General features: G+C 35.9%; 1 protein-coding gene across 3 annotated transcripts; it reads left to right on the top strand.

The window, feature by feature from the left end:
• The first annotated feature begins 133154 nt into the window (after positions 1-133154).
• Positions 133155-562092, top strand: EDIL3 (EGF like repeats and discoidin domains 3). 3 transcript variants are annotated; one of them, XM_081232430.1, is made up of 11 exons: positions 133155-133794; positions 259828-259956; positions 287919-287948; positions 333396-333524; positions 373322-373435; positions 412259-412440; positions 438707-438862; positions 440287-440431; positions 444803-444987; positions 519015-519170; positions 561021-562092. In XM_081232430.1, exons 1-11 carry the CDS (start codon positions 133728-133730, stop codon positions 561168-561170), a joined length of 1443 nt encoding a protein of 480 aa, XP_081088556.1. In that variant the 5' UTR covers positions 133155-133727; the 3' UTR covers positions 561171-562092. The 3 variants fall into 3 exon arrangements, with proteins under 3 accessions (XP_081088556.1, XP_081088558.1, XP_081088557.1); XM_081232431.1 differs by lacking the exon at positions 287919-287948 and having other exon boundaries at positions 133159-133794; XM_081232432.1 differs by lacking the exons at positions 287919-287948; positions 333396-333524 and having other exon boundaries at positions 133158-133794.
• Positions 562093-576716: the final 14624 nt, after the last annotated feature.

The following is a 576716-nucleotide window of genomic DNA, read 5'->3' as shown; positions in this document are numbered from 1 at the left end:
CCCAAGGCATTTGTGAGAAAGAGATAGACTGCCGAACATGGAGAAAAGTCTATTAAGAGACAGAAAAAACTGTGAAGCCTAAGGGCCACAGAAACCTAATGCTTTGGACCACCGCTGGAAATGTGCAATTACCATTGGAAGCATAAATTCCAAAGAGCAGTACAAAGCATGCAACTGATGTATGGTTATTTTTCAATATATATTCTCTATCTAACAGCAAAAATAGGGACATATGCAATTAGAGTTTAGCAGTTCCCGGGTTACTTTGTAATAAAAGATTCACTCTTTTCTATTTAAACTTTATTATTGATATTAAACATGTGTAGTCAAATCATCATGGGAGTAAGTCATCAGTAATTAAAAATAACTTTTTCAAGGGTTTCTTCCTTTTAAGAAAACAGAGTACAAATAAGGAACGCTGCTTATCTCTTTGGAAACAAAAAAAAAAAAAAAAAGAAGAAGGAGAGAGAGACGAAGGGAAGAAAGAAGTGGGGGAAGATAGAAGGAAGGAAGAAGGGAAAGAAGGTTAAAAAGAAGGGATGAAAGGAGGGGTGGGGGGAAGGAAGGAGTGAGAGAGAGAGAGGGGAAACGAAAGAGAAAAAGAAACCACACTTAAATGCTTTGTTTTTCCTGAGCCTATAAGCCTCACTTATAATCCAATTATATTTCAGAAGTCAAGTAAAATGAGTATAGATTACTAGCAAACTTCACCTGATTCAAACATTCACTTTTCAGTCGCCAAAATGAGCACTAAAAACAGTAATGTTCAACAAATTAACAGCCTCTATCAGGTCTCCTACACCTGGGAAAACTAATGCCAGGGATATCTTTTTATTTTTATTTACTACCACTAAAAAGCAAACTAAATTCTATTATTGAACGAACCTATTTAAAGGACAACATAAAAATCGTGTGTTCTGTCTTCATCCCAAGCGCTATATGGTGATTTTCCTTTGTTTTCACCTGGAGAGAAGAATTATTTCAAATTTTTCCTCAAGTTGGAAAGTCTGATAGGAAATAAATGACAATTAAAAGAAACAACTCAAATTATTTTTTTCCTGGTGGTTACCATATTCTTTATATCAAAGGCTTTTTTTGCTCTGAAACTCAAATCTATAAAACAGCTTCAAATGTTTAAAACAGTAACAAATGTAATTTTTATCCACTGTATGCATTCTACAATTTGCCCTCTTACCCTGTTATTCTGCTATTTATTTAGCCATATGTCTGCATAACCTTCAAGGGAACAATCCAACTTCACTATATGAATCTTAATCTTAACACTGCCATTTTTTTTTTTTGCCCTCCCTGCAAAAGGATTTTACTTTGCCTGTGGCATTAATTACCCATTTATGAGTCTTTTTTTTCCTCTTATTTTACCCATCTGTAAAGATGAGAGATATTAAGTCATGACAAAGCATTCTATTCTCTCATTACTACCTAAGCAAGGTACTAGATCGGTCTACTTTTATAGATGAGAAAACTAAGGCTAAACATGATGACGTAAATATTGTTTCCTCATTTCCTGAGGTATGGAGCTGGTTTTAGAGCCTGTGTGACTCCAGGGTTTGAGCTCAGCACCATGCCCATCCCTCCCACGGCATTAGTGTTATGTATCAGATGCATCCAATCATGCGTCGTGTGCAGGGATATCTTCTTCCTCTTTGTGCATCTTCCATGGCTCTTTCCGTATCATGTGCAATAACATTCAGATGAAGGAATGACTACATGAGTAATTCTAATGCACCTACTTTTCACGCTTAGCAGCAGCTCTTTAGAGGAACATGGTTACAGCTCTCAAATGCCTTTAGAAAATTGCTTTTTCAGATTTTTATCAGGCATGTTTGAATGTCTCTTAGAGTGGAAGTCCCTTGCATAGAGAACTTGTTTAAACACAAGTTTTATGAATAAACAGGTAAGCCTCAAACAATAACAGCAAATGACTCAGAGTAATACTTGATAGATTAACATCTCTTTACTTAGGAAATGATAATAGATTTTTACTTCACATTTAAATTTGAATTATAATCTAAATGATCTTAAAAATATTAAAGGCCACATCTTCTCAAACTAGGTGCTTATGCATAGCCATAAGGGGTTAATCGAGCAAAGAAAGCACACACTTGAGACTCTAAATTGAATAATTTGATTTGTAAACAGGTACTTAGTGTACAAGAAGCCATTACACATGCAATTATGTCTTCAATTAATTGTGTGCATCTCTAAGGAGTGACTTAAAAATGTTTGCTTCAATTTCGCTGGCTGTAAGGCCTGATATCTATAAACATTTATTTTACTTATGCTATAGCTTTGAACTTCAGAAAAGTACATTGCTAACAGCAATTATTATGTGCCTATGGGGAAACATTGGACCTGGAATAATCACACCCTGAGTTTAAGTCTTATTCCTCCAGTCTCCACTGTCTCCATATGAGACATACGCCCAGAAAGAAAATCAAGCTCCGACCTCTCACTAGTCTAGTAAACCATGTATTAAGAAATCTTTATTTGTAAATATAGAATTGCCCTTAGTTTAAAAGCTCTTTTTACTGAATGCATACTCCTTCCAACTGTCAGAATAGCAGAAACCTCGTTATTGTTGCTTGTTCCTATGCTATTACTCCTATAACAAACTGGATGTCAGTTGTGTCAAAACTAGAACAAAGGTAAGACACAATATGTGCCTGTGAAGAAAGCTTCAAAGCATCACTTTAGGGCAACCTTTAGAGAGAGCACTGTTCTCTTCCATCTCTTCCTTGTTTAGCCCCTAAGAAACCCATTACTTTCTGTGTTTCTGTTTGCTTAGAAATCTAGTTCTACTAAATGTGAGTGTTTGATCCTCCTCTTCCTCCCTGTTCTCATCTTCTTCCACCTCTACCTCCTCCTCAGCCTTCTCCTTCTTCCTCACAATCATGCAAAGCTGGGAATTACAACTTCAAAACAGGTAGAGGAGAAACTCTATGGACTATACAGCCCTCCTAAGCAAGGCCAAGGTCTTACTTATCTTCCTTCCCCAGCTTTTAATGAGTGATTGGCACATTCATAATAATCAATAAATCATTGCTGAATGAATGAATATTTTTTCTCTTAAACATCAAAATGTTGATATCATTCTGGGAATCCTTTCTGAAATGCCTAGTCTGTGTGTGCTGCCCTTCAATTTGCTCTTTTATTTTCTGTTATTTTCATCTATTATATATAAGAGCCATGGCAAAGATATGCATGAAAGGCTATGGGGCCCTCATACAAATATGTACCAGGTTGAATTATTATAACAGTAATTATTTTACTACTACACTAAAAAGACCATTCATTCATGCAACAAACATTTTTTGAACATCTACTATGTTGCAGGCATGGTTCTAGGTGCTGAAGTATCAAGAGTGAATGAAAAAAATATTCGAGCCCTTGAGAAGCTTATAATTTAGTGTGGGAGACAGAAAATAAACCTGCTAAATATGTAAAATATTATATTCTAGAAAATATTATATTCTAGAATATAAGTGCTAAGGAGAATGAAAACCAGTAAGGAAGTATCAGAGAGGGATTAAAATTTTATGTATGGTGACCATACATAAACTCATCTTAAGATGAGTTTTGAGTGAAGACCTGAAGGGAGGAATGGAGATAGCCATGCAGATGTTGCAGGGAATGTCATTTTAGGTAAAGGGAACAACATGTAAGGGTCCTAAGATGTGAATAGCCAAGCTTGCTCAAGTAACAGCAAGGAGGTCAGTGTTCTGGATGAGTGTTGGGATGGGAAGTGGAATAATAGAATGTGATGTCAAGAGAGGAAAGGAGTTGGAACAATGTAGATTATGTTGGTCATAGAATTTTATGCTAGGTCAGATGGAAAGCCAGTAGAGGGTTTTGAGCAGAGTACCAAAGGGAAAATTCTGGCTGTTGTGTCAAGAACGGACGGTAAGAAAGAGCAGAAGTAGGGCAGACAGTTCAGAGGCTATTGCTTTTCCAGACAGAAAAAGATGATGCCTTGGATTAAATTGGAACCAGTAGGAGTGGGGTCACTGTTATAGGCTGAACTGAGTCCTTCTAAAATTTGTATATTGAAGTCCTGACCCCCAGTACCTCAGAATGTGAATCTGTTTGGAGATAGGACCTTTAAAGAGGCAGTTAAGTTAAAATGAGGAAATTAGGCTGGACCCTAAACCAACGTCCCTGGTGTCCTTATAAGAAGAGGAGATAAGGACACACAGAAAACACCAGGGGTGTGGGCTCACAGAGAAGAGGTCCTGGTGAGGACACAGTTAAGAAGGCAAGCCAAAGAGAAAAGCCTCAGAAAAAACCAATCCTGCCCGCATCTTGATCTCGGACTTCCAGCTTCCACAATTGTGAGAAAATAAATGTCTGGCACTTAAGCCACTCAGTCTATGGGGTGTTTTTCTTGTTGTTACAGCAGTCCAAGCAGACTAATACAGTCACTAAGGATGGAGATGATTGGTCAAATTCTAGATGTATTTAAAATAGATGCTACAAGATTTTCTGATAGTTTGAGGTATGAAAAAAAGGGAATTGAGAATGACACCTCGGACTTTGACCCAGCAACTGGTAGAACTGGAGGTGTCATTGACTGATGTAGGAAAGACTCCAAGAAGAGTGGGTAGGGGAACTTCCCAGTTTGGACTGCCTTGACACATGAGCATTTGAGTGCAAGTAGTTTATTTGGGAAGTTTAAAGAACAAGAATAGGAAAGTGTGGAGGTGAAATAAGAAAAGGTAGGCTGCCACTGTGGATGTTCTGTTAAGCCAGCTGACAACAGAGAGTGTCTGAAGCTTAGAGCTGTGAGAAAACTCTGGGAAACAGAGATAACTCCGAATTATCCTACCTTGGCAGTGAGAAATGGGAGGTATTTATCCACTCCCAGTCACTGTTTGGATGGTGTTGATTCTGTAGCACTTTTGGCTTCATAGTGGGTTTCTATAGTTGGAGGAAAGAGTCTTTGGGCACAGAAATGCAGATACTGGCAGTTGGAAATGGGAAGTCAGCCAGAGCTTTTAAATGAGTGAGTTTAAGCAAGTTTAACTGAGTGAATGGAAGACATGGGAGAGGAAATGACAGTGATTACTACAAGGAGCTTGCGTGGACCAAGTGAAGCTTGAGATTCTATTAAACATCCAACTGGAAATGTCAATAACAAGTCTAGATTTCATACATAACTGCTAAGAAGGGAGTGAAAACATTGTCAAGATGACACATAGTGCAGCAATTTTAACCCAAGGAGTAGAAAAAAGAAAGAACTGAAAAAAGTAGTCTCCTATGAGGTAACTGAATTTGAGTCATAATGTGTACTATTGAACTGAAGGGAAATCAAAGTATTTATTCCACATTTATAAAAAAATTGAAAGGCCAAATTCTGTCATCTTTATTCAAGATTCCTAATTACAGCTATTTGTCCTCTTTCACTGTCAAGATTTTAAAACTACAGCCTATAATCTCTAAAGGATTTTGTTGAGGATTTGTGTATTATTTATTAGAAGGTCAGTTGCTTAAAATGGATTAATTGTAATGACTCAAGTTAAGGTGTATATAAATCCCTACCATCAGTACTCATAAAAACTCGATAAGAGGGCTTCCCTGGTGGCGCAGTGGTTGAGAGTCCACCTGCCGATGCAGGGAACACGGGTTTGTGCCCCAGTCCAGGAAGATCCCACATGCCACGGAGCGGCTGGGCCCGTGAGCCATGGCTGATGAGCCTGTGCATCTGGAGCCTGTGCTCTGTGGCGGGAGAGGCCACAACAGTGAGAGGCCCGCGTACCGCAAAAAAAAAAAAAAAAAAAAACCTAGAGACAAATGACAATGAAAACACAATGATCCAAAACCTATGGGATGCAGCAAAAGTAGTTCTAAGAGCAAAGTTTATAGCTATACAAGCCTACCTCAAGAAACAAGAAAATCTCAAACAATCTAACCTTACACCTAAAGGAAATAGAGAAAGAAGAACAAACAAAACCCAAAGTTAGCAGAAGGAAAGAAATCATAAAGATCAGAGCAGAAATAAACGAAATAGAAACAAAGAAAACAGTAGCAAAGATCAATAAAACTAAAAGCTGGTTCTTTGAGAAGATAAACAAAATTGATAAACCATTAGCCAGACTCATCAGAAGAAAAAGGGAGATGACTCAAATCAATAAAATTAGAAATGCAAAAGGAGAAGTTACAACAGACACCACAGAAATACAAAGCATCCTAAGAGACTACTACAAGCAACTTTATACCAATAAAATGGACAACCTGGAAGAAATGGACAAATCCTTAGAAAGGTATAACCTTCCAAGACTGAACCAGAAAGAAATAGAAACTATGAACAGACCAATGACAAGTAATGAAATTGAAACTGTGATTAAGAATCTTCCCACAAACAAAAGTCCAGGACAAGATGGCTTCACAGGTGAATTCTATCAAACATTTAGAGAAGAGTTAACACCCATCCTTCTCAAACTCTTCCAAAAAATTTCAGAGGAAGGAACACTCCCATATTCATTCTATGAGGCCACCATCACCCTGATACCAAAACCAGACAAAGATACTACAAAAAAAGAAAATTACAGACCAATATCACTGATGAATATAGATACAAAAATCCTCAACACAATACTAGCAAACAGAATCCAACAATACATTAAAAGGATCATACACCATGATCAAGTGGGATTTACCCCAGGGATGCAAAGATTCTTCAATATACACAAATCAAACAATGTGATACACCATATTAACAAATTGAAGAAGAAAAACCATATGATCATCTCAATAGATGCAGAAAAATCTTTTGACAAAATTCAACACCTATTTCTGATAAAAATTCTCCAGAAAGTGGGCATAGAGGGAATCTACCTCAACATAATAAAGGTCATATACAACAAACCCAGAGCAAACATCATTCTCAATGGAGAAAAACTGAAACCATTTCCACTAAGATCAGGAACAAGACAAGGTTGCTCACTCTCACCACTGTTATTCAACATAGTTTTTGGAAGTTTTAGCCACAGCAATCAGAGAAGAAAAATAAAAAGAATCCAAATTGAAAAAGAAGAAGTAAAAACTGTCACTGTTTGCAGATGACATGATACTATACATAGGTAATCCTAAAGATTCTACCAGAAAACTACTAGAGCTAATCAATGAATTTGGTAAAGTAGCAGGATACAAAATTAATACACAGAAATCTCTTTTATTCCTATACACTAATGATGAAAAATCTGAAAGAGAAATTAAGGAAACACTCCCATTTACCATTGCAACAAAAAGAATAAAATACCTAGGAATAAACCTACCTAAGGAAAAAAAAGACCTGTATGCAGAAAACTATAAGACACTGATAAAAGAAATTAAAGATGATACCAACAGATGGAAAGATATACCATGTTCTTTGATTGGAAGAATCAACACTGTGAAAATGACTGTACTACCCAAAGCAATCTACAGATTCAATGCAATCCCTATCAAATTACCAGTGGCATTTTTAACAGAACTAGAAGAAAAAATTTTACAATTTGTATGGACACACAAAAGACCCTGAATAGCCAAAGCAATCTTGAGAAAGAAAAACAGAGCTTGAGGAACCATGCTCCCTGACTTCAGACTATGCTACAAAGCTACAATAATCAAGACAGAATGGTACTGGCACAAAAACAGAAATATAGATCAATGGAACAGGGTAGAAAGCCCAAAGATAAACCCATGCACCTATGGTCAATTAATCTACGACAAAGGAGGCAAGAATATACAATGGAGAAAAGACAGTCTCTTCAGTAAGTGGTTCTGGGAAACTGGACAGTTCCATGTAAAAGAATGAAATTGGAACACTCCCTAACACCATACACAAAAATAAACTCAAAGTGGATTAAAGACCTAAATGTAAAGCCAGACACTATAAAACTCTTTAAGAAAAACATAGGCAGAACACTCCATGACAGAAATTACAGCAAGATCCTTTTTGACACACCACCTAAAGAAATGGAAATAAAAACAAAAATAAAAAAATGGGACCTAATGAAATTAAAACCATTTGCACTGCAAAGGAATCCATAAACAAGATGAAAAGACAACCCTCAGAATTGGAGAAAATATTTGCAAATGAAGCAACTGACAAAATATTAATCTCCAAAGTATATAAACAGCTCATGCAGCTCAATATCAAAAAAACAACCCAATCCAAAAATGGGCAGAAGACCTAAACTGACGTTTCTCCAAAGAAGATGTACAGATTGCCAACAAACACATGAAAGGATGCTCAACATCACTAATCATTAGAGAAATGCAAATCAAAACTACAATGAGGTATCACCTCACACCAGTCAGAAAGGCCATCATCAAAAAAATCTACCAACAATAAATGCTGGAGAAGGTGTGGAGGAAAGGGAACCCTCTTGCACTGTTGGTGGGTAAATTGATGCAGCCACTATAGAGAACAGTATGGCGGTTTCTCAAAAAACTAAAAATAGAAGTATTATACTACCCAGCAATCCCACTACTGTGCATATACCCTGAGAAAACCATAATTCAAAAAGAGGCATGTACCCTAGTGTTCACTGCAGGTCTATTTACAACAGCCAGGACATGGAAGCAACCTAAGTGTCCATCGATAGATAAACGGATGAAGAAGATGTGGAACATATATACAATGGAATATTACTCAGCCATAAAAAGAAACGAAATTGAGTTATTTGTAGTGAGGTGGATGGACCTAGAGACTATCACACAGGGTGAAGTAAGTCAGAAAGAGAAAAACCAATACTGTATGCTGACACATATATATGGAATCTTAAGGAAAAAAAAAAGGTTCTGAAGAACCTAGGGGCAGGACAGGAATAAAGATGTAGATGTACAGAATGTACTTGAGGACACAGGGAGGGGGAAGGGTAAGCTGGGACAAAGTGAGAGAGTGGCATGGACATATACACACTACCAAATGTAAAATAGATAGCTAGTGGAAAGCAGCTGCATAGCACAGGGAGATCAGCTCTGTGCTTTGTGTCCACCTAGAGGGGTGGGATAGGGAGGGTGGGAGATAAAACCAAGAGGGAGGAGATATGGGGATGTATGTATATGTATAGCTGATTCACTTTGTTATACAGCAGAAACTAACACACCATTTTAAAGCAATTATACTCCAATGAAGATGTTAGAAAAAAAGTTCACCAATCATCTTTGATATACTAAGTCTCTTTTGAATTTAATTGACTTTAGGATGTTAGGTTAGAAATCTATGAAACCACTAACCAAACTAATTCATCAGCTGCTCTGTTAATGCCTGAAAGGGCTTATTTTTTTCCTCAAAAATTCTTACATTAATCACCATTGTATTTGCAAAATAAAATTGAACATTTAGAGAAAAACTTCAAACACACGCATAATTCACATTTTGAAAAAAAGTTGTTTAAAAATATTAATTCCAATTAAATGTTATAAGAATCAAAATACCCACAAATTAACATATAAAATGTTTAAGCAACTTAACAGAACGATTTTAAGATAACATATAAATTCCAGTGATTGAACAAATGGGCTCCAAATAGATGAGATTATTGTGGCCATAACAATATTAAAGCCGTCAGACAAATAGTAATGCCAAATGGATGAAAACCAGCTTAGAGAAGAGTACAAAGTTTTAAAATAACATAGATGAAAATTGACCTGAAAAAATTAAAATGCAGCATCTTTTTTGAGTTACATGGTAAAGTTTTGCATTGTTTGCAACAATGTGACTTTTAAGAATTATATTTTAATTATATTTTACTTAAGTTAGAAATTAAAAATGTTCACCTTCAACTGTGAGCTCTGTACTGGCATATCCTTGAGTAGAAGAGAAGCTGAGAAGACTGTAAAACCTCTCAAAACCCTTTGGAGATTTATCATTACAGAACAGCTGCCTATCTGTGTTTCTGTCTGTCTTAGTAAATAATAACATAATGATAGCAAATTTTATTATATATTTGTATCACAATTGCTTTCTAATAAGAATATATTTGAGCTTAACAATAATTTATGGATTAGATAGGGCCAGTATTGTTATCCCTAAAGAAATTGATGTTTAAATGTTTGACTTGCCCAAGGTAATAAAGCTTGTACATTTTGAAATTCATATCACTTGTAGATCCAGAGATTTACAATGTGATAGGCATGTAGAGGAAAGAAGCCAGGCTTATTGTAGTGAGAACTGTATTTGCACCTTTTTTACATTCAGAGACAAGAGCTATAAATAGCTATTGCCAATGCTCTCAGGGTGTATAGAGATTCCACAGAGTAGAAAGAATCACAATATAAACTAAATGGAAAAGACATAAAACAGCCTATGAGTGGGAAGTTAGAAATGGATGTAGAGGCATTTATTCTTCAGGAACAAAGAAAAATAAAAAGAAAACAATAAGTGTGGGTTATAGATTTGCACATGGTAATAAGCAATACAATTTAATAAAACCATAAATAAAAGCAGCATGACCTGTGGATGCAATTATCTCTACCTTGGAACTCTACAGCATTACCTATTCTGATGAAATACAGCTCACTTTATTTTAATTGAATGAACCTGCCTAGTTGGAAACACTTCTCTGACAGTTGTTCTGTTGACGTCTCAGTATCTTTGTGAACTAACTGAAAGATGTGTCTTGGAAAGAAGAAACAATGAGACAAGGACAGGAGAGATTTTGGGAAAGTGTAGTGATAAGGAAACAGGCCAAATAAAACTTACTGTTCAGATATATTAACCACTATTGGACTGGAGAAAATATGTATATTTGAATGCAATCTAGAAGGAATGTAATTATAACAAATTCTGCTTATTTTATTACACTGGGTGAACAGAGGTTCAACTTACATTTCTTGTTTCCTTATATTTCCCTTATAAATCCCTTTCTGGAGGTCTTGGGGATCCAGTTAAGTTGACAGATCTGATCTTATCTCCAGCTTTCAATAAAGAACTAAATGCAATTTAAGTCTAAAGTGATAGCTAAAGAAAGCTAAACAAGGCTTAAATATCAGTGTGCATGTGAGTAAACAGGCATCAGCTGTGTAGGAAGAACTCTATGTGGATCACTGACAAAGAGAACTGAATAATACAGATGTCCCAGGCTCATTGAAAACCAATTACAGAAAAGCAACACTGGGTTCTCTTGAGCTGGAAAGTAATATTTAGCTGCCGTTAGAATATATGAGCTATGAGAAGTCAGTACCTTAGGACCTTATTAAAATCCTCTGTCATCATATTTTAAATAAGTAGCTAGGTAAAACCTAAACATTTGGAAGATTTTTACATTACAGTTTATAAAAAGGAAGATTTAAAATTTACACTCAGATCCTAGTAGCAGTTCTGCCACTTACTAGTTGTGTGGCATTTAGAGATTCATTTAAATTCTGTGGCTCTTGGTTTCTGCCTCTGTATAATAAGGTTGGTTTAGAACCATATTAAGAATATAAAAATTGGTTAAAAAAATAAAATTCAAATCAAAGAAAAACTGGTGATTGCACAATGAGATCTGTGTTGAAGAAGTAAAGAACACTTCATTTTATTAGACTTAAATCACATATTGATAGAACTTCTTCTGAAAAACATGTTAATCTGTTGGTGATTTAAGAAATCCTAAGGGAGTTTTTCTCAGCTTATCTACTAGTATTTAAAATATAGTACTCCCAAATTACTGCATTTGTCAACTAACAGCACGGTTCATTCACATGTTCATTTTTTCATTCATTTAACCAGTATTTATGAAGCAGTGTCTGTGTTCTAGATACTCTGCTATGTAATGGGCATATGGTAAGGTGCCCTGCTGCCTGGATCATAGACTTTACTGGGAGAAGCAGAGAGTAAGCAAAGAAAAATCAAAACTATAGTTACGCATGATGAAAACTGATTAGAAGAAAAGATGCTTTGAGAGGTAATAATGGAGAATCTATTTTAGATTTGGAGACAAAGGAAGGCCTACCTGAAAATGAGAAGAGGCTGTCCAGCAGCCTACCTGCAGAAATGAATGAAGCCCCAGGTGAGAAAGTTTGAGGAAGTGAAAGGAAAATGTGAACTAAGTGTGCTGAAGAGAAAGACAGCTTAAGAGAAAGAGAGGCAGATAAAAGAGCTGTGTAATGTAGAGTATTTAAATTTCCTTATGGGGTTTAGGGCCCTACTTAAGGGCAACTGAAAACCATTACAGCCTTTTAACCTTGGGAGTGGTGGAAAGTGATTTATATTTTACAGAACTCATCATGAAAGTTGGTCAAAGATTAGATAGCCAGGAGGGAGCTAGACGTCAGGAAAGAGAAGTTAGTTGATGGCAATGGTAGAGAAGAAGATGGAAGAAAACTTCACTAGTATTAAGGAGATGATGGTGCGTTTATACTAAAACCAACTTCCCCAGTTGTGGGATTTTGTTTAGGACTGATTAGTTTTCACCAGAATTCAGTTCATGGGTTAGGCAAGAAGAAAGCAAAGGGCAGAAGGCATTTGCAAGAGTATGATTATATCGATCATGAAATAGTTAGGGAGGCAATAGAGGAAGGAGGAAATTGATGGACAGTAAGTGGTGGGATTCATGGACTCACAGTCTTGATGCTATAGAATTATAACATGGGACAAGGACATTTGTCCCTTTCATATGGTGAAAGGCATTAAAAGAAAGTATAAGACTGAGGCATGACTGCATCAGTGGATGAGTGAATGTAACATGGGACTTATATCACACTTTTATCATGGTCTTTGTAGCTCACCTCTGTGCTTTAATGATACCTGAGTAGTTTACAGAAATGTCTGTTACTCAAAAGATAGGCTCAGGACTTTTTAAAATTAACATTGAGGTGTGATTCATATTAATTTTACTGCCATACCATGTTACTGAAAAGCTGTCAAAATTAGTATAAATTAGTGTTAATGCAGCATTTTCTCAGAATTTTAATAACATCTTTCCAACAACCTTTTAAATTGAACAAGTTTTTAGCAATATACTGGCCTGTCACTTAAAAAAATCATTTGGCTGATTATTTAAAAGAAATAACTTAGGAAGTTTGAAAATATGGTGGGATGACATAATGTATGTGAGAAAATTATCTGTCATTCAGATAATTAAGTTTAAAATAATCTGAAGCCCTATTCCATAATCAAAATATGCTGGAGTCTATAAATTTATATGCACAAAAGTTAGTGCATTCAAAGCTAGTTCTTCTGCCCACAAGCCACCACCTCTTAAATATAAATGATATGTAACAATTATCTTTAACCACATTTTAGAATCTGCATACATGCAAACCTTTAAGGTTTAAATATGCATGAACATGCATTTATGTACTGTGTTGTAAATGAAATTTAAATAGTATAATAGTTGTGATTTGGTTATTTAAGGATCATCATCAGAAATGTAAAAAAAAAAGACTTTAATGTGAGATTAGACTTAACTTAGAATAATTTTAAATTCAAAATCGAAAAAGATTTTTGAGTGTTTTCTATGTGCTAGGTTTCCTGTAAGCATTAATAAATAAAACCAGTTACTTTCAAGAAATTCACAATGTATTACAGATTTTTTGCTTAAATTTTTTTGTTTCCTTTATTCATATGATGTTTTTAAATTTCAAGAATATAATATTGTGATGTTTACATTGAATCAATGACCTGCCTTTTCATGTTGAACTAAAATGGAGTAAGCAAGCTTTAATATAGAACTTCCTTTACAGAGGTATTTTCTCATGAAATCAATAAATTGTTCATCAAATTTATTTTTAAACACAGTACTATAATATTATAAGATTGTCCACACTAAGTAAAAAAATTTGCACCAATCCTTTGAGAAAGCAACATTAACATCATTTCAAGAGCAGGAAACTCACACACTAATCTCAGAACATGAAGGGAAGGGGCACTGCTTTTAAAAAGTGGTATGAATTATTTTTATAAGCTAATCTCTAACCCAGGCTCATCATTCTCCCTTCCCTTTAACCAAACTATCTTAAAGAATCAACTTCAGTCTCATCTTTTCCATTGAATCTTCCTGGGCAAAGAGATTTCCTTGTTCTGAACTCACAGCTCTTTCTGGACTCATTAACCATGAAATATTCTATATCATATCTTACCTTTGTTATTTAACTTCTCATGGCTCACTATTTCTATAATTAGATCACAAATTTTGTAAGGATGCATACCATGTATTATATTTGCCTTGAAAATAATTTTTCTTTATTAAGACTTTTTTTTGAGTAGTTTAATGTTTACAACAAAATTGAAAGAAAGGTACAGAGATTTCCTATATACTCCCTGTATTGTGTGCTGTGTACACATGCATAGCCTCCCCAGTTATCAATATCCCCCAGAGTGGTACATTAATTCCAATTAAAGTACCTACATTGACATATCATAATCACCCAAAGTTCATAGTTTATATCAGCATTAACTCATGGTATTGTGCATTCTATCAGTTTAGGAAGATGATAATTATATGTATCCATCATTATAATATCAGACAGAATATTATCACTGCCTTAAAATCCTTTGTGCTCTATTCATTTCCTCCCCTGACCCACAACTAGTAGCAGCCACTGACCTTTTTACTGCCTCTAGAGTTTTGCCTTTTCCAGAATGTCATATAGCTGTAATCATACAGTATGTAGCCTTTCAGGTTAGCTTCTTTCACTTACTAATATGCATTTGTTTCCTCTATATCTTTTCATGGCTTAATAGCTCATCTTTTTAGTGCTAAAAAATATTCAATTGTCTGGATGTACCAGACTTTATTTATCTACTCACCTACTGAAGGACATCTTGGTTGCTTCCAAGTTTTGGCAGTTATGAACAGCGCTTCTATAAACATCCATGTGCAGGTTTTTGAGAAGATAAATGTTTAAACTTTTTTATGTAAATACCAAGGAGCGAAATTAATGGATTGCATGGTAAAGGGTATATTTACTTTTGTAGGAAACCACAGAACTGTCCTCCAGGTGGCTGTACCATTTTGCATTCCCACCAGTGATGAATGAAAGTTCCTGTTGCTCCATATCCTCACCAGCATTTAGTGACAGCAGTGTTCCAGAATTCTAATAGGTATGTAGTGGTATCTTTTTTCTTTAAATTAGCAATTCCTTAATGACATATGATGTGCAGTGCCTTTTCATAATGCTTATTTGCCATTCATACATCTTTTTTGGTGAGGTGTCTGTTCAGGTCTTTTGCCCATTTTAAGCCAAGTTGTTTATGTTTTTATTATTGAGTTTTATAAGTTACTTGTGTATTTTGCATAATATTCTTTATCAGATGTGTCTTTTGCCAATATTTTTTCATGGCTTGTCTTCTCATTCTCTTGAAATTGTTTTTTGCAAACCGGAACTGTTAATTTTAATGTAGTCCAGATTATGAATTATTTATTTCACAGGTTGTGCCTTTGATGTATTCTAAAAGTCATGCCCATATCCAAGGTCATCTAGGATTTCACCTATATTATTTTCTAGGGGTTTTATAGTTCTGCATTTTACATTTAGGTTTTGTAAAAGGTGTAAGCTCTGTGTCTAGATTCATTTTCTTTGTGTGGGAATGTCTAGCTGTTTTAGCTTTCCACTTGTGAAAAACACAATCTTTGCTCCATTATATTGTCTTTGCCTCTTTGTCAAAGATCAGTTGACTATATTTATGGGAGTCTGTTGCTAAGCTCTGTATTCTGTTACATTGATCCCTTTGTCTGTTCTCTCACTGGTACCACACTGTCCTAATTATTGTAGCTTAATAGTGAGTCTTGAAGCCACGTGGTGTCAGTCTTCTAACTTTGTTCTCTTTTAATATTGTATTGGCTATTCAGGGTCTTTTGCCTCTTCATATAAACTTTAGAATCAGTTTGTCAATATCATAAAATAACTTGCTGGAATTTTGATTGGGATTGCGTTGAATCTATAGATCAATTTGGGAATAACTGACATCTTGACAACGTTGAGCCTTCCTATCCATGAACATAGAATATTTCGCCACTTATTTAGATTTAAAAAATTTTTTCTTCTTCAGGGTTTTATAGTTTTCCTCATATAGATTTTGTACATATTTTGTTAGTTTTAAAACTAAGTATTTCATTTTCAGGGCTGCTAATGTAAATGGCATTGTGTTTTTAATTTCAGATTCCACTTGTTTATTGCTGGTACATAGGAAAATGAAAATGATTAACTTTTGTTTTAGGTTTTGTTCCATAACGTTTTTATTAAATGTGTATGCTAAAAGAGGAATGAGTCAGGGAATAAAAGTTGCCCCTCTCCATTAAACCACTGATGTCTCTGTGGCTGACTCCAGGCTCTTTCTTCAGTCTTGAAGCTGGGCAAGTTTAGGGCTTGTAGGCCTGCAGGGTACAGCCCAACGACCCTATATATTCCTTCACTATACTGTGGGAGAACTCTACAAAATGTTTCACCAAACTACATTTTTATTTTTAAATAGAATGCCTCTGGGCAAGTTCACTTCTAAGTTTTAATTCTTTTGTCTACTTATTGAGGTTGGTGATACCTGCTCCTCTCTGGCCTTGGTGGCTCTCTTCCTCTGGTGTCTAACATCTACAACTCTTGGTCAGTAACTTTCCAAAAAGCAGGGTACTCTGAGAAAAGTACCAAATAACCATGGAATTGCTCATGTTGTAGGATGCTCTCCTTGAAGCCAAAACTGCTTTGGATTTTAAACATTTGTTGTAGAAAAGTTGGCCAAGTAATCTCTGGACAGGTGGATTGTTGGGTTCTATGAAGCTGTTTTGAAGGGTTGAATCTCAGTCCCCATCTGCTTTTGGCTAGTGTATGGTAGGTTTATTTAGAATTTACGGGGTATTAATTAGGCTTCAGGCTTTTCTACATTAAAAAAAATAATAAAAATGCTAAAAATTGGTATCTTGAGTTTTAGCTTGGAGGCATTATAAAGAAGGTGAAAATTAAATTTGAAGACACATTAAATTTTCCTTATATACATGAAATTCTAACTGGAAAGTATACAAGCAAGTGACTTCACTGTTAGAAGACTATTTTATGTGCCTTTATATTTGAGATGCCCTATGAACTGAAGAGGAATGTAGGGAGAATGCATTTGTTGTGCAACTTGTAGCTTGGGGAATATTCTCTAGGAATACTGCATTAGCATCAAAATGGCAACATTGCAAATTGAAAGGTTATAATGGTTTGCAAGTCTTACCCTCCTTCACTTAAGAATATGAAGGCAGCACTAGAAGCCAGCTGTGTTGAGAGCTATTGGTTGTCTAAGTTCTGATATTACTGCTGCTGATTGCAAAGCAGAGAGGCAAAACAAACAAGAATAACCTTGTGTATGCCCTCCAGCTGAAGGCAACATCAAACTTGACAAGTCAAAAGATACCATTGAATTATAGGTATTCAAAACCCATTTAATAAGTAACTGGGATTAGTGCTGTCTCTTAAAAATGCCAGCTTGAATTCAGGGCTCTATTTGTGGAAGAGATATGAAGAATAAAAGAAGCTTCTCTGTAAATGATAAAGAAATAGAAAATAAGAAGAAGAAAAAAAATGCCTAGAGCCCAAGGCAGGGAAGTTGGCTTAAGGCTAAATCATAACTTTCCTTTCATAACCAATGAAATGTATAAAAGCTATTTTTCAATGTGTCTCTATATAAAATGTACCAATGTTATGCCAAGCTATGAATTTATAATAAAAGGTAAGTGTGGTGATAACATGATGGTTTTGAGGCTTACTGCACTTTGCATAGCAGAAAAACATCTCTAATTTAGAGCACTGATTAATAAACTAGATTTGTCTGGAATATTGGGCATTCACAAATGTACTGTTCTCTATCCAAGTCGGTCCATTTATTCAGTGGGGAGCAAAGACTCTTTATCTTGCTATTATATATAGTGAAAATAATGGAATATTGGGGCCAACTTCCTAAGAATCTGACTTGCTTTCTGTTAACCATTTTTTTCTAGTTTTGTTGAGATATAATTCACATACATCAGTGTACAAGTTTAAGATGTATAACATAATGGTTTGACTTACATATATTGTGAAATTATTATTGCAATACATTTAGTGAGCATCCATCACCATTAATCTTTGAACCCCGTTCCCAGTATGCTTATTTTTTTTTTAATTAATTTATTTGTTTTTATTTTTGGCTGTGTTGGGTCTTCATTCCTGTGTGCGGGCTTTCTCTAGTTGCGGTGAGCGGGGGCTGCTCTTCGTTGCGGTGCTCGGGCTTCTCATTGTCGTGGCTTCTCTTGCTGCAGAGCACGGGCTCTAGGTGCGCAGGCTTCAGTAATCGTGGCACACAGGCTCTAGAGTGCAGGCTCAGTAGTTGTGGGCACGGGCTTAGTTACTCCACGGCATGGGGTATCTTCTCGGATCAGGGCTCGAACCTGTGTCCCCTGCATTGGCAGGCGGATTCTTAACCACTGTGCCACCAGGGAAGCCCAGTATGCTTGGTTTTAAGCATAGTCTACTTCAGTCCAGATAATTCTGGGTCACTCCCTACAGAATAGATTAAAAGCCACTATCTTGCCACTTGGGAGCCAGGCTGCAAAATAATATAATAATAATTTATATTATTTTAAATAATCATGACACATTTTAATGGAGATGTAGTTTACAGCGTGCTATCATTTGCATTATTTCATTTGATTATAGGCAGGTTTGCCCCTGTGTGTCTTGCATTTAATAAGAACTCAGGAAGTATTTGTGGATTGATTAACTATATAATCTTCTTGCTAATGCAAGCAGTAAAATATTCAGTAACCCTGGTTATGTCATTACCTGAGCTGTCTGGTCCATTATGGTAATTTCCACAGGGAAACTGCCTCCAAATACCAACACTACAGTTTTACTGAAAAAGGGGAAGATTTAGCCTGGTGATTAGATAAAGGTGTGGCTTTCTGTGTTATACAAAGGCAAAAGCTGCTGCTTTGTTTAGCTGGTGTACCAAATTCTACACACCTGCAGTCACTTTGAAGTCATGGCTTGCCCCATTAATATCCCAGTCCCAACAATTTGTTCTTACAACATTTTTCATCATGCTAAGCAATACTTAAGTATGCTTTGGCGTTAGATTGCTTTTGGTTTTTATTCCATAATGTTTTTATTAAATGTGTATGCTAAAAGAGGAATGAGTCAGGGAATAAAAATTACCACTGGAAAATTATAGCCAGGCAGGCTTCATAAATAATGCTTTGTTTTTGCGACTGATGTCAATCCAGCCCAGCCTTTGAATGCCTATCTTTGCTATTCTGAATGCCACGTTTGCTAGCACTAAGGCTCACTCCATCTCACTCTCCCTTTTTGTAAGGAAACACAGATAGAAGGATTGTAGATGAAACCATTACTGAAGATCAAAAATGTGTTTTGTTACAAAAAGAGAAGACCTCAGGATGTGAATAAATGCAAAATGGAGAACATTATAACTTAATTTACTGTGCCCATAATAGTAAAAAAAAAAAAAAAAGAAGAAGAAGAAAAGAAAAAGTAGAATTGTAAGCTAACTGGAATGTCATTCTTACAAAATGCAGTAAATGAGTTAGTAACACTTGTATTCAAATAGCTAAAAAATACTTCTGAGAACGAAAGTCCTTTAGTATGTCTCGAACCATTTTGGGGATGCGTACTTTAATACAAAAAAGAATCCCATAAGATACATTAAATAATATATGCTTAGTTGTCAAGTGATCACACTAGGTCATTTAATCATGAGATTGGAAGGGTATGACAGACACTCCCAAGGTGAACCCCCCATGAGTCATACCCTTGTATGATCCCTTCATCTAGCATGCAGGAGGACCTGTGACTTGCTTCTAGACTATAGAATATGGCAAAAATATTTCTTTTTACATAACATACTCTTTTAGCAGACTGGAGCCAGAGATTCCCCTCTTGGCCTTGAAGAAGCAAGAGGCCATGTTGGAAAATGCCCAGGAAAAAGACCCCATGGCAAGGAACTGTGGGCAGCCTCTAGGACCTGAGAGGGCCAGCAAGAAGCCAGAGCCCTCAGTCATATAGCTGCCAGGAAATTAATTCTGCCCACAACCTGAATGAGCCAAAAAACAGATTCTTCCCTACTTGAGCCTTTAGATGAGAACACAATCTGGTCAAAATCTTGATTGCAGCCTTCTGAGAGCAGAGGACTCAGCTAACCCATGCCTGACCCAACCCACAGAAACTGTGAGATAGTAAATGTGTACATTTTAAAGCCCCTAACTGTGTAGCAGTTTGCTAAGTGGCAATAGAAAATTGATAAACCCAATGTCACCATATTGAACAGAACTACAACATTTAAAATTTTTTTTTTCTTTTTCATTTTTGGTGAGGACATTTAAGTTCTACTGTCTCAGCAATTTTCTATTTTAAAATACAGTGTCATGACAATACAGTGCTATTAACTATAATCAATATGTTTTAAATTAGATCCTCAGAGTTTATTCATCTTTTAGATGAAAGTCCATACCCTTTTACTAACCTCATCCTATTTCCCCCAGCCCCCAGCTCTTGCAACCACCTTTCTACTCTTTGTTTCAATGAGTTTGACTTTTTATTAGATTCCACATATAAGTGACACCAAGCAGCATTTGTCTTCCTCTGTCTGGCTATATCATTTAGCATAATGCCCTCAAAGTCCATCTATGTTGGCTCAAATGGCAGGACTTCCTTCCTTCTTTCTCATAGCTGAATAGTATTCGTGTGTGTGTGTGTGTGTATCACATCATCATTATCCATTCATCCATCCATGTTGGTCACTTAGGTAGTTTTCATATCTTGGCTATTATAAGTAATGCTGCAATGAGCATGGGAGTGCAGATATCTCTTTAATGTCCTGTTTTCATTTCCTTTGGTTATAGACTCAGAAGTAAAATTCCTGGATCATTATGGATCATTTCTGGATCATATCTGTTTTTAACTTTTTGAGGAACCTCCATACTGTTTTCCATAGTAGCTGTACCAATTGACATTCCTACCAACACATCATCATCAACATGTGTTATCTTTTGTCTTTTTGATAATAGCTATTTAAACAGGTGGGAGGTAATGTGTCATTATGGTTTTGACTTGTGTTTCCCTGATAGTGATGTTGAGCACTTTTTTGTGTACCCTTTGGTCATTTGTATTTCTTCTTTGGAAAAATATCTATTCTACTCCTCTACCCATTTCTTAATCACATTTTTTTTTATATTGAGTTGTATGAGTTCTTTTAGAAACTAAACCCTTTTCACATATATGATTTGCAAATACTTTCTCCCATTCTGTAGGTTGCTTTTTTCATTTTGTTGATTATTTCCTCAGCTATGCAGAAGCTTTTTAGTTTGATATAGTCCCACATGTATACTTTTGGTTTTTTTTTTTTTGCTTTTGCTTTTGATGTCAAATCTAAAAAATTATCACCAAGACCAGCATCAAAGATCTCACTGCCTATGTTTTCTTCCAGGAGTCTTATGGTTTTAGGTCTTACATTTTAGTCCTTAAATGGATTTTGAGTTGATTGATGTATATGATGTAAGATAGTGATCCAGTTTCATTCTTTTGCACGTGGCATCCAGTTTTCCCAGTATCATTTATTAAAGAGACTGTCCCTTTCCAGTTGTATATCTATCTATGGCTCCTTTGTCATAATTTAATTGATTACTCATGTGCTTATTTCTGGGCTCTGTATTTCTGTTCTATTGATTTCTGTGTCTGCTTTTATGACAATACCATACTGACTGATTACTATAGCTTTGTAATACAGTGTGAAATCAAGATGTGTGATTCCTCCCACTTTGTTCTTCTTTTCTCAAGATCACTCTGACTAGTTGGGGTCTTTTGTGATTCTATAGAATTATAAAATGTATAGTATATGGAGCCTTGCTACAGCAGTACAGCAGAATTTTGTGAATGTTTTTTTCCAGAACAGGTTGAGTTTTCTGCAAAGTAAAATAAATGGTAGTACTATTTTGAGGTTAGAGAAGATAAATTCTAAAAAGTTTTTAGCAAAATGAGACTAAAGTATTGGGAGTTACACATTATATATTAAATGATAATGATAGAATATTAATATTTTGAAAGCTAAATCAATATATATTATTGGAAAGAAGGAAATAATGTGAACTACTAGATATTTGAAAAGCTTCATTGACTAAAATTAAAAGCTGCAGAATCTTAAGACTAAATACAGATGCATAATAACTAAGAAAAAACTGAATTTTCTTCAGTATGCATCATCATATATGAAAGGATTGGAAAAATTCAGAACAAACTCCCAATTTTTATGAAGGATAGATATGCAGGATTTCGCTTTAAATTTTCATGAAATAAAATCTGGTTGGACATAGGGAAGAAAGGCTACTGACAACAATATTTGCTAAAAATTGTAGAACAGCTGCAGGGGGTGAAGAATTGCTGTCTGCTGAATGTAAGAATGATACTTAAATCTACTTCAACTGCTCTGGGATCTGGGGGCCCTATTGTTGCTTCACTAGAAGTGCTGCCTACAGACACTGAAGCAGCAGCTGAGGCTGGTTATAGAGCACAAATTTCGATGCTTCAAGTCTTGGCAGTGTCTGGATGTCCTTGTTGCTGTCCCCAAAGCAGTGCTAATGTCATAGCCACCTCTGCTGAGCTATCAAGGGCTGGAGTCAGGTTCTCCTAGGTCTGGAGACCAGCCCTCGCATGGGCCTTGGGGAGAGCAGTTAGGAGTGGGGTGCTCACCCTAGAAGCAGGGGATTCTCCTTGGTGACCCCTACATTGGATGACCTGGTACAGTAGGGCAGGGGCTATGGTGCCAATACCTGGAGGGCATTGGGCTCCTGTGTGCCTTACATCTGCTGGACATAATACATGCGTTGGTGTCGCACTGCTTTTGTCCCTCATAAAGAAAAATATCCAATTTTTACTTTCAAAAGTTTTGGTGACAAATTTCAAAACATACTTAGGCAAACTGGTCTATCTCAAAGAACTGAAATTTTCCATTGCCTTTTTCATGAAAATATTTCTTTGGTGGAACTTTTGTGTTTATCTGTTGAAAACACTCATGGCTTTGAATGAGCTTGATGAGCTTCTTTTTCACAGCCTCCTATCCTCCTTCCCATCTTGATTTCAGACTCTTTCCCATGTTTTCTTAACTCCGTTATCTTGGACAAATTACCTCCCTCATTTCTCTTTTCTCAAGTACCTCATCTGAAAATGGGGATAATATCTCACAGAAATGTCAATATAAAACAAGAACAGAAATATATAGTACTCAACTTTTGCATCTTTTTTTCTCCCATAATTATGCAGTTTTACATTATGACAGAGTCCTCCACAAAGGTCCAAATTTTAATCCCTATAACTTTTTATGAGGGAGACTCCAGGTTTCTTTCAGGAACCCCCAGAAATATAAGTTTTACTGAACCACAGTAAATTCAATGAAATAGGAACTCTCACATGTTTTCCACCCTGACATCTTTTGAACTTTTCAAGAATTATCTGTAAGCCTAAAGAAACTGCTACTGACCTTTGCTTATACCTCAAATTTATAGTTAAAGATTTGGAAGGTCAATGGTCCATTATTTTTCCACTTTTTATTTTTGGCTAGATGAACAATTGTAAAGGTCTAAAAGTGGTAAAAATAACAGGACAGGTTAAAGGGTCTGATACTGCTCTGATGTGCTGACTCTCACAAAGTCAATGTATGAAGCACTATATTTAGTTGAAAGGCTAACTGCGTCCTCTCTTTAAAGCACTCACTGTCGTACCCACCACATTTAATTCTCTTAAACAGATAGTTACATAAGTGTATCATTTATTAATATTTGAGTTATTATACTGTATGTTTTACTCTTTTCCTCATGATGCTGGTAATGAGATAGACAATAAAAAATTTTCTTCAAGAAGTATAAAGATAAGTAGACTGTCATCAGCCAGCTAAGTTATAGTTAATATAGGAGAAGTTAATGTCCTATGTCAGTGGAAAGTTTTATAGTATGGCTTCAGATAACGAAGATCAGCAAAGCACTTTTCCAAGATGTAATTGTGATTAGTTAAAATGAGTAATAATTAGTGTTCTAATCTCACTGGAGTTTCCTGAGAATAGCCTTTCCAAAAGTCTAGTAAAATTCAATTGACACAGTGGTCCTGGAACTTTTCCATGACTTCACCCAGTAGCGTTTGATTGACTTCCTATGGCTTTAATCTAGCTGGAAAGATATGCCAACATAAATTCTGTAATTTAGAAGAAAGAAGAAAGCTGCAGTTTCTAAGAATTTTTCTTTCATGTAATTTTGAATACACAATTTGTTTGTTTCTTACTGTTAAATTTGGCCTCTCTAATGCTGGATCTAACCATGGACCAGAAGCACAGATAGGGAATGACAGAGAATAAATTGCTCTCTGCACTGGACATGGCAATATTTGGATAAGGAGGAAATGAAACACCCTGGAAGTACTTCAAGACTAGCATGACAAGGGCTAAAATGACAAGGCTAAAATGCTGATTGGTGATACCACTTTTCCCAAATAAAAGCTTTCTTCATTGTTGGACTCTTCAGTTTATGAATCCATTTTTTATATTGAACCCACCTCTTTCCTTGGCATTGGTTGGGCCATTTTTCCTGCAGTATAAACATGTTAAAGTTTGAAGATAGTTCTCAATTTCCTTAAATTTTTTGTTCAGAGATTTTGTTAAATCTTTGAACCCTTTATCCATTTTCCAATATTTGTTTTATGTTCTTTAGTATCTTCCTTAATTTTAAATTTGTTACTTCATATATCCACCTTGTTTCCTTAATAATTAAAGGGGGTTGTAAAAGGGGAAGGAGGAGAGAAAGAGACAGATCTTGTGATTAGGGAGATGAACAAAGAAATAGAAAATCAGGGGGGTTTTTTTTCAGTTTTTTATCTTATTTGGAGTAAACATTTAACTCCAAATTCTTTTTTGGAGGGGAGTGGCAATACATAACAGGATCATTGTCAAACCCAAGGAAGTAGGAAGAAAACATGAAAAAATAAGAAGAATTGGCAGAATTGGCAAAGTAGAAGGGAGGAGAGGGGACAAAAAAAAGAAAGCTAGGTAGTAAAGTAATAATAACATCCAACATTTGTTGAGCTTTATTTATGTTCTGATCCTTTAATATTCACAACAGTCCTGCACATACTGCATCTTTAACTTTGCAGATCAAGATACTGAGTCACAGAGGGTTAAATAACCTTACTATGTGGCAAAACCAGGATCTACAAATATGACTGCATGATCTTGATGTGCAGGAGTGCCATCATCAATTACAGTACAGTGGCTATTCTGATTTTCTGAAGAATATTTTGTTTGTTTACTTTCATGATAAATATAATTTCTTCAGGGGTAAAGAATCACACAGCTCCCAGGAATAAGTGCCAAGGCACATAAATGCATGGTTGACTTTTCATGTAACCCTGGCTATAAATTTACATAGAGTAACAGCCTAGTTTTAAATTCTTAGGCTTTTAGTTTGATAAACATTAATATTCTTTCACACCTGAATGTATGCCAGTCATTTTAGGAAAGAGAATTGAATTTTAATCAGCTGATAGACCCTAAAATTATATTATCTAAAATTTAGAGTTCATTATAATTAATACTAAGACAATTTAAGTGCAATGGGCCTTTTCTAGCCATTCAGAAAATACGCTTGTTAATTCTTTAAGTAAACCACAGGGCAAAATTAAAGCACATAGTTGGAAATACTCATTTCAGGAGTCCATAATAAATTCAGCTTTTAAAATTTACACAGCTATCTCTATGCATGTTAAACAATGAAGAACAGATTGGGGAAGATTTTAGATTTATCAATTAAGTGATAAGTGAATCTCTAAAGATTTCATGGAGTTTTGATAAGCATCCAGGGTTTCTGTAAGTTATGAAAATTTTATCTCAAACCACATACATTTTTAGTTAAAAAATAAATTAGAATGTCCTATGAGACTAAGCTTTTACATATAAACTGTGCAAGTCTTACTCATAGTTGGGATGACAAATGCTTTTCTGTACTGGTAATCATTTATTCCTTGACTACTAAATAGCTATAGTGTGACTAGCATAAGGCTCAGGCAATGAGAACAGATATAAATCAGACACAGCCACTTCCTGTCAATTAAGTACACAATCTTATAAAATATACGACCATGTGAAAAATAATTACACTTCTGAGAGAAGTAAGTGCTAAAAGAGGATATGAGTAAGATCAAATTTAGAGGATGAAAGTTTCTGCCAGGAATTGTGGTCGAGGAAAGAACATTAGTTGGGAAATATTCTTGCGAAGAAAGATTGTTTTAGCAGAAAGTTTGGGTAAATTAACCAGATAAAATATGTTTTGTCCAAGAATCCTTCATTGTTTGGTGGTATCCTCAAAAGAGACTCTTCAAAGTCCTGTCTTCTATTCCCTCCCTGCACCACAGCTTGACATTCTGGGAAACACTTTGAAAGCTGTTTTTTGTTGTTGTTGTTTTGTTTTACTTTTTTTTTGTTTGTTTGTTTGTTTTTTGTTTTTGTGGTATGCGGGCCTCTCACTGTTGTGGCCTCTCCCGTTGCGGAGCACAGGCTCTGGATGCGCAGGCTCAGCGGCCATGGCTCACGGGCCCAGCCGCTCCGCGGCATGTGGGATCCTCCCGGACCGGGGCACGACCCCGCCTCCCCTGCATCGGCAGGAGGACTCTCAACCACTGCTCCACCAGGGAAGCCTGTTTTACTTTTTAATGAGATGATATAATGCTTGTATTACTTTCCATGGAAAAGTCACTGTTCTCCTCAAATATGAAAATTTCTTTTTGTTAATCAAAACCCTTAAAATATGGCATTATTTATCCACTATAAATTGAACTTCTGAAATAAGAGGCACACAAAAGCCTGCGGGAGAACACACAAGAAACTTCTGACCTTAGGATTTGCCTAGAAGGAACCTATACGCAGTTTTTCACCTTCCCAAGAAAGAAGCATTATGACCTGTCTCATATTTATTCAGCCTTTCTTAGCTTCTTGTATACCCCTACACCACTCTCCACTAAGAACATACCTTCATTTACTCAACCTCGATCCATCCCTGGATCACATTATATTTTTGTCTCTTGTCTTGTTTCAGCTAAAAGACTAATAGAATTTCCCCTACAATGGCTCTCATAACTCTATGCCGTTTCTGCTTCATATAAATTCAGCCAGACTGTCTGAGTTTGTAGGCGTGATTTTGGAGCCTTGAACTTCTAGAGAGTTTTCTTCTCCTTTATTGGCTCTAAGTACCTTCAAAACAGTCTTTAGCATAGCTACAAATGCATCTCAAATTTTATTCTTTTGCAGAATGATGCCTTTTAGCTTCATTTTTATTTTTATTCCATTTTTATTGTTATAGGGACACAATAATAAAGATACATTGAAGAATTTCTTCAAGTTGTAAAAGATGAGTTTAAAGAAGCTCACTTTTACAGCATATTACATTGTCAGAAGACTAAACTGATTAGCAGAGTCGTGGGATTTCAGAACGTCATAAAACTCAATATCATTTTTCCAACCTTTTTCGGTTGAGGATAGAAAAAGTGAGACTCGGAGTTTCTCTACCCAAAATTTTGACTTCTTTCCCTTTTTAAACTTGGTAACTGGTTACAGCATGATTTTCACACTTTCTCTGAATGCCTTTAATTTTTTGAATCCAAATTTTAAAAAATAGTTGGTATGGGCTTCCCTGGTGGCGCAGTGGTTGAGAGTCCGCCTGCCGATGCAGGGGACACGGGTTCGTGCCCCTATCCCGGAAGATCCCACATGCCGCGGAGCGGCTGGGCCCGCGAGCCATGGCCGCGGAGCCTGTGTGTCCGGAGCCTGTGCTCCGCAACGGGAGAGGCCACAGCAGTGAGAGGCCCGCGTACAGCAAAAAAAAAAAAAAAAAAAAAAAAAAAAAAAAAAAAAAAAATAGTTGGTAGTATTTCCCTCTGACATTTTTTAAGGTTTTTCAGTTATTGGTCAAAAACAAAAGCAAAAACACATAAAAGTACCCCCAAACACCTGATTTTAAAGAACAGGTAGAGAGTTCGCCTGTTTATAATAAATTACTGAGTACTTTTAATCTATCTTACAGATGGATAGCTTAGCAGCAACCCGTAGAGAAAAAAAAATACATAAGCAAAATGTTAAATATTTGTGATATGTCTAGCCTGATAATTGAGATGTCTCCTCATTAGTTTTTATTGCTTGCCCAGCAAGAGAAAAGATGGTGCTTCCTTTCACCTATTCTAATCAAAGAATTTGAATTAGTTTGCTAAAAGACATGGAGAAAGAATATGTCAGAAGAGAGGAAAGCACTTTTTAGGGAAAATGAAGGAGGGACAAATACAGTGAATTTGGGCATAGAGCAAGTCCCCATAATGCATGTCTTAACATGACTTATTGCTGCAGTTGAGAGCAAGGCCTCTGACCTTCCATTTTTCCACTTTTTGTAACATTTACTTACAGGTAAAATCACATCAAGTTTTAGTGCAATTGACCAAACAATGTTCTTTGAATTAGCTTTCTGCTACCTTCATTTTTAGTCAATGCTCAGGAAAAAATTGCTAACTCCTTTTAGTTGCAGGTTTACTACATTTTTAATATGAAAAAGGAGAAATTTTCCTACTGAGTAGTAATAGTTATCCAGAGAAAACCATTTACATTATTTTCATAGGCAGTCAAGAGAACTCTGAACAACAATTTATCAGAAATGTTAATGGAATAAAAGAGTACTATCAATTTATTTAAGACATAAAATCCACACTGCCTCTGCCTCAGCATGGCATCTCCAGCATGAACCTTTTTATTTTTAAATTACTAGTATCATTATGTTTTTGTCTACAGATGACAACCAGAAGAACAATTAAACAAATGACAATATATTTTTCACTCTCTAGAAAATGATGAAAAAAGTTCAGCTACCTACTATCACATTTTATCTTGGCTTTTTCATATGATATGAACATTTAAGTCTATTCTCTAATTGATCTTTATATTTACCTGTTAATGTGAAACATTTCGAAAACTGTAGTAAGCCAAACATTTCTTGTAGATGTTGTGAAAATTGAAAACATTATCAAAGAATGATGGTTTTCATATCAAATTAACATCAAACAGTAAGACACCACTTAGTTTTTATGATAGGGTATGCAGATGGGAAGAAGACCTAATTTATTTTTCAATAGGAAAGGGGAAAAAGCTGCGTCAGAAAGTGTGATTAAAATGTAACACTTGCCTGTTAGTGAGACTTTGCAGAATAGATGGGAATTTGAAAAGTGCTAGGTGAAAACCTATTGTTCATATGCTCTCTAATTTGCCATGCTCAATCATTTTCAAATTGTGATCAACCAAAGTAAAAATGGAACAGCTGTCATTAGTATCCAGTGATGTGTAAGAAAAAAAAATGACCTCAGGACTGTAAGAAGGCTAAAATCTAAGCCTATCTTTATAAGTTTCAAAATGTAAACATATCACTGACTAACAAAAACTTTAATGAAAATATAAACATCATTTAATCCTAAAAATCCAAGATACATAGTACTGAGTGGATCTCTAATATTATCAAATAGCTATTTTTTAATGCTGTGAAATGGAAAAATAATACTATATGTTTGATCAGAAACAAAACAGATGTTTCAGGGAATAGAAAAATTGATTGTTTATATAATATAAAATCAACATTCATGGCACAATAAAAATACCAATTGTTTGAAAGGCTTGTACTGATAAAATGTAATGTTATCAATTCAACACATATTTATTAAGTGCTATATTAGTTTACTATTGCTATTTAAGAAATTACCACAAACATAGTGGCTTAAATTAACCATTTATTAGCTCACAGTTCTCTAGGTGAGAAGTCCAGGTATGGTGTGCCTGAGTTTTCTGCTTTTTGTCTCAAAGGCTAAAATAAGGTGTATATGATTACACACACTCACACATATAAATGAGAAGATTTATTTCGGGAATTGGCTCACATGATCACAGAGGTTGAGAAATCCCACAATCTGCTCCCTGGAACCAGAGAACCAGGAAAGTCTATGGTATAACCCAGTTCAACTCCAAAGGCCTGAGAACCCAGGGAGCTGATGGTGTAAGTTTGATAATAATTGGAATGCCAAAGAACAAGGGTTACTGATGTCTGAGGGCAAGAGAAGATGGATGTCTAGCTCAAACAGAGAAAGGGAATTGGCCCTTCCTCTTCCTTTTGTTCTATTGGGTCCCTCAGTGGGTTGGATGGTGCCCACCCATGTAGGGGAGAACGGTCTGCTTTACTCAGTTCATCAATTCAAATGCTGATCTCTTCCAGAAACACCCTCACAGGCACACCCAGAAATGTTTTACCAGCTACCTGGGCATTCCTAAGTCCAGGCAAGTTGACGCACAACGTTAACCTTCACAAGTTATCAACTTGGCTGAGTTCTCCTCTGAGAGCTCTGAGGAAGAATCTGCTTGCAAGTTTAATACGATCATTGGCAGAATTCAGTTTCTTGCTGCTGTAGGTTTGAAGTCCCCATTTCCTTGCTGGCTGGCTGTCAGTCAAGGGTGATTCTCAGCTCCTGAAGGCTGCTCTCATTTCTTGTCACATGTCCCCCCTCCATCTCCAGACCTTGGGACACGAATAATCAGAGTTTGGAATACAAGCAGAAGACTGCAAAGGATTCTGAGTAGTGGCCAGAGAGGTAGGAAAAAAAAACATGAGAATATGGTGTCATTGGTGCAAGTGAAACAGGCATTTCAAAGAAGAGAAGGTGTTACAGTCTGTCAAATGCTGGTAATAGATCAAATATGATGAGAACGGAGAACTGACCATTGGATTTGGCCATGTGCAGAACAGCGTTTACCGTAGCAACAGCTTCAGCTGGGATGTAGTAAATTTTAAAGAACAAGGGAGAAGAGAAATTGAAGATAAAGCAGATGTGGAGACAACTCCTTTAAGAAGTTTTGCTGTAAAGGGAATCAGAGAGAGAGGTATCAGAGGGCAGAGGAAGCGCGGTTAAAACAATTGTTTTAACGTGAGAAAAATAAGAGCATATTTGTATGCTAAGGGGAATCATCCTTTACAATGTGAAAAATTGATGCTTTCGAATGACATCCTTGAGTAAGCTAAAGGGAAAGGGGTCTTATACACAAGTGGAGGAATTAATCTTAGTAGAGCAAGGAGAGTCCCTCCATAGTGATAGGAGTGAAGGTAGAACACTGATTATCCAGGAACAGATGCTGGTAGCTAGGTGGATGTGGTAGGTACTTGTGGATGTTTCTGATTGCTTTTATTTTCTTGGTGAAATTATATTATCAATTAGCACTTTGAAGATAGAAAAACCTAGTGTAGCAGAAAGAACACCCCTTAAAAAATTAGGAGGACTGTATTCTCATACTTTGCTGCCCTGAAATGACCCCATGGTTACTTGGGACAGCCATGTACAGCCTCTGTGTCTCCATCCTGTCTGCAAAGGGTAAGGATTTAGCTAATAACCTTCACATCTTTCCCAGTGCTGAAACATTAATACTTTATAATAATAATAATATCTTTATTATTTTTATGGGCATATTTGGTTTTAATACTTAACTGCAAAACTACTGTACATTTTTTAACAGACAACAGGGAAATGTGCAGAACTCCATCATTTCAGATGAAAAATTCTTCTGTAATTAAGACACAGAGTATTTCTATTGCAAATTGTCAGGGTGGGATTTACTTTTAACACAAGGACTGTATAGGTCAATTCTCCTCACTTATACCTTCATGAAAAATGCTATGGAATCATAGATTATCTAGATAAGACTTGGTTATTTAAAAATGAAAGAATTTAAGCATAGAAGAGACCTTAGAGATAATAATCCAGGACCTTCACTTCTCAAAGGAGGAAACTGAGACCTAAAGAAAATGAAAGAATTGGTCCAAAGTGCATAGATATATCACCACTCAGAGAGGCAGGAGCCAGGTCTCCTGGATGCCAAGTGAGTGTTTTTACATTATGCCAAGTAATAGACTTTTTTTTTTTTAATTTTTGGCTGCATTGGGTCATCGTTGCTGCGCGCAGGGGCTACTCTTCATTGTGGTGTGCGGGCTTCTCATTGCCGTGGCTTCTCTTGTTGCAGAGCAAGGGCTCTAGGAGCATGGGCGTCAGTAGTTGTGGCTTGCAGGCTCTAGAGCACAGGCTCAGTAGTTGTGGCACATGGGTTTAGTTGCTCCGTGGCATGTGGAATCTTCCCAGACCAGGGCTAGAACCCTTGTCCCCTGTATTGGCAGGTAGATTCTTAACCACTGCGCCACCAGGGAAGCCTCTGTAATAAACATTTATTCCCCAACATAGCTCTGCAGATTTCTTCCTGTATCTGGATAAATTTGTTTACTTTTTAGAGTACTAGTGAAAGTTTCTGATAAATACTTTTCCACTTTTGCTAATTTAAATGAAGCAGTTCTCTTACCCATTAAACAATCAACAAGTATTTATTGAGCATTCACTGTATGTCCACCTCTATTTTAAACTGAGCAATACAGAAATAAACTCAGTATATGATGTCAGTGCCCCCATGGGACTTAATTCTAGTAAAATAAATGTGTCCTCATTCCAGGGATAGATAAATCACTATTCTCAAGAAACATTCTTTCATCGTTTCCCCTATTCCAAGAACAGAGAGCACTGGGCTAGGTGCTGGTGGATAGACACAAGCATAAGGTGTGATCCCTGCTCTCAAAGAGTGATAGCATATCAAAGCAGACAGCAACGGAGGAGGACAACTGCAGTTGACATTGATAAATGCTGGCACAGGAGTGTGCACAAGGAGAAACTCTAATTAAGACTAAGAAGTCAAACTCAGCTCCCTGGTAGAGCTGATACCTGTGTCCAACAGGATTAAAGACGTGTGAAGAAATTAACCCACTAAAGGTGGGGAGTTAAACAGCTTTGCAAGTCAAGTGAAAGGTCAAGAAGCAAGGGAGTAGATTATACAGGGTAGGAAATGGAAGACTTTCCGCTGAATGAGCACACCAGGCAAAGAGAAAGAAGAGATTGGCATGAGAGTTTTGTTTTGTTTTGTTTTGTTCTGTTCTGTTCATGAGTAACTCTTTATTTAAATGTTCCAAGGGTCCCAAACCCCATTTAAAAATCAAAATTGCAGAGCACTCCAATAAAACAACATAAAACCCTCATAATTAGTATCACAGTTCATGATAAAGCTCTTACTCTGAAAGAGTTTATTTTACCCTCTATTACGAAGGCACAGAAGTCATCTGAGACCTCAGATATTAACCCCACTGTATACTAGGTTTGGAGAAGGACCTGGAGAGGTAGTAGATGGGAGTTTGATATGTTAGGCTTTCATGGTGTGCCAGGAATTGGAGTGAGCCCTTGTTGTTCAAAACAATCTTACAATTCTGCTTAGTCAATTATTTTAGCCCTATTTAACAAGTGTGGAAAATGAGATTCAGATAGTCAGTAGCCACCCACGCTGCAGTGTGCATAAGAAGTAGTGTTGAATGAAGGCCTTTCGAATTTCAAAGGCAGAATTTAATTATTACCCTAAAACATATTTAAATTTTTTATGATCTGTTTTTTGTTTTATTTGCTTTTGCTTGTTTATACACACACACACACATTTTTTACTGATGGCAAAGGGAAACCTTTAATGTTTTTTAGTAGGAGATTGACATGATTCAAGTGAATTTGATTTTTTTGGATTTTAAAATAGTCTGGCTCTAGAATGGATTTAGAAAGAATAGAATAGAAGAAAGAATGGATGGGTGAGAGAAGACAATATTGGTGGCAGAGAGATGTTTTGGAAGGCTTTTTTCTGGAGGCTCTAAAAATAATGAGGATCTACATTAAAGTAATATTACAAGCTATGGTTAAAATTAGATACGTTCAAGAAATACTGAAAAACTCGAGAATACTTGGTGACTAAATGTGGAGAGCAATTGGCCAAGACAGGTATTCCATCACTAATACTGGGAATATAGGATGGCAAGTGTGGTGGGTTGAATTGTGTTACCCAAAAAGATATATTCATATATAATATGACCTCTGAAATCTGTAAATGTGATATTATTTGGAAATAGAGTCTTTGTAGATATCAAGTTGAGGCCATACTGCATTAGAGTGACCCCTAAATCCAATGGTATCCTTAAAGAAGACAGTAGGACACACAGGAAAACAGGCCCTGTGAAGATGGGTATATAGATTGGGGTGATGCAGCTAATAGCCAAGGAACACCAAGTATTGGTGGCAACTGCCAAAACAAGGAAAGAGGCATGGAATGAATTATCTCTCAGAGCTTCCAGCAGGAACCAACCCTGACAACAATTTGATTTTGGATTTCTAACCTCCAGAACTGTGATACAATAAATTTCTATTGTTTTAAGCCACCTAGTTTGTGTTCATTAGTTCATTAGGCAGAACTAGGAAAGTAATACAGCAAGCAAGATTATTGGTAGGGGGAGGAGGTGTTAATGATTCAGATTTTCATTGGTTAAATTTGAGGTCACTGTGAAGAAATCCAGAAGGAACTGAAAATATAAAATGTTAAGATAAGGAAAGATACATGAGCTGAATCTATAGATTAAGAACTTTCTTCTTAGAACTTCCTTCTATTAATTTAAAATGACTGGCTCCTTTATTTCATTCAGTTCTCAGATTAAATATCATTTCATCAGAGAGATATTACCTGATCATCCAATCTGAAGTAGCAATTCAATTATACCTATCTGTTACATATTTTAATTCACTTTATAGTTCTTATTACTCAACATTTTTCTCTTTCCTTTCTTACTTTTTTTTTCCTTCCTCATCAGGGGGCTTTGGGGTGTGGGAATGTTAGAATGGAATTATATATGGCCTGACAACCCATCACTTCACTCTTTGCCTTAGGAGTTGCCAGAGGACACTGCCTTCACTAAGGAAATGAGAAATGTACTAGTGATGGTGGTCCCAGCATCACTGAGATGCTCAGTAGAAGCTGACCTCTAGAGTCTGGCAGTGATGGCAGTGATGATGCTCCTATCAAATATCAGAATCTAATGGTAAACCAGGATGGGAGAGGCTAGTTGTGAACTCATAGCTGTAATTTACAAAGTAGATGTAATTCCATTGATGGACAGGAAGATTAAAGTGACAGTTAGGGTGCATTGACCCACAAGCATCTATAGCAATGGGTCAAGTTTGTCCTAAGGGTAAAACAGATGTACAGCCACTTAGTGTGTTACTTTATTTATATAATGAAGAAATGGTGAAGGCTGATGCCAGTCCCTGAAGTCAACTCTTGCAGCCCCTCTTGCTGTATCTAACACAGTTCTCATTCTCAAATGGGCTTCCCTCACTAGCACACGTGCACACACACACACACACACACACACACACACACACAATGAGGATGTTAGTGATCTCGGGTAAAATTGGGGGAAAATTTAGAAAATATATGTAGTATGAAGGATTTCTAAGCTAAGAAAAAAGAAAATGAGTAGTGTAAGAGCAGGGACACAAGCTATGTCCTAAGATTTCGATAGGCATTTGACAAAAGTGAAACTAAGTGAGATATGTTTTAAGCTTTAAGTAACATTTTAGCATATAATAACCTATTTTTTTCTAGTAAACGGTAATAGAATAAATGACTCAGACTTCAAGTATATTACATATTGGAGTGTGGTTTCAATTTGTGCAATATTTTGCTGAAAGATCAAGTTAATCAAGATAGTCATATATAAGAATTTGTCTACTCAGTGTTCATTAAGTACACTCAGGTCCAGGTCAAATAATGGCAAAATTGAATATAAGCTAAAATGGAATACATTTCAGTACAACCTTCTGTAAGAATAAAATCGTTTCAATTCTCAAGATGACATCAAGTGCAGGAAACTTTAGATGAATACTATAAATTATTTCTAGGAAGGATGATTGTCAGGATGAACTAAAGGTAAGGACAGAGAGCCATATAATTACTTGTTAGAATTCACTGCCACTACTTACAGTTATGCTCTTTTTAAATATCTTACATCACTTGTAAGAACAAGTTACCTTTGGATATAGTGGAATATTGAGCAAGTGTCGGGTATATCATAAGATGCTCTGGTGTTTTCCTCTGTTGAAAATTGAAGGCAAGTTGTCTTGGCTTCTGCATTAATCTTGCCCAGAAATGTATTGGTTCCACAATTTGGATATAATTTTAGAGAAATAAAAAAGGAATATTGCAAAACATAATAAATATGACATTAGCCTTTTTCTCTAGCAGTACAGAACTGGAGACACGTTGGAGTTAAGGTTGGGTATTTCTAACTGGTCCTCAAATCCTGTACATATAGTGCCCCTGCAAGAAACCATAAAAGGCAGAGGAATTAACAGGATTCTAGCAATAAAATTCTGCCCCATACCCCTACCATACAGGCGCCTCAATTATACTACCATTTTGGAACCAGTATATTTTCATGATGGCCAGAGGTGTTACCGCATCTAGGATTTCTTCATTTACGTGTCTCCTACTGACAAAAGATAGGGACATGGTTGCTGGTATTAACAGAAATCCCTAACAAAAAGTTTTAAACGTGAATCTACTACTAATTAGTTATGTGATTTTAGTCCAGCTACACCCGCTAAGCTCCAGAGTCCTCATCTGAAACATGAGAGAAGAATTATAGATAATTACTGTAGAAACCTTTTTAAAAATTATCAGTAAATATTCACTGTTCAACAACATCATGGAAATACCATATAAAAAATGGTATATTGTTGAAATAAGACCACACTAAAGATCATTAATTTGTCTTAAGGACTCTCCTTACTTTACATTCTGTTCACCTCCATACTATTAGACTTCTATGTCTGCTGTATAGAATATGCCAAATTCTATGGCCAAACTCTCCCCATATCTATTATATCTGACTCATGAACTGCTATCTTCAGAGTCTGTGCCAAATCCAAACAAAATTGAAACCTCATAGGAGGTTTTCTGTTCCATATTGAAGTAGTTTCAATTCATGATTTCCTTGTTGCTTCTCCATATCTGCAAACCATTTAAGATCTGACCTGCCATCTTGTTTGGCCCTCTGTCATCTTTGGCCATCATGATTTGTAAGTGTTTTTTTGTGTGTGTGGCTGATCATATCTATATCCAACTTCTTGCACACACTAAATATTATTTTTTTTACTTCTATTCTGAATTTAATCCTTTCATCATGCCAGTGTTACTCCTGAGTTTTCTACAGCTTCATGCAACAGTTTGAGTCTAAGAATTACATAAATGAAAATAACTTTAGATCTCTACATAATCAGTTCCCTTACAAGAAGTTGTATCTAGTCCTAGAAACAATCTTCAATCACAGAATCATTTTGTAAATTCCTGTTTCAGCACTAGTGTTTGCAGAACCTTATATACCATTAGTTGGTAATGTCCCCTAGTATTACTAATTTTAAGAACAGTAGATCTTAAATTTAAATAGAGGTAGATTTTCAAAATTATAAAAAAATAAATTCTGTAAATTGTTTAGATAGGGATCAATTTTCTTATACTAAAAAAAAAAAAAAATGTTAGTGAGTGAGTCAACCTTTGCCTTATAACACAGCCAGATAATGACTTTGGGTTCTTGTAAGCTGACACATTGGCCTGTATGTATCACTTGATAACATAGAGTATATTTGTTTAACTCTAAAATATTTCCCTTTTAGATATATTTCAGAAATCCTTCATATACACGTGAAACTTTTAGAATTGTGCTAAAAGTAAATAAAAATAAGTAATTGAAAATAAATTAATAGAATCTTTTTACAGAAAGGACTAGTTTAAACTGCTAGAAAGCTCACTGATAGTTCAGGAATTATCACTTTTTGACAAGATGAACAATATGTGTGGCATGAACCAAAGCTGCTAAAGTTTCCTGTTTAGCCTTTCATACAAGACTATATATATATTTTTCCTGTTTCTCCATGTTTCCCTTTCCAAGTGCACCTTTTACCAGCCATCTGTATTCCCTCTGTCTCATGTCTCTTTTTACTCTTTCTGTGCTTCACCCTTCTCTTCTTTTTCATGAACTGGCATATAATATATAATGTAGGTAAATATTTTAATGTTGGACTTGCTTACAATATAAAAAGCATTTGGAATGTTTTATTTTTCTAAAATAAAATTAAATTTTTCAATAAATAAATTGGTTAGGTAAGCAAATGTTCTTGTATTAATTTTGGGCTTCTAAAATTCTCCCATTGGGATACCTAATCTTAGACTGATTTCCTTAGACTGATCACCCTGGATGAATGATTCAGCATAAAATCTACGAGAATGGTGACTAATTTACATAGACACTCATGTTTGGGGCAGTTGAACTTGAGGTGCAGAAACTGATGCACAATAGCTGGAGCAGAATCTACAAAAAATGCAGAAAAGGAGACAGGTTTCCCCTGTTTCCTCAAACTAGGAGAGCAATATGACAAGACCAGTGGTCTCCCTCATAATGTAAAATCTTGGCATTTAAGTCCTCATGGATTCCTAAGGATGATTCACAGAACATATTTTGAAAACCCGTCTTCTTTCGGTTGAAAACAAGTGTGTGTGTATATACATATTTAAATACAAATATATATATATATACGATTCTTTCCTACGGTGCTAACTGTAGACTTAAAAGAATGCACAACATGAGAGTGGTGAGTTAAGTTTTATTTGGGGCAAAATGAGGACTGCAGCCCAGGAAACAGAATTTCAGATAGCTCTGAGAAACTGCTCGGAGGAGGAAAGGAGGGAGCTAGGATATATAGGAGTTTTGCAACAAAGGGCAGGTAGTCGGAACATCAAAAGATTGCTGTTAATTAAAGAAACCAGGTATGTCAACTGAAGGAATTTAGTGCTTCTCTAGGTATGAGAAGTTGCAAGAGTCTGGGTTCACTGAAATCATTCCTTCGATATGCACCTCAGCTCTCGGGGACCAGTATCCTGTATTTTCACATCCTGAGTTTCCTCACGGCTCACCATAGGGAGTGACTGCAGTCTGAAGGCTGCTAGATGGCAGGCATTGTTTCCTTCCTGAGTTCCCTCAGGGCTCACGTTGGAGGGCTGCAATTGCTGATGACTGTGACATCCTTTGTTTACTGATATGGCAAGAAATATCCCATTTCTCAGTGCATATCAATCAAATTAATAACCAAATGAAGCCATCTATACATTATCTCTTTACGCATTTGGTATTTTAGGTAAAGAATCAATCATTTATTCTACCTCCTAGAAGTACTTTATTTCAAGGTGTTAAATTAGTTGATGAAGGAGTGTATAGTAATACTATAGAAGAACTCCAGGTATTAAAGATAAAAAGAATGATAGAAAAATCACCATTTTTAACCCTTACTGAAATAGTCTATGCAATGATTATTAGTGAAAATTCAGCCCAATAAGTAAAAGGTTGATGGGAAATTTAATAATCAATAAATAAGGCTGTCAGTATCTGAATCCACTCATTAGTATTTGCATCCCTAAAAGTTTCAGGTGTAGGGCTTCCCTGGTGGTGCAGTGGTTGAGAGTCCGCCTGCCGATGCAGGGGACACGGGTTCGTGCCCCAGTCCGGGAGGATCCCACGTGCCATAGAGCGGCTGGGCCCGTGAGCCATGGCCGTTGAGCCTGTGGGTCTGGAGCCTGTACTCCGCAACGGGAGAGGCCACAGCAGTGAGAGGCCCGCGTACCGAAAAAAAAAAAAAAAGTTTCAGGTGTACAACATAGTGATTCAGTATTTTTTCAGATTATAACACATTAAAAATTATTATAATAACTGTGCTATGCAATATATGCTTGTTGCTTATCTATTTTATATATAGTAATTTGAATCTCTTAATCCCATACCCCTAATTTGCCCTTCCGTCTCTTCCTTCTCCCCTTTGGTAACCACTAGTTTGTTTTCTATATCTGTGAGTTTGTTTGTGTTTTTCAAATACATACATTTGTATTATTTTTTTAGATTCCACATATAAGTGCTATAGTATTTGTCTTTCTCTGACTTATTTCACCAAGCATAATATTCCTCTAGGTCCATCCACATTGCTGCAAACAGTAGAATTTCATTCTTTTTATGGCTGAGTAATATTCCATTGTGTGTGTGTGTGTGTGTGTGTATTTATTTTGCTTCTGTTGCCCTTGCCTGAGGAGACATACCCAAAATAGTATTGCTAAGAATGTACACTGTTGGTGGGAATACAAATTGGTGCAGCCACTATGGAAAACAGTATGGAGGGTCCTAAAAAAAATAAAAGAAAAATATCCTTTGAAATTTTACTTCACGTTGGGTTGAGGAATAACTATGTAACTGAGGTGCTTATTATTTTGTTTTGGGTATAGTCATTTTCATCCAGGACAGCTTCATGTATTTTGATTGTCAGTAATGTATATGTCTTTCTCTAGTGTAGAAAATAAGGATGGATATTTGTGTATTCCTTGATTAAAAATGCTATTAAATCTTTAGACTATGCACTGCTAAATCAATAGCTATTTTGCTACTTTAAATCACTGTGTATGTGAGTAAACCTCTTTAAAGTAACTGAAAATATAAGCATTCCTTTTCTGAAAGTAGCTCTTAAAATGACTTTCATTTTCACAAAGATACTTATTTCATTAGCAAAAGTAAAGGCAAATCAAATAATTAAAGAAATATCAAGTTCCTGATGTTGGCACACTGACAATATTAAATAACATTCAAAGGCTCTTTTTAGTGACAAGGGAAATATCCTTTTCAAGGTTATAAATAACTTTGGCAAGTTCAATAATATTTTTCTTTGCTCTATTAAAAAAGGCATAATGGATAAAGTTCTGAGAGGAATAAATATTTCTAATAAAAAGAATAGAACACAGAATATTGTCAGGAGTACTTCAGGAGTCACAATGAACCTGACTGCATTAGGGAAGCCCAATGCTTGTTTCTTCTATAGGCACGAAATATCATAACTTGTCCAAGCACCAGCATATAACCACTTCATAAAAAATTCAAATCATGGAGGAACTTTAATATTCTTCTGGGAAGAGCTATTAGAAATACCTCTGCTTTGAAAGGTTAATGATTCTATGAGAAGTCAAAAATATTGATGTAATATTAGACTAAATCATGTACTGCATTGGTATTCAGACATATTTGAATCATTAAATATTTTTAAATGAATTATTATTCACAGATGGTCCAAAATTCATGCCTTAGCTTTGCTGTGATATTTGTAGTTTACTGAAAAAGAATATGTGGGATTTACTACCAAGAATTCAAGTCACATAGAATTAGTCTAGAATGCCAAAATGTATCTGAAATACAATTTTAGTTAGCTCAATATCAACTTTTTTCCATTAATTTGTAGCCTTTCCTGAGTTTTTAGAGAAATCATAAATAGTATATTTCCAAGCATACTGCTTTATTGAAAATCACTTTTGTTATGATTAGAAGTCTCTAAAATGTATTTTTATTTATTTTCTTTTAGCATTTATGGTACACACAGTGTTCAAACCTTGCATATATTTATTATTAGAAATAATTGAAATACAAAACAAAAAACAAGAAGAAAATTTCCTGAAGCTTACAGAATAATTATAAAAAAATTAGTATTAAAGTTATTAAATAAAATTAGTAAATTATATTAAATGTTAATCAAGAAACAATTTCTAAGATCTCAGCCAGCCTAAAGACAATAAAAATTCAATGAAGTTGTACAAATAATAGGGAAATAAAGCTATGCCTTGAGCACTAATATTTTAATTCATACCAATGTAAAGGAAATATTAGAGAAGCAAAAATATTAACATACAGACATTTCGTAAAGCACCAAAAGGTAATGCAGTTAATTGGAAATGAATAATTCTTTTAACAATTTCCTCTACTATATCATATTTATTATTTATCTATCCTTCATATATTCATAGGAAGCTTCATAAGAACCTTCTTCTCTCTAATCCCAAATTTACATAAGTGGAAACAAAGGTTGAGAAAAATTACATAATTTTTTCATTATCTCAAAATTTAATGTGGTATAGTGGGTCTTCTTTCATACCAGTACCAGCGATCTTAATCACTCTATTAGCATGCCATTGTCTATGGACATGAGCTGTACTCTGTCACTCTAACTACATAAAAATCCTTAGATAAGCTGTAAATTTCTAAGTATTAAAAACATGGTAACAGTGTGACTCTCCACTATTAGAGTGTAAGATGATTTAAATCACTGCATAGCTTCAGTGGTGATTAAACTGTATAATTGTTCATAGATTTTTCTGATCATCGTTATAACAGATTATAAGTTTTGGAATGGACATTCAAGGGCTTTACACTTTCTTCTTAAATTTACTCTCATCTCCCTCACAAATCTTGTACTTGAATTCTCAAAGAGATTCATTTCATCTTTAAATAAATTAGACAAGGAATACATTTTCTTATGTGGAATTAATGCTGTTTCTCAGTGGTATGCATGGGCTTAGTTTATATTTTATCTAATGGAGCCATCTAAAAGAGATATAATTCCTATTCCATATGACATCCCTGAACATTTCTTTTCCACACTAAGCAGCCCTGCTTATGATTCTTAGTGTAACATAGGTTCTAGACTTTCACCCTTCCAAAATTCTTCCTTATTTGAGGTATTTTAGATTACCTGAAATCCTTTTGATATATGGTTTCCAGAACTAAACACAATGTGCTTAGCCACACTCAATAGTTCATTTACTTTAACATAAATGGAATTTTACAGATTGCATTACTTAAAGGAATAAAATGAGACGTTACTTTGAGGAGTTTAATGTAATGGTGTTGATCTGAATTTCAATTTAAAACAATTTAAAAATTAAAATACAGTCTAAGGTACAATATGCACAGTAAATGAGTCATAGATTCATCATTAGTATGTTAAAATATTCAAAGATTTACATTGTGGTTCATAAAAAATAGTTATTATTAGCATGCCTTCACTTATCTTTCTGATTATTAAAATGATGACAATAGGTATAGACTTTTTACTATAAAATTAAAATATTTGGATGGCTAATTAATTTGCATATCACTGTCATATTTTTGTTAGAAAAATATTTTTGAAAGAAATTGCAATGTCATTAAACATTGAATTTCACTTTGTTCAATGTCGGAAATGCTTAAAATGATATACTTAGGAAAGAGAATCAATAAGAGTTTAGACAAATCTGAATGAATTGAATTTATTAATATAATTTGCTAATGGCAAATTGTGAACCAGGCAAGGATTCAAAGGAAGATTTATATACAAGTGATTAAATTATTTCTGTATCATCTCAAGCATATATTTGATGCTTCAAATGCATGTTTGTTTATAACTCAACAAGTTTTCTGGTGTTGCTCCATTTGTCAGCATTTTTAACTCACTGAAGAATATACTACATACTGTTGTTTTAGTTGACTTTTATAACTGCCCCACTACCAAAGAAATAAATATATTAAATCAAAAAATTGTTAATCTAGTCTTTTTAAGTGTCTTAAAGCTATAACTCAATTTGCTGTAGAATGGATTTCATCACGTTTAAAATTCGTCTTTTTAAAATTGGCAAAACTATCTGAAAAAAAACCTGAGAAGTATCTGAAAAAATATTCTGTATCATATGGCCAATTAAGAAATAACACGACATGATCAAGAATATTTACTATTTAGCTACTTTTTCTGTAACATTGAAAAGTGTTATAAATTTTTAAAATCGAAGGAAATATAATAATTATGATCCTAAAATAGATACATGTAAATTATCCTGGGAAATTCTTTTAGGAATAATCTCACGTCTATAGTTTTTCTTATTCTAATGCTCAGTATTATCACAAAACCTATTTTTTTCTAACCTGTGTCTTCCTGCAAATCATCCATTCCATTTTCAGTCACATTGAACATTCAGTAACTTTTCCATTCCTTTGTTATATGATATAACTATGTTTCACCCATACTTTGTTAATCTTGATTATTTTCCAAGGTAACTCCTGTGAGTTTTGAGCTTTGAGCCTGTATTTTCAAAACTAAACAAATATCTTTTGTCTGTTGAGCTTTCCTAAATGACCCACAAAGATGTAGACTTTTAGTGTGGTCCTCTTGTCTTTTTTATATTTGGGAATACTTTAATATTCAGAAAACAGATGCAGACTTTGTGCCAGGAAGCAAATCAGTTTACATTTATCCATAAAAAGACACAGAAATTGTGTTCTCACATACAGCTTTCAAGGATGTATGGAGCAGTGACATTGGAATAAATAATTTAAAAACAATAAATACATAATTAAAATGATTGAACAGTGAATGACAATTTATTAGATATAAATCCTGAAGTTCAATGAGATAATTTGTAAAAGGAAGTTGAGGTCATGAATGAAATTGGATGAAAATATGACTTTTCTCACATTTAGCTATGGTGAATTAGCTTAAATCAGACTAATCCTTCTGCAGAAAACAAGTCAAGAAGCTATAAAAGTATATGAGATATCTATTAAAAAACATTAGATAATGGCAATCAGATTTGAGAAATGAAGTTCCCAAAGAAAAGTACTGTGATACAAATCCAATATTCCAAGCACTTGTCTCTCACTCTCCCATAGCCCCCTTGGTACATTTGCCAATATGACACATCCGTTAAGGAGATTGAGATGCTGAGCGCAATTTTTGATAGTTGAATGGGGCTAGGAGACAAAAATTAGAGTTAAGGACCTGACAAGGAGGACGGGCTTTGGAAAATACTCCAGACTTTTAGTCACAAAACTTGAAGATCTGTATCCTAGAAGTAAGGGAACATGGGAATACATCATTGCAAACAAAAGCTGAAACTTCTCAGGAGGAATAATATATAGGAATAGAAAAAAACTGGATTATATACTTGTCTTCACAAAGACTTTAACCCTGGTTTAAATTAGTTCAAACACTATTTGAATCTTTCTTCAGTGTAACTTAATTGTAGAGTTTATGTCCTATCTAATTTTCAAAACTTTATGTTATAATTAAGGGGCAGAAGTGGGAGAGAAAAGTTCTATTTTTTTTTACTGGACCACAATTGTTGTTTTCAGTCAGGTTCTCTTGATCTTATAGTCAGTAGCCTCCTTAGATCTGGTCCAGAGAAGAGCTTGTCCTGAACTCCATAATTTTGAATTTTCTTCTTATGAGGTAAAGGATCTGCAAGGGCAAAGTGATAAGCTCTTCTGGAGCTTGTGCCCTCCTCCACTGTCTAAATCATGCTTAGGGTACTTTGTCCCCTGAATATCTCTCCCCAGTAGCCCCAAATCTCCTTGTAAAGCCTGTAAGACCTCTTTCCTGGGTCTTCCCTTCCAATGATTGACCACATCTGCCACATCTGCATGTGCACACTTTTGTAGAATAGATGAGCTGGTATAGATAGGAATGAAGTATCCACTTATGTGTGCATTAGGTTGTTGATGAAGAAAACGGGAGCTGAGAGTAGTAAGAGAAGGTGGGGACAGAGCCCTGGCTGGGGATAGAGCCAGGAGGCAGGCTCTCCCCTTGCCTCTAAGTTATACCCTTGAACAACAAAAAGTTTGAGAATTCTAAACTTAAGCCTGGCCCTCCAAATTATTATAATGGTAAGAAGATAAAACATTTTCTTTAACAGCTAGCTTAACTTAATAACTTTAAATACTTAGATGTGGTTTATATATTAATTAGTTATCAGTATGACAAATTTCCCCAAACTTAGTGGCTTTAAATCATTATTACTTTTATTACTTCTCCAAAGTCTATGGGTTGATTAGGCATTCTGATACAGGCCAGGTTTGGCTGATCTGTAAGTGGTCACCTAGCTCCTTGACGGGGGGCTAGCTAGCTTAGAATGGTCTCAACTGACATGACAAACTCTGTTCTGAGAGCCCATTGCTGGCTGGTGGTATCAGAGTTTGTGTCTTTATCTTAGGCAGCTATTAAGAGTTTAAGGTAACTTCATCTATTTGTTCAATGTGAAAATAAAAGTTCAGTAAATACTAGAGTGACGTATTTTACATTATGGTAATCATTTTTAAACACTTCCTCATTACTGTAGTGATCCAATAACTGCTATTTTATGCTTTAAATGTATATTTAATTTTAGAGCATGCATAAATTTACCTTGGAATGTTTGCTATTCTTCCTATATTCTTACCAAACAATTCTGATTTTGTGCTTTGGGCAATTTGCTTTTTGTATCCATAATGGACATAATAGAGTAAAGGTCAACACAGATCCTTTGCTGAAAGGGGTTATAGCCCAGGGGGTCAGAGATATAATTGAGTCTGAGAGCACAAATCAGTGTCATGGCAGAAATTATTCCCAAGTCAATAGTGTTATTACAAAGGCACTACCATTTAAAAATCCTTTGTTCTCTAATGTTAGTCAAGTCTGAAAGTAGATAAAAAATTTTTTTAAAAAGGATAAAATACTATGAGATGCAATGAGGAAAAATATAATCAACATTTCCTCCAACCTCAGAAAATAAATCTTCAGGAAGTACTTAGAGTTCACTTAAACAAGCATACTTTAAAAAAGAAAATCTCCCAAGCTGTTACTTCAAAGTATTTTACGTACATTAAAAAATTGTTACCTGTTAATTGTAAAAACATGTCTCTTAAATAATGTATATCACTAAGTTTTTGATGATCTAGAGAGAAAATTCTCACAAAGTAGACTTCTAAAAACAGGTGTCTTTTCATCAACTTGCCAAACTATATGAGATTAATCTTACTTACCTCTTTTTTATTAGAATATTTTACTAGGTATATATTTTTCACAGTAAGTTGTTTCAGTGTTCAGGTACAGTAAAAAGACCACTTGAATTTAGTTTTTAAAATCCATATTAGAATTATTATCATTGGAAATTTGTAAACCTAGTTTATGAATCTAGTCAATTTTAATTTTAAATCTAGTGTGTTTTAATATATAATTCTAATAAACTTTATCATCTTTAAGGGAGCCTTAAATATAGCTTGGTTAATTTTATTTCATTAGTATTTTATCTGTATTTCTGAATAAAATCTATTCAAATTTTTCTTTATTCTAAATAAAAAATAATCTTCTCAAGTCTTCCAGAAATGTTTAGGTATCCAATAAATTATACTTATAAATATTACCTCTTTTATGATTCTTAAATATTTGTGTACTATTAACAACAAAATCATCTTTAATTTTTCAAATAAAATTACAAATCTATAATAATTACTCATTTACATATTTTAAATTTGGATCAAAAGAGTAAGCTTTGGAATACTTAAACGTGCCAAATTGTCTTCATCATCACAAATGTACTCCATTAGTTATTTCTGTGCCTAATTCTAAACCTTTTACGTTTAAAAGACTCATTAAAGAACAGTAATACCAGCCCACATAAACTGGACTCTCAGTCATAGCTGTCATGGCTTATATACAGCAAGAGGTGCTTAGTAGGAAATTAGTAGCTGTTGCCTCCCCACCTCCACCCGACCCCAGGCTGACTGCTATTTATTTTTACTATAAGGAGGATTCTATGTGATACCAAAGGGTTGATCTTTCAGCTCCTGTCCCTCAGAGTTAATTTACATATTACCGTATTTTCATTTGAATCTTCAAGCTCATTCCCAGATTATAGGTGTCATTTTTTGTTAATTATTTAGACCCCTTTTTTTTTTTAACTTAGTTGGCTTTGAGAATATGTTAATGCTTTCTCACCATCTAAAGACTCCTTTCGCTTGTACAATTCACACCCTTATATATTATTTCATATAATTTTGAATTTTGCCTCATGTAGCTAGCAAGAACGCTATATTACTTTCCACACGTTTTTTTCCTATGTTGCAAGTCCACAACTTTTACACTGATTAAGATCACCTCCCATTGGATTTCACACGTATCTTGTGACTTCTTCTGGCTCTGTGGTCAAACTCTAAAGCTATGTTGATAACAGTGATAAATCTTTAGTCAGAGCTGAGAATGAGGCTCAAATGGTATTCAGGGCATGCTAGTATAACAAGTACTCTAACAAAGGCTGCCCTGCCAGAGAGTAAAGTTGTATTTTTTTCCTCTTTTCTAGTGAAATAATTGCCAGACAGCTATCTTGGAATCAGTAAAGCTAGCCTTCCTTAGCAAGTTTGAGAAGAAAGAGACATAAATTAAACCCTTTGTATTCTGAGAGTTGAACATATCTAAGCTTGGACTAACACAGGGGGAAGGGTTAAGGGCAGAAGCTAAAACAACTGTTTTCAGAACAGACATTTTGAAATTTTGACTCAAACAGTGCTGATTCAGACCCCATATGCTGACATATATAATCCAGAGTTGAGAAGTGGTCCTTCTCTGCCTATATGGTATGTAGTTTTTTATTTTCTGTATATTATGATGTTTTAACATCATAAAGCACAAACAAAAAATAAAACAAAGAAACAAAAACAAACAAGCTTTCTTGCTGGGAAGAGACTGTCCCTCAGGGCTAAGCAATTCTTAGATATAGAAAAGGGCCCAAAAGGGAACATGCCTTTGATATGCAAATTAACCAGTCTAGAGCCATATCTTCTCTCCCTGGCCTATGCAGCGCAGGCGGTGATATTCCTCTGCCTTCATCATCCCAGGGCCAGTTACCAGGCAGCTAGAGACCATCTAGCCCAAGCCAACTGGAATTATTCATATTAGCCAGTCCTAAACTGTTGACCCTGCCTTGCCCTAATCTTCCTACAGAACCCCCAGTAAAGGCCATGACCTAAGTTCCCCCTGCTCCTTCCCTTCTGCCTCTTGACCTATGCTGGTGTCATCCCCCGTGGCCCTGAGTCACATACATTTACTCCCTTCTCTGAGACCTGTGAGTATAATAAACTTTTTCCTTGCTGGCGTTGTTCTCGTTTTGTCCTCTGGCTGGACCAGCTTTAGCATACCATGTCCAGCATGTACAATTTGAAAATGGTCCCACTCTCTGCCCCAGGTATCTGAACAGCTTTGGCAGCTCAGGGTTCAGAGTATCTGCCATGGGAAGAGAGGTATTGCCACTCAGGGAATAGCAGTGACCATCACCAGTCACTGGCATGCAGTTCTGCAAAAGAAGACAGAACCAGAGCAGATTTCTTTCTGATTCCCCTTAGACAAATTCTAGAGACTCCCAGAAACAACTGGGAGAGTTTTGAAGTAGACATTGATTTTCTCAAATTATGCAAAAAAAAAAGCCAGCAACATTTGGGAATTTATATTAGTGTGACCTGATTGGACCTATAGGCTGGGGAGGCATAAGGACATTCTGATTTCAAATCAGTTATTAAATATGTATGCACAGTTCAAGGTGTACTTGGTTCTTGCACTTTTCAAGGGTAAATGAATATTTTGTTTTGCTTTGACTTCTTTTTTTTTAACATCTTTATTGGAGTATAATTGCTTTACAATGGTGTGTTAGTTGCTGCTGTATAACAAAGTGAATCAGCTATATGTACACATATATCCCCATATACCCTCCCTCTTGCATCTCCCTCCCACCCTCCCTATCCCACCCCTCTAGGTGGTCACAAAACACCGAGCTGATCTCCCTGTGCTATGTGGCTGCTTCCCACTAGCTATCTATTTTACATTTGGTAATGTATATATGTCCATACCACTCTCTCACTTCATCTCAGCTTACCATTCCCCCTCCCTGTGTCCTCAAGTCCATTCTCTACCTCTACATCTTGCTTTGACTTTTTAAGCACAATTATTAAAAATTGATTTAAGGGAGGTCACGTGAGTGTGCACAGTTTTCTATCTGCTCTACTCAGTGTCATAAACTCTATAACTGAGTATTATTCCCAATGCTGTTCAAATAAATGTTTATTAAGCTGAAAGAAAATAAACAGGAAAATCCAAAACAGTATAGGGTAAGTGCCCATGGAGGAAAACAAAAATTGTGAACAAGGAAGGGAGTTTTCTTTTTTGTTTTGACAGGAAAAGATTGGCGTCAATTATACATCCCTAATTACTCATACTCATGATGTATAAGTATTAGGTAATACTAGCTAATCTTTATTGAGTGTTACTATATGGTAGGCACTAGATTAGGCCATTTAAATTTACCATCTCATTTAATCCTCTCAACAGTCCTCAGTAGGACTATTCCTACATTCCTTTTTTTTTAATTTTTAAATTTTATTTATTTTTTTATACAGCAGGTTCTTATTAGTCATCAGTTTTATACACATCAGTGTATACATGTCAATCCCAATCTTTAGGCTCTGCTTACTTCTTCAAGTCTCATCTCTCATCCTTCCCTGCTCCTGTGCCATCACAGGCAACTGTGAGCAGATCTGTTTTAATTGCTCCGTGTTCCCAGCTCCCTCTCCTCCTCTCCACCCACCGCCAATGTAATGCTTATCCCACTGCATTGGAATTTCCTGCTAATTGTCTAGCCCCCACCTACCAAAATGTCTACCCAAGAGAGTAGCTTTCTTTCCTAGCTATCGCATCTTATCAAGCAGAGCACTAGGTTGCCATCATCTTCCCTTGGCAGGGACATTGCCTATGTATTGGTCTGTACGTACCTCTCTGGTGACTCTCCTGTAACAACTCTGATTCTCTTTCCTCTCTTTCCTTTCAGACTCACTGTGTTTAATCTGGGATAAATATAAAACAAACTAACAAGGCTTATCAGTCCCAGAAGTTAAATCTAAATATATAATAATCTCTTTTAGAAAAAGCTTTACATCTCTTGCTGTATTACCTTTGATATTTCTAATTTTATGTTGTAATTTTTGGTTTCTTAAATATATTTTCCAGTGATTTCACCATTTTTTAGTTTTCCTAAAAGAACCAGCTCATAATTTTTCAGTTCTGCTTTTCTTTTTTTTATTCTTTTCTGAGTCATAATTCATTAATCTCTTCTTGCAATTTTTTTTTTCCACAGAGTTGCTTTATTTTTAATCTAACCATCCTAGAATAGAGTTCTGGTAGTTATATCAAGATGTATGTTTCTCAGAGCAGTTGAAATGACAAAAATTTAAATAGATACAGTTTCTAAGCCCTACTAAAGAGAAAGATTTTAATGTCCCTAATGTGTTAATCCTTACATTCTTATTAGGGCTTGGGCAGGCAGTTTGCACACGAGCAAACATGTTCTTAAACTGACTAAAAGCACCAGAATTAGGGAAGTTGAAGAAAAAAAATGAGAACAAAAAATTCTAAGAAGATGATTCAGAAGAGAAGCATTTCCTCTACTTCAAGGAGACTCTTGCAGCCTTCAGAAGCTTTGCTGTAGAGCCAACTTGTAGGAGTTTTCTAATGCGGACAGATACCTAGAGCTTTGGGTTTGGAGAAGACTTTGCTCCCCACAGGACAACCATTTACATAGAATCAAACAGTTTTCATCTTTGTGTCTTGGCCTTTTATAAAGCTTTTTATAAAGAAGGAAAAGTACTCTGAACACAGCAGTTGTTCCTTAATTCTTTGGGGGTTAAAAAAAGAAGAGAAATACTACGGTTTTTCAGTTTTTTAGTATCTTGACTTGTTCTGAAGTTTGGATATAGATGTGTTTTACATTTAATATATGTTCTAAATCAGTAAATGCATGCATTGTATTTATTTTTTACATATTTTCTGGATATTTTTCTTATTATATATACATATATACTCACATATATGTGTATGTACATGTAAAGGAAGCATATGTGTAAAATGTATATATTAAGATACAGGTAAGGATAAAATCTAAAAGTATGGATGGTAACATAGAAAGGGATGAGGAATGTTCCTCCCAATATTTTAAACACAAACAGAAGGGGGAGATCAGTTTTTGAAATGATGTACATCCAGTGATATACATCAATGTATTTTATAACACTGCTCCATATGGCAAGGATGAATTCTGAATACCATAGTTTAAGTTTGGTGAAGTTCTAACTCATACAAACTGTCCTTCAACAACATATAACAACCTCCTATGAATCCAGAGGGACAATTTGCTAAGATCCCAAGCAAGAAAAACATGGAAATGATTTCCAGCTATGAAGCTTATCATCAACACAGAAACATAAGGTAGAGGACTCCACCTCATCAGCCTAGAAAAGAAACCCCATTTCTCCTAACTGTTGAACAAACTGGGCTTAATTAAAGCAACTGAAAACTTTGCAGTCCTCAAGACAGAAACCTTAGATGAGTTACTTCTACAAATAATATTTTGAGTGCTTTGATTTTATCCTAAATGAGCATTTTGGTTTGGAAAGAATTCAAGTTACCTTCAGCGAATGAAGCACTCTCTAGCCCACTTTCCCTGGACTAGGGAAGAAGAGGGCTGTGCCTTCTTTAAAGGGAATACCACAAGAGCAGTTTACAGAAAAATGACAGGAGAGGAAGGTGTGATCGATGGTGCGTGGGCTTTAGAACACCTTTGCTCAAAAATTAGCTACAGATAGGCAGGCATCAGTGATTCCTGGACTTGTCTTTTAATCCATTCTGTACACACATATTGGGAAGGAGATGACCTCTCCTTCTCTCTACCTTTCTATACCTATATTTACAACTATTTTTCCCTCTTGAGCCACAGAAAACCAGACTATTCAAAAGCAATGTGGCAGGACTTCCCTGGTGGTCCAGTGGTGAAGAATCCGCCTTCCAATGCAGGGGACACGGGTTCGATCCCTGGTCAGGGAACTGAGATCCCACATGCTTCAGGGCAACTAAGCCTGCATGCCACAATTGCTGAGCTTGCACGCCTCAACCAGAGAGCCTGCGTGCTACAGACTACAGAACCCATGTGTCCTGGTGCCTGCGTGCCACAACTAGAGAGAGAAAACCCACACGCCACAACCAGCAAGAAGCCCGTGCCCCACAATGAAGAGCCCGTGATGCAACGAAAAATCCCACAGGCCTCAACAAAGATCCCGTGTGTTGCAGCTAAGACCCAACACAGCCAAAAAGATAAAAAAAGAAAATAAATAAATATTTTTTTTAAAAAGGCAATGTGGCATAGAGCGCTTACCCCAAATTTTACAAAAATATTTTAAAGGATTCATGGTTCTGTAAGCTTCTGAAAGATGATTTCTGTCTGGTAAATTTGGATTTCCAAGTCCTAAGTTGAAGTCTACTCAGTCATAAATATTCTTTACAGAAGAACTTCAGTGACCTGAAGAAGAATTATGGGCTGAAAAGCAAAAATTAACCAAATCCTAAAGACTTTATTTAACAGAGCAGGGAAAGTAGTTTACAGTCTTTGAAGGATACAGAACCCCAGAGTATGCAAGGTAACAAGCAAATACAAAAAAAAGAAAAGAAAAAGAGAAAAGAAAATCTACTTTGCAACGTTTTAAAAGCATATGAAAAAAACACTTGTTTTTAACTCAGAAAAGGGAAATAGACTTTATTTATAAGGAGTGAACTCTCCTTTAAGGAAATTTTTCATATATTGACAGGAACTCAAATCTTCACGCTTTTAAGTCATTAGGGAACACATGATCTCTCAGGTAAGAATAGCAGCTTCCATTATGACTTTTTTTAATGGTTGAAGGTATGTCATCACATTTTCAGGAGAAGATTCTAATTTTCTTTCATTATTTTGTTTTATTTTCCTCCTGCAATTGTTTCTTGTCAATTGCATTTCAGATATCATCCAACATGCTACTCACTCCTGCGATTTGAACCATTGAACTCAAGGTCCCTTCCAGTTGATTAGAATCTCTCAAATGATACTGACATTTGAACTTGTGCATCTGTAATCTGTTTGCTCCTGCTAAGTCCTACCTCTACATGCAACCCATGCTCCATAATTCCTAGCGAGAAAACAGAGCAGATTTAATAACATCTTGGACCCCTCGACAAGGCACCTCTGTGGGCATCATGGCCCTTTATTGTATGCTCTCATAAAAATTGCCACCACTGTGGTTATTCAACATATGTTTTTTAAGTGCCTCATATGTTGCAAACGGTGTACTAACGTTACAGTGATTCGAAAATGACCACAGTAGAAACTTTGCTCTCAAGTGACTAATCCTAAAAGGGAGAATGGAATTAGCATCATGTATTTCCATACCTCCACAATACAACTCCCCCACTGATGACCCCAACATGTATACGTCCTAGGAAATTTAGACTTTCAGGGAATGAAAAGAAATAGCAAAATATTTGCAAGTTTGGTGGATGAGAAAATGAGTCCTAAGTGAAATTTGCATGTGCTTTCCTCTTGGGTAAAGTGGAGCATCTATAAAGTGCTTTAGAGCTATTGCTGTTTCTTTGGCAGTGAATTCTCTGTTTACATCTTTTGCTCAGTTTTATTGCATGGTATGTCCCTTTCTTGTTAGTTTATAAATTTATATTAAGAAATTCAAATTTACCTAAATATATTAGGAAAAATAGACCTTCATATATAACATGAGATGTACATGTTTACTAGTTTGATTTTGTTTTTTTGATTTAGCTTATTGTATGATCTTTGATTGAGAAATAAAAACTTGCCTAAATATATATTAGAGAAATTAGGCCTTTTCATATAATATGAATTGCAAATTTTTACCAGTTTGTTTTTGGTTTTTGCCTTTGCTTACGTATGATCTTTGACATTTGTATGTTTGGTATATGTGTCTGTATTTTAGTCAAATTTATTCATTGCTTGGTAAATGATCAACTTTGGTTCTTCATGTGGTATCATTGTTACAACAGTTTTCTATATTCTGGGCTTATAAAGTACTTATCTAGCTCTTTCTTGTATATTTTTGGGTTAATTACATTTAAATCATTGACATGTATGCATAAGGTAGCAGATGTATTTGTATCCACCTTCATTGAATCTAAATGGCTACTCTGTTCTATAAAAACATTAGAAAAAGCCCTGTTTCCACATTTAGTTCTTGTATATATTTGTGTCCATCTCGTGTCCATTTCAGGATTAAACAATAGGTGAAAACTGTACTGATTAGATACAGCCAAAGGTGTCTCTAATTCGTAATAATCAAGGTGTTGGTCAATCAGTATTAACAACACATTAGAATAATCAAATACGTATTATGTGAAGGTATAATAGATATAATGATATATTTTGAGACTTGAGATTTACTATCATTAACTACTATATTTAGATGTGTAGGATTTTCTAAAATTGTATTTACAACCTGTATATATGTAAAATTAAGTGTATTAATTATTTTATACATATATGCTGCTAAATGGCTCTTAAAATAAATTTTGAATATATAGCTTCTAAAACAGACAGCTGCCATCCCCTTTGTCACTTATTTTACCAGGTTGCCTAGAAACATCACTTAATAGATTGGACAACGGCAACCTTTGTAAAATCATGAACAATAAGGTACATGGAGTCTAAATGTGGCTTTCTAAATTATGAAATATTGTTGTGATGACTTATTTCAGTCAGTACTACTTATGCTAAAAGCATATTTTTTAGAGGGCAGAAGTATTAAGTAATTTGAATACTCAGAAGATACAGATGTATCTTGGATACTCAAAGTTAGAGGCGTATATATTTCATTTCATTTTGTGAGCAGAGATACTCCTAGAATGGAATGTCCTAAAAGTCACTCCAGGCTTAACATTTTTCATGTTAAACATTCTATGATTGGTTTGGCTAACCCTTGTCTTTCTCTTGTAGTTGACTGAGAAACATGCTGGCTTAATTATTTTTCTTTTTAACTTATTATCTAATGCCTAGCATAAAGCATGTTAAAAATGATGTTCAATAAATGTTTACTGATGACATTTTAGCCAATCATATAGAAAAACATGCAATTTTAGCCACTCATATTTATTAACTTACAGTTTCACCAGATGAAATTTTATTGGCTAAGAAAGTTTCAAGATCAGTACCATATAAATTTTCTTCAACTTCGAGAGAAAATAGTTCATTATGTTCATTATCATGAAAAACAAATAGATACTCAAAGGCAGTGACAAGACTAGACAAAATTTCAGCAGTTTCTTCCTTTCCTGACTTTCATGCCCTCCAGATATACCTTCTACATCTAGCAGCTACTGACGTAGGCTAGTATATAGCTGGGATTTTTGACAAAGGTTAATTTTCTTTCAAATTTTCTGAATGAGTATGAAGAAATCATTTTAGGTTTTTTGTCTATGTGTAGGAACTAAAAAATGTTTAGTGTCACAAAAAATGAAAATTATTATAATGCAGATGTGAGACTTAAGAATGCTTATATATGAAAACAGTGTGAAGGAATCCATACCCAAACTGATAGTTTCTCCTATGTAGCATGATAAGTATCTGAATATTATTCTATTATAAAGGCAAAACTCAGAAGAGGGAACAAAAGTGAAGTTACATAATAGAAGGAGAATGAAAGCAGAGGCCTTTAAAGATATATTCAAATAAATGTCCCTGTAAAGGAGAAAATGTAAAGAATATTAAGGATAACTGAGAAACCTGTCTCCCACTACAAAACTTGTTTTTTGGAGAAAATAAGTGCCTAATATAGTTAGGCCCAAAGGTGCCCACACATCAGTCAGTTAACATAATTTGAGAACCTCAGTGTCAAGAATGGTGAACAAGTCTGACATCTTACTCTACTTGCGAGCTAAAAAGTCTCAACTTCTTGAATGTTGGTAGAAGACATGAGATGCTTGGATGCAGGGGCAGAAGCATTTATTTCTCTCAACACAGCAAGCAGCATTGAGCATGAGCATAGTTGGTGTCCATTCTTCAAGTCCAAATTCCCAGAGTGATGGAAAAAGGGTAGGTGACACCTGCACATATGGTGGATTGTGTTATAGGAGAGGAAATCTGAGTTTAAGGAACCTGAATCTTTTACACCAGAGGGAGGTAGAGGTACAACCTACCTCTATCTTCCAATGCTTTGTGCTACAAAATATCGCCTTGAAAAGATATTCTGGAAAAATGGCACTCAGTGCTTCTATTTGCAAAATGTTCAGAAACTCATAAGCTCCATAGAGGATTATCTTCCAATCTTTGCCATTAGTGATTGACTAATGTAGAGTGTTTAACACTGAACTCATCTATTACATCCTTGTCAAAATATTACTATACCATATTCAACTTTTGTTAAAATACTATTTTTACAATATATTTAACCTGCTGTGTAGAGGAAACCACTCTTTTCCCATTGCATGTCTGTATCATTTCTTGGTTTTTGTTGTATTTTTGTATTTTTTCTTTTTGTTGTATTTTTTTCTTCCTCTTATTCTTAAAGAACATGAACTTCTTCCTACTGCATACTATCCCAGATTTATTTATTGATGTCAATTTTCTTTTGCTTCTTGTTTTAAAGATATTAACTTGAAGGTCATCTGAACAGTGAATATTTCTGAATTCTTTCCCCTAAGTCATCTAATTTCTCATATTCTGAACCATTATTGCAAATGGACATTGTAGAAGATTTTAAAAAGTTAAAATATATACTCTTTAAAGCCTAAGAGGTGTAAAAAAAACAATGAAAATCTATAAAAATCACCACATACGTGTTTTTAACTCATATGTTCCCTTTGTGTAGTTAAACACACACACCGAGAGACAGACATATGTACAAACTCATCCACATGACAAAGTGGTTATATATTTGGGTATTAGAGTTAGGTTATGTATGTTCACATCCAGGATCTGCTAATCAGAGCAGAGAAACCGCAGTTTCCACATGGATAGAAATAGAGATAGTAGCCATTACATGCAGGCATCGTTAAGATTCCTGTGAAAATTAAATGAAATAATGTTGGTACCTTTAGTGCGTTACTTAGACCTAGTAAGTGTTCAGTAATTGTAATGCAGAATGATGTAGAAGAAGAGCTAGGCTCCCCACCCCTAACAAGCAATTCGCATGGCCTTTCCAGACTTCAGTATCTTCATCTGTGAAACTACTAGTATTGTAGTATTTGATCTCCCATGTTCAAACACCAAGATTCTGTTATTCTGTGACTACGATTATATGTAATGTTTGTTTTAAAATGTCAGCATTACAGTGAAATTCAATCATGAACAACTAACAAAAAACTATCATTGTAATTTTTTATTGTTGTGATTATTATTCAGAAAACCATAATTATTATTCTGATTCCTAGTGCTTATTTAGCTCTTTGTCTCTACTAGATAGTGATGTTTTACAGTCATCATATTTTTCCCTAGAAAAATTCTTGAGTTCTCTACATTAATATTTGTTTTACAAACAAGGAAACTGAAATTTAAATGGGTTAACTAACTGACTAAGGTCATATAACTGGAAAGAGTTAAGAATAAAGCCTGAGTAGTGAAGGAACAAGAATGCAATTTAAACAAAAATAGGATAATTTGGATGGTAGGCATTGATTTATTTTTTTAAATAAATTTGTTTATTTGTTTTTTGGCTGTGTTGGGTCTTTGTTGCTGCTCGCGGGCTTTCTCTAGTTGTGGTGAGCGGGGACTACTTTTCGTTGTGGTGTGCAGGCTTCTCATTGTGGTGGCTTCTCTTGTTGCAGAGCATGGGCTCTAGGCACGCAGGCTTCAGTAGTTGTGGCACGTGGGCTCAGTAGCTGTGGCTCGCAGGCTCTAGAGCGCAGGCTCAGTAGTTATGGCACACGGGTTGAGTTGCTCCATGACACGTGGGATCTTCCCGGACTAGGGCTCAAACCCGTGTCCCCTGCATTGGCAGGCGGATTCTTAACCACTGTGCCACCAGGGAAGTCCCGGGCATTGATTTTTAAAATAGTGTTTTCTATAGACACTAGATTATAAATTTCTGAACAGAATTTTTAGTTTCTCAAAGACAAGAACCATTTGTTTTCCAGTTTCCTTCAAACCATCTGTAAACAGAGTAGACTCTAACGAAAACATAGTGACTGAGTCAATGATTCAATCAGCCCACTCTCCTAGCATTATCTCAATAATATATTTGTTTCTTTTGGTTGGACATGAGCAGTCTCATGGCATGAAGGAGCAGTATTTCTTTAAAAACTGTTTCACTGAGTAAATATAGAATAGCTAGCCAAGGTGGTGACCAGAACATAGTATATTGATTTAAGAAGCTCTAGTTGTGCGTGTTATTACATAAAGGAAATTTTGGCACAGAAATGACAGTGATCATTGATGTCTGTGTGAACATCAAGTGCTTGGCAGGAGACACGCAAAGCACTTAGTGCAGAAGTTCGGGCAGACATCTGTCTTTGCTAAAGACACACCATGTTCTGATGAACCATGGCAGGCTGAGAATGTCAACAACGTTCCCTGGAATTAAAATCTGGCAAAATTTAAACTCTGTCCTGGATAGAGGGATTTTTTTTTAATTGGAAGTGATGATTTCTAAATTGCCTCAAATCCTCAATTACATGTATTTTTTGCTTTGGGGAGTTTTTGTTTGTTTGTTTTTCCTCAAGTTTAAAAGGAAACCACAGATACTACCAAAATAAAATGGTCCCAAATTGGGAATGGGTCATGTTGACATATGTAATTTTTCTTTTAGCTCTTAACATAAAGCGTTGAAATGATGCCCATTTTCCCAAATCTCAGAAACAAGGTAGAATATGGTCAGTATGGGACTGACATGCAGATAGTCAAACAAACACAGTCCTTTCATTTGTTTAACCAGTAACTCATTATGCAAGAGTATGAGTTCTTGTACTATTTTGCTTAAACCATTGTTACATTCTCTTCCAGTGCTTCATAAAGCAAGAGCCAAAATAGGAGCCCAAAATTCACTTTTGCTTATCAGAAAGTATAAGATGCCCATATTCTAATAATGACAGTATTAACTACTACTTCCTCAGATCATAATTTGTCACAGACATTATGCTAATCATTTTTCATGGATCATTTCTTCAGTATCTGACTTTAGAGCTGAAGAAATTGCCTTCAGAGAGATTAAATCACAGGCCAAGATCACTGGCTGGATAGTGTCTGAGCCACAGTGATCACCTTTAAGTTCTGTCTGATTCTAATGCCTGGGCTGAGACAGTATCAAAGCCTCCAATAAATTCATATGCATTTCAATAAATACTATCACAATGGGGTCATGGGCCTGTGGAAGACCCCCCAAAAGAGGACTTGATCTGGTATAGCACAAGTCTGCATTAGACTTGATAGGGATGTTAGGGGTCCCTAAAACTACATAAATTAATGTAAAAGGAAATAAATAGCATAGATGCCAGGAATAGCTTTTTTCTAAAATTACTATTATATATTCTTAAGGAAAGACTGAACTTTTTTTTAATACTTTGTTTTTAAGTCTTTAAGGAGTGAGCAGCTAAGAAGTTATATGTTCTGTATAATATAACACATGAACAGGAAGCCCTAATGCTCTATTTGTGTAAGGATGCCAGGGAACATGTCTAATTCTCAAGATTATATCATTGGCTTAATTATTATTGTTAGTTTCATTTTGTATAATTTCAATATTTGTATGATTTTTATTGTTTATTATGTGTTTACTTCTCATTTTATAAAAATATGTTCTACATTGAGATCCAAGGCAGTAAGATATTTTAAATGTAAAGTTATGGTTCTAAAACTGTGTTCAAATCAAAAGTACAGAAGTCAGAATATTTCAAATAAAGGATGCAAAATTGCATCCACTGATTTCCAACAAATGGGAGGTAAGCTCCCTAAGATGCAACGATAAATGACTTTGGGAACAGGCTAATTCGAGGGCATTGTAAATGTCAGTTTTCTGTCTTCCTCCCTATTCTGAAAGTTTACCAGTATGAAACAGTTTTCCTAATATGCCACAATGAAGGCAAAACATAGGAACAGTCTTACTGCTGAACCTAACTCAAAAATTCAATTCACTAATAATGTGGCTAATTCAAAATAGGCATGTGATACACACAGAAGCACCTTCTCATAAAAATAGTATTTATATTTTTATACCAAGAATATAAAGTGCATAATGTTTCAGTGTATTTTGAAATTTTTAGATTAAATAAAAAGTGGTTAATTTAATTTATATTTCTGTAATTATAAAGTTTACTAAGAATTTTCTTGTTTGTATTAATTTTTTAGAGACATACCATTTGTTGTGTAATTAACTTGAAATAGTATCGAATTTCACCTGGCAGTATCCCTTCTACATGTCATAAGTTGAAAATGATATAGATTGCAGTCATCCTGGGGAAGGCTCTTGTGGTAGACACAGTGCTCTACTGGACTTCTAGATTCTGGCCCCCTGGTGTACATGCCCTGCATAATCTACTTCCCTTAATTGTGGGTAGGCCTGGTGTGAATATGATGGAATATTACTCCCATGAAAAGGTTACATGGAGAAAGTGAAAGGATTTTGCAGAAATAATGAATGTCCTTAAACAATTGACCTTAAGTTAATCAAAAGAGAGATTATCCTGGTGGTCCTCACCTAATCAGAGAGTCCACTAAAAAAAACTCTAGAGGTAAGTGACAGAAGAGATTCAGAATAACAGAGTCCATTTCCCTTTGGTGTTGAAGAAGTAAACTGCCAAGTTGTGGAGGGGGCCACAAGACAGGGAACAGTCACAATTCTAGGAGCTGAGGGCCCCAGTCCTATAGCTTCAAGGAACTGAATTCTGCTAACAGCCAGAGCTTGGAAGAGAACCTAAAGCTTTAGATGAGATCACAGCCCTGGCTGACAACTTGATTTCAACCTGGTGAGACTCTGAGCAGTGGACTGAGAGAGCCTGTGCTCAGACTCCAAACCCAAGGAAACTGAAATGATAAATTTGTGCTGATTATAACCACTAAGTTTGTGGTCATTTGTTACACAGTAATAGAAAACTAATAGACTTATCCACAACTATTTTCTCTGGTACTAAATTATAAAAATTCATTTGTGTGCTCTTTGCATTAGTGTAGGGAGAAAATAATTGCAGATGAATTGTCATACTCCCTGTATTGTTATTAAATAGCTACCCTTTTCACTTTCAACACTGCTTACTCTTCCCAGTTCAAACAGCAAAATTAAATAATTGAAATTTTAACACACAATTAAGCCCCAAAGCAAAAAACAGAAAAATTAAATATTCTTTTAAATGGCAGTGAAAGGAAGCCAATTATATATCTTAGTTCTCTATCCAGTAGGTTCAAGTCATATCCTGATTTTCTCCTACAACACTGAACTTGAGTTTTCTCTTTCATTTCAAAATTCCTCAAACTATGAAATATAATATCTTCAAATATATTCATTTCAAGCAATTCTATTTCAACTGGACCAACCAATTCAAATGCCCCATGGGATTGATTACATCGAGATAATAGGCTAAGTATATGATGAAAAAATGACTTGCTATACTGAGAAAAATCACTTGTCCTTCACTTTTTCCAATTGTAATTATATCTGTGACTCACTCAACAATATAAAGAGGATTATTTTATGTATGATGATTTTGATGTTCCAAGCCAACTTTAAGGTATTTTTGAATTATGCAACACGGTATATTTCTAAAAAGATGCCTTTTGTAAAAGCTGGATTTTGTAAGTCAAGTAGTATTTCTTCATTGATATTTTATGTGCATTTTCAGAAGAAAAAAACGGATATAAAATAATCATGCTTTCTGAAAAGTACAATTAGTGTTTTTTTAAAAAGTCTGATTTTAATATAAACAACATAGGCAGAACACTCTATGGCATAAATCACAGCAAGATCCTTTTTGACACACCTCCTAGAGAAATGAAAATAAAAACAAAAATAAACAAATGGGACCTAATGAAACTTAAAAGCTTTTGCACAGCAAAGGAAACCATAAACAAGACGAAAGACAACCCTCAGAATGGGAGAAAATATTTGCAAGTGAATCCACGGACAAAGGATCAATCTCCAAAATTTACAAGCAGCTCATGCAGCTCAATATAAAAACAAACAACAACCCAATCCAAAATTGGGCAGAAGACCTAAATAGACATTTCTCCAAAGAACATATACAGATTGCCAAAAAACACATGAAAGTATGCTGAACATCACTAATCATTAGAGAAATACAAATCAAAACTACAATGAGGTATCACCTCACACCACTCAGAATGGCCATCATCAAAAAATCTACAAACAATAAATGCTGGAGAGGGTGTGGAGAAAAGGGAACCCTCTTGTACTGTTGGAGAACAGTATGGAGGTTCCTCAAAAAACTAAAAATCGAACTAGCTTATGACCCAACAATCCCACTACTGGGCATATTCCCTGAGAAGACCATAATTTAAAGAGAGTCATGTACCACAGTGTTCATTGCAGCTCTATTTACAATAGCCAGGACATAGAAGCAACCTAAGTGTCCATCAACAGATGAATGGATAAACAAGATGTGGCACCTATATACAATGGAATATTGCTCAACCATAAAAAGAAATGAAACTGGAGTTATTTGTAGTGAGGTGGATGGACCTAGAGTCTGTCATACAGAGTGAAGCAAGTCTGAAAGAGAAAAACAAATACCATATGCTAACACATATATATGGAATCTAAAAATAAAAATAAAAATGGTTCTGAAGAACCTAGGGTCAGGACAGTAATAAAGACACAGATGTACAGAATGGACTTAAGGACACGGGGAGGGGGAAGGGTTAGCTGGGACTAAGTGAGAGAGTGGCATGGACTTATATATACTACCAAATGTAAAATAGATAGCTAGTGGGAAGCAGCCACATAGCACAGGAAGATCAGCTCAGTGCTTTGTGACCACCTAGAGGGATAGGGTAGGGAGGGTGGGAGGGAGATACAAGAGGGAAGAGATATGGGGATATATGGATATGTATAGCTGATTCACTTTGTTATAAAGCAGAAACTAACACACCATTGTAAAGCAATTATACTGCAATAACGATGTTAAAATTTTTTTAAAAAGCTGAGCAAGAGGACTGCATTTTTCACTTATCTGTTCTTCTGCCTCAGTTATTCTGCTATTTATTCCTTCTAGAGAATTTTTAATTTAATTTATTGCGTTGTTCATCATTGTTTTTTTGCTCTTCACTTCTTCTAGTTTCTTGTTAAATGTTTCTTGTATTTTCTCCATTCTGTTTCCAAGATTTTAGATCATCTTTACTGTCATTACTCTGGATTCTTTTTCAGGTAGACTTCCTACTTCCTCTTCATTTGTTTGGTCTGGTGAGTTTTTACCTTGCTCCTTCATCTGCTGTGTATTTTTCTGTCTTCTCATTTTGCTTAACTTACTGTGTTTGGGGTCTCCATTTCACAGGCTGCAGGTTCGTACTTCCCGTTGTTTTTGGTGTCTGCCCCCAGTGGGTAAGGTTGGTTCAGTGGGTTGTGTAGGCTTCCTGGTGGAGGAGACTAGTGCCTGTATTCTGGTGGATGAGGCTGGATCTTATCTTTCTGGTGAGAAGGACCATGTCTGGTGGTGTTTTTTGGGGTGTCTGTGAACTTATTATGATTTTAGGCAGCCTCTCTGCTAATGGATGGAGTTGTGTTCCTGTCTTGGTAGTTGTTTGGCATGGGGTGTCCAGCACTGTAGCTTGCTGGTCGTTGAGTGGAGCTGGGTCTTAGCATTAAGGAGATCTGTGGGAGAGCTTCAGTGTTTGATATTATGTGGGGCTGGGAGGTCTCTGGTGGACCAATGTCCTGAACTCGGTTCTCTCACCTAAGAAGCACAGGCCTGACACTGGCTGTAGCCCAAAGAGCCTGTCAGCCACACGGCTCAGAAGAAAAGGGAGAAAAAAATAAAGAAAGAAAGAAAAAATAAAATAAACTTATTAAAATAAAAAAAAATTTTTAATTATTAAAAATAAAAAGTAATAAAAAATGGAAAAAAGGAAAGAGAGAGGAGAGCAACCAAACCAAAAAAACAAATCCACCAATTATAACAAGCGCTAAAAACTATACTAAAAAAAAAAGGACAGACAGAACCTTAAGACAAATGGTAAAAAAAAAAAAGCTGTACAGACAAAGTCACCCAAATAAGCATACACATACACACTCACAAAAAGAGAAAAAGGAAAAAATATATTTATATATCTATATATTAAGCTGTTGCTCCTGAGGCTGCTGGGAGAGATTTCCCTTTCTCTTCTTTGTTCGCACAGCTCCCGGGGTTCAGCTTTGGATTGAGCCCCGCCTCTGCATGTAGGTCACCTGAGGGCATCTGCTCTTTGCTCAGACCGGACCGGGTTAAAGGAGAAGCTGATTAGGGGGCTCTGGCTCACTCAGGCTGGGGGAGGGGGGGAGGGGTACGAAATGTGGGGTGAGCCTGAGGTGGCAGAGGCTGGCGTGATGTTGCAACAGCCTGAAGTGCGCCGTGCGTTCTGCTGGGGGAGTTGTCCCTGGATCACTAGACCCTGGCAGTGGCGGGCTGTACAGGCTCCCAGGAGGGGAGGTGTGGATAGTGACCTGAGCTTGCACACAGGCTTCTTGGTGGCTGCAGCAGCAGCCTTAGCCTTTCATGCCCACCTCTGGTGTCCGCGCTGATAGCCGTGGCTCACATCCATCTCTGGAGCTTGTTTAGGCGGTGCTCTGAATCTCCTCTCCTCGTGCACCCCAAAACAATGGTCTCTTGCCTCTTAGGCAGTTCCAGACTTTTTCCTGGACTCCCTCCTGGTTAGCTGTGGTGCACTAGCCCCCTTCAGGCTGTGTTCACGCAGCCAACCCCAGTCATCTCCCTGGGATCTGACTTCTGAAGCCCTAGCCTCAGCTCCCAGCCCTCACCTGCCCTGGCGGGTGAGCAGAAAAGCCTCTTAGGCTTGTGAGTGCTAGTCAGCACCGATCCTCTGTGCGGGAATCTCTCCACTTTGCCCTCTGCCCCCCTGTTGCTGCGCTCTCCTCCATGGCTCCAAAGATTCCCCCCCACCCACCCACCCGTCCCCACCAGTGAAGGGGCTTCCTAGTGTGTGGAGACTTTTCCTCCTTCACAGCTCCCTCCCAGAGGTGCGGGTCCCATCCCTATTCTTTTGTCTCTGTTTTTTTTTTTTCTTTTGCCCTACCCAGGTACGTGGGGAGTTTCTTGCCTTTTGGGAAGTCTGAGGTCTTTTGCCAGTGTTCAGTAGGTGATCCCTACTGATCCCTACTGAACACTATATGGGGTTGTTCCCCATATAGATATATTTCTGGGGAGGAAGGTGATCTCCACGTCTTGTTCCTCCGCCATCTTGAAGGTCTCTGTTCTCAGCATTGTTTTTTTTGTTTTTTGTTTTTTTTTTTTGCGGTGCTCGGGCCTCTCACTGTGTGGCCTCTCCCATTGCGGAGCACAAGCTCCGGACGTGCAGGCTCAGCGGCCATGGCTCACGGGCCCAGCCGCTCCACGGCATGTGGGATCTTCCCGGACCGGGGCACGAACCCGTGTCCCCTGCATCGGCAGGCGGACTCTGAACCACTGCGCCACCAGGGAAGCCCCAAAACATGTGGAAGTTATATAAGTTGCTAGCTCTTAATTACTCTTGCTTAGTATAAGTGTACATAGCAAGCCATTTGGGTGCGTTCAAATATGCAACACAACTTAATTTTTGTTCCTATGAACTTTTCTAATTAATAAAGTAGTATAAAGTTAATTGGTACATATTGTTTTTGCCTAAAAGCATAATGTTGAATTATTAATTTTATAACATATTTATTTGATGTGTTTTGAAGGGAAAGAAACATTATATAGTTGACCCTTGAACAACAGGGGTTTGAACTCCGTGGGTCCACTTGTACACGTGTTTTTTTCAGTAATAAATACTACAGTACTATTAATACATGATCTGTGGTTGGTTGAATCTACACATGTGGAACTGCCGATCCAGGGGAACCATGTATAGGGAGGGCCAACTTGTAGTTATATGTGGATTTTACACTGCTGGAGAGTTGGCATCCCTAATTCCTGTGTTGTTCAAGGGTCAGCTGTACTAAAAAAATTATTTGTGGTCCAAAAAATGGTATAACTTTTAAAGAATTGTTATAACATGATTGTTATAACAAATCATGATGACCTAAACCGTGATTTGAGACAAGTTTACTTAAACTATAATAACAAAATCTGCCATATTCATAATATTTTAATAAAGTCTGTCTAGAAAATAAAGATTATCGATGTTTACCTTACACTGGCTTTTCTCACCATATGTTACAAGACTTGCTCACAGCTCAGTCTTGGATTGACCTCCTTCTGGCTCCTTCTCCTTGCCAAGTTCTCTAAGACAGCAATTTCTAAATGCTCATTCATTTCTGAGACAGAGGATGTCAACATGTCATATGCAGTAGGCTGCTCCCTTGTCAAAACCTTTTTTTTTCCCCTAATTATTTTACCTTTTATTGTCATCTATGCTCTCAAAGTTACTTATATCTATTGTATCTGTCTGAAAGGAATTCTATATAATGGAGCGCTAGTGTGAATCTCTGTGCTGAGAGAGATCACCTTGGTAGCCTGAAATCAGCTGTAGTGGGAGTAGTTACACCACAGAAATTGGCAAATGCTACAAATCAGGGCTCTTTTTTTTTCTGTAAGTAAGTCAAAACCTTTTTATCACTCTAATTGCTGCCCGTAGTACCTTATCTGTTTAAAAAATGTCTACCTCCAGTCCCCGAGTGCCTCCACAGCCAGCACTGAACACCACATGCTCACGGGGAGCCTGTGCTATGTCTGTATTCTCTGTAGAAGTGCCTGTTCCATCGCTGTTTCATCTCCAGTGTGATTCTGGGTACCTATCTGCTACTTAGTACTTTCCTTTAAATAGTAACCATTATGTTTTATTACCTTATTTACTGATATTCTACCAAACATCTGAAATTTTCAGTTTGATTCTTTATTTTCCTTAGTAGCTTTTCTTACAATGGTCAAACTTTTTTTTTTTTAATTTTCTGAATGCCTGAACAGTTCCAAACTGAGTCAACAACCTTTAGATAATCATTATAGGTTAATGATTTCTTGACACAGTCACTGATATTTTTCAGAATTCTGCAGTGGTCCTTCCATCCTGCTGTGTTTTTTGGGTTTGTTTTTTTTTTCTTTTGAGACTTCCTTTTATTTCGCAAGAACATAGTTTGGTTGCTAAGCCTTTCATATCATATTAATTCCTCTTCACTTCTTACTGTTTCCATAAAAATCTTGAAGAAACATATGTATGTATCCACAGTCATGTGCCCACAGATGTGAAAGCTGCAATTAATAGTTTTTTCCTATCTGTTTGGCAAAATGATCAACCATATTTTATCAAATATAAACTTACAGGCTTTAAAAAGTATTTTTAATGGTTATACTTATCAGCTTCTGCAACCCTCTCTACCCCATCCCTAACCCTAACCCTGGTTAATCCCTGGTTTATGACCACTTTAGGATGAATGAGGATGCTAATTCTCAGAAAACTGATGATTTTTTTAGGTTAATACACATACTTATGCATTATTTCCCTTGTAAGCTCTTCAGAGACACATTGTTTTGGGAATCATTTACTCTGTACAGGGCACTGTACTAGGCACTGTGAAAAGGGGATATACTCTTGCTTGACTTAGTAGTTCCGTGCAGCTGCCCCAGGTTTGCTATAGTGAATGGAAGAGTGGGGTTTTGGGGGGGGGATCTGGGATCAATGAAGTTCTCAAACCTTCCACTTAAAAAAAAAAAAGACATTTAATCCATACATAATATGAATACATAAATGACTTAACTAGATCTTGAACATTTCTGATCTCATGATTAAACCCCATTTCACTACCTTTGATTCTCCCTTGTGCATCTGGAAAGATGAACAATAGAGGAGGAAAAAAATCTTTTTAAAATTCTGCTTTTCATTCATTTCTCCACTAGAACATAGTCTGTTGCAGAGAGGTAATCATTTTCTCAGTAACTGGCACTGTCACAAAGGAAAACCTTTTTTCAAACAACTTCTCATAGATGCAGAAAGCAACCTCACCAGATTTCCATCCCATGTTAACAAACTATCTAGATATTATGCTGTTATTCTACTTCTGATGGGAAGAGCACACAATTCTGCCCTTCCACATAAAACACAAAATTTATTAACTTAGTAATTTCTTTACTAATTTTTTTTCACATATTACCATTTGAATGCCCTGGAATCACCAAGCAAGCAAGACAAGCAAGACTACCATTTTTATTAAACGTTTGTTTTGGAGGGTGAGGGACATTTTTTTTTTTTAATAAATGAATGAATAAGCAAATAAAAAATTAGCAAACAAATATATCAGATGAGGGTGAATGATTTGTAGAGAATTTAAACAAAGTAACGTGAGGATGTGACAGAATGGTTACTCCCAGTTGCATGGGAAGAGAGCCTTTCTGAGGGAGCGACATTTTATCTGGGATCTAAATGATGAAAAGCAGACTGCCTTTAAGTTTCTGTGAAAAAGCATTCTAAGAAGAGAGTAAGGCTAGTCCAAGCAGAGAGTGAGCTTATTATTTCCTAAGACTGGAAATAAAGCCAGTGTGCCTGGAGCCTAATGGTGGAGAAGGTTAAGTGCACAGTATGAATCCAATGAGTATAGTGAGTTGAATGGTGGCCCCCAAGAAGATATGTCCAAAGTCCTGTAGCCTGTGAAAGTTACCTTATTTGGAAAAAGGGTCTTTGCATATACAAAGGATGAATCTTGGAATGAGATCATCCTGATAGAGTCTATCAGGTAGACTCTAAAACCAATGATAATTATCTTCATGAGAGAAAGATGAGAAGGCAGTACAAAGACAGAGGCAGAGACTGAGGGGATGTGGCTACAAGTCAAGGACACCTAAGAATGCTGAAAGCTACCAGAAGCTGAAAGAAACAAACGATTTTCCCCTAGAGCCTTCGGAGGGGTTGTGGAACTGCCAGTATCTTGATTCTAGACTTCTCGCCTCCATAATTGCTGGAGGATACATTTCTATTGTTTTAAGATACCCAGTTTGGGGTAATTGGTCATGGGAAATTAATACAGAGAGGTAAGCATTGGTAGATAACTAAGAACATTGACAGCAAGTACAAAATGTTTAGAATTTAATAAAAAGAAAAAAATGGGGACTTGGGGGGGATGGAGAATGAGGGTCTGGTAGAGGACAGAGATGGTCTGATTCTTCGCGAAGGCAGATAAATACTGATTATCAGCTGATGCTCAGGTGCTCGACATCTTTGGGTTGAATCCTGGTCTCTGAGCTATGCATTAACTTTCTCTCAGCTATATGATATGGGTCAATTAATTTTAAACATCTAGGCATTTCGTTTCCTAGTCTAGTGGATATAACAATAATACAGTAACTCATAGGTTCACTGTGAGATTCAGTAAGTTTAAACTTTAAAGTACTTTGGAACAATATCTGACACTCAATAAGTACTTAAACATTATATATTGTTTCATTTATTTAAGGTTTGGAAAATAGATTTTAGAAGGAGAAGAGGTGAGGCAGGGAGAAAAGAGGGATACATAAGCTCCAAGCAAGAGATTGGATAAAGATGGTAATATGAGAGGAAGTGAATGGATGTTTTGAAAATAGAATCTATTCTACATGGATCTGGGAGGTGAGGGAAAGAGAAATGAAGGATGATGACTAGATTTTCAGTTTAAATAACTCAGAACAATGTAGTAATATAAGTTTAAAATTAAATGATGTAGTGTCCTTAAAGGAACAGATTTTTTATGGAAAAATAAGAGTTCTGTTTTAAATATATTAAATTTCAGATGCCTGTTAAATATACAAATCAGGAAGCCAGCACATGATTGTGGAGTGTGGGGAAAATTTGGGTTTGGAAATTAAGGCTAGAAATAGAGATTTGAGAATGATCAATCTATAGATGGCCTTTAAACTGTGGGTCTGGGTAAGATCACTGATGGAGAATGTGTAGATATCTCAAGGAGCTGTTATTAAAAAGGAAGAAAAAAACAAAGGTAAGAAGCCACATCAATTCCTAATATTTACAATAGTTTACTGTTAGCTATTCTCTCTTAATCAGTTTGGGCTGTTATAACAAAATACCATAGACTAGGAGGCTTAAACAGAAGATATTTAGCAATACTGTGTTGTGTATTTGAAAGTTGCTAAGAGAGTAAATCTTAAAATCTTTCATCACAAGAAAAATAATTATGACTATTTGTGATGATGGATGGTTATTGGACTTATTGTGGTGATCATTTATATATATATAAAAAAATCATAATGTTGTACACCTGAAACTAATATAATGCTATATGTGAATTATATCTCAATTTTAAAAATAGATGACAAAAGCAGAATACACATGTTTCTCAAGTTCACATGGAATATTCTCCAGAATAAACCATGTGTTAGTCCATAGAATGTTTTAATAAATTTAAAAAGTTTGAAATCATACAGAGTATCTTTTTCCAATAATAATGAGGTGAAACAAACAAAAATAGGCATTTACTTTTCACAATTCTGGAGGTTGGAAAGTCCAACATCAAGTTGCTGGCAGATTTGGTTCCTGGTGAGAGCCCTACTCCTATTCCTAGTCTTCTTACTGTGTCCTCAGATGGCAGAGAAAGAGAGCTCTGATCTCTCTTCTTCTTCATAAAGGACACTAATCCAATCATGGGGGCCCCCACCCTCATTAGCTCATCTAAATCTAGTTACCCACCAAAGGCCCCAGCTCTTAATACCATCACATCTGGGATTAGGACTTCAATATATGAATTTGGGGAACACAACCATTCCTCCATAATGTATGCCATTCAGGTTATTTATATCTACTATGTTTGTATGGTGGAAAGACTGTAACAGTGTGCTACTGTGCATTTCTTCCCAGTTCCATGTTCGGTGACATCACACTGATAACTTGAAATCATCCAGGGTGAGAGTATCTCTACCACAGACTTTGGAAAATGCTCTAAGCCAGCCTCCTTCTCCTACACCCCCTAGAAAACTGGTTATTCAACATTTGCTAGCATATACTATATGTATACCACTGGACCAAGAGAGGTTTTGTTTGTTTTTAGGATGGAAGTTACTGCTAGTTATTTATATGCTGATACTTGTAGGATAAGTCTTTTTACATTTCTAAAATAATTCGAAGTGTTATTGGCTTAATTCTGTTAAGATAAAATATAAGTTAATTGTTTGAGGATAGGATTTTTGAGAGGAAAAATTCATAGAGAATATTATTACAAAATAATTGTTTTTAAGAAGGCAAGAGTGGACTGGATCCAGAACACAAGTGAAAAAATTGGCCTGAGATAGGGAAGAGACATCTGTAGTGACATCAGAAAAGACCAGTGCAAGTAGTTTGGTGTACTTGTGTGGGAGGTGATGAGGACATTGCTTCTTTGCCTGCCTGAAGGAGAAGATCTCCTTGCCAAGCCCATATTTGAGAAAGAAGTCTCATTTCACCCAGTTTCAGCTGCCACATCTGCCCCTAACTAGAATCAACATGTCCAACAACTTGCTCACCATTTATTTCATTCCACCAGATCTCCAGAAATAAGGCTGTTCAATCGAAAGCATTCCTTTCAATTATTTATGAAAGGTCTGTAAGTTTTAGAAATGAAAATACTAACCCAATTTTCTTTACCTACATTACTTGCTTATAAAAATTAATCTCTGAAATTATATGCAAGTCACAAGTCTCACAAATCCTCCAATAGTCCTTAAGAAATAAACTTATGGCAAATTTTCCTGAAGTTTATGTAAATCCAAAAATAGCTTCAGTGTTTTATGAGTGGAATGTTTAGCCCTCAGTACAGTCGATGCTAAGAAGTTCCAATAGAATGTAGAGCACTTGATAAAATACTCCATTTCTAGTACCTAAATATAAAAATTAGAGCCTGTTATCTCTAAATGGAGTAATCTTCAGCCACTTTGTGGCCACCTGAGAGGTTAGGTAATCTCTAAAATAATAAACCTTCAAATTCCTCATAGAGTTTAAATCTCATAACTGGAACTGGCTGTCAGATGAGAATAACTCAGTTGAGCTCAGAGTAGCCAAAAAGCTTTTTATATTTCATTAAATTGCTTTCTCTTGCTGATGACTGAGACCCAACTTGGATGTTGTGCTTTTATGATTGTGATATAAATTACTCTCAGGAAATATTCTGATGACTCCAGATCACACACAAAATAACCAACATAGCCTGAATTGATTTTGAATTACTAATCTAGGGTAAACCTTTTCACATAACTAGAATAATTTCATTTCTTACTGGTGTAAATGTCAATTCTCAGAGGAGAGGATTTTTTTAAGTTAACCTGTATCCCAGATATTGTGACATAGGTCTCTCAGAGAATAACTCATGAATCAAATAAGGTATTGCCAGTAGATTGGTTTCATTATTTGACCCAGAGAGAGACTCATCCAGATTAGCTAAAGGTAAGCAGTTTAATGTCGAGATCTATAAGGAGCAAGAAAAGAGGCAGAATCTCACAGAAGTTAAGTGTAGGATATATAATCAGGTTGGGTCATATGCAGAAACTATTATGGGTTCAACATATTTTTCTGTGTTAAGAGCAAGAGATTATAATCTCCCTTTCCACTGCGTTAGCATTAACCTGATTTATATATTCTCTGTATGTCAGCTGAGTTCTCTGCTCATGACCTCCAGGCCTCTTCACTCTCTATTCTGTGTATCTCTAAAATGTTTCATAGTTTGCTTTATTCATTGTTTACTGAGATTCTTTTATATGTCAGGGACTGTCCTTGGCAACAGTGAACAAGACAGATAAGTTACTTGCCCTCACAGAGTTTGGCTTCTCCTGGGGGAGATGGAGATTAACCAGGAATTCAAGATAAATATAGATTGTGAAAATTTATATCTTATGAAGGATATAAACATGGGCTTGTGATTAAAAGTGAATCTGGGTGGGGCAAATCAGGGATGAATGGTAGGGATGAACAGTACAACTTTAGATAAAGTGATAAAGTGATTTGGATAGTTGAGAATGAGCAATGGGGCAAAGGTGTAAAGTGGGAGGAGTTTTGTCTTATAATCCTAGCAATGGCTTTATCGTAACCTCCAGCTTACTGATAGCCCAGTAAGTTACTGGCAAAGCACATTGACCATTTATTCATCCTCCCCTTAGTGCTGGGCAATGTACAGGTTCACCCAGCCAGGGAAGCCCTATGCTTTCAATTTAATTCCTTTATCAATTCTGTGCTTTGTGGCTCTTAGATTTGTGACTTTTAGGAGATTAGAGTAGAAGAAGATGACAACTTGTGTCTATTTCACTCACTGCTGTACCTCCAAGGCCTAAAACAGTTCTGGAATGAAGGGTTTAATGAATGACTTGCTGGAAAATAGGTGGACTATGGGATGGATTTGAATTTTATCAGTCTAATTAGGAATATTGCAGTAGTATGTGTTCAGTAGTTTTTCTCTTGAGCAAAGTTTGCTTGAATTGTCTTGGATATGAAGTTTAGATTTGCATGATTTAAAAAGAAAATGCTTAAACTCTTGCTTATATTCACTTTGTTTCATATATATGAGGCTTTCAAGACTCAAGAAAAATTAATGTGCCATATGTATTTTAAAATCCCAAACGCTGAATATAGTGCCTATACTTAACTGTAAGTAGCTGTTGAATAAATGAATGAATGTGCATGTACATTTTTAGTTCTCCTATTTTAATGTCAGCTTGGGAAATTTTACAATACAGATTTCTCCTCTACTGAAATATATAGAAAACTTGATATGGTTTAAGATCAAATATACAAAACTTTTTCAACTTTAGAATTAATGACAATTTTCAATTTTAAAGTTATTTTCCCCTCAAACCATAACTTTTGAACATAGCTTTCAGAACTTTACACAAAATTGTGTTCTATGAAATGAAAAATTAATTATCACAAATGTCACCCACAGAAAAGCAGTTACAGAGCAGATGAACATTTAATTAGTTTTTAGATATATTTCTTGCAATATATTTTTTATTCATTAATCAGTTAAAAATAGTTAATGTTACTTAAACCTCCGTACAAATTCTCGTGGGGTATATTTTTTCAGATTGAATCAGAAATAGACATATATTATAAATGTATAAGAAAATGATTTCCAGCTCTAACAAACAAGTCAGATTTTTTTTGACAAATTGATATAGGCTTTCTCTTCAGAATCTGAAATGTTCAGGTTGTAGCAGTGTGAGGCAGCTTGTCCCTTATTCTCTGGAGATATGGATGCTAGTTGGAATAATGATGTCTGGGATCTAATCACAAATAAGTTCAGGACTAAATATGTATTGCTGCAGCCACTGAGGGAGAGGAGACGAGACATACAAATAACAGCTTCTCTCTGAGTGAGAACATTACTTTCTAGACTGTTCAAACAGGGTGAGCACTTTCATAACGTGCACTTCTAATGAGAGCACAGTTGCATATTAACAGCTTAACCAGCTTCAAACTCTGCCTAAAATGTCAGACTCTTAGCAGATTTTTCTAATAACAATTGAGACGATTTCCATTCAGTCATTCACTCTACACACCTCTGTTTAGTGTCCAGGCACTGTTTTAGGTGCTATCTGATTTACTTCATTGCAAAACAAAACATAAATTTGTGTTAGAACAGAAAATTACACAAGGTTGTCATGTTTTAATATAAATTATAAGAAACATGAATTATAAATGTTATTAGGTAAAATATTATTGGACCTCGGATGAGAAAACTGAGGCCCATAAAGTGGTTGTGTCAGTTAACTGAAGTTAAGCTGTAGGACAAACTGCAGAGCTGAGCAAGGATTCACCAGATAACCTCAGTTCTCCAGGAATGTCACAATTTTACATGACTTTATCATTTTGGTGGAAGTTATTTATTTTTATATTATATTAATTTTTGAGTTAATAATTAGACCTGATACAAAATCAAGTATAAAAAGGTTTATATTTAAAAGTATGCTTCTTCCATCTTCAGTCCACATGCACCCATATTTTTCCTCAGAGGTTACCAGTTTTACCAATATTTAAAACATTATTTTGAATATCTTATAGGAATAAGAAACAAACGTATGTGAATGTGGGTATAATGTGCGTATATGTGTGTGTGCATATATAAGAATACATATTTGTCTTCATGCATATATGCAGATGTGTATGTGAATGTTTATTTTTCTGAAGAAAATGGTAGCTAACTATACATAATGTTCTACACCTTGCTCTTATCTCTTTAAAATGTTTCCTGAAACCCATTCCATATCAAGATCTGCTGCAGATATGAAAATCTGAGCCATTCTGATTATAATCTTTCTTTGGAGATCTTTTTATTTTTCCTCTCTGAAAACTTCTTTTGACTCCAGTAATCTAAAGTCACAATTATTAGTGTCTTGGGAGGGTCTATTTTTAACTGTTATGCTGTGCATGATATTTTGCATTTGCCTTTTCTAATGCCCAGGAGAGTATATAAGATCTGCCCTTTGTTCCTTGCCGGAAGGAAATGATCCTGGGTTTTAGACTAAATGAGACAATGGAGGGAATTCTTAACAGAGAGTAGGAACAGAAACTTTGCTTTGGCCAACCACTGTTTATTTCTGGTTCTCATGGTGCTTGGGATGCTCACAAAGAACACTAAATGGTAGCAGTCAATTCCAGGTTGCCTGTTGCTGCATGAAATCCAACCAACAGTTTAGTTATCATTCCTATGGCAGATTGCAAAAATGACCACTACTCTTCACTCCTTCCATGAGGAGGCAGAGTCTATTTCCCTTTGAATCTGAGGTGGCCATTAGAATGTGGAAGAAGTGACCATGTACCAGTTCTGAGGCCTTATTCTTTCTATTCCCACGTAGAACTGTGGGAATTGAATCGCCATGTGAACAAGACCAGAGTTGGCCTGCTGGAGCATGTGATACTCTTGCCCAGTTGCCCCCCTTACTGCAGTCAACAGCTAGACAAACCCCAGAAACAGAGATGCCCAACTTGCCTGAAACTGGGTTGGAAAATAAAAACTGGGTTTTATTTCATATCTAGTTTCTTCAACTGATAAAATATTCTCAGTAAACAAGATCTGGGGCAATGACTAAATCTAGGGTATTAACTATAAGACCCCTTTTTAAAGACATCTGAAAGAATTCAGATAGTGTCTATTAGACCCTCTCAACTAGAAGAAAAAAAAAAAGTGTTTCTAAGAGTCTTTAAGGGACCTTTCCAGCAGCCTGACATGCCTCATCAAAGTAGAGAAAATTTGAGAGTATGGCTTTTGGTGAACAGAATTCGTACAACAAAATTCACTGGAAACCACAAGTTTTTAAGAGAATTATACTAGCAAAAGCACTGCCTGCTTAGAAGTAAGGGGACTGAGGCAGTTAAAGGACCTTTGGGTCCCTATGTTTCTTTTAGCAAGAACTAGACTAGGAAAAATCCTTAAAGATACAGTACAAGTGAGAGGATATCAAAAGTTGGAGCTGAAATCCATTCAGAACAAAGGGCTGGAGAAGTGATTTCTAAGGATCAGAACCAGGCCCTTATCAAAAAAATGGTCCCTGTTCTTAGAATGGGTAAGCCTGGTAACATCTATCTCACTGGATTTCTGAATTGTCATGGGCCAGTGACTGCACTATTCTTTTGTCCACCTCCCTCCCCAAATGGGAGTCCTTATGTAGTTTGTCTGTTCCTGTTTCTCAATTATCTGTTGGGGTCTAAGAGAAAGACAGCTCATCTTTCACAGGTGTCTGGAGCGAAAGGAGGTATATCCAAATAGCTGCATCTAAAACTGATGTAGATTGCAAATTCCAGGTTTTGAGCTTGGAGCCATAATTGGTTGGTTGAGATTTTTAGGGATCCTGGGATGGCAGTAGCATGTATCACTTTTGGAAACGATGTGATTAGGTCCAGAATAGCCTTTTTGGAAGATGAGAAACATATGACTCAGTTGCTTCTGTCATCCTAGAAAAAGAGTTTCCTTGCTCACCTGTAGACCACAGATGCATGAGGGAGTCAAGCTGTTTCCAGAAGTACTTCCCAGCCTCTATATCTAGCATAGTGGTTGACCTACAACTGCATCCACTATGCTAGACACAATATTTTGCAATTGCCTAGTGTAATGCCCATGTTGTCACATAAAACCTTCCCTGATAGTAATATGTGGGCAACTTAACTCTGGAAATCATTCTGGTTGTTAGTCTTCTAGATAATGAGAAGGAATGTTTTCAGATAACAAAGAACAGGAACTTGTCATCTGTCCCAAACCAGGGTTTCTTTTTTGCCCTCATGACACATGAGTTACCTCCTAAGATTGGAAAATGGGAGCAGACAATCCTGGACTCTCTGATGCTCCATGGAGTCCAGTCAATAGCAAATGTTACCCCTCCCTTAGTACTTATTAGGAGTTAGAGTTAAAATACCACCCACCATTATCCGCCACTATCCATGAGGCAGGAGTCATTTTGAGTGTTAGCTCCTAATTGTACTGTAACCGTAAAGCTGCTCTAATGTGTGGGCTCTTGTAATCAAGGAAATGATCCTGCTTCTATGTCTTACTGAGACAGTAGGGAAGACTCTAGCGTGTAATAGGGAAAATACTTAACATTTATCTGAACCACTGTTTTCTGGTTTGTAGATAAACTTCTATTTAATGTGGGAATAAGGAGGAGAAAGTATTTAAAATTCATCTTCTGAACCATTAATCATGCCCGGAAGGGAACAAGAATAAAGCTAAGAGAGCAGGACTTTAGATACTCCAATTTATGCTTCGCCAGAGGGACTCACCTATTTCATTTGTAATTATTGCTTTTAGTGGTAGAAACTGCACAAGCATTGTCTCATTTAATCTTCACAGCTACTCAATGAGTAAACTATTATTTACATCATTTTACAAATGAAGAATCTGAGTCTTGGGAACTGAATTATCCAGTCTTTCAGTTAGAAACTGGCAGGCCTTTACTATAACACACACACATGCACAGCATAGAAGACAGTGCTACTAAAATTATCTTCCACCTCTTTTTTTAATGCTGTACACAGGCCTCTCACTGCTGTGGCCTCTCCCGTTGTGGAGCACAAGCTCCGGACGCGCAGGCTCAGCGGCCATGGCTCACGGGCCCAGCCGCTCCGCGGCATGTGGGATCTTCCCAGACCAGGGCACGAACCCACGTCCTCTGCATTGGCAGGCAGACTCTCAACCACTGTGCCACCAGGGAAGCCCCGACTTCGTAGGTTTTATTTAATTTTTTAGAAAAGAAGTATGCTGCTAAAACGCTTGAGAACCATTGGATCACTCATTATAGAACTTGTAATACAGTTTTCACTCTACATTACTTCAAGGGTACAAAAATATTTTTTAAAGTTCAGAAGTTTAAGAAAAAAAATTGGAAGTCATTATTTACCCACCTATTAGTTTCTAACTTTTTTGGTTTTGTAGCATGGCACATTTTAACATGTAGAACATACTACCAGATACCAAGTTATAGCAGAGTAAATATATATATATATATATATATGTGTGTATATATATATATATATATATATATATATATATATATATATATATATATATATATATATTCATTCCCTGACACCACCACAGAAAATTAAAGTTTGATAGTTTTGTTATAAAGACATGAATATGTCAAAATGAGATGTCCCAAAATAAAATTTCAAAGCACAGATACCTCAAGCTTTCCTTTACTGAAATACCTTGAAACAACAATTGTTTAGAGCAACCTAAAGTGCTGATAAGGAAAAAATAGTGATACTAATTGTATGCCAGTATAATAAAATGCTAGGGTAACAGACAAAGTTACTGCATATGGAAAGACATTTTATTCTTTTTTTTAAATTGAAGTATAGTTGATTTACAATGTTTTGTTAGTTTCAGGTGTACAACAAAGTGATTCAGTTATATATATCCTTTTTCAGATTCTTTTCCATCATAGGTTATTATTACAGGATACTGAATATAGTTCCCTGTGCTATACAGTAGGTCCTTGGTGTTTATCTATTTTATATATAGTAGTATGTATCTGTTAATCCCAAATTCCTAGTTTATCTCCACCCTTTCCCCTTTGGTAATCATAAGTTTGTTTTCTATGTCTGTGAGTCTATTAAGACATTTTATTCTTAACTTAAACCTTGAATTTCTGTACAGGGTGATATTATCTAGTTTTAGTATTAATGGAAAACACTTAAAATTTAATTTGCTGAAAATATTTTAGGAAGATGCTTAATGATTGATCAAATAAATGAAAAAACATTCTCAGTAGGCATTCGTCCATCTCAGTTATACTACTCAAGGCTTAGCAACTGCATTCTTATGCAATCTGGAATAAATCATTTACATTTTGTCATAGTTTTCAAATTTTTGCAATGTAATTTATAAGTTAAATCATATTTGTGGAGGTGTCAGGTTAAAATGTAAATAATGCATTTTTCAATTTGTGAAGAGTAAGTCTACTATGTAGTGAAAATATTGTGTTGTGGGAAATATTTTCTCATATACTTTTCACTCACTGTGCTCTTTTTTTTTTTTTTTTTTTTTTTTTGCTGTGTCATGACTCAGTGAGGAAAAAAACAATGATCATAATAGTAAAAAAAAAAAAAATCACCATCCATAGTCTCTGGATTACTTCCTAGAAGATGAGATATCCATAAGGCCAGAGGAGGAGTTATGAACTTATGCCTTCTGCTAGAATAAGTCTTGGAGGCTTTAAATTCTTATAGCTTTTAGTAAAAAAAAAAAAATAATGATGATGGTGGAAATAGTGATAACAGTAATTGTAATAAATGCATTATACGCGAGGGATGTTTAGAGTATAAATAGATATTAGAAGTGTCTTTCCTAACGGATTTGAGGCTAAGGAGGTTAATTTACTCTCTAGTTGACATGGAGTTTGAGGTTGACACTTTCTTAGCTTTCTTTCTAAATTTCACGATACTCTTATTTACAGTTATGTTAAAAATTTATGTAACCTTTTGTTCTCACCTTAGTGGCTACATTTCATTGTGATAAGAAATGTAATAGTGTTGAAATGGTCAAAATAGTGAAGGTAATATACTCTTTTACTAAAATGCTGATAAATATTTACAAATCAAGCAAGATAATACTTCAGTTTATTTCATGTATGATTTTTATGATTTTAAATAAATTTCACTCTGTATTTGTATTGAGGAGTTCTCATTGCTAGGGATATGAGTATTAAAAATCCTAAACCCACTTAGGATTATATTTTCTATTACTGTGTTACCTAGTAAGAACCTGGCCTATTTAGAAATTATTTTGGTTGATAGGAAATGATGCCCATCTTTGGGAAAATGAATCATTAACAAAACCTCTGGCTAGCTGTACATGGAAGGGATACATCATTATGTTTTGTAAAATTATATGTTATCTAAATTATAGATCAAAAAAAGACCAAATTTATTATGTAAAAGAACTTTCACAATTCTGATTTTGTATAAAATGCATAATGTGCCAAAGCAGTTTAACACAGCTAATGAGATAATGTAGGGTTATGAATTGTAAATACTTCAGGACGCTTGTATGTGAAATCATCTATTCATTTGGTGAGTGTTTATAGAGATCCTACTATGTGACAGACAAGGGATACAGAGTATAGTCGAATGACATAGTCCTTTGAGGCATTAACATTCCTATTTAATATAAAATATTCACTTCAATTTATGGATAACAGGCTCAGGAAAAATTTGAATAGCAAAATAAAGGTTTTTGTAAGCATTAGTTTAAGCGTGAACTTTGGGACCCCATGTGAGACCATTTTGTGTCTCTATTAAAATCAGACTTATGGCTATGGAATGCATGTGGCAAAAAATACCTAACTTTTTCTTATAGTATAGAAATCATTAAAAATTCAATTGATGAGATATGTTTTACATTTTATGTTGTCTCCCAATAACGAATCATAACAAAGCATGTTTCCATCATAAGGAACTTGTCCTTTCACTGGGTATTTGTATATTGTTTATAATTATTGTAGATTCATATGTGAAACCTGAGATTAGGAACCATAATACATTTTTGGCTTTAACGATGTTTAAATCCCATGACTCAATTGCATTGATTTTCTTATTAACGTGGAAATATACTTCCATGAAGAAATAATAGACTGGAATTCCACAACCCACTGTTTCAAATCTAATAATTTAATTTCAAGTAAAATCAAGCATTACTCTTAAGCCAAAATACGTTTTTGCTCCAAAGTTATTCTACTCTAATTTTTAAAACAACCACATTCAATTATTTAAACACATTAAAAACAATAAGCATTCATTCTAATCATGAGTCCATGTTTTCTTGAGTCCTGAATTCTTACTGTAAACAAGACCAAATAAGTTCATGTACTTACTTCACCATTCCCTGACACTGTTGATGACTGCATGACCATAAAGGTTAAAACAGTGTTCAGCAAAATGCCTAGAGCAGCAGAAACTAACCATAGTACAGTGTCAAGGACACCTACTTATTTCCCAGGGACTCACTACTGAATGTAAAAATGAAAGTTACTGAATTTTTTCAGTTTTGTGCATCTCACGTTTTGGTGTTTCATGGGCGATATCATAACCTTGAAAAATCCCTCGACTGCAACAAATCTTTTTAATCTGGCCCTTTGGTAACTAGGAAATTAACAAGTATATGTTATTTCTCATGTTAAAAGTATTTTAGAATGATTCTGCCAAATTTTCCCAGAAGACACTCATTTAAATGAATTTCACTCTTGTAGTAAGATTATAGGGATGCTGGCCTTACTGGTTGGTGTCCTGGAATCACTATTTCTTCTCATGGTAGCATTAAAATTATTTCCCATTCCTGGGGAAAATCTTAGTTTAATTGCTTTCAAACAGTTATGGAGAAACATGTTAAAACCAGTTCAGAAAAAAAAAAAATGTTGAGCAAAATTATTACAGAGACAATGGTTACAAAACAAAGTCTGAAAAAAATAATTATCTGCTTTACAAAGAAAACTAGACATCACATCTGTGTCTAGACCAAATTTCAAATATCACTCTGATATTCATGACCCCAGTACCTAACCTGAAATTTACTAAGAAGTTAAACCAGTCTTCCACTAAACTGCCTTGACAAGGTGTAGTTGTATAGATAGACCATGTTTCTAATTACTCAATAGTGTTAAACCCTTTTAGCTTAAGTAGTTTAATGATTTCCGGTGGATGCCATTCATTCCTTTGAGATTTAAGTAGTATTCTAAGAATATTTAGCAAAATCAGGAGGAAATATAAAAAGCACCCTTAGTTTTAATTGATTAAGCATAAAATGTCATATTTTTCCACTACCAAAGTATAGTACTCTTTAAGTGCTTAGGGAAGCACGTCTTTTAGGTCACTTGGGTATCATCTAGTACGTTGTAGTCATAGTAATTTATGAAGAATTAAAAGCCATAACCTGGAAGTTTAAAAGGCCTTTTCTCCTATGGACCACCTTTGTGCCAGCCCTATAGAAAATTCCTTTTAGTGAAAATAAACTATATCATAACAGATAAATCATTGCCATCATATACATAACAAATCATGGTATAAACTACTTCCTAACATTTGTACTGCAAGTATAATTCTATAGGGTATAGTGTTATAAATGTATATGAAGAAATTTTTAGTATTTGGAGTCACAGAAATGTGACAAATCTAGAGGTATTTTATTTTAGTGTTGTTGGAAATTTTGTGTCATCAGGTCTTTCTCCATTATGTGGTATAATATTTATAGCCTTTTAGAATTTATTTTTATGAAGGAAGAACACATAAAAGTGTATATCGTTCCAGGATCAGTTAATAGACCACAGGTCTTTCTTATTTCCATTTAGGCAGGCTTTGAACTCCTTTTCACAGTCTAACACACCATTAAGTTATTGCTACTTGGAAATGAAATGGAGGTTATTACATTACAAGGTAGCATTTTTGGTTAGATGATTTTTTTGTTTGGTTTTGTTTGGGTTGGGTTTTACCACTGCATCGTACTGATGAGGTAATGACCAAGTCTAAGAAGCATAAACATTAATCTCAGAGTGAACATGAATCAGATAGGTAGGTTGAACTATTATTTCATCCATAATTCCATGGATTAAATGAATTAAGTCTGACAAATCCTTAACTCATTAATAAATTTAAGGATGCTTAAAGAATATCCTTAAACTTTTAAAATTACATCTTAAAGATTAACCCTGGGACAGAATGAAGGAATGCCTCAAAAATCAGTCTAATTCACTATTGTTTTTCTCTACAAATGTACAAGCTTATCATATTTTCATATACAAAGAAACTTTGAAAAAATAGAAGAAATTCTAATAAAATGGTATAGTATTCCAAAGTGAAAATCAAAATAATAAATATGCTAATGTAGCTGAGAATACACATCCTGTATTAAAATGCTTCAAATATAATGAACACTTTCTGATGTTACTACATTATCATTCAGCATCCACTAATGGAAAAGGAGCCAGTTTGCCTGCAAGTGCAATGATCTGTAAAAATTCTCTCCCCTCTCCCTCTCATCTCTCATCCTCTTCCTCCTCTTGCATGTCATCTTCTTTATTATCTAATGAAGTTGATGCCACACCATCTAGCAGTCACTCAAGTGAAAAACCCAAGAATAATTACTCTTGATTCCTCGGTCTCTCTCTCTGCCCCACAGCCTGTTATATTGACAGTTGCCCCTTGGCTTGGCAGTTTTGTTTCCTAAATATGTCTTTAAACGTTTCTCACCTCTTCATCATTAGTATCACTGTCCTTGCTGAGGTTCAAAACATGCTTCTCCTGCACCTCTTCAACATTCTCTTAACTACCTGCTTTCCCTGCTTCTAATCTTGGGCTGTCAACTCTGTTCTCTCCCATTGCCAGGGTGCCCTATTTAAAACAGAAACTATCTCTTAAAACTCTTCAATGGCTCTTTAGTTTCTATAGAATAAAGTCCAGACCACCTTGTATGCCACAACGAACTAATCTTGACCCGGACCGTTTCTGTCTCTCCAGACATATCTTCCCTCTTGTCTGCTTGAAATTTATGATCCAGCTACATTGAGCTGCTTATAGTTCTCCACCTACATGACATTGTTTTCTGTCTTCATGGGTCTTCAAATGAAGTTTCTTATGATGAGAATGCTCTTATCCCACTCTTCACCTTGTAGGATAATTCCTACAAGGTATTTTTTTTTTAAAGATTCAGGTTATATATGTCTATCCCTAAGTTTTCCATTATTGAATAATTATCCATGTGTATGCTTTCTACCCCAAGCCATCTTATCCATCTTCAGCTGTCTGGAACATGGCAGGTGAACAGAATAAACACACTCAGTGCATTGTTGTGAATGAATAGTAGAGTTCAAATTAGTATATCAATTTCACAATGTTTATCCATGTTAACAGAAAATGTAAATAACTCAACTTAATTTTCATAATTCAACCAGAGCTTAGCCACCTGTTGAAATGCCAAAGTTGGGGCACACGAATTATCATAATTCATTTAAAGCAATTTAAAATGTGGTCACCCTATAATGGGTGCAGAAAATGTGCTCCAAGAATGTGTTGCAAGTATATCTACTTACACAGAGGAGCAAGCTATTCTGTGCATAAAAATGCAACCCTTAAAGACTACTGTGGGTCCTTTCAGGGTGAAAGCAAAGACCCTCACCTCTTCTCAGTAGACAGATGATGATAGGGTCCTTTCAAACTCGATAGCAGATTATATATGAATTTCTTGTTTTAAAAGTGCTGCTACTTTAATCAATCCTACGAGCAAGAAAATTATATTCATTGAATTTTAGCTAAAATTTTGGCCACTTCCTTTAAATCTTATATTCTTTATTGAAATTTAAACTCTTTCCAAGATAAGCTTTAACATGTAAGACAAAAATATTTATATATTTCAAGTTTAACCATATATTCATTTAAAAGTATTATTTTCAACTTATACAGTCTGTCAATTCCCTGTTCTCATCACTGCACCTCTTCTGTGGCCTAGTATCATGTAAACGCCAATGCAGTATTTGCTAACTGCTTGTGAATATGTCTTCCAGGTAACTGATATTTTTTTTTAACGACAGAAGTCTTGTCTTTTCAGATCTAAAAGGCAGTAGAGCTTTCATTAATAGAAAAATGAGGGTTACATAAAATCTTCCTACCATTGTAACTGCTCAGATTCTAATCAAGTTAAGTAGCTCTCCAACGAGAAGTTAATATGCCTGCTGTAGTGTTAGCATGACACAGCATTAGCACAGGGTCTTTCTTTTCAGTTCACAGAATATCCTGTGGTGACGGTGTTGATGTTGGAAAGAAAAACTATTTCAATTCAAAGAAGGATGTTTACTTCATATGGGACTTTTTTTTCTGGTTGTTGAGTTATGCTTTGTAGGAAACATGAATTGAAAGTTGAAGAACTGAACTCTATTCTCAGCTGTGTCACTGTCTTATTGCTCTAGGTTATGTGAAGTCACCAAAGCAATTATCTCTTTGTTTTTCCACATAAACAAATAGAGATACTAATTTTTCCCACAAATAACTAGAGAGAATCAGACTCACTGGGCTGGAATAAGAAATGGTTAGTAATGAGAAGTAATATAAAGAGGATTTGATGACTGGCTGGATAAGTGTGTACCTTCTGAAATTAGGTAAATTTTCTGACAGATGTAACTTAATATATGGCCTGAAATTGAATCTTGAGAAAGGCCTATATTTAGGAGGTACAGAAGAAGGATGTGGGGCTAACTAAAGTGAGAGAGAAATTTCAGAAGGCTGGAAGAGGACCCAGATGGCAACTGTGGCAGAAACCAAGGAAACTGTCTTCCAGACCACCCACCTCTTCCCTGATAAGCATCTCTCCATCTCTATGACCCAGTTTAAGGATCATCTCCTTTGATGCAGAATAATAGGTCTCCCACACCCACACCACACCCCCGCCAAACATTTCCATGTCCTAATCCCCCAAATCTGTGAATGTATTTGATTGTATAGCAAAGAGGAATTAGTGTTGCAGATGGAATTAAGGTTACTAATCAGCTGACCTTAAAATAGAAAGATTTTCCTGTATTATCTGGGTGGGCTCAATATAATCACAACAGTCTTTAAAATTGGAAGAGGATGAGAAGGAGATGTGAGGATGCATGCAGAGACTGGAGTGTTTAGATGTGAAAGAATTCAACCTGACATTGTTGGCTTTGAAGATGGAAGGGACCTTCAGACAGCGGGTGGGCAGCCTTTAGAAGCTAGAAAAGGCAAGGAAATGGATTCTCCCCTAGAGCCTCCATAAAGGAGCCAGCCCTTCTGACACCTTGATTTTAGCCCAGTGAGACCCACATCAGACTTCTGATCTCCAGAACTGCAAGATAGTAAATTTGTGTTTTAAGCCACACAATTGTAATTTGTTACAGTAGCAATAGAAAACTAATACAGGAACTTCCAATACAACAAAATTTCAATTTCCTTGGTATACTGGTCAAACTGCATTGTTAAAAAGGAAAGACTTTGGTACAATAGAAGTAGTATTGGACTTGGAGTTAATAAAACTGGACTATAGTCTTGACCTTTAAAAAACCAACCAACCACATGGACTTGGGGAAGCCCTTAAACTTCTGCACCTTACTTCCCTCGCCTATAAAACAAGGAGTGAGATTAGATGATCTCTCAAGTTCCTTGCAGTTATAACTGTTATAAGCAGATGACTGAGTTCCTTCAAATGAACATGTATTTTTCAGTTCTGTTTTATCACATGTAACCTTCCCCTAAGATTTTTGAATTTCTGAGAGAACATGCTTTCCCAAAAAAGGAATTGATTTCTAAATAGGAATTCTGGGGAGTTCTGCAGGAAACTGTGGAAGGGTATATGGGCCAAGAGACTTTCTAGATCTTTGCAAAATAGCAAATAGATGGGATTTTTAATCTTCTGTGCCACTGGCCTTGGGCCATTCTGAGAGAGTGTGCTCCCAATGTGACCTCCTTCCATCACCCTTTGTCTGTGTACCCCTCTCCATGTCACAGTTCATTGCTTCTGGGGTACTCACCTGATGAGGCTGCTGAATTTGCAACTCAGGATCTAGTTTGACTCTGTTGAGCCCTTGAACTAGAGGCTGTGTGAAAGCCTCCACTAGGACAGCCATATGTAGGCCATTTGTGACTAAGCTAAAGGAGTTGGTCTAGAAAGAGAGAGTAAAAGAAGTAGATGTGTAAAGTTTAGCAGAGATGAGAGACTGTGTAGCCTGAGATAGGGCCACAGAGGTGTACATGAGAGAAAAAGAAGATATGAATTTATGGCAACTGCCTAACTCTAGGCCCTGGGGAGACCCGGCTTCTTTTTATGCCTCTGGATGATATGGTATGCACCTACCAAGTATTTCTGCTTTTTAGTTTGAGCTCCCTTGTGTTGCTTCATTTTCTTGAAATCAAATAATCTCTGCCTACAGCGTTAGACCCTCACCTCTTCAGTGCTGATTTTCCATGCAAATGCCAAACCACTTATGAAAGATCAGTTTAAAATGATCTCATGTTATTCAATGATCAGAACACCTAATTATGAGCTAATAGCTATTCAAGTATATAAATTAATAAGAATTTCAATTCACAGCATTGGAATTAAAAATTGAAATATGTATTTCAAGATTTTTTTCTCGTATCTATTTCCTGTTAATAATTTGACATTGAAAAACCAAAGCAGATATGGGAGAAACACATTAGTATTGTTTACTAAGGGTTTAACTGTGTTTAGGGGGAAAAAAATGAATGCTTCCCTATTGAAATCCTTTTGCTTTGCAAGTATTTTTACAGAAAAACTTTGTTATAGACTTCTGAAGGTTATTTTGTTTATACCCAAAAATAATAAATGAGGATTTTTTTCCATAGGATACAGCTAAATGTTCTTTATTAAACAGATATATACAGCCCTACATTTTGCATTCTATTCAAATATTATACATGAATGTTTCAAAGATTAATATTCTCTCTTGAGTCTGTAAGAGATTGTGTCAATTTCTATTCTACCCAGGGATTTTTCCATTGCTTTAGGTATAAATATATAAAAACTCAGGTAGAATTTATTGATGTATTACTAGAGTTATGGCCGTGACAGCTTGTCATATGCTTTGCAGAGAAAGTCATTAGCCAAATGCAAATTTAGGTCAGCTAACATTTCTGAATGATATTTAGGGGATCACTGAAATTATTGAAAATGTGCTTCATATTTCATCATGCAAATGTCAAACTCGATTCCTCATTCATTTATTTACAGTCATGTTCCCAAACTTACCTGAATATGCAACCCATGAAGATTTATCATTTAATGAAGCTTTCCTCCCCCACAGTTCTGATTCTCAACAATTGAGGTAAATCATTGTACCTCATGTCTTTAAATAAGCTCTCAGCCTCTGACACATACAAATAAATATTTATGCATATTAGGTATACATAAAGATATTTGACAGAGACTAAATAAATGAAAGTATAAGTGCCTACTTATAACTTTTTTCCTCTCATGTCTTTTAAATAAAATGTATGATCTGCACTGCATAAAGAGGGGAAGATACAAATGGCAGAAGTACTAAGAGCTCCAGGTTGCCTTACAGCTTCATCACGGTGACCACACAGTGAAGAGTGTGAGACAATTAAAAAAAGAAGTGTACAAGCACAGATGGGAAAAGAAGTTAGGAAAAACTGAATGGGCAAAAAATTAATAGAAGTTTTAAGAAGTTTTGATGAGGGATGTATGCTGCACTTACTTCTACATAATATTCAAGAAAATCTAGAACAAAGAGTTACTATAATCTACAAGCTTTCCAGAGTCAGAATGATTTTCCCTTTGTGTTCCCATGCCAATGTTAGACTTGGCTCAAGAAAAAGAGCACCTCATATTACAATATTTGAGATACATGCATATGTATATGTGTGTATATTAATAGATTTGAATGCCTAGTATGTTAGAATAGTTTTATGTGCTTTGGTTTTAAGAAAAAGGAATAATGAGTAAAGTTATGTGAACATTACAGATTTACATTATATTAGTTCTCTCAAAGTATGGCCTAGGATCAGTGCAGATACTTTCTGATTATTTCAACCTCTCTGTAGCTGATCTTGGCAAAATCTTGGTTTGTGGCAACCTTGACTTTCTCATTAAAAATGATACTGTTCTTCTCCTTTCCTCAGTCAATTCATTCCCACAATCAGGCTCTAGAACTTTTACTAATAATTGCCCACAACTCCATACTCCTGATCTTAAGCATCCAACTTTCCATTTATAACATTTTATCTTTCAGCTCACTCTCTCTAGTGTCCTAATTACAACAATTCTTTGACTCCATCAAAACCTCCAATTCTTTGATCCTACCATCTTTTTATTCCTCCTCAACCCTATTATTCCTCAACATCCTCCTTATCTGACTTAGATTCTACACCAATCATTATTATTACTCCTGTGCACAGACCCTCCACACCTTTCTTTATCTCCCTCCATTATATTTTCTGAGAAAAATCCCAACTCTGGTTTAACCTAACTTTGTATTCTACATCTGCTTGAAGAAATACATACAAGTATGCTCTAAGTTAATTTATGATCACAAACCTTAAATAGGTCTTTGGTGCTTCCAACCAATCCTACTACCCTTTCTTAGATGAGTACTTCACACCTTCCTTTCTGTCCTCACACTATCAACAGTCTTCTCCCATACTCTCTACTGATTATCTTCATTCCCATTTCACTGAACAAATGGAAGTGGTTAGATTTCTGAGACTTTTTGTTTTAATCCTCTTGTCATCAAATTAAGTTCTTTACATGTAATGCCCTCTGACTCTTCCCTTAGCAATAAGTTTTATGATCACTTGTTTTGTTCATGTTTCTTACTCTGTCCCCAGAACCCAGAATGATGATGGGAATATAGCAGCCCATAAGTAATTGTTGAATGAATTCAGTCTAATCTCTGATGCCCTCTACAACTATGGTACTGCCCTTCAATATCTACTATTTTAGTCTTTGTCTCATCTTTTTAGTACCTAGAACAGTACCAACATTTGGTATTTCTTTGTCAAAATTTATAAAATATAAATGTTTGAATATTCAGGGTATTTAGTCCCAGTTACAGCAGTAACATTAGCTAACAGCAAATTTAATTATGCTCTGTCCATCTTTGTAGGATATTTTCTAATCATAGTTTAAGAGATTTGCAAAACATAAAAGTTGATCTTCAAAAAAAAATTCATAGCACTGCATTCTGTTAGAATTCTAACATATCCAAGTTCAATAACTATGCTTATCTGTAATTGATTTTGAAGGAAGTACTCCCTTCTCCAAGAGCTATGTTATTTCATTTTATGTCTCCTAAACTGTAGACTGTGAAATCTTTCTGGCAAGAGACAAATAAAAACAAAAGCATACTGAATACATTCCATTCAAATCAAACACTTCATTCCCATGGGGTCAGCTTACTCTTTGTAGGGTTCTTCTTTCTTACTTCCAAGTAGACTCTTTTTTTTTTTTTTCCTGCAGCTTTAAGAGGCACAAATGGAAAATCACAAAACTTACCCAGATTCCTACATTCAAGCTTAGGTCCATAACCCTGGGTATTTTATTGTCTTTAAACTTGCATCTGTTTGTGAACTTCACAACACAGGATTTAACTTTCATAGTTGATTTCTCACTGTAGTAAACTTTCTCATCTCTCCCTTTGACAGTTTCTGACTCTGATTTTACTCTCTATTAAGTTCATTGATGAAAATAGCAGAAAGAGAACGATCTGCCAGACTGTCTTTACACTTATTGACATAAATTGTTCAGTAGATTTTACTCAATAACAATTTCCAATTTTCTTGTATCCATTTACATCCATAATGTTACAGACAATTGACATCATGTCACTTTGCACATAAAACTAAGGGCAAAGATGCACGCTCTTAATAAACATATTAAACCCAGGCAGGTTGACTTAATTTACATGTATATATAAAGGCAACTTCTATATTGAGAGCAAAATGAATTCCTGGAAACCACGTCAAAAAGTGATATTCGTAAATTGGCGCATATTTTCTTCATTAACAATATTGTGTTTGTAAGTTTTGTATTTTCTCAAGGCATTGGCATAAATCACAGAGGTAACAAACAATGGCCAATAAAAACAAAAATATGTCCTAGTCCTGCTGGCTAAAGCAACATAGAATGCATCTATGCATTCTATGCATAGAATGCATAATAGTCATTTTCATATTTGAAGGGCACCAAAATGTACTGTCACCTGAATATTCTTTTCTCCAAATTAAAAATCCTCACATCCTTTCTATGCTGTTCTATCCGTTTTATATGCTAAGATTTTACTCATCCTTAAAGATTCCAAAAAATATTGCTATCTTATTAAAATCCTTCACCTCCAAAAAGTAGAAAAGTAATAATAGCCTCTTCTGTGCTTTAATTGGTACAATCCTAGAGTAGACTTCATTCTTCTCTGACTTTGTACTAAAACTCATGATCTTTGTGACTGCCTTTAAGGTAGAGACTGCATCTCCTCATCCTTGTTCAGGGCTCTGCAGGGAATGTAGGGCACATAATAGGTACTCAGCAGTGTGTTGTAAATTGAATCAAGTTAAGCTCAAGTGTATTCTAAAATCAGTGAAACTGAAACATTGACTTTAATAGGAAGAGACAGCTCAGGCCTAGTTCTGACTGGTTTGCATATGTATATATAATATTGTGTTGATATTAATAAAATTAGCATTTAGGGGTTTGGATTATTTCTATTTTAATTTTCCAAGGAACATATATTCTTTGTAGATAAAATTAGAAGTACAAATGAACAAAAAGGACAATAATAAAACCATCTGAAAACCTACCACCCAAGGGTAACTACAGTTAGCTTTCCATGTGTATCTTTTAGGTATTCTTCCCGAGGTACATTCCTCATGTAGTTCTCAAAGGAGAGAATAAGAGAAATGAGGGACCAGGACAAAATAGTTAAAGGCAAGTTGCTGTTAATTAGTCTGAAACTATTATATTAGTGATACACATGAAAAGAGGATTTTAGAATTTTAATTAGTCTTTATTTTATTTTACCTGCTACCGGTATTTTCTATTGACTATATCTATTCAGTAAAAACAGAGTCAGATCAAGATTCTAATTTACTTTTATATTATTCTCACTATCATTCTAAAAGCCCAATTAGAGGTATAGAATAATTTGGCTAAATTTCTTTAAGTTATCCAGTTAATTTAGTTATAATATCTAATACCATAAAATAATATGTCATAAAATTAATCACAAGTTAATATTTTATAGTTTTCATTTTGGTGGTTAGTTTGTTACATTATTTAAATAAGAAAATTCAATAGAATTTAAAAGTGCATTAGAATTAAAACTAATGAAACATTTATGTGGTATTATCTAAGATATCTAACTCTTACATATTTTAGGTACTATGATAATTTACCTACAATTTAAAATCTTGTCAGGGCTCTAGGGTAAATATTACTTTGTACTTAATGAGATTGAATGATACATATTTTAATAAATTCACTAATTTCTCCATTGATCTAGATAATAAATGGTGTAGCCAAGCGCTAGTTTTTAAAAAACATGCTCTCATAGAATGTATGAAAATGCTTTCATCGAATTCAAATATGTTAGTGTAAAAGCTTTAAATTATTTCAAATAACTTGACCATGTTGCCTTGCTTTCCTCTGATAAATAATAAATAGAGTTAATATTACACTGATCTATGTCATATACTTATGACCTTATCCAAGGCTTTCATCCACCTCCTCTCTCACAGATGTTCTAATGAGCACTGTTTCTCTAAAGGGAAGAGCACTTGTCTTGGAATAAATCTTCAGAGTTCTATTTGTCCTCGTTGTCAAGTAGCAATAAGTGATTTTCCTAAAAAGGAGGGAAAAGAAGGTAATCCAGATTACAAAGCTTCAAAGAAGGAATTTATGATGAAGAAATGGGTAAAGCTGGTTCCCATCAAAATTTAAAAGAGTTTGTCTATAAAGGGAATGATTACAGTGGTGGGAGCAGATTTGGGGGAAACCATGGCTAAGCTGGAACCACACCTAAGCCCTAAGGATAGGAGGATAGAATAGTTACAGAAACCCAGATGTCTTGAAAGGAGTAGTGACTTTTAGTCAAGGGACTAAACTAACCTCCCAGGGAGGGAGTTGGAAGAATGCATACTCCACTTTTATTCTCCCTTTTCCCTTTAATTTCCTCTTTGCCAGACCTAAGGGACACCTGAAGCCTCAGGAATCCATTGATGTAATACATTCATAGTGGAGAAAGATAGGACTAGATCTGGAAGGCAAACAGAAAATAACCAGAGGTGTTAATAAACCTAAGATTTAAAATCCATGCAGGTAAAGAGCAAATTAAGATCAAGAAAAAAAAATGGTTTCTTGTTCCACTATGAGAGACTAGTACATATTTATGAACAAAGGAGATGTCATAAATTGAAGCAGATTGAAGAAAATGTGGATAAAGAGAATAGTTGAGGAAACAAAAATCTGAAGTCAGGAACTGTGACATCAATGACAAACGTTAAGTGCAAAATGATCAAGGCAATAGGGAATATATACATGTAGTGTAAACTTTTTACACAGAGATAACTTACACTGCCCTTTATACAAATGTAATAATCCCTCTGTCATACCATTCCCAGTTTCTTTCTTTTATTATGTTATTTATGAAAACAGGTTGTCTCCCTGACTAAACTATTTAAACTGAGATCTATATGTTTAATTTAGCAAATACATTGAATAACTATTATAGTTAAGGCACCGATATGTAACACAAGAATAAACAGAATGGGTCCTTGATCTCTAAGAGTTAAAAATATCTGAAAGGAAGGAAATTCTGACTCATGCTACAACTTGGGTGAACCTTCAGGACATTCTGCTAAGTGAAATAAACCAGTCACAAAAAGACAAATACTGTATGATTCTACTTATATGAAGGACTTAGATTTGTCAAAAATCATAGAGACATAAAGTAGAATGGTGATTCCCAGGGGCCGTGGGGAGGGGAAAAGGGAGGGGGGTTATTTTTGAAGAGGTACAGAATTTCAGATTTACAAGATTTACGGGGATGGATGATGGTGACGGCAGCACAACAATATGAATGTATTTAATACCACTGGTCTGTACACTTAAAAATATTTAAGATGGTAAATTTTTATGTGTATTTTAATTCGATTTTTAAAAAGCAGCCAGAAAAAATATATCCAAAGGGAATACAACATGTAAAACTGTTATAATTCAAATTACTCTGTGTAAGCACAGTATGAGAAGAAGAAAACCTTTAGGAGACTATGTAGAAGAGAGAATAATGAATTTTGAGGAAGAAGGTGAAAAAGCTTTCATAAAGGTGCTATTTGAGATGTGCTTTTGAAAACAGTTAAGATTTCAACTTAGTGAACAGGGTAAGCACATTTTAGTCAGAGGGAATAAGTATCAAAGAACAAGCAAAAGTAAGGAAATATGAAAATAGATATTTAGTGTGGGAATAGCGAGAAAGCTCAATTCAATGAACGTAACCTGCATATGTAAGGAATGTGGCATAAACCTTTCATTTCTTATCTAATATCCATTAATTTTCTTAATTTGCTTCCTTCTCAACAGGACTCTGATTTATTTGAGGAAGAAATATTCCCAAATTAGTAATGATATTCCCCAGCCACCTTGCAGCAGTACAGGTGTCCATGTGATTAAGTTCTGGTCAAATTTGTTGGGTACACTATAGGAAAAGATTCTTTAAAAGGAGGCTGATGCCTGGCAGGCAGGGTTTTTTTTTTAATTTTATATTGGAGTATAGTTGATTAACAATGTTGTGTTGGTTTCAGTTGTACAGCAAAGTGAAACAGTTGTATATATATATATATAGATAGATAGATAGATAGATATAGATATATATATAGATATATATATATATGTATTCTTTTCAAATTCTTTTCCCATTTAGTATATTACAGAGAATTAAACAGAGTTCCCTGTGCTGTACAGTAGGTCCTTGTTGGTTATCTATTTTAAATATAGCAGTGTGTATATGTGAATTACAAACTCCCAATCTATCCTTTACCCTTACCCTTCCCCACTTGGTAACCATAAATTCATTCTCTAAGTCTGTGAGTCTGTTTCTATTTTGTAAATAAGTTCATTTGTATCATTTTTTTAGATTCTGCATATAAGGGATATCACATGATTTTTGTCTTTCTCTGTCTGACTTACTTCACTTAGTATGATAATCTCCAAGTCCATCCCATGTTGCTGCAAATGGCATTATTTCATTCTTTTTAATGGCTGAGTAATATTCCATTATATTTATGTATCACATATTCTTTATCCATTCATCTGTCGATGGACATTTAGATTGCTTTATGTCTTGGCTATCATAAACAGCACTGCAGTGAACATTGGGGTGCATGTATCCTTTCTGATCATGTTTTTCTCTGGTTATATGCCCAGGAGTGGGATTTCTGGATCATATGGTAGCTCTGTTTTTAGTGTTTTAAGGAATCTTCCATAGGGGCTGTACAATTTACATTCCCACCAACAGTGTAGGAGGGTTCCCTTTTCCCCACAGTCTCTCTAGCATTTATTGTTTGTAGACTTTTTGATGATGACCAATTCTGACTGTTGTGAGGTGATACCTCAATGTAGTTTTGATTTGTATTTCTCTAATAATTAGTGATGTTGAGCATCTTTTCATGTGCCTCTTGGACATCTGTATGTCTTCTTTGCAGAAATGTCTATTTAGGTCTTCTGCCTACTTTTTGATTGGGTTTTTTTTTAATTGAGCTACATGAGCTGTTTGTAAATTTTGGAGATTAATCCCTTGTCTATCTCATCATTTGCAAATATTTTCTCCCATTCTGTGGGTTGTTTTTGCCTTTTTTCTTCCTCCTTCCTGGAATGCAAATGTGAAGTGTGGTGCTTTAGCTGCTCTCTTATGACCATGACACAATAAGTATATCCTACAGAAGGCTAAGTAGAAGAATGGAAGAATCCAGAGTCCTGATGATACAATGGACTTGTGTCATTCCCAGACTTCAGTGTATTTTTGTATATTCTTTTGAAAAAGAATTCCCTGTCTTGGTTGGCTACTGTTTTATGGGTCTCTGTTCTCACAACTGAATGCAGTTCTTAACTGATAAATATAGAGATCAGATTGAAAAGGTGCCATTTATATTGAGTTCATAGAATGCATAACTCAGTTCCTTCTATGTTATAAACTCTGATTAATGATCTTTCAAATTATATTTATCAGATGAATTAGCTAATGCATTAAAATTAGTTAATGGTGAAACTTTCCACAAAGCCTGAATGGCATAGGTAGGAAAAAGAATAAGGAAAATTCTTCTGATATCTTAAAAGAGGTTATGCTGGATAAAAAGCTGAATAAGGTAGATTAACTTCACACCTCAAGAAATATATGAAGTGAGACTAACAATACTTGAGTTATATTCCTTTAAGGTGAATATTATGGATGGAAACTACTACATTCCAGGTATTTATGTGGCAGCAGCTGGATAGACACTGGTCTGATCTTGAATGACATTTCTTATGTGCTTTTATGCTATAATATTAAGATGATGATTCATCTCATTTTTAAAGTCCTCTAATCTTCCAAAAGTTATAATTTATTCAAAAGTTTAGCAGCTCATGCTGTCAGGAATGTTTTCTTTATGTCTAACTCACGTCTCCACAGTTTTTAGAGGACATCAAGAAAAATATGTACCTATTTTTTGAATAAAAATCCTAACAAGGACAAATGTTATATTTCTTAGAAAAACAGCCAAAAATTATAGTGATGTGACTAAGAAAATCATTTCTTCCAAATATTTTAAAACTACATAGAAAATGATTGGAAGAAGGGAGACCTTAATGATCAATTGATACAGCATCAATCTACTCTCTTCCATCATTGTCATTATTGAGCTCTTTTTTTTTAACTTTGGTTGCACCGGGTCGAGTTGCAGCTCGCAGGCTACTTAGTTGTGGCACATGGGCTCCTTAGTTGTGGCATGCAAACTCTTGGTTGCAGCATGCATTTGGGATCTAGGTCCCTGACCAGGGATCGAACCTAGGCCTGCTGCATTGGGAGTGTGAAGTCTTAACCACTGCACAACCAGGGAAGTCCCCATTATTGAGTTCTTATGCAAAAGTACTGTTACATAGTAACATAATCCAATTAAGCTCCTGTCAACTGTCTAAAATGGATATGTGGAATATTACATAAAAATTTGATCTCACTTTGGAGAACAATATGGTGGTTCCTTAAAAAACTAAAAATAGAGCTACTATATAACCCAACAATCCCACTCCTGGGCATATACCCTGAGAAAACTGTAATTCAAAATGACACATGCACCCCAGTGTTCATTGCAGCACTATTTACAATAGCCAGGACATGGAAGCAACCTAAATGTCCATCAGCAGAGGAATGGGTAAAGAAGATGTGATACATGTATACACTGGAATATTACTCAGCCATAAAAAGAAGTGAAATTGGGTCATTTGTAGAGACATGGATGGACCTAGAGACTGTCATACAGATGAAGTAAGTCAGAAGGAGAAAAACAAATATCGTATATTAATGCATATATGTGGAACCTAGAAAAATGGTATAGATAAACTTATTTGCAGTGCAGAAATAGAGACACAGACACAGAGAACAAACATATGGATACCAAAGGAAGGAGGAGAGGGGGTGGGATGGAGTGGGAGATTGGGATTGACATATATAGAGTACTATGTATAAAATAGGTAACTAATGAGAACAGACTGTGTAGCACGGGGAACTCTACTCAGTGCTCTGTGGCGACCTAAATGGGAAGGAAATCCAAGGAAGAGGGGATATAGGTATATGTGGGGCTGATTCATTTTGCTGTACAGCAGAAACTAACACAACACTGTAAAGCAGCTGTACTCCAATAAAAAATAATTTGGCTGATCTTTACCAATTCAATCTTGTAACTTTATACTGTTGATACCTTTAAAAATGTAATACACTGAAATAGATATATTTCTTCATTATGTTTATATATGTACATGTATATACATACATATAAATATATACATGCATAATGCAAATTAAATTATTTATACAGGACACATTAAATGCTTCAGATACAGGGTGCTTTAGCAGCTATTCTGGTTGACATAAAGAAGAAACAGGTGTGATTCAGCACAGTTATCAGTATATTCAGAGCAATTTCATAAAACACTGAAATATATATGAGAAATCAAGAGACCATATCTGCAAATGTAGTATATTATGAAATGTGAACTAATTTTGCTTGTAAGAGGAGGAAGCTAATGTACTTTACAAAATAACGTCATCCTATTGCATTATACTTTTTTGTTAAATAAAATATTTAAAGCACACAGGACAGAGCCTGGCATGAAGTAGTTACTAAAAATTATGTATTAATTGCACTTTCCATTAGTATCCCACACACCTCCAGTTACAAGTAGCAAGTGATGTCAGTGCTTAATCTTTCTAAAACATGTCTTTTGGCATTCCACTTCCATAATCAACAGCTTATTTGCTCATTTATTTTTTTGTTCTAAAATCAAAGTATTTGGTCAGACCCCACAGCTCTCCACATTCTGCTCCTCCCAGCTATTTAATATTATCTCTACTCTAACCTTAGCCCTCCAGTCCTGTCTTCTCACTGCCTTCATGAATGCCACATCCATTTCCACTGCTCTATGTTTACTAATGCTATTTCTGATACCTGAACTGCTTTCCATCTATAGAACCCATTCATCAAATCATAATCTTTCCAATCATAGTTTCTACCACTGTGTGACAACCTTTATTAACTATCACACTCTACACAAACTCTTCCATTTTGGACTCAATGTTTTACTTGTAATTACCACCAAAGAACTTAATATTTTATTGATTATTATTAATATTTTATAGATTAAATAGTAACATATTAAGTACGGTTTTTTAAATTTTCATGAATAGAATGAAATGGATGAGATCCTGGGTCATCTGTTCATTCACACTTATCAAGTATTAATTGAATGCCAATTTGTACCAGTCACTATCTTAGATACTTGCATCAAAATATCTGTCAGAGGGGAAGAAGATCCCTATCTGTACAAAACTTATAACTAATGAGGAGAGAGAAATATTTACCAATAAGTGTTAAAATCAGTAGATTATCTAGTAAATTACAAATGAGAAGTAGTACCATGTGGAAAAACAGAGTAAAGTAAAAGTAGGGTATGGGGAATGTGAAGTTATATCCTGGTTGAGAAGTTTGAGCACTGAATTGGGAGTTATTTAAAAAGTGGAGATAGAATAAACAACTCTTTTAAGGAGCTTGCCTGTAAAAGCAAAGATAAATGGGACGCTAATCAGAAAGGAGAGCAAACCCTAAAAGAATATATTAGTTGTTACTTAGTTAAGTTGGGATATAAGTGAAAATATGGACTACTTCCAATTGCCAAGTGGAATTAGAGACAGGACAACATGATGATTAGTTGGACAATGGGAGCAGAGACCATAATGTGAGCTGACCACACTAGAGTAAATGGCTATTGAGATTGCTTTGAGATAAGCAAAGCATGAGGTTCCCACCTCGATTTGATCTTATCAATGTGTATTTGGCCATGCACCTGGAAATCCTATATTTATTCTCCTTTGTTATGTTATGAAAGCTTAATATAAGATAAATAAAGGAAATGAGTCTGTACACCATTAATGTTCTCTGTTGCTTTTATAGAACTTGTTAAAGGTAATAGGGAGCTACAGGGACACCTGAATATTTCTTTTTTTAAAGTGGGGATTTTGAACATTTAAAAGGCCAGTGGGTGAAAAATGAATTAGGAGGCAAAACCAAATCCATTGACTGTGCTGAACAATGAACAGAAGTTTGCCTAGAGTGATGATGCTTGCATCACTGTGGTGACTGGAAATCACAACAAATGGGAGGGATGTGTTGGCGGATTGCAAAAATGCACTTATGACCCTAAGTCCGAATGCTAACAATCTAAGTATAAAAGTGTTTCTTCAAAACTATTTTAATAAATTCTTCAACTATGGCTGAAAAACTGAGGCCCAATGAAACCTTAACGAGGTTATGGGACTAGATGAGCAATTTCACATATTGTTAAAAGAACAATCAGCAATGAATATTTCTGCAATTTGATTGGAAAATTAAAATTAAACTAATGAATATGCTCATTTCTTTCTGAAATCTGAAAGGAGGCTTGCAGCTGTATAATTTTAAGAAGAGAACCTACATGGGTGGTGGAAAATGGAGAATACATGGTTAATTTGAAAGATTCAGAGCTAGCATGAAGAAGGCTTAGTGTATATTTGTTGCAATGACAGACTTGAGAACCAGTTCTGACTCTGCCACTTCGATAACTCTAAGACATTGAGTGAGTTACTCAACCTCTCCGAGGCTCAGTTTCCTCACCTTAAAATAAGAATACTACTAATAATTGCAGTCTATACTTATTGTGAGAATTTAATGCAGATAGAATGCACTAGCATTGTCCTTGACATGAAATACATTAGACACATTGGTATTATGACTGTATTGATGCTGGTGTTGGCATTGATATTTGTGTTTATAGTGGTATTCCTGCTCTTTATGGTGTTGGTGTTGTATTGGTATTGGCATTGATATCACTACAAAGTGCAGTCTAAGGCAACTATTATGGTAATAAGAAAAGAATTAGGCCTACATTTTAGTCATCACAAGGGCTGGAACTACTAAGAAACAGCATAAGAACAATTCATCTTCAATAACCCAGAAGATGAAGACCTTTGCAATGAAATAAAATGGAAATCTCCCCATGTCTGACAAAGCTATAACAGGTTCTTATCTTATGTGGATAAAAGGCTGCCTTCTGGGTCAGGATGGGAGTGTGAGCTAAAAATTAGGCATTGTAATAACTGTTTGAAAGAATTACAGTGTATATTAAATGAATTAACATGTCTGCCTTAATTTCCTGGAAGATTCTAGATTATTATTTCCCCATCAGTCCTCTCTTGTTTATGTAGATTCCTCTGCTTTTTTCCACCTACATCTAAAGGAAGGAACCGACTGCAGCCCTGTCTTTTATGACACTCTTATTTTCTGTAGAAATAAGATTTTATGCATCCCCTTAAAACTAAAAAGAAGTCAATATATATGAATAAAGAATTTAACAAATTCTGAAATTGAGATGGTTATATGTAGTTCCTTCTGTATGAAACCATGGTCGTACACTAGTTACAGGCAAGAGAAATGGCTACTACAAAACTTCCATTTATTCTCCTTTCCTTCACTGAAATGCTGAGAAATAAAAGTGTCTGTTAATTTTAAAGTATTTAAAACAAATTTGAAAGATGTAGGGGAAAAATGCAGCTGCTCAAAGATAATTTCTAATTTCTATAAAAACATGAGCTAAATGTTTGATATTTTTAGAAATTTGGAAAACAAGCTCATGGATTAGAGATTTAATGGACATGTTAATTCCCTCCTGAAAGCTGAAAAAAAGATTATGACTATACAGTCCTCACAAGAGCCAAAGAGAAGAAAATACTTAGGTCATCTATTTGGCTAATATGGAAGGACTGACAATTTTAACAGCAATTCTGCATAATTGATGTAAAAATACCGGCTACCAAAATTATCAGGATTAATATTAATTTTCTGATTTCATTATATCCCTCTATCCTTCTACTTTGAATAGTTTACAGCTGTTAATATGTTTTTATATTAGTTGTTCATACCTGTATCATCATCTAGATAACAAGCTTGGGCAGCAATCATGTATTATTCACCTTTTATTCTCTCAAGTACTTAGAAAATCGTTGTGATCAGTACGTATTTTTAATGAACTAAATTATGCAGATTCACTATGAAATGGCCTTGAATTAATAAATGTTTTCATTTATTATAATTTAAGCAAAAGGCCTATAACTTCTATTTTATTTAAAAAATTATTTCAGAAAATACCTATTTTTTTCAATTATGAATCTAAGGAAAATTGGGTAACGTGGAGTGAGTTTGGGTAAAATTTTAAAGAAAAACAAATCAGTTGCTAAAAAATAAGTAGGTTTTTGTTTGTTTTTCTTTTGCTTCAATAAGTCATAGGCTGGAATAATGTTGGGAAAAGAATAAAGATAATAAGAAACAAAGGATGTACAGAATGTCTGTCTTAATGAAAAGGAAGATACATCTTGGAAAATAATTGAATGGTTTCATTGGGGAATGTGGAGCCAGCTCAGAATATCAGGACAAGGAAACAAATGTTCTGTGATTGCTATAGACTGTTGTTCCTGAAAAGAGTACCGAGATTAGAAGGTCTGTGGAAATATGAATAGGTCATGTTAAAAGTATCCTTAACATCTGGTTACCTTAGTTGTAGTGATGTCATGGTGGTAAAGGATAAAGAGATTTTGAAAAACACTTTGAAATCTTAGGTTCATGGATTAATTTCCTTGGTGCTAAGAGTAGGCGAGTATCACTGAAGTTCAGACACTGAAGTCTGGAAAAATTTTGTTAGTAAACTTCATGAGATTTATGGGGAATGTCATAGGCAAGTTGATTTTTAAGGAAAACAATTGCAAAATGTTATTCATAATCAGTAGTTCTCTCTCTCTCTCTTTCTCTCTCTTAATGTGTGTGTGTTTGTGTGTGTGTGTATGTAACCAGAGAGAGACAGAAAGAGAGGTTATATGTGTGTGTGTGTGTGTGTGTGTGTGTGTGTGTGTGTGTGTGTTGTTCTCTCTGGAAACCATAATACAGATCTAGTAATATATTTTAGTCGATTTACTACAGAAAAGCAAAATTTTTTTTAATTCAAAAATTAAACAGTATGAAAATTTTAATTCATAATGTCATTAATAAAACAAAAAAGAAAATCATATGTTAATCTCAATAAATATAGAAAGAGCATTTTAAAAATTAAATCATTTATGATTTTATGTTTAAACAAATTAGGTATAGGTTTGAAACTGAAAGCTTCTTCCTTGAGACTAGGAATGAAAAAGGATTACTATTATTCCTACTTTTATTTAATATTTTACCAGTGGTCCTAGCCATACAATTAAACATGAAAAAAATCATTAGTTGAAAGGAATGAATAAATTTATCTTTATTTGTTGAAGATCTGATTGTGTATGCAGAAAATCCAGTATATTCCAGATAGACTTTAAATCTAAATGTGAATGATGAAATATTAAACTTCTAAAAGAAAAATATTGAGTATCTTCAAGATACTTAATAAATAGTAGTATTTTACAGAGGACACAATAAGTAGTAAACATAAAAGACTGAGGAATTGGACTTCATTAAAATAAAAATTAAGAACTTCTGTTCATAAAAAGACTCCAATGAAAGAATGAAAAATGCAACCACACACTGGGAAAAAGATACTCATAATGCAAATACACAATGAAAGATTCACATACATAATATATTTTTTTAAACTCCTACAAATCAATAATAAAAAGAAGAACAATACAAAAGAAAAATAGTCACTTTTCTAGTCTGAAAGCAAAATATGACTTAAAGATGTGCTTCAAAAAAGAGGGTATCCAAATAACCAGAAAACAAGTTAAAGGTGTTTAGCCTGTTTACCTGACAGGGAATTATAACTACCTATGTATCAGAATGAATAAAATTAGTTAATGGCTAATATAAAGACAGTGCCAGTATTTGAGAGTATTTGCAGCAATAAAAATTTCATACATTGGTGGGGGAAGTGAAAATCAGTACAAGCCCTCTGAAAAACTATCAGGCATTATCTACTAAGGTGAACATAATATTCTATTTTCCCAATACTTTTAGGTATACATCCTAGGTATATCCCCTAATTATCTTAGTCATGTATTTGTAGGCATGAACACAATACTCATAAGTATAAACTCATAGGTATATAACTATTTAAAATGTGCACATATATGTACTAAAAGGCATGTACAAGGCATGTACCAATAAAGCACCATTTTGTCATAGCCACAAAACTAGAAATAACCAAACATTGTCACTAATGGAATATATAAATTGTAGTGTATCATGCATAGGATTCTATCTAGCAATTCAAATCAATAGAATACTGCTACATGCAGCTTGAGTTAAGGTCACAATCACAAAGTTGATCAAGATAAATCAGACTATATAATTCTATTTATGTAGATTTCAGAAAAGAAAAACTAGTTCATGGTGATAGAGATCAGAACAGAGGTTGTCTTTTGGGAGGAAGAGGTAATACTTGGGAAAGAATGGGTGAGGAGTGTCTGAGGTACTGATAACACTCTGTTTCTTGATCTAGGTGTTCCTTACACAGTTACGTTCAGTTTGAGAAGTGAGCTGTCCACATACATTTTGTGTGCTTTTCTGCTGTGTATCACACTTCAAAAATTTACCAAACTCAGCTAAAAGTAAACGCTGTAAAGGTTAAGAATCAAAAGAAATATTAAATTGGAATAGTACACTTTAGGAAAACTAAAAGAGGAGTAAGCCATGTAAAAGTCATATTTTATCTTAAACACAAAAATGAAAAACAGACACAATTGAATTCTCTTTAAAACGCAAATCAACTTTTGCACTGAAGTAAGTAGGGAAATCATTTTCCATTTAAAAACATCAAAGAATTAGAAAGAAAAGTATATTTAAATATATGTTAAGTTGTAGAATTATAAGGTTCATAAGTATTACAATGAACTTTTTATAATTTTTGTTTTATTAAAATTATCACTTAAATTTCAGTGTTACTCTTAGAAAATTACATACCAAAGAAACTAATTTTGGTTTCTCTGTAAATTTGTCACTTAATTATTCCTAATGGAAAAGCTTATTGTTAATTCACACATTCAGGAAAAAATATATAATAATAATAACTGAATTCAGAAATAAGGCCCTCCATAGGGCTAATCTCTCTAGCTCCAGCTCCCACCTTACTGGCTTTGGCCTTCTGCCCTCTGGGCACACTGAACTTTGAGTTTCTTTGTCAGGCTCTGAAGCCTGTGAGAAAACTCTCCAAAAGCAGAGTGCTCCTATTTTCCTGATATCACATTTGCTGTCCCAGATGCCACTGATGGTTCATTGCTTGAATTAATACCCCCAATTTTTTACCCCTCTTTTCACTCATGCCTTTGGTTAATGGCCTTCCATACTGACTGTTCCTGGCCATGTAACTTGCATTGGCCAATGGTAAAGTAGCAAGTTTACAAAAAGTGGAGGTTTGGGAAAGCAACTGTGCATTCTCACTTCCTCTCTTGTTCTTCTGCCAAGCCTGCTAGAACATAAGTCAACTGGTGTAGACCTGAATCTCCTCAGTTGTCCCATCTGAGGCTACTCTACACCAGCCGACAGACATATAAATAAGCCCAGTCAAGACCATTAGAGCCTTCTTGCAGATGGAATGCTAAGAAAGGACCCATGAGTAAGCCCAGTTGAGGCCAGAAGAAACCCCTAGCTTACCTGCATATTTGTGAGCTACACTTATTTTGTAGCTATTCTAAGTCACAGAATGTTGGGGGCAGTTTGCTATGCAGCATTGCTTTAGCAATAAACAACTGATATACCATTACATACTTCAAAGATTCTCTCTGCCATATACAGCCAGAATCAGAGAAATGCCTCAGAGAAATGAGCCTAGCAGTCTTCTGATTGAGGTCATTCCCATGTTGTGTAATTCTGACTTTGTAGAAGACACCAGCTATAGACTACAACTCTAGCATAACAACAAATTATAACCTGAAATTATCACCAAACTGATTCTCTTTTTTATTGGATTTATGGTTGAAAATATTCTCATTAAATACACATGAAAGTAGTAGCTACGCATCCCTTCCACAACATGTATCCCAACAATTTCTTCTGCCTAGGACCACCTCACTTATTATTTCCTATGCTTATGTTACATCCTCTCCTCTTGTGACTTGTTGAAACCTACTTTTTCTTTAAACTTCAGCTGACTCATCATTTCATGAATGATTTCCCTGACTTCCCTAATTAAGTCAGAGTTCTCATTTTACCCTGTGTTTTTCCTTTGTGGCACTCATCACAATGCAAAATTTTTCATTCTTGTAATTTTTAGGTTAATTATCTTTCCGTACGTTGGTTTTAAGTTCCATGAGAGTAAAATATTACATATGTTTGCTCACCATTTTGTTATTACTGCCTAATACGATGCCTAATGCATAAAAGTCAGTCAGTAACTACTAGGTGAATGAATGAATAAATTTAATTTAAAGCCATCACAAAATCAGTGAAAAATTAAAATTGAATGTGTACCTGTGAATTTAATTTAATTAATAAAATAATTTTTATTTCTTAATCTTTATCAGTGTTCTACAGTAAGAAAATTGATATTTAAAATTTTACCAAAAAAGCAAAATGAATAATAAACAGAAAAATCTTTAAAAGTTGGAGAAAAGCCTGCAAACAGAGTGAAGACATGAAAATTTGAGAACTTGTGCTACATTATAAAGATATTTATTGAAATATATCATTCCTCAATAATTGTTGAAAATAAAAATGTTGCAAAGAAACCTTGTACATCAAATTAATAAATTCAATCCAACTCACTTAAGTGGTAATTTAATAATGGAATAATACAACATTTATGTTAAATTTTAATATCATACATAATTATTTTAGTTTTTTGGATGACATCAAAACATAGTTTTCAAAGCAGACTTTTACTGTTTAGTGTCAATATGCATCCTTTTCCATTTGCAGTTTAATTAGATTTCTAATAGCAAATTGAAGTGGAGAGTTAGAATAATTATATGGATTATGTAAACAACTAAATCAGCATCAACATTGTTAATACTGTTAGATGTATAAAGGAATGAAAGGATATAAGTTTCAATATAATTTTTTATACTTTGTTATATTAGAATATATAATGTCATATTGGATTATATAGTAACGTTTTTCTGCAACTGCTCGGCATAAAACTGCTTATTAGATGACATTATAATATCTATTCTGATACATCAGTATGAACTTTTCTGAGGCCATAATATCAAGTTGTAAAAAGCACTTAGTATAGTGATGTCAGCAAGGTGGCTGGATGAGATATCCCTCACACATATCCCCTGCTCAGCAATAACTTGACATCTGTACACAGACAAAAGCTCAATTATTTGCCTGTTGAGTTCTTAGAAAGAGCTACAACTTTCACAGAGTATGAAAGCTTAAAATAAATAAAATTTTAATGAGATTTTCATTTTTATTATAATAATGTATAAACTCTATAAAATATTAAAGTCTATTGTTAGCAGCTTGTTAAATTAAGGAGTACTGTATATTGTTTTTCTGCACATTCCCTGCTTTTTCATCAACACTTATAGGCCTATTCAGGCACAACAAGTCTTTATTTGACTCAGTGACTACCTTAATCAAAATCTCATTAAATCCTTACTATCCCACAGAAAGACTTGACATATAGTAATATAGTTTACTGATTTATAGGTAAATATGCCCAAACACAAATTCATATTTTTCTATGATCTTTAATGTGCCTTTGCTCTCTTTGCCATTGTAGATTTTTCTCTTTCTCCCTATGATACTTATACACTATTGTACTTGCTTGATAAAGAACTTTATTTTAATGTTATCACTACCTCTAAAGAAAGGACATGTGTATTCCTATCTGCTTTACAAGACTCATCTTTCTTGGGTCGGCAACTATCTGAAGCATGTTTTCACTGCAGAAGGCAGAAGCCAAGAAAGCAAGCCCAACCTCAAAACATATTTCATACCTTTACTTGTATCACATCCACTAACACCCCAGAGGCCAAAGAAAGTCATATAACCAACCCAGCGTCTTTGGGGTAGAAAAATATGCTCTCCCATGGCAGTGGGAGGAAGAGGCATTGGATATTTGCTATAAAAAAAAATCTAATATACCATACTTACTGAGCAAGGAATTATAGAAAATGGAAACAACTGAAAACTTCCCATTCACTGTAGTCCACATATATGCTATTCAAGTCCACAGTGTCTTACTACATGCTTTAATACAAAGCTTAATTCGTCTGTTTTTACTTTAAGGTTAAAAATATTTAAACAAATGGTAAAGCTAAATCACTTTTTTAAATGAGTTTATGAAGCTTCTTACCAGTCACCACATAGAAAAAAATCCACTTTAACTCTCTGAAAACTATAAGATCCATAAATAGGTTAGCAACAAAGGTCAGGTTAGTAGTCAGACTCCTGATAAATTGCTTTATTTTTAGAAAGATTTTAGAGCTGTGTTTACTTGTGTTTACTCAAGTAAATGCTGAGAGAAAGGTATGATGCTGTGTCTCTGTAATACTTCAAAGTCAAGACAAGATTATTTATATTATATGCTTATATATTATTTATATTATTTTATTATTTATATTTTATTTTATTATTTTTATATTATTATTTTTATTATTTATATTTATATTTTATTATTATTTATATTATATTATTTATAATTATTTATATTAATGTTTATTTCTGTAGTTCATTGAAGACCGTCAACTCATACTACAATGATCTAGTTTAACCCATTTCTTAAGTTCTTAATCATTATAAGTTTTATTTCTACATATAAAATACAAAGTGACAAAGAAAATAAGAATGTCTAAAAGGGATAGATTTCTAAGTTTAAGGTTTTGATTAGATTTTTTTCCAAAAGATTGTGCCATAACTACGTTTCCAAGTAGTGTTACTTGATTTCATTGCATACTGAAAGTTAATAGTTAATAATTTTCAGTCAGTCAGTATTCATTGAGTTGTTTACCTATTGCTCAGTGATACATAAAAACCCAGGATAAATAATGATTTCTATCATCATCACAGAATCGAAAAAAATATTTAAAAATACAGGCTTCTTTGGAAAAAAAAAAAGAAACTAATTTGGTGAGAAGTTTTATTGGACATATCCAATCTACACTTTAGATAATTATTGATTTTTATTTTATCTCTGTTAAGCAAACACAAACTTCTGTAATTGTATTTCTTTGCATCATTTAAGAAAAAAAGAAAAAACTTACAGAAGAGTTGCAAGTACAATACAAAAAACTTTTCCTCTTTCTGGAACATTTCTGTGCCAGCATGCTGCCCCCAGCAGGACAACCTCTTTACCTGGGTTGGGCTCTGACTCCTGATGCCAGCCTTCCTTTCTACATGAAAGCCATCTTTACTTTGTCCACCTAATTCCTTTAGAATGGAATAATCCAAGGAAGGAAGGGAAAGGAACAGCTGTAATTATGCTTCTGGATTTCTTCCTCAGTCATTTTGGTTAAAGAGTACATATTGTGTGGTCAGTTATAATATAACACTGAGGAACCTTGGAAAATATTATTGCAGAAAATGGTAATTCAGAATACCTTTGCTTTGTTTTATGTATTTGAATACCCAACTCAGAGATCTCTTCTATAAAAATCTCACAAACAGCAAAATTAATCATGTAACAGCATAACTCATATCTAATGTTTGACTGCTATATATTCTTATGTTATTATATTTGGCAGTAGTCTAAATTGGTAATGTTTATACACCATTGAAGACATTTTGAATGTATATTTCAGTTAGCTTATGCTCCAGCAACTGAAGATAAGTTTCATACATTTTGTTACAATTGTGAATTATACTGTCATGATCTTTAGAATTACTATTGTTCCTTTTGTTTGTTTATTTTTAGTTTTTAATTTTGAAGGCTAACTTAAAGATGTTAGGCCTCAAGCCAAATATAAATACATGGGGGAAAAATACAGTCTATTCCAAAATAAAACTATTTCTGTCTTTATTTCTGGAAAAATGACCTGTTTCTGCAACATCAGGGGTAAGGAACAAGCATGCTATTAGTACTAAGTGCACTTTCTACAAGTAAACCACAAAGTGCTTTTTCAAATCAATATGTTCTGAAAAAAAATTTTTTCAACCTATCCAGCGGGGGAATCATTTTCAAAGTCAAAGGACAGTGGAAGATAATGGCCACTAGAAAGTTCCTCTTTCTTTCCATTTAGGATGCCCCTGTGTTCCCTCCTCCTGGAGACAAAGCAGTTAGGTATATGGCCCATGCAGTGGAGAAATAACAGCCCAGTAATCCTGAGACAGAACACATGGCCATGGAAACTGCTACAGTGCTGGAATAATATTTGATTTTCCTTTAGTCCATTCCAGACTTTTTGCAGAGAGTTTTACACTCTGGTGTAAGTGTTATAATTTAGAAGTACTTTTCGCCCATTTTCCACTCTGATTCTCCTCCAATAACATATATGTATGTCACAATTTTGATAAACAAAATCAGTACATATGTTTTAAAAATAATTTTTTCCTCACTGGTTTTTATTCAAAGACAATCATGTAATATATTTCACTTTGCCTGGGCAAACTGAGCATGTCAATATTTTTCATGTTAAGTTTTGGGAAGACATAAGGAAAGGGCAGATCTTTCAGCTCAGAATCATACAGCTACCAGGAATGTGGATTATAAATATTTAGAATTAACCATTATCCTCTGATCATTCATTGAGCAGGCCAACATCTAATGAATAATCTCCTTCTGCCACAGAGCTGTCAAATGTTAGCCTCAGGAACACAATGATAAATGAGATTGCACCTAGGCCTCAGAGATATTCAGAGTCTCAGTGGTGCCTCCATGGAGCAGCTTTCAAAATGTTTGGAAAATTGAAAGTGAAATTCATTCTATCATGTTCTCTTAATATCCATGAGAAGAGAACATTCACTTTATTTATTTATTTTATATTTATTTTATTTTTGGCTACATCGGGTCTTCGTTGCTCTGTGCAGGCTTTGTCTAGTTGCGGCGAGCGGGAGCTACTCTTCATTGCGGTGTGCAGGCTTCTCATTGCGGTGGCTTCTCTTGGAGCACGGGCTGTAGGTGCATGGGCTTCAGTAGTCGTGACACGTGGGCTCCAGAGCACAGGCTCAGTAATTGTGGCGCACGGGCTTAGTTGCTCCACGGCATGTGGGATCTTCCTGAACCAGGGCTCGAACCCGTGTCCCCCTCCATTTGCAGGCAGATTCTTAACCACTGCGCCACCAGGGAAGTCCAGAACATTCACTTTAGAAAGAAGTAAATTGTGAGTCAGTGTACCCAGAAAACATTAATTAAATATTAATGGGTTTCTATGATACACTGAAAACAAGTGTAAGTAGGAATGAACATTTGCTGGATTAAATCATAAAGCACCTAGAATCTTCAAAAAGGAAGGTTATAGATTCTGTCAAAATAGACTTCTCTGCCTTAACATAAGCCATCATATCTCAATTGTCAAAGAGTCAGAGAATTAATGCAATATGTGATGACTGAAATCTTGACTCATTCTTGTCTCTTCTGTTTCCTTAACTGAGGAAGTTTTGAAATATCTGCTTTATCTTTATTGAAGTACAGTTGATTTACGATGTTGTGTTAGTTTCAGGTGTACAGCAAAGTGATTCAGGTATACATACATACATATCTATTCTTTTTCAGATTCTTCTCCCTTATAGGTTATTACAAAATACTGAGTATAGTTCCTAATGCTACACAGTAGGTCCTTGTCGATTATCTATTTTATATGTAGTAGTGTGTATATGTTAATCTCAAACTACTAAATTATCCCTCTCCCCCTTTCCCCTTTGGTAACCATAAGTTTGTTTTTTATGTGTTTGCATCTATATCTGTTTTGTAAATAAGTTCATTTGTGTCTTTTTTTTAGATTCCACATACAAGCAAGATCATGATATTTGTCTTTCTCTATCTGATTTACTTCACTTAGTATGATAATCTTTATGTCCATCCACGTTGTTGAAATGGCGTAATTTCATTCTTTTTTCTATGGTTGAGTAGTATTCCATTGTGTGTAGATATCACATTTTCTTTATCCATTCATCTGTTAATGGACATTTAGGTTGTTTCCATGTCCTGACTATTGTAAATAGTGCTGCAATGAACATTGAGGTGCATGTACCTTTTTGAATTATGGCTTTCTCTGGATATATGCCCAGGAGTAGGATTGCAGGATCATATGGTAGCTCTATTTTTAGTTTTTAAAGGAACTTCCACACTCTTCTCCATAGTGGCTGTACCAATTTACATTCCCACCAACAGTGTAGGAGGGTTCTCTTTTCTGCATAACCTCTCCAGCATTTATTATTTGTAAGACTTTTTAATAAAGAAAAAAGTTGTGTATGGGGGTGGGGAGAAGGAAATCTTGCCATTTAAGACAATATAAATGGACCTTGTGGGTGTTATGCTAAGGGAAATAAGTCAGACAGACAAAGAGAAATACTGTATGGTCTCACTTATTTGTAGAATCTAAAAAGACAAGGTCGTAGAAACAGAGGGTATAATGGTGATTACCAGGCACTAGGGGAGAGGGGAAATAAAGAGATGTTGGTCAAACAGTACAGACTTCAGCTATGAGATGAATAAGTCCTGGGGATCTAATGTACTGTATGGTGACTAAATTTAATAATTCTCTATTATATATTTTAAAGTCACTGAGAGAGTAGATCTTATATTCTCATCACACACACAAAAGTGGTAATAATGTGAGGTGATAGAAGTGTTAACTAACCATTGTGATGTACACTTTACAATAAATATGTGTATCAAATTACCATATTGTATACCTTAAACTTACACAATATTATATATATCAGTAAAGCTGAGAAAAACTGAAGTCACAGAACCCAATAAAAGAAAGCTCCATGAGGTCAGGAAGCTGGCTGTTTTGTTGTTGTTTGTTTTGTTTTGTTTTTTAAACCTTATATCTTCAGTACCAAGCAGCCTTTCACATAGTATGGATTGAATTGGTGCAATAAACAAAATAGGCGTTTTTGGTGGTTTGTTGTGATACATAGTATGTATCGAGTAGGTATAATATATAGTAAACTTTTTGTTTATTGTGAGATTTTTTATTATTTTCCTTGGTTTATTTTTATGTTTGTTGTTTGCATGCTTGTATTTGCACATGAATGTTGAACTAACTTAGTTTATAAATGAGGGTACTAAAGCCCAGAGAAATTAAAAGAATTATCCAGATTTAAACATTTCAACTACAGCAACAGTTTGATCTAATCTTTTAATATTTATCCTTTATGGGGATAATAATTTCCTGCACAATCCACTCTTGATTCCTTACCTCTTTTATGTAATAAAAGAAACGAAAGATATCTCCTGTAAGCAACATATGTAAAGATTTTAATAAAGGGCATATAAGAATTATCAAATTACTTGTCAATGTATTACTATCACTACTATTTTAAGCTATTACTTTTTGATAGACTTTCCCTAGAAATAATATGATTGATTTAATAAGCATGAACTGCAATTCTAATTCAACATATATCCCTTCTCTAAATTCAATTGTATATGGAGAATTTCTCATATTTAGTCAATAACTCAACTGTAGAGCACATGTGTATGAATGCATGTAAGCATTCAACCCAGATACATATACATAGCAACATGCATGTGATTTAATATTGGTGATGTTACTGTAGAAGAATGATCTAAGATATTAATTAAAATCTTATAATTGTTTTAGTTGATTCAATAGTAGGGTATAATGTTATTTTAATTTTAAACCATGTAAGGAGAAGCATCTGTAAGGATCATAATTTTAAAGATCATTGCACAGATAAACATAAAGCTATTTACTTTTAAATCCTGAATCAAGAGTTGATTTTTGAAAGGCAAGTTAAACAGCATTATATTTTAATGTTGGAAATTAATCTTAATCTCATAATAAAGAAGATTTTAAACTTATCTAAGTATCATTTTCAAAAACTAGACTTCGTCATGTTTGCCTTGCAATTATATGAATAAGGGGTTTTCATATTTTAGGGAAGTAATGGAGCATGTTTAAATATATCAATCCTTTCATGAAGAACTGGGTGACAAAGAACTCACCATCTCCTTGGCAGCTTTGCACAGCTCTGAATATTAAAACCTTCTTCCTTTTACATGGCTAAAATCTGTTTCCTGGTAACTTCTTTTTAGTATCTCATACCTAAGCCCTTTCTAGAGTGATCTCTCCATAGTGGAACCCACAGCTCTCGCCATCCTATCAAGTACTACTTCCTCTTCCATGTAGAAAGGATGTCTTGGTGCCCGCGGTTATTCTAATGGTTTTTGCAAACCCTGATAATCATGGAAGCTTCTCATGGTTCCCTGGACTGCTGGAGATGCCCCTTCATTTTGGGTATCATACTTGTTAGGTCTCTTTGAGGTTTTGGCTTATTTCCTTGATTCTAATGGGATATATACACCCCCTGAGGTGATGGTTAGAGCTTGAGGTTATCACAGTTACACAATAACCTTTAACGCTCAAGGGGATAACTTAAAATAGCTTTTTCTTGAGGAATAGTTTATCAGTAGGTAATCTGAGATATTAATTTTAAAAAATGCCCTCTGAAGATAAAAGGTTATTTTTTATGTGTACTTTTAAATGACAGTGAAAGATACAACTTAGGTAAACTGTCTGAATTAATTAAAAATAAAAAAGTAAGCTTCTTTAAATAATTATGAAACCTAATGAAAGAAATACTCAGATAAGCACACCTGAAAACAGTCAGATATACATTCTGAAAATGGAGACAAAAACACGGTCGACAGAATTCCTTTGTCATCCCATTTCTTATATTGACCAACAAAACTTCCCTTTCCATTGTAATAAAAAATCAGATTCTCTTGCATAAAATAAAGGAGGTGACTAAATACAGTAAATAGAGAATTAAGAATCAGCATCTTGTGTCCTGCAAAAACAATTTTATAAGGGTCATCTAAAGTAGAGTACTGAAGGCAACCACCTTATCAGTATTCCTAAAACCATGGCAGATTGATCAGTTTTAATCCTGAGCAAGATAGCATAACAAGATTAAAAGAGAATCAATAGGACAGTCTGATCAAAACCTAGTAGATACTAGGCTTTTCATACCTATTACCTCCCAAACTTACAAGCCTCACAAACACTTTTATGTAAATATTATTCATCCCATTTAAGAGATGAAGAAAGCAAGGCTCAGAGAGGTTAACTAACATGCTCAAGTTTACATAATTAATAAATTGTGAGAAAGATCAACTTGTTTGTCTCAGTCTCACCCTTTCCTTGACACCACAAGGCAAGTCATTGTTTTTCCACACCTGCATTGAGGAAAATCCAACAAGTACTGGGATCATTTCTGGTTGCTTTAGGAGTGTAGCATAGCTGCAAGAGCAAGGGACTATGAGTCAGATGACCTGGTCTTGGATTTTCCCCCCACTGACCTATAGAACTTAAGGTGTGTCATCTTGCATCATGGTATCTAGTTTCTTATATTTATAAAATACAAAGCCAAAACTGGATGTTCTCCAAGACTTACTTGCTCCTGATTTGAAATTCTGTGATTCTCTCACACACCTCTTTGAATTATATTTTCCTTTTTAAACAAGAGTTATCTGGATTTAGATAGTTGTATTTATTTTTCATGTCAGCTATTATAAATATTTGGAAATGTGATGTGTTTTACTCTGTAAGATATTCACACTATCCTGTGATAAGCCTTTCAAAGTTGTCTTATGCTGATATCAAGTGCTGGATTTCAAAGTAAGAAATGTGTGACTGGAAGTCTTTTAATGCTAGTAATTCTCTTCTGACTTGGAAATTACAAAGTCTTTTGGCTCATGTATGCAGTTAAATTTATAAAGCACAATGGCAGTGCTCCATTTTTTACTTTTTATGTAATTCAGTGATTTGGTCATGGGAAGAAAAAGCTGGTGTTTGGATAAAACTAACAATATAACATAAAATCTGTAAGTTTTTTTTTAAGATGGAGGGTTATGCATATGTGATATTTGTATACACATACATATACAAGCATTCACACATAAGCCAAGTCATTTTTCTTTTTGAGACTGAAATACCATATTTCTCATATATTTTAAAGAAATAAAACAAATTTTTGTCATTAAAGTTGTTTTACTTTGTAAATAAAAAGGAAATTTTCCAATCCTTCTTCTTAACATTATTTATTTTTAAATTACGATTTTCTTTTTATTTTACGAAAGAAAAAATACAGTTAAGCCAAAGGAAAAATTACCTTCAACTTCATAATATAGATATAACTATTTTTTTAAATCTCTTCATACATGTACTTCCAACCTTTCTTTAAGCATTTGTGTGTATAAATACAATCATACTACATATACTCTTTCTAATCTGATTTATTTTATGTAATATTTTATATGAACAAATACAAATTATAGTAGTCAATGCATCCAAAGTATTTGACTACATGGGTATAAGAAAATTTATTAATTTTTTATAAACTAAAAATAATTTATAATGAATAATTTTTTATTATTACTTAATGGTTTTCCCATTTTTAATATTGGCAATGTGCAATAAACATGTGTATATCTATCTGTACTTAACTATTTTTTCCCTTAAAACAAATTTCAAGATATGAAATTTTTAGGTGAAATGATGAAGTAGTTTTAAAAGTTCTGATGTTTACTGTTAAATTTCCCTATAGAATTTTTTTTTTTTTTAATAAATTTATTTATTTATTTTTGGCTGTGTTGAGTCTTCGTTTCTGTGCGAGGGCTTTCTCCAGTTGCGGCGAGCGGGGGCCACTCTTCATCGCGGTGTGCGGGCCTCTCACTGTCACGGCCTCTCCTGTTGCGGAGCACAGGCTCCAGACGCACAGGCTCAGTAGTTGTGGCACACGGGCTTAGTTGCTCCGCGGCATGTGGGATCTTCCCAGACCAGGGCTCGAACCCGTGTCCCCTGCATTGGCAGGCAGACTCCGAACCACTGCGCCACCAGGGAAGCCCTCCCTATAGAATTTTAAAAAATCATTTTACATTTGTACTTACCTCCTAACACCCTTCCAAACACTGAAGTCCTCTTCTTAAATAGCATTTAAATGTTATTTGGCCACCTCATTTACATTTTTCCATATGTTGGTACAAAACATTCAACTATATGAATTATAAAAGTATTACAGAGGAAGCCCCACAATGCCCCAGCTGATATTTGTCTTACCCCATGAAATGTACACCTACTGTTTTTTGAAAATCTAAAAACCATTTCACTTTCTTTGAACTTCCTTTTGGGGAGCGACCTGCCCCCACTTTCAGTCCATGTGCCTCGGTGGAGCTGATTCCATCCCCTATTTCAGAGGTATGTGTGTGACCCAGGCCACAGCCATGCAGTACATTTCATTTTCTATTCAAGAGAGATTGGTTCAGAGATGGGCATGCTCCTTTATTTAGAGCATTTACCATGGAATTTTGCTCAAATTTATGGCAGAAGAGATGTTTGCATGTACTACACCCTGAGATGATGTGATGGCTACTGCTGTAGCCATTTCTCCACCACATGGAACATGTTTAGACTGGAGTCAACACAGTAGCATGCAGAACCAAGAGATGGGAAAAAGGCAGTGCTTGTAACAATCTTTGATCCCTGAATCCAGCCCTGCCTGGGTTGTGAAAGATCCCTAAATTGTAATCACATGAACAAGAAATTCCCGTGTGGGTTTAGTTTTTGGTTACCTGTGAGTTAAAAACAATAATGCTAATTCATATATGTTCAAATAAGAGTTTCAGTAATAGATTCATTTCCAAGTCTTGCAGAACTTGGTGTTTCCTTCTTGTTTCTTTCTATGTTCAGTCTACACCTCCAGCCATATTATAGACACACATGGTATGCTACTCACTGCCCTATCTCCTCTCTCATCTCTGGACACTTAAACATTATATTTTATTCTTGGCAAAAACACATAAACAGCAGAATGATGACGACAACAACAACAAAAAACCCTCAATATTTATTCTTGAACTAGTATTTGTAAATTCTCCTGATTATCTTCAAGTGTCACAGCTCCTCCAGCTGCATAGAGACTATGAGCTTTTGAATGGCAGGTTGTGATTCTTACATTTCTTTCCCTTTTCCCCAGTCTTGCTCTAACAAAACAGGAACTCAGTAAAAAGTGTGCTGATGAATTGAAAACAAAAGTTTAATGACAAGTAGAAGTAGCAAAGGAGGCCCTTTTCATAGGATAGCTGATAGCCCTAAGAGGCCACAGATCCATACTAAAGATAAGATAAATTGAAGTGCTAAACTCTGCAGGCCACACTGGCTACAATATCTCAAAGATTAGTAACATTGTGTTCCTAAACAATCACACACAACATAGACTGTAAAATATGTAATCAGATAATTATACTACTTCAATTCTGTTTTATTTCTATTATTCACTTGCCTTTTAATTTCAAAGTTTATTGCTTTTCCTTATCTTTGAAAATAGAGAAAACAAATTTTACTGGAATCCTGGGTGTATTCTTGATATTAAAATAAGCGATTCATAGAAATAGTTAATATGTTATCATAAAGATATATTTATAGTTATATAAATAATTAGTAATTCAAATAATAAATATGTTGTTCTGTGTTTAAAAAGTGTTATTTATCCACTCTTGACACATACTATAGGTAGAGCAGAGAGGACGCCTTTATTAAAAACACAGAGGGATTTCACAATATAGCAGGCAAGCCTCAGATTATCAACTGCTTCATCAAGATTTCGCTTGAAAAAAGTAGAAAACCCATGGGCTTGTTAAGAAGTACAGAAATGCCATATGATTGATGCTGGAGTCAAATAACTGGTATAAAAATAAGCCCTAAATAAAATGAGGTTTATGTGAACCAAAATGGTTTTCTATTATTTGAAACCTTCACATTATTGTGTGGCTTATATACTAAGTATCATATATTTTATTGCTTTTTAAATAAAAATTTTTTTATAACTTTACAATATATTTCAAAAGGCAATGTATGTAAATTTAAAAATTTTAAACTAAAAATTTTTAATTAAATTTTAAAATATCTATAATGACAGGCTTAGAGAGAACCTTTGCTAATACTTAAAACTTTCCAAAATGTTTCCTATGTAACTACAAACATATTTTTATAAAAATTACGTCATTATATACAATTTTGAAAATTGCATTTTTTGATCACTGAATTATGATTATTTTTCTGTATTAGTGAATATTTTACTATGATACAATATTAAGAGTTACTGTATCCCATTGCTGGGAGTACCATTATTTAATTAATCAAATATTTACATTTAATTAGCCTGTTAGCATTAACATTAACTTTTAGAAACAAAGCTCTGATGAATAAAAGGATAAAGTTTCCCTCTCTCTTGAATAAAATGTGCTTACCTCTCGTAAGCAGTTTGGTTGGTTTATATGATGCCCACCATGAACCAGAATTTCTAGCATCAGTTTGTCACTTATTCTACCTTTCCTTTCCAAATTGGTAACAGAAGATGCAAGTTACTCCACAAATTACTGAGCAACTAATTTATTCTGGAGAAGGACAGAGCAATTTTGTAGGTTGTTCACAGCTCTTGCTAGAGGCATATTTACCTTGATGCTAGTGAGGCTTAAGTTTCAGGGACTTTCATTTGTACCAGCTCCTTCCAGGGCCCTGAGAGGGACCTGGTATGTTCATATGCTTTTGAAAATTTTGAAAAGGAAGGTTTATAACCATTTCTATTTCTAGTCCAACTCTCCCTTTGTCAGCACCTTCCTTTTTTGGGGGGTGGCATTGGAAGAGCCATGGGAATTTAGAGGATATGCTTATGAAAAAGTTGAGTTTAGAATTCATTTATTTTGGGTTTAATGCCATGTATTTATATGGCTTACAGTCATTTTTACTTGTAGTAAGTAACCTTCACTGTTGTATAGCAATAACTCCATGAATATTACCACCACTTCCTAGCCTGACTAACCCAGACTGTGACAAGATACAGGACTAAACCCTATAGAAGTAACCAGCACCAACTGTATGTGGATAGTGGAAGAGAAACACAGTTTGACAAATATAGATCCAGAGATCCAGTCTGCGGAATGTTCCTTGAAATGTTACACCTTGTTTATAAAAAAATACCAGTTCTAAAAGTTTTGACATTACTTTAGTAGGGGTTGTGACGTATAAAGAAAATGACCTAATTATTCATTTAATTATTTTTGATTAATCATGCTAGAGAAAAAAATCAATTTTTTCCCATTCTCTCTATAGGTACTCATATTTTAAAATTGTTCTTAAGTAAAAAAGTGATCAAAACGTATACATCCAAAAGAACTGACAGAATATAAGACATGTGTCAGGCTATGTTAATAAAATGTTTTATTTTGTTATCTTTGAGATAGGTCTCAACTTTTTAAGATTTAAAAATAATCTTGGTCACTCTAAATGAAAATACACTTATATAATCACTTAAAATTACTTTTTAAATACATAATGAACAATACATATATTTATGATACATTGTTTAAGGCCTAATGAGAGAGAGGAAAAAACGAAGATAGAAAAGGAGAGGGACTTCCCTTGCAGTCCAGTGGTTAAGACTCTGCATTCCCAATGCAGGGGGTATGGGTTCCATCCTTGGTCAGTGGACTAAGATCCCACGTGCCACAGGGTGCAGCAAAAAAAAAAAAAAGAAAAAGAAAAGAAAGAAAGGGAGAGAGGTGTAATGTACACATATTCATATACTTTGTAAACATTTAGGATACATTCTGGAAAAGTATATTCTAAAATGTTAGTCATTAAGAAGCAGAGGTGAACTTATGGGTGAATTTTTTCTAGCATTTAAAAAAAATCTAGATTAAGCATAAGCATTTACCTTAATGTCTTAAAAATTAATCAAAACCATTATGTTATGAAAAGTATAAAACTATATTTATTGAATTGGTTAAGATTTCTTAAACTTTACCTAATGCTGGACATTTAACTTGTTTCAGATATTTGATATAATAAATAATGTGATATACTATATATATATATAGTATATATATATATATATATATATATATATACTATAAGTTAATAATAAATACTCTTTTAACTGAATTATAATCATATATAAAACTATATTAAATTAACTCCTTAGGATAAATTCTTAGAAATTGTTTTACTGGGCCAAAACTTATATTTTAAGTCCCTCATCTATAGTATCAAATTGCTTCTTAGAAGATAGAAGAAATTGACATTCCCACTAGTGGTATATGGCAATCAGTTATCACAGTAAATTATTCTTCATGGTTTCATATTTACCTTTTAATTATTTTTATGATTTTTTTGATGTACAGAAGTTTTTATCTTCATTTTTATGTAGACAAGGAGATTTGTCACTAACTTCTTTCATATTTTCATTAACTTTTTTACTTATTCAAAAATTATAGATTAAAATATTGACCTAAAGGTTTTCTATTATATGTGATTTGATAGGAAAGCTAATTAGATTGAAAATCAATTTTTATTTTCAAAAAAACTTCAATTACTAGAAGTATGCTTACTTTATTTGATTTGCAGAACTGTTGAGTTACACCTGCATATTAAAAATTGGGAAATTTCATATTACACATCAGGTTTTGAAAAATTGGATTCTGGCTATTCTGGGCCCATAATCTCTAAGGCAACAACCAACTGTAGTTGGGTAGCTGCTACCCCCTTTAGATTGCATGCCCTTTCCAATTTGCCACCACTCCTTATTGTGTTCTGTTGGGTCTATATTCATTCCTGTATGTGCCTGCTTTGGCATTGTAGGCATTTAGTGTGAATTTTTATTTTAAATAATAGATTAGGTAGATGTTCACAGAAAAGACATCAGGATTAATCTGGGCTCTGTTTTCTTTTCTGTGCTGTTGCTAGTGTCTGGAGCAGAATGTGTTCCAATGTCTTTTGGGTTCAAGTGACTGTGTAGTCTTGGCTGACCAGTGTTAGGGGTGTATAAATGGAGTATGGGGGTGTATTCTGGTGAATTTAGTCAAGACCTATTGGTTAGTGGAATATTTGGGCTGCACAGTAACACTAGTCAACAAAAGAATATCTTAAATTTAGTGATTTAAACAAAACTGTGTAATAAAATGCCTTAAATTGATACTTTTAAGAATGTATGATAGATGAGTGATTGAACATCCCACAAGTAGATTTCATTGCTGATACAAGAGAAATTAACTGAGTGAGAGACAACCTAAACTGCTGAAAAAACTTAGAGCTCAAAGTGAGGAGGAAAATAATACCAAGTGACAGAGGAGCTGGTAATGCTCGTCATGAGTTTAACTCTGCAGGTTGATCAAAGAAGCAGACTGATCAGAAAATTTAACAGCTAAAAACGTTATTAGATGATGTTTCGAATTAAGAAAATAGGGTATAATGTTTAGACCCCTTATGTTGGTCTAATTCTGTGAGGTAGCTGGTCAATGCAAAAACAGCTCCCTGTTTATCTGAAGACATATATGCATAGTACATCTGGACATTTTTTTCTGAGAGAATCAAACTTCTCTTGACATATCGACGATGAAGTAAAGTTTAGGAAAACAAATTATACTAGACAACCAACACTCCTGCTTGCAAGAATTGTTAATAGAGGCTTATTCTGAAGAATGAAATTTAATAAGCAGAAAATAATTAAAATCTTTTTATTTTTAGGATGCAAGTGAAAAGCAGGCTAATGCCCACTTCTGATTTTTTTCAATTTCTTCTCTCATGGTTGCTGAGGCCTCTGCTTCCTGTAATGTGCTATCCAGGTGTTTCGCTTCCTAACTTCTGCTGGCTGAGTGTTCTGCTTCGGGCCCTTCTAGGACTATCCTCCACTCACCCACCCCTACCCCACCCCATCACCAACCTCTCGCATTCCAATGTGTACTCTGAGCTCCAGTTATCCAGATATCAGAAGGTATCCATGAGGCTATCCTTAACCTGTCTTTCCGGGAGGACGTTGCATTCCCTCCCGGCTTCCTCCACACCCCTTTTCTACTTTGTCTGTCTTCAAAGAAGAGACAAAAATCAACCTAGAAATTAACTTCCTTTGTTAGACCTCTTAACCACAAAATTGTTTAAGTGGACTTAGGGACAGAATCACTACTCTTTTTAAAGATTTATACAAAGAGGTATGCTATATCTTCCTTCTCAGCTTCAGGTATTTGGGAGATTCCTGCAGGGGGCAGAGACTAGCCAATTTATCATGCGCTTCTATCCGTTACTCAGTTGCTCATGTCTGCCCACCTCTGGTGCTGTAGTCAGACTAGAATGCCACTGGAAGTTCATAGCATTGAGAGTTATTTAGATTTGCTTGGAAGTGCCAGACAAAGTAAATAAAATAAAAGGAATTATGGAGATTTCCAATTTCCTTTTCACCCCATACTGTGGGCTGAATGTAAGGCTTTGTCACTGTCAGGAAGTTATCTTTAATTCGTAGATTTGTTTATTAAGGACTGAATGATCTTAGAAATTAGAAAGCAACAATACTCTAGTCGTTACCCTGGGATGTCTATGAGTTGGTGCTTATTGCTCCTGTGGGAAGGAATCCTCAGCCAACAGTGCCAGCCACTGCCAGGAGCCCGGATTTAAGCTCCGTACTACTCACTTCCTCCGCCAGACTGCCTTTTAGGGCAAAGGTGCCATCTGGGATTAAAATAGGAGAGCTGTTTTATAGCATTAAAAAAGGATTTTACAGAACTAATTAGAAGCAAAAGGACTGGCCACCTCCCTTGTTAGGGATGTAAGCTATTCAGAGAATTCATAAGATTATTTTTCTGCATTTGAAAAAGAAAAATTAAAAAAGCTAAAAGAAATATTATAATAATACAAATATAAGTAAAGTAGAAAATAAAGCAGATAAAACAATAAAAGATTTTGCTATGGTTAAAAAATATTAAAGGTAAAGGGACTAGCAATTCCTTTTATTTTAAGTAAACTGGCTAAAAGTTGTAGATCAATAGTTTATGTACTTAAGTTATCAAAACCAAGGCTCTTCCAAGGGGAAAATTTCTGGGCCTTTTCAGTCATTGCTCAAGGTTCCCAGTCAGAGTCAGGGACAGAACTGAGTCACCAGCTTTAGCCATAGCCCAGAGTGACAAATTATTTAATACAGGAACAGAAAATGTTAAAATAATACAAGGGTGTTTTCAGCTGTTGCTGAGTCAGATCATCATAGGCAATACTAGAAGCATTTTCACCCCTCACGCTACACACTATTATGATGTATCCTACTCATATAGGAAGACTAGAAAATAGTTTACATATCAATATTCCTGTTAATTTTATTTTTTAAATTAGACAAATGCAATTTTAAAATTTTTTGGCAAGAGTACCTACCTTCCTTCCATCTGAATACACTTTTAATTTATTCATCTCCAGTTTGACAGTTTCAGGTATCCTCTAAACTCATCATTAAAAAAAAAAAAAAACCCTGACTTTTAGGTTGCTTTATAATCTCTACCTTCAAATTCATATTAATTTTTTTCATTACATTATTTTATAGAAAACATTCAGGAATGTATTCCTTACAATAAAATGGTAAATAATAATTCACCTAAGTAGAAAATTAATTTTAAAATATTTTTATTGATGATTAGATAACTGAAGGCCCATATTACAATGGGTTTTTACTATAGCAGCCGCAACTTTTCAGTTTGAACTATACATTTCATTATATTTCAGATCATAAATTTCATTACAAATCAAATTGCATTCCTATATATTATTCCTTAAGAAAAATATAATGATTAGAATCAAACTATAAATCTCTCAGTTCTCTAAGGATTTAGTGAGACAGTGGTGAAATTTTGCTTCATAGTTTTTATATATGCTTTATGATTTTGTCCTTGAAAATAAAATCTTCCCTATGAATTAAAGTTCACAAGATCATCCAATAAAACAAAAAAGGCATGCTGCCATTGTGTTTTCAAAACCTTATTAAAAATCTTTTGGTTTAAATTACTGTTTTGTTTTGCTCACCCTCAAAGGCATAATATGGTCAATATATTATAATTTTCTTCACAGTGACAAACAGTGACAAAACCATGACATTTCCTGAATCCTCCAATTTTAATATAGGCATTATGGTTCTGTATAGGTTTGTATGGGAAAAGTATGGGTTAAAAATATTTAATCTAGTATTTCATATTATGTTAATACAATAATAATTTAAGACAAATTACAACTTTAATATGAGAGATGCATGGTATTTTATTTTAGTGAGGTATTTAAAATTACTATGTATGTTAGGGAATGTGCTAGGAGTATTTTGTGTTCAGATAAAAGTAACAGAATCAATGTCAATTTTAAACACAAGAAACCAAATGTTATTCTCCCCATGGCTGAGGAAACATACTGTATTTCAAATTGCGTTTGCCAAAATACCATCTATTAAAATATATTCCATTTGAACTTTCTATTTTGTTTTTTGATGAACCAGCAATTGTGAAAAATTTTTACTGACAGAGTTTTCTCATTAAGTTGTAGTCTTTTGGAACCAGGGAAATCAAAGAAGATCTTTTGTGTTCATTTGTTTATGGAGACAGAAACATTTTTCTCTAAGTTTCATTTAGTTTTGGTCCAACTACTGTGCTTGATGTATCAAACCAGAAGTCCTGTATATTTTAAATAAATAAATATCTAGAGGGAAAAAGAGAGGGAAATGCCAGTGAAAGCTGGATAAAAGAGGAAATAGTCTAAAATTGTCCTTTGGACTGCTATACTATCATTTCCCCCCAGTAAACCATATATTTAAATAGCTATGGGTATGGTGGGCACAAAAGAATTTTTTATCATTTTGTTTTAAATCAGAAGACAGATGTTGCATTCCAGATTTCTGTCAAATGCAACCTCAAATTTTATGACATCCAATCCTGCCGAATCTTCACAAGCCTCTCTTGCTAACGAAAACATCATTTTTCTTTTTATCATATCCTGTACATTCATGAACACTGATTTCCTTTCTACACTGACAGTAACGTCTTCACCCCTTAAAGTTATTTTTCGAGCAAATGTTGGTATATAGAAAATGACTGTACCACCTGACCTGGACCCAGGAGACCAGAGGCCATGTGCTGTGCCATAAAAGGTCACTAGAATGGTCACATCAGAGTCAGGAACAGTACAAGTGTGTCCATTTATTTAGCATTTATTTGGCAGCAGTTACAACAATTTCACGGGGAAAAGAAATAAGTATGAAAATCTGTGAAAAGGGGGTAAAACTAATATTATTTTCAGATGATATAATTGTATATGTGAAAAATCCAAAAGAATAAACTAAAAAAACTGATATAAACAGTAAAAGACTTTGATAAAGTGACTGACTATAACATAAGTATACACACACACACACACACACAAATAGCCTTCTTATAAACAGACAGTTACAAAATATAACTGAAAAAAAACATTTAAATAAGTACATAAAAATATTAAATACCTATGGGGCTTCCCTGGTGGCTCAGTGGTTAAGAATCTGCCTGAAAATGCAGGGGACATGGGTTCGAGCCCTGGTCCAAGAAGATCCCACATGCCGCAGAGCAACTAAGCCCATTCACCACAACTACTACTAGCCTGTGCTCTAGAGGCTGCAAGCCACAACTACTGAGCCCACGTGCCACAACTACTCAAGCCCACATGCCTAGAACCCATGCTCCGCAACAAGAGAAGCCACTGCAATGAGAAGCCCATGCACTGTAATGAAGAGTAGCCCCCATTCGACACAACTCGAGAAAGCCCGAGAGCAGCAACAAAGACCCAACACAACCAAAAATAAATAAATAAATAAATAAATTAAAAAATAAATTTCAGTTGAGTAAGAATTGTAAATACACACATGAAAACATAATATCCATAAAAGTACTATGAGAAAATATATAAGAATATGTTTATAAACTCAGAATGGTGAGGGTCTATCTTAGCAAAAAAATAAAACCTAGAAATCATAAAGCAAAGGTGGTTAAATTTCATCACTCCAAATATAAAACATTTTAGCACAGCAAAATCAAACAAAGCAGCTGTAAACTAGCTGGATAAATTGTTTGTCATAAATATGACACACAATGGGCTAACTTCTTTATTATATGCAGATTGCCAATCAAGAAAAGTGTCAGCAACCCAGTAGAAAAAAGAGCAAAACACATGAAATGTAGGTAACATAAAGAAAATGTAAATTATTTTTAAATACGTGAAAAGTTCCTAAAACCACTCAAAAAATATTCAAAACCATGAGATACCACTTTTCATCTGCAAGATTGAGAAGACCGCAAATTGCAAACACATTGTATCAACCGAGATGTAAGGAAGACAAATTCTCGATGTATTATAGGTGGAAGGATGAATTCATATATCTTTTATGAATGGCAGCGTGGCAATATCTACCACAATTTTATTTTGTTATTTATTTATTCTTTAATCATTTCTTTTTTTTATAAATTTATTTTATTTGTTTATTTATTTTTGGCTGTGTTGTGTCTCCGTTGCTGTGCGCAGGCTTTCTCTAGTTGCGGCGAGCGGGGGATACTCTTCGTTGCAGTGCATGGGCTTCTCATTGTGGTGGCTTCTCTTGCTGCGGAGCACAGGCTCTAGGTGTGTGGGCTTCAATAGCTGTGGCACATGGGCTTCAGTAGTTGTGGTGCCTGGGCTTAATTGCAGCCTATGGGATCTTCCCAGACCAGGGGTCCAACCCATGTCTCCTGCATTGGCAGGCAGATTCTTAACCACTGTGCCACCAGGGAAGTCCCACAATTTTCACCCAACAATGCCACTTCAAGCAGTCTATTCTAATGAGTTTATCTTGCACATGTGTGTAAGATGTGCATTCACTGCAACATTGCTTGCAATCACAAAAGATTGGAAAGAAATGTCTATCAAAAAGGATTTATGTTATGCAAATACTATGCCAGTCTTTGATGCAACTTCAGAAATATATAATTTTTGGGTGAAAAAATGTAAGATACATAATGTTTGTATAATTTAGAAATTTTTTCAAAAGCATGTGTACAATACTCTATATACACACATGTGCACAAGTGTGTGTTTGTATGTGTGTATGTATATATACACATATCTTTTGAAGGATACACAGCAATAGCTACTAGCTACCAGCTGTTGGCCCTGGGGAAGCATCCCTGTGTAAGGAGGGAAGGTCATCAAGAAGGAAACCTTTATTTCTCTGTACAACCACTTGTACCTTTGAGCTTTTATTATGTGCATGTATTAGTTATTGAAAAAATATTTTAGGGAGCTGAAAACTAAGTCACTCAATGGGTTGAGCAGGAAACTGGAGGGAAGTAATTAGAGGCACCAGAAATTTCTCTTACCAGGGTCAGACCCTGAAGGCAAAGGCTCACCCCTGTGTAATGGCCCTGCATATGTTCTGGAAACAGCATCCATCAGGGAATCAAGCAGGGAAATACTGGAAACTCTGAATTTGGTATAAAATGTGTATTTTTACAAATGAATTTTCCTTAGTGTTCATAGTGGAAAGACTGAAGAAGTTTAGAACATAACATTCAGCTATATCCAAGGAATGCAGTTATCTTCACGGCAAGATCCGTTTGTAATTATTTGGAAAGATAAGGCTAACACCAGTGAAACAGCTAGAAAAAAATAAGAAGTACTAATTCTAAGAAATCGTGGTTCTGTGGTGCTGGAATAATTTGGGAGGTCTGACAGACAGGAATTCAGCTAGTAGAATTTGTAAGAAGTCCTTTCAGATTGGGGCAACAGCATGAACAGAGGACTGGAGGAAAGAATTAGCTTGCTGTTTGTGGAGAGCAATGAAAAAAAGTGTTATGAGTTATGCAAATATTTTAGAGAATTTTAAAATGTACTTGGAACTCTACAGTCAAGCAAAGTATACTCTAAAATGATAAATCAAGGTCAAAGAGAATGCAGACTGTACTAAAAAAAAGACAGTTACAGTTATAGCCACTTAAATTGAAAATATAAATGAATGAGATAAATTAGACCCCTGACTAAATAGATGCTACAGCATAATGGTTATGAAAATTGCTCCTGGAATCAAACCAGGGCTCAGATCATGGCTCTTGGCTCCATCCCTCATTGCTGCCTTAATCTTGGGCAGATTACTTACATGTTTTGATCCTTGGTTTCCTCAACTGTAAAGAGAAATAATAGTAATATTTACTTCATAAATGTTGTTGGGATGACTTAGTGAAGCAATATATTTAAAGATGCATTAGTGCTTAGCATACAGCTGACCCTCCATGATTTTTACCAGTAGAGTAAAGTGGTTTCTGGTTTCAGACTGACACTAACTTGAGACCATAGGTAATTTACCTAACCAACCTGTGCCACATTCCTTCTCTCTAAAAAAGGGATGATGATAGTGACTTACTGTATTACTTTTCTCTTGCTGCTTAACAAGTTATCACAAATTTAGCAGTTTAAAGCACCAATTTATTAGCCCACAGTTCTGTAAGTCAGAAGTCTAGGTGGGCTTGACTGGGTTTTCTGCTTTGGATCCCACAATGCTGAGATTTTAATTCAGAGGCATTTGAGATATTAAAGAAAATAGAGTTTTTGAAATGCAAAATAAAGTTTTTAAGCACAAAATGATTTTTAAAATTAGTACTACTGAGTGTAATTTGATCAAATAATCTAAGATGCTTCCTATATCTAGTTTATTTATAAATATCTTTCAATAATTACAGGAATACAAAATGCTTCCTTTATTTGCTGATTGAAAAATTAAAAGATGAGTTAAAAATTTTTTTTCCAGATAATTTAATGGGGATGGGAGATGGGAAATTGAGATAATCAGCTATTGAGGAAAATTCTTTTGGAATTCTGTATGTGATTATTGTCTCTGTCATCGTCATCATCATCATCATCATCATCATCACCACCATCGTGTGCCCACTACTGGCCTAGGCCCTTTTGTAACCACAATAATTTACCACTATGAGTTTGATACTATTAGTAACTCCATTTTACAGATAAGAATATTGAGACTTGGCAATTAACTGAATTGCCTATGTTAAAAGAGTTAAAGTGGTAGAGACAGTATTCCAATTCAGACATGTTCTGTTCCAGAATCTAAACAAGGAGTCAATAAGAATAGTTCTTGAAAACCGGTAAACTTTCCACAGTCTCTTTTTTGTTTGTTTTGCTGATACTTTATTCTGCTTTATTTTCAGACAACATTTCCCAAGTTATTTTCCTTATAGTGCTGAATACAATATGTTAACAGATGTGCAGAGAAAAACCTTACCTTAGTAAAAAAACAAAAACACAAACTTTGTAAGATGCTGGATTAACACTTTTGAAAAAGTTTCTTAATTACAGGACCTTTCAAAGCTTTTAATATGCTAACATTCACCATGAATCTTTAAGAGGTTGCTTTGATTGGCGATGTTTCCCAAAATTATTTGACTATGAAACTTTTTTTTTCCCCATTAACATCTTGGGGAAAGTAAGCCTGCAGAAAATATTTTGGGATCTGCTGTCTTCAAGTGATGTATAGATTCATTTTTGCTGCTCTAGGCATATATTTGGAGAAGCTATAAAACTGTAGGTTGGACCATATGTGATTAGTAAAGGTCCTTTTGCACTTTATGTGAGGTAAAAATTCTTAACAGAATTCCACCCTTTTTCTTTTCCTTTTATAAAATGTCTATTTCTTGTGGTCCTTTAACATTTCCTATATTCCACTTCTGGACAGGCTGTATATGAGTTTAGTAAGAGTGAAATGAGTCCTATAACTGTAAATTAGGTAAAGTGCCTGGAATTTTCAAAATGAAAGGATTATTAGTACATGATGATTATCAATAAGTGGGGAAAAAGGGGTAACTATGTACAGGGAGGTATGAATCTAAGATTATGTATCAAATTTAGATTGGAAATGGGACCTAAGAAAGTAGAGGTGTTAAACTGGCAACATATTTTACAAGTCGACTACCAGGTAATACAGAATGGCATTTATAGTCACAATTTTAGGCATTTGGTCATAGAATATGAATTTTAGTGTAGTTTTATGCTCTCCTGGAGTTTTTTTTTTTAAGAACTTAAACTAAAAGAAAGAAAATTTTAGTGACATACACTGTTGCCAAAAAAATTATTTAACTTTCTAACATGCCTACTGAGGTCATATATTATCAGAAAAGTGGAAACAGGGAATAAATAGGAAAATAAACAAAACTCTTGGCACACTTTTTTCTTTAATGTCTCATCACAGTCATTGGTTTCTGATTTTATTTTATTATTTATTTATTTATTTTAATTTTCTTGGAGTATAGTTGATTTACAATGTCTTGTTAGTTTCAGGTGTACAGCAAAGTGATACAGTTATACAAATACATATATTCATTCTTTTTTAGACGCTTTTCTCATATAGGTTATCATAGAATATTGAGTAGACCTCCCTGCGCTATACAATAGGTCCTTGTTGTTTACCTATCATATATATAGTAGTGTGTGTCTGTTCGTTTTTGAGATTTAGTACTATGTTTTAGAAATAATACCTTAAAACTAATATTAAACATCTCACTTCAAAAAGTTAAAGAGATACTTTATGATGGACATGCCACCACATGACTGATAAAAAGCATACTTTTAAAATTAAGTAACAGTGATGTGACAGAAAGTTGGAATTTGCTTGTTTAAAACTGCTTTGCTGCAGCCCTGGACAGTGGTAGCTTACACTAACATCTGCGGCTTTAAGCAAGAAAACAGAATGTAAATAAATGATTCTTTCTCTTTCCCTTAGCAAAATCATTTTTAAAAAAATGTTCTTGTACCCCCGCCAAACATGAGATCTGAACAAAATTATTTTCAAATAATTTTTGTTGTTGCTGTTGTTTTTTTGTTTGTTTGTTTGCCAGCAGTACCTTAACTTCTCGGTGGCAGTATGCAGTTATTTTTCCATCAGCCTTACATCCTTGATCTCACTTCAAATTCCAAAGGAAGGTAGAAATTGAAGTTTAAAGGACTCAAGGAGGCAAAAGGAGATGAATTGCATGACCAATTGTCCTCTGCTATCCTTTTCTTAGTACATTCTCCTTTCAAATCTTTGCCTTCAAGAATGTTTCCTTCAGTGTTTCTTTGTTGGTGTTTCTGTCTCTCTCCCTACCTCCCTCTCTAGAAGGAAAAAAAAAAAAAATTAAAGGCTGTTTTTCATTTTGGTACCTGCAACTGCCAGAGCTGAATCCACGTACCCTAAGCAAATATTTTAAACCGAAAACAGAGGAGAAAACACTATTGTAAGCCATGGGTTGTAGTTTGGTTCAGCCACTCTGACTGCAAAAGCCAGTCAATTTATATTGCTTTTGGTGGGTAGCAGCGAAATTTGATCTACCATGGTGATGCTTCAAGAATCTGTCTTTGCCTTTTATTTTCTTGCACGGTCCCCAAACTCGCCCCACTATTTCTCATCTGAAACAGATGTCCTCCTTGAGGAGATGTATGCCTCCCACTGGCTTGCCCTGTGCCTTCACCTTTTTGCCCCGGTGCACAGATGAGCCCACAGGGCTCTCTCCCCAACCCTAGAGCCAACCAAAGTGCAGAAAAGCCCTGTCTTAGCTGATTAGAGTCTATTTGCTGACCAGGTTGCATTTCCTGGAATCCGGGACAATTCACTTTGCAGCATTCTGTCTCTCGGGCAGCTTTGTGCCCCAAGAGCCACTTTTCAAAATCTCTTAACTTCTTTTTCTGGCTATGCAGAGAACGGGACTTCAGGGGATTCCTTAACGTGGTTAATTATAAAGTCAGTGCTGGAAACCAAGAGAATCTCAGACACCAAGGGTTGCTTCCCTTAACCCCGGAGTCTCTGGCGTGTGTGCAGAAGGTACAGGCACTGTAGGAACTTCAGAGGTGGTGGCAGGTGCCAGGGTGTGGCTGCAGTTGTCTCCCTTTTCTCTTCCAGCAGAAGGAGCCACCTCTGGGGGGTGGGGGGAGAGAGAAAGAGGGGGAGGCTGCTGGAGGGAATAGGAAGGAGGGGCGCACGGGGCGGGCAGGCGCCTGCGAGGCTCAAGCTCACACGCACGCCGCCTCTGTTTGTACACAGTGCGCTCTGGGCTCGCTCCCTCGCTCCCCGCCTGCTCACGCTTCATTGTTCTCTTAAGTCAGAAGCCCCGCAGCCGGCCGCGGCGGCGCGAGCAGAGCACACAGTCTGCGGGTCCGCCAGCGCGGGTGACCCCGAGCCGCCGCCGGAGCCGGCGCCCGGCCCCGCCCGCCGCGCCTCGGCTGGGACCCACCCGCAGAGGAGGCTGAGCCCGCTGGCGACTCCCCGGAGCTCGCCCACCTCCCAGCGCCCCGGAGCGCAGGCAAAAGGGGAAGAAAGATTCCTCTCTTTGGTCGCCGCTCTTTCTTGCTCTCTCCAAGAATTTGTTTAAGGAGACGCTGCACGAAAAAGACATCTTCTTGAATCCTCTGTCGGGGCGGGGTCTGCCGCTGCCCTGCGGTGCAGCCTCAGCGACACTACTCTCCACTAGGACCCCTGACCAGCGGGGTCACGTCCGAGAGACGGGATCATGAAGCGCTCGGTGGCTGCTTGGCTCCTGGTTGGGCTCAGCCTTGGTGTCCCTCAGTTCTGCAAAGGTGAGGCGACGGCCCCGGGCGCCGGTTGCGGGACAGGCAGAGAGTCCCCTGGGAAACGCTGCGCAGGGAGCTGGAGGAGGTCCCCCGGGCGCTCCAGGGGTGGCGAGCGCCGTGGGCGGCACCGAGGAGGCTGCGCCCTGCCCTGCGTGCCCAGGAAAAGTGCTCGCAAAGTCAGAGCGGAGTGTGCGGGGCTGAGCCGGGAAGAGGGTGTGGGGTACCCAGATGAGATCGAGGAAGGACGGGGATGCAGGGGAGGAGGGAGGGAAACTAGATCTTCCACGGCTTACTTGGCCCCCGGGTAGCCACGCGAACCCTCCCTGGGCAGTGTGGGTGATGCCGGCTCCCGGCTCCAGACGGGGCTTTCGCTGGGGAGCGAGGGAAGCGAGGGTGCCCCGGGAGTGGAGGAGTGGAAAGGGGAAGAGTGCCGTAGGGCTGTCCGCCTCCAGGGTGCTGTGCTCTGGTGCCCGGCCCACGCCAAGCAGTTTGCAAATCCGAACCCGGTGTTGGGAGTTTGGGCGGTGGGTGCGGTGGAGACGGGTCTGATAAGTCAGTTCGGCTTTCTCCCATCTCCCCATCCTGGAGGCGCAGCACCAATAGCAGAAAAACCCCAGGAACCCGCCCTTCCTGTAGCCCAAAGGGCCTCAAGCTTTGCTCAGCATTCCCTCCTGGTAGGAGCCTAACTCTTGGTAATAAGGAATCTTGCGTTGCGAGACAACCCTGGCGCCCCCGCCCAAGAGCAGAAAAGTTGTAAGAGGTGGTCTGGTGGTGGTTTTCATGAATTGCATGAAATAAACCAGTCTGTTAAAAAAAAAAACAACAACAACAACAACACGGGACTTTGAAGAGTCTCCTGCTGAGTTGCGTAGTTGGCTTCCAGGTCCCTGGGAAGGATGGCCTGTCAATACAAGCCTTGGTCTTGGTTCCATCTAAGCTCGCGTTGGGGTTGAAGTTGGCGCCTGGAAAGGGCAGGGGGAGCTGCAGGGACTCTGGGTAGGTTGCTCGAGGCGGACCTGAGTCCCTTCTGCGCCCACATATACAGGCGGCTCCTTCTATGCGTTCAGTGGGTAATGAAACCCTCCGCAGGCTGCTTCAAGTGGAGAGCTGAGTGCACTACAGGGTTTAAAATGCTGTGCCTCTCAAAAAGGTGGCTGGATTAAAAGATGCATTGACTCAAATCCATTTGAGATTAGACGCTGAGTGAATATTCTACACCATTCATCCATGCACCCATCCGTCTATTTGTTTCACAGGAAAATTGTAAACTCTTGGGCTACTATTTGCCTAAGAAGCCGGGTGTTCCTGGACAGATGCCCTCGGTGCCCTACCAGTAGCTATCCAGGCCGTACCTTCCTCGGCCTCCCTCCCTCCCTCAGAATGTGGCTATTTCCCCCTGCGAGTAGGTGTGTCCCTCGCTTACGTTTACTGTGTGCCCTTCCAGTTATCAGGCAGAGGCAGCCAGCCACTCCACTGAAGGTTAAGGGATGGTAATGGCTCTGTAGTTGCACCGCGGACTGCCCCAGCTATACGAAAAAGACAGTGTTTTCACTACCGATATTTCTCCTTTCTTTCATTTCCTGTCTGGATTCCTTCTGCACTTTGATCCCTCAGCAGGAAAGGAGGGGGAGAACGGCAGGCATTCCCCTCCCCTCCTCCTTTCCCCGCCTCCGTTCCCACCCCAAACCGAAAACACACCCTCACCCACTCACAGGCACCTACTCCTTGACACCATCGCCTCCATCATCAGTCCTGGCACCTAGGCGGAGGGCGGCGCAGGTGGAGGAGGAGAAAGTGTATCTAACCTGTGTGCCGCGCTAGCCTCCCTAGGTCTGGTTGCTGGAGCCCTCGGGTGCGGTGAGTCCCGTCTCGCTGCAGCCGGAAGCTCTGCTGTCTAAAGATACACATGCCTAGGGCACAGCTTACTCCACCAGGCAATCCAACCTTGGTGTGTTGCTTGGGCTCTCTTTCCGTCTCCTAGACAATGCTGGGCAGTGTGTACTCCACATTCTTCCGTAGATTTCTCTTTTTGTCCAGACAGCCTGTGAGGAGAGGGATAGGAAAGAAATGGACCATTTTCCACGAGCTCTTTTTGTTAAACTTGCACCTTTCTAATTTATTCTCCCTCAGCTCTGCAGAAAGGCAGAGTACAGCTTACGTGACATCTCCAAACAATTAAACTTTGAGCAAACTTACTGAGGCCAGTGTTAACGATGAGAATTTACCTTGCACCTCTCCCACTCCACCTCCCCAGATATCATTTGTCTAATGTATACGTTTTATAAATTGGTGTTTCCCTGTGTGGGTTGCAATTTACGTGTATTAATGACTGGGATTTGATAAGGACATATAATTCCTTTTCTTAGTAGTTTTTATTTTAAAATTAAACCAATGGATCAGTCAGATTGAATATTTCATTAACTCTTAAATTATTCATTGTTATGGGTTGCTCTAAAAAATCCAATTACATGCATACAGTTGCAGCAAGCACGTGACATCTTATGCAATCTGTCCCTGTGCTTGCAGTTTGTGTCTGAAGTCTTTAAGCAAATGGTACTGTTTAAAAATGTCTAGACATGTCCTAAATACTATGAATCATTGGCATTCACATTTCCTTTTTTAATCAATGGCGATTTTTAGTTAATTCTACATGGGGATCAATTAGTACCTGAACAGTCTCACTCGAGGTAAAAACACCCATGCTTCTATGATTAGTATAGCAATATTGATGCTGAAATAACAGGTTACTGTACTTTAAAAAATTATTACACATTAGTGTCTTCATTACTTGATTTACATGATCATTAATTGTATACTTTAAAAATAAATGCTAGCTACAGATTCCAGGTGAAACATTAAAAAATAATTTTGAAATACTGAATTAAAAATAATAAGTAATTGAAGATAAAGTATCCTGCTGGTACAGTTTGACACTAATGCAAAGCCCTGACCACTGTTATGATACAAAACACATTTTTTCCCTTCTGGTCCTTAAAAAAGTTTCTTCTAATTATTTTTGAAATATTTTCTTAAAATTGAAATGTATTTTTGTTTTAAATTTATATTCTTTGGGGAAAACATTCATAATAATACACATTAAGCGTTACAAAAATTGAAATGGCCTGTTCTCCCCTCTGTAATCTTGAATTTACAAAGATCTTCAAAACCAGGCAAATGTATTTTACTTCTGAACTCTTTTCTAAATTAAAACTCTCTTGTATTTTTCTCAAATATCTTAAGATCAGTGTTTATATAAAACATGTATTCAGGATGTAGGCTATTTTTAATAAATATTTTCATAAAATTTTCCTTTCTTGTTAGATACGTATGATTTTTCCTTCTCACAAAATAAGAATACCATATACATGACTAGACTAAAAAAGCTTGGTTGCTCAAAACCATTACAAAGTATAAGTTTAACAGTTTTTAGACTCTAAATTAGTAGTCCACATTCTTAATTTCACTGATATTAATTAAGATAAAAATTTTAATTAGGTAATTTATTTTTAAAACTTTTCATCTTTTGAAGGGTTTTGAATAATGGGATGGACTGTATATGTTATCATTTGTGTACAGTTTTGAAAACCCGCCTGATCTGAGAGTTTCCTAAAGCCTAAGAAAGTAATTCTGATATTTGTTGTTTACTGAACATACTTGCAGGCGCCAATAGCTTTGAGTATCATTTATGATGTAGTAGGTTCATTATATTCCTTGCCAAATAAACCCATGAAAAACAATGCGGGTTTCAGAACTCAGTTCAAGTCAGAGCAAATCAGAACGCTTGGGTACTGAGAAACAAACAGCAAATTTTGCAAATATGTAATTAATTAATGGTATGGCTTCTCTCAGGCTAATCAGTTTACTCCTATGAGTTTATATGAGTTTGAGTTTATTTACTAAGTAGTTTGCAAACTGATGTTATTATGATGAAAAAAATAGTAGAAAACCAAAGCCAAGCCATTCCTATTACTTAATTCTTACCTGTCTTTTAAGGAAGATGTCTAGCATGTTTTTGTTCTTGTTTTTTAAATCACAGTCCATATAATGATTACAATATCTTTTGGTTAATCAAAGCAAACATGTATTTATATATAAAGACTTAAGTTGTTGACTATGTGAAATGGATTATTGAAAATTTTCTCATGGTTGTGTGATAATGCTAAAAATTAAGTACTATAAATACTTACACTGAATGAATTACCACTTAATTGTTACTGAAAATACCTCTAAACAGTCTTTGCTTTGGGGAAATTGTTGAAGGGAAAAGTAGACTAGGATCATCGACTATGCCCTTGCCAGCAGGTGTCAGGATAATCAATGGAGATCTTTTAAAGGGAAGATGTTGGGTGGCGGGCGGGGGAAGTAAAGTAGTAAACGTTAATCTGCAAATCCACATAAAGTGACTTTCTACTCTCTGTGAAACTGATATTAGTAAAGTTTTCAGTGCTCCCCTGAGAAAGAGAAGGAGGGTGAGTTGTAAGGACCTGCTGCTTGTACCACAGGATTTTAACTTGGAAGCAGAGTTGCTCTAACTGCCACACACAAATAACTATATGTCTAGGTTGAGCCATTATTTCTCAGGGTGTTCCTGAGTAACTTCCAAGGAAATGCACATAGAGCTATGAGGAGCTTGTAGTAAAACAATTATTACTGAAATGTTTGGCGTACTTTTAAGCTTACTCTCCATACCAACTGTAAATTTTATACATAGATGTAAGTACTTGTTATATTGACTTACGTGGATGTATATTCAACTATTTATATGTACAGATCTAAAGTACTGGAAGAGATTACAGCTTATCCTTTTCTGTCACAATGGTAAAGTGTATGTTTCCTGAAACTTGTAAGTTTCTAACTTCAGTCACGTGGCCGAAAGAGACTAAATGACATGATAAAGTTTTGTCATTACCCATTTAAGCCAGTTATTATTCCTTATGTATGTGCCTATTATGTTTCAATAGCTTTCAGTGACTTGACATTATTTGTTTCTAATTCTTAACTGATAACCATTCCTCAAAAGTTAGTTCTAGCATCTGCTGATATAGCCCTTAAAACAGTGTTACAGATTCACCGTCACACCTTTTCTACACGTTCTCTCTGTGTTTTATAAAGTCGCTGATATCGTGTCAAGCAGTCTGTCTCCAGTGGCATCCTTTCTGTGTCAGAGTCCTCCTTAAATAACCCTCCTTCCAACATTTCCTTGCTGGATAGCAAATAGGGCACAGCATCCACTATAAAATTCTGTCATCATTACTAAAAGGTTGCAAATCTCCAAAACACTGTGACATTTGCAATTTGCTTTCCTGTGAGGAAAAAAAAAAAAAAAATGACAGTGTAAAGCCTCTACTACTAAATCCTGAGGTTTAAAACATAAACAGAAATAAATTAGGATCTGAATTATGGAGCAACTCAGGATTTTACACCTTGATATGACCACAGTGTCCTGCCTAAAACTATCAACTGGGCAATAACTTATATCCACCCCACTTGTAGAGAAGTATCTTACTTTGCCTGTAGCACAGAGCTGAGAACCTAGAAGAAAACATCAAAAACTCCTGACCACCTAAAATAGATAATGCATTTCGGCCTTAAATTATATAGAAAAGTCTATTTCTCTTGGTTTTTAAGTTCCTGGGCTCTCTATAAACTGAATTCAAAAAATTAAAGACCTATGAGGTAATAGGCCAGACTTAATCAGAGCAATAAAACCTGGCAGCTGTTAGACAAAGAGGAGATTGAAAAAGTATATGTAAAAGCAGAGCTACCTTACAGTGTAAAAAACTAGAGACATTTATTTGGGGTGGGAGAGGGGCTATGTTTAAAGGCCAAAAGGCGTTACCCTGTGAGAGAATATGCTTGTATTTGATGCCAGTATTGATCTTGCATCCTAGACAAAGACTCACTGCAATATGTTCAACATTTGGGGTATACAAAGGCAGTGAAATATGTGCATTGTTGAAGAGATTTTGTCCAAATGTTTAAGCTTGAAAAACCTGTTTAAAGGTGAAAGAGACATATCTGAAGAATGTGCTTGTTTGAAACTTTATTTTCCCATCATTTCAGATAATATGTTGTTAAACATTTTTTATTGATTTTCCTCCTAAAGTAATGAATGAAGGTACAAATTATGAAACAGAGGACTCAATTTTGTAGAAAAGAAGTAGATCTCAGAATGCAGATACGATGCCCTGCAATTATTTGGTAATATTTTAGAAGAAAAGGTACTACTATTTTGTTTTAAAATATGCATTATTATGCTGATAGAAGCTGTGTAGGATTTGTTCAACAGAAGATTTAATAGTGCATAAAGTAGAATGGAGGATTTAAGTTCAAGAATTTAAGTGAAGGCTTTTTGAGTACTAAAGCACTTTTGAATGTGATTGTTACTATGGAGAAAGAAAATTGACTCTAGATCTAAGCTTTACTTTTCTCTATTTTCTAAAACAGGTCTGTATCAAACTGATCAGTCTCTTTAAAGCTAATTTAATATAGTAATAACAGCCCACAGACGGAAAGGACAAGGTTTTAATCTATTTTTGTTAAATGATTTTGTGAATGATTGAAAGTGGTCTCTGAATGGGTTAGGACACCATGTATTCTTTAAGGTTTATGCTTGGTATTTGATGAACACATTTATTTTGGGAATGCATGATAATCCTCTTAAGTCTCTTCTTGTACTGAGGTCAGGATGATCATTTACATTTTACTGCTACTGGAGATCATATGAAGACAGCCCAGGTCAAACGGGCTCATGACCCCTTGGGCAGAAAAGACTGGGACAGTCAAGTGGGAACATTGGAGAATATTCTTATTTGAAATAAATTAGCAAATCCCTCCCAGTAGCATAGAGCAGTCTCCCAATTATAGGCATCAGTCTTATCTTTGCTCCCATCTCCGATACCCTTCTCCCCTCACATGTTTGGCTCCAAATGCTAATTGAACTCTAATTTTATCCACACACTTTTTCCTGTTTGTTTATTCATCTTTTTTCTTTCTATAGTTTAACTTTTGTATTGTCAACACCATTTTGAAATTGTCTATCGGCAAACAAAATGCAAATTACCATTCAAAATGCTTTCATATTTATTTATAAATTCTTGTGTCATATGTTGTGCTTCCTACAGAGCCAGGGCTTAGAGCAGTGCAAGGCAAAACAAACAACACAACTATGCAACAGCAACAACAAAACCGAAACACTCAATATATATCCAAATGAATGGAGCTATCCACTCCTCGCCCCCACCCCCGTCAGTGTTCTGTGAGAGATACCCACATATTTTAAACAGCAGTATGTTATAAAAGATAAGTCCAAAGTAGTCCCAGGAACTTTAAAAGCTTTGTTTCTCCCTTTGTTATATTAACATTTTTTTTTTTTTACAATATACGTTATAGAGTGAACTACTTTGAAAATATTTCTCAATACTCCTGCAAGAGCATCGCTAAACATAATATTAACATCCAGACATGACAAGAAGTGCTGTGTTTTCTGTGCATCTTCAGTTAAAAGAAAAACTACCTCTGAGTGATCAATTTCTTTGTTAGATACAAGGTTCTAACATTTCCAGCTAACTTTAATTTTGATCTAGAAACAATAATTTTTCAGACATCTGTTTTTTCCTTTCTTCTCTTTGTTTGGGGACTGCCACCATGTCTATTTAAGCATCTTGCTAGATAACTTAACAAGGAGCATTCATTCGGATATCTTTCTTAAGTATAGTTAGTAAGTGTAGTATTTATTTAGTGCATGTTATCTGTTCCCCTGTTCTAAGTACCATCTTTGATTCTCACTATGATTCTATGAGGCAGGTACTATTATTATTTACATATGAATGAGAAGAGAGATACAGAGAGGTTAAGTCATCTCCCAAATAAATAATCTACTAAGTAGCTTGTTAGAAATAGGATCCAGTTTAAATCTAGAGCCTGCTCTCTTAACTACTGAACTATGCTGTATTTCAGTGACTGACACATCCTGTATCTCATGGAAATATTTTGTTAAATAATTTTCTTTTTTGTAAAACACACACATCATATCCAATTTCTATTTAACAGGTAGATATTTTGGAAGGGGTACATTATATTTATTTTCTTGGGACAAAATTTTTTTAAATTTCAAATTTAATTTGGTAAAGTGTCAATACATCTTTTCTTTTCACATTCAGAAATAAAGGGTGGAGCATGCTCTGTTTGGTCAGACAGAGTTAATGTGTCTTTCAGAAAGATGCATCACTAGTATGAATAGTGAAGACAAAAAAGAAGAGGAGTACTCGGGAAGTGATTCAAAACCTTGCCATTCAATTTTATTTCAACATGATTTTTATAATTTATTTTGGTTTTCTAGGATCCCATTGCTCCACTGTTATTCAGTATGATATGTAAGAGCATGCTTTCTCTATAATTTTCAGATACGTTATGTAGGAAAAAGTGATTTTAAAGGTTAACAGATACGTAATGTAGGACATAGTGATTTTAAAGGTTAACTAGGTTTTTATTTCTGCTAGTTTAATGAAGGTATTTTATTTGCTTTACATCCCATCCTCATTTAATTTTATTTCTGTGTAACCCCATTAAGAAATTTGAGCCAAACAAAAGCACCAAATGGTCTCAAACCATATCAGCTAGAAAATTATATCTTCTGGTTTCTTTTAAGAGTTATTTAACCAAGATATTTATTTTTTAAAACTAGAATTGGATTAACTTTAAGTATTTTACAAAATAATGAAAATTACATCATATGAGATCACCTTGTTAATATCTTCTTCTGTACATCTGTATGGTATTTTATAGTTGAAATGGACCTCTACATGCTTTATTATATTTATTCCCCTAAAATAATAATAATAAAAACAGTAGTTAAAATTTCTTCAGCATTTCCCATGTCTATTCTAGGAAACATAAGCAGAAAAAGCATTCTTAATCTCCTTTAACAGATATGGAACCTGAGGTTTGAAAAAGTCACATCAAGTATAATTCAACATGTCCTATAATTCAAGCAACCAGTGACAGAGTTTGAACTTGACTGTGATTCCAGCTTATCTTTTACTCTTTTCTGCTATACCACTTTGCTTTAGGTAGCTATAGTTGGTGCTTTTTTCTCAGTTCTTGGACCCACAAGATGAGAAGGAGGAGTTGGTGTACTACTTGCTTTTTCGGAAACTATTCTAACTGCCTCTTAATACGACATTCACACTTTCCTGCCATCAGCCTATAACATCTCCTTTCCTCTCTGGAGCCAATTACTAACCATCACAACATCCTGAACTTCCTCAAAGGCTTCAGAACCTTGTTTCTTCTCTATTGTTTGTTCCCTTAAAAACTTGTGACCCTTTTAATATTCTGGTGTTAACTTTCCTGGAAGTTCCCAACACTAATGATTCCCAGCTCCATTCTTAGGTACCTGCTGGCAATGCTGTTCATTAGACTTCCTCGTCGCATGATTTGCTCATTTACTAGTACTTTAAATTTCTCAGACTTCCCATTTCTTGCCAGAATTTTCTGTCTTTCTACCTCTCCTTGCCCTTCATTCCCAGTAAACCCACTCTTGTCATTGCTCTAATTTTTGGTTCTTCTTATCTCTCTTCTTTACCAACCTGGTCTTTGTGGTTATCCATTTCAAGATGTATTCAACCATTTGTGAATTTTTCAGCCCACGTGCTTTCATCATTTTTGCTTCTTTAAATCTCAAACTAAGGTAATTTCCAACGTCCCTTTCCCCTCATTGGCCTTGAGAAAACTGGAGTTCTGTCAAGAGGTAATAGGATCCACTGGAAATCCTGGTGAATTTGAAAGGTTGAGTTGTGGGTCCAAAGGGGAATGAGCAAGAAAGAAAGTGATGGTATGAGGAGTAAGGTGATGGGGGCATTGTGGTAATTAGACTATAATTACAGATATTGATAATTATAAATTTGGGAGTATGACCATAGGAGTTATGGTTGAAGGAGGGTAGAAGACAAGATCATTGGAAGAGGAGAGTCAAAACATGTGGAAAAATTATCTATGTGGGTATTGAGATTCTCCAAAAAATTATACCAGGAGAAAAATGTTGGCAAGGATGATAGTGAACCAGGAACAGAAATCTTTAAGGAGTGAGAGAGGTACAGAGATGAGGAAATAACTATAATAGGGGGGTAGTATTGGGGAATAGAGATCTATGGCATGAAATTAAAACTGGGTAGGGTTTTTTTGCTGTTGTTTTTTTTTTTTTGAGCTGAAGGAGAGAATGTTCAGGAAGTTGCACTGAGGAACAAGAGGACTCCTGCTACATCTCTATAAGCTATGGGAGAGAAAACGGTAACCAATTCAGAGAGCTGCAGGGTAGACAGTAACTCAGAGGAGAGCTGATTTTCTCTAGAGCAGGAAGACAGATGTAATAACCTAGTCCCAGGCATCATGCACTTTGACAGTCTTCATCCTACACCTTTTGACACATTGAGCTCATTATGATAATTGATATATTTACTAAGAGCTATGCTTTCAAGCACATAAAATATGTTTTCATATGCAACAGCTCTTTTAAACCTCACAAAAACCTAGTGGATTATTATTATCCCCATTGACAGATGAAGCTATACACAGAATAATTCTATTCCCAGTGATAAACACTCAAAACTAGGTTTTGTAGACCCAAGTCCAGGACTCTTTTCACTTTAGCACAATTGCAGAGAAAAGCCTTAAATCTGAGGGAGGATCCCTTCTAAATTTAAAGCATAGCTGAGTAATGGGAAGATGTCCTAATTTGTCGTATTCAGATAGGCCTCTATGTATTTTGAGGTCTGCAGAGTTTAGGTTATTGGGAATGTCTATATCTGCTTGGTGGCCTTAATCCTTGCCCATCTTGGATTATTTGTCCAAATGGTTCTTACTGGAAAACAACATTATTACTAGGGGAAGTTTTTTTTGTTCTTTTTTTCCTTTTTAATATGCTCATAATTATGCAACCTTGTACACAAAGAATTCTTTTTCCTCAATTTACATGTTTCAAATATTTGTAAACCATACTGTTTCTTCTTTAGTTTCTGTGATGCTAAAGTTGTACATATTTTTCCTTTAATCTGTCCTTGTAAGCCATTCCTTTCATCATTTTAGTTGTGTCATTTGGAATCTGTCCAAGTAGCCTACATATTTATGCAACAGGCTTGCCAAAAACTCAACAGCGAATTCCAGGGATGTGCTTCCCTAAAATAACACCACACACATTAGTCTGTACTTTTTAATTTTGCATATACAATCTTAATTTTTAATCTATTGCTTTGCTGGTTAATTTTTTCTATCAGACCACCTTTTTCCAAGTAATACTTATCTATGTCATTTTTATTTCATAATTTTGTTTTACATTAGCCTTCACTGGAGTTTTACTTTATATTTTTCTTCATTCTGCATTCAGAATGATGACCATTACTACTGTATGATGTATTCTCTGCCCACAGAATCTCAGAATTACCTGATTTCTTCACTGTAAATTGTTATTCTGCTACTTATTGCTATTTTAATATCATGTACATATCAGCTAAATAATAATACAATGTACAAATTCTTATCCTTACCTTTTTTTGCATATTGATTTCTTTTGGGGCCTTTGAAGTATTCACTATCTTCTTGAAACCATCATCTGTCTCTATTTCTGTATTTTTCCTATTTCTTTCTTTATTTCTAGCTATCTCCTTCTATATGTTGCCATTTTCTGCTCCCAGATCATTCCTCAGCTTAAACTGCACAACCTCAGAGAATCTTTGTGATCACCTTCTCTCTAAGTACTGAGGTGTCAACATACACATGGATACAAACAATATACCCCTGTCACTAGCTTCTATTACTGTTCTTTTTTGAAATTATGCATTTTTTGAAAATCACATTTATATAATCACTTGTTTATTATCTTATTTTCTCTCTTGTTTGTAATGTATTCTTGCAAGCTCCATGGGGGCTGGAAAAACAACTGTTTTATTCCCTAATGGGTATATCCAGCTCCAAACATGATGCCTTGTACACAGTAGGCACTCAATATTTGTTGGCTGAGTTTTTGCATGCATGTAGGAGTGAAAAACATGAATGAAAAACAACTCTGCTAGTGTATAAATCTTTCTCTGGTTAAAACAAAAAATGTGTTCCTTTAGTAGACCCATTAACTAATTTAATAAATTCTTATCTACTTGCACTGATGCACTGACGTGTGATTTGTGGCACAAGTGATACACTTTTAGAAAGCAATAAATACTTAAGTAGAGGCAAACTCTAAGAGCTGACTAAATAAATTACTAACTTGTTTTCATCTCTGTCTAATGTATAAACACTTTAAAATCAAGATTCGGATTTTACCTTAAATTATCAAATTACAATAAAATAGTTGTAATTGTATATGCAAGATAGACAGTAAGCTTCAGACTATCATTTTATTATCAGGAGTTGACAAGAAATGTATATGCAACAAAATCAAAGCACTTGGTGGTTTTTCATTGTCAGGTGGAGGAGCTGCAGGTAGCCCTCTGATCTGCTAATTGCCCCAGTGCCTTGGTGATCACTCCCATGAGCTCCACCAGCGATAAATTTCCTCCAACCATAACTTCTTTCCCTCCTCCCACGACGCAGTCACACCTGCTGAACCCAGATGTACTTGGCAGAGGGGAAAAGACAGCACCTGGGCACTGTGTCTGCCCAGGAGCCAAGAGCCTCTGAAACAGCTCTGTTTAGAGTTGTTTGTGTAATGACCGTCTTTATGTCACTGCAAACTGCTTTTTATTTCCCTTTGTGCAACTAGACTTCTACCTTTCTTAAATGCCTCAGTGGTTCTAAAACAATTTGTATGCTTGTGACCCCAGTAATTGTGTGATTTCAACTCCTAGTCTAAAAGCTCTGAAGATAACGTGTCTTTCTAAAAAAGGTATAAAACGGCAAAGGATTATGTAGAATAAAAATGGTAAAATCTAATGCTTTGTTCTTTCTTATGTGATAAGAAAGAAACCTTGGCTATTTTTTTTTGAGGGAGAGTTACTTCCTCATCTTTGTTTTAGTTTTAATTATTTTTTAACCTGAAGTATATACTCATTGAAGAAAAGTTGTAATGGTAACACTTTGGTGTCTATACTTAGAGACTTGTTTCAATAAATAAATATCTCAAAGTAATGTTTTTAACCATGAAGTAGATCATACCACCTAGTTTTATAATTTATTCAACAACATTTTATTAAGTAGAGATGGATGCCAAGAACTGTTCTGGGTGTTGCAATTACAGACGGTGAACAAAACAGACAGAAATTCTTGCTCACGTAGAGCTTACATTCTAATGAAATGGAACAGAGGATAAGGAAATTGTCTTGTAGGTTAAAAGGAGAGAGTAGGGATTTCAGGAGTGGATTTCATTTTTATGTAGGGTGCTTATGTCAAGCCTAACTGTTCAAAAACATTAAGGAAGTTACTTACATGTTGCAAGTATGTTGTCTCAAGTTTCATTTATCTTTATATTATATTTATTATGTTTAATATGCAAAAGGTAAAACAAATTTATTTTGTAAAATAATTCATATTTTCCTTTATGAATTCTGCTTTTGACATCATATTTAAGTTCACAAGAATTGCCCTTTGTTTCTCCAACCAAATGGTTGGGTATTCCAACACTACTTAAAAAAACTGTTAGAAAGTAAAGTATGTATCATATAATAAATAAGAATATTTTCTAATTTATTCACATTATATATAGCATTAAAATGTTTGTGAAGAGTTACATATTTATGCAAAATGAAACATATTACAGTAATCTATATACAGTGTGATAACCACAAAGTGAAAAAGTAAACATAAAACAAGATAAAGCTCCCAGGCTCAGGAGTCAAGAGTTTTCAGTTTCAATAGATGACTAACCTTAGTTTTCAAAAATAAATAAATAAATAAAATGGAGATAGCAGTAATACAGCCTGACTCCTAGAATTATTGTGAGGATTTAATACAGGTTAAATGATTAGAACAGTATTTGTGTCCTGTGATGGATATGATGATAATGATGATGATGACACTGTAGTATTTCCAGTGCCATAGCACAATGCTTGGCACACATTATGATAAAAAATTAACTGGTAAATGAATGGAGTACAATCAATTTTTTTCTCATTTAATTATTATTTTACTTTTTGGTGCAATATTTATCAAGACTTCAGTCTTTTAACTGAGATATAACTTACAGGTATATTAATATAACGTGTTGTTTAGAGAATGGAATCACATAGACTGGGAGTTGCATCCTGGTCAAACAGTCAGTAGCTCTGAAGCCTTCTGCAGTTAGTCTAGCTTGTAGCCTATGGATAAAGCAGTGGGAATCTAATAGGGCTTGTAATGATTAAAAGATATAATCCATGTAATGTGCTTATAGATCTTGGCACAATATAAACCTCAATAAACATTATCTATTATTATTTTCTTAATTGTGGTTGAGGCTGTTACTGTAAAGGGGGCAGTTACCTTGGGACACATTCCCGAAGAGAATGGTATAAAGAGGGGATGGGAACCTGGATGGATCTGACAAATTGGCTGATCAACAAAGTCTAGCAATTCTTGAATTTATGCTAAATGAATCTTGGTTATGTTTCTGGCTTTATTTGTATTTCAGGGGGTATTTAACTGTCTTATCCATTAGGGCTGCTATAATAAAAATACCATAGACTGGGTGGATTATAAAGACAGAAATTTATTTCCACAGTACTGGAGGCTAGAAAGTCCAAGATCAGTGTGCCAGCAGATTCAGCGTCTGGTAAGAGCCTACTTCCTGGGTCATAGGTGGCCATTTTTCACTGTGACCTTATGTGGTCAACATGGCAAGGGAGCTCTCTGAGGCTTTTTTTGTAAGGGCACTAACAGTACTCATGAGGCCTCCAACCTCATGACCTAATCACCCCCCAAAGGCCCTACTTCCAAATACCATCATATTGGAGATGAGGTTTCAACATGTGGATTCTTAGGGGACATAAACAATCTGTAGTATCATCTGCAGTAGAATAGCCTTCAACGTCTCCTAACTCAACAGGAAGTCTTTGCTTCCTTTATATCCTTTCCACTTAGGTGCACTTACTCTCTACTCTGAATATTGACTGTGAGTTCTGTCCTGATTTATAAGCGATAATAGAAACTTCTAAAATACTTTAGGTTATTTTTATTTCACATTTTGCTTTAGAGGCCTCAATTGTGAATATGGTATATAGGGAAGTTTACAGCATGAAGATTTTTTAATCTGCTTATTCGTGACTGGTGGTCTCTGTGGTCAGTACTTAGTATTCAGAAAACTATTATCTCATATGTATCTAAATGGGTAAAAATTAAGTTCATGTTGAGCTAAAGATTTTTAAATAAAATAATTCTGTTTGCATTTTAAATAATTGACTTTTATACTATCCCCTCTTTGGGGGAAAAAATTGCCAGAAAATAACAACAACAACAAAAAACTTTCCATTCAGGGAATACTTTAAATTAAATACAAGAAATAGATATACAAACATGTTTTAAGAATTAATGTAGAAGTATATGATTTCCTACAGAATGACTCAGTTTGTTCAGATGAATTAAGAAATAGACATTAATGATTTTAGGGTATAAGACTACTAGGTCAGTTTGTACTTATTTTCAAAGTAACATTTATGACTAAAATTATCTCGTGGCCAAAGCAAGCAGGATTCCACATGAGATTTACATGGTTAAAATCGTTGAGATTTATCAAGAAAATATATTATGCATGGACTATTTCCAAGTCAAGTCACAGTTAAAAACATTATTTTGAGTATTATAAGAGAGTCTCCATGAAGGGGCAGTGGTAATACACAGATTCAGGATTATTTACCTGTTTTGAGGTCAGCTAATTAGTAATCTTAATTGCGTTTACAAAGTCCTTTTTGCCATGTAACATAACATATTTAATGTGTGTAACATCAAGGAGTGAAGATCATGGGACCAGAATCCTACTATTGTTCTTATACATAATCTCATGTAGATACAGGTTTGTATAACTTCATCTGCTGTAGCAGTGTGGACTAGTTTAGGTCTCAAAAAACCTACTCGTGGCTCTACCAAGTACTTGCCTTGTGACTTTGAGCAAACTCTAATCTCTTGGTTTCTTTATTTGGCAAAAATAGAGATAATAGCCTCTACACTATTTGTCTTTTGGGCTTATTATAGTGATCAAAACGAAAATGAAGCAATATACTGGGAATGATTTTGGAACCTGAAAACTGTCCTATAAATTGTTTGGTTTGGTGGTAGCTTCAAATTCTTGCTTCGTTTTCTATACCTTTATAGAGTAAGCTAGTATTAGAAGTCGTGATGATTCTTGATATTTTATATGATACTCCCTTCATTTGTTTTTGTATGTTTAACTGAACATATCCAGATGCCATGAAAACTTTTGATTACAGTTGTTTGGAAAAGGAACATAAACACACTGGAAATGATGACAAATCTGATATGTAGGTAGTCACTGCATTATGAGAACTTAACTGGTGGTGATCAGACAGCTCCTACATGTTAAAATGGGCATATTTATATCTGGTATCCCCAAATGTCCCTGATTTCACCTGCCTTTTTCAACCCTAGGTTGAGATCTAGAGTGGCTGTCTTAGAAAATTGTTTTGTTCATGCAAATGCAGAGAATTAAAAAGTTAAATCATCCTCTCACCCTCCTGACAAAATTGCCACCTCCAAAGGAATCAGGGTCATCTTCTTTCCTGCTATGTTCCTGCTATATTCTTGCTGTGTTCCTGCTACCGAAACCTTCAACTTCTTCTTGTCCCAATGCCAGTCCACAAAAATAGCTTAATACAAATTTCCTTAAACATAGTAGCAGTGACACTATTTAAAACATTTTAGCTAGTATTATAGAATTGTTTCCAGAAAAACATGCTTTATTTTGTTTCTAAAAAGCTCAATTTCAAAGTTATATATGGATCATAAACCATAACTTATTTTTGAATTAGCAATTTTTTGATACCTTTCAATACAAGAATTAGCGTAGATTCTATTACCAAAGTGCAAGCACATTATTGAGATTTCCCCCCAGTAGATATAAATGTATACTATATATATGTAAAAATTTAATACTTTATTGTAAAGTATTAAATTGGAAGAATAAATACCTTAATACCTTAATAAATGACCTCTTTAGTTAGTAATAGAGTTCACCTTGTGATTGCTTTAAAAAAATGTATTCAGAAGTCAACTTTACAAATAGGGAAACAAAAATATAAGCAAAATTACTGCTAAAATAATTTCTGTATATTCTTTGGGAAGCGGTATAGATCAATTTGAATGAACATTTCTTGATTATTTTAAAGAGATTATTTTTTTAGTTTTGCGTTCTCCATAATTCGAGTACCTTGAAATATTTACAATGTTATTACTGATAGCAGTTGCACAGTAAACCAATCTAGGGTTGGTGGTTTCAGGTTGTTGGTTTAACTTTAATTGGGAATATGTTATAAATTAATAAGTCAATTGACTTTGGGATAATAAGAGGCATAAAGAACTCTTCCAGGATCAATTGTTTGTGAAAGCAATTATTAGGAGCAAAGCCTAGAATCAGAGCCCGCTGAAGCATGCAAAGTTTAACAGTGACTTCTTGGGCTCTTTTATGTCAGCATATCAGTCTGAAAGTATGCATTTTAAAAAGGAACTGCGTGGCTTCCCTGGTGGCGCAGTGGTTGAGAGTCCGCCTGCCGATGCAGGGGACTTGGGTTCGTGCCCTGGTCGTGGAAGATCCCACATGCCGCGGAGCAGCTGGGCCCGTGAGCCATGGCCGCTGAACCTGAGCGTCCAGAGCCTGTGCTCCGCAACAGGAGAGACCACAACAGTGAGAGGCCCGCGTAACACAAAAAAATTAAAAAAAAAACTAACTGCATTATAGAAAACTTGATATTTAGGTCATTTGGCAATATGTAAACTATCACTCCAGAACAGTGTAGCTTGGATCAACCTTTTCTTTCCTTTTTTTTTTTTTTTTTTTTTTTTTTGATTCTAGAAATTGTAGGAAAACACTGACTATGAGGAAGATACAGTTTAACAATTTAGAGCTTATTCAGATGGTTCGCTGGTTCCCTGACTCCTACAAAAGGAAATTAAAGTAAAATGAATTGATGAATACTTTGGTTGCAGTTCAGGAACTTAAACCCTGTTGTTTCTTTTGTTGGAGTAATAATCAAGGTGTGTAGTAAGGCAAAAAGATATTACTGATATGTGCTTTTAAAACTGATAGTCCAGAAATTAAGTGGAAACCACTCCAGGAAACCTACTAATACATGTTTATAGTTAAAAATTGGTTCTTTTGACATTACTGCTCATTTGGGAAGTTGGCTTATATATATCCTACGTTAAGTTCATTTTGTTATGTATCTATATAAGCTTGTTATTGTAGGGTGTTACTCAAACTGCTGCTATGGAGCAACATACAGAAAACTCTTGTGTAACCAGACTATTTGCGACTTCCAATTTAGGTTATTAGTCTTATGTTGGAATGGTCACTGTTGGTTTTTTAGGTTTATGAAAATTGCTGATATATTTGTAGTAACAAAATGGTACTATAAATTTTTTGATATGCAAAACACCATAACAATCTTAAGTGTCTAGTTCAATGAATTTTCAAAATTGTATGTGCCCATTTAATCACTAACTAAAACATGATATAGAATATTTCCATAGTCCTAGAAAATTCTCCCATGCTATATCCAGCCAAATTCCATCCTTACCCCTCCTCTCTCCAACATCTGTTTTTTTTAAATTTCTTTCACCATAGATTAACTTTGTCTGTTTTTGGACTTCATACCATTGTTATTATGGGGGGAGAGAGAGAGAATTTTAGTCTGGCATCATTCACTCAACATGATGAGTTTATTTATCCTTGTTATCGCACATATCATGAGTGCATTCCTTTTTATTCTTGAATAGTATTTCATATAAATATAGCACAATTTATTTGTTCTCTAGTTGATGGACAATTGGGTTGTTTCCTGTTTTTAGCTATTATGCATAAGGATAATCTGAAAAATCTTATAGAAGGTTTTTTTCCATAGACGTATGATTTCATTTCTCTTGGATGAATACCTAAGAATGTAATTGCTGAGTCATAGATACATATATGTTAACTTGATGAAAACCTATTCAGCACATCTCCAGAGTGATTGTGTCATTTTCCTCTCCCAGCAGCTATTTATGAGGGGTCCAATTGTTCCCATATCGTCACCAAAATTTGTTCTACAATTGATGAACAATGAAGAGGTTAGGGTCACTAACCCTCCATGTAAAACTGACCCACAGTTTAAACCCCTGTTGTTCAATGGTCAACTGTATTAGTCTTTTGATTGTAGCTATTCTAGTTGATATGAAATGGTATCTCACTGTATTTTTAATTTGTGTTTCTTAATGACTAAGGATTTGAGGACAGATGAGTTTCTTGACATTCATGTATCTTTTGTGAAGTGTCCAATCTTCTGCAAATATTACTTTTTGTTACTGTTGTTTGGGTACTTTAAAGCTGATTTGTACTGGTTCTGTATATATCCTGAATATGAGTACTTTGCCAGATACATATTGCAAATATTTTCCCTAGTCTGTGGCTTGATACTCATTTCTTAATGGTGTCTTTTGATGTAGAACTTACTGATTTTGATGAAGTACATATTTATTGATATTTTTCTTTTAGAGTCAGTGCTTCTAATGTCCTAAAAGGTCTTTGCCTGGCCCAATGTCACAAATATATTGTCTTATTTTTTCCTCTAAAATTCTCATATTTCTGTTTTTTACATTTAGGTTTATGACCCTTAAATTAATTCTTGTATGTATCACAAGGTGCTGGTTGAGATTTATTTTTTCCAAAGGGAGATTCAGTTATTTCAGCACCATTTGTTGGAAAGACTGATTTTTCCATTGAATTGACTTGGTGCCTTGGTTGTGTCTATTGTGTCTTTAATCTCTTTATCTTTACAACAATACCAGGGTGCCTTGATTACTTTAGCTATATAGTAAGGGTTGAATTTATGTCATTTCTTCTAAATATATTTTATTCTATATCTTTTGTACTTTTATATAAATTTTAGAATTAACTTGTCAGTTTCTTCAAAAAAGCCTACTGGGATTTTGATTTACATTGCATTAAATTCATAGATCACCTTGAGAGGAAGGACCATATTAACAATCATATCTTCCAATCAATTAAGATATTATAGTTGTTCATTTATATATCTGTATGGATCCATATTTAACAAAAGGACTAATTCCTTTTATTTTTGTAGAGTTTTATAAAATATAAAGCATTTTTACATTGATTACTCATACTTTATCTTGTTTTAAAACAGAAATTAAGTATAAAAAGTGGAGATCATTCAGCACCACAGTGTGCTTCACAGTGCTTACAGAAGCACTTTGCACGTCTACTTGATACACAAATTGAATTCCCAGAAAACCAGTTTATTAATACTTTTATAACATGACAATGCTGTTGGAAAAAAAATAGCATTTCTAATAATGAAGTTTTTTTAATTGAAGTATATAAATATGCAAGTTTCCAGAAAAATAAACTGAGATTCATAGCATTAGACCTATTAAAAGCTGAAATGACAAAACCTTTAAAACACTGGGAAGTAGTTAATGGAATCAGAGAAATTTAGAGTACCTGTGAGCATTTTATTCTCCTAGAAATAAGGATTGCACTTTAGCCAGCTTGGATAGGTAAGTGCGTCTTCTATTTATAAAGATAATGGTAGTTTTAGTTATTTCTAGCTTTTTACAGAGTAGTCAGGCTCCTAAGGCAGGAAGACATTGTACAGAGGCTTCATCCTGCTTTAGAAGCTTAAAGATTGTGTGTGTATGTGTTGATGATCTTATTCCAGAAGAGTGTTATCACCAGAAAGCTTTTGCTTTGACTGTCTCTTGAACCAAGTCCAAACGAATATGATTTTCTTTGAAATAGGTTGAGCAAAACCCATCAACTGTCTATTTTTTCTATTACCACTTGTTTGCAGAATTGACTTAGGAAAGTGGACCAAAGCTATACTGAAAGGCAAGACATATGCTCTTGAGCCACTCATTGCTGGTACCTTTCCAGCACATTCGAAAATATTTAATATGTTAATATGGCACCTAGAACATTTTAGGAAAAAAATATTCCTAGAAGAATCTTGCTATATAACTGTAAGCCACTCCCCAAGTAAATTATTTTTGTTGCTTTATCTGATAATTAAAAGGTAGATTGAGTTATTGGAAAAGGGATTGCATTCTTCCTGCTTGAGAGGCCGTTATTAGCAGTGTATTTATATCCAGTCTCCTCCCATGATTTAGATATACCACATATGATCACAGTGAAATGAAATAAAAATCTTCTAAAAGACTACTTTTTGTCATGTGGATCTGTGATAAGATTTCTCAGATCTATACCAAGCACTACTTTGAAATTTGCTGAGGTCTTTTTTCCTTTCAGTGTTTACTGAGGTTCTTATTTAGATAATTACCATTCTAGAGGTTATAACCTGCACAAGTGATGGCATTACTTATTCCTTCTTTACTAATTTAATAGGAAATGACTGACAAAGGGCATTCGATTTATCTACTCACTTCACATTAAGAGTCGTTTTTGAGGGCAGTGAATCTATTCCCAGGCTTCAAACACCTTGGCCTTTAATTTGTCAAACTTCAGCCTTTAAGTAAATTAGCTGGGTTCCTACTGAATTAATTGAATTCGGAGAGGGCTGTACAAATAGTTGTTCCTATGTTTTCTCACACATTTCTGTAGGGTCCAAACTGTTGGAAAGGAATTAGAGTCTGAATTACTCAGTTACACCTGTAACACCTGTTCTTTGACCTCAAAAAATCTCTCCTTTTCCCTCTATTAACCCTCATCTTGCCTTCCCTTACTTTTCAGTTCAGCTTATATCATTCTGCCCCATGTGAGCTGCTGCCCTGTGAATCTTCAACTCCCCCAGGCCTTGAGCTGCTTTCGCTTGGTATTTGTTCAGCCGTAGATGGTAGTAATAGTTTAGTGTTTCAGTCCTAGAAACACGTCCAGTAGGTGCATTGAGAACAGATTCATCTGTCAGGTGTATGTATAATTTTTAAAACTTATATCAGAATGAATTTTTAATTCCATAATGCTAATTATAATCACTGAGGATACAAAAAGACACTGGAGACTTCTGGTCATTCACTCCTTATTTATTATGGATTTAGATAAAAGGAGTTAGTTGAACAACTTGAATGTTTAATGGTCTGAGGCTGAGATAATCTGACCACAGCAGAGATAAACCTGTCCCACAGTCTGTGCTGCAGCCCCCATTCTCCTGGTCAGTGCTTGGATGGGCAATGCCAAGGTTAGCCTCTGACTTTCAGGTTTGGGTGTTTTAACTGATGAATAACCTCTTTTCCCCAATCCTGTTGATCCACCAAAGCATTCTGACATTCTTTGTTTGGATACAATTAAACATTCTGTTAGTTCCATGTCAACTGTTGCTATCCTGAAAAGCCAGTCTTTTCCGTTGGGATTTTATAATTTAACCAGCAGCTGGCAATTTTATTTTTTAGTTTTCCAAGTTCTCAGGGGACTCCCAACCTGTTTAAAATTACAGCCTCAGTATACTTGAGCCATATAACTAGAGGGCCATAATGTTGGAATTTAAAATCTCGGGTTTGTTATTTATTTCAGAAAGAAAATTACATATTCTAGAAATGCCCTTTGTGCTTTTACATTAAATTATTAGCAACGTGTTATATCATTTATCTAATTAAATTCTTATGTGATCAAATTTCGGGCAAAAGTTGGGAACTAGAGAGGACATTTCTCCAAATTCTTGCTGTGTTAAGTATAGCTGCCTTGAACATTTTATGAAATGCTATAAAGTCAGACGTGCCTGGTAATGTCTTAGTCAGTCAAATGGTTGATAAAAAGTTTATTCATCATATTTAAGTCATCTTAGGCTGAAACCACAAGGTAAAAAATATAAAAATTAATTCATATGAAGCAGAGCAGCAGAAACATTAAACTGGCAGTTCTTAATAAACCCCGATTCCCATACCTACGTGAGTGCTGTCCTTTAAAGTAATCACCCAGGGATGTTTATTCCTTTTTTCCAAATGATACCACAGTTGTTCAAATGGTATCTTAAACTCCTTTTGGAACTGTCTTTAAAGCCACAGGATAAAATGAGTACCATGTTTTTCATGCCACAGTTAGATTCTGTCCCAAAACTCAGCTTTATTTTTAACTAGTTTACTGGGCTTGATACTGAGAGATGTTTTGCTTCTTCTGAAAATTGTGTAGAACCTCAAATGACCAAAAACTACCACTGTTTAGGTTCTTCAGTATATTATAGCACAATATGTGAAAGCAATTTCAAAAGGGAACCTTGTGCTGCTTCAGAGCAACTTCTGTCACCTGCTCACGTGACATTATTGTAGATATTCGTGATTATGAGCAACACTTTTCTGTGGCCTTATGGCTTACACATGATTAGAGAAAAGTGCCCCACTTAGGGTCTAAGGAGAAGAGAAGATGCATTAAATAGTTAGAGAAGGCCAGGTGTATTTCCAGAACACAATCTCCATTTGTAATTCATTCACTGGAACTGGCCTCTAAACCTCAAAATTATGAGGTTCCAGGGTATACCGGAGCTAATTATTGCCTGTGCAGAATGTTCCTTGGCTGCATGGAGTATTCTTGTGGTTAGTCTGGGTTTTCTATGTGAATTCTGCTTCCTTGTGGCTGCCATGACTGATTCAGCAGCCCTGGAGAGAAAGAAATGGGTGAACGCTCTGCCCGTGTTCCTAGTGATCCTGTCCTTCCCATTTTACTCAGAAAGATAAGCACCTGATGGGAGTCCTGGGGCAGGGGTTGGGGGTGGGAGTGGGGCTGCCACTAAAAGTGGGAACTGACATCAGAAAGATTGTTCTCTCAAGGTCAGAAAAGCCAAATAAATGATATTTGAAGACTGAATTCCTGAATCATTGATATAATGACTACTTGGAAGAAAATAAGTATGACCAGTTAGGTCTAAGATAATATAGATGAGGAAGTAATAACACTGTATCTGATGTGGTAGCAGAATAATGGTCCCCCAAAGATTTCCACATCCTAATCCCTTGAACCTGTGAGAAAGAAACTTTGCAGTTATGAGTAAATTAAGGATCTTGAGATGGGGAGATTATCCTGTATTATCTGTTGGGCCCAAGATAATTACAAGGGGCTCTTAAAGCATAAGAGGGAGCCAGGAGATTCAGAGAAGGCGATGTGATGATTGAGGCAGAGTCAAAGTGAGGATCGTGAAGAAGACTCAACTGGCTATTGCTGGCTTTGAAGATGCAAGGGGGCCTCACGAATCAAGGAATGTGGGTAGCTTCTAGCAGCTGGAAAAGGCAAGATAACAGATTCTTCTAGAACCTCCAGAAAGGAATGCAGTCATGCTAATACCTTAATTTTAGTCCAGTGAAGCCCATTTATATTTCTTTCTTTCAGATGGTAAGTAAGATAATAAATGTATTTTGTCTTAAGTTATTAACTTTGTGGTAATTTGTCACAGCAGTGACAGGAAACTAATATACTGATGCAAGAGCATCTCTCCCACTTACATAATCCTGGCCATTCCCTCCTTATCACCATTCTTGCTTTGGCATCCTGAATCCTGGGAATAATATATTTTCACACGATTTTTATGTGATTGGTTAAGATTTTTGAAACATTCATAGAGTGAATTATCTGAATTAGAAACTAATTTAGAGGACAGTATGTTTAAAAATATGTCTATCAGTTCATTTAAAAAACTTAATAGTGGTGATGAACTGGATTACAATTTTCTCCCAAGAGTGTGTTCCTTTTTCTTAATTTTGATGTGAAATTATACTAATACTCCTGTAACTTTGTTAAAAATTATCCTAAAAGTTGTCTATATAATTTCAGTACTAAAATATTGTTATATTTAATATTGCCTGAGATAAATGGACCATCTGCTGAGAATTGGAAGCATTTTTCCTTTCACACAGAGATCTATATATCCAGAGTATCATTTTAACAGAATTTGATAGGTGATTTTTAATTAGGTACTTAAAAAATAAGAGGCAAACATGAACAATGATATAAAAATTCATAAGAAAATGAAGAAAATTGTTAAGATGCAAAAATTATATAAGATATAAGATGGGATTCTACACCAAATTATGTCTTGAATGTATTTTAATTATACATATTTGGGGAATTGTGATACATGTAAGCCTAAGAAAATATAAAATTAATTATTTGTAAATGCCTTTTTATATGATAGCTATTTAATTAGCATTTATTAGCTGAACATTTAAAAATTATTTTTGGTGGAGTCGCTGGCAGTTAGAAATGTATTTCCTTCCTTTCTTGGTTTCCAAGCATTGTCAACATACAAAGCACAAGGGAAGAGGCCCCAACATGGCTTGCTTCCCAGAATCCTGTTCCAAGATTGGCATCTGCCCTTCATGCCCACTGAGGTCAAATGGAAGACTAGACTAGGCTTTGGCTTTTATTATGTACCTACTGTGTTTTAGTTGACATCACTTCATTTGGCTTTCACTAGAGTCACAACCGATTCATGTACAAGGTCCTTATTACACAAGTATTTATTATGCACATGCCCAGAGTTGTAACATTAAGTTATTTACCCAAGATTGCACATTAAGTAAGTCGTCAGAGCTCAAACTTTTCTCTACAACCTGCCTCCTTGCCAGTGTCCATACTCACCGGGAGATACCAGTGTGGCAGTTCCATGTAAACTGCCCTTCCTTTTGATTAGTTGCAACAACTGTTGTGATTGGTTGGTGTTCATGGTTTACCCGTTGTTACATATGTTGCCTGTCACTCCTGACTCTACTGCCTCTAAGAAGTACTCTTCCCAGTTAGGCCTGCTGCAGGGACTCCTGGTCCTGCCCTCTACCCAGGCTGTCTTTGTACAGCCATTAGGGAAACAAAACTAACCTACCCTCCCCTGTGGTGGCAGTTGAAGGGGATGAGTTCTCTTTAGATTTACTTCTTTTATCCACAGGCCAAGGTTTAATAGATTTCACTGAATTACTGAGTATTTTAATTGGAAGGAATCTTGGCGAGCATTCTGGTTCAAATCCAATCCTCATTTTGTAGATAAGGGAGTTTACATTTAATAATTGTTAAATGTAGCTGAAGTTCAATACGGAGTAAACAGTATGTAATTTAACCCTAACAACAGCTCTAGTAGGTGAGTATTACCTCCATTTGACAAACAGGGGAAATGAAAGCTTCACTGACTTTCCCACCATCACCCAGCTCATCAACAGTGAGACAGGACATGAGCCCTGACAGAATTGTAGGGCTGAAAGCCTAGTTCATTGGTTGCCTGCACTATCTGTTTCCTATAGAGATGAAGAACAGGCAGCTTGGGTTGCTCAAGTCCGCACACCTGATTAGGAACACACCTAGGACCAGAACACAGTGTTTGTCAACAGGAGGTCTTAAAGTAATGCCAAAGATTGTAGATAGATTCTGAACCCGATAATACTGCAAAATAAGAATGATGCTACAAATTTATTGCCTCAACAATCTTGAGTGGAGTCAAAATAGATGAAAAATATACAAATAGCACTAATAAGATCATACAGTTTCCCAGAACCACCTGTCCTTGCTGACCTATGAACATCTGCGGTACGCGGGCCTCTCACTGCTGTGGCCCCCCCATTGCGGAGCACAGACTCCGGACGCGCAGGCTCAGCAGCCATGGCTCACGGGCCCAGCCGCTCCGTGGCACGTGGGATCCTCCCGGATCAGGGCACGAACCCGCGTCCCCTGCATCGGCAGGCGGACTCTCAACCACTGTGCCACCAGGGAAGCCCTATGAACATCTTTTTAATACCCCAAATAGCTAGTTTAAAGGTTTAAAAGGGGAAGGGGATGCCCTAGCTGAAGAAGGCTATTGCTGTGCTATCTAATACGGTAGTTTGATCACACATGGCTGTTGATTATAGGAAATGTGGCTAGTCTGAATTGATATGTGCAGTGAGTGTAAAACACACACTGGATTTCAAAGGCTTAACACACAAAAAAGTAAAATATCTCATTTAATTTTTATATTGATTACATGTTCAAATGATAAATAGTTTTATTAAAATTAATTTTTCTTGTGTCTTTCCTCTTTTGAAAGTGGCTACCACAAAATTTTAAATTGCATATGTAGCTTGCTTTATATTTCTCTTGATCATTGCTAGACTAGAATAAGAGATAATGGTGAATATTCAAAACAGAAGCAGGACCTCTGCTCATGGAATACTTTTGTTTGTAAATTTAAATGATACATAGTATGGCAGCCCTTTAAAGATAATTCTGGCTCACTGTTATTTAAAAATGTAGATAATAGCATACTATTACTTTAGTAATATTATTTTTTGTTATTTCAAGACTAAGTCTTATTAATCTCTTGTGAATTGTCAGGTAAATGTTTGGCCTATGGTTTCAGTACATACAAGTTTGAGAAGTTTAAATATACATAAGATTGTCCTAAATCTTTTAAGTGGTTGCAAAACCAAACTCTTTTAAGTACTTATTTATATCAATACGGCATCCACCTAAAATGACTAATAGATGTGTCAAAAAATACTCAGCTTTACCAGTAAACGAATAAGTACAAATTAAAATGGTATAATATAGCCTTTGCTCCTGTCAGTAAAACAAAAATTAAAAGTGTGTTAATATCTAATGTTATTCTGGTAATGGATTCCTGGAGAGAATGCAAATTGGTTTAAATTTTCTGGTGGGAAAATTGACAATAGACATAAGAGTTTAAAGAATTTAATATAGTAACTAAAGTTGAGGCATAATATTGAGAGAGAAATAACCGCTAATCACTAGTCACATAATATTGACAGATAAATACACAAGGATAACTTACTACAGTGGGTAAGAGCACAAATCCTAGAGCTAGTTTGCCTGAGTTAGACACCACAATCTTCCACTTCCACTGTGCCTCAGTTTCTTCATCTGTAAAATTGAAGCAAGAGTAATAGCTACCTCATAGAGCTGTTGTGAAGATTAAATAAGTTAATATTGCTAAGGTTTGTGGAACAGTGCTTGATACACAGTAAATTACATTTGTATTTTTAAGTTCATTAAAAAGTATTTGCTAAGATATATGTACATATAAAAATCTGATATTACATATAATACAAAAATTGAAAGTGAGAATTTAAATGAATGGTATATCCATGCTATAAAATAATATGTAGTCATTAAAATGTTATGAGCTGTATTTATTGACATGGAAGAGTGTTGATGCTGTTCACTTAACCACATAATATGTAGTATTATTCTATTTTGTGTCTATTCATAGAAAAATGACTGGAAACATGTGAACATGATTCTTTTGAAAATGGAATTTTGCTTTATAAAATGGACTTGTTTTTATTTTTCAAAACGATCCTGAATTTTTAAATTTAAATTCAAATTATATCTAAAATATTTAAATACTTAAAATATTTAAATTTAAGTTTATTTAAAAATGTAAGTCACAAATCCATAGTTCTTTTCATCAATAATGAATTATGTACTTTTTGAGTCAGCAAGTGGGTAAGTGTATTACTACTCTTAGTTACCTTTTAGGACAAGAGGGTTAGTTTTTTTATCTACTAACTAGATCACTTTATTACAATTCACCCTAATGTATAGTTATAGGAAGAAGAAACAAGCTGCTTAAGGTCGAGCAGGGCCAGGGAACCCATGTGGAAGGGCTGTCACTAATTAGACTCCTCTGGACCATGATTTTTCTACAACGCAGGCTTCAGAGATGTCTGGTGCACTGTTGCCTCGAGACCCATGCATGGGAAAGAAGCTATATTTTTTATAAATAACAGTAGTAGAACATGTTTCTAAATTTGGCAATAGAAGTTAACAAGAATATTATTTATCTCTTAAAAAGGCTGCTATATTACTTAGTAAAGAGAAGAGATATCATATTTTAGATGAAATTTTGAGCTATAATATGCAAGAGTTAAGATTATGGACTGGGGCTGTGACATATAAGTAGGAATTGTATTATTTGTTAAAATGATGATTGAGTTGTCATAGTTTGAGATAATGATATGTGATTTTTACTTAATGAATCATGAAAGATGTATCAAATGTAACATTGCTAACAAATGCTAACTAGAAACTGAATTTTGTAGGAGTTGAAGTGGTACTTTAAATATTCTGAAAACATTAGGATACTTATATCTTCAATAGACATTGACCTTCTATGTGTTGGTGACTTTTCTGGGCAACAGGGTCAGAGAGATAAACAACATATTTGGAAATCATTAATATGTTTCAACTTATGCATCTTTAATCCACCACCTAGCCATGCAGCATCCCCAATTGACAATTTTTTGTGGATAGTTTTTGTTATGTTTGCTTCGGTTTGGTTTTGCCATAGAAGAACACAAAAAAACAAAACAGGAAAATCAGATGAGAGATTTTAGATTTTGGTAAAACCAAAGAGAGGGAATCACTGAAAGTTTTTGAATAAGGAAGTTTGATAAAATAGGTATTTTTTTTAGAATATTGCACAGGAAAAGTGGAAAGGAGAAAGAAAAGATGGATGTAGCAGATGCTGTCAGTGACCCACCTAAATCCTTCAGGCTCTGCATTTTGGGGTGCTCAGGATGATGTCCAGCCACCATACTATTTCCATGCCTAAAGGCTTTTTCTGGAACAGGTAGAACGGAGATGACAGGGAATGAACACTCCCTATGGATTAGTCTTCAATCAATAATTTCAGGGAGTTGGTGTGTAAATAGCCTGGCTCTCTTCTCCAAATGGTATAAATCTCTGAAGTGCATTTTCCACCTTTTCCAGAGTTTTCCCCCATAGAATTTAGCCCAAGTCACCCTCTGCAGCAGCTTCCTTTGTAAGCACTCTTTCCTGGCTGCTTTCCTTCCATGAATCATTTCTCCAGTCCCTCACCATTGCTTCCTGGGCTTGAACCTAGTGTCAGAGTTTATCTCTGGGGAACCTGAATGAGGTAACAAAATAGGGGCAGGAGTCGGAAAGGTCTTTATCTTAGTCATGCAAAATAGTAAAGTTAACATTCCAGGTCTTTAAAATATACATGTGAGCAAACATTTTAAATGTATCTTATAGAGAAAAGTAATTCAATTAAGTAGATATTGAGTCCTTTCAACATGGAAGAAACTCCAGTAGCCCTGCAGGGGCTAAAACTAGTGAGATACATATCTACCTTCCAGGAAATTGCAGTTATTGGGAGAGACAGTGAATATAAAGATGATTATAATAAGACAGACAAGTGCAATATGTGAATTCAAATTAAATAATTATTCCTATTATTGAATGCTTATTAGATCTTAATGTTTACTAAAATTTTTCTCCTAAATTAATCTTAATCCAACCCTGTCTTTAGAAGCTAAGATATTATATCTGAGATGATAGGGAAAAAAGCCAAAATATGGTTATGTATATTTAGGTAAAGAAAATCACTTAGTTTTAGTTACTATAATTAATGATGTTAGCACAATGCATTATAATAAAATTAAGGGCAAATATTACTGGAAATGTCAATTAGCTATTCCCAAATGGAGCATAACATTTCTTTCCTCTTGTACATATTCAGTTTTTGTCCTCTGCTTGATGATACAAGATCTGTAAATTTAGAGCAATATGAGATGAGTTTTCTGATAAAGACAACAGATAAAAATAGAGTTTTGTATCTGATGGGATCTGAATACATTCACATATTTACTATTTTCCTTCCATTCATATATATTTAATGCTGCCTAGAACAGAACTGTGAACAAAGGGACACCATGTTACAATCTGGGAGTGCCTACAGGTCATAAAAGAAGCCAAGGCTCACCTGTGCAGCTTAAGTCCCAGAGCTAGGCTTAGAAGCCTTAAGATATTATAATTTATCAATGTATTTTTGTTAGTATTTGTTGCATACAAAAGACAGAAAATGAACTTAAACCAGCTCAAGCAAAAAAAAAGAGTTCGTTGTCTCATGGAATTGAAATGTTCCAGTTCACACACAGCTGGATCCAAGGGTTTAAATAATGCTGTCAGGACTCAGTCTCACTTCATCCCTTGGTTCTGTCTTGGTTTCATTCTCAGACAGGCTCTCCCCGTACAGTAGCAAGATGGTTATCAGTGGCTCTAAGCATACAGGTTATTAGTTTCAATGCCAGTAGAAAAGGGATGAGCTCTTCTGTCTCAGAAGAGTTTCACAAAAGTCCTGCAGTAAGTATCACTGCCTCTGATGTCCATGTTGCTTCACCTCATCATCCCTGAGTTACCCTCACAGCCACTTAAAACATGGAGACTAGTGGAGAGGGAAGTTTCCAAGGAACATCAGGGGCTATTAACAGAAGACAAGGAATAGAAGTCCAGCAGGCAAAACCAAACATGTCCACTGTACTCACATTCTTAAGGAGAGTACTCATGAAAATACCAAGAGAAGCAAAATTAAATTGGCAAGATCAGTAGTTCAGAGATATAGAGCAGGGATCAGTCAACTATAGCCCTTAGACTAAATCAGCCCCTGCAGCCTGTTTCTGTAAATAAAGTTTTATAGGAACACAGCCATGCCCAATGGTTTATATATTATCTCTGGCTGTTTTTTGCACTACAGCAGCAGAGCTGAGTAATATCAATAGAGGCAGTATGACCCTTAAGCCTAAAATACTCATTATCTGCCTTTTTTTTGGAAAAAGTTTGATGACCTTGAAATAAGGATTTAAGAAAAAATAATAGAATTAAGTTGGTGCACTTAATAGAGTAAATAAAATTTGTACAAGCATCAGTTTTTAAAACAGACATTTTGCTTTTTGAACCTTTTCCAGTAGAGAATTTTCTGAAATCATCTGCTTCAGTAGTTTATGAAACATTGCTTTGCTTGCATAGGGATCTGCTGAGTGAGATTCTTCAATCTGTACCTATTTTTAGAGGTTTTGAACCAGACTTACTAGCTTGGAATTTTTTTTTTTTCTTTTTGTACTTGCATTTGACTACATTTCATTTTTGGAAAACTTTGCAAAATGCCTCTTTAATTATGTGTGTGTGTGTATGTGTATTCACAATACCTAATGATTTTTTTTAATCCATATAAATTAAAAATGAAATTTAAACACATTATATCTTTCTGTACCATCCTGAGTCCCAACTAATTAGGGAGCAATTAATAATGTTGTGGTATATTTTTTTAAAGTAGACCATCTGTGGGAGAGTCTCAGATTGTAGATATTTTGTTACATGATAACTCAGTCTGCTTTTGGCAACACTGTAATTGGAGAGCCATATCTCCACTTTAATTTTTTTTTTTTTTTTTTTTTGGCTTAAACAACAGAAATGTATTTCTCACAGTTCTGGAGGCTGGGAAGGCCAAGATCAAGGTGCTGACCAATACGGCTCCTGGTGAAGGTCTTCTTCCTGGTTTGGAGACTGCCACTTTATTGCTGTATCCTTGCATGGCAGAGAGAGAGAGATCATGTCTTTTGTGTCTCTCCTCTTTTTTTTTTATTTTAATTTTTTAAAATTAATTTTTATTGGAATATAGTTGATTTACAATGTTATGTTAGTTTCTGCTGCACAGCAAACTGAATCAGCCATACCTATATCCACTCTTTTTTAGATTCTATTCCCATATAGGTCATTATAGAGTACTGAGTAGAGTCCCCTGTGTTATACAGTAGGTTCTTATTAGTTATCTATTTTATATATAGTAGTGTGTATATGTCAATTCCAATCTCCCACTTTATCCCTGCCCCCCTTTACCCCTTGGTAACCATAAGTTTGTTTTCTACATCTGTGACTCTATTTCTGTTTTGTAAATAGGTTCACTTGTACCATTTTTTTAGATTCCACATAGAAGCAATAGCTTTTAGATTTGGAGAGTATCTGGCTTTTTTGGTATCCTATTTTTTATTATCACTGTTTATTTTTCTCATTAAAAACTACCCCAAGAGTAATAGATACTTTGAAAGGGATATTTGAGTAATTCTTCTTTCTTTTTGCAAGTTGGTGAACTCAAATGGCATTTCCTTGGCAGAATATGTGTTTCAGATGTCTCTATTTAGTAGGGTTCTATCTTTCTATGGCAAGAGAATTAGTGGCATGTTACCCAATAATGTAATTACAGAAAGATTTCAGTGGTTAGGTATTTCCTCTGAGGTGAAATGGGAAATGTTACAGAATAGATTTATACTGTAGAGCCTGTAGAATATTATCTGTGTAGGCCAAGAAAATGAGCCACAGGAAAAGATGAGAGAATAACAACTTGGTCATTCAAATACTTCTGTGAAAATAATAATCCTCTTAAAATGCTTCATAAGCAATCCAAGAGATTTTAGAATGGCGCCACCAGTTTACTTTAAGTGTAAGTTATATGACTGATTGGTTGAAAATGATATTATAATTTTGAAGCAACATAAAATGGTTAAATCAAGAGCCCTAGCATTTGACACAGCAAATGATTTATGGTAGTCTAAGGAAGCTCTATCTAATAGAAATGTCATGCAAACCGCATGTGTGTAATTTAAATTTTTCTAGCAGCTATATTAAAAAACACAAAAAGATATAGGTTAAATGAATTTTAATAACATAGTTTAATGGCAACTATAGTTGATGACACTGTACTGTATAATTGAACTTTCCCAAGACAGTAGAACTGAACTGTTCTGATCAGAACAAAATAAAAAGTAAATATATGTGGTGATAGACGTGTTGATTAACTCAATTGGGGGGCATGGGGGGCATCGGGAATCCTTTCAAATGTATATATATCAAATCACCACATTGTGCACTTTAAATATTTTACAGTTTTGTGAATTGTACCTCAATAAAACTTAGAAAGTAGTTTTATTTTTTTAACCCAGTATGTCAAAAATATTCTCATTTAAAAACTTAACAGTATAAAATTATTAATGATATATATTACATTCTGTGCTTTATTCTAAGTATTTGTAATCTAGTGTGTATTTTACAATAACAGTACATCTCAATTTCGATGCTAAGTTTTCATCAAAAATACTTTATCTGTATTTAGAGTTCATAAAATTATATTTGAAAGAGGAGAACCACATATCCACGTTGCTGCTAACGTTAAAAAATTTTCTAATAGCGACATTATTAGATTTATATTTAAATTAAAATTCATAAGTTTAGCAAAAAGGTAAAAATTTAGTTCTTTAGTCACACTAGCCACATTTCATGTGCTCAATAGCCACGTGTAGCTAGTGGATACCATTGGGCAGTGCAGGTGTAGGACGTTACTCAGTCATACAGGTCAAATTTTTCAAATACTTGTGATTTATTTCCTTATAATAACAAAACATATGTATAGGAATATCTACAATATGCCAGTTGTAACAAAATATATTAAAATGAATTTTCACATAAAAAATTGACTGGCATGTGTTCTGTAGGCATTTTGGATGTTTCCTTTTTTTTTTCCCCTCAAATAGTGGCTTCTCTTCCTCTGCTACCACAGATAGCAGCTTTCAAAGATAGATGGGCTACGTTTATTTTGATAGAATTATTTTATTGAGGAACATTCATCTAAAGTATATTGTTCTGTTTTTCCAAATACTGAAGAGTTTCATGTCAGACTCCTGGTGGGACCTCAGTCTGAAACTCTTCCTGAGACTTGGCTGCAGAGTGACTCTTAGGTGATGGAGGCCAGAGGCCCCGGGCCTTTAGGCTCAACTTAGAGCTTTCCCATAGGAGAGAAGACACCCCTCTTTCTTTCCCAGGTTCTGTTCCAAGCCAAAGGGTTCTGCTAGAGATTATGAGTTAGAGGCAAACGAGAATCCATAGAGATCAATCTCAATTCTTCACCTCCTGTGGACAAAGAAGTTTAAATTTACAGCTGCTCATGTGATATGTATGGAATATACCTTAATAGTTGTTTGGTTTGGATTGCCTTTCTGAAGTCCTAAGGTAGGAAGAAGTTTCTATGGAAATATTATATCACTTGTTAATTCTCACAGTTTTCAAAAAAATGAAAGTAAATCCAAGTGTACTTCCTGCCCCAGTACAGATGAGCTGGCCCATCTTAAAATAGATAAAGATAGACAATTTTATTTCTCCTCCAAAAAGAAAAAAAGCAATTCATTAACAACATAACATGAATGTCAAAAAACCATTTTTACTTCAGGTTAAAAGGACTCAAAGACCTGACCCATTGTTACAGCAGTTCAGGAATGCAGCCAAGAATAGAAGTTATGCCAAGCACTATTTTTTTTTTAATTTTAAATGTAATAAGAACTCAGCTAGAGTTAAAAGAAAAACATGTTATTTCAAGTGCTGAATTTTATCAGATGAAAGTTTCCAACTTAAAAAATATATATTTGTAGGCAAAGACAGTGCACATCTCAAATTTTAAATGAGCCAAATTTAAATGACTTCTAAACACCTCTTTAAATTTATCTCTAAAGAAGATAAAGAACAGGCAAATACTTGCATTTGTTCCTTGTGTTTTAGCCATTAAAAATTGGTTGTTCCTTGCATTTTAGCCATTAAAAAATTCAACATACATATTTACCATGAGTCTGAGTTTTGAAAATGTAGAAAATTATAGTTTGGGATCATGATGATTTTAAGTAACTCATGAGAAAGTGGAAAGGAATTTGGACAGTGAATAAGTGAAGGATTACAGTCCTAACTTTACTTTCAACACCTTGGTGTTGAAACATTAAGGTTTCTTTGAATAGGGACGGTGTATAAATAGAATTCATGGCTACTTAACAGCTGAGAAGTTCAGTGAAAATACTCTTTCGCTATAAAAAGTACTATCTAAATTTGAAAGGAAACTTGATTACAAATGTATGGATAGATGATTTCTAAGTTTGCTTTCAGCTCTAGAAGTTTGAAAGTTTCTGAAATGAGGAGGAAACAATGAAAAATGAGGAATGATATTCTGCCAGACAGCTTGATTCTAAGTCAGTATTTAAACTTAAAACTGAAATGTAATACTGAACAGTCATGAAGGATAAATAAATCATCATACAAAGATTAACTTGCTGTTCTGTGTTCAAAGAATAGATGAAAGAAAGGCTTATTTAGTTCTAGGAAACTGAGTAATGGTAGTTCATAAATTTTATTGATAAAATTGCTTTCAAAGGAAAGAAATCAATTCACCCCCTCAGAGCCAAAAGAGAGCACAAAGTGATTGTAAACCTTCCTCATTTAAAAAAGAGAGAAAGGCTGCTATATTTATTAAATACGTAAGAATGGTATAAGGAAGAAGCATGCATTGATAATGCAGTTACTGCATACTGAGCTTCTAGGGAGAAAGAAGCTGTCTTAAAATAAACTGTAATATTTGTATTCAGTTCCTTGTTATGACGGGCGTTTGGATACATAGAAGGGATATTATATTTAAGTGCTCCATTGGGTTTTTCATATGAAATATACCTGTGTGCCAGTGGCAAAAAGAAGGACCTTTTTCAAAACCTCTTCATCCACCAGAAAGTTAAAAATGTTTTAAAAAATAATTACTTGAGATGGGATTTTCTGGCTGACCCCATTTCAGATTATATTAGTTTTCTCTGATCATTTTTTTTTAAGGGTCTATTCTTAGAAAGATTTGAGGTGATTGTGTGAGACTTCTGACCCATACAATAAATGACAATAGAAGCTGTTCAAACTTACCTTGAAAAAAACATACGGAAATATTTAACAAACCTTATAGAAATGTTTGAAACACTCGTCTTTTCTGTTAACCTGAAACATTTTTTGACTTTCCCTTGGTTTCTATGAGGCTCAGCTCTGTTTTGATTATTGTGAATTCTTTTTTTATAGTCAGGCACAGTTATCAAACAGCTGTTCATTTAACTAGAATATAAAGCCTATCGATGCAAAGATTTTTGTGTCTTTTGTTGACTGCTCTATCTTCAGTCTAGAATATTGCACATAGCAGGAGCTCATTCAATGCTTGCTGAAGCATGTTGAGTGCATGCTATGTGTAAGGTATTGAGGTATGTGAAAAATGAAAGATAAATGTGTATGAGTTCCTAAATATTTTTGAGAACATATTTTAGCAGGAAGATGTGTTCTGGTACCAAGCCTGATGGCTCTGTCAGGGAAGATAAACATTAATCAGGCAATGAATGTAAACTGAAAAAGAAATGCAATGGGTGCCGTAGGGGAGGAAAAATAATTTTCCCTCTATTCTTACAGGTTCTTGGTGGAGACTCCCCCTATAATAAAAGACAGATTAACAGGTTTGCCTCCTGTATACATGGGAGATACCCAGGAAAACTGAGTAACTCTGCAAAATGACCCGAGTCACCACCTTATATTCCGTCTTCAGCTAAAGACAGAAGATGTGAGGAGGGGAAAGCCAGTGCTGGGAGGTTAGCAGAAAGAGCTCAGTAAACAAGGGTATGATTGTGATGCAGATTTAAGTCACTGCCTTCACCATGGGTAAAGAATTTCTAGAGGTTTAGTCCTCCTTCTCTTCCCAGGAGAAGAGAAAGGGACACACTATTAAAAATGGAGATTTCCCTTATAAATGTAAACGTCTCTCATAAAAGGCTAACTTACACTTGCTTTTCAGAGCTTCCCCTGTGTCTGCAGCTTTTCAAAAATAATTAGCTGATTATAATTTTCATGTCAAAAAGGCTTATTTTAGGGTTGCGAATTATGTTTCCGTTCAGTGCTTTGAGAGCACAATCCTCGGTGGAGGCAGAGCTGAGGACCACTTTCACAAAAATCTTCCCTGAGTTGACTTGAGCTGAGCCATGAAGAGTGGAGGAGTTGACATAACTGAAGTGGTGCAGTGGTGGTGGGGAGGGTTTTGGATGGGGCATTGAGGAGCACATCAAGCAAAGCCCTATGGCAGAAGGAAATATGGTACCTTTGAGAAACTAAAAGAAAATTTGTGAGATTGGGAACAGACTTAAATAGTAAGTAGAGCTTTGAAGGTTGATAGAGTATAGCTCACAGGCCACATCATCCCCTCTAGGCTGTTTGATGTCTATCTTACTGGCGATGAAAGACTAGAATTTTTTTTTTATTAAAAAATACAACTGTCACTGTACGAAGATAGTACATAATTATTGACTATATTCCCCACACTGTACATTTAATACTGGTGACTCATTTATTTTATAACTGGAAATTTGTACCTCTTAATCTCTCTCACCTATTTCACTCATCCTCCAACCCTCCACCCCTCTGGGAACCACCTGTTTGTTCTCTGTATCTATGACTCTGTTTCTCTTTTGTTATTTTTGTTCATTTGTTTTTTAGATTCCATGTATATGTGAAATTGTGCAGTATCTGTCCTCCTCTGAAAAAGACAAATTACATTTAGCATGATACCCTCTAGGTCCATCCATGTCACAAATGGCAAGATTTTATTCTTTTATGTGACTGAATAATATTCCATTGTATATAAATACACCATATCTTCTTTATCCATTCATCTGTTGATGGGCACTTACTTTGCTTCCATATCTTGGCTATTGTAAATATGCTGCAGTGAACATAAGAGTGCATGTTATCTTTTCAAAGTAGTGTTTTACTTTTCTTCAGATGAACACCTAGGAGTGGGATTGCTGGATCATATGGTAGTTCTATTTTTAATTTTTTGAGGAAACTCCATACTCTTTTCCATAGTGACTGCACCAATTTTCATTCCTATCGACAGTGCATGTGGGTTCCTTTTTTCCCACATCCTCACCAAAACTTGTTATTTATTGTCTTTTTAGTAATAACCATTCTGACAGGTGTGAGGTGATATGTCACTGTGGTTTTGATTTTCATTTCCCTGATGGCAGGTGATGTTGAACATCTTTTCATGTCCTCTTGGTTATCTGTATGTCTTTTGGAAAAATGTTTTTTCAGGTCCTCTGCCAATTTTGTAATCACCTTGTTTGCTTTCTTGTTGTTGAGTTGTATGAGTTCTTTGTATATTTTGGATATTAACCCCTTATTGGATATATCATTTGCAAATATCTTCTCCCATTCAGTGGGTGACCTTTTTTTTTGTTGACAACTTTTTAGTTTGATATAGTTCCTTTTGTTTATTTTGGCTTTTATTTCCCTTGCCTGAGGAGACATATCCAAAAAATTACTAAGACCAGTATTGAAGAGTGTACTGCCTACGTTTTCTTCTAGAAATTTTATGGTTTCAGGTTTACAAGTCTTTAATCCATTTTGAGTTTATTTTTATAGATGATATGAGAAAGTAGTCCAGTTTGATTCTTTTTCATGTAGCTGTCTAGTTTTCCCAATACCATTTGTTGAAGAGGCTGTCTTTTCCCCATTGTATATTCTTCTTCCTTTGTCATAGATTAACTGTTCATGTAAGTGTGGGTTCCTTTCTGGGATCTTTATTCTATTCCATTGATCTATGTGTCTGTTTTTGCCAATACCATACTATTTTGATTACTGTAGCTTTGTAGTATAGTCTGAAGTCAGGGATCTTGATTCCTCTAGCTCCATTTTTCTTTCTCAAGATTGCTTTGGCTATTTGGGGTCTTCTGTGTTTCCATACAAATTTTAGAATTATTCTAGTTCTGTGAAAAATGTCACTGGTATTTTTACAGGAATTGCACTGAATCTGTAGATTGCCTTGGGTGGTATGAGCATTTTAACAATATTAATTCCAATCCATAAACATGGTCTATGTTTCCATTTGTTTGTGTCCTCATCAGTTTTTTCAATCTGTGTCTTATAGTTTTCTGAGTACAGATATTTTACCTCCATAGTTAGATTTATTCCTAGGTCTTTTATCCTTTTTGATGCGATTGTGAATGAGATTGTTTTCTCAATTTCTCTTTCTAGTAGTTGGTTGTTAGTATATAGAAATGCAACAGATTTCTGCATACTAATTTTGTATCCTGAAACTTTATGAAATTAATTGATGAGTTCTAAGGTTTTTTGGTGTCATCTTTAGGATTATCTATATTTAGTATCATGTCATCTGCAAACAGTGACAGTTTTGCTTCTTCTTTTCCAGTTTGGATTCCTTTTATATCTTTTTCTTGTCTGGTTGCTGTGGCTAGGCTTTCCAATACTATGTTGAATAAAATAACAGTGAGAGTGCATTTTTGTATTTATGTAATAATTGGAAGGCATGTGCAGGTGTGAGGGACCAAGCATAAGTCCACTCAGTGTTAGATTTACAATGGGCATGCCATTACAGTTGAAATACTGTAAGGATTCTAATTCCAGATGAATCTGAAGGCCAGAGACATGCATTTTACTTGGAATAATAGTTCTGTTATAGAAAAATATAAATAATAATGTTCCCTTTGTGAAATTCCATGAATAATAACACTAATTCACATTGTTTGGCTATGTTCTAATTAACTTACAAACATCAACTCATTTGTCTTACATTATTCAAATAAGAAGGGGACTATTATTATCCCCATTTTAGAGATAAGGAAACAGAGGTACTTTCCAAGGGTATAGAACTTGTAAGTAGCAGAGCTGCCTAATTCTAGAGTCTGTGCTCTAAACCACTAACATTTTTAGATTGTTTTTTATTTTTTTATTGTTGTTAATGTAAAAGTGTTATTTACATTTATGAAGACCATGAAATTATAAGTTTAGTAAAATGTATTGTTCATAATCTACTTGGGAATCAGGAGTAAGTTTTCTTCATAGCAGTAACAGTACCTGTAATGTGATATCTGAACAGTGAATAAAAGGAAGTATCAATAAAAGCAAAGCAACAACAACAAAAAATCCTTCAGTAGCCTAGAATGTTATGAAATGTAGTATTTATATACTTCAGAAAATCAACCATTATTAAAGATATGTTTATTCTTCCATACTAAAATGTCTTTCTTTTTAATGTATTTTTAATTTTTCTTCTACACTCACAGAAATTAAAATAATTATTTTTTAGAGATTAGAACAAAAGTGAAATTCAATCATTAAGTATATTTTCACAGATTAAGACTTAAAGAAAAAACCCTCCAGGATATCCTGCTCCTCATTCCTCATCTTTCCTAAATTCTTATTTTTTTTCTTTTAGCGTCAGAGTTAGAAGTTACTCCAATTGCAGGTATATATCAAGTGTACTTTATTGTGCATTCTTGGTCCATGATGGAGTTATGATTAAATAACATGTGTGTCACACATTAACATGTAGGATTTTTATAAAGATAATTGTTAAAAGCAATAAATAAAATGTTACAAAAATTCAAAAAGTTATGCCAGTATTTTAAAGCACAGTATATTTAAGGGAATAAGTCAACCATACAAGTAGACAGGAAAATATCCATATACAAACTTCTTGGGATTTGAACCAATCTATAGGCAGAGGGAAGGCACCCAGTTAAGAGGAAGATTAAATATAAAAACTACAGGGTGACTGATAGAGTTCCTGAGAAGAAGTTAAAGGAGATAAAAGTGTATTTTCTTAAAGCATAAAATAATTATAATGATGCAGATAATGCCAGTGTAATTTACATAATGCTTACTGCATGTCAAGCTCTGTCCCAGCAACTATTGCTTTGCTACTTAACTCTTACAACAACTCTATGAAGTAGAGGCTGTTATTACATTAGCCCTATTATCCAAACAGTGATCTGGAACACAGAGAAGTTAAGTAAATTTCCTAGTGTCACACAGGTGAAGAGCGGCAGAATGAAATTTGATCCCACACAGCATGACTTAAGAGTCTTTGCTTTTAACCATGATGATGAATTGATAAATGGCTTCTTGTACAGTCCAGGAAGGTAAAGTAGATCCTAGTCATTCACTTTTACTGTCTCCCTGGCACCTACCACAACCCCAGCACAAAGAAAAGCAAGGAAGAAAAGGGATAGGAAGGCAGAAATATTGAGTTTCCGGTCCAGCTACATAATTTTCAGAGCCTAGTACAAAATGAAAATATGGGACTCCTTGTTCAAAAATGATCAAGACAAAGCAGCAATAGGAGATCATTAAACCAAGTGAGGGACACTTCAGAGTGTAGGGTCCTGTATGACTTCATAGATCTCATGCCCATAATTCCAGACCTGGGGAGCTGCCTTAACCTTGGGAAAGAGATGCAGTAATCTCTTTTTCTAGGGAAAGGTTTTGGTGGATTGGATTATTATTCTCAGTTCTTCATCGTGTGAACTTACAAGGCATGAAAGTGAGAGTTTACTTCCTCAACCCAGTGATGTTGGGTTTTGTCACAAGATTTATCTAGGCAAAGGGATAAAATTAATGCTTCAATAGTATCAACATAGAGCAGAGCCAGGGCCAGTTTGCCAACTGCTTATGTGAAATAAGGTAGTTAAGGGACTATACTAGGGATTTTACATATTTTATCTCATTTTATTTTACAACCACCATTGACCTTAGGTATTATCATTATGTGCCAACCATTTTTCTTTTTATAAATGAGGAAAGTGAGATCCAGAGAAACTAAATACCTTGTTCAAGGTCATATGGCTACTATATTAGTTGTCTACTGCCAAATTCCTGCCGCATAACAAACACTGACAAACTCAGCATTTTAAAACACGAAACATTAATTTTTTGCTCACATGTACAAAAAACATTAGTCTTGCTTATGTGTCTGCAGATCAACTGGTGCTCAGATCTAGACTAGGCCCAGAATCATAGTTCCTCTTCCTGCCTTAGGTTGTCTGGGCTTGACCACAGGCTACAACTTGAATTCATGTTTACTTCTTATGTTCATATCTTTCATGGAACAGTCTTCTCATGACAAATGACAAGAGTGCAAGAAGCTAACCAAACTGCAGAAGCACATTTTAATGTTTCTGTTTTTAATCACATCTGCTTACATTCTGCTAGCCAAAGCAAGTTACAGAGCCAGATATATTTAGTCAGAAATGAGCTTCTTAAGGGATGGTCTCCTTAGTCCTCATCATCCCAAGAGTTAGTGTATAACTTCAAGTGGTAGTTTGTTATGGAGATTCTAGCCTGGATAGTATTATTGGGGGGGAAAAAAAGAATTTGATTAACATAAATCTAGAGTTAGCTTTCTAAATATGTTTCTGTATCCAATTATTTCACCATTATATGTATGTATCTAAGTATGTAGATTAGTATTTTAATAGTTATGAAACTTCAGAGAAGCATAGATGCTTGATGCAGACAGAATGAAAAATGCATGTTCTTTTAAAGTTGATGACTAATAACCTCATATTTTATTATGGTACAAAAAAGAACAACCTCATAGCTTTTGCATAGTGTTGCATATCATTATGATTTCTAATTCAGTATGGAATTGAATATTACAGTTCTATAGTAAAAATGAAATATTTGCATCGTTATAGAAGACATCCCTCTCCTGATTATGGTTCATCATTTACCATGACCAAAAATAGTTATGTAAAACATTGAAGGTCAGTCTGAATATAGTCACTGAGTCATAAATTTATAGGTAATGTAAAATAAAACCTACATAGTGCCAGAAAAGGGGGTTTTATTCTGTGTTATATCTGAATCATATTCTGTGTGTATGTGCTCTAGAGCCAGGCCCTCAGTGTGGAATATTTTTCTCATTAGTTTCAGAACAGAAAGTGGCAATATCTATATGTGTGTGTGTGTGTGTGTGTGTGTGTGTATAAATATATATATATATATAATTTTATTCACACTAGAAAAACAATGTTTTTTTTATTAGTTGCCTTTGTTCTCTAATTTAAATATGTAGCTACCATTTGGAACCAAATGCAGGAAATTTCCAACCCCATAGTCTCTTACGTATAAATTCAGAGTGAATCCTGTGCCATCCCTTCTAGTTTCTAGCTTTGGCATAGTTTCCCTATACTGTTTGCCAAAGCAGACCAATGTGTACCTAGATAGTTCTTAAAATACAGTGGATAAAGAGCCACCACAAGACCATAGGTGGCTTTGGTACCTTTGTGCAAGTTGGAAGAATTCACCCCTCCAAGAAGACAGAGTTCTTAGGGTACACAGCTTGGTATCTTTACTACAAATTAGGAAAAAGCACCTCTTTAAAGTTTTATATGCAGGCTTGGGTCCATGCACAGGACTAAGCCAATGGAACACAGGCTGGAACTCAGCCCTTATTTAGTTGCTTGTCCTGGCACACTTGTGCCATGAACAACCTGTGCAACTGTATGGAGTCCCTATGATTAAAAGACCTACCCCAGCCTAGACAAGAATTTGGTTGTGACATTGATCAAGTCCCTTAAACTTCGAAGATGTTCTTTAGAAATTTATCTTAGAGTTTTGAGATATGGTCTCACTTCAAGGGAGAACAGGGCAGACGTGTCCTTATGTCTTATTTTGGAACTATATGTTTTTTATAATTTATTTTATTTTATTTTTAATTTTACTTATTTTTTATACAGCAGGTTCTTATTATCTATTTTATACATATTAGTGTATGTATGTCAATCCCAATCTCCCAGTTCATCCCACCACCTGCCCCCTTCCACTTTCCCTCCTTGATGTCCATACATTTGTTCTCTACATCTGTGTCTCTATATAAGAGTTATAAAGCTGCAGAATGTTGTTATTTTTATCTACATCTGTGTCTCTATATAAGAGTTATAAAGCTGCAGAATGTTGTTATTTTTATTGTGATATTTAGCATAATGTCAACTTAATTATGGATTAAATATATCTAAATTAAAGACACCATCATCCACTTTGTGAACCAAGCCTGGGTCCAAGGATTCTTTATGAACCACCTTTCTCACCCTCTCTCCTCTCCCAGTCATAGTAACTGAGCTTTATTAATACCATTTGTTTAAAAATAATTTGTATTTCGCCTTTTTTCTATCACCTCTCTCACTGCCTTGGTTCAGACTCTCATTATGTCTTTCTTGAATTATTATAATTACTTCCCATCAATTCTGAATCATGTTTCAATCCCATTAATCCATTCTTCATAGTGTCCCTTCACAGTGCAGATAATCCCCTCTGCCTGAAATCCTTCAATGACAGACCGTAGTGCACAGGAATAAATCTAAGTCGTAAGAATCACATATGAAGCTTTTCATGATTTGATCCCCATTGACTTTTCCAGTCTCATCTTCTATCTTCATGTTCTTCAACTACATGTAGACCTAAACACATGAAGCCTTTTTAACACTTCTTTGCTTTTGAACATGCTGGTCCCATTATCTCAGATGCTGCACTCCCAGTTCCTGTGATTTCATACCCATTCATTAAGTTTCTGTTTGAATATCAAAGTCAGTGCAAATATTCCCTAACCCCTCCCCCTTTCCTCCACTTCCTTCCCAAGGCATGCACCCCTTCCTTGTTTGTAAAAATTAATGCCACTGGTATGGTAATTATTTATTTACAAGTTGTGGTCTCCATTTGATTGTATAAGCTTTGAGTTAGAAGCCAAGGCCTTAGTTTTTTGTTTGTTTATTTGTTTTCTATTTTTTGAAATATCTTTAGATTCTTATTTAAGGGATGACTCAGAATAGCTGTTCTGCACATGTTTTCCAATGAATGGCACTACTTAACACATTCAGTGTCTGGGTTAGGGCTTCCCTTCCAGTACAGAAATCATATGGTAAAAGGAGAAATAACCTGGGGCAAATTGGAGGATATAATAATGCTATTAAAAAGAGAATGAAAAGAAGAAAGGAGATCCTAGTGACAGGAGGTCAGAAAGAGGAATAAGGAGAAGATTTGGAAATCAGGGACAAATTAAACTGCAAAGCCCTTACCACAGAAGGGTAAGGTGAACACTTGTAACATTTGAAAAAAATTTTAATGTAGACGAAGAGATTGTCTAGAATGCACTGTGTAGAATGGACAAGTAAATTCAGACTAAACATTTTGAATATATGGTGGCTATGCCAAAAGGAGGTATAGACAAGATCACAAACCAAGGGCATAAAATTAAAAGTGAAGAAGTGATGAGGAGTAATAGAAATGGTCACTGTGTAAACTAAGAGCAAGAATAAAAAAATTACTGTGAAGGGTTTAGTGAAATACTGTTATTAAATTTGGAATTATAAAGAAAATGGGATTCCTTTTTAAAAATAATATCTAGTTTCTGTTAGAATTACATTATTACTAACAAAATGGAATAAGAAACTTTAAATTGTACTCTTGGTTTGCTCTAAAATACACTATTCCTGTCCCATCAGAAAGGAGGACAAAATATCAAGCTCAAGCCTCTTATTTATGAATGATAACATGAAAGAAGATAATAAGAAAGAGAATATGTATAAGGTAAACTGGTGCAAGGAACCATCACCATTAGGTTGTCCTTCACTATAGCATCACTTTAAAGATGCCAGGCTTTAACTGGTACTTCAGAGGAGGGAAGACATGAGCCAGTCAGCCTCTGTGAGAGTAACAGCATCCCTGAGCCCAGGGCTAAGCTTCATCACAGGACTCAGCTGGATTAAAGAAGGAGGAATGTTCCCTTTTCTCCACACCCTCTCCAGCATTTATTGTTTCTAGATTTTTTGATGATGGCCATTCTGACCATTCTGGTGTGAGGTGATACCTCATTGTAGTTTTGATTTGCATTTCTCTAATGATTAATGATGTTGAGCGTTCTTTCATGTGTTTGTTGGCATTCTGTATATCTTATTTGGAGAAATGTCTATTTAGGTCTTCTGCCCACTTCTGGATTGGGTTGTTTGTTTTTTTGTTATTGAGCTGCATGAGCTGCTTGTAAATTTTGGAGATGAATCCTTTGTCAGTTGCTTCATTTGTAAATATTTTCTCCCATTCTGAGGGTTGTCTTTTGGTCTTGTTTATGGTTTCCTTTGCTGTGCAAAAGCTTTTAAGTTTCATTAGGTCCCATTTGTTTATTTTTGTTTTTATTTCCATTTCTCTAGGAGGTGGGTCATGTATTGTATCTTGTATCATGTATTGTATTTCTTGTATTGTATCTTGTCACATCTCTGCAGTGCCCTTTAATCTGAACAATTTCTCAATCTTTGTCTTTTGTGACCTATAACATTTTTGAAAAGTATCTCCTGTTTGTGTATGTTATAATTCCTAATGCTTACATTCAGTTATACGTTTTTGGCAATAACACTACGTAAGTGATGTATGTTCTCTGTGAATAGTGTCAAAAGGCACAGAATGTTGATTTGTCCCATTACTGGTGATGTTAACGTGTTAGTTAAGGTGGTGTCTGTGAGGTTTCGTTACTGCAAACATACTATTTTCTCTCTTTAAATCAATAAATATTCTATGCAAAAAAAAAAAAAAAGGAGGAGCCCCATTGCCCCGATGGCTGGGCTGACTGGATGGTTCACTTAGAAGTAGCTTCAGGCCTTGCGAGGCAGGTAAGATCAGGGTTATTTCTCCACATTGCTCTGTTATGATTTTTGGCATAATATAACTTGATTTCCCACCCTCACCCCTGTTCTATTTTCTCCCACTCCTGTGTTCAGTTTTTTAATAACCAAAGTAATTTATTTTTTAAATTGATCTATGTTGGTCATTAAATGTCACATCATTTACTACTGTGGTTTAAGTATTAAACCTTATTGGGGATCAGCCAGTTATGACTGGCTGAAGGTCCAACATCTAAGTGCCAGTCACTGTTATTGTTTTTTTACAGTGAAGTCATTTTGTACATGCTAGATAGTTTTATACTGTAAAATAGTTACTATTTGTAGTGTAAATATATCTGAAAATGTCCAGTTTAACAGATTCTGGAGGAAAAATATCCCCACACAGTCTGCTCCTGCTAAAATCCTGGAAATGTGTCATGTTACAATGGTAAGGGCTGACGGTTACCAGGGGCTTACTTATGAGTTAGAACCTGCATTTTACATTCATCTCATTAATCCTCAAACTCTCTCTCCAAGGTAGGTAGCATTATTATTCTCATTTGTCTGAAGAAGAAGCTGAGGTTTAGAGAAGACAAAACCATTTTGTTCCCAACCATTTAGTGAGAGGAGGAACAAGATTCAAATCTTCATAGTGAGCCCAGCTGTTAACCAACATGCTCTACTGGACCACAGTACCTTAGTGAATGAATTCATAGGGCTGATATACTGCTGGTATTTGCAGTTACAAAGTTCCACTTGTGAAGTACTGGGAAATTAGAAGACCTCTTTTTAATTTTGGTGTAACTGAGAGGATCAAGAATAAGTATTACAATGAAAAGTAACAAGAATTACTTTATATAAAATTTATATTTATCTCCCAGTTATTTTATGTTCTCTGACCTGGAGAATAGAGCGGGAGAGGATTTAAGAGTCCTCTCACTCAAACTTAGTTTAAAATTTTATTGCACAAAAAAGGCATGTGGGGCCTCCCTGGTGGCGCAGTGGTTGAGAGTCCGCCTGCCGATGCAGGGGATACGGGTTCGTGCCCCGGTCTGGGAGGATCCCATATGCCGCGGAGCGGCTGGGCCCGTGAGCCATGGCCGCTGGGCCTGCGCATCCGGAGCCTGTGCTCCGCAACGGGAGAGGCCACAACAGTGAGAGGCCCGCGTACCACAAAAAAAAAAAAAAAAAAAAAAAAAAAAAAAAAAAAAAAAAAAAAAAAAGGCATGTGGATCAGATATTAATCAGTGGTTAGTTAGAATGTTAAGAAACAAACCAACCAGTATCTACTGAGGGAGAATTTAAAAGAAGAGATGATTGGATTGGCAGAAAAACAGACACACAGATTGTGGAACAGAGTTGAGAGCCCAGAAATAAATCTATGCATATATAGGCAACTAATTTACAACAAAGGAGCCAAAAAAGTAAAGTGGAGAAAGGAATGTCTCTTCAATAAATGGTGTTGGGAATACTAGACAGCCACATACATGCAAAAGAATGAAACTAGACCACTATTTTATACCATATACAAAAATTAACTCAAAATGGATTAAAGATGTGAATATAAGACCTAAAACCATAAAACTCCTAGAAGAAAAGAAAGAGCACACTTCGACATCGGTTTTAGCAGTATCTTTTGTGCTATGTCTCCTCAGGCAAGGGAAACAAAAATAAAAATAGACAAATGGGATTAGGTCAAACAAAAAAGTTCTTGCACAGCAAAGGAAACCATCAACAAAACAAAAGACAACAAAAGAATGGGATATTTTCAAATTTTATATCTGATAAGTTAATATCTGAAATTGTAAAGAACTCATACAACTCAACAATAACAAAAAACAACCCTATTTTAAAGAAAACGGGCAGAGGTTCTGAATAGAATCTTTTCCAAAGAAGACATACGTATGGCTAACAGGACATGAAAAGATGTTCAACATCATTAATCATCAGGGAAATGCAAATCAAAACCACAATGAGCTATCACCTCACACCTGTGAGAATGGCTGTTATCAAGTGTTAGAGAGAATGTAAATTGGTGCAGCCACCGTGGAAAAAAAGTATGGAGATTCCTCAAAAAATTAAGAATAGAACTACCTTATGATCCAGCTTTTCTGCTTATGTGTATTTATCCAAAGAATATGAAAACACTAATTCAAAAAGATGTATTACCCCCCGCCACTATTCATAGCAGCACTGTTTATAATAGTCAAGTATGAAAACAACCGAAGTGCCCAACGACAGATGAATAAAGATGTGGTGTATGTATATATGCATACACACACACACAATGCAATACTATCCAGCCATAAAAACGATTAAATCTTGTCACTTGTGAAAATGTGGATGGACTTTGAGCATATTATGCTTAGTGAAATGTCAGACAGAGAAAGACAAATATTGTATATTTTCACTCATATAGGGAATAAAAAAAATATGAACAAACAATACAAACACATATATAAGAACAGATTGGTGATTACTGGAGGGGAATGTGCAAGCTGAAATGGGGAGAGGAAATGGGTAAAGGGGATCGATTGTATGGTGAAAGGTGGAAACTAGACTTTTGGTGATGAGCACACTCTAGTGTATAATACAGAAGTCAAATTATAATGTATATGCGAAACTTACATAATGTTATAAACCAGTGTTACCTCAATAAAATAAGTAAAGGAGATCATTTTAGGAGGACTTAATAGAAGATGATTCTTGAGGCAAAAGATAAAGAAATACATCTAAATAAATTTTAAAAAACCTGTAAAGGTCTCATTTAAAAAGATTGAGGTTTTATTATAATGAGACTTCCAGCTCAATGGATGGAGGAACCAGGTTTTTCACCATTTTTGCCCAGCACATTTAATACATTCAATAAATATCTGCCAAATTAATGAATAAGTATGTCCCTCTGAAAGGGCAGGGAGGAAATTGAACGCCAAAGACTGAAAAGGCAGAATGAATCAGGGCAAACTGGCAACAAATTCTGAATGGGATGTTTGGATTAAATTTAAAATGAAGAAGGTAGTAGAACTTGGTTACTTGTTCTGTAGGAAAAAAGTCTTCCCTCTTTTTAGTTGCACTATTTTTTGCACTATTTGAAGAATAAAGTGTTTCATTCATCCCACATGGCCCCTGTACAAGGGCATCATTCTTACATGAAAAGATTCAGGATGAAAGAAACTCGGTGTCTACTGATACCTGCTTCTGTTCTTCTGGTCAGGAAGAAACATATTGTATAATTATTGCACTTTTTAAGTCATGGCGGTTGCTCCATTTCCCCCACCTAAAGGTTACATCTTAGGTATCTTTGGTTTCTTTACCTTCCATCAGGTAGCATTCAGAAATTCTTCCAAATAAGAACTTCGAATCTAATAAGTTACTGATTTTTCTTAATGTTTGGGGGGGGGGATTTTGTGTCAATATCTTTTTCCTATTGAGCATGTTATTATAGGAAATAGAATATATTGATATTACTATTTATGGATTTTAGTATTTGTGGCCCTATTGATTAATAGAGTATAAGCTTTAAAGAGTATAAGCTTCAAAGATTAAAAAATAAACAATAAAAAGCAAAATTTTATCGTGAGAGAATGTCCTAAAAACACTTAGTTTCTGTTTATTTATTTTCTGACACAGAAATTATCTTTCAGTGTGAAGTAACTCATTAAGTTTGTACTTTTGATCTTTGTGTTAGTTTGTTGTTAAGAAATCATAACTAATCGCTGTATCATGCATATCTCCGTTTCTCAGGACTATTTTTCTAAAATATTTATCAGTGAAATGTTAATTTTACACCCATGGTATAAAATGGGAGAAAATATTTCCTTTTGTTCCTCCCTAGAAAGCTGTGCATTTTCTTTTTATTATCTTATTTATTATACATAAATTTCAATTTTCATATATAAGTAATATATTATTTAGTGATATTCTAATGTTTATAATTATTTCACTATTGGATTTTAATTGTTTCTGAATGTATATAATTTATCTTCAGAAGTCCCTATAGAAATAGTATTTATTTCTATTTATAAAAATATATTTATCTCATTCCTTTCTAAAAGGATGAGGACTTAAGAGTATTATGCAGATTTTCTTTTATTCTGTCTACCTAGTTCATTAATAGCTTGTTCCTTTGAAATTAAATAGAATATGTGTTAATGCATATATTTATTATTTGAAATCTTGATTAATTTTTCACTCATCAGTTTTTATTCTTAGTTTTCTCCTCTGTCAAAAACTGAATTCCTTTCAACACCAATTTCAAAGGCAAATTATATTAATTTTCAAATGGGGATAAATCACAGTGTTTAAGCAAGTGAAATGCATAGCTTTTTTTAAAATTGAAGTATAGTTGATTTACAATGTTGTGTTAATTTCTGCTGTACAGCAAAGTGATTCAATTATACATATATATACAGTCTTTTTTGTAAATATTCTTTTCCACTATCATTTATCATAGGATATTGAATATAGTTCTCTGTGCTGTACAGTAGGACTTTGTTGTTTATCCATTCCATATAGAAAAGCTTACATCTGCTAACCCCAACCTCCCACTCCATCCTTCCCCCTCCCCCCTCCCCTTTTGCAACCACCAGTCTGTCCTCTATGTCCATGAGTCTGTTTCTGTTTCATAGATAGGTTCATTTGCGTCATATTTTAGATTCCACATATAAGTGTTATCATATAGTATTTGTCTTTCTCTTTCTGACTTACTTAGTATGATAATCTCTAGTTGCATCCATGTTGTTGCAAATGGCATTATTTTGTTCTTTTTTATGGCTGAGTAGTATTCCACTGTATATATGTACCACATCTTCTTTATCCACTCATCTGTTGATGGACATTTAGGTTGTTTCCATGCCTTGGCTTTTGTGCATAGTGCTATGAACATAGGGGTGCATGTATCTTTCTGAATTATAGTTTTGTCTTGATACATGCCCAGGAGTGGGATTGCTGGATCATATGGTAATTCTGTTTTCAGTTTTCTGAGGAACCTCCCTACTGTTTTCCACAGTGGCTGCACAATTTACATTCCCACCAATAGCGTAGGAGGGTTCCCTTTTCTCCACATCGTCTCCAGTATTTGTTATTTGCAGACTTTTTTATTTATGGCCCTTCTGACTGATGTGAAGTGGTACCTCATTGTAGTTTTGATTTGCATTTCTCTAATAGTGTTGCTGAGCATCTTTTCGTGTGCTTACTGGCAATCTGTATTTCTATGGAAAAATGTCTATTTAGGTCTTCTGCCCAATTTTCAGTTGGGTTTTTCATTGTTGTTGTTGTTGAGTTGTATGAGCTGTTTGTATATTTTGGAGATTAAGCCCCTGTTGGTTGCATTGTTTAAAGATATTTTCTCTCATTCTGTAGATTGTCTTTTCATTTTGTTATGGTTTTCTTTGCTGTGCAAAAGCTTGTAAGTTTGATTAGGTCTCATTTGTTTATTTTTGGTTTTATTTCTATTGCCTTGAGAGACTGACCTAAGAAAACATTGGTACGATTTATGTCAGAGACTGTTTTGCCTATGTTCTCTTCTAGGAGTTTTATGGTGTCATGTCTTATGTTTAAGTCTTTAATCCATTTTAAGTTTACTTTTGTGTATGGTGAGAGAGTGTGTTCTAACTTCATTGATTTACATGTGGCTGTCCAACTTTCCCAGCACCACTTGCTGAAGAGATTGTCTTTTTTTCATTGTATATTTTTGCTTCCTTTGTTGAATATTGATTGACTGTAGGTGTGTGGTTTTATTTCTGGGCTCTCTATTCTGTTCTGTTGATCCATACATCTGTTTTGTGCCAATACCATGCTGTTTTAATTACTGTAGCTCTGCGGTATTGTATGAAGTCTGGGAGGGTTATGCCTCCTGCTTTGTTCTTTTTCTTTAGGATTACTTTGGCAAATTCTGGCTCTTTTATGGTTCCATATGAGTTTTAGGATTATTTGTTCTAGTTATGCGAAAAATGTCATGGGTAATTTGATATCTTTCCATTTATTTGAATCATCTTCAGTTTCCTTTATTAATGTTTTATAGTTCTCAGTGTATAAGCCTTTCACTTCCTTGGTGAGGTTTATTCCTAAGTATTTTATTTTGGGGGTTCCAATTTTAAAAAGTATTTTTTTTTACATTGCCTTTCTGATATTTCATTGTTGTTATAAAGAAATAGAACTGATTTCTATATGCTAATCTTGTATCCTACCTTGCTGAATTTGTTTATCAGTTCTAGTAGTTTTTGTGTCGAGTCTTTAGGGTTTTCTATATATAGTATCATATTATCTGCATATAATGACAATTATATGCAGATATAATGACAGTTTTACCTCTTCCCTTCCAATTTGGATACATTTTCTTTCTTTTTCTTGTCTGATTGCTGTTGCTAGAACTTCCTATACTATGTTGAATAGAAGAGGTGAGAGTGGGTATAAGTGCATAGCTTTAGTTGCTAAATTCTTATTATAGCTTCAGCTCTTGGTGATCAGCCGTATTGTTTGCAACTTAAATATAAGAAATTATTTAAAATGTACTAATTCATAACCTAAGGTAAGGAGAAGTACCAAATTACATAATCATAAGTCAACAGGAGGTTATCCTTGAGCTTTAGTATAATTCTGTGCCCTTCTTTTGCAAATATTATTATTTTTTAATATTATCATGTTTCCCCTTTTCTTATTGGCCACACTCCTTTCCCTCTATCCCTTTATATTTCTCAACTCTTCTCATTTTCATTCACACCTCTCTCTCTTTCTCTTCTCCCTCACTCCTACCTACCTACCTACCAACCACCTACCTACCTACATCATCTGTCTATGAATGTGTAGACACACATTTAACACAGCCTGACTATCCTTGTCCTCAGTGCAATAAGAAGGATGTAGACTGTCAAGTTTTACCCTGATTCTGCAGTAGGCTGATGGGATTTTCAAGGTGATCTTTACCATAAGAAGCTCTTTGTTTTCATCATAGCCTTTTGAGGAACTGTGGAGTTACTTATTGAACCTGTACTCCTGCCATTACATTTTTTATTGAATCAGTGACAAACACCAGTAATAGTAATACAGCAATACTGCCCTGGGTCCTCCTTTCTCAGGACCTTATGTCTCTGCCAGTTGAGAGTCTGGCATGTATCCTGTGTGCCTGCAGGGAGAGGTGTCCTGTTAAGTGTAATCAGGAAAGCAGCCACTTCAACTCATGAAATCTTGCACTGAAAGTTAAAATTCTATAACCAGAACTTTATCTTGAGAGCTTTGTAATGGCTTTCAGCTTTAACCTGATTTAGGCAATTGACCTTTTTAGTACTCTGTACACTTTATTTTCCTAGAAGAATCTGATATTAGATTCTCTCTTCTATCAGTCAGAGAATAATCCTCCACTGGATTGTCTGGAGAGGCTTTCAGTGAGTTTCCTAGTGAGCAGATGTATTCAGCCTCATAACATATTTTCCAGTTTGCCCCTAACTCTATTGGTGAATAATTCAGTAATTTGGGAAAGCTCACTTAATAATGTTACTTCTCTTTTCTTCAAGTATTGACTGAGGATCCATACTTAGTTCTAAGTATGTGTATGCGTTAAAAAAATGAATAGTCTCTGTACCCAGGTGGGTCCTACTGTTAAAGAAAAAAATAGTATACAGAGGGACATTTATATAACTGTTCTATAAAAAATCTTTTGAAGATAAATATCAGTGAGGAAACAAAATGAAATAAAATAACAGAGAAGTTGCTGTAAGAGCTGGAATGCCAACCCCTTCCTGATCCATTTTTCATGGAATCAACCATGCTCATTATTGCTGTTAACTGAAGGCAGCTCTGCTACTCAGGAAGGATGAGCTTGACCACAAGCTTGCATGCAGCCGTGCAGGAGCCTCCTTAGTGGCCCTGTCTACTTAAAAGTTAAGCAGAACTGAGAAGTTGGATTATAAATAAAATAAAAGAACTAGAGAATTTTACTGATAATTGATCTCTGTTGTAAATGTTGACCACATTTTTTATGTCTGTGTCTTCATCTAGATATTTTACTGACTCTGTTCATTATAAAGACAGATAAAGGAAAATAGCTGAATGTGAGGAATCATCCTATTAATAAGAAAAATATTTTAAAAATTGTGTTCTTTTCAGTTTGTTCTGAAGGGAGTAGACACGACTACATATAAAATACATATCCTTAATGTATTTTTTAAATTTTATATATTATTTTTTTATTTTTGGCCACGTTGGGTCTTCGTTGCTCTCCGGGCTTTCTCTAGTTGTGGCGAGCGGGGTCTACTCTTCGTTGCAGTGCGCGGACTTCTCATTGCAGTGGCTTCTCTTGTTGAGGAGCACGGGTTCTAGGTATGCGGGCTCTAGAGTGCAGGCTCAGTAGTTGTTGTGCACGGGCTTTGTTGCTCTGCGGCAGGTGGGATCTTCCTGGGCCAGGGATTGAACCCGTGTCTCCTGCATTGGCAAGCAGATCCTTAATCACTGCGCCACCAGGGAAGTCCCTCCTTCGTGTATTTAAAAAAATAAGATGTCAAGTATGAATCTGAGAGCTAGCTGTACTTACACTAATTCTATCCTAACAACTACATATACTAAGTTAATTCCATCTTTATTTTCATAAAATGAGTTTTCTGACAATTAAGGAAAAGGAAATATACATACATAGAAAGTATGGATTGTACTAGTTTAAACATTGAAATTAACCATTCTGAGACTTTGTTGTATAAATTACTTGAGTACTTAAACATTAATGTGACAAGCTGTACCTCTCAGAAAGCATTTTTGGCAACTCAGTGTAGTGTGCACTGCAGCCTGCCTATATTGGTCTATCTGTCTTATGCTTGTTTATTGTCATCTGAATGAAAGCAAGATGTACTCTGCTACATTCTGAGTTCCCAGAATTACAAGGCTAGTTTTAGAACTAAACCTTTTCTCTTTGCACTGAAAAGAAAAAGCTACTAGTACTCCAGGAGAAAATGGTAGTTTTTCTGGGAATTTTAGTCTCACAGCTTATCATAATTACTTGTGTTTTACATTTATTTGGAATGAATTAGTTATTTGCAGGTTAATATTAGAACTGAATAATCATCTATAATATATGTCTCTGGAAAATTATGTTCTCACTTTCTATTGACCGCTGTAAGTAATTAGAAATCTAGGTATTTAGGTATTTAGATATTTTAATCTGATATTTGGAAATCAAACATGATAATTTTGCAGTCGCGGAAATGGAATTTCTTCTAACAATCTATAAGTAATGTGTAGAAAAATACAAATTGTATAATTTTGGACAGGTCACCTGATAATTCTAAGTCTCTTTCCTTTTGTGCAAAGGAGATAATCTCTCTTATCTGTCAATATTGTTGTGAATAGTATATGTGAAAATGCTTTGAAAAGTGCTATTATTGTGTTTATTATTATTTTTAAAACTGTCTTTAGCATTATTATAAAAATGGTGATAAGTTTATACAGTAGAATGAAGAAGGAAAATAATACCAGTAATAATTTTGAAGTAGCAACAGACTATCAAATGCAGAAATAGAGACAAGCAGTATAGACAATAGGAAGTATAATCAATATGCTAACTTCCAAGAAAATTACCTAAATTAATACCTGGTACAGTGTTATGGAATGCAGTCAGAGGAGCTGTACAATTCTGGGAGCCTTTCATGATAAGCACTGTGTAATAGGCACAGATGTATTCATAGTAAGGCATCTAAAGAGTATAATTTGTGCATTTACAAAATTCAGAAACAGAGCTGAAGTATTTGAATATTCAAGATAAATCTTAGTATTATAGAAAAACATCAGTACACATTTAATGGAAATTGCCCAACTTTTACTTCACTTTTCCTGTCTTCTTTGTAGTATGGGATGTTGGTAAAATTCAGCTGGTAGATAGGGGTTGCCATGGAAGAGAAAAAACAATGGTCATTTTCCTTTTCATGTCTTTCTCTCTCTTGTTATTGGGGGAAAAAAAATTAAGAAGAAGAAGAAGAAGAAGAAACCGAATAGCAGTTTTCCTGTTCTCAAAGAAGATATACTCTTGCATATATTATAAGGAGGAAATCAATCCAAGCATACAGATAGACCAATATAGGCAGAATAGGAGTACTTAGCATAAAATCATTTAATATGCAGATAGTGAATTTCATAAGTAGTGAGAGAGTTTCAGTGCTGCTTCCCAGCACTGCTATGACTGTGGCAAAGAACTGTAGTTCTTTTAGAGGATGCTCATGCTCTGAGAGTCAAACACAGCGAAGTTGAAAGTTCCCTGAGGAAGATTTCAAGTGTTTGTAAGAAACTTTACAAGTATCTGCCTCTTCTCCTTTTCCCAACTGAAATAACCTTACAGATGCTGTGAGAGATAATATGAACCACTGACAGTTACTTGAATTTTACTTCATTCAGGGTACTGCACTTCTTTTACTGATGGAATGATATGAGGCATTTTATCTCAGCTGAATGTTCTCCTGGTGTTCTTTGAGCTGAAGAAATTTACCATTTTCTGCACTGAAGCAGAGGCATGGTAAGGAGAGAGTGGGGTGAACTTTGTATTTCTGTAGAGCCAATAATATATGTGAAGAGACCCTAGGCATATAGGAATCATGTAGCCATTTCAGAAATATTTTTTTAGGTTTCAGAAATCAAAAGTCACCTGAAGCACTTGTTGTTAGGTGAATTGCACCACTCAAAGGAAATATGCAAAGGTTTATTCCCTTGATGTTATTAAAGCTCCTTCTCTTAGGGAAGTAGCCACATCTAAAGAGTCTGAGCATAGAGATGGAGGGGAGGTCGACAGTAGTGGTGGGAAGGATTTTCTGTGTAACTAATTTCACCATGGCATAAATGTTCACAAAATCTAATATGCTTGGATTGATTTCATCTTAAGACACAGCTTTAAGAAACACATTCTATATATAGAACATCTAGTTCTGTAGAAGAGGATTACTGAGAAAGGCTGAAATGTTTAATTGCACATGACACACTTCTACACTTATGTTTCAGAAAATTTTCTGTTACCTGTCTGTCGAATCTGAATGAGATCCTTGCTTGGTATAGTAATTTTGGTTGTAGGTTTTTCCCTTTCATCACTTTAAATATGTCCTGCCATTCCCTTCTGACTTGCAGAGTTTCTGCTGAAAGGTCAGCTGTTAACCTTTTGGGGATTCCCTTGTATGTTATTTGTTGCTTTTCCCTTGCTGCTTTTAATATTTTTTCTTTGTATTTAATTTTTGATAGTTTGATTGTATGTGTCTTGTCATGTTTCTCCTTGGATTTATCCTGTATGGGACTCTCTGTGCTTCCTGGACTTGACTATTTCCTTTCCCATGTTAGGGAAGTTTTCAACTCAAGTATAATCTCTTCAAAAATTTTCTCAGACCCTTTCTTTTTCTCTTCTTCTTCTGGAACCCCTATAATTCAAATGTTGGTGCATTTAATGTTGTGTCAGAGGGCTCTGAGACTGTCCTCAATTCTTTTCATTCTTTTTTCTGCTCTTTTTCTGGCAGTTATTTCCACCATTTTATATTCCAGCTCACTTACCTGTTCTTCTGCCTCAGTTATTCTGCTATTGATTTCTTCTAGAGAATTTTTAATTTCATTTATTTTGTTGTTTATCATTGCTGTTTGCCCTTTAGTTCTTCTAGGTTCTGGTTAAATGTTTCTTGTGTTTTCTTCATTCTATTTCCAGGATTTTGGATCATCTTTACTATCATTACTCTGCATTCTTTTTCAGGTAGACTGCCTATTTCCTCTTCATTTGTTTGGTCTGGTGGGTTTTTACCTTGCTCCTGCATCTACTGCATATTTCTCTGTCTTCTCATTTTGCTTAACTTACTGTGTTTGGGGTCTCGTTTTGCAGGCTGCAGGTTCGTAGTTCCCATTGTTTTTGGTGTCTGACCCCAGTGGGTAAATTTGATTCAGTGGTTTGTGTAGGCTTCCCGGTGGAGGGGACTGGTGTCTGTGTTCTGGTGGGTGGGGTGGATGTTGTCTTTCTTGTGGGCAGTCCTGCATGCAGTGGTGTGTTTTGGGGTGTCTGTGAACTTATTATGATTTTAGGCAGCCTCTCTGCCAGTGGGTGGGGTTGTGTTACTGTTTTAGTAGTTGTTTGGCATGGGGCGTCCATCACTGGAGCTTGCCGGCCTTTAGGTGGAGCTCGGTTTAGTGTTGAGATGGAGATCTCTGGAAAAGCTCTCGCTGATTGTTATTATGTGGGGCCAGAAGGTCTCTGGTGGTCCAATATCCTGAACTCGGCTCTCCCACCTCAGAGGCTCAGGCCTGACACCAGGCCAGAGCACCAAGACCCTGTCAGCTACACAGCTGAGAAGAAAAGGGAGGACAAAAAAAAATAATAATAATAATAATAAATAAATAAGTAAAATAATTAAAATTAAAAAAATTTAAATATTAAAATAAAAATAATTTAAAAGTTAAGGAAAAAAAAAGGAAGAGAGCAAACAAACCAATAAGCAAATCCACCAATGACAACAAGTGCTAAAAACTATACTAAGATAAACATAAACATCAGAAACAAGTCAGTTGCAGACAGCCTACCCCAAGTCTACATTTGCTCCCAAAGTCCACTGCCTCAATTTTGGGTTGATTTGTTGTCTCTTCAGGTATTCCACAGATGCAGGGTACATCAAGTTGAGTGTGGAGATTTAATCCGCTGTTCCTGAGGCTGCTGGGAGAAATTTCCCTTACTCTTCTTTGTTCACACAGCTCCTGGGGGTCAGCTTTGGTTTTGACCCCACCCCAGTGTATAGGCTGACCTCAGGCTTCTGTTCTTTTTGGGAAGTCTGAGGCCTTCTACCACCATTCAGTAGGTTTCTCAGAAATTGTCCTTTTGACAACTTTTCCACTTTCCATACCTTGAGTAATTATACTTCGATAACAGCAAAAACATTTTGTTTCGCCAGTTACATTTTTCTGCTTTAATCCTTCTCTGATTCTTGAGGCTTATTCATTTAGAAAATTGACTAAGCATACCTATTCATTAAATTAGGAGTAGATTTTAAAGCTTGTTGTCTTGAAGACTTTTCAAAAGTTTACCCTCTATAATATCTTCTTTGGGACATCATAGAAAAGTTATATTTTATATATTTTAAATATTTCACATTATAGATCAGGAGAGAGATAGTGGAAAAGATTAAATGATTCCCTTTTATCTTCAAAGTGTTTTTGGAGAAAGATTGATGTTCTTTCCTGCAAAGGTAAATTGGCCTCATAATTTTAGCATGGTGAAATTTATGAAATCTAAGAAACCTTTTTTAACTTATATTTCTGAACATCTGTACTAATAAAAGAGTTTCCATAACCTAAAAATGACTTTTCCTTTGCATGCATTTATTATATGAAAGTCAGACGCTAAATTAAGAAGGAAAAAGATAAAGCAAATTGGGCATGAAGATAAAGCAGATGTTTCTGATATTGTAAAGGCCTAGCAGAGCAAGTCACAGTTATGATGGCAGAGATTTGTCATTGGAGTCACTGCCTTACACCCTTCCCCATGATCTGTGCATCTCAGATTACTTTGTCCTAATGTGGACTCCCTTCTGGTTCCCACTGTGGTCTTCCTTTTCTTTCCTTTCTCAACTCCCAGACCCCACTAAATGGTATCTGCCCTATATTCTCTGTACCTTCAGTATATGGATCTTGTGTAAATATCTACAATTTGGTTACAAAATTGGACTCACTTGGGAGCTTTAAAAAATACTGGTGTCTAGGTCCTACCCCCATTGATTCTGATTTAATTGATCTGAGATGTCTGGGCTTTGGGATTTTAAAAAGCTTTCCATGTGACTAATGTGTAATTTGAGAACCACTGAAATGTACTGGGAAGTCTACCTGTCTCTTTGGGATCACCTTCTACTTAATGTCAAAATACCCTTCTAGGTAGATATTACATACATTGTAGAAAAAAGGAAATGGAATATCAGAAAGGTTAAATAACTGGTATAGGGGCAGAAAATAATTTTCACTTTACCCTTCAGACTTCTTAGCTGAGACCCCTCTAATGAAAGACAGATTAACAAGAGAAAAACAGAAATTTACTAACTTGTGTACCTCATGCATACATGCGAGATACTTGGGGGAAAAGAGTAACTCAAAGAGGTGGCTTTAGAATTCAGGCTTAAATATCATCTTAATAGGGAAAGTTTGTGGGGGAGGGGAATGTAGGCCTCTTAGGGGAAAGTAAATGACTTTTAGGAGAGACAAATGGGCCCTTAAAAGAATAAATGGATGGTGTGATAATTTATGACAGCTTGTCTGAGTGTGGTGTCAACCTTTAGTCTCCTGTGATAAAAGGCAGTCCTCCCTGGTTGATGAAACTCCCCAGGAGGGGATTTATGACAGTTGAGTCCCCTTTGGAGGATATGTCTTTAGGCAGATAAAGGGAGTTCAGAGAAAGCCTCTCCCTGCATCTGCTGTTTTTCAAGTGCCTATAGCTCAAAATAATCAATATACTAAGTGGCATATTTTGAAGTAGCCTGTCCTGAGCTTCTACAGTTGTAATTTGCAATAGCATATTCTGCTACTTTTCACTTGCCTAAGGCTAATGTCACTAGTACGTGGTAGCCACAGGATTCTATCCAAGTTTTCCACGATGGCAGCCTGGCTCCTTCCCCTTATGGAGGGAGTAGGCCTAATTCTATGTTGTGTGACCCAGATTCTTAGCAAAGCCAAGGACTCTTTTCTTATTGTATTGCGATATTAGTAGTCTTCATAAAAAAGTTAAAGAAACAATATTTACTTATATATAAAACTAACTGTCTTCATCTATAATGGTAGAATGATTTATTTTTTCCCTTTCATTATGAAGCTGCAGTGGTCCATTTGAATTTAAACTGGTACATTATATCTTTTAACCTGACCAGCAGTGCCAAGGTAGCTATTTGATATTTGCTATGTTTCATTTAATGACAAGGAATTCTAATCTTCTCCTATTTAATTTTATATATGCATTTAAATATATGTGTGTGTTTTCAATATGTGGGCCCTGGTTTCATAAAAACCAGACCTTTACTATCATTTAATTCATATAATTTTATAGCAGGAGTGGAATGCCACTCAAAACATTGCTGAGGCCTGTTAAAATTACATTTTTCTTTCGAAATATATTTATTCAAGATAATCCAATATTCTATTTGATAACTACTTTATTATTTATTTATTTATTTATTTATTTCCTCGGTACACGGGCTTCTCACTGTTGTGGCCTCTCCCGTTGCGGAGCACAGGCTCTGGACGCGCAGGCTCAGCAGTCATGGCTCATGGACCTAGCCGCCCTGCGGCATGTGGGATCTTCCTGGACCGGGGCATGAACCCGTGTCCCCTGCATCCGCAGGCGGACTCTCAACCACTGCGCCACCAGGCAAGCCCCTGATAACTACTTTAAATTATGGATTTCCTCTTCCTCATTCTATCTGCTAAATTACTGTTTATATTTAAATCATTCATTTGTTGAGGAAAGAGTCACCTTAACTTAAAAGAAGAGCACTTTGCTTGTTTATTTTGTACAGCTGACAAGAAGTGTAACCTAATAACAAAAAGAAACATCCTACCAAAAGTGTTAAAACATTCAACAGAAAGTGCATTGAATGGTGAGAGGGCAGTAGGTAACCTCTTGGAAGCTTTTTGTCAATATCTACTGTTGCTAATGCATGTTAATTAACTAACTAAACATAACCTAAGACCAAGCAATTCGTAATACATGGCTTGTAAAAGAATGTTTAAGGTGGCATCATTTATGAATTTAAAAAGTTAGAGAAAACCCCAAAAGTCCACCAGCGGTGGAAAGGATAATAAATTGGTATATTCATCCCAGGAGTACTCTACAGCAATGAAGAAAAACTTCATGCAACAATATGAATGAATCTCATAGGCATAATGTTGCATGAAAGAAACCAGACTCAAAAGAATGCATTCTGTTTATATGAAATCCAGGGGCAGGCAGAACTAATCTATGATGACGGTGGTCACAGGAGTAGTTACCTTTGGGAGATGATTGTTGACTGGGTAAGAGCACAAGGGAGCAGGCTGGAGTGTGGAAAATGCCTTATATTTTTATCTGGGAGGTGATAAGAGAGCACGCCTGTGTAAACATAGAGTTGCACACATGATTTCTGCACTTTATGCAAGTTGTAACTCCATCAGAGTACATTGGGTATATGTATGCACGTGTGCGCTTGAATTTGTGCATCTATTTTTTTAAGTTTTGGTCTAAAAGGACAGACACCTGAGTGAGCAAGACCTTAGGACACAGCAAATACTTGTATAAGCATAAAGAAAACTTAATTGTGACCTCAGAAGATTTAGAATTAGCACCCTAGATGGCTGTGTCACTCACCTTAGTGCTTAGATAACTGAGCTATTTTCCAACATTTGCCTGTCTTTTGGGGTGCAATAGAATTAATTTTTTTCTGTAAATTCTTCAAATAATTTTAAATTGCAGTCTAAACAAAAGGAAATTGAGCATACCGTTCTTACAATACATGGTTTTTACATAATGACAGCAGGGCCTAAAACTTTACATTGCCCTTAATGTGCTCTCCCCCATATTAAAAAATATATTTGTTTTCTCTCAGTTACTTTGGGTAAATTACTCCCCACCATTACAGAGATTTCTAATATGACCTGATCATCATCATTAGCATCCTGCACAACAATAACTATTGTTTTAGTCCTACTCTGAGCTAAAAAGTACTTTATGAAAAATGTTTAGATATCAAGGTTCAGTTATTTCTTTGTCAAGAGAATGATTTTAGAGAACTATTTTAAATTGTGTGGTCTCAGTGTCAGAATTCAGTTATTTGTTTTCTATGAAAATCTTTCTCTCTTAACGGGTATTTTCTATATCACATTTGTAAGACATTTCTGGAACTGAGGGGAGGCAATGATAGCATGGAGTGCCAGTGTGGACATAAGGGTCTATGGAAGAACATGGATTACCACCAAATAAGTACAGACGTGTTGGCTTGAGAAACAAACAAACCAGCAACAAATTTTATTTATTTTTTAATTTAGTTTAATTTTTATTTTTATTAAAAAAGGTTTTTGTGGGCCTTGCCATGAGGCTTACTGGATCTTAGTCCTCCGACCAGGGATTGAACCCTGGCCACAGCAGTGAAAGTGCCGAGTCCTAACCACTGGACCACCAGGGAATTCCCAGCAACAATTTTTTAAAAGTAACGATTTCATATAAAGGGACAGGAGAAGGTAAATGGGAAAATCTTCAACATAATCATATCATGTAAGTTTGAGCTCAGGTAAAAATTGTGGTCTCCATATGTATCACCAGTACATAGCTCATAAAAGGAAATATAAACATGTCATATTAAATCCCATATCTTTATATAAACTCTGAAAAGAAATTATTAGACAAAATGAACATAATATCTCCTTTTGTATGTCCGATAAAAATCACTTATCTAGGGCTTCCCTGGTGGCTCAGTGGTTCAGAGTCCGCCTGCTGATGCACGGGACACAGGTTCGTGTCCCGGTCCGGGAAGATCCCACATGCTGCGGAGCAGCTAGGCCCATGAGCCATGGCCACTGGGCCTGCGCGTCTGGAGCCTGTGCTCCGCAGCGGGAGAGACCACAACAGTGAGAGGCCCGCGTACCGCAAAAAAAAAAAAAAAAAAAAAAAAAATCTCTTAGTCTACATAAACAATTATTAACTGTTTTCCTGGGTTTAAAATGAATTAACTGAGTGACTGATGATAGAATTTTTCCCACTTGCATGATCTAAAGGTTATGTTGCATCTCCTGAGGAATCTTTATTTGAAAAATATGTTGCTAGAAAAAGAAGTATCAACTTAATTTTTAAAAATCACTATCAAATATATATCAAATATATAGATTTCTTTATACAAATGATATTATTTTTAAAATATATTTTTAGTCTTGCATCCAATATTATGAATCTTGTCTTGATAGAATACCAAATATTTCTATTTTATAAAATCTGAATACTAAATTAATAATTTACTTTTTATCATTTTCAATATTTCTAAAAAATCAGTAGCCAAAAACAAGTCTTAAATTTATCTTTATACCAGGCCAAAGAAATAATTCTCAATGGAATTAACTTAAAATACAGTAAGGGTGGGTGGGGGGCGCTTCCCTGGTGGCTCAGTGGTTGAGAGTCCACCTGCCGATGCAGGGGACACGGGTTCGTGCCCCGGACCGGGAAGATCCCACATGCCGCAGAGCGGCTGGGCCCATGAGCCATGGCTGCTGAGCCTGCGCGTCCGGAGCCTGTGGTCCGCAATGGGAGAGGCCACAACAGTGAGAGGCCCGCATACCGCAAAAAAAAAAAACAGTAGAGGGCATGTATCTTTCATATAAAAACCAATTGCAATTAAGGTGTCACTAGTTTAGACTGTTCTGCAGATGGTTAGGAGATTTCACTTGGGGAGTGAGCGCCAGAGACATTAAGACTATTCATGTGCACAGATCACCCTGAGCTTTACAGTCCTGTACACAAACAGCTTCTGCTCTCTCTTCTACATTCCAGGTACGTGTTCGGACCTGCCTACCGGATATCCTACAGGCCCTTAACACTCAGCATTTCCAAAACATACTTTGTAATCTCTCCTCTGTCTGCCCAGGCTGGTTCATTTATTAGTAATAAAGGCCAGAAAGCTAGGAGGCCACTAGGTCAGACTGATGCACCATCACAGTTGTCTCTTAAATTCCTCTCCACTTTATTTCTGTATCCACTTCTCTCACACTGAGTATCCCAGGTGACCCCGAAATTGCCTCCCTGCCTTTGACCTCCTCTGCCCTCCATATTTCCTTTACACTGTTGTCCAGAGTTACTGTTGTGAAATATAGATCTAATCATGATTATTTGAAATCTTTTAGTGGGTGAAAGGATAATGCAAGAATCCTACAAAGTTCTGGCCTCAAACTACCTTTCTGTTTTCATTTTCTACACTAAGCCACTCTTTTCAAACCCAAATTTGTCTTTTTTTTCCCCTCCTAATTCATATTATCCTCTACCTCTTCACTGCTTTGTGCACTAGAGATGAAACGTTTTTATATACGGCACCTTCTTATCTCTCCTCCTGTATTTTTTATATCTCTCTTTCCTGTACAGGCTCTAGCTAATTGTGGACTTCCATCAAGTTTGGCCTTGCCCTCTGCTTTTTTTTCCCCCTCTAATAACTCCCTCAGAGAGAGTTCATTTGCTCTCAGAGCTTCAACTGCCACCTCTGTGCTTCCCGTGTTTCCTCAACCCAGAGCATGAAGCCTACAGCTGCTGACATAACCTTTCTAAAACATAATTTTGGACCAGTTATTTTCCTCTTCAAGAACCTATGGTGATTTTTTTTATTGCTCATGTGTATATATGGATAAAGCTAGTATAAATACCTCTTTTATAACTGTAGTGTATATGCCATTTCTGCAAATGACTTCTCTGTTTTGTGGGGCCTCTTATCAAACATCCCCTCTATTTTTGTGAAGGCTCTCTATTTTTCCTTATCCACATTACCTCAGCACTGATCTTACCCATATCATGTTGTTTATTTTCTTTTCTGTGACTTCTTTTTGATCTCTATGCCTTGAATATCCTTCCCAATTTTCCATTAATCTGCAGGTATTATTTAACACAAGACACAGATGGGATCCACTTATTCTGTGAAACCTTTGACTAACCCTACTTCTCTCCTGTCACTCACTTTGGATTTACCTTCTGCTTTTAAAGTGTGTTCTTGTATTTCTTTTTGTTCTTTAATTGGACCTCACTAACCAGATTATTTATCTGTTATGATCATGTCATTTTTTCTTATTCTCATGTCATGATCAGGTCATTGTCTTTTTTAATTTCTAGTACTTAATACACAAGAGATAGATACCTAGTTGATGCTTACTGGAAGAGTATATGACTAATAATTAAGTCTTACTGAGTATTCACTAGGCGTCAAGTATTATATAAAGTATTTTACGTGAATCATCTCATATATTTTTCATAAACCTCCTCTGAAGTGCTACTATTATTACTCTTCTGTTGCAGATAGGGAAACTAAGGCACAAGGAGGTAAAACAGTTTGTGTAAGTCATATGGCAGGTGAGTAGTGAAGCTGGGGTTTGGAGCCTTGTACATAATCACTAACTCAGTTTGGAAATATGACTTAAAAAGGCTACAGAACATGGTGCTGCTGGTTAAATCTTCTCAGGAAATTACTTGTTCAGGGAGCATGGCTTACAACCCTGAAAGTTTTGCCACTACAAAATAATAAAGCAGAAGCACTGGGAAGAATTGCTTTCACTAGAAATGGATTTGTGTTTAGCACTTGACTCATGATTTAGGACTAACTTATTCACTAAGCTCTAAATTTTTCCTGATACCATCTAAGCTGTATTGGTCAAGAGAGAGTTGTGGACAATTTGACTGTAGAATATACTTTACCCATTTGCCATAATCCCAGATCTCAAGGAAAATTCTATTTAGTTTATAGAAGGTGGGAAATGAGAGTAAAATTATTGTAATTTATAATAGTAATATTTACCAGTGTGGTGTTTTCAATCAAGTGTGCCCTAATTTTAGAAGTATATTATGAGCATTAGACTTCAGTTAGTTCATATGTTACTGTTTCCAATATTAATCAAACTTTGACTTTAAGGAATACAATCCCAAATGCACCATCAGTTTGGTTGCTCTTGTGGTTGGTCTTCATCCTATGTTTCTAGCCAATGCTCAACCCAAGCCAGTGACCTTTTTACATAGTAGCTGATTCTAATACTTTTCTGCCAACAGCGAAAGAAATGTAAAAAGAAAAGGGTTGGGACTTCCCTGGTGGCACAGTGGTTAAGAATCCACCTGCCAATGCAGGGGACATGGGTTCGAGCCCTGGTCTGGGAAGATCCCGTATGCCGCGGAGCAACTAAGTCCGGGTGCCACAACTACTGAGTCTGTACTTTAGAGCCCATGAGCCACAACTACTGAGCCTCAGCTCTAGAGCCCAGGAGCCACAACTACTGAGCCTAAGCTCTAGAGCCCATGAGCCACAACTACTGAGCCCACGTGCCTAGAGCCCATGCTCCACAAGAGAAGCCACCGCATCACAACAAAGAGTAGCCCCCACTCATCGCAACTAGAGAAAGCCTGTGCACAGCAACGAAGACCCAACACAGACAAAAATAAATAAGTAAATAAATTTATTTATTTTAAAAAAAAAGAAAGAAAGAAAGAAAAGGGCTCACTTGTGCCTGATGACTGTTCCTAGGGTAATGTCCTGAGCTTGCTTTTTTGCTTTTGTCTAAAAAAGCAGAAAGTTAGAAAACAACAATTCTCATCACAAAAAAGGAAACTCTATTGCTTTAATAAATCTGAAAAGGAATGTGCTCAAATTCACAGATCAGAGAATTTGAAGGACATGTGACAAAAGTAAAGAAAACATATAGACAGTGTATCTTGAAGTTATTTTTAAGTAACTGGTAACAGAACTCACAGCTTGGAATTGTACAGTGTAGCACCAAATGAAACTGTTGAGAGCTTCTGAGAGACCTTGCTTCATTTAGCTAGTGGATTACAACCTATATCTAAAAAGGCTCCTGGGACCTAGGGCAACTAAGCTAATCTGTGCCTTTGGGAGTGATTCCACAAAAACTGCTAAGAGCTAAATTTTGTAGAACAAATTGTGTACAAGATAGGCACAGAAAATAGTTTCAAGGTGGTCCAAAGAAACAGTTTTACCATATGAGAGGGAGGAGGTGTTTAATATAATTGTTCACATATGTACCCATGGAGAAATCACTGGAATTTAAAAAAATGTTAATAGCAGTTAAACGTATCTTTTCTTTTTAAAGAATGATGAAGTCAGGATTATTTAATTACTGCTTAAGCCCTGAATTTGTTAGTTCTAGATTTATTTTCTGACTGCTTAATTTTATTCACCGTCTTAAATACTATGAGTTGTTTTGTTAGTTTATCCAAAATATTCCAAGCCACTAACTAACGCAGTGTTTTGCCCTCCTAAGAGCTTTAGATTTATTTTTAGCTACATTAAAGTTATATTAAAAAATATTTTCCCATATCTGGGATTATATTCATGAAGACTATTTTTCTTGGTTATTTTCAGTGACTGAGATCCTTGTTTCTGACACATTTCTAAACCATGTTACCACATACAAAGTGAGGGCTTTCTTTCTTTCTTTCTTTCTTTCTTTTAAAACATGATAGTTTTCATCATCCCTGGAATTCCTTGCCTTGTATCCATATTGGTAGTATTTTTTGGCTGCTTAGATTTATTTATATTGAAGTAACTTTTTGAAGATTTAGTCATAAAGATATAAAACTAATTAATGGATTTCAATGAGACTTATCCCAAGACAATATGTATCATTCATCATATCCTCAATATGATATTCAAAACATAATTTCACCTTGCACACTTAATTGATCTTTATAACAATTTGTTCTGAGGTTTGGTTTCAAATTTTCATTTAGGATACATAAAATAAGAACTTTTTCCCTGGTATTTTTGTGTCAGCTTCACTAAAGCAAGAAGAGTGGAATAGAGGCTGCCTGTTCAAAACTACAAAATACGAGCTGGCATTCAGTATTTGGTGGTCTGTCATGCATGTCAATTAAGTGACAGAAATGTTCTGTAACACATTGAGAAAGCTCCATATTCTAACTAACAAAAATTTGGTGTACCCTAGGTGACTTTGATTTGAAAATCCTAAATTCAACATTCTTGTCAGTCCATTGACATATAACAAAAAATGTAGTCAGGCTTGTTGCCTAATGTTAAAACCAGATATTCTGTTACCAATTCAGTTTTTACCTAGAAAACATCCCTGTTACTCAATGGTGAAAATATTAAACATGAGCTGTATGGTTTACTGGACCATCTACTTGTGCATATCTTCATATATTGACTGCTATAGCAGATTTTTCCAAAAGCATTTAGAGTCAGATTTTTACATAAATTATGGCTTGTACACACCAATGAAAACATTACTCTGCAACCATTAAAAATAAAGTGATAGATTATATAGGGTGCCATGAAAAGCGGCCTAAGATATATTGTTGAGTGGAAAAGCTAATTGCAAAACAGTTTATATGGCATGATCCACTTTATCTCAAACAGACACACTCAGACACAAATATGCACGCACATATACACACAAAAACACACCCGTTCAAGTGGTTGCATTAGGAAAGTCATATTTGAGAGAGGGAAGAAAAGAAAGAATTTTAAATTGTCATCTTATGTTTTTCTGTACTGTAAAAAATAAGTTGTAACTATTAAAAATAATTTATACCTAATAAAAATTTAACTGTTTAATGATTAACTTTAGGAATAATAATAAAATATATAATAAAATATATTAACAATATATTTTAATATTAATAATAATAAAATATAGAAATAATTAAAATATAAACTATTTATTATGTTCCCACATGGATGTTAATCACTAAATTAATTGTGGACATCTATAAGGCAGGTTAGGAGAGCAAGGCTAGGATGAGTAGTGTGTTTAGCTTGCAGGTGGTTCTTCGTTCTCTAGTTCTCTTAATGGGATGTGAGGACAGTGAAATCAGGACAGAAGGAGCAGAAAGCATTTCCAAACACACTGAAGCCAGTCTTCAGATATTATACATAATGAAAAGAAATAGGGGTGGGGAGGATTCTGGCCAAACAGCTAAGAAAGAGAGCAGAGAGTGGATACCAGAAAGAAAATGGATAATGGTTCTTTAGAGCATAAGTACACAGGTTCACCTTGATGTTGCACAAAGGTTATATAGGCAATGACTCAAAGATGGGGGCTAGGTGACGTGTTTTGTCATTCAGCTGTTTATAAGGGAACAGGATTGTGTGGATAATGACAGACCAGTCCAAGCAGGACCCGTGGAAGACGGAGGGAGAATTTATGTAATAGAGGCACAAGATTAAAGAGACCAAGGCCCCTACATTATACAACTGCAGCTGCCACCATTCACATCCTTATATAAGGCACCTCTGGAGCTGTGCAGTGCACTACCTGTTCAGTGGTCCACACTGTCCTGAAAGAGATCTTCATGATTTGATCAGAAAATTGCTTCAAGGAAAAGTATCAGTATTTTTCATTTGCTTTTAGAGACTGTGGCTCATACCGCAAACTATGATGGAGGTAGCTCTAGTAAGCAAGATGTCTAGCCTATTCATTGAATACAGTAAATTAATGTATGATTAAATGATTTTGTTCCACTCAAACGGCCTGAGATGGGGCAGTGAAGTGGAGACTATAGAGATCACTGTTTTGAAGATATTAACAGAGAAACTAGATGAATTTTGAGGCTTAAGTACAGTCCCTCATTTTTAAGGTTAAGAAAGACCTGGGCACAAATAAGAGCTCAAAAGAAAAGTTTCATGATAAGAGAATAATTTAAAGTGCTGGGGGCAATGACAGCAGAAATAAAAGTGTAGCAGGTGTGGCAAGAGATGAAACGCAGAGTGCAGGTAGAGAAATTCTCTATAGAAAAGAAATCATCTCTGCCTCTGAGACGGCTCAATTAGGAACTTCATATGTTGTAAGCATCATGATAGCACAGTTCAAAGTTCATTGGAAGCGTTAAATGAAATATTTTTATCCTGAGTAAAAAACAAATGATGTTCATTGGGTTTCTTCTAGATAATCTATCTTCTCCACAAATTTTGAGGATTGGCCACCTTCTAACGCTGATTGAACTAGTTTTTACTATTGTCCCTGTGGGCTCAAAATCGCCAGTAGATAAGACAGTGAGGTCGCCTAGAATAGAAGATGTATAATAGAGATAGATAACAGAGGAAAGACTTTGGGAAGTGACATTTCTTGGACATTTTTGAGAAATGAAGAGGAAATAAATCCATACTGAACCATCTACAGAATACAAAGGTTTTTTTTTAAATTAAAGTACTTGATGTTTCAAGTTTAAAAAAATCATGTATAATGTTAATGTGGTAATGTAAGCTGCTGAAAAAAAGGAGTAAAACATTAAAATCGAACTGACAAAAAAAATAAAATGAAGACTCTATGATTAATACTAAATCTCTCAGGAAGTTACCAATCAGATTTTTAATTGCATTAAAAGACTGATTTTTAAGACAGATGTTATACAAATATACACTCTACATAGTTAATACTCTTGATAGATAAAATATTACCAAAAAAATAGTTTATTGTTGGCTTCTGCAGCTATTTAAATTCATCTTAGGATGAATTTAAATAGCTTCTTGTGTCTCACACTACTTTGATAATATGATGAAAACTATGGCCTCTCTAGTCAGGAAAAAAATAATCCCACACAAAACACACACATCTGGACACCAGGTGAAGAAACAGAATTCCTGTTACTTTTTCATCTTCTTCCTCAAATTATCTTTATCTTCTTTGGACCAATCAGTGCCAAAGAATTAGAGATACTCCATGAAAGGATCAGCAAAGATCATCACAAAGGAGAGTTTGGTCTTGATGACTTTTTAAAATGTAGAATTTATTGGATTCATGATTTATTTACAAAGTCATAAGTCACAGTGGCCTGCAACTTGATGATTTACAGTTGTAGTTTCATTCTTTACAAGTATGACAGACTTTTGTTAAAGTGATGATAACTGTGATTTATATGACAAGATGGAGGCTGACATTTTAGCAAGGATGGATCTGACATTTCTATTTCTGTACTTGGCCCACTACAGCAAGCAGATACTAAGGCTTGCAAGAATAAGAGTATGCTGTATTACATATGACTTGATTTAAAGGATTCTTTTGAAATTGGCAAGTCTAAAATTTGTCCTGTCGTAACTATCTTTTGTAGTTCATGCTGTTGGATTCATTTTACTTCATGAGTTTGCATTTGACATTCTGATTCCATATGATACTGTAAAATTTCTAAAATATTTTATGAGCCATATATGTGTGTGTGTATGTGTGCCTATGAGCATGTGTGATTGGCTTGGACTCATCATACCTGGATTCTAGTTCTAGTCAAGTTTTTACCCCAGTTTTTTTTTTTCTTGTGCTGAGAACTCTTCAGGTTTACTCTCTTAACAACTTTCATATATAACATACGGCAGCATCAATTATACTAATTGTGTTGTACATTACATCCCTAGTACTTATTGATTTATCTTATGATTGAAAGTTTGTACCTTTTGACCACCTTCATTCAATTCCCCCTCCACCCATCTACCACCTCTGGTAACCACAAATCTGATCTCTTCTTCTATGAGTTTGTTTGTTTGTTTGTTTTTGAAGTATAATTGACCTACAGCACTGTGTTAGTTCCTGGTGCATGACATAAGGGATTCAATATTTCTATACATTACAAAATGATCACCACAATTAGTCTGGTTACCATCTGTCAACCTACAAAAATACTACATTATTATTGACTATATTGACTGTATTCCCCATGCTGTACATTCATTCTTAATTAACAAATATTTCTTAAGGATGGATTTCTGTTTATGTTTTTCATAAGGATATACACTTTATTTTCTATATAATCAATGCATATATGTGGAATCTGAAAAAAATGGTATAGACAATCTTATTTACAAAGCAGAAATAGAGACACAGACGTAGAGAACAAACGTGTGGATACCAAGGGGGAAAGGTGGTGATGGGATGAATTGGGAGATTGGGATTGACATATATACACTCTTGATACTATGTATAAAATAGATAACTAATGAGAACCTACTGTATAGCACAGGGAACTCTACTCAATGCTCTGTGGTGACCTAAATGAGAAGGAAATCAAAAAAAGAGGGGTATAGGTATACATATAACTGATTCACTTTGCTGTACAGTATAAACTAACACAATATTGTAATGCAACTATACTCCAATAAATACTTTTTTAAAAAGGAGGGGGGAAGGGGGAGAGGGATAAATTGGGAAATTGGGATTGACATATATATACTACTATATATAAAATAAATAACTAATAAGGACCTCCTGTATAGCACAGGGAACTCTACTCAATACTCTGTGATGGCCTATATGGGGATAGAATCTAAAAAAGAGTGGATATATGTATATGTATAACTGAATCACTTTGCTGTACAGCAGAAACTAACACAACATTGTAAATCAACTATACTCCAATAAAAATTTGAAAAAATAAAAAAATAATAATTTGAGGGGGCTTCCCTGGTGGCGCAGTGGTTGAGAGTCCACCTGCCGATGCAGGGGACACGGGTTCGTGCCCCGGTTCGGGAAGATCCCACATGCTGTGGAGCGGCTGGGCCCGTGAGCCATGGCCGCTGAGCCTGGCGTCCGGAGCCTGTGCTCCACAAGGGCAGAGGCCACAACAGTGAGAGGCCCACATACAGCCAAAAAAAAAAAAAAAAAAAAAGCTATACAAAATAATAATTTGAAATTATAGACATTTAACTCAGGAAATAAAATGATTCCCTCAGACCATACAGCATACCCATGGTTAAGAGCTTTTATTGATAAGATTGCATTGGTAATATCTGGGAGACAGAATAATGGCCTCCCAAAGCTGTCTACATCCTTCCCAATCCGAGGTACCTATGAATATGCTGCTTTCCTTGGCACTTCACAGGTATGATTAAGGTTAAGGACCTTGTGATGAGGAGACTATCCTGGAATATCCAGGTGGACCCAACCTAATCACATGGGCCTTAAAATCAAAGAAGCTTTCCTAGCTGAGCTCAGAAGAGAGGAAGATGTGACTACAGAGTAGTCAGAGAGGTGCAATGTTGCTGACTTTACAGGTAGAGGAAGGGGGCCAAGAGCTAAAATATGTAGGCAGCTTGTAGAAACTGGAAAAGGCATCAAACAGATTCTTCCCTTGAGCCTCCAGAAGGCAATGCAACCCTGCTGACCCCTTGATTTTAATCCAGTGAGAACTATGTCACGCTTCTACAGAACTCTAAGATAATAAATCTGTGTTGTTTTGAGCCACTAAATTTGTGGTAATTTTTTATGACAACGGTAGAAAATTATTGTACTGGGAAATGGTAAATTCAGAACAAAAGGGTAGATTTTTAAAAGACAGATGGATGGATAGATAGAGAGAGAGAGAGAGAGATAGGAAAAATAGAGACATACCATGTGGTAATATAAATTTCAGAAAAATAGAGACATACCATGTGGTAATATAAATTTCCAATATGTTAATGATATACAGAATGTTCCAAATGTATTGGTTAATAATGATTGCACTATAGACAAAAATATAGGTGATGTGGGGTTCTGGTGATTAACTTATCATTTGTGTTTACCCCCTATACATTCTGAGATGTAATTGAAATAGAGGCATTACATACAAAGATCACTAAACACATGAAAATAAAAAAAGGCTGTTGCTAACTCTAAAAAAAACCCTGAACTTTGTAAATGAAAGTAAATATACTAAATCGAGACTACTTAGAACAGCAGAGAACAATAATTATAGTCATAAAAATGAAACAATTCCATATAAATATAGTTAAATTTATATTGGGAGAATGGAGGATAGATTCAAAAGATAGATAAAATATTTTCTGCTGCAGAAAAAGAAAATCAACTCAAGGAGGTAGAATTATTGGGTCTGTTTTAATGATAATATACATTTGTGTAGGTATATATAGGGAATGGGGATCTCAAGGCAACTATATATACATATAATGGAAAATATATTTAATTAATAATTTATATGGTTTTTAAAATATATCAAATAATGTCAAAAGTCCTCATAGAGCAAATAGCAATCCCCTGCCACCCAGCCCTATCCTGCTGCTCTAGGCATCACCACTTTCACCTGCTTTAGCTCCTTCTTTTCATGTTAGCCTACATGCTTTTAAAAATGTATGTCTACCACCACCTGTTAGTTCAACAATTTTGGACACTAGAGTCCTACCACATGTAATGAGGATTGTACCTGTCTTTCTATCCATTACCTGTTAGTGGATTACAGAGGCAGATCCTCCTTATCTCCACTGCAACTTGTTAACAGAGTATTCTGAACTAAGTTGTCCCTCTCAGTATTTAATTTCTCAGCACAAGCTCATAGGTTTTCTAGACATTTGTTAAATATTTAATCTGCTGGTTATGGGTCCCCTCTTCACGGCAGATTTAGATGTTATAGTGACCAGTAGGCAGCTTGTAAATGAGACTCTATGGGGTTTCTAGAGAGAATGAGGTAGTCCTTGAAATAGCAACCATAGGGCTGAACCCAGTGGGGCCCCAACCAGAATGACTAAGAATCAGTATTCAGTGAGACAAGAGAGGAACAAGTGGATGGTGGCAGGCATGAGAGGAGAGTGATTTCAAGGAAGATGGATAGGTCAGTTACATTCAATCTGAGTGGAAGATGAGGATGTGACCATTGCTTTCACAACTCGGAGGTTATATGTGACCTTGGCAAGAGCAGTTTCTTCAGAGTCCTGGAGCCAATCGCTCCACTGGAGTGAATTAGAGAGGGCATGCATCACATGGTGGTGACAAGTTTACCTTAGGTCCCTTGCTGTAAAACATCATTTTGTTTCAAATTTAGGTGACATAAAGATTAACTTATATGATTAGTTTTATCAGTTTAAAGGCACATTAAGTTTCTCAAAATAAGAAATAAATACCTTGTGCTCTTCAGGTACAAATATAGTTTCATTTTCATTTCAAACTACATGTTTAATGTTGGTTGAGTATGTGTCACTCTCCTAGGTCCTGTGGGAAATACAGAATAGAACAAACTTATTCTAGAATATAAATGTTATCCATAAACATCACTAAAATACTTAAGTAAACATTGATACACAGTAATAAGGTACCTACCTAGCTAGTCTGAACTTTACTGCCTGGAGCTCCAATGATGTAGAAAGGAAGATGAATGCCCTAGGGCGAGGAAGGAGGGAAGGAGTTTAATATCTTTTCTGTGACTACCTAATCCTTGCTAGAGTTGGGGAAAGGAAAGTAACTGACAGATGTAAATTGCCTACTATGTGTCATATACAGAGTTTGTTGCTTTCTGTGTAGTATAAATTTATCCTTTTAACAAATAGAGGTAGTAACTCTGATTATCCTCATTTTACAAATGAGGAGACTAAGTCTAGAAGAGGTTTACTTTACCTCTTTCTTACTGTCTGTAAATGTGGCCCAGGTAGAAAATTGGTAAAACCCAACTTTGAAGTAAAGATACACTAACTTTTGTTAATGCCTATGATAAGTCTTCCTTCCCTATATGACTGCTTACGTCCTAAGTCAGTGTTCTCAGGGAGACAAAGTCTTTGGGCATTCAAAATGTTTCTATTACAATATAGTAAATGGTGTTTGTGTAGCAGTTAGGAAACATAGAGGAATGATCCAACCTATGTTTTTGTATAATAGACAGTGGCAGTGAATATCAGTTTGCCTTATTGTATTATAAACAATTTAGAAAAATTTGTAGCTGTCTTTTAAGAGTGATATATTTAAATTAAAGAGCCATATCCTTAATTATTACTCTTACTGCTATTTTTAAAATGAAGGAATGAACTCTGCAGCTTTCAAAAATTTGTTGTTAAATTTAGGAAAAGTTAGTAGGTCTGCCTTCTTCCCACTTTACACATGAAATCTTTGTTGAATATTCAAAAGAATACCTAAACTCGTAACAATTTAATTTAGCTAATCTTTATGTTAGGTAATGCTTTAATATCCCATCGTTATAATGACAGACTTTCCTGTTGCTTCGGTAATAATTGCTAAATTTGTCATTATGCATGAGTACCATTGTCTGAATTACTTTAGGTGATTTCCTATGGTGTTTCATATTCTTAGAACACAAATGCAATTTAATATTATTTGAGGGTGGGGTAACATCTTTTCTTCAAGTAACATACTAGTTAAATGTATGGATTAAAACAGACACGCCTACATATTCACATTTACAGAGTTGTTATTTTTAAAATTTATAGAGACAATGACATTTTCCTTTAATTTCCTCTTTGTTATGATGTGTGGCATAGGAAGAGAGAAAAATACTAACATTTTCTATTTTCTCATGACTGTTGTGTCTTCTGCCTTTTTCTTTTCTGGCTACCATTGTTGTATTGAATTCCCTGTTCAACATCAATGGGAACTAGATAAGAGCTCCAGATAAACTTACACTTTATTGAAATGTATAAATATGAAGATGCATTACATTGTAATGTACACTGTGTTCAACTTACTTGCACACTTCAATTTTGCCATTTGCCTCTGTGAAGTAACGTGATGCCTCTAAAGTCTTCCTTGCTCTAGATCCTATAATCAGCATGTACTGGCAGTGTAACCTTTTCAGGTTATTAACCTCTAAGTTCTGTAGGATGAGGATGGTAATGGTGCCTAATTCATTGCTGAGGTTTAAGGAGGTAGTACACATAATGTGTTACCACGCCATCTGACATATAGTAAGTACTCAATAAAGATTAACCAGTAAATGTTAGCTAATATATTTCCTAACTGGAAGATCCACTTGGCTTTTTAAATTGCTTTCAGATAGTATGACTGTTTTGCAGGGGTTTTCTAAATAGGAATCCCTTGACTTGGTATAGTACTCAAGTGAGATATACACATGTATATATGTATGTATGTATTATACATCTGCTAAAAGACTACACTCTGATGATAACTTAGTTTCAAAACATTTTATTTCTTAGGAATATCTGTATAGTGTATATGGCTAGTTGGAATTTCTCACAGCATTTCTATCTGATGATGGGTCACTTTATGGTCATTATGGTACATGCAGTTTTTTGGGGTTTTTTAGGTTTTTTTTCAGGTTTGTTGAGGTAAAATTGACAATAAAATTGCTTATATTTAAGGTGTCCTGCTTGATATTTTTTTTCTTTTTAAATTAATTTTTCTTGGAGTATATTTTCTTCTTTTTTTTTTTTTTTAAAGAAGATGTTGGGGATAGGAGTTTATTAATTAATTAATTTTTGCTGTGTTCTGTCTCCACTTCTGTTGGAGGACTTTCTCTAGTTGTGGCAAGCGGGGGCCACTCTTCATCGCAGTACGCGGGCCTCTCACTATGGCGGCCTCTCTTGTTGCGGAGCACAGGCTCCAGATGCACAGGCTCAGCAGTTTTGGCTCACGGGCCTAGTCGCTCCGCGGCATGTGGGATCCTCCCAGACCAGGGCTCGAACCCGTGTCCCCTGCATTAGCAGGAAGACTCTCAACCACTGCGCCACCAGGGAAGCCCTTGGAGTATACTTTCTTTACGATGTTGTGTGCGTTTCTACTGTACAGCAAAATGAATCAGCTATACATATACATATATCCCCTCTTTTTTGGATTTCCTTCCCATTTAGGTCACCAGAGTGCATTAAATAGAGCCCCCTGTGCTGTTTTTAAAAGGAATCTATTACTTTGCAGTATGTAATTTTGACCTATATTTTACATGCTGCCATACTTCATGTATTTCATATAAATACTTGCAGATGGGATATACATTCTTTCTGTTTCCAACAAATGCAAAAGATGTATTTGTATGTCTATATATTAAAATTTTGTTGTGAAAAATTATATAGAAACAGAAAAGTGAATAAAAACAAGTATACATTGGGATGACTGAATTACTTAAAAGAGAAAATTCATGTAACCATCACCTAGTCTAAAAATCTCTAGCCCTGATATGCTATCTCTGGTGCCCCTTACTACCCACAGCCCTCCCCTCCCTTGTTCTTCCCAACTGGCAAAGGAAACGGTATCTTCATTTGTATGGCTATCACTTTTCTTGATTTCTTTACCACATTACAACCTGAAAATGTATCCCTAAAGGCTATAGATTTGCTAGTTTAAAATTTTGTCTTTATGTAAAGATTTTACTGGGACACATATGGATTGAACTGGACATGGTTCATTTTCCCCACACATGGGTAAGTCTTTACTTGAAAACAAGTATTAGCAGAGCCTCAGCGGTTAAGAGCACAGACTCTGTAGAGCTGGGGAACCTGGGTTCCAATGCTGGCTCTGCTTCAGTAACCTTAAGAAGGTTTTTCAACACCTCTGTACCTCAGGTTCCTCAAACTGTATAACTCAGTAATGACAATACTGAACCAAACTTGGGTCTGCTTGCCCACACACAGTAAAGCCAATCTACTGAGGTCAGGTTGTGGTAAAAGAAAGTGCAGCATTTATTGTAAGGCACCAGACAAGGAGTCTGGAGCAGCTATTGCTTAAAAAACCCGAACTTCCTGATGGGTTTCAGGGAAGCATTTTTAAAGGCAAGGTGCGGGAAAGGAGTCACAGGGTGTGTGACAGCTCATGCACAGTTCTGTGATAGGTTGATGGTGAGGTAACAGGGCGGTGTCATAAGGGTTAACATTATCAATCCTCAGGTGCCAGTAGGTCTGAGGGCTATGGGCTCATGTTCAACAAGTAGTTAACTTCTTCCATTTGGTGGGGGTTTTAGCATCTGTAAAACAACTCAGGAAATGTGCATCAGATACTGTTATCTAGGTACTTCAGGGAGGAACTAAAGATTCTGTGACTGCCATATGGCTGATTTACTGTTTAAATTCTTACTGGTTCTCGTGGCCCACCTGCTACTTTTGTCACTACATGTTCACATCCTTTTAATCATTGATTCTTGAGCCAGGGGAAGCCTGGGAGGCTACAGCTTTTCTAGAAACAAGAGGCAAGCAGAGGACATGATGGGAGGGGTCTGTCCAGGAAGGCCCTATAGCATCCTGCTTGGTTACAATGATAGTGTTAGATCATAGGATTGTTAGAAAAATAAAGTTAATTGACTTGGTAAAGTGCTTTGCGTTTACTAAGTAAATATAACAACTGTTATAATTGTGTTGTTAGCAATAACCCTTGGTTTACTCAACATACTCATGAATTTCCAATATCTGATATATTCATCAGTCTGTGAAATCACTAAGAGTATATAGTCTGAGAGCCAAATATTTTAATGGTAGGGTATTCTCAAAAAAATTTTAAGACAGTGAGGATGCAATTGTAGCATACTTCTTTCTATCTTCAGCCATTAATGATAAACACAGATAGCTGCTCTTCTGCCATGAAGAGTTTGTATCATTGTTGTTGGCTTGACAATCTGCCGTGTAAATCTGTGCCATGCTCTTGTCCTCTTCTGCACACAGCTGAGAGAACTGAACAAAAAAGCTTTAATAGAGAGCGAATGCTTTCCTGGCTCCAGAACACTATATTCTATTCAGCAATAGATAGATTCTGATACTGTGAGGGCCTTTTAATGTTTTATTCTGAAAACAAGGTCTAAATTTTGAAAATTATAATTTTGAAGGTTTTTTCCTAAATAATATGATCACCACATTGATATTCACAGTCACTGTTGGTGAACAGGTATGAGCATGATGTAGCAGAAAGATGTCAAGCTTGATGTATGAGTTTGTTAGGGTTGCCATAACAAAGTACCACAGATTACATGACTTAAACAGCAGAAATTTATTTTCTCACAGTTCTGGAGGCTAGAAATCTGAGATCAAGGTGTCATCAAATGTGGCTTCTTCTGAGGCCTTGTTCCTTTGCTGGTGGATGGCTGTCTTCTCCCCATATCTTCAGGTGGTCTTCCCTCTGTACATTTATTTCTGTGTCTACATTTTCTCTTCCCATAAGGATACCAGTTATACTCAACTACGGCTCATCTAATGACCTCATTTTAGCTTATTTTCCTCTTTAGAGACCATATCTCCAAATACAGTCACATGCTGAGGTTCTGAGGGTTAGGACTTATGGATTTGGAAAGACACAATTGGGCCCCAAGTACCTGTGTATCAGGATGCAAAGTGTCTGATTCTGTTTTGCTATAACAATAAGAGTCTAGTTAGACACTTAACTGATCTGGTCTATATAAGTTTTCTTCCATCTGTGACATATCATGATGTAGGTCAAAATTTATGTAAATGTGAATATCTAAGACATTATCATGCATAGAATCATTCACTGAAGTCATCAGTTCTGTGAGGAGTGGTCATTCATTTTTAAAAGTAATTTTAACTTAGTCTTCAGTGACTCCCCCCAATCCCTGTTTCTTCTCTGTTAAAAGTTTGATCTGTACTCTAGAAGAGCACTGCCCAATAGAACTTTCTGTGATGACAGAAATGTTCTGTGTCTGATGAATATAGTGAGGTAGCTACTCAATAGCCCCATGGCTAATTGAGCATTTAAAATGAGGTTAGTGTGACTGAAGAACTGAGTTTGCATTTGTAATTTTATTTTTAACTTTAATTAAATTCACATAGCCACTGTAACCAGTGCTGCCATATTGGAAGTAAAGTTCTAGTTCATCTTCAGAGTTTTTTTTTAAACTGTATCTGAAAAAAACAATGGTATATTTTTTATGTGTAGAGGGAGGACTATAAAGCATAATTAAATTTTTTCTATATTTTGTGCTATACATTTTTTCAGTTATTATCTTCTGTATACATGGGCTATGTGTTTATGTGTGTATGTGATAATGAATGTTCTTACTTCTTGATGGATTGTCACTTCTCTTATAATCCTTGTGTAGAATTTTGTCTAAAGTTTCATTTTTTAATATTTATATAGTTTTTCTATAAGTTATGTATAGATATATCTGTGTATACGTACATATACACACACAGAGTATCATATTATTTTCTGTCTTTCAGAGTTGTTTTGCTTTCTGCTCTTTTCAAAAGGTATATTTAGAAATGGGTTTCCAAAAATTCAGTCTGATTACCTCTGTCTTAAAAAGTGAAATGATTCCTTTGTTCTAGTATTCTTTAACTATATTTGAGCAAACCAGTTGTGTGTGCTTGTGTGTGTGTGTGTGTGTGTGTGTAAATAGAGTTAAGATATAATTAAATGTCTCTTATCATTTGTCTAACATGCTGGTGCAGATAATGAAAATCAATTTAGTAAGGAGAAACAGTAGCTCTTAATTGATTTAGCTGAATATAAAGTTATGAGGTCTTTTCTCTCTTTAGTTGTGTTCAGTTCTACAAACAGCTACCAAGTAACTTGTATGATTCTAAATGTCACGTATCCTCACTGTTGGACAGGCATTACCTTGCATTTTTTTTGGTACCATATATTGAATTTTAAATTGGGTTATCAGGCATATTATAATATGAGCAAGCTATCCTGGTTACAATGTTCCCTTGTGGAGAATATTTTAGCTTAAATGTTGCAGTCAGAGGAAAGCCAAAATAGCAAGTATTCAGTGAGCAGTCTGTTCAAGGATCGAAACTGAGCTACTTGAAATAGCATAGATATTCAGTATCTTAGTATTAGAGATGCTGTATATCCAGATGGGACTCCCCTGACACAAGACTCTAAAATGGAAGTTTGCATGCAGGAAGAATACTTGCAGGGAGTAAGGGAAGCAGGAATGGGCAGAAGGAGAGGTTGATCATGATGAGGTTGTAAATGAAGTCTCAGGTGGTGTCATGGGCAGCTCTGAAGCTGAGATGGCCCTTGCAAGTTGTCTGGCATTGAAGCCAGGGTCTGTGCTTCTGTACTCCAGCATCAACCAGTCCCTGGATGTTTGCTGTCCCCAGGGAGGGGGTGCAGTCTCTAGTGAGGCAGCTCCCTTGTCCAGGCAGTTACTGAGAAGGAACTAACTTTTGAGCTTGTTGGAGCTAATACTCCCAACTGGGGAAAAATGAATGCTTTGTTCCTGACAGGGGATCCAAGAAGCCCACCAATATATCTTTTACAACATACTACTTAGAAGACAGGAAAAGTTTGTGTTTAATTCTTTTCATTAAGCACTGGGGTATTACAATGACATTACTTATGTCGGACAGTCAAGATGTTTCTCTGGAAGAGTATACAATTCATATATTAAGGTTTTCACTTCCTCAGTATATTTTAGTGCTTAAGTAGTTCCTTAACTTGAAAGGTGGAGGTGTCTGAAATGATTATTGATAACTTCAGTAAAACTATTTGTTTCTGACAAGGAAGTAACATCAGAAAGACTAACCTAGAGAGATTAGAGGGATGGAAGGATAAAAGGGAGTGAATTCTATCAAGAGAAAAGTGTTCTAAGAATCAGAGAATGGTCAACTGTGTTAGTTGCTGACAGGAAGTCAGAAAGATATGGACTGAGGAATGCCCACTAGATTCACAACCAAGTGGTCCTTGGTTCCTTTTAAGGTGAAGAACTGGAGACCGATTAACAGCTTGCAAGGAGTGAAGAAGTGATTGAATGATTCATAAAAAAGAAGGTGTATCTGACAATTTGAACATGTGTCAGTGCTGACCAGAAAGAGCTTATGAAGAGAAATTCAAAGAACAGAGACCTAGGGGCTAACATCTCTCACCAATGAGGAGGTGGAAAAGAGTATGTTCTGGAAAGAAGACATAGTATAGAAAACTCAAACAGCAATCTGTCTACCTAATTAAGCTCTTTTATTAACTTAAAGGAAGAAATATTTAACAAAACACTCTATTGTTGTTAATGGCTAATTTTAAGTAAATTTATTTAGATAAAGGAACAGAATGTTAAGTATGTAGCATTAAAACCAAAAGCCAAGCTTACATTGTAGAACTTATTCTCTTTATTTGTTTGATTGTTTTTATATGCCCAGCTCCATTTAGAAATCTAAAGGATGTGAACTACTGAATTTAGCAGTTTGCCTGGAAAAAACAGAAATATTGTTAAAATGCAGCATTCCAGGGTAGGGCAGGGATGTTTTAGTCACAGTCCCCAAGGCTTGATCTCCATTTCTTAGCTCTATACTGCACATTTCAAATTTATTGATTCATTCAATCATTCAGCTTTAATTTTAAAATTAAGTAATGTTCTAAAGCACCTACTATATGTAGGCTGGTTCTAAGTAATGGGTATAGCAATAAAAAACAAAATCCTACCTTTGTGAGTGATCATTCTAGTGGAAAAGAGAAACAATATACAAAATGTTACAGTAAAATTAGTAGTATGATAGTTGGTGATAAGTATTATAAGGGAAATGCCTGGATTTGGGGGCAAGGAACTTAACAATTTAAGTTGAGTAGTCAGCAGAGGCCTTTGGGAAGGTAATATCTGAGTAAAGGACTAAACAAGGCAAGGATACAAGGTCTTCTTATGCGTAGATCATGAGCATTCTTAACAGAGGGAAGTTTTTTAGATGCAAAGATCCTGAGGTAAATGCATGGCTGAAATATTTGAGAAATAGCAAGGGGTCTGTGGGCTGGAGCAAACTGAGAGATGGAGAGAAAGAAGATTGGGAGATGAGGGCAGAGAGATAACAAGAATCTGGGAAGCCATTGGAGTATGGTTGATATTTAGTTGGTAAGTGTAATCTTGTGGTTTATAATAAGAAATATATATTTGTTATGTTTCTGACACAGACCTTGGAATTTCCTGTGATAAGAACAGTTAAGGTGTATTTTGTTATGTTAATGAGGTGACTTTTGGGAAACCCTTAGGTAACCTAAAGATGGAAGCTGGTTGCCGTGGGCACCAACCACATGATTAGAGGGTTAGATCTTTCAGGTCATCCACTTCCAAGTGGGGAGAGAGGCGCTGGAAGTTGAATCAGTTGCCAATGACCAATGATTTAATCAACCATGCCTGTGCAATGAAGCCCTTATAAAAAAAACAAAAGTTAGGAGAGGTTCTGGAGTGGTGAACATGTGGATGTTTGAGGGACAGTGGTATATGCCATGAGATCATGGAAGCTCCATCCCTTTCCGCATACCTTGTCTTATGCATTTCTTTCATCTGGCTGTTTCTGAGTTATATCCTTTTGTAGTAAACTGGTAATGTAGTAAGTAAAGTGTTTCTCTGGGCTGTGTGAGCCGCTCTAGCAAATTAATGGAACCTAAGGAGGGGGTCATTGGAACCTTCGATCTATAATAGCCAGTCAGTTTGAAGCACAGGGACAACACATCTGAAGTGTGTTGGGAGGGGGCAGTCTGGTAGGACTGAACCCTTAACCTATGGAATCTGATGTTATCTCTGAGTAGATATTGTCAGAATTAAGTTGAGTTTTAGGACACCCAGCTGGTGTCTGAGAATTGCTTGTTGGTATGGGGACCCCCCTCACACACCCACATTGGAAATGGATGTGAGGCTTATTTTAGTAGGTACTGATCCAGTCTTAGACTGATGCTGGCATCTATTTCAGTCTGTCAGAGCCATGTTATATTCCCTGTTAAAGTTTTCGAATATATCCTTACACTGAGAAGTTTGAGCAGAGGGGTAACATGATCTGACATGTTTTTACAAAATCACTCTTGCTGACATATGAGAAAATACTGAAAGGGGCAAGGGTGAAAGTAAAGAAACCAGTTAGGAGGTTATTGCAATAATCCAGACAAAAGATGATTATGGATTGAACTTGAGTGTAACCAGTGGAGGGGTGAGTTGTGGTCAAATTCTGGATGTAATTTGAAGATTGAGGCAACAGAAACTGCTGACAGAGAGGCTTGTGGGTATGAAAGAAAGTAATGAGTCATGAATGCCTCTAAGGCTTTTGGCCTGAGCAACTAGAAGAATGAATTGACATTAACTGAGATGAGAAAGACAGCAGGAAAGTAAAAGTAGGTTTGACGGAGATGATCAGGAGCTTGGATGCATTAAATTTAAGATGCCCATTAGTCATCCAAGGGAGTTTGTAATTACATGTCTGGAATTTAATGGGATGTACCAGGCTGGAGGTAAAAATGTTAAGTCATCAGTCTATAGGTGGTATTTAAAGCCAGGAGACTAGATGAAATCACAAAGGGAGTGAGTATAGATAAAAGAGACAAGAAGTCCAAGGACTGAGCCCCACAGTACTCTGAAATTAAGAGTTAGGGAGGAAGAGAAAGAGCCTGCAAAGAAGAAATAGCAGAGAAGTAGGAGGAAAACCAGGGCAAAGAAGTGTATTGAAAACTAAGTGAAGAAAATAGTTTATAGAGGAGGCAGTGCTTAACTATGTCAAAGACTCCTGACTAGTCAAGTAAGATGAAGACTAAGAACTGAGAGTTGCATGAAGTAGCATTTTCAACTTTAAAGGGTTCATTTCATTTTACCATATGACCATATAGAAATCAGGCCTTCTAGGAGACATTCTTGCATTCCAATCCCCAGTTATTAAACCTGTGTAATTTTGTTGATTAATTTAAAAATTCAACCAGAATTCCAAACAACATTGGAAATCATTTTGACAAATATTTACATGGTGATCTCACCTCAAAATGTAATATCCTAAATAGTCAGACTCTGAAAAGCAGTATTATTATTTTCTTCATTTTTGTTCAACTCAGTTCTTTTAATGATGATGTAAAGATATGCCATGGATAAGACCAACACCTTTGGAAGTCAGACATCAATCTCTTATATTCTTAATAAGTTTTCCACTTAAAATAATGTCACGTATCATATTACATCCAGAACTAAGCTTGTATAAAGGATCAAAATAGCACATTTTTCTTTGGAAAGTAAATTACTATGTATACCTTATAGAAATAAGGCTAGTTGACAAACACAGGTTTAAAATCAGTAGAACTCTACAGTTTATAAAACATATGCATATATTACATCTTTCAACAATATTATGTGAATCATCACCAACCAAAAGTCTATGTCTGCTGTTATGTGGCTGCCTTCCTCTCTCATTTCCGGGAATAGTCTTCAGTTATAGACATCTTAGGTAGGGGGTTGTTTTCAGAAGAGTACTTGTTGGGGCCCAGAGTAGCCTACCCCCAAATGTGCCTCAATGACATATTGATTATTTTGAATTAAAGTTATTTAAGAAATGGTCAACACAAGAGGGATACTCTGACCCTCTTCTGTCTCCCTGAAAGCAGGAAATAAGTCTCTCGTGTCAGAGGTGTGCTCCCTGCCTCTGGATTTAGAAGGACACCCTTATCACCAAAGAGAGAGAATTTGGGCCAAGAAGCCTATATAAAAAACCTTGCTACTTCTTTAATTTATTATACTACCCCAAGCTCAAACTCTGTTTAGATTCCTTGCTAATTGGGCACCTAAAACCTGTTTCTTTGTCCTGTCAATTCCTCATAAATTTATTGTTTCTTTGTCTAAAATGTATAAAAGCTGCCTGCTTTGGCCACTTCTTAGATCTCGTTTCTGTGCATGAACTAAAACTTTTTTTTTCTTCTATTAATCTGCCTTGTGTCATTTTTATTATTAGTCCAGGCACAAGAACTCGAGAGGGGTAGAGGGGGAAATTTCCCTCTGCCCAGCATACCAATAAATTGTTACCATCACCAGGAAGCAGGATTCTTACAGTGTTCTCTAGCCTTACACACTAGCCTGGCTGGAACATTGTGCAGGGTGTAAAAGGTGGGTGGAGTTCCAAGAGTGCAGCCTAAAGCCCCAATGGGGAAAGCAGGTACTGTGTATGGGCTGCCCCACTGGGAACTCTGACCTATAAACAGCTGAGGATCGGCCTAATTGATTCTAAACTGAAGTGTGGGGCCTTGTTTTTTGAGGGCAAGAGAAACACCATGAATAGAGAAAGCATTGCATCTGAAATCTTTAGAGAGAATACATAGATTCTACATTATTCTCAGTATTCTGCTGCCCTATTTAACCTAATAAGGTATAAAATATACAAAAAGGGCAATAAAGGGTTTTTGTATAAAGAATCCAACCAAATATATAGCATTGTGTGGGCTTCCCTGGTGGTGCAGTGGTTGAGAGTCCGCCTGCTGATGCAGGGGACACGGGTTGTGTGGCTGGGCCCGTGGGCCATGGCCGCTGAGCCTGTGCTCTGAAACAGGAGAGGCCACAACAGTGAGAGGCCCGTGTACCGCAAAAAAAAAAAAAATATATATATATATATATATATATATATATATATATATATATATATAGCGTTGTGGATCTCTAGCTTACATTTATCAAAATAAAACAAGCAAGCACTCGAAGAATAGATGCTAAATATATTGTCTTGATCCAGAGTGTGGCTGTCTACTGAATTCCTTCAATGCAGGCTTGATAAGACCTTAAGCACAGCCTATCAGCCTGTACCGCAAGATTTATTGCTGAATCGCCTTTTTTTACTTTAAAGAGTATTTTATTTACTCTGTTTTCCATTAATAAATCTTCTGTTCCTTCATGTGGATGGATAGCTATGTCTTTCTCTTTTAAATCAGGGACAGACTGTTACTCGTTATGATCCTTTCCCTTCAAAAGTATAGAATGGAAAGAGTGTAGCAAGCTAAAACACACATCAGTTTTTGTGAAAATACATATCACAGAATTCAAAACATTTTTAATATCCTAAACTGCAGTCTACTGCCTATGCTATCATCTGGAGAGCTTGGCTTCTCAAAGCACGGCTCAAGAATATTTATGCAGTCTGACTATAGAGCCTAAAGTTAAAACAAGAATTTAAAGGTACAGGACAAGAGTTTCATCTTAGGAAAATCCATGGAAAAAAATTCCCATGGAATCATATAGATCGAAATTCTGGCTGCCAGCAATTATGGTCAAACAGATAAAAAGAACTCCATGTATAATATAGTTCCAATTTAGTGCTCTGTGTCTCTCCCCATTCCCATATAAAGTACTGAAATTATTCAGTGCCACTGGATCCCTCACACCACTGACAGAACAATCACCCTGACACTTTTCCTGTTAAGCCTTTCTACCTGAGGCCTTCCACAGTCCATCACTTCCCTTCATTAAATCCATGGTGAAAGCAGCAGCTATCACTGAAAGTGCAGTAATGCACACCAAGTGGATCCAAACATCTTAGTAGCTACATGGTGGAATTTGTTTTCAACAACCTGGAAGCCTCAGTCTAATATAAGATTATCTTTTCATTATGGTTTCCTTTTATGAATGTATTTTGCCTCAGGTAATAAGAACCATATTAATTTTTTAATATTGTAAAGACAAAGTGTTTTGTTTCATTCAAATGGCCATTTATTGCATACCTACTATATGGCAGACACTGTGCTAGGCACAAAGTATGCTAAGCCTCCTAGACATGGTCCCTGCTTTCTAACTGGTAATGCTTGTATGTGAGGTATCAGTAGCTCTCAACTGGTTTCAGATTAGCAAGTCTCTATGTAGGCAAAGTAGCATTTGAAGGCTAAGTTCACACACACACACACACACACACACACTATTATTGTTGAAAGATATGTGGACACTGTTGGGATTAGAACATTTAAATTTAGTTTACTTAATAACATTTTGTCATTTAGCTTTTTCTTAATCAATGAACCTTGAAAATGCAATTCAGACTATGTGAGAGTTCACAATTTTTTGACATTTAAAAGGAGCCTACTTATTCAGAAATATTCAATTTCACTGTTACACAGATTATGTACATAGTTTAACTATACCCTCATCATAGTGCTGTTAAGCGTAGATTCATTTACAGGTGCCTTTAGAAACATTCTTGTAGATATCGACTTCTTGTGACAGTTGTTTGGTTTGTTTGTTAAACTAAATTTCAACCCATCACAGAGCTTTCACTGGTACACAGAATGTCACTGAAAATAATAGTTTTTATAGATTTTTCCCATTGTCTTCTGGATGATAACTGATGCTTAGCAACTAATCAAAACATATATCTTTCAAGAAGGAGTGGGACAGCGTTTTGTTTGTTGTACTGGAAACAAAGGTAGCATTACAGCAATAAGCTGTGGCATCTGTCTCCAGTTATGCTCTTTGGTCTGAATTCCTCAAGACTTTTGTTTTTATTGAAGTCCTCTTAATTACGATGTTAGGACAAAACTATTTAAAGAATTTTACAAGTTAGAATTATTGTTATATGAGGTAGAAACATCTTTTCGTCAAAAGCAACAAAGAGGAAAAGCAACTAAGTAACCCTAAGACTATTTTCCTTAATAATGTCCATCTCGTTAGATTTATTATAATCAATTCTTCAAGCAAATGTGTGTTTTGTTTGTTTGTTTGTTTGTTTGCAGTACGCAGGCCTCTCACTGTTGTGGCCTCTCCCGTTGCAGAGGACAGGCTCCGGACATGCAGGCTCAGCGGCCATGGCTCACAGGCCCAGCCACTACGTGGCATGTGGGATCTTCCCGGACCGGGGCATGAACCCGTGTCCCCTGCATCGGCAGGTGGATTCTCAACCACTGCGCCACCAGGGAAGCCCAAGCAAATGGTTTTTGAACATGATGATGGCACTGTGTACCATTCTAGGTGCTGGTGATAAAGTGGTGAAGGATAGGCCTTTGTCCACAGAGATGCTGTGGCCTAGTGAGGGAGGACCAGTACACAGAACAGGTGCATGTGTATGGTAGCAGTGCCATAGGAGACTTGCCATGGGGTTTCTGGGAGGAGTTCTTTCACCCAGAAATGGGTGTGGAGGGAGGGCAGGGAAAGGGGCTCCAGCTTGGGAAGGTCAGTCCGTAGTTAAGAGGTGAAGACTCAGAAGTGTGTTGGGGGGGAGGATTCTTGGCAAGTGTGTGTGGAAAGTGCGGAGGTGTGTTGCTGGTGTTGGGAGTGGAGGTGGAGGGAAGGGAGTGGATTCCAAGGTGATTTACGGGGTAGAAGATGAAGAGGACTTGGCGGTCATAGACTGAATGCTGGGGATGAGGGAGGAGAGAGCTCCTGTACACAGTCCTGTCTTGTGTAGCTGGATGAATGGTTGTGCTCTTCCCTGAAGGCTCTGGGGTAGTTAGAGGGAACATATGTTCAATTTTGAATATAATAAACTTGGTGCTATAGCGGCATATGAATTGAAATAATCAATTGACAAAAAAAGACAAACAATGGCCAGAGAAGTAGGAAGAAATCTAGGAATATATGTTAGGAAACTAGGAATATATGTAAAAGGTGTTTCCTGAAGAGATAATGCTTGTGTTGCTAAAGGATGAGAGATTGAGAAAGATTTGTGAATTGCAAGTAGTAGTAGTTCAGTATGGCCAGACATGGACAAGAGTTTGTGTCTAATTCTAAATAATTGAGATTTTTCTTTTAAAGTGAATGGTGCACCTCTGAAGGATATTAAGTTATAGTCTGGTTTACTTTAAAATGACCTTTAAAGGAAAACCTGGGGTTATACTTAGCTGTAAAAATAGGAGTCCTTAAAGTAAAGATACCTTGGCAAAGTGGAGTTATCTCAGTTTGTTCTCGTGAAAGAAAAATAGAGTTAGGGTGAAGAAAATTGTTTATTTGAAAAAAGCAGTCAACTATAATTAGAGCAGTTTCTAACTCTTAGAACATAAACCTGAATAGTTAACTGATCTTATAATTCTTATAATGATTACAATCATAATGTTATGATTATTGTAGCATCAGCAGCTATTTATTAAATAATCACATGAGATGGCATAATTGGGAAGAAACTGTAGCCCTGCTTAGTGGGTATTTATAGTCAATTCTTTAATATGTTTCTTATATTCCATGTTTGCTCTTATAAGTGAATACTGAACATAGCAACCCAATATGGAATTTCACCAGCTTATCTTCTTTCACAGTGACATGTAGGTTTAAAAATAAAGAAGAACAGAAAGAAACCGACACAGTTTATTTGAAGTTAATTTGTACCATTTTATCTCTCTTACATGATATTTGATTAGGTAATCCCAAGAACAAATTCATTGATAAAATATAATCAATATGTAGTAGTTTTTCAAAAAAATGTTAAGAAACACACTGAAAAATACATAATTGATAGTCAGTTAGTGAATGTCAATATTGGATACTTAACTACAGATGTCAGCTTCCTCAACTTAAATAGAAGAAGACTGAACAGTAATCAGGAAAATGCAAACTAAAGCAATAAAGAGAGGCGGTACTATACGTATCAGTTTGCAGAGAATAAACAGCACAACAGCACCAAGTGTTGGCAAGAATGTGGAATAACGGAGACTCACACACTGATAGTGGGAATATTAGTAGGTGCCACTGCTTTGCAGAGCAACTTGAAAATAGTTTAGTACATGCATATCATTTGACCCAGCAACTCTGCCTCTAGATATATATCCAAAAGACATTTTTGCACAGTGTTTAAGGAGAAACATCCTAAAGTGTATTAGCAAAAACAAAGCAAAACTGGAAAAACCTAAATCCTAAATATCCATCAACAGGAGAAAAGGTAAATGCATTCCAGTATATGTGTACAGTAGAATACAACAAAGCAATTAAAATGTACTAATTGGAGTTTTGTGGGTAAACATGGATATATTTCAAAAATACAGTTTTAAGAAAAAGCAAAGAATGCAGAAGGGTACGTTGATTATAATATTATATGTAAAGTTTAGAGAGTAATATAAAACTCTAGATTTGTGTGGATCCATACTTATATAGAAGTATAAATCATATATTAAAATTATAAATATAAAAATTATATTAGTGGTTTCCTCTTTAGAATGAGCAAGGGAAAGAAATGGAATCAAGGAGGGGTGAATATGAACTTAGCACCATGTCTTTAATGCTTTGCTTCTTTAAAAAAAAAAAAGTGAAACAGTCAAAAATGTTAAAATTTGGCAAAATTAGGTGGGAGATAAATACATGGGTATTGATTATATTAGTCACACTTTTCTGTTTTCTTGAAATATTTCATAATTTGAAAAAAGAACTTGAACTGCCTGAGGTTACAGGTTATTATAAGCAGAGGCAGGACTGGAGAGCATTTGGTTGTCATAATCAGAAGAGAATAAGCGGGAGTCAGGTCTGTACACACAACCACTCATGCAGAAGAAGACCAAGCCATTTCCACACTGTGATCACACATGTCGCCCACAAGTCATACTAACAGCTACCATTTTAAACCACTGATTAGATATTTTGCTGAATGTTTTATGTGGATTATGGCATTAGAGTGAGATGAAAACGGAAGTCATTTGAGACCTAAAGTGCTTTAGAGTAGACCACCCATTACTGACAGGGAATGTGGGTTACAAAAGACATTAAAAGTCAAATGAATAATGTGTTTGGGGATGAAGTGATATCATATAAGATAGACCCCATCCTCCTCTATTTGGAGTCAACTTTGCTTTCCACTTTAAACTGATTTAAATGGTAGCCTATGCATAAAACACCAGAACTCATAAAAGTCAGCTTTGATTTCTAATGATCACAGTAAAGGTAAGAATTAGAATTGAATGAGAATAAAGTGATAAGAAAAAAGTAACATATTACACTTCAGGAAGCGTACCAAATCTATTAACTAGATCATGGAAAGTTAGCTGTTGATGAGGGCGGTAATTTACTGAACACTTACTATGTGCTAGCCACAGTTCTAAGGGCTTTGCAAACATGAACTCATTTATCTCTCACAATGACCCTTGTGAGTTAAGTCCTTAGATTTTTTTTCCTTTACAGAAAAGATCACTGAAGCACAAATTGTAAGCAATTTTCCCAAATTTACAAAACTAGCTTGTTATGAGGACAGAATTCCAGGGCTCACATTCTTTTTTTTTTTTTTTTTTTTAATGTTGAGCCTTCTTTTAATTTATTTATTTTTATTTTTGGCTGTGTTGGGTCTTCGTTTCTGTGCAAGGGCTTTCTCTAGTTGTGGCAAGCGAGGGCCACTCTTCATCATGGCGCATGGACCTCTCACTGTTGTGGCCTCTCTTGTTGCGGAGCACAGGCCCCAGATGTGCAGGCTCAGTAGTTGTGGCTCACGGGCCTAGTTGCTCCACAGCATGTGGGATCTTCCCAGACCAGGGCTTGAACCCATGTCCCCGACATTGGCAGGCAGACTCTCAACCACTGCACCACCAGGGAAGCCCCCAGCGCTCACATTCTTAACCACAGTGTAATGCCAACAGTAATGATGTGGAAAAGTGATAGAAAAATTATATTTGCAGACAGTAGTTCACAGGTGAAGAAAAGACAACAACATTATTTAATAGTTGTAAGAATACAGTCTACCAAGAAAAATATATACAGACAAATAGCATGACAGTGAAGAGAAAACACTGTAAAGAGGGGCTTTTACAATGTACTGGTAAAACAGCAGCCACCATTGAATAGAGGCCTTCTGGATGATCATTATCTTATTTAATGATATTACTTTCAAGGAGATGAAACTGAACCCTAAAGAAATTAATGAATTGGTACAAGGTTGTACATCTCATACTTGGTGGAGCTGGCATTTGAACATAGGTCTCTGGACCAGAAATCCAGGTCTCTGTACCATAGCACATTCTATTTGGGCTTCATGTTCTCATTGTGTCTGGTAGGATTCTTGGGAGATGCTATTGTTATCCCTCATGACATTTGTAAATGACACACCCTTTGCTACCCAGTTATGGTGAAAGAAAGGGAAGAGCCAAAAAGGGACATGAATCCTGGATGCCACAGGGAAACAATTCTTTGCTAGGCATGTTGAGAGTGAAGAGACAAGAACATTACAGCTTTCCCTCCCCTCACTTAGCCATTGTCCTTCAGTGATACCAGTCATGTTGGAAGAATGAAAAGCCATGTGGCCAAAGAGTCAAGCCCATAAAGCAATGAGAATGTGCAGCTTTCAGTCGTCTGTGAAAACTGGACAGCTTCAAATCTTGAGCAGTGGTACATTAAATAGCAGGAAAGAGACCCTGGGGATTAAGTACTGGTGTGTATCAGTCCACTGGCACTAAAGGAATGCTTATTTTAGTACAAAGTTCCTGGGTGTCTGGGGAGAACGTGCATCAGTGGAGTATTCAAACAATTTTGGAATGGGAGCTGGAAAAGAGGAGGTGTCAGCAGAAAGGGCAGGAGAAATATCTGAAAGAAGATTCAGCCCTGTGGTTTCGCTGTGGGCAGCAAGTCACGAGTAACAGGGAGAGCAAGATAGAGCAGTGGTGAAGGGCAGAGATCCTTGCAGACCAACGTATCCATCCAAAAGTAGAACAGGAGAGACAGTGTTACAAACAGCAAAGGGCTCAGCAAATACTAGCTTTGACTACAAATACAAAAAGGAACGGTTTTAAGATAGGTACAGTATAGTATAATCTGTTCATAGAGCAGCTGCCGTTGTAGGTTTTGGAGCACATGGTGTTGGTAATCTCTGTAAATACCACTGCATACAGATAAAGAATGTATATGTAGAATGCAGTTTACAGTGTTTACGCTAATCTGTATGGCTGGATTCCTAAGGAAAATATAAGAAAACAATTTTTAGCATGTCAGTGGGATGCTGAGGGAACTTCCCCAAGGAAAGTATTGGTTTTCTTTTATTGATTGTGTTTACTAATAGTTAAGAGAGTGTTTTGATGTGATGACTCCACATTTATTTAAATTATTCCTTCTCTTCTCACTGGAGGGAGTTGGACTTCTATTCTAGTGCAGGATTTGAATACGTTTTCTTTCATCAAAAGAAGGGAAGAAGGGAATTTATAGCCATTGAATGCCTATTATGCACTAAGCGTGGTGCTCTTTGCTTTACACGCATTATTCTGTTATCCCACTTAAGCCTCCCAATTTAAGAATGAAAAAGAAACTGAGGCAGAGAAGGTTTTTCCAAGGTGACAAGGCTAAAAGTAGTAGAGCTGGGGTATGAAAGAAGTGGATCTGGCTCTTAGAGCCTACCGCCCTTGTATTATGAAATACTGTCCTTTGTGTGCTCTCAAGAGGAGCAGGGAACCTGGGTAGGGACAATTACTGGTGACTCCCTGTCAGAGATGTCAAGAAGAGCTCTAGGAGGATGGGGAATCTCTACTCCCCCAGGAGAGGAGTTAGCAGATCTGCATTTACTTATGAAAAGCCCTTGATCAAGGCAAAAGTGTTATGTACTGACATTCTGCACTGTTCTTTTTCTTTCCATGAAGAATTTTGGTCTCTTTGAGGCAAGGTTAGAACTTAGGGAGTAACAGTGGACTTACAGGTATGTTAATGGCTCCTTTCCTCAGTGATGGGGGCATCAGACAGTCTTTCTCGTCCCTTATCCCTGACATAAGATTGGGCACATGGTAGGTCCTTGATATGCTAATTTGTGTTGAAAGGATGAAAATGAAAAGATCAGAATTTTCAACCTTTATGTGTAAGTTTGTGTCTTTGAGGAAGTAATTTTACCCACCTGATTCTATAAATGTCCAGATAATTTTTGAGTCTCTATTTCGTGCAAAGGTTGACGCTAGAAACACAAATATTTAGTAGACTCAATCCATATGCTCAAGTGCATACTCTCAATGTAGTAAAAGAGGCAGTAGTCTAAATGAATGAATGAATGAATGAATGAATGAAGTACTTTGTGAGACACACGAGAGGGACTCACACCCTGTTATATTATGCATCCATTCTTTTACACTTTTTGTACTAAATTTTCTTGCCTTCCATCTACTCTTGTTCCATAAACTCTCATTCATCCTTAAGATCATTCTCAGACATTCCCTTTTCTGTCTATTCCCATACAGCTTTTCTATCTAAAATCAAAGGAACAACCTAGAGGATGTGATTGATATGGGCCATTAGGGAAAAAAGATTTGTATAAGTGCTTTGAGTTACTTGGGGGAAGATATGTTACACACAATCAGGTATTACTAGAATTCTAGTCACATCGATGGAGACATTAAAAGACCGAGTCTTCAGGGATAGTACTTCAGGGGTATAGTACTAATAGAAGGGCATACATTTTAAAAAATAACTTCATTATGATGTGAATTAACTTTCAAAGTAAGGGGTTCAATTTTTTGCATTGAAACTGATTTCTAAATTAACATAAGTGATTTTAATTTGATTGTTATTAGTTCACTGTTTTCAAAAAAAAAGAAAATATATTACAAGATCTCCATGTAAATGGTAGAAACTATACCTGTGACATTATAAATTGCTATTTCACTATGTTAGGCACAGGTAGGTGCTTGAAATATACATGTGGAATGAATGAATGAATCTTAAAATTATGACAGTAATACTGAACTGTTTTATGAACTGTTAAGAAGTAAACATATAAGATATTTAAAATACTGGTCTTAATAACTGTAGTAGTTATGTATTTGAAGTGAAGGTAAATGAATGGTAATATTTTTTTCAAATAAATATAATTCTTTATATAACATAAAATAGCCAATAATCAATCATTGAAATTTTAATTAAGCAAAAAATGACATAAGCTTTTTAATTTTAAAAATGGCTTACTTTATATGAGAGGAAGTGTTTTATAGACTGCTGGTGTTAATGGACCAAGGTACGAGAGTAACAGAGTTGTGATTATTATAGATTATATGTTTTAAAAGTTTAAATCGTGAAAAATGTTTTTGATTCAGTTTATCTATTCTTAGAATGTGCTATGTAAAACCAATATTATTTGACTTGAACATCAAGTCAAAAGATATAGCAGCAAACTAATGCCAAGGAGGAAATAGAGATATTGGTAAATAAAATAAACAGATCAAAAAGCAAATTCATATTGACAGATTGTGAAGAAAAGTATTAAAAAGTTACAGAAAAGCAATTAAAGCACAGTTAGCGATTAATGGGGGAGAATTAACAACCAGAGCTGAGAATTCTGGAAACACATCTTGAATTTGCATTGAAAATTCATAAGCAAGAAAATGTAGATACTTTCTAAATTCATCTGAGTGTAAATTTTGGCACACCTTCACACTGTAGTGTTCTAAAAGTGATTTGGAACTAGAGAGCCATATTTCTTATTTTGGGATTCCCTGTATTACTAAGCAAACCAAAAGTTTTACAAACAGATGAATATGAATAATCATCCAACAAAAGAGATAACGTGCAATAGGATGAGATGGCAAAGGACCAGCCTGTAAAGGCTCAAACAGGTTTATAAAGGAAAACTGTAGATAACTTGGGGCTGGTTTTAAAAGACTCAATATAGTAAGAAACTGAGATCCCACCAACAAGGGGAAACTTACCGAATATTCATGCATGAACAATGCAAACTAGGAAACCTGCCTGCAGCAAATATATAAATCCAATGAATAAAAAGTAGTTCAGTCTTGCCGTAATGAGGCCCTGAGCTAGTATTATTTTTCAATTTTATTTTATTTAGTTTTTATACAGCAGGTTCTTATTAGTTATCTATTTTATACATATTAGTGTGTATATGTCAGTCCCAATCTCCCAATTGATCCCACCCCCACCCCCCACCCCCCGCTTTCCCCCCTTGGTGTCCATACGTTTGTTCTCTACATCTGTGTCTCTATTTCTGCCCTGCAAGTGAGCTAGTATTAATAGCTCTATTTGACAAGAAAAATGTTGATGTTTAAGATTTGCTTTTGTATTTTACCTATCAGATCTTTGTTTCTGAGCACATACTTGTCAAAATCATTCACCACCTCCCTCAAGGGACTCAGTTAATATATTTGCCTAGTTGTTGCAATTCTCTCATATCCGCTATCTGTGAATAATGATGCTTCTTTAATCACTCATTAGCACTGCAGTTTATCACCTCCCACCATTCGTTAGATTGCTTTCGGAATAAAAATAAAGAACTTCCAGAGTATTCTTTTAATATCTAACAGATATCACATGCCAAAACCAGTTCAGTTGGGAAGAAGTGGAAGGACATTCAACAGGAATTCAATTTGTAAATGAAACCAACAAATTATAAGTTATACATAATTGAGAGTGATTGCTAAGAGTATGTTAATACATTTTATATAGATGCTTCTGATTTCCTCCTTGTGCTACTAAATGAAACGACTATATTTTAAGTGAGTGGTTAAAGTAGGAAATCAAAAACTGGTGTAAGACTTTTGTGATAGTTAATATTTTGCACGTTTGACAAAAAGAAATCTTTACTGAATGTAAACTGGAGAGTGGCTTTTATTATGTTCTCAATCTTGTGGTGTAGCAGGTAGTAGAAACATCATGGGCTTGACTTATCAAAACTGAGTTCTAGTCACTTATTAGCACCAGAGCCTAAGTTTTTTCTTCCCTAAAATAAGAATAACTATGGGGTAGATGGTGTGGTACAGTAAAATTAAATAAAAACCAAATACTGTTTCGGGGATCAGGAGATTAACAAGATTCCAATCCCAAATGTGAAACTGTTTAGTTGGGTGGCGCATCACTACATTTCTAGACTAACCTTTACTCATTTAAAAAACAAGGGAGATGGATCATACAATCTTTGGGGTCCTCTTTATCTCTGAAATTTTATTGATGTATGATATATGAAGTCAAAGGGTTATTTTGTGAGATTGAAATAAAATATACATTTGTGATCATATGCCCAAAGAATTAAATTGGTATAAAATGCAATGAATTATTACCTTATTATTACTCTTTTTATTACCATTCTGATGACTATTGTGCTCTGAAGATCTTTCTCTGTGTGTGTGTGTGTGTGTGTGTGTGTATAGTAGTAGTAGTAGTAGTTGTTGTTGTTCTTGCTGTTGTTGATTTTCAATGGTGTATAGTATTTCCAAATATCAGTCATCGTTATGATAGCCAGAATTTTTACTATGTCTCTTTACCAACATTTTTATACAAAAATTATTTAATATCTTAAAAAATCGTCTCACATTTAATTTAAAGTTAACAATGATATGCATAAAGTGAGTTTCATAGGTCAATTTTATTTTTTCTAATGCATATTAAAATAAATAAATAAAGTACTCTTTCCTGCACTACTTAAAAGCCTTGTCTTAATATTTGTAAAAATTGGGCTGGAATATAATTAGAAAATGGTGAATGTAGAGTGGTTAGATATTGAGGAGTAAAAATGATACTAAAATATTTTAGGATGTTCAAATTCAAACAACATATTTTAAATCAGAAATACAGCATTCTGAGGAAAAGCAGATATGCACCAAAAACAAAAGGCATGGCACAAAGACAATAGAAAAATAGGTCAGTTCATCTCCACCTGTTGTCAAGCTCTTGGCCTTATTTTGATTATAAAACGTACTTGCTCACACTGGGAAGAATGTGAACTAGTATTAAGATTATAATCAAGGAATAATTGTACAGGAATGAAGCAAGGTGGCCTAACCTCTTTCCATATTATAAAAACCTGGAAATACAAGATGATGGGTGTGTAGAACTATTTCGAGGCATGAAAGAAGGCAGTGCCATAGGACTGCTACCATGAAAATGCACTATATGTGAGGATTATAGTAGAAACCTTGGTGAAGTAAAACTAGAAATTAAAGAAATGCCAGGCTTGGAGTTTGCATTAACAGTTAACTGAAACAATGTGTGGTTGAGAGCTGTCAGGGCACTGTGACAATGTTGTGTGTCTCACTGTTAATTCGATTTTATGGGTCGATTAAATAAAGTACTACCTGTTAATTATGAGCTTTTTTGTTTAGCATTTTATAAATATCAACTAATTTAGTTCTTACAACAACATTGTAAAGTACTCACTATTATTAACCCCACTTTTTACATGCGGAAACAGAAGCAGAGAGAGGTTAAAGGACTTGCCCAAGTATGCAGGAAAGCTAAATTTGACCCCAAGAGTCCAGCGGGGTTCATCATTAGCAGATTCATGTTCTGCCTGTCCCACAAATGGGCCTGATTGTTCTAAAAAAAGACCCTTCTCTTTGGCTGAGTGATTGATTCAGGAATTCTGATTAAGGACATTAGCACAAAGACTTCCCGTAAAGATAGGAATCAAATCAGAAATATGTACTGTATATACACATTTAGGACCGATAAGTAGTGGGGAAAATTCCCATGTCTTCTGGGAAAGAAATCCCCTTGCTCTTAGTAAAGAGTGTTTATAAGAGATTCTCTTCTTCTGGATATCATAGTGTGAGGTTTCAAGTCCTATTACTGCTTTGGGTTTTTTGGCACTGTATGAGAAGCCCTTCTGATACCTTACCAGGGACTAGGGACAAACAAACCCAAGAGAACTGCAGAGAACATAGGTAGATTCACTGTCTACTCAGAAGTCACCACGTGAAGTGGCTTGGATGCTTGCCACAGGCTTGGATGCTTCTTGAGCTTTTAACTCCATGCCCTTAAACAATAGGAACTGTAGAAATCGTGAGTAGTTCCAGGTTTTCTCTCTTCCTCCCTCCCTTTTTCTCTTTTCCCTCTCTCTCCCTCCCTCCCTCCCTCCTTTCCTGCCTCCCTTCCTTTTATTGTTAAAGAACAAAACTAAATTTAAAAATTTTTAAATCAAGAAGAAAAGCTCCAAGAAAATAGTGGTAGTGGAGTATCCAAATCTGAATAATTCCCCAACTGAGGATGCAGTGTATAATTCCTTTGACTGCTATGACTTATGTCATTCTGCCTGAAGAGTTTCTATATTGACCCTGAAAATACTTCTAGATTTTGTCCTGTCAATAAAGTTACTAAAATTGACCTCTACTCCCAATAGTATTAGAATGTAGCTTATATGGTAATTATGTAATTACTTTAAAAAGCATGAGACATAATTATATTAATCAAAGTGAGAAACCTGTGAAGGGATTTGAAATGAACATAAAATAGAGTCTCTTTCCAGAGGTAAACTAAATCTCAGTGGCTTACAAGCTTACAATACATACATCAGTATCTAGTGGCTTCATGGGGAAAATCAAAGGCATATAAATCATTCATGAGGGATCCTCTGAACATCAGCATTAGTTTTCCTTCTGTAATAAACTATGCCCCTTTTTAAATTTTAAGTGACACTTAAAGGGGCATTCTAGTTTCACATTAAGTTTCATACTAATAATGGAATGCTTTCAAATAGAGTCAATATTGTCTATTTCTCTTCTTTTAGGAAGACCCGGAAAAGGTGAATTTTAAGTTGTCTAGATAAAATTTGAAGAATAAATTCAGTAAGACCCAGACTGTGTCATAAGTTTGTAATTTAATTCACACTAATTAACCCTCTGCCTTGAATCTAGTAGGGACATGATGAATTATTTTTGAATGACTCAAGTGATGGATGAAGGACTAAGACTTCTTTTCAGGACTGGGCTGTATAAGTGATCTAGACCACTAGTTATATTTCTTATAATATTTTCATGTCTGCCTACTCCATGGATATTACTTCATTCCTTGTCAGGTTCTAGATCAGAGAATAAGAAATCAGTTTGAATGGGGTTGAATTTAGGTGATATTACTTATGAGATGTGGAATCTTGAGTGAGTTATTTAACCTTACTTTGTATTCACTATTTGTTTGTTGTTGTTGTTGTTTTGTTTTTAAACATCTTTATTGGAGTATAATTGCTTTGCAATGGTGTGTTCACTATTTGTTTTTAATCACCAAAATAGTGATAATAGTAGTATCCATGTCATATGGTTATTGCAAAATACTGAGATAATATCTATAAAGAGTGCAGAACAATGCTTGGTATATAATTAGTACTTAACAGTTAGCTTTTATAGTTGTTGGTGTTGGTATTTTCAAAATTAAATAAAAGCTTTAATCTCCCAGAATACATATCAGTCAAAGTAAAAAAATGAATTGGAATTGAATTATGCATTAGTTTTATCAGAGAGATGTTGTAAGTTGACAAAGAACACTGCATAAAGTAAGCAAACAATATCAGCATATTTACTGACAAATATCTATATATAGTCACACTTATGAGTTTAACAGCTATAATAAACCTTGAGAGTTCATACCTGTAATGTGCCTATGATGAGAATAGGCTGAGCTCCTAAAGAGCACATTTTTAGTATTCCCTGCATTAAGTAAACATTAAACACTTATGGCCCATCATAATGCTCACTAACCTCTATTTCTTTCAATTCAACCTTGGTAGTTATCCTTTCTGTTTCTAGCTAGATGCTAATTGCATTTTTAAATGTTATGAGTTTTTTAATTAAGTTTTTTTCTTATTACAAAAAAGCAGTACACATAATTGTCCAAAACATTACAAAATTAAAATAAACACAATGAAGAATATTTAAATACTCTGAAGACCTCCCTATCTAGAGATGGCCGCTCTTGATCTTTTTGCGTATACCTTTCCAGGTCTTTGTCTTCCTCTCTCCAACTTTAGAAAGAGCTCGTAGAACATTTCCTTCTTTTTCATTTAACACAGGTTTTTGACAAGATCCAACAGCATTTGTGTATTGACACTTTGCTTACAAATTCTAATGATCACCTGTAAAGTTATTCTAAAGTCAAGGTTGGGGAGAAAGGGGGAAGTATGGCAGGTAGGTCCTCTGGAGACACTTTAGTGTGTACTGATATGCCTCTTGAGTTTCCTAACCCTGGGTTTGGGAAAATGGCCAACAATAATCTCACTAACTACGTGGCCCACATTCAGAATAGAATTAAAGCTTTAAGAGCCTCCATATTTGTATGCCTTTTGGATTAGTTAAGCGGTTAAGCAGATCTTCCTTTATTGTTTCTTTCCAGGTGACAAAAACTCATCATTTATCTTGTTGGAACTAAGTTGTAAACTGCTCCTATTAAGGAGGAATGGAAACCATATGTGTATATATTGTTTACAATCATGTAGGTTAATTTGCAAACTGTCCCAGCCCAATGACATGAACCATAAAGAAGAGCAATGTACTATTTGTGATATTCTAGATTGGGATAATATTTTTGAAAGGCTACTAGGCAATGTCAATAACATTTTTGAAGCAAACACCTACTTCTATGGTTATAGTCCCAGTATAAGTGCCATTTCTGTCAATTTGTGTACAACAAACATAAAAGAGAGTACTGATTTGTAAATTTCAGAAAGGACACAAAAGAACAAGCTAACAGTGGCTACTTCTAGGGTTCAAGAATGAAATGCAGGGAAGGGGTCCAGTTTCACTGTTTTTCATGTGGCTATCCAATTTTTCCTAGAACATATACTGTTTTTAGAATTAGGAGAAGAAATGTTGAATTTTTCCATAGAATGTTAAAAAATTGTGATTAATAGTTCAGGGTCCTGAATTATATTGCCAGAGTTCAAATGCTCTGAATATAGGCAATTGTTTTAATTTTTTTCTAAAAATGAAAGTGCTTGGATCACAGTAGGTGATCAATAAAATGGAGGTCTTATCATTATTATTATCTTAAAACCTAAGGGAAAAACTTTATGTTCAAAGCATGTTTATATACAGTACAGACTGCATCAATAGAATGAGAGTGATATCAATGTCTGAAATGTTAACTGCATTGTATGCTCTTATACTTAAGTTTTCAATGATGAACCATTTTACTTTCATATGTAGGTTTGACTATAACAGTGATTCAGAGGGGACTGATGTTTACATGGAGAAAAAGCACAAGAGATTCTATTCCTTAAAATATCCTTCAACACTTGAAGAAAAACAACCATAAGCCACACAGACCAGAAGTCATTCATTACTCCTGCTATTAGCTCTATTTTAGTGATTATTAATCTACATCTGTCATTAAATAGGAGGGACAATGACCTCTTTCTAGGCAAATTACTGCTGATATATGCTACCTCAAGCTTCTAAAAGCTTTATTTCTATTGCAAGTGTTTTGTTATTTTCAGGTAATTGTTTGTCATTATTATATTTCTTGTGCTAAGAGAACTTATACATTAGTTCATTCAAATGTAAATATGTGAGATTCTTTCCCCATATATATATATATTACCTACTATAAACCAGATATTATTCTAGTACTTGCTATCATTGACTCAAACAGTGATTCATATGTTGTTCATCCACGTAATTTTCCAAGAGGCTGAAATTATCCAAAGGTGAGAAGGTAGGCAACACACAATAATACTAAATAATTGGCCTCTAGTCAGAGAATGAAAAGAACTTGAAAAAGATAAAGAACTTGAAGTGGTGAACAGCAAGGTGAAGGAAAACAAGGGCAAGGAAAACCATCCCAACATGCATAGTTTCTTATTTCTGAAGCCATGCTGACTATATGTGAATTTTGTTTTGCCATTGTTATTCTATGCCTTTAGGTAAATTCTGGAACTTTAGTAAATTTTAATTTTTCATATATAAAATGAGGCTTATTAACAATATCAGCAAAGTTTATCATAGGGATATTATGAGGATTAAGTGATATACTACTCATAAAGTACCTAGTATAATGTTTGGCACATAGGTACAAAATTATTAACTAATATTACTATAAAATAATGAAATGTTCTAACAGATTGGCTGAGTAATGGAATGAAAAATATCAAAGGATATATGAAATATGGAAATTTAAGCAAGCAGGTAATTTGTATCAGAAAAAAAAAAATTTCAGGAACAGGTTGCGTGATTTTAGGACTAAGGACAGTTATGTCACCAAGACAGCTATGTCAAAAGGGAGCTCTATGAGTCTTGGGACAAGGAGATTCCCAAAGGTTTATGTAGTTTGAAGCCCCATACCCCAGATTATTCTAAACTGCATTCATACCATTCTTGTATGAGAGTCACTGACAAAATTGCAGAGACAGTAACTCAGCCAACGAGAAAAGGGAGACAAAGTCAAAGTCTCACTAATAGCAGAGATAAACTGATGCTGGATTCTGAGCCTTTGGCCAGAGCTGCATAAAACCCTCCCATTTCAGATCAGGGCTGGTTCAGGGACTGGGAAGGTGCTGGTAGGTATCAAATGATCACAACAGTGAGGACAGGAGGGGTACAGAGATTGAATACCAGGTAAGACCTCACACTGTGTGATCCAAAGCAGAATCCAGACTATTGATAAAATAGAGACAGTGGGTTTTTTAATGCATTCTATTTCTAAAAGAGTTGTCCATTTCTGTGCTTAGTGGCTTCTTTTAGCAAGTCACATCTCTATTTGGTAGGCCAGAGGGATAACACAGTTTCACTTCCGAACTATTTCCCTGGTCTTTTTTAGTATAAAAGCACTAATATTCTAAATGGAGTTCCATTAAGGCATCTAGAACTCCTGAAGAAAGGGCACTTTGCTTTCCTCATTACAATCAAGTTGTTCCCTAGAAAGATGCAAATTGGTGTGCTAACAGCAATAACCCGATACCTGAGGAAAACTGGGAAGATGGCAAGAGCGCCCATAATTTCTGACTTCCACTGAGTTAATTGTCAGGAACTCCCCTGCATTAAGAAAACACATTGGCCATATAGCCATTAAATCTGAAAGCAGATTCCATGTTTGTTAAAAGAATTAAAGAGCTCATTTGTTGTCACGTTTATCAGGAAGCTGTCTACAGAGAGTGGCCTATCAAAATGATAGGCTAAGACTGTTTTGTCTGTGGATAAAAGGTATAAATTCTGAAATGTTAGAGATTATCTGGAATTAGAGCATTCTGCAACTATTCTATAAAGTGTTGCTTTCATGTGAAAATATTGCTGTAAAAGGTGAATATGAAATCATTCACTTTTTACGAAATTTAATCAAGATCTAAATCAGACTTTTAAAATATGACTTACATTCTGTAAATTAGATAGGTGTCTGTCACTTATTTTTAGTTGAAGGAGGACTAGCTTTAATTTCTGTGATTTCTTTTCTCCACCCACCAAATGGATGAACATATGTAGTCAGGGTCAGTGGCGCAGTTTATAAACATGTTATGTAATGAGATGATTGACTACTTTAAACATTCTAGCAGTGACTAGTTGGGGCTGCCCTTAAAACAGTGAAATATATTGCTTCAGCTTTTACATGCTGTAGTTTGAAACTGTCATTTTACAGCTGTCTTAAATTATGACTTTTTAAAAGAAGATTCTAAATAAAATACAAAACTAGACTTTGCAAATTTTTTCTGTAATTTTAACATGGCATATCCTTTCTACCTGAAAAAAAAAAGATTAAATGGATTATTTAGTGATTAATAAAATGTCCCATTGTTTCTTTGGGTCACTGTGCTTAACAGGTGATCAATGTAGCCAATTTGTTTTCCTACTCATTTTCCTTGGAGGTTATGTTTCTATTGTGGCCATGAGGCTTTACATTTAGAAAAGGAAGAATTCACAATCTAAGACCTAAATAAGAAGGCAATGTGAAATTTCCACCGTTGGACATGGCACTGGATTTCATCTTCTTGTGTCACCTGATTGTTTTTGTAAAGTCAGTGTGAGTTTGTGCTCTTGACAAAGATTGATGGACTAAGTGTTATCATCATGATGTACTGCATTATTTATATAAAGCAATCAAATTCTATCTTTTAGTTTGTCCTTTGCTGTCAACTGAAGAACTACGGTAGTCTGAAAGAACAATTAACTGGGTTTATAATTTTTGCATAATTATAAAAATATATAATCTTAGAGCATAAAATTCAATAAGCTATCTTATTTATGCACCTTTTTAAAAAAATCCAAAGCAGTCAGGTGTCACTCCTTTGTTTTGTTGACCTTCATCACACCTATCTGGTAAAACAACAAAGCTGGATCAGGGTATCTCCTTCCTGTACGAGCACTAGCTGCTGTCCTCTAACCAGACACATGGTTGGGTACACGTTGCAAATATCAGTTTTTGACTCCAAACCCAGCAGGGCCCTCAGTTCTTTCCCTCAGTCTTTTTTTCTATGTGATCCCATCACATTTTCAGCAGCCCTACTACACACAGAAAACGCCAGGTAGGAGCTCCCTCGGTTTGTCTAACAGCATCTACAAACATGCAGGCATCCAGGTGAAACTTCATATTCTGTCATCTCCCTCCTCACGCCAGAGGTAATTCCTTCCACATGTACTCTGAAGCCCACACTTCATAGTGTTTTCTCAGCCCCTACTCTTCTGAGTATTCCTTCTCTATGGCATCTTTAACTTCTCTTCTGGTAGATGCTTCCCATCAGCACCAAACACTGTCAGGTTTCTGCCATTTTAAATACACTTCCAACCCTGTCTCCCACCCCATTTTCATTTGGATAACATTTTATTTGAATAACACTGACTATATGCCAGACACTGATCTTTGGCACGGGGAGAATTTGGTGAATAAGTTGATTCCAAACTTAAGAGAGTTTACAAGGTAGAAACATGTGTCTGCTTCTAGACCATGTTTCCAAAAACACCTCTCAGAATTTTTGTTTAGACTCCCATGATTTAAAAGATCAAATTTATGCTAACTTCTCTATCTCTAACCTGAATCTTTCTCCACAGGTTCAAACTCATAATATCAACTTCTCACTAAATATCTCCACATGGATGTCTATAGACATTTCAGTCCAAGCATTTCCAAAAGAGAATTCTTCATTCCCCTTCACCACCATCCCCAAACTTGCTCCTTAGACCATATTTTCTATCAAAATGAAAGGCAGAGCTTTTTGTTAAATTTTGATGTATGAGTTTCCTCCTTTGTTCTTCTCTTTCTTTTCAACCATCACATTGGATCTATAAATTTTGTCTCTCAATATGTCTTTTGGAATTCACTTCTCTCCATTTAGTTTTTAGTACTCTGATGCAAGCCGGCAATCCCTTGTGCCAGAATAAACTTTGCCTCTTCCTCACTGGTCTGTCACCCTTAGACTTTGCCTCCTTGTAATCCATTCTCTGCATTGCATCCAGGGTGAATTATTTGAAGTCCAAATAGTGTCACCCTCCTGATTAGACCACTAAATGGCTGTGCTTTATGCTCAGGAATGCCCAGACTCCTTAGGAGTGTCTTAAAGACACCGCGTACCCTGGGCAATGCCTATTCTTCAGTCTTATCTCTTGCCATTTCTGTTTTCTCTCTTCTTTCTAGCTAAAGTGAGTTTCATGCTGTTTCTTAAGCACGCGTTCTGGCTCTTCTCCTTGTGTCTGCACATGCTTTCCCCTCTGCATGGTCTTTCTGGTCCCACCCCTTTGGCTGGTTTCTGCTAATCCTCTTGTATTAAATTGGAGATCACTTGCCTTGGGAAGGCTTCCTAACTCACAGTGCTGAGTTTGGTGTCCCCTCTTGTGCTCCTTTGGCATCAGGCATTTACTTTTTCATAGACCTAACATGTAGTGGTAACTACTTGTCAACTTATTTGTGCCTTTTGTTAGACGCTAAAGAACTGGTAATTGTCTGTCAGGGGCCCCATAATATGTGCAGCAATTATCACTTAATGTCATGTAAATGGACTTCAGTTTACATTAACTAGACAGGTATTCTTCATAGGTAGAAATAATGTAGTCAAAAAACACTTGGGAATTCCATTATATGGTTGAATTTTCTGGTGATTTATGAAATTCAGCTAAGTATTCTATGGAAATTCAATATTCGTTAGTAGTATTATCTGTTCTATTCTCCCTAACATGCTGTGTGCCTTTATTTTCAATTTGCTGATTCTAGTTTCCTGCAAATATTTTTTTCACAACTCATAGTGAACCAACAAAGAAAGCTAGTCTAATAAATTTCTTTCCTCCTTTGCCTTCCTCTCAATTGAAGGTAGGAAAATACAAACTTCCTTCCTTCCTTCCATTCATCTCTCCTTCCTCCTCCTTTTCTTCATTTCTTTCCTCACTTTCTCTTATTCATTTTCCTTCTTCTTTAATAATTGAAATCTTTGGATGAGCTTTAAAAAATGTGGAGGGCTGGGTTCCAACCCCAGTGATTCTGACTTAATTGGACTGGGCATCAGGAATTTTAAAAGCTCCCCTGTGATTCTAATATTCAGCAAAGTTTGAGAACCACCGAGTTAGATAATCTCTAATGTCCCTTTCAATTCTAAAAACTCTAGATTTTGTTATTTTAAGGGACTCTCCAGAGTGTTTTAAAATACAAAATATGCCAAAAGACTTTTTTTCAAAATGTAGAGCCCAAAATATCTTTGTCTTTTCAAGCAGTTAACCTTGATTAAAGCCGTGTGTTAAAGGATGTAAAATTTAAATAGTCAGCACTCAAAATTATTGCTTATTTTCTTCTAATTCTATTCAATACTGTATTTCCTTAGCATTAAAAAGTTATCTAAAAAGAAAAAATGTCTTTAAAAATAGTGGGATAAACCACAGGCTAACAGCTAAGAAACATTCTGCTTTAAATTAGCTTTAGTATGGCTCTGAGTGAATCTACAAAGTTTCTTTGTTCATTCATTAGATTTGTGTCTTCCATGACCGCACGTGGTCATTTGGGGGGCGCTGTGAACATTAAGGTGTAGAATTGGATGGTCTTTTATTACAAGTATGTCTCGTGATTTTCTGGTAAAATGACAGATCCTCTCAACGTGAATAAACTTATTCTTATTGGCTTTTTTATCTTATTTCCTTCTCTATTCTTCCAAATTGAAGGATGGTCTGAAATATCAACTAAAATTTAGTTTTAAAACACAAATGAAGTTAACAATCACATCATACCTTTTGAATTGTATTTTTTTGAAATTTATAACTGGACATATTATCAAGCTTTAGCTTGTGAAAGAAGGCTTTAAAATCAAAATCCATGCATCAGACTCATTAGAGCATACAACAAATAAAATTTCAATATTCAGCATAAAAGCTGCCTCAAGAGGCACCAAAGTAAATTGAGAGGCCTATTGTTGATTCAAAGTGACATTTATTTTGTTCTGTACAGTTTCACTGGCAGTAAGTCATAAGTGTGCTAACATTTTCTGTGAGTTTTACCAAGTTGAGTATGCAAATTCTCATTTTAACTAGAGTTATTGCTCACTTGTGTACTAGAATTGGCTCATTTTGCCAAGTACTCTGTTTACAGGTTGGTTCAAATTCTAACTTGTGCGATTGAAGACAAAGCTTTTATTTTCTTTCAGTTTTTAAATGAAATGATAGTATAGCTGCCAAGTTCAGTGGGAGAGCAATAAACTGAAGATAAGGTTGTAGTACACAGACCTGCATTGTCCTGGTTGTGGAACATGAATTTAAATGGTCTCTTGTATCTCATTGTGGCTTTGACTGTGGTTTTGATTTGCATTTCTCTGGTGATTAGTGATGTTGAGCATCTTTTCATGTGCCAGTTGGCCATCTGTATGTCTTTTTTTTTTTTTTTTTGGAAAAATGTCTACTCAGATCCCCTGCCCATTTTTTAATCAGGTTGTTTGTTTTTTCTTTTTTTTTTTTTTTGATATTAAGTTGCATGAGTTCTTTATGTATTCTGGATATCAACCCCTTATCAGATATATCATTTGTAAATATCTTCTCCCATTCAGCAGGTTGTCTTTTCATTTTGTTGATGGTTTCCTTGGCTGTGAAGAAGATTTTAGTTAGATGTTGTCCCATTTGTTTATTTTTGCTTTTGTTGCCCTTGCCTGAGCAGACATCTCACCCCCGCCCCCAAATATTGCTAAGAATGATGTCAAGGAGCTTACAGCCTATGTTTTCTTCTAGGAGTTTTATGGTTTCATGTCTTGCATTTAAATCTTTAATCCACTTTGACTTTATTTTTGTATATGGTGTAATAAAGTAGTCCAGTTTCATTCTTTTATATGTAGCTGTCCGCTTTTCCCAAAACCCTTTATTGAAGAGGCTGTCTTTCCCCCATTGAATATTCTTGCCTCCTTTGTCATAGATTAATTGACCATGTAAGCTTGGACCTAGCAGGTGTTATGCTAAGTGAAATAAGTCGGGTAGAGAAAGACATATACAATATGATTTCACTTAACTGTGGATCTAAAAAGCAAAACAAATGAACAAATGAAACAAAATAGAAACAGACTCATGGATACAGAGAAGCAACTGGTGGTTGCCAGAGGAGAACAGGGTGGCAGGATGGGTGAAATAGGTGAAGGGGATTAAGAGGTACAAACTTCCAGCTATAAAATAAATTAGTCACAGGGATATAACTGTACAGTATAGGGAATATAGTCAATAATATTGTAATAACTGTGGTGACATATCGTAACTAGACTTATTGTGGTGATCATTTTGTAATGTATAAAAATATTGAATCACTGTGTTTGTTGTTCACCTGAAACTAATACAATATTGGATGTCAATTATAGTTCCATTAAAAAAGATCAAAAAGTAAAACAAACAAAAATATAGTCTCTTTTACTTTACCACATATAAATATGTATTGTAATATTCTTCACATTTAATTTGCAGAGATGTTGAAGAAATTAAATAATATCTTGTGTTAGTATAGTTACATGCTTGAGAGATATGTTACTCCGTTTTTGTTTTTATTTTACATCTGTATACCAATTTTTTTTCAGAAATGAACAGAGGGCAGGGATGAAGGTACAGACATATTCTAGGTGGCTTCTAGCATTGCTAAAGGAACAGAGAAAATGGAGATGCATGCATTCATCCAAATAAATTATTAATATATTTACAATACTATGTAAATACAGGAGTACATTAGCAATACTGTGTAAATATATTAATATCTAAAAACGATATTAATATATAAATATATAAGTACATTAATATGTAAATACAATTATATATTTTCAGTAGATGTTTGATAACATAGGAAGAATAGGCTTAGCAGAAATGTCCTTGATAATCATGAGGACAGAGAATTAAATGTAGGGCTCTAAATTATAACTTGTTAACTGGGTTATAACTTGGTTCTTACTAAAACTGTGTTGCTGACAAAATAAGTTTAGTGACACTTAGTTACTGTGTTCCAGATACTCGGCCTCCTTCATATTTCTTGAATTCATGACTGTCTTGCCTATCACTCGGGCTACACACTTGCCGTTCCTTCTGCCTACAAGACTCTTCCTTAGGTTTTAACATGCCTAGCTAATGTTCATCCTTCAGCTCAAGTGGCACCTCTTCAGAGAAGACTTTCTTGACTAGCTACCTTAAGTAACCAGTTCTATTAACAGCCTTTTTCATCCAGTTTGTTCTCCTCTCTACTCGCTGACCCACCCTACCCCTAACATGGCTTTTATTACAGTGGTTAATACCTTGCTTATTTATTTGTTGTTTTTCATTATGCATCTGCTCCACTAGACTGTAAATTCCAGGAATGCAGGAGCCATATGTCTTCATCTAAGCTGTATTCCCAATGTCTAATGTGGTTGCTGGAATATCAATAATGATACCTGGATCAGTGAGCCTCTGATCTATGAACTGGAGATAGGCAGTAATATATAAAGAAAACTGAATGCATACACCATCCAAGAGTTTATATATCAATGAGAGAAATTAGCTGTTCTATCCACCTGATTCCCAGTGTAGTGCCAACATAGAATTTCCTCCTTTACTTGGCATTACAAGTTGCACGATTGTATACTGAGCTCACAGAATAAACACAACCACATTCATAATGGTACAACTTTTAGTGTTTTGGGTTTTTTTATTTGCGTTGTCTTGGGCAGCGCTATATGATATTTTATAGATTCATACACACTTTGCAATCCAGTCTAAAAGCTCAGGCAAATTGATAATAAAGTGAAATAAGACAGTCCCTGAATCACCTTGAACAGGAGGTAACTGGCAACAGGTGGTGGGTCAATGAGAAGAATGAAGCGGACACTGAACACAGACAGAATGGTCCCAGTCCAAGCAGAACCCTGGAGAGCGGGGGAAGGGGGTGGGGAAGAGGAGGCAAATGGGAAGTTAAATTTAGCCTGCAATGATTTCTTGCCCCTGGGAAAAACAGTTGCTTCGTTCTGTTGCCAAAAGGCAAATCGGCATCAGCTTAATTTGCCTGAGTCTGCCGTAAACTGCAGATGGAATCATAAAACATAGTTAGATTCAAATTAAACACATCTGTCCTAATCTAAAGCAGGTGAGGCCAGCCAGCCAAGATGCATCAAGGTATAACACTGCACACAGATTACAATATGCGGAAGTATATGTTAGGAGCCTGCTGACAGTGAAATAAAGAACCATGAAAGCGTGTATTGTCCTATTTTCCTTTCCTGAGCCTGCCTTCTTGTACTGGTTGCCATCTTAGTTTTAAGACTCAAGCAATACATCCACTGGGAAACAAACAAAGAGACAACAAAACTTGAAATCCAGAAGTCTATTGCATTTTAATCAGGATTCTTGCCTAAACTGATGCTTTCTCAGATTAATTGAAATGACAGGGAATCAGAAGTCCCTACAGTGCATTTTAATTAGACTTGAAATTTTAGCCAGAGAGGGTTTGTTTCTACTTAAGGTATCAGCCTACATCTGTACCACCCACTGAGGTAGTGGGTGTAGAGAGAAAAAAAAGCAGGCTAAGATCTGATGGTTTTGACAAAAGTAACTATGTAACTTATCCAAACCAGGACAGTTTTGAGAGTGAAAGGGGACTATGGTACCAGTGGAGGTGCATGGCTCCAATGTCCTTTCAAGAAAGAACAAGCTGTTTGGCTGCAAAGAATATAATTAGCTTCCAGTGACCTTCTTCTCTAGCACTTTTATGATCCCACTTGAGCCTTATGATTGAGCCTTGAGCCTCCTCCAGCCAATGATTGAACACAGGAAGGGCACTAGTGCCTGGTCATTTCTGCCCTTGGGGGATTCCTCTAAAGTGTAATCTTTGCTCTGGAGCTCCCTGGTAGATTGGCTAAGACTTTGTCAAGTCTGCACTATGGACTGAGGCTCCCCTGCTCAATCCTCGTTCAATAACCGCCCTCCACCCTTTCTTTACACAGATGTCAGATCTGCATCACAAGATGAAGGGCTTTTCCTGCCCTTTTCTGCTTCCTCTCCATTTTATCTTTCTTAGGCATTACTTCTCAGTAAACTTGAGGTACTCTTTGTCTTTGTGGAGAACCCAACTGACAAAGGGGTGCTATTGATAATTAGGTGTGGGGAAACAGATATATAGCACAGCCTCTAATAACCCTAATTATATTTGATGGGCTCTGTTGTGCCCATCAAAACTTTGTTTTTTGCTGACATTGTCCATCTATCACAGGTACATGTGGGAGCCTTTAATCTCAGGCAGACCTTGACATAATAGACCCTAAGTGAATAAACTGGATATTCATATGGTAGTGGAAAGACCTATCACTATTTTCCTCCTTTTTCTCTCTTGAAGAATCTTCCTTCTTTTTTCTCACTTATTTGTTGGTGTGCCCAAGGACCTCTCCTCCCCTCTCCTTTCCTCTCTGCTTCACTCCCCTCCTCTGCCCTCCTTTTAATGACTGTCACTGGAATACTGTATTCACGTCCGTACTTAACGATCCCTGTTTTAGCAAAAGCTCTCCGATTGCTTATCTGCTTATTCAATAGCTTTATGAGACATTTTCATTTTGAATATTCCACAGGCTTCTCAAACACAATAATTCCTTTGACACTAAGCCCATTATATTTGCTTATGAAAGATGGCCTCATAGTCATACAAACAGGAGCTCTAGAAATCAACCCAGATTTTTTGCTCTCCCTCAACCCCACATCAATTTGGTCACAGTGTCATCTTGATTCTACCTGGTACATTTTGGTCATACCTATTACTTCTTTTCTATGTTTCAAAAAGACACTGAGTAAATCTCAATACTGGGGATAAAATATGAGTTTTCACAAGTATTAATTTCTTAGAAATAAGTAGTAAGCAGAAAGAAAGAAAAAAAAGTACAAGGACAAGAGAGAAAACAGGTCAGCTGAACAGCAGCTGGCATCTACGAGATATAATGAGAGGTGAACAGATTGTCCTGTCTCATTTTGACCACAGAAGCATCATATGACCGCCACACATACATGGTAGAAAACCTATTAAGTATTAATACCAGAAAGGGCAGCACAATTACCAAGAAAGTTTTCTTAGGACACCAAGACTCCCCATGATGATGGCATAACCAAAGGGACCAGACATTGTGGCCTCATGTGACCTTGGATAAGCTCACATCAGTTAATAAACTTTGCAGGAACCTGGCAGTGGGAGTGAGAGGGATCAGAATGAGAGATCTTGATTTTGGATAAATATATATAGTCTGTATTCTCCAGAACCTCTAAGATACTGTTCATCCCTTGCCTTTCTCCTATAGAGATTGCTTCTGTCAGTGTGAATAAATCAGTATAAACATCTACAGTGTTACTTGATCTGTTGCAATTGCTGCAACAACAGACCCTGGTCTGGGGAATGTAGAACTCCTCTTTTTATAGTATGCACAATACCAGAAATATGACTGACATCTTATCAAATAAAGTTTGAGTGTTAGTACTCATCTTCATACAATGTACAGAGTTAAAAGATGGCAGTGTTGTTAGTCTGATTGTACAAAGCTGCGCTGCTTTGCTCACACCAAAGGCAGAGAGGCAGGATCACACTTTTGAACTGGTAATTGGCTCTTTCTAGAAAATCTCAACAATAATGCCTTGTTTCTAATGGGGGGTAGTGACCTGGGAGGACTTTCATTTCCTATTTTATTACCTAGTATTTATTAACTGGATTGGGTTTAAATGGTGCCTGCATTGCTTCCCCTGTCCACAGCTATCTCTAAAGAGGGTTAAGAAAATCCTCATTATTTTTTGCTGGGACTACTTCAAAAGATTAATGCTTAGTCCTTCTGCCATCAGCCTAGACTACTCCATTTGATTCAACACAATGCTGCCTGAGTCATCATTCCAGAACACAAATGTGATAATATACTTTCCCATATGTAAAGTCCTTTTATGATTTTCCAGTGCTTGCAGATAAACTTCAGAATTTTTTGTACAGCATACAGGGCCTTTACCCTTCTGAGCTCATTTCTGTCTACTCATCATAGATGTCTATGCTTTAATTATAGTGGCCTACTTGAAGTTCCTGGAATAAACCATGATCTTTTTCCTTTGTATATGTTATTTTCTTTGCCTAGAATGTTGAGCATATACCCCCTTCCTCTTCTGCATCATCTAACAGCACTGCATCTGTTTAGAAGTCTCCTGTGGTCCTAAGATTTGGATCATGTATACTAATCACAGCTCTTATTGCTATGTGCTGTAATCATTCCCATTTTTTTAATCTCCCACAGTGGGCTCTGTACTTATTGATTGTAAGGACTGTCTTAATTCTGTATGGCTAGCACTTACCTCAGTGCCTATCATAAAATGGATGCTCAAGGAATAGATGGATGGATGGGCAAATGGATGGACAAATGGAGGGATGGTTGAATGGCTCACTAGCTAAATATATAAAGAGACAGACAGATAGTCTATTGAAATATCTTTACCAGTCATCAACCTCCACTTTCAAAGGCACTCTATAGAATTCTGCCAGGATAGTCTTCTTAAAATAGATCTGACCATGTCAAACTTTAAAATATATGTTAAAAACATTCATTGGCTCCTCATCTTACAAATTATGATGCCACTTTTTAATCTTCCCTGATCTGACATAAATATACTTTCTCAGCCATTGACAATCAAATACTCCAGGGTCCAGCCATGCTAAATTCTATAGTATTCAAAAAATATATATTCATTCATTCATTTATTTACTTATTTCATGACTCAATTTTCTAATATATGCTCCAGTTCTAATGTAGTATTTTTCTCTATCATGTTAATATAGCTAATGACTAGTTTTATAAACTTAACAAATATCTTAACCTCCATTTTCATTTTTCTAAAATTTTAAAGCAATTAGTCTGGAAAAGAGGTGAAATAATTCATGGGAAATCTCCTGTGAGGAAATAAAGTTCCTAAGAAATACCAAGCAGTAAGGAAGTTGAGACCTCACTGCTTTCTTAAATTTTGAAAAGCCTCATTCTTTTTTAATCCAGGAGGTGGCACCTTCACCTATAAAGCTCCCTTAGATACTATATGGGCTTTTCTAAATCTGATTCACATCCTCTTTGTGCAATAAAGCAACACCTGTGAGGGGACCTTCAAGATGGTGGAGGAGTAAGACCTGGAGATGAACTTCTCCCCACAAATACAACAAAAATACATCTACACATGGGAACAACTCCTACAGAACACATACTGAACACTGGTAGAAGACCTCAGACTTCCCAAAAGGCAAGAAAATCCCCACGTACCTGGGTAGGGCAAAAGAAAAAAGAAAAAACAGAGACAAAAAATAGGGACCGGACCTGCACCACTGGGAGGGAGCTGTGAAGGAGGAAAGTTTTCCACACACTAGGAAGCCCCTTTGCAGGCGGAGACTGCAGGGTGGTGGAGGGGAGAAGCTTCGGAGCCACGGAGGAGGGCACAGCAACAGGGGTGCGGAGGGCAAAGCGGAGAGATTTCCGCACAGAGGATCGGTGCCGACCAGCGTTCACCAACCCAAGAGGCTTGTCTGCTCACCCGCTGGGGCAGATGGGGGCTGGGAGGGAGTCAGAGAAAGTCTGGACCTGCTGAAGAGGCAAGAGACCATTGTTTCGGGGTATGCGAGGACAGAGGATTCCTTCCCTGTGTGCCCACAGAAGGCAGAGCACCACCTAAACAAGCTCCAGAGATGAGCTCAAACCAAGGTTATCAGCTTGGACCCCAGAGATGGGCATGAAATGCTAATGCTGCTGCTGCTGCTGCCACCAAAAATACTGTGTGCAAGCACAAGTCACTATCCACACACCCTGACCCCTCCAGGAGTCTGTGCAGCATGCCACTGCGAGGGTCCCAAGATCCAGTGACCAGTTCCCCAGGAGAACACATAGCACGCCTCAGGCTGTTGCAATGTCACGCTGGCCTCTGCTGCCACAGGTTCACCCCCCATTCCAATTATGACTACCATACCTCTCCCTCTCCCTGGCCTGAGTGAGCAAGAGAGCCCTAATCAGCCACTGCTTTAACACCCTCCTGTCTGGGCAGGGAAAATGCCTGAGGGCGACCTACATGCAGAGGTGGGCCAAAACCAAAGCTGAAACCCAGGAGTTCTGCGAACAAAGAAGAGAAAGGGAAATTTCTCCGTGCAGCCTCAGGAGCAGTGGATTAAATCCCCACAATCAACTTGATGTACCTTGCATCTGTGGAATACCTGAGTAGACAACGAATGTCCCCAAAATTGAGGCTATGGACTTTGGGAGCAACTGTAGACTTGGGGTTTGCTTTCTGTGACTGATTTGTTTCTGATTTTTATGTTGATCTTAGTTTAGCTTTTAGTGCTTGTTTTCATTGGTGGATTTGTTTATTGGTTTTGTTGCTCTTCTTTTTTCTTTTTTTAAATTTGTTATTATTTTTTTTAATTTTATTATATTTTTAAATTTTTTTCAATTAAATTAATTTTTATTTTATTTTATTTTATTTTATTTTTCTTCCTTTTCTTTCTTCCTTTTCTTCTGAGCCATGTAACTGACTGAGTCTTGGTGCTTCAGCCAGGTATCAGGCCTGAGCCTCTGAGGTGGGAGAGACGAGTTCAGGACATTGGACCACTCAAGATCTCCCAGCCCTATGTAATATGTCAGCAAGAGCTCTCCCAGAGATCTCTGTCTCAGCACTAAGACCCAGCTCCACCCAATGGCCAGCAAGTTCCAGTGCTGGATGCCATATGGCAAACAACTAGCAAGACAGGAACACAGCCCTACCCATTAGCAGAGAGGCTGCCTAAAATCATAAGTTCACAGACACCCCAGACAAATCACCGGACGTGGCCCTGCCCACAAGAAAGACAGGGTCCATCCCCACCCACCAGAAAACAGGCACCAGTCCCCTCTACCAGAAGGCCTGCATAGGCCACTGAACCGACCTCACCCACTGGGGGCAGAAAACAAAAAAACAGAAACTACGAACCTGCACCCTGTGAAAAGGAGACCTCAAACACAATAAGTTAAACAAAATGAGAAGACACAGAAACACACAGCAGATGAAGGAGCCAGGTAAAAACCCACCAGACCAAACAAATGAAGAGGAAATAGGCAGGCTACCTGAAAATGAATTCAGAGTAGTGATAGTAAACATGATCCAAAACCTTGGAAATAGAATGGAGAAAATACAAGAAAAGTTTACCAAGGACCTAGAAGAACTAAAGAGCAAACAAACAATGATGAACAACACAATAAATGAAATTAAAAATTCTCTAGAAGGAATCAATACCAGAATAACTGAGGCAGAAGAACAGAGATAAGTGACCTGGAAGATAAAATAGTGGAAATAACTGCCACAGAGCAGAATAAAGAAAAAAGAATAAAAAGAATTGAGGGCAGTCTCAGAGACCTCTGGGACAACATTAAATGCAGCAACATTTGAATTATAGGCGTTCCAGAAGAAGAAGAGAAAAAGAAAGGGACTGAGAAAATATTTGAAGAGATTATAGTTGAAAACTTCCCTAACATGGGAGAGGAAATAGTCAATCAAGTCCAGGAAGTGCAGAGAGTCCCATACAGGATAAATCCAAGAAGAAACATGCCAAGACACTTATTAATCAAACTATCAAATACTAAGTACAAAGAAAAAATATTAAAAGCAGCAAGGGAAAAGCAACAAATAATAAACAAAGGAATCCCCATAAGGTTAACAGTTGATCTTTCAGCAGAAACTATGCAAGCCAGAAGGGAGTGGCAGGACATATTTAAAGTGATGAAAGGGAAAAACCTACACACAAGATTACTCTATCCAGCAAGGATCTCATTCATATTCGACGGAGAAATTAAAACCTTTACAGACAAGCAAAAGTTAGAGAATTCAGCACCACAAAACCAGCTTTACAACAAATGCTAAAGGAACTTCTCTAGGCAGGAAACACAGGAGAAGGAAGAGACCTACAATAACAAACCCAAAACAATTAAGAAAATGGTAATAGGAACATACATATCAATAGCTACCTTAAATGTAAATGGATTAAATGCTCCAACCAAAGGACATAGAGTCGTTGAATGGATACAAAAATAAGACCCGTATACATGTTGTCTACAAGTGACCTACTTCAGACCTAGTGACACATACATAATGAAAGTGAGGGGATGGAAAAAGATATTCCATGAAAATGGAAATCAGAAGAAAGCTGGAGAAGCAATTCTCATAACAGACAAAATAGACTTTAAAATAAAGACTATTACAAGGGACAAAGAAGGAGACTACATAATGATCTAGGGATTAATCCAGGAAGAAGATACAACAATTGTAAATATACAAGCACCCAACATAGGAGCACCTCAATACATAAAGCAAATGCTAATAGCCATAAAAGGGGAAATCGACAGTAACACAATCATAGTAGGGGACTTTAACACCCCACTTTCACCAATGGACAGATCATTCAAAATGAAAATAAATAAGGAAACAGAAGCTTTAAATGACACATTAGACAAGATGGACTTAATTGATATTTATAGGACATTCCATCCAAAAACAACAGAATACACTTTCTTCTCAAGTGCTCGTGAAACGTTCTCCAGGGTAGATCATATCTTGGGTCACAAATCAAGCCTTGGAAAATTTAAGAAAATTAAAATCGTATGAAGCATCTTTTCCAACCACAGCGCTATGAGACTACATATCAATTACAGGACAAAAACTATAAAAAATACAAACACATGGAGGCTAAACAATACTCTACTAAATAACCAAGAGATCACTGAAGAAATAAAAAAATACCTAGAAACAAATGGCAATGAAAACATGATGACCCAAAACCTAGGGGATGCAGCAAAAGCTGTTCTAAGAGGAAGTTTATAGCAATACAATGCTACCTCAAGAAACAAGAAAATCTCAAATAAACAACCTAACCTTACACCTAGAGGAACTAGAGAAAGAAGAACAAAACCCAAAGTTAGCAGAAGGAAAGAAATCATAAAGATCAGATCAGAAATAAATGAAAAAGAAATGAAGGAAACAGTAGCAAAGATCAATAAAACTAAAAGGTGGTTTTTGAGAAGATAAACAAAATTGATAAACCATTAGCCAGACTCATCAAGAAAAAAAGGAGAAGACTCCAATCAATGGAATTAGAAATGAAAAAGGAGAAGTAACAACTGACACTGCAGAAATACAAAGGATCATGAGAGATTACTACAGGCAACTATATGCCAATAAAATGGACAACCTGGAAGAAATGGACAAATTCTTAGGAAAGCACAACGTTCTGAGAGTGAACCAGAAAGAGATTGAAAATATGAACAGACCAATCACAAGCACTGAAATTGAAACTGTGATTAAAAATCTTCCAACAAAAGCTCAGGATCAGATGGCTGCACAGGCAAATTCTATCAAACATTTAGAGAAGAGCTAACACTTATCCTTCTCAAACTCTTCCAAAATACAGCAGAGGGAGGAACACTCCCAAACTCATTCTACAAGGACACCATCACCCTGATACCAAAACCAGACCATAGTGTCACAAAGAAAGAAAACTACAGGCCAATATCACTGATGAACATAGATGCAAAAATCCTCCACAAAATACTAGCAAACGGAATCCAACTGTACATTAACTGGATCATAAACCATGGTCAAGTGGGGTTTATCCCAGGAATGCAAGGATTCTTCAGTATTTGCAAATCAATAAATGTGATACACCGTATTAACAAACTGAAGGATAAAAAACCATACGATAATCTCAATAGGTGCAGAAAAACCTTTCAACAAAATTCGCAGCATAAGCACCACTTATGACAACAACTCTCCAGTAAGTAGGAATAGAGAAAACCAACCTCAACATAATAAAGGCCATATATGACAAACCCACAGCCAACATTTTTCTAAATGGTGAAAGACTAAAACTGCTTCCTCTAAGATCAGGAACAAGACAAGGTTGCCCACTCTCACCACTGTTATTCAAAAGTTTTGGAAGTTTTAGCCACAGCAATCAGAGAAGAAAAAGAAATAAAAGGAATCCAAATTGGAAAAGAAGAAGTAAAACTGTCACTGTTTGCACATGTCATAATAGTATACATAGAAAATCCTAAAGATGCTACCAGAAAACTACTAGAGCTAATCAATGAATTTGGTAAAGGACCAGGGTACAAAATTAATGCACAGAAGTCTCTTGCATTCCTATACACTAATAATGAAAAATCTGAAAGGGAAATTAAGGAAACAATCCCATTTACCATTGCAACAAAAAAGAATAAAATACCTAGGAATAAACCTACCTAAGGAGACAAAACACCTGTATGCAGAAAACTATAAGACAGTGATGAAAGAAATTAAAGACAGTACAAACAGATGGAGAGATATACCATGTTCTTGGATTGGAAGAATCAACATTGTGAAAATGACTATACTACTGAAAGCAATCTACAGATTCAGAAATTTTGATATTTCTATCAAATTACCACTGGCATTTTTCACAGCACTAGAACAGAAAATTTCACAATTTGTATGGAAACACAAAAGATCCCGAATAGCCAAAGCAATCTTGAGAAAGAAAAATGGAGCTGGAGGAATCAGGCTCCCTGACTTCAGATTATACTACAAAGCTACAGTAATCAAGACAGTATGGTACTGGCACAAAAACAGAAATATAGATCAGTGGAACAGGAGAGAAAGCACAGAGATAAACCCACGCATATATGGCCACCTTATCTTTGATAAAGGAGGCAAGAATATAGAATGGAGAAAAGACAGCCTTTTCAATAAGTGGTGCTGGAAAAACTGACAGCTACATGTAAAAGGATGAAATCAGGGTTTCCCTGGTGGTGCAGTGGTTGAGAGTCCGCCTGCCGATGCTGGGGAAATGGGTTCGTGCCCTGGTCTGGGAAGATCCCACATGCTGCGGAATGGCTGGGCCCGTGAACCATGGCTGCTGAGCCTGCACGTCCAGAGCCTGTGCTCTGCAACGGGAGAGGCCACAACAGTGAGAGGCCTGTGTACCTCAAAAACAAACAAACAAACAAACAAAACAGATGAATGGATAAAGAAGATGTGGCACGTATATACAATGGAATATTACTCAGCCATAAAAAGAAATGAAATTGAGTTATTTGTAGTGAGGTGGTTGGACCTAGAGTCTGTCATACAGGGTGAAGTAAGTCAGAAAGAGAAAATTACTGTATGCTAACACATATATATGGAATCAAAAAAGAAAAATAAAGGTTTTGGTGAACCTAGAGACAGGACATTTATAAAGACACAGACATAGAGAATGGACTTGAGGACATGGGAAGGGGAAGGGTAAGCTGGGACGAAATGAGAGAGTGGCATTGACATATATACACTACCAAATGTAAAATAGATAGCTAGTGGGAAGCACCTGCATAGCACAGGGAGACCAGCTTGGTGCTTTGTGACCACTTAGAGGGTTGGTGAGTGAGGGTGGTAGGGAGGTGCAAGAGGGAGGCGAAATGGGGATATATGTATACATATAGCTGATTCACTTTGTTACCCAGCAGAAACTAACACAACATTGTAAAGCAATTATACTCCAGTAAAGTTGTTTAAAAAATAAATAAATAAAAGCACACCCGTGACTCTCTGAACCCTGTTTTTCACTTCAGACTTAATCTACTTTGTGCTACTTTGTGTATTTTAAGGCTGCTCAGGGATAACACCCTTAAGATTTCTAGAATTCTTTTTTTATTTAGCTGAGAGATTCTTTCAGGCTACACCTGAATTATGTGAAATGTTTTCACAAAGGTCTTGTAGCTACATCCTTCATTTTATATTTATGTTGAGGCCATCTTTCTGACAAAGCTCTGGATTTGATCTTTCACTCGTTTGAGAGGCTGAAGTTGAGAAATTATTTTCTATCACAAGTCCTGCTGCCTCTCTATTCCTTTTCTTTACTTTCAAAATCATCAGTTCTTTATTTAGCATGTCTCTTTCTTGTAGTGCCTTATCAGATACAGCTATTAAGAGTCAAGTGACACTAACATTCTGACTACAAATCTCATTATTCATATACAAAAGTTTATTAGGTACATTCTGTATCACCCAAGTATCCTCAGGTAATAGTTTTACCAACTGCTTCTCTCTATATAGCAGGGAGAGCCCTTTTTCTAGCCTCCTGTAGCCATTCTTTCAGTGCCTTTCCAGATTCCATCTGCCGCCAGTATCAAAACCAAGGCCATATATTTTAGGGTTTTGTTACTGCACAACTTATTTCTCTTTCCTCCCAGGCTTCTCTCAACTCTCTCAAGCAAGAGAGAGATTTTATTCATAGGGCGGTTGCAGGGTTCTAAGAGAGGAAGCAGAAATATTCAAGTGTTTTTTCAAACCTCAGCTGACTTCATGTCTCCTAACATCCTATTGGTCAAAGCAAGTCACATGGAAAAGCCCAGACTCTAGGGATCAAGAAATAAACCCCACCCCTTTATTGAGAGAAATTGCAAAGTTACAGAGCAAAGCGTGTGGATATAGATAGGTTATTTATTGGAATAATTAATAAACCAGTCAACCACAGATATTTCAGTTAATCTTCTTTAACAAATTAGACAATATTTCATTTACATGTAATGAAGGGACCCAACCTGAGTTAATCGCTTTTAGTATGCAATTCAATATGCAGTGTTTGAATCATAAAATTTAATTTTTACCATGTTACATACCATCTCTCTTAGAAGCACATGGTTTCAAATGGGTCTTGCCTACCTTACCTATAAATCTAAATAGTATGGTGACTTTACCAAAGGAAGATGAGTGGGGTATGTGAAATAGTACAGTTCACTGCCTAAGGCAAGAAAAGTCAATATCTGTTTCTTTGTTCCTCAGGTGATATTTGTGATCACAAACCATGTGAAAATGGAGGTACCTGTGTGTCAGGATTGGCTGATGATTCCTTTTCCTGCAAGTGCCCAGATGGCTTCACAGATCCCAATTGTTCTAGTGTTGTGGAGGTTGGTAAGTGTAAGATTTAAGCATTTCAATAGTTATCCTCTTTGTTTTCATGAGTGACTGACAAATTTGGCTGTCAGTGCATTATGGGTACTCTGTATAAGATTCTTACGTGTTGCTAATTAGTTTACTTCTCTGTAGGCCTCTTAATTTTAACATTTTTATTTTATATTTAAAGTATATTTTTATTCATAATGCTCTCCAAAAATTTAAAAATATATTTTAGTGATTAACATTGTACTTTAAAGGCACTACATGTACTACTTGAATATAATAAATTTATTTTTCTAATATTAATATACATTTAAATTTTATTTTCACTGGAAAGCAATTCCCAAGTCAATTTATTCAAGTTAGATAGTCACTCTGAATAAAATAGAACTTATTTTAGTGACTGAAAATATTCATCAGTATTTTGTAGCTGTTCTAATCATTACTTTTCTAAAACTATAAATACATGATGAAAGAAAAAATATTCCAGCTGCATTGTTCTTCAAAGTCTCAAAAACACGCTTGGCAAATATTAGTCAGTGATCACATTTCAAAATGTTTTTCATCTGTGAAGTACTTCATTGGCGTGTATAGCTGTAGATTCAGGGTAGCTTCCATAATTTCCAAATAGTTCTCCATTAAGAAGATATCGGTACTTTAAATAATTTAGCACTACATAAATTTGTATAGAGATTTTTTTCTCTGATTAAAAGTAATACCATGGTTAAGCTGGAAGAAAATTTTTTTCATGTCAGTACAAAGAAGAAAAAAGGAACTATATCTGTTCAATATAGGAAAACCAAACATGTATTGGATTAAAGTTCAGTCAGCCAGCATAAACCTTGGAAAAGTCAGAGATGTCCATAGCTTTTCAAAAATAGATTTGAAGAAGGAAAGTAGTTCTGTCTACAGGAAGGGATCAGTGTGAGTTACTCACCATTGTATCTAATGCACCTAACTAGTTCCTTTATGTGTAGTAGGAAGGAGCCCAATACCCAATAACTTGGTTGAATGAATGAAAGAATAATTAAATAAAACCACTAACCAGCCATTTTTGACCACTATTAATTGCATTTTAGTGTGCTTTATTTTTTAAATGTGTTTTACTTGTATTTTTATGTTACATTGGTATGAATGTATTACATTCGAAAAAGTTAATTATATTATTGCTGAAAAGTACTATGTTCATTTGATTCATTTCAAAGACAATTCTCTTTTAAGGCTTTTATTAACTTGCTGCTATTTTAGGGGATTTGATTCAGTACCATAGAAATAAAACTGTTGTAACCACTTTGACCAAGTCTCCAAATATGTACAGTGAGTTTCAGAGTTTAATATGAGAATTCTATCCTCACAAAAGTCTTTATCTCTGAAGAAAATTAGAATGATAAATATTCCCAACAGGAATATATGAATAGAATAAAAATTTAGAGTTATATTTTAAGCTATATTTTAAGTTATATTTTAAGTTATATATTTAAGCCTACTGACCCCAAATCAGCAGTGCCTTAGATTTGTAGTATATGATGTTTTTGTTGCTACTTTGTAAGAGTCAAATCTGGAACTGAAGGGCAAATGTGTTTAAATAATTAAGAAACCAATATCTTTATAGAATTTTGAAGTAAATACTTGAATACTTCAGGCCATATTTTTAAACATTAATTCAACATTTGTTATTTTATCAGAAGGATGATACTATAGGCTGCAACACTTTAAAAACTAAACATACTGCCATATTCCTCTTAGTTCAATGAGACTTTGAGAAATCAAATGCTTATAGAATTAAGTTTTACTTAGATTCATTATTCTCTGTTATTAAAACGCCTCACATTTCTTCTACCTCTTTGTTAACTCTTGCATATAATCAGAGAATACTAAGTATTTATTGAATAAAAATACTTAATAGCAATGCCTTTAATATCTAGCCTACCTTATTTTTTTCGTGTCTTTAAAACTAATTATTGGTACAAAATATATGAACATTAGATCATTAAAGACAATCCTGCCTTTTTAATTTAAAAAAATCTACCACTTTTCTGGAACAGTTCTGGGACAGTGCTGTTGTTGTTTCCCTGCTGTTGGGTAGCACCAGTGCAGAAGAGCAGAGTGTAATACTAGAATTTTATACCAGAAAAACCTCAAAAGCTGTAGGTATTTTGATGTGATATCATAAAAGACAAAAGAGTTGAACTGTCACCATTGCTGTATTTTTACTTTAACATTAATCCTTGCAAAGATGGAGATATGCTTCTAGCCTTTTGAACCATATATATTTTGTGATTATATGAAGTTCTAAATCACCTTATTAAAACTTGCATTTTGATCTAACTTTAAAAATTATTATTACTCTATTTATTCTACAATCAAAAATATACTCTATTGTAGTGCATTTGGAGAGGGGAATATCAAACATATGCTACTCTCAGAGATAAAAGTCGATTCTTGATTTTACCTCAAACTTCATTACTTTGCAGTAGCCTTATTATAAGTTCTTGCTGCTACTTATTTCAAAGAGAGCCTCATTCATTTTTGGACTTTTACTCTTCCCTCTCAAAGCATCTAGTGTCAGGTAAGCACAAAATACTTTACTCCCTTTGTGACCAATCCTCACATCACTTACATTCCTATGCTACCTGTGGAAGTTTGGAGAGATTAACTTGCTCAGATTTGTGAACATTCTCTAGGCAGCATTGCTCTTCTTTGTACTTAATTCTTGATCTGGCTGTGTACTCCAATATCCATACTTTATCTCTCTCTATCACTCCCTGTCTCTTTGTCTGCCCACCCAGCACACACACACATCACCCTTATACAGACAAACCTACAGACTGTGATGTTCTCAGCCTCTTAGAGTTATGAAAACTCAACTTCTGATATCCACAAAAGACAATAGGAAAGCATCTCTATGAACAAAGGAAAGGAAAAAGAGCCTAGTTAGCATCCTCTGATTTGAAGACATCAGCCAGATTTACCAGTGTTTGCATAGACCTGCGGTGGACAATGCAACCTTCTCCAGGGGTCTTGTAGATAAGCACCGTGTGGTTAAGACCCTAATTACTCCCCAGTTACTCGCTCACATTCTTGAATGGCACTGTGTAGTTTGGAGCCAAATGTTGACACATTTATTCCATAGAAAAATTTCTATTACTAGTGAACATTCTAGCACTCATATATGGAAACCTTGGGAATTATTAAATTGTCCAAGTTCCATGGTATAATTCTCCTCTGTATGCTATCAGAGTATTTCTGTAAACTAATAACAAATATATATTTTATTTATTTATTTATTTTTAATATATTTATTTATTTATTTTTGGCTGTGTTGGGTCTTCGTTTCTGTGCGAGGGCTTTCTCTAGTTGCGGCAAGCTGGGGCCACTCTTCATCGCAGTGCACGGGCCTCTCACTGTCGTGGCCTCTCTTGTTGCGGCACACAGGCTCCAGACGCGGAGGCTCAGTAGCTGTGGTGCAGGGGCTTAGCTGCTTCGCGGCATGTGGGATCTTCCCAGACCAGGGCTCGAACCCGTGTCCCCTGCATTGGCAGACAGATTCTCAACCACTGAGCCACCAGGGAAGCCCGAAATATATATTTTAAAACTCAATTACATAGTATATTAATGCAACCAAAGAGGACAGTGTAAGTGATTGACTTAAAAATAAATAAAATCTTAGTTTTCATTTTTTCTTAAACAAATATTTATTTAGCACTGACTAAGTAGTAGTTACTTAATGGTAGAGATGCATTGGTAAACAAATTTACAGGAATTACTGTTTATCTAGGAAAGCAGATAAATAAATAAGTAGATAAATATGATGGGTATTGTAATAGGAGAAGTAGATGGAGCCATTAGAATATAAAGCAGGTGTCCTCTTTTAAGGTAGGTGTCAGAGAATGCATGCCTACCTGAAAAAAATAATATTTTGACATAATTCTAAAAAATAATTTTAATCTACCAGGCAGAAAGCTAAAAGTATTCCAGACAGAGGAAATAATTTTTAGGAAAACCAGGATATAAGAAAAGTCATAATTCCATGAACTGAAAGAAATTTACTGTGGCTTAAAAGGGGAGAGACATTATGGCCATTAATGAGTCTGGAGATGGTGATGGTGGCAGATTCTGCAGGGTTGCATGATGTTTTGTGGAATTTGGACTTCGTTCTAAGAGTGATGGAGAGGATTTGTACTTTTAGAAGATCACTGTCACTGCAATATGGGGAAAAAATTAGAGCTGAGTATGGCAGGGGACAATTTGTAGGCTACTGCAGAGACCAGGTCAGACTTGACAATCTTAGCCTGGGTCAGTGTAGTAACAAAGAGGATGGAGAGGAGAGATTCAATAAGTATTTAAAGGATACAACAGATAAATTTTCATGACTTATGGGGTTACTGGATAAAAGGGGTTTGCATAAAGGGAGGAGTAAAGAAGAAACATCTCAAATTTCTGGCCTGAGCAACTTGGGGCCATTTACTGAGACAGTGAAAATTGAGGATACACTGGATTGGAAGGCACAAAGTGAGTTGAGTATTTCACATACTGAATTTGTGGAATCTGCTAGACATTCATAAAGAAGTCCAGCATAGATTTGGAAGTCATAATTATATAGACAGTGATTTAAGCTCAGGGACTGTATGAATCTGTCCAGAAGCAGAATAACTTGTGAAAAGAAGAGAGGACCAAGAAATGGAAACTGATGAGAGGTTCTTCAATAATTAAGCAATAGGTAGAGAAAGTAAAAGCTATAAAGAAGACTGAGAAGGAGTAGTTAAGGAGATAGAAGAGTAACCAGGAAAGCATTATGCCCCAAAAGTTAAGGGTAGACAGGAATGGGTGGTCAGCAATGTCAAATACTGTGGAGAAGTTGACCAAGGTAAACACTTACATTGATTACATGTGACTTATGGATGATCTTGCCAAGATCAATTTTGCTGGAGTTGTGAGGAAAGAGCTAGGTTGTGGCACATGGAAGATTTAGAGGAAATTTTTTTAAAAGTAGCTAGGAATACAGGGGAACTTCCTCAACTTGATAAAGAATACTATAAAAAACCTACAGCTACCATCATACTTAATGATGAGAAATTCAAAGCTTTCCCACTAAGATCAGAAACAAGGCAAGGATGGCCTCTCTCACCACTCTGTTTTAATATTGTACTGGAAGTGCTATGTAATGCAATAAGACAAGTAAAGGAAATAAAAGTATACAGATTGGAAAGAAAGAAATAAAGCTGTCTTTGTTCGCAGATGACATAATCATTTAGAAAATCCTAGAGTCAACAACCCAAAAAAATCCTCCTGGAACTAATGAGGATTCATAGCAAAGTTGCAGGATGCAAGGTTAATATAAAAAGTAAATCATCTTCCTATATAACAGCAATGAACAAGTGGAATTTGAAATTAAAAAAACATAGTACTATTGACGCTAGCACCCACAAAAATTAAATAATTAGATATTTAAAACTCTGATGAATGAAATCAAAGAAGAACTAAATAAATGGAGAGGTATTTGTGTTCATGGATAGGGAGACTTAGTATTGTCAAGATGTCAGTTTTTCCCAAATTGATCTATAGATTCAAGCAATCCCAATCAACATCTCAAGAAGTTATTTTGTACGTATCAACAAACTGATTCAAGAGCTTATATGGAGAGGCAAGAGATACAGAATAGCCAGCAGAATATTAGAGGAGAAGAGCAAAGTTGGAGGAATGATAATACCTGACTTCAAGACTTACTGTAATGCTATAGTACTCAAGAGAGTGTGGTGTCAAGAAACAATAGACAAATAGATCAATGGAACAGAATGGAGAGTTCAGAAATAGATATATATTAATATAGTCAACTGGTCATTGACAAAGGAACAAAGGCAATACAATGGAGCAAAGGGAGTCTTCTCTACAAATGGTGCTGGAACGACTGGACATTCACATGCAAAAAAATGAATATAGACATAGATGTCCTTCACAGAAAGTTAATTCAAAATGGACCAAATATGTGTGTGTGTGTATATATATATGTGTGTGTGTGTATAATATGTATAACTGAATCACTTTGCTGTACAGCAGAAGTTAACTCAGCATTATAAATCAACTATACTCCAATTTAAAAAAAAAATGGATCATGGACCTAAATGTAAAGTGCAAAACTATAAAACCCCTAGGAAATAACATGAGAGAGAATCTAGAAGACTTTGAGTATGAAGATAACTTTTCTAATGCAACACCAAAGACATAATCCATGAAAGAAAGAATTGATAAGCTGGCCTTTATCAAACTTCTGCTCTGTGAAAGACAGTGTCAAGAGATTGAGAAGGTAAGCCACAAACTGGGAGAGTATATTTGGAAAAAACATAGGTGTTCTCCAAAAAAAATCTTAGCTGTTCTCGAAAATATACAAAAAACTCTTAAAACTCAACAATAAGAAAGCAAGCAGCTTGATTTAAAAAATGAGCCAAAAGCCTTAAAAAACACCTCACCAAAGAAGACATACGGATGGCAGATAAGCATATGAAAAGATGTTCCACACCATGTGTCGTCAGGGAAATGCAAATTAAAACAACGAGATACCACTACACACCTATCAGAATGACCAAAATCTAGAACACTGACAACACCAAATGCTCTAAAGCATGTAGAGCAGTAGAAACTCTCATTCATTGCTGGTGAGAATGCAAAAATGGTGCAGCCATTTTGGAAAATAGTTTGGCAGTTTCTTACAAAGCAAAACATACTCTTACCATGTGATCCAGCTATCATGCTCCTTGGTATTTACCAAAAGAAGTTGTAAATTTATGTCCATGCAAAAACGTGCACACGGATGCTTATAGCAGTTTTATCTGTAACTGACAAAACTTGGAAGCAACTAAGATGTCTTTCAGTATGTGAATACATAAACTGTGGTACATCCAGACAATGGAGTATTATTCAGCTCTTTAAAAAATGAACTATCAAATTATGAACAGACATGGAGGAAGCTTAAATGCATATGACTAACTGAAACAGCCAGTTTGAAAAGACTACATTCTGTATGAATCCAACTCTATGACCTTCTGGGAAAGGCAGAACTGGGGACAGTAAAAAGATCAGTGGATGCTGGGGCAGGGTGGTAGGGATGAATAGCAATAGACCAAAGATTTTAGGTCAATGAAAATACTCTGCATGATACTGTAACATTGGATACATGTTACTATGCACTTGTCCAAACCCATGCAATGTACAACACCAAGAGTAAGCCCTAATGCAGCCTATAGACTTTGGATGATTATGATGGGTAAATGTACGTTCATCAGTTGTAGCAAATGTACCATTTTGGTGGGGAGTGGTGATAATAGGAGAGGTGCTTGTGCGGCGTCAGAGACCATATGGGAAATCTCTTTACCTTCCTCTATTTTGCTGTGAATCTAAAACTGATGTAAAAAAGTAGTCTTTAATTTTTAAAAATGACTATAACAAACATTCATCAATTTATTCATTTATTTGCCCATCCATCAAATATTTAGCAAGCACATACTATGTGTTAGACGCTCTTCCTGGCAGTGAGGATATGACCATTAAAAAAGAGGCTTTGCCTTCACAAATCTTCTAGTCAAAAGGGGAACTAGACAGTAAACCACTACACTTATCATGGTAAGCTCTATTAAAAAAAATAAAGACAAGTGTGAGGTAGAATAAAAGGAGGTTATTTTTGGATAGGGCTATTAGGAAAGACTGAAAGATTGATGTTCGAGCAGAGAGAAGAGCTGAGTTACCTTCACTGCATACAGATAGCAAATGAGGACAGTAACTAAAGAGGAATTTGGGCCCAGGGGTTTTTTCCTTTAAAATAGAAATATAATGGCATTATGATTCAGAAATATGATATAAAACCTAAGCTTCTGTTTTACTAAGAATAAACTAAATCAGATGACTCATATAGATATTTTAATGATATTTAGCATATGCTTAACCTATTAAAACTATCAGTCTAACAACAGAGGACATAAACATTGGAATTTTGTAGTAATTTAAAATCCATCATCACTTTTAGAAAGAATTCAAAGTACCTGTGTTTCTGAGAGTAGTTCAGTACAGGGAAACAAAGCATATAATTTTATTTCTAGTTCTTCCTCTTTATCCTGTCATTTCATTGGCTTCTAATCAGGTTTTTTCTAAATATCCTTCTGCTTCCATTTCCTTATGAGAAACTGGTTACATTTGCCCCCAAAACACAAAGTATCTCGTAAAAATTTAAAAAAAAATACACACCAATTTCCACTGTACGTCTTGAACCGTGCATAACCATATTCATGTTTATCTTTTAGAAGATGACCAGTGTCAGAATTTCAAGTATTGTAGTAGAGGCTGAGTCTGTCTAAAAGACTTCTTGTTAGTGAGTGTGAAATATCAGAATATTGATAAGCTTTAAGTAGATCTCTTTGGTAGAGTGAGGTTACTTTTAGATTTCTGAACTTTGTTTACCAAATGAGAGATTTGGTAAATTTCAGTTAAATTATTCATATATTAGATGAAATTATGAGTAATTGTCAGGGTTTTTTTCCCCTTAAGATTACTTCTTGGACTAAGGAAAGATAGCTCATGGTTGAATCCATATTTCTAGAAATTATCATAATGAGAGCTATTCTGCATACACTAAAATAGTTTCTCAAAAGCTGCTAGCCATGGATGATAGCTTAGAAATTTCTCAGTCAATAAGAGTCAAGGCATTTATTTTCAGAGTTATGTTTACTTACTTGTTTGTTAATAAAAATGATTAAATATGTGTTCTTACAAATAGAATTACACAGTTAAGATGACAGAATTAATAATTTAAGAGAAATGTTTTGCCATTTTTTGCATATATTATAGAAAAATAATTTTATTTTTTATATATTTAAATTTCTATAACATAGCTTATAAACCAGCTTATTAATTTTAAAGTGGTTATTTACTGTTAATTATAATAATCAGAGTTTGTTAGCTTGCAATTCCAAGCCCTAACATTTATATACTAACCTCAGAAAACACATGTATAACATCAAAGGACTTCAGAAAATATCAAGTACAGAAATCTTCTCTTGCCCAGTCAAAAGATGAGTGCCAATTTGTGGTAAGGCTTTTATTTTCAGGAAAAGACAACAAATTAATGTAACAAATTATTTTTTTTGATGTATACCATTTAAACCGGAATAAATACTTCGTGAATGAAGAGATAGTAGATGTGTATCATTAAGCTTTTTATGCTTAACAAATCACAAATTTAGAGGCTTTAAACAACAACAATTCATCTCACAATTCTGTAAGTCACTTAAGTGGTATTCTGGTTCACTGGTACTGGATAGTTGAAGATGGCTTGGCTAGTATGGCTTGTCTCTGATAGATCAAGCTTCCTTACATAGTGGTGGTGGGAAGGTCCCAAGAGCAGTGAGAAAGATCAAATCACAATTACAAGCACTTATCAAACCTCAGCCTGTGTCACATTAGCTAACAACAGTTTTGATGGAAGGATTTGCCGCTTCATATTGCAAAGGCGAGGATGCAAGAAGGGGAAGAATTTATAGCCAGTTTTATAATTTACCATAGAATGTTAGTTGCTTTTCTTTTTATTCGATTTTTTAACAGTTTTTATTGGCAGTGCAAAAAGTTGGTAAACATATAGATATGTTTGTGGATATTTATTTTTATGTTACTAGCTATGAATACAAAAATTTTAGTAACACTGATTTTTATCCAAAAAATCCTCTATTTTTTATAAGGGAGGAAAAAGTAAAAACTCTTTTAAAAGGAAAAGCTTGATTATTTTCTCTTTATTTTAGGGAAATACATTGAAGAAATTAGAAAAGTGAAAATGCAAAGTGACATTAATTTTTCCTTTTATTCAGATTCCAAATGGAGTGGCATGAAATCGGTTGTGGCACTACCAAAATGTACAATTCTGCATATTTATGAAAATTACTATTTTAAAGTGATAGGCTAAATGACATATTTAGCATTAAACTCTGGGAAATTTTTCTCTTCCAATTTAATGGAAAAGAGGTCTACAGGAGACTTGCAAATGACTTATAAAATAGAGAAAACATGCCCAACAATCTTTAAAACCTTCTATACTGTTACTTGGTTGTATCTTCTTCATTGATTTTTCACCATTAATCTACTGCTTGATTTTAACAATTATAGCTATTGTTTGTTTCCTTTCAATTGAATTAAGTACCCATCAACCCACAGTATCCTAAACAGAGCAATTCATTTAAAAATAACATTGTTTTTAACCAATTGTGACAAGGTGTTAAAATCTTATCACTTCAGGGAAACTGATATAAGGAAAAAATCTTCTTCCTATGATTACAATAGAAACAAGAAAATGAAAACATAATTTAGGTTGAGTTGCTAAATACCATTAACAGGAAGAAAAGTGAACAGTGTATGCATTGTTTTTATCTTGACATAGCCAGCTATATTTAAGAATTTAGGGCTTCCGTGGTGGCACAGTGGTTGAGAGTCCACCTGCCGATGCAGGGGACACGGGTTCATTCCCCGGTCCGGGAAGATCCCATATGCTGTGGAGTGGCTAGGCCCGTGAGCCATGGCTGCTGAGCCTGCGCGTCCGGAGCCTATGCTCCGCAACGGGAGAGGCCACAACAGTGAAAGGCCAAAAAAAAAAAAAAACCAAAGAATTTATATTTTACATAGAATTATTGATTTTCTTCATTACAAGAGTAATAAAGAGGAAAACTTAGGAAATATAAAATAAAAGAAGTAAAAAGTATCATAATCCTAGGTTATATATGCTTTCATTATCTTTTGTATCATTTACCTACATCTAAGGTTCTATCTATGTCTGTGTCTATAGCCATATACAGTCAAATAAAGAGTGATAGCAATTTAAATTGACACCTTTATATAAAATTGTCTACATATGTTTATGTGTATACATATATGTGCATAAAACATAATATACATAGCATATTCTTTGATCACTCTTTTTCACTTAGGATATGAAATTAAAATCTTTCCAATTCATTAAAAATTCTTTCCTGACATTATTTAAAATATCAGGGTAACATTCCATCACTTACCTTCATTTTATTCAGCCAGCCCCTATTTTTTTTTTAACATCTTTATTGGAGTATAATTGCTTTACAATGGTGTGTTACTTTCTGCTTTATAACAAAGTGAATCAGCTATACATATACATATATCCCCATTTCTCCTCCCTTTTGTGTCTCCCTCCCACCTCCCTATCCCACCCCTTTAGGTGGACACAAAGCACTGAGCTGATCTCCCTGTGCCATGCAGCTGCTTCTCACTAGCTATCTATTTTACGTTTGGTAGTGTATATATGTCCATGCCACTCTCTCACTTCATCCCAGCTTACCCTTCCCCCTCCCCACGTCCTCAAGTCCATTCTCTGCATCTGCATCTTCATTCCTGTCCTCCTCCTAGGTTCTTCAAAACCTTTTTTTTTTTTTTTAGATTCCATATGTATTTGTTTTTCTCTTTCTGACTTACTTCACTCTGTACGACAGACTCTAGGTCCATCCTCCTCTCAACAAATAACTCAATTTTGTTTCTTTTTATGGATGAGTAATATTCCATTGTATATATGTGCCACATCTTCTTTATCCATTCATCTGTTGATGGACACTTAGGTTGCTTCCATGACCTGGCTATTGTAAATAGTGCTGCAATGAACATTGTGGTACATGACTCTTTTTGAATTATGGTTTTCTCAGAGTATATTCCCAGTAGTGGGATTGCTGGGTGTTATGATAGTTCTATTTTTAGTTTTTTAAGGAAACTCCATACTGTTCTCCATAGTGGCTGTATCCATTTACATTCCCACAAACAGTGCAAGAGGGTTCCCTTTTCTCCACACCCTCTCCAGCATTTATTGTTTGTAGATTTTCTGATGATGGCCATTCTGACTGGTGTGAGGTGATATCTCATTGTAATTTTGATTTGCATTTCTCTAATGATTAGTGATGTTGAGCATCCTTTCATATGTTTGTTGGGAATCTGTATCAGCCCCTATTTTTGGGCATATAAGTTACTTGCAAATTTCCTCTATTATAAATATTTTGGTACATACTCTTCTAACTAAATTTTGTGTACATTCACTATTGTCTCCTTAGACTAAATTCTTAAAAGTAAATGGTTGGAATAAGAGTTATTTGAGAATCTTTACTATCATAAGTATTGTATAGGAAACATAAACAGTTTATCATGATGGTTGTTTTAATGAAAAGAAAGCTTAATGGGCTTAAATCTACTTAATCACAGTAATGTACATTTTGAGTTATTTGATTTGTATAATAAGAGAAGAAAAATATACTTGGAGAGCAAAAGAAGAGATTGTTGTCCTATCAAGTATATTTTTAAATACCATATGAAGACTGCACCCCCTTTTATTTTCACTTAAACAGTTATTATATAATGCCATAAATCATTTAAAAAGGACAAACTATAGATAGGCATATAGAAAGTCCAGTTGCGTAAAAACTGTGAGGAAAAGGCTATTCTATAAAAGTAAGACCAATGAGAGAGGGAGCAGGCATCTTATCAAAGAAACCTTAAAAATGGCTCTAGAGCATCTAGAGTATGGAACAGACTTAGAATGCCTGGGTAAGGAGAGCCTAGGAAGGCTAGATAAAGGTAGGAAGTGAGGGAAAGATTAATATGACTCGAATGGAAAGTGAAAGGCTCTTGGATGAATGAGGGAACATTTGCTCTCTTCTTTCCATTTACCATTAGTTACATGAATGAAGAGAAAGAGATGTAGCATTAAGAATTCATTGAAATTTGTATTTTGATAGGATGATATTTATTTCTTAAAACTATTAGAACCCCCTGTAGTTTTTAATATTAGTAAATTAGATTGATCAGTAAATCTTATTGGCACCTACTGTGTGCTAGGCTCATATTGTTTGTTACAAGGAATTGCTAGAGTAAAGCATAAGGGTTACTACAATGAAATAGAAGGCATGAAACTTTTCCCAAGGAGTTTCAAGTAGATGTCATTGGGTGTGAAGGCTTATTTTGCCACAGTCCCTGAAGTCATAGGAAAACTGCGTGACACCTTAAGGTAACTTTGTACTCTAGGACAATTTATTTTTCAACATATATCAAAGTTTTTATGTGAAGGCAAATTCTGTAATCCATATTACTGAAAGTACAGTGGCAACACATAATTTTTAAATAAGTCATATAATGAGAGAGAATTGGGGCAGAATCCTTTTCAGAATTTAATTTTTCCCTCTGAAAGAATAAAATTCACTGAACTATGATTTAAAATGGACAATAATCAATATTTTCTGTTTATTTTATTTTAATCAAAGCTTGGCAAATAAAGTAGGATGACACAATTTCAGTTCCTCAGTAAAAGAACCACAGATAAGGGTGTTTTCTTAAGTACTAATCCTGGAAAATATAGCAAATTTCAAGTAAGAATTAACACCTTCTTTGCATAGTATATTGATAAATCCCCACAGTGTCTCTATGTGGTAAAATTTTAATTGAGAAATCAGACCCCCAAGTGCTTCATCCAAATCATAGAGAGCAGTTGAGTATAGAACTCATTACTGCTACACGTCAACACAGTAGCTACTAAATATTTTCAACAAGACACATGTTGTTTGTGTCAGCTCAGCTCTATTTCAATCAATGTCATTGATTGAATGGCATAAATGGCATAAATCAGGGTGCATCACACAACATGCTCTAGGCTCTGAGGTCAGCTTCCATTAATTATTCAACTATGGAGGTTGCGCTATATTATCTCCACAATGATTTCCTGACCCAAATCTTCTGTGGTAAGTCTCACCTCACACCCAGACATTCTGCTTATCAGGTCATCATGTAGTGAACACTGAAGTGGGGCATTTATGAAATTTACCAATCAATGAACATTGAAGTGGGACATTTATGAAATTTACCAATCACCATAATGCCAGTGACATTTTTTCTTTCACCTTTTCCCTTTAATAGTGTTTTTAGAGTACTCTATCCATTAAAAGGCTAATGTATGCATTATTCTTGCAATAATCTTGAAATAGCCAGTTGAGCCAATACCAATCTCAGTGTTAAATGGGAAAAGGATTCTGTGATAAACACGATGACTATACCAAGGTCACGAATTCCTGCTCAGAGGTGGGCAGAACAGGCATTAAACCTGAAATTTTGTCCCATGCTTTTTCTACAGTCCAGTGTTTGTGTCCAAAGTAAAGTGTACCTGTTACACATATGGGGAGGGATACTTTGAAGCAGTGAGAGAACCTGGAGATATAATAACAATAATAATAGTATTAAAACCTCTATTCCAGTGTTGTCATGCTGAGCATGCTCTTGGAATTCTGTAGGAACACATTCTCTAAAGAATTGAATCATGATATTGTGATCAAGAACTCAGCCATACTGAATTCAAATTCTGACTGTTCTATTTACTATCTGTTACTTTGGCCAAGTTGCTTAACCTCTTGATGCCTTCATTCCTTACCTGTAAAATCCAGGTAATAATAGTACCCACTTCAAAGTAGTTTTGTTCAAATTAAGTGAATTCGTATATGTAAGGTTCTTAGAATAGTTCCCGACTTATAAAAGAGCTATGTAGCAGTTATAAAATAAGTAAATAAAGATAGATAGACCTTACAGACAATTCAAAAGTTACATGCAGAAATCAAGTTTCTAAATCCCTGAATATTCTTCCATCGTTTCAGTCATTAATAACATTATTGAAATGCCCAATAAATCCTGACCTATTATTTTTATGTCAGGATTTTTTCTGCTTGTGCTTGAATATGCAAACTGGGGCAATTTAGCTGTCAGCTTTTAATTTTTCAAAATTTTCTTTTCTTCAGTGTATAATTTGACAAATCACCTCATTTGTTATGGGAAAAAAGAGAACCCTATGTTTTATTATTTGAAAATTATGAGTAATGTAAATAATGTTTGCATAATTAGGAATTGGCCTTGCAGGAATAGAGCTTTCCTTATGCTTATAGCAAATAACTTATGAATTGATTTTTCTTTATAAGATTGCAAAATGGGAATCCTGTAAAGGCATAATAAATACAAAGTTGGAATTTATGACAACGTATTAATATTAGATTCTCAGATGTGATACATCAACAATAAGCTCTTTGTGGCTTTGCATAAAGATAGAATCACAGAGCAGAAAAGAAAAGTAGAATCTTCCATTTAATGAATGTTACTGAGCATCTCTGGAGAGCTGTTCCTGACCCCCAGGGCCTAACCTCCCCTTTGTCTATGCCCCCAAGATAAAGAGCTTGACCTTGAGATAAATTTGGGAAAGATTCTAAAACACACACATCAATTGTCATTACACAATGCAGAAAATAATCATCCTGAGAGGAGAACACAGTGCTGTAGGTATCAAGAGGAGGAAAGGTTATTTCCAGTCCTAGGAATCAGATTCGATGGGTGAGATAGCTTTTGAGATGGGCTGAGTTGGAAGTGTACTTCACCAGTAAAAAATTTTTGATGGGAATATTTTAAGCAAAATAAAGGATGATAAAAGGCACAAAGATGAGAAACATGGGAACCTTCTGGAAGAATTAGCATTAGTGGTTGCCTAGATTATTTGGTGTTTGCAGAGATGCTGAGGAGCCAGACAGGAAGGTGGTTTGGGTCTACACTGTATAGGGCCTTTAGTCATCCTCTTGAACTATTTCCATAATATAGTTTTCAATGTTATTAACAATATCATCCCAGGAACATGATTCTGTAATCTCTTTTGATAATGTATAATTGAAGCATTCCAACATTATAAAAACAAAACAACACAAAACTCTTATTAACAAAATTTGTGATAATTTTTAAGTAGTACCTCAGGCTTTTCTTTTGAGAATTAAATTGTACTTTTTTTTCCCCATTATGTTTTTTTCTGCCTCCAAGATAAACCTGTCTTTCAACTCATTAATTATTGTGATTGTTTTCAATAAGACTCGGTCTAATAGGTAGTTGATTTGGAAAAGGCTCAGTGTGGCTTATTGACTGAAATTAGTGTTAATTTCTAACCTAGAATTTCTAATCAGAAGTTAATTGCTGAAAGAAGCAACTGCAAAGTTTCAAAAATAGTTTTCAGGAGACCCTCCTATGAACAGAAATGTCAACTGACATGTGGAAAATCCCATGAGAAACCACAAAATATATATATCCATCTGGATGGACACCTAGTCCTGGACACTAAGGAAACTGTTTCAGTGAAGACAGATGTTTGGTTTTCCTGTCTGTGAACGTAATCAACTACGTACGAAATATATGCAAACTAGATTCTTTGCTAGAGAGAAAATGAAAGATTGGAAAAATACCTTTAGGGCTTTGCTTGGTTTCAAACGTTTGCAATTTTTCCTATTGCTAAGGTACTTTTAGATACTGGCTTGCAAGCCACTCTGTTCTCTCTTGACCTTCACCTCATGTCTCCCTCCCCCTCTTTTTTTCCTGCCCAATCTTGCCCTCAGATAGAAAGGAGATAAGATTAGTAGCCCCCAGTGTTCTAGGAATTGGTCTATAAGATGAGGCTGGAGGAAAGGAAGAAAGGAAATTAATTCTTTCAGCAGCATGAAGAAGGCAGGTAATAACGCCATTGTATTCTGTGCTAGCTAGATCTCATCTGGACATCTAATTCTTGTTGCCGTAAGATTTCATTCATATTGCTATGCTTTAGAAGACCCTGACAAATTTGAATTTATCAAGAGGAGGTTAACAAAGCGAAAGAGAGGCATGGACATATATACACTACCAAACGTAAGGTAGATAGATAGTGGGAAGCAGCCGCAGAGCACAGGGAGATCAGCTCGGTGCTTTGTGACCGCCTGGAGGGGTGGGATGGGGAGGGTGGGAGGGAGGGAGATGCATGAGGGAAGGGATGTGGGAACAGATGTATATGTATGACTGATTCACTTTGTTATAAAGCAGAAACTAATTAAAAAAAAAAAAAGAAATCTAGAAACAATAAATGCTGGAGAGGGTGTGGAGAAAAGGGAACACTCTTGCACTGCTGGTGGGAATGTGAATTGGTACAGCCACTATGGAGAACGGTATGGAGGTTCCTTAAAAAACTACAAATAGAACTACCATATGACCCAGCAATCCCACTACTGGGCATATACCCTGAGAAAACCATAATTCAAAAAGAGACATGTACCAAAATGTTCATTGCAGCTCTATTCACAATAGCCCGGAGCTGGAAACAACCTAAGTGTCCATCATCGGATGAATGGATAAAGAAGATGTGGCACATATATACAATGGAATATTACTCAGCCATAAAAAGAAACGAAACTGAGCTATTTGTAATGAGGTGGATAGACCTAGAGTCTGTCATACAGAGTGAAGTTAGTCAGAAACAGAAAGACAAATACCGTATGCTAACACATATATACGGAATTTAAAAAAAAAATGTCATGAAGAACCTAGGGGCAAAACGGGAATGAAGACGCAGACCTACTTGAGAATGGACTTGAGGATATGGGGAGGGGGAAGGGTGGGCTGTGACAAGGCGAAAGAGAGGCATGGACGTGTATACACTACCAAACGTAAGGTAGATAGATAGTGGGAAGCAGCCGCAGAGCACAGGGAGATCAGCTCGGTGCTTTGTGACCGCCTGGAGGGGTGGGATGGGGAGGGTGGGAGGGAGGGAGATGCATGAGGGAAGGGATGTGGGAACAGATGTATATGTATGACTGATTCACTTTGTTATAAAGCAGAAACTAATTAAAAAAATAAATAAATAAACTTAAAAAAAAATGGAAAAAAAAAAAAAAGTAATGACACAATATAAAAAAAAAAAAAAAAAAAAAAACAAATTTGAATTTATCAAGAGGAGGTTAACAAAAATGATGACCAGGTTGTACGTCATGATTATGAAATTAAGTGGAGATGTTTGTCTCAGTTAAGAAGAGAATTATAGGGAATATGTTAGTTGTCTTCAAATATTTGAATGGCTGTTATGTCAAAGAAAGCCACATTATTCCATTGTTTTCCAGACACTGTCTTTAGGAGAGTGATATGATGTGTGTCTTTGTGAGATTATGAGTTCCCTGCCACTTGAAGTTTTGAAGCAATGTTTAGATTTTTGATTGGCAGGTTGGACTAAGTAACCTTTAATTTCAGTTTGGATTTAAACTTTTATTTATGCAAAGTCGCTTACATCCTGTTTTCTGAACAGGCTGTTTCCTAGACTGTTTCTTGACAGTTTGGAAAAGTAGAAGTTAATAGTGTGCATTCACAACTTGAAAATAACCTCAAAGATAAGAAGAATGGGGCTTGGGCCCTCCCTGAATAGCCTTGTACCTTTATTCAATTTCATTGCCTTAAAGTTAGACCTGTCCACTTTTATTTTTTTTTATCAATTGAGTTCCTTAAAGACATTCCAATTAAGGAAAAATTCATCCTAGGGAGACAAGTTCTGAAGATAGGGAAATTACATTGTCAATGTCATTTGATTAACACCTGAACGTAGATACACTGACTATTTTCTTTTAAAGAAGGTCCTAATGATTCTGAAAAGAAAGCATTTAATTTTAGCTTCTATTTTAATAGGCAGGAAAAAAATCCTCTATAGCAGTCATTAACTCACTGCTGAATAAGTCAGTGGCACATTAGATTAACTGAGCTCTGTATAGGCGGGCAGAGACTGTGCTTTATCACTTATAGTTAGTGTCCTTGGGATGAGTTCAAGCTACATGAAAAAAATAATTCCCCTTGACCAAAGAGAAACAGATAGATCCACCAGAGATATCTCAGCGCTATTCAAGTTACACCTTCCACTGTTTTTTCCCTTCATCTTTTGAGTTTCAAAAGATATTTTAATTAAGCCAGATGTGTAGATCTGTATTTTGGGAACCCATCATTTCAAAGCCATCATAAAATTTCTGAATTCCTCTTTGGAATATAAGTAGTGAAAAAGGAATGATATTTTACTAAAAGGCTTCTCAGATTTCATAAATGGTATAAATGTCATGTTCAAAATAACTGTATCATTAAATACTTGCTTGTGCGCATACACACACACACATTATATGCCAATATTTTGTAATAAGGTAATTTTCTGTCTTCAAGTAGTCACCATTAATTTTCTTAAACATTGAAGTTTTATAGTATTTAATATAAGAATATTATATTCAGTATACAGCCCTACATACCCTCTAGTGGGGTGAGGGTGATGGACAGGGAAATCTGTTAGTCTAAGGCTGCATCTCCTCAAGTCCACAGCTCAGCCATTTCTTCGTCTCTTGTGTCTTGTGCTTGGGCATCGGTCACTGGAACTTTTACTTGATCTCCATTAATAGTAACTCTATTGCAAGGGAGGTAGCTTTCATAGGAAGAAGTCACAAATATAGTTACTAAAGACAGGCTGACAGCATAAAAGAGGATCCTTTAAAAGACTTATTTATAAAAAAATGAATATTTTATATTGTGTTTAAGATTATGAGCTCTTATTTATTTAATGAAATTATTTGGTCATTTATTTTTGTTTCATGGTTCTACCACTGTTCAAATGGAGTCTGATTATTCATTGAAATAGTATTTCTAAGAGAAAAACCCTGAATCCATCCAAATATCATTCAGTAGAGACTTAGTTAAATAAATCATGGTTTATCCATAAAATAAAATATTATTATTGTCCATATTCACTGATAATATTGAGATAGAAAATATGTGCAATATATTAATGAAAGCAAGTTAAAGAACATCATATATTATATAATCCTAGTTTTATTTATAGTATAAATATTTAATTATAATTACATATATTTTTATGTATGTATTCAGATGTTTAAAGGTTTTTTTGTTTGTTTGTTTGTTTTTGCGGCACGCGGGCCTCTCACTGTTGTGGCCCCTCCCGTTGCGTAGCACAGGCTCCGGAAGCACAGGCTCAGCAGCCATGGCTCACGGGCCCAGCCACTCTGTGGCATGTGGGATCTTCCCGGACTGGGGCACGAACCCGTGTCCCCTGCATCGGCAGGTGGACTCTCAACCACTGCGCCGCCAGGGAAGCCCTGTTTAAGTATTTTTACTTCAAAATTCAGTTTGTTTTGAGTTTTTAGTTGATAATTTAGTTGATTTAATAAATATAATAAATGTATTCCTATTTTCTAATGCAGATCTTAACCCATTATAACAATGGGTTTTTTGCCAATCCCTTAATCACAAAATCTCTTCTGACATTAACATTTTATGTGCAGTGATTCCGTGGTTTCCTTAAGTGGGTGCTATCTCTGGAATTTGTGCCAGTATTGCTGACTTATCCATTATTTTTTTCATTTTTGGTGCTTTTGGTTTTAACAGATTTACTTTTTAGATTAGTTCATTTGTCCAGACTTATGGGAATGAATTGAGGGTGAAGTGAGCAGTTGCCCACACGTAAATAAAGCAGAAATCCATAGAATATGAGCCTGGTGGTATTAGCTTCCTTCTGTCAGTTGCTGTGAAACAGAACAATATAGGTGTTTAACCATCTGAAATTCACATATGATAAGCAAGTAACCTCAGCTGCATGGCTTTTCTGTCACATTAAACAGCATTCTTCTTCCAGAACTATTCCCTCCTCTCCTGTATTAAGTTTTCAAAAAATTATGAATTAATTTTATTTGAAAATTGATAAATGTGAGCAGCCATTTATATTAACTTCTGACCTGCTTTATCCTTCACAAGTTTCTTCTATTTGGCCAAGAATTTTCTTTGGCTACCTTAGGTTTAATTCCCAATTCTCTTTTTAGATGGCTCCCAGTAATGTAAAACAGCCATTAAATTCACTTACTGGACTTCATTTTCTCATGTCTAAAACTGGATAGCTTTCCAAAAATATTTACTCAGTACTAATTATGTGCACTATACAAAACTGAAACATAACCACTGCCTTTGAAAGAAGGAGCATGGATAATGTCCAGCTTGGGAACAAGATTAGAAAATATTATTGCCATTTTGTTTAGAACTGGCTTTAGGTTATAGTTTAAAAGCTAGTGGGGGATGTTTGGAGGCAACTAAATCAGGAAACTAAAATAAATACTAAAGAAATGAGGGTAGTGAGACTTGCATTCAGTCTACAATGATGAGGTGAATTTGGATAGGGAGGGAGGGCACATTGAATAAACAAAGGATTTTTGAGGACAGTTGTATAAATATATGAAATGTTGAATTATAGGCTTTTGTAATGTTAAATCACCTAGCCTAAAGATCTTTAGTGCTTCCTTTAAGTAGCAAAATGTGTCCTAATTATGTCCCCAAAGTTTCTTTAATACTAGCTGGGGTATGAATATAGGCCTATTACTTAAGGCATATTACTTCCCTGCTACCCAATACTCTGGGAATACTTTGTAAATTACATATGTTTTTTACATAGTAGAAAAAAATGAAACCAAAGCTTTCATTTATTCTTTATTATTTTCCCCATTTGTACCTCTTTCTAAAACGATAAAATCACAAATACATTAATTGCTGTTAACATAATTAACTGTATAAGTAGTTTGTAAAACTCATGTGAGCTATATTAGTACTTAACTTTAGAAAGTGCATTTTTGTGGTTCTGTTTTAATGAATGTATTTAATTAATAGACTATAGTTTGATGCTTTTTGAGTTAATTTAAAATCACAGATTTATTTTTTCATGAGATTTATTTTTTCTTGCTCTAATGGTCATTAGAGCAATCATTGTCTTTCCAAATATTATTCCTTTTCTCTCCTGCCCCAAGAAAGAAAATATGATTATATAGTTATATGTTATTATATATGATTATATATAAATTTATATAACTAAAATATAGATGACATTTAAGGCTTTCTCTTTGGCAAGTCTAGTAATGTAGCATAATGAAGCAACTAAATTTTATTGAGTAACACAGAGGACTGTATTAAATATTTATACATATTTTCTTTCTTTCTTTTGACAAATATTTATTGAGCCCTGCAGTGTTATAGGTATTATTCTAAAAACTGTAGTTATAAGGGTGAACAAAAGAGGCACATTCCTGCCCTCATGAAACTCCTAGTCTAACGGAAAAGACTAGTAAACATACAAGTAAGAATACATACTTACAGGCTAACTACATATATACATAATTATATTTTATGTACTACACATTATTAACTGTATTCAAATAAATGCTGTCCTCTAAATCTAGCACAAGAATCAAACTGCATGTAGAAGACTGATAGAACAGAGAAGACAGTAATTCTCTGAACATTTTCTCTGCAAATCTATTGACTGCTGCTGCTCACAGTGACCCAATTATTCTGCAGTTCTGAGAGTGGAGAACTGACCACATAGTATGCTGTCTGAAGTCTTTGGCCAGGAGAGACTAATACTTCTCTTCATACTTTCACAAAAAAGGAGTTGGTAATAGCAACTTTTAAGTCCTGAGGCTTATCCTCATTGGGCCATTGGCCAAGAACAAACAAATCAACAAACAATAAAACAAAGATCATGTAAACTAATAAAACCTCTTTCTAAATACTTCTCTGTATACTTCCAGAGACAACTCCACAACTTACTTAAATGACTGAATTCACAAATTTTTAATGTTAATTTACTCTTCTTTGTTTTAGTACTAACACACATGTACACACACACACACACACACACATTTATAGCATTTAACCTCTAGGCAGGCATGAATAATCATGCATACATATCATCGTTATTTTTGCATCACTGCAGTTGAATAAAAAGATTCTAAAATGTTGTGAGAGGGCTTCCCTGGTGGTGCAGTGGTTGCGAGTCCGCCTGCCGATGCAGGGGACACAGGTTCGTGCCCCAGTCCGGGAAGATCCCACACGCCACGGAGTGGCTGGGCTCGTGAGCCATGGCCGCTGAGCCTGCGCGTCCGGAGCCTGTGCTCCGCAACGGGAGAGGCCACAACAGTGAGAGGCCCGCGTACCGCAAAAAAAATAAATAAAAAATAAAAAAATAAAATAAAATGTTGTGAGAGTACAAGAATACATACTTCTTGTTGCTTTGCTCATAGAAATAATAAATTACATAGATAATTGTATATTTGCAAAGCATATTTGTGCATAATTAACTAGATTTATAGTATAGCAAACAAAATGATCCATAAGTCAATATGAACTAACATCTCTATGTAAAATAGATTATTATATGCTAAGAAATGTATTTTATGTATTTCATAATGAGCTTTTCCTATTTGATGGTGAACAATACTGAGCTGGGTATAGAATTGCTTTAAATGGATAGAATTTCCAAGGTATGAAAGTTTCCTTAAAACACCCAAGGATAAGACAAAAAGAAAAAAAAACCCAGGAGACATCAAAATTGTTGAGACCACATGAAGAGACTAGAGCCTGTTCAATGAAGAAGTATGTGTGCTTTGCTAGCACATGTATATCAGGGTAATACAAAACTCACTGGGTTTGTGTAGTTATTGTACTTGACAGTTGATCCTGTGAGCAAAGGAGAAAGGTGAGGGAGGGAGGAAAGAGGGAAGGGAAGGAAAATCTGTAGGATGCCTTCTTCTCCGGTTAAGCACCAACCCAGTTCATGAACATGTACACTGCCAGACTGTCCTGAAAAAAACTGTGACCAACTTCAGAATCAGAGGAATGGGTTTATTGTATCAAAATGTGGTGGTAAACTCTGTGGAAAAATTAAAATAAAAATTTGCTGAAAACCCAGCTGCCCTCAAAGCACAGCCCTAGACTGTATGTATTTCCGGTCTTGCCTGCCTCAGAGATGATTAATTTCTCAGGCGTTCTAATATATTTTGAATGGGAACAACAAAACTGGTTACCATTGCAGTTGAATGCCATTAGTTGCAAATAAGAGAAAGCTCAACTAAAACTAGAAAAATAATAAAGTGCAAGTATTTTTCCTCAGAGCTAGAAGTCTAGAGTAAGGTCAGGATATGATTCAGTGGCTCAATAATATCATCAGTAATCTAATTTCATTTTGTTTATCTACTCAGTCTTTGAGAATTGGCTTCTTTCTAAAGCTGGATCCCATCATGGTTGCAAGATGTCTACCAATTTGCTTCTAGGGCCACAGACTTCCTGGTCCTTACCTAAAGAAGTGAGAGAGAGGGTTATTTGCAGATACTTCCACAGAAGAAAGTGTCTTTCCAAGAGCTCTCCTCACCAAACACCTACAAACCTGTCCTTCCACATCATTGTCTCCAGTTGGATCATATACTACCTATCTAGCCAATAACTGTGGCCAGGAAAAGGGAAAAGATTTACTTAGTTCTGAGATACAGACTCTCTCTCTAAATCCAAAGGAAGAGTCATCTTCCCCCAAGGCATCAATGTAGATACCCAAATAAACCTGAAGATGTTACAAGAGAAAGAGCATTGAAAGTCGGCGAAACCACCACAGAGTACATTGCAAAGGGTTTTCTACAAGCCTGCTGATTTACTGCTGCAGTTCCAACAATTGGACCCATGGCTCTGCAATAAACTTTTTATGGCTAGAGCCATAATTCTCAATACTTAGTGTTCATAACAGTCACCTGCTAAGCTTTTTAAAAATGCAAAAACCTGGGCTAACACCCAGGATTCAAACTCATTAGATCTGTGGCATTTTAACAAAATCCCAGGTGATTCTGTTATGGGCAATGAGAGGACCACACGGAGTTAAATTCTGTATATTAGATATATACTTTTACTTTCTCTTTTCCTACCATCACCGTAATTTCAATACATTCGTCTACATTGTCACCAGGCAGAACAATACAGAGTTGTTAGTTTGCTTTTATTTCTTTTGGTGCATGTGTTTTTAACTTCCAGGATTAGAGGAACTTGCACGTGACACAGACCTGTGTGTGTGTGTGTGTGTGTGTGTGTGTGTGTGTGTGTGTGTGTGTGTGTTTATTTGCTGATTCATGAATTCCAAGAAGCAAATAGGAAGAGTAAGGAATCATTTAGGTACCATGAAATTACTTCTATGATCCTTAATTTCACTTAAATGTCCCTAAATAGACCACTAATGTCCACTTTGAAGTTTATTTGTACTTCTGGGGCTCTTGCTGCCACCTTTTAATAGTTCATGATGCTTTGTTTGGTAATGCAGTTAGCTTACAAAGCCATCTTTGCCAGCAATAACTGAAATGGTGAATTAATACCAATCCTAACCCTATATGTGCCTTTGTGAATATGTGTGTGTATTTTAATAGTACGTATATTGGTTAATGTATGAATATGTTTAGTAGTATGAATATAGTTACATCTGCAAGTTATGAGGGACCCCCACTATGGAGATGTTTCAAAGAAATACAGCTCTGTGCAGACTTGTGTACCTGCTGATCTAATATTGTTTTTTGGTTTGTTTTAAATATTTACTTATTTTATTTCTTTATTTTTGGCTGCATCAGGTCTTTATTGCGGCATGCAAGATCTTTCTGTTGCAACACAAGGGCTCTTAGTTGTGGCGTGTAGGTTTTTCTCTCTCTAGTTGTGGTGCACAGGCTCCAGAGCACATGGGCTCTAGTTTGCAGCATGCAGGCTCTCTAGTTGAGGCATGTAGGCTCAGTAGTTGTGGCGCACGGGCTTAGTTGCCCCCGGGCATGTGCGATCTTAGTTCTCTGACCGGGGATTGAAACTGCATCCCCTGCATTGGAAGGCAGATTCTTTACCACTGGACCACCAGGGAAGTCCCTTTAATATTGTTAATTTGTTACAAACGTGCTTTCAGGTATTATAGGCTCAAGTGTAGGGTAGTACACCCCAGGAGCTTTGGCTTTAAGACTATCTAATTGCTATGACTCCTGTAAGTTTAGAATTGTCTTAACTTCTGTGCTTGCTGGTCCTTTCTTAAAATTTCTTGCTTATTCATATATAATGGAGGAATAAAATCTTAGCCCTTGTGATATTTCTTTCTTAGGCATCACAGGCTTGGTATGTTTTGTTTAACCTCCTAGTCAGTCCCTCTCCTGCCTATGTCTGTTCCTGGATTGTAAGGGACTTGAAGTTTCCAAGGGACCACTTCATTTCTTAAAGGAGTTTCTCTTGTAGCCCTTACATCCAGTTTTTGTTTTTGTTTTTTCCCTTAGGCTAAGTCCAAGGAACATTATCTGAAATCTAGCCAGTCCTTATTCCATGATCCTTTCTCCCATTTCTTTTTCTCTTTTAGTGGATACTGAATTAGCACTTTGTGAGACAGTAAGGCACAGTGGAAAGAGTTTGGTTTTAAAGTCACGTGAGCTTGAATTCAAACTGACCTTAGGCAAATTGTTCAGTCACTCTGAATCTCTGTATCTTCATCTATCAAATAAGAGTATATTTCATCTCATCAGTTGCTTTATAAATTCAGTTCACATACACAAAGTGACCAGCTATAAGTGTAAGCATTTTTATTCTTGTTCCTTTTGAATCTCCAGACTTTTACCAACAATGACCCATCTAAGTCAGCACTTCTACAAACCCCTGTGGTATTTTCCTAAAAGCGAGTTCCTGGAAGCTACCAACAGTTTTCTTCTTTGAACATGTTGTGAAGTACTTTGGACATGATAAAGCAGCAAACAGCTTTTAAATATTTATGTTCTCCACACCATGCGTGCCAAGTGCGTTTGCTCTATTTTTTTTTTTTTTTTTTGTGCCAAGGAGACAAGCCAAACAGTGTGAGAGGAAAATACTGTCAGGACACAAAGTAAGCTTGTCTAATGTGTACTCTGTGCAGATGTAACCCTAATGGAAAATAGTGGAGACTGCTCCCTAGTTACACAGTGATACCTTGAGGAACAAATCACCTGGAAACAAAACTCCTTTATAAGCAATTCAGCTGAGTAAATTTTTATTTTAAAACTTCATGAATCAAATGAAGTAGTACTGGCTAGAGTAATATAATTCAACAGTAATATTCTGATAAAGCTGCAGTTGTGCACAGAGCAGAAATATCTTCTCACAGAGCAAGTCTGTTAGTATAAAGATGAAGACATGCATTCTAGGCAAAATGGTGAAGCTACTTCACTTTTGCAACACCATGATCCATCCTCCACATACATGCAGCAGATTATTACCCTTGGAGTTCTGCTGCTCTCAAAAATGTCCCCTTTTAAAGAAGCAATCAAAATGATTCACACTTTGAATTATAGTTCATGTTACATTATATTGATTACTTAGTCGTGTCTCAATCCTGGCTACAAGTTAGTACCATTGAGAGAGACTCTGACTTAGTTGGTTTGAGATGGGCCCAGAGTTTGGCAATTCTTGTATAGATGCAGGGTTATGAACCACTGCTTTAGCATAAAGTTATGTTTTTGTAATGTGACCTCTCCTTTTGTAATATCCATGCTTATCCATGTGTGCTTGGGGTCAACCTTTAAAATGCAGGTTCCTGCAGGCTTCAATGCAGAATCACCACTACTGAATCTTGAAGTGTGTGGTACACATGAGTTGAGTGTGTTTGTATGTGTATGTGACAGAGGGAGAGAGAGAGAGAGAGTCTTTGTGTTTAACCAACACTCAGAGTGATTCTGAGTCACTCTAAGGTTTAACAATTCCTACCTTTTTATAATTTCTAACTCATGGAACAGAATTTTTGACTGTCAACAATACCTTTTAATTCCTCTTTGCTAATAGAAAATTTGCACAAAGTGGATGGTTGGGGTATTTATGTTATATACAATTTATATTTTAAACAATATTATTTATAATAATTATAATAATTTCCACTCAAGCTAAAAAAGTTCAACCTTGTTTGCAAAAGGACAGAAAATTCAAATTCAGACAACCGAATGGTCTCTTCTAATGCTTGCTTATTTTAAAATATGAGAGTTTTTAAATGTTAATTTAATGTAAGTACTATCCATTTATCTGTCATTATCTAATTATCTAATAAAAAAATTCTAATGTATATACAAAATTTCAAGTCAGAGACTTTTAGTCATTATTTAGAAATGTGAAATATATTTATGTTCAATCTCAATTTCTCTCTCTCTCTCTCTCTCTGCCCCATCTCTCTCTCCCTCTCACCTCACTCCTTCCCTCTCATCTCACTCACTCCCTCTCTTTGTTCCCACCTCATCTCTTTTCCTCTATCATAGCATCAGATGAAGAAGAGCCAACTTCAGCAGGTAAAGTTCTGTGCTGTAAAGATTATTCCTATTTATTTTAATGCCTTTAATAATATAGACCATTTGAAATGTATTTGTTCAGGTTTCAACCACAAAACTGGCACAGTTTTATTTATTTACTTTATTTCTTGAACCCATTATGCAGTCCCAGACTAAATGATGTTGGTTATAAGTTTTAAATAAAAAGAGAAAATAATTGAAAATGAACTGTCACAGAGGAAATCATAACACAAAAAATCACATCACTATTACAGAATAAGGAAATTTGGAAAATTAAAATATTGAGAAAAATGCCAGTAAGTAATAAATGGGGAGAAAAAACTAAAATGATAAAATGCAGAAAAATAATAAAATGAGGAGACTGAAATTAAAAAGAGGAAAATGATAGGCTTCCCTGGTAGTGCAGTGGTTGAGAGTCCACCTGCCGATGCAGGGGACATGGGTTCGTGCCCCGGTCCGGGAAGATCCCACATGCCGCGAAGCGGCTGGGCCCATGAGCCATGGCCACTGAGCCTGCGCGTCCGGAGCCTGTGCTCCGCAACGGGAGAGGCCACAACAGTGAGAGGCCCGCGTACAGCAAAAAAAAAAACAAAAAAGAGGAAAATGATAAAACATACTTTCAGAAATATGACTTACTATGATAGAATACTGCGTTATCAAATACGACTGACATTGAATATGATATTCATTTAAGTTTAAGGATAAAAATCATGTTGTTGCCTCAAATATTCACTTTCATTAAGAAAATAATTTTTGCAGTTATAACTTAATGGTAGTGAAACTTGGCATCATGACTATGCTTCTCATCCATCTAATCAGCATTGATCAAGAACAGGCTCAGGTCTGAACTAAATACGGTGAGGAATGCAAATGGTAGAGAAGGCATGGTATTTTCAACTTGGTTCTAGGACAGTGGGATGGGTCAAAGACCAGGCATATTTATAAGGAGAAAGAAGGCACCACAGCCAATCTGGTTAGCAAATAATAAAAAGCCCAGGCTAGCAGACTAGCAACATCAGCAAAAAGGGATAAAGCCCTGAGATGGAGGGGTTAGACGCTGGTTGGAAGAGAAAGACCAGAACTTAGCACCAGATTCTTTCTTAGGCAATTGAGGAAGGGAGTTAGGCCTGAGAGACAGGAGCAGGAAATGGTTACTGAAGCTAATGGACAAAAATGGGGCTTGATTGTATAGGAAATGGGGAATGTAGCCCAGTTATTGGAACTCAGGTACAGAATAGGGTCCTTTCAATTCATAGACCTAACTTATTTCTATTGGTAGGAGACTTCTTGATTTCTGCCTTCTTCTGGAACTGGGCAGGGATTTTTACGTGTAAAAGTGGTTCAAAACATCAAAAATTCAATGGGAGAAAATGAAATAGACATCTTACAAATATCTTTGGTAAACTCCAAGGATGCCATATTGCATTTTATTCATTATCACTGCCTTGAAATGGAATCACAGAAGATAAACTCTCAGTTAATGTTTCATTTTCATAATATTGTTAGATAGTTTATAACCTGATTTGGATGATAAGAACTCCCTATAATTTTCTCCAACTCTAGTCCGTATTATGTAGCCTATTTTTAAGAGCAACCTAATCACATGACTCAGTAGCAGACTTATGTGTTGTTATGAGTTTCCTTCCTCTGCCTAGTTTCTGACTTCGTTTTGCCCTGACTTGAGGCTTTAGTGTTGACAGTGTTGCTCAAAGACTCTGTCTTTCTCAGCCTTAGTTGAATTTTCTCTTGGTGTGAGTACCAGTCCTTGTGAGCTTATGTTTTTCTAGAGCAGTTTCATTCCTCTAATATTCTTACACCTCATTCCTAGCTATGTTGCCTGCCAAGCAGTTTTGGTGACTTTGCAAAAGAATTATTATTTTTGCATGATAAAGATTAATTTTAATTTAATGTAAGTAATACATATAACTATTTCTTGGTGTACTTTTCTTATTTTAAAATTATTTTAATAACTTCTCTGCTTATTAAGAAACTCTTTTGTAGATGCAACTGAACATTTTTCCCCAAATATTTATTTGACTCTAGAGTGATCTGAACATCATAGAGTTTAAATTATGTTTTTAAAATATGTTTGTTTTCATATATGACCAGATGTTTTTGGTGTGATTTTAGCATAGATGATTAGAATAGAACAAATGTATTAAGTAATATTTTAACTAAATAGTTTCACATACAGATTACATTAACATTAAGAAAATTTGCATTTAGTAAAGCAGACATTCCTTTTATATAAAAATGCCAATGGGAGCCAAATGTTCTTCCGTTAATTTTATCAAAGTGTATAATAAAAAGTATTATTGTGTAGTTGTATTAAAACTTTTGACAAGGTATTATGAGATTTGTAAAGGCTTGATTTCATAAGGAATATGAATAATTGTGGAAAGTGGATTGTGATTTTGTTTTAGAGCTTTTTTGGTACTTCTTGCCCCCAATTTTTTCAACAACTATTTTTCTCAATTAAATATTTATTATTCTGTTTATGTGTCTTTTTCAGTAATATTTATCAAAATATATCTTTTATTTTAAGCTATTACCCAAAATATATTTAATATATTGTTGATAGTCTCTGTTTTAACTTTCATCTCCTTCCATCAACAGTTTATCTAGAATGATCTTTCCCAAGCTCAGACTCCTTTAATTTATCTTTTTGATCCTTCTTTAATTTATCTTTCTTTCTGTTATTTCTCTATTCTGTTTAAATTATCAGTGAAATGCAATCATCTGTTTGCCACAGAAATTGTACCTGAAATAAACTTTCATATGTCCCCACGTGATATCTTTTTCAGTTTCACATTCTTCCTTCAGCTTCATGGCATAATTGGACTGTAACTTTTTCTAATAATACTTTAGTTTCTTTAAATTAAATAATTCAGATATTTCTAATAGACCTGCTACTCCTCAAAGCTCAACAGTAGAAGGAATAAAGTAAATGGGGGTGTTTCTTGCTGCCAGATAGTCACAGGCTCATGATCACCAGTTGTTAATATATGAATTATAAGTTAAAAATTAATATTTTTAAAAACAAATATATACATGGTTTATCTAAATGTGCAGGTGCCTAGTGTATACTACTGAATGATACTATTTATTAAATATTTGCAATGTATGGATATTATATAGCAAATCTAAGTTATTTTTACCCCAGAGGTACACAGAATTGGATTAATTATAATTCAATAATCAGAAAAATTCTCATTGTCCAGAATACTTTTTAGAGAAAATAATAGGTTTCTGTCTGGACTAACATATAGTATAAAAAAAATTAGAAAGAGACAATATACCTCTGAGAAAATTAATGAGATATTAGATAGTGTTTTACTTGTGTTATAATGCTGCAAAATGATTGTGCTTTTCTCTTTACAATAGAGTATATTTGATTTGACTTAAATTTAGAATTTTTATAACTGCCATCATTAAAACAGACAAGTGATTCCTCTACTCTGTTACCATATGTTTCTGTTTACAATATTTTTATGCTTCACTCTGTCTTTAGTCATTTTTTCAAATATGCATAATTTCTCTTATTTGAACCTCTAAATTGCCATGCAAAAAGCAAGTGCTGAGTAACTGCTTTTTTGGTGTTGATTTATAGAGGGGATGCATAATATGTCATATCTGTGTTTCTACTCATGGAGATGTATCCCCTTATTGAATATGGAGCATCCATTTGTTAATTATTTTCATCTTCAAATGTTCTGATGGGATGCATTAGCCCAGAGCAACATGTTTGTAGTATCTGAGTTACTAGGGCAGTTTCAGCTAACACCTGTTTCTTTAACTACCAGAAGTTTCTTTTTATTTATCTTAGTTGAATCTTATGTTCAGGTATTTAAACACCTTATCATTGAGTACAAAAACACGTCTATGAACTGTACAAGAAATTCCTTCAAACTAGGTTATATCCTAAGATCTAATTATAAACTAATGCGATTCATTTTTTTAAAGAAACCATAACAGATACTGTACCTCCAAATGAGTCATGTTTAGAGGTGATATATGTAATCCAATTATGTTGCTGCTGCTCAAATAATTTTGGTAACTCTCTTTTGAAATTTCCTTCAGATATTGCAACATCAGTTATTCCCTTTTATAGTCTCAGAACTGTGCTACTATATTCATCAGACACTGGTCTAAAAAATAGGCCTTCAAAAACAAAGATTTGCACATATTAAGAGAGTGTGCATGTGTGTGTGTGTGTGTGTGTGTGTGTATCTGCAGGTGTAAGATACAGATCCGTTTATAACTTTAATAACACTCTTTAATAGAGTTAAGTCAGTGGCTGCTTCTTCCATGTTGCACAAATGTGATTTCTATTTATCTTCTATTTAAATTTCATAATAAGGAGAGACTTGATAAACTGATTACACCAATGCCTTTGTCTGTGTTCTTTAAGAAATTAAGACATTTACATTAGAAAATTGACTGCTACAAATGAACTAATCCATATAAAATTTAATTTATTAACTATAAGGTCTATCAAATTAGGCTTATTGTCATATAAATTTCTTCATTCCTCTTTATTTTTTGTCTTATTAGCTATTATTTTACCTCTCTATAAATACCATTTATTCATCAAATTAATGAAATCATTATAAGAATTAAAAGAGTACTAGAAATGGAAAATGTTACTGAATGGGATCAATCAGTCAGAAAATGACACAGTTGAGATATTGTAGCTGTACAGTAAATCAGTGGCTAAAGTTAATAAAACCACAACTTATTTTTTTGTTTATACCACCTCAGAAGCAAATCTTTATTTTTTTTCTTCTCTTGCTTAAAGGGAGATTTTTAATTGCTCTAATTGTCATTTGTCATTTTTTTAATTTCAAAGAAGGAGCCTGGGGCTTCCCTGGTGGCGCAGTGGTTGAGGGTCCACCCGCGGATGCAGGGGACTGCCCCGGTCTGGGAAGATCCCACATGCCGCGGAGCGGCTGGGCCCGTGAGCCATGGCCGCTGAGCCTGCGCGTCCGGAGCCTGTGCTCCGCGACGGGAGAGGCCACAGCAGTGAGAGGCCCGTGTAACGCAAAAAAAAAAAGAGACTGAGTTTGAATTTGTATAAAAGTAGTTATTAACACTGTTAGCTCATATAATAAAAAAATATGATTAGAAAAAATGGAATTTTCAGATGAATGTAAAAGGAAAATCTTTTTAACAATCAGCTATGTTAAAACACTAAAGTGCAAAAGCCATACTGTTCTTCACATTTATCAAGTTAAAATTTCATAATTTAGTTAAATGTAAAAGTGCATTTCTGACCTATTAATATCAGATCCCAATTGGTAGTGATGATACAGGTTACTGCCTGGATACAATAGTTTATAGTAGACTCTTGTGACCTCTGTGATGCCCATCAGAGGTGGAGACAGTGTTTATTCAGCACAGCAGAACTTCATCATTTTTACTAGCTCCTTCTAAATCTTTTAGTATGTTTAATTTTTTTTTTTTTTTGCGGTAAACGGGCCTCTCACTGTTGTGGCCTCTCCTGTCGCAGAGCACAGGCTCTGGACGTGCAGGCTCAGCGGCCATGGCTCATGGGCCCAGCCGCTCTGCGGCATGTGGGATCTTCCCGGACTGGGGCACGAACCTGTGTCCCCTGCATCGGCAGGCAGACTCTCAACCACTGTGCCACCAGGGAAGCCCTGTTTAATCTTTTAAATGATCAGTTTGGCCACTGAGGAAGTACACCTAAGAATTAATAATATATACATATAATAGAACCTTGACTAGCAGTAATAAAGATTTCAGGCTATATTACATATAAATATATATTCATAGTTTTATAAACAAACTATATATATAGCTTAAAACAAATATGTTATATATCTGTGCAACTAAACACAGGACGCAGTGATTAGATATTTTTCTCTTGTTTTTGAAATACTCAATCTTAGTCCTACAAAAACATTACTTCTGTTTACGGTGGATTTTGTGATTTTTCTTAATTATGCTACAGATTCTTTTAGATCTCTTTCCTGTTTTCTTTTCTTTTTTTTTTTTTTTTTTTTTTTTCTTTTTGTGGTATGCGGGCCTCTCACTGTTGTGGCCTCTCCCGTTGCGGAGCACAGGCTCCGGATGCGCAGGCCCAGCGGCCATGGCTCACGGGCCCAGCCGCTCCGCGGCATATGGGATCCTCCCAGACCGGGGCACGAACCCGTATCCCCTGCATCGGCAGGCGGACTCTCAACCACTGCGCCACCAGGGAGGCCCCTCCTGTTTTCTTATAGAATTTAATTCTGCATGGCAGACTATGCTCAATTATTCTACAACTCATGCTTTTGAAAAGGAATGATATCTAACCATATTATTCTCTAATGAGCGTAACACTGTTTTGCATTTTGATCTTAGCACTTTATTTCCTTGGGGGTCTAAAGTAAAGCTTCACATCCTCGTTTTTGTTCACCTTACATTTGTTGTAAATTTTCTCCTTTTTTATGTAGACATGCCTATTTTCCCTCTAGTGCCTGTAGCAACATTTCTAATTATATTGTCAAGTATATTCTTGTTCATAAATATATGCTAAGCAGGCTTAAATATTAAAACCCAATATATAAAACTAAAAAAGTTTATTGCTATAATCTCTAAAAAATAGAAAGAAGTCATTATTTGTAGATTCTCAATGGAATAGGGAAGAAATCATTGCCTCTAAAGATTTATCTTTGGTCAGTTCACTAAGACATTCATTAAAGAACAAATACTGCTTACTTCTTTTTTAATAAAACAAAACTTCCTTATTGATAGATATTTGATAGTGACATTGAATTGTGAGAAAAATAGTTGGTTTTCAAATTTCTATTATATGTAGATAATATTTTTCTTATTTCATATTTAAGCAATTTCATATTTAAGATAAACTTAAAATAGTAATAAAGGTATATATATGGAAAGGAAAAGTGTATCTGTCAGTGTTCTCTGGAGGAGCAGAATCAAAAGGCTATATATGTGTATAAAATAAAGAGATTTATATTAAGGAATTGGCTCATGTGATTGTGGGGCTGGCAAGTCTGAATTCTATAGGGTAGGCTGGCTGAACTCAGGCAGGAGTTCTGGTTTACAGCCTAGAAGCAAAGTTTTTTTCTTCTCAGGGAAACCTCACGTTTTGCTTTTAAGGCCTTCAACTGATTGCATGAAGCCCACCCATATTATTATAGAGGGTAATCTGCTTTACTTAAAGTCAACTGATTGTAGATGTTAATCACATTGACAAAATACCTTCACAGCAATATCTAGGCTAGTATTTGATCGAGCAACTGGGTACCACAGTCTAGCCAAGTTGACACATAAAATCTAACCATCACAGAAAGTGAGTAAAAATTACATAAACACAAAATATTTTAATTTTCAACAAACCTACTTCAGGAAGATAGACCAAGCATAATTTGCAATGTTTAATAACAATGCATGTTGCCCCACTATCTGTGTACACTTAGACTTCAAGCCTTATTTAATTTCTAGTACTCCTTGCATTGGATTGATTCATCTTTAAGGCCATCTCCAATTGTCTGGGTCAATTTCTTTGCTGTCCCAAGTTTCACCTCAAGTTTGTTACAAATAGAGCACTGAGAAGTATTAATTTAATATTCCAGGGATTTGTTGGCTCAAGGAAGGCATTAAGCATTCCCATTCATGATGGGTAGGGTAAAACCCCATGTACCCGAAGGCCTGAATCTATGCCTTTAGGTGTTTTTATCTTCAGATAAATAGCTGTCTCCTACCTGTTCAGTATTTTCCTTTTACAGATTTCATTTTCATCATCTGTAAAATGGATTAATAATAGTGCCCACCTTAAAGTTTGATGGAAGGATCAAACATGATGATACATTAAAGTGTTTATCACATCATGCCCATCCTATAATAAGTACAAGGAATCTAAGCTGTTTTTTACTTTTATTATCATCAGTGTTGTTTCCCATATTATTGTTATTTTGATTATGATTATTTGTCAGGCAATGTGCTAAGCATTTTAGGTGCAGTTTTTTATTTAATTTTCACAATAAAGCAATGAAGCTAATTATATATATATATATATATTCCTACTTAAAGAGGAGAGCACTGAATTTTAAAGCATAAAGAAATATGCCCAAGGTTACATAATAAGCAAGCGACAAAAGGAGGATTCAGTTTCAAGTTTCTCTGGAGAAACTTGTACTTATTCTAATGAAGCAAACTGCCTTTTATTCACTTATAAATAGTTTTAAATAACATATTTCTTTCATTTGTAAAAGTAATGCAGTTATTCAAGTTTTTTGTCATGCATATATTATAAAGCTGTACCTAATAACATGCAAAATTTTACCTATTATTTTAAATGATAATCTGATTACTATAGTAATTGTATGGACCTTATAGACAATTTTAAAATAATAAAATAGGAAATGGAAATCCCTCTGACTACCTTCATCCATATTGAATATTTGCATTTTCAGAAAACATTCTGCCTCAATCTAGTTGCTCTTACAGTCTTCTCCATCTCAGGGGCTCAATCCAAATCTTCAGGGTCAACTTTGATAACACCCACTACACCCCATTCTCACCAGACCCTTTTAGCCTCTTCTTACAAAATATACCCAAAATCTAATCACTTCTTGCCATCACATACACCATCACCCTTGTCGAAGTCACCATCTTCTTACACTTTGCTTATCATGCAGTAACCTTCTGAGTGGTCTTCTTCTTGGTACCCTTGACCCCTCTGCAGGTCATTCCCAACAGAGAGCCCAGGATAATTCTCCTACAAGACCATGAGATCCCATCAGTCTTCAGCCTTAAGGCTAATTTAGTACCTCTCAATGAACCCTGCAGTAGATTTAGGATTGAAACTGGATATAATTTGCCCCCTTCATTACCTCCCTGGGTGCATTTCCTCTACAGCCACCCTGTCCTTCCTTTTCTAACAACAAACACAAACCCTGAGCCCATCCCAGTCTTGTGCAGGGTTTTGCACTCATAGGTCCATTGTCTGACAGCTTCTCCTGCAAGTAAGTATCTGCATGACTCCTCCATCACATCCTTCATGTCTTGACCTAAAGATGCCTTCTCTGAAAGGCCTTCTTTTTGTCTCTAAAACTGTCACACCTTCTCCACCTTGTCATGGTCCCCTGCTCTGCTTTATTTTTTAATGTTAGCATAGTCTGCCCAGTTTATGTAGTTTATTTTCTGTCCAGTGTGAATATAAATTCCCCCAGGGATGGGGTTTTTTTGGTCTACTTTATTCAATACTGAATCCCTAGCTGCTAGAACAATTGTTTGGTACATGGTAGATGCTTAATAAACATTTGTTGTATGGTTGAATTAATGAATAACTTCAGCCATACTGATTTAATGCTGATTTTAAAGCACTGTTAAGCCAAGAACATACACAGTTATTCCCTGTATGATGATATAAAGAGAGAGGGGGTGATAGATATGTTTCCCAATTTAAGAAATAAATAAAAGGATAACACTAATAATTTGATAAGAATCTTAAAGATGCTTTAAAATTACTTAAATCCCTTGGCAGTGAAAAGCCACTACATTGATCTTTGTTTTTCTGTTTTGGTTGCAGTAGGATAAAATACTTTTTGTTTAGTACTTCTTTGAGTGTGGTGTCCTAACAATGTCAGTAATTTAGCCATTGTTAGGAATTACTGAACGGAACCTGCAGCAGTGATTTTAAAAACTTCAAACCTGGCAACAACCACTATCTAGTGCTGAGCATGGGTAGAAGAGAGGGTGGGCTTAGGTCAAGGAGGCAGCAGAAGGATGTGGGCAAGGCCACTGGCTTCCTGGGTTTGGACTCCAAGTAGAATAAAAAAGGGCCTGCAATTTTTTGGTACAATAACTTCCTCCTTATTGCGTTGTTATCAATGCATGTCTCATTAATAAGCTCACAGACATTTTCAGGTAATTTTATTTTCAACGTTGTGTGGGTGGTAGACTTTTTAAGTTTTTGAATAATACATTTAAAAATAAAATAAAATAAAATGTACCTGGGTATAGTATTCTTGGGATACACCTTTTTGTTTCTAATTATTTATCCAATACAGATCTTCAACTGCTAGAATTCACCAGGATTTAGAGATACGTTCCATATTTTGCATCTAATTTTCTGCTTTTCTAAACATAAATCTAAATGAGAAAATATCCAATATTTCTTACCTAATTTAAATAATATGTTACAATATTGTTGATTGTTTTTGAAAACTTACTAGAGGCTCTTGAAAAAGAGTGAACAACCCAGTTCTCAAGAACAGAAACAAGAAATAAAAACCACTGTTCACATCAGCTAATAGTTTGTGTCAAGGCTTTAGATGTTGTTTGAAAGACATTGTGATACCTATCTGAGACTGAGGCCCTCTGAAATCTATTTCATTCCATAACTTAGTGTTTAAAAATGTGTGGGAAGAATTGTGCAGGTACTAAGCCATGAATATAAACAAAGCTAAAATAAGAATGATCAGGAAGTGAATAAATAGGGAATTTATCCCCCAGAATTTTAACCTTCATCATCTTTACCTATCTAAACACATTGTTTTGCAGTAAGTTTTATTTATAATATCATGAAGAAACCACTGAGAATTCTGATCCATGTTGAGTTTTTTATGATATGCCATTCTTAATCTGATACTTTTAGGCAGAATGCTCAAGCAAGTTGTCTAACTTTCAAGATTCATAGAACTACAGAAGAGGGAGATAAGCATATTTTTAAGTAACTTGAGTTTTCAGACCGTGGGTTTTTTTTCAGTACTCTGTGTTTGTATCATCCAATTTCTGTGCTCCTTGACAGTTTAGGGGGTGGTGGGAGATAGAGAGACAAAACTTTTGCTTCCCACTAATTTTATTCTTATTCTGAAAATGAGGAAACGAATGAAAGCTGGCCTCTTAAAGACATTCTTTTATTTCACTCCATGAAACCTGTGCCTGGCTTTTATGACCCATCACACCCGTGTTTCTTCTCCCTAGGAGACAAACAGTTTCTGTTATTCCAAGTCATACGTGCTGTGCTCATTCTCACTTCAAAGCTTTAATTCATGTTTGTCTGTCTAGGGCATACTTTTCTTTCCCTTTTATATCTCCAAAACCTATCCATCTTTTCACAGTCATCACATGTCCTACATCTCCCATCTGCTGTAACCCACACTGATGTCTCTTTTCCCAAATCTCAACTTGTGTATCTGTTAGGAATGTTCTTTGTGGCAGGTAACTGAGATTAGCATGACTGGGGAAGGAGTCCATTCTCTGAGATCACAGGATCTTCACTACTACCTTTTAAATAAACCATGTTTCTGTAAGTATGAAAGAAGGGATAGAATAGAGGTTGGGGAGACAATAGTTTCTATCGTTAAAGGGATTTGAGTTCCTTTATTATGTACTGGAAGTACATTGGAATTACTTCTCTACTTGGACTGGGGACTCACTCCTGACTGTGATTCATCCTTCTATTGTATTCCCAGCAATGCTGAAGACGGAGTCAGGGATCAATATCTGTATTGTGCCCAGTAGATACATATCATTAAAATTATCATCACTCCTTAGGATCATAAGACAAAAAGAAAAAAGAGAAATTAAATGAACACAGTGCTTTTCAAATATACAAAATATGTAAACTGTGTGATAGTACCCGTATGCAGCTACTATATCCTCTTGGATTTGTGTAAATTACAGTTATGTCAGTCACATTTCTTGATTTATATCATTCCTTAATCACTTTGACCACAGCTGTATTAGTTTTCCAAAGTTCCTGTAACAAATTACCATAAACTTGTTGGCTTAAAACAACACATAGTTATTCTCTTACGGTTCTGGAGCCCAGAGGGAGGTCTGAAACTAATGTCAGGAAGGGCATACTCTAGCAGATAATCCCCCCTTGCCTAATCTAGTTCATGGTGGCCGTTAGCATTCCTTGGCTTTTATGGTTGTGGCCACATCACTTCAATCACTTCCTCCATATTGACATCATCTTTTACTCTTCTGTCTGTGGCTTCTCCTCTTCTGTCTCTTATAAGGACACTTGTCATTGGATTTAAGACCCACCCAGGTAACACAGGATGATCTCATCTGAAGATCCTTAACTTTCTTTTTTTTTCTTTTTTTTAGCATCTTTATTGGAGTATAATTGTTTTACAATGGTATGTTAGTTTCTGCTGTATAACAAAGTGAATCAGCTATACGTATACATATATCCCCATATCACCACCCTCTTGTGTCTCTCTCCCACCCACCCTACCTCACCCCTCTAGGTGGACACAAAGCACCAACCTGATCTCCCTGTGCTATGTGGCTGCTTCCCACTAGCTATCTATATTACGTTTGGTAGTGTATATACGTCAATACCACTCTCTTATATTGTCCCAGCTTACCCTTCCCTCTCCCTGTGTCCTCAAGTCCATTCTCTATGTCTGCATATTTATTCCTATCCTGCCCCTAGGTTCTTGAACCTTTTTTTTTTTTAGATTCCATATATATCTGTTAGCCTATGGTATTTTTCTCTTTCTGACCTACTTCACTCTGTATGACAGACTCTAGGTCCATCCACCTCAATACAAATAATTCAATTTCGTTTCTTTTTATGGCTGAGTAATACTCCATTGTGTATAGGTGCCACATCTTCTTTATCCATTCAGCTGTTGGTGGACACTTAGGTCGCTTCCATATCCTGGCTATTGTACATATTGCTGCAGTGAACATTGTGGTACATATCTCCTTTTGAATTATGTTTTTCTCAGGGTATATGCCCAGTAGTGGGATTACTGGGTCGTATGGTAGATCTATTTTTAGTTTTTGAAGGAATCTCTGTACTGTTCTCCATAGTGGCTGTATCAATTTACATTCCCACCAACAGTGCAAGAGGGTTCCCTTTTCTCCACACCCTCTCCAGCATTTATTACTTGTAGACTTTTTTGATGATGACCATTCTGACCAATGTGAGGTGATATCTCACTGTAGTTTTGATTTGCATTTCTCTAATGATTAGTGATGTTGAGCATCCTTTCATGTGTTTTTTGGCAATCTGTATATCTTCTTTGGAGAAAGTCTATTTAGGTGTTCTGCCCATTTTTGGACTGCGGTGTTTCTTTTTTTGATATTAAGGTTCATGAGCTGCTTGTATATTGTGGAGATTAATCCTTTGTCTGTTGCTTCACTTGCAAATATTTTCTCCCGTTCTGAGGGTTGTCTTTTCATCGTGTTTATGCTTTCCTTTGCTGTGCAATAGCTTTTAGTTTCGTTAGGTCCCATTTGTTTATTTTTGTTTTCATTTCCATTTCTCTAGGAGGTGGGTCAAAAAGGATGTTGCTTTGATTTATGTCATAGAGTGTTCTGCCTAGGTTTTCCTCTAAGAGTTTGGTGATGTCTGGCCTTACATTTAGGTCCATTTTGAGTTTGTTTTTGTGTATAGTGTTAGGGAGTGATCTAACTTCATTCTTTTACATATAGCTTTCCAGTTTCCCCAGCATCACTTATTGAAGAGGCTGTCTTTTCTCCATTGTATACTCTTGCCTCCTTTATCAAAGTTAAGGTGACCATACGTGCGTGGGTTTATCTTTGGGCTTTCTATCCTGTTCCATTGATCTATATTTCTGTTTTTGTTCCAGTACCATACTGTCTTGATTACTGTAGCTTTTTAGTATAGTTTAAAGTCAGGGAGCCTGATTCCTCCAGCTTCATTTTCATTCTCAAGATTGCTTTGGCTATTCGGGGTCTTTTGGTTTCCATACAAATTGTGCAATTTTTTGTTCTAGTTCTGTGAAAAATGCCATTGGTAGTTTGATAGGGATTGCATTGAATCTGTAGATTGCTTTAGGTAGTATAGTCATTTTCACAATGTTGATTCTTCTGATCCGAGAGCATGGTATATCTCTCCATCTCTTTTTATCATCTCTAATTTCTTTCATCAGTGTCTTATAGTTTTCTGAATACAGGTCTTTTCTCTACTTAGGTAGATTTATTCCTAGATATTTTATTCTTTTTGCTGCAATGGTAAATGGGAGTGTTTCCTTAATTTTTCTTTCAGATTTTTTATCATTCGTGTATAGAAATGCAAGAGATTTCTGTGCATTAATTTTGTATCCTGAAACTTTACCAAATTCATTGATTAGCTCTAGTAGTTTTCTGGTGGCATTTTAAGGATTCTCTATGTATAGAATGACGTCATCTGCAGTGACAGTTTTACTTTTTCTTTTCCAATTTGGATTCCTTTTATTTCTCTTTCTTCTCTGATTGCTGTGACTAAAACTTCCAGAACTATGTTGAATAACAGTGGTGAGAGTGGGCAACTTTGTCTTGCTCCTGATCTTAGTGGAAATGCTTTCAATTTTTCACCATTGACAGTGATGTTGGCTGTGGGTTTGTCATATACAGCCTTTATTATGTTGAGGTAAGTTCCCTCTATGCCTACTCTTTGGAGAGTTTTTATCATAAATGGTTGTTGAATCTTGTCAAAAGCTTTTTCTGCACCTATTAAGATTATCATATGGTTTTTCTCCTTCAATTTGTTAATATGGTATATCACATTGATTGATTTGCATATACTGAAGAATCCTTGCATTTCTGGGATAAACCCCACTTGATCATGGTGTATGATCCATTTAATGTGCTATTGGATTCTGTTTGCTAGTATTTTGCTGAGGATTTTTGCATCTGTGTTCATCAGTGATATTGGCCTGTAGTTTTCCTTTTTTGTGACATCTTTGTCTGGTTTTGGTATCAGGGTGATGGTGGCCTTGTAGAATGAGTTTGGGAGTGTTCCTCCCTCTGCTCTATTTTGGAACAGTTAGAGAAAGATAGGTGTTAACTCTTCTCTAAATGTTTGATAGAATTCACCTGTGAAGCCATCTGGTCCTGGGCTTTTGTTTGTTGGAAGATTTTTAATCACAGTTTCAATTTCATTGCTTGTGATTTGTCTGTTTATATTTTCTATTTCTTCCTGGTTCAGTCTCAGAAGGTTGTCCTTTTCTAAGAATTTGTCCATTTCTTCTAGGTTGTCCATTTCTTTTAGGTTGTCCTTTTTATTGGCATATAGTTGCTTGTAGTAATTCCTCATGATCCTTTGTATTTCTGTAGGGTCAGTTGTTACTTCTCCTTTTTCATTTCTAATTCTCTTGATTTGAGTCTTTTCCCTTTATTTCTTGATGAGTCTGGGTAGTGGTTTATCAATTTTGTTTATCTTCTCAGAGAACCAGCTTTTAGTTTTACTGATCTTTGTTATTGTTTCCTTCATTTCTTTTTCAATTATTTCTGATCTGATCTTGATGATTCCTTTCCATCTGCTAACTTTGGGGCTTTTTTGTTCTTCTTTTTCTAATTGCTTTAGGTGTAAGGTTAGGTTGTTTATTTGAGATTTTTCTTGTTTCTTGAGGTAGGATTGTATTGCTATAAAATTCCCTCTTAGAACTGCTTTTGCTTCATTCCATAGGTTTTTGGTCGTCGGGTTTTCATTGTCATTTGTTTCCAGGTATTTTATGATTTCCTCTTTGATTTCTTCAGTGATCTCTTGGTTGTTTAGCCTCCATGTGTTTTTATTTTTTACAGAGTTTTGCCTGTAATTGATATCTAGTCTCATAGCATTGTGGTCGGAAAAGATGCTTGATACAATTGCAATTTTCTTAAATTTACCAAGGCTTGATTTGTGACCCAAGATATAATCTATCCTGGAGAATGTTCCATGACCACTTGAGAAGAAATTGTATTCTGTTGTTTTTGGATGGTATGTCCTATAAATATCATTTAAGACCATCTTGTTTAATCTGTCATTTAAAGCTTGTGTTTCCTTATTTATTTTCATTTGGTTGATCTGTCCACTGGTGAAAGTGCGGAGTTAAAGTCCTGTTAAAATAAATAAATAAAGTATTGTTATTTTGTTAGTATTGAACTCCCCTTTTATGGCTGCTAACATTTGCTTTATGTATTGAGGTGCTCCTATGTTGGGTGCATAAATATTTACAATATTTATATCTTCTTCTTGGATTGATCCCTTGGTCATTATGTAGTGTCCTTCTTTGTCTCTTATAATAGTATTTATTTTAAAGTCTATTTTGTATGCTATGAGTATTGCTACTCCAGCTTTCTTTTGATTTCCATTTGCATGGAATATCTTTTTCCGTCCCCTCACTTTCAGTCTGTATGTGTTCCTAGGTCTGAAGTGGGTCTCTTGTAGACAGCATATATACGGGTCTTGTTTTTGTATCCATTCAGCCAGTCTATGTCTTTTGGTTGGAGCATTTAATCCACTTACATTTAAGGTAATTATCAATATGTATACTCCTATTATCATTTTCTTAACTGTTTTGGGTTTGTTTTTGGAGGTCTTTTCCTTCTCTTGTGTTTCCTGCCTAGAGAAGTTCCTTTACCATTTGTTGTAAAGCTGGTTATGTGGTGCTGAATTCTCTTAGCTTTTGCTTGTCTGTAAAGGTTTTAACTTCTCCATCGAATCTGAATGAGATCCCTTCTGGTTAGAGTAATCTTGATTGCAGGTTTTTCCCTTTCATCACTTTCAGTATGTCCTGTTACTCCCTTCTGGCTTGCAGAGTTTCTGCTGAACAATCAGCCGTTAACCTTATGGAGATTCCCTTGTATATTATTTGTTGCTTTTCCCTTGCTGCTTTTAATATTTTTTCTTTGTATTTAATTTTTGATAGTTTGATTAATATGTGTCTTGACACTTTTCTCCTTGGATTTCTGCTCTATGGGACTCTCTGCACTTCCAGGACTTGACTGTTTTCTTTCCCTTATTGTGGAAGTGTCCAACTATAATCTCTTCACATATTTTCTCAGTCCCTTCTTTTTTCTCTTCTTCTTGGACTCCTATAATTCGAATGTTGGTGCCTTCGAGTGTTGGTGTTGTCCCAGAGATCTCTGAGACTGTCCTCAATTCTTTTCATTCTTTTTTCTTTATTCTACTCTACAGTAGTTAATTCCACTATTTTATCTTCCAGTTCACTTATCCATTCTTCTACCTCAGTTATTCTGCTATTAATTCTTTCTAGAGAATTTTTAATTTCATTTATTGTGTTGTTCATCATTGTTTGTTTGCTCTTTAGTTCTTCTAGCTCCTTGTTGAACGTTTCTTGTATTTTCTCCATTCTATTTCCAAGGTTTTGGGTCATCTTTACTATCATTACTCTGAATTCTTTTTCAGGTAGACTGCCTATTTCCTCTTCATTTGTTTGGTCTGGTGGGTTTTTACCTTGCTCCTTCATCTGTTGTGTGTTTCTCTGTCTTCTCATTTTGCTTATCTTACTGTGTTCGGGGTCTCCTTTTCACAGGCTGCATGTTCATAGTTCCCATTGTTTTTGGTGTCTGCCCCTAGTGGGTGAGGTTGGTTCAGTGGGTTGTGTAGGCTTCCTGGTGGAGGGGACTGCTGCTTGTGTTCTGGTGTGAGGCTGGATCTTGTCTTTCTGGTGGGCAGGACCACATCCGGTGGTTTGTTTTGGGATTTCTGTGAACTTATTATGATTTTAGGCAGCCTCTGTGCTAATGGGTGTGGTTGTGTTCCTGTCTTGCTGGTTGTTTGGCATGGGGTGTCCAGTACTGGAGCTTGCTGTTCGTTGAGTGGAGCTGGGTCTTAGTGTTGAGATGGAGATCTCTGGGAGACCTCTCACCGATTGATATTACGTGGGGCCGGGAATTCTCTGGTGGTCTGGTGTCCTGAACTCGGCTCTCTCACCTCATAGGCTCAGGCCTGACACCCGGCTGGAGCACCAAGACCCTGTTAGGCACAGGGCCATGTACATGGGGAGTCTTGCCTTTTGGGAAGTCTGAGGTCTTCTGCCCACGTTCTGTAGGTGTTCTGTATGGGTTGTTTCACATGTAGATGTACTTTTGATGTATTTGTGGGGAGGAAGGTGATCTCTGTACCTTACTCCTCTGCTGTCTTGAAGGTCCTCCCCCTTACATCTGCAAAGACCCTTTTTTTCAATAAGGTATCATTCAGAGGTATGGGGATTTGGTCATGGACATATCTTTCTGGGGAACACCATTCAACATACTTCATCAGCTAAAGTAAATGTGGTAAATAAATGTACAGTGAATTTGGTTGTCCTTTTTTGGGACCTGAAAATTTTAAGTAAATGAACATATTAATGTATAATGAAAGATTTGCAAGAATGGTAGACTATTCTTGAAACTTGAATATTTTTTATTTCCTTGTTTAAAAACTGGTCATAAAACTATAATGATGAAATCATAGTTTACTCAATAAAGCAGCACAGAGAGCACTCATAAAGCCTATAGGCATTGTCAAGTCTAATATAATTCGGTGAAATGGAACTAACCTCGGTATCAGTGGAAACTCTATATGTTCTAAGAAATGGGTTCTAAGTAAATAAAATTAGATAGTAACTATAATAATATATATTTAAATAGGCATGTTTAGTAACATCTGCAGGGAAAAATGTAGAGATATGCAACATCTTAACCACAATGTAAAGTAGCTCCTTTCCATTTTAAAGAAGAAAAGTGTTATTCACAAATTTCTTCTAATTATTTTCACAGAATTTTATAATTACTTGATGTTTTATAATTTCTCCAACTTTAATGCTGGATTCATTTATTTGTAAAAGCAAGGAAAAAAGAAAAGCAGAGCCCCAGATTTTAGAAGCCTAAAATGCGTTTATTTTATCCAGTCAGGTTAGTTAAAATAACACATAATGAGAAAACATAAAATTAAACCTTAGTTTATTTTTATTTTAGTTTTATTATTTATTGGCAGAAAAAAGTTCAATATGGGTAATCTATTTTAAGTAGAAAACAAATATTTACTGTGGCAAATATGAACAGTCTTTTGTTCAAATTCATTTTAGCAATTTGGGAGCCAAAGCTTAACCTTACTGTAATGAATACAGAACTTTTAAACTGTTAGTATTAAGCTTTTACTTTCATGATAATTTTAACATATAGTAAATCTTGTTGTTAAGTCAAGGCATTTTTTATACCTAGAAAATGTTCTTTGAAGGTGGTGGCAATAAAGGATGAATTAGAGTGTGCTTGGGCATGAATCTGAGCTCTCTCTAAGATTCAGGTAACAAAAGCCAAGTGTCTCAGTGTGATGTGGAAATGACCCTTGGGAAATCATCATGTTGAGTAACTTGAGGGATAGAGCAGAAAATACCAGTAGATTGCTGTGAAATATGTGTCAGGAAAACATTTTAACAGAATTTCTTCCACTTTATTTATCAGTGAATAGGATACCCAATAAATGCATATATTTCTGTTGCTGAGTGTTTATGGCACTGTCAACTTCTCTACCCTATGATTGATAGAAGTTAAGAATAACCTTACTGTTCACCATCTGTCATTAAAGAGTCAAGTTCTTCAAGTGGACACCGCTTCTTTACAAGATTTTAAATATTATGACTTACACATTTCCTATTGCATCTATGAAAGAGATGTAGTCTTTTGCAATGACACAGCTGCCTTCATTGTTTTTCTTGCTCCTTTATTACATTACTGCTCATCTTTATTTTTGTTCATTATTTGAATGTTTCTAGCTTATTTTACATTATTTTGTGGCTGTCTAAAATCCTTCCTGGAAGAAAAGCGGGACACAGATAGGTACAAACTTAGAGACATGACTGTGTAGAAATTTACTATTTTAATTATTAAGGCTTCTTATAAGACACATTGCATTTAAAAGTGATACAAAAGTAACATTTCCCTTTTAGGTCATATAGCCATTTTTTGATAGTTGGCCTTGGACCAATTAACTTATGCTTATAAATGGTCACAATAGAAAAGAGAGAATTTTAAGAGCTACTTTGAGATCACTAATATGTTATTTCAAAGAAGAGCAGAAGTCTCTTTGAAGGAGACTGATATTACAGTCATAAGGGGCCTGCTGAATTTCCAAGTTAATTGGAACTCAAGCCAATAAGGGAAGAACAGGTTGCATGTAGACCTAGAGACAGAAAATAATTGGATAATAACTAAAACTAGGCTCTTAATGGAGATGCATGCAAATTTTATGATAGAATTGAAGAAAAAGAAATAATTTTTTAATTAAAGAATGGGCTGAACATCAAAAGTATAGAAGTTGGTTATAAAAATATAGTATCTTGATTGTGAAAATTCAGTTACATTTTTACCTACATTTTGATGAAAATAAAGGAAATAAATTCTGTACCAAATATAATTAGGATAAATGGTGTTCAAAATATTTTAATGTTAAAATCTGTTGTATTCTATATTGTTACTTTCAGGGGATATACAGTAGACATTACTCCCTGAAGTATATATATATGAAAATGAATTTGACTAATAAGACTATATAAATGTGTAATTTGTCCTTGGACAACTAATAACTTTCTAATGAAGTATTTTTAATAAATTTTATAATAATGATTATTGGGTTTATTTGTCCCAAAAATGCTGTAAACATTCTTCAGTAAGGTAAAATAGTGTTTGATGTTTTGCTTTCACACCTATTTTAAAATAAAAGTAATAAAAGTACAGAGCAACAAAAGTGGAACAAACAGGTAAGTCCAAGCTATTTTCTAATGGAAGAATCCAGTATCTGCAAGTATTGTCCATCATGTCTAAGGAATTGGCAAAAGCCTCTAACAATTTAAATGTTAAAAAAAGAATGTATCTACAAACGTGCACTTGCTTTACTTAAAATTTGCCTCTTTTCTGAGATAGTTAACATTAGAAATACAAGTATTTTGTCTTAAGTTTTATTTTAGAAAGAGGTTTCTTTTCCTTAGAGAAATGTGAACACTTTTTATAAGTAAAGAATATTGTCTTCTTATAAATCTAGAAATTCGATGAGCCCTTGACCTAAAGTTCTTAACTGCCACTTGTGAGAGTACAATGCTTCCATTATGTTACAGATTTTATAATAGTCACTCACCTATGTGACCTTTCAATTAAATCATTGGAGTGCATTCTAATTTAAGATTTCCCTGAAGATCACTTTGAATATTCATCTGATTCAGAGGTCCCCATGCATCTCATGAAGCATTACGACCCACCAGGAATATGTGCTGTTGGCATACCAAAATCAGCGCTGAGATTCAAATTCCTTTTGAAAGCAATTTGTGGAATTAATTTACCTATATGATTTAGGCCTGTCAAGGGGTTCATTCATTTGTTGGGGCATCTTTGCTAGAGATTTTTTTATCTAAAGAAATAAAAAATATTCCTAGTGGTAGTGTTTACTTAATTCCCTAGATTTTAATTTAGGCAAACATGAGGTGTAATGCTCATAAAACAGCCCATCTCTGACATTCATTCAGCTTAATGTTCTGCAGAATATTATTATATTAAAAGCTGGCTACTTTTCAGCTTTTGCCTCTCATAAGTTAACCATTTTGAGTCAAAATTCAGTAGTTTGAAGATAATGAATCTAGTTAGTTTTCTCTGCAGTATTCAACGTGAACAACAGTCTTTTACCTCCTGACATTTCCCCCTTGACCTCAGTGGCTCTGTATTTTTGTTTGGCTTTAAAATTGTCTGTTTTTACTTAGTGTCCTCTTTCTTTTGCCTGTCTTTTGAATATAGCTTTTACTATCTCCTTGCCCCTTTTCTCCCCCAGGCTTCTCTTAATTCCTATATGGATAGAGTATTCCCAAATCTGGTAGCTAAACCTCTTAGTGACTCAGTTTTTTCAGTGCAATGGTGACATTTTAATTATTATTGGAGATATTATACATAAAATACCCAGGGGAATACTCAGCTCATAAAATATGGGAGGCTGCTTTCTCTCCTCCCTCTTCTCTATAGCTCTGGCCTCTCTCCTGAATTTCATATTTCCATTTTCAGACATCAGCCAGACACATCTAATGGTCTATGGCAAAAATGAATATTCTAAACTTTCTTTCCCCCTGCTTTCATGTGTTACCTCTCTCAATGGCATTACCAATTTCTCTGTCAGGCATAAAACATCCACGTCACCTTCTATTTCACTCTCTTCTTGAACATGACCTGTTAAAATCATCTCGTTCTTTTCTTTTTTTTTTTTTTTTTTTTTGCGGTACGCAGGCCTCTCACTGTTGTGGCCTCTCCCGTTGCGGAGCACAGGCTCTGGACGTGCAGGCTCAGCGGCCATGGCTCACGGGCCTAGCCGCTGCGCAGCATGTGGGGTCTTCCCGGACCGGGGCACGAACCCATGTCCCCTGCATCGGCAGGCGGACTCTCAACCACTGCACCACCAGGGAAGCCCAATCATCTGGTTCTTACTCTGCAATACTGTTAAGTCTATCCCCCTACTAAATACTCCCAACTGGTATCCTATAGGACTAAAAAATCTGTGTTTGCACAAATTTTGCTTAGCTCTTTATGGTTTACAAAATGTTAAACAGTGAAGGAATTAGAGTCCCATTACAGTTTTTGTTTTTTGTTTTTTTGTTTTTTACTGAATCAGTCAGGATGAACTTAATTATGCCTCAAGAATAAGCCACATCCAGATCTCAGTGGCTTGTCACACAGGTCCAGTGTGGGTCAGTAAGGGATCTCTGCTCATTGTACTCAGGGCCCTGGGCCAGCAAAGGCTACAGCTCAACAGTTGCCTCTATAATCACTAACACAGTGTGAAGCAGGCATGATTAACCACTAATTAGTTCTGAAAATATCTGTCAGAAATGACACACATTACTTCTCACATTATTGGTCAAAGAAATTCACATGGCCACTACTAACTTGGAAAGGGGTGAGGAAGTACAACACTACCATGTGTCTATTAGGAGACCTGTAATATTTGTGAAGTCTTGATCTGATAATTACAAGGGCTGCACACTGGTTTCCTGCCCACATTGACTTTTCCCTTCTTCAAACCCTTTTCAAAAAATTCTCCATCCAAAATCCATAGATTTAAAAAAAAATCTATTCTTTCAGTGCCTGTTATTTTACTTTTACCACATTTTACTTTGTTGTAGCATAAACTGTGCTCTTTCTGTACTTAATAGAATTTTATGTAGATTTTATTATATAGCTAAGTTGTTTTCATATCTTTAATTGGCAATTTTCTATTCTATTAATACTTCATAGTTATGTTATATTGAAGTTTGCTTAACTATTCCTCAACTTTTGGGCATTTGTACTTTTTTAAGTGTTGCACTTTTACTATACAACTTTTCTAGAAAGGTTGAGTAAGTAGAGCTAATTCAATAGATTAGATTGTCAAATCAGCCTTACACAAATCAGAGATCTTAGCCAATATCAAAGCTTACTAATGATTTCAAGGATACAGGCAGTCAAGAGGCACGAGTGAAACAGAGAGCTTTAGGATATTGAGGACAGCTCCCCAGATCTTTCTTTTCCTTCACTGGACACATGCTGTCTGACCCAGAAAAACAGATGAGGTCTCTAAGTTTGGACATGGATTACAACGTCTACAGGGGGTGTTTAGATAATAGTCTATCTTCATGTAGCTCTTAGCTTATATGACATTTGCCATGGAACTATGCCTTATAAATTCTGGATTGAAGATTTGTTTACCAGAAATAATCCTAAATTTAGAGATATACCACTAAAAACATTCATGGATAAGATGTCTCCTCCTAGCAAACATTTGCTACCAGGTTTAGTTATCTGCATGTTTACAAAGGACAGAAATATCTGCCTTTCTTTCCCTTGGATCATACCCCTGATAATAGGAGAAAAATGGATTATAAACTAATTATTTAGCTTCTCTCACCACAAGACAAAAGTGGTATATCTTTGGGAATTAGTATTCATATCACAGATTATTTCTTTGAGATGTAGTACACAATAAATTATTTTTTTCATTACCCAAACAAATATATTCTATTAAAATATTACAAAACACCCAGCTTTACTGTGCTCTATGCCTAAGTGCCTTATGCTTGATAAATAATTATCTTAGGCTTTCCTGTGAAGATGAATTTTAGTGGAAATCATATCAACTGGAAGATTTGTCACTCAGTTTTTACCCATATAAGACAATTTTTCCAGTTTCTTTCCCATTATACCAGTACTTTCCAAGGAAGTTCTTTTCTTACTATCAAAATCTACATAATCAGTAATGCCTGTCTGCTGCTAACATTGGTCTGATATGGACTTTAAAATTTTATCTTTGTTTCTTTTAAAATGAGTTTCAGTTTCATTAGAGTAATTATATGACTAATCACTTCAATTTTATTAAGACAAGTATAATATTTCACAAAACTATGTAATAACTTTAATTATTTGGATGTGTCATATGAAAATATACTCCTACTTCTAAATTTGAAATCTCATCAAATATCAATTAAAATATGTAACAATTTAAGATGATATAGCTATTCTTCTTTATGTATATTATGACTGATTCTGAAACTTGTGATTTTTTTTTTAGAACTGGAAAGAAAGTTTGCTATATTTTCTTCAGTTACTCATAAATATTAATTTTTCTATCTGGTTTGTTTTATTGAAAACGAATATGCTTCATTGTTTATGTGTGCTGAAGATCTTTACATAGAATCATACTTAATCCTTGAGAAATTTTGAACTCATTAGATAGGTTGATTAATTAATACTCTGCCTTTTTTCAGAATGATTTTACAGAGGCATCTTTAAATTCAGATATAAATTATACAACACTTATAATTCATATTCTAAATAAACTCATTCAAGAAAATTAATCCCTGGGCTTCCCTGGTAGCGCAGTGGTTGAGAGTCTGCCTGCCGATGCAGGGGACACGGGTTCGTGCCCCGGTCCGGGAAGATCCCACATGCCGTGGAGCGGCTAGGCCCGTGAGCCATGGCCACTGAGCCTGCGCGTCTGGAGCCTGTGCTCTGCAACGGGAGAGGCCACAACAGTGAGAGGCCCGCGTACCACACAAAAAAAAAAAAAAAAAAAGAAAAGAAAATTAATCCCTGGATGTAATCCTGATTGTAATCACCCCATTCCCCTACGTTTTGAAGCTTCTTGGGGAATTGTACCAATATACTATTAGAAATCCCAAATCTATAGACTTGGGAAGGGCTTGTTTTCCTCAGTCATTAGGTACTATTTGCTTTAGTTGCTCTGAGCTTGGCTATCAGCCCTTGCTCACTTCGTAGTTGGTCACAGGATAAGTTTCCAGGGCTCCTCCATATGCTGCTGCTAATGGAGCCCTCAGTTGAGCTGAGGTATGATAGGAGGAAGCTAGCATTTCCTTTTACTGTGCACCACTAAAGCCTCTTCAATCCCACCAACAGAAAAGCTTCCCATTGCAAAAGTTTTACTGGAGATTTGAGGCTCCCTGGAAGTAATAAAAAGGACACAACAGCAACAACCAAAAAAAAAGAGAAAAAGAAAATAACCTCCCTCTTGCTGTGAAATCTGTCGCCTTGTTCAATTCTCCCATTGCAAATCTCATGCTTCCAGGTAATGGCAAAGACCTATTTAAGTATAAGAGAACAAGTTCATTAGAAAGTATTGCCAGGCAAAACACCCTACTTACCTAAGAGGTGTTCATTTTGGGCTGGATCACCCTTTGGGGCCTATTGTCTTCCTTTTTTGTGATGTTTGAACTTTCAATATATGTAGTATAAGGATTTTCCATCTTTCCAAAACTGGTTAGAAAGAGTGAGGATGATTGTTCTTCTGGCTACATGTGATAAAGGAAAAAAAATTAAAGCAGTCAAATTAAGATGAAGTTGGGGTGAGGTCTGTGTCTAAAGGGGTTGCACATTCTTGGCATAGACATGTAGGATAGAGGTGAGCTATGAATTTGGCTCTAAACGTCTTCCTTAACTTTATTTGTTTTCAACAGATAAAAGATCCTAACACATTAGTCTATCTCATCACTACCCACTGAACAGAGACTTCTTCAGAAGCAAAATCAATCCAAGTTGCAATTTGCTCTTTACACAGAGGTCTGAGTCTCTCCAGCAAGTAGGGATCCTATTGGGAATTAATCAGTCTGGAAATCTTACAACCAGGCAATCTCATTCCATCTCAGAAACCGTAATGTCTTGGTGACTCCTAAAACTGGAAGCCTTCTGGTTAGTGATTTTCACTAGTCCATGTTCTCATACAGCTCTGCTTACTCTGGTCACATCCAAATTTCTGCTGCTCACCTTGTTCTGGAAATTGAATAGCCCCATTCCACGGCACACAAATTCCATGACATGCTGGGCATCTTCCCAGAAATGTCCTTTGTCTTAACACAATGTTTCCAAAAGTATGGTACTTACTGCTGGTTGTCATTGGATGAGCTTGGTGGGCAAACAAGACATTAATAACCCTGAATGACACAGTGTTACATAGAATGTTACTTTCGTGCTAATTCTCTTTTACTCGTTCTGATCAAGTCAAGAATGGCTCAGTATGTTGGTAATCTTTAACAGGTCTCTAACATTTTGTAAACGTATATTCAAAATGTGCATATGCCTTTATGATGTGACTTAACTCAGTACTACCTGTTTTTTTTCAGATCCAGAACTAATTTAGTTCTTAAACTACACCTTTTCTTTGATCTCCAACCTCCAATCCCTGTGTTACTCCAGCCTTCTCTTTCATCTCCTTAGAGCCTGATCACCCTCCTTTTACTAGTAAAGACCACAAGCTCCATCATCAAAAACACTCTCTTGCACGCATTTTCATTTCCTTTGCCTTGCCATTCCTGAGCCGCATACAACTAGAAAGCTCCTAACTTTGGATTAAGGGTATCATCATCCTTCTCTTCTCTCTCAGCAGAAGAAATGTCATGTCATGCAGAGAATGGTGCCATTACAGTTTCCTAGTCTTCAGCATCAACTGAACATCAGTACTACCTACAGATCCTCTGATTGCCTCCTCAGATACCTCCTAAGCCCCACAAGTTGCTATTTAAAAGTCTTCTGCTATGTTTCCTATCACACTACCTCCCACTATCTTTTTAAAAAAAATTTTTGAAGGATAGTTGATTTACAATGTTGTGTTAATTTCTGCTGTACAGTGACTCAGTTATCATATTCTTTTTTATTATGGTTTATCCCAGGATATTGAATATAATTCCCTGTGCTATACAGTAGAATCTTGTTGTTTATCCATCCTATATATAATAGTTTGCATTTGCTAATCCGAAACTCTCAATACTTCCCTCCGCCACCCCCATCCCCATTGGCAACCACAAGTCTGTTCTCTATGTCTGTGAGTCTGTTTCTCTTTCATAGATATGTTCATTTGTATTATATTTTAGATTCTGCATATAAGTGTTAACATATGGTATTTGCCTTTCTTTTTCTGACTTACTTCTCTTAGTATGATAATCTCTAGGTGCATTCATGTTGCTGCAAATGGCATTATTTCATTCTTTTTAATGCCGAGTAATATTCTATAGTGTGTATGTGTATGTATGTATGTGTATATATATATATATATATATATATATATATATATATATATATATGTATATACTGCATCCACTTTATCCATTCATCTGTTAATAGACGTTTAGGTTGTTTCCATGTCTTGGCAATTGTGAATAGTGCTGCTATGAAGTTAGAGGTGCATGTATCTTTTTAAATTTATAGTTTTGTCTGGGTATATGCCCAGGAGTGGAATTGCTGGATCATATAGCAACTCTATTTTTAGTTTTTTGAGGAACCTCCATACTATTTTCCATAGTGGCTGCAGGTTGTATCTTTTCTACTATTGAGGCAGACATACAGTTTGTAGAGGAAATAGAAATCATCCCTTGGTAAAGCCATCAAGTAGCTAATCCTACACATTCAGTTTGTGTGCATCTGATTAGTCATTCTTTGCTTAAGACTCTTAACTTCCCATTATCTTCAGGATAAAGTCTAAATCCCTTATTTGACTTGTGAGGTTTGTCATAATTAGGCTCTGCTAATCCATCTGACTTTTTCTCCTACCAGTTTCCCTCTTGCACTTCAGGCTCTAATGACACTGTATTTATTTCAGTTCTACAAATTAGTCATGCTTTTTTTTTTTTTTTTTACTTTGAGTATTCATGCATGATAAAGCCCTTCTCTGCCTGGAGGGCTATAACCTACCTTCCTTAGCAGCCTATTCCTATTCATCCTGTGGATCTCAGCTTTAAATGTTCATTATTATAAGATATCATACTGAGTTTCCGATATTGAATTAGGTATTCCCCCTACATTCTCCCAGAGCTTTCTGTACTTGCCATACATTAGCACCTAATTCATTATATTGAAGTTTTCTAGTTACTTGTCTGTAATCTTCTTTGGCATACAGGATTCTTGTAGTCATTGGCTGTTTTTGATATTGTTCATTATACCCAGTGTCTGGCACATGGCAGCTGCCTAATAAGTTTCTGATGACTGAATGATGTTATAAATTTAAATTGTTCATAAGAATAAACTAGATTTCTCACTCATGAAAAAGAAAACTATTATTGGTCTTAGGTTCAGAGATGCTCCTTGGATCCTGGATAACATGAATCCTCACAGTAAATTAAGCAGGGTGGGTTTTTTCTTTTTTCCCTAAAGTTTTTTTCATTTGTTCATTTTGTTTGGTTTTTATGTAGGTCAGTGGGATTACAGCAAAAATAATCCTATAAAAGCACTTTTTTGTTTGTCAGAATGATTCCATGTACATGGATAATGGCCTTTTTGGCATAATGCAGGGCTAAATCCAGCCTTGATCAGTATTTAATAAGTTTACTATTGTTTCCTGATGAAAACTTGGAAAACTTAGCCACTTAAATGCAATATTCAGTCAGCAAAAATATTCTGAGTATATCATTGACAGATACTTGAGTTATATAAGTGAAGAAAACAAAGTTCTGTGTCTTCATGGAGATTATATTTTAGCAAGGGGGCTTTCTGACAATAAGCAAAAACCAAAAAGATAGTTGATAGATAGATAGGGAGATAGATAGATAGGGAGATAGATAAATAAAAATAAATAGGTTATATTAGAAGGTGGTAAATGCTTTTGAGAAAACTAGATCACAGTAAGGGAGAAATAGGAATATTGGGGGTAAAGGTACTGTTTGCAATTTTGAGTAGAAAACAGGTAACATCATTTTGAGCAAAGGTTTGATAGAGGTGAAGGAGTTAGCAAAAGAATTTCTTAGGTTGAGGGAAGAGCCGGTGCAAAGTTCCTGAAGTGGAAGCCTGACTGGCCTGTTCAATACAGCAACAGGGGCCGTATAGACACAAATTATTTCATTGTTTTGTACTGTAATATCAATATATCATTTGTTATGAGTATTTATCTGTGTTCCCTGGCTTTATAGCCACTCAGTGATAACTTGAAGATAGAACCAGTAGCATTTCCTAATGAGCTGGATGCAGGGTAAAGGCATATACACCTTTTATGCTCCAAGGGGCAACATAGGCAGAATTCAGAAGGACCTCCTCTTAGCGAAGTTGAGAGGCCTGATGAGCACAAGTGTCTGAATCAAAGACTGCACTTTTTAGCCCAGAGGTGCACTAGGGTAGCTTCTGTGTAAAGAGTTGATAGTCTCAAGATTTCAGGTTCCCCTCTAGCACATAGATCAAGGAAAATTTGGAGCCCCCATCTCAAGTTCAAGGACATAAAGCATGGTCAAAATTATTTTATTCAGAAAAATATTAAAACAGTGTAATAACATTCCTACTACAGTTATGAGGGTGAGCCTGAGTCCACATCTAAAACGTATTTAATCTTGAACAATGTGGCTCAAATTAGAGACATTTTTGCTGCTTGCCAATCTTCATTAGAATTCAGCATGTGTTTCCTATCAAAGTTCCATAGTATCTTGTACAATGATGTGAAGACATTGCTTAGCTGCTTCTTTGGAAATTACCATGTCTGTACATTGACAACTGATTTTTTTGAAGCACTAAATAAACAATCATGAATCTCTTCATTGTTTGTTACCTACTTCAATCAGACTCCTAAATTATTTTAAAAGGCTTTTTGCAGGAAAAATTACACTAAAAGCCATACCACATTGACCAAGTAGCAGCTACACGTTCTTGTCACTTCTAGTAAATTATTGGTTGCTCTGAAAATCTTTTATATTTGATATGCTGACCTTAAAGAATGACCTAATGTATTTAAATTTCAGAACTACTATATTTAAATAGCATGTTGGTAATAACTTCTTGAATTAATTATTTAAGGTATTCATTCATTGACTAATTCATTTATTGACTACTGCATATAATTTCTCTTCACTATGATATTTCATCTAACAGAAATTGTGTTGGAAATAAGAAAGTGCAACAGGCAGAAATAACCTGAGGCATTTTATACTGAAGATGTGAACCTCAGCTTCTTTTTCTATCCACATGGTGACATCATGGTCATTTTAATCAGCATACTTTATTTGGATCATGAAAACACTATAAATATTAAATCACAGTGCAGTCAAACATGGGTTATTGCTACTTCTTTTAATGGTTGTATGGCGATATTCTATGTAGTATTGAGTACAATGTCAGAGTCCAAAGACGGTGCTATTAAAGTGTAGTATTTATTTTTTTATTATTTTGATAAAGCTGAGAAGGGCTTAAACATCTAATAACTTTTGTGAAGGAAACCTTACCATTTTATGAACTACAGTCAGATTTTAACAAAATTCACCACAAAATTATCAGCAGGAATGATTTCTTTTATAGGGAATACAGTGATTGCCATAGCTCTCTATCTAAAAGTTGCCTATTTATGTTCATGTGATTAATGTAACATGGAATTTACAAATTTAAATGCATAATGATGGAAAAGTGGAAATAAAGATTTTTATAATAATGCAGATCTGTACTGCATACATTTAATACTTTTGCTCATGGGTTAGAAAGTGAATTGTGTTTAATAGCTCAACATTTTTAATTGGGTTTGCAATGATAGTAAATTGTTATACACATTTTTAAGTGGATTTCCAGAGTTCTCAAATATTTAACTGCCTGTTACATTTTCATATCTACTAGGAAGCAAACAGACAAGAACTTTACATAAAGTGTGATGTTATTATTTTCAAATGGCTTTCTTTTTTTTTTTTTACATACAGTGCTTATCCCTATAGGCAAATCATTTTTTTTAATATCTTTATTAGAGTATAATTGCTTTACAATGTTGTATTAGTTGCTGCTGTATAACAAAGTGAATCAGCTGTATGTATACATATATCCCCATATCCCCTCCTTCTTGTGTCTCCTTCGCACCCTCCCTATCCCACCCCTCTATGTGGTCACAAAACACTGAGCTGATCTCCCTCTGCTATGTGGCTGCTTCCCACTAGCTATCTATTTTACATTTGGTAGTGTACATATGTCCATGCCACTCTCTCACTTTGTCCCAGCTTACCCTTCTCCCTCCCTGTGTCCTCAAGTCCATTCTCTACGTCTGTGTCTTTATTCCTGCCCTGCCCCTAGGTTCATCAGAACCTTTTTTTTTTTTAATTCCATATATATGTGTTAGCATACGGTATTTGTTTTTCTCTTTCTTACTTACTTCAGTCTGTATGCCTATGGGCAAATCTTTATAGAGGTTTTTCTCAACCTAATACTATGGCAGTATTAACTGGGTTCTCTTGTCAGAATGATCTTATGGGAACCAGTTTTAGAAGTGTAGTTAAACAAAAGGATTTCTAAGGTTAGTGAAATGACAGTACAACACTGAGAGTAGTGCCAGAGAGATCATGGAAAATCAAAAACAGCCAAAGGCCTTTAGGTAAATCGGAAAACATGTATATTTTCTAACATGTATTTTTCCTGCCTTTCTTCACTTTCATATCACTCTTTTAGTTCTCCATGTTTTTTCTTTTCCTCTTGTGGATTCTAAAAGGAATTGAGATTGCTAAAAAATTTTTTACTCCTATAGACCAAATAAGCCTTATTTTGGAAGCAACAAAAAGTATTGGCAGTTTATCCAACTTGACTTTTCCTGTAGTTATATGAAATGACTCCCTAGATAAGCAAAAGGATTGACTAGAATGTCCTCTTGGTATAGAATAATGTCACTTAAATCCCTAACATACTTTGCCAGTATATTCAGTCCATAGAGTTGTGAACATTTTTCATCCATCCAGCAAGGATTTGTTGTGTGCTAAATGGTATATAAAACACGGAGTGGGTTATAAAAGAAGTGTAAAACAGAAATCTCATGTTTTTGGAACCTTAACATCTACTCAGAATTATAAAATGTATACATGTTAATAGTTTATTAATAATGTAAAGCAATATGTTAAGTGCCATAATCATTTCACTTGATTTCCTGCTAATATTTTTCCTACCTCTCCAGTTGCTTTCTCTGAACATTGCATTTTCTATCCAGCCATTAAGTCATGGCATATCTTGAGTCTTGGTCCTCGATTCTCCATATTATCTCTAGTCTTTCCATAGGTGACTATATCCATACCCATTAATTTCCACCTATACTGGGGACACTAACATTTATATCTCTAGGCCATACTCTTTTCTGCCTTCTTGATACCTCCTGTTGAGTAACAGATCCAAAAGTTGACTCATGATCTTCCCTTCCAATCTAGACCCTCTTCCAGTACTTCTGTCTTAGAGAATGGCACGCACCATTGAGATGTGAAATCTAGAAACACAAAAGTCATCCTTGACCCTTCTTTCTCAAATCTGTCTATTTCCTTCCATATCCCCCAGCCCACCACTCTAATCCAGGCTTCCCATCATGCTTCACCAGGACTAGAGTGAAGACTCCTAACTGGTCTGCCTTCATCTGTGCTGATACTTTCCAAAGTATTGTCCATATAGCACACAGATTATCTTTAAAATTGAAATTCCAATCATATTATCCTATTGCTTAAATATGTCAGTGTATCCCCATAAAGCCCTTTCTCTTTCTTTTTTTTTTTTTTTTTAACATGGTGTTTGACAGTCTGCCTGATCTGGTCCCTATCTATCTCTGTCTTTGCTCTGTCTACTCCAGCTATACTGGACTCCTTGAAGACCCTTCCACAGACCTGTGAATGGGAAACTCATCTCCTTCCTTACTTTAGCTCTTACTTGGATTTTCGTTCCTAGCTTATGTGTAACTTCCTCGGGAAACCTGCTATTAATAGGTTCTCAGGATACTGTATACCTTTCCTTCATGACTCATTAAAAAATTACATTTTTTAATGTGATTTTTTTGTTTGGTGTCAGTTCTTCCACTTGATTGAAGTTATATGAGAGCAGAAAGAGTATCTGTTTTGCTCACCATTATAACCCTAGTACCTAGCACTGTGTCTGGAACACAGTATGAGCTCTAAATATGAACTGAATAATTCTGTGAATGAAAGGATGAATGAAGGAATGAATGAAACAATGACTATAATAGAGAGTAACAGAAAAAAAATTGTTGAAGAGAATAAGAATAAATGATAGGGAAAAATTAATGGAGGTTATGAAACTTGGGGAGGTCTTGGAAGGAAGGAAAGATTTTAAAGAGACAGTAAGGTGAAGAAAGGCATTCTGAGCTGGGGAACCATATAAGCAGAATATTAGGAATAGATATTATCTTCTTTAGGTGATAAGATGGTAACTTAATCAGGTAAAGCATTTTGGTTCATTTTTATAAACAGTGGAGTTAACACTGACTATCCAAGATTAGTCTAAACGTATGGACTTCAGAATTCCAGGCAGTAGGAGACTGTCCCAATAATACAGTTTATCTAGTACATCATTCCATTGGGAGAATTAAAAAGTTTTATGACTTTGCAAAAAGGTGCTTTCTCAGAATAGGATATTTCAATTGATCTTTAAAAAACAAACAATACAGAAAGTATTTTTCCAATCAGTGACTACTTGGTCTTATTCTGGAGAATTATTTGGAAAAGTTTGGTGTTAATGACTAAAACCATAGTGCTTTCAACTCAGGTCAAGATGATAAATCCCCTCGTGTGTTTTCTTCATTTTCTTTATTTATTTATGCATGCATGCATGCATGCGGTACACGGGCCTCTCACTGTTGTGGCCTCTCCCGTTGCGGAGCACAGGCTCCGGACGCACAGGCTCAGTGGCCATGGCTCACAGGCCCAGCCGCTCCGCAGCATGTGGGATCTCCCCGGACCGGGGCACGAACCCGTGTCCCCTGCATCGGCAGGCAGACTCTCAACCACTGGTGGGAAGCCCTGTTTTCTTTATTGTAAAATTCTTCCTGAGTTTGATACATGCATAGCGGGATAGTAGGAACTATGATGCTATTACCTAGCTTCCCTATGAGACCCCTATCTTCCATTTGACATGGATTCAATATGATTAAAAGTGAAAATGGAAAATAAGTTAATTATTGCTGTTCTGCATCTATCTCATTGCTCTCTTGTTTTTAATTCTTCATTTGTGTTGGTGACCTTTTCTGTGTTTGGGCAAGCATCCCCTAAGCTTTTATCCAGTGATTAAGAAGCATTCATTACACACTCTGTTTGACATGGTCATTACTTAATGCTCACTTAACAAAATTCTACAAGACCAAATTATCACAGTGGGTGAAGGAACAGATGGCCAGCTGGCCGGAATCCATGCCTGCTTCGTTTCATGCCTTCTCAAGTCTGCCACAAAGAAGCCACATGCGAGACCTAAGGCCTCTGTCCAAACAGTAACTTGCCTGTCCAGCTGTGCTTCAGTATTCTCATCTGTGCAGTCTGGGTAGATGTTCTTCCCATCTGAGTGTAGCTGGATCCCTGAGCTACAGGGATCTCACTGCCTCATGGTTAAGATGGCAGTCACAGGGGGCAGATTCCAAAAGTAAAAACAGAAATCCTTTCCCCCTCCTCCTGTCATTGCCTTCAAAATCAAAGCCACTTTGCTAAATTTCAAAAGAAAGAGCTGTAGTTTTGGGGAAAGAGTGCACCTACTTTTAATACCTATTTGTAATCAAAAGATTATCCACAATCTGATATTTTACAAATTGCCACAGCCTTCAGCAAACAAAATTGAGCTTGGCTCCAGGCTTAAAATTGGATTGTTGCAACCTGCTAGGTGTGGATGAGAAAGGGCTACAGATGAAAATGCAACCAACCTCTAAACTTTAGGTTTTTGTTATAGACTATGAAAAGTAGTTTAGATTATATGCTGTTATTCCTAAAATTAATACTAATTTTCAGTCAATCATCATATATTTATGAAGCAACATCAGAGTATCTAGCACTTTATCAGCATATATGGGGATTAAAAAAAATACAAGGAGTAGGGGTTCCTGTGCATGAGTGTTTATAATCTCGTCAGGGAGACAAAAGAGACCCATAAAATAATTAGAGAAGGAAGCAGTATACAGTGAGATGCTAATCATGCAGTACAGGCGGTAAGTTCAGTAGAAGCCTGAAAAAGATGAGCTGTCAGAGGAAGATTGATGAAGAACATGGAAATTTTGTAGCTGCTTAGAGACACCGTTTGAAACAGTGAGATTGCTTGATGCTCCTGAAACCTGGGCTCAGATATTTGCTTATAACAGAAACACATTGGTCTCTCCTCTGTCTTTACTCCATGTCCCATCCTACTGACATGTAGAAGAGGAAACAAACCAAGGTAGCTAATGGCAAACTTGAATGGTATCTTACCACTTTGCACCACCTGCTGATGTGTATTCTGGAGCTCGAATTGTATTTTGCATTGCATGCAATGTGAGTTCTGACAGATGTACTTTTCAAACAGGTGATTTGCTGAGTTCTGTTTGGAAACAGCTCCCTGATTTTAAAGGGCTTTTTAAGGAATTAGAGAGAAATTCTTATGATTTATTGGCAATAACCAGAGCTGGCTTATTACAATCACTGGAAGCAGAAAGAGACTTTTCCCCCCTAGATTAATCAAAAATTATTGAATGCCCATTTTTTCAATTAGATTGGATTGCATTTATGGTTTCTAAAGTTTCATAGGAATTTTCACAAGGAAATCCCTTCTCTTACTCTAGTGGTTATCTGAAAAAAAGGAAAACATGACATTGATTATCATGATGGTCCATACTTTAGATATCCATGTTTCCTGTAGATTTTAGAAATGTTTATTCTATTGACCCAAGATTTCAAGGTGCACTTGGGTCTTCTGTTACTAGCTTCAACAGTAATAATTACTTAATTTTATACAGCATTCAGTAGTTTATAAAAGGCTTCTATAGAATTAGCGTCCTTTATTTTAGAAAGGAAATCAAAGGGCAACATTATCTTTTGTCTTGTGTTCAGTACATATTGTTCTGTTAATGATTATATCACATAATCAATCACGAAGCAAATATTATTGGTTAGGTAAAAGATGTCCCAAAACAGGCAGCATGTTTTGAAGGACTAAAAAAATGTATATGCATTGTGACTACAGACTAATGAGACAGATTTCTGTTTGAGTAATAAAACATTCTGAGCTGACGTGGTGGTTTAGGAAGCTTATTTTGGCATCAGTGCAGGATGAATGGACAGAGGAAGAAATGTAAGATGGAGCTATAGTAATAGTTATCACTTTGTAAATGATAGCTCCTCTTGCTATATTTTGTTAATAATTTTTAAAAGTCATACTAATATTTAATAAGATATCTATTTATTGGGAAAAGAGGACATATCAACTATTGTCACTCAAATGATTACATGTGTTTATAGAAATAATGTGTATAATGGCTTTCCTCAGAGTGTTGGCTGACTATATAAAAAACGTACTACCATTGGTAAGCCCAACTCTAAACTAGAGTAAATGGCTAAAGATCAACCCCAAGAAATCTTAATTCTTTCTTCAGTATTTTCTTCAATCGTGCAGTGACAGGTCCTCCTTGATGGCACCTAAATAGCCACTTCTGCACTCTTCCTGGGCACTGCTCCAAACTTAACTGCTCTCCTGATCTCCAAAATCATCAAATTTTTTACCACTCTGTGTGATGAGAGCCAAGTGAAATTAGTTTTAGCTAAGGTGTTAATTGTTGATAAATATGAGTGCTTTGTCAGCCAACTCTAAGAATAGACAAGGGCTCTGGTTTCCTTAGTCAGCTTCATTGATACAAGAAACAACTACTTAGGGACTACAGTGGATTGAAGAGTACCTGTCCAAAATTCCTGTCTACCAGGAATCTCAGAATGTGACCTTATTTGGAAATAGGGTCTGTATTAGTTTGCTGGGACTGCCAAAACAAAATACCACAGCCTGGGTAGCTTAAACAATAGAATGCATTTCCTCACAGTTCTCATAGTGCAAGATCAAGGTGTCAGCAGGTTTGGTTTCTCCTGAGGCCTTTCTCCTTGGGTTGTCCATAGCTACCCTCTTACTTTGTCCTCACATGGCCTTTCCTCTGGTATTGGAACATCGCTGATATCTCTTTTGTGTGTCCAAATTTTCTCTTCTTATAAGGGAGATTGGATTGGGTTAGGGACCATATTATGGCCTCCTGTCACCTTAATTGCCTCTTTAAAGTCTGTATCTCCAAATACAGTCACATTTTGAGATACTAGAGGTTAGGGCTTCAACATATGAATTTGGGGGTAACATAATTCAGCCCATCACAAGGGCTTTGCAGATATAAGTAATTAAGGATCTTGAGATGAAATTATTCTGGACTATGGTGGGCCCTGAATCCAATGACTGGTATACTTATAAGAAGAGAAGAGAACACAGAGAAACACAGGAAAGAAGGCATGTGCGGATGGAGGCAAGGATTGGAGTTATGCTGCTACAATCCAAGGAGCGCCAAGAGCCACCAGAAGCTGGAAGAGATGAGGAAGGGTTTTGCCCTAGCATCTTCAGAGGGAGTATGGCCCTGCCGACACACCTTGATTTCAGACTTCTAGCCTACAGAACTGTGAGCGAATAAATTTCTATTGTTTGAAGCCACCAGGTTTGTGGCAATTTGTTAAAGCAGCCCTGGGAAACTAACACAGGAACCCTAAACACCTTTGTAGCCACTAGTCATCTCAGTGCCTTCCTCTAGACAGTTATATATGAAGAGAGTCCAGCATTAATTCTCGAGGAGAAAGTTTTTCAATAGGTATTAAAAAAAAATCTCTCTTTAGCCTCAGATTTCAATTTTCATAATGTATTCAAGTATTTTATATTTAAGGAACAATTTGTTAAATTTGCTGATTCTCCCCTTAAATGGAGTGTTTTAGGTTTATTTATAGTTTACCTCTCTATACATATACAAAATACCCAGAAAATATTGAGAGTTTTTTCCTCAAATGGCTGAATTTACAATTTACGTTTAAAAAGGAGGAGTAGAAAAGAGGAAGAGGATCAACTAGTGTTAAAAATGGAATGAAAGCTTCAATCATGTAAACATTCCCAGAATAACTCCTTCTTTTTCAACTAGTTTAAAATAGAGTGGCAATGGCTCAAAATGGCAACTGCCAAAATGTTCAAACCTTATTAAATATAAAAGCAACACTATGATAGAATTTTAACGTGTTTTTAAGACGAGAGTTTGGAGTGAACTTTTGGGTCATAACTCTTCCTATTTGCTTGCATTACTAAAACAACTAGTGAAACTAAGCTCTTGCAATAGTCTTACTGGCATTTCCTTATTACGTAATCTAAAATGTACATTTATTTTTAATATCTAAGTGCCAATGTTTTGAGAGTGTAATTTGTAAAATTGACCAGGTCTGTGTACACATTGTCACAGGACAGTGTTAACCTATTTACTTTCTAATAATCTGCTTACACACCATGAGGAATTCATGATGTGGGGCATAGTCTCTAAATGTGTGAAAAGCTAACCATGTTACACATATAGAAATCACTTCAACTCTCTGCTGTTGGAATTGTGAGAAGGTAGATGCAGAAAAGCAGCAAACCATATACAGATCTATTGCTTTTATGAGCAATTAATCTTGTTGACATATTTATATGAAATTGCATAAAAATGCCTGAAAAGCATGCTGTTGACTTCAATTGTTCATGAATATTGATCATATGCTGCCCCCATTGTGTTAGGAGCTACTTAAAGATTACCTACAAAAGTATTACAGCGTTATCGATTTTAAAACTCCCTGAAGCCTCTGGTATCTTGCAAGTCCGCTTATACCTTCATTAAGAATGACATTACCGGGCTTCCCTGGTGGCGCAGTGGTTGAGAGTCCGCCTGCCAATGCAGGGGACGCAGGTTCGTGCCCCGGTCCGGAAAGATCCCACATGCCGTGGAGCGGCTGGGCCCGTGAGCCATGGCCACTGAGCCTGCGCGTCCAGAGCCAGTGCTCCACAACGGCAGGGGCCACAACGGTGAGAGGCCCGCGTACCACAAAAAAAAAAAAAAAAAAAAAAAGAATGACATTACCAAGTGTTGTCTAATCAGATAATTTCGACTTCTATGAATACTAATCAGATCTGAAGCTCATAACCACCATTGTGTATACTTCTTCTGTACACCTGTAATACAAAAAGAAGCAGACTTTTGAAATGGAAATGAATTGAGATGGCCCTCATTTTTACAAGCTCTGAGTGGTTCAGTAACACTACTTGGATTTCAAATTTTGCTCTGCTTTTAAATTGTTTTCAAAGCGATGTATAAGTTATAGATTAGCACTGACGTGTTACAAAAAATATATATGAGGTGTCCTAAATATTCCAAAGTTTTGGCAGCAAAAGTTAAGAATGTGGCCATATAACAAACGTTTGTTAATATGATTATCACTAAGGAAATTCTAGAATTAAATTTTGAGAAACCATTACATAAATTAAAAAATGTTAATACTGAGTATAGTATATTTGCAGTGAAAGATAGCCATTAAAATTACGTTTAAAAAATGAGATACATAAACTGGATCACTAAGTATTTTTTGTTGTTGTTAGCGTCCTCATCCAGCTGCTGACAATTCCATTCAAAACATTTATCACAAATTACTAGCAGAACTCAGCACATAATAGATGCCTAATGAATAGATGTTATTTAAGCTTAACTGGAAAAAACAAATTAACAACACCTCTATGTTGAGCAAGGTCAGGGTCAGTTTCTTTCTTATTCTCACAGTACAAGCAATGGTATATGCTATAGGTGATCGTTATTATTTTTCAGTGTGCCAAGACCTTAAAATAATACCTACTTACTTTCAGTATCAAAATAGAGAAGATTATTGGATGCGGGGGAAAACTTAAAAACACAAGAGTTTCCTAGGCTGTCTAATTCTCAGATGACCAGCTCACTTATCATCTGGGGAAAGAAACCTGGAAACTCTTGATACATATTTTAATTGTCATTATTTAACATCAAACATAAAATTTTTTGGCTACCAAGAAAATTTTGTGAGTTGAGAACTTGGGCTACATTTGTTATCTTATCTATATGTACTAAGTTGTTTTCTCATTATTTCTTTTTGCTAATGTTTTAAGTGAATGTCTTTCTTTATACAGGAATTATTAAATTAGGAGACTAAAACACTATTAATCAGATTATATGATGTTAAATTTTTCTTGATCATATATTTGCCAAAGAATTAGGATACAGGTATAATCATTAGGCAAAAGTTTACATTCTAATGATCTGTTATTTACAGTTATAATAATATTACAAATGTAATACTCTAGGAGCTTAAACCGCATTAGAGACAAAAAATATTGGAAACTAATTATGAATTTAAAGGACTTGAACCTTAAAAGGTTTAGAAAAGTTACAGAAAGTATTGTAATTAATTACCAGTTGAAATGCCAAAAGATATGTATAGCTTATAAACCTTGTAAGCTTTAATGGGGTCCCTGCAAAAGATATGGTTATCACTCATTAGTCCCATATCATTGTTTATTAAAAATTTATCAGAAACCTACTGTGTGCTGACCATGACTCTTACCGCAGAGAATTAAGAGTCTAATGGAGAAAAGTATCATGTAACCAGTCATTTCAACACTCTACCGTGAGTTCTCCAAAAGAATGTATACAAGGCATATAACATCAGTTTCATGGTATAATTATTAGGGACAAAAAAGAAAAAAATCTGTATGTTGGGCAGGGTCAACTTCTTATCTTCACAGTATAAGCAACAGTATACACATACCAAATATATTATTGCAAAATAATAGGGGGAAATGCGTTTGACAGTTGATTTCAAACATAGCTGAAGTGGAGTACTGTTAGCATAGCAGAGCCTCTCTATATTCATAATATCTAACACACTGACCCATTTGCTGAAAATACTCTGAAATATTTCCACTTAGGAAGCCTTTGGAGTCCTATATTATTTATAGGAATGTGCTTAGTGAGTGCATGCTGATTCTGTAGGCATCTGTCAAGATTAACATATTAATCTACAGATCTTCAACAGGGCAGGAAGTGTGGCTTAATGGAAAGGGCTTGGGTTTGTAGTCGGGCAGAATGTGTTAAAGAAAATCTTGGCTTTTGCAGTTACACATGTTACTTAACCTCTCTGCTCAAACCTGTTTTCTTGCCTGTAGAACAAAGATATGTTCTTACAGAGCATCATAAAGAATACTATGTATTTCATGTTGCTTAGTGTATAAAGCACTCTAGAAAGGTTAAATCCTTGCCCCATTTGCCTTACCTCATCCTCGCCCTGTAAATGAAAATCATTGAACTTCTTAGAGTAGGAAAAATAACAGCAGCTACAACCTTTGTAACAGATAATCTTTTTCTGAAACCCAGATGTCAGCTGAGGTCATGATGTCTTTGAGGGTATAAATAAAATGAGCTCCAACTCTCTAGTGCGTATCTTTGAGGAATCTCAGAGGCTGCACCAAGATTGCTGGGCAGACTTTGCCTGTGCCCTCAGGAAATATCTAGAGTGTCTAGGACTAGATACCTCTGTCAGCTCGGTCTTCAGGTTCCTGTATCCACTGGATTCTTGAGTCCCTCAGGCGTCGTGTCCTGCAACACTTCTTCCCTTCTGCCAGGAGGAGCCAGATGAATAGCACAGCTCTTTCCCCTTGATTTCCCCCAATACCACACACAGGTCTGACTGTCGATTTGGATAGTCCAGCAGAGACAGGTCACATTGCAGCAGTGCCAACAACTTAAACCTGAATTTTAGACATCACAGTTTCCTACCAGCTACTTTTCTTCCCGTATTACAGCCTCACAGCATACTGCTTGACCCTCCTCGCTCCCTGAAATTTACTTCCATCTCTGCTTGTGGGGTCTCCCCTCCTGGGTTGTCCCCATTCATTCCTAAGTTCTTCCTTCTATAAGGCAGAGCCACTAACTCATCCTCAGCTTCTAGCCAAGTTCTACTTTTCCAGAGATGCAGGAAGCATGAGTAAACAGAGTCATCTATTCCAGGCTCATATTTGCTCCTTGTTCTTCCAAGTGACTTCCATTGACCACTTTCCTCATAATCACAGCTTTAACTGCTCCCAAGGACTGGCAGAGGCCTTACTATTTCAGTTGTTTGCTTTTTATCCCTCCCTCACCCAGCTCTGTAAGTAGAAGGGAACATGGAAAATATTTATTTTCTTTCTGATATAAATAATATCACTCTCTTGAGGAGTCAGAAATAGCTTAATCATTTTTGGTTTTAACAACTTTTTTCCTACTAGAGAGAATTCCTTAAACTCAACATTCCTCATATTAGTTGAGGTTTTTGGTTTTTATTTTTGAGAAATCACTGAATTCTTATTAGGCTTGTTTCCTCATCTGTAAAATTGAAAGATTGGATTAGGTGATCTCAAACGCTCCTTATTTGTTCAAAATTATATAATTCTTAGGCTATAATTATTAATATCTTTTTGGCAATTATATGCATGGCTATCAGTTATCAGTTAATAAAAAAATCTAAGTCATGTATTTTCTTATTTTGAGTGAACTGATGAGTCAACCCTCTAATGTCACTTTTATTTATTTCACTCCTCCCCAGTTGGTTGATTCTGTAAAGAATGTAGGTTTTAGGATCAGATTTTTAGCTTGAGACCTAAATGCATCACTCGTAGATGTTCATTTGGGAAATATTATCTAATCTTTCTGTCTTTAAGTTTTTGAAAAAGGTAAAAGAGAATGGTAAGGACAACTACGTCATCTAGTTGCTAGGAGGAATAAATGAGATTATTTATGTGAAAGGAATTTGTAAGTTGTCAGGCATCGTTAATGTTGATTAATTTGAGAGCAGGGAGGAAATAGAAAGTGAGAAAGAAGAGAATGACGGAGGGATTCTGTAACATGGTTTGCATCTCTTCGTGATGGAAAAAAATGACCACTGGTGTTAACACCTTCTTCCTGTCTCAAACATCTACAACATACCACCTCAAGGACAGGTGTTAGTTGGTCTAATTGACAAGTACTGCATAGCACTAAACTACCTACTTGAATAAATGTATTGTTTTTAATTGGTATGAATATATCTGAAGAAAAATCACAGGTACATTGATTTCTTTTCACTCTTTGAAAGTCAGCCCTACCAAGAATTGAGGATCTAGACACCAGAGTTGCCACATTGTTGCCTATTTCATAAATATCTTTATTAGATTCTACAACCATTGAATTTCATGAAATTTTAAACTGGAAGAAACTGTCAAACAGCTACTGGAGGAGATGATAGAATTATGAAGTCTTGCAGGATAGCGTTGCCCAAACTCTGAGTGCTTTCTGTTGTCAACTTTGTGATGATGGTGAATTTCCTTTTCTCTCATCAAGTTATTAAATGGCTTTGACCCACACTTGGGTAGCCATTCACTATTGCGACCTTTTAATACAGCACTCCCCAACCTTTTTGGCACCAGGGACCTGTTTCATGGAAGACAATTTTTCCACGGGCAGGGGTGGGGAGGGTGGATGGTTCAGGTGGTAATGCAAGCGATGGGGAGCTATGGGGAGCGATAGGGAGCAATGCGGAGCGGCGGATGAAGCTTCGCTCGCTCGCCTGCCCCTCATCTTCTGCTGTGCGGCCTGGTTCCTAACAGGCTGCGGACCAGTACTGGTCCATGGCCCAGGGGTTGGAGACCCCTTAGTTAATAGCTTTGCCCCCACCCAGCTGACTCTGGTTATCACCATTCTTGTGCCAACACTTTCACCTACTTTCTAGTCTCTGCTGAAACCACTCGCTTTTCTTCTTATCTTCCTCCAGACTCAGGAATTTATCTCTACATACAGAGTCAGACACTTGGTTTAATTACTCTTGCTTGCCTTTTCTAGTATGTGCATCTTAACTTTCTCTTCAGCGATTTTTGTTTCACATAAGTGTGTTCTAGTCTCTCCAATTAAAATAAAAAAGGGCAAAATTAGAGAATACTATATATTTTGCTTAGCCTTTCTTCATCTCCCAGGGAGAACTTTTTCTTCCTTCAACTTTTCTTCACAAACTCTTATCTGGATTCTGCCCTGAGTCAATTAGCATCTTCCAAGAGGCCAGCTAACAATATAAGACAGAATTAGACGTGCAAAAGGTTTATTGTGGGGTGGGGGGAGCGGAATAACTGTGATGGACAAACGGGAGAGAGCAAGAGTAGGTAGGATGAGCCTTCAGACTGTGACACAAGCCTGTCAACTCTGAAGGGAGAAAAGGAATGAAGGAATATTGCAAAGAAAAAGCCTTGGATGCTATGCCAGTTGAAAAAATCTCAGCCATACCAAAGGGGCACCCCAGAGTAAAGAATGTGCAGTAGAGGAGTCCCAGGGTCAGGCAGGACTGGCCCAGCTCTACACCTCCACCATGCCAGCAGCTGGTTCTCTCCAAGGGAGGTGGAGCACCACAATCCTATTGACTCTCACAGTACCAGTCACTCTGGTGAAGTTACTTTCTCAAAGCTTAAAAATAACTCTCAGTGTCTCTTCTCTATATTTGCAACTTTCGATGAGCTACTTCCTATACATTGGCAAAAATTGTAGTTCTCCCGAAGTATGCCCCACCACAAGCTCGCAGATAGTCGAAAAAACTATTGCAACCAGCTATCCACTCCACTTGACCCATGTGGTTATAGTCACTTAAAGCTTATGCTACTTTCACCAGGAGGATACAAAAACTCTTCTGTGTTTGTGACTCTAGAAATTGCCATTCACTATTACTTTTTAAACATGCAGAAGAGATGTTATAATTCAGAGACCTTAATAACAATATTTTACTTAGTGCTAATACTTTCTGAGTGTTTCATATGTGTCCGTTCTGGGTATTTTATATGTATGAATTCTTTCTTTTTTTTTAATTTTATTTATTTATTTTTGGCTGTGTTGGGTCTTTGTTTCTGTGCGAGGGCTTTCTCTAGTTGCGGCAAGTGCGAGCCACTCTTCATCGCGTTGCGCGGGCGTCTCACTATCGCGGCCTCTCTTGTTGTGGAGCACAGGCTCCAGACGCGCAGGCTCAGTAGTTGTGGCTCACGGGCCCAGTTGCTCCGCAGCATGTGGGATCTTCCCAGACCAGGGCTCGAACCCGTGTCCCCTGCATTGGCAGGGAGACCCTCAGCCACTGTGCCACCAGGGAAGCCCTGTAGGAATTCTTTTCATCTCTATCATCCCCCTTTGTGGTAGATTGTATTAGTATTGCATTCAGCAGAAGATGAGACTGAGGTAAGGAGAGGTTAAATAAATCGTCCAAGACCACATGGCTAGAAAGTGATGAAACCGGGATTCAAACCCAGGCCATTGATCTCTAGAACTCCCACAACTACTACATTTCCTATGGCACTAATATCCAGAACACTTTCCTCTATAAAATTATTAATTGCAAAATGTTGACCCAATGTCTACTTTAAAGCATATGCATCATGCAGCAATATTATTTTTCTATTTTTCAGGTCCCTGCACTCCTAATCCATGCCATAATGGAGGAACCTGTGAAATAAGTGAAGCATACCGAGGGGATACATTCATAGGCTATGTCTGTAAATGTCCCCGAGGATTTAATGGGATTCATTGTCAGCACAGTAAGTCATCCACAGTCACTGTGCTTTTACTATCATTGATTGCAAAATATACAAGTCATTATTCTTGTTTGTAGTAGAATGATAGAATTTTTGAGCAGCAAAGAACCCTGGACATTGGCTAATGCTACTTCTCGCCCACTGAATACAGCACATTCCCCACTGACTCCTAGACTGTGTTTCTATACTCCCAGGCGTGTTGGCCCTTTTCATAGTTGTTCAGCCATACTTGCAAAATGCTGCTTTTATATTGAACTGATATGTGTTTCTTTCTTTCACATTTGTCCTAAAGCTGCATTCTTAAGCTTCCTAGACATTATTCTGTTGATTCAGTTCAGAGATGATACCCAGAAAAGAAAACTGCCCACTCTGCCCTATCTATAAGCCAGTTTCCTCCTTCTCACATGTCAGCATTTTTAGTGTGAAAATCTTTGTAAGTTCAACAAGTGTGCTATCTGCATATCTCTCTTTTATGCTTGTTCTTATTTAACCTGAAGTTAAACAAAATATGTCCACTTGTGATGATTTCTTCTTAGAAGTATGGCTCAACATTACTCTCCTTCTAAGAATTTCTAACAGTAAAAGTCTGCCTTTGTATACTCTTACACTCTCCACCCTAGAGCCCTGCAGCACAGGAAAAAAAAAAAAGTTAGGATGATATGACCTTGGGTGCAGTCCTTGCCACTAAACACTGGACAGCATCCCATTATGAAAATTCTATTCTCATTTCAAGAGAGGATTCCTCTGTAAGTATGTGTGCTCTATGCAGGCAGCCCTTGATTGGGGGGCTCAAGTGGGGTTGCCAGACTGTCTTCCTCTGGATGCTGCTCTGACACTATGTCACAAAGCTTTGCCAATAAGTTAGTAGTATTCTCTTCAGGTGGTTAGGTAAATGTCAAGGCAGCCAAGATTCTGGGCTCCCATCTCTGTCTTTCCAGAGATGTTTTGAGATATTCATGTGTGAAGGCTGAGCAGTGATGCTACAATAAGGAAAAATCAGCTGTGGTGACTTTGGACTCAGCCTGACGAAAATCAGGAGGTTCTCAGTCCCTTGTTGGTGATCTGAGCCCTTAGAGACAGTTACAAGCAGTGTAGGTATTACAGTAGGCTGTATTATGTGTATTCTAACAGGCTTCTACAGAAATTCCACAAATTCCTGGTCATTGCAGGTCTCAAGGAAAGTACACAATATTCTCAAAGTCTCAGAGCCAGGATGCACTCTACATTTTTTGCTGATGATTGGAAATCTGGCTCTGTCTGACATATCCAGTTTTGCCTTACTCATTCTTAACATCACGGTCTTAATCATCACTCTAGTATTCATGGCTTATATATTCATTACTCACGCTAGGACATTCGCCATTCCCATATTCCCTTCCCTCTGATCAATATCCTATTCCTCCTTCAAGACTCATGTTCTATAACACCTTAAACCTATGTTTAAGGTTTATGGGAAGCTGGAAGCTGAGGGATTCAATTTAGAACTGGGATTTTGTGGTCTAAACAAACTGGTCCCTCTTCTCTGAAGTACATCACTATTAGAAGCAGCAGAGAATGAGGGAAAGGGATTGGATTTGAAATCAGAGACCTGGATTTGAGACCTGACCTCTAAGTTATTGGATAAGTGACCCTGAACCAGTCACTTGACCTTTCTGTGCTTGAAGACATATAAACAGAGGAATTGAACTAGAAATAAATGATGTCTGGCTCATACAAGCTAGGAGAGTATTATGACTAAATGGGTAGCTTGCTTACTGTACAAAGGTTATCAGGTCTTCCTCTTTACAGATAAAATTGAAAAGGATTATATATTGGGAAAGCAAATTTAGAAGTGCTGGAAGCCCTAAGAGCTTTTCCAGGTGGGAGAACCAAAAAAAGCAGCTGTTTAGTCCCTTGCAAGAATTGCTAGGGATTTGGGTTTATGTTTCACAATGGTAATTATCTTATAGCCTAGATATACTCTAGAACCTTGCTATTCAAAGTGTAGTCCTGCAACAGCATTACCTGGAAGCTTGTTGGAAATGCAGATTACCAGGTGCCACCTCAAACCAATTAAATCAGAATCTGTTTTTTAAAATGATCCCCAGTTGACTCCCACATATATCGAAGTTTGAGAAAAATTGCACAAGGCTTTCAGTAGCTAGAACTAGTCATCTCATAGGTTAAGGTAGCAACTTCTGCATTCAGTTACATAACAATGCATTATAGGCAAAATATTTATTATTTTTTGCTAATAAAAACTATAGTGAAAATCAGAGATGGACCAATATGATATGAACACTTTATTTGGGAAAAGAATTGAAAAAAATTCTTCAGACATCCAATTATAGCAGGGCTTATTAATTTAGTTCTATATGACAGAATGTGAATTAAATATCTTTTGGAATATGCTAAATAGTTAAAGAATTTTATGTTTCATGATATAGGAGTGACAAATACATAGTTAATAGGTTTAGTTTAACAACTATTTTATCAGTATGTTACAAATTAGAAAAAATGTTTCCAGTGCTAGCATTAATATTACCTACATATGTTTCTTTTTTTTAATTAGGTTTTGGTTTTGAGAACAGTTTTAGGTTTACAGAAAAATTGAGGAGTACAGAGAGTTCCCATATATCCCCCTTCCTTAGTCTTCTCTCTTATTAACTTCTTGCATTAATCGGGTATATTTGTTATAGTTGATGAACTGATATTAATATATTATTATTAAGTAAAGTCCATAGTTTACATTAGGGTTTACTGTTTGTACTGTACAGTTCTATGGATTTTGAAAAATGCATAATAGCATGTGTCCACCAAAGCCTCATACAAAATAGTTTCACTAACCTAAAAATCTGTGCTCTGCCTGTTCATCCCTCCCTCCCTACTCCCAACCCATGGCAACCACTGATTTCTTTTTTTTTTTTTTTTTTTTTACTGTCTCTGTGGTTTTGCCTTTTCCAGAATGTCATACAGTTGGAATCCTACAGTATGTAGCTGGAATCATATACTATGTAGACTTTTCAGAGTAACTTGTTTCACTTAGCAGTATGTATTTAAGTTTCCTCCATGTCTTTTTGTGACTTGATGGCTCCTTTTGCTTTTAACCACTGAATAATATTCCACTTTATGGATGTACTTCAGTGTGTTCATTCGTTCACCTATTAAAGAACGTCTTAGTTGCTTCTATTTTTGGCAGTTATGAAGAAAGTTGCTATAAACCTTCATGGGCAGGTTTTTGTGTGGACATAAGTTTTCAACCCATTTGAGTAAATACCTAAGAGTGTAATTCTTATGGTAACAGTACATTTAGTTTTGTCAGAAACTGCCAAACTGCCTTCCACAGTGGCTGTACCATTTTGCATACTTGTCAGCAAAGAATGAGAGTTTCCTATTCTCACAAGCATTGGTTATTGTCAGTATTTTGGATTTTAGCCATTACAAATGCTTTTTTGGTAATTAAAATAGCATGAGATTTTAACTTTATAACTAATAATGATCAGTATTGATTTTTATATAGAATTATCAAATTATACATGTTCTTAAAATACCATACATTAATGTGTATCATATACATATATATGTAATAATGTGTATATATGTATATGTACATATATGTAAATATACACATACATGTGTGTGTTAATTATAAGATGTAAATTATAAGATGAGTTGAACACCAAAATTGTCTAGAGGTTAGACTTCTGAAAGGCATTTTTAAGCAAGCACTTTTCTGGTGGGAGCTGCATTTTGGGCTGGCTAGAAGTAATCATATTTTATTTGTTGCCTAGTTACAAATCTAATGCCTTAGGGAAGGACTGTTTCTTCATTCTCAGAATTCTTTGCCTATCTTACTACTGAAGGCATTCTGTGCATTCTCCCTACCTGTGCACAGCTCTGCAACCTTCAATTCCTTTTATTGGGTTGGCCAAAAAGTTCAAACTGATGGCCAGAAAAATCACAGAATCTAAAACTTTCCTCTTTGTATATTATGCTAAATGTTGTAAACCAGTTTGGTGTTAATTTTATACTATTAACTAATGGATTCAAACATTCAACAAATATTTATTGGGGACATGAGTCATTTTACTTTTTTAAATTACATGTTTCACTTTTCTCAGAGTTAGCCAATGGTATTTGCTGTTTTGACAATCACTGTTAATTGGATTAATTACATATTTTGCAGTTACATGTGTTTTCTGATAGGTGATGCTTGTTAGAATCTGGTTCCACCTCAGCCCTATTGAATCACAATCTTTGCTTGATACCCTGGATATAGTTAAAAGCATCTATATGGTCCTGAGGTGCACCAAGCTTGAGGACTACTGGCTAAAAGAATGACCTTTAATTTCCAAATTATACGGGAGTAAACTTGCTTTTAGGGAAAGAATTCTGGATCAGGCTTGGATTTTTGATGCAGTTCTATCTTGATCAATTGATGAAGACTTGGTTAGTATTTAATGGTTCTTTGATTCAGCTTTTTCATCTAATGATTCAATTCAATTCAATAAACACTTACTGAGAACTTCACACTGTATTATGTGCTGGGAATAATATGTCTATAAAAAGTAGAATTAATAATCCTTTGCCCTGCTTCCCTAAATAGGATATTTGTTAGAATAAGATGAAACATTTTAGAACATACTTTACATATCCTAAAGGGTAACAAATTCCTAATGGATGAATATTTTAAAATATAATGGGGATTCCTATTGGTCTTTAATTTTTCCCTTCTCTTAAAAAAATTTTTAATTGTAATTTTTTTTTCAAAAAAATGAGTTGTAGGGCAGGGAGGGAAGCCTAATTTGGAACTTTATGCTTTTCTATAAGAATTCCTCTCTTAAATCCTTAATTCTAAGAGGTAATTATTATTTTGTTAAATTACTCTTTCTAATTTTAGCTTGATGGCCTCTTTATTTTAGCTTTCCCACTAGAGGATAAATTTGTCCTAATAAAGTATTCACTTCAAAACTGTGTGGAAACAACCTGGAGTTATTACTGACACCTGCAAGCTATATAACCACAGTGGCTAAGTGAAGACCTCTAAGGAGACTTCCAAAATAGACTTGCCTCCAACCTCAAAAGGTTTCTGACTGTAGATAGAGAATTCAGAGTTTTCTGTTCGCTGAGGACTTTGCAGGTCAATGTTAGACCCCTTAACTCTATAAGCCAAAGGTTCTCGAACTTGGTGTGCATATGAATCATCTGGGAGTACAGATAAATATTCAGATTCGTCTTGCTCATCTGTAGAGATTCTAATTCAATAGAAGTAATTTTGGACCCAGGTCTGCCTATTAACAATTACCCTAGTAAAACTGACACAAACAATTCTAGAACACTGGTTCTCACTTTGGTTGCACATTAGAATCACCTGGAGACTTATGAAAACTACTAATGCCTGGCTTCCACCCCAGAGATTCTGATTTAATTGGTCTGGGGTATGGCCTAGGCATTAGGAGTTTTAAAACCTCCCCAGATGATTCTAATGTGCAGCCAAGGCTGGGAATCAGTGTTCTAGAACTATACTGCCAGGAATTACTATGTCTTAAAGATACCAAATAGAGAAATACTCACAGAGAATGAAGCTTAGGATACACAAATATAACTCCACACTAAATGTATAATCAGGCAACCTTATTGAATTTTGTCATTCAAGCTTTACTTAATATAACAGAAATCATCTTACAGCAAGAACCCTCAACTGATTGAAAGAATCAAGCCAGAGGAAGATATTAGCTTACTGTTCTTAAAATATGTTATCCCTTAATCTATCTGCAATAGTCAGCATTCCAAGGCATTTTCATTTTCTTGTTTTCACTCTTTTCAGGAGTCTCACAAAGAGCACTGTCCTGGCAGAGCTATGTACTAGATATTTACACAGAAACATTATTCAAATATAGACACAGTCTGTGATTTTTTGCAATGAAATATTCAGATATTGTGAAACTCAAAATATTTGAAAATTGCTACTTTAAATGACAGTTAAACATTATTTTTTTCCCTGTTACTTATTAAAAGAAATCTGATTGTCAGGAAACCATAAGTTCTGAACAAAAATATGTTAAAATTTACCAGAAAGGTTAGACTCATGAGGGTGGTGTATTTATACTAATAGGCTTGACCTTCTAGAACTGATTCACTCATGATTTCATAAAGGATCTCTCCAGGAATAGAAGTGGTACCACAAATACAGTTTAAGAAAAGAAATTTGTTGCATGTAATCCAAACTTCCCAGGCCTCTCAGTTTGTGGCAATATTTAACTTTGATTTCCTAATTCCTGTTGCTCTTAGCTACCATTTTCCAGTGCCATTTACCCCTGTGGGGCCTCATTCTCTCCTGAAGTCTTCCTCACTCAGGCCAGGAGTTTATTTATTTACGCATTTGACAAGTAATTTTTGAGAGCTTACTTACTACTTTGCCAGGCTGCCACATGCTTAGGAACGAGTATGAGCCCCCTGGCTCTGCTGATGGTTCCACCTTGAAAATATTGCTCAGGGGCTGGCTGCACTTTCCTCTGCTGGTGGCCACCCAGGCACCTGAAACTGCACATGGTCTAAGGAACCATCAGGCCAAGTTAAGCCTTTTTAAGGACATTGGGTCCTACTGTGTTCCCTGGGGTTGGAGAATCACAGGAATTTTCCCAGAGCCTCACACATCCCTTTATGGACACAACTGCTCAACTTCCTGACCTAACTGCACCTTCTTTTTTTTAAATTGAGATACAATTGACACATAACATTATACTCATATCAGGTGTGCAACATACATTCTTTTTCTTGTGATGAGAACTTTTAAGATCTACTCTCTTAGCAACTTTCAAATATGCAATACAGTATTTAAAATTATAGTCACCATTGCTGTACAGTACATCCCCAGCACTAATTTGTCTTGTAACTAGAAGTTTGTATCTTTTGACCCCCTTCACCCACTCCCTCACCCACTGCCTCTTGCAGCCATCCATTTTTTCTCTCTATCTGTGGTGGTGGTGGCTGTTATTGTCCTTGTATACCTGAAGATAGTGTCAGATCCCACAGGTTGAGGGCTCAGTACCACAAGACTGCCCCCAGCCCACTCCGGATGGTCCCCAGGTTACCAATGACTTCTGTCAGAGTTGGCTACAAATAGGACATTCCTTCCTCAAGTTCTCTTAATTTGGTAGAGCAGCTCACAGAACTCAGGGAAACTCTTGCTTATATTTCCCAGTTTATTAAAGGATGTGATAAAGAATACAGGTGAAAGCCTAGATGAAGAGATACACAGGGCGAGGTCTGTGAGGGTCCCGAGCACAGGAGGTTCTCTCTGTGGAATTGGGGTGTCACCTTCCCAGTATGGATATGTTCCCCAACCTGGAAGCTCTCTGAATCCCATACTGTTGAGATTTTTATGGAGGCTTCCTCATGTAAGCATGATCGATCATTAATTCCATTTTCAGCCCTTCTCCCTTCTCTAGAAAATGGGGAGCAGGGCTGAAAATTTCAAGCTTCTAATCGTGGTTTGGTCTTTCTGGTGACCATCCTTCACCCAAGGGACCACCCACAGCTGCCTCATTAAAACAAAAGACACTCCTATCACCCTGGAAACTACAAGGGTTTTAGGTGCTCTGTGCCAGGAACAAGGAAAGAGACCAAAATACCCAAGTGCCTGGTGTCATAGGACTTCCATTCTAATGGAGAAAAACATAATTAAAAAAATAGGACATACTCACTTACCATATTGCTCAGCAGTTATACTCTTGAGCATTTATCCAAGAGAGATGAAAGCTTAAATTCACACAAATGTCTGTATGTAGATGTTCATAGCAGCTTTATTGGTAATAAACAAAGTCTCAGATTGGCCCAGGTGTCCTTCAACAGGTGAATGGTTAAACAAACATTGGTACATACATTCCATGGAATACTTGGTACTCAGCAATGAAAATGAGGAAACTGTTGATAAATACAACTTAGATAAATCTCCAGGAAATGAAGCTGAGCGGAAAAAAAAAAAAAAGAAAGAAAAGCCAATCCCAAGAGCATACTTACTGGATGATTCCAAGTAAAACATTTTTGAAAAGACAGAATTTTAGAAAGGGAAGACAGATTTCCAAGTGTTAGGGAAGGAATAGAGGAAGGTGAGTCCTTAAAAGGACAACATGAGGTATCCTTGTGGTATTGGAACTATTTCGTATATGGACTAGCATGATGGATACACACACCTACTTATGTGATAAAATTGTACAGAATTACTTACATATACACAAATGAGTATAAGTAAAACTGGAGAAATCTGAATAAGGTTGATATAGTAATAGCAATATTTTAGTTGTGCTTTTATATTACAGCTTTGCAAAATGTTAACCATTGTGGAGAGCTCAGTAAAGTGTACATATTTCTTTGTCTGACTTTTTACAAATGCATTTGACTCTACAATTATTTTAATAAAAATTTAATTTAAAATATAGCAATATATATTATATATAATGCATAGTAATATAGTAGTAACATGTAATATCAACAATAATAATACGTGTTATAAGGATAAGGACTAAGGAGCAGAGGTTTTTGAGTGATAGTTTAGAGCATGACCAAAGTTTTCTCCCAGGAATTGACACCTGAGTAGAGATGTGAATGATGTCGGGGGTCAGCCAAGTAAACCAGAAGAAGTAGCGAATTCTAGGGTCCCAAGAGGGGTGTGTGCTTGGGGCACAATGAATGATGAGAAGGGAGGCAGAAAGGAGGCCTGGTCAAGGGCTGGATCAGGTAGGGCCTTGTAAGCCATAGAGAGGACTTTTTATCTTATTGAAATTGGAAGAGCACCTTTGGAGGGCGGAGAGCAAGGGAGTATATTAATTCATTTGTTTGGAGAATGACTCTGACGACTGGTGAAGAATAGGCTCTGCTGGGGGCAAGAAGATGGTGGCTTGGACTGAGGTGGTAATGAGGACTTGAGGGGAGCTGAACAATGTTCAGATTTGGAAAATCATTTCAAGTGGATTACACTGGGGTCGTAAATACTTCTTTTTTCCTAATTAATTTCGATAGCATTATAATTATTATTTATTTTTACTTAATTTCTTGTCATGAACTTGGGCAGTATAATATATTGTTATAACTTTCATTATGCCTTGTTACTGACATTTATTTTTAGCCTTTAACAGCATCATTAGGATAAAATCTAGAATTTTAAAGAAAAAAGGTATATATACACATATACATATATACATATAAAATCAATGCTTTAAATATGTACGATGTTAATTAAGATATTGAATTTTCAAAATTTGATATTTTTAAAGGACTCACAAATTTGGTTATATTTAGATACTTTTTTTTTACATCTTTATTGGAGTATAATTGCTTTACAATGGTGTGTTAGTTTCTGCTTTATAACAAAGTGAATCAGCTATATGTGTACATATATCCCCATATCCCCTCCCTCTGCATCTCCCTCCCACCCTCCCTATCCCACCCCTCTAGGTGGTCACAAAGAACTGAGCTGATCTCCCTGTGCTATATGGCTGCTTCCCACTAGCTATCTATTTTACATTTGGTAGTGTATATATGTCCATGCCGCTCTCTCACTTTGTCACAGCTTACCCTTCCCCCTCCCCATATCCTCAAGTCCATTCTCAAGTAGGTCTGTGTCTTTATTCCCATCTTACCCCTAGGTTCTTCATGACATTTTTTTTTTCTTAGAATCCATATATATGTGTTAGCATATGGTATTTGTCTTTCTGACTTACTTCACTCTGTATGACAGACTCTAGGTCCATCCACCTCACTACAAATAACTCAATTTCGTTTCTTTTTATGGCTGAGTAATATTCCATTGTATATATGTGCCACATCTTCTTTATCCATTCATCTGATGATGGACACTTAGGTTGTTTCCATCTCCTGGGTATTGTAAATAGAGCTGCAATGAACATTTTGGTACATGACTCTTTTTGAATTATGGTTTTCTCAGGGTATATGCCCAGTAGTGGGATTGCTGTGTCATATGGTAGTTCTATTTGTAGTTTTTTAAGGAACCTCCATATTGTTCTCCATAGTGGCTGTACCAATTCACATTCCCCCCAGCAGTGCAAGAGTGTTCCCTTTTCTCCACACCCTCTACAGCATTTATTGTTTCTAGACTTTGATGATGGCCAGATACATTGTGTCACTTTATCTTTCACATTACCTGAGTCATAATAATATAGTACAGTATATTTTAAAGAAAACATTATAACGGAAGTGATATGTAAATCAAGACATACAATTACATACTAAAATACAATAATGATTTTGAAAAAGAGGACAACATTTACATTTTAATCGGAAATCCGGAAATCACAATTGCATTGAGTGGGTATTTAACATCAGCCTTTAGAATATAACTTGATCAGTTTTGCTCTCACGATTCCTAATTGATTTTGCAATCACGCTACAGCCTATAAGTTTAGAGAAATCTGAGGCAATATATTCCTTGGAAGTAAATTATTCTTAGATATTCAGGAAGTTTTAATCAATTTATAAGATACATCTTAAACTAAAACATTTCTAAATGAGTATTCTTCCTCCCAACCACATGAAAAAGACTCTTTCGGTGGTAAGTAAAGGAATTGCTTTTGACTCTTGCTAAATAAAATGAGTATAGTTAATTTGAATAGTAAAGGCATGATTGTTAAGGGGGTTAAGAAGTTAAATGTAGACGAGAGTCAAACTTGAATTCTTTCTATGTTATTAATAAGTCATATCAATTTGAACTAATGATTATGCTAAGCCTTGGTTTCCTTCTTTGTAAAATAGAAAGAACTGGACCCTTTGCCTTCTCTTAGGTCCAAGTTAATGATGCCCAGACAATTTAATATATGTGAAAGTGTTACGGACAATTTAGAAGTACATTTATAAACTCATTATTGTTTCTGACTAGTTTCCAAAATACATTTTCTTTACTCATTATAGAAGAAATTGGTACTAAAATAAACACTGATTTTATCTGAGCGAATTTTGCAACAGAGAGAATAGGAAGCCTAGATGCCTCAATTTAAAAAAGTGAACTCTTGTCATTGAGAGTATACACCTTCTCAATAGCTAGGGAGAGAGGAAGGAGAAAAGAGAGAGCTAGGCATAGACACAGTGATAGAGATAGACATAGAAATAGAGGGAGAGGAAGAGTGAGAGGGAGGGTGGGAGAGAAGAGGAGGTGTGGGGGGGGAGAGAGAGAGAAAGAGAATGAGAGAGAGAGCAAAACACATTAGTACTTTGGTTCCATTTGTCTGCTTTTCATTAAAGCGCCTTAGAAGAGTTATCTATACTCAATGTCTTCTATATGCTCTGTGATTACTTAAAGACTATATAACATTCCGATCACCACCTACCACCTTCACTTCTTCCCTGAGGCACCATTATCCGCCAGGACAAACTCTTAATGATTGTACTGTCTCTACACTTGTCCCTAGGCTATTTTCAAAACAACAACCAGAGTGGTCCTCTTAGATCACAGCTCATGTTAAGTCACTTCTGTGTATAAAACCCTCCACGGTTTCCCAATGCACTTGGAGTAAAATCCAAAGTCCTGTATAGACCACAAGAGACTGATGCATTCTCTTCCCAGCCATTTCTGACCTTATTCCCAACCATGCTCTATGGTGCTGATTCAGCTGGGGTCACATCATTCTGGCTGCCCTCCAACATCCAAGCCTGCTTCCAATCTGGGGCTTTTGCATTTGTGTTCACTTACCTGACCTCTCTTTCCAAGAGAAGCACAAGACTCTCTCCCTTTCTTTTCTGTACTAGACCTTTGCACAAGTGGTCATTCTCCAGAGTGCCCTTATCCAACTACCCTGAATAAAATGTCATTTTGTAAAACCTTCCTCTGCTATCTCTACTCTCCAACCTTTTTTTCTTTATTTTCTTTATTTTTTAGCACTCCTCACCACCTGAAATATTATTTATTTATTTATTTATTTATCTATCTCTAAACAGTAAGCTTCCTGAGAGCAAGGGCTTGATTTGTTTACTTTTTGCTGTGCTCTCTATGCCTGAAAAGTTCCTAGTAGGTACTCAGTAAATATTTGTTAAATGAATAAGGGAATAACTAAACCATTAGTCTATTATACAATTAACCCATTAATGTATCATCTACTAATACCCTGTCTTCCATGATGCTGGGCTCCGTAGAAGAACAAAAAACTCTAAGAATTTGCCTTCAATAGCTTGTGAAATTAGTGTGGAGAAAAATAACTTGTCATCTAGCAAGACTCCTATGGCCAAATAAGTTTGAGAACGGTCCATTTTTTCCTCCTTTTGGAGAAGGCCAATAGATTGTCGATACATTGATTGTCAATTTATTTGATAACTAATTGTTAGATAATTTTAAAAACTTGGTTAATATTGTTTAACTCAATAATCTGGAAGAGGTGGGAGTGGGAATGACAGTGAAAGCTCAGATGGAGGGTTGGAACTTGAGGCAAAGGAGAGAGGACAGATGAAAATGAAGTGAGGTAGAGACACTGAAGGTGAGGGGTTATTGCCAAATGAATGGTAAATATGGAGGAAGCAAGGGTGGGGTGAGGTAGAAAGTTATTTCAGGGATCCTTTGCATCTGCACATATTCATGTTTTAATGCAAATACACACACAGAGGAATGTCCACCCATGCCTACTTGTTTACGAGCATTGATTCAGCATTTAAAGTTCTCCCAGAAACAGTGATTATGTTCATGTTGCCCTGCCTGTGGTGACCCCTTTGTCTGAGAGGTGAAGGAGTGATGAGTGATGCTTTCCATCAAGAGTATCTAGAGAGCCATTTGCCACTTTTGCTACGAGAGTCTTTGCCATTATTTGTGGTATACAGTCAGCACACTGTTTTTCTTGGAGTCACTTTTCTTCCTCTACCTTCGTACCAGCTCAGTCCAATGCTGCCTTTTTCCTGTTGTATAGACTTTAATGCTGCATCTCTTCAGACTGAACTCAAGAGCTTTGTGAGCTATGTTTTTGCAACCTAGGCAGTGAGTGAATCCTTCAAGAGTAACGTTGTAAGGCAGACTCCAGAAGCACTCAGAGAGGAACGTGGCACAAGAGTTATACTTGTGGGAGAAATGGGTCCTGAGAACCCTAGTCATACATAAAAGGTACGCACAGGGGGAGCTGGCTCTGATCAGATGGTTTTAAATCCGTGCCCTTCCCAGAGCTGTGGCAGGTATGTAGTTGCTTTCTGTATAGCGCTCTATGCATCATGCGGTAGAAGAAAGGTAAATGAGAATAATTAAATGCAAGCATCTGGCATTTGCCTGGCCACGCACATATTAGATCGTGAAGTCCTTGAGGGCAAGAGTCTAGCTGTGTGTTTCCTTTACCAGCTTTTGCATAGCAAGCGGCACAGTTAGGGGTACCAGCTGCATAAGCTGAACCTCTTCTCTTCCTAAAATCTAGCCCTGACCTAATTTCCCTACTTTATTTCTGTGTTCCCCTTTACTCACCAAATGTGTCACCCAACTGAGCACTTGCCATTCTTCCTTCACATTCCTTAAATGCCCATCACGCTGCCTCTGCTGAATGTGCTTTCTGTGTCGGGAGCCCTTCCCCTCATCACTTGTCTATAAAACCAGCCCCGGCTCCTCCAGGAGCACTTCCATGATTCCCAGTCCATCCTCAAGCAAGAAAGCCCCCCTGCTCTCCACCTTGCATGACACTTTTTTTTCCTTCTGTCTACCTTGCTTTGTATTGATTTGTGTATTTCTTGTCTCCCTAGGTAGCTTAAAGACACTTTCCACCTGAGTCATCCTCGATTTCTGATCACAACCTAGAATTGTGCTTTGCATGTAGTAGGTACTCAAAATATAGTTGATGAATTAATGAATAAATGAGTGACTAAGAAGAGCTCAGTAAACCCTTCCTTATTGTTTGAATACTAAAATAGAAATCTAGAGAAAACTATGGTGAATTACAGCAGAGATAATTGCAATTGTTTTGTCTCTAGACATTAGACCTGTTGGGGTTACTTGCCCTTACTTGGCAGAGTTATGTGTATGTTTTATATATCAATTTACCCTTTATATCTAGCAACGTGCCTGTCTCATAGTAGGTGTACAATAATAAATATTTGTTGAGTCAATAAATATGAGGACACATTATCAATGCACTACTTGTATATTTTATATAAATTCAGGGAAGCATGTGTTTTTCTTTTCTGAGGTACAAAGATGCTCCATGTCATCAGATACTGAAAACTATAAAAGCTGTTTTGCTTGGTTGGTTTAGACAAACTTAGTGTTCAAATCCACTAAGTATTCTATCCTAAGTTCCTATTGCTCCCACTCTACTTATCGGTTTTGGACATCTATTTTTATTTTCAGCTATTTTAATTTGTAGAGATTTTATTGCAAGCTGTTTCAACTGCTTTGTAGAAAAGCAGGGTATATATTAAAAATAAATAATTATTCCAAATGCTTCCATGTTGGCTTGGCGTATATAATGAGAACAGCACAGCATAGCACAGCATGTGTAGCAATAAAGATAAATCCCTCATGGCCAGCTCCAGAGGTCCAAGTCAGCCTTTTTCGAGGCAGAGCAATTACTCCAAATTTCTAAGGAGCTGTGTATAAATGATTTACCATATTTGAATAGAGCAAGCAATAGAGTCCACTTAGACATTAATAAGGTATTTTTTGGCTGACAATATGGCTAGCATTTTCTAGAATCATTTTCTGTGTCTTCATTTAGGATGAAGTTCATTGTATATCTGCAAGTCTACACCTGTGAATTTTTTTTTCTTTTGCTAAAACTTGCTACGTGCATTGTTCTCTCAGTAAAAGATAACATAATGTCCGTGTTAATGCATTACTATCAACATTACCCTAAGTGATATAGATGGATTGACTCAGGATGGCTGATTGTTATCTCTAGATACACTGGTTAATCTTTTAAGTCTGCTTAGGTAAGTTCCTGTACTGTCAATTACTTTTTTAACTTATAAAGTCATATAAAGTATTTAGTATATTTTTGTGTTGATGGTCTTATATATCAAAAGCTAAACAGATGTGAAATTGTCTTATTCCCTTGGGGTAGTTTAACTCTCAATGGACTCTGGGGTTTTTTTAAATTGATATTTTAAACTCATAGGCAATATGACTTATTTCAATTTCTCTTTAAGTGTAGTCTTGTAAGAATGTAAATGACGTTTTAACTGAGAGCATAATTTTTTTCTTTCCTATTCAGAGTGATTGGATTGAAGAAAAATGTTTATTGCCAGCTATCTTTCTGCTGTAGTTTATGGCCTGCCATTCTCAAATGGTTCAGAGAGTATATTTAAAATGAACCTTTTGGTTATTTTCTGTTTTTCAGGGACTTTGGACATGATTTGGTTTTGTCATTTGAAAGCAGAATCACTCTTTGAGGTTCTAATTTCTCTTCCCACTTTATTTTTAAAAGTTTCTCAAGTACAAAACACATGAGCCTTGGTAGGTTTTAAAAGCAGACAACCTTTTTTCCTCCAAATATTTCCTTTTAAAAAACATGGCATATATTAAGTACATTATCGCTAATAAAGGAGAAAGAAACCATGGGAGATCAGAAAGCAATACAATACTTGTTTTTTTGTTGTTGTTTGTTTGTTTTGCAATGACTTCTTATATTCACTTACATACTGGTGATTTAATGCCTGCCTGGAGAGGTCCAAAGACAAGAGACTGTGACTGAAGCTGCCCCTACCTGATATGGAGCAAGGGCAAGGTATTGTTTGAGGAATAGATGGCACTTGTAGACTATGGCAGGGAAAGAATGTGTGTGGATTTCTTGTGGGTCAGATATGACCCCAAACCAAGCAACTGTGCTGTCTTAAAAGGAATGGAACCTAAGTAGAAAGCCCAGGGAAGCTCTCTGACCCGCCAACATGGTGGTCCTCAGGGAACCAGGGGCAGAGCATAGTGACCCATCCGAGAAGGCAAGCTAGAGGCAAAGAACTCCTAGTGATGAGATATTTTCAAAGAACCTACAGAATTGCTCCACAAGAGAATGAGCTCACAACTACACATCTGCAACATCCAGGGTCACCAATGCCATATTTCAACCTGAATATCAGGGAAGACTTTCATCTCATCTACTCTGAAACTGGAGAGGCCAAAATACAGCTAGAGAGTAGAGGATGCGTTGGAATGAGAGAGAGTGTGTCCCTCACTTCCTTCCCAGTTCTCTCCTTGGACACTGCCAGGAGGGTCCCCTGCTCTGTATCTCACACTGGCAACCTTGCTCTGGCTTTCCTCTGGCATCAACCCTCTCCGTGGGGCAAAGAGTCAATGGGCATAAAGAGCATGCCCACCTGGAGACAGATTCCCCTCTTCTAGACCATGCTCAAGGTACTCAGGACCCCAGAATACTGTGTCAAATGGCATCCAACATACTTCCAGGGCATATGCATGCCTCTTCTCCATATCTGCCCTTCCATGAATGGACTGTGTCACTAGTGTGCATACCCCACCTCAGCTCAGTGACAGGCCTTTGGGTAGCTGTTTGCTGGGTGGGAGGTATAGCTTGGGTATCCATGGAGAAGGGTGGGTTGAAAGTCCTTTCCCCCAGCGTCCTCACTTTGTTTTCTGGACCTCTGAATTATCTGGGATTCTCAATTGAAACCTGGTCTTCCAAACTGTTAGAAATGTAGGAGAATATATATATATATATATATATATATATATATATATATATATATATATATATATATATATATATATATATATCCTTTATATATACACATCCCTTCCCTGCCATACTCTACAAGTGCTGTCCATTCCTCAAACAATACCTTGCCCTTGCTCCATAACAGGTAGAGGCAGCTTCAGTCACAATCTCTTGTCTTTGGACCTCTCCAGGCAGGCATATATACACACAATTAATATATATATATATATATATATATATATATATAAATTTATTAACCTTATTTATGATTTTTAAATATTTAGACATGTAAGGGACACTGCAAATATTAAGGGAGGGCCTGCTCCTTCCCCACTGCAATTTTCCCAGCCTAAGGTAAAACTAAGCTGGGGAAGAAATTTCCAAATTGGGTATGATTATGGATTTTTAGATGCTACAAGAGTGGACTTATTCTAGTATGTAAAATATAAGTGACAGTTTATTAACTGAAAGTAAGCTAAGGATAGTTTTTTACCCAAAAGTAACCAGAAAAACTGTGGAAGCTGCTTCAAGATTTGATTCAGTGATAGATAGAAATAAATATCTAGTATTAGATAAAGGATGTTTTTATTTTGTTTTAAATCTTACATACTAGGAAACTCTTTGGTTAATAAAGAACCCAGTGTTCATTTTTTTGTTTCTTTGTTTGGGTAGATCATTCTCTTATAGTCACCCTGTGATCATAGCACCTGTCCAAGATACATAGGCTTGAGTACAAGATTAGTCATACCAAACCCAGGTTTTAAAAAGGCAATTGTCCTGAAGTTAGCTGAAGAACAGTTTTTTTTCTTAAATTTGGAATACTTCATTAGATTAGAAAGAATTGAAATAAGAAAAGTCTAATTCTATTAACTATTAGTTATTCTCTACAAGTCATAAGTAGTTGAGCATGTTTTTATGATTAAAAAGAAATAGGACATATGTTACAGCCCCAGATCCATCTTTCTAGACACTTTACCTATAGTGTAGTTGTTTCCACACTGAGATACACGTACCCCAGAAGAGTGCAAGTGACAATCCTGATAGGTGCAAAGAAAGTAAGATAACTTTTATGTTTTCTTATTGTTAACAATTACATATATTAATCATACTACTATTTGCCACGTGGATTGACAGAGGCACCTCACTGGGTTTATCTGTCAGAGGGACACCAGTGCAGAGGTTCTGTGGGAAGGTAGGAGTTCTACAGAGCAGCACACTATCAGCACAATGTGGCTGCTTATGTTATTTATTTTCAATTAAATTAACCCTCACCAAATCCACAATTGTCCTAAAAAGAAATCTACAGGGAAATGTCAGATTGGAGAAATTACCAATGATGGAAGAAGAGAAGAAAATGGTAGCTAAGGTTTCTTCTTTGTGACCTAAGCACAAAAAATTATGAGATAATTTGTGTCAAACTATCATAGCTAACAGGAGATTGGCCCCCAAATTGAGACTGTCAACATGATATATATTTTACGTCTACCATGATTATTGATGAACTCACCCAGAGTAGATACCATGTTTTGAGATATTAATGGTAATATGAAGCCATCACAATTAGGAAGATGCTTTAAAAATTGTATTGTAACCTTTCTCATTCTTTTAAAATTTATATTTCCTACATATATTCTATACTGTAAAAAATATATTCATTTAGTAAGACCTGATATATGATCAAGAATTTTGAGGTCATGATTAGAAAGGACTAAAGAGTATTTACATTTTTTGAAAGAAAAAAATACAACATCTGAGCTCATGTACGCTTCAACTTATAAGACAAATGAATGTCTTATTATATTTATGTTAACCCATTTCCTCTGCTTCTAGCTAACCTCAAAGACACCATTTTCTACCTAACAGTTGGTAGTCCATTAGGATTATCAAAACAATATAAAACCTCAGTCAGAGGGATTTATGCAGACCTCAGAGAAATACAGTACTTGTAAACACTGTCTGCCCCCTAGTTTTCATACAGTGATTTAAGATGAGCTAACTCATAAATGCACTGTTTATTTATAATGGATAGCTAGTTGCCTTTTACCTTATTTTGTGAATGGAAGTTTCTACCCATTAATTTGTATTGCAAAGTGGCAAAAAGTGAATCTCTAGAGATGCCTGTGGCTAAAATATTTCCACTTGGCTGTACATGTATAGGCAACGGGGATATCATTAAAATATAATAAAAATGTACATTGTGTCTTTTTATTGTTCTGTTAGTTCCTTTGTTATAGGCACTACAGGGGTTAATTTTATGGGTTTTTATAATAAATTAGTTTGGGGGGATATAAAATGACTAGAGATATTTGGGGTAGTAGAGTATGATTATTAGATCAATATACTGAGAATGACACTGAAACACAAAAGCATGGAATGACACAATTGCATCTCGACCTGAATGTTTCAAAAATTAAACACCTTGTTACAGAAAATGGAGAATTTATCATAAATACTTTGTTTTCAAAGTAATAGTTTTTTTGCACATCTTAAGCATCTTAAGATAAAAGGTTTTAGGACATAAAACCAAACATTTCTATATGTCCTCTATTTTTAACTATCCAATTTCACCATGTAATTGAGGGATAAATAGCAAATAGATGCAAAGCTTATCTTATAATAAGGTAGGACTATGCACAACATAACTATGGAATATAAAAGTATCTGTGTATGCTGGAAGCACTTTAAAATTATGTTTTAGTAATCAGTGTATTTCTGTGTTGATGTTCTGAATGCTTTTTCATCTCCCAGGTTTTCTGTTTTGTAGGATAATTCAAGGTATGGCTCTGAGAAAATGCTGACATATTTGGCTATGTATGAATGCAGTTGAACTTTCTTGTGTTTTGCTAGTGGGAATTGGATAAATTATTTTTCCAGTATTCACTTTAATTTTCTTCAGTGCTGATACTCTTCTTTAAAATATCAGAGCAGTGTTCACTTTGAGAGTTAAGAAGTAAATTGGTAAAACCCTTAAGGTTACCTCTTTTTGTGAATTGCTAGATAAAAGTAGAGAAATGAGAATGCCAAAAGTTACTTGACTCTGTACAATATAATTGCTAGATTTATAAACCAGTCAGATTTCAATTTATTTTTACTTTTACTTATTAGGACATCTGGTTTTACAAAGGTATTCTTTTCTCCCTTTCCTTGTATGTAATGAAGCTTGTTGTGCCTACCAGTTTTGTCTGTGTACTATTTTAATACTTTAGTTATATGCAGCATGCTGCTTCATTATAGTGACACTTTGTTCAGTAATATATTCTAGTTATCGTGGTCTAGAAAGTTTCAGAAACATCCACCACTTTTATTTGTCACCAAAATATGCAAGATTGTAAGGCTGAAATATTGTTTTATTTTAATTATGTCTTCTGAATATTTATGCATTTAGTAACGTATTCACTTACTTTTCTATATGCCACTACTTTTAATTCATAACACATCTTAATAAGGAGTAATTAAATGGGAAAAACAAATTTGCCAAAAAGACTTCAAAAGAATTAAAAATACTCATCATCTTCTAGATCATTCTCTCCACAGGCCTCCTTACAGAGATCACACAGATTGGCAGCTCGGCCACTGTCAGTGACACTGAGTTATATGATGTGGGCAGAATGGAAGTGGTCCAAGAAATTGATTTTAGGAAAACATAGAAGCAGGCTTTGTAATTTTAAAACTAGTTGGATGTGCAGAATGTGAATATTCAAGAAAATAGAGTTTAAGTAAATAATTCGAGAAACTGTGTAACTCTGTGTGTGTGTGTGTGTGTGTGTGTGTTTAATTGAAAAGGCTTGAGTGTCTTATCCCCCCACGATCACCAACCCCTTTCTTCATCTTGATTCTTCATGGTAGTTTGAATGTTGTTTACTGGGCACTTTATTTCACATGTGGATTGTATGTAAAGCTGTTTTAGAGTCAATGATGGAATTCCCCCACTTTGTTTTAAAGGAAGAAGCAAAGGGTTATACTGAGATTCTTGTCAGATACTCTTCAACTTTTTATTAGAATCAAATGGTAAAAAAGATATTTTCAGAGGTTTATTAAGAATCCTCTATTCTTTCTTCATGTAAGGAAACTTATAGAAAAATTGTGGACTATGGTTAATTTCTGGCACAAAAAATTTGGTAAGGGTGGCACTGGAGAAGGAGGACGTCCAACTGTGTTGACTTCTCTTTCTGTCTCTGACATGTGCTGATGGTACGCTGGTGTCTCAAATGAATATAATGAAGATTTTATCTAGTGGATGCTCGATTTGAAAAAAGGAATAACTTCTCCTGAAGCTTTCCTAAACAAACTCTGGTACTGAACTTATTGCTGTCTCAGGGAATATGCTCTCCTGTAACTTTACTGAACAGTCAGAAGAAACGATTTTGTGTGTGGGGCTGCCACCCTCCCCAGAGGGCCATCTTTAAGTCCAAGGGACTGTAGTAAGAGGCTGATTTCCAAGTGCTTAAAAAGCTATTTTATTAACAACCTTGTAATAGTGTAAAGTATTACACTGTTAAAATAAATAGTGAATATTTTAGTGAAGTTGTTTGGGAAAAGGATGCCCCAATGGATTACCTTCCTCTTGCTTCCATGTTTCCACCTAATTTTTATTTATTTACTTATTTAAATTTAGCCTTTCATGATGGCAAACTGAGCATACATATTTACCAACCCTTTATTCTCAGATCCTCAGATCTCATGGAAGTGACAGTGAAGATTTTTTTTAAGGGATAGGATGTTAATGGTACAAAAATAGTGAGATGGGACTATTAGCACCCCAGTGATTTTAGACATTTCTAGATGATGGAATGTGGGAATGAATAATGTTAATAGAGAAGGGGGCCAAGAACTTACATCCTTGATCGGGAAAAGTCTGAAATAGTGTCAAAGGTTATTTTTCTTTTAGGGGAAGAGTGCAGGCTAGGAGTCACCTGGAGTTAGCTGGTACAGAGAGATGAGTGGACAGAAGGCAGGTTCGTTCATTAAGAACTCTCCTTGCAGCAGCGACCCCAGCGACCCTTTGATTTCCCACCAGCCGCCGCCATATACAAAGCATAATTTCTGAGTCTAAAACTGGGAGATTGCTGTCTAAAAACCTTAATCAGAATTTCCTTGGGGAGAGCTTGGGTTCCTAGTGTGGAAGTAGGTATCACTGAATAAAACCTTTTTCATTCGGTAAATGGAGGGGGCCTTGCTGCCTGCTTCCTTACGTTCCCGCGTGCTTAGAGTTTCCAGTCAGTCTCTCAATGTAGGAGGGAAGACTTGGTAAAAATAAACTTATAAAGAGATTGAAGAAACCACAACAGTTAAGTATATTAATCAATCTAGTTTTTCATTCAGAAAAGTAGTCAATCACTGAAGTCAACTACGCAAAACAGAAGATCCAAAATGAGCACATAGAATAACTGATACAAGATGAAGCAAGAATGATTCATGGATCAGCAAGACCTTTTTAAAACATCTTAATTAGATACATAAAGAAAATATAATATTCATAAAACTAGAAAATGTCGCATTAAAAAAACATTATGGATATGAAAAATATGATTAGAAAAAAATTAATGCAGCACAAGAATAAAGTTGGAGAAGTCTTGCAAAACTTAGATCAAAATATAAAGAAATGAAAAACATGAGATATATGTTTATCAAACATGGAGAATCTATTTAAGAAATTGAACATAGGACTAATTTTGTAGATCCAGGGAAAATAGAGAAATTGGAGGTAATAACAAGTCTTCATATTGAAATAGGAAGTACCAACACAGTGAACACAAAGCAAGATGTATCCAGATAAATTCTAATGAAATCTGGATATGGAGGAAATCCCCAAATCCCTAAGAGGGTTAACATGTTAACTCTAAAGACACAAAAATTACACTGACTTCAAACTTCTCAGACAGTGACAGTTTATATTAGAATTTAATGAAGAAATGAATGTACCTTTACATTTCTGGGGATACATGAATTTGAACTTAGACTTCTATTACCAGCCAGATTTTATTCAGGTGCGGGGACAATAAGACAAAGGCACAAAATAATACTTTCCTTACTCCTTTCATGAAAATTACCTGAAGATGTTCTCTGGCAAAAGAAAAGTGGATATGAAAAAGAAACAGCCTCCAAGAAAGTATAAAAGGAAAGAAAGGGGAGCAAGGAAAAGAAGTCCCAGGAGGTAGCTCGCTGCACGCCTGGAAAGCAGTCAGCCCAACTCAGAACAAGAAATCAGAGGGCTCCACAAGAACGTCTTCAAGAAGCATGGGAATAAATTTCAATCAACATATGGAAAGATTGTGATCATATGGTGAATACCTTTATACTTCTTGCAACAAGAAGAACAATTAAATATTCCAGAAAAAAATGAGAGAAAGAGAAAAAAACCTCTGTAAATATGAAGCATTTAAATGAGACATGATTTTAAGCAATTCATAAAATATATCAAAAGGAAGTAGATTTGTGCCTCCATAGTGTGGTACATTTCTGGTGAGATACATTAACATTTTTCTCCTTGGCTCTATAGTGAATAATATTTATATATCATCATGTCATTGCAAATTCTCCTCATTTTCCAGTTCTCACAATTATACACAAGACATTGGAGAATTAATATACAACAGACGGCATTATTGCCCCAATTCTTCATCTCTCCATATATCCTCACCCTTTGTCATATGTGACTTTGGATCTTCCTGTGAAGGAGGAATATATTTCTCTCATTCCTTGACTTTGAGTTTAGAGATGTGACTTGGTTTGGCTAACTGAATGAGCCCAGGCCTTAAGAGGTCTTGCATGTTTCACTTTCTTTTCTGAACTTCTGTTTTCACATGGACGAGGTCAAAAGACAGTTGCTATACCCTCAGCTTGGATCCCAGAATGGTCACACAGGGAGCAGACTTGAGCGCAAATGTCAGTGAGGGGCTGAGCATGGCAGTATCTTTAGGTCAAAGCTGAGCTCCTCTACGGAGCCCACCTGAGATCTCCTGACACCACCGCCTCTCACTGGGAAATAAATATATGCATATTATGTGCCACAGAGGTTTGTGCTTATTACACAGACTAACTGTAGCTTTCATTGACTGACATACCACCATAAAACAGAATGTGTTGGAAAAACATAAATAACATTTTGGTAGTAAGAAAAAGAGTGGGACTCTAGAGGCAGGAAAGAAAATGTGAAAAGTGATGTATAGCTCTAATGTCTAAAGCTTATGCACAAACAGCAGGTTTATATATATTGGATAAGATTGTAAAAATAATGAATAGAAGAAGGAAATTAATTATTTAAGAAAATTTAGAAGGCACAGAGAATAAGAGGAGGTAGTTTCTGGAGATCATTTTCTCACTTGTATAATGAGTTACTATTGATAATGAATAGGATAGAATAATATAAAAGCCATGAACTAAATAATTGTACACCTGCAAAATTATGTGTATATATATTATATATATAATATATACATGGCAGGTAGTTAAAGTGTCTATTGTATTTAACTATGTATAATTACAATAACCTCTAAATTTCTTTAAGATATGAATTTAGTATACTTTAGTGGTAGTACCTATAAAGAGATCTACAGATTTCAAAAATATATTTGTATATTCAGTGTAATAGATTTCATCAGTAGATTTTGGTTGTTCTCTACCTCTGCATGACTTAACCAAAATACTTTAAATATTGTGGTCCTTTGTGGATGGATTCTACTTTGGGAAAATATTAACATCACTTCTGAAGATAACTGTAGTACATTTAACTGAGACTACATAAGCCTTCCTTTATCCTCTGAAACACAGAAGGAGATTTAATGAGGGTAGGGAAGTAAGTTTTGCTGTGTAAGCTTAAATCATTATGCTCAGGGCCAAACTAAACAACTAAGTTAAGTAGATGGGGTTACACTTATTGTTAACTGATATTTAGTTCAATTCACAAGTCACTGGATTTTATTAAAAGGAGCTAAACTCTTTCTGCGTTAATCTGATAATAGCATAATACGGCAATGCAGTTTCTAATCAGACCCACTCCTCTCTGACATAGGACCATTTGTTAAAGTGCTTGTTATGGAAATAGCCAATTATTTCAATCAGGTTCATTTCAGATGATGGAAATTGTTGTCTTGAAGGCTTACTTTTAAAATGTGAAATTACATAGTAAGTAATTAATGACATTAAGATTTCCATCTTACTGTATATTAAAAGAAATTAATAATAAAAATCCTTAGGTTAAAGTTATACCTCTCATATAGGAGGACCAAAGAGAACTAGAAGAGTTATTTCATGCTTTTTATATGAAAATCACAACTTCTTAAATAGATCCTAAGAATGCAGGAAATATACACATCAATATAATTTATGAACTTACTGCAGAAAAATTTCTGGGAAATAAGAACTATTAGGGTAGGTATGGGTAACATCAGTTATAGTTTAATAATCTTCAGTATTCTGATAGTCAGCCATAGCAGAAATAAATCCAATCTAAAACCAAAAATATATAAGTAATAGAAAATTTTGCAGTTATGTTACATTTTTTCCATTCGTCTTCATTTAAGGCTTCCTGCAAAGCCTTTCTTGAGTAATGAAAATAACCTGCAAAGCAGGAGGTGAACTACTGTGAAAAAATTAGTATTTTTGTCATTTTTATGAATACAGCTCCTTCTGTTAGTATGTTTTATTAAACTACTGGATCTTTCCAATAAGGCCTGCCTCATTTCATTTGGGCTGCATGGCTCTTAGCTTGAGGTGTAAGCATAAAGGAAAACAAACCCCTTCTGATGTGAATTTCAGAAGGCTGATGTCCCTCATTAATTTTGTGGGCCTGTTATTGTGATGCATTGTGTGTGCATGGATGCATGTGTGTGTTTGTGTGTGTGTGTGTGTGTGTGTGTGTAGAACCAAGTTCACAGCTGGTAAATAAGTGGATTGTAAAAAGAACCTTGACATGATCACTGTCTTCAACATCTTTGTTGAGCCATACTTGCCATACAGTAAAATACACATATTTAAAATGCACAATGTGATACATTTTGACATATATATGCACCTATCCAAGCATCATCTTAATCAAGATTTTGAACACTTCCATCACCCTCAGAAGTTTCTCCCTACCCATTGTAATCCCTTCCATCTGTCCCTCCAACTTCATCCCAGACAACCACTGATTTTCTTTGTCTCTATAGATTAGTTTGCATTTCTAGGAATTTATATAAGTAGTCAAATATACATACACTCTTTTTTTAGCTGTTCTCTTTCACTCAACATAATTACTTTGAGAACCCTTCATGTTGTTGTTTGTATCAATAGTTCATCCTTCTCTATTGCTGAGTAGGACTCAATTGTATGGCTATACCATAATTGGTTTAGCCATTCACTGATTGATGGACATTGGGTTGTTTCTAGTTTTTGGCTATTACAAATAAAGCAACTATGAACGTTCATAAATGTCTTCACTTGGACATGACGTTTTACTTCTCTGGGGTCACTACCTAGGAGTGGACTGGCTGGACCATATGGTAACTCTATGTTTAAATAGTGGAGAAACTGTCAAACGATTTTCCAAATTAAGTGTACTATTTTACATTCTGACCAGCAGTGTTTGAGAGTTCAATTTCTCTACATCTTCATCAATACTTGCTATGGTCAATCTTTGTAATTTTAGCCATTGTAATAGTTGTGTAGTGATATCTTTTTCATTTTAATTTGCATTTCTCTATTGACAAATGTTGTCAAACATCTTTTCATATGTTTTCCCATTCATATATTTTTTTTTCTTTTTTCTGAAGGAAATCTTTTGTCCATTTTTTGTCACTTTTTTTCTTACTATTGAGTTTTAGAGTTCTTTACATATTCTGGTTACAAGGGCTTTATCAGATGTTTGATTTGAAGATATATTCTCCCAATCTGTGTCTTGTCTTTCCATTCTCTTAAAATTGATTTTGAAAAACACAAGCTTATAATTTTGTTAAAGTACAGTTTATCAGTGTTGATGGCTCATGCTTTTGATGTTGTATCTGAGAAATCTTTGCCTAAATTGAACCCCAAAAGATTTTCTCCTATAATTTTTTATAGGTTTACGTTTTATTCTAAGGTCTACAAACCGTTTTGAGTTAGTTTTTGTATATGGCATGAGATATGGACCTGAGTTTTTGGTTTTGTTTGTTTGTTCATGTAGTTATTTAAATAGTTCTTCCAGAATCATTTACTGAAAAGACTACGTCTGTCTACAGAATGACTTTTACATCTTTTGTAATCATGATGTACCTTTGTCTAGTTTTCCTCATGTTTCTTGTGCTTGGGCTTTCTTTTTTTTTAATTATTATTCTTTTTTCTTTTTATTGGTTGAAATACTACTATGAATCAAAAGAAAAATTTACTCATAATCCCACTAATTTTTTTTTCAAAAAGTTTAAAAAAAAAACAGTTAAACATCAGGTGAAAATCTGCTCTCCACTCATCTGATCACCCACACTTATGCTCTGATAGTAAATACTATTAACAGTTGGGAGAATATTCTTACAGATTTTGACCACATTGATACTGACTGGTGCTTGGGATTTCTGGTGCCTGGATCTGTGATATAGTTTTCATCATATTTGGAAAATTTTTGGCCATTGTCTATTCAAATATTTTTCTGCTCACTCTTTCCAGGGACTCCAATCACATCTATTTTAGGTTACTTATATACATGTGTCCCACAACTCACAGATTTCCAGTTTTTTTTTTCCTATCGGTATCTTATTCTGTATAGTTTCTATTATATCTTTAAAATGTACTGATCTTTTCTTCTGCAATATTTAATTTGCTTTAGTTCCTTCTAGTGTATTTTTCATCTCACACATTGTGGTTTTCATCTCTAGAAGTTCAATTTGGGTCTCTTTTTCTATTTTCCATGTCTGTGCTTAACATTTTCAATATACGGAGCACAGTTATACTACCTGTTTTGAAATCCTTGTCTGATAATTCTAAAATCTGGCTCGCTTCCTGCTTTTGCACATGTCTGTTAATCCTGACTGGGGATTCCCATCAGGACTAATGAATTTTACCTCGCTGAGTGGGAGTGCTCATACTCTGTATTCCTATATATCTTCTTGAGCTTAGTTCTCTTACATGGTTAAATTTCTTGGAAATGGTTTGATTCTTCTGGGTCTTACTTCTGAGATTTGTTAGGTGAGACAAATGAGATCTTTAGTCCAGGACTAATTTACTCCCCACTACTGAGGCAAGGCCCTTCTAAGTCCTCTGCTCGGTGCCCCAGGAATTAGTTTATTTTCTAGTCCCACTGGAGGGAACTGGCAGTTTTCCTGGCCCGGTGTGATCTCCAAATATTACTCCCTCTGGTCCATTTAGACGGTTTTTTCCTCAGTAGTTTCCTCACTTGCATGGGCTGCTGCATGCTCTGCTGGATTCCTGAGGGAGCACTGCAGTATACAGGATATGCTCTGTAGGTCCCTGTGGGCTGCCTCTTTGTAGCCCTCTCCTCTTACTCTGTCCTGCAAACTCTAGCCTCCTGGGCTCTCCAGAATCTCAGCTCCCTCTTTTTAATTCATAGAGTTGGCCAGGTTCCACCTGGATTCTTTCTCACTGTGCCATGGCCTGGAATCTCTCTTAAGGCAGTAAACCTGGGCAGTTGTAGAACTCACCTGGTTTGTTACTATCCTTCATTTCCTAATATCCAGTGTCTTGAAAACTGTTATATGTTTTGTCTGTTTTATTTTTTTGGTTGTTTCAGGCAGGAGGGCAAATCTGGTCCCTGAACTTTGTCTTGGCCAGAAGCAGGAGTTCTCTTGAATCCCAATGCGTTACCACTTTTTTTAAAAAAATTTTTTTGGAGTATAGTTGATTTTCAATGTTCTGTCAGCATCAGGTATACAGCAAAGTGAATCAGTTATAAATATACATATATCCACTCTTTCATTTTTTTTAGATTCTTTTCCAATATAGACCATTACAGAGCATTGAGTTCCCTATGCTATACAGCTGGTTCTTATTAGTTATATATTTTATATATAGTCATGTGTATATGGCAATCCCAATCTCCCAATGTGTTGTCACTTTTAATGAAGAAAATATGCTGATTTGGCATCCTTAGCAATAAATACGGGAGAAAAAATAAAATATAAAAATTAACGGCTTGTAGGCAGCACATTTTTGGCGCTGAGAAATGAGTTGGTTCCTGAAACAGATTCTTCCATGGTGGCCTTGAGTGTGGCAGATGTTTTGTTGCCTCCAGCTCTGCCAGGAAACCTCCTATAAGTATGATGAGGTGAGATTCTAGAACTGTGGGTAATCTAGCCACCCAGTTCTTTTACTTTGATGGAAATTGACATGCCTAAGAATTTTAAAAGGACTGTTCTCTACCTTACCAGCCATAATGTATGTCTATCAGATATAGAGCTCAGTGATCTCTCAGGCCGAATGTATGGAGAGTCAATGTTTAGAAAATAGTAAATGTCACCATTTTAGAATGAAATATACTGAGGGTATCTGTTGAATTATCCCATTCAGGGGATCAAAATTTCCATGGGCTTTGCAATTATGAGGATAATACTATCTTTTATGCCTCTCCAAGGCAGAGCTGCTCTTCTGTAGAACATTTATGAAAATCCTACCCATTTATTTACTCTGATGATAACCCCAAAAGCAGCAGTATCATTTTTATCCAGCAATCTAATGAAGAAACATTCAACAGAACAATATAAATATCGATTAGTCCATATTATAATAATGTAAACAGCTTTTTTTACAGTCCTTAAAGTGTATATTTTTCCCATAAATTACCTCATTTAATCCTTAGAGTAGCTTTAAAGTATAATAGAATTCATCATTTTTAATTATGCCTATGATATAAAATTTCAAAGATATTGAAATACAAAAGCAGGAACTATTCTTATTTTATTACCTGAGTCTACATATAACTATAGGTAAGAGTTGATTTATGGTTATTTTTAAGAAATTATTCTAGAGTTAAGAGAAATTATTTTTCTTTATATACAAGATGTAACTGTGTATCACTACCTTTTATTTAATTGTGACATGGCTTATATACTTTCAACGATTCATCATTTTTAGTATGTTACTGCCTATGTTTTTTTTTTTTAAAAAAAGCATGGTCATTGAAGAGAAAAATAATTCAGCCTGGTGAGTTGAAAGTTTTAATTTATTCCCTTAAAAACCTCTCTTGATAAAAATATATCTTAAAATGATATATTGGTGTTTAGCCCTTCTACTTTCAACTTGTATATGAAGTGAAATAAGTGGTTACCTGCGAGTTTCACGTGTATTGTATCTTCAAAAATACTATGAATTAAGTTGCTGATTAGAAGTGCAAGTTGGTGCAACCACTTAAAAACCAATTTGGCATTATCCACTAAAGTATATAAATGACTCAGCCATTTCACTCCTAGGTATACCCAGAGGAAATTTAATATACTTATGTACAAGCACACTCATGGATGCTTTTATTTATAGCAACAACACAAATGCCATTAACAATAGAAAGGGAAAATGCATTGTCTTGCATTTTATAGTGAAATATTATAAAGCAATGACAATGAACTCACTGTAACCACCTGCAAAAACATTGTGAATGAAGCTACAAACAAAAGAGCATGTATTGAATGATTTCTTTTTTTTTTACTATAAAATTCAAATATAGGCAAGAATAAAAGATACTATTTAGGAATGAGTATTGAAGTAACAAAACTCTAAACCATGAAAAGAGTGAGGCTGTGATTGCCATAATAAGCAGGAGGTTAGTTACCTTTGTGAGGGTGGAGGGGAAGTTGTGAATAGAAGGGGCATGGAAAGGCTCTCAAGTGCTGGCATTGTTCTTGTGCTTGACCTTGGTGACTGTTAAACAGGTTGTCTCTTAACAATAATTCATTTAACTCTATTGGTTTGTGTACTTTTCTATGTGTATGCTATCTTGCAAATAATGATTTTAAAAAATGTGGATTATCCTCTTTGAAAAATAAGAATTTCAGCTGACATGTATAAAATAGATCCATGTCCTCTGTAAAGAAAGAAACAAAAATAAATGTATTATTTTCATCAGAATGTAAAGTTAAAAGTCAAGTATAAAAGAATGTAAGAGCCAAAGACATCCAGTTCTCAACAGACAAGCAGTTATGGCTTTTAGGGATAAAGTTAGAACAGATGCCCATTAAGCCCAAACTACTTAAGAGTTTGAGAAAAAATACTAAAAGGAATAAAGGAATTAGGGGGGAAAAGTGTTCCAAATGAAGATTTTAGGACTGGAGTCTTTGACCTAGAGCAGTAATAGTAATATTACTAGAACATTTTAAACATTTTGAGATCAAGGGCTCTGTATTCTGGCTTCTTTGTCCTCCTCAGCACATAGAGTGGTACCTTGAAGGCAAGTATGAAGTAAAGGTGAAGGAGAATTCATATTTTCTAGTGGTGGTAAAGTTAACTGCTGAAAAGCATAGATTCCTGAGACAAATTATCTGGGTTTTAATCTCAGTTTCACCACCTGTGTGACTCTGACATATTATTTATATTTTCCATGTCTCAATTCACTCATCTTGAAAACAGTTATGATAATAGTAGCTCAGAGGGTGTGATGATATATCCAAAATGTTTACAACAAGGTTTGGCTCATAATACAAGTGGGTGAATGTGCTAATTGTTGTCAATCAATTGTCATCCTGATGAGCTGCTTGTCCATACTTAATATGTTATAGAGTTATTTTTAAGAAATCAGTTCTGAACTAAGTGAAATTATTTTTCTGTATATATGCAATGTAACTGTGTATCATTGCCTGTTATTTAAATGTGGCATTGCTTGTATGCTTTTAGTGGCTCATCATTTTTAGTATAAGTTACTGTCTATGTGGGGTTTTTTTGAAAAAAAATACTGTCATTGAAAAGAAAAATAATTCAACCTGGTGAGTGGTAAGTTTTAATTTATTCCCTTAAAAGCCTCTCTTGATAAAAAAAATACATCTCAAAGGTATTGTCCTTCTACTTACAACTTGCATATGAAGTGAAATAAGTGATTACTGTAAGTTTCATGCATACTATGTATTCCAAACCATTATGAATTACTTTGCTGATAAGAGTGCAAATTTCCCCCCAGTTCTGTTATTCCTCTTAGTAATTTTTCTCAAAATCTTAAGTGATTTTGGCTTAATGGGCATCTCTTATAATTTTATTCCTAAAATCCATAACTGCTTGTCTATTTAGAAATGGATTACTTTGGCTCTTACATAGCTGAAGTATTGATATGTATACAAGTATAACTATATAAATAGTACATTGAAGCTTACATACAGGTAAACTCTAAAGATTATGAACTGCTTTGCAAGCAACGAAGTTTAGTTTGAGCAAAAGCCTGAGGAGGACTCATTTGTCAATAAAGATTTTCTACTGTAGGTAGTTTTCCTTGGGGTCTGCTGAATATACAAAATGGAAAGCATGACCATATGCTGAAATTAAAGTGCTTATATAAAAGGAAAGAAAGGAAATATGGGGAAATCATATTCTAGTTGACTATTCAAGTAGGATTCCCAAATAAAATACAGGATGGCCAGGTAAATTTGAATTGCAGATAAAATTTTTTCTTTTATAAAGTATGAGCCAAATATTGCATGGGCATCTTGTATTTCTATTTGCTGAATCTGGCAACCCTAAATATTAGGAAGTCTGTATGCATTTCAAACCAAGCCAAATGTTTAAATATACATGCTGTAGTCATCATGTTGTATGTATGGTCTGAGTGACGCAGACTCAACATAAATTGCCCTTCCAACTCTTTGAATTATTTTTCCAAATGTTACCAGTAATGAAATTCTAGAGTGAATGATCTTTCTAAACCACAGATCTATTCAATCCCATGCCCCCTTTCCACACTTCTTGAATTCTCTATTAACTTCTCAGTGTCCAAGGACTAAAGTTCAAACTCCTTAATTTCATTTGTAAAGCCATAAAAATCTGGTCCCAGACTACCTAGTAACCACCATCCCTAGTAGTTCCACATAGTCCCTGTGCATATCCAGACTTTTAAAAGGGCTCAGTTCTCTCTGAAAACATTGTGTCCTTTTATGTTCCAATTATAGAAGGTGAGACCTCTTAGAACAGTTGCAACTATCCCTGTTCACTGATGTATCCAATCATATATTCAGTATTTTAGAGCCTGATTCATGGAAGGTGCTCATCAAAGTTTTAATGAATGAATGAGTGAGTGAATGGGTGTGTGAAAGCAACCATGTGAATCATAGATATGCTTCCCATGTGAATCCCATCTCATTTTAACCAGTTATGGATTTCTGATAACTCACTATAGAAAAATCCAAAATTGTTGATCTTTAGTATTGACCATTAAAACTAGAGAGAACTGCAAGCAAACTAATTTAACATGCATTTGACAGTATAGAGTGATTGATTTTGGATAAAGCATTATGAATATACAAAAATATATAAATTATAACATACATAATAAAAGGAAATATATGAGTTTTATACTTGGAGCACAGAACTATGGGACAATGAGGAATCACTCTCGGATATGTAGAATAATGAGATGCATATTAATTTAGAAAAATAACTTTACAGAGTAATTAGTTATAACTTGACATAACTCAGAAGCAATTTCTACAGTCAGATAGACACCTCTAAAATTCAACATTCTCTAGCCTGCTAGACTAATTTAGTTATTGCTGTTTGAAGTCTCTGAGAAACTGTGCATTCATTCATTAGAGCACTTGTCACTTTGTACTGTAACTGATTATTTCCTCGTCTGTCTGCTGTACTATAAGAGCCTTGAGAAAAGTAAGGGTCTATGATATATTAATCTTTGCATTCTTAGAACCTAGCAGAGAACTAAGGATGGGAGGATGGATGGATGGATAGATGGACTTCATACACAGAGGTTCTATGCAGTGTTTGTCAACCCTGGCTACCTGGACTCCTGTAAAACAATATTTATGCCTTCATTCCACCCAAGTGCATTTAAATTAGAATCTCTGGTGTGGAGGCTTTGCATTGGTATATTTTAAAGGTCCTAACTTTTAAAAGGAGCATTGTTCTAAATCCATTCTCCTTAATAGAACCCCTTTAGAAGTAGGCAGGTACATCTGCCCAAATCAAGGAACTCACTGTCACAGTACAGGTGATGATTCCCCAGGTCTCTTATATTCTCAGTTTTCTTACCAATCAATGAATATTTATTGCAGGTCAAGTTACTATGCTGCATACCCCTAAGGTAATGTTCTTTGCAATTGTTTGCTTTTTGGTAAAAATTTTACCAGAGGCATTGGTTCATTTTGGCTTCTACTGTGTTTTTTCATGTAGCTTTTATTTATGAATTTCTTCAAGGCCTCAAATATTTGAGTTATATCACCTTCTTGACTCTCCCTCCCCGAACCCTTCTTCTATCTTCCCTGGTTTTGGCTTTATAAATATCTTTGAATAGCTGTCTTATCTTGCTGGCCAAATATCTAATTAAGACAACTAAAGCCTTACTGAAATAATTTTAAATGGAGACATCCTAGAGAACTGGGCTCTACCTGGGTACCAATAACAAAGTTTCTTGCATTAAAATTGAGATCTCAAAATAAATGTGAGGATGCCAGGATACAGATGAGCATAGAGTATTATCTTTGTTAGTAAGCGGTGATGGTTAAATACCTCTTGGATATTTTTTTGCACTATTGTTCTTGGTAAATAAAGGTTATCAGTAAATTATTATAAAAAGTTTCCCTGTGGTATGTTCTCATCGAAGAATGCTCATTTTAATTTTCTACTTTAAAATAAATTAGTAGCAATATAGCAAAAAGCCAGATCAAAACAGAGTTCAAGCACACAAGATTAAAAATATACGACTTGCCCCCAAAATGATTGGGAAATCCTGTAGATAGTTCTGATTATGACATAATTAAATTCAATACCTGAGTGGGAGGACAGAATTGCTAGAAATTCATCGTAATTTATTCAGCCTTAAAAGAGAAATTGAAAAACCATTGACTTTAGGTAAGAAAAAATATAAAAGGTTAAATTTTAAAAGGCAATCACTCACAGGAAGTCTGGAGAATATTTAATAGCTAATGGGGAGCCCAGGGAAGATGGGTTACAAAGGGTCAAAAATAGCAGACTCTTGAAAATAAGCCCTTGCAGGCTATTTAACAGTCAATAACAATATTTCAGGAGGAAAGACAGTCCAAGGGAAGGGAATAAGGAAGCCAAGGAATTATATCTTTGCAAATTAAAAAAAAGGGCTTAGTAATGGTGTCCTTTTAATATATCAAAACAGGGGTGCTCAGCCTGAGAATCAGTTGTTCCTTTCTTGATGTTCATGGGACCTGGATATACTTGGGAATCAAAAGGAGGTAGTTTCACAAGTGAATTAAGTTGTCTTTTTGCCTCCACTCAAGAGGAGTTTACATGGATTTCTGTCCTAAAAAGGATTGGATGTCCTAGTCTAAATGGTGGTCAATATTCAAAATATTCTAGGCCAAGTTGGCAAAGTAAATGTAGTTGAACTACTGGGGCCAATTGGCATCCATCTCAGGAGTTCTAGAGAGACTCAAGGGTAAATTGGGACACTGATGGCCCAAGAGTGCAATGTGCAATCATTCCTGTTCTGCAGATTACAAATGGGAGCCAGTTTGAAAAGTAATTAATTAATTAGTTATTTAGTTAATCAATTAATTTTGAAAGTTTCCACAGGATGCTCTAGCAATTAGACTCCGCAAATCTCCATTTCCTCTCTGACCAGCTAGTGGAGTCTATAATGAAGAATGGGATGTCTGAATATTTAAATATAATGATCTGAAAAGAAGCAACATCATTTCTGTGTCAAGAAATCATGCCCAGAGAAGCCACTGTTTTTTGAAGGCACTGATAAAGGAACTAGCAAATATAATTTTGATTTTCAAAAACTCTTTGACAGCCTACCACTCCAAAGTCCGTTTCATGGGCTTTGGGGCTGTAATTTGCACAGTGATGGGTCTGACAAAGATCCAGAAAAAAAGACTAGGAGTAACTGAGCACTTCTCATGATGCACATGTGTATAAGTTCAGGAGTACTCAGAATGATCTTAATGAATATATGTGTTTTTCAATTACTAGAGGAGGCTTCTCACAGTGACATCTCCAGAGGGTGCATGGGTTGACATTATTTCTGTTAGTAAAAAGGCAAGCGTAAGAGGGAAGACTACAGCACACCTTCCCAAATCTGTTTAAGGTGGGCTAAGGGCAAAATAATGGTAAAGATAAAGAGACTAAATTATGCATATAATATGAATGAATCTATGTAAGTATTTACAACAGAAAAAGTGTCTGGACATCCTTTTAGAGTACCTTTTGTTTCAAAGATATGCATGCTGTTGTGACCAACTATTTACTCTCTCATCTCTTTCTCTCCTTCCTTCCCTCCTTTGCTTTGCCTTGCTTTGTTTTGCTTCGCTTTGCTTTGCTTTGCTTCACTTTGCTTTTTAATTCCTTCACATACACACACACACACACACACACACACATATATACACATCACGAGTTTGTATCTGGAAATCATGCTCAGCTCCTACCACTGTGCTTCAGTCAGCTAGAGGGTGGACAGCAAAGATTTATGTTTTCAGAGGAAGGAATCAGGACTCAGCTGGGTGTCTTAATTATAAAATCTAGCTTTGAATGATGTTATTTTTTAAAAACAATTCTCAGGAAGCAGTCATAGAACTAAAATCCTCAAAAAATGATAGCTGTTATTATTATAAATGAACTATAAAAATGACTAAATATGGAAATTCCTATTTTGTATGGAACTGCTATGTCAAATTTTTCTTAGTTATAAAATAATTTATTATATCCCAGTATATTTGGAATAAATGAGGACTTTTTTCTGGAAATAATAATGTCATGATCTGTGACAGAGAAATATGTATGTGATTTATTACAAAGAAGTTTAACTTCCATTTCATTATATTCTGTGAGTATTTATATCTAGTCTTTAATTAAACATGATTTATTCCAATTGAGGTCTGTTTCCATTTAGATTGCTTGCAGTGTTAATCACAGTGCAAATAGCCTTCACCGCTGAAAGAACTCTTGCATTATACTGATATATAAAGGCTTCTGTGTAATTTGCATCTGTTATCTGAGCCTACATGTTACTAGATGTGTACATAGGCAGAAATGTTTTACTTATTTGCTACTATATTAAAGTATGTAACTCATTTAATATAATGTTTTTATTTTTATGAATTTAGATCAAGGTAGTTTTTTGGTTTAAAAAAATGCACAAACAGTAAAGGATCATTTTTTTTTTAATCACAAACTAAGTATGGCTAGAAAGCATTTTCATTTCAGCAAATGCAATTCCAGTTCATTCCACCTCATGTTAACCTCTGGGTAAATGTGTAACTGTATTTTGAGAAACAAATGTTCTTAATTTTAACTTCCATTGTTGATGATTGTAGACCTGGTCTGATGAACAAATAGACAGAAGTTCAAAGATCGATTAGTCTCAATTAAATTCACATTCTCATGTGTTAAGTACTACTTATCGTGTAAAAACTTAGAAGAACTGAGGAAGCAAAGAACAACGGTAACTGCATATCCTTAATAGTACATATAATGACTCTTGATTGTTCTCACATCATCAACTATGAAAACTTCCTTCTATTAACATTTCAAAGTAGCAAGAGCTGGGTTTGATTTTACTCATGACATAGGTCAATATAAAAAAGAAATGTTCAGGTAAGGTAATTCTCTTACCTGAGAATTAAAACATATGTTGTACCTCTTAGCATCAAATCCTGGGTGGGTCTCTGTCCAGCCTCCTTTCATTTATTTAAGTCCATCCCACATATGGCTTTTCTAAATCTTTCTAGGGTACAAGGGTATAGAGGATACCCTCCCAGCTGGCTCCAAGGCTTCAGTGCCAAAAAAGAATGGCCAGTTCCCTCAGCTGGCACTAAGAGTTCATGGTAATCTGGTCCCTATCTACATCCTCAGACTTGGTTCCCAGCACCCCCTTCCCACTCTGTCCTCCAGACAAACTGTGCTATTTGTTTACTTGAACACACCATCATACCATGAACACTTCTCTTCAAAGTTGTGATTTATTCTGAATCCCTGCTTGGAAATACAATACCCTCTTCATCCTGTTTTTATTAATCCTAATTAAAACTTTCCTTCAAATCCAAGATCAAATTCTATTTCCCTTATGTGCTCTTTTTCAGACATTAATTAATTCTCAGTTTCCTCCCTGTAAGTATATAAAAGAGTAGCTTTTTATGTCTAACTTTACAAAATAAGGCAATGCATTCTTCAAGACATGAAGATTTAACTTCTTGTCAGGCTCTGACATATCTCACCTAAAACAAATTGTAGTAGATATGATACAGGGAAAGACATATTAAGCATGTTCCAAAGTAACCAGTCATTGCCATTTCCTGACATTCATCTGGTAAGAAAATAAATAGCACAGTGACTTTTGTGCTATTTTCAAAGTTTAATGAAAATATTTTGCATGTTAGTCCAATATAAATAAAAAGTGAATTTTTGTTAAGACAAAAAGAGCTAAATATTTCATCAGATGAGAAAATGAATAAGTGACATACTCTTCCTTCCGTCCTTTCCCTCCTTCCTTCCTTCCTTCCTCCCTTCTTACTTAAGAGTTTTAGTGTCAAATATTTGTGAGTCTATTATATTTTATAGTACACAGCTGCTTTTTAGAGATGATCAGATTCTGATTTTATCCTATTATTTGATATTATAAAATGATCAAATTATTCAGATTCTGTTTGAACACAGTCATGAATTGTCTCTACTCTCAAACTGTACCACTTGACCAGAAACCAAAAGGGATGGTTTTTTCAGAGAAATTGGTCACCTGCCTAAAGAAGTTTAGACCAAACTTTGCCATAAACTTAGAATGAAAGGATGACCAAATCTGCTTCCAGGAGGAGATGCTGTTTATAAGAAAGAAGTTAAAGGAAAGGGCAAAATAGAGGTTTTCTAGTATTTTGTCCTTGTTTGATATTGAGGGGGTAGTTTAATGATCATATTGTTTAAAGCACTATGAAAACCCAGGACTTTAGAATAACTTTTGATACGTTGTAGTGTATCCGAAGGCACATTACACATCTGAAATAATTTTTTTCAGATTGTTTGCACCACTATTTTGTTATAAATGTTATCAAGAAACATTTTTTGGACACTAGTGGTTTTCCAGATAGAGTGTGGCATTTGTGGAGGTACAAAGAACAGTGTAGGACAGGTGCTGCATTTGTAAACTTCACAGATTGACTAGGTGAAAGGGTGAAAGGCACATAAACAGACAGTCCCTAAGTAACACCATTTAGATATGTAAGAAGGAGTTGTGGGAATAAGAGCAGAGCAGGATTTCAATTGAGATAGATGATAGGAAGGGAAAGTGATGGGGAGAGTGCATGTCCTCCAATTACTTTAACAGCTCCCACAGAACCTAGCTTGGTGCTGAGCTAAGACGAAATGATGTGTAAATATCAGTGATTGATATTTGACTGAATTAGTCTTTAATTCTTTTTCATTCAAAATCCCATTTGTTGTCCTTGTTGTCCAAAATTAGCATGGAAATTAGTATAATTTGCTAAACGTTTTATATTTTGTATGATTTTGCATCAGGTATAATAATGATATATAAAAGGTAAGTCCCTTTAGCCCTCCTAACTTTAGAAACCCTTGAACGAGATTAGGAAGTGATCATCATTTATATTTATTATACTTTGCATATAACAAGATTTAGCTATTAACTCCAATTTACTTCTCATCACATTCATCAAAGGCGAACTATTTAGAAACTAAAACATCTCTGTCAGTTAGAATTTTAATGAATTAAGATGAAATGAGACAGTGTTAATTGGCAGTGGTTGCTGCTGAGGAGGTTTCTAGATCTTGTGATACCAATTCATTTCTCTATCAGGGTTAATTTGTTTGATTTAATTCTAAGGATACGCTGAATATTTCCTCAAACTATTCATATTTATTTTCAGGATAGGAGAGTGGTTTAGTTCTGCTGGATTTGGATTCTCAATTCCATTTGAACTGGATTTAATTTGATTGCTAATAAATTGTCGATTGTAGGCACCATTTATATTATTGACTAGAGACATACACACACACAGCATTATTTAGACTTTGTTTTATTTGAAACGCCTAAAACCTTCTAATAACTGATCGTTTTTTCACCAATAATTCTCTTCTCTCTATTTTCCTCAGATATTAATGAATGTGAAGCTGAGCCTTGCAAAAATGGTGGAATATGCACAGACCTTGTTGCTAACTATTCCTGTGAGTGCCCAGGAGAATTCATGGGAAGAAATTGTCAATACAGTAAGTATTCATATATATATATAAACCTTTATTTGCATAGCCTCCATTTATTATGGAATCTGGGCCAAAATCAATAATAATTTGTTTCCAGATTTCATAATGTATTGAAGTGGCACATTTCGTATTTGTTATCGTTAATGTTATTAATGTGCATCTATCCTCCAGGATGTGTCTCACTTGGAGCATGGTAGTAGGCATAGGACTGGTTGCCTTGTGGTCTCAAAGGAGGTCAACAGTTCCTCAGAGACCCAAGTGCATCTCTCCCATGAATCACATTTTGGCTTTTGAGTTGTGCATATGACCTAATTTTCTCCCAGAGTGGTTACTCTGTTTTAAACAGTAAATTCAGCACATTCTAATCAGATAACCTTTGTCACAAATAAAAGGTAGAGATTAATGTGGGTTCATGTTGAACTGGCCAACACATCAGTAAGAGTTTTACATGCTATTTATTTGTCTTCTTGAAAGCCTAAGACAATAGGGTCTTGAGATGGTGGATCAAATTATAGGATAATAATTTGCCTGAAGTGTTTACAAACAAGCACAAAGCACCCCACCTTCTCCAAAACAAATAAAAAACCTAGGGAGAGGTAGTAACAGGATTATAGTCAGTGAGAGGAGACTGGAATTGGGCACAAATTCATGCTAACAAGAACAGTAATCATGTAGCTTAATAATTGTTGGGCACTTATAGAAACTTCATAGTGCTACTACTTTGATGTATATAATGCTATTAGAGCATCATAACATTATGCAAATTCAAAGGGCAAATGCAGATAACAATTCAGACATAGAAATGAGACACATAGGCTATGTGGTTTGCCGGGTTCTCACAGTTAGTGACAGAACCAGGACTGGAAGGAATCTAGAATCAGGTCTTGTGATCCCAATTCAGTGTATTTTCCTCTAAACCAAGAATGATATCTCTTTGGATAGAGCTGAACAAAATAAACTTGAAAGCACCCTCCACCTCCACTGTCTCTTACACACACACACACACACACACACACACACTCACTCACTCTCTCTCTCTTTAGCCAGAGTAACAATTTTATTTCTCACTTTCCCTCTCTTTCTTCCTCCTTGACAATGGTAATTTATAAAATAAAACAAGGAAAGTTATTGAAGAATTTATTTGGGTTATGTATATAAACAAAATGATGATCTGGAGATTCTCATTACCCTAGTCCTGAAAAACTTCATTAAAAGAATGAAATTGAAGGGTTTCCCTGGTGGCACAGTTGTTGAGAGTCCACCTGCCGATGCAGGGGACACGGGTTCGTGCCCCGGTCCGGGAAGATCCCACATGCCGCGGAGTGGCTGGGCCCGTGAGCCACGGCCGCTGAGCCTCTGCGTCCGGAGCCTGTGCTCCGCAACGGGAGAGGCCACAACAGTGAGAGGCCTACGTACTGCAAAAAAAAAAAAATAATAATAATAATAATAACAATGAAATTGTGAATATCAAAGAAATACCTTGGATGGGGGGAAATATTTCTAAGCTTAAAAATAATTGGAGAAGGACATGGAGCATGAGTTAATAAAGGAAGCTTCAGGCATGGATGAATGGAAGGAAAGGACAGTATGAGTAAGCAGGTTGATCATACAACTGGCTGACCAATAGCCACCCAGTCAACAAACCTAGCAACCTTCCTATAAAGCATTTAACTGACCGCCCACTAAGTTAACTTAAATTCAGTTTCAACTGGTCCTTGGCCCACCCAGGCCCAGCTCTTGCATCTTTTTTCTTTTGGTTCATGGGACCTGAATATGGCTGCCTAGTCAGCCTTTGCCCCTTGTACTGACCAAGGATCAACTAGACAGCCAGTTGGTTTCCTACCTATTGAAAATGGAAGGAGACCTTGATGTGAGCTAGAAATTGAAACCAATGACTAAAGCCTATTCATCCCTCCATCAGAGATTTTACTGAGGTCACCACATCCGAAAATACCCTTGAAAAGAAAGAAACCTGATAGGTTAGGAAGGATGTATTGAAATAGACTTTGAACTTAATGGCCATAAGTTTGTATCTAGTGGCTTTCCTATTGCGTTTAATGAAATTCTTTGTTTTTCTCTGACTTGGTTTTATATTTGTAAAATATTTATATGTAAATCCAGACTGCTCTCTGAACACGCATGTGATAGTGAGGTGCCTCCCTTAACCTATCATATGCTCTGACATTCTACTGTTCCCTCTGTTCATCTCTGTGCCCTGACAGATATTGGAACAGGTCACCTAAGGTACAATCTAAAATATGTTCCTCTTGGGGTATTTGTTTCTATTGCATTGATTTATAAGAGTATATAATAAATTCAGGATTCTGATTGTTCTTATTGTCTAGGTTTCTGAGGCTATGGTTTTGCTTTATTTTTTGTGGCTTTTTAGAATGTTTAGAAAATCCACAGTAAGAAAGTACATCTTGCCACAGTGATGATTTAGTGATATGCATTGAGAACGTAGAACATGCACTCACTACATGGCATATAGAAGCACCTGCAGGTTACAAGTAATGCTAGCTCCCAGCTGATTGAGTTTAGGATCTTAGGAGTTGACATTACATATATTATAACCAATTTGCGTACTTCCACTCTGAAGTAAGATTGATGAACTTTCTTCAGGCTTCGTATGCTCTCCCACAGGGGTCCACTAGGTCAACTTACACCTGCAATAATGGGAGAGAAGCCATTTGTTTCAGCAGATATTTCATGTGAGAGAGGGAAAGAAGAATGTTGGAGACTAACTGCTGGGGGGTTAGAGGACACCCATACCGAAGTGTTGTTTTCCTTGTGTTCACATTCAAGCTGTCAGCCTAATTTGGGGCTGCTGCACTTATATTTGCCTCACTTGTACCACTTCTTTCTTATTTGTACTGATGGGTTAATTAAGTTTTAGTATATTTTGCAATGGGGTTATGCAAATGGATTTGAAATAAAAGAGGTAGACAGGGATCTGTTTCTCATTTTAGGCCATTTCTACATGCGGACATCTTGATAGTTTATCTGAGATCACTTATTTATTTCTCACTCATTTCAAATAATCAACAGACATATGAATGCTATGATCTGACCAACTACTACTACTAATGAGCCTTGAAAATATAAAAATGGTAATCTTGGAGGTTGCTTTTTTCAGGGTGCAGACAGACTGATCTTGATATCTGTCTACTTTATCATCAAAAGATTTGTTTTTCTCAGATCTTAACCTTTTCTCTGCATTTTTCTCATATTTACTGTACCTTCAATTTTAATCAATTTATTATTACTACCTTTATCAGTGTAATTAAATGAAATATTTTTAATATTAATGATATTCTACATTTTAAAAACCTAAGTATATTTATTCATTTTCAGTTAAACCATTAAAGGTAAGATGTTTATGCTGAGATGCTACTTTAATATTATTTTTTTAATTATGTGACTTCTTTATTTATAATGTATGTCTTTAATTAATATAGCTATTAAGTACTTTTACTTTGTAAGGAATAAATTTATATGTAACCCTATCTATTATAACACAATGCCTATGTGGTAATAATTATTACACATATCAATCACCTATTAAACATTTTCAGTAACAATATAATTATTTCAGATGTTAACAACAAATGTTTTAATACTTGGCAAAGGATCTGCCTGTAATTTTCACACTAATTATTTCCTAATGAATATTTACAGGTGAGTTAAGGCAATAATACATCTGATTTATATAATTTCAGTTTAGATTTCCATATAGGGTTCATACAACTTATCATTGACTCTGAGAAATCTCAGTTATTTTTTAGTTTTATTCTTCATTTTTCATTACAGGGGATTTAAGTTTGATTATTTTTTATTTTAATTGAAGTTACTTTTGATTGATACATGAAAATCGTTTAGATGTTTCCATAGTATCTATTACAGTGTTACAGATACTCTTCTAATTTAAGTTCTAATTTATATTCCTTTGTCACTTTTAAATGATATAAGTTCAAGTGTTCAGATAGCCATTTTCTTAAACAGCTTGAAAGGACAATGATGATTAACTGGAATGAGAAACCTATATATCAACCATTTAGTAAAATACCTAGGTCAATACATTTTGTAAAAAAGCAAATAATTGCATAAATAAATAAGTAGACACAAGGATTTTGAGTTTTCTAAAAAGTTAAATCTAGCTTAGTCCCCTTTTTCTTTTTTATAATTTTGTGAAATTTTAAATTTTTAAACAACTGCCTATCTTTAGTAACTGACTGTGTGTATTGAGAACAAAATATGTAGAAGTCAGCTTTAATGCCTTGCATACTATGTTTTACAAGTACATAAATTTAGGAAATCCAGTGGCATTAACATAATTTTTAATAAACAAATATTGTTAATTCAACCAAAACCATTATAGGAGATAGGAGTTGCTTTAGTTTTTGAAAAATATGACATCATAACATACTTCTGAACCTCAAACACCTAAGTTCATTTCTTTATGTTTTCATGTTTACAATTACTGTAAGCTGTCACTGTTATTTGATCAAGTACTTTAGTGAATGATGAACAGGAACTAACAGTGGAAAAATAATTTCAGTATTTTCTTATCTAATATAGATGGTCAGAGATTATAGTTTTTTCCTATCTAACACTAAATTCCTAGTCTGCTATATCCAGCTATGACATAGATCCAAAAGCAAAATATAAGAGATTCTGATTAAAATAAAGAGTTTTAAAAATAAAAGGTGTTTATGAGAAAGTAAAGATTAGAATTAAGACACATAAATTTAATGAGACAATTGTGTTAAGTCCAGTATTAAAACATACTGAATGTATATAATTATGTGTTCAATAAATAAACTAGCCACAAATATTTATTGAGTTTTTCTTAACTATGTACAGAATTTTCAGAACATGTATTAAGGAATTAATTCATTCACCAAATTGGATCCAACACTAGCCACCCCTTAGAGCTGGGGCAACAATGGCAGTTAAATTCAGTTCCTATTCTCATGGAGTATAGAGATTAGTGGGAGAGAAAAACAGGAATTACATAATGTCTAATTACAAAACATGATAAGTACCATGAATGAAAAGAAGAGAGAGCCATGACAGGGGTGCCTGTTCTGTTTTGGGGAGTTTAAGGAAGTAACATTTGAACTGAGGCCAGAAGCACATATAGTAGGTACCAAACAGAGGGCAGGCTATGGAGATGAAAATTTTACAAGAAGGACAATATGCTCAAGGATAAACAGACCCTTTGTCCTTAAGAATCTTAATATTAAGTGGATGAGGTCTGATTGCTGTATGATAATCATATGATGAGGTTTTTAGAATGATCACTTACCTTTTAGGCTTTGACAATATGGGGTCAAGACTAGTTGATGGCAAGCATATTTATATATTAATAATCCATCTCATAAACTATCTTTTTATGTATCTACAAGGGATTTTTAAAACACCAAAATAGACTTTAACTTTTACAAGTGTAACAAGAAATCAAAACAACAAAGAAAAATAATCATTAATGCTAATTCTAGTTTTTTTCCAGATAAAAAATAACTGCGCTGTTTTAGAATTTTGAAATGGTGATTTGCAACAATTTTTGTCTTTGAATGCATTGCCTAATATCAATGTAAGATTACTTTCCTTGAATACATAGGATAGGAATTTATCCAGAACTCCAATAGGACAGGAGAAAGACAGCTTACCTCAGGCTGTCACCTTTTGTGAACATAAAAAAAAGAAAGAAAGAAATCGACTATGGGTTGATGAAAGTTTTATATTCAAGATTAATTGTATAATGTTAATCCAATATACACAATATTTAAAAACCTACCCATAAATATATAGAGATATAAGTGGAAATAACCATAACTATAAATACTTGAGTATAGATAATTATTTTAACTTAATTTCTCACATTCTTTTTAAAGACATGACAATAAGTACAAAAAACCCAGAATACTGTGCAAGAATATCAGTAGCCCTCAAGGAAAGAAGTGATTCCAACATTACTGCAGGAGGAAGTCTTTGCAACAATAAACACAAAAAATTGACTCAATGACAAAACCGGATTGGATTTTCTGTCTTACACGGAAGTTCCATCTTCAATCAGTTGCCTCTGGGTATATTTTTCCAAATGTTGCCCAACAGTTTTGTTCAGACATATCACACTTTGAAAGTTCACCTGCTCTACGTTAAAGTGATAATCTAAAAGGAAAGACAGAAAAAATATCTGCAGAATGCTCAAATAGACCCCCTAGGACATACTAAATACATCTAACAAATTGAATCAGATTCTTATTAACTGTATTTTGTATTTGATTACAAATAATTACTGAAACATTCAGTAAGACCTTCTTGTTTTTCAAATTATGTTAACATTCCCATTATGCACTAACCTGAATATGTCCAGGGATTAAAATTTAGTTTTGCATTTATTCTCCAGGCTAAAACTCATTTTAATATATCCTATCTCAGAAACCAAATAAGATAAAGTATGCAGAGATCAGGAGAATTTGGGAACAGTATAACTTGATTTCATCTTCATAACATTTAGAATGGTAGTGTATGATTGAGAAATGTTGTATTTTTCGCAGACTGTAAATATCAATCTTTTCAACCATCACCCCATCCTCACCCTTGACAAAAAATAAAGGTAGAACTCAAATAAAATATTACACTATAGAATACCAAAAATCTCTCTATAAGGAAACTGCTAGAAAATAAGTCATCCTAGGACTTGAAAGTTGAAACATGGTTAAAATGTAATTTGTGGGCTAGTCATTATTCTTTACATGTGTTGCCATGGCATTTTTGGGTACTTAGGTGAAATTTTGGGTCTGAATATCAAAGTGAGGCTGAAATCGTGGTTTCATAATGGGGAAATTACAAGCACAAATCACTGTGATTTCTGCTTTTATCAGAGTCACTGAACAGCAGAGATAAATAATGCTTTTCTCAAAAAGGAGAAAGAAAAGAACATAGATGGTTTCTGATCTTTTACCAAATGTGCACAGTTTTCCAGGATTTCCTGAAATCCCAAGGGTTTCAAATAGTAGCAGTAAAATTTTGCTGGCACCCAAGGAGCTGAGTTGAGCGCACACCAATCCCAGCATGCCCCTGGCTGCAGTTGTCAGCTACATAAGTAGACTTGGAAGTGATAGCTTCCAGCAGCATGTAACACAAAGAGCCTCGTACATGTTTTGAGTTTCATCTTCAAAGCATTCTTCTTCACGTGAAGGAGAAGGGCCCAATAGATTTCTTTCCTGCATAGGCCTATTGAATTATAGGTGCAACTGGCACATCCTGGTAAGCTAGGACAGCTAGTTATTAAAATGCGGGTGATAACTCAGGGAAGCATAGGTAACAAAGACTCAGATTCAAGAACCAGATGAGAATGGTGAAGTGGTAAGATTGAATGTTAGTGCCAACGGAGATATTAAAAAGAACAAAGAATATAAGATTACCAAAGTTAGAATTTAAGATAAAGAAGTTCTATCTGCAAAGGGACAAAAAATAAAAGTAATTAGAGAAATTGAGAATCAAGACTTAGAGAGGGCAAAGCAAATAGTGTTTCCAGAACAGGAGCTGGTCAAGGAAGTGGATACCTAAGAAAAGACTTTTTAATTTGGATCCTGAAATCATTATTAGTCCTTAAATAATTGTGGTGGGTGGTAAAGAGAATGCCAGATTGCAGCTCTCCCAGATCAATCAGGTGCTGAGGAAGAAATAATAGCCACAGACCGCTCCTCCCAGATTATAGTGCCCTGGACTTTGAGCATATCTTAAAACTCAAAGATCCATTAAGGTGGCCAAGGACCTAAAAATATAATTTTAGTGACCAGCTTTATCTGGTCACTAATACACATTCTTTTTAGAGCTCTAAAGGGAATGGACACATAAAGTATCCAACTTAAAAATAAATTGAGGGCTTCCCTGGTGGCGCAGCGGTTGAGAGTCCACCTGCCGATGCAGGGGACACGGGTTCGTGCTCCAGTCCGGGAAGATCCCACATGCCGCGGAGCGGCTGGGCCCGTGAGCCATGGCCGCTGAACCTGCGCGTCCAGAGCCTGTGCTCCGCAACGGGAGAGGCCACAACAGTGAGAGGCCCGCATACCGCAAAAAAATAAATAAATAAATTGAACTTGAGGAATATGGTTCTATAAAAAGAAGTAGAGTCAGAGCAAAGTCAGTAGATTCAATAATAAAATTCAAGGAAAACAGGAGCAGGGACAGAAAATAAACTATTCTGACAAGAAAAATGGACAGAACTCTAGTTATAATAAGGGAGCCTATAAATACTCAGCACTGCTATCCAACTACAAAACACTGAAGAATTGAAACCGCACCTCTTAGCTCCAAGAAATCCGAGGATATTTGTGGTGGTATGTTCAAAATAAAATTCACCTTATATTTTTTTGGTACACTCAGGCAGACGCACAACTTTTTGAGTATCCATAAAATGACTATTTCATTTATAAATGTTGTCTCATATCCACTCAGCAGTCATTTAATAATGCCTTTTCCTTTCCCATTAGAATTATTCCTGGATTCTACCACTGTTGATAGTTTTCAGTATAACAAAACATGAGCACTTTCCTACGGAGATTAATATAAAGGATGTTCTCAGTCCCACCCCCTTAAGTGCTTAATGCAGAGTTTTTGACCAAGGATCTTCGGGGGTGGATAGAATTCAGAGTGTCTGTGTTTTTTGATGAGAAAACAAAAATCATATGTTTATTTTTACTAATGGCTCCCTGAAACTTAGAATTTCTATCCATTACAAACGTAGGCAACAATGAATCATCGCATTAGCAATACCAATGACTTTGTCACTAATAGAAATCACAGATATTTTCATACCACATTATACTTGTACATAGCTGAAAATACCATTTACCATTTTCACTGTAAGAAATTATAGTAGTCCTGCCACCACCTCTGTTATTTAATGTGTTAATAGATGAGCACACGTATTATCGTATCACACATTTTTAAATATTTTGGTAATTACTTTGTACTTCTGTTTATTTCATTTTATGAACTAAAAAGCATTATGCTGAGAAGGGCCTCTAGGCTTTACAAAACTGATAGAAATATCCGTAGTGCAAAAAAGGTTCAGAATCCTGAGTTATTGGCTTATTGGTTTCAAAAGATATTTTTTCCTCCTGGATAAAATGGATGAAGCTTTTGGAAATAAAAGCTATTAATGATCCATTTTCATTGAATGTCCATTTCTAAGCTTGCTTCTGAGTTTTGTTCTCTAGCTCCATGTATAAAAAATATAAGCAAAATAGCAGAAAATGATACTGTGAAGCCACATTTTTGTCACTGTGTTTACAGGTGTTTTAATAGCAGGGTTGAGTTTTTACTGAACCCATGGCTGCTTCTCACCAACAGTGCAGGTTTAGAAAGTGTGTAACCCTATAGAGAATTGATGTATTCTGAGTTAGATATGGATACTAACCCATATTTAAAAGATGAGAGAAAAGAGATAAACTAAATAATATCCCTTCCATCCAAGGGCTACAGTCTGAAGTTGAGCACATTCTGCCTTTTACCAGGACCTTTTTAATTTTCTCAAAACCAATTATAATCTGTGTAAAATTCTATAATCAGTTTAGTTATTTGGGTTGCCAGTGACATATACACAGTTGCTTTAAAAGAATGCAACTTGTATATGAGTTAACCAAAAATTGCTAGTGGTCCAGAATCACAGCATCAAGTACAAAGTAAATGTGGATTGCTCATCACATGAGAAAAAAAAAAAAAGCACCAATCTATTAAGTTATATTTTTAGTTGATGTTCACATCAGTTTCAAAGCATCAGGGTATTGTCACTAAATGCATAATTAAGTCTATTTTCGAATTTAGTTCTTATTTCATAGTTTACAGGTACCTAGAGTTATTTTAAGCAGTGTATACTTCCAAGACTCATGTGATTCTATCACTTACTTGGACTTCTTTCTTTATGGAGGATAAGTTTGCACAGATCTGTGAGGGCTGGACTGGAATAAAAAGGTGGAAATGACTGGACATCTAACAACCTAGATCTTTTGCAACAGGACTATGAAAATAGTATGACGCTAGATGCTGAGACAACTATCAAAATATATAACACAAGGTCATTGACATTAAGACATTTGAAATATTGCTCTGATGTACTTTTTCTGGCGTTTTTTATTTGATTATAGGAAAAATATACCCACTCAATTTATATCATTAAGAGGGCTATTTTCAAGACTACATGTGAACCAAAACTATAAAGAAGGCTTATATACTACTTGGGTCTCTGTCTTGCTTTCTTGTTATGTCTTTATTCCTGTTTCTAGGTCACATAGATTCTCATAGAATTTTTGCTTTTCCCTGTTTTTAATTATCTTTCCTTCTTTGCATGAATAATGAATTTCAATTTATTGAATATTCCTCAATTACAACAGTATTTTTACCTGGGGTAGCTTCTTTTAATGAATAATAAATAGTGCTATGGATTGCACATGAAAAGGTTACTTATAATACAAAAATGCAATAAGTTTACAATTGTATCTGAGAAGGGAAAACAATTCATTTAGTGTCTCTTAACTCTTCTTCCTAGCTTTTTATACACATTTAACCTTTTGAGCAGTCAGGTGGATTTTATCATAGGAGCCTAAATGAGTTCATTCATTATGCAGAACACTACGAAAGTCCTCACAGAAGTATTAACTGTGTCCTGGTGTTTTGTCTAGTCATAAAAAGTAAAACAATTTTTTTTATATTCTGGGGATAATGGCACTGTTGCCTGAAAATATTACACAGTAATATATAAAATTCTGTGCAATGAAATGGATAAGCCAATATAAAAGAAAAAATTTTTTTTCATTTTCCCAGTCTGATAATAAGCCCTCAGATTTTGGTTTCTAGTATGACCTGGAAGAGAGAATTTTGTAGTTCTGGTTTAACCGTATCAATTGTAGAATTACCTAATTGCCTAATACCAGTAATATGGGAATAAAGAATTGTCCAAAAAAATTAAAACATGCACCCCTAAAAGAAAAAATAAACATTCATCATATACACTTCCTCATTTCCACAATTCTAAAATGTATGCCTTTATACTAACATCTCTGAATTTGGGATGCATCTTAAAATCATTGATATGTTAATGGTACTTAAGAAAATGGTACACAATAATGGGATCTTTGTCTCACTAACGTCTATTAAATTAATAATAAAACAGAAATTCAAGTAGCATGACCATTCCAAAAAATGTACTACCAGCAAGCATTTATATCTAAGCTAAGCTCTGCAAGTAATGATTTTTAAATCAATAAAATAAAAATATGGATTAATACTAAAGAAAATGATGCATAAATTCATGCTGTCCATTTGTATTTCCCATTGTATGAATACTTTACCATTATTTACGTCAGACCACATCTATAGAAGCCAGTGTATTTGCCCAGAGATTACCCTTCCCAAATACAGAGATGTGTTCAGAATAATTCAAAACCAATAAGATCATTACACAACATTTCTCTCTCACACATGCACACACACACACACACACACACACCTCTACCTTAATTAGAAAATAGATTATCTTTTTCTAGACACAATTATCTATCAGGTAGTTTCTAGTGAGTATCTCTGTGCACTTAGCAACAGGTGATAACATCTCTGATGGTCTAACTTGAAAAACTGTTTACATTTCACTTGTTTTGAATGACCCTTTAATTTTTTTTAGTATGTGTGCTACCGAAGAGAGCACCCCTTTAATGTTTTTTTAAACATTTTGTTTTTCTGATTACAAAGTTACATATATGACTAAAAAAGAACACTTGGAAATTAAATTAGCATTTTAATTTCTTTTCATTCTGAAATAGAGTCCATTTAAATCCACCAGTTAGAGTATACTACCAAAGACTGCCCTTATAACATTTATTTATTGTTACTTTATTCTTTCTAGAGTGTGTCTAACATGTGTCTAGTTGGTCAAATCCCATTTCAGATCTAAAGTTTTCCAAGAGGAGACATTGTTTCTTCAATGTACTTCCTTTCCTAGTCTCTGTAACACCTCAATTCCCTGCATGGATAGATTAGACATTTGACAAACCCAGGCAGTTGAGTAGCTAAGATTTCTTGAGAGAGAAAAAAAAAATGTTAGAGAGAGAGAGAGAGAGAAAGGAGAGATGCCTTCATCTATATTAACATAAAAATGGGAAGCAGATTATCACTTATTTAAATATAATGAACACACCACTAGATACATATAATCCAAATTTAAACTGAATTTTAAAAAAGAAAAATATGGGAAAATTTTATGGGCTTGGTCTTACACTTTTTAACAGCATATAAGTAAAAAGGAATGACTGTTTTATATTCTAGTAGCAGCCTCTATACTCCCAAGAATATAATAGTACATACAGTTTTTGAAGTTCCAGGAGCTGGCAAGCCAAGTAAATGGTCTACAGGCTGTTTTTATTACTGGTTGAAATGAATTTTTCTTTTAGTATTCTACTCTAACCAGAGAGTATTGATAACAGTTAAATACTGTAAAAATCATGTTTCAGTTAATAATTAGTGTTATTAAATAGCCATGCTTATGAGAAATGGGAGTTAAAACTGAATTTTAAAATTATTGTAAGGTATGTGGAGTAAATATAGTCAATAGATTTATTTTCTTCATATTTACTTTTTAATCTGTTGGCACAGGTAAAGAAACATGGATCTACAATAAAGTGAATATGGGAGAAAAGAGAAATATACTGGGGAAATCCAAGTTTATGTGCACATGAATGTTTAATTGGTGTCTGTTTATTTTTCTAATGATTATTGTGCACCTAAAATATAAAGCTATGAAAAACAAAAATTAACAGCTACTACAAAAGCAATTCTGGGTTAGAACACAAAGTTCTTGATAAAGTAATGATACAATTTTGGAAATTATACACAAACCTTTGTATCCTAAATTAGACTAATGTTGTGATACTTACCCAGACGCTAATTTCTTGTTTGAAAATATTAACATTGAAAACAATTGCCTCCAAAATTTAGCCAGAGGCATTTCATTAACCAGAGAATAAAGCCTTATATCATAATTGGCTTTCTTATAAGTGAACATTGAAAGCAGTTCGTATATTGTAGGGAGAAAATAAAGAGCGAGAGAGAGAAGAAAAATAAAGATGTAGAAAACCTTGAGGTAGGCAGTTCACTCTAGTCCTTTTTTATGGATCTCTAGCTATAAAATGATGCTAAGTTAGCATCATTAGCATTTAAATTAGCATCACTTGAACCTTAAAAGACTAGAGTATGAAATGTCATGCCTCTGCCTTGCTCAAAGAAGAGGTTCAACAAATATTTTTTAAATGTTTAATGAATAACAATCAATGTTGACCCTTCAGTCTACAAGCCATGGCAGAAACAATGATGAAGAACTCACAGTGAGCTAGGTTACTACTCTTTGTCTTTATAAACATGATAGCCAAGTGCCGTACTTGTCATTTCTCATCACTTCTCCACACTGCTTAAGACATAATGCAGCAAACAGAATGTCCCCAGCAAACAGATTGTATCACAGTGTTTATCATGACCCTTTGGTAATAGATTCACCTGGGGTCAAATCTTCCTTCTGTGACTTTACAGGAGTTATTTAACCTCTCCAAGTCTCAGTTGCCTTAATTAAAATTGGGAATGAAACTGCTATTCACGGGGTTATTTTGAGGCTGAAATGCCTGACATATTTTTCTCTGCAATAAATATGTTCAGGCTTCATTTTTATTCTTCAGGAATGTCAGTGAGAGAAAAGATCCATAACTTTGGAGGAAAGAAGTTTCTTCTGAAACTGTCTCTTCACTTTACTTTGTTTATTTGACATTTCAGAAAAAAAAACAGTATTCATGCATGGTTTTCATATACCTCAAAATCAGATCAAAAAAGAGTTGGCTAGGTGCTAAGGGCATTTCATGATTTTTCTTCAAATACATCCTCTTTATGTCTTTGGAAATCTGAAGCAATGAATATTAACATTGTTCTCACATTGACTGGAAAAATGAAGCAAAAATGGTTATGCTGAAGATATGGGAAGCAGGTATTATTCAATTTGGGGAGAAAATGTTTGTTACTTTACTCTCAGTTATGGACTTGAGGAAATGAGATTTCTTAGATTACTGCAAAATTGCCACCAGCTAAAACTTTATCTCCATCTAACCTAAAGATAGGATTACTCGGATATTAAATTGGGAAAAAAAAAAACCTTGATTTTAAAGGCGCTTTTCAGAGTTGTAATCTGGCTTATCAAAGTGTTAATATGGGACTTTTTCCATAGGAGAGATCCTTATTTTTTACCACAATGAAGAAAAGTGCCTGCCAGTCACAGACCTATTTTAAAAAGAGATTATTTAATTGGTTATTTTTATTTCCAGTGAGTCTGGTGCTATACTGTGGGGAATCATTTCGTGTTCATTCATTATAAGAAGCTATAGTTTATATTTCCCCCAGGCAGAGATTTATCTGACAATTTGAATGCTTTGGGGACAGAATTATCTGATGATGAATATAATATTAAGGAGATGCCAAGTGACATGACATTTTGAATCATTTTCAGTAACTGTTCATGATTAATAATTGTGCTTATGTATGTATTTTTATTAAAGAATATTTTGTATGGGAAATGGGAACAGATGTTCTACTCTTCTTTTATTTTCTGAATAAGAAGTAAATGCATGTAAAACCTGGCTGAACTGGCAGTATATTTTTCAATCTTGGATTCTTCAGGTAGTCACAGTGGAAGTCAGTCTCTCCCACCATAACTTTTAACTCTAACTTTTGCTTTATAACAATAAAATAACAACCATAACAATTACAGTGGAAGAGCTACCATTCACTAAGGGCATATTGATTGCCATATGGTTTACTATGTGCTTACCATATATTGTTTCTAACCTATGACACAAACCTAAGGTGGGTGTTATTTTCCCAGTAATAAAGATGATTAACTCACAGTTTCCATACTTTGCTATATATTGGTATCACCCAGGTTTTTAAAAATACAGATACCTGGAACTGCATTTTTGTTCATGCCCTTAACCAAAATTGCAATGAAAACAGTCTTGATGAACTGATATAACAGAAAATTCTCTAAGACTCGATAAGTCACTTTATATACATCACAAATCACCAGTATATTACAGTTAGTTGTTACCTTATTTCCCAGATAAATTACTTACATTTGTAAACTGTATGATCCTATGAAATTGTGGAACTTTAATTCTATTAATATAAAATGAGTGTTTCTATTGTCTTTTTATCTTTGCAGTTTCGGTTTAGCTGAGCAGATAACTTTTGAAAGTACTGAGGTGCCAAGAATATATTGTCGTAAGCCCCAACCTGAGCAATTTATAGTTCACACAGTCATTTCTTTTTTCTATAGCTAAAGAGGTTTTGGGTAATTGAAAAAAATGTTCAACAAATGAAATATTAGTAATGCAGGTAAAATTTATATCCCTGGTTCTATTTATTTTTGTGTAATTTATCATTCCTGTATATTAATAATAGTATTCATATCTTGCAGTATCTTAATGACATTAAGGTACAAAATAACTGTTTTTAGTAATTTTTTGAAGCATGAGACTAAAGTGAAGGATTCCTAAGAAAAGTAAATCACTATTTTCCTCATTTGCACAGGAATTTTTAGAAATCATGATAATTCTTCCATCTCCATTTTGGGTTAATGACTGGGCTTTATTTTATGTTTGTGATTTATTGGCCTTTATCAGATTCCTGGTGAGCTGTCCAACATGAGTTAGATGAAAGCTTCTGGAGAAACTAGTCTTTTACATAACTCCAAAGTATGAGACACGTTAAGTTCTCTTTTAATTAAAAGCTTAAGAAAAAGCATGAAATTCTAGTTTTGACTATTTGTTTCAAAATGTAAAACTTCCTAATGGGCAGTCATAGGATTATTTGTAGTTTAAAACTTTATATTTGTCATCTAATTTTTTTAACATCTTTATTGTAGTATAATTTCTTTACAACAGTGTGTTAGTTTCTGCTGTATAACAAAGTGAATCAGCTATACATATACATATATCCCCATATCTCCTCCCTTTTGCGTCTCCCTCCCACCCTCCCTATCCCACCACTACAGGTGGGCAAAAAGCACCTAGCTGATCCCCCTGTGCCATGTGGCTGCTTCCCACTAGCTATCTATTTTATATTTGGTGGTGTATATAGGTCCATGCCACTGTGTCACTTTGTCCCAGCTTACCCTTACCCTTCCCGTGTCCTCAAGTCCATTCCCTATGTCTGCATCTTTATCCCTGTCCTTCCCCTACGTTCTTCAGAACCTTTTTTTTTTTTTTTTAGATTCCATATATATGTGTTAGCACACAGTATTTGTTTTTCTCTTTCTGACTTACTTCACTCTGTATGACAGACTCTAGGTCCATCCACCTCACCTCACTACAAATAACTCAATTTCGTTTCTTTTTATGGCTGAGTAATATTCCATTGTATATATGTGCCACATCTTCTTTATCCATTTGTCTGTCGACAGACACTTAGGTTACTTCCATATCCTGGGTATTGTAAATAGAGCTGCAATGAACATTGTGGTACATGACTCTTCTTGAATTATGGTTTTCTCAGGGTATATGCCCAGTAGTGGGATTGCTGGGTCATATGGTAGTTCTGTTTTTAGTTTTTTAAGGAACCTCTGTACTGTTTTCCATAGTGGCTGTATCCATTTATATTCCTACCAACAGTGCAAGAGGGTTCCCTTTTCTCCACACCTTCTCCAGCATTTATTGTTTCTAGATTTTTTTATCATAGCCATTCTGACCAATGTGAGGTGATATCTCATTGTAGTTTTGATTTGCATTTCTCTAATGATTAGTGATGTTGAGCATCCTTTCATGTGTTTGTTGGCAATCTGTATATCTTCTTTGGAGAAATGTCTAATTAGATCTTCTTCCCATTTTGGATTGGGTTCTTTTTTTTTTTTAGATATTCAGCCGCATGAGCTGCTTGTATATTTTGGAGATTAATCCTTTGTCAGTTGCTTTGTTTGCAAATATTTTCTCCCATTCTGAGGGTTGTCTTTTGGTCTTGTTTATGGTTTCCTTTGCTGTGCAAAAGCTTTGAAGTTTCATTAGGTCCCATGTGTTGATTTTTGTCTTTATTTCCATTTCTCTAGGAGGTGGGTCAAAAAGGATCTTGCTGTGATTTATGTCATAGAGTGTTCTGCCTATGTTTTCCTCTAAGAGTTTGATAGTGTCTGGCCTTACATTTAGGTCTTTAATCCATTTTGAGCTTATTTTTGTGTATGGTGTTAGGGAGTGATCTAATCTCATACTTTTACATGTCCCTATCCAGTTTTCCCAGCACCACTTATTGAAGAGACTGTCCTTTCTCCACTGTACATTCCTGCCTCCTTTATCAAAGATAAGGTGACCATATGTCTGTGGGGTTATCTCTGGGCTTTCTATCCTGTTCCATTGATCTATCTTTCTGTTTTTGTGCCAGTACCATACTGTCTTGATTACTGTAGCTTTGTAGTATAGTCTGAAGTCAGGGAGCCTGATTCCTCCAGCTCCATTTTTCGTTCTCAAGATTGCTTTGGCTATTCGGGGTCTTTTGTGTTTCCATACAAATTGTGAAATTTTTTGCTCTAGTTCTGTGAAAAATGCCAGTGGTAGTTTGATAGGGATTGCATTGAATCTGTAGATTGCTTTGGGTAGTAGAGTCATTTTCACAATGTTGATTCTTCCAATCCAGGAACATGGTACATTTCTCCATCTATTTGTATCATCTTTAATTTCTTTCATCAGTGTCTTATAATTTTCTGCATACAGGTCTTTTGTCTCCTTAGGTAGGTTTATTCCTAGATATTTTATTCTTTTTGTTGCAATGGTAAATGGGAGTGTTTCCTTGATTTCACTTTCAGATTTTTCATCATTAGTATATAGGAATGCCAGAGATTTCTGTGCATTAATTTTGTATCCTGCAACTTTACCAAATTCATTGATTAGCTATAGTAGTTTTCTGGTAGCATCTTTAGGATTCTCTATGTATAGTATCATGTCATCTGCAAACAGTGACAGCTTTACTTCTTCTTTTCCGATTTGGATTCCTTTTATTTCCTTTTCTTCTCTGATTGCTGTGGCTAAAACTTCCAAAACTATGTTGAATAAGAGTGGTGAGAGTGGGCAACCTTGTCTTGTTCCTGATCTTAGTGGAAATGGTTTCAGTTTTTCCCCATTGAGGACGATGCTGGCTGTGGGTTTGTCATATATGGCCTTTATTATGTTGAGGAAAGTTCCCTCTATGCCTACTTTCTGCAGGGTTTTTATCATAAATGGGTGTTGAATTTTGTCGAAAGCTTTCTCTGCATCTATTGAGATGATCATATGGTTTTTCTCCTTCAATTTGTTAATATGGTGTATCACGTTGATTGATTTGCGTATATTGAAGAATCCTTGCATTCCTGGAATAAACCCCACTTGATCATGGTGTATGATCCTTTTAATGTGCTGTTGGATTCTGTTTGCTAGTATTTTGTTGAGGATTTTTGCATCTATGTTCATCAGTGATATTGGCCTGTAGTTTTCTTTCTTTGTGACATCCTTGTCTGGTTTTGGTATCAAGGTGATGGTGGCCTCGTAGAATGAGTTTGGGAGTGTTCCTCCCTCTGCTATATTTTGGAAGAGTTTGAGAAGGATAGGTGTTAGCTCTTGATAGAATTCACCTGTGAAGCCATCTGGTCCTGGGCTTTTGTTTGTTGGAAGATTTTTTAATCACAGTTTCAATTTCAGTGCTTGTGATTGGTCTGTTCATATTTTCTATTTCTTCCTGATTCAGTCTTGGCAGGTTGTGCATTTCTAAGAATTTGTCCATTTCTTCAAGGTTGTCCATTTTATTGGCATAGAGTTGCTTTTAGTAATCTCTCATTATCTTTTGTATTTCTGCAGTGTCAGTTGTTACTTCTCCTTTTTCATTTCTAATTCTATTGATTTGAGTCTTCTCCCTTTTTTTCTTGATGAGTCTGGCTAATGGTTTATCAATTTTGTTTATCTTCTCAAAGAACCAGCTTTTAGTTTTATTGATCTTTGCTATCGTTTCCTTCTTGTCTTTTTCATTTATTTCTGATCTGATTTTTATAATTTCTTTCCTTCTGCTAACTTTGGGATGTTTTTGTTCTTCTTTCTCTAATTGCTTTAGGTGCAAGGTTAGGTTGTTTATTCGAGATGTTTCCTGTTTCTTGAGGTGGGATTGTATTGCTATAAATTTCCCTCTTAGAACTGCTTTTGCTGCATCCCATAGTTTTTGGGTCGTCGTGTCTCCATTGTCATTTGTTTCTAGGTATTTTTTAATTGCCTCTTTGATTTCTTCAGTGATCACTTTGTTATTAAGTAGTGTATTGTTTAGCCTCCATGTGTTTGTATTTTTTACAGCTCTTTTCCTATAATTGATATCTAGTCTCATAGCATTGTGGTCAGAAAAGATACTTGATACAATTTCAATTTTCTTAAATTTACCAAGGCTTGATTTGTGACCCAAGATATGATCTATCCTGGAGAATGTTCCATGAGCACTTGAGAAAAATGTGTATTCTGTTGTTTTTGGATGGAATGTCCTATAAATATCAATTAAGTCCATCTTGTTTAATGTATCATTTAAAGCTTGTGTTTCCTTATTTTTTTTCATTTTGGATGATCTGTCCATTGGTGAAAGTGGGGTGTTAAAGTCCCCTACTATGATTGTGTTACTGTCAGTTTCTCCTTTTATGGCTGTTAGTATTTGCCTTATGTATTGAGGTGCTCCTATGTTTGGTGCATAAATATTTACAATTGTTATATCTTCTTCTTGGATCAATCCCTTGATCATTATGTAGTGTCCTTCTTTGTCTCTTCTAGTAGTTTTTATTTTAAAGTCTATTTTGTCTGATATGAGAATTGCTACTCCAGCTTTCTTTTGGTTTCCATTTGCATGGAATATCTTTTTCCATCCCCTTACTTTCAGTCTGTATGTGTCTCTAGGTCTGAAGTGGGTCTCTTGTAGACAGCATATATATGGGTCTTGTTTTTGTATCCATTCAGCCAATCTGTGTCTTTTGGTGGGAGCATTTAGTCCATTTACATTTAAGGTAATTATCGATATGTATGTTCCTATTCCCATTTTCTTAATTGTTTTGGGTTTGTTATTGTAGGTCTTTTCCTTCTGTTGTGTTTCTTGCCTAGAGAAGTTCCTTTAGCATTTGTTGTAAAGCTGGTTTGGTGGTGCTGAACTCTCTCAGCTTTTGCTTGTCTATAAACGTTTTAATTTTTCCATCAAATCTGAATGAGATCCTTGCTGGGTAGAGTAATCTTGGTTGCAGGTTTTTCTCCTTGATCGCTTTAATTATGTCCTGCCACTCCCTTCTGGCTTGTAGAGTTTCTGCTGAGAGATCAGCTGTTATCCTGATGGGGATTCCCTTGTGTGTTATTTGTTGTTTTTGCCTTGCTGCTTTTAATATGATTTCTTTGTGCTTAATTTTTGACAGTTTGATTAATATGTGTCTTGGCGTATTTCTCCTTGGATTTATTCTGTATGGGACTCTCTGTTCCTCTTGGACTTGATTAACTATTTCCTTTCCCATATTTGGGAAGTTTTCAACTATAATCTCTTCAAATATTTTCTCAGTCCCTTTCTTTTTCTCTTCTTCTTCTGGAACCCCTATAATTCGAATGTTGGTGCATTTAATGTTGTCCCAGAGGTCTCTGAGACTGTCCTCTGTTCTTTTCTTTCTTTTTTCTTTATTTTTCTCTGCAGCAGTTATTTCCACTATTTTATCTTCCACCTCACTTATCCGTTCTTCTGCCTCAGTTATTCTGCTATTGATCCCATCTAGAGTATTTTTCCTTTCATTTATTGTGTTTTTAATCGATGCTTGATTCATCTTTAGTTCTTCTAGGTCCTTGTTAACTGTTTCTTGCATTTTGTCTATTCTATTTCCAAGATTTTGGATCTGGGAAATAGAATCTTGGATCATCTTTACCATCATTATTCTGAAGTCTTTTTCAGGTAGACTGCCTATTACCTCTTCATTTGTTAGGTCTGGTGGGTTTTTATCTTGCTCCTTCTCCTGCTGTGTGTTTTTCTGTCTTCTCATTTTGCTTATCTTACTGTGTTTGGGGTCTCCTTTATGCAGGCTGCAGGTTCGTAGTTCCCGTTGTTTTTGGTGTCTGTCCCCAGTGGCTAAGGTTGGTTTAGTGGGTTGTGTAGGCTTCCTGGTGGAGGGGACTAGTGCCTGTGTTCTGGTGGATGAGGCTGGATCTTGTCTTTCTGGTGGGCAGGTCCACGTCTGGTGGTGTGTTTTGGGGTGTGTGCGGGCTTTTTTTGATTTTAGGCCACCTCTGTGCTAATGGGTGGCGTTGTGTTCCTGTCTTGCTAGTTGTTTGGCATAGGGTGTCCAGCACTGTAGCTTGCTGGTCGTTGAGTGAAGCTGGGTGCTGGTGTTGAGATGGAGATCTCTGGAAGATTTTCGCCATTTGATATTATGTGGAGCTGGGAGGTCTCTTGTGGACCAGTGTCCTGAAGTTGGCTCTCCCACCTCAGAGGCACAGCACTGACTCCTGGCTCCTCATTTGGGATGATTTGTTGTCTATTCATGTATTCCACAGATGCAGGGTACATCAAGTTGATTGTGGAGCTTTAATCCGCTGCTTCTGAGGTTGCTGGGAGAGGTTTCCCTTTCTCTTCTTTGTTCTCACAGCTCCTGGGTCTCAGCTTTGGATTTGGCCCCGCCTCTGCGTGTAGGTCGCCGGAGGGCGTCTGTTCTTCGCTCAGACAGGACAGGGTTAAAGGAGCAGCCTCTTCGGGGACTCTGGCTCACTCAGGCCGGGCGGGAGGGAGGGGCACGGAGTGCGGGGCGAGCCTGCAGCGGCAGAGGTCAGCGTGACGTTGCACCAGCCCGAGGCGCGCCGTGCGTTCTCCCAGGGAAGCCGCCCCTGGATCCCGGGACCCCGGCAGTGGCGGGCTGCACAGGCTCCCGGAAGGGCGGTGTGGACCGTGACCTGCTCTCGCACACAGGCTTCTTGGCGGCGGCAGCAGCAGCCCCAGCGTCCCACGCCCGTCACTGGGCTCCGCGCTTTCAGTCGTGACTCGCGCCCGTCTGTGGAGCCCCTTTAAGCAGCGCTCTTAATCCCCTCTCCTCGCGCACCAGGAAACCAAGAGGGAAGAAAAAGTCTCTTGCCTTTTCGGCAGCTCCAGAGTTTTCCCGGACTCCCTGCCGGCTAGCTGTGGCACATTAGCCCCCTTCAGGCTGAGTTCTCGCCGCCAGCTCCAGTCCTCTCCCTGCACTCTGACCGAAGCCCGAGCCTCAGCTTCCAGCGCCGCCCGCCCCGGCGGGCGAGCAGACAAGCCTCTCGGGCTGGTGAGTGCCGCTCGGCACCGATCCTCTGTGTGGGAATCTCTCCGCTTTGCCCTACCCAGGTATGTGGGGAGTTTCTTGCCTTTTGGGAGGTCTGGGGTCTTCTGCCAGCGTTCAGTAGGTGTTCTGTAGGAGTTGTTCCACGTGTAGCTGTATTTCTGGTGTATCCGTGGGGAGGACGGTGATCTCCGCGTCTTACTCTTCCGCCATCTTACCCGGAAGTCCAGAGACTTCTGTGCATTAATTTTGTATCCTGCTACTTTACCAAATTCATTGATTAGCTCTAGTAATTTTCTGGTAGCATCTTTAGGTTCTCTGTGTATACTATCATATCATGTGCAAACAGTGACAGTTTTATTTATTCTTTTCCAATTTGGATTCCTTTTATTTCCTTTTCTTCTCTGATTGCTGTGACTAAAACTTCCACAACTATGTTGAATAATAGTGGTGAGAGTGGGCAACTTTGTCTTGTTCCTGATCTTAGTGGGAATGGTTTCAGTTTTTCACCATTAAGAATGATGTTGGCTGTTGGATTGTCATATGTGGCCTTTATTATGTCAAGGTAAGTTCCCTCTATGCCTACTTTCTGCAGTGTTTTTATCATAAATGGGTGTTGAATTTTGTCTAAAACTTTTTCTGCATCTATTGAGATGACCATGTTTTTTCTCCTTCAATTTGTTAATATGGTGTATCGCACTGATTGATTTGGGTATACTGAAGAATCCTTGCATTCCTCGGATTATCCCCACTTGATCATGGTGTATTACCCTTTTAATGTGCTGCTGGATTCTGTTTGCTAGTATTTTGTTGAGGATTTTTGCATCTATGCTCATCAGTGATATTGGCCTATAGTTTTCTTTTTATGTGACATCTTGGTCTGGTTTTGCTATCAGGGTGATGGTGGCCTCTTAGAATGAGTTTGGAAGTGTTCCTCCCTCTGCTATATTTTGGAAGAGTTTGAGAAGGATAGTGTTAACTCTTCTCTAAATGTTTCATAGAATTCGCCTGTGAAGTTATCTGGTCCTGGGCTTTTGTTTGTTGGAAGATTTTTAATCACAGTTTCAATTTCAGTGCTTGTGATTTGTTTGTTTATATTTTCTATTTCTTCCTGGTTCAGTCTCAGAAGGTTGTGATTTGCTAAGAATTTATCCATTTCTTCCAGGTTGTCCATTTTATTGGCATATAGCAGCTTGTAGTAATCTCTCATGATCCTTTGTATTTCTGCAGTGTCAGTTGTTACTTCTCCTTTTTCATTTCTGATTCTATTGATTTGAGTCTTCTCCCTTTTTTCCTTGATTAGTCTGGCTAGTGGTGTATCAATTCTCTTTATCTTGTCAAATAACCATCTTTTAGTTTTATTGATCTTTGCTATTGTTTCCTTCATTTCTTTTTCATTTATTTTTGATCTGATCGTTATGATTTATTTCCTTCTGCTAACTTTGGGTTTTCTTGTTCTTCTTTCTCTAATTGCTTTAGGAATAAGTTTAGCTTGTTTATTTGAGATGTTTCTTGTTTATTGAGGTAGGATTGTATTGCTATAATCTTCCCTCTTAGAACTGCTTTTGCTGCATCCCACAGGTTCTGGGTCATCGTGTTTTCATTGTCATTTGTTTCTAGATACTTTTTGATTTCCTCTTTGATTTCTTCAGTGATCTCTTGGTTATGTAGTAGTGTATTGTTTAGCCTCCATGTGTTCGTATTTTTTACAGATTTTTTCCTGTAATTGATATCTAGTCTCAGAGTGTTGCAGTCGGAAAGATACTTGATATGATTTCAGTTTTCTTAAATTTATCAGTGCTTGATTTGTGGCCCAAGATATGGTCTATCCTGGAGAATGTTCCACGAGCACTTGAGAATAAAGTGTATTCTGTTTTTTTTGGATGGAATGTCCTATAAATATCAAGTAAGTCCATCTTGTTTAATGTGTCATTTAAAGCTTGTGTTTCCTTATTAATTTTCATTTTGGATGATCTGTCCATTGGTGAAAGTGGGGTGTTGAAGTCCCTGACTCTGATTATCTTACTGTCAATTTCCCCTTTTATGGCTGTTAACATTTGCCCTATGTATTGAGGTGCTCCTATGTTGGGTGCATAAATGTTTACAATTGTTATATCTTCTTCTTGGATTGATCCTTTGATCCTTATGTAGTGCCCTTCTTTGTCTCTTGTAATAATCTTTTTTTTTTGCGGTACAGGGGCCTCTCACCGTTGTGGCCTCTCCCGTTGTGGAGCACAGGCTCCAGACGCACAGGCTCAGCAGCCATGGCTCACGGGCCCAGCCACTCCGCGGCATGTGGGATCTTCCCGGACCGGGGCATGAACCCGTGTCCCCTGCTTTGGCAGGTGGACTCTCAACCACTGCGCCACCAGGGAAGCCCAATAACCTCTTTTTTAAAGTCTATTTTGTCTGATATGAGAATTGCTATTCCAGCTTTCTTTTGATTTCCATGTGTGTGGAATATCTTTTTCTATCCCCTCACTTTCAGTCTGTATGTGTCCCTAGGTCTGAGGTGGCTCTCTTGTAGACAGCATATATACGGGTCTTGTTTTTGTATCCATTCAGCCAGTCTGTGTGTTTTGGTTGGAGCATTTAATCCATTTACATTTAAGTTAGTTATAGATATGTATGTTCCTCTTACCAATTTCTTAATTTTCTTGTGTTTGTTATTGTAGGTCTTTTCCTTCCCTTGTGTTTCCTGCCTAGAGAAGTTCCTTTAGCATTTGTTGTAAAGCTGGTTTGGGGGTGCTGAATTGTCTTAACTTTTGCTTGTCTGTAAAGGTTTTAATTTCTCTGTCAAATCTGAATCAGATCCTTGCTGGGTAGAATAATCTTGGTTGTAGCTTTTTCCCTTTAATCCCTTTAAATATGTCTTGCCTTTCCCTTCTGGCTTGAAGAATTTCTGCTGAAAGATCAACTGTTAACCTTGTGGGGATTCCCTTGAATGTTATTTGTTTCTTTTCCCTTGCTGCTTTTAACATATTTTCTTTTATTTAATTTTTGATAGTTTGATTAATATGTCTTGGCATGTTTCTCCTTGGGTTTATCCTGTATGGGACTCTGTGCTTTCTGGACTTGATTGACTATTACCTTTCCCATATTAGGGAACTTTTCAACTTTAATCTTTTCAAATATTTTCTCAGTCCCTTTTTTTCTGTTCTTCTTCTGGGACCCCTTTAATTTGAGTGTTGGTGTGTTTAATGGTGTCCCAGAAGTCTCTGAGACTGTCCTCAATTATTTTCATCCTTTTTTCTTTATTTTGCTCTGCAGCAGTTATTTCCACTATTTTATCTTCCAGGTCACTTATCCATTCTTCTGCCTCAGTTATTCTGCTATTGATTCCTTCTAGAAAATTTTAGTTTCATTTCTTTTGTTGTTGATCATTGTTTGTTTAGTTCTTTAGCTCTTTAGTTCTTCTGGGTCCTTGTTAAATGCTTCTTGTATTTTCTCCATTCTAGTTCCAAGATTGTAGATCATCTTTAGTATCATTACTCTGGATTCTCTTTCAGGTAGACTGGCTATTTCCTCTTCATTTGTTTGGTCTGGTGGGTTTTTACCTTGGTCCTTCATCTGTTGTGTATTTCTCTGTCTTCTCATTTTGCTTAACTTACTGTGTTTGGGGGTCTCCTTTTCACAGGCTGCAGGTTTGTAGTTCCTGTTGTTTTTGCTGTCTCCCCCAGTGTGTAGAGTTGGTTCAGTGGGTTGTGTAGGCTTTCTGGTGGATGGGATTGGTGTCTGTATTCTGGTGGATGAAGGTGGATCTTGTCCTTCTGGTGGGCAGGACCACGTCGGGTGGTGTGTTTTGGGGTGTCTGTGAACTTATTATGATTTTAGGCAGCCTGTCTGCTAATGGGTGGTGTTGTGTTCCTGTCTTGCTAGTTGTTTGCCATGGAGTGTCCAGCACTGTAGCTTGCTGGTTATTGAGTGGAGCTGGGTCTTAACTTTGAGATGGACATCTCTGGGAGAGTTTTTTACCTTTTGATATTACATTGGGCTGAGAGGTCTCTGGTGAACGAGTGTCCTGAACTCAACTCTCACATCTCAGAGGCTCAAGCCTGACACCCAGCTGGAGCAACAAGACCCTGTCAGCCACTCAGCTCAGAAGGAAAAAAGGAAGGAAGGAAGGAAGGAAAGAAGGAAGGAAGGGAGGGAGGGAGGGAAAGAAAAAAATATTATTAAAATCAAAAATATAAAAACATAATAAAAAAGGAAAGAAAGAAAGAAGAAAGCAACCAAACCAAGAAACAAATCCACCAATGATAACATCTAAAAAAAAAAAAAGCAACAAACAAACAAAAAATGGACAGACAGAACTCTAGGACAAATGGTAAAAACAAAGCTGTACAGACAAAATCACACAAAGAAGCATACCCATACACACTCACAAAAGAAGGAAATATATATATATATATATTAAAAAGAAGAGAACAACCAAATCAATAAACAAATCTACCAATGATAATAATCTCTAAATACTAAGCTAAAATAAACATAAAACCAGAAACAAATTAGATGCAGAAAGCAAACCCCAAGTCTACAGTTGCTCCCAAAGTCCACCGCCTCAATTTTGGGATGATTCATTGTCTATTCAGTTATGCCACAGATACAGTGTACATCAAGTTGATTGTGGAGATTTAATCTGCTGCTCCTGAGGCTTCTGGTAGAAATTTCCCTTTCTCTTCTTTGTTCGCACAGTTCCTGGGTTTCAGCTTTGGATTTGGCCCCACCTCTGCATGTAGGTCGCCTGAGGGCATCTGTTCTTCGCTCAGACAGGACAGGGTTCAAGTAGCAGGTGATTAGGGGGCTCTGGCTCACTCAGGCCGGGGAGAGGGTGGAGTACAGAATGCCGGGCGAGACTGCAGCAACAGAGGCCAGTGTGGTGTTGCAACAGCCTGGGCACCGTGTGTTCTCCTGGGGAAGTTGTCCCTGGATCATGGGACCCTGGCAGTGGCGGACTGCACAGGCTCCTGGGAGGGGAGCTGTGGATAGTGACCTGTGCCTGCACACAGGCTTCTTGGTGGTGGCAGCAGCAGCCTTAGCATCTCATGCCCATCTCTGGTTCCCGCACTGATAGCTGTGGCTTGCACCCATCTCTGGAGCTTGTTTAGGCGGTGCTCTGCATCTCCTCTCCTCGTGTACCCCAAAACAATGGTCTCTTGCCTCTTAGGCAGTTCCATACTTTTCCCCAGACTCCCTCCTGGCTATCTCTGGCACACTAGCCCCCTTCAGTCTGTGTTCACGCAGCCAACCCCAGTCCTCTCCCTGGTATCTGACCTCTGAAGCCTGAGCCTCATCTCCCAGCCTGCAGACAAGCCTTTCAGGCTGGTGAGTGCTGGTTGGTACCGATCCTCTGTGTAGGAATCTCTCCACTTTGCCCTCTGCATTCCTATTGCCGTGCTCTCCTCCATGGCTCTGAGGCTTCCCCACCACCACCACCCATCCCCTGTCCCCCCCCCCCCCAGTGAAGGGGCTTCCTAGTGTGTGGAAACTTTTCCTCCTTCACCGTTCCCTCCCAGAGGTGCAGGTCCCATCCCTATTCTTTTGTCTTTGTTTTTCTTTTTTTCTTTTGCCTTACCCAGCTACGTGGAGAGTTTGTTGCCTTTTGGGAAGTCTGAGGTCTTCTGCAAGCATTTAGTAGGTGTTCTGCAGGAGTTGTTCCACATGAAGATATATTTTTGTTGTATTTGTGGGGAAGAAGGTGATCTCCACTTCTTACTCCTCCACCATCTTGAAGGGCCCTCCTTGTCATCTATTCTTAACATAAGTTTGTAAGAAGCATACCTATTTATTTAATCACTAGGTCAGACTACATAATAATAATATATTCTGTTTGAACATACCAGAAAGTAGCAGTGTATCTCATTATGAATATTTTGTTGAACATAGCTAATATTCTATCATTTTTTCAGCAGTTGAAGATTTAAATCCAGATTTAAGGTTTTTAATACCTTACTTCTCTGAAATATATGTGTGCATTATTAGGTAGCTCTGATACACACTTTAGTTGTTTTTTCTACAAATATTGTCCGACAAAAATGAACATTTAACCTGGGCATAACAAAATATCAGGGTCTACCATTATTATATAAAATTACTTTGAAAAGAAACAAAAGTTAAATTTCTTATTTTAATAGGCTGGCCTATATTCATTACATTATAAAATAGATCTCATATGAATCTCAGATAAGAGTTAATGTATGAAAATCTGGCCTAGCTTCTACAGATTTGTAATAAAATTGTTACTCTATTAAATTCTCCTAGAATGCTCTTTCTATAAAATTCATAAAGCATCCTTTGTTTTTGTAGCTTTACATTTGTTTTGTTTAAAATTCTACATTGGGTTTTCCCTTTCAGAACTACCAAAATCATTGCAAATACTATATGTAAAGCATTTGTGATACTTTCTTCTCTAGGATTGTTCCATTAGTAAATGCATTATCATCAAGAATTCATCTTCTGTCTCAGTTCTCTACTAGAAATGCTGACAAATGATTTACTTTTTTATTTAGTTTGGAAGGAGGAAAAATAATGGAGCTGAGGTTGTGACATTGAGAGCAGACTTAAAAAAATTACTTGCAAGAACTTTTAGTTCCCTTTTCCAACACTAACAGTTCTCTGATTCTATGATTATTGTGTACTTATTTTCTCTATGACAAATGCTTCTTTATGTTTTTAGCAGTGAATGTACATGTAGACATCTCTAGAATTCAAATAATCAGATCATCTACTGTGTACTTCCAGGCTCCATTTTGCCCTCCATCCTTTGTTCCACCAACTTTCCAAATTATGCTAGCATTACAGAGGGCTCATTATGCTGTACCTGCCATCTGCAATGGCTTCCTGTTTATCCTCTTCTTGCTTAGTTGCTTTTGACCTCTGCAACACTGAGACTTCATACTTGACCTGAGATAATATCCAGCGTGAAGAAAAGCAAAGCTGCATTGTACAGGAAAAAAAATGACCAGATAGCTGATAACTGGATATGGGACAGTGATTTATCTCTCAAATAAAAGTCTGTTTGACATGCCAATCATATTGCTATAATAAAACATCAGAGGTAACACCTTGCGGTACTTATCCTTATATGCATTTACCAAAGACACTTAAAAGATGTAAATAACTTATAAGTGTGGAAAAGTGTCTTCTGCATAGCAGTGTTTGGATATTTACATGGTTATTCAACTCATGTTTCTTGGAACAACTGCATCCCACCTTTAGCATTTACCTCGGCATTATACCCCTTTTTAGCTCTTTCCTGTGCAGATGTATGTTTTGTCGGAAGGCAAGAATAGGTATACATCTTCAGGTTTTTGAATTGCAGGCTTTTGACTCTACAGACAAATGGTTCATCAAACCATGTTGTTATCTTCATAGTTGGTAGAAGATGAATTGTGTAGTGTAAGTGGAAGCCTGAGTACAAGTTACTGAAATCTTGCCTGGCTGCAAAAGTACATTCAGTGCTTGAAAAGCCCGTATGCTTTTCTCTTTTGAAAGAATATATCTTAAACAAACTAAAATGTGCTCTTTGATAGTCTTATGGCAATGCTGTTAGCTGTGATAGGATGATAATATTAGATTTGATTGACCTTTGTGAATTATCTCAATACAAATTTTGGCCTTTGAATACTAGAGTCCATGGGCCCTGCTATTTAAGTAACACTATCATTCTGCATCAATGTGCTCAAAAATTAGATTGGGGAAATATTAATGGACAGTTTCCTATTCAAATTTAGCTTATTCATGAGTTTAATTTTTTCTGGAATTTAAAACAATTTAAACTGATAGCATATCATAATTGACTTGAGATAATACAGTGTGAAGAAAAGCATAACCACATTTTACAGGAAAATAGCTAGATGGCTGAGAATTGAATTTGTAACTTTATGAAGGCTGGTTTTCATTCCAGATACTTCCTCTACCTCCAAGAGCTACTGCTTATATATTTCAAGTGTTCCAGCATACCAAGAAAGAATTTCTGATTTTAACACCCACCCAGTATGTTGAATCCTTAGAGTGATAATATCTACATTCAGAAGATTAATTCAGTTTCAAGAAAGGAAGAGAAGTAATTCCAAAACAACAATGATTTGTTTTAATTTATGTTAACCCACAATATTGAGAACTGCCAATTGTAAGGCACTGTGCTAAGTGCTTTGGAAACATAACTAATGCAAAAGGCTTGGTTTCTACCTTTAAGAAGTTTATTATCTAAGAGAAAAAATATGCACAAATAGTTGTTCCTCATCATTTATCTCGGGCACCTCTGAGCTTCTCAATATTGAAAATAATACAGTTCTTAATAGAATGGGGAAAATTCTTTAGTGGCCACATATCACAGAATCAATCTTCAAGATTGTGAAGAAAATTAGCATTTATCAAGGGTAAGCAGCCCATCTGATGCAAAGAAATAGAGTTTTCTCCAAGTTACACATTCATTTTATGTGAATTCCAAATACGCTTAACTAATTTTTGGAAAACATTTTGATGATTTTTCAGCTACTGGTTTCCCTAAGCAATGTTACTGTGGCCATATGTGAAATCTATGTCTTGACACAAAGCAGCATTCTCTAAGTGTGGAGAGAAACAAACATCACCAAATGGGATTTTCACTCTAAGTCCTTTTAAGGTGATCACTTCCAGTGCAATGGGGAGTGGCTGGCTGACCCCCGGGGTGCTCTTCAGGGGTTTGTGAGTGAAAGGAAGGCTGTGCTGTGCGTGTCCACTTTCACATTCTCACACCATGTGCAGGGAGCTCCTTCCCACCTCCCTGGTCTCCTACCACCAAACCAGTGCATCCAAACCCTATTCCTGAGATCAGCCTTTCTTTTTTTTTTTTCCTTCATAAATTTATTTATTTATTTATTTATTTATTTATTTATTTATTTATTTAGGCTGTGTTGGGTCTTCGTTTCTGTGCGAGGGCTTTCTCTAGTTGCGGCGAGTGGGGGCCACTCTTCATCGTGGTGCGCGGGCCTCTCACTCTCACGGCCTCTCTTGTTGCAGAGCACAGGCTCCAGACGCGCAGGCTCAGTAGTTGTGGCTCACGGGCTGAGTTGCTCCGCGGCATGTGGCATCTTCCCAGACCAGGGCTCGAACCCGTATCCCCTGCATTGGCAGGCAGATTCTCAACCACTGCACCACCAGGGAAGCCCAGTCAGCCTTTCTTATACTTCCTGTCGTCGTTCTATCCCTTGTCCTCTTTCCTCTGACACCAGTCCACAACACCAGCAAAATGATAGCCTGAGAGAAATCAGCAAGTGTGTGTGTGTGTGTGTGTGTGTGTGTGTGTGTGTGTGTGTGGTGGGGCGGGGGGGGAGCTTAAGTGACAAGACTCACAAGCAAAAAATCTTCAGGGCTCCTGTTAACCTCTGAGCTGCAGTGTGAGGAATGGTGGCCTTGATCTCTCCCTCACCAATTTAGAACCTAGTATCAAGACAACTCTAAAGTAGAACAAACACTAGGAATAAAAGAAAGGCCATGGTCCAAGTGGCACAGAGGGAAGTTTCTGCTTGAATCAGCATTCGCTTCTGCAGTATTGGAGGTCATCAGTAATTCCTTCGCCAGTGCTCGTGTTCAGCACAATTATCGTGCTATGCTAAGCACAGCAGAGGTCTCACACTCCTGTAAGATGAGATGCCCAGAGAAAGAGAAGACTGGAGATGTTTAAAGATTTGTTTCTTACATGGCTTTAATTTGAAATCCTTTCATTCTGAAGATGTCTGGATACTGAGATAGAGCGAATGAAAGCAGTACATTCCTGTTACAGATTCAGCCAAGCATCTCCCTTCTTTGAAAGGCTTAATCAGCACACTCAGGAACAAGATGTGAGACATCTTGAGGCACTGCTTCCCTGTCAGCTGAAAGATCAATAAAATGCAGACGCCATTCTTTGCCACGCTCCAGAAAATGAATTTGCAGAGTGAGAAGAACTTCACTTTGAAGCTATTTTATTTGCATGTGAACTTGGCAAAGGCAGAGAAGTCGCTCTGGGGACAGCATGTGAGGCTTGGCCCCAACTGGCCCTGTTGCTCTTGCTCAGCCTTCCAGGTGACATCACTCACTTGCTCAGTTCATCTGAATAGCAGGGCCTCAGGTCAGAGGCATTTCCAGGCCACTCAGACAATTCAGGCAAAGCAGTTATTTAACTGATTATGTAAATGACACCTAAAAGCCTTTGGTAATCGTTGTTGGTTGGACTCATTAATTTAGGGTTATTGTTGAATCTGGCAAAAGCAAGAACAATACCAAAGATACATAAACACAGCTCTTATGGTCAGGAAATGTAGACCACCATGTCCTACTGCCATATTTGACAGTGATCAAATTGCCACTGGTCCCACTCTAAGGGTAACGGTGGACAATTTCAGAAATACCTGGTTGCTTTGTGGCAACTAGTTGAAAGAGAAGTAACCCATTTGACTGCCAGTCCATTTTTTTTTTTTTCTTCTGGAAGAAATGCGTTCCCTCTTTACTCAGCATGTAAACAATGTCTAAAGGCTTCAGAATCTGTGTACTCTTGAGAGACTAAGTGAAATAATTTTTTAATTTTAAAATAAATTACACAAATAAAATGTTACAATGTTAGCTGTAATTTTTACTGTTTATTTACCTTTTATATTTATTTGAAGATTAATTGTCTGCTAAGAATGAGGCTTGCTGCTGGATACTATGTGGGATATAATCCCTGTCTACAAAGGGGCTCCCCATTTTGTGGGACAGCAGATGTACACACATGGATGAGCCATGGGACAAGGAAGTTCTGGATGTGGCCTCAGCTTAGAGGCAGGTTTTCAATTTTCAATCCTGTCCCTGCAGCCTGGTTGATGTGAAGGTAGCCCATAGGGTTCTGCATGGTAATAGCAGGTGAGACTAAAACAGGTCCCCTCAAATGCAATCCACCAGCGAGAATAATTTTTGAGAAAATTTTAAGGAAGGAATTAGATTCAAAGGTGTTATTTGTGAGACATGGCCAATCCCTTAACTGGGAGCTGCTATCTGCTATTTACTATCTGTCACCCTGGAAGATACTCCATTTCTCTCTTCCATTCTACATCTAATTCATACTAGCTCTGCTCAATTTTAACTTCTAAGTATGCTTTGAACTCTTCTTCTTTTCCATTTCTCTTTCAGACCTGCATCATTTTTCACGTGGACCATGGTAGTACCTTGCTATTTGGCCATAGTTTTGTCCCCTCTTAAGTCATTTATATTAAGTGACAATATCACCATAGTTAGAATCCTTCAAAAGCTCCCCATCACTAATAGAATCAATTTTTTCTCAGCAAAATAATCTAGGCTATCTCTGCTTCTTCATCCCATCGTTGACTATCCTCTGACCAGCCCATCTTGGTCTAGTAATACTGATCTGCCTCTACGTCCCTAATCATACCAGGCTGTTTCCTATCTCTCTGTCTGCCCTCCCTTTCTTCTTCACTATGTTAATCCCTACTCTATTCAAGGAAGTCTTTCCCTGAAGCCCAAGCTGGCTTATAATTCCCTCTCCCATTCTCCCAGGGAATCCTGTGCATCCAACATCACAGCCTCTACTTTATTATATTAAAATGTTTCCTTCAGAAAACCAGTGCAGTAAATCTAGTTCAGTAGCTGACTTCTGTTTCTCACTCAGAGATCAGATTTATGTCACCTCTCAGAAAGGCCATCTCTGATCATCTCATACTCCCACCTGGTTCACCCTTTTTTTTTCTTTCACTTATCACTTCATGGTTTATTTAAATGTTTGTGTATAGTTTGTCTCTCCACTAGAATATGAACTCTGAGAGCTGAGACTTTTTCTGCCTTGTTCATCCCTGTATCTCCACTGCCTGGAAAAGTGCTTGGTATATAGTAGGCCTTTAATGAATATGCATTTTTCAAAACTGAATTTAATGAATGGAGAATGGATGGATGGATGGATATATTGATGAATAGATGGGCATGTAGTAAGAGGTCAATAAATTAGTCAAGACTGAATAAACCTATCCATATTAGATAAGCAGTATATAGGCCAATAATGGTAGTAGGTCAATTTTTTAACACCTGTAAAGGGACACAGACCACCATAATACCTCAATATTTACTTCTGTGACTCACTGCCACAGACTGTTGTCTACTATTTTAAGGTATGCCAATTTGTGAAAGCTCTGTCATATCCTAAGTACCACTAGTAATATTCTACATGTTTCCTTCATGTTAATTTTCCTATCTTCTATCCTAGTATGTTTATACACACATCCCCATATAAAAACACAGAAGAAAAAGAAATTCAGAATCAACTTTTAAAGAATTACTGAACTCTTCATTCTATCAATTGACATTATTTTCTATTTGTGCACAGAGCATTTGGCTTAAATTCTAGACTCATCTTTTATGAGTTTAACTTCCCTCCTCAAAGGTTTCCTCATTTATGAAATAGGTGTGATAATCTTTTTTCCTTGAAATATTATTTTGATTATGTGAGGAAACATATGTGGATGCATTTTTCAAACTTCAGAATGCTCATCTAATATTGTTTTTCAAGTATTATTTCATATCCTTCCCTCACTTATGGATAGTGATAGCAGTGTATATCTCCATATTATCTTTCTTTTAAGCATCTTATTGTTTGCTGCTTAAGGTCACTTAATCTTAGGTGTATAATCATTTGCATTCTGAATTGCAACTCCTTCATTAGTTTTTAATTGTTGCATTTAATAGGACATTGGGGAAGTGGATGGCACAGGCAAAAGGAAATTAGATTTTGAACCTTTTATTATGATGACATCCATTTGACTGTGGTCCAAATGATGAGTGAAGAAAAGCTAGTGTTGTGATAACTTTCCAGTGTGAAATAAAATGTAAGAGTTGGATTTGCTTATTAGTTTGCTGTTTAGGGAAAAAAATAACCCCAACCCAATACCAATATTCAGCACTTATTTATTGAGCTCTTCTTGTGTACAAGCCAAGCCACTGTGAGCATCTAAGCATGCAGCAGTGTAAGATCTGGTGCCTTCTCCACAGGAGCTAAAAGGCCAGGATCACCTCATCTCTAAAGAGAGAAATGCAAGTGGACTTGTAGAACCAAGCTCATTATTCACAATTTATAGTCACAAAGGCAAAGCACTGTTTACCTTTCCTTACCTCACAACTGGTGAATTAGGGGTCACCATAACCACAATTTTTAAAATGAGAAAAATTGAGGACCACTCAATTTTTAAGGAATTAAGCTGATACCTCACAGACTCATGCTTTGGTCAAGAACCCCCCAGAGTCATGTTCCCTCTGCTGGGCTTTAGTGATCAGCAAGGTAAAGTATAGTATGTAAGTGAATGTTACAAAACTTTATTTTAAAAAAAATTGTGACATGTACCAAAATGTTCATAGCAGCCCTATTTACAATAGCCCGGAGATGGAAACAACCTAAGTGTCCATCATCGGATGAATGGGTAAAGAAGATGTGGCACATATATACAATGGAATATTACTCAGCCATAAAAAGAAATGAAATTGAGCTATTTGTAATGAGGTGGATAGACCTAGAGTCTGTCATACAGAGTGAAGTAAGTCAGAAAGAGAAAGACAAATACTGTATGCTAACACATATATATGGAATTTAAGAAAAAAAAATGTCATGAAGAACATAGAGGTAAGACAGGAATACAGACACAGACCTACTAGAGAATGGACTTGAGGATATGGGGAGGGGGAAGGGTAAGCTGTGACAAAGTGAAAGAGCGGCATGGACATATATACACTACCAAACGTAAGGTAGATAGCTAGTGGGAAGCAGCCGCATAGCACAGGGAGATCAGCTCGGTGCTTTGTGACCGCCTGGAGGGGTGGGATAGGGAGGGTGGGAGGGAGACGCAAAAGGGAGGGGATATGGAAACATGTATATGTATAACTGATTAAATTTGTTATAAAGCAAAAAAAAAAATTGTGGAATTGAGGACTGAGAAAAGAAATATTCATCAGTTTGACATCACAACAATGAGATAGCTCATGTGAAAATATTTTGTAAGCTGTGAAGCCCTATATAAGTATAACATGTCAAATTTTTTAAAATTATATTTTATTTGAATGAATGACTGTTGAGGGCATGACAAAGATTGGGAGCCTTATGGCGGAGTAAAAAATTGAAAATATATTTTTTAAATTGCTCATTGGTGTTTGGCCTATATGATAATGCAACTGTTCACAGCCACTGTGTTTGTTGATATAGTAGCTAATAAGGGGAGGTTGGTAGGTTAAGAGTGCTGACAAAGTAGACATACTGAATAGTGTAGTTTGAGGTCTAATTTTGTTTAAAATGGTTACAAATTTGGTGAAGGTATCCAATTCAGCAGAAGGTTTTTAGAAGTAAGCAACTAAATGGTACACAGTTCTTTCTAAGACTAAGCAGTTTAATTAATCAAAGCTGGCTCTCTAACTCTGCCATGCCACTGACTGGCCTACAATAAATGGCCTCCCTGCCTGCTGCATTTTTCCATCCAAACATTGTACAAATCAAGGACAGGCATCCTTGAGACTCTTTTTAATGGCAATATTCTTAAAAAGCCAGGCTCCTGCAGTTGCTTAAAATCAAAGAGCATCATGAAAGTTTCTTAGTGCTTTTAGGAAATCTGTAAAGATCTTGAAGTTTGAAATGCAAAGCAAAGCAAGAGGCCAAAGACTCAACATTTGAGTTTTCAACATTAATTTTTTAGGAATGTGAAAATCAGTTTATTATTGGTGGCTTCTAATACTGCTATTCTAAAAACGAATGGCTTCTTAATTTAATGACTTCAAAGTGATATAGTGCACCTTTATAAAGTGCTAAAGAGTTCTAGATACAATTCTTTAGAAAAGATCTTACTACCTAAATTTAACTTATCAAGTGAATGATTTGTCAACTGTCAATCACAGAGATGCAATTTTTGCTGTATTAATGTCATCTTTACTAATAACAACTGATTAAGATGATTACTTATCCACACATTTTTGTTTTTATAAAAAGTGTTAAAGGTTCTAAATTCATTGGGGAAATGTTAGTAAGTAATGTGCTTAGAACTACTTATTATCTGAGCTTGGAATAGAAAAAAGAAACATGTTTACACCTAGTGAAAAAAATGGTTACCAGTGAGAAACATCTTAGTAACTTTTTAAAATATTATAGTCCAATGGTAAAGTTCTTCCTTTCATATTTGCAATCTCAATCTGAGTGTAAACATTTAATTACTGACAATCATTAGACTTCAATAGTAATTAAAATCTAAAATATGCTTGGTAGCAATCACTGATCAAGTTGACTTATAAACACTAACATTTAATAACAGCAGTATGCTTCTTTCATATTTTCAGGAATTCTAGTATGTTATTATAGTGTATTTTATAATAGAATTATATTTATTTTACAAATCTAATTTTGCAGTAAGTTGAATGTAGTATATGAAATGTTAATGAAATTAAGAAAACAAGGTATTACTTTTCATTATATCATATTATTTTTTCTGAATTTTCAAAACTGAATTCACAATAAATGTACTTTCTGGTGAAATTTTAGGAAATAATTAAGAAATTCGAATTTATACGATATGTGGTACATATATAATTTTTAGATTGATTTATCTTCATTTCTAATCTTAAAATCTAAACACATTTGGTATCCGAGAGTATATTATTTGAGTATATTATGCTTTAATCTTAGTATTTAAAATTTTTATTAGGAAATTTATCTTGAATTTCCAAGTTGCAAATTTAAAGAACAATAAAAGAAAAAAGCTAAAATGTCTGTGTAGAATCCCGATTGGTAGAGTTGTGGATTTCAAAATATAAATATTTTAATATCTTGATTTACTGAGTGGTATTTATACTGCTCTATATAATGTCTGAGTGCTTACCTGCTTATTCTATAAAAATAATTTGTCTACATATTTCCTGTTACTTATAACATATCACAAGTTATTATTATAATAATTTTAAATGTTGACAGATTTACACATTGCCCTTTTTGTGGAAACATAACTGACAGTGGTTATAAAAATTTAACTTAAAAAATTTATAGAAGTGAGAAATGCTAAGTCAGTATGAAAATGATTTTGATACAAACCTCAGACGTAGGCTAGTCAAGAAATAATGGATCAACAGATATTTACTGAGGAATTATGATTTGTGGGGCATGCTAATGGGAATATAAAATATGAGAGAGACCTTTTAAGGACATTACACTTTTCTTAATGTGATCAGCAAAGGATAACAGTACATAACGCAGAATCGCAGTGCAGAAGGGACATGTCTGTTCAGGTGCCACATTCAAAGCAAAGGAAGAAGAGAGTGGCATGAGAGCAAGAATTATTTCCTTCATGTAGTGATCAGTAACAAATCTGTCAATTCCGAGGGGCTTGAATGGCATGATGGTCCACGTTGAAATCAATTTAAAAATATCTCCCATCAAATCTAACAGCCATATTTTGATATGGATTATTTCTAATACATTCAATTTTTTTTTCCTCATTTGTTCCCAGAATGCTCGGGCCCATTGGGAATTGAAGGTGGAATCATTTCAAATCAGCAAATCACGGCTTCATCTACCCACCGAGCTCTTTTTGGACTCCAGAAATGGTATCCCTACTATGCACGTCTTAATAAGAAGGGGCTTATAAATGCCTGGACAGCTGCAGAAAATGACAGATGGCCATGGATTCAGGTAACAGATGGGATGGAACAAGGTTACTGGCAGGGAATGACCAGAGTCATTTCACAAAGAAGATAGTGAGGGTCCAAAGTGTGACTTTTCTTCATGGTCACAGAGGAAAGGATGATTTAGCTAGAGTTCAAATGGACTGTAAACTCTGAAACTGTGGGAAACATGCACATTCCATTGGAAAGTGTGTTAAGGGGGTTAAAAATGTTTAAATTCTTGGGTTATATCACAATCTTAAGGTACATATCAAAGAGGGAGGTTTTTACATACGCCATGTGTTTCTTAGTACTGTGTTAACATTTAGTAGCAACTTTTGATACTTCAAGAGTGTAAAAATTGTGTCTTTTCCTTCTCTGTCTTAAGTAGTTCCATATGTGCAAATACAGAATATGCAATGGATTATGATAATACCTCAAATGTCTTAGCAGCCTCTTTCACTAGCTGAGTGTGTTTCAATTCATACTCTATTATTTATTAGCATCAGTCAGCTATTTTTTTTTAAAAACATGAGAAAACAATGCCATACCAAGAGACTAAGTGATTTCCCAAAGATGTGATGGAGGGTACTAATGCCTGCCTCTTATATTTTATTTACTTAAATACTTTTTGAGCCCTTAGCTGAAGTGAGACAGGAAACTACCTATTTGGAGACAGAAAAGGTAATCAAACCATGATTTCTGTGAAAGATTATACCTCTGTTGGTGGGGAGCATGTTAAAAACATCTAATAAGTCATTGATGTGTGCTGAAGAGAGGGAAAATCCAGTATACACTGGGGTCAGAGGAGGAAGTAATTAATTATCAGGAGAAAGCCTCACTGGAAGATAGCTTTTAAGATAGGCCTTGGAAGATGGCTTTCAGTAGAGACCAGATATCGAGGGAACAGCATGATCCAGGATGCTAGGTGAGAATCTGGGCAATGCCATGTAGAAAATCATGACTTGTGTTTAGGTTGCTAGAGGAATGCGTTCAGATTTAGTGTGCGAGTTCAGCACGCCATAGGGTTTATGAATACCAAAAGGTTTTGGCTTTATTCCATTGGAATAGGGAGTTATTAGAGAATTTTGATTTGTTTAGGTAGCTGATCTGTTTTATCTGTTGACTACATAGTTTGAGTCCGAGGTAATGTTTAAGATAGGAATCCATGATGTGATGTTATAGCAGAAGATAGAGACTGCTTTATAGGCAGTTAATAGAAAGGGAAATTGATTTACGGCCAAGTAGTATGATTTCTGTAGTACTTTCAAAACAGGGCCAAAAGCTCCTTCAGATATATCTTTGCTCAGATTTCTTATGAATTTTTACATATGCTATATACATTTCTTTTATCTATATGGCTCCATGTGGTTGCCTGATATTCTTGTTTTGTTTTATGAATTTAATTTGCATGCATTTGCAGAAATTCCTTCTTAAGTTGCACATGATTTTTCTAATCTACAGCCACATGCACAAAGAAAATTCCAGAGAGTGGAAATGGCACCTTTGTACAGTTTTGATCATAGACTAATGAAGTTCCAGTTAAGTTTTAAATAAACACAAAACGACAAAAAATGCTTGTATTCTATTTGCTAAAAATCATTCCAGAGACCATTCTTTAAGTTGACCTTATGAAATGTATTTATAGGATTGAGGTCATGATAAAACTTTAGAAATTATGATTCATAGCAGAAATTGTAGAGCAATTGAGAGATGATGTCACAAGTTTGCATCAGGGTTTCTATTTGACAAATTGTTTGTGAGCGTCAGTGATTTCCTATTTCAATAAACCATAAATAACACACTTCAGCAGTTTTTTTCTCTGAGAAAGACCTTATGATTGTTTTATATCCTGATTTTTCATTTATTTTGTCACAGTTTATTGCCTACTTAACACTATGCAGAAGTCTTTCAGAGTGTGAATGAATTTTAAGTTCTTTATCCCAGTGATTATAGGTAGAAATAACCTCAGTGAAACAGGACAGGGGTAGACTCTTAGAGGAACTTAGATTAAATATAACTTTATCAACCTAAGTAGAATAATTAAATACATCTTTTAAGGGCAGTCTTTAACTATTATTACTGTGGTTATTATTATTTTTCTTTTGGTGTGAAGATGATAATGAACTCTTAGAGAAAAACAAGTAAAAGTAAAATAAAAGGGTTTATATTAGATGAGGAAATCTTGCATATGATGGGAGGAAAACTGAAAACTCACCATTGTTATTCAATACGTACTTCGTGATTGTGTTCAGAGTATTATGTTATTATATTCTCTAATAACATCTTATTTTCTAAGTTATTTTTCTAAAAAGAAAACATGTATCCCTTTCTTAAAGGAAAACTGTATCTAGGAGGCTCTGGGAAGTCTAATTATGTACCAAATATTCTTTGTTTGAGCATTAGTAATTTCCCTTATCATTTAATTCTTTTATTTATATTCAGTCCTTCAAATGAAACATTTGAGTACTTTACTTAAACTCACTTATAATGAGCACAGTATTCCCCTAATCTTTCAGGTGTATGAGACACATGCCCTAATTAGTATTCAATTTCATTTTCTTCCTTGTCTTGATGAAATGAAAATTGAAATGGCCATTTTTAAATTTACACACTCAGCATGCAATTATGGATAGTACCACAATATTCATAATTAGTTCTGAATTTAAGGGGTTAGTACAGTAAATTCAGTTAAACAAAAAAGGAGTTTTTTTTCCTATTTTTTTTTTCAAGTTTTTCTGACCTTTATTTCCTCACCCAGATTTTTTTCCAAGTAATTAATAACCTTCAACACTAACTGGGTCATTAGCACCCTGGAATAGCAATTTCCCTTTTGACTGATATGTCAGAAATAATAACTTTGCACAATTATGGAAATATGCCTTGTAATATATAAAAATTAAAAGCTTATCTAAACCTTCTGGGAACTTTGCGCACTGAATCAGATAAGCCAGGATGATTATTTATTATTTATTTTAAAAGATAAATATTTTCTATTCCTGTTATTTTTCTCTTCTTTTTTTTATAGCTACAAGTAGTTTTCATTTATTGTTTGTTTGGTTTTTTTTTAAATTTCCAAGGTGATTTTATTTGTATATGTTCTTTCTGGGATGCATATACATTGGATTTCCAGGCATTTATTTATTCATCCATTCAACAAATATTCACTAAATGAGTGTCTACCCTGTGGTCTGTTCTCTACTGGGCACTAGAAAAAAGGTAGTATTTGCCTTCACAATGCTTTCAATCTAGAATATAGAAAAGTAAGTAAACATAATAGTATAACATGTGTAGCCTGGTCTTACATCATCTGCTAACCATTCTATTTGAACCATAATATTTTATTATATCCAAACAGTCTATTTTTAATAGAGCTTTTGTTAAACTAAAAACTAGCTTGGCATATTTATAGAATATGAAAGGAGAGAAATTCCCATTACACTATATATTACATAGATATATTATTATATGCTGATCTATTTGATGGGTATATTAAGGCAAAGCCATAATCTTCCTTTGAAAGTTAATTTACCAGTAGTTGTTTCAGTGCTAGTATTTTATCACAGAAAAATAGATCTAGATCTTTCTATTTTAAATAATTCATTACCCTTTTAGAAAATGTGAATATGAACTTAATATGTTCCTTTTCTATATCCCACAGGGTTTAGTGGGCGGTGAGGGGGGTTAGTTATTTCTCAAACTTTACTGTGCCTAGGAATCACATAGGTCACTGGATAAAAATAAAAACTTCTGGATTGTCCCACAGACCTATTTATTGCAGGTCATCCTCAGACTGCCCTGTAAAAACAGGGCTCATCAGCTCATAAAGCCTGGTTTTGTAATGCTTGAGATACATTAAAAATAAATAAATAAAATGCAAAAAACACTTTTGCTTGATGATCTGAGCACTTTGTTGTTGGAACTGCAAGTAGTGATAACTGCATGGGTGGAAGGAGAGGAAACGACAGTGAAGAAAAATGAGGAAGAATAGTAGGAATTATGTGACCCGCAAAAAGCCTGTAAACTAGAGGAAGGCAGAACCATGTTGTATATCCTAGTCAGAAGTGCGTCCCCCCTTTAGCAGCAATTCCTAAGTAGTCATTATTCATTAGTCATAAAGTCTTTAAGTATTTTCAACAGTTAGTGTTCTTAAATGGCTATTAGATTCTTCTTTGTTAGAAAAGTTTAAATACCCAAAAGCAAGACCATCTGACTTTTGCATTTTAAACAAAATAATAGTTAGTGTAGATACATGGACCCAAAAGAGACTTATGTGAGCACAAGTTATGTTACAAGTTCACATTTCTGGAATATAAATTCCATATGTGGTGGGATTTTTTAAACTTTGTGAACTAGGTATTTAAAATGCTGCAGAAAATAGAGTAATCATGTATTTCATTTCAAAAGCCTATATATAATATGTTTGAAGACTTTTTTGGTACTTATAGGCACCTGGAGCTCCTTGAAACACAAAAACCGTTTTTAAAATCATAAAATTAAAAAGTTGATTTTTTTTTCCAGGTTGTCTTCTAGTTACAGAACCTGAATTGCACAGAATCAAATCTGTCTTTACTACTTCTTCATTCAAGTAGAATATGTTTTAGCCTGTTTTTTCATGAAAAAAGCTGCATTCTCAGATACACTCCCATTCATACTAAACATCTCTCTAAGGTTAATTACATCTAGACATTAATATATTGCTTCTAATCATCTTTGTTTAAAATAGTAATCTTGTATGGAAAATTACTATTTTCCTTTAAGTTGTTTATTAGAAGTGAGCTTCCACACATAGTTGTGTATGCTTTTAAAAAATGTTACTTTTTAATGTTTAAAAACAAAAAGGCACTTAGCATTAACTAAAAATGACATGATGCATCTTTACTGAAATATATTGATATAATATATTTATCAGTATATTTATTGATAAATAAATATATTGATAATAAATATATTATATCAATATATAATATTGACAATAAATATAGTTAGTCTCTAATTACATTTATACTAATACTAGTGCATATTGCTTGCTTATTTGCTTTAATGGATGTGTTTTGGATCTTAACTCCAGATTCTCTGAGCTATGGAATAGATGACTAATCAGATAGCAATTGTTCTCTAATATAAAAGAAGCTGCATTGGGAATCTCTTCTCTTTCCTCTAAGCTGCTTCCTCTCTTTCAGCACCCAAGACCTCACTGACCTGGATTTCTTGCTGTTGCGCAACTTCACCTGGCTGGTTGCTGCTGTTGTGGTTAGGCACATACACTTCATGGTTTTTCTATTGACCATCTACCAACCTTCTTTAGATTCAGCTCCTTTATTGCCTTTTCTATAAAGTGATTCCTGAAATTCCTGCTGTTTACCTCCAAAGCCATAAGTGACTACACTGTCCTTTTTTCCCACTCTGCCAACTATATATTTCAATCATAGCAACTAATATACTTAACATAAAAGGGTCTTTGTTTACCTTTCTCCTATATCACTTGAGAGTTAGTATTACACCTGATTTAAGTCTATTTCCATAGCACCTTGAATAAAAAAAGAACAAACTGTGTTGGATAGATGCAGATAATTGATAGAAGAAAAGAGATTATTGAACAAAATAGATGGGAGAGAGATAGTGGTTGTTTTCACATGGTAATCATACTGCACTGAGTGGTACTGAGAATGTCCAAACAACTTAGCTCATCTCTATGTTCAGCTGTTGTATACTTACATGTGAATTGTGCCCTCTAAGCATGATCCCATTGGTGCCATATGAGCTACAACTCTCCACAATATGAGGAATTCCTCACGCATCTGGGCAGCAGAGGAATCAAGCTTTCTGTAATTCCAGTGGCCCATACTTTCCTCCGTAACCACTGCAAACCACTTTTATATGCAACGTTAGATGAGCGTGGGTAATATTTGTAAGGTGTTTGCCAGGAAGTCTGCTAATTAAACCCGGAGTGCCAAACACCAAAATTTTCATCTTCTCCTATCCTGGTTATGTTTTGTTCCAGAAATGTTAAAGAAAAAAAACGTCTATTTTAACTTCTTGCAAAATTTTTATAAGTTTGTTATTATAATCACACCACCAGAGTTTGAAACTTTAGACATTACCGTTGTTAAAATAATCATATTATTTTAATGTCTCTCTTAGTCTCTCTCTAAGATTAATTTACCATAGAGAAACATTTGAAGTACTAGTATTTCCCAAGCTTACGCTATGTCATTTTTGCCCTTACAGAAATGTCAAAAAAATCCCAACTAAATGTATTAGTATTATTCATAAAATATAGAATATGAAGATTACAGGGAGTTGTTTTAACACAATTTTTAGCATCTATTAAACTGTTAGTAGATAATTCAGTAAAACACTCATATATAAAAGACTTTTTCATTATACGTACTTGCTATACATTTTGGCCATGAGGAAAACATTTCCAACTTATCTTCTGTATTTACAAAGGTTGAGGTTTTAAATGTCTTGTGGTTCGTTTAGTTCCCAATGTCTCATGAGTATTACCAGTGATTTTTTTTTTTTTTTTTGTAGTTTATGATACTGGTAGATTGAAATGGAGATCATCTGAATTGATTGAAAATAACTCTCTGTCATGGAAAAAACAAAACATTCAAAGTTTAATATCTCTGGTTTTCCAATCTACCTTGATCACCTTCATGGCAAACTTACTCTGGTTCCCTCTTCAAATCTCTTCACGTGACCATCTGGGCAGCCTCTGGGCTATATATCCCAATTTATGGCACTTAGCACTAAAGGAGACAGAACCCTAAGTTCCTATCATCTTTCAGAGTTTCTAGTAACTTTTCTCCGATGTTACCAAACGCGCTCGTGAACGTGAGTCTGCCATACCTGTGGGTCCAGCTTCAATCCAAGGTGTTAACCGTGCTTATGAGACCTGCCCATGGGAGATTTTGCTTATGAGTCCGTGTCAGCTACTGCCTCAAATGCAACAGTTCATTCTGAAAGGGCTGCAGCAGCACCTCCTACAAGGGCAGAGGAGGTCTACTGGCAGCCTGTCCTGAGTCCTTAGGTGGGGTAGAAAGGCCGAGAAGCAAGGGGAAAAGTGAGAGTCTGAGCTAAAGGTTTGATTGTCTCTTTATGTTTATCGTCTGGGAACTAGTGGGATTACTATTTGGACTGAGCTGAAGGAAACCCTTATTTCCACTGCAGACACTGAACAAATTTATTCTGCCCCAAGGCCTCACTGAAAACCTCCTTGTGTTGAAAATGTGACCAAGTACCAAGCCACTTGGCCTGATTCTGAAAGCTTTAGTTTTTTGAGACAGTAATTAATTGGAAACCATTTCAATTTGGGGGATTCAGTTGTTGTTTAAAACTAACTGAATATGGTTAGATTTAAGTGCAGAAAAAGTTACTCTAGTCACTTATACTTTGGATCCAGCTGAGTCTCATTATCCATACTATTATGTATTAGCTTGAAAATAATCGAACAGCTAGCACTATATGCTGTTTCAACTACTTGGTGTATATTGAATCCATAATTCCATGTAATTGGTATTGTTCTTATACCCATTAGTCAGATAGGGACATCTAGGCACAGAACGATAAATTGTCCAAATTGACTACTCTAGTAAATTGCATGGTTGGGATTTAAACGCAGACAGCTTGTGTGAGAGGCCAGCACTAAGCCATTCCTAACCTCTGTACTATCCTTACTTTGAAAGCTCTTGGAAGTGCCCTTTTATTTATTTATTTTTTTTTTGGAGGTACGGGACGGGCACTGGTAGTGGGTATGGGGGGAGTCTTGGATTTTCTTAAAGCTTTATAAAGTAGCTATTGTATTTTATAAGATTTATATGTGCACCTCTAGGCTGGGGCAGTAGTTCTCAAATGTCAACTACATAAAAATTACCTGGAGAGCTTTTTTGCTTCTTTTTTTTTTTTTTTTTTTTTTTTTTTTGCGGTACACGGGCCTCTCACTGTTGTGGCCTCTCCTGTTGTGGAACACAGGCTCCGGACGTGCAGGCTCAGCGGCCATGGCTCACGGGCCTAGCCGCTCCGCGGCATGTAGGATCTTCCCGGACCAGGGCATGAACCCGTGTCCCCTGCATCGGCAGGCGGACTCTCAACCACTGCGCCACCAGGGAAGCCCCCTGGAGAGCTTTTTAAATATGGTCCCCATCCTTAGAGTTCCTGAATTAATAGGTCAGAGTTGGAACCCAGGGGACTACATAATAAGCAGACACCTCAGGTGGATTGTGATGGTGGTGATCCTTAGGGAAAAAGTAGTAATCACTACCCTGATGAAGCTCACAGTCTAGCAAGAGAGATATACTTCTCCTTGAATGTGCCCCTTTCACTATTAGAAGCAACTTAATTAAATAAAGATGTTGGAGAATAGTATATTGTTCTTCCAAATGAGACATCAGTGTGGGATATTTTAAAGTAATGGATGGCATCCAGACATCACAATTCTAAGACCTAACTACTTAAGCTACTTTGGTGATATTTTATTATTAACCTGCCTGTATGAGTTGTCTTCCTTAAGTGGAATCCCCATTCCTCCATGAACTGGAAATAGTAATGCTTAATCGTTTTCAAAGGATTTTTGCCTATGACGTGAGGCCTTCAATAATTAAGTCATAATTAAACAGTAAAAGGGTCATAAAATATCCACATCTCTGGAAGACCAGGCTTTAAATGTTTTATTTTTAAATCCTCAGCTGGGTCTTAGGAGTCTTTAAGGAAGAAATACTTATTTTCTATGCAACCAGAGTATAATGAAAACATCAAAAAGCCATTTACATTTTAATTATTAAAGGTGAATTTAGTATATTCACCATTTTTGAGGCTGACTTTGAAGAGCTTATTCCAGATGGAAGGAACAGGATGAACAAAGTCACAAAGGAGATGGAGGGAACTCGAGGTACCACAGGGACTGGTTTACTATACTGAAAATTTGGGTACATGTCGGGGGAGCAGTGGGGCGGGAGGGTGCGGAATAAGAGGATAAGGGTCTACAAAGGTAAGGAGACATCAGAAGGTGAAATACATCAATACTGGATGAAGGTGGCACTTGATGGTTATTGAAGAGTTTTCAGCAGGTTATTAATACTGTCAGAACTCGAGTTTAGGAAGGTGACATGTCAGTGGTGTGGTGCGTGTTATGTGTATACAACACAAAGCCTAGTGCTAACGAGGCTTTTAGTAAAAATTTATTGAATAAATGCTGTGTTTAATGCAGAGGCAAGTCTAGGAGCAGGCACACCAGTTGAGAGGCTTTTATGGCTAACTGCCCAGAGAAGGACCTGAATGAGACTGGCAGCTGTTGAAATAAAAATAAAAGATCAAACTGTAAGAGGGTTTGAGGGTACATCACTGACAACTGATTCAACTGTGTGTTAGGGGAGGGGAGGGAGGAAAAAAGTAAGAAAAATTAAATTCCAGGGTTGTGAGCTTGAGCATGATTTTGGTACCATTAACAGAAATGTAGAAATCAGGAAAAGGAGTTGGTCTGCTTGGAAAATGATGCATATATTTTGGGCCTCAGTGATTTACCTAGAGAAAATAATATCCAGCATAAAGCTGGAAAAGTGAGTTTGCTCTGTATAGAGAGTAGAAGTGGATCAAGTGGACACCACCACCAAGTGACACGCTTCCTTATTACCACTGGCCACTTTGAGGCACAAGGCCACGCCTGTCCACATATAGTTGAAATAGATTTTTGAGGGGACAGATGAGAACTCTAAAACAGAGTATCCTCCCACAGAGGTGAAAGTCTCTCTCTCTTCTATTTCCATTTTCATCAAAACAGTGTATAAGACCATAGCTTACCTGGGAGCACCATTGCACAGGACCCTTTGGAAGAAAAGAGCTGAACTTTGAGCTTGGGAATAAGTGTATTCATTCTACACATTAACACCTTTTTCAGGACATTTCATTTCTGTACTATATGTTGGTTACATTTTCTCCATGTATTTGTTTTTAATGTTGTTATTGCTGTGGTTGCTGCTGTTTTCCCCAAGATTGATATATTTAATTAGAATAGTAGCTGTATCAACTTAACATTGGTGTACTTAATGTAAATTGTTTTATTTTGTTGTTATTTTGGTTCTTAAAAAAATAACAAAGATCTCCTTTTTTTTTTTTTCCCACAAATGGGCTCTCAGATTTTTGCTTGTATTATGTGTTTAATGCTACTTTAAGTTTGAAGTATTCTTCTCTGAGTTTATAATAATAGGCTATATTTTCATTTTTCAGATTTAAAAGAAAGCTGTGTTAAACTCAGGTCTCCTTAGTTACTATCATTAACACTGCCTATGAGAGTGAGTGCTGAGTTTCAAAAGCAGATGTAAATTTTTCTTAGTTTTCCTAGCAGGAGGCCAACCTAAGCCAGTATTTTTACATAATGGTAGCTTTCAAGAAGTTCTTTCAAGTGATTATCTTGTAAAACAAAACAACAAATAGGACATTTTGATATTGCCAGTGGATCTTAGCTTTTCTTTCTTAGGAGCATTAACCCAGATTTGGAAAGATGTATGTAAATGTTGAAAGAAGAGTACATTACAAATTTTTTAGAATGTTTTCCTTAGTTTCGAATCTGCTGTAGATGAATCAGTATTTATTTAGCCGCTCCTACTTGCAGAGAACTATTTGGGCAATAGACACGTTTTCTGAGCCTATGTGGAGCTTATTTAAGTAAAGAAAACATTTTAGATGATCTTATGCAAAAAATTTTTACTTCATTGTGTGGACATTTGAGAGGGAAAAAAAACGCTGTTTGATTTAATTCAACGAATAATTGAACTCAACGATGTGCTCTGGGAAGTGGGGAGAATTTATTGAGTTCCAGCCACATGGGACTTCTTGAAGGGTATTCCCTTCTACTTCCCAGGCTTGGCAAAAACATCTTCCAAAGTGACCTCCAACTCCCTTTTAATTAATAAATTCAGTCATTCATTCATTCAGTATATTCACTGAGCATTTCCCATGTGCCAATTTCTCTTCTAGAGGCAAGTTTATCAAGGAAGCCTTCCCTGACTCACCTCTTCACCCTAGACTAGATACAGTTCTCATAATATATGTTCTTATAATTTCTTAGTCTTTTTTGCTTGTTGCTTATAATTAAAGACTATATAGAAGATTATTTTATTAAGTAAGCTGAATGAGGATGGGGGACTGTTGGTCACTTTGTATTCTCACCAATCCCAGTGACTAAACCTTTAATAAATAAGAAAAAATATGCTATCATAATTGGTATCCCCAAGACCTGGAACAATTTTTATTTGCTCAGTATTTATTAAGTGAATTAATAAATAATGTGAAGATAAGCCACATTACCTATAAATCTAACACAAGTAAAACACATTTGCATAAGCAGTTATATTCTATGGTAAAGCAATATGGTGTTCAAGATCAGTGGTTCTGGATTCAACTGGCCACTGTCACTTTGGATAAAATTACTTAACCACTCTAAGATACAACTTCTTTATATATAAAGTGGTAACAAAAATAGAGTGGCTTTTTAAGATTGTTGTGAATATTTTATAATAGATGTTGTCACATATTACCATACAGCAAGTGATTAATAAATGTACATTCTCACTCATTTAACAAATATTTATTGAGAGTTGTAGCCAAGACTTTTAACTGTCTCCCAACATCCTTTTTGCCTATTTCCATAGCAAGAGGATTACTAGCTAATAAGCATGTTTTACCTCAGAATATAGTCTTATTCTGTATAAGATTATATATCTTATTCAGTGTAATATTCTATATAAAAATATAGTCTTTTAGGCTATATTTCCCAACCTCCCTTTCCACTAGATGTAGGCTTGTGATTCACAAATGGCCCAAGGCATATAAGCAAAAGCATCACAGTGTGGTTTCTGTGAATCTTCCTTGAGAGGTTGTACCCACATGCCCTCTTCTCCCCTCTTATCCCTTTCTTCATCCTGCTGCCAGAAACTCAGATGCCACCATCTTGGACCATGAGATCAGCATTACATACAGTAGCAACAAGATGGAAGGCACCCGGGGCCCTGCTATATCAGCCCCTTCTGCCTAGTCACATGTTTACACAAGGGAGAAGCCAAATTCTTTCTTATTTAAGCCACTGTTAATTCGGGCTTTTGTCACTCACATCTGAACTGAATCTTACCTAATATGATTCTGAAAATAGCATATTCAATATTAGATCCAAGGCCAAATGTATTAGTGTCATAATAATAATTTTTAAGTGTTACATGTAAGTGCAAAGGAAGCTATTTAAAAAGAGGCTTAAGGAGCAGAGAAGCTTTCAGACTGCTCCAATAGATGAAAGGGGCCTTCCAGACAGACAGACATAACAACAGAAGAATTACCTTTTTGTCCAGCCTCGCCAGACCCTCATTAGCTTAGTGAGTGCTCCACCTCCTGGGCTATCTCTCTTGCTCTCCTCTGAGTCTGAGATGACCATTCAATCCTGGCATGTGACCTTGGGGAGGCAACTTGACCTTTCTAGACCTAGTTTTCTGTTTCCAGTCACTATTAATTGATATTTTCTCTTTATGTCCATAACAACCCATTGGTCCCTTTATCATTTGTAATATTCTGCTTCGAATTACAGTTAATTGTGTGTTTGTCCTCTTTAGATTACATGTGCAAAGGTCTTTTCTGTCTTTCCATTTCCCACTGTCTCTATCATCATGTTTGTAAATTATAGACATGTGGGACAAATTAAATCCATTAAATAATCAGAAGTGCAGCTGAAAATATAAGTTGCAATGACATGGTAGGAATTAGTGCATGCCAGAGTGAAAGATGTGCATGTTTTAATTTGGTGGTGGGTAGGCAAACCACTGAAGGTTTGAAAACGAAGAAGTGATCTAAGACTAGAGAAAATCTACAGTTCAAGCTACCAAAAAAAAAAGAAAAAGTCAAGTGTAATGTACTTTGCCTTATTTTGAATGTCCTAATAACATGATTATAGTATTTTGTCATCAGAAATTTTATGTCACTTTTAAAATCATATGAATCTTAGAATAATGGGTCGTAAAATGAACTGTAAAGCTAGAGTTACGGATGTAATTTTTATAGGAATAAATCTGGTCAGTGGTTAGTATGTGTAGTTCTTGACCATTAAAAAATAACTTGTTTTCTAAATTCCAGTCACACTCTAATGAAATTATAAAAATTAAAAAATGATATTTTTCCATTTAACAATAATTAATTCAAGGTTTCAAAAATGTTAGATCAGGGCTTCCCTGGTGGCGCAGTGGTTGAGAGTCCGCCTGCTGATGCAGGGGACACAGGTTCATGCCCCGGTCCGGGAAGATCCCACATGCCGTGGAGCAGCTAGGCCCGTGAGCCATGGCCGCTGAGCCTGCGCGTCCGGAGCCTGTGCTCCACAACGGGAGAGGCCACAACAGTGAGAGGCCCGCGTACCGCAAAAAAAAAAAAGAAAGAAAAAAGAAAATGTTAGATCAAATTGTTTTATAGTATTTAGTTAGGGGAAGTGGAACGAAAGTTTATGAACAGTACAGTCATTACATTTTTTAAAGACTGTCTAATTGCCAGCATCTGTTCAGCAAAATTATTATTTTAAAATAATGAGGTATATTCTATTTTCTTCCTCCTAAATTTGAAATATTTTAATGTTTTGCTATGCAGACTTTTTGGTAGTGGTGAAACTGTGTTTCTTTGAAAACATGTAAAAATATTATCTTTCTACCTTATCAAGGAGTCCATGTTGGACAAGAGCGCTGTGTGGGGAGTAGAGTTTTTTCTGTGCTTACCTTTGCCCGTTGTGTATTCTTCTCCTTACTTCTAAGGGAGCATAGATGACCAAAATTCCCCCATCATCTTCCCATCTTGGCCCATATGGGAGACCAGAATTATACAATTTATTTCTTAGGGTTAATATAAAGAGCAAAGAAATAGTGTAATATGTATAAAAGCACTTTGAAAAGTAAAAGTTAAAGAAATGGAGTCTAATATGCCCGATCAGTGTGAATTAAAGAATCGTTTTCTTCTTTTTGTTGTTTTCCTACATTTATAAAGAACAAATTCAACTTTCCTCTTTCCTAGAAAGAATGGTACTGATAGCAAACAATCAAAGAATCCCTAAAGATGCTAGGGACCTAAGGGTCAACATCACCTTTAATACTCAGAAGACCCTGTGAGTTAGATAGCATCTCGTTACCATTGTACAGATGAAGAAATTCTGGTTCAGGAAGGTTAAGAACCTTGCCCAAGGCCATGTTAGGAAGCACAGTGGCACAACCAGTTTTCCAGCATGGGTTTTCAGAAGACAAACATTTTAAGTACAGTGATCTTCTCCCACCCTAAAGAAACAGAATTTCTGTTGTTCCTTCTAATACCCCTTGGTGGAGGCAAGCAATTTTGGGTCTTAGTGGTTCTTACTACTGATCATCACCTAAAAAGGAGGGGTCTGTATGCACATCTTAAAGACATGCAGTACAGGACTTCCGATTGCAGGCTTTTGCTTCTCTTTGTTTCTCATCTTTCCAGTGTTCCCATAGCACCATCATTCTCCCAACACCTAATAAGAAGTCCCAAACTCAACAAGTCCAGTTCCAGATGTTGATTTGTTGTGAAAAACTGGCTGCAAATTTCAGGATTTATTTGCTCATAAAGGGATTCAAAATGTTCAAACAGCTTAAAGCATTTTACCTTCCATATTTTATTTAAAAATAGTTAGATATTTAAGTGGAGTACCCACACTTTCCATAGAAATACAATGCAAATTACAAATTAATCCTTACCATAGAAGTGTATAAGCAGGTAGAAGGATTAAAAGATATTACTTGCCTCTTCCAGGGAGACTTCATTATAGACTGCAAAGAACCTTTTGTATCAGGCAGCACTTTAAGAGACTATGGAATATTGCCAGTGTGCGTCCGATTTTGGAGTCATATTAAAAACTTACTTTCAGCATGTCTGAAATTAAATAATCTGGTTCGCTCAGGTAATAACATTCCTAGCAGCTACCTTTAGGTCTAGAGTAACAATTTAATAATAAGGAAAAACAACCAAGCACTATTTGATGTCTTTTTTTTTTTTTTTTCCCCCGGCACGTGAGCCCCTCCCCACTGCTGCGGCCCCTCCCGCCGCGGAGCACAGGCTCTGGACACGCAGGCTCAGCGGCCATGGCCCACGGGCCCAGCCGCTCCGCGGCATGTGGGATCTTCCCAGACCAGGGTACGAACCCGTGTCCCCTGCATCAGCAGGCAGACCCCCAACCACCGCGCCACTAGGGAAGCCCTTGATTTGTCTTTTGAAACAGAGTTTTTGAATCATGAAGTTAAGTTCTCAGAAAAAGCCATGAAATATTGTCTGTTTGGTTATTGTTCAGAATGTTTGCTGATATATTCCAAAGTGACAATGAAATTTAATTTCTAAAACTATTTAATTTTATTTTTGAAACACAGATGGAAGAGTGTACTTATTTAGATTAAAATAAAGCCAGAAGTACACAAAGACTATAGAACACTAAGTTATTTCTTGGTAATGGCTGCTGCATCTGTCTCCCAGAGGTTTCCACTCCTTCTGTTTAGCCCTCTGATTTCTCTTTTTGGTTAATTCATTCATATTGCTCAATGCTAGAAAATAATATCCTAGAAAACTTGCCACTTTGTTTGCTAGAGCATATGTTTGCTTAGACTTTTTCCTTCAGTACATAAAAAATGAAGAGTATCATAGTATTCTGCTTCCCAGAAGTACCTTTTAAGTTTTTATTATGTGATTTTTGTTTCTGTCTTGATGTTTAAGTGATCCCATGTCAGCATTTTACATTTCAGGGCACTTACTGCCACTACCAATAATATCTTCATGAAGGGAAAGGTATAGAGTGTTCTCATAGCAAAACTTGGAAACTGTTCTGTTGGCATTGTTGTTTGTGTGCTATAAACAACAAGCTGAAATAAGAAAAATTAGAGAACACAGGGGATAATACGTTCTTCTCTACCTGCCAACCCTTCATCGTCCTGGTTAGGGATATGAACATCAGGGAATTCTCAGGTTTGGCTAAGACTATACTTAAAGTAATTGAAGATCCAGTTGTTATTTTTCTTTTCCTATTCCCTCAGTACTGTCCTCAGTCACATTCACTTTGAAGGCCACTCAGCGAGGTGGTTGAAGTGGAGGAGAGCATTCATGTGGGCCTTAAAGTGAAATTCCTCCCCCTTGTTCCTGAGCCAGCTACTAGAAGTAGTGCACCTGGGGCTTCCCTGGTGGCGCAGTGGTGGAGAATCCACCTGCCAGTGCAGGGGACACAGGTTCGGGCCCTGGTCCGGGAAGATCCCACATGCCACGGAGCAACTAAGCCCGTGCGCCACAACTTCTGAGCCAGCGCTCTAGAGTCCGTGAGCCACAACTACTGAGCTCACACGCCTAGAGCCCGTGCTCCACAACAGGAGAAGCCACCGCAATGAGAAGCCTACACACCGCAACAAAGAGTAGCCCCCACTCACCACAGCTAGAGAAAGCCCGCGCACAGCAATGAAGACCCAACACAGCCAAAAATAAAATAATTAAGTTTAAAAAAAAAGAAAAGAAAGTAATGCACCTCTCCTAACATCTGCCTTGAAGTTTTTTTTTAATTGATAAACTTTTTAAAATTTTTCAACATGCTCATTTATCCCCCCTCTCTCGCTCCTCCCCCCTCTCTTTTCTTGGTGGAGCAGGTGATTGCCCTCTTCACATCCACCTAGAAGCTATTGCTGTTGACATTGGCCACCTATAGGAACTTAAGCAAGTCCAGTCTCTGGCCCACAGCCTCCCTCTTTCCTCTCCCCTTCATGGCGCACCCACTGCTCATGTGCTTGTGCATCAAGAATTTTTTTTTTTTCCTTTTTGGTATCACCTCAGCCTTCTTTAAAAATATATAGTTTAGCAAAGTGACCTTATTTTTATTATTTCTAATGTATCTTTATTGAGGTTAATGTTCCTACTCATGTAATGTCATAATTTTCTCTTTTAATTCCTCTTGTTTCTTCCCCATCTTCTATCTTTTCTTTGAGGTTTCTGTTTTTCTCCTTCCTTCCTTCCATCTTTTTACTGAATCTATTCAAATTACCAGGTTTATTACAGACAATGACTCCTTTAATTCTTGCCCTGGTCATATAAAGTAACCAGGAAAAAGACAAGAAAAATCTAAATTTCAGAGCGCAAGAATTGAAATCCATACCTCAGACCATGAAACTTTATTTATGAGGGTTCTGGACTACCACTACCTTAATATATACTATTACATGAAACTTAATATACAGATTGAAGTCGTTAAACAAAATAGCCACAGTTCTGTTCATTCCTGAATATAAATACTGGAGGATATGAAGAAACTCTAGCCACAGCAAGTACCAAGAAGCAGGAGAAGAGTTCAATATACTGAAAGCTCTTCAGAAATAGGGGGAAATTCAGAGGAAGCTGTTATGCCAGGACTCGTGGAACAACTAACAGGTTACATCCATGATGGTGTGTGTATTCCTTCTGTTGCATGCTATTTAGTGAATGAGGTGTTTCACTTTGATTGGAAATTTTCCCAGGTGCAAAGAGTCATAAAGAGATTATAGTTTTTATGCTTACTTGCTTGTGTTCTTGTCCCATCTTTTTTTCAAAGAAGACAGTTGGGTTAATTGAACACATGTCAAAGGCTGACCAGCATTCAGAACAGTGGAGGGCAATTTAGGAGCCCTCTTATCTGGAGCTTCAGAACTAAGTATTAGATTAGTTAATAAAAACCGATTAAAAGAAAAAAACATTTAAATTCTGTTTCATGTTTCTTAGATGAATCACACCCATGAAGCATTATTGATTTCAGTTTTTACTTTATTTGTTGCTTAAACATACTGGCAGTTATTCAAGCATAGAACCCTAGGTATTAATTACTTCCCCAATAATATTAATTGTTTTCAGTAATTTGCCTTTTTGAGGTTTTTCAAAGCTATTTCATGTTTTCATAGGCAAAAAAACCCTCTCCTTTCCCAGCCACATTTAGCAATTATGTTTAATCAAATTATGTAATTAAAATAACAAGCACAACTTGAAAAAAAACAGGTTGAGGATCAAACACAACTGACTCACGGTTAGTGTGCGTTTCAGCTGGCAACAAGGAGAATAGGCCTGGCAGAGACCAGCCAAAGTGCCAGGATGTGCAGAGCAGTGCATGTGTTTAACAGGGGGGATGAAGTGTTAGTGAATCAGGTCGTTGGTGATATGGAGGTTGTTTAAGGGAAATTCTGTTATAACTAGGCCAGTCATATCAAAACCATGAAACTATGCACTGTTGGTCTGAGTTACTCCTTTCATCCTGACACACCCCAGAGGTCTTCCTCCTTAGACACGTTCATGATGCTTCCCACCACCCAGGTCTCCACAGAAGATGTTAAAGATGCAATCGATAAAATACTTTATGTTAATAAGATAATGTGAATTACAGGGGAGTCTAATTCCCTGTAATTTTTAACTAGAAACTTTTGGTAATAATGTTCCTGTTTCTTTTTAACCCCTAAGTGACATCTGAACAATCCAAATATTTAGAACTGCCTCAGAGGCTCAAGTTATTTCTCATATCACTCAAAAGAGATGGTTCCCTGTTCTTTTTGCCTGAAGCTTATTTGTATTGCCAGCTCCCAAATGACAGCCCTCCTGGAGGGATTGTCCTTACTGTGACCTGTGAAAGCATACTTAAATGAGGTGGATTATGAAAAATATTGTGGAGAAAAAAAAAATCTCATTTACAGATTTAAAAGTTTAAATTCCATCAATATAAAATGGTTATCTGGAATTTTCAAATATACATATACATGTATACATATGTGTGTGTGTATGTGTGTGTGTATATATATACATTTTTTTTTCATACTTCCAGACCCGGAGCTAATTGAATGCATGTCTTTTTGCATCTCCACTCCACCAAAGGTAGAATGTTAGTACATAAAATAGAATCTCTATTAAGATGAAAGTGTCATGAATAATGATGATTTACAATTTCAAGGGTGCTCTAATTCTCTCTAATTACTCATGTCCTTTATAATAACCACACAAAAAATAATGTTTCTAATTCAACATAAGGACAGTCCTGATATTCGAGTGAAATACTCATTTCCTTAAGTTAAAAGATGGTTGTAGTTTGGCCATTGTTTCCTTAAGAAATGTGCTTTTTTTTTAGTTTAAGCATGATTGTGTTCATAGCTAATACACAGTTACAGCAAATTCCTCAAGTTATGTTTTAACAATTCTAATGATGGACATATATCAACATCATCCTGTCTCACAGGTTCTTTCATTGCTTAATCTTGATACTTTTAATATTTATATGATAATCCATAACCCTCATCATTAGGAAAAGAAAAATTAATAATTTAAAAATCTTTCTTTGGGGCTTCCCTGGTGGCGCAGTGGTTGAGAGTCCGCCTGCCGATGCAGGGGACACCGGTTCGTGCCCTGGTCCGGGAGGATCCCACATGCCGTGGAGCGGCTGGGCCCGTGAGCCATGGCCGCTGAGCCTACGCGTCTGGAGCCTGTGCTCTGCAACGGGAGAGGCCACAACAGTGAGAAGCCCGCGTACCGCAAAAAAAAAAAAAAAAAATCTCTCTTCACTAGCGCTTAGTGGTCAATTTACATAAATTTTGTGCAAAGTATTAAAACATTGGTATGCATAATGATTGCTATAGGGTATCATTAAGTACTATTTATTTACATAGTACTTTAATGTAATATGCTGTGTAATCTTCAAATCTGCATTTTTTCCGTAGCAACTCACAGACTACTGATTGTGTGCCCCAATAATCATGAAGTAAACAATCACTAAGTGTTTGATTTTAATATGATTTTCCTAATAATAAGTTATGAATCAGGCATTTATTTCTCTTATTGATTGATCTTATTAAATTAATTAAACAAGGAGACCATTAGTCTGATTTGCCTTTTTTATTGAAGTATAGTTGGCTTACAATATTATATTAGTTTCAGGTATACAGAATAATGGTTCAGTATTTTTACAGTTTATACTCCATTAAAAGTTATTATAAGATAATGGCTATAATTCCCTGTGTTATACAATATATCCTTGTAGCTTATCTATTTTACACATAATAGTTTGTATCTCTTATTCCCATACCTCTAACATGTCCCCCCTTCTTTCCCTCTCCCCACCAGTAACCACTAGTTTGTTTTCTATATCTGTGAGTCTGTTTCTCTTTTGCTATATATGTTCATTTGTTTTCTTTTTTAGCTTCCACATAGAAGTTAAAACATACAGTATTTGTCTTTCTCTGTCTGACTTAGTTCACCAAGTATAACGTTCTTTAGGTCTGTCCATGTTACTGCAAATGGCGAAATTTCATTCTTTTTATGGCTGAGTAATATTCATATATGTATATATCACGTCTTCTTTATCCATTTGTCTGTTGATGGACACTTGGGTTACTTTCATATCTTGGCTATTATAAAAAGTGCTGCTATGAACATTGGGGCGCATGGATCTTTTCAAACTAGTGTTTTCATTTTTTCAAGATATGCACCGAAGAGTAGAATTGCTGGCTCTATTTTTAGTTTTTTGAGGACCTCCATACTGTTTTCCATGGTGGCTGCACCAATTTACATTCCCATCAAAAGGGTTCTCTTTTCTCCAAATCCTTGCCAACATTTGTTATCTGTAGACATTTTGATGATAGCCATTCTGACAAGTATGAGATGATATCTCATTGTTGTTTTGATTTGCATTTCTCTAATAATTAGTGATGTTGAGCATCTTTCCATGTGCCTGTTAGCCATTTGCATATCTTCTATGTACTCAGGTTTTCTGCCCATTTTTTGATTGGGTTGTTTGGTGTTTTTGATACTGAGTTGTATGTGCTGTTTATATGTTTTAGACTGAGTTGACTTTAATGCTTTAGCAGTCTACGTAGGCAAGCACAGACCTAAGCCTGTAAATTCCTCAAGGTTAAGAAATGGAAACCTAAGGACAACCAATCACAAACAGCCAACTAGGCTTTCCCAAATGATGCAACTCCTTAAGCTATAGCTAATCAGATAATTTCTTTGCTTTGCTTCCCTCCTTTCTCTGTAAGTCTCCCCCAAGCTCCTGTTTGTGGAATACTCTTAACCACTTCTTGTTTAGTCCTACCCCATTCCAATCACTTTTTGATCAAATAAACTCAAAATTTTTAATATGCTTCAGTTTATCTTTTAACAATCTTTAATTGGCAAACGTTTCCTTTTCTTCAAAAAGGAATTCTTCCTCTTCCACTTCCCAAGTATTACAACATTTAAAAAACTGAAAGCTTTTCTTTCAGTTTAATAAAATAAGAAAGTAGTTCCTTTTGGCAAGCTGTATTTGTTTACATTTTATGTTCATATTGTTTTTATGTAGTGATACCAGCTACCAGTCAGACCCACAGTGAAATGCATTACTTAGGTGCATCACAACTTCTAGGTTGAGGTAGAGAAAAACAATTAGCTATTCATAAAGCTACTTTTAAACATAATTGCTTATTTAATACTAGCTTTTGCCTAAAGTACAACTATAAATACTTTTAAGTATGTTATACAATAAGTATGCTTGAAATGCTTATGGCGCTGTATTTTATACGGGGGAATGAGTCTCAGAAAATACTTTTGTATGTAATGGTACTCTTACATCAGATGGCCATACTTAAGTCCTTTTCCTTGAGAACAGAGGAGGAAATGAGAGGAACCAATGATCCCTTCCCCCACTTTGAATATCTTTTGCCAGCACCGATTTGAGGATGAACCTCCTTATTTCCTGGCACTGTTACTCATTCCCCATTCTGTCTCATTCCTCTTCTCTTATAGAAACTCAGCCTAGAAGAGTTGATGTGTAATCTTTCATTTCACCTTTCCTGGGTTGATTTATTTATTTGTTTGTTTGTTTGTTTGTTTTTAATTTTTAAAACATTTTTATTGGAGTATAATTGCTTTACAATGTTGTGTTAGTTTCTGCTGTATAACAAAGTGAATCAGCTCTACGTATACATATATCACCATATCTCTTCCCTCTTGTGTTTCCCTCCCACTCTCCCTATCCCACCCCTCTAGGTGGTCACAAAGCACGGAGCTGATCTCCCTGTGCTATGTGGCTGCTTCCCACTAGCTATTTTACATTTGGTAATGCATATATGTCAATGCCACTCTCTCACTTCATCCCAGCTTACCCTTCGACTAGTAAAATGGGTTCCCCAGTCACTGTGGAGCTCAAGAGGGGTTCCTCCTGGGTTGATTTAGACACATGAATTATGGGAAAGTGCATGATGTTATGTTGTACATGTGTTTGTTTTTCAATTTACATAAATGGTGTTGTGTATATTTCATTCTGTTTTTTTCCACATTCTTATGTTTTTAGATGGCTATGTATGAATCCAGTTCATCACTTCTGACTCTCAGAAAGTATGCTTTTATGTATGTGTGCAAAAGCACACACAGACACATGCATGTGCACACATACATTTTATATTTTAAATCTCTATTCCTCTTGGGATAGTCACTTAAGCTACTCTTCTTTGCTAACATAAAAAATTCTACAATAAATATGTGTGTGCATTTCTCATTGAGCACCTATGCAGAAATTTGCGGGGTGGGGGGAGGAATACCCAGGAATACGTTAATTTTAATAAGGACTCCCGCCATCAGCAGAGGAATACTTCAGCAATACTTGATATTAGCTCATCATTCTGGCTATACGTTGTTGGCTATAAATTGCTCTTTTTATTTAATTTGCATTTATTTAATTAATAGTGAAAATTTAACTATCGGCATTTCCTTTTCTCTGAATTGCCCTTTAATATGCTTTGCTCCATTTTCTGTTGTTTTTTCCATCTCTTTGGAGTGTGTGTGTGTGTGTGTGTGTGTGTGTGTGTGTGTGTGTGTGTGTTTGTAATAACCCCTTGTATATTTCACATCAGTAGTTCTCAACTGAACTTGAAGTACCCATATGTCTTGTGGAGGCAGGGACCCCCAAGTCCCATCCAGGAAGTTCACAGATCAACACTATTTCCATAATAATTATAAGATTTTCTTTGCCATCTTCACCGTGTTGACATTTGTACTGTTGCCACAGAACAATGGTGAGTAAAATTGCTGGAGCCTTAGCACAAATCAAGACAGTAGCATCAAACTGTACTAGTAGTCTTTGTATTCACCCCCATTATGCAGACGCTGGAGGCCAAAAAAGAAAAAAGAAAACTCCAGCTCTTTTAAGAATATCCTTGATGAAACAGTAGCGATCATTAATTTTATTAAATGCCGATGTTGGCCATGTCTTTAATATTCTGCGTGATGACATGGGAATCACACATAAAGCACTTCTGCTGAGTACTGAACTATGAGGATGATCTCGAGGAATAGCACTTGGGAGATTGTATGATTCGCAAGCTGAACTACCCCCTCCTTATTTGAACATTATGTTTACTTCAGAGAACAACTGACAAACCATGACTATTCATACCTGGATATTTGGCAGATATTTTCTTGAAAATGAACAAAGTATTCCTGCCACATTAAGGAAAACAACTGACAGTATTTGTTGCTAGATATAACTTGAAATTTCAAGGGAAAATTAGAATTTTGGAAAAAATGTAACTGCCAGTGTGAACTTGAGAGCTTCCAGTGTTTTAAGATCTTTTAATGAATTTGGTGGTGATATTAATGAATGTGACTTTTTGATATTATATAATAAAATGTGTAATCTTTTAGAGAGTCCACATAGTTCCATGAGTCTATATTTTCCAAATGACCAATGCGTGATTTTACAAAACCACGCATGGGTAAAAGACCCATTCACAGTGCAAGATAAACCAATGGATTTTAACATAACGAATATGAGAAGTTCACTGGTAGATTTCAGATTCCACACTCCAAGTTTAATAATGCTAGATACAGGAGAACTCAAAAGCCTAAAACCTAGTAATTGCTAATAATCCCTGAACCAGTATCCTATGAATCACTTTTTGGTTGTTATTTTTTATTTGATGAAAACAGTACTGATATTTAATTCCAAATACCTACTAAAAGTAGATACCACCCAAGTTGGGTGCTGTTTACTCTCTGAAATTCCAGCTCCTTGAGATATATATTCAGAGCTTGTAAATATTAGAGCAAACAGGAATCTTTTAAAACATCATTTCTGATATGACTTAGAGAGAAACATCTACTCAGATTTTCATTTTTTGATTGTTACATAATTTAAGCTTCAGAAAATTAGTCTACAGCTCATCAGCTAAAATTCTAGCAGAGATAATTTGGCCATCTACAAGATAAAAGATAATGAAAACGGAATGTTCAGCAGTATCAAGTGTGGAGTTTGGCTTCCAAAATGGTAGGAAACATGATTCATAGTGTCCACTGTTTATGTTATATATATTAGAAAGATTTAGACTATGAAGAGTCTCCATTTGAAAAAGGAATGCCATATATGATAGTGGAAGAATATGGCTCTTTCCTAGCAATGTGCTCATTTACCTAACATACAGATAAAGTCTCTTTCGGAGGTTACCTTTACCATATCTCACAGTTAAAATTACAAAGTCACCCTTAGAGAACTAGTTGAGATAAAAGAGTAATAAGTAAAATTTACCTTCATGGGGAGTATTCTTTTATTTGTACCTCCAAACAAGAATGGGACATCAAATGTATTCATGTCATTAATTTTGATGTTTAAGTATTAAAATGAAAAAAGCAAAATCAGATATATGAGTCAATTCACTTCACACTATTGAAGAAAAAAGGAACCACAGGCCCAGAATTTAAAAACAAAAATGTTGTTATAGGTTTGCTTTACAAGAGTGAAATATTGGCATGCTCGCCAGTAAGAGGCTGAGGACCATCCACCCCAGTTCTTTAGCTCATCCAAATTCCAGATTTTCTTTATACATGAGTAAGACAGAGACTCGTTTTATGAACACTAGTTGGGGAAGAACCATCAGAGAGGCAAGACTTAGGGAAACTCAGAATAGAGAGGAAGGTGGACTGTGCCATGTTAGCAAACTTTCAGAAGCTTGAAAGGGCACTGGCTACATGCAGGATTCAGGATTGCCCTTAACACATTAACACATTTAAAATCTATAAATCCAGGGAAATAAAACATTGTAGGTCTTTTAATGAGTCACAGTGTTTGTCTGGGGTGGGAACCCTTTAATGATTGCTTTCATAGTTCCAATTTTTGACTTTTTAAATGTATGACCTGTTTTTCATCATATAAAAACAATGATTCTAGAGGCACTGGTTTCTTCATGCACATCCTCCGCCATTTCAAATGTTAACTCTTACAGTCTCGTCAAAGAGTGGAAAATCCTTATCACTTACATGAATCTTAAGATTTCTGGTTTTCTCAGGAAATGGTCTCTGAATTATTAACAATATTATAGTATAACAGATTTAAATTATTCTGATTTGTAATTGGTGGAGAGGAGAGCTTTATAGCGATTTGTCAAGAACATTGAAACAGTACCTTTGTACTGAGCTTAAGATTTTATAGACATCATAAAGGCATTTTAAAGTGAATAGAACAATTTTTAATGTTTGCCCATATATGAATAAAGTATTTTTCTTACATGGTAGCATTTAATGAATGATTATGTTCTGTCAAAAGGAGACTTCTATTTAAATATGAGAAAAATGTTGAAAATTTTATTAGGTGACAGTTATGCTGCAGCAAACTATTGTAGGGTGATTTGGAATGGGAAGAAAATATCAGTTAGAACATCTCCATATAATGAAATGAGAAGTATTTGGTGAAAAACCCTCCATGACCAGTGTGTACTTACACAACCCATAGCAGAGACTACAGTATAAAGATTGAGAAACTGAAGATACTTTTGTACTTGTTTTTTGCCATCATTGTTGTCTTTACCTTTTCTTATTCTAATACTCAAAGTTCTCAAAGAGGTTTGCATGTTTTATTTTAATGGTAATTTCTTGAAAGCTAAAGCAGTTGAGATACATTAACAGTTATATTGACATTAGTTTCATAGTAATGTCATTGAGGTTATTTTGAGAAGATAACATTCTCATTTTTCACTTTGCTAACTCATAATTACATATCATAATCAACCAAATGCTTTCAGTACTTATATTTTGGGGACACATTGCCCTTTTCAAATCTTGTTCCTACATATTGCTTTACTTAAAAAAAAAAAAAGTATACCATCAGAGAAAGGCATTTTGAAGCTAAGCTTGATATATGCTTGTTTTGTATTATTTAAAATCTTTACTAATAAATAAAAATGTTCCATTTTCAAATTTGATATCATCAGCATCGTTATCCTGAAAGCAATGAAATTATAGTTGATTATGCCTTGTCTCCTCAGATAAATTTACAAAGAAAAATGAGAGTTACTGGTGTGATTACTCAAGGAGCCAAGAGGATTGGAAGCCCAGAGTATACAAAATCCTACAAAATTGCCTATAGTAATGATGGAAAGACTTGGACAATGTACACAGTGAAAGGCACCAATGAGGATATGGTAAGACTTACATGACATTATTAATTTGAAAGTAAACTCCCATAAATGATCATGGATTACCAAATGATTACTGAATATTCAACAGAAGTCTTATGCTGTTGAAAATAAATTTATGATTCTTTTAATTGGACCAGTGGTGTGGAGAGGGTACAGTGTTATCCCAAATTATCAATGTACAGTAGCTACCTTTTAAATCTTTCTCAGATTTTAACTGGTGGTCCTATAAACACTTTATCACAAGGTTAGCATAGTCCTGTGTATGAAATTAAGTTTTATTTTAACAACAGTCAGCTTTCAATTTCATTTTATTGCTTTGACAGATTAGCACTCTCCTTAATCAAATAAATACAGATCAAAACTATTATTTTTAATGAAAAATATAATTTTTAAAGAAAAACACCAAGTTATAGAAAACATAAATATCTTTATATACTTCATATTGGAAGAAAATTTTGTTATTTAGCAGAATAAAATATTTTAGAAGAAATGGATATAATATTCTATGTATCCTTTGCCTTTTCATATGATATTTCTAATTTTTAAATTAATTTTACCCCCAATTTTTAATTTAAAAAAATCAGCACTGCAGCTCATTCCATTTAAAACTGAGTCATTAGACTAGACTCTCATAGATTTTATGAACGATTTTTAAAGTTACCTTCTTAAATGAATTTAAATAGGTTTTCTGATTACCAGGTTATGTAGAGGGTAAAATGAGAGTGAGATTTAAAGGAATTAAAAATAACACATTTTAGCACTTAAGTTTTAGAGAGAAATTAGCTTTTCACTGGAGATATATATGAAGACTTAGGAGTCTTTTATCTGGGACAGACTGATAAGGAAGTAATCTTGAGGAATCAGACCCTAAAATGTCATAAATTTGATCACAGTATTAGAGAAACTGAGTGATCAGGAAGCAATAGTGAAGACTCGTTCCTAAAAACAAAATGAAACAAAAAAACTATAATTACTAAGTAGCAAAATGAGCAGACAGACCCCTGTCCCAGATTAAGTTGAAAGATTAAGGTAGTCTGAAGGACTGGCCTTAAATTGAAATGACCATCATAGTAGGGTATAGATTAAGCCATAGGTCACAGTGGTTTACAGCTTTAATGAGGATTCTGTCTATAGGTTTGTTGTTTTTTTTTAGGGAAAAATGCATAATATTTTATTTATATCAATAGAAGAAAAATAAAATACTAAGGTTGCAGAAAGGTATTAAATATTGAATTTACAGAAAATTATATTTATATTCACTCCTCATGGCAAGGTGCTTTCTAAATGCTCCAGACCCCTGGATTATTTAATCCAATCTTTGAGAGATTACATTGTGTATGTAGGATATAGGGTCAATATATGAAAATAGGTTTTTAAAAAAAGCTGTTGCAATTAATAATTTTAAACTCTGTTATCTCTTTTCATAGGTGTTCCGTGGAAATGTTGATAACAACACACCCTATGCTAACTCTTTCACGCCCCCCATAAAAGCTCAGTATGTGAGACTCTATCCCCAAGTTTGTCGAAGACACTGTACTTTGAGAATGGAGCTTCTTGGATGTGAACTGTCAGGTGAGTCTCATATTATGTATTTCTGTACTCTCTTTAAAGGAAAAAAGAGTACATTTGTATGTAGTGTGTTATGAACTTGCAATTTTTCAACACTCGTAGATGTTCATTTCTGCTACAAAATGTCTAGGGCTTGGTTCAATGAGAAAGAGAGAGAGAGAGGAGGATAAACAAGTTCTAAAACATGCTACAGAATAGAATTAATGTAGAAGGGCAATGTATTTCTTTGAGTGGTCAAAGAAAGTACAACAAATTTTCATTGGAAACTTTTGTCAAATATAAATGTGCCTTCTTGATTTTAATAGTAACTATGATTTATGTTTTATGACAAAATTTCAGTAAAAACTGGAATCTGCCTGACCTCTTAAATTGCAGTTACATTTAGGCTATACGGCATACAAAAGTAAGCTTTATCTTTGTACATCTACCATAAGAATTTAGTTTTGTCTTTTTTTTTTTAGGTTTTATGAAACATGTAAATTTATCATTGCTTCCAAGGAGACAATACTTTACAACCAAGATTGCCACTATAAATTCATTCTTAGATCATTCTTATCTAACAATCTGCTTATTGTACGAACAGTGGTTTTCGAACACAAAGATAATCTATCAAGGGACTCAGATATAAACAATCCTTGTCTTCCAGGAGCATCAGGACTAGATATAAAGATGAAGACTTTATGAGTGGATCTCACAGTCATTCACTTTCAATCTAGCTAGATTCTGAACTAAACAGAAAATCTGTCTAGGCATTTCACTGTGCTATATTTTTGGTGGTTGTTCTTATATTTCTGTCATCAACATTTACAAACTATCTTTGCCACTTTGGCCTGAGATTTTGTTCAAACCACTGTGTTTTTAAGAAAACTAAAAATTCATGTGTGCCCCACTTTTTAGTGTAACCTCCAAGTATGAGAGACTTGTCATACTTACAGAAGTGCCGTTTAGTTTAAAATAGGACACATCCTTGCAAAGAGACAACTGAGAGCTTTTTATTCATTTCAAACTGTTGCATATAGGTTAAAATGCACACTTTATCTATTTCCCTTCTTGTGTTTATTTGTGATGTTAAGAAAGGGAATGATTTTCAGGGAAACAGAAGTTACTATTAAAAAACAACCAAACTTTAAATGAACCCATTACATTCAAGGAGTTAGAGACATTTGGGCAGATGAGTAAATCTATTGATATTTTAAGAATCACATTTTCATATTATATATGGCTGTTTTTTATGAAGCAATCAACATACAGTTTTAGTACCATTAATTATCGTAATGGGGATGTTTTCCTTATTTTGGTAATTTGAACTGGCTTATTGACTACCAGTAAATCTCAGCAGAATTATTGCTGCACGGTGTTTATATTGCATGCCACTATATCACCACAGGCCAGTGTCATCAGTAAGTCATTCATCATAAAGCAATCAAGAGGAAGCCACCATATGATGAAGTTTGCTGTTAAGTCCCATGCTTTTTAGTTGCTACAACATCGCCTTCCCCAATTTTTCAGTCTTTTGATTCATGAGGGCCAGTCTCTCAGACATGACACAGTTACACCCCTAAGATATGAATATATTTTACTTTCAAGTTTGACAAGAGGTTACACCTGACCCTTTACGGATTTTTATATTTTCAAAAAGAAGCCACACCTCATCTCCCAACCCCACAAAATGATTTTGAAAGTGTATGCAGAGAATAATATCTCTTAATGAATGCTTATGAAAAAATAAATAAAAATTTAAAAAACAATGAGACTTCCCTGGCAGTCCAGTGGTTAAGACTCTGTGCTCCCAATGCAGGGGGCATGGGTTTGATCCCTGGTCGGGGAACTAAGATCCCACATTTTTTTGGTGTGGCCAAAAAAATTAATAAAAATGTAAAGCTAGGACACCACCTCACTTTAGAAATAATCAATTTTGTTTTTAATACCTCATTTTGTTCAGGTGCTCTCCATGTTGGTAAAAGAGTTAACTTATACATATAAAAATCATATGGATGAGAAGGGAAATTGGTGGTGTGAGGCAAATTGGCAGAGAGGTTAGCTATAACACTTGGAAATAAACATTAGTAGAATGTACCAGACTATTTCCCACAATCTAGTGCAACACTGTAAAGCCCAAGGCTGCCTTATTGTATTCAATAAACTGTTATAAGAGCTGTCAGCCTGCCTAGAAGATAGCAGTTAATCTTTTTCCAGATACTTACAAAGAAAATTCCCCTAAATTCTCGAAAGAGATATGATTTAAGATGTTTAGAATGAAATGGATCATGACCGTAATTAGTAGAAGAATAGTCATTCATTCATTCTTTGAACAAATTATTCAGCACTTCCCTGGGCTGAGTACGAGGCAGCAGAGTGGGTAATGAAATGAATTCTATAACTAAGCAGAAATGGTCAAAGTAAAGGTATGCCTTTTCTATCCAATACTTCAAAAACTGTGTTACATCTCAAAAAGGAGAAAAGCAACTTTGTGTCTCTTTCCTTTGTGTCTCTTCTGCAAGCCAAGCAGTTGTACAAAGATTCCAGTGGCAAGGTGGGGGGCTGGTGGTGATAATAGAAGAAAAAGTCAGAAATCCATAATACAGACAACGCACATTACCTTAGAACTGCTTGAAGATAGAGCATGCTATTAAGACTTTAGAACTTTCTAAAATCTTTGAGATTTTTGTCATGAAATTTTTCTTTTTCAGAATTTGTATTTAGGCTTTAGAACTACTTATATCATGAAACTTGGGGTATAGGTCTCCTATGCCTGCAACTCAACAAAACTTGAGCTAAGACATACAGTTGGCTAGCCCTCTATGTCAGTCTCTGTCATGTTTGCATAGGATAGGAATTTCCTAGAAGGTGGAGGTGAAGGCAAATATGGAGGAGCTTCAAGAAGGAAGACTTGATCTAGATCGACTAGAACAGAAAGCAAGTAATTGTAATTAAGAATTATATTTATCAGTGAAAAGTTCTAAACCACCTCTCTTAGAGCCTGGACTGAAAATGGTCTAGTTTCAGAAATTGCAACCAGTCATAAGATATTCTTTAATACTCACTGGTATGCTAATTTGGGGACTTAATACTGTCATCTGTTGGAATAAGCTTTATGGAGATAATAAAAATAGCTAATGTTTACTGAATGCTAGCTATATGCCAGCACTGTTTCTAAATATTTCATCAACTAATTTCTTAGAAGACTTTTTAAAGATAATTTTGATTATTATCACTATTTTATAGATGAGAAGACTGAGGCACAAAGCAGTTAAATAATGAGTACAAGGCCACACCGCTAGTATGTAGGGCATTAGCAGAGTATGAGGAGATGACATTGATCAGAGAAGTCTCCTATTTTATCTTGGCTTTCTTGATGATCAAACTTACCTGTGTGTTCCTTGGCCAAAAGGTAAAATTTTACATATGGGAGACTCAGCCTCTGGCTAATATGATAATAGAATCATACTTTCCATTACAAGCTTTGTGAATGTAATTTTGTCACAATTGCAATTCAACATTGGGAAATACTGTATATATGTACATACATACATACAAGATTTTTCAAGGGCAAACAAACCCAAATTCTGTATCATGTCAAACCTGAAAATATATGTGGCAGATTTGAAAATCTTCAAAAAATATCCAATACTAGAGGTTATGGAGTATGATTAAAACATAAAGATTTATGAAAAGTCTTGTCCAGTAATGGTTTTTGCTAGAATTAGCTTATTTTTTTTCTGTTATCTGTTAGTTTAAATTCTACACTAGCACAATGTGAGGTATATGGTATATGCTGAATAAATATTAGTTTCCTATCTTCCAGAAGAAGCCATGTTGGTATTATAAGAATCAGTGATAATGATGAACAGGTTTCTTAGAAAACAAATGCTGTCCAGTTTAGAATATACCATTGGAGCAGTTTGTGAAAGTGACCTTGTCCTGAGGGAATTTTCATTTTCAGTATTATGAAAACAAATAAAAGAAAACCAAATATCCTTTCTGAGAAAATGTTCCATTTTTAAAGACAAAATGGAACTCTTGAAAACCGGGAAACCGTCATGAGGTTATCAGTAATAAGATAGGAGAGAGCATTTCAACATTGCTTTCATTTTGCAAAATCATCTATCACAGAAAAGTAGTTTGAATTGTCTGTCTTGTTTTCAATTTTTCCAAAATATATTCAGACAAAATAACTTGAATTGGTTACCTTGTTTTTTGATTTTTTTCCCGATTTATTTCTGATTATAGCCTTTTTTTGAATTTAGATGCTCTCTCTTTGGGGGAATGAATAGCATTATGCTTAATCTTCTCTTGCCTATCCAAAATGAATGCAGAAAACTTCCCAGCATGATCAACTATTTTTCTCATAGAGCCCTTATCATTTTCTTCCAGGCTGTTCTGAGCCTCTGGGGATGAAATCAGGACACATACAGGACTATCAGATCACTGCTTCCAGCATCTTCAGAACTCTCAATATGGACATGTTCACTTGGGAACCAAGGAAAGCTCGGCTGGACAAGCAGGGCAAAGTGAATGCCTGGACCTCCGGCCACAATGACCAGTCACAATGGTTACAGGTAATATTTTCTAAAAATGTCTCACTACCCACTTTTCCTCTTCCTTAGAGGATTTCCTGTTGGTTAGATAAATATCGGAGTCATTATCTTCATACTAGTTTAAATGTGCCTTCCTCTGTGGCTTAACTAAATGGGTAAAACAAAAATTCTTTATGAATCTGTTTTCATGTGTTATTTTTACTCTGATGTTGATTTATAGATGCTACTGTGAGATTGATGCAGCAGGGTGGACCAAATCACACTACATATAGGTCAATTTGATTGATTATGAGAGGATTTGCATTTTAACCCTCATCTATTCTAATGCTTTGTGTCAATATTGGTTTGAAAGCATCACAGCAGGAATCCAAACTGCCTTGAAATCATGCCACTGACCAGCAGATTGTTCCCATAGAATCATGACTCATGACTTATTAGCTCTTTATCTGTGGTTGCTAAGCAATGGAGCAATTTGATTACATTCTCATAAGAAAGCTTGCTTGTAGAAGGAAAACATAGACGTTGCAGTCTGTTTATCATTTGCAAATGAGGTAAGATTATAGTCAGTGCTTCTTAAAACAACCTTCTTGAAGCGCACTTATTTGTGGAGTACTTTTAAGTATACACATATTTGTTAATGTCTTCTGTAGCAAAGAAAAGTAAGACAGCTTAATTCTATAATGAGGTCATTGTATTTGAAAGATATGTGTTCTCCTCTTATTGATTTTTATGCTGCATGTATGAGTTTCAAAACTGTGGTAATTCATTGTATTTCGGGAAATCATGAAAATAATTACAATAGCAAATGTCACCCCTCATCAAACCAGATTTGCCACATATGAAACTGTTCTTACCAAGTCACCTGAAATTTCCAATAGTCTCTTCTTTCTTGACCCTACTTTTCCCTATTCTTACAGAAATATTCACTTTTTTTTCTTTACTGTCCCCTAACATTCTACCTGGATCTTTATTGATCTGAAGCTTTATTTAGTTCTTTCATTACCATACACAATGGATAATTATGTATGTCTTTCTCCTTTTACTATTCTGTGAACTTTTGGAAGGTAGGCTTTATACATATATATATATATATATGTAATACAGGACACATTTATCATCCCAGAACCCAGCCTCATGTCCTTGCCTATATGTAGCAGTACTACTAAATTAAATCATTCATTTGACAAATGTTTGTGATGTACCTCTGAAGCGTCACATACCATGATAAATAGTGATTGCACATGAGTGAGCAACACACTATTCTTGCTCCTAAGACATTACCTCTTTCATAAACCATTCCTTTCATTTGGTTTGCATGACACCACACTTTGTTTTTCTTCATCCATCTAGCCGCTGCTTCCCACTGTCCTCCAGGCCACCCTTCCTCTGCCTGTTAACTTCCTGACAACCTCATTTTCACCAACTCCACACACTCACATTAGCCAATTTAGTGAGTACTGTTTATTTCAACTACTGAAAAAAGGATTCAACTTCTCTAAAATTCTTTCTCTTCTCACCATCCCCACTGCCACTTCCAGGATCTAGTCTGCCACTCTCTTTCACCTTGGTTTTTCAGAAGCCTCCTAACGAGCCTTCTGGTTTCTGGTCTGACTCTCTAAAAACCTGTTTCCCAAATTGTAACCTGTGTGATTTTTTTTCCCTAAAATGTAGATGTGATTCTTTTACTCCTTTATTTAAACCCTTCAATTGTTCCCCATCAGCCTCAGAATCAAGTGCAGCTTCCTTAAGATAGCCTAAAAATCTTGGCGTGATTTGGCCTCAATTCACCTCTTAACCACACTTCTAAATTTGCTTCAGTTTCTCAAACCATACACTACCTCTCTCTTCCCCTTCCGTTATAAATGTGCTCTTCCTAGAGGAAAAGAATGGAGACAGCACCACTGCCCAGAGCATCCCCAACCTTCTGTTGGTTAAATCCTTCAACTCTAGTTTAGATGCACTTTCCTCTGGGAAGGCTTTGCTGCCAGCTCCATCCCACACCAAATCTGGCTTAAGTTCTCATCTGGATACTACTGTGTCCCCTGTAATTCTCTCACTGTCACATTATCACACTCTATTGTGTCTTCATGCTACATTATTTGCTCCAGGAAGGATGGAACCACGTTTGCCTTTTTCTACTTTCTCAGTCTGTTGTCCAGTACCTAACTAAATACCTGTCACAATACCTGACATGTGGTAGGCATTCAATAAGTACTGTTTTTGTTTTACTGAAGTATAGTTGATTTACAATATTGTGCTAGGTTCATGTCTACAGCACAGTGAACATATATATTTTTTTTTCAGATTTTTTTCCCTTATAGGTTATTATAAAGTAATGAGTATAGTTCCCTGTGCTATATAGTAGGTCCTTGTTGGTTATCTATTTTATATATAGTAGCATGTATATATTAATTCCAACCTCCTAATTTATCCCTCCCCCATCCCTTTCCTCTTTGGTAACCACAGGTTTGTTTTCTATGTCTGTGGGTCTATTTCCATTTTGTAAATAAGTTCATTTGTATCTTTTTCTTTGCTCTAGATTCCATATATAAGCAACATCATATGATATTTGTCTTTCTGTGTCTGGCTTACTTCACTTAGTATGATAACCTCTATGTCCATACATGTTGCTGCAAATAGCATTACTTCATTCTTTATGGCTATTTTCCATTGTATGTATGTACCACATCTTCTTTATCCATTCATCTGACGATGGACGTTTAGGTTGTTTCCATATCTTGGCTATTGTAAATAGTGCTGCAGTGAACATTGTGGTGCATGTGTCTTTTCAAATTATAGTTTTCTCCAGATATATGCCCAGGAGTAGGATTGCAGGATCATATGGTAACTGTAAGTTTAGTTTTTTAGGGTACCTCCATACTGTTTTCCATAGTGGCTGTACCAATTTACATTCCCAAAATAAGTACCATTGAATGAAAGAATGAGTGAATCGATCGAAGTACTATTCAATTTAGTGATTTGGGCCTAAAATGCATATAATTTGCCCCACAATTTAAGAGATCAACTGCTAATATCCTCAAAGTTTTAAGTAATATTTGAAAATAAATCTAAATTTTCATATTAAAGGTCTGGCCTTTTTAATAAAGGAACTAAATTTTCATAATTGATAGCCTTTATGAACTTTTCAAGTTCTTAATTAGAAGAAACCATGGAAAATATCCTTTCCGTTTGTTAGACTTGAATGGTGAAGTTAAACTTGTTCTTTGTTGCTGTATAATATTTTTAAAATTGAAAACATTTCAGTCATATCTAAGATTAACTGGGTGTGGCCAACATTATTTGTGAATCATAATGCCATGTGGAATAAGACAAAATATTTTACACCCCATAAGTAACTCAGACAGGCTGGTAGACTCTAGAAATACCCACATAACGGTATTTCCAATGGCAAATTTCTTTAGAAAGATCAAAATAAAACAAGTATTTTTACATGAATCAGGGTGTAATGTTCAATGCAAACCTTCATCCATCACTTTTTTTTTTTAATTTATTTAATTTTGGCTGTGTTAAGCCTTCGTTTCTATGCAAGGGCTTTCTCTAGTTGCGGCGAGCAGGAGCCACTCTTCATGGTGGTGCACAGGCCTCTCACTATCATGGCCTCTCTTGTTGCGGAGCACAGGCTCCAGACACGCAGGCTCAGTATTTGTGGCTCATGGGCCCAGTTGCTCTGTGGCATGTGGGATCCTCCCAGACCAGGGCTCAAACCCGTGTCCCCTGTATTGGCAGGCAGATTCTCAACCACTGCGCCACCAGGGAAGCCCCCATCACTTTTTTTAAGATGACTTTTCATCTGTCTTCTTAAAGTCACTTGCATGCTGAAATTGATTCATTCTGTTGGTGACAGATTTTCTGACAATTCAAGAACTAGTTGTTCGTAGTATATGTCTATTTTTTGTTGTGTCAAAACATATTCAGAATCTCCAAGGCAAGGTGAATTGACATCTTTATTTATTTTTATTTTTTCGTTTTTGACATCATGCAAGAAAATACTCCAGAATTGACAAGTTTTAGTGTTTTCTCCTCAAGAGAGTAGAATCTGTTCAACTGTACATTGTTACACTTGTTAGTATCTTTGTTGAAAATAAGACTAATATGTTCATAGATAATGTATAGGGTGATTTCTTTTTAATTTTTGGTATAGAATCAATTTTTATCCTTATTTAAGGCTTCTGAACTTATAAATTTTGGCTGTGACCTTAACTAAAATGCATCAATTCTGAAAAATAGCATGGCTGCCATTTAAATCCTATTTCTTCATTATCGGTCTCCTACTAATTGTTTTTTAAGAAGTTTCTTTTATATGACAACTATACATGTAACGCTTTAATAATGAGAATTTTATTTCAGTTTCATAGTTTTTTCCAAAACCTGATCATATAGTATCTGGAAATACAATTGTTGAAAATGAAACCAAAAAAAAAAAAATCCTTTACCCAATTGTGATATATTTTAAGGAATCTTTATGCATTCTTTTAAGGAATATCTTATATATATATTATATATATATAATATATATATATTATATATATCTTATATATATATTATATTATTCTCTACTGAAATCATGTTCTTCTTAGAATGTCTATGTGCTTTTAATGTTCATTTTCAGGGCCTTTTCAACAGATTGAGTAAATTCCTTTTTATTTATGCTCAGATTATAAAAACTGATTAAAATTCATCATGAGGTTGAGATGTTTAGTGACATTCTATCAGGAGTAGGAACATTATTGATGATAATCTTATAAATTGTGAAGAAATATTTTGCTACAGTAGTTGCATCTAAACAAAGAACACTCTACAAATTAACTTGGATTGATTAAAAACTTGTTTTAAATAAGACATCATCAATTCTCTTATAGTGAATACACTGTGTATATACTCATTGCCCTATTTTTTGGTGGTGACTATAGAAAATGGATAATTCATCATCCATAATTGAATCTATGAAAATTTTTTCAGATTTCATAAAGGGTAGCATAATATAAATGACTAATAGGAAGAAAAATGTCCGAGTGTCACTTAGGAAATGACCTTTTGGTCTATTTCATGGGACATTTGCTAATTTAAGGTAGTCTGCATAGTATTTCAACCAAATTAGTAGAATTAATAGAGTTGTTAGACTGCACATTTTAATGCTGACCTTTGTCAAAATTGCAGCTAACCCTATAGTTTCATTTCAGTACTAATTTTGTGGAAATGTGTAAGAAGGCAATTGAATTTAGGTTTTCAAATTAAATAAGCCTTGTTTAATTTAGTCCATTTCAGATTTTTAAAAGGGAGTATTCTAGCCATAAATTTTATAACTTCTTTAAAGCCATTCACTTCCCTTGCTCTCTGGACAGTTTATTTACAGAAGAGCTAAAGGAACGGTTTTTGAGGATCAAGGGACCTCTAAGCCACTGGGAAACGTTTGGCAATATGAAGGAATATTCTGATTTCCAATTCACTATTTCAGTCTTTCATATCTAGTAAACAGTAAGCCTGCAGGAAGGTTTCAGTTATAAAGCAGATCTACAAGAGATCAAATAATGAAACAATTTATGCAGGATTGTAAAACATCTTCCATCTTTCATAAGTGGCAATATATTTTGGAGTGTATGAAATGAATCAAAGGAGGTCTATACTTTGCTTGGATTATGAATTCATCTTTAAATTTTTTTATAATTTTATAATATCAAAGGAAATCTCCATGATCCATTAGGAAAAAAAAAACTTTTAATGAGCAAAACACAATTGAGTAGGATATTTATACAGAAAATACTTAGAGCTCAAAGAAAAGTGCCATAAACATCAGTGTAGCTGTACTGAGGGCATAATTCGAACTCCAAAAATCTGGTTTTGAAGGCTGACAAATCACAGCAATACTCTGGGATCAGTTTTTGCTCTTTTTCTAAAATGTAGCTATTACAAAAAAAGATAACCTCTCAGGCAACCTTCCCTTTTAAAAAACTCTCACACCACTAAGATTCTAGTATCTAAATGATGATTGGCCAAATCCAAAGTAGTCAGAAAATTACCAAACCTACCAGATAATTTCTGGTGAAGTTAACAACATCATGTAATCTAATTAGTGTTATGGTATAGCCATATAATCTTAAAATTAACCTTTAAAAAAGCTAACTTTTATATTCTGCATATTATAACTACTCAATACCCAAAATTTTTCCCCCTACCTTTCCACCCATTCTCATTTTGAGTCATTTCTTTGTTTTATATCGCTCTTTAAACAGCTTGAAAGAAAAGAATTCCCTAAGACAAGGCAATGAGACCTATCAAGCCATTATGAAGTACTAACACATTAGCATTTACATATAGCACATCATGAAAAATACACAAAGCAATAGTTCTGGTGGCAGAGGAAGGAGTAGATCAGATTGAGTGCTGGGTGCGGTTTTGGAAGGCAAGCCCCGATGGTACATGAAAATTGGATGGAAGCTTTGTGGTTCGGAGGTTATTTTAAATGGCTTCATAATTTTTTAATTCAAATAAATATTTTTGCAACCCCTCTTACAACAAAATACAATACCACGTGCAAGGAATTGAAAGATACATTCGGCATTGTGTCCACCTGCAGGTGTGATTACTGATGCCCTAATTGTTATGGATTCAACATTCCAAAAGCAATAAACAGGAACATGGAAAGCTGGATGCTTCTACTTAGAAGCCATATTTGAAACCACTGAAAAACTGAACAGCAGGATTTAAAAGAATTGTATATGCACAGCAGGCCCATTCGTGTTTTTATGATAATGAAAACTGAATGACTTCTGATTCCTTTGTATGCAGATAAATTTTAATTTGTGGCATATTAGCTATCTTTATAGTAACAAAATATAGTTATAAGAATAGTAATCATTTCCCTCTAAAAATATGAACTGAAAATATGCCAGTGAGTAAAATTTAGAACTTGGGAATACTGTTTCAAGTAAGATGAGCATTTGTGAAGGCTTTCAAATAAAATGGGAATCAACTTTAATCAGTGATCTCATTTTGTCTTTAAAGCAGCCCACTCAGTGACTAAGTTATTTCTGTTTTAGGAGGCTACAGAGATTCTGAGAGATTTGCTAAAGATTGCACAGCCAGTCAGCAGTACAAGGGGAGCTCAATACACCAGGAAACTCACGCAATGATTTTTACCACAGTATTTTGTAAACCATTTAGTGAGTGAGGGGATTCCTTTTTTCAGGGAATGTTTGTTGGATTAGGAAGCTCTTCCAGGGTCCAGTGCATAGCATAGCTCTGGCCATACCTTCCTTGAAGGAGAGCTTCTGCTACCTCTTTGGATCCAGCTTGCCCTCTAAATCTGTGCTTCTACACTGTAAAAATTGTATAACCCTTACGTTTTTAAATATTGAACACACACAAGTTAAATATTTAGAAAATATAATATCTATTTTTTGGTTTAAGATAAAACAAATAGGAAATATGATGAAAATTCTAGCTTTCTTCCTACAACTCGATGGTGGGTCCTTTGTGCACACACCACATTTTAGACAGCGCTTCTTTGCTCAACACTTGGTTGTAGTTAAGTTCACCTGGCCTGGTTACTTTGGTTTATACTAGAGATCTTTGTAATTTTTCTTCTAAACCAGTGGTGCTTTGATGAATAGTCATTCAGTTTCCATTTACATTTATGAGTAAGGTGTCTTTCATTTGTGAAGTATTTATTTGCCAGCTAATGTCGACATAAAATAAATTTATTTATAGCAAATATTACATTCATTTTCTCTTTCACTATTAAATTAGCATTTCTGTGAGGAAAACATGCCTCAGTGAAATGACTTTGAAGTTTCTTATGTCTCCGTTTTATGCTGCTATTGTATTTCTTTGGCATGGTATGTCTACTGGAAAGTGAAGGTCCATCTACCCTTGCTCATTTCCGTATTAGCCTTTGGTTAGAATATTCTCTCATATCCCTTATGATGTGCCTAAGGACATAGCTGCCTACCAATTATCACTTTCTGGAATTAGTATATATTTTAATCACTTTCTGGAATTAGTATATATTTCAGAGGAAAATAGATATCAATTTCCTTGGCCAGGACAGATTGTGGGTTCAATATCAAGGCCAACCAGAGTTTTGACTTCTTAACTCATGACTTAAGCTCCTTGCCCAGGTCTGTCTAGATATCCAATGCTGCTTCCTCCATTTGGCCTGCCTGCTACTCCCTGCGAAACCTGGTGCACATCTGACTGCCCTCCCCTTGTGCCCTCTTCTCATCTGAGCTTTGCTGGGTCCTTGTTCTTTGGTTTATCTCCTCTTTGGTCTTGCATTAGGGCTCCAGCCTGCCCTCTGAAGGCTCATTGCCTATTTATCATCAGCTCATTTTCATCTTTGTGGAGTTTCAGCCCTTCCCTGGCTCTCACAGGGCCATAGCTGACCTCAGTCTTAGCTCTCTTAGCTCCTGGTCCTGGCATTCAAAATTTTTATTTTTCCAGATGCATCTTTTCTTCACATAGTTCTACCAGCGGAATCCAGTCCCCCTGACTACAGACCCAGAGTTTCTAAAAGGTCCTTTCTTTCTCAGTCTGATTATGAACTGATGAAATTAGGATAACATATATCACTCTTTCATCCTGAAGATGTATGTTCTTTAAAACGAATTAGATTCCCTTTCTCCCCCAATGGTCATTTTTATCAGCATTTTTCAAAATGTACCCTGAAAAACAGTTTCTATAAGGTTCTCCACAAAAAAAATAAATAAATAAAAGATTCTATGCTGAAATATATTTAGTAAAGTCTATATCCTCTTCTCTGTTCTTACTGATTCAGATGAATATTAACATAGGATGCTTAAGAATCCTATAGGAAAGAGATTTGTTTTATTTGGTGATTTTCAAACTTATTTGGTCATGGAGTGCTTTTTAAAAATAACTACCAAGAGACTTGCCTGGTGGTCCAGTGGTTAAGACTTTGCCTTCCAGTGCTGGGGGTGCAGCTTAGATCCCTGGTCGGGGAGCTAAGATCCCACATGCCTCACAGCCAAAAAACCAAAACATAAAAGAGAAGCAATATTGTAACAAATTCAATAAAGACTTTAAAAATGGTCCACATCAAAAGATCTTTTAAAAAAACTATATATTTAAATTAATTAATTAATTAAAAATAAAAATAACTACCTTAACATCTCCAGAAACCACTTTAGAATATTCTGTATTAATTAATTTGCATTTCTGTAGCACTTTGTTGTTTTCAAAAGGCTTTTCTAATAATCTGTATCTTTATAATAATCTGGAGACATATAATTATTTATGTAAAGTGTTCTGTCCCAAAATAGGAAAAATTATAGAGGTTATATGACTTAATCCTGTAAGTATCAGAACTTGACTCAAAATTCCAGTTTCTCTCTTTTCCTCTGAGTGCCATTTTTCATGGCTGTTTGCATCTGACATCATGTAGAAAGAAGTCTAACCTTAGTAGCCTTTTTTGTGTGTGAATTTTATTCGTGATTTTCATGGGTTTTTTTTTTTCAGTACAGCAAAATATATGCAAAATATGTGTATTTGGAAATATGGTTCTCCAATTCACTTCATTCTTCTATTTTTGTGATAGACCTACTCAATATCACAATTTCATCAATTCTATGTCCATATATGTACAAACCAAGCATTTAAAATTGCCTAAGTGCCTGCCGATGCAGGGGACACGGGTTCGTGCCCCGGTCCGGGAGGATCCCACGTGCCACGGAGCGGCTGGGCCCGTGGGCTATGGCCGCTGAGCCTGTGCGTCCGGAGCCTGTGCTCCGCAGTGGGGGAGGCCACAGCAGTGAGAGGCCCGTGTACCGCAAAATAAAATAAAATAAAATTGCCTAAGTGCTTTCAAAGCATTATTTTCATTTCCTCTTCAGAAAGAATGTTGCACATAAGCTAAAGTTAGCCCAGGTGTGCCTGAAGCATAGTCAACCCATGTCATGAATAAAATGGACTCTGTACATTGACCACTCTAAGCACAGAAAGTAACATGTGAACAGTTTTGCCTCTTAAGAAACAGTTCCTATAAGCTAATGAGTTTATTAGCTAGAGAAGTTCACAACAGCACACAAATGTTTGTCAACTCAAGTGGTAAAAAATATTCTCTCCCATTTGTTGAAAAGTGCATCTGATAATTTTCTTTAAAACTGTTTCCCTCTCATTTAAAATGACAGATTTTCACTGGAACTTATCTTTAAATAAACTGTAAAGTTGGGCCTCCTGAAAATGTTCATACCCTTTGGCTTTGCCTTCTCTGTGTTCACGGTGTAAAGGTCTCTCTCTTCATTCCAATGATGGAAGCTTTTGTAACTGACATGCATTAAACTTTAACATAGAATTCATATTAGGATAGTTACTGTTTTACAGTAAAATAGGGCACTAAATACATGCAACGGACATTTTGTAGCATCCATCTGTTGAGCAAAGCAAGCTCAGAACTGTGAACGCATCATTATTTTACAGATATGTTCCTTGCAGGTTTTCCTCACTTAAGAAGTGAGACTGCAGTCTCTTTGAATATGATTTCTGTTGCCCCATACATTTTCTCTTCTACATGCTCAATGGCTTTTGATAGAGAAAGCTAAAAGCAGATAAAAAGCATTTTAGCCAATAAGAGAGAAATCAAGAGATATTTACCTATAATAATTCTTAATTAGTACCTATTTATATGATATCTATAGTTTTAAAATTAAAATAAAATTTTGTAGATTGTATTCAAAATTGTATTAATTATCATTGTGGCATTGTATAATGATTATTATTACCATTTTGTAGGCAAAATAGCGGACAAAACCAAATATGGTTAAGAGGGCTGAAAGTAAATGAATAAAATAAAAGCAAGGGTAATTGAATAACTGTCATTCCAGTTAAACTCTGAGTCACCTTTTTCCCTTCTCCCAACATGCTACCAACTATCTGAGGCTCAGCTTTTGTTTCTTTCATGAGAAGCACTATGGATTTTAATCCCAAAGCTGTAGGCTTTGATAGCCCTTCATGAGTACCACAGGACCCATCTGTTCTGTTAGGTATATGCCTGGTGATGTGGAAGGAGTTGTATATACAAGGTAATGGATCTAAGAGTACTTAGAATGTAACACTAAGTATATATATGTATGTCTCTACACCCGCCTCAAAGCTCCATAATGGGAAATAGGGGAAATTCTAAAAATAAAGCAGCTTTAATGCCCTCACTGAGAAAATGCACACCACCAGCTGCTTGTATCTTTTTGCATGTTGGTGTCAAAGTCATTTTCTCAAAGTGTGGTTTAGAGACCTCCTGCTTCAGAATCAGCTGGCATGAGCTGGCTGAAAATGTGGATGCCCAAATGCCATTCCCAAAGACTCTGATGTTTTTAGGTCTAGAATGGGCATAGAAATGTACGTTTCTGGATATATATTGAGGGATTCTTGCACTGTCTGGAATTGGAGAGAAAGGAATTGGTAATTTATGGCTTGACTGATAAACATATTCATTTAGAGGCTACCATTTTAATGGGACTTGCTTAGATATGTTGAATTGAAAATTATTTGAGTGTGTATCTAACTGCACCTTAGGAGAAGAGTATCAGATACTTCAAATTAAGGAAATGTCATTATACCAGTAGGCAGAATTCAAAAATTTCAGCCTTATATTGATCTGACTTTTATTAAACGAATGAATCCAACAACAAATCTTTAGTTTCTCCTAATTCTCTAGGAAATAGGTTGTTTCGAGCATACTCACATAGAACCAGATCTAAAATCCGAGAAAGAGGATCTGTGTTGGTTTCTGTATCTCTAGTATCCTCTGGCTATGAAAAGTAGCTGGGTGGGTCGGTGGGTGGGTGGGTGGGTAGGTACGTAGATAGATAGATAGATAGATAGATAGATAGATAGATAGATAGATAGAATTAAGGTCTAGTGTATGGAATTATGGAGTTATTATGGAATTATCATTTTGTTAATTTTTTTGTTAATTTTTTTGTTAATTTTGTTAATTGGTCCTTTGATATGTGTAGTGCAATAACAGATATTCCTAACAATTACCGTGAGATACTACCAATTTCTGAAGTAACATTTGAAGAGAGTAAAATATGTCCAGTGAAGATAAAGTATTAAGTTTACTGTTTTTGTCTCATAAAGAGGCCTTGTTTAAAGTAGGTGCTTATTGAAAGTCTGTTGAATAATGTTTTCAAAACTTGTTGATGTGTGTGCAGTTTATAGAGTTAATTTTAAATTAATTGGTATATTTGATAAGAAAAGGTATTTTGTAATGTTAGGATGGTAAACTCTATAGCAGAACTGTCTGGGTTCAGACCCTTTCTCTGCCACTAACCAGTTATGGGACTACAGAAGAACGATTCTACACATTAGTGTCTCAATAGTCTCATTTTCTAAATAGTAACAGTAGTATCTTATAGGGTTGTGTTAAGGACAAAATGAATTAACATAGTAAAGTGCTTTAAAAAATTACTATAAAAATGTGTTACTATTATTTTATTAATCAGAACGAATCAGTTACCAGTGAAACTATGTATAGCACTTTCTTTAATTTAAGGTTGCCAAATAAAAAATGTATAATTTTTAGTTAAGAATAAATAATGAATTACTGTTTAATATAAGGGTGTCCCAAATATTGCAAGGGACATACTTACACACACACACACACACACACACACACACACACACACACAAATATTGTTAATCTGAAATTCAAATTTAACTGGGCATCCTATATTTTATTTTGCTAAATCCAGCAACCCTATTTTCACACTGTCTAGTTTCTTTCCCCTGGAATCTCTAACTGAACTAAGCTATCATGGTGATATAGTGATGATTTAGTCAATAGATAATGGTTTTAATAAATTGCTCACCTATAATTATTTTATACTGTGCCTATACTCCATATGAATAGATATTAGAAATCTAATAGTTTGTTAACTCCCAGACAAATATGCTTAAATTGTCCTCCACTTCAAAATTATGAATCCCTATTTTGTTCTGGAAAAAAAAGAAACTATTCTTTATTCTGACTCTTCTGTGTCTAGTGGATTTATGAGGGTAAGATGAACCCTTTGAGATCCACACATAGAGCAAGGAGATCTATGCTGGAAGTCAGTCTCTTTCAATATAAAGGGCCTCAGTATAATATTTTCCATCATGTGAATGTGTTGAAGTTGCCAGGAATGCCCCTAAGTGACTCTCAATGACATTTGGGATACTGTGTCTACAGTTTGTAGAAATTACCACTAGGTGGCGTTTAGGATCCTCAAAGATTCTTGGCTCAGTTGAGTTCATGTTATAAAAAGACACAAACAGTCCTTAGGACCTGACCCTTGATCTCCTGAATGACACTGGAGATGGTATCCCTCCCAACCTCCATCATCAGTTTGTTCAGCTGAGAAATTTAGTAAATGCCCATTCCACAGGGCTGTTGGAAGACTGAATTCTCTCAGTATGATATATATATAGCTCTAGTGGAATTATGGAATTTAAATTATCATGGATTTTTGTTAATTAGTCCTTTGATTTGTATAGCACAATAATAGATATTGCTAACAATGACCATGAGATACTAGACGCAGACGTAGAGAACAGACTTGAGGACAGACAGGGAGGGGGAAGAGTAAGCTGGGATGAAGTGAGAGAGTGGCATGGATGCATATATACTACCAAATGTAAAATAGATAGCTAGTGGGAAGCAGCCGCATAGCACAGGGAGATCAGCTCGGTGCTTTGTGACCACCTAGAGGGGTGGGATAGGGAGGGTGGGAGGGAGGCACAAGAGGGAGAGGATATGGGGATATATGTATACATATAGCTGATTCACTTTGTTATACAGCAGCAACTAACACAACAATGTAAAGCAATTATACCTCAATAAAGATATTAAAAAAAAACATAATTCAGGGTTCTTGGAACAGGCTAAGTGCCCTGTGTAAGTTCTCTTCCCTGCCTCTTCTTTAGCATTAAGGCAGAAAATTTAGAGATTAACAGTAGTGGAACCAATTTTCACCCCAAATCCTGTGGCTATATTATATTTAATCACAAGACAAAGTAAGGAGGAAACATAGGCTACTTTGTGTCTCTAGCTTTCAATTGGATTATTTCATATATTTCAAAAGTTGCCTAGACTCCTGAATTTTTCCACAATAGTTCTACTTAACTATCTGGAAAATGCTATAAAATTCCTCTCCCTCACCCCCTTTGTGAGATTATCATTGTTTTATCAGCCCATCTTTCCTTCTGGAAAGTTACTCCCTTTGGGGAGCAATGCCAGTCTAACCTGGTATTTGTAATAGGATCTCCCAACAGAGTCATGTATTCACTCACCACAGCTTTCTTCAGGGGAGAGCCCAGAACTTCCTGGTAAAAGGGAAGCATCTCGTTGGAGCTGTCACAGAGAAGGTAAAAACAGAAGTAGGAGACATTTCTTTAAGCTGCCCTTATAGACCAAGCACACCATAATTTATGACAAAATGATTATTAGAGAGGCTTTATGGAGAGCTGAAGGAGAAACTAAAAACTCCCAGCCACCTTGGAGCCGCCAACTCCTTGGAACACCCACTCCACCCTCAAGTGTGAAATTGAGAGACAGGATAGGTACTGACTGTTCCCAACCTACCACATGCAGAGAGCCACTCCAATAGTGTTTAGTGGAGAAGAGAATCCCAACATGCCTTGCTCTTTCTTGAGCTCACTGTTCATATCAGTTGACACCTTTTTTTTTTCTTCTTCTATCCACCAGGCCATAGTAACCAACAAAACGATGGCCAGTATTTAAGAAAAATTTGTGGTGAAAGACCTAAAGTAGAAAAGTCTATCCACTAGATTGTTTTGGGGTTGTTTTTGTTTGTTTTTTGGCTTTGAAGTTCTATGGGAACATAGTAGTAGAAAACATTATTCTGCCTATTAGGTCTTGGGAAAAAATGCAACTGAAAAATACAGCACTTGAAAAATTTTATCTGTAAATAATATCATGGATTTAAATGCTAATTAGGGGACTTCCCTGGTGGTGCAGTGGTTAAGAAACCGCCTGCCAATGCAGGGGTCATGGGTTCAAGCCCTGGTCCTGGAAGATCCCACATGCCGCGGAGCAACTAAGCCCGTGCGCCACAACTACTGAGCCTGCACTCTAGAGCCTGAGAGCCACAACTACTGAGGCCCTGTACCACAACTACTGAAGCCTTGCACGCCTAGAGCCTGTGCACCACAACAGAGAGTAGCCCCTGCTCGCAACAACTAGAGAAAGCCCGCGTGCAGCAATGAAGACTCAACACAGCCAAAAGTAAATTAATTTTTAAAAGTGCTAATTAGTTTTACATATATATAGAATCTCTTTAGGAAGTTTTATTCTTTGAGTTTTTTAAAATATACTAAAATCTGTTTATATAGAACATAAATATATTCATTTCCAAAGTAGGTTTTTTAATGGATCAAATAAATGCAAAACATATTAAAGAAATCTATCTTATTTCTTAGTATTTCCTTTATAATTTTGAAAAGTTTACCTACTTTTCAATATCTCCAAAATAAATTAGAAGCAGCAGTTATTTCATAGTAAAAGTCAAGTAAATCAGTCTTACTATTTTTCTACCACTTAACCAAATACACACAGAATCACAAAGAAAATGGAGAAATGAACAATAACATTAAGCTGGCTAGTTAATGCTAATTAGGAGACAGTGCTCTCCATGACCTTCAAGTTTCAATCATAGATGCCCCATACCTGTTAGGATGTAATAGTAATGCAGCAAGAACGTAAAACAACTGTATCTCAGTATGATAAGTTATACAGTTTGTTTTTCACATGGGAATTTAATTTAAAAATTTTAGACTACCAAGTACTGAATCTAGCCCATGATTATCTAGACACATGATACCTATTGAAGAGATAAAGCATGAAAGATTATATTGTTGTTCAAAAGATTTGCTGCTGCTCTTCCCTGCAGTTCTCCTTTCAGAAAAAGTATAAAACTTTTCAACCGCTAACTTCATGCTTTGTCATGTGACTTAATCTTAGCCAACGAATGGTAGCAAAGTAATGCTTCCTTTTTTCTGAGTGGAAAATTTTGGAAATGAAAAGAAAAAAAAAGTGGATCCTGATTTACATTATAAAACTAGGCACAGGAGCATGATATCACTGTCACATAGATTCATCTGACAGCTACAGCTCCTCATGAAGCCAAAAGGAAGTCAACCATAAAATTCTTTAAACGTCTGGAAGCCAGAGGGGAGAGAATGTACAAAATAAGAGTAATAGGGGGCTTCCCTGGTGGCGCAGTGGTTGAGAGTCCGCCTGCCGATGCGGGGGACGTGGGGTCGTGTCCCGGTCCGGGAAGATCCCACATGCCGCAGAGCGGCTGGGCCCGTGAGCCATGGCTGCTGAGCCTGCACGTCTGGAGCCTGTGCTCCACAGCGGGAGAGGCCACAACAGTGAGAGGCCCACGTACCGAAAAAAAAAAAAAAGAGTAATAGTATTTACTAATTTATAGGGCTGTTCTAAGCATTAAAATATATAATTTAGGTATAATACTCAGCAAAATGCCTTGTTCCTAGTAAACCCTCATTAAATAGTTTATGATAAGGAGAATGCAGATAGTGATCATCACAGCAGTGCTACCCTGGACCCCACCCAGATGGAGATATTTGTCAATGAAGTAGAATTGATAAGAACCAGGTGAGAAAGCAAACATTTTATAGTAGTAATGATAATAATTGCACAAAATTAGCTAGCTTTGCAAAGAATGTTTAGACATAGATTGCAGACCAGTAGCAGTAGGCTGGATTCAAATTCAGCCTAATTTTTTTCAGATGGCACTGGGTCCTTTTTAATCTCTAATTTGAATGGCCTAAATGGAGCATATGCCCACTCATTCACCACAATCCACCACTTGATTTTACTTTTTTGATCCAAAATTGTCATTTGATTCATTCTCTGCAGGCCCGTGGAGACATTTCATTTGCTCAAGACAACCAAAAGGGCTTTGATTTCAGTTGATTTTAAATTAAGAACCTCAAGTAAGAGGTAGTCCCCCAGCTTTTTCCAGTCTTGAGATATGACTTAGAGAAAACAAAGCTCTTTAATTTGTAATTTGCTTCTGTCATTCTGTCCTATTTCAAAACAGAGGGCAGAGAGAGAGGTGCTGAATGGCTGAAAAGCTGAGGCTGGGGGCTTGGGACTAGGGGTTGTTGCAGAGCCTTGCCCAGCTCTGGAAAATGACTAAGCATGGTCAGGTGAGGAGGAAAACAAAAAATGGTAAACAAAATGTAAAGGTCAGGCAAATAATTGTGAATGATGATAAACACACACACACACACAAAGTAGCCCAGGTACCAGCAAAGAATCGGCACAGTGACTAGAACACCATTTGTAGCAGTTTTGTAGTGTAATAAGAGAGAAGTGTTCAGTAGGAGAGATGTGTCCTGAGCAGGACCTCAGCTGTGGAACCACGGTTCCTGAAGCAGAACCAGTTCTTGTCTCAAGAGTGATACCAGGGTCTTCCCTGGTGGCGCAGTGGTTGAGAGTCCGCCTGCCAATGCAGGGGACACGGGTTCATGCTCCGGTCTGGGAAGATCCCACATGCCATGGAGCGGCTGGGCCCGTGAGCCATGGCCAATGAGCCTGTGCGTCCGGAGCCTGTGCTCTGCAACGGGAGAGGCCACAACAGTGAGAGGCCCGCGTACCACAAAAAATGGGAGCTGACACATGAGGACAGAACAGGAGCCTGCTGGGGGGAAAACAAGGGAACATCACAGCTCTAGAATAAGAGTAAGCTCAGGCCACTGCATGCCCATAAGGTATGTTTGTGTGAAAGTGCCCCTTCCTCTGCGTGGACCAGTGAGGCCAGGCACTTGGTGAGCAGAACCCAGCCCCCTCAGCTGGATGCCCTGTGTGGACACAACCTGTACAGTGATACACTGCAAACCTGAGGTGACCCGACAGATAGGGAGAGAAGGTTCATAATACCTCCTGCTTCAAGTCAGACTTGGTCTAGTTTTGAATGAGATGGGATTCAGCTAGGGGATCTGGGGAGAGCAAGGTCTTATAAGTTTGGCCAAGCCCCCTACCTTCTCAGTGAAAGACATTGATCTTTTCCTGACAAGTAGAGATTAAACATCAGAAAGAGAAAGATGGACTTTAATAGGAGTGAAGAAACTGTTAGCTCTCAAGCAGCTCTAAACGAGATAAGTTCTCTCACAGAAGTAAGATTTTATACTTTTGCAATCGCATTGTACTGTAATCCCTTAAGTCTTTAGTGGCTTTTAGAATCATCCCCTTATCGATGCTGAATGCATGTCTCCTTAAAATCCCTACCTGTCTAAGATTTGTTGGCCTTGGCAATAAGGTATGACTCCAAAGTAATGTCTTAAAATGAGGTGTTTAGAAAGGTTAGCCTTACAATGTATGAAAAAATAGAGAAGCCCCTTGGCAATTGACCTGCCTCTTCTGAAGTCCAGCTTCCTTACTTCTAAAGTAGATGGGATATCATCCCAGAAACGGAAATAAAAATGCTTATCTTTCTTACTGATACCTGCCTGCTATACAGGGAGGAAAAGTGTCATGTCTACAGTTGTGCCTTAAGACCCTATCTGATACAGGCCAAACCCAGAATGATCCTCCACAAAATCACAGATTTGATTGCACTGACTCTACACATACCTACCCCAGGAGCCACACGTTGTGTTCCCAGTTGCCATCGCCAGGATAGAGGTCTCCTGGGTGTTTATCATTATTTATCCCGAACCTTCAGTTCAGGCCACTCAGGAGGGAATGATGCAAAGAGTGATTATTGGTTCTCATTTCAATACTTTTTATTATGCTATCCTATGAGATTTTTAAACAAAATTTGCACATTTTTGCAAGAGTACTCAGTATCACTCACTCATTCAGCAGATATTTACTGAATGAATTCTAGCTCCAAACTCTGGGGATGCAAGGTGAAGAAGAAAGACAAGGTTCCTGCCCTTATGAAGTTTATTGCTCATAAAGACAGAGCTATAAACAAGAAAGAAAAGAAAAATGAGTATCCTGGGAATATAGAAGACTCTATTAGAACATATAATAGAAATTTGATCTGGCCTGTGGATCAGGGAAGACATTCTGTGAACGTGATGTTTGAGCTGAGACCTAGAGTATAAGCAGGAGTTAGTTGTAACTAATAAATATTTATTATGAATTAAGTTAATCTAATTTTAAGGGAGCATCATTTTTTAAAATGTAACTGATTTATTTCTTAATCCTCTAGCTAAGAAAATTTTAAACCACATCATTTAATATTAAAACTGAAAAGTTTCTATAATAAGAGCTGGAGAAGAGAATTGAGATTATGATTCTAGCATAAGAAAGCTAAATTAATCAGCATAGCTTTGTTGAGATTTAGACATTATATCAACATGAGGGTGAACTTTGCTCCCTGTTGCCCCTAAAGTTGCATGAAGTCTAAAATAAAAAGCTCTATTTATACAGATGCTTAAATGAATAGATGAGAATTCTGATGTGCGATTCAGTTTAATCATTCCTAAGGTCATGTTGGTTTGAGAAGTTCACTCTAATTTCATAAGCCCAATTAAGAAACATCAGTATGGTCTTACAGTCTATGATAAAAAGCAAAATCACAGGAAAATAAAAGTAAATCTCCATGACTTTTGTCTTCCAAAAGGTCAAGTGCAGAGAGGGGTCACTCACTCTGCCTACAGGACCTATATGCTGAGACTTGATAACAGTGGTGTGGCCAGTCTTACCAAGGTTAGACAAGGCTTGGTCTTCTGAGGATTTATGATTTATTGACTGATGAGGAGATGAAGTGCCAGGATAGATTCCAATTTCTGTGGTTTAATTCTAGCTCTGCTTCTTACTGTCTTTCCTAGCAGGGCAAATGGATTCACCACCCCAGGGCTTCTCAAGGGATTTTTGTGGAGCTGAAATGAAAGGGCATCCATGAAAGTTGTTACCACACTGCCTGTCACATAAGCAATGTCTTTTCCCCACATGGATACAGTAGACAAAATTATAACAAGGGCCATTCTAGATTGGTTGAAGGCACATTTGCTTTTTGTGATGCCTATCTTGTAGAGTTGATTATGACATGGTGATGATTATCATGACTATAGTGAAGGAGGCCTAGCCTACAGTCTGATAAAGTTTCTTTCTGTTACTTCTAGAATGTCCTGATCATTAATTACCACTAAAATGTGGGGAAAAAAATTAAAGTACAACATATCCTTTGGTCTTTTAGAAAAACCAAAGCTTAGTTTAATTTTTTTTGAATCAAAAATGAAAAATGGGAAACAAGTGCCATTCTTTTCTCAATGAAATGATCGCATCTAATTTTGTTGTGAGCATCTGTGTTTGTGTTTAATGGCAAGTGTAATTATGCACCTGCGATGTGCAGCTCTTCTAATTTTAGTAAAATTGATTATTTAGAAAATACATAACAAATTACCCTTTTAGAATGAGTAAATTTAAATGCTGAAGCCTTTATAGCTATCAAATTTCTGGTCTTCTAATTTCATGCAGTAGCTGCACACAGCTTTTATATCCAACAGGACAGCCTGGACTCTTTCCAGTATGCTCAGAATCTTGCCCTGTATTCTGCTGAGTTGAGAGTGGCAACAAGCCAGCCAGTGCCCCCTCTTCCCTCCCAAAAGAGCCTCACCTCTAGAAAGGACTGTTCAGGGAGAGAGGGAACTTTTGTTCTTGCGTCAGAAAAATAGCCATGGGGCTTAAGAGAACAGACCCTTTTTTGTCTGACTATCATGTTAAAATGTCGTGCCAGTACAACTCAGAGTCCAGATCACTAACTTAGTATATCCCACAGAGTACAACTGTCTAGAGGTAACTTGTGGCTCACAGGAAAGTGTATTAGAGCTCTAGAGACATTTTTTCCCCAAAATCTTATTTCTTTAGGTGTCACATGCCAACTGATTAATATTTTAATAATTTTGAATTAATTGTATCTTGTAGGTTGCTTTAGATTAATTTTGAAACAAGACAAGAAAAAAAATTTTTAAGAAAGTATGGAAAAGATGAAGATTTGTTACTAATTCTTACTGGTCAAGTGATTGGAGTTTTCAAATGCAAATTTGGGTGTTGGACAGGAAATAATCAAGTTGAATCACCAAAATAACAAGGGACATAGCAGTGCAATATGCAAGTAGTAAAGAAAGTATAGGAGTTAGGCACCATCTCTCCAGAGAAACGTCCTATACTGGAATAGTGGATCTGGATCGGAGAAGCTACTTATGTAAAAAGAGCCTGAGGGCAACCCCTGGCAGCTCCTTAATGGGTGCACCTGCTGGGGCTGATGCCCTACAAGGCCTGAAAATATGACCTTAGAACTAAGGAGCTGCTCAAACCTGAGCATTCTGAAGCTCTACCCTGTCAGGTGGCTTGGCTTTCCCTGGTGAGCATGCCCAAGGCCAGATCCCTCTGAAGGGTCGCTTAGCCCACCTGAGCATTGTTGAATGTTACACTCAAACATCTTCTCAACCACTTACCTAGTTACCTTAGAGCACATTTCAAAATATTTTCAATGGAAAAATATAACTGCATATATTTGGCAGCAAACAGTGTCATGTATATTTCTTAAAATGTAGGGCATACTTTAAAATTTCCATTAATAATCACTGTACCACAAAGCAACAGTGGTCAGAGGTCACTTTGATATTTTTTTTGTTTCTTGAAGTTTTCCTCGCTGTTTCATACAAATACTTGAAAATGTAAGCTTTTTTTTCAAATTGCTATTGGCATTAATAAGATCTTGCTATGTGTATTTAAGCTGTGTGACTCACAAATTGAAAGCAAATATTTCAAAAACCCTGACTGAAAACTCTTCAGATTTAAAAAGGAATATGTAAAATCAAATTCTTCTTGTATTTGTTCAGTATTCCAGTTCCCTAATCTAAGCTTTAAGTCTCTTTTTTTTTCACCTATGGGAATATATTTTTCATGGAGAATTCTCAAGTTAATCAGAAGTACCAGTTATCAAATAAGATTTATTAGTTCTATTTTTTGAATAACTTTTATTTTGAATGAGCACTAACATTAAACTTAGTATATAATTTTTTGTTTATGTGGATTTTTAAAGAAATGTCATATAGATATGTCATAAAGGCCAAGCATATTTTAAAGGTTATGCCAGTGGAATACAAGAATTGCCTTTCTTATTATGTTCAATATGGAACAGAATGCTAATTGATCTTATTGGAATGATCCTCTTAAAGGTTTTTGGTTTAATTAAACAGTAGTTGTGTTTAATCCACTTCAGATAAAACTTTATTTTTAATTAAATAAGAAAGGCACTTAGCAATCTTGCATGAATTCTTTTCTGAGAAGTTCTTTCAAAGGAAAAAGAAAACACTGATTTCTCCATATGTAAAGAAGAAGTACACCTTTCAAATACCACTCTGCACTTCTCTCTCTTATGGTTCATGGGGCATGTTATTTCTAATTCATAAAGAAAATTACAGTTAGAAATAATCAAATAAAAATAAAATTATCTGTGGCTAAAACAAAATATAGTAAGAAATATTTCTGAAAAAAGAACTGATAAATTTAAGCCAGGAAAATTGAATTTAGTAGAAATGCCCCCCCCCAAAAAAAGACACAGTGGCAGCAGGTTAAACACTATAATTTTATATGAAAAATAAAAGATAAGTGAATTGAATTTGTTGTAAAATTTATTTAAGGAAGAATTGATCCAATAAAATAATTTGAAGAAAATAAAAAAGAGAAACATTTTCTCTGAAAAGAAAACTGATTAAAGAATTAAACTGGCTCAAAGCAATTTACTGCAGAAAATGCTTTCTTATAAAAGCGTCAATGTTAGCATAATTCTGATGAAATATTTGAATTCAAAACATCTGTGGGATCAAAACAGGAATCTTATATTCTACAAGAGTGATACCATGCAAAATTTAGTGTGCATATGAATCACCTGGGCATCCTGTTAAAAGGCAGATTCTGAGTCAGTACATCTTGGAGAGAGGCCGGATACTCTGCAGTTCTAACCAGCTCTCAGGTGATGCCACTTTGAGTAGAAGGGGACTAGAGACCTCACTTTGAGTAGAAAAGTACTAGGATTTCTCATGGAATCGAATTTATATCTTCATCAGGCAACTAGACCAAACTAATAAGCCATTGCTCAGTCTCAATTTTTTTGAGAAAATCTGATTAACGCAGTTTGAGTGAAGCGGCAAAGGGTAAAAAGGGCACATAGTAAACTCATGGTGGCAAAAGCCCAGTCTTTTGCATATAGTTACAAAGGAAGGGACAACTCCTTTTCTTTAATAAACATGGTTTTGCTGAATACTGAATGTTGAATGTTGTGTTGGCGTGTAATATGGTATGTAGTTGTGGCAGCCATCTTGGGATATTGAAGGAAGCCAGTTGAAGGGATAAAATCAATATTCTCAAGATGGTAGGGTGACAAAAGTAGGAAGCACTTGTGTCTTTGGTGAGGCTAATGAGCGCCTCCATTAACCAATCCTGGAGCAACCCGATTTTAAGACTTCATGTTATGTGAAATAATAAATTTCTCGATATAGTTAAGCCATTATGGATTAAGTTTTTCAGGCACTTAGAGCTCAAAGCATCACACAGCTAGAAGGTAGCAGGTTCATGATCAAAACCCACAGATTATGATTCCCTGTTCAGTCCCTTTCTTCCTCCTTCAGGTTTTGCCACGCTGCCTTATATTATATCACCACTGCAATAAACTACAAAGTGACCAGGTTCTGAACTTAAACATCTATACTCTGAAAAGTGCCTGGCTCAGGGCATTAGGTATGGTGGGTGCTTAGCACATAGACATTAAATGAATGAATAGTGATTGAAAATTTGAGGTATTATAGGAGTTTATTAAAACATTTTTCTTGGCTATACTAAATAATGTTTGATTTAAAGTAGACAAGAATAATTTTAAAGGACTATATTGTACTTTAAAAGTGATTGAAAATTAATTAATAGAGGATATTTCCCAGAAAATAGCTGCAATACCTTTGAGAATCATATACCGTGAAGAGTCTTAGTTATAGCATGCCTGGGTCAGGCCAATTAGGAGTAAAGTATAGTTACAGATTTTGCATTGCCTCTTAGAAGGTTTGCCTGGTATAAACAACAAGGCTAATCTGTGTGGAAATAATCGCTAAATCCTGGAAACTGGGTTATAGACCGTCATTGACAGCTCAGAGCAAGTAAAATTTTAATGTACCTCATATAAATGAAAACATTAAAATTAATTATTCAAATTTAATCTGCTTTTCAGTTTTACAGAAAGATGTAAGTTTAAACTGAGCAATGCTATTGGGTCATTTGAACTGTAATCTTGCAAGTGATATAAATATTGAAATAATTTTTCAGGTTTTGTCTTTTTTGGTTGATAATGGAATGATTTGTCATTTTGCCCTATATTAGCTAGTAATTGGGTCCACAGTATACAATAAAGAAGAAAGGCCTAATGAGACAGGTTAATAGGAACCTTGACACCCAACTATTTCTTATACAGAACACATCTCTTCAGCTTCAAATTTGAATACAATCTAAATAGTCAAATACATTTTTTGCATTTACATTTAACATGTTATTATAGGGTGTGTGAGGCAGTATTCAGGCAAATAGCCTATACTTAAACTTTTTGTGCAATCTTGAAATTGTTAAATCATTATAAACATTCACATCAAAATATTGCTTAATAGCTATCTTATTCCAAAGGACAAGATTTTATGATACGTTACTAGTACTTGGACTAAATTTGTGCTATCCAATATCTATTTGTTCTTGAACTCATATAGGACTAAAATAAACTCAAATATTTACAAAAGGTACTTAATGTTCCACTCCATACATTACTGTATGATATAAAAAGCATAAATAATTTCCACAATTTACTGTCTTAGAATATAAAGAATGAATTTGTTAGTCATTTCTTTAGCTCATTTTTAAAATCCACTTATTTTCTCTTCCAATTTTATTATTATTTATCTTTAGTTTTAATGCACTTCTTTTGCATTGGACATTTTCCTCCTTTTTAAAAATTTTTAAAATATTCCAATGTATTTTTATTGAATGAGTCTTTAAACTCCATAGTGCTTTACAGTTTTCAAAAGTTTCATATACATGATTTCATAAAATCCCATAATAACATTTTTTTCTCCTTGATTTACTTTTAACTCTTTTTAAAAATACAAGTAATTTTTTTCCTTATTCTACCTAAAAGTAGAAACTGTTAGCATGTACACCATGACTGTTTACTGGTATACTTATGTAGTCTTTTAGTAAAGAAATGTAAAAGAATTGGGAAGATATTTCTCTAATACAATTCTTCTAGAGGGGAAGATGATTTTTGTATATATTTAGACCTTTCCCATCAAATATTACTGTTCTTGTTGAGAGAAGCAGCTAGTTATATAGAGAGATGAATCACTGGGACAGATGTCATTACATGGGGTATGTGTTTGCATGTTTGTGTGTGCGTGTGTCTGTTTGTGTGTGTGTATATGTGTATAACCAACTTGTTACATCCCATTGCAAAGTTAACCATATCGAGGTCAAGATTTCTTTAAAAGAGAATGACCACTTTAACCCTGTAAAAATTATTCCTCTAAAAGTCGAAGAGATGCAAAGAAGGATTGATTTTAAATAGTCAATAAACCCGTTCCCTTGTAAATGTAACCCCCTCTGGACTTATCTCAATGGCTGCCATTTAGATTGCTAGATTGTAATAAGAAATGAGTTTGACCTGACATTTTATTCCTTAATTCAGCAAACTATCTCTGGAGAAATGGCCCATGAGAAAGCAATTTTCTTAATCCATATTTCCTTTGGGTGAATATAAATTTGAGTCATTCCCGATCCATTCAAGTATCCTAAATTATTAAAGGAATTAATAGCTGAGTATAAGGCTCAGATGAGGGTGAAATCTGTTGTAGGCATCTAAGAAGTACCTCTCTGTATATGTAAAAGGTATATTGTATATTGTACCAAAACAGCATTTTACAAAGCATTATGTTTAGAAAGCTAATACTGAAGGAAATACATGAGCTTGTAAAAGGAAAGCCTTTTTTTTCTGCACAAAGTTAAATCTACAGTTTAATACACTAATACACATAAATGTCGGGGAAGGGCCATTAACTGCAGTGTTCCCCACGCTGATTTAGCCAAGGAGCCCTTTGGTTGCAAAGCACTTTTGCCAGCCCATTGCTCTGTGGAGTAGCCCCAGGACCTCCCAAGGAGGTCTTACCAGAAAGCTAGACTAAATTAGAACACAAGTTCCAAGGACTCAGGAATAGAACCAAAGATTCAGCTAGAACCAGCATGATTAGCCTACTTTGGGCTTCTTTTTCAAATTTATGTTGCTAGCAAATCAGATGAAATTAGGCCTTGCATATCCAACCCTTCACTTGTAATTACTTAAAAACCCAAGAAAGGTGTGTTAGACTCCCTGTGTTATACCCCTCTTCTGCATTTTAAGAGAGGAATGAGAGTCTTTGCAATATACATTATAACCAGCCCCAGAGGCAGAGTTTCCCTTTACCTTTTGGAGATTTGAAATTTTGTAATTCCAAAGTTAATAACTTTCTAACACCACAGGAGAAAGGCTTGCCTCAGAAGACCCGAACAGTTCTTTGAATGGGGAACCTTATGAGCTTCCCCAGTTACTCCATCTGAAGGTAGAGGACATCATAAGGAGTGAGTGAGAGAAGCCAGGTACTGATGGTACCTTATGATTCTTGGGAATAGAACAAGGTTGAGTGTAAGGACGAATGTGAGAGTCAGGACAGCAGTAGAGAGATTCACTGAGCATTTCATTCATGCCGCTCTTGCCTACAAGTTTGTTAAACTCAGAGAGATTAGAGGAGCCAGACATCCCTCTTGTCATTAAGGGAATTAGTCGGCTTGGGGAAATAAGGGTTAAAAATATCAGGAAGTTTTCTTAGCCATCATTGCTTCATGAATCTCAACAGGATTTGTATGGTTGCCTAATAAAGCAGATGCTGCACTGAGGCAAAGGTTTTAGAAAAATATCAGATGTAAGAGTCTCATATCATGTTGCTGCAAAAGGCATTATTTCATTTTTCTTATGGCTGAATAATATTTCTTTCTATATATACACCACATCTTCTCTATCCATTCATCTGTCAATGGACATTTAGGTTGCTTCCATGTCTTGGCTATTGTAAATAGTGCCACTCTGAACATTGGGGTGCATGTATCTTTTCAAATTAGAGTTTTTGTCTTTTTCAGATATATGCCCAGTAGTGGGATTGCTGGGTTGTATGGTAGTTCTATTTTTAGCTTTTTAATGAGCCTCCATACTCTTCTCCATAGTGGCTGTATCCATTTACATTCTCAACAACAGTGCAAGAGGGTTCCCTTCTCTCCACACCCTCTCCAGCATTTATTGTTTGTAGATTTTTTGATCATGGCCATTCTGACCACTGTGAGATGATACCTCATTGTAGTTTTGATTTGCATTTCTCTAATGATAAGTGGTGTTGAGAATCCTTTCATGTGTTTGCTGCCAATCTGTATATCTTCTTTGGAGAAATGTCGATTTAGGTCTTCTGCCCATTTTTGGATTGGGTTGTTTGTTTTTTTGATATTGAGCTGCATGAGCTGCTTGTATATTTTGGAGATTAATCCTTTGTCTGTTGCTTCACTTGCAAATATTTTCTCCCATTCTGAGGGTTGTCTTTTCGTCTTGTTTATGTTTTCCTTTGCTGTGCAAAAGCTTTTAAGTTTCATTAGGTCCCATTTGTTTATTTTTGTTTTTATTTCCATTTCTCTAGGAGGTGGGGCAAAAAGGATCTTGCTGTGACTTATGTCATAGAGTGTTCTTCCTATGTTTCCCACTAAGAGTTTGATAGTGTCTGGCCTTACATTTAGGTCTTTAATCCACTTTGAGTTTATTTTTGTGTATGGTGTTAGGAAGTGTTTTAATTTCATTCTTTTACATGTAGCTGTCCAGTTTTCCCAGCACCACTTATTGAAGAGGCTGTCTTTTCTCCATTGTATACTCTTGCCCCCTTTATCAAAGATAAGGTGACCATATGTGCATGGGTTTATCTCTGGGCTTTCTGTCCTGTTCCCTTGATCCATATTTCTGTTCTTGTGCCAATACCAAACTGTCTTGATTACTGTAGCTTTGTAGTGTAGTCTGAAGTCAGGGAGCCAGATTCCTCCAACTCCGTTTTTCTTTCTGAGGATTGCTTTCGCTATTCAGGGCCTTTTGTGTTTCCATACAAATTGTGAAATTTTTTGTTCTAGTTCTGTAAAAGAAGGGCATATACTTTTTTTTTTTTTTTGCCATACGCGGGCCTCTCACTGTTGTGGCCTCTCCCATTGCGGAGCACAGTCTCCGGATGCACAGGCTCAGCAGCCATGGCTCACGGGCCCAGACGCTCCGCATCATCTTCCTGGACTGGGGCATGAACCCGTATCCCCTGCATCAGCAGGCGGACTCTCATCCACTGCGCCACCAGGGAAGCCCCAAGGGCATATACTTTTGAACAGTAAGGTCTGGGTATGAATTCACATTCTTCCACGAAAACTTTTAACTCCAGATAGCCAGATTAATCTCATTTAGGTAATGTTTTCCTCAGCTCTTTATTTATAATTTTTGAAAGAAGATATCTGCTAGCTCCTTCGGAGGATCCTTGAGAGGATTAAATTTGGCTTTTTATATAAGAGAAGAGTTTAGGGTAGTTTCAAGACTCCTGTTGTTAGTTCTCTCTATGACCACCACCCATCTTGACTCACACTTTGTTTCTATAGCAGCAGTTGGGTAGCCTTCAGCAAGAAGTATAGCAATCCAAGTGGAGGAAATAACTTTTTTGCAAATGGATTACATGTGTCCAGACAGCAGAGACTATAGGTATCACACCTTTACTGTAATAAATTCCACAATGCTCTTGTTTGTTTGAAGTTTTCTTTGTTTCCAACATAATATTTTGAGCCCTTATAGCATCCTGTATTTCTACCTTTCCTTAAGCCAACTATAAAAATGTTTATTTATTATCCTTGCAAAATAATAAGCTTCAGAAGTTCAGGGATTCTGGCCTGCTGAGGTGTAGTATAAAGCAAAGTAGATCAGAATTCAAGGGGCCCCCATTTTAGTCTCAGCCCCACCAACAAGTACAGAAATCTTTGGCAGTTTCTCTGTATCTTTATTTTTTTAAATAAGAAGGTTGGACAAATAATCTGAAACCTTTTCAGCTCTAATAATCTTAGGACTTTTAAACCATCTGTTATCTCATATATTCTTAACACAAAGCCTTTACACTCAATTAATATCTGTTGAACTAGATGAATTACAGCACCTGTCAAATATGAAATACAATATGGAATATAAATTCAGAACATTAATTTCCACACATTTCACAACACTGGGATCAGAAAAGACTTTAGAGGAAGAAGGGAAATAAATGAGATAAGCTTTATTAGAGCTAACCAGGGTTTTGGTGTGCATGAAGATAAACTAGACTTATGTTCACCTTTGGCTTAAACATTCTCCTTTGGCTACAAATCTCATCACACGCCGTTTAGAGCAAATTTGCTGTATGAACTGTAACACACACGGTAATAAACAGATTTAACAGATGACAAAGGTATAGAAGAAAAGTAGTCCTCTAGAAAAGCTGTACTTCTAAATAAAAACTCTCAAGGCTGTGCCACAATTTTAACATTTACTTCTTAAGAGAACTTCTGCTATTCATATGAATCTTTTCATTTCTTAAAGGCTTCTCAGCCTGGTTCATTTTTGTAATAGAAGTTCCATGAGTTTTTTGTGCTGATGCAAACCTTATTTTCCTCACCCTATTTCAACACCAGCCAGCCATCTTCCTATGCATGTACTCTTGAAATATTTCTCACTATAAATTGATGATATACATTATTATTTGCTTCATCTAAGCCAAGGGATTTTCTTCATACCATACAGAGAGTTGTGTTAGGAAAACATGCATTTTTGGTATAAAAATAATCTTTTTTTTTAATTTTTATTTTAGGAATCAAATACTCTTATTTAATTGATTCCAAGTTCTTTTTTGCAACCTTTGGAGAAAAAATGGGTGACCTACACCTAGAAAAGAAACTTAGGAGTAAATTCTAGAATGAAGGTATGGGTCTGTGCTAAAATATTGGCCTAAGAACCAGAGTCTAGCATTTCAGTCTGAGCTATGCCACCTGTTAGGGAGTAGTCTTACTTACTTCCTCTTTGGAGTAGATGAGTTGTACCATTTATCCAGCTCTAACAAGCCTTTGTGTTATTGTGATGTACCTGCTTTTCTCTTCAACCTAGATTTTTTTCCCTTCAGAAGTGCTTCACTCACAAAGAGTGTTTTCTACTTCTCAGAAAGCCATGCTTACGAAGCAGTCACTAGCTCTACCCTGTTGGGTCCAAAGTGTACCACATACTAAAATCACTCTTCAGCTCATCGAAGTGACCTAGGTCATTCATCTGTAAAAGAAGAACAGTACATTTTGTAATCATCAGAAGTAGCAGGTCTACAAAACTGCTCTATGGTACAGAGGTCACTATGCACTCTGTCCTGCCTCCTTCTGTTTTTAACTGCAAATCTTATTGTAGCCAAGATGCAGGACACAACGATTTCTGGTATTATTTGGTTATCCAGAGATCCTTATCTGTTCTTCAGTTAGCCGAACCCACAGCCAGCTGACCCACAGACAGAGAAAAGTAGTTTCCTTGGTTAGTTAGGTAGTTAGCTAATTTTTCTTTCCTTTTCTTTTTTTTTTTCTCTTTGATTCTTGTTAAAGCAGCTTTTCATTTCACATTATACTTCATTAGAGAGTCTAATTTTTAGTCACAAATGTGATCAAAGACTTTTCTAAAGTGAGTTAACTGTTCTAGACAACTGATATGACAGTTATGTGCTCTCAGAAGAATAGTGAAAGTAGCACATTGAAAAATCCTGTTAAGCATAATGGAGTCAAGATTTTTTTTAACCAAATGAAATATTACTGTACAGAGTAGATATAGAGCTGTCCAATTATTAGGGTTGCAGATTTTGAAGGTTAGAAAGTCAAAAACAATATCTGTAGATGTGGCTGATTTTAAGGTACATAATGACTCATTAAAAACAGAGTCTGTCATACAGAGTGAAGTTAGTCAGAAAGAGAAAGACAAATACCGTATGCTAACACATATATACGGAATTTAAAAAAAAATGTCATGAAGAACCTAGGGGCAAAACGAGAATAAAGACACAGACCTACTTGAGAATGGACTTGAGGATATGGGGAGGGGGAAGGGTAAGCTGTGACAAAGCGAAAGAGAGGCATGGACATATATACACTACCAAACGTAAGGTAGATAGATAGTGGGAAGCAGCCGCAGAGCACAGGGAGATCAGCTCGGTGCTTTGTGACCGCCTGGAGGGGTGGGATGGGGAGGGTGGGAGGGAGGGAGATGCATGAGGGAAGGGATGTGGGAACAGATGTATATGTATGACTGATTCACTTTGTTATAAAGCAGAAACTAATTAAAAAAAAAAAAAAAGAAATCTAGAAACAATAAATGCTGGAGAGGGTGTGGAGAAAAGGGAACACTCTTGCACTGCTGGTGGGAATGTGAATTGGTACAGCCACTATGGAGAACGGTATGGAGGTTCCTTAAAAAACTACAAATAGAACTACCATATGACCCAGCAATCCCACTACTGGGCATATACCCTGAGAAAACCATAATTCAAAAAGAGACATGTACCAAAATGTTCATTGCAGCTCTATTCACAATAGCCCGGAGCTGGAAACAACCTAAGTGTCCATCATCGGATGAATGGATAAAGAAGATGTGGCACATATATACAATGGAATATTACTCAGCCATAAAAAGAAACGAAACTGAGCTATTTGTAATGAGGTGGATAGACCTAGAGTCTGTCATACAGAGTGAAGTTAGTCAGAAAGAGAAAGACAAATACCGTATGCTAACACATATATACGGAATTTAAAAAAAAATGTCATGAAGAACCTAGGGGCAAAACGAGAATAAAGACACAGACCTACTTGAGAATGGACTTGAGGATATGGGGAGGGGGAAGGGTAAGCTGTGACAAAGCGAAAGAGAGGCATGGACGTGTATACACTACCAAACGTAAGGTAGATAGATAGTGGGAAGCAGCCGCAGAGCACAGGGAGATCAGCTCGGTGCTTTGTGACCGCCTGGAGGGGTGGGATGGGGAGGGTGGGAGGGAGGGAGATGCATGAGGGAAGGGATGTGGGAACAGATGTATATGTATGACTGATTCACTTTGTTATAAAGCAGAAACTAATTAAAAAAAAAAAAAAGAAAAAAAAAAAAAAAAAAAAAAACAGAGAAAGAACAAAATAGCTTTTAGTTTATTACAATTCAGTCTGTATGATGTAACGTCATTGGATTGGCTAACTTTTCAACCAAATTGATTCAGTACTTCAGCATTTTGTTAATTCCACTTAAGAGTTATGCCCCAGAAAACAGGTTAGATTTACAAAATATTTTGTTCCAGAAGATATATTTGTATATTTTGCCTCATTTGACTTGGGTTGAGCATGTACTTTAAACTTCGCCTTCTATACACCACATTCTTCTTTCTTCATTGCTGAATCCCAGCCTTCAGAACCATGCTTACCATGTGGTCAGCATTCAGTAAATATGTGTTAACTGAATGAAAGAAAGAATGAATAAGTGAATGATGTGTTTATCTGATATACGTCAACATTTCTTCATTTAATATATTAACAATCACTACCCACAAAGAAGAATCTCTGTGCTTGGCAGCATAATATTCCTGAAGCCTTTTGATAAATATCAGATCGTTTCAGTCTTCATGATTAAAGAATTCTTAAAAAAAAAACCTAAACTATCAGCCATTCCAGTTCTTAATCAGCCCTGCTGTAAATCACAAACCATGCTTAGCACTTCAACTGTGAATTCATAATAGAATGGTTCCTTTTTGTAATGAACAATACCCCTTATTGTTTTTAGAATAAAGGTTTGAAATTTAATTTTGAAGTTCCCTTAATGTATATTATACTGGTATATGAGACTACGTTAAAATGGAAGATGTACTTTTTAAGCTTCTGTTATTAGAAATAAAATAAGCATAATAGGTTAAAAATCCTTCCCTGAAAGCATGGAAAGGTTTTCTTATCATTTAAAAATTATATTTGTAAAGCAATTTAAAATGTTTTTAAATTCTTTAAATCTGCCAGCCATATGTTCTTTATTTAGGAGGAAACTCTAGTAAGGTTGGAAGTGCACATTTTATCTGAACACAGTAAAAATCTTCATATAAATGGAAATGTACCTAATAGATTTTATATATTCAGTTAGAGTCATGGAAAATGAAAGCTATTTGTAGAGTAATGAGCTTGGCTTCTTCAATTGGGAAAAAAATTAAATCATATCTGGAAGGATTTGGAATTTCTTTGATTACTTTATCATCTCTTTCAGTAGGTTAGGATAGAGTAATTATAATTTAAAAATATGCCTTAAACCATGGATAACAGCAAATTGAGAAAGTGTGTTTACAGTTACAAATGGAATGCTTTCAATTCAATGGGAAGCTGGTCCACTATGCTCAAAATCTGTGTAATTTTTTTAAATGCAATTTTTTTTAAAAGCCTTGGTACAGTCAATATTAAACAGGCATTATTCCAAATGCCATTGGACTGTATTTCTAATGTGAGCATGAACATTTGTTTAAATCCAAACAGTTTGTTTTATTGAATTGATATTTGTGACTTGAACTCAGAATGAGGTCAATGTCGTGATATTTGGACTGTACCCTGTCTGGTGACAGTCCTGTAGGAATTAACCAATTGCAGTGGTAGGCAGAATGCTAGGATTTCCATAGAAGTTATCTTTGATCTCCACAAAAACTATGAAAAGTAAGTCTCATCATCACTATTTACAAGTCAACAAAGAAAAAAAAAACAACACAGGTTTGGAGAGGTAAGTAGCTTGCCTAAGATCACACAGTTAGCTAATTAAGGGCAGACATGCTATTCTAGCCAGTCCAAGTCCTAGTCTGTCTAACTCCAAATCACATCCTCTTCCCTCATCTATCATGCTGGTTCTTAAGGGAACCCTCCCTGTCAGGCCTTCCTTTTTCAAATCTTCCTGAAAAGATGGATATGAATAATTACAGTTTATTCAACCAACATTTACTGAGTACATTCCATGTGCTGGGCATCATGGTAAGCACTGGGAATAAAGGGAAGACTCAGATGCACCAAATCCCTACCCCCATGGAACTTATACTCTAGCGGAGAGGATGCCAATGAATCAACAAAGAATTTAAAGTAATGATAATGCCAGGTAGTGAGAAATGCCATAAAGTAAATGCCAAACAGGGCAAAATTGGTAAAATTGAGTAAGGGTGCATGTGCATATGTGTGCATACATAGAAGTAGGGCTGCTATTTTAGTAGGATAGTCAGAGGGGACACCTCTTTAAAGACTTGAGGTTAGAATAGATAATTGAATGAAGTGCGGAAGCAAGGCTTGCAAAGTAAGTTCTTGGGGAGAAAGGCAAAAGCTAAGGCTCTAAGGCAGGAATAAACTGGTGTACTAGAGAAAACAGAAGAAGAACACCATGGTCAGAGCAGTGTAAGCAAGTCAGACACACGTGTAGTTGAGGTTGGAAAGGTGGGCAGGGCGCATACCACACAAGGCCACCCGCTTTGCTTTGTGTGTGATGAGAAGTCACTGGAGACTCTAAACCAGGAGGAAGGAATCTGAGCCATGTATGGTTTTTAAAGATGATATTGGCAGCTATGAAGAGGACTGACTATAGAAGGGCAAGAATAAAAGCAGTGAGACCATTTAGGATCATCTAAGAGAACAGCACGGTATTCAAATGAGAGAGGATTTTGAACTTGGGTGACAGCAGTGGAGATAAGAAGTAGAGGGACTCAGATTACATTTTGAAGGTGGACTTATAAAGGCTTGATAGAGTGAACATAGGGTTTGAGAGCAAAGAGAAATCAAGCATGATTTCTAGGTTTTTGGCTGATTACCAAGATAGGGAAGATTAGGAGAAGAGCAAGTTTAGCATTTTGTGGGTCTGTAGTGGATGGTGATGTAGCTGACTAAAGAAGTGTAAGGACACAGATGATGTGAAATATCATTAAAGGCAAAGGCAATGTTACATAAAGCAGTTGGTAGCACAGCAGGCTACACCAAGAGACTTGGCTCTGCCAGCGCCCCAGAGTTTTTCCTGGGGCATAGATGAAACCTCCCACCCTGAGATGTGATATAAAGCCATTTTCGTGGGGGGGGGGGCTTGCTGACTCCCACTGCACACATGACCCCCACCCTGTTCTGGAGACTCTTGTTATGTGCCACCTTCTCAGCAGGGTAGATTTACTTTTGACTGAAGTCTAGGTCTGTTTCCCAGAAGCACTCCTGGCTGCCTCAGGCTTCAAGTGTAGCTGAAATTCTCTCTTGTAGGGGAGAGTGTGATTGAATGTAAGTGTGAACTGCCTCTTAGACATGCATTTATAAAACCCCCAGTGCTAGCAGATCCCAGATATAGTCAATGCGTGAAGAACATGATAGAATTATATATGTAAATGACAAAGAATCCTTACTCGAGAGAATGCCTATGCTTTGTAAACTGAGAAGCACAAAACAGTATACAGCATTACTAACATTAAATAGTACCTGTGAAACTAGACAAGAATATGAAAGAAACGGTACCTTACACTTGTAAAAGCAACTACAACCACACATTTAAATTTTGAAGGAAATAGAACCTGTCCTGGAAAGGTAATCTGGAAGAATTAATAATACGTTTGAAGGAGAGGACAATGTAGTACAGTAAACGAAGACAAAGCTGGAGAAAATGATCAGCCTGACATAGTAGGAGTGAAAAGTACAAGCAAAATGTTACAAAGAATGAGATTATATGAGTAGAAAGAATGATTGTTATAAAGTCCCTGGATTTCTGCAGGGAGCTCAGTTTGGTGCTCTATGATGACCTAGATGGGTGGGATGGTGGGGAGGGAGGCCCAAGAGGGAGGAGGTATATGTATACATATAGCTGATTCACTTGGTTGTACAGCAGAAACTAACACAACATTGTAAAAGCAACTATACCCCAATTAAAAAAAAAAAGAAATGCATGTGAGGTAATTGTAGGAAAAGGTTAACTTGATATAGAAATAGAAAGGCATACCCTAGTATTAAGAAAGAGGAAAAAATGGGAAGCTCGGATGTTAAACTTATATTTCAAACACAACCCAACCATGTACGTGAAAATAAGTAGTCAGTGAGTTCCTGGGAGGCAGGGACCTCGCTGTAACAAGCATGAGTCTTGGCATCTGCCAGACTGAGTTCCAGGTAACCCATCCGCTTGCTGTGTCACTTGCGGGAGCTGCCTAACCTCACTATGCTCAGTTCCCACCTTTTTGGAATAGGGATAATTACGCCTGACCTAACGAATTGTTGTCCATGAAATAAATAACAGGATAGAACTTGACCCTGTGCCTGAATTGGTGGTAGTGGGCTGCCATCTGGGCCAGGGCCAGCGCCAGGGTCAGGGCCAATGTGGTGAAAAGAAAGACTGCATGTGGCATTGATGACCATCCTGTCTGGTCAGTGGAAAAGTTCTCCCTTCTCATCATTTCAGGTATCTGATTCTGGTTGTAGTTTTCAGCAATTCCTAGAGACATTCCAGTTTCCAGCCATCTAATTCCCCTTTATAAAGGCGCGTGTGCTTTTATAAAGGCTCACTTTGATGTGTGTGCAGCAGCCTATTCATGACAGCGTTTTTTACTCTTGACATTTCTCAATGTCATTAAGCTCACAAGTTCTTAACTCAAATGTTAGCCTCATTAAATGAAATATTCATCGACCTATAATTTTGCTTAATAACCTGACAATAATGTTAGCATGCTCAGATTATTTCTACAGATGATCATATCACAGGTTGATAGTGACTTCGATGTGTTAAAGATATTTGTTATTCAAAACAAAGGCTTAATAAGGCCCAGGGAGTGAAAACACCAACTCTTCATATTGCAGTCAGAATCTTCCAAGTTCAGAAAGAATGTCAGGAGATCCCACTGGCTCCTTCTGTTCTTGGCCCTAAATCAAATGATCATCAGGTTATTGATGATCACTTCCATAATTTCCCAGTTAGTTATGATATTTGTATAATATGAACAAAGTCAAATGGATATAAGCCTCATGAAGCAGATTTTTATCAAGAAAATGGCTGTCTTTATTTTTCCTATTTTGGCCAAAAGTTTAAAATGAAACAAACAAAAAAAAGACAACCTGAGGGGGCCCACCGAGTTCAGATATGTATATTTAACAATCCCAGATGCAGCTTTCTAACGTGAGACTCCAAGATATCCCCTCTCTGCCTTGCCATTAATAGTCAACCCACTATTCATTACCTTCATTTTTTTCACATTCCTCTCATCTCCTGCTCACTCTTCTGCCCCATCACTTTGAAACTTTCAGCAAGATCATATCAGCAATCAAGATTTTACATTTGATGTAGGAAGTTCCTTCTTGTTGTGGAAATAATATGTTCTCTTTCTTCTAACCTTTTGGCTAATCCTTTCTGGTATGTTTTTAGGGATATTCTTTCTGTTGCCCAGTACTCCTTCTTCTGCCTTCTCTGCCATTCAAATTACATGCTTCCCTGGGTAACACAATCCACTCTTAATCCTTTGTTAATAACTCTATTTTGATGACTCCCAAATTTCTAGCTGTAGACCCCCATATCGAAATACTACTAGATAATATCACTTGTGTGTCCTCAGATATTTTAAATTCAACATGCTCGACCAGTTGCTTACCTTTTCTATCCAAATTCAATCCTTATTTTCAGGGATTGGGTCCACCAACTACCCAAATGCCCAAGCCAGAAATTTAAGAGTATCTCTGATTTCTCCTTCTCTCATACCTACACCCTCTTGGTTCTCTGTATTCACTTAGTCACTAAATCTGTTCACATTTTTCATATTACTATCCCATATACGTGTGTACTTTTTCCCACCCTCATTGCCACTGTCTAGTCGTGGTATCATCCTTTTTCCCTTTAACTGCTACAGTAGGCTTCTAAGTGGTCTCCCTGCTTCAGTACTTGCTCTCTGCCAAAAATGTCTCCATATAACAGCTGAAGGGATCATACTAAAATACAAAACCAGTGCTCTTCATCATTATCTTGTAGAAGGCCCAACTCCTTTATATAGCATTATCTATCTATCAGTATCCAACCTCTGCACATTTCTCATGCCTCATTTCCAGTGACATTTAATGGGACATTAAACTCTGCCTTCTGCCCATACTAACCAGTATGTGCCTGCAGTTCCCGGTACAGGACAGATTCGTCCTCCCTCCAGCCCTTTGCCAATGTTGTTTCCTCTGCCTGGAAGGCTGTCTTCCTGCCTGTTCACTTGGCTGCTTACAAGTTGTCTTCCAGAACAGTGCTTCTCAAACTTTCCTATACATACAAATCACCCGTAGGTCTGGTTAAAATACAGATTTGTTTCAATGGGTCCAGACTGGGCACAAGATTCTGTATTTCTAAAAACTGCTTCCGGATGATGGCAACAGTCTGGTAGATGACACTCCGACTAGGAAGGTTCTAGAACTCACTTCAGATATCACTCATTCTGGGAAGACTTGCCTGACCTTTTAGGTTAGAAAGCTGCTTTTATTAACATGTGGAGTATTCCCACATATCACTCATGACCCTGTGTTGTTTTTGCCTGTTTATTGTAATGTTACCCGAGTCTAATGGACCAGCAACATCATCATACATCACAGCGTTTTGCCGAAGGTTTTACTTTTGTTTTAGGTTCGAAGGATTCGTTAGCAAAAAGACATGACTCGTCACACAAATAGACAATTTCAACTTAACTTCAATAGAAAATCATTAAAAAGAGAGAAATAGAAATGAAAAGGGAAAGAAAAGTAAAAGCATGTACATCACCAAATTGGGCCGACACCTACATCCAGATGCAAACAGCTGGGAAGTCCCGAAAACAGCAATCTGGAGTCCCAGTTGGGAAAGGTCCCAGGCAGTGCGTCCACTCCGCGAGTGAGACTTCAAATTGCAGTTTAGGGGAGTCTCACTTATAATACCAGGCCGCACACTGATATCGTCAGTTTGCGTGCAAATATGCAGCTCTAGGTTTCTTTAACAATGCTGTTTATCTCATTTCGTGTATCATGAGAATTTCTAGACCCCTGGGAGCTGGCCAGGTCCCCGAGGCTCAAGAAATTCCACAATCCACTCCCTTCTTTTTCTTAGGTGCCGCCGTATTCACTGGCGGCAGGCAGGCTCACTAGCAAGCACGTAGTCCAGGCAAGGTCACGAGTCAGTTAGAGGCCTAATAGCGCCTCTGAAGCCTGAACAAGACTACTTCCATTTCAATCTTCCTAACCCACAGTATGCCCAGAACACTCTGGATCTGCTACAGTGTGTCTCATACTGATATTGCTCTCTGCCATTACTGCTGCTGTGTCTGCTTTTGCTCCCTCATCACCTGCGGTACTGGCTCTCCGTTGGAGAATACTCACATTTTCTGTGGTGAGTGCATTTTCTGGCACCATCAGTGTTTTGTGCTGCTCTGGAAGCCATGTTCTCTCTCCAGTTCTATAGCCTTCCACATATTGGGGTGAGAGAAGGGGTACTTGCATTCCTTTCAGTCAGAGTAGCTTCTGTTTGAATACCAAAGTAGAAGGCATAGCTATAGTTATCCAGAAATATAGTCATCATGAACATCCTTGTTCAATACTGTAGTGTGAGATTTTACTACTTAATCACTCTGTGTCCAATATTATTAGAAAGGTTTACACTTGTCCGATGGCACTTACATAATATGTTGGCTGACATGCTTGTAGGAACAACTAAAGTCAATCAGAACTACCTTGCCCTCTTTTCATCTAGATTATTCATCTCAAAATATCTTTAGGTTTACCCGGGATCATTAAATTTTACTACTGAAATGAGAGAAACTTAAAGATTACTCATAAACAGGTCAGGGGAAAATATGAACATAGTAGCTATACTTTATGCTTCCTAATTGATCAACTACAGAAGCCAAGGTAAATTTAAGGTACACATTGTCTTAGCTCATTATGGATAAAAATACGTCTGTCAAGAACATAATCAGACTCACAGCCTTGCTTACTGGGTAGGAGGGAGGATGAGCCTTCATAAAAGTTAAGGCATTTTCTGTTCTCAGTTGGAAATTTTGAGCAGGAGAGGAATAGGCAAATGAATAAAACATGGTAATGGAATGTAATAAAGCAGAAATTGAAACATATCCACTAAGTAAGATCACAGATAGCATACAAATTTCACTGACCATTAAAATGACTCATCAGGCAAGATTATGATATTTTTAATCCCTAAAGTGATTGTGATGTGTTACAGACTTTGGATTTTATTAAAAATGTTAAGAGCATATGAAAATGGATTAAAATTTCAACTTCCTAGATTTGACATTTATTTTTAGCATGTAACAGCTCAGCAGTTTTAATTATTATTGCCAGATAATTCTACCCTTTAGACTGCTGTAGAAATAACTTTGCAAATTGTTCATCAGTTATATGCCAGGTACTGGTGCAGGGACACTGTAGAAAATGACATCTGTGGAATAAATGCCTTCCCTTAGCTCCTCACCCTTCTCCCCTATATACAAAGGTAGTGACTCCCAGCCAGGGTCCTGTAAACCTGTTATTAGGGAGCAGCAGAGGAGAGAGGAGGGCGGGAGGGTTTTTTTTGTTTGTTTTTTTGTGGTACGCGGGCCTCTCACTGTTGTGGCCTCTCCCATTGCGGAGCACAGGCTCCAGACACGCAGGCTCAGCGGCCATGGCTCACTGGCCCAGCCTCTCCACGGCATGTGGGATCCTCCCGGACCGGGGCACGAACCCATGTCCCCTGCATCGGCAGGCGGACTCTCAACCACTGCGCCACCAGGGAAGCCCTAAAATGCATTTAAAAGTGTCACTGTGGGCTTCCCTGGTGGCACAGTGGTAGAGAATCTGCCTGCTAATGCAGGGGACACGGGTTCGAGCCCTGGTCTGGGAGGATCCCACATGCTGCGGAGCAACTAAGCCTGTGTGCCACAACTACTGAGCCTGTGCTCTAGAGCCTGTGAGCCACAGTTGCTGAGCCTGCACGTCTGGAGCCTGTGCTCCACAACAAGAGAGGCCGCGATAGTGAGAGGCCCGCATACCGCAATGAAGAGTGGCCCCCTCTCACCGCAACAAGAGAAAGCCCTCGCACAGAAACGAAGGTCCAACACAGCCAAAATAAATAAATAAATTACTAAACTCCTACCCCCAACACCTTCTTTTAAAAAAAAGTCACTGGATTCTTAAATGCTTATTTTCACATTATGTCTTTTATCAATAAACAGGTATTGTAAGTATAACTACCGCTATAAAGAAAGGGAAAAGACAACCCAAACTCTGTGTGTGTGTGTGTGTGTGTGTGTATGTTTAATCCCAATTGTTCCTGCAAGGGAAGAGACAATATTTTTCACTTACCAACAGTCCAGATAAATAAGATATAAAGGGAGGGAGGGAGGGAAGAAGGGAGGGGTTAGAAATTGTGGAAAGGGTTTTTACACATAACTGTATTTTCTAAGCTGGCCAAATTTTAAGTAATTCCAATGAGAAACAAGTTTCCTTGAAAAACAAAATGAGAAATGTTTTACTCTGCACATTATTTAGGTGGAAATACATCCAGTAGATCCAGGTTTTCTCTTCAGGCAAGAAGTGATTTGGAAAGAACTAAGCAATGTGGTGTTGGTAAACTGTTTTTTTCTCATAAAATGCCAGCCAAAAAGAGAATCTATAACAATTACCACACTCCAAATTTAAGACTTTATTCGGATCTTTCTTTCTGTCAGCCAGTATAGGAAAAAAAGTTATTAAATGGGTGCTTTTAATGCAATTTACATTTGTTTGAGTATAGAGAAAAAAATGAAACTTTTAAAACAAACTGTTTTTTGCTAAATAAAAACCTTTGCAGGATAGCCTGAAATGGTAGAATAAATGAAATGGGGGGAAAAAAGTGTTGTGAAATTGTCCCCAGTGGATCTCTGTAAGTTCAGTTTCAAATACTCTTCCAAAAAGTAACTTGATAATCAAAATCTCTTCTATTTAACGTAGTCTGCTGATGATATAAGTATAGCAGGTATATAATTATTGAAAAAGAATCTGATTATCTGAAAGTATCTTATAAATTGTTTCATACTCTGTGGGATGATCTAAGACTATTTGCACCATAAAGGAAGCACAAAATGCTTAAATACAAAAATGATGGCGATATGTAATTTGCAAGTTTTCCAATTATGTCCTAATTTAAAGTAACCATGTTATGAAACACTGTTACCACATTCCCCTTAAGGGAACTGTTCTGGATAGCCTTAGAGAGTAGAGTGGCCAAGAATTGAATCAGAAGAGGAAGGGTACAATATGAGCAATAACAAAAGATGTTAGAACTATTTTAAATTGGGAGTTTTCTAGTTATATACCTCAGAACTCCAGATTGCCTTAGAGGGTGCAAAGTGGGTGCTAGAGGGCAAAGGAAAGACTCAAAAGTGAGTTTAGGGCTTCCCTGGTGGCGCATTCGTTGAGAGTCCGCCTGCCAATGCAGGGGACACAGGTTCGTGCCCCGGTCCGGGAGGATCCCACATGCCGCGGAGTGGCTGGGCCCGTGAGCCATGGCCGCTGAGCCTGCGCGTCCGGAGCCTGTGCTCCGCAACGGGAGAGGCCACAACAGTGAGAGGCCCGTGAACCGCAAAAAAAAAAAAAAAAAAAAAAAAAAAAGTGAGTTTAGAGCAGCCTTGCTCCCCCCCTCAACCACTCTGAACAGTCCAGTTTGCAGACTCAGGTTCCATGGAAGATTATGTTTGCAAAAATAAGGTGTAACCTAAATTATACACAAATAAATCATTCCTCATTTTGTTTTTCAAAGAAATTTGTTCCCTATTGGGATCACTTTAAAATTCAGCATGCTTGAATACCATTGGTTTAGAATTTAAGAAGGTCTATGGCAGGTGGATGAGGGGATTCAATAGAAATGATCTGAAGATTCTCTCCACTCTTCCCTTTAATATGATTAAAGGATGTCATTTACAGAATGGAAGGGTAAGGATGCAGATAGGAGAAAGTAGTGCACCTCTAGGGTTTCTTAATTTAAAGGGAAATGGAGGAGAATATGTGTGATTTATAATAAAACACCATTTGTCACATTACTTTGATTTTGTTTTATTCATGGAATGTTGTTAAAATTTCAAATAACATTAACAAGGTTGTGAAATTTTTATGTTCAACAAAGGGAAGCATGCCTTTTATAAAGGCAAGAAATATTGCTTTACTATAATTAAGGTTTTGCATTTAGGGAAGTTTATTACCACTTGGGCTCTTTTATTCCTTCCTCACTGGAATTATTCATTCTAATGTTCCATATTAGTGACTATTTTAAGATATTCTCTTATTTAGGTAAATTGAATCTTCTACAACAGCAACAGGTAATTCCACAGATACTTCAGCAGTAGTTGATTTGGGTAGGCACTTAATCTGGACCAAAATTTTAAAGCTTTATGTTTGTACATTACTAACCCAGAAGAGAAAACTAAATAATCATTAACTAATTAATCAAACAATATCATTTTAAAAATACTTTGATAGTCATAACTTTCAGAATGTGATAATAAAACATTAGCCAACAATATTTCTGTACCATTAAAAATGAATTTATGTATAATAAAACACCTTTCATTTTCCCAGGCTGCACTTTGTTTAAAATAATTTAATAGTGAAAAAAAAAAAACCTGAAATACATGCATATATCACAGTGTCTTCATTGATAAAGTACCTTAAAACTGGAATTGGCTATGAACTTAATAACTTAAATATAAACATATTTTCAGTATTAGATGCTTGCAAAATTTTCTATTTATTAACTTGCCTCCATCTCTTCCTTGCTACTTTGTTAATCAGTGTCTAGATGGCAATGTCTTGAATCTTTGATTGAAATAGTCATTGTAAGACCATGTATTATGAAGATAGTTTTGAGGATTAAGAGTATGTTTAGTCTTAATTATGAATAATCATGAAGCATATTGTCTAAATTGACCTGATAATGGTCAAATCAGTATTTTTTTGTTGCTTGTTTCTTTGTAATAAGTATCTTTAAAAGACTTTGCTGCAGCAGACACAGCCCAAGGCAGCCTGGAAACCCACACTGATGGCAGTAGAGCTCTCTCACTTTCAGATGACACCCCGAGGCTATATTCTTTCTGGTTTCTCTCAACAGCTGAGCATCATGATTTTGTGTCTATGAAACAAATGTGGATTTTTTTTTTTTTTTTGCGGTACGTGGGCCCCTCACTGTTGTGGCCTCTCCCGTTGCGGAGCACAGGCTCCGGACGCGCAGGCTCAGCGGCCATGGCTCACGGGCCCAGCCACTCCACGGCATGTGGGATCCTCCCGGACTGGGGCACGAACCCGTGTCCCCTGCATTGGCAGGCGGACTCTCAACCACTGCGCCACCAGGGAAGCCCAAAATGTGGATTTTTTTAACTAAAGAATGTATAAAGTGAACTTCTGAACACAGTTTTCATATTCTTTCAATTCCTTGCTGCTATGAACTGGCTTGGAGTTACACAAAATCTACCTTTAGGTACTTTTATAGGTCCATGCTGTGAGCTGCCATCTAGAAACGTAGCACTGTAACAGTAGCACTTCATATCTACCATCATTCTTGCATCATTGAATCCTTATGTTGCACCTGCTAAGCGTTGTGAAACCTCCAAAGGCCTACTAATAGATGGCAGAGCATATCTGAATTTACAGATTTGCCAAATGTGGATGACAAGTATATTCACTGAAGCAGGGGATGTGAGTACACTCACAGTTTGACATGGGGGACTCTGGGGAGATAGGCTCCTTTGGCCAAGACATCAGGGGGAAAGATAGCAGTAAGGAAAACCCACATTCTGCCTATGATAAGGGTGGCAGATAGTCAAAGTATATGTCAGCATCTTGCCAAAGCCTAAGAGATGCTATTTGTAACTGTGCATGCAATTACATACAACCCTGTTTCCCCTCACCCCCTTACCCAGTGCCATCAACACCAAGTCATCCAGATACCGTGTTCCCTGTGCTGTTTAACTCATGGCCAAGATTAATTGGTAGTGAGTGGCCAAGAGACTCTGATCGTATGTGCAGTGTTGAGAACACTGAACATGTTAACTTTCATAAGGTTCATGTGAATTTAAATAAAAGTGAGAAAATAAGAGGTGTGATCAAAGAAGAAAAAACATGTTGTTGGATGAAATTTGGAAGCAGATGGTGAATCGATGAGGCAAATACAGTAAGATAGAGCAATTGGTTACCAGAAAGTACATCTAGCTTTTTCTAATTAAAAAAAGATTTAACGACTTCATTGTACTCTTACCCTTAATAAAAGAGGCTTTTACAGTGTGAAATCTCACTGTTTATGTTATTAGGAAAAGTAGAGTTTTTGCAGTTCAACTAGGTAAGGAAAGAAAGTGGGAGTAGACCAGTTGCTATAGGGATTCTGAACAAAGCTGTGAAATGAAATATGTAATACAGGGACAGCACTTAAGAAGCAAGCAACATAAATGTTTAATAGGAAGGAAAGATTCAGAATCTGAAAAATACAGGATAAGTTGAAATGACTTTGCATTCTAAGGGTATGCTGAACAGCAATGCTTCACGTTACATTCACAAATACAGGCCTTTTCTCTTCGTAAATAATACAGACACTCTTATGCTATCCATTCCCCTGTGCCCTTCAGTTAATCTGTTGCCTTCATCCTTTTCTCTATTACTTGACATCTAATCATTTCATCATCTTTCTGACTTCTTCCTGTTATCTGGTGTATTAGTTTTCTGTTGCCAAATAACAAATTATTACAAGCTAAAACAATGCATGTTTATTTTGTCATATTTCCGTGGGTCAGGGGGTCTAGTAACTGGGTCCTCTGTTCAGGGACTCAGAATGATGCAGTCGAGGTGTCAATTGGGCTGTATTCACATCTGGAAGCTTGATTGGGGAAAAATCTGCTTCCAGGCTAATTCAGATTGTTGTCAGAATTCATTTCCTTGTCCCTGTATGAGTGCCCAGCTGTTTTGCTGCCTGTTAGCTGGAGGCTGCCCTCATGCGCTAGAGGACACATTTAGTTGCTAGAGGCCATGTTCTCCTAGAGGTAGCCCACAGTTTCCTGCCACATAGATTTCTCAACATGGTCTCTGAATTTAGAAAGTCACTAGAAGAAACTCTAGCTGCAGTCTGCTAAGAGTCTTATATAATGTGATGTGAACAGGAACTGAAATTCCATTGTGTTTGTCATTTTCTATTGGTTAGAAGCAAGTCACAGGTCTTGCCTGCACTCAGTGGAGGGGTTATACAACAGTGTGGACAGCAGGGAGGGTGAAATCATGGGGCCACCCGAAAGCCCACGGGCCACACCTAAAGTCTATACGTTTCTCTTGGCAATATATCTCCTCTGTCTGAGAGCCATCTCCATTCTGCAGAGCTGTTAGCAAAGCCTCACATTTGGACAGTGGGAACAGAGGCAACCCTCGCACATGGGGTGGGGGAGAGGAGCAAAAAGGAAGTTAGTGAGATTCCAGATCTTTATCTAATGGGACTAATCTGTTCTTGTATCTGGAAGAGGAAGAGCAGATGGAGAAGAGCTGCTGCTTCTCTCTGCTTAGCATTTGTTAAAACGTAAAAGAAATTATATTTCTCCACAAGCTCAGTTCTCAGTGTTTAAGTACCTAAGGAAGAACTGGTAACTCCACAGCTAGGGATTCAATTATCCTGAACCTCATGAAGTGAAAGTAAGCAATCTGAAGTTTACTCTGTAACCCTAAATCAATTTGTGAATAAAAGCCTTAATATTTGATTCAGTTGTATCTTAAAATCATCTTCCCATGACTTAAAAATACTCCCTCTCAAAGGACTCTCAACTTAAAAAGCTGACCACTTCTACAAGTAGTGATATTTGCTCTTGATCTAGGGTTAAGAAATGTCATCCTTGGTGGTCATAATATAGCTGCTATTACTTTTTATTACATCTTTATGTTGGGTTTTAAATTGGTGTCCTTTTATTTTTAGGAAACTCAGCTTACATTGCGCTTTAGGAACAAACATGTTTCTAACTAAATATAAAGGAAAATCATTAAAAAATATATCTTGGTATAGCATTTTACTTTTATAGAAATATTTTCATATTTCATTTGACCCAGAGAACAATTATATGAAGAGGTTAGTGACAGCTGATATGAATCCACTTTATAGGAAACAGTCTCAGAAAGGATACATGATCATCCAGGGATACCCAGGCCAAAAATGACTGAGGTCCCAGTGAATCCGGGCTGCCAGCTCTACAGAGAAAGCTCTTCCATGTACTTCCTGGCTAGAACAGATGAGCTCTGTGCAAAATGGGACAGACACCAAATCTAGAGGAAAACATTAAAGAAGGGCTGTTTTCCTCTTGCTCTTGTGGGAGCACAGTTTTAATTGATCATTTTTTTTTAATTTCAGAGGAAAATACATTTGAATTTAATAAACATAAAACTGACTTAATTTCATTTACCTTTTAAAGAGAAATTGCCTAAGTCAGGAAAATATGATTAGTTCTTTTATGTGTCAGTAGATTTGGTAATTATGCATTATTTTATTGAGCAGTCTGATAAGCACATAAATCACTTGAAATGTCAACACACAAATGTGTTGATTTTGGCTGCCTTAATGCTGCCGTTACTTTTCTCCTCAAATATGAGAAAGAACTTACAAAGATACCTTTATGATAAATTTTAGTATAGATTTAAAATGGTAATATCTAAACAAGGAGAGTCATTTTCAGTGGGAAAAAGCAAGTTGCAGGCAAGTGTATCCTGTATAGTCAGAAGAAAATACCACGTCTAAGAGAGGTCTGGTGATATTCACCGTGTTCCAGGGTGGGGCCCCAGCCCCAGTTCTATTCTTCTTTCTAGCAAAATAGATATTGGTTATATTATAACAAATGTTATTTGAGATTTTTCTTAATAAACTAAATATATGATACATAGTTAATTACTATATTATATATAATAATATAGTATTTCCAAAGAAATATGAAAAAGAACGTGTTACATTATTCTTTTCAGACTCTTTGTTAAATATGTAATTTTTCCTCCTCAGAGACTATAACAAAAATGTGGAGGTTTGGACACAAGTGATGAGTCTGCATATACTGGACCTATATATGGTTAATGAGCCAAAGTTGCAGTGACCATTTAAAAGATTAAGCTGTAAGAAGAAACACTTTGAGATATAAGCTGCAGATACACAAAGGATCTGCACTTTTCAGAAATGGAAAATTGATTTTTAGCATCTTCCTTTTTTCTAGCACACCTAAACGGTGATGTAGGAAATGTCTCCCTAGATGAAAAATTGGCTATATACTTTGACAAATAGTAAACATTAAAAAATCAGCATACTAATGTCACCAGAAATTAAAGATAGAATACTATTTGGTAGTCTGGCTAAGTCAAAAGATTTAAATTTACATCATACCATATGAATACATGGTACTTTTTTTAAAAGTCATATAATGCTACTGAATTGCACACTGGACTCACAAATTATGTATTGGCAATAGACTTTTATGCTATTGAACACTGAAACAAGAAGAAACAAAGCCATTTGCAAATGGGATGGTTTATATAAAAATTGATAGCTGGGGACTCCCCAAATTTAGAGATAAACCTAAGAAGATTGAAAACCAGAAACATAGTGTTGAAGGGTGGGCTTAGGCATTTTACAAAGAACCTAAAATCTAGAGATGTTAAAGGATTTGTTCAAATAGAGTACATGATAAAAACCTAACTATGTTTCCCTTTAAAACAGCACATTTAAGTTAAAATCTAAATTCCTTAGGCCGTAAATTTCTTCATTTACCACCTATGGCTACTGACTAAGAAAAGCCCTTTACAAGTTGTTCAAACCTTCCATTCCAGCCTCATTCTCCAAAGATTCTTCTGCCATATATTCCAACCACAAGAAAATTCTCCTCCTTCTCTAAACACAGAAAGCTCTTTAAAGACACTGTACATTTGCAAGCACACTTCTCCTGGTCTGGAATGTCCCTCCCTCTTTTTTTCACTGTCCAACTCATACTAATCCTTCAACATTCAGGCTCACCTGGGCTCTGCTGGCTCTTTGTTCCTATGCCTCAAGGGGTCCATTCCCCTGCTGTAATCTACACCCTGCAGGCACTTTGTTCCTATGCCTCAAGGGGTCCCTTCCCCTGCTGTAATCTACACCCTGCAGGCACTTTGTTCCTATGCCTCAAGGGTCTATACCACTGCTGTAACCTGTGCAGACTGGGGTCTGCTTCTCCCCTGACACCAGAGCTCCACAGGGAATTTTAGTCACCTGAGGGCTTAGCACATAGTAGGCACTCAGTAAGTATTGGATTAATGTTTGGATAAGTAGAGTAGAAGAGGAAATATAATAGGGTTATTATCGATTAACATTTAGCATAGGGAATCAGAGATTTTCAAATAGAAAGGAAACTTGAAAATCCTCTACACCAGGGGTCCCCAACCCCTGGGCCATGGACCGGTACCGGTCTGTGGCCTGTTAGGAACTGGGCCGCACAGCAGGAGGTGAGTGGCGGGTGAGCAAGTGAAGCTTCATCTGCTGCTCCCCACGGCGCCCCATCGCTCCCCATCGCTCCCTATCGCTCCCCATCACTTGCATTACCGCCTGAACCATCTCCCCTCCCCCACCCCCATCATGGAAAAATTGTCTTCCATGAAACCAGTCCCTGGTGTCAAAAAGGTTGGGGACTGCTGCAAACTATGTGTCTCATTTTACAAGTGTGTTCAAGGAGGTTAGTTCACTTACTTCAGGTTACCAAGCTAGTATACAACAGATTCAAGGTTTAAAACCATGTCGTCTAGTTTTACTTTTATATCATAAACCATCTGATGAAAAAACTCTGTTATATAAACTATGTCTTGGTTATTTGGAATTGTACCAGTTCATAAAAATATAAAAATATTTACAAGTATTAGTGAGCACTTGATGAATGATCTTTTATGCAAATGATTGTTTTCTTTTTTTTAAAATTATTGGAGTGGTTTGCTGATTATATCTTTGTTATTTTTTAGATCAAAAGAAGTGGTACTGAGCATTTTATAATATATGTATATTTTTAAACCAGAGCACTTATGAGCCTCTCCATTTTTTTTTCAATAAGCATTAATAATATTTCCAGTTTTTATTTTCATGTTCTGCATTGCAACCCTATACTTTTTAATATGAAGTTTTATGTTTCACTGTAAACCTTAGTTGACCCTAAAAGTTTTTAAATGCATCAATTCTAACATCAGGGTGACCGAAAACAAGTCAGATCTTAGTACTTAAGATAATAATACAAAACTATACACACAGCTATGAAAAGCAGATTTCAAATTGCATGAATTAATTTACTGAATTTTAAAGTAATGAATTTTAAAAAAAATTTTACCTAGCACTAGACAGGTAAAGTACATAAAGCAATCATCAGGAGAGTTCAAGCAAATGTAAAATCAAGGCCAGTTTACTCATTTCAAAAAGATAAGGTGTTTTTTTTTTTTTTCTCTCTTTTAACCAAAACTTGATTTCAGGAACAAGAATGAGCAAGACATTTTAGAGCAGAGAGTGTATGGCTCTTATTTACTACTCTAGTATACAAAAATTATCCATTTCCCAAAGCTTTCTAGACACAGCACCAACATACAGATGTTACAATTAAATTCAATTAAATCCTGTCACTAAAAGCCCATACTTCATATTTATAACCAAGAGTAGAGAAAAAAATGAGGATTCTTAAGGAATATTTTGTCCAATCAAAAGAATACCTTCCATTTTTACTAGTGGGTATGCCATACCAAGCCTTGGTAAACTATAGAAATCATTATGCCAGAACAGAAAACTAGTGCAGTGCCCTATATTGATTATGAGAGATTTTGATTATATTTATTTCTGATTATTTTTCTCTGGAGTAATCAGCATACCAGGGAATATAACATTCAGTTAGCATGAAAAAGAATCTACAGACACCAAGCAGAAAGAGCCTTCCTAACTCTCCTGCATTCTTCCTTTTACTTAGTCTGGGATGGAAGAAGAGAGAAGGAAGGAAATGTTTGAGGAGCAAATCAATGTAATTTAAAAATTGTAGAAACCATACTCATTCAGCGTGTGTGTGTGTGTGTGTGTGTGTGTGTGTGTCCGTGTGTCCGTGCACATCTTTGCTTAGTACTATGATGTGTTACCCATGTGGGTAAGCCTCCGTTCATCATAATATCCAGTCTGTCATAGGCAGAAGCTGTCTGGTTGTGAATGGGATGCATTTATGCCAGGGAACAGGTGGAGGAACAGATGACATCTGGTGCAGCAATTTTCAGGACCCTCAGCTCTTCATTGATCTGGATGGAGTTCATCAGTGTAATGACCACTCTGGCTCTTTACTTCTGTGTACTTCTACCCCCACAACTGAGGGCACCTCATGCATTCTTGCAGTATCATCCACCAGAGTCCCACACTTTGGAGTTTATCTTGTTCCAAGACAGTGGACATATAAAACCCTGTCATATGAACTCTGGGTCATATGCAGCTGTTCTTTCTGTCACCATAGGCACCTTTGGACAACAATCCTATTTGGTCTCCCAGTTGATCCCCTGCATGATATTCCATCCCTTTCCAAATTTAGCTTCACCAATATTCCCTGAGAACAGAATCCAGCCACTGAGGGGGCACAGTTTTATGCCCATGTCTTTGCTCCATGATATAGAGTGTCTATGTGATTGGAACTTTACCTGTTGTCTTCTGCCAGACATCTGCAAAACCCCTGACAGTCCCCATTTGATACCACTTCTTTCACTCTACTTATATAGTGCTTATTGCTGGATTTCTCTGAGATCTACAACTTTCTGCAGCATCTCCCTTGTCTTGGGTCCCCAAACTTCCATCAGCCAAACTTAACATGTTGTCTCACAAGACACTCTGGACCAACTGGCTTGACTTCATCTCTTTTCCTTGCCTCTGTGTCTGTCAGTCCTCTGGTCCACCCTCTTCAGCCCATGTGGATTTCATATTTGCAGAGTCTACCTTTCCAGCCCTAGCAAGAGAATCCAACCCATACTGCTTCCCTCAGCCTCCTGATTCTGAAACTTACTTGGCAAAATGACATTGGACTTGATATTCTACTAGTTTCTTCTACTTGTCCCCAGATCCTTACCTACCTATTTCTGACCTAGACATGTTAACTCACTCTAAGTCCTGAGGGCTGTCATTGGCTGTCATTTTGGCGCTCTTTACCTTGATTTAAGCTGATTAAATTGAGTGAACAGTGCAAAAAAGTGCAAAAAGGAGAGAGAGAGACTGGGTTTTCCATTCTCATTACCACTCTTTGAATCTAGGGACCTTTACTTCATTCTGCATTACTGACAAAGCATTAAAGTCATCCTCACTAATTGTTTCCTGCCATAGTTTGTACTTCACAGTGTTGCCAAGTTTACAGTGCCAAGGAGTATAAACATGAAATTCTTAATACTACGCCTTAAAACCTCTCTCTCCGGAAAATCTTTTTCTTCACTCAAACATTTCTTTACATATTTACACATCATTTTTCCTTGCTGCTTTTCTATGAAGAAAAAATTGACCCTGCTATATTTTAAAAACAAACCCCAACCTATGTTCCTGATCCAATTTCTTTCCATCTTATCTGTCCACCTATCTAATAAGCATGTTCCTGGATACCTAACATATGCAGACCTTGCAATAAACTTGGAAGATGCAAAGATGACTAAAACATGATTGGAGCACTTAAGGAGATCAAAATCTAGTGGAGGACAGACATTCATAAACAGATTATTATGAACACAGTGTGATACCTACTATGATGGAGGGATTGGCTAAAGAACATAGATTGAGAGTTGGAAAAAGACTTAGAGCCCTTTACATTTGTGTTTCACAGAATATCAAATGTTGATATATTAATATTGATGTGTTAATTGACATACTAATTTTCTGTCCCATTCAGTAATGGGAAAAACAAATTTGTTGAGCATCTAGTTCTGTACTAGGCATCATGCAGTATAAGAAAAGCTGGGTTGGGGTGGAGGGGTGGCCGTACCTGTTATGAAGGCAATAAATATTTTTCAATTACCTTCATTAACTTTTACTCTTATGCATGTTTTTTAAAAAATCTAAGGTCGCTGTGTTACATTTTGTTTTCCATAAAACTTATAATAAGAAGATGATAAAATTTATGGAATATAATTATATTTACTTTCCTTACCTATCTGTCATTATGAAACACCTAGATTTTTAATATAATTTATGAAATATTTCAGATTTCATTGTTATTTCATGTTTACATGATTTTGCTATAGCTGTCTTGTGCCAAAGGTAGCAAAAATGCAGAAACATGAAAACTAATTGTACAATAAATTCAGCTAACAGAAAAAAATCTTTCTTTAAAATAAATAGCTCAATGTTAGTGGTAGGGCTGCAGTAATAAACAGAAGTTATGTGAAATGCCAAAAAATAAAATAAAGAACTTTGATTTTTAAACACTTTAATACATTAGCTTTTGTTAGGCCTAGAGTTGTTGGACAAGCAGAATTTCTTTAAAAACATTCAGAAGTTGCTTAATTATGTTACTTTTCATTTGAAGATTGAATGTGTTTTAAGGGCATATTGCACAACTGAATACATAGTGTCAATATTACTGGAGGAAATCTACCCAGCCCTCACCTCCACATACTTCTTAAGAAGTGAAAACAAATACGAAGACAATATAATACCCAAATTTAACAAAAGTTAACATCATGCCATATTTACTTCATATATATATTACCTGTTTATACATATACCTATTTATAGTGAAAGGTACATTACCAAAATGTATTTACTCAAAGAAAACTGGGAACCTGTATGGTCAAGAAAAATCACACACAAAAAAGAGAGAGAGGAAGAAAGTAAAAGAATCCCTCAATAGACTTACCATTGTTAAAGACATTGAGTCAGACTTTACAGCCTTCAAAAAACATATACCCTCTGTGTTTCATGAAATATTCCACACAAAAAAAACAGAAAAAGGCTTCCCAAATTCTTTTATGACATCATGGTTTCCTGTTACTAAAACTGAGTGAAAGTACAAGAAAGAAAATGATTTAGAATCTCACTTGTAAAGTGGAAGATTCTTAAATAGAACATTACTAAATGGAATCCATCAAGGTTTAAATACATTTACTAATAAAGAAGAATTTATCCCAGGAATGTATAAAATGATCAAACTTAAAAAAAGAAAACACTCAAAAAAATCTACTAATGTTATCTCCAAGATAGAAAATTAAATGTGAAGAATGTATATATCTTGCTGGTAGGAATGTAAATTGATTAAATCATTTTGGAAATTGTTCAGCTTGTTTATAAAATTGCACATTCATGTACTCTACAACCAAAAAATTCTACTTATAGGTACATGACCACAAAATTTCTGAGTACTGTGTATGTATACCAGGAGACAAGTACAAGAAGGTTCATAACATTGATTTTTTTCTAATTTTTTATTTTTATACAACTTCTTTTTTTCTTTTTTAAGAAAGATATTCACCATGTATTTCTTCTTTAGGTCTTTTTTTAAAATTTATTTATTTATTTTTATATTTATTTTTGGCTGTGTTGGGCCTTCGTTTCTGTGCAAGGGCTTTCTCTAGTTGCGGTGAGCGGGGGCCACTCTTCATGGCGGTGTGCAGGCCTCTCACTCTCGCAGCCTCTCTTGTTGTGGAGCACAGGCTCCAGACATGCAGGCTCAGTAGTTGTGGCTCACGGGCCTAGGTGCTCTGCGGCATGTGGGATCTTCCCAGACCAGGGCTCGAACCCATGTCCCCTGCATTGGCAGGCAGATTCTTAACCACTGCGCTACCAGGGAAGCCCTTATCCAACTTTTAACAGTTATACTTCATTTACACTTATTACAAAATATAGGCTATATTGCCCATGTTGTACAATACATCCTTGTAGGCTATTTTACACCCAATAGATTGTACCTGCCACTCCCCTACCCCTGTATTTCCCCTCCCCTCTCTCTCCCCACTGGTAACCGATAACCACTAGTCTATTCTCTATATCTGTAAGTCTCATAACATTGATTTTAAAAGATAAAACTGGAAATAATCAAATACTCATATCAGTAGAATAGGTAAATATATTGTCTTATATGTGCACATGGAATATTACACAGTTGTTAAAATAAATATGCTTTATAAACATATAGATAAATCTTAGTAATATAATATTGAATGAAAAAGGCAAGTCCCAAAAGATTACTATATGTCATTTTTTATGAATTTTATGAACACTGAAAACTAAATATTATTTAGAGATCCTTTCATATCTAATAAAACTGTGCTTGAAAAAGCAAGGAAATAATGGGAAATGTAAGATTGAATAACCTTGGTTCAGAGAAGCAGAAAGACAGTGGAAGACACCCACATAGGTATTGGCAGTGTTATAGTTCTTGGGTTGCTTGGGTTTGTGGCTGCTCATTATGTATTAATTAATTAATTAATTAAAGGAGAAATCTGTATAATCATCTCAATATGAATAGACATATAATTTAATAATATTCAACACCTGTTCATAATTTTTAAATTCAGAAACAAACAATAGAAGGGAAAGTCCTTAATCTAATAAAATATATCTTTAAAAAACAATATCAAAAAGCATTCTCAGTGGAGAAATGTTAGACACATTCTTTTAATGTCTGGATTTTTATTGTTGGGTTACTTTTTTTTTTTTTACTTTAAATTTTAAAAATTTTATTATGGTAAGAGTACTTAACATGAGATCTAGCCTTTTAAATTTTGAAGCAATTTTTAAGTCAGCCATACTGTTTTGTTTTGTTTTGTTTTGTGTAACATCTTTATTGGAGTATAACTGCTTTACAATGGTGTGTTAGTTTCTGCTGTATAACAAAGTGAATCCATCTTGAAAATACATAATGTTGTGACCTGAAAGTTTTCAAGAGAATATGTTATTTCAGAATGCTTCTTCACAATTTAACTTTCAGTCTCCCCAACAATAGTGACGTGTGTTGCTCCTAAAGCATACTCTCTACCTGATTGTTTTTGTCACTTGCTGTAACTTGTTAAAGAAAGTGTTTCTCTACAAAGGGGTTGGGGACAATGCATTATAAGGCCACACTTTTTTAGAATACAGGGTATTAAAAAGCATATCTGGTATTTTTGCCATTAGTTTTTCTGTCCTAAACATCTTTGCTATAAGCATTTTTGCCACATTTTCACAGCATAAATAATTAGCTGTGAGACAATTTGCCATGAAAGATAAAATAACTGGTTGACAGTTTTGGGTTTGAGAGTTTGGTTTCAACTGGTCGAAATGCGTTAGTGTTTCTCCCAGGCAGCGACGTTGTAGGTGGCTTTATCAAGCTGACAGATGAGGATGATTTGCTCCAGGAGTTGGTTCCTTATTTTGAAACACTTTGCATTGGAGTAGGAGGAGGCCTAGGCCAAGGGCCTGGAAGGTACAGAGTTGACTGACCACATTTCCCACAGGACTTTGGAACATCTGTCAATGGACATATAACAGTATGTCAAGAACCAACAACAGTATAGAGGCTTTCACAATAAGATACAAAGGTAAGATACAAATATGCATCCTAGTATTTGGAAACATATACCTCTCTTAATGAAGGAAGAAGTTTTAGCAAAAAAGAAACAAGTGTGATGCCCAATAAAGAGACAAATCAACAAGCAAGAAAAAAAAAGATAACTATGAATGAAAAACTTGGAAGATAAGTGCATAGGTACAACCCACAAAAAAATCTGTTACTTGCACAGTAGTGCTATGAAACTACACGCATTTTAAATGTGTTCAAATATTTTCTATTTCATAATAAAGTCTTTTTAATTTTGTTACTCATTTTTATGCATAGTGTTTATGTCCTTTTTAATTTTTAAATTTTTATGTCCTTTTTAATGTCCCTCTTTTTAGTTATTTTTATCTTTTATGGCAAAATTGCCTGACAGCCAAATAGCTATGTGGCAGAAATGTCTGCAGCAAAGATGTCTACAGCAAAGATACTTATGGCAAAAGTGCCTAGAACCATTTAAAAGGTAGTAAATTATATTTGTGGGCTCTGTCCTAAATGTCCCCTAAAGGGAGACTTGGAGAAGTCATTTGTGTTGGGTGAATAGTGATTCTGTTTACCATATAGAAGTGTCAAAGCTTATTTTCTGATATATAAACTAACAGGTATTTCAGCATTTCTTGAAATGTACCAGATTTTTCCGTGATGGGAAAAACATGTCAAAATAACCTGTTTAGGAATGACAAGCCACAAGATAAGAGACAAATCTTGTGAGCTGGTTGAGGATGAGCATTTTTTAACTTTTTGTTTTTGTTTTTATACTTCCCTGCTGACTGTTTCCACTGTAAATAACTTTCTAAAATTATATGTTTAGTGTTATTCTATCTAATAATTTCTACATGATACCTCTTTTCTTTAAATCAGTGTTTGAATTTCATTAAAATATCTTTGGATTTCAGGATCCTTAAGCACTTATATCAAATAAAAGGGAGTTATACCTCAATTTTCTGTTTCTGTCACTTCTTTTTCTTTTCAAATTATGTTTAAAATGTCAGAAGCTTTGCACCTGAAGTCTCAGATGGAATATCAAAGATAGTTATTGCAAAGATGTTCAACCACTGGGGGATGTCTCTTGAAATTCTTCACTTAAATCTATAACTGGGCCTTCAGTGAAGTGAGGTATAACTTGGAGAGTTTTAAAAATCTTGAATACATATGCAAAAAAAATAAGTACATTTAATAAAAATGAGTTTGTTTCAAGTGATTTATTAATTCCATACCTAATTTAACATTGTGGTTTATAAGCTATTTTACAGTAATAGAAAATATAGTGCATGAATAGTTTTAGAGTTAAAGAATGTGATTTTAAAAATATGAGATTGTTTGGAGCTGACTGCACAAAGAAATGAACCCTTGTTCTGAGACAGGAATATATACAAGCATCCCTTAAATAAAGTGCCACTTCTAGAAAGAAAGAGAGCGTGAGCATCTTGTTCACATGCAATCAAGAAGAACATATTTTTTGTGTGATGAATTGGGAGATTGGGATTGACATATATACATATATGTAGAAAATGGATAACTAATAAGAACCTGCTGTATAAAAATATAAATAAAATAAAATTCAAAAAAAAACATATTTTTTGAAAGTTGTATACTTGAGCCATATCATTATAACTGTTAAGCATTTACCTATTGGGGCCTTCATTAAAGATATATCCAGGCCATATTGTACTGTGGGGCTTAATTAAAATATGTTCATCAGATACTATTCAGATTTTATCAGCATTCAGCACCCAGTTTTACATTTTTCCACTTAATAAGCTCAAAAGACCTTGAATACAGTGTTAAGGAGAATAAATAGAAAATTAATATTGAGACCTAAAGGAAAATCTTGATGAGACTGGGATTTCAAGTATATAACAGCTGTTCCTTATTTCCACTTGGGAGCAAAACAAATGGAAATTAATGTCAGTAATGGTGAAGAATATAGATAAGACATTTTACCATAAATAAATATAAAGAAATAAAACATGTTGGCTCTATGCATATTCAATGAGGGACTCTAACTGTGGCTTCTAATGAGGCTCTCTAAGATGACAATTATAATTTGTGGTGACTGGAGTTTTGATGAGCTAGATAGCCCTGCCTGCCATTTCCACCAGTCGGGCTTGTCCTTCTTATACAAATAAAATGCTGACAGTGTTACTATGTATTTGAATGAAAATAATTTGTATCCTTGTTATCCATACTACATGTACACTCTGGACAAAAGATTTTTTTAATAAGTAGCCCTTTAAGGCAGTCCACTTTCTGTGTCAATGGCTCTTAACCCTGTAATCTGCAGCCAGTTCTCTTCCTGCTGAGCCATCTCCCACCCTTTCCTTTCCAATCATTTCAGAGCAATGTGCTAACGGGCTGTTTTTCAACTGTTGACATTGATGGTCCATTTTCCCAAACCATCCTGATTCCTGAGAGGCCATTCCCCTTTCTACTTTCTTTTGCAAGGACAAGGGGAGAAAAATTACATCTAGGTTTCTTTACATTGTTGTTTTAGCCTAAAAATCAGTCATGATAAAATGTGCACAGGTCCAGTTAAGACTGAAAAATCTAGAATTAAGGCTCGCATGATCTGATGAAACAAAATGATGTACAGGACTCTACAGATGATTTACAAATTGTGGGAATTGCAAAGCTTTATATCAACATAAAATGCGCAGCTCCTTCAAGCAAGCATAGTACATAAAAATATGTTGTGCGTTCTTGTCAACTTTCCTACCTTTCATGGGCCTCTAAATATTTAAGATATGCAATGTGATTTGCCGTTGCAGTATACTGTATGCTGTGGATGCTTTCTTTTGAGAGTTCTCATGATTTTCATTTATTTGTCACAGAACAAGATTTATGTAAATATGCATATTGACACACATATTTGTGTATAGATGTTTTGTGCTTGTAAATGTCAGTCTATAAGATATATAATGGTTATACAAAACACAAATGCCTTTGATAAACTTATTATTCAGTGAAGTAGTTGTCAACAGCTCTTTCAAGTCAACAACCAATCAAATTCTGGCTACTGAAGTGCATGCCAGTTCAGTGAATCTTTAGCTTTACAAAGAGATGCTGACAGTTTCTATGTAGGCTCTCCTCTCACTGTGCTTTCAAAACCACTAAATAAAAAACTATTTCAATTCCTACTTAAAAGTTATATTATTATTTTCTAAATTACATGCATAAATTTACCAGTAATTTTCTGTTTTCTACTTCATTTGGGCTTTGTCACTGCTATAATTAAAGTACCTAAATAACATTTATTGGATATAATCATGCTGTTTGATTAAAGACTTGTGTTAAGTCTCCATTAACCTATTAATAATTACTCTATCAATTACAGACTAATACAATTAGTCACCACCCTGAATTATTGTTTGTGGAATAAATCAAAGTTCCCAGCCTAATCAAAATCAGAATTGAAAGGTAAATAAAGTAGATATGTTAGGTCTACTTTCTCAGGGTGATCTTATTTTTGATGAACTCAGCAGAAAATCACTTTCAGTAGCCTAATGAGAAAAGTATGATTCTTTTCCCTAAAAATTTTCTAAGTTTCATATTTTTCTTCACATATGTTTTAGTGTTTCTGATATAGGTTTTGGAGAAATTGGGTAATAGCTTACCTGTTAATTTGATGTCAATTTTAGTTACTTGTAACTGTAATTGTTTAAGAATATTTTTTCAAACAAAATTTGTATAGAATATTACAAAAATCTGCTCATTAAAAAAGCAGAAAATCAAGTTATTTTAATTTCTCTTTATATATCATGATTTAAGTAAATATAAGGGCATTAGATTCAATCCTTATAATAGTATTTTATTAACTCTAAGTGTTTATAATTTTGGTTGTTTTTATATTTTTTAAATTTAAGTATATTTGATTTACAATGTTTCAGGTGTACAGCAAGTTGATTCAGTTATATATATATATTTACATATATATGTATATATGCTTTTTCAGATTCTTTTCCATTATAAGTTATTACAAGATATTGAGTATAATTCCTTGTGCTATACAGTTGGTCCTTGTTGTTTATCTATTTTATATACAATAGTGTGTGTATGTTAATCCCAAATTCCCAATTTATCCCACTCCCTCCCTTTTCCCATTGGTAACCATAAGTTTGTTTTCTGTCTGTGAGTCTGTTTCTGTTTTGTAAATAAGTTCATTTGTATAATTTTTTTTTTAGATTCCACATATAAGTGATATCATATGACATTTGTCTCTAACTTCACTTAGTATGATAATCTCTAGGTCCATCCATGTTGCTGCAAATGGCATTATTTCATTCTTTTTTATGGCTGAATAATATTCCATTCTATATATACACCACATCTTCTTTATCCATTCATCTGTCAATGGACATTTAGGTTGCTTCCATGTCTTGACTATTGTAAATAGTGCCACTATGAACATTGGGGTGCATGTATCTTTCCAAATTAGAGTTTTTGTCTTTTTCAGATATATGCTCAGAAGTGGGATTGCTGGATCATATGGTAACTCTATCTTTAGTTTTTTAAGGAACTTGCATACTGTTCACCACCAACTTACACTCCCACCAGTGATGTGGGAGTGTTCCCTTTTCTCCATACCCTCTCTAGCATTTATTATTTGTAGACTTCTTGATGATGGCCATTCTGACTGTTATGAGGTGGTACTTCATTGTAGTTTTGATTCACGTTTCTCTAACAATTAGTGATGTTGAGCATCTTTTCATGTGCCTGTTGGCCATCTGTATGTCTTCTTTGGAAAAATGTCTGTTTAGTTGTTCTGCCCATTTGTTTCTTGGGTTGTTTGGTTTTTGATATTGAGCTGTATGAGCTGTTTGTATGATTTCGAAATTAATCCCTTGTTGGGTGCATCGTTTGCAAGTATTTTTCTCCCATTCCGTATGTTGTCTTTTTGTTTTATTTGTGGTTTCTTTTTCTGTGCAAAAGCTTTCAAGTTTAATTAGGTCCCATTTGCTTATTTTTGCTTTTATTTCCTTTACTCTAGGAGAGGGATCCAATAAACTGTTGCTGTGATTTATGTCAAAGACTGTTCTGCCTATGTTTTCCTCTAGGAGTTTAATAGTATCCAGTCTTACATGGAGGTCTTTAGTCCATTTTGAGTTGATTTTTGCATGGGGTTTTAGAGAATGTTCTAATTTCATTCTTTTACAAGTAACTGTCCAGTTTTCCCAGCACCACTTATTGAAGAGACTGTCCTTTCTCCATTGTATATTCTTGCCTCCTTTGTCATAGATTAATTGACCACAATTGACCATAAGTGCATGGGTTTATTTCTGGGCTCTCTATCCTGTTCCATTGATCTATGTGTCTGTTTTTGTGCCAGTACCATACTGTTTTGATCACTGTAGCTTTGTAGTATAGTCTGAAATCAGGGTGCATAATTCCTCCAGCTCTGTTCTTCCTTCTTAAGATTGTTTTGGCTATTCGGGGTCATTTGTGTTTCCATACAAATTTTAAAATTATTTGTTCTAGTTCTGTGAAAAATGCAATTGGTAATTTGATAGAGATTATATCAAATTTGTAGATTGTCTTGGGTACAATGGTAATTTTGGCAATATTGATTCTTCCAATCCAAGAACATCGTATATCTTTAAACCTGTTTGTGTGGTCTTCAATTTCTTTGTTTTTATCTTTTAAATTTCTTTGAGATTTAGTGAGAAAATCATCATAGTTGGACTTTCATCTAGAACTATTTTTACATAGAGAATTTTAGTGAAGCCTGAATGAATTTTCTCAAACATTTTTGTGAGAACTACATTTGGAAGGTTCCTCTAGAGCTGCAAAAGCAGACCTGATTTTAAATGTTCCTATGTTGAGCTTATCAGGAAATCACTTACATTATTTTATTACATTCAACTTCTCAATTGTGACTGCTGCAGCCTTTGATTCCCTTACCATCATCCATACAGTATGCATACAAATATAAGCCAGCCGGTGACTTTCCAGGCTCTGGGCAGAGTTTCCTGTAACTACAGTGTGAGAATTCCAACATCTGCATCAGAACAGGGCTGGCCAAGACCCAGAGGCTGCCCTGTGGACCGAGGGACCTGAGGTCAGTTTACTACAGCCAGAGACTGCAAGCTGTGGTCAGCACTCTACTTCCCAATGTCCCATCACACCCATTTACCCCATAATGCAAACCTGGAAAAGTGGAATAGAGTACATGTTGGCTACATGTTAGCTCACTGAATCCTAAAGTATGAAGCCATTCATTCATTATATACTTATTGAAATACCTGGTGTATGCCAGGTGCACAGTGAACAACAGGGACAAAGGTGCCTGCCACTGTGATTTTACTTGTGATAGGAGAATGCTTTGGATTTTGTATTATCAAGAAAATAGGTTATCCTTCCTGTATGTAGAGGATAAACAGCAAGAGTAGGAGTGGTTCATCCTTCAGACCAGCTAAGCTATACTGCCTAAATGTCTGCTGGGCCTTGTTAATAAGACCTTTGGCAGTGTTTATATCTGAAGGTCAGTAAGAATTCATAAAACAACCTGATAGATGGTGAGAGACAATGGGGAATGCTTATGACCAGTGTGCTGCCAAACACCAGGACTATTCTCTCTCTGTTCAAGTAAGGGAAAATAATACAAGATTATATCAGGCTTATTTTTTAATATGCAGAACAGGATAAGGATAGAAATTACTCAAAAGCTATTATGAAAACTGTAAAAGTAGAAAATTTTTTACAGAAACAAATGATTAGTAGAATATATATAAACATATTTTTTCCTTGAGTAATAGAGTGAGACAAAAGTTGAGATGATGAGGGAGGGATCTTAAATTATGTATTTCAAGGAAATTTAAAAATTTAGCAGTGGAAATTCCATTATCAAAAATAAAAAGCGGGGCTTCCCTGGTGGCACAGTGGTTGAGAGTCCGCCTGCCGATGCTGGGGACACGGGTTTGTGCCCCAGTCCGGGAAGATCCCACATGCCTCAGAGCAACTGGGCCCATGAGCCATAGCCGCTGAGCCTGCACGTCCGGAGCCTGTGCTCCGCAATGGGAGAGGCCACAACAGTGAGAGGCCCGTGTACCCCCAAAGAAAATAAATAAATAAAATGCAGGGCTTCCCTGGTGGTGCAGTGGTTAAGAATCTGCCTGCCAATGCAGGGGACATGGGTTCAAGCCCTGGTCCAGGAAGATCCCACATGTTGTGGAGCAACTAAGCCCATGTGCCACAACTACTGAGCCTGCACTCTAGAGCCTGCGAGCCACAACTACTGAGCCCGTGTGCCTAGAGCCTGAGCTCAGCAGCAAGAGAAGCCACAGCAATGAGAAGCCAACGCACTGCAACGAAGAGTAGCCCCCGCTCACTGCAACTAGATGAAGCCACACACAGCAATGAAGACCCAATGCAGCCAAAAATAAATAAATAAATTTATTTTTTTTAAATCCGTAATATTGAGGATAAAGTGGAGAAACTCTGAAAATACAAGGGAGAATAATATTTTTTAATGATGAGTGAGAAAATATTATAAATAGGAAAAATTAGAAGTAAAGAGCTAGACTTTGGATAATTGACCTTCTAGTGGGAGATACTAAAAGAAGCAGAAGCAACATTTTAAAATATAAGACCAGAAAACCTTTTGAGCACACTTCCCTCTCCCAGGAACAAGTCTACAGCTTGAATGAATCCACTTTATTCTATACAAAAGCAATAAAAGAGACTCTCACCAAGGTATATCCTGCTATATGACGATGATGACAATGATAATTTATAGTACTGATTTCAAGAATAAAGAGCAGACCTTATAACTATCACCCAGATAGTGGGGAAAAAACAAAAATTTTAAAAATGGATTATTCAAGAAAAAGTATTGAGAAAATTACATCTTTATAAAAAATAAAGTATGAACTTTATGTCACATCACATGTACACAGAAATCCAAGATGATTTAGATGTTAAAAGGAAAGAAGAAAGGAAGGGAGAAGGGAAGGAAGGGAGGGACGTAAAGAAGAAAACTTAGAAAGAAAACCTAGAGGAAATTATAAGGGAACATGTAAATCATTTTTCACCAATCTAATTAAATAGAAGGTCTTTTTAGGCATATGAAAATATGTAATTGCAAATGGAGTGATTGATAGACTTGAGTACAGGAAAATTTAAAACTTGTGTCAAAAAAGTTAAATGACATAGCAAATTAGGAAAAAAATGCAATAATTATAACAGAAGCCAATATTGATGCTATATAATTCTTTAAAAGCAACAAGAAAATCTCTAATCCCAGAAGTAATAAAGGATACTAACAAGACATTAATAATAATATACATTATTAATGAGACTGAATAATTAGAATGCAAATGAAATGCCACTTTTCACCATTTATATACATTAAATATAAAAATGCCATTTTTCAAATTGTAAAAAATATAGAATTATATAAAACATAGGACTAGTGAGTATGTAGAGAAAAAATTATCAAATACCACAATTGGAAGTGTATAATTTTTCCAGAAACAAATGAAACAATGTATACACCACATTTCAAATGACAGGTCCTTCATGACGATAAGGAAACAGTTGCACCAGTGAGCAAAGATAAATACACATAGGAGTTCATTTTAGGTTTTTAACCAATGAAGAAGAATTAGAAACAAAAAGTTTTAAAATATCAGTAGTGGACTGGTTAAATAATTTTCATATTTATTTCTGTATCTGTGAGACTGTTACACAGCCATTACAAAGTATTATTATTATTTAGATATAAAAATATACACATGCAAATTATAAAACCACATTCATACTGTGAGCTTATTTTCATGAAGATAGATATATGGGAATAGGAAATGTCTGCAAATATGAATAATAAGAGGTCAACAAGAATTAACTCTAGATAATAGAGTTTTGGTTATTTTATATGGATTCCTTATATCTCTTCATACCATCTGAAATAATCACAACTGTTTATTACTTTTATGTTTAGGCAATAAACCTATTTTCCATATTCTCTGACCAAATTCTATTAATTTACCCTATGTATTGGGTTAGCCAAAATGTTCATTTGGATTTTTCCATAAGATGTTATGGAAAAACCCAAATGAACATTTTGGCCAACCCAATATATGAGATTATGTGGCCAAATGAAAGGACTAGGATTTTATGAATGTTTTAATTTTAGTAGAAAATTTAAGGATACAGGAAGGAACAAATGTTTTACAGTAAATAAATGATTGTGATAAACTCTTGAAATGACTTGTTAGGATAAAAAAAGTCTTAAAAATAGTTTATTGACATAGAGAATTACTAGTGAAATATTAAGAAAACAAAGGAATAAATTGACCTGCAAATGTGGACTAAAGTGCAACCAACACCTGGTAACCAATAATATTGTTCAAATGCCAAATACAACAAATTTGTCTAAAATATCCACATTTAAGGGGTATGAAAATCATTGATTGTATCTGATGGTAAGACAGAGCTGTTTTTTAGTATTCTCTGTATTTCTTACTTTTTATTCTTAGCATGTATTTTATATTGAGAAAGATTATTAAAATAACAATATTAAATATAAAATATTCATAATTATGCTGCCTCCCATCCTTAGTTAAGATAAGCAGTTGAACTACCTGCATGACTCTAGACAAACTCTTTTAAAAAGTTCATAGTTATGAGCTGACAGCAATCATGGGGTGCAGCTCAGGTTGATATATGCAGTTGTTTACATTATAATTGTAGATAATTGTTAAATATGGAATTATCTCAATTTTGAATCCAGGGCAGATGATTCCTGGATATTTGTAATGTCTACAATATGTCTGATATGCTGCAAAACACACTCCTGAGCATAAAAAGTTTGTTCATGGCATCAAACATGTATCATGCTTGGTTTTACATGTAAAAGGCACACTAGAAAACATCAATAAAACAGAACATGCCCTCTCTCTTTACAAGGTTATTTTATAGTATATATTTTTTGTATTAGTGTTCATAATTTTAAAATGCAATATAGGAAAAGCAATTGCTTTATTAAATGTTTTTAAATATTATTGGAAACTAAAACTTTTTTTAGTAAGAGGAGGAATGCAATCATGGGTGCTGGAATGAGTGTATTATGAGGCCTCTATAGTATTTTAAGGATTCTAAATCCATAACCTTAGAGCTACTAAATTGTATGAGATACAGGGACTGGATAATATTTCATCATAAGTTGATCACATCGACTAGTTAGCCTGCAAATATGGAGTAAAAGTGTGACCAGTATCTAATAACCAAAAATGTTGTCCAAATGTCAAGTATAGTTAATTACAGGCATACCTTGGAGATATTGTGGGATCAATTCCAGACCTGTGCAATAAAGCAAGTCACATGAATTTTTCTGTTTTCCAGTGCATATAAAACTTATGTTTATAACTGTAGTCTATTAAGTGTGTGATGGCATTATGTCTAAAAATATAACATGACATACCTTAGTTAAAAAATATTGCTAAAAAATACTCATCTTCTGAGACTTTAGTGAGTCATAATAGTAACATCAAAGATCACTGATCACAGATCACCATAACAAATATAACAATGAAAAGTTTGAAATATTGCAAGTACCAAAATGTGACACAGAAGCACAAAGTGAGCAAATGCTGTTGGAGAAATGGTGCGATAGACTTGCTCGACACAAGGTTACCACAAACCTTCAGTACATAAGAAACGCGATATTTGCAAAGTGCAATAAAACAAAGTATGCCTTTATGTGCTTTAAATGTGGCTACAATTATATAGAATTGTTTCATGTAATGTTAAGGTAAAAACTTCTATACTGAAACCAAAAAGTCTAAATATTTTGCCTATAATTTAATTATTAAATATAGATAATTATATTAGCTTCAAAGTTATTTCTGCTTAATGAGTTAATTTTACAAAGCTCCTTGAAGTTATAAAATCCATAATCCAAAATAACTGATATAACATAAAAGCAAAAACTAGAGCATTGTAGATGTAGCAGAGCACCATATTTCTGTGATAAATCTCTTTGGTCTTTTTGTTCACTTTTTTTAAACACCTATTTATATCGCTTTTCATTTTCTTCACCCCTTTAAGAACATCTCCATGAAAATCAGCAGACTTTCCTTGGTCTGCCTTGTCTCCTCCCAGGGAGCCATCTGTCAGGGTGTTATGCAGATAATCTGAAATGTAGTTCATCTTGACCTTTTTCAAACAAATGCTCTTAGTTTTTCTACACTGTTTTTCTAAGCTAGACACTCTAAAAATATGTATGCTTTGCTAAAACATTGTAGGATGTTTTACAACAAAAAAAGGTATATTCCTACATAACACTCATGCAATACTTTTTTCTTTACTTATATATCACTTAAGCCTCTTTCTATATAGCTCCTTCTTTTTTCACTCATAATTAAAGGAAAACAAATCACCCACTATAATTTGGAGTCTAATTTTCTCTTAATATTTTTTAATTTAATTTTTATTTTATATTGTAGTATAGTTGATTTACGAGTTGTGTTAGTTTCAGGTGTACCACAAAGTGATTCAGTTATAAATATACATATATCCATTCTTTCCCAGATTCGTTGCCTACATAGGTTTTTACAGAATATTGAGTAGAGTTCCCTGTGCTATATAGTAGGTCCTTGCTGATTATCTATTTTATATATAGTAGTGTGTATATGTTAATCCCAAACTCCTAATTTATCCCTCCCCCCACCTTTCCACTTTGATAACCATAAGTTTGTTTTGAAGTCTGTAAGTCTGTTTTTGTTTTGTAAATAAGTTCCTTTGTATCATTTCTTTTGGATTTCACATATAAGTGATATCATAAGATATTTGTCTTTGACTTACTTCATGTAGTATGATAATCTCCAGGTCCATCCATGTTGCTGCAAATGGCATTATTTCACTCTTTTATGGCTGAGTAATATTCCATTGTATATATGTACCACATCTTTATTCATTCCTCTATCAGTGGACATATATGTTGCTTCCATCTCTTGGCTATTTTAAATAGTGCTGCCCTGAACATTGGGGTGCATGTATCTTTTCAAATTGGAGTTTTCTCCAGATATACCCAGGAGTGGGATTGATGGATCATATGGTAACCCTATTTTCAGTTTTTTAAGGAACACTCAATACTGTTCTCCATAGTGACTGTACCAATTTACATTTCCACCAACAGTGTAGGATTTCCTTTTCCTCCACACCCTCTCCAGCATTTATTATTTGAAGACTTTTTGATGATGGCCATTCTGACCAATGTGAGGTGATACCTCACTGTATTTTTGATTCACATCTCTCTAACAATTAGCGATGTTGAGCATCTTTTCATGCACTTTTTGGCCATCTGTATGTCTTCTTTGGAGAAATGTCTATTTAGCTCTTCTGCCCATTTTTTTTTATTTGGTGTTTGTTGTTTTGATATTGAACTGCATGAGCTGTTTATATATTTTGGAGATTAAGCACTTTTTGGTTGCGTCATTTGCAAATATTTTCTCCCATTCTGTGAGTTGTCCTTTCATTTTGTTTATGGTTTCCTTTGGTGTGCAAAAGCTTTTAAGTTTAATTAGGTCCCATTTGTTTATTTTTGTTTTTATTTTCATACTCTAGGAGATGGATCAAAGAAGATATTGCTGCAATTTATGTCAAAGAGTGTTCTGCCTGTGTTTTCCTCTAAGAATTTTATAGTATCCACTCTTACATTTAGGTCTTTAATCCATTTTGAGTTTATTTTTGTGTAAGGTGTTAGAGAATATTCTAATTTCATTCTTTTACATGTAGCTGTCCAGTTTCCCCAGCACCACTTATTGAAGAGACTGTCTCTGCTCCATTGTATATTCTTGCCTCCTTTGTTGTAGATTAACTGACCATAGGTGCCTGGGTTTATTTCTGGGCCTTCTATCCTGTTCCATTGATCTATATTTCTCTTTTTCTGCCAGTACCACACTGTTTTGATGACTGTAGCTTTGTACTATAGTCCAAAGTCAGGGAGCCTGATTACTCCAGCTCCATTTTTCTTTTTAGGATTGCTTTGGCTATATGGGGTCTTTTCTGTTTCCACACAAAATTTTTTGGTCTAAGTCTGTGAAAGATGCCATTGGTAATTTGATAGGGATTGCATTGCATACGTAGATTTTATTGGGGAGTAGTCATTTTCACAATATTGATTCTTCCAATCCAAGAACATGGTATATCTTTCCATCTGTTTGTGTCATCTTCAATTTCTTTCATCAGCATCTTATAGTTTTCAGAGTACAGGTCTTTTGCCTCCTTAAGTAGGTTTATTCCTAAGTATTTTATTCTTTTTGATGCAATGGTAAATGGGATTGTTTCCTTAATTTCTCTTTCTGATCTTTGGTTGTTAGTATATAGAAATGCAACAGATTTCTGTGTATTACTTTTGTATCCTGCAACTTTACTTAGTTCATTGATGGGCTCTAGTAGTTTTCTGATAGCATCTTTAGGATTTTCTATGTATACTATCATGTCATCTGCAAAGAGTGAGACCATTTCCCTCTTGTAATATAATCTTAATATTTAAATAGAGATGCACAACATTCCATAAAGTTAATTATATCCTTAATTACCCATTTCACCCATAAATGTGAATTTTAGTTACTCAATATTTTCTCTACTTTCAGTAAAGATGAAATGACTGACTTTGTGTACATCCTGAGAAGGTGGCCAAAATATGCTATGATCAAGAAGTTGCTTCTAGGACAATCTGGCCACCCAATTTCCCTGTTTCCATATTTATGTTTCTAAAAGGTACTCTGAGACCAATATTAGATTCTTCCCCCAGATTTATTCATTGTTTGTTTGTTAACAAAGTTTTAATACTCCTATATATTATTTTACACACTTATATATTAACTCATCTTATCCTCATAAAATCCTTAAAATCCTAATAAAGGGACTATTCTCATTTTTTTCAAATGAGGATATTGAGCTGTAGAGAGGTAAAGTAGCTTGCCCAAAGGCATATAGCTAGTAAGGGTAGAGCCAGTTTGTGAACCCAGACCATTCAGCTCTACCAGAATAGGCTGGCTTTCACAATCACATTCCTGAAGATTGGAGAGGATTTTTAACTAGTTGCCTTCCCAATAAAAATTGTTGGTACAACTATGATGATGTTTCCTTAACCAGTAATGCCACGTAGAGAAACAAGAGGAAAGCAACTAACATTTTCTGCTGTGATACACTGCAGCATCCTTAGCCACGGGTTGGTTTTGTCTGCAGAACATACTTTGGAAGTAGCTCCAGCTTAATCCAGCAAAACCTTTATTGAGGACAGTTACATGTTAGGTACTTTTTTTTTTTTTTTTTTTTAGCGGTACACGGGCCTCTCACTGCTGTGGCCTCTCCCGCTGTGGAGCACAGGCTCCGGATGCTCAGGCTCAGCGGCCATGGCTCACGGGCCCAGCCGCTCCGCGGCATGTGGGATCTTCCCGGACCGAGGTACAAACCCGTGTCCCCTGCATCGGCAGGAGGACTCTCAACCACTGTGCCACCAGGGAAGCCCCATGTTAGGTACTTTTAATGCAGATCCGGACATGAAGTGCAGTGCGTTAAGCCAAATGTCTACCCATGTCCCAGCTTAGTGCCCTAAATAACCTGCTCTATCTGAGCCAAACCTTGGGAGGTAAGGGTCTAAAATAGCAGAATCATATTTGCAGTACAACTTTAACTCAGAAAATCTGCAAGAGGACAGAGTGGTCCTGGGCCAGGGGTAGGCATAGGTCCAGAAGAGTGGGCTTTTCTGGAATAATCCTGTATGATGAACATGAGAGTGATGTGTCCTTCCAGTGTGTCACAGAGTGAGATCTGTACATCCCTGTTGTAACAACCTCATGTTAAGTGTGGGATGCTGATTATTTTTATACTGAAAGAAGGTTTGCTTAGGTCTGGTATTCTAAGTTTATAATGTAGCAAATTTTAGGACCAAACCCAGCTTGAAACAGATTGCTGACTATTTAAATCGAGGAGTTGACTTAACTGGGAACAAAAAAGAAAAACATTTCTGGATCAAAAAAAAAAAAAAAAAAGCTGGAGAAGGGGAGCTGTTAAAGTGGGAGAAAAACAGATCTGTTAGAAAGAGCCAAGACACACAACTTAAGGAGAAAACATCTCCACCCAGCAGGAAACCCTGACTTTAAGAAATGCCACTGAAAAAAAAAATGCTCCAAGACTCCTCACTGCATCATCTTAGCTTAGGACTTATAGACATTTAGGCACTGAAGAATCCACTGGAGGTATTCTTGGTGTCAGTTTGAGTTCCTGTATGTTTATAGCCTTGATGACAACACAGTGACTCAGAGTACTGTAAGACTTTTTTTCCATTTATTGAGTGTCAGTAACATTAAGAGCACTTTGAAGACCAGTGGCTAGGCCTAGACGTTTCTGCGCAATTAGATTTGGATTTAGTACAGCAAAAGCAATCCATATTTTTAAGCCTAGAGAGCTAAAGAACAGAGAGGAAATTCATGTTTAAAGACAGGGCTCTCATAATATTGTAAAGCCTGGATTGCTTTTGTTTGGGGCTTAGAGGGCTGTACGTTTGATGAGTGTGGTGAGAAAGCTTTGAGATTCTTCAGAAATTTCTGAAATAGTCACAGAGAATGGGAAGAAATCATTGAGTGAGAATCCATATGCAGAACTTTGAATCAGAAAGACATGGATTTGAATCTGGGATCCTCCCTTTACTGACTGTTGATCTTTGCGTCACATGTCATGTTATGTTACCTCCCTAGCAACTGTTCCCTCTAAAGTGGAGATGATATCCTACCAGAAAAGAGTATTAAGAGGAGTCACTGAAGACATACCACAAAGCATTTAGCATTATGTGAGGCAGCAACAGCTTCCTTCCCAGGATATCATAATTTTGCCATCCTGCATTGCCGCTGGACACGCAAGATATTTTAAGTGACATAATACATGTTTGGAAAGTAGTAACAACATTATATTTTATAATTTTTTATAAACTTTCTACAAAGTTTTAATAAAGCATTAAGGGTGGTTTTCTGTCTTAATCCATTGTCCAGCTTGAGCCTAGTGTCTTTGATGAATGTTACAAAAAGAAGGCAAAAACCCCATGTGAATCTTTTAAGAAATATAATCCTATGCCACGAAACACTGGGAACTTTTTCATATCTTTATTGATGAGCATCTATTGTCACTTAATATGGTCTATTCAATGCAGTCTCCCTAGACCCCTCTTCTCATTGATGGCCTGCGTCTGACCCATGACTGTCTATTTGTAGCCACAAACATCTCTCAGGATGGAGAACCTGAAATAGAAACAAAAGGTCATAGTTGTTGAAAGCCACTAAGGTCACACATGAGATCATGACAGTTGAAGATGATAAGATCAAGGATGTAGCAGTACACTTAGTCATAGGAAGTAGGAAGAAGTAGGTGGCTATTGTGGGAGGAGAGAGGAAGCTATAGATCAAGGAACATTAGTACAGCAAATGGTAAAGGTCTTAATAGGAATTGTCCACATGGAAAACAAAGTTTCCTATAATTTTTCTTTTAATTAGCATCATAAGATATAAGAGAAGATGCATGAATTAGAGAACAAAGAGGGGAAATACTATTCAATGTTATGTTTTCTTCTTTGATGAAAAGCATTCCTATCTTTTGCATTTCAGTGTTGCAGTTGATGAATTTAATGCTTACTAAATCACCGTGGGTCTTATGCCCTTTAATAGATATTTTGCAACAATGAGCACATTATGAGCACAGATCCCACAGGTCATGGATGCATATTTTAATTCTCTCTCATTTTTGAAGAATACTTGACTTCCTCCTCAACAGTTTTAGGGTTGTAGTTTTCTGAAAGATGATTTTCATTGGCCAATGATTACTATTACTCAATTATATATAACTGAACTGATTAAAATTCATGGAAGCAGGGTTGACATTTTACTGCTTAATTAGGAAACATCAAATTTTTTTGTTCCTGGTGTGTATACAGCTATAATTTTTATTACTATAAAATTGACCAATAAAGTCAGAAAATTGATTTATAAGCACAGACTCTGGGAGATGATGATCAGTCTCGAAAAGATCAGCCTTGCCAGTTCTGTACTATCTCAATTACACAAAAACCACATGCTAGATGAGTCAGTTTAATATAAAATTGATTGGTAGACTGAAAAGACCACCACTTTATTTAAAAATGCTCAAAATGGTTGTTCAAATTTTCAGCCAGGTTTACCCAGTGGCATAATCAAAATCACAAGCCAATAATAGACTCAGTCTTCTATTTCAAAATACAAATAATCAAGTGGATTTTTGGCTTTAGCATATATATTTCTTAATCTGAGTTCAAAAGAATTGCAAATTTATAATGGACTCTATCATGGCATTTGAATTATGTCTTTTCCTTTTTGTAGGTGGATCTTCTGGTCCCTACCAAAGTGACTGGCATTATTACACAAGGAGCTAAAGATTTTGGTCATGTGCAGTTTGTAGGCTCCTACAAACTAGCTTACAGCAATGATGGTGAACACTGGACAGTATACCAGGATGAAAAGCAAAGAAAAGACAAGGTAAGTCATTCTGGTGGTTTGATGACATACAGAAGTAGAGGATCAAATTGTTTAACATTTTTTATTTACTTGATTATTTTGATAATTAGGAATTGTAGAATTATAATTATAGAAGTGAACAGATTTGATGATTATATTAGTTCATTGAAATTAAAATAGGGATGTTTCTCTGCTCAGTTTCCTTGATTGTGTTTTAATTCATGGATTAATGAATTTGACCTGCAAAATCTGTGTTTTAATACTATAATGATCATTATATATTGATGCACTTAAACTTCTACCATACGATCTCTAATTGTTTTGCTAAAAGTTCTTACTATGTTGAACATCTTTGTATCTACTGGTAGCTACTGGTCTGAATGTCTGTGGGATTCTGGAGAATGAAAGTGCTCAAGGGTAATATCAATAACTAATAGGATCAGATGTTAAAATATGGCCTTAGATTAATGAAATTGAATGAATTTGTTGCTTAGATTCTGTGCAAAGAACTGTACCTTTCTGAAGACATCAGTAGAAACGTAATCTCTTATTTCAGTGATTTTGGGGAAAATATAATACACTTTCATACATGTTAAGCATTTCTGAGTTAATAATGATTTTTCCATTTCATGTAACCCCTTTATTTCCTTACTGTTGTTGTATTATTAACCAATAGAAAGGTTGGGAATATCTTTCTTTCTTCAAGTATCCAAGATAGAGAATTTAATTTTCCCAGAAATACCAAGACTGGAGTGGCTATTTCAATGAGACTATAAAGTATGAATTCAGTTCACATAAAATTTATTTTAGGGGAGATGTGTTTTAGGTTAAGATTACAAAACCACAACTCTTTACCTTTTAATGTCTCAGAATATGCCCATTTAGCATCTCAGGACAGACATATTCACTTAACATCTCAGAACACACACACATTTTGCGTTTTAACATCTCAGAAATTGGTGTATCTCAATGTCACAATCTAATAGCCCTTACTATTTTCTAGAAGAATGTAAAATAATGGCATGTTTTATAATCAGTGGCTTCTTAGATTGAATGAATATTGGGTATTTTGTAACAATGTCTTCAAATTTTTTTGAGGTGTAGACAAGTATCTGCTATGATTTACAGCAAATGACTATTTCAGTTCTTGTTTTCACCTTTTACAGTAGGCATTTTGATGTGTAAAGAATGCAAATATATTCCATAAGATGAAATTTTCTAAACTTCATAAATTATATAGTTCTTGAAATTAATTTTAAGATAAGTATTCTCATCTATAATCCATGTGCAATATTCACTGAAAAGCACATTTGTAATATTTAAATCCTTACATAACTTGATTTAGGGAAGAGGTGTAAACCATTGTGCTGGTGAAATACTTCTTGTCTCCATTTATATTAAGCATATGATTTAATGATTATTTGTGAATCATTTTTAAAATTTCCCTGATAGACTGGGCATTGTTATTTATCCATTTTATTTCATTATCTCAGTCTGAAATGTACATAAAACCTTGTGTCAAGTTGGCCAAGTGACTAGATAGTGTTGTTCAGGTTTTCTATATCCTCCCTGATTTTCTAGCTTCTTGTACTAAAAATTCCAGAGAGAGCAATGTGGAAATCTCCAACTCTAACCATTGATTTCTCTATTTCTCCTGGCAGTTATTGGTATTTGCTTCATGTATTTTGAAAGTCTGTTGAAAGATATATGAATGATTAGGGTTGTAACGTCCTCTTAATCAAATAACTCTTTTATTATTAGAAAATGACCTTCTTTATTCCTGGTGGTATTTTTGCTCTGAAACCTACTTTGCTGCTATTCATAGAGGTACTCTAGCTTCCTTTTGATTAGTACTACATTGGTATATGTTTTCTCCATCCTTTTACTTCTAACTATTTCTACTTTATATTTAAAATGCATTTTTTCTATGCAGCATATAATTGTTTCCTTTTTTCCAATTCAACTATCTCTGCTTTTTAACTGGAGCATTTAGAGCATTTATATTTATATGAGTATTGAAGTAATTGGGTATAAGTCTATCATCTTGCTATTTTTTTGCTATATGTCTCGTCTTTTCTTTCATTTTTTCCTATTTTCAGCCTTCCTTTGAATTAATTGAATTTTTTAGTTATTCCATTGTGCTTCATTTGTTGACTTATTTGCTATAACTTTTTTTTGTTATTTTAGTCATTGCTTTAGGTTTTGTAATATACATTTTAAACTTATCGAGTCTACCTTCAAATTAATGTAGAGCCCCGGAAACATACCTCCATAAGCACAAGCAAAATAGATTATAGTTATAAATCCATGTACTTAAGAGCCACACTTACTATAACACATGATCTTGCCATTCCCCAAATAAGTCTTATTGTAAAGAAAGAAAAAGACTCCCATTAGGCAAGTTGGAAAGTCATGAGAGTAAACTGACACGTTCAGTGAAAAGGATGTAAGCCAGAATCCTCATGTGAGACAATACATCATGTCATCTATCCAATGTAAAATTTCTGAAAAAATAAACCATTTTAGAATTATAAATATGACAGTTGGCTAAACTCAGTCAATATAACTGTAAGTTTTAAAATTAAATTTAGCCAGTCTGTTTTTAATATTATAATTAGTTTGGTACATTGAAGAAAAGCCTTAATAAGTTTACTATTTATTACCAAAGGAAACAACTAACACCAATAAACAATACATAGAATGCTGCAGTTGCTATTATAATAAAGAAATACTTTTATGTATAAGACGGAAATGCAGGACATAAGCATCTCCATTCCTACAGAGAAGGAAATTTTATAAAATAAATGAGAAAATGCATTGCATGAGTTCTTTCAGCACTTGGAAATACAGGCATTTTACACACACACACATGTATATACACATATATATCCCAATCAAAATATATGTTTATATATATATATATATATATATACACAAGTGATTATTATGCTTTGTTGTTATTATTACTAGGAATTTAGGTATCATTTCATATATTCTTTATAGAAGTGCTCTTCTTCTCTCCAGAGGTCCTATACAACTCGTTAATTAATTTTTCTAAAGTTGAATAAGCCATCTTCTATTCATTCTTAGTATCATTTGTGTCTTGTTTTCCATGGTTGCTTTCCACAAGGGAAAAAAAGTCTTCAATATTTAAAAGTGTAATTCAACTACAAGCTTTCCTGGAGATAAATATAATAAATGAATTGAGTGTTTCAGGGCAAAATATATGCCTGTGAGATGTTTCATATATGCAAATTTCAAAAGGAAATATTTACAAGGTTTTCTTTTTTTTTTTTTTTTAAACACCCAATGTCCTCCAAATGCCCTTTGGAGCTTTCTGTTTTTGATCGAGCATCCAATTAAGATTCATATGATGTATTTATCATATCTCTTTAGTCTCCTTTAGAGTAATTCTCTTGTCATTTTTTTTCTTCCAAAACATGGGCCTTTTTAAGAGTCTAGGCCAGATGTCTTGCACAGGTCTCACAGTGTGGTTTCATCTGTTTCCTCATGATTTTTTTTTTCTTTGAATTTTATTTTATTTATTTTTTATACAGCAGGCTCTTATTAGTTATCTATTTATACATAATTAGTGTATATATGTCCAATGCATCCCACCACAATCACCACCCCCCACCACTTTCCCCCTTGGTGTCCATACACTTGTTCTCTACAACCATGTCTCTATTTCTGCTTTGCAAACTGGTTCATCTGTACTATTTTTCTAGATTCCACATATATGCATTAATATACATTTGGTTTTCTCTTTCTGACTTACTTCACTCTGTATGACAGTCTCTAGGTCCATCCACCTCTCTACAAATGACCCAATTTCGTTCCTTTTTATGGCTGAGTAACATTCCACTGTATATATGTACCACACCTTCTTTATCCATTCGTCTGTCGATGGGCATTTAGGTTGCTTCCATGACATGGCTATTGTAAATAGTGCTACAGTGAACATAGGGGTGCATGTGTCTTTGGGAATTATGTTTTTTTCTGGGTATATGCCCAGTAGTGGGATGCTGGGTCATATGGTAATTCTATTTTTAGTTTTTTAAGGAATGTCCATATTGTTCTCCATAGTGGCTGTATCCATTTACATTCCCACCAACAGTGCAAGAGCATTCCCTTTTCTCCACACCCTCTCCAGCATTTATTGTTTGTAGATTTTTTGGTGATGCCCATTCTAACTGCTGTGAGGTGATACCTCATTGTAGTTTTGATTTGCATTTCTCTAATAATTAGTGATGTTGAGCAGCTTTTCAGGTGCCTCTTGACCATCTGTATGTCTTCCTTGGTGAAATGTCTATTTAGGTCTTCTGCCCATTTTTTTTTTTTTTTAAAGAAGATGTTGTTGGTAGGAGTTTATTAATTAATTAATTTATTTTTGCTGTGTTGGGTCTTCGTTTCTGTGCGAGGGCTTTCTCTAGTTGTGGCAAGTGGGGGCCACTCTTCATCGCGGTGCACAGGCCTCTCACTATTGCGGCCTCTCTTGTTGCAGGAGCACAGGCTCCAGACGCGCAGGCTCAGTAGTCGTGGCTCACGGGCCTAGTTGCTCCGCGGCATGTGGGATCTTCCCAGACCAGGGCTCGAACCCGTGTCCCCTGCATTAGCAGGCAGATTCTCAACCACTGTGCCACCAGGGAAGCCCTCTGCCCATTTTTTGATTTGGTTTTTTGTCTTTTTAATATTGAGCTGCATGAGCTGTTTATATATTTTGGAGATTAATCCTTTGTCCATTGATTTGTTTGCAAATATTTTCTCACATTCTGAGGGCTGTCTGTGTCTTGTTTATAGTTTCCTTTGCTGTGCAAAAGCTTTTAAGTTTCATTAGGTCCCATTTATTTATTTTTGTTTTTATTTCCATTACTCTAGGAGTTGGGTCAAAAAAGATCTTGCTGTGATTTATGTCAGAGTGTTCTTCCTTTGTTTTCCTCTAAGAGTTTTATAGTATCTGATCTTACATTTAGGTCTGTAATACATTTTGAGTTTATTTTTGTATATGGTGTTAGGGAGTGTTCTAATTTCATTCTTTTACATGTAGCTGTCCAGTTTTCCAAGCACCACTTATTGAAGAGGCTGTCTTTTCTCCATTGTATGTCCTTGCTTCCTTTGTCATTGATTAGTTGACCATAGGTGTGTGGGTTTATCTCTGGGCTTTCTTCCTGTTCCATTGATCTATATTTCTGTTTCTGTGCCAGTACCATATTGTCTTGATGACTGTAGCTTTGTAGTATAGTCTGAAGTCGGGGAGTCTGATTCCTCCAGCTCTGTTTTTTTTCCCTCAAGATTGCTTTGGCTATTTGGGGTCTTTCCTGTCTCCATACAAACTTTAAGATTTTGTCCTTCTAGTTCTATAAAAACTGCCATTGGTAATTTGATAGGGATTGTATTGAATCTGTAGGTTGCTTTGGGTAGTATAGTAATTTTCACAATATTGATTCTTCCAATACAAGAACATGATATATCCCTCCATCTGTGTCATCTTTGATTTCTTTCATCAGTGTCTTATAGTTTTCTGAGTACAGGTGTTTTACCTCCTTAGGTAGGTTTATTCCTAGGTATTCTTTTTGTTGCAGTGGTGAATGGGACTGTTTCCTTAATTTCTCTAATCTTTCATTGTTAGTGTATAAGAATGCAAGAGATTTCCGTGCATTAATTTTGTATCCTGCAACTTTACCAAATTCATTGATTGGCTCTAGTAGTTTTCTGGTGGCATCTTTAGGATTCTCTATGTATAGTATCATGTCATCTACAAACACTGACAGTTTTACTTCTTCTTTTCCAATTTGTATTCCTTTTATTTCTTTTTCTTCTGTGATTGCCATGGCTAGGACTTCCAAAACTATTTTGAAAATAGTGGCAAGAGTGGACATCCTTGTCTTGTTCCTGATCTTCAAGGAAATGCTTACAGTTTTTCACCACTGAGAATGATGTTTGCTGTGGGTTTGTCGTATATGGCCTTTATTATGTTGAGGTAGGTTCCCTCTATGCCCACATTCTGGAGAGTTTTTTTTATCATAAATGGGTGTTGAATTTTGTCAAAAGCTTTTTCTGCATCTATTGAGAAAATCATATATTTTTTCTTCTTCAATGTGTAATATGGTGTATCACATTGATTGATTTGCATGTATTGAAGAATCCTTGCATCCCTGGGATAAATCCCACTGGATCATGGTGTATGATCCTTTTAATGTGTTGTTGGATTCTGTTTGCTAGTATTTTGTTGAGGATTTTTGCATCTATATTCATCAGTGTTATTGGCCTGTAATTTTTTTGTAGTATCTCTGTCTGGTTTTGCTATCAGGGTGATGGTGGCCTCATAGAATGAGTTTGGGATTGTTCCTTCCTCTGCAATTTTTGGAAGAGTTTGAGAAGGATGGGTGTTAGCTCTTCTCTAAATGTTTGATAGAATTCACCTGTGAAGCCATCTGGTCCTGGACTTTTGTTTGTTGGAAGATTTTTAATCACAGTTTTATTTTCGTTACTTGTGATTGATCTGTTCATATTTTCTATTTCTTCCTGGTTCAGTCTTGTAAGGTTATCCGTTTCTAAGAATTTGTCCATTTCTTCCAAGCTGTCCATTTTATTGGCATAGAGTTGCTTGTAGTAGTCTCTTATGATCCTTTGTATTTCTGCAGTGTCCATTGTGACTTTTCCTTTTCATTTCTAATTCTGATTTCTATTGATTTCTTGATGAGTCTGGCTAATGGTTTATCAATTTTATCTTCTCAAAGAAACAGCTTTTAGTTTCATTGATCTTTGCTATTGTTTCCTTCATTTCTTTTTCATTTATTTCTGATCTGAACTTTATGATTTCTTTCCTTCTGCTAACTTTAGGGGTTTTTTTGTTCTTCTTTCTCTAATTGCTTTAGGTGAAAGGTTAGATTGTTTATTTGAAATTTGTCTTGTTTCTTGAGGTATGATTGTACGGCTATAAACTTCCCTCTTAGATCTGCTTTTGCTGCATCCCATAGGTTTTGGATTGTCCTGTTTTCATTGTCATTTTTCTCTAAGTAGTTTTTGATTTCCTCTTTGATTTCTTCAGTGATCTCTTGGTTATTTGGTAATGTATTGTTTAGCCTCCATGTGTTTGTGTTTTTTACGTTTTTTTCCCTGTAATTGATTTCTAATCTCATAGCTTTGTGGTCAGAAAAGATGCTTGATATGATTTCAATTTTCTTAAATTTTCTGAGGCTTGATTTGTGACCCAAGATGTGATCTGTCCTGGAGAATGTTCCATGTACACTTGAGAAGAAAGTGTAATCTGTTGTTTTCGGACAGAATGTCCTATAAATATCAGTTAAATCTACCTGGTCTATTGTGTCATTTAAAGCTTGTGTTTCCTTATTAATTTTTTGTCTGGGTGATCTGTCCATTGGTGTAAGTGAGAGGTTAAACTCCTTCACTATTATTGTGTTACTGTCAATTTCCCCTTTTATAGCTGTTAGCATTTGCCTTATGTGTTGAGGTGCTCCTATGTTGAGTGCATATATATTCATAATTGTTATATCTTCTTCTTGGATTGATCCCTTGAATACTATGTTGTGTCCTTCCTTGTCTCTTGTAACAGTCTTTATTTTAAAGTCTATTTTGTCTGATGTGAGTATTGTTACTCCAGCTTTCTTTTGATTTCCATTTGCATGGAATATCTTTTTCCATTCCCTCACTTTCAGTCTGTATGTTTCCCTGGATCTGAAGTGGGTCTCTTGTAGACAGCATATAGATGGGTCTTGTTTTTGTAGCCAGTCAGCAAGCCTGTTTCTTTTGGTTGGAGCATTTAATCCATTCAAATTTATGGTAATTATAGATATGTATGTTCCTATTATCGTTTTCTTAATTGTTTTGAGTTTGTTTTTGTATGTCCCTTTCTTCTCTTGTGTTTCCTAGAGAAGCTCATTTAGCATTTGTTGTAGAGCTTGTGCTGAATTCTCTTAGTTTTTGCTTGTCTGTAAAGCTTTTGGTTTCTCTCTCGAATCTGAATGAGTTCCTTGCCGAGTAGAGTAATCTTGGTTGTACGTTCTTCCCTTTCATCACTTTAAATATATCGTGCCACTCCCTTCTGGCTTCTAGAGTTTCTGCTGAGAAATCAGCTGTTAACCTTATGGGAGTTCCCAAGTATGTTATTTGTCATTTTTCCCTTGTTGCTTTAAATAATTTTTCTTTGTCTTTAATTTCTGTCAATTTGATTACTTTGTGTCTTGGCATGTTTCTCCTTGGGTTTATCCTGCCCAGGACTCTCTGAGCTTCCTGGACTTGGGTGGCTATTTTGCTTTCCATGTTAGGAAAATTTTCGACTATAATCTCTTCAAATATTTTCTTGGGTCCTTTCTCTCTCTCTTCTCCTCTGGGACCCCTATAATGTGAATAGCGTTGCATTTAATGTTGTCCCAGAGGTCTCTTAGGCTGTATTCATTTCTTTTCACTCTTTTTTCTTTATTCTGTTCCACGGCAGTGAATTCCACCATTCTGGCTTCCAGTTCTCTTATCCGTTCTTCTGCCTCAGTTATTCTGCCATTGATTCCTTGTAGTGTATTTTTCATTTCAGTTATTGTATTGTTCATCTGTTTGTTTGTTCTTTAATTCTTCTAGGTGTTTGTTCTTTAATTCTTCTAGCTCTTTGTTAAACATTTCTTGCATCTTCTTGATCTTTGTCTCCATTCTTTTTCTGAGGTCCTGGATCATCTTCATTATTCTGAATTCTTTTTCTGGAAGGTTGCCTATCTCCACTTCATTTAGTTGTTTTTCTGGGGTCTTATCTTGTTCCTTCATTTGGTACATAGTTCTCTGCCTTTTCATTTTGTCTTGCTTTCTGTGAATGTGGTTTTCATTCCACAGGCTGCAAAACTGTAGTTCTTCCTGCTTCTGCTGTCTGCCCTCTCACAGAGTTTTCTAACTCCTTTTTTATGCCTTTCTGTTTTTAGCGACTGCTTTGTTTTAATTGATTTTGGGGGTATGGATGTGGAAGTCTAATGTATCAATTGATCCAGAAACAAGGTTAATGCCAAGAAAACAATGACAGGGAAAAATTATATACATACATAGGAGTTTAAAGCTAATCATATGTATGAATGTGCATGTATATATGTGTGTGTATGTGTACGTGTACATACATAGCAGAAGTCACTTGCAGAAAAAAAGGTGCCTTGTTCTCTTCATTGAGATGTCACTTTCTCATTACTCTCTCCAAGTTTTCATAAGAATTGTAATTTACTTTAGTGTTCTATTTTTGGACAAAATTCCACATTAAATCTTTTGTTATTGAGCATGTGATGATACTGTCTCAATACAATCCCTGCATTCTTACTTTTCTCTTTCTAGTCTACAATATTTTCTAACATTTAACTAACTTGTATTTCTCTACAACATGGATTCAGATACATTTTTATTTAAAAGCCAAATGTTCCTTTGCTCTCATGAAAGTGACATTTGTTTTTATACTCTTGGAGCTGTTTCACTGCAGTTAGCAGGAAAATTGCAAAATTTGACAGACATTTTCTGCATTTACTTTTTAAGGTTAGAAGTCAAAGTAAAACAATAATAAATTTCAGGAAAAGTACTTATATGGAAAACTTAGAAATGAAAATGGGTTTTCTTAACCAATATATTAGTCATAATGTCATGTTGTTTAAGTAAACTTGAGTTTACACCATGGGAGCTTTCTTCTTTGGGAGAAGAGAAAAAATGCTGGTAACAGTCTATTTTGTCTCTCCCCCTGAAATTACCCAGGTTTTTTAAAAGCATAAGTCAAAAAATTACAACTTTACTCTGGGTTTTCTGTAAAAAAAAAATCCCAAACCCTGTTTTTTATTGATTCTTAAAAAGATGAATTCCACATATTCATCAAGAACTATTCTGCAACATCTTGGAATTCTCTAATTCAGTGGTTACCAAAATTGTCTGATCATAACAGACTCATGGGGGAGCTAGTTAAGAAGTACAGGGACTTTCCTGATGGTCCAGTGGTTGAGAATCTGCCTTCCAATGCAGGGAATACAGGTTTGATCCCTGGTTGGGGAACTAAGATCCCACATGCTGCAGGGCAACTAAGCCCATGTGCTGCAGTGAAAGATCCTGCATGCTTCAACTAAGACCAAATACAGCCAAATATATAAATAAATATTTAAAGAAAAAAGAAAGAATGAAATATAGATTTCTGGGCCCTGCTTCAGACTCTCTGGGGAGGAACTGGGAATTTAAATGTTTACAGAAATCCCAGCTAATTTAAATAATAAGCAAGTGTGGGAAAGATGATTCGAATTGATACCAAAACTCAAATTAAGCTTTTGAAACTAAATGTAGTTTTGTATTTTTCTAGTGTGAGTGGAATTTATTACATTATAATTCTTCAGGACTTTGGTTGGCCTCTAATTTGTCAGTGGAAGTCAATATGAATCAGTGTTTCCAAAACTAAGTTTAAATTTTAATATGTTTGCCAATTCTCTTATGAACATCAGAAAGTAAACAGGTATTAGCTATAAAACAAATTTTAAGTTTAAATAGATTTAAGTAGTTAGGAACACAGATTATGTGGGAAAGCATCTAGGAGAATGTGACATGTGTGTTTAGCAGTTATTGTCTACTCTATGCTAGATGTATGGGGCAGGGGGGAGTCTGAATATGACATAGTGGCTCAAAGAACTCCCAGTCTAATAAGGAGCTCAGGAAAGGTGGAAAAACTGATTCAGTCAGCTTGTTTTGAAGAATCAAAATATCGGGCTTCCCTGGTGGCGCAGTGGTTGAGAGTCCGCCTGCTGATGCAGGGGACGCGGGTTCGTGCCCCGGTCCGGGAAGATCCCACATGCTGCGGAGCGGCTGGGCCCGTGAGCCATGGCCGCTGAGCCTGCGCGTCCGGAGCCTGTGCTCCGCAATGGGAGAGGCCACAACAGTGAGAGGCCCGCGTACCGCAAAAAAAAAAAAAAAAGAATCAAAATATCATCTACCCAATGTATCATTTGATAAAACAACTCTAGGAAAGAGCTAGCACATAGATGTCCATTTCAAAAAGTTCGTGACTCTCCAATAGAAAAAAAAAAAGAATTCCTGGTCCTTCTCTACTTTTTTTTCTCAACATCAGTGTGAAAAAGAGGAACAGCAGCATAACCCTCATTAATAAAGCTTCCAAATCTTTATTGGAGGATATATTCAAATCCAAGAGTAATTACAGATGCCACAGGACATGCTGTCCTTCCTGCTGATGCTAGCACTATCAGGTAGCTGAAATTAAATTTGAATATTTAAAGCCTCAAAAGTCCAACTCATCAGTGAAGCAGACTGAATAAGACATCAGTCCAGTAATCAATACCCATGCTGTTCTTTTGAAATTTGATCTGGATCAGAAATTTAGAACCTGAAGAATGCTCTAGGAAGTAAATAAATGGGATCCTCAGTGGCAATTGGTAAGGAGGATGCTAGGAGGGGAAAATGAAAGGGGGTGAATTGTCTTTCAAGGAGGACCAGCCACATGTTTCTGAATAGCAAGATCAAGGACAGATCTCTCAATCTTGCATGGAAACCCTTAGTCTCATCCACTCAGAGTCCTTTTGCTGTTTTCCAGTAAGGCAGGGAGGGAAAGAAAAGAAGCTGCTTTTCTGAAAGCAATTTCCAAGAACTAATTGACTTTACACAAAACACTCAAATTCAAAAATAGCAAGTGAGTTGTGCCTCTATTTGCTAGAGATTTGTAATGTAGTCACGGTAGTGTACTTACTTAGGGATCTGGTGAGTGACTTAATTGGAAGTTAAAGAAACAAGGATATAGTTTCAGCGTTGTCTAAAAATAAGGACAGTGTTATTTTAAAAAACGCCATCTGGTATCAACTGTTATTTAAAATTTTATCTGCTTTCTTCCTTGTCGTAATTCAATATTATGGGACCTGACTAGGATACAGTTGGTGTAAAGAATACAAAATTGCCTATGTTCACATAAATGTGGGTGTTACTGGACTTTGGAACTTAGGACAACACCTGAGAATATTTCCATTTTGGCAGAGAATAAAGTTCAATGATGAGCTCACCCTTTTAAATTTTAAATTGTATGAAATAGCTCTGCCCAGGAGTAGATAGACAGAGGTAAATAGTTAACGTCACAATTCTATTTTTAATGCAATAAAAACTGCATGGAATTCAGGGATTAAAAGAAAATAAGTTCAGTTATTTCAATACATACACCAACTGCAAAATTCAAGGAAATCCTGTAATTCCTTATATAGCTTTTATAATGCATGATCTTGCCAAAAATAGAATGGAATCCCTGTAAATTTTGCTAAGGCCTCTGACCAAGAAGGCTGCATCTCAAGAAATATTCCAGCAGAGAAGAATTGATTCATCAAATGTTGTTTGCAGACCTAGATCTGCCTGTTGGATCGGGAAAGGGCAGACACATTGCACAAATTTAAATTCGGAAAGCAGCATATTATCACCAGTGAGTAGTGTGAAAGCAGTTGGTAAGGTGCACAAAGAACATAATGGGGACTCAGAGTCAGTTGTGAAGTGGGGGCTTTGGGTCAGAAACAAGGCAGAAGACTGGTTGCAAGTCTAGAGGCAAACAGGGCTGGATCAGCTATAAGGTGACCTGTATTTCCATTTCCATGTTTAACATGACCTCCAAATGGCCTGCCTACACAAAGATGTTTGTTCCTGAACCTAGGGTGAAGAAGGGTTTAAGAGCAGGAAAGGAAGAGGAACAGGAAATGGAGCTTATGGAATGAAGTTGAGCAGGGAGAGGGTTAGTATTTAACTTAAAGAACTACAAGTGTAGAATCAAGTAACTATCTGCATGCTAGAAATAAAAGACAAGCTAGAGTGACAGACTAGCCACAGGAACCATCAGAAGCCAATGTATCTGAAGGAGCTCATTAATTTTAAAAAGACATTAGGTTTATTTGGAGACAGAATTAGAAACCTAGTTGCCTTTCTTCAAGGATCAATTTTGAAGTCAGCTCACATTCTATAATATTAAAACTAGCAATGTAAAATATATGGTTAATTCTGGCCAATGAAGTGTTTAAATTTCTTAGAAGGAATTTGGATTTTTTAATCTTTATTTACAACAAAAAGCAAAAGCAGAGTGCTAGTCTAACGACATATCATCAGGTACTAAAAAGAAAAATCAAACATCAGGCACAAAATCCATAAAACTCATCAATTTGGGGGTGGGTTGGAGGAAGAAAAACATCCCTGCCACTATGACTCATATTTAGTGACAGATAACATCCAGCACAGATGCTATGAAACATCATTCTCAATAAGATCAAAGTTTATGAAGAAAAGAGAAAACAATACAGAGAAGTGCGGTAATGAGGAACAAATATATGTTTTTTCTTTGTGTTAATTATATATGTCTTGAAAACTCAACTTCTTTATTTTCAAAAAATTTGATAAACTACCTTAATATTTGAAACAATATAGTCTTTCTAGTTAACAGATGTTTCTGCATGAATGAAAAGATATATGTGAAAAACACAAGGAATATATTAGTTATTCAAGTGAAATGTTCATAAATAAATTTTTTTTTTATTATTGCCTGCTTTATGGCCTTAATTTTTCCAATACTCAAATACCAGAAACCTTAAAGTTTCCTAATTTTTGTCTTTCTAAACAACCATCACTCATCAAAAATTAATAAAAATTTCCTTACTGAAAATTCTGGATATCTAATGTTTATGTTTGACTTCCATATTTTGAGACACAGTTGCATAATGAGAATATTCCTCAGTGGAAAATAATTACTTTTTCTTTAGTTCATGCTTGTATTACTACCGTGAGGACTATCAAGTGTCAAACCAACTATGACCCTATGCATCGATTAAAAATATTAAAACATAAAAAATATATATATTTTTTAGTTTTAGGTGTACAACATAGTGATTTGATATTTTTATAGATTATAGTCCATTTAAAGTAATTAAAAATATTGGCTATATTCCCTGTGCTGTACAATATATATTTGTATCTTATTAAAAAATTTTTTTTACATATACACACACACACACACACACACACACACACATTCTTTTTTATATTCTTTTCCATTATGGTCTATCACAGGATATTGAATATAGATCCCTATGCTATGCAGTAGGACCTTGTTGTTTATCCATTCTACATATTGATATGATGTTTGCATCTGCTAGTACCAAACTCCCAATCCACCCCTCCTTCAGCCCCCTCCCCCTTGACAACCACAAGTCTGTTCTCTATGTCTATGAGTCTGTTTCTGTCTTATAGATAGGTTCATTTGTGTCATATTTTAGATTCCACATATACGTGATATCGTATGGTATTTGTCTTTCTCTTTCTGACTTACTTCACTTAGTATGATAATCTCTAGGTCCATCCATGTTACTGAAAATGGCATTACTTCATTCTTTTTTTATGGCTGAGTAGTATTCCATTGTGTGTGTGTGTGTGTGTGTGTATATGTGTGTGTATATATATATATATATATATCTTCTTTATCCATTCATCTGTCGATGGATACTTAGGTTGTTTCCATGTCTTGGCTATTGTGAATAGTGTTTCTATGATCATAGAGGTGCATGTAACTTTTTGAATTATAGTTTTGTCCAGATATATGCCCAGGAGTGGGATTGTTGGATATCGCAACTCTATTTTTAGTTTTTTGAGGAATCTCCATAATGTCCTCCATAGTGGCTGCACCAACTTACATTCCCACCAACAGCGTAAGAGGGTTCCCTTTTCTCCACACCCTCTCTAGCATTTGTTATTTGTAGACATTTTAATGATGGCCATTCTGACCAGTGTGAGGTAGTACCTCATTATAGTTTTGATTTGCATCTCTCTAATAATTAGTGATGTTGAACATCTTTTCATGTGCCTGCTGGCCATATGTATATCTTCTTCAGAAAAATGTCTATTTAGGTCTTCTACCCATTTTTTGATTGGGTTGTTTGGTTTTTTGTTACTGAGTTATATGGGTTATTTGTGTATTTTGGAAATTAATCCCTTTTTGGTCACATCATTTGTAAATATTTTGTCCCAGTCTATAGGTTGTCTTTTCATTTTGTTTATGGTTTCCTTTCTGTGCAAAAGCTTTTAAGTTTGATTAGGTCCCATTTGTTTATTTTTGTTTTTATCTCTATTGCCTTGGAAGACTGACCTAAGAAAAACACTGGTACGATTTATGTCAGAGAATGTTTTGCCTATATTCTCTGCTAGGAGTTTTCTGGTGTCATATCTTATATTTATATCTTTAAGTCATTTTGAGTTTATTTTTGTGTATGGTGTGAGGGTCTGTTCTAACTTCATTGATTTACATGCGGCTATCCAACTTTCCCAAAAGCACTTGCTGAAGACACTGTCTTTTCTCCACTGTGTATTCTTGCCTCCTTTGTTGAAGATGGTGTGTGGGTTTACTTCTGGGCTCTCTATTCTATTCCATTGACCCATATGTTCGTTTTTGTGTCAACACCATGCTGTTTTGATTACTGTAGCATTGCAGTATTGTCTGAAGTCTGGGAGGGTTATGCCTCCTGCTTTGTTCTGTTTCCTCAGGATTGCTTTGGCAATTCTGGGTCTTTTATTGGTTCCACATATATTTTAGGATTATTTGTTCTAGTTCTGTGAAAAATGTCATGGGTAATTTTATAGGGATCACATTAAATTTGTAGATAGTTTTGGATAGTACAGCCATTTTAACAAAATTAATTCTTCCAATCCAAGAGCATAGGATATCTTTCCATTTCCCTTAATCATCTGCAGTTTCCTTTATTAATGTTTTATATTTCTCAGCATATAAGTCTTTCACCTCCTTGGTCAGGTTTATTCCTAAGGATTTTATTTTTTTGCATATGATTTTTAAAAGGGATTGTTTTTCTACATCCCCTTTCTCATTAGTGTAAAGAAATGCAACTGATTGCTGTATGTTAATCTTGTATCCTGCTCCCTTGCTGAATTCATTTATCAATTCTAGTAGTTTTTGTGTGGAGCCTTTAGGGTTTTCTATATGTAGTATCATGTCATCTGCATATAATGACACTTTTACCTCTTCCCTTCCAATTTAGATCCCTTTATTTCTTTTTCTTGCCTGATTGCTGTGGCTAGGACTTCCAATACTATGTTGAATAGAAGTGGTGAGAGTGAGCATCCTTGTCCTGTTCAAGATTTTAGCAGGAAGGCTTTCAGATTTTCACTGTTGAGTATTATATTGGCTGTGGGTTTGTCATAAATAGCTTTTATTGAGATATGTTCCCGCTATACCCACTCTGGTATGAGTTTTTATAATGAATGGATGTTGAATTTTATCAAATGCTTTTTCTATGTCTATTGGGATGATCATGTGGTTTTTGTTTTTTCTTTTGTTGATGTGGTATATCACATTAATTGATTTGTATACGTTGAACCATCCTTGTGAACCTGGGATCAATCCAACTTGGTCATGGTGTATGATCTTTTCATGTGTTGTTGGATTCAGTTTGCTAATATTTTGTTGAGAATTTTTGTATCTATATTCATCAAAGAAAGGTATTGGCATGTAATTTTCTTTTTTTGGTAGTGTCTTTGGTTTTGGTATCAGGGTGATGGCGGCTTCATAGAATGTCTTTGGGAGTGTTCCCTCCTCTTCAGTCTTTTGGAAGACTTTTGAGAAGGATCAGTATAAGTTCTTCTTTGTATGTTTGGTAGAATTTGCCTGTGAAGCCATCTGGTCCTGGACTTCTTTTTGTAGGAAGGTGTTTAATTACAGATTCTATTTTACTTCTAATTATCAGTCTGTTCAAATTATCTATTTCTTCTTGATTCAATTTTGATGGGCTGTATGTTTCTAGAAACTTGTCCATTTCTTCTAGGTTGTTGAATTTGTTGGCATATAAATTGTTCATTGTATTCTTTTGGGATTTTTTTTTTGCATTTCTGTGGTATCAGTTGTTATTTCTTCTTTTTCATTTCTTATTTTGTTTATCTGAGTCCTCTCATTTCTTCTTGGTGAGCCTAGCCAGAGGTTTGTCAATTTTGTTTACCCTTTCAAAGAACCGGCTCTTGGTTTTATTGATTTTTTTCTATTGTTTTTTAAATCTTTATTTTATTTATTTCCTCTCTGATCTTTATTATTTCCTTCTTTCTGATGACTTTAGATTTTGTTTGTTCTTTTTCTAATTATTTTAGGTGGTATATTAGGTTGTTTATTATTTGAGATTTTTCTTGTTTTTTGAGGAAGGCCTGTATTTCTATGAACTTCCCTCTAAGAAACTGCTTTTGCTGCATCCTGTAGATTTTGTATGGCTGTTATTTATAAGATATAAAAAGTATTGTTTGGAGGAGAGGCAAAAGGCCAACTTTTGAGTGCTGTGAATTTACAAAAGTTTCAACAAAAGTAAATATATATATATACTGAATGGTGATAGGCCCCCAGTAGAATTGTCAAGGCTATCGAACTTTAATAAATTGTTGAAAATTCAAGTATGTTATTATTCATTAAAAGGCAGTGATGAAGCTGATTAAAGCAGAACTTAGCTGAGAAAAATTTTTATTATTTTTACTAGAAGAATTACAAAGTATTATTTAATGTGAATCACATTTAATTCACATTCACATGTGAATTTAATATAAATCTAATCATTCACATTAATTATTTAATGTGAATGTTATCATTCCTACTATGAAAATGAGTGCTTAATCAGTTTAAGACAGAAACAATGTCATTATTTTGGTTGTTGGAACTATGCACTGACTTTTGGCTAGAATACAGCAAAAAATATGAATCCATTTCATTTCTAAGAAATTACCAAGCAATGAATATTTTGACTGTTTAATATATTTTGAAGATAAAAAACTCCTCAAGGACATCATCCATGGTACACGTGCCAATTTTCCTATCCACCATCACACCATCAGCTGCAATACATGAGCAATTAAGTCTTTTCTTTAATACTTTCAAAATGAAAGAGTAAAATACCAAAGTTTTAAAACAAGGAAAGATATTTGCCCTCATTAACTTCAACCAAAGTGATATCTTTTAAAGTATATTCTCTATTGAGATTTTATATACACATATGCATGTTTATTTCCTTTAAGGAGATAATAAAGACTAACTTTAATTTAAAAAAAGAATTAATATTCATGTCTACTCTTTCATAGTTTAAATCTGAAAAAGAATAAAAGATACCTGTCACAGTTCCATGTTTACTGGAAACCATAAAAGGATTTCTGAATCTGTCCCACCCTATAAAATGACCCATTTGGCAGTGATTCTCATGTACTTCCTTTTGTTAGAACTCAAAGAAAAAACATATTAATATGTATGGTGCACTCTTGAGACACACATCTGTACAAAACCTCTTGGGTCCCTTATTAAAGAGGCAATGCATTTCTCATCATTATAAAGCTTCTGGTATAAGTTGAAACACAAAGCTGATTAAAAGATAACTTTAAAAAATAAAAGATGAATCCAGAAATCATATCTGCATGAAAGGGCATTCCTCCCAGTTTTTCTGCAACTATGAACAGATTACCAAACCCCAGAAGACCGAACATAGAAATTAATGTCCTACTTTCCAATAAAACTAGAAACAAAATTAATTTTGTACAGATAAATGAAACATTAATAATAAAGGGAGGCATTCCTCCTGAGTGAGTGAAAATGTTACCTTTACATACAGTATTGTACTTTTCTTCTTTTTGGTAGTTCATCAATATCTATAAGTAACAGCAAAGTTGACTTTTCCCTCCTGATATAAAGTGTATTTTAATAATCAGTATACCCTTAGCTCATTGAGACAACAAGTCTCAGGATTCAGCTCAGACCAAAGCAGAGTTTGCACAGGCTCAGCTCAGGGCCAGGATTCCCTGTGCTCTTCACATAGGGTTGCCAGACTTAGCAAATAAAATACAGGACACCTGTTAATTAGAATTTCAGATGAACAGTGAATTTTTTTAGTATATGTATATCCCATATGTTATATCTTACAGCCCTATCTCCATTAAAGATCTCCCCAATTTCCCAGCTGGATCAGCTGGTCTCCTGAGAATGCACAGGGGAGAAGAGAAAGGAAAATGCCTTATTTCCGTGCCTAGACACACACACACACACACACACACACACACACACTCTGCTTCGGCTCTGAGTTTCCCCTCTGCCACCTCCTCACGCATCTCCAGGATTATCTTCTCCCACTCCCTAACACTCCTTTCTCCTCAGTACCATTTTATCTTAGAAGACACATGGCTGGATGCTTAAATCACTGCTGTGCTCATACATATAGCTCTGTACTAAGTCATTTCTGACCAAGATAGGGTGAAGCTTTTCAAAGAGACATACAGTGATGAAGAGGTTCCTAATGTGGGGTGGAAATTATCAGATACCAATTTCTCTACTGCCAGATCATTTAGATGGCTACTATAAAGGGGTTAAAGTCACACCACATATTGTTCTGATAAAATGCAAAATGCCTGGTATGATTTAGGAAATTCTGAAAGATGAGCACTGAGCTTCAATAGAGAAGAAGGATGTTCTGTACTTTTATAGAAAAGGGGAAAGACATTTCCACATTTCTGATGTTAGAATAAAAAGAAAAATTAGATGGCCTTACTCTCTGACTACTCTTTGTAATACCTCCTGGAGATATCTTTGAAAAGCAGAGATTTTTTTCCAGTTCTGTTTTTTCGGTGGGAATATTTCTTATGGCAGTCAAAATCTGAGTGGCTAGAAAGCAGATAGTTTAAATATATAGCCACAGTTTAGAATGGCATATTTTAGGTTTCATAAATCTTTATAGGCAATCATGCTATGTGATATATTTCCTAGGATATTCTTGTTACTTAAGGAGACTTTCATCATAAAAGAATTTAAATATGGTAGTGTGTCCTACCTACTGACTTTTAGAGTGAGCATACAAAATACCAGCAAGTTGAGTTGCAGGGAAGGAAGATACCAGTCGACAGAGTTAGAAACTTTTGCTTTGATTTTTCTCTGGAGCTTTTTCCAGGGTCAAGACCTATTAACAAAAGTCATATGAATTTCTCAGAGGAGTTCTTCTGGCTCTTTTCAAGCTGCCAGATCTCCAGCTACTTGGTGCAAAGGTTATGCTAGAAAACCACAGAAGGAATGGAGGTGGAACTCGGTCCCCAGTCCCCTTCCCCCTCTCCTCTGGTTGGGTTGAATCTTAGCAGTTCCTTTTTCTTTTCCATTACAGTTAATTACAAGATATTGAGTATGGCTCCCTGTGGTATACAGTAGGATCTTGTTGATTGTCTATTTTGTATATAGTAGTGTGTGCCTGCTAATCCCAAACTCCTAATTTATCCCTCCCCCACCTCCCTACTTTGGTAACTGTAAATTTGTTTTCTATGTCTGTGAGTCTGTTTCTGTTTTGTAACTAAGTTCATTTGTATCATTTTTTTAGATTCCACATATAAGTGATAGCATATGATATTTGCCTTTCTCTGTGTGACTTACTTCACTTAGTATGATAATCTCTAGGTCCATCCATGTTGCTGCAAATGGTTTTATTTCATTCTTTTTAATGGCTAATATTCCATTGTATATACACATCACATCTTTTTTATCCTTTCTTCTGTCGATGGACATTTAGGTTGCTTCCATGTCTTGGCTATTGTAAATAGTGCTGCTATGAACATTGAGGTGCATGTATCTTTTTGAATTAGAGTTTCGTCTGGATATATGCCCAGGAGTGGGATTGATGGATCATATGGCAGCTGTATTTTTAGTTTTTTAAGGAGCCTCCATACTGTCCTCCATAGTGGCTGCACTAATTTACATTCCTACCAACAGCATAGGAGTGTTGCCTTTTCTCCATACTCTCTCAACCATTGTTTGTAGACTTTTGGTGATGGCCATTCTGACCAATGTGAGGTGGTACCTCATTGTAGTTTTGATTTGTTTTCTCTAATAAGTAGCAATGTTGAGCATCTTTTCATGTGCCTGTTGGCCATCTGTATGTCTTCTTTGGAGGAATGTCTATTTAGGTCTTCTGCCCATTTTTTATTGGGTTGTTTGGGGTTTTTTTGATATTGAGCTATATAAGCTGTTTGTATATTTTGAAAATTAATCCCTTGGTGGCATCACTTGCAAATATTTGCTCCCATTCCATAGGTTGTCTTTTCATTTTGTTTATGGTTTCCTTTGCTGTGTAAAAGCTTTTGAATTTGGTTAGGTCCCATTTGTTTATTTTCTTAGCAATTCTTTAGCTCAACTTGTCATACTCATAGTGGACTAGGGAATCACAGGATAACCTATGCTTGCTTGTCAGTTATAGGGAGGTTGATGGTACAGTGGAGTGTTATATCCATTAATCTCATGCCAATTTGGGTCATGTGAGTGCATCTATGACAGACCAGCAGTTAAATGTTCTCAAAAATACTCCCAAAGTTGTGCCATTTCCTCTTCTTTCCCAACACTTGCAACCCCCAGATTACGCAGGAAACAAGGAATTTTAGAAAGATATCACAGCTCTCTTTCGCAATCAAGAATTCAATATCAGCCAACCAGCATTCACATCAATTACAGAAAAATGAAGGAGAATGTATAACAATTTGAAAAGCAATAAAAGGCCCTTTACTGCAAGGGTAGGGGAAAAAAAAGACAACATACTTGCATTTTGAGGCAATTATTATTAAAATCTCACATTGGTGCATTTTGAAAAAAATGCCTAACAGAAAGAACAATAGATGGCAAATAATGCAGCAAGAATTCTAAGTGAACATCAAATTCTAAGTGGTTTAGTAAAAAATTTCTTGGGATAGAATCAGAGAGCTACATATACCAGGAGCATGAAGCAAAGCAGGATTGGTTCAGTGGAATGTAGCATTCCTTGAAGCCAAAGACCTACTAGACCATAATTACAAAAGAGAGCAAGCTTCAGAGCCACAGGAAATCTCCTGAGAGCAACCATGGGGTGGAAATAATTTTCTCAGAGAATGCATATATTTCATTTTAATGGTTTAAAATGATTCATGCACTGGTGGAAGAAAGACATGGAACTTGTCCCCACGTTTTACTTTTCACTTCCCCCATCAAACAAAAGTGTTCTATAATTGGACCTTTAAAGTCAAATCTTTAGTTAGGCAGTTTGAAAGCCTTATATAATTTCATTGAGGGCTTTAGGAAGCAAAGAAATCTCAAACCAGATTTTTAAAAGGGCTTATGGAACAAAACAGTATTTTGAAAGAGATAAAAATTGGTAGCCAGTATGAAATATGGTACAGAATTATTTATATATGTCACCATGCTCTGTAACTTTCAGAAAACTGTACTGTAGTTTCTCAGGGGATTTTGAATTAATCCCCATAGAAGGCCAAAGTAATGTTCTCCAAAGAACGTATAAACCTTTGCAGAAACAATATTAAAGAAATACAGTTGTTTATTGTATTTATAATATTATGTCCATAAGAATTAAATATCATCTAGAAATTAAGAAAAGTGAGTAAAATAGAGAGTAGAAACTAACAGTGGAGGATTTAGAAAGTGTACACAGGACCACGATAAATACATTTAAATAGCTTGTTATGTCAGGATTTATTCAAAGAATCAGAAAAAAATTTTTCACAATTAATTTTGAAGCCTGAGTATCTGTCACAGGCCTGGCATATGATGTAGAGGAAGTGTTGGACACAATTCTTTCAGACAAACGATTGTTGCAAATATCAAAAAGCCCTGTGGAACCTATAACATTTCAACATCAATTACTCAGTGCAAAGTTGGGCGTTCCCAATCCACCCTCACTCCTGACATCAGTTGAGAGTTGCAAGAGATCCAAGACTACCTCTGATTTGATAATTCACTAGACAGACTCACCGAATTCACTTAAAGCTATTATATTCATAGTTACAGTTTATGGCAGTGAAAGGATACAGATAAAAGTCATCCAAGAGAAGAGGCATTTGGGGCAAAATCCGGGAGAATTCAAAACATGAGCTTTCAGTTGCTCTCTCCGTGGAGGCTTGGACAGTGATAATTCCTCTCAGCAATCATGTATCGCCAAGCAGGGAAGCTCACCTCAGCCTTGATGGTCAGAGTTTTTACTGACGCTTAATCATATAGACATGGTTGAACACCTGCATGGCTGAGTTTAGTCTCCAGCCCTCCAGTGGGTCAAGGTGGCTTACAGCCCCCACCATACATCACATTGTTATCATGGGCTATCTTGTGTGACCCAAGACCCCCATGTACACAAAGACACTCTTATCATGCAGGATTTTCCAAGGGTTTATAGAGATTATCATCCCAGGAGCTGAGGGCAAAGATTAAACCCCCACCCCCCACCCCGCCACCTTGGATAAAGTTAATCTTTCACTGCCCACTTATATTACACAAAGTTGTATGAACTGGACAACCCTTACTGGAATGACGTGTATGTGCAAACACTATGACTATACTAGATTCAACAATCCTGAACTATACAGAAATGTTCGCCTGCTGACAAATTGTTTCTGTTGGCTATGGCCTTACCTCATCTGCACTTTTGGAGGGCAATTGTTTTCTTCAAGATGCTTTGGGTTAGAAGACATTTTGACAGCTTCCTATTCCTTTCTGCCGATGAGGATTTTTGCTGCAGCACTGTTGGGATGTACTATAGTGCGGACTCATTCCCCAGCTTATTCTTCTGCAGACTGATAATCAATGTAGACTCTTGTTAACAATACTCTTTCCAACAAAAGCCTTTTCCCCCGCTTTGGTGTACTTTTTAGAATGTGATTCTCAATATGCACTATTTTCCAAGGAATGTTTCCTAGAATATTGAAATTTACCTGGATACTTGTTTCTTGTTTCCTTATTACATCTGAAAGAATGTACTTATATCTAGGCTAATTTTGTTACAGATTTTCATTGGTTTAGTGGAATTGATCACAGAGAAAACCATCAGGAATGATATCCCAGCCATTCAATCATGAAATGGTTTCAGGGTACTGGTAAATTTTCCTAGAAATTGAATTCACTGAATAATAGCTAGAGTCTATGTCAGATAAAAGACTCAAACTTTAGGTTCAAACTTTTTATATCCAGTCACTAACAGAAGTTTCACAAAGTGCAAAACTTCCAATAAGATTTTTTAAAACGTGATGTAGGTTTACACCACTTGCTGAAACTTTTAAAAAACAATTTTCTATACATATTAAACCAATTTTTATTTTGCTTTTTTAATGAAAAGTTTTGATTTTTGGAATGCTCCAATATAAGGCAAAGCAGGATATAACTTAAAATGCAGCTTAGCCTAAAGCATATTAATAATCTAGTCATAGCATCAGAAACAAATGAAGCCTCTTATAAACACTATTCATATGGATAAATATTATGTTTAACATCATTTGTGCATACTAATTCTGTGAAATTTTTCATAAGACTTTAAATCAGCACATTGATTCAAGTTGTAACTGAAATTTTTAAGTCCAAAAATTTCAAGTAATGTTGAAGTATATAAAAATGAGTTTTATCATGCTAAACCATAAACTAGTAAGTATAAGTCCTTTATGTCACCCACAAAAATCAGATTTCATGCTCACATAATATATAAATGGTTACTTTATGAAATAGATACTTAAATCCTAATATCTACCAAATTTCCACTATTTTTAAAATCATAATTTTAACTAGGAATTACTCATTTAAAAATGCCATGAATTCAATGAAATGAAATTGGGATAAATGTAAATTTCTACATGCACTATAAATCCATTTTACAAGCAAGAAATTGGGGAAGTTCTGGCTTTGGAAAAATTTTATGAAAAAATTCAGAGTTTATTTGACCATAAATCAATCCACCATGACCCAAAATGTAATATAATAGTTTTAAATTTTAGACTGTTATGATAGAAGCATTGTATCTACAACAAAGGTATGCTTTATTTTTTGAGCCGTTGGTATGATAACTAGGTACTATGTTCAAGCAAATACCACACTTTAATAGAACCACAGTTAAACCAGACGGTATCCAATGGAATGAAATCAAGATAAGTCTGAAAATCACCTAACTTGTGGACTTTTTTAAGGAGCCATGAATGATTAGCCTAAAGCATTGAATTTGAGTTTGAAAGGTTTGTGTTATTGTTAAATATGTCAGTGGTGTTTTTCTTTTGATAGCTAGACTTCTATGCTTGTTGAGAATAAAGCTCTAGATTGATAGATGGACGTTAGAAAGAGGCATATTTCAGCCTAATAAGAAGACAGAATTTCAAAGTGTCTAAATACATACCTGCTTTGTTATACTGAGGCTTGCCACAGATAAGCTGAAAGTTCCATGTCAGAAATGTTAGAGAGGGAAGTTGGCACTACCAGATCTATGCCTTCTCTTCCAAGTCTCAGATTTTTCCATTGTATGGACTGAATTCCATAAAAACAGTGTTTCAGGGATGAGAGCTAGAAAAGACTTTTTTTCAAACTTCTTTATAGGCACTCTGGATGAAAGGACAAATAATTGAAATTATATACACTAAGTAAAGAATTCTTAGCTTTTGCACCCCCTCCCAGTACACACACACATACGTTGCCCTAGGCAAATGGGTTTATATCTCTGTTCTTTCTCCGTTTAGGACCTCAGGTCTGTGTACAGGTATACTCAATAAAGCCAATGCTATGTTTGACACCATTAACAATGCAAATGCAAGTAATAGAGGAAACTTGAGATAGCTTGATTCAACCCTTTTATTTCCACAATATCTGGAATCCCAAATATGGTTCTAGTCTCTACATATCAGAAGAGAAATAATGAAATCTAGAAGGGGATGACCAGAAGGCCACAGGGATAAAGCGATGTCACCTGAGACCTTGCTAAAATAATGACCCGTTAGCCTTGAAGAGCTCAGGGAGACTATAGAAAAATGCTTAAAACCACTTGGCTATTTGGATGATGTGAACATAAATTCCAAAAGGTTAGAACAATGTGAATCTCTTTAAAATTTTTAATGAGGGGCTTCCCTGGTGGTGTGGCGGTTAAGAATCCGCCTGCCAATTCAGGGGACACGGGTTCGAGCCCTAGTCCAGGAAGATTCCACATTGCCACGGAGAAACCAAGCCTGTATGCCACAACTACTGAGCCTGTACTCTAGAGCCCACAAGCCACAACTACTGAGCCCACGTGCCTAGAACCTGTGCTCCACAACAAGAGAAACCACCGCAATGAGAAGCCCGCGCACCACAACGAATAGTAGCCCCTTCTCGCCACAACTAAAGAAAGCCCGCATGCAGCAAAAAAGACCCAATGCAGCCAAAACTAAATAAATTAATTAATTAAATTTTTAAAAAATTTTAATGAGTTAAGTTTAAGACAAATATTAGAAAGAAGTACATCTTTACAAACCTGATGACTTAGTAAATAAGTAGTATGTGCAAGAAATCCCTGAAGGATTTCTCAGTACTTGTGAAAGGCAGAGTCATAGCACATGACTGCTAAAAGAACCGGGGATGTGACCAGCCCTCTGACTGAGTCATGGAAGATAACCTTGCCTTCCTCCGTGATGCCTGGGAGCTTGCTACTGACGATGGCTACTCTTGCCTGAACAGACCATTGTCCCTACCAAAGAATGACAAGCTTCATCTTACAAAAAATATTGCTTCTAGCAACGTTTGTTTTATTTTATCTGATAGTCTCTCTGTGTTGAGATCTGAATCCTCACTACAATCTGATTTGAATTTTATCTAGTATCACAGGAGAGTTGACATAAGAAAACCAAATCCAAGATCTCAATCACATTGAAGCAGTTTCATTATCCTCTCTCTTTTCTCCTGGTTTGTAACTATAGAAGCCTCTCCAAAGTACCTTGAGTGCCTTTTTGTCCAGGTCCCATGTGTTGGGAAAAACCTGAGAGACTCCTAAGCATATCATGTTTGAGTATCTCAGCAAACTTGTTACCAGCTAATTAGCTAAGCCTCCTCCTAAAACTGAAACTTACTCATACTCTTTTTTTTTAATTGAAATATAGTTGAGTTATAATGTTGTGTTAGTTTCTGGTGTACTGCAAAGTGATTCAGTCATACATATATATAAAACTTTTTTTCAGATTCTTTTCCCTTATAGATTATTACAAGATATTGAGTATAGTTCTTCTGCTATATGGTAGGTCCTTGTTGGTTATCTACTTTATATATAGTAGTATGTATATGTTAATCCAAAATGCCTAATTTATCCCTCTTCCCCCCGCCTTTCCCCTTTGGTAACCATAAGTTTGTTTCCTATGTCTGTGAGTCTGTTTCTGTTTGTAAATAAGTTCATTTATATCTTTTTTTTTTTAGATTCTGCATATAAGAGATATATGATACTTGTCTTTCTCTGACTTACTTCTCTTAGTATGATAATCACCAGGTCCATCCATGTTGATGCAAATGGCATTACTTCATTCTTTTTTTATGGCCCAGTACTATTCCATTGTATATCTGTACCACATCTTCTTTATCCATTCCTCTGTCAATGGACATTTAGGTTGCTTCCATGTCTCGGCTATTGTAAACAGGGTCATACTCTTTCTAAAAACTGCCCAACTCTTTCTCAGGTTTACTGTTTTCCCTTCTATATGGAGATTTAATGTTCTCCATCAGTCTTTTCAGACTTTGAATTCAATCTAGGTGCTTAAATCTCTAAAATGTGTATGTGAAAGCACTTTTCCAGAATTTTTACAGATTTTATATAAAGTTAACTAAAAATACTGAGTTTGCATTCCTTTGCCAGGTAAAGCATTGAAATAGCATGCTTTAGCAGGATCTTCCTAGTGTTGGAGATAAGAAACAGCACATGTGCCACATGTTTGCACAGCAAGCACAAGATGTCATGCTAGAATTTGCAAATGTGTGCCTTGTGTTCGCTGCTGTATCATCACTAAGAGACCTCCAAAAATGAAAGTATAGTTTTAGTACTTTTAGATCCTAGTTTGGTTGCTTCCAATACAGATTTAGGCTATTCTTCTGTGGGTATTTTTGGTTCTTTAATTATCCTGTTTTATGAAACTTCATTTAATTTTTTTAATGAGCACTCAAATATCTATAACTTTCACACATTAAATCAGAAATGTCATAGCTGTATGTAGTTTCAGAGCTGCTATTCTTTCCCTCTGTGTATTCTCCATATGTGTAAAGAGATAGGTATAACTAATAATTCAACTACTGCTTTGGGGATTGATAGTTCTGTATTGAAACTTGGGCTGAAGACCAGTGATTTAAAAGAAAATTATTTCTTCCTGTATTTCCTTCCCCAAAAGTGGTAAAACACTATATTTTGAACTGTTGCAGATTTGCAATGGAAGTTATTTAAACTCTATTATGCCAAACATATACATTAAGTTCTCTAGCCGGGCTATGAAATTGGATTTTAGATTCTCTATTAAATTGTTAACACCACAGTCTCAGTGAAGCATTTGAACCCATACATCAGAGAGATTGTCTAGAAACCATAGAATGTACTCTTTTATTTTCTGCTGTTGCAATGACAACATCTTTCAAGATTTTTGGTGAGTGTTTGCATGGTATATCCTATACACGTGAGCTTTTGCTAACAGAGACATTGTTATTTACTAACACATTTCAGTCCAAAACTAGTTCCTTTTTGGTCAGTGCAAGCCAGAACATTGCTGACAGTAAAATTCGTATTAAAAGAACATAGATTCAGTTATGCCAGGATGATGAATTCTAGACTTGGCACAGTTCAGTATTCCCTTCTTCAAATATTTATTCAGAAACAGCCTTTGAGATATATTTTGTGTCAAGTTGAAAAATTATTCCCCCACAAGATGGGGATGGCCCTTTGCATTCACCCTTAATGGCTCATAATCTTTCCATGGAAGCAGCAGAAAGATTACCGCATCTTGTCTGTTGTGTCTATTAATGTGTCATACTCTCTTACTCTCTAGAGCTTTAGAGAAGAATATCTTTATTTTTGTCTTTCCAGGGGACTTTTTGTGATCATGTGAGACTGAACCAACTGAAGAAGGCCATTTTTAAAACATTCCCCTTAATTTCAGAATGTTCAATGATATGGGTTAAATATTCTGTCATGAGATAATGGAGTTTCTTTTCTTTTTCCCCTTTGGGGAATTTTATTTTCAGGTTTCTCTTTGACTATGTAGGCATGTTTCGATCTCAAGCAAGCTAAAAATTATCTTCCAATTGTAAGATGCCTCATAAAGCTAAAAGACAAAACGTTGAAGAGATTTTCACTATACTAGTTGAACATGGAAAAAATATAAATATAAAATAGAATGAATAATGTTCAGAATCTATAGGTTAAAAATGGTAAAATGTTCAAGTTTAAATATTATAAATACATTAATTTCTCTCAAAGTAATTTAAAATTTAATGCCATTCCTATCAGCATCCCAGTGTTTTGCTTTTGTTTCTTTTTTTTCTTCATTTTTAACATACCTTATATGCTTACATTTACTAGCTTCAGTTTTTAAATTTAATTTTATATTGGAATATACAATGTTGTGTTAGTTTCAGGTGTACAGCAAGGTGACTTAGTTATACATATACATGTATTTATTCTTCTTCAAGTTCTTTTCACATTTAGGTTATTACAGAATAATGAGCAAAGTTTCCAGTGCTATACAGTAGGTCCTTGTTGATTATCTATTTGAAATATAGCCGTGTGTATATGTCAATCCCAAACTCCCAATTTATCCCTCCCTACCACCCTTTCCCCCTGGAAACCATAAGTAAGTTCATTCTCTAAGTCTGTGAGTCTGTGTGTTGTAAATAAGTTCATTTGTAACATTTTTTTCAGATTCCATATAAAAGTAATATCATATGATATTTGTTTTTCTCTGTCTGACTTACTTCACTTAGTATGATAATCTCCAGGTCCATCTATGTTGCTGCAAATGGCATTACTTCATTCTTTTTCATAGCTAAGTAATATTCCACTGTATGTATATAACACTTCTTCTTTATCCATTCCTTGTCAATGGACATTTAGGATGCTTCCATGTTGTGGTGATTGTAAACAGTGCTGCAGTGAACATTGGGGTGCATGTATCCTTTCAAACCATGATTTTCTCTGGATATAAGCCCAGGAGTGAGATTGATGAAACACATGGTAGCTCTATTTTTAGTTTTTCTAAGGAACCTCCATACTGTACTCTGCGGTGGCTGTGACAGTTTACATTCCCACCAGCAGTGTAGGAGGGTTCCCTTTTCTCCACACCCTCTCCAGCATTTATTGTTTGCACACATTTTGATGATGGCCATTCTGACTGGTGTGAGGTGATATGTCATTGTAGATTTGATTGGCATTTCTCTAATAATTAGTGATGTTGAGCATCTTTTCATGTGCCTCTTGGTCACCTGTATGCCTTCTTTGGAGAAATGTCTGTTTAAGTCTTCTGCCCATTTTTTGAATAGGTTGTTTGTTGGGGGTTTTTTCTTTGTTTGTTTGTTTTTACATCTTTATTAGAGTATAATTGCTTTACAGTGGTGTGTTAGTTTCTGCTTTATAACAAAGTGAATCAGTTATAAATATTCATATGTTCCCATATCTCTTCCCTCTTGCATCTCCCTCCCTCCCACCCTCCCTATCCCACCCTTCTAGGTGGTCACAAAGCGCCAAGCTGATCTCCCTGTGCTATGCGGCTGCTTCTCACTAGCTATCTATTTTGGTAGTTTGGTAGTGTATATATGTCCATGCCACTCTCTCACTTTGTCACAGCTTACCCTTCCCCCTCCCCATATCCTCAAATCCATACTCTAGTAGGTCTGTGTCTTTATTCCTGTCTTACCCCTAGGTTCTTCATGACATTTATTTTCTTAGATTCCATATATATGTGTTAGCGTATGGTATTTGTCTTTCTCTTTCTGACTTACTTCACTCTGTATGACAGATTCTAGGTCCATCCACCTCACTACAAATAACTCAGTTTCATTTCTTTTTATGGCTGAGTAATATTCCATTGTATATATGTGCCACATCTTCTTTATCCATTGATCCGATGATGGGCACTTAGGTTGTTTCCATCTCCTGGCTATTGTAAATAGAGCTGCAATGAACATTTTGGTACATTAATCTTTTTGACTTATGGTTTTCTCAGGGTATATAACCAGTAGTGGGATTGCAGGGTCATATGATAGTTCTATTTGTAGTTTTTTAAGGAACCTCCATACTGTTCTCCATAGTGGCTGTACCAATTCACATTCCCCCCAGCAGTGCAAGAGTGTCCCCTTTTCTCAACACCCTCTCCAGCATTTATTGTTTCTAGATTTTTTGATGATGGCCATTCTGACTGGTGTGAGATGATATCTCATTGTAGTTTTGATTTGCATTTCTCTAATGATTAATGATGTTGAGCATTCTTTCATGTGTTTGTTGGCAATCTGTATATCTTCTTTGGAGAAATGTCTATTTAGGTCTTCTGCCCATTTTTGGATTGGGTTGTTTGATTTTTTGTTATTGAGCTGCATGAGCTGCTTGTAAATTTTGGAGATTAACCCTTTGTCAGTTGCTTCATTTGCAAATATTTTCTCCCATTCTGAGGGTTCTCCTTTCATCTTGTTTATGGTTTCCTTTGCTGTGCAAAAGCTTTGAAGTTACACTAGGTCCCATTTATTGATTGATTGATTGATTTTTCCATTTCTCTAGGAGGTGGGTCAAAAAGGATCTTGCTGTGATTTATGTCATAGAGTGTTCTGCCTATGTTTTCCCTAAGAGTTTGATAGTTTTTGGCCTTACATTTAGGTCTTTAATCCATTTTGAGCTTATTTTTGTGTATGGTGTTAGGGAATGATCTAATCTCATACTTTTACATGTCCCTGTCCAGTTTTCCCAGCACCACTTATTGAAGAGGCTATCCTTTCTCCACTGTACATTCCTGCCTCCTTTATCAAAGATAAGTTGACCATATGTGCGTGGGTTTATCTCTGGGCTTTCTATCCTGTTCCATTGATCTAACTTTCTGTTTTTGTGCCAGTACCACACTGTCTTGATTACTGTAGCTTTGTAGTATAGTCTGAAGTCAGGGAGCCTGATTCCTCCAGCTCCGTGTTTCGTTCTCAAGATTGCTTTGGCTGTTCGGGGTCTTTTGTTTTTCCAAACAAATTTTGAAATTTTTTGTTCTAGTTCTGTGAAAAATGCCATTGGTAGTTTGATAAGGATTGCATTGAATCTGTAGATTGCCATGGGTCGTAGAGTCATTTTCACAATATTGATTCTTCCAATCCAGGAGCATGGTATATCTCTCCATCTGTTTGTATCATCTTTAATTTCTTTCATCAGTGTCTTATAATTTTCTGCGTACAGGTCTTTTGTCTCCTTATGTAGGTTTATTCCTAGATATTTTATTCTTTTTGTTGCAATGGTAAATGGGAGTGTTTCCTTGATTTCACTTTCAGATTTTTCATCATTAGTGTATAGGAATGCCAGAGATTTCTGTGCATTAATTTTGTATCCTGCTACTTTATCAAATTCATTGATTAGCTCTAGTAATTTTCTGGTAGCATCTTTAGGATTCTCTATGTAGACTATCATGTCATCTGCAAACAGTGACAGCTTTACTTCTTCTTTTCTGATTTGGATTCCTTTTATTTCCTTTTCTTCTCTGACTACTGTGGCTAAAACATCCAAAACTATGTTGAATAAGAGTGGTGAGAGTGGGCAACCTTGTCTTGTTCCTGATCTTAGTGGAAAACCATTCAGTTTTTCACCATTGAGGATGATGTTGGCTGTTGGTTTGTCATATATTGCCTATATTATGTTGAGGAAAGTTCCCTCTATGCCTACTTTCTGGAGGGTTTTTATCATAAATGGGTGTTGAATTTTGTCAAAAGCTTTCTCTGAATCTATTGAGATGACCATATGGTTATTCTCCTTCAATTTTTTAATATGGTGTATCACATTGATTGATTCATGTATATTGAAGAATCCTTGCATTCCTGGAATAAACCCCACTTGATCATGGTGTATGATCCATTAATGTGCTTTTGGATTGTGTTTACTAGTATTTTGTTGAGGATTTTTGCATCTATGTTCATCAGTGATATTGGCCTGTAGTTTTCTTTCTTTGTGACATCCTTGTCTGGTTTTGGTATCAGGGTGATGGTAGCCTCGTAGAATGAGTTTGGGAGTGTTCCTCCCTCTGCTATATTTTGGAAGAGTTTGAGAAGGAAAGGTGTTAGCTCTTCTCTAAATGTTTGATAGAATTCGCCTGTGATTCATCTGGTCCTGGGCTTTTGTTTGTTGGAAGATTTTTAATCACAGTTTCAATTTCAGTGCTTGTGATTGGCCTGTTCATATTTTCTATTTCTTCCTGATTCAGTCTTGGCAGGTTGTGCATTTCTAAGAATTTGTCCATTTCTTTCAGGTTGTCCATTTTACTGGCATAGAGTTGCTTATAGTAATCTCTCATGATCTTTTGTATTTCTGCAGTGTCAGTTGTTACTTCTCCTTTTTCATTTCTGATTCTATTGACTGGAATTTTCTCCCTTTTTTTCTTGATGGGTCTGGCTAATGGTTTATCAATTTTGTTTATCTTCTGAAAGAAGCAGCTTTTAGTTTTATTGATCTTTGCTATCATTTCCTTCATTTCTCTTACATTTATTTCTGACCTGATATTTATGATTTATTTTCTTCTGTTAAATTTGGGGGTTTTTGTTCTTCTTTCTCTAATTGCTTTAGTTGCAAAGTTAGGTTGTTTATTCGAGATGTTTCCTGTTTCTTAAAGTAGGATTGTATTGCTATAAACTTCCCTCTTAGAACTGCTTTTGCTGCATCCCATAGGTTTTGGGTCATTGTGTCTCCATTGTCATTTGTTTCTAGGTATTTTTTGATTTCCTCTTTGATTTCTTCAGTGATCACTTCGTTATTAAGCAGTGTATTATTTAGTCTCCATGTGTTTGTATTTTTTACAGATCTTTTCCTGTAATTGATATCTAGTCTCATAGCATTGTGGTCAGAAAAGATACTTGATACAATTTCAATGTTCTTAAATTTACCAAGGCTTGATTTGTGACCCAAGATATGATGTATCCTGGAGAATGTTCCATGAGCACTTGAGAAAAATGTGTATTCTGTTGTTTTTTGGTAGAATGTCCTATAAATATCAATTAAGTCCATCTTGTTTAATGTATCATTTAAAGATTGTGTTTCCTTATTTATTTTCATTTTCGATGATCTGACCATTGGTGAAAGTGGGGTGTTAAAGTCCCCTACTATGATTGTGTTACTGTCGATTTCTCCTTTTATGGCTGTTAGTATTTGCCTTATGTATTGAGGTGCTCCTATGTTGGGTGCATAAATGTTTACAATTGTTATATCTTCTTCTTGGATCGATCCCTTTATCATTATGTAGTGTCCTTCTTTGTCTCTTCTAATAGTCTTTATTTTAAAGTCCATTTTGTCTGATATGAGAATTGCTACTCCAGCTTTCTTTTGGTTTCCATTTGCATGGAATATCTTTTTCCATCCCCTCACTTTCAGTCTGTATGTGTTCCTAGGTCTGAAGTGGGTCTCTTGTAGACAGCATATATATGGGTCTTGTTTTTGTATCCATTCAGCCAGTCTGTGTCTTTTGGTGGGAGCATTTAATCCATTTACATTCAAGGTAATTATCGATATGTATATTCCTATTCCCATTTTCTTAATTGTTTTGGGTTTGTTATTGTAGGTGTTTTCCTTCTCTTCTGTTTCCTTCCTAGAGAAGATCCTTTAGCATTTGTTGTAAAGCTGGCTTGGTGGTGCTGAACTCTCTCAGCTTTTGCTTGTCTGTAAAGGTTTTAATTTCTCCATCAAATCTGAATGAGATCCTTGATGGGTAATGTTGGTTGTAGGTTTTTCTCCTTCATCACTTTAAATATGTCCTGCCTGTCCCTTCTGGCTTGCAGAGTTTCTGCTGAAAGATCAGCTGTTAGCCTTATGGGGATTCCCTTGTGTGTTATTTGTTGTTTTTCCTTTGCTGCTTTTAATATGTTTTCTTTGTATTTAATTTTTGACAGTTTGATTAATATGTGTCTTGGCATATTTCTCCTTGGATTTGTCCTATATGGGAGTCTCTGTGCTTCCTGGACTTGATTAACTGTTTCCTTTCCCATATTAGGGAAGTTTTCAACTATAATCTCTTCAAATATTTTCTCAGTACATTTCTTTTTCTCTTCTTCTTCTGGAACCCCTATAATTCGAATGTTGGTGCATTTAATGTTGTCCCAGAGGTCTCTGAGACTGTCCTCAGTTCTTTTCATTCTCTTTCCTTTATTCTGCTCTGCAGTAGTTATTTCCAATATTTTATCTTCCAGGTCACTTATCTGTTCTTTTGCCTCAGTTTTTCTACTATTGATCCCTTCTAGAGTATTTTTAATTTCATTTATTGTGTTGTTGCTTGTTTCATCTTTAATTCTTCTAGGTCCTTGTTAAATGTTTCTTGCATTTTCTCAATTTTCAAGATTTTGGATCATCTTTACTATCATTATTCTGAATTCTTTTTCAGGTAGACTGCCTATTTCCTCTTCATTTGTTAGGTCTGGTGGGTTTTTATCTTGCTCCTTCATCTGCTGTGTGTTTTTCTGTCTTGTCATTTTCCTTATCTTACTGTTTTTGGGGTCTCCTTTTTGAAGGCTTCAGGTTCGTAATTCCCGTTGTTTTTGGTGTCTTTCCCCAGTGGCTAAAGTTGTTTCACTGGGTTGTGTAGGCTTCCTGGTGGAGGGGACTAGTACCTGTGTTCTGGTGGATAAGGCTGAATCTTGTCTTTCCGGTGGGCAGGTCCACATCTGGTGGTGTGTTTTGGGGTGTCTGTGGACTTATGATTTTAGGCAGCCTCTCTGATAATGGGTGGGGTTGTGTTCTTGTCTTGCTTGTTGTTTGGCTTAGGGTGTCCAGCACTGTAGCTTGCTGGTCCTTGAGTGCAGCTGGGTGTTGGTGTTGAGATGGAGATCTCTGGGAGATTTTTGCCATTTGATATTATGTGGAGCTGGGAGGTCTTTTATTGACCAGTGTCCTGAAGTTGGCTCTTATAAACAGGAGAAGAAAGAAAGAAAGAAAAAGAGTGAGGGAGGGAGGGACGAAGGAAGGAAGAAAGAAAGAAAGAAGGAAAGAGAGACTGGGGGAGAGAGAGAGAAAGAAAGAAAGAAGATAAAATAAAATAAAGATAAAATAAAGTTATTAAAATAAAAAATAATTAAGAAAAAAAATTTTTAAGTAAAAAACAAACAAAACAATACGGACAGATAGAACCCTAGGACAAATGGTGAAAGCAAAGCTATACAGACAAAATCTCACACAGAAGCTTACACATACACACTCACAAAAAGAGGAAAAGGGGAAAAAGTAATAAATCGTGCTGTCAAAGTCCACCTCCTCAATTTGGGATGATTTGTTGTCTACTCAGATATTCCACAGATGCAGGGTACATCAAGTTGATTGCGGAGATTTAATCCGCTGCTCCTGAGGCTGCTGGGAGAGATTTCCCTTTCTCTTCTTTGTTCGCACAGCTTCCGAGGCTCAGCTTTGGATTTGGCCCCGCCTCTGCGTGTAGGTCGCTGGAAGGCGTCTGTTCTTCGCTCAGACAGGACGGGGTTAAAGGAGCAGCTGAATCAGGGGCTCTGGCTCACCCAGGCCGGGGAGAGGGAGGGGCATGATGTGGGGCGAGCCTGCAGCAGCAGAGGCCGGCGGGACGTTGCATCAGCCTGAGGCGTGCCATGCGTTTTCCCAGGGAAATTGTCCCTGGATCCCGGGACCCTGGCAGTGGTGCGCTGCATAGGCTCCCCGGAAGGGAGGTGTGGATAGTGACCTGTGCTCACACACAGGTTTCTTGGTGGTGGCAGCAGCATCCTTAGTGTCTCATGCCCGTCTCTGAGGTCCACACTGTTAGCTGCGGCTTGCGCCCATCTCTGGAGCTCCTTTAAGCAGTGCTTTCAATCCCCTTTCCTCGCGCACCAGGAAACAAAGAGGGAAGACAAAGTCTCTTGCCTCTTCGGCAGGTCCAGACTTTTCCCCGGACTAGCCGTGGTACACTAACCCCTTCAGGCTGTGTTCACGCCGCCAACCCCAGTCCTCTCCCTTCACTCTGACAGAAGCCCGAGCCTCAGCTCCGAGACCCGCCTGCCCCGGCGGGTGAACAGACAAGCCTCTTGGGCTGGTGATTGCCGGTCAGCACCGATCCTCTGTGCAGGAATCTCTCCGCTTCGCCCTCTGCACCCCTGTTGCTACGCTCTCCTCTGCGGCCCTGAAACTTCCCCCCTCCGCCACCCACAGTCTCCTCCCGCGAAGGGGCTTCCTAGTGTGTGGAAACCTTTCCTCCTTCACAGTTCCTTCCCACTGGTGCAGGTCCTGTCCCTATTGTTTTGTCTCTGTTTATTCTTTTTTCTTTTGCCCTATCCAGGTACCTGGGGAGTTTCTTGCCTTTTGGGAGGTCTGAGGTCTTCTGCCAGCGTTCAGTAGGTGTTCTGTAGGAGTTGTTCCACGTGTATTTCTGATGTATCTGTGGGGAGGAAGGTGATCTCCGCGTCTTACTCTTCCACCATCTTCCAGTTTTTTTATTTTTTTGACATTGAGCTACATGAGCTCTTTGTAAATTTTGGAGATTAATCCCTTTTCTGTCACAGCATTTGCAAATATTTTCTCCCATTCCGTGGGTTGTATTTTCATTCTGTTTATGGTTTCCTTTGCTGTGCAAAAGCTTTTAAGATTAATTAGGTCCCAGTTGTTTATTTTTGTTTTCATTATGCTAGGAGATGGATTAAAAAAGATACTGCTGCAATTTATGTCAAAGAATGTTCTGCCTAGTTTCTCCCCTAAGAGTATTATAGTATCCAGTCTTACATTTAGGTCCTTAATCCATTTTGAGTTTATTTTTATGCATGGTGTTAAAGAATGTTCTCATTTCATTTTTTTACTTGTAGCTGTCCATTTATCCCAACACCATTTATTGAAGAGACTGTCTTTTCTCCACTGCACTGTATATTCTTGCCTCCTTTGTCATAGATTAATTGACCATAGGTGCATGGGTTTATGTCTATTCTGTTCCATTGATCTATATTTCTGTTTTTTATGCCAGCACCGTACTGCTTTGATGACTGTACCTTTGTAGTATAGTCTGAAGTCAGGGAGCCTCATTCCTCCAGCTCTGTTTTTCTATCTCAAAATTGCTTTGCCCATTCAGGGTCTTTTATGTGTCCATACATATTTTAAAATTTATTGTTCTAGTTCTGTGAAAAATACCATTAGTAATTTGATAGGGATTGCAGTGAACCTATAGTTTGCCTTGGGTAGTGTAGTCATTTTCACAATATTGATTCTTCCAATCCTAGAACATGGTATATCTTTCCATCTGTTTCTGTCATCTTCTATTTCTTTCATCAGCATCTTACAGTTTTTGGAATACAGGTCTCTTGCCTCCTTAGGTAGGTTTATTCCTAGGTATTTTATTCTTTTTGAAGCAATAGTAAATGGTATTATTTCCTTAATTCCTCTTTCTGATCTTTCATTGTTAGTGTGTAGAAATACAACAGATTTCTCTGTATTAATTTTGTATCCTGTAACTTCACCAAATTTAACCTCCAGGTGTTCGTGTTTTATACAGGTTTTTTTTTCCTGTAATTGATTTCTAATCTCATAGCTTTGTAGTTGGAAAAGATGCTTGATATGATTTCAATTTTCTTAAATTTACCAACACTTTATTTGTGTCTCAGTATGTGATCTATCCTGGAGAATGTTCCATGTACATTTGAGAAGAAAGTGTATTCTGCTGCTTTCAGATGGAATGTCCTATAATTGAGCCTATCTGGTCTAATGTGTCACTTAAGCCTTCTGTCTCCTTATTGATTTTCTATCTGGATGATCTGTCCATTGATGAAAGTGGGGTATTAAAGTTCCCCACTATTATTGTGTTACTGTTGATTTCTCCTTTTATAGATTTTAGCATCTGCCTTATATATTGAGGTGCTCCTATGTTTTGGGGCACATGTATTTACAATTATTATATCTTCTTCTTGGATTCCTTGATCATTATGTAGTGTCCTTCTTTGTCTCTTGTAACAGTCTTTATTTTAAAGTCTATTTTGTCTGATATGAGTATTGCTGCTCCAGCTTTTGATTCGCATTTGCATGGAATACCTTTTTCCATCTCCTCACTTTCAGTCTATATGTGTCCCTAGATCTGAAGTGGGTCTCTCTTAGACAGCATATATATGGGTCTTGTTTTTGTATCCATTCAGCCAGTCTATGTCTTTTAGTTGGAGCATTTGATCTGTTTATGCTTAAGGTAATTATTGATATGTATGTTCTTACTGCCATTTGGTTTTCTTTTTGTAGGTCTTTTTTCTTCCCTTCCTCGCTTGTTCTCTTCTTTTGTCATCTGATGACTGACTTTAGTGCTGTGTTTAGACTCATTTTTCTTTTGTGTGTGTGTACCTATTGTGGATTTTCAGTTTGCAGTGACCATGAGGTTTTGATAAAGGTGGTCTGTATATAAACAAGATTGTTTAAGTTGCTGGTCTTTTAATTTCAAGTACATTTCCAGCATCCTGCATTTGTACTCTCTTTTTCTCACAGTTGCTGGCTTTGATATCATATTTGTGTGTGGATGATTTTCTACTTCTACTGTATGTTTGCCTTTACCTCTGAGCTTTCCCATTTATAATTTTCTCATTTGTAGTTGTGGCCTTTTCTTTTCCACCTAGAGAAGTTCCTTTAGCATTTGTTGCAAAGCTGGTCTGGTGGTGCTAAATAATCTTAGCTTTGACTTCTCTGTTGAATCTGAATGAGAGCCCTGCTGGATAGAGTATTCTTGGTTGTAGGTTCTTCCCTTTCCTCACTTTATATGTATAGTGCCACTCCCTTCTAGCTTGTAGAGTTTTTGCTGAGAGATCAGCTGATTACCTTATGAGAATTCCCTTGTGTGTTATCTGTTGCTTTTCCCTTGTTGCTTTTATTATTTTTTTGTCATCTTGATTACTATGTGTCTTGGTGTGTTCCTCCTTAGGTGTAGCCTGCCTGGGACTCTCTGTGCTTCCTGGACTTGGGTGACTATTTCCTTTCCCATGTCAGGGAATTTTTCAGCTATTATCTCTTCAAATATTTTCTCAGGTCCTTTCTATCTCTCTTCTCCTTCTGGGACCCTTGTAATGTGAATGTTGGTGTGTTTATGTTGTCCCAGAGGTGTCTCAGGCTGTTTCATTTCTTTTCATTCTTTTTTCTTTATTCTGTTCTGCAGCAGTGATTTCCACCATTCTGTCTATCAGATCACTTATCAATTCTTCTGCTTCAGTTATTCTGCTATTGATTCCTTCTAGTATATTTTTCATTTCATTTATTCTATTATTCATCTCTGTTTGTTTCTAGGTCTTTGTTAAACATTTCTTGCATTTTTTTGATCTGTACCTCCATTCTTTTTCCAAGATCTTGGATCATCCTTATTATCATTACTCTGAATTCTTTTTTGGGTAGATTGCCTATCTGCACTTCACTTAGTTGTTCTTCTGGGGTTTTATCTTGTTCCTTCATCTAGGACATACCCTTCTGCCATCTCATTTTGTCTAATTTTCTTTGATTGATCGTTCTTTGATTGATCATTCTGCAGGCTGCTAGGTTGTAATTCTTCTTGCTTCTGCTCTCTGCCCCCTGGTGGATGAGCCTGTCTAAGAGGCTTGTGCAGGCTTCCTGGTGTGAGGGACTGGATCCTGACCACTGGTGGGTGGGCAGGGCTGTGCTCAGGAAGACTTTAAGCAAACTGTCTGCTGATGGGTGGAGCTGTGTTTCCACCCTGTTGGTTGTTTGGCCTGAGGAGACTCAACACTGGAGCCTACAGGCTGTTGGGTAAGGCTAGGTGTGAGGAGGAAATGGCAGCCTCCAGGAGGGCTCACAGAATGAGAACTCATCAGAGCTGCCACTGCCAGTGTCTTTGTCCTGGCAATGAGCCACAGTTGCCCTCTGCCTCCACAGGAGACCCTCCAATACTAGCAGGTAGGTCTGGCCCAGTCTCTTTGGAGGTCACTCCTTTTTTCCTTGAGTCCTTGTGTGCACGAGACCTTGTGTGCATCCTCCAAGAGTGGAGTTTCTGTTTCCCCCTGTCCTATGGAATTCCTGCAGTCAAATCCTGCTGACCTTCAAAACCAGATTCCCACGGGCTCCTCCTCACAGAGGAGGAGAAAAATGGACATAAACACCTCAAAAAAGCTTTGAAAGAAAAGAAGTATGAAGAAGTCATGGGATGCCAACATGTCAGAATATTATAGGTCACAAGAGTATTGTATGGATCCAGGAATTAATAGACAAGGCAAGAAAAAAGTAGTTACTAGCATTGATTGTGGTTGTCTCTTTTGATAATGGGTTAATTTTGTTCTCTATGTGAGAAGTAAGCCAAAGACATTGTGATAGAGACCGTTATGCTCACCAGATATCCACATGCTCCTCTCCATTTCCCAGCCTCCTTTGCAGTTGGGCTGAGGTCATATAATTAGTTGAGGTCAATGAGATGTATCCAGAAATGATTTAAGCTGCTTCCATACCTGTTTTTTTTTTAAAACATCCTGTGTAATCCAACAGCTTTCTCTTTCATTGCCCCTTATGAATGTGGATGCCGCGTTTTTCATACAATGGTGGTAACTTGCAACAGCCTGGATCTCTGCATTACTCCTTAGAAGAAAAAACCTTCAGCAAGCTGCCTAACCAACAGCAGCCTGTGACAGAAGCAAAAAATAAATATCTGTTGCATTAAAAAAAAAAAAAACCTGACCTTTTAAAAAAAATGATAAATCTATGTATTCCTGCCTCAGACAGTTGAAATACATTTTCAACTTATTTAAGTCTTTAAACATTCATTGGCTAGTCAATTTAAAGATGATTATTAAAAAGAAGCTGAATTATGTCTTGAAAAATATAACAAGATTAGTTTCAAATCTCACATATGAGAAAAATGATCCAAACAAGAAAATAATAAAAATAATTCCCAAGAAAAAGAAGGCCATATGATTGATAGTCTGTTCATCTTTACTAGGTTTTCCAGGGCAATTTTGACAATGATACCCACAGAAAAAACGTCATTGACCCTCCCATCTATGCACGGCACATAAGGATCCTTCCTTGGTCTTGGTATGGGAGGATCACGCTGCGGTCGGAGCTGCTGGGCTGCACAGAGGAGGAGTGAGGAGACCCCACAGCCCACAACCCTCCTCTCTATTTCCCTAAAAGTATCTCCACGGAATGAACTCTGCAAAATCTATCGGAAACTGAATGGAATTTTTCATGAAAAAGTGATCAAATTACGGTAGGCCACATTAACTGTCTTCTTAAGGAGGTCTAAGCCTGCCTTTTCAAAGGTTTAATTTGATATTTATCATTTAAATTTCTTAAGCAACATCACATTAGCTGAGAATTACTTTTCGCATTGTTTTCTGACTTCTTCATACTGGTTGAAATATATTAGGCAAAGAAAGTAGCACTCTTGATAGATAGCAAGGGTAAAAAAAAATCTCATAGTTATCAAATAAAAGCAAGAGTTGTTAGAGCTTTCATAATCAATACTCAACTTGTTCTTATAAAAATACTGCAATGTTAGCAATGTTTTTTTCCCTTCTGTAATGAGTCTATATTATCCTAATTATTTCCCTGTGCCTGACAAACACTAACCAAAATTTGAAGAAGAATCTGTAACATGCAGTACTAACTGAAATTATGATTCTCATCTTACTTTTATTTCTAATCAGAGATTATGTGATCTTTCTCTTAATGCTATTCTATATTCTATATATTATATATTACCTGAATAAGTCCATACTTTTCCCAATTGACTTTTGTCCTATTACTTGCCTAAAAGAAGTATCATGTTTGTGTGTGTGTGTGTATATATATATATATATATACACACGCACATACATATACACATATATATACATATGTATATGAAACATGATTATCAGTAGATTGAGCATATTTAGTATCAGTAGATTGAATCTGCAATTCTCTTGTTTTTGAAGGAAGCTATAACTATGTAATCTCCAAATATTTCCTTTATAAAGGAAATACTACCATTTTGCAAAATTAACAACAAAATCACATTATGTTTGTTTCTTTAAGAAAAAATTTAAATCTTTGTTTTGATGGTATTTCCATAGCCTTATCTTTACTTTAAAATAAGAGAAAAATTGTCTATTTTTTTTAGCAAATATTGACACAGTGCTGCATAACTTGGCCAAGCATATTCATCATTTCTTTCTTCATCTCTGCACTTCCTGTGAAACTAGAATTTTATTGAGGTTTGAAATTAGTGGTGGTTTCTCAGGAAAGCACAGTGCATAGACATTTGTGAGAAGAGAAGCGTTTACTAATGACAAAAACCATTTTCAGGGTGAAAATTGATTTCTATCTATTTTGCTTCAAAGGTCCTGAAAAAATAATAAGAAATTATCATAATGATTTGTTATTGATAATGAGATTTCATTGCCATTCTCTCAAATTAAGGCTCACACTGCCTCCATGAAAGTCCTCAACATCTAATTTATAAGCTTTACAAGTATTTCTTTTATAAGGCTTAGACACAGAATTACTGGGGTTTTAAATTGTGTCCTGAAAAAGAAAGTATGGTATGTGTACAAAACATTGACGTCCTGTACAACACTGCTAAGTTCTTTTTTTCCTTATTGTTTGTGCTGCATAACAGAAGCCACTAGAATGTTACTGTCTTGTCTGTCCATGTGTTAACAGCATTTCTTGATGATGTATATATGGAGTGGGTCTTCAATCATAGTGAAGAATTTAAAGAGAAAGTCAATCATAATGGCATTTTTAATAAGAGCAAAATTAGGACTGGCTGGCCACATATTTGTCCTATGCCCACATGCTTTCTGCTTCAGGCTCTTATTATAAAATTGTTGATTTGAAGCATCTGAAATGGTGATCAGTTTTTAGCATCTTTCTTTCAAAAACAAAATTGCCATGTCATCAATATCATCTTTTTAAGATAATTTTAAATTAGGAATTTAAGTATTTTTAATTTGCTAAATTTTAAGGTCATGTTACAAATAATTGCTTAGGTCCCAAGCCATACACACACTCACTATGTAGCCAATGGCCCTTATTTCTTTAAAGATTTACTGTCCCACCAAATTTCTAGCCATTTTCTCTTGCAGGTTATGCACAATTCTTGATTCTTTTCAGAGTTTTTAAAATTATGAGTAATTTTTTGTAATGATTTACTTTCTCAAAATTATTCATGGCTTCTTATGATGTTTGTTTTAAATTTTATTTTATTGGTAGTTTTTCAAAAAAATATTTTCAAAGGGAGTTTGTTAAAATTCTGTTACCTTTTAGAAATACATACAAATGGCTTTCTGTTGCTTGCGCATTTTCTCTCTGCTCTATGTTTTTCACCAACATGACATATCGTGGGATATCTCTTTATCCCATGATGCCCCAAATTAATGACAACAAAGGGATTCCTACATGTGGTAATGTTAATAATTATTGTGAAATAGTATGTAGCTTTTGTGTCATTTGTATCAATGACAAAGTGAAGCAAACTTATTTAAATTCACAGTAAAACAAGGAAAATCTCATACGAACAAGTCACAGAAGAATCACCTAGCCTTTACCATATTGAATAACTATAATATGCTAATTTTATAATCTATGAAATTACAATTTTAAACATATCCAGTTTATCTATGTCTTATTAAAAGCATTTATCATAATCACTAATTCTAATTTTAGGGTTGACTTTCTCTTTCTGAATGGCTTCATAAGGGTTTATGTGAATTTTGAAGACTTAGGGTACTAATGATTGTATCTTTACTAGTCAACAAATTATGAAATATAATATTCACTGCTGGCATCTGATGTGTCAGTAAGTACAGAAATAACAAAGACACAAATAACCTTTGCAAACTTTCAAGCTGTGTTATATTCTAATGTTGGGTTTTTTCTTTGTATATATACTTAAATCATGTAGGATGTTGTAAAATCAGTATGACCTTGTCTTCAGAGTTAAAATAAACTTTTGAAAACCTGGGATACTTTACTTTTGAAGCAGTTGTAATCAAACAAACACATTTGTAAGAACACACAAATTGTCTGAATGTCAATACCCACTACTCCTATTAACTACATGCTGGTTTACTTTTTCTTTATACAGAAAAAATGAAACAAGCACAGAAAAAAAGGAACTCACAATAGCCTTCAAATGTACATTGATATCAGCCAAATTGGCCTTTCCAAACTTATTAAAATGTGTGCATTTCTCCTGCTTTTAGCTGTGGACATTTTATTGGAATACTAATAACCCAGTCAGTCATTTTTTTGTCTCATGCCTATTTAAAGTCTTGTGCTCCAGGATTGATCTGCCTATTGGTAAACAGATGCTATTGCTGTTATTTCTGTTGTTGAAGTACATGATTCTCAGGAGTATATGAAGAGATCTAGTTAATAGTAAGCAATAACACAAACACTTATAGTATATTTATCCAGGTAACTTTAGCTGCTGCTTAAAGAAAATCATAACACTTGGCTTCTTCATAAACCCTGTTTCAGCCTCTCTGAAAGTCACTGGTAAAATATTGAGTCTGAGTACTTCCCACTTTTAAGATATTTTCTTAAGATTCAAAAAATTTAGGAAAAAAATGTTGACTCAGTTGTGCTTCAGTGAATCTCTGATAGTTCTCATAATAACTTATATATGTTTACGTATTCATACATGTTCCTATTTAACTGCATTTTAATGTGAATGGTTCAACAGGATTCCATTGTTTGCCTAATTTTCACACACAAGCACACACCAATGTGTTTATATTAAATACAAGCAATTATATATATATATATATATATCTTTTTTCAATAAGGCCAATAAAGAATTATGACAACATCTATACAGGATAAAAAGTCATTGTCATATATTCAACAGAAAATTTTCAACTATGAGACTTTTAAAATTACTGGTTCAAGAACATTTCCAAGGAGGAAAGTCTGATCCTGTGGAAGTTTGACTTTAAAAATCTACTAAAGGTAACTTCATGAATGGAAAATATTCTCTCTATATAACCTAAAATTTTAAAACATACAGCACTTCAGCTTTGAGTACATGATTTTAAGTGGAGATTTTGATAAATAAACATTAATTTTTACTGTTAGAAATGCCTTGCTCTCTCTCTTCCCGAAGACTAGTTTAAAACAATATTAACAATAGAGTTAGTGTGTTACTTATTTGTGAAAAATATTGCCACAAAGGTTTCTTTGAGATGCAAAAGGACCCTCTCACCTGAGCAGTTAAACTTGAGGATTAAACCACTTTGCTGGTTGAGAAATATCTGAACTACCCTGAAAGAGAATGCATTGTCATTGTCCTTACAAAGAAAGAACACCTAGGGTAAGTAGCAACTTTTCCATTGGTTTTGAAGGGGGAAACAGGATTTCTTGATTCTACTGCAGTAAGTAGCTATGATCCATATTGGATATTTCAACATTGCCACCAAATAAAGTATTTTCCACAGTAGGCAAGTGGCACTTACTCAAAGACTTATTTCTTTCTTTTTTTTTTTTTTTTTGCGGTACGTGGGCCTCCCACTGCTGTGGCCTCTCCCGTTGCGGAGCACAGGCTCCGGACGCGCAGGCTCAGTGGCCACGGCCCACGGGCCCAGCAGCTCTGCGGCATGTGGGATCTTCCCGGACCGGGGCACGAACCCGCGTCCCCTGCATCGGCAGGCGGACTCTCAACCACTGCGCCACCAGGGAAGCCCAAAGACTTATTTCTGTTAGATGAATTTGGTAGCAGAAATAGGAAAAAAATTTTGGGGAAAAGCTCCTCATTTAGTTGTTTTTGCATATCTTGGCAGGAGTTGACTGAGCCATTTTGAAAACACTAATGCTGTGGAAATATGGCATAGGAGCATCAGCAAATGGTCACCACATGACATGATTAAGCATTGCATAGGTGACTGCCTCCAATTTAATTTTAACGTCCTCAAGGGCATGAACCACACTCTTCCATATTTTCCATATTTATGTAAAGTCCCCATAGTACCATTCATATGCCCACATAAAAATATGTTAATAATGATGAATGGTGACATAAGCTCAACCTGCTGCCACCTGGGAAAGAAGTAGTGGTAGTGAGACTGATAGTGCATTCAAACAATACATCCCCCACGACCAGTGTGGAAACAGCTTTGAGAGAACTTCCCTAGGCATCAGGCCAAAACACTGTAGAGGATTAACAGGAAGACTACTGGGAGTAGGCTTCATGCATGTGACACAGAAGGAATATTTTCAGTGATAAATGACTTAAATGACAAATTAAACATAGATTTACACATATTTTATAATATTCCCACTTTTTAGAAATGTAAAGAAAAAATAATAAAAAGGACTTGCCTTTCAGGAAGAGAACCATAGCAGGCCAGCAGCTCTGGAAGAGATAATTAATACAGCACTTCTCAAGGCCAATGGCATTTTCCACCTGGACCTGGGAAAGAATTGAACAGTATATCACAAAGGAAGCACTAAATAATCAACTCCAAGAGTTTAACTTCCTCAGTTCTCAAGTTTTAGATAATGATAGGAATTTTTTTTTAACAACAGAAGCATCCTGCTATGATCTGAAGTTATGTCCTCCCATAAATTCATATGTTGAAATCCTAACCCCCAAATGTGATGGTATAGTAGGTTGGGACTATGGTGTAGGGGATTAGTTCATGAGAGTGGAACCCTCATGAATGGGATTAGTGCTCTCATAACAGAGCCCCCTTAGATCTCCACAGCCCCTTCTACCCAGTGAAACACTAGCTATAAACCTGCAAGCTGACCCTCACCAGAAAGCAACCATGCTGGTATCTTGAACTTTGACTTCACAGCTTCGAGAACTGTGAACCATGAATTTCTGTTGTTTATAAGTTAGCCAGCCTATAGTATTTTGTTATAGCAGCCCTAATAGACTAAGACACATCCCAGAAAGGAATCTGTTTTTAGTGATATAAATACCTTCATAAGTTGCTCGGGATGTGGACTTTTAAACAATAGTAAAATGTTTTTCAAATTTCCAGTGGAGAGAAATTGGTGGGTAAGGACTAATATTTCTTTGTTTAATTAAATACATTAGGCAAGGAGAAGAGCAGAGGGGAAGGGAAGGGAGGAATAAGTCCACTGTAAAAGTTCTTTCACAAAACATTTTTATTTCACTTATATTCCTGTGTATATATGTATTCTTGATCACCATGCTAATTATTTTTCTTACTCTGAAACAGCCATTAAAAGTTTGAAAGCCACTGCAACATGGTCCATGAACAGCTTTCTAAACACATGGTACCTCTTGGCTGACAGGTATGCTGGTGGCCCAATGTGAGTTTAGAGCCAGAATTGGAGGGATCCTGTTAATAGGAGGCTTTTAGAGGCTGGATGGGGACAGAGGAGGCATGGGGGTTGGAGGTCTAAGAGACTAAGAAAACAAATAAAGATACTACACAGAGAATTGTGTGAAGTTTTTCTTTGTGGTAGGCAAAGCCCTTTGTCCTTTTCCCCTTAAAATATTCTAATAAAATAAGTTTTTTCCTCTTCCATTTCATTGTTAGGGAAGATGCACCCAGGTGTTGAGTACAGCCCGAAGGTGGGTTTGTACCATGAGCAGAGGCTGCCTGTGGGGACCTGGCACTTGGGGGATTAAATAAACTGCAGATTTATAGATTGGTTTGTTTTTTTGAATAGACATTGATGCTTTTTTTAAAATGGATTTTTCTACAGTCACTTCTACTTTAAAAGTCCATAATCTGATTCCCCCCACACCATGAATCTAAACTTTTAAGCCTTTCAGAAACTCATACTACTAATTCCATGCTTGAGAGTTTTCCTACCTAAACCTAATATCACAAATACTTATAACTCCAAATGATAGCATTAGGCTGTATTTCATGACCTGTAAAATATTGAAATGTTTTCCCTTTCACTGGAGATATAAAAGCTAAATTCTTTCATAAATAACACTGTCGAAACTACTAAATTAATATTAAGAGAAGATTAAGACTAAACAACTTCTTTTAAAAATCCTTCTTTGGGGCTTCCCTGGTGGCGCAATTGTTGAGAGTCCACCTGCCGATGCAGGGGACACAGGTTCGTGCCCCGGTCCGGGAAGATCCCACATGCCGCGGAGCGGCTGGGCCCGTGAGCCATGGCCGCTGAGCCTGCGCGTCCGGAGCCTGTGCTCCGCAACGGGAGAGGCCACAACAGTGAGAGGCCCGAGTACCACAAAAAATAAAAAAAAAATCCTTCTTTGAATACAATCATACCTCAAGAAACAAGAAAAATCTCAAATAAACAACCTAACCTACACCTAAAGCAATTAGAAAAAGAAGAATAAACAAAACCCAAAGTTAGTAGAAGGAAAGAAACCATAAAGATCAGATCAGAAATCAATGAAATGGAGACAAAGAAAACAATAGAAAAGATCAATAAAACTAATAGTTGGTTCTTTGAGAAGATAAGCAAAATTGATAAACCTTTAGCCAGACTCATCAAGAAAAAATGGGAGAGGACTCAAATCAATAAAATTAGAAATGAAAAAGGAGACATTATAACTGACACCACAGAAATACAAAGAATCATAAGAGACTACTACAAGCAACTATATGCCAATAAAATGGACAACCTGGAAAAAATGGACAAATTCTCAGAAAGGTACAGTCCCTCAAGACTGAACCAGGAAGAAAGAAAATATGAACAGACCAATCACAAATAATGAAATTGAAACTGATTAAAATCTTCCAACAAATGAAAGTCCAGGACCAGATGGCTTCACAGGCGAATTCAAACATTTAGAGAAGATCTAACACCTATCCTTCTTAAACTCTTCCAAAAAACAACAGAGGAAGGACAACTCCCAAACTCATTCTACAAGGCCACCATCACCCTGCTACCAAAACCAGACAAAGATATCACCAAAAAAAGAAAATTACAGGCAAACATCAGTGATGAACATAGATGCAAAAGTCCTCAACAAAATACTAGCAAACAGAATCCAACAACACATTAAAAGGATTATACACCATGATCAAGTGGCATTTATCCCAGGGATGCAAGGATTCTTCAATATACTCAAAAGTGATACACCACATTAACAAACTGAAGAATAAAAACCATATGATCATATAAATAGACACAGAAAAAGCTTTTGACAAAATTGAATATGCATTTATGATAAAAACTCTCCAGAAAGTGGGCATAAAGGGAACCTACCTCAATATAATAAAGGTCATATGTGAAAAATCCACAGCTAACATCATACTCGGGGGGAAAAACTGAAAGCATTTCCTTGAAGACCAAGAAGAAGAAAAGGATGTGCACTCTCACCACTTTTATTCAACATAGTTTTGGAAGTCCTAACCACGGCAATCAGAGAAGAAAAAGAAATAAAAGGAATACAACTTGGAAAAGAAGAAGTAAAACTGTCACTGTTTGCAGATGACATGATACTATATGTAGAAAATCCTAAAGATGCCACCAGAAAACCACTAGAGCTAATGAATGAATTTAGTAAAGTAGGAGGATACAAAATTAATATACAGAAACTTGTTGCATTCCTATACACCAACAATGAAAATCAGAAAGAGAAATTAAGGAAACAATCCAATTTACCATTGCATCAAAAAGAATAAAATACCTAGGAATAAACCTACATAAGGAGGCAAAAGACCTGTACTCAGAAAACCATAAGACACTGATGAAAGAAATCAATGGTGATGCAGACAGATGGAGAGATATGCCATGTTCTTGGATTGGAAGAATCAATATTGTCAAAATGACTATACTATCCAAAGCAATCTATGGATTCAGTGCAATCCCTATCAAATTACCAACAGCATTTTTCACAGAATTAGAACAAAAAATTTTTTAAGTTTGTATGAAACACAAAAGACCCCGAATAGCCAAATCAATCTTGAGAAAGAAAAACGAAGCTGAAGGAATCAGGCTCCCTGACTACAAACTATACTACAAAGCTACAGTAATCAAGACACTATGGTACTGACACAAAAACAGAAATATACATCAATGGAACAGGATTGAAAGTCCAGAGATAAACCCACACAACTATGGTCACCTAATCTATGACAAAGGAGGCAAGAATATTCAAGGGAGAAAAGACAGCCTCTTCAATAAGTGGTGCTGGGAAAACTGGACAGCTACATGTAAAAGAATGAAATTAGAACACTCCCTAACACCATACACAAAAATAAGCTCAAAATGGGTTAAAGACCTAAATGTAAGGCCAGACACTGTAAAACTCTTAGAGAAAAACATAGGCAGAACACTCTGACATAAATCACAGCAAGATCTTTTTTCATCTACCTCCGAGGGTAATGAAAATAAAAACAAAAATAAACAAATGGGATCTAACTAAACTTAAAAGCTTTGGCACAGAAAAGGAAACCATAAACAAAGCAATAAGACACCCCCCAGAATGGGAGAAAATATTTGCAAACAATGCAACTGACAAGGGATTAATCTCCAAAATATACAAACAGCTCATAAAGCTCAATATCAAAAAATAAACGATCCAATCAAAAAATGAGTGGAAGATCTAAATAGACATTTTTCCAAAGAAGTTATACAGATGTCTAAAAAGCACATGAAAAGATGCTCAACATCACTAATTATCAGAGAAATGCAAATCAAAACTATAATGAGGCATCACCTCACACCGGTCAGAATGGCCATCATCAAAAACTCTACAAGCAATAAGTGCTGGAGAGGGGGTGGAGAAAAGGGAACCCTCCTACACTGTTGATGGGAATGTAAAGTGGTACAGCCACTATGGAGAACAGAATGGAGGTTCCTTAATAAACTAAAAATAGAACTACCATATGACCCAACAATCCCACTCGTAGACATATACCCGGAGAAAACCATAATTCAAAGAGATACATGCACCCCAGTGCACTATTTACAATAGTCAGGATGTGGAAGCAACCTTAATGTCCATCAACAGATGAATGGATAAAGAAGATGTGGTACATATATACAATGGAATATTACTCAGCCATAAAAAAAGAATGAAATAATGGATAGACCTAGAGATGGTCATACTGAGTGAAGTAAGACACAGAAAGAAAAATATCATCTGATATTGCTTATATGTGGAATCTAAAAAAAAGTGTATAAATGAACTTAGTTACAAAACAGAAATAGAGTCACAGATGTAGAAAACAAACTTATGATTACCAGGGGATAAGGGGAGGCAGGGATAAATTGGGAGATTGGAATTGAAATATACACACTACTATATATAAAATAGATTACTAATAAGAACCTACTGTATAGCACAGGGAACTCTACTCAATCTGTAATGGCCTATATGGCAAAAGAATCTAAATAAAGAGTGGATATATGTGTCTGTATAACTGATTAACTTTGGTGTACACCTGAAACTAACACAACATTGTAAATCAACTATACCCCAATAAAAATTTTAAAATAAATAAATAGTGTAAAATGGGAAAAAAATCAATTAATTCATAATACATTGTTTCTGCCTTTTATTCAGCAGCACTATTTTTGGAGGTAATAATTAAAACCCATCAATAAGAATAGCAATAAAACATTACTTAAGGGAAATTTCCTGCACATCCTAAAATATATATATATTCATTCCCTGGAAGCTGAAGTCATTTGTGTTTTATTTACTTGTTTGATGTTTTATCTGTTCTGAATTGCAGACATTGAAATTTCGATATAAATTGTGTTTAACATACCTAAATACTTCTAAACTATCTATTTGAATAAAGTCTTGTAATAGCAAGTCCCATGGGGGGAAAAAAATCCTCCTTTAAGGAAAATTTAAGAACTATGCAAGGTTCTGGAAATACAAAGATGCAAAGACTCTGACCTTCAGGAGCTCACAGTCTGGAGGGTGGGAGTGGGGGTGGGGGGAGACAAGGAAGCCAACAATCATATTGGGTGCTGTGACAAAAATATGCTCGAAGTGCAAAGAGAACACAAAACACAAGTACTCACACCAGTAAATGAAGTAGGTCAGGCAAAGCACCCTGGGGGAGGGGACATCTGAAATGACATCAAAACTGTCTAAATTAATACTCGTGACCCCTGAAACCTCCAATTTACTATTCATGACAACTCTAGGAAGAACTGATTAACATTTCCTCTTTGGAAGAGGAGAAAGAAAAGCTAAAAGAGGTTAGGAGATTTGCCCAAGATATAGGGTGCTGATCTGTACCTAGATCTGATGATATCCTCCTCCTACTGCAATACCCCTTTCCTTTTTTTAAGTCAAAGGCTGCTGAAAATGTGTTTCGTTACATACTGGTACTTAACAGGAATGATTTGCCTCCAGACGAGCAGTTATTGTTTATTTTGCAACTTTGCATATTATCCTAAATAATTGAATACACCAGTATTACCTAACATTTTTTTTTTTTTTTCAGTACGCAGGTCTCTCACTGTTGTGGCCTCTCCCATTGTGGAGCACAGGCTCTGGATGCGCAGGCTCAGTGGCCATGGCTCATGGGCCCAGCCGCTCTGTGGCACGTGGGATCCTCCCGGACCGGGGCACAAACCCGTGTCCCCTGCATCGGCAGGCGGACTCTCAACCATTGCACCGCCAGGGAAGCCCTAACATAATTTTTGAAATAACTAATTACTGGGTGAGGTGTTGCTCATCACACGAATATATGAGGAAAGATCCTCAAATGATGAACAGCTAATGACTACTGTGAGATATTTCATAGCATCAATTTATTAAAAGGAGAATAATAAGCCCCAAATGTCAAAGTATCTACTATCCCAAGACACAGTAAATAGCCTATCCCCATGTGTACAGCATGAGATGGTTAATGTAATAATCAAAACATTTATACTTAAGAAAATTTTGAGAATAGCGTTCAATAGATAAGAGAAACCACAGGTATCTTCAATTTTTTAAAAAGAATTCCAAATAACACACACAAAAAACAAAAACATAAAACTACCTCTTCTTGAGTTCTAGTACCCCATATTTATGAGTTAACGTACTCTTGACTAGAAGAGTAGCTGAGTAGTGCACAATATCTTAGGAAATCAAGCATGTGTACTAACACAATTTAAGGAATCAACTTCTTAACAATAAATAGTTGGCATTATCTTTTTCATTCCCTGGTGACTTTTCAATTAGTAGAATTAGGAGCTTAACCAGTGACTAATAACCCTGTGCAACCTCATGAAATCGGTAAATGAAATTTCTATAGCTTGATTTAAATAGTCAATTCTCTGTCGATGATTCATCAGTGAACCAGAATAAGCTGAAAGAATCTTAGACAACTAGAATTAAGGGACCATCAACTCTAGGATGCATTTGTTTAAATGTTTAATTCCCTAGGTTGTATTCATCCGATATCTAAATGTGTTCAAGAAAAGGTACTATAACCTAAGTAAGTCTTTAGTATTTCTAATGACCAATGAATCTTACCCCTAATATTTGAATTATATCCTTGCTAAAGCTGAAATCATATATTTCATTAAAATCAGAAAACTGGTAGTTATGGTCTTTTTGTGATTACTCTGTTTTTGCCCTCTCAGTTCTCTTTAATGTTTTTTAAATCTACTCAATATTTTAAATAATCTTCTGAAAATATAAGGCCTCAAACTGGATAAGGCATATTGAATACAGTGAAAAGATCATTTATGATCCTTATCTTGTTTATCTTTTTAGTAGGCTTATTTTACAGTAGCACCTATAAGCTTGAAAGATGTTCAGTCTGTAGTCTAATATGAGTACTTGATTATCTCTAATGCATTTCTGCACATTAAGTTATTCTGGGTCTTGGTTTGGGCCAGTATTCTTTTCCTTATTAAGCACATTGTCATATATGTATTCCTATTTCTTTTTTAAAAACCATTTTCACAGTAAATGATGATTTGAAACCTGTGCTGCAGGCACTCTCTCATCTAAGAAATAATTACTGTCTACTAAAGGCAAAACAAAAAGACTCATGAAAATATCAAGGGTGAAATTTATGTCCATGGCATCTGTGTACAGTCAAATAGATTGTGCCATGCACAAAGGAGACAGGCCAAGGGATGCAAGTGAAGGCTGAAGTCTAGCCTCTTTTCCATTGGCAAGCTCAAACCCTGAGGAAGATCTGTCCACAGAAAGTGACTTTGTGTGTATCATATTCCCACAAGAGGCACTTTTGCTAATTTTAATTAGCATCTTATATTCTGGGGATAGAGGCTTGATTAGTTTCAATGCCCAACTACCAATTTTATTAAGCCAATCTTCTAGTATAGGAGACTATTATTATTTTACATTTTTGTAATATATTTAGCATATTCTAAATATTTCCTACCCTAGTATAACCTTAAGCATAAAAATGAAAATTCAAGGTTTTGCTTCAATCTCCCCTCCACTGATGGTACTACAGATTACAAGTTGCACCTAAAATGGGTATGGAGATCCTCTTTTTCCACCCCTTACTCCTGCCTTTAAAAATGGCTAGAATAGGGGAGTGACCACAATGGCAGAGTAGAAAGACCCTGAGTTCACCTCCTTTCATGAGCAAATGAAAATTGCAACTATCTGCAGAATAAACATTGATGAAAAAGACTAGAAACTACCAGAAAAGATTTTTCTACAACTAAAGACATAAAGAAGGAACTACAAGGAGGTGGGTAGGAGGGGCGGACTTGTGATATAATCAAATACCATACCCACCAGGTGGGTGACCCACAAACTGGAGAATAATTATATTGCAGAGGTTCTCCCACAGGAGTGAGAGTTCTGAGCCCCATATCAGGATCCCCAGCCCAGGGAAGACAAGCCCCCAGAACATTCAGCTTTGAAGGCTAGTGGGGCTTAACTGAAGGAGCCTCATTGGACTGGGGAAAAGAGAGACTTCACTCTTAAAGGGCAAATGCAAAATCCACATGCACCAGATCTCAGCAAAAAAGCAGCAATTTGATAGGAGCCTGGGCAGACCTACCTGCTGGCCTAGGAGAGTCTCCTGGTGAGATGGGGGTTGGGGGGTTGAGGCAGCTGTGGCTCGCCCTAGGTACTTATACAGTGGCAGACATATTGGGGAACATTCAAACACATGAACACGGCTATTGGCAGCTGCCATCTTGGCTCATAAGACCAAGATGTGACCCCACCCACAACCTGTGCTGGGACGCCTCAGGCCAAACAGGAAGCAGACAGGCTTCCTAAAGACTTCCTGAGTCTACAACTGCCTCTAGACATGCCCCTAGACATGGTCCTGCCCAACAGACAGGGCCAAGGCCCAGCTCCACTCTCCATTGAGCAGGCACCAGCCCTTCCCAACAGGAAGCCTGCACAGGCCAATAGACCAACATCATCCACCAGGGGGCAGACACCAGAAGGAGAAAAATTATGATCCCACAGCCTGCCAGACCCTATCCTGTGACCAACTGGGCCCTGGCCCTGCCCACCAGCAGGCCAACAAAAGCTTCAGGTCACCCCAGAACTCAAAGCCAACTGTGTGAAGAACCTCCCCCTCAACCAACAATCTGAAATGAGCTCTGAGATCCATGGGCCCTGCAGCCAGACTCCAGGTACCAGTTCTGCCTGCCAGAAGTCTGGCAAAATCCCCAGGATCTACCTTCATCTGCCAGTGGGTGAGCAATAGTCCCAGAGTCTTAGGAACCCTGACCACCCACCAGTGAGCCAGCACTAGCCCTGGAGCCCTGTAGTGTTCTGCAACCAGTCATCTCATGACCAGGACACACTAAATAGCAGGCAGCAGCATCCACACAAGGTAGGGCCTGGCAACCAACTGGACTAGGGACCAACCAAACCTACTAGACCACCCACATGGTCAGCCCATCACATCAGAAGGACCCATGCAACCCTCTTAGGGGGAACTCCTAGAGCATACTGCTTGGGGAGTGAGGGGAGTGAACTGCTGGGATGCATAGGACATCTCCTACACAAGGCCACTTCTCCGAAGTTGAGAAATATAACTAAACTACCACATAAAAATACAAATAGCAACTTAGATAAAATGAGGCAGCAGAGGAAAATATTTCAGATGACGGAACAAGATAAAACCCTGGAACAATTAACTGAAGTGGAGATAGGCAATGTACCCAAGAAAGAGTTCAAAGTAATGATCATAAAGATGATCAAAGAACTCCGGAGGAGAATGGATGCACAGAGCAAGAAGTTAGAAGTTTTTAACAAAGTATTAGAAAATATAAATAACCACCAGAGATGAAGAATACAATAATCGAAATGAAAAATACACCAGAGGAACCAATAGTAGACTAAGTGATTCAGAAGAACGCATCAGTGAGCTGGAAAACAGAGTAGTGGAAATCACTGCCACTGAACAGAAAAAAGAATGAAATGAAAACAGTTTAAGAGACCTCTGTGATAACATCAAGCACACTATAGTATTCACATTATAGGGATCCCAGAAGGAGACAACAGAGAGAAAGAGCCTGAGAAGATATTTAAAGAGATAATAGTTGAAAACCTCCCCAATATGGAAAAGGAAACAGTCACCCAAGTCCAGGAAGCACAGAGAGACCCATGCAGGATTAACCCAAAGGGGAACAGACCAAGACACACTGTAATCAAAATGACAAAATTAAAGAAAGAATATTAAAAGCAGCAAAGGAAAAGCAACAAATAACAAACAAGGGAACTCCCATAAGCCTATCAGCTGATTTTCCAACAGAAACTCTGTAGGCCAGAAGGGAGTGGCACCAT

This window comes from Mesoplodon bidens (genome assembly GCF_964165515.1).
Source record: "Mesoplodon bidens genome assembly, chromosome: 4".
Taxonomy (NCBI): Eukaryota; Metazoa; Chordata; class Mammalia; order Artiodactyla; family Ziphiidae; genus Mesoplodon; species Mesoplodon bidens.
The sequence above is the reverse complement of the archived record's forward strand: the minus strand, read 5'-3'. Positions and strand labels throughout refer to the sequence as shown.

What these genes read in the sequence shown, in the direction of transcription:
- EDIL3 (XM_081232430.1), top strand. Translation starts at nt 133,728, where the DNA reads ATGAAGCGCTCGGTGGCTGCTTGGCTCCTGGTTGGGCTCAGCCTTGGT. An exon ending in TGTCCCTCAGTTCTGCAAAG is followed by an intron (nt 133,795 to 259,827) that starts GTGAGGCGACGG and finishes TTTGTTCCTCAG; the next exon opens with GTGATATTTGTGATCACAAA. An exon ending in ACAGATGGCCATGGATTCAG is followed by an intron (nt 412,441 to 438,706) that starts GTAACAGATGGG and finishes TTGTCTCCTCAG; the next exon opens with ATAAATTTACAAAGAAAAAT.